Source organism: Cydia pomonella, chromosome 5 (assembly GCF_033807575.1).
Source record: "Cydia pomonella isolate Wapato2018A chromosome 5, ilCydPomo1, whole genome shotgun sequence".
NCBI classification, from domain to species: Eukaryota; Metazoa; Arthropoda; class Insecta; order Lepidoptera; family Tortricidae; genus Cydia; species Cydia pomonella.
The window spans coordinates 14921404-15498119 of NC_084707.1; the positions used below are offsets into that span (position 1 = coordinate 14921404).

The 576716-nt window shown below is 36.6% G+C and overlaps 23 protein-coding genes and 2 long non-coding RNA genes across 33 annotated transcripts; 12 read left to right on the top strand and 13 right to left on the bottom strand.

Annotated features, from left to right (window-relative positions):
• Positions 1 to 498: 498 nt before the first annotated feature.
• Positions 499 to 19802, bottom strand: LOC133517794 (bromodomain-containing protein 4). Its single transcript, XM_061851216.1, has 4 exons — positions 18841 to 19802; positions 17646 to 17846; positions 15461 to 15679; positions 499 to 5881 (listed from the first exon to the last, which is right to left on the bottom strand). Exons 1-4 carry the CDS (start codon positions 19474 to 19476, stop codon positions 5399 to 5401), a joined length of 1539 nt encoding a protein of 512 aa, XP_061707200.1. The 5' UTR covers positions 19477 to 19802; the 3' UTR covers positions 499 to 5398.
• A 486-nt stretch (positions 19803 to 20288) lies between these two features.
• Positions 20289 to 22010, top strand: LOC133517795 (probable 26S proteasome non-ATPase regulatory subunit 3). The gene has a single exon (XM_061851217.1). The coding sequence runs from the start codon at positions 20434 to 20436 to the stop codon at positions 21916 to 21918; it is 1485 nt and encodes a 494-aa protein (XP_061707201.1). The 5' UTR covers positions 20289 to 20433; the 3' UTR covers positions 21919 to 22010.
• A 539-nt stretch (positions 22011 to 22549) lies between these two features.
• On the top strand, positions 22550 to 37240 carry LOC133517796 (dynein axonemal assembly factor 6). The gene is made up of 3 exons (XM_061851218.1): positions 22550 to 24292; positions 25249 to 25454; positions 36884 to 37240. The coding sequence occupies exons 1-3, from the start codon at positions 24199 to 24201 to the stop codon at positions 37139 to 37141; spliced, it is 558 nt and encodes a 185-aa protein (XP_061707202.1). The 5' UTR covers positions 22550 to 24198; the 3' UTR covers positions 37142 to 37240.
• A 1935-nt stretch (positions 37241 to 39175) lies between these two features.
• Positions 39176 to 46288, bottom strand: LOC133518227 (uncharacterized). Its single transcript, XM_061851859.1, has 4 exons — positions 45784 to 46288; positions 40408 to 40929; positions 39343 to 40307; positions 39176 to 39301 (listed from the first exon to the last, which is right to left on the bottom strand). Exons 1-4 carry the CDS (start codon positions 46286 to 46288, stop codon positions 39176 to 39178), a joined length of 2118 nt encoding a protein of 705 aa, XP_061707843.1.
• An 8765-nt stretch (positions 46289 to 55053) lies between these two features.
• On the top strand, positions 55054 to 76178 carry LOC133517801 (serotriflin-like). Its single transcript, XM_061851232.1, has 6 exons — positions 55054 to 55411; positions 62708 to 62790; positions 64483 to 64616; positions 65304 to 65449; positions 72442 to 72636; positions 72887 to 76178. Exons 2-6 carry the CDS (start codon positions 62709 to 62711, stop codon positions 73116 to 73118), a joined length of 789 nt encoding a protein of 262 aa, XP_061707216.1. The 5' UTR covers positions 55054 to 55411; position 62708; the 3' UTR covers positions 73119 to 76178.
• A 26-nt stretch (positions 76179 to 76204) lies between these two features.
• On the top strand, positions 76205 to 103734 carry LOC133517799 (protein phosphatase PHLPP-like protein). 2 transcript variants are annotated; one of them, XM_061851228.1, is made up of 7 exons: positions 76205 to 77095; positions 77189 to 77382; positions 85172 to 85410; positions 97791 to 97902; positions 98935 to 99051; positions 99689 to 99842; positions 101108 to 103734. In XM_061851228.1, the coding sequence occupies exons 1-7, from the start codon at positions 76570 to 76572 to the stop codon at positions 103465 to 103467; spliced, it is 3702 nt and encodes a 1233-aa protein (XP_061707212.1). In that variant the 5' UTR covers positions 76205 to 76569; the 3' UTR covers positions 103468 to 103734. The 2 variants fall into 2 exon arrangements, with proteins under 2 accessions (XP_061707212.1, XP_061707213.1); XM_061851229.1 differs by lacking the exons at positions 76205 to 77095; positions 77189 to 77382 and adding an exon at positions 79405 to 80051.
• LOC133517802 (uncharacterized) lies at positions 77160 to 79060 on the bottom strand. Its single transcript, XR_009799406.1, has 3 exons — positions 78140 to 79060; positions 77506 to 77707; positions 77160 to 77373 (listed from the first exon to the last, which is right to left on the bottom strand). It is a non-coding gene; the product is annotated as an uncharacterized LOC133517802 (long non-coding RNA).
• Positions 103501 to 177839, bottom strand: LOC133517800 (LIM/homeobox protein Lhx3). 2 transcript variants are annotated; one of them, XM_061851230.1, is made up of 8 exons: positions 177409 to 177839; positions 126781 to 126955; positions 125352 to 125554; positions 124353 to 124539; positions 118444 to 118601; positions 116155 to 116343; positions 115312 to 115453; positions 103501 to 104236 (listed from the first exon to the last, which is right to left on the bottom strand). In XM_061851230.1, exons 1-8 carry the CDS (start codon positions 177539 to 177541, stop codon positions 104224 to 104226), a joined length of 1200 nt encoding a protein of 399 aa, XP_061707214.1. In that variant the 5' UTR covers positions 177542 to 177839; the 3' UTR covers positions 103501 to 104223. The 2 variants fall into 2 exon arrangements, with proteins under 2 accessions (XP_061707214.1, XP_061707215.1); XM_061851231.1 differs by lacking the exon at positions 177409 to 177839 and adding an exon at positions 132265 to 133276.
• A 621-nt stretch (positions 177840 to 178460) lies between these two features.
• On the top strand, positions 178461 to 181608 carry LOC133518228 (uncharacterized). Its single transcript, XM_061851860.1, has 2 exons — positions 178461 to 178785; positions 179407 to 181608. Exons 1-2 carry the CDS (start codon positions 178600 to 178602, stop codon positions 181606 to 181608), a joined length of 2388 nt encoding a protein of 795 aa, XP_061707844.1. The 5' UTR covers positions 178461 to 178599.
• A 9899-nt stretch (positions 181609 to 191507) lies between these two features.
• Positions 191508 to 202503, top strand: LOC133517803 (aromatic-L-amino-acid decarboxylase-like). The gene is made up of 5 exons (XM_061851233.1): positions 191508 to 191789; positions 196933 to 197053; positions 197531 to 197644; positions 200734 to 200853; positions 201043 to 202503. The coding sequence occupies exons 1-5, from the start codon at positions 191710 to 191712 to the stop codon at positions 202108 to 202110; spliced, it is 1503 nt and encodes a 500-aa protein (XP_061707217.1). The 5' UTR covers positions 191508 to 191709; the 3' UTR covers positions 202111 to 202503.
• A 785-nt stretch (positions 202504 to 203288) lies between these two features.
• LOC133517804 (uncharacterized) lies at positions 203289 to 205122 on the bottom strand. The gene is made up of 2 exons (XM_061851235.1): positions 204511 to 205122; positions 203289 to 203605 (listed from the first exon to the last, which is right to left on the bottom strand). The coding sequence occupies exons 1-2, from the start codon at positions 204680 to 204682 to the stop codon at positions 203475 to 203477; spliced, it is 303 nt and encodes a 100-aa protein (XP_061707219.1). The 5' UTR covers positions 204683 to 205122; the 3' UTR covers positions 203289 to 203474.
• An 847-nt stretch (positions 205123 to 205969) lies between these two features.
• LOC133517805 (cysteine desulfurase, mitochondrial) lies at positions 205970 to 217317 on the bottom strand. 2 transcript variants are annotated; one of them, XR_009799407.1, is made up of 9 exons: positions 217113 to 217317; positions 216964 to 217043; positions 216572 to 216826; positions 214135 to 214300; positions 213026 to 213310; positions 212562 to 212735; positions 210681 to 210813; positions 206142 to 209020; positions 205970 to 206088 (listed from the first exon to the last, which is right to left on the bottom strand). XR_009799407.1 is itself a non-coding variant. In XM_061851236.1 (8 exons), exons 1-8 carry the CDS (start codon positions 217228 to 217230, stop codon positions 208867 to 208869), a joined length of 1365 nt encoding a protein of 454 aa, XP_061707220.1. In that variant the 5' UTR covers positions 217231 to 217317; the 3' UTR covers positions 205970 to 208866. The 2 variants fall into 2 exon arrangements, 1 of the variants encoding a protein (XP_061707220.1); XM_061851236.1 differs by having other exon boundaries at positions 205970 to 209020.
• A 958-nt stretch (positions 217318 to 218275) lies between these two features.
• LOC133517806 (negative elongation factor E) lies at positions 218276 to 225930 on the bottom strand. Its single transcript, XM_061851237.1, has 4 exons — positions 225532 to 225930; positions 225077 to 225230; positions 224226 to 224405; positions 218276 to 218500 (listed from the first exon to the last, which is right to left on the bottom strand). Exons 1-4 carry the CDS (start codon positions 225797 to 225799, stop codon positions 218296 to 218298), a joined length of 807 nt encoding a protein of 268 aa, XP_061707221.1. The 5' UTR covers positions 225800 to 225930; the 3' UTR covers positions 218276 to 218295.
• Positions 225931 to 227614: 1684 nt separating this feature from the next.
• On the bottom strand, positions 227615 to 230656 carry LOC133517818 (ras-related protein Rab-30). Its single transcript, XM_061851250.1, has 3 exons — positions 230080 to 230656; positions 229736 to 229980; positions 227615 to 229286 (listed from the first exon to the last, which is right to left on the bottom strand). The coding sequence occupies exons 1-3, from the start codon at positions 230257 to 230259 to the stop codon at positions 229088 to 229090; spliced, it is 624 nt and encodes a 207-aa protein (XP_061707234.1). The 5' UTR covers positions 230260 to 230656; the 3' UTR covers positions 227615 to 229087.
• Positions 230657 to 231573: 917 nt separating this feature from the next.
• LOC133517821 (MPN domain-containing protein CG4751) lies at positions 231574 to 239576 on the top strand. The gene is made up of 7 exons (XM_061851256.1): positions 231574 to 232195; positions 232285 to 232401; positions 234113 to 234347; positions 234757 to 234850; positions 235279 to 235448; positions 236447 to 236695; positions 237236 to 239576. Exons 1-7 carry the CDS (start codon positions 232004 to 232006, stop codon positions 238855 to 238857), a joined length of 2679 nt encoding a protein of 892 aa, XP_061707240.1. The 5' UTR covers positions 231574 to 232003; the 3' UTR covers positions 238858 to 239576.
• A 136-nt stretch (positions 239577 to 239712) lies between these two features.
• On the top strand, positions 239713 to 270085 carry LOC133517820 (chitin synthase chs-2-like). Of its 2 annotated transcripts, none has more exons than XM_061851254.1 (23): positions 239713 to 240152; positions 240511 to 240605; positions 245185 to 245429; positions 245761 to 245927; positions 246854 to 247184; positions 248052 to 248254; positions 249247 to 249562; positions 250273 to 250493; positions 252259 to 252338; positions 252701 to 252852; positions 253347 to 253820; positions 255173 to 255373; positions 255706 to 255932; positions 256666 to 256833; positions 258711 to 259016; positions 259421 to 259650; positions 259922 to 260042; positions 261575 to 261727; positions 262390 to 262566; positions 263030 to 263197; positions 264369 to 264606; positions 265354 to 265496; positions 269901 to 270085. In XM_061851254.1, exons 2-23 carry the CDS (start codon positions 240514 to 240516, stop codon positions 270039 to 270041), a joined length of 4554 nt encoding a protein of 1517 aa, XP_061707238.1. In that variant the 5' UTR covers positions 239713 to 240152; positions 240511 to 240513; the 3' UTR covers positions 270042 to 270085. The 2 variants fall into 2 exon arrangements, with proteins under 2 accessions (XP_061707238.1, XP_061707239.1); XM_061851255.1 differs by having other exon boundaries at positions 245331 to 245429.
• Positions 270086 to 271590: 1505 nt separating this feature from the next.
• On the top strand, positions 271591 to 311137 carry LOC133517819 (chitin synthase chs-2). Of its 3 annotated transcripts, none has more exons than XM_061851251.1 (23): positions 271591 to 271748; positions 287136 to 287238; positions 298223 to 298467; positions 298662 to 298828; positions 299160 to 299487; positions 299570 to 299769; positions 301125 to 301443; positions 301535 to 301755; positions 302104 to 302371; positions 302497 to 302759; positions 303116 to 303326; positions 303776 to 303976; positions 304480 to 304706; positions 305017 to 305184; positions 305469 to 305774; positions 305857 to 306098; positions 306182 to 306338; positions 307003 to 307155; positions 307701 to 307877; positions 309290 to 309457; positions 309578 to 309821; positions 310223 to 310368; positions 310596 to 311137. In XM_061851251.1, the coding sequence occupies exons 2-23, from the start codon at positions 287147 to 287149 to the stop codon at positions 310788 to 310790; spliced, it is 4698 nt and encodes a 1565-aa protein (XP_061707235.1). In that variant the 5' UTR covers positions 271591 to 271748; positions 287136 to 287146; the 3' UTR covers positions 310791 to 311137. The 3 variants fall into 3 exon arrangements, with proteins under 3 accessions (XP_061707235.1, XP_061707236.1, XP_061707237.1); XM_061851252.1 differs by lacking the exon at positions 307701 to 307877 and adding an exon at positions 308063 to 308239; XM_061851253.1 differs by lacking the exons at positions 309290 to 309457; positions 309578 to 309821; positions 310223 to 310368; positions 310596 to 311137 and having other exon boundaries at positions 307701 to 308039.
• A 631-nt stretch (positions 311138 to 311768) lies between these two features.
• LOC133517822 (COP9 signalosome complex subunit 8) lies at positions 311769 to 316816 on the bottom strand. Its single transcript, XM_061851258.1, has 4 exons — positions 316664 to 316816; positions 316482 to 316552; positions 313337 to 313518; positions 311769 to 312113 (listed from the first exon to the last, which is right to left on the bottom strand). Exons 1-4 carry the CDS (start codon positions 316715 to 316717, stop codon positions 311863 to 311865), a joined length of 558 nt encoding a protein of 185 aa, XP_061707242.1. The 5' UTR covers positions 316718 to 316816; the 3' UTR covers positions 311769 to 311862.
• Positions 316817 to 367971: 51155 nt separating this feature from the next.
• LOC133517807 (uncharacterized) lies at positions 367972 to 376282 on the bottom strand. Its single transcript, XR_009799408.1, has 2 exons — positions 376154 to 376282; positions 367972 to 368461 (listed from the first exon to the last, which is right to left on the bottom strand). It is a non-coding gene; the product is annotated as an uncharacterized LOC133517807 (long non-coding RNA).
• Positions 376283 to 463528: 87246 nt separating this feature from the next.
• LOC133517808 (5'-AMP-activated protein kinase subunit gamma-3-like) lies at positions 463529 to 476208 on the bottom strand. The gene is given in 3 exon segments (XM_061851238.1): positions 463529 to 466032; positions 466035 to 466186; positions 475836 to 476208. Coding segments are annotated over 2 exon segments (1980 nt in total). The 5' UTR covers positions 466120 to 466186; positions 475836 to 476208; the 3' UTR covers positions 463529 to 464137.
• Positions 476209 to 497242: 21034 nt separating this feature from the next.
• Positions 497243 to 526588, top strand: LOC133517823 (probable nuclear hormone receptor HR38). 2 transcript variants are annotated; one of them, XM_061851259.1, is made up of 4 exons: positions 497243 to 497486; positions 522031 to 522107; positions 522446 to 523868; positions 524197 to 526588. In XM_061851259.1, exons 1-4 carry the CDS (start codon positions 497372 to 497374, stop codon positions 524451 to 524453), a joined length of 1872 nt encoding a protein of 623 aa, XP_061707243.1. In that variant the 5' UTR covers positions 497243 to 497371; the 3' UTR covers positions 524454 to 526588. The 2 variants fall into 2 exon arrangements, with proteins under 2 accessions (XP_061707243.1, XP_061707244.1); XM_061851260.1 differs by lacking the exon at positions 497243 to 497486 and adding an exon at positions 497493 to 497670.
• A 4579-nt stretch (positions 526589 to 531167) lies between these two features.
• Positions 531168 to 544743, top strand: LOC133517831 (vacuolar protein sorting-associated protein 52 homolog). Its single transcript, XM_061851276.1, has 7 exons — positions 531168 to 531974; positions 533087 to 533232; positions 533754 to 534321; positions 534876 to 535031; positions 535181 to 535299; positions 535900 to 536023; positions 543909 to 544743. The coding sequence occupies exons 1-7, from the start codon at positions 531723 to 531725 to the stop codon at positions 544536 to 544538; spliced, it is 1995 nt and encodes a 664-aa protein (XP_061707260.1). The 5' UTR covers positions 531168 to 531722; the 3' UTR covers positions 544539 to 544743.
• Positions 544744 to 545413: 670 nt separating this feature from the next.
• On the bottom strand, positions 545414 to 559298 carry LOC133518229 (uncharacterized). The gene is made up of 12 exons (XM_061851861.1): positions 559018 to 559298; positions 558425 to 558477; positions 555706 to 555844; positions 554412 to 554513; positions 553833 to 553998; positions 553399 to 553511; positions 551619 to 551688; positions 548415 to 551219; positions 547283 to 547816; positions 546526 to 546705; positions 546184 to 546435; positions 545414 to 545962 (listed from the first exon to the last, which is right to left on the bottom strand). The coding sequence occupies exons 1-12, from the start codon at positions 559090 to 559092 to the stop codon at positions 545760 to 545762; spliced, it is 4692 nt and encodes a 1563-aa protein (XP_061707845.1). The 5' UTR covers positions 559093 to 559298; the 3' UTR covers positions 545414 to 545759.
• Positions 559299 to 560231: 933 nt separating this feature from the next.
• On the top strand, positions 560232 to 563684 carry LOC133517840 (BTB/POZ domain-containing protein 6-B). Of its 2 annotated transcripts, none has more exons than XM_061851287.1 (2): positions 560232 to 560607; positions 561336 to 563684. In XM_061851287.1, the coding sequence occupies exons 1-2, from the start codon at positions 560521 to 560523 to the stop codon at positions 562671 to 562673; spliced, it is 1425 nt and encodes a 474-aa protein (XP_061707271.1). In that variant the 5' UTR covers positions 560232 to 560520; the 3' UTR covers positions 562674 to 563684. The 2 variants fall into 2 exon arrangements, with proteins under 2 accessions (XP_061707271.1, XP_061707272.1); XM_061851288.1 differs by having other exon boundaries at positions 560477 to 560862.
• A 4123-nt stretch (positions 563685 to 567807) lies between these two features.
• On the bottom strand, positions 567808 to 570316 carry LOC133517836 (peroxisomal N(1)-acetyl-spermine/spermidine oxidase-like). The gene is made up of 2 exons (XM_061851283.1): positions 569996 to 570316; positions 567808 to 569912 (listed from the first exon to the last, which is right to left on the bottom strand). The coding sequence occupies exons 1-2, from the start codon at positions 570295 to 570297 to the stop codon at positions 568610 to 568612; spliced, it is 1605 nt and encodes a 534-aa protein (XP_061707267.1). The 5' UTR covers positions 570298 to 570316; the 3' UTR covers positions 567808 to 568609.
• Positions 570317 to 576716: the final 6400 nt, after the last annotated feature.

The window sequence follows — 576716 nt, forward strand, 5'->3', positions numbered from 1 at the left end:
TTTTTGTAGGTACAGTCAGCATCAATAGTAACGGACGAAATAACGCGACAAAAGTATCTAATATTCGTGATAACTTTTCTAAATATAGATCAATCTTTGATATTCACGTTCAAAAGTATATCTTTTAGTCTTAATAATTGTTCTACATATAGAACCATCACTTTTCGTTCAGCTGTTACAGAATGGTAGATACTTTTGACACCTTGTTTGATCCGTTACTTTTGATGTGGACTGTACATCATTTGAGAATTATCTTTACAGCGCTCAATTCTTTACAAAATACTTAGGTCTCAAGGACAAGGACCCAAGTTCCAACTTAATGACCAGAGTCTGAAAAACTGAGTCGAGTCTTACAGCACAGGACTCGAAGGACTTGAATCTTAACCAACACTAGCTCACCCACGATTGTTTACCACAAGACACATGAAAGGCTTAATAATGACTCATACAAACAAAATCACCAATGGGTATAGAAACGTGGAAAATAAAAAAGGAAAATCCATATTTTGGTTGTTTAATTCTCAGGAAGCGAATGGTTCACAGCATTGGTGGGGAATTAGGACATACAATACTGGGCCGAAACATTGTTTTTCCTGAAAATATATTTTTTTATTAGTATTACAACAGCTTAGAATAATAAGTACCCAAATATAAAATGTGGGAAAACAACGTTTAGCTGTAGGTAATCGGTACAATAAATTTAGTAAAGCGAGTTCTTTTACATCCGTTATAATAATCTACACACCTTACTAAATCACATTTTCTAATTATGTCAAAAATTATTTTATCACATTTATAACCTTCTGTACAACGTAAAAAAATATTTTCATACTTCTACTAGTACAAAATAAAACTGCATAGCATAGCAACCAACAACTTTAAAATTGCAGTAGTGAAGCGCTTACATGAATTGAGTCTCTAGATTTACAGAAATGATTGCCATACGCTTAGACATTAGAAATATTAAACATCTGGCGAAAAGTTGGTGATTAGAGGAAGCGCGAAAACAAAAGCAGTCATCAACTTTGAGCATATATGTCGACTTCAAAATTTAGTAATTGGGCCATTGTATGTCAAGCGTCGCTACGTGTGCTATGCGATATCCCGTATTTTATGTAGCGAAAATAGACATGCACATTATGCACAAGCGCCATCACAGAATTTCGAAGACTTGAAACAATTCGCCACTGAATTTCCTTTATGTCCAGAGCCATCTCTAAAAAAAGTCGAATACTGCTCGCAGTCACTGAGTTCATTCGTATTGAGATGATATGCAGTTTGTAGGTATTGTAGTCACGCGAGACTGCGCTAGTATTAGGCATAGTACAAAATAGAATACCTACTATTATTAAGTTATGTTTCTTATGTTTACTCTAAATTCCAACTTTTTTTAAATATCATGATAAAATTAATATAAATAAGACAATAGTTACTTTATGTGGACATACAACCTTTATAAGGGATGCTATCAAAATAATATGTACCTAGATTTTATAGTAATTGTCCCATGCTTTACTTACAAGTACATACATACTCCTATGGCATCGATGGAAAAGCTCGTGGCAACAAATGAATATTCTGTTAACTTGCTATGATGACTTGTATTCTCATAATTTAGTGATTGTTAGCTATAAAAAAGCAAAAAACCGTATATGCTACCACTTTTAACGAGACGATTCATTAATATCCACTACAGGATACACTATGTGATATGTAGACTTATAAAATATGATACTGCATTGAATATTTCATAAAATTCATTGCCTTTTAAAGCAAATCTTTGAAAACTTGAAGAAAATTCATTTCTCGCCGTGAGCAGAACTTTGGAGTGTGAAGGATGTTATTCGAAGATTACTTGGATAAGCCACTAACGGCTCGGCCACAGCCAGTACCGGTCCTCCCCCCAACTGTGACACGCATCCGTAAAGTTCCAAAAACACTGGTTATTATAATTTACGCCGTCAAAGACAAGCCTTCTAATTTGAAATATTGATAAAAACGGGAACTTTAAAAATGCAAAATTGTGATTTGTGACAGTGATCGTACAGAAACACTCAAATATTATTCCTATAGGGACACTCATATTACAAGGTAATTTACAAATATACTCAATCTCTAAATATTAACTAAGTATATAAACTGAATTATTTACACAATACGTTCACGTCAAAGTTAGCGTGCACTCTCTTACATATTTGTAACTATTTACAATGACTATTAGGTATACACATTAATTTTAAAAGAGCATTGCAATGATGAGCTTGATCAAAATAATCCCTTGTTCAATAGACTCAAAATGGTTTAATCAAAGTGGTACAGAAAAGGGGTACTTCCTATTCGTTCTATGGAACTGTAAATTCCTTAAGCAATAAAGTTCAACTCGTACATACGTTCTATAGAACTATAATATGTACTCGTGTATGCGATGACGATTTTAACGAACAGTTTTAATTAAAAGTTTAACTCATACATTTTCACTCTCGTTTCAAACCGATCGTGGGTCACAACACGCTGTCAGTTTTTGTCTAGGATGACATTGAGTTATCAGTAAACGATTTACTGTTAAACTTTTCAGTTAAACCTGATCGTGCGTGGCGCACAATATTACAAACATTCATAGTGGTGGACTACGTCACTACCCTCTGAATATTTCATCGATGCGTGCTTAATTTTCATTTAATTACATCACAATACAACATTTCTTAGTAATAAACAACAGTTTGGAAACCAACTTTTGTACGAGTCTATTCGTTTATCAAGATAGACAAATTCATAATATCGAAAGCCGAATCAATCGCTATTATTAAAAATCAGTCTTGGGTCAAAGAAAACCATTCAGTACATGTTTCGTCCTCAAAATTTACTATTGAATATACCATTTAGGTCCGCTTTTTTTTTCTATTCTTTGATTTTTACATTTTGTATCAAAACACTCACGACAATATGAATGTTACAAGGCAATTGACAGAAAAATAAACTTCTCTATCAAAATGTCAGCCGTCGCGCATTGTATACCGTCAAATCACTAAAAAAAATTCATGATTTAATTTTTTTGTTTTTTTTTTATAATTTATTTAAAGGCTTTCCAAGATATAGTATTTAATTCTTATGGAAAATCATGTACAACGTATATTTACATGCGTTTTTAATTCACTGCAAATCTGGTCCTATATACATACATATTCGCAACAAGTCGTAGGAAGGTTCTCAGATACATAACGATGCCCTTAGACAAACTAATTCTATAAATACAACTTATTTCTTTAATGGACTGGATTATACTGAGACAAGCAGAAAATTAAAAACGAACGTTACTTTTTAAGTAACTGGAAAGTTAAGTTCTATTAAATTTTATTGCATACCCCAAAAAGGTTTTTTCGCTATTCTGCGTTTTTTACATTATAAAGAACTTCGCAAAAGAAGGTATAAACCATTATTTTTGGTAGTTGGGCACTTTAAAATGCGATATAGTTATGAAATAATTTCAAATAGCACGGTTATTACTCCTTATCTTCTTCAACATTCTACCGCATATTGTGCCCGGTTTAGAACCTTAGTTACTGCTGTGGAGTCCTTTACAATTTTTGATTTGGATTGATGTGTTACAGGTATTTTAATAATTGTATTGGTAACAAAATTAGTATGCGGTGTCTAGATTTTCCTAGTTTTGTACGATTTTATACCACAAATTGTATGAAAGGCAGCAGCAAATATTTAGATATCAACACAACACATTTTTATATCAATAATAATAATATCTTATTTAGAAACCTATATAGTTAAAGAAAAATATTTCGAAATGTTGGTTTGTTTTACAAATATACCTAAGATTTACAAATTTCGAAAGTTGCAAATAAATGCTGTTACTAAACACTTTCATGAATATTTTCAATAATTAATGGTTACTCCTATTGTTGTCATATAAAAATTGTAGTTTAAAATATGTATTCCTGAATGTACATTCTGTAATATGAAGCAATGTCCGAAACCATAATCTATACGAGATTATGGTCACACTCATATCGTCTCAAATAAAATAATTAAAATGGACTTGCGGAGTTATAAAAAGAGTAACCAAATCATAACAACTTCTTCATCTATGTGAATGCGCCGTTTATCGATTGGCACAAAGAATATGAAAAAAAAAATCGACATTAAAACTGCTTATAAAATGTAGACTTGTACTAATAGCGATGTACTAAAATGTCACGATGGTTAGATAATGATTTCAATGGAACATTTACATAATTCAAAATATGAAACGATATTTTCCAGTCTTTTTCAAATTTAGGTTTGAGTAGGTGCTGTTAGTGAATCAGGTAACGATCAGACAATCTTTAAATGAAATCACTGACAGATTGAGATCGTTGGGGATTTGACGGTTGTTTGTTTTCTACTTTAATGTAAATTATTAACTACTGATCAACATAAATGCTAGTTATGAGATTTTTTCACCGGGGTATGTGTATGTGAGACAGTCTTTTTTTCAACAGAATTCTTTCAATATGGCACACACAATACAATGCAAACAAATTTACTAATTTTACGTAAGCAGTATTTTTTTTATTCAATTTGATTGGATGTTTTCCAGTTAAAAAAGACGATTAGGAGATATTCATTTTGCTTTGTTTTGGTGAACATAGCAAAAAATAGACTGTACAACTAGATAGATGCTGCTGTCATTTTTGTATCCAAAATATCTAATATACGGAATTTCAAATATAAAAATGATGTCTATTCATAATTGCACTTTTAATTTGGACTGGTTATAATGTGCAAAACTGATTGTGAAAAACGATTGCAAAGTGTCTCTGCCTCCTAGCTGTCTAAAAAAAACATTATACTTACATTTTTGTCACTAACCTAAAACTTTTAGTTCACTGAGCAAAGAAAATATGTACATGCAATCAATTGAACGAAAATGGTCCCATAGATGAAGATGAAATGAAAAAAGACTATCAGTAATTAGGTGAACGCAAGATTATCAGCAAAATCTCAATTATCAATACCCATCTTCACCAATCGGCACAATCACACATTCTTATACAGGAATAGCACATCAGTTACAGATCAAAATGCCTATAAATACAGAAATATTATGCAGTCTGTAGTTTGATCTGATAAACTAAAGATTTTTTCCAAATCGATTCGGTCCGCTCTAAACGGATAAATCAAAAGTGCAATTACTCTTAAACATTATTCATATCTAATGACCGTTCTCAAATCCCGACACGTAACGACCGGACGGCCATCGACGCGGGAATCTTTGTACGCAAGAACCGCCCTTGCCCCGTACAACACACTTGGCCGCGCGAACTGCGCGAGAACGGCGGTGGATCGCGAACGTCCGCCACCCTGACACTTTGGTAAGTCACTGTCGCCGTTGGCGGCGGCGGGGCTACTTGTCGGCGGGCTCCGGCGGCGCGCCGAAGTCCAGCTGGTAGCCGCCCGCGCGCGTGATCTCCTCCATGCTGGGCTCCTTGCACTCGTGGCCCGCGTGGCCGGCCGCGCCGCAGTTCCAGCAGGACAGCTTGGGCGGCGCGTACAGCACGGGCACGAAGGCGCCGTAGGGCTGGGGCGCGGGGTAGGGCGGCGGCTCGCCGTTGGCGAAGGGCGGCGGCGGCGGGCGGTAGGCGGGCGGCGGCGGCGGGTAGCCGTACTGGCGCGGGTACAGGTAGGGCACGGGCGGCGGCGCGCGGCGCGGCGCCGGCGCCGGCGTGCCGGGCGGGCTGGACGCCGCGCTGGAGCCCGAGTCCGACGACGAGCGCGCCGGCAGGTACGCGCCCGCCCGTCTCCGCACGCCGTTCAGCTTCTCCAGCGACCGGTACTGTTGCTGCATTGCGCTTATTTCACGTAACCTGTCGTCCATTGTGTGTCGTATCTGAGAATGAGACAAGTTTGTGTAATGAGCTTCGATTGGTATTTAAAGCACGTAAGCACAAACGTTCAAGAACATAAGAAAAGGGCTGTCTGTATATCTGTTGGTCTGATGAATACGTCAAGGAAAAGGAAGTAGTTATTTGTTTCACAACGGAGAAAAGTTGTTGTTTAACCGCTCGTGCTAATATTCATACCCCAGCAAGCGACACATTCCAAAATTGAATTCTAACAGTTGAATCTTGAGCGTTGCGAGGTTTTCAAGGCACGAGGGTTAAACAAATTTTGCCATCAAATGTAACTCAAAATTTTGCACCACACCAACGCGAGGAAAATAGTAACTGTACAACAAATCAAATTTAATCCGAACGAATGTATGTAAATATCACTTAAGAGTCAATTCTACCATCCATCATAAGGAATCAACTTTAAATTTTCATCAAATTACTTTGCCACTCTTGTGGATAAAATGCAACTTTCTCATGTCTTTGAACAATCAAAAGAGCCTTCACGAGCTGGTGTGGTGAAAGTTTTTTCGCATTTTATATGCAAATTCAAGACATTTTTAACATGGTTTCTTTACATTTATAAATGTACCATTTTGTTCGATTTCTTGCCATTTTTAGGTACCTACTGTACCTAGTAACTGGAGACCCATCCCGGCTTCGCACGGGGAGTAAAGCGTAATAAAAAATTACCCCTACCAAAAACACAACACTTAAAGACAATAACATACATATGCATCTGCCTCCAGTCACCACCTAATTTCGAGTAACAACCATTCACTTCAAAAGTCCGATTTTTGTCTATACTGTTATTAGGAAACCATGCGTTTGACGCGGTGGGATGGGCGGCGGAAGGGATGGTGGGGCGTGGGCGGAGGAACTATGCCTTGCCTAAACCTTAGCGTCATTTTGACATGATTATTTCACTCGCAACCATCATTATACTTTATTCGTAAAAACAAAGATTGTGTCATTTTAAAGTGCACTATTTGGACATGAGAAAATATAGTTTTTTGGGGTGAAAAATAATTGTTACTGATATCATTCTAATGACTTTCATAAATCGAAAACCAAGCTGATTTTTTCGAGTATACATTTTTAATTTACGATAACTCCTAAGATATTCATTAAAATTACATGATAAACTCATTCATCATCACGTATGAACTGCTCAATTTGACTACCGTATTTAATTTGATGATATTAATAATACTTTTTGCGATATTGGCGAAAAACTAAATGTCTTGCTTTCCGCCTTTTTTTGTCTAGAACTTTTGAATGTTTTTGTGTGCTTATAAACGCTTCGAATACACTTTTCTATACATCATTGTAAACCCGTATTTTTAGGAGTAGTATCTCTATTCTATTTTTCACCAAGTTGGCTCAAGTAAGGCAAAAGTTACACGAGCACACGGCCTGCACGGCCTGCACGGAGGCTGCTCGCTCTGTGGGGTATTAGCAAACACCGTCATATTTCAACCAATTAACCCAAAACGTTAACAAATTATACATCTAAACCTTCTTCAAGAATCACTCTATTTGTAGGTGAAAACCGCATGAAAATCCGTTCAGAAGTTTTTGAGTTTATCGAGAACATACAGATAGACACGGCAAGGGACGTTGTTTTATAAGGTGCAGGACATAATCCCATTTCTATTGAATTTTTGGGACTTTTGCTCAAGAAGCTGCGACCAGTAGTTTTGACAGTCTTCTCGTGATCTTAACTTAAAAAACACTACCTGAAGAATTCTGAACAGCCCGAAACAGGTAAAATTAGAGGGTGTAAGGTCAGGGCTATGCGGGATGTAACAAAATAGGTAGTGGAGATCCGTTTAACGGCATATATTCGGTACCTATTGTGTTGCAATTAGGAAATAAAAGTAGAAGAAAAGAATATGTCCTTAAACGGATCCTCAGTATTTTTGTAACATTCTGATGACAGATGCAATAACACTTTTCAACAAAGCTCTTTAACGTTTGCATTTTTTTCACGTCACTGCTCGTAGATATAGCAATAGATGGTCGAAAGGCTATTGACTATATTTAATAATTAAAAAAATTGGCGGGATGTTATTATGTTGGTGGATTTTTATAATTTGTTGAGATGAAATGACAGACATAAAATTACAACTACGTAATAAAATTGGCTTTTTTGAATTTTGATATTAAGCAGTTAGAATATGAATTTGTATTCTCCCATAAAAGTATTTAACAAAAGTTTTTGGCGAAAATTTCATTTTTGGTACAAGTTTTACTGCTGAGTGTACTTTTCTTTCACATGCAACTAATACTCATCGAGACAATCTAACAACCCTAAACACATTAGGTTGCGTTGTTTTATCATAGAGTTCCTGTAGCTACCTCCTGTCTCCATCATCAGATCAGCTCGATGGTATCATAATATTGCATTGTCACCCAACTTAAATAATGTATGCATTTCAGCTTTATTAGAAACCAGAAAGTGGGTCAAATTTGACTTGCAAGATTTGATTACCGACGGACAACGGGATAGGTGAAAGTAAATAAAAGCTTGTAGGGTCAATACGGTATGAGCCCCTAGTTGCCTGATATAAAGATTTTCATTCATTTATTCAAAAATCATTTTGTAATAACTCTGTCAAAAGTGTAATAGATGGACCCGTATTTTCGAGGACCTCCCCAGATAGTTCGGCCCTTAAACTGACTCGTCCACCTGTTGCTCACTTTCTAGCCTCTTCAACAATATGACGCTACATAATGCCAATTTGTTTAGTGCATTCATTTCAACATTGTAAATATCTACCTAGTCACATCTTATTAAGACCAAGCGCTCTACCCTATTTAGTTTAGTAATCATACCAATTTACTAAACTAAGCCATACTAATTTCTGGTATAGGTTAGCCAGTTATTTCAGTTGTGTCCACTTGTACGACATGAATGTGGGTCTAATAGCTAGATAACTACAAGAATTGAGTTATAGGGATAAATAATGGGCTATTACAGCATAAAATGGTAAAGTGTGCAACTCTGCAGTGCTGTTCACGGAGCAAGTACCTACTTTACCTACTATGACACTAAAGCCTGACCAGTAATATATGATCACGCGCCATATTGCGGAATTTCATTGGAACTAAATGTTTCATACTAAACTAAACTGTCACCCTATACCTGAGAATAACAGCGCCCTCTTGACAATGATCATATATTTCTGGTCGGGCTTTACGTGTAGTAGTCGCGGTGTCTTTATAGTCTGTGGTCAGAAGTAAATGCAAAAAAGCGGCCAAGTGCGAGTCGGACTCGCCCATGAAGGGTTCCGTACCATTTATGACGTATTAAAAAAAACTACTTACTAGATCTCGTTCAAACCAATTTTCGGTGGAAGTTTGCATGGTAATGTATATCATATATTTTTTTTAGCTTTATCATTCTGTTATTTTAGAAGTTACGGGGGGGGGGGGGGACACATTTTACCACTTTGGAAGTGTCTCTCGGAAACTATTCAGTTTAGAAAAAAAATTATATGAGAAACCTCAATATCATTTTTGAAGACCCATCCATAGATACCCCACACGTATGGGTTTGATGAAAAAAAATTTTTTTCAGTTTCACTTGTAAGTATGGGGAACCCCCAAAATTTATTGTTTTTTTTTTCTATTTTTGTGTGAAAATCTTAATGCGTTTCATAGACTACTTACCAAGTTTGAACAGTATAGTTCTTATAGTTTCGGAAAAAATTGGCTGTGACATGATCGGACAGACAGACGGACATGACGAAACCATAAGGGTTCCGTTTTTTGCCATTTGGCTACGGAACCCTAAAAAGGGGTGATACAATCCTGATGGTCAAGAAGTCTTATTCAATATAAAATAGAATATATTAAAGTAATAAAACGAAACATACTTCGACCACTGTACTGGGGCAAGTAAGTGCAGAAATGTATTGAGCAGTGTGCACTTTTGTCTAAGGCTACGCCGCTTGGCACGATTGTTCCTTAGGTGAAACAAAGCTGATGTGGCCCGGTAGCCAGATCCAGACTACCCCCCAAAAAGCGGTGACGTGTGCGTAGCTGCATCCACGTGCGCGTTGTAATATACAGTTCCTTACAAGAGACGGCACAGCGCTTGCATGACGTGTGCGTGCGCGACTCAAACATTTTAGCGCAAGTGCACGTCTTCGTACACGCAGCCGGAGTGCTCTGGCCTTTAAGGGTTGATTAAAAAAAAAAAACTAAATTGTAAGTTAAACCAATTGTTTTTGATCAAAAAGCGGGTCCGCACAGAGCGAGCAGCCTCGCGAGGAAATTTCTTCGCGCGTCAAACGACGGGCCGCGTGCTCGTGTAACTTTTGCCTCAGCCGAGCCAATTTGCTCGGCGAGATGGCGTCCCTCAGCCAACTGTTCAAAATGTTGCTGCACATATTCACTGCCGTGGCTCGAGTATGTTTTATTTTGCTTTTCAAAGCAATGCAAAAGCAAATAATTTTTTGGCTAAAATTTCATTTTTGGTACAAGCTTTTATCGCTGACTGTACTTTTATTTCCACAGGCAACTAATACTCGTCGAGCAAATTCTAAAAACCCCAAACACAATTAGGTTGCGTTGTTTTATCACAGAGTTCCTATGTCCACCTCTTGTCTCCATCATCAGATCAGCTCGATGGTACCATACTATTGCATTGTCACCCGACTTACATATGTATGAAAATTTTCAGCTCAATTGGAAACCGGGAAGTGGATCAAATTTAACTTGCAAGATTTGATTACAAACAGACATTGGTCAGGTGAAAGTAAATAAAAGCTTGTAAAAAAAGAAAACGAACAAGTTGCAGAAGATTTTGGGTGCAACAAATCTATAAATATCAATCACGACGGAAATGGGTTCTTTTGAGGTTAGAAAATGGAGTCAAGATGAATTTTAAACGCATTAAAAAAAAGGAGTGATTCGACTTGCTATGTTCTCAATTACACATAAAAAAATTAAATGGCAAGACACAAATTTAATAAAGGCATCACTTTCAGGGAGAGGTTGTGTGACCGGTACCTTAGAGAGAGGGTGCTAATTCATGTGCCCTTGCATCCAAACCAACACGCCTACAGCCCTGGCAAATGTACAGAATCGGCACTTCATGCAGTTGTAAGTAAAATTTGTTGGAACATATGTAAACTACATGCATCATAGATTATACGTTTTTACTGGTTGTTTACTATAGCAACGCTTTTATACTTTGACTGTTGTCATCCACGAAAATTAAACACACTTATATTTAAATCAAGTGGTTTTTCTCTATTATGGTAGCAGAGCTTATGGTAACAGTCGCTTAATGTGAAGTGAGCGTCTGCGGAGTGCTGTGTGCGTTATTCTTTATGTTGTGAAAATTCTGCGCACGTCCAGTTCGGGGGCGGCTATTGTTCCAGCTATTGAGAAATTAAATGGCATGGGGAACTACGGATCATGGAAATTCATGGTAAAGATGATCCTGATCCAAGAAGATTTGTGGGAGTGCGTCGAGAGCAATGATGGTGTGAAACCTATTATATACTGTAAACCTGCCAAAACACCGATGGAAGTTGGTTTGAAACTTGAGAAAGCTGAGAAGACTGGAGACTACGAGTACAGAAACTTGATCGGTTGCCTTATGTATATCGCGGTCTGTACGCGTCCTGACATCGCGCATGCTGTAAGTATGTTAAGTCAGTTTAACGATTGCTACTCGGAAGCTCATTGGAAAGCCGCGAAGCGCGTGCTTCGGTATTTGAAGGGTACGATGGACTACAGCATCAAGTATGAGAAGAGTGGGTTGAACGTGACAGGGTCAGCGGACGCAGACTGGGCGGCTTGTGTAGTCGATCGTCGATCTTACACTGGTTATGTATTTAAGTTAGGCAATTCTTTAGTTTCTTGGGAGAGTCGTAAACAACGTACAATTGCCCTTAGCAGTACGGAAAGTGAATATATGCCATTATCTGATGCGTGCAAAGAGGCATTGTTTATTAGGGCATTCATGTCGGAATGTTTGAAGTTAGATGTCAAAGTAGTGGTTTACAATGACAATCAATTTGCAATTAAATTGTCTGAGAACCACATGTTTTATGCAAGGACTAAGCATATTGATGTTAGACATCATTTTATTCGCGAGATAGTTGAAAATGGTGTGCTGGTAATAAAGTATATGTGTACTGGCGACATGCTGGCCGATGCTTTAACAAAGCCTTTATGTATTGAAAGGTTCCAGCGTTTCGTTAGATATTTTTATATGCTTAGTGCTTAGTGCTTAGTAGATAATAGTAATTTGTATTTGATGTGTACTATGAACATATAGTTTAAGGGGTGCTGTTGGAACATATGTAAACTACATGCATCATAGATTATACGTTTTTACTGGTTGTTTACTATAGCAACGCTTTTATACTTTGACTGTTGTCATCCACGAAAATTAAACACACTTATATTTAAATCAAGTGGTTTTTCTCTATTAAAATTGAGGTGGCGATCAAAAACAGACCCATGTGCTTAGGAACCTTCATAGATATAGTAGGGGCTTTCGACAGGACCAGGTTCAGCAGCATTACAGCAGCACTGGTAAGTCATGGCGCGAATGCAGTTATGACAGAATGGATAAACAACATGTTGAGCCAACGAACCATCAAACTCGGGACGGGCGAAACACAGCAGGCATTAATGGCAAAAGGATGCCCCCAAGGAGGAGTCCTATCGCCACTACTATGGAACCTTGTGGTGAATGACCTGATCACCACACTAAACAATAATCACTATTACACAATCGGCTATGCTGACGACATAGTGATACTGACGAGCGGCAATCATGCAGGTACGGTATGCGATGTTACCCGCTCTGCACTAGCCATCGTGGAGCGCTGGTGTGTTAACAACGAACTGTGAGTCAATTCCAACAAAACTGAACAGGTTATGTTCACCAACAAACGCAACTTGGGAAACTTCCGCCTTCCCAAACTGTTCGACATTGAACTCCAGCTATCTGCGGAGGTAAAGTATTTAGGGGTAATACTTGACAGCAAACTGAATTGGAGCAATCACCTAAACGGCAAAATTGACAAAGCCACAGTCGTATTCTGGCAATGTCATAGAATGGTGGGTAGAACCTGGGGGCTAACCCCAAAGATAACTCTATGGCTTTACCAGGCAGTCATACGACCAATAATAAGCTAAGGTGCGATAGTTTGGTGGCCACGCACCAAACTATCCATAGTTGAAGCTAAACTACAACGACTCCTGAGGTTGGCCTGTATGGCGACCACGGGCTGCATGGGGATAACACCAACCGCGGCCCTGGAAGCCTTACTGGGCCTGCCGCCGCTGCACCTCTTTATACAACAGGAAGCGCTAGCTACGGCGGTACGTCTCAAAAAATCTAATCTCTGGAGACCACCTAGGGTACCACACACCGAGATCCTCTATGAGGTGATAGGTAAGGAACCGCTAATAGAAGCGGTGACTGACAGGATACCCAAACAATTCGTCTTCGACAAGAAATACAAGATACAGTTACACGAAGAACCTCGTGAAGGACTCAACTGAAAGAGTCGCTGAGAATCTTCACGGATGGATCAAAGACAAGGTCAGGCACTGGCGCTGGTGTATTCTCAGAGGACCTAAACATATATATCTCAACACCACTAGGTGCCCACAACACAGTCTTCCAGGCAGAATGTATGGGCATCATAATGGCAGCACACGCAATTGCCTCAAGGAAAGTATTGGACTACCCCATCCGCATACTCTCTGATAGTCGGTCAGTATTACAAGCTCTGCAATGTTATACTTTGACCTCAGGGCTAATCTACGAATGCCACAAAGCTCTGTCAGAGGTAAGCACCACCACCAGTGTAACTCTGCAATGGATCAAGGGACACAGCAACTCGCGAGGGAACGATGCGGCCGACATATTGGCGAGAGGAGGCTCGAAACTGAGGCTGGCAGGACCGGAGCCAATTATACCTCTGCCTTATGCCTGGCTCCGGAACATGCTGCGACACAACACCAAGGTAAAACCCCAACAGTACTGGTCTAACCTAGGTACATGCAGGCAGGCGAAGGAAGCCCTCCCGACAATCGACCCCGGTTTGTCGAGGAGGCTGAGACAGCTTTAGAGGCCACAGCTCCGGCTTTTGACTGGGGCCATAACCGGCCACGCCCCACTAAACAGACACCTACTAACCCTACGTGTTACAGATAGCCCCCTCTGCAGAGCGTGCATGGAGACAGAGGAGACAGCCGCCCACGTCATTCTTGAATGCCCAGGGTTGGCAGAGTACCGGGCACAATACCTCGGTTTGCCGGGGTCTCTCCCAGAAGTCGTCAGCAACATCAAGGGTCTGCTAGGCTTCATGGTAGAGTTGGATTGGCAAGAGTAGTGCCGACAACCCACCACCCAAATAGGCGCGAAATAGGACGTCGAGTTGCGGAAACCAAGCCCGCGAATACCTATAACCTATCACTTTCAGGGAGATGGTGCTTCCCACGCAGCGATATTTAGCGATGGAAGACTCGTACATCAATTTCCGTCTATTTATTAAATTTACAATCAAATTAAACATCAATCCTCTCTAATTCCTCTATTCGTATAGTTGGGATCTCAAGCATCCCATATCATGTATTTGATAAGCAAAAGGATATTCATTAACAACATAGGTCTTTATAAAATTTTCCAATTTGATGTACGGAACAAAATAACCACGCGCACCAAACAAACACGTCCCGACCGGTGCGCGGCAAACGACTGAGGCGCCTTTGAGCATGCCGAAAAACCGACACCAAGAGGCTCGGCCAAGGTCGCGCTCACCCGATGAAAACGTGCGCTCTGCCTCGGCCGAGGCACGTCTGCATTGGCCGTTTTGTGCGCGAGCAAATTGCCTCGCGCATATGCTCGCTCTGTATGGACCCGCCTAATGTTGAAAATTTCAGCGCCATTTCTTCAGTGGTTTAGGCTGGAGTTATGATGTCGGGAAGGAATAAGGTAGTTTCATTAAAAAACAAACAGAAACAATGTAGATAAAAAACGTCCGTAAAATCCATAATGGAGCTAATAAGGCTACAAAAAAGCTAAAGCTTCGCAGGTGCGGTCACTACCAACAACTTGAAATTTGTCTTTTGTTATGTTTCTTTTTCAACAGTGGAGTCTTCTCACGAAACGCTGATACACTCTGGTAAAAAGTGTCGCCGTCGCCGACTTACAAAATAAAGATGATTTTTTTTTTATACTACGTCGGTGGCAAACAAGCATACGACCCGCCTGATGGTAAGCAGTCTCCGTAGCCTATGTACGCCTGCAACTCCAGAGGAGTCACATGCGCGTTGCCGACTGTAACCCCCCCCCCCCCCCCCCTCGTTGAGTTCTGGCAACCTTACTCACCGACAGGGACACAACACTATGAGTAGGGTCTAGTGTTATTTGGCTGCTGTTTTCTGTAAAGTGGAGGTACTTCCCCAGTTGGGCTCTGCTCTAGATCTGGAATGACATCCACTGGCTGTGCCCTACCACACAAAGCGAGATGAAATTCATAATGCCCATACCTCTCTTTTGGACGTAGTTTAAGGACGTTTGATTATTTTATAACTACCTCATTAACGGAGAGATTGTCAAAGTTAGCCGTGAGATGCGGGAGCTGCTGTTCGGACGGCGGCGGCATGGCGGCCGCCAGCGCGGGCGGCGAGCGCTCGCGGCTCGGGCGGCGCCGCCGCGGCGAGCCGGCGCGCGAGTCCGCGCCCGACGACACCAGCGGCGACGTCGGCGGGCCCGCGCCCGTGCTCGCACCCGCGTTTACCGGGTAGTTTATAACCTGCAAATTAAAAATAGTTCATTATTGCAAACGCCAATTCTTGGATGTTTCAATTTTGTCCGACAAAGACGAATCCACGAATTGCTATTCCTGCCGCTGCATATATAGGTGTATAGTGTTTTTCTCCAAATACGCGAGGAAATAAGGTAAAATGAATTCTTATTTCAGCATCAAGCATCGCTCAATAATAATGACTCCTTTAAAACCGGAAAAGTGCGAGTCGGACTCGCCCACCAAGGTTTCCTTACTTTTTTAGGGTTCCGTGCCCAAAGGGTAAAACGGGACCCTATATTACTAAGACTCCGCTGCCCCTCCGTCCGTCCGTCACCAGGCTGTATCTCATGAACCGTGATGGTTAGACGGTTGAAATTTTCACAGATGATGTATTTCTGTTGCCGTTATAACAACAAATACTAAAAATCAGAATAAAATAAATATTTAAGGGGCCTCCCATAACAGATAATGGTACAGAACCCTTTGTGCGTGAGTCCGACTCGCACTTGGCTGATTTTTTAGTATTTGTTGTTATAGCGGCAACAGAAATATCATACATCATCTTTGAAAATTTCATCTGTCTATCACGGTTCATGAGATACATGCAGCCTGGTGACAGACAGACAGACAAACAGATAGACGGACGGACAGCGGAGTCTAAATAATAGAGTCCCGTTTTACCCTTTGGATACGGAACCCTAACAAAGTTAAGTATATAGTCTTTGATTTTATTAAGCAGGTATTCGCACGATCATGTGCGACGGTATTGTACGAATGAGACATGTAAGGTCGTTTATCTTCCTATCTCACTCTATCCCATAGCTTGCAATGATATAATATTCTGTCATTTCTGTCAGTAGAAAGAAGCAGCAAATTTTTAAAATGTCGACGCGAAGGGTACTCGTCCCATAAAAAATTAGAATTTCCCACCTTTTCTACTCACAAAGTTGTTTGAACGACTATAGCTACCCGTGGTCGTGTAGACGCGGCCCGCGGCTATAATAATTGGCTGTTTGCATTGATTTTTCTTAGTGGATATATGTTTTGTAAAAGTAAAAAAAAAAACAATAAGGTAATGAACTTCCTGTCCGCAAATAATTAAGAACTTCCCGTACTATTTTTGTTACAGTTATTGTTGTATTTCTGTTATATGTGTTTAAGGTGAACATTTCAGAGCATATTGGAGAAAATTGAATTTATCGAATTTATGGTCCTTAACCGGTGGTCCACTATTGGTCCTTGAAAGCGTCTGAAATGGTCTGCGAATTTACTAACAAACACCCTTTGCTGACTATTGAGATATAGGAATAACCTCCTAAATAATTGGTGGTCTCGGAAAAATAATAATTGTTGAGTGGTATTGAGAAACAATAAAAGGCTAAGAACGACAATAATTCACTCTCGAATCCTTAGCTACTTCGGTCACGTTCTCACGTTACGCGCAGGGAAGACGACGCTATGGAGAGGATAGTACTTCAACCGCAATGACCATGACTACTCTGACAAGAGTATACGACTGAGAAGAGAGAAGAACAGAACAACAAGTTTAAATATTCAGTTAAGTTCATATGTTCAAAGGTTCAGGATTCAATTTATGACACTAAACTGAACATGAATTATTGTCATTTTTAACAAGTTTTTATTTTGTTTGTGTTGAGTGTTTTGGCAAATGGTTCTCATTTAACAACTTCAAAGTTATATAAATAATTTTTCAAAACCTCAACATGTTTTTAGTTAATAAAGTTGGTATTTAACTAGCAATTTTTAAAGTTATAAATATGCTTTCATTTAGTTCTGGTGTTAAATAATTTTCTTATTAAAATAATGAAATTTTCCACATTAAGGAGTGACAGAGAACTTCTATGACATGTTTTTAAAAACAGGAGCAATGAACTGGCAACAATGAAAATTTTAATCTGAAAACAGCACAGGTATATTAGTTGCAAACAGGTAGATTATAAATAATACTAACCTCAATAGGCTGAGTTAGTGGTGAGACAATGATGTTGGCAGGCCATGGATGTTGTCCCATGTACTCTGCCATGTTGTACTGTGGTAATGGCAAGCCTGGCGGTGGGTGTGTGACCTCCCCTAGCATTGGAACTGCCCCACCAGCCCCGCTCAGGACTGGTGGTGAACTGAGTTCCGGAGGTATACCTTCTGAGCTTTGAGGCTGAAAAAGACATGGAATAGTATTTGCTAAGTGACAATGTTATAATATAATACAAACTACTGGGTACTCTTTCATTCTACATTATCATTCCACATATTAGAAGTCTACAGCAAAATTGCACCAACTTCTATAGTTCTAGAAATAGGAAATTAACCTTTTTTACCAATTTGATACTATGAAGCATCATTACATAGTAAAAATCTCAAAATAATTCTCCACACTGTACAATTACATATATATAATTGAGTTATATTTTTTCATTTATTGTGCATATTTTTTATTTCAAGATGTTCAATTTTCGATACTTATTACTTTAACCAATATTTCATGACAACAACCAGCATATGTATAAATTAGACTAGAAGCCACTTAAAATCAAGCCATCACAAGGAAACCTTATAAGAATCTTATTGTACCAGTAAGGGAACTATAATCAAAATAAGGTAAATAAGGCTGATAAGAAATTTCAGCATGCAATACTTTATGAAGTCAAATATATTCTATAATCCCAATATTTAAAACCTGCTTAACACATATCCAATAGGAAATAATGCACTAGGTGGGGCGCTTGACACTGAAGGTGTTAATAATGATCAAATTTAATGGAATTTCCCGCAATACACATTTTTTTCTGTCAGATGTATAATCTCATATATTTCTTATTAAGACACTACCCCACAAAAACAATACTTTTTGCATAATCCCATAAATAATCATCAGTGATCAGTACAGATGGTGCCACACCGTGGGATTCCGAACAAAAACTTAATATAGACATGAATGGACATAACTTGATAAGAGTGATTTTATTCAAAAAAGTAATTATTTAGAATGTTATTTTAAATAATATTTTTTATGAGTTATTGAACAAGATTTCTACTCGGGAACCACCGTCCATATTAATCACTGATAATCATATAAGCATGTTTACCTTAGTTATGTTTCATAACAGAAAATAAAGTTATGTTTAATAGTTTTATTATGGAACACTAACCTGTACCCCGGGTGATTTGACATACATGATGTTTGGTGGTGGCCCTAAGCTGGAGAGGGCTGGTGGGGGCACTGACATGTTCGGCGCGACAGTGGGTTGCGCGTGACAACTGCTCACTTGCGCCACATTCATATGTTCTGTCTGCTCTTGGAACTGACACCGCTGGTCTTCTACTTTCAATTTATCTAATATTTCACCAAAATGTGACTTTTGATCAAATGTGAATGCAGGATGGTGAAGTGCCATGGTATATAGTAATAAAATTTCTTCCAAGAGATCACCATATAAACCTTTCAACAAACCACTCTTCTCCAAACTGACCATGGCATTGTATAATGTAGTTGCACATGCGAAGTTGCACGATCGTAATAGTGACACGTACAAAGCCATTTTCCGTCGTGTTCGGGGATCTGTGTTTGCGCCACCAATGTCTGCAGCCAAGTCTGAAGGATTGTTTGCTCGAAGTTCGGCACCACGCAACTCTTGGAAGTCGCGCTTCCCGAGCTCCTCGAGATATGTGCCAATGAAACGTAGTTCAAATGGCAAGCACATATTTAACAATGTACACATTGCGTCTATGCGTTTATAACTTTCCAATTCTTTAAACCATGATACCACGTCCTCTTTGCAAACCATTTCCAGAACACATTGAAAATTTGTGTAAAGAATCAACCGGTCCCCTGCTGCCGAAGCGCTCCCGTTGTTTAGGATTTTTGTCACTCACGGTTTTTGTGATATTGTGATGGTTATAATCCACCAATTCAATTGTAACATTAGGAGTAATAAGCTTTTATCAGAATTCCCCGAGATTATATTGGTTAAGCAACCACGGGCAATGCTAGTAGAGTAGGTAGAGTAGTTTTGTCTTGTCTACTCTATACTCTATGAAAGATAAGTGTTGTATTCATTGTTTCTATTTTAAATAAGTGTGATATTAATGTTACTGTTTGAACTAACGTATATAATAGATGTATATATTTATAATATACAATTTGTATGAATGTTATAACAAGAATAAATTTATTTATTTCAATATTTTTATATTGTTCAATCAGTATGTTTATAAAACAGCGTACCGCACTAGCTGTCAGCTATTTCACTCGTGCTTGATTAACACAAACTTGCAAGAAAGAAATAGAACTATGTTTCACAGTTCCTACTTATATTGTATGTTTTAGCTATACTTGAACGCTTGCAAAATAACAATGATTAGTTAAAAGCAGTATATTGTTGTTAAAATATATTAAAAATTCAAATTCATTTTATGTAGTTTCAAGCGTACCGTTTAAATTTATATCATTTATTTAATATCATTATGTATTTATTTATTTACAACACATTAATACAATACTTACAATTTAATAACGTTTCCGTATTACGTATAACATATAAAAAAAATCTCTAAATTTTTTCAGTTAGTAGCACTTCTTAATATATTATGGTGTGTTGCTAGCGTTGTAATTGGTTACTCGGCAAAATTTTGACATTTGTGGTATGATTTTGGTTTCATTTAGTAGAAACTAAAATTGTCTCGTCAGACTTGTTTTAATATACATCATATAATCAGTCGTCTTAAAGTGCTAGAATATTAAAATGGCTCCTGCTGAAGATGTAGAAATGAAGAATGTGGAGAGTCCCGCAGCGGCAAGTGATGCAGAAACTGGAGAGTTGAAAAAGGACGCCGATGTTGTCACCGTCCAAGATTTACGTGAACATGCCAGACAAATAGATAAAGCAGTTACTTCCAAGGAACCAAGGTTTGCCATGCGAGTCCTTAGATCCCTTCCAAATACACGGAGGAAATTAAACGGTAACGTTCTACGTGCTATTATTAACCAACTCTATCCCTCAAATTCAGACAAAGAAGCTCTGTTTGTTTTCGTTGAAGCCCCACAGCCTGGTGCTGTTGAAATTGAAACTCCGCGATCAAGAAGCGCTCCGAAAACTCCAGTGCCGGAGGTGGATGTTTACATTCATTTGTTAGTTCTGCTGCGTTTGTTAGACACCAACAAACTTGAAGAAGCTACTGAGTGCTCGCAGCAGCTGATGACCAAAATCACAGCTCAGAACAGGAGGACACTGGATTTAATAGCTGCCAAGTGCTACTTTTATCACTCCAGGGTGTTTGAACTCACTAATAAGTTGGATTTGATCAGAGGACTGCTGCATGCGCGCCTGCGTACGTCAACTCTTCGTAGCGACTATGAAGGCCAAGCTGTTCTGATCAATTGTTTGCTACGTAATTATTTACATTATTCTCTGTATGACCAGGCTGACAAATTGGTCAGTAAATCAGTGTACCCAGAAAATGCGAGTAACAATGAGTGGGCCCGATTTTTGTTTTATCTGGGCAGAATTAAAGCAGCGCGCCTTGAATACAGTGATGCTCACAAGCACCTTGTTCAGGCACTAAGGAAGGCTCCGCAAACAGCAGCTGTTGGTTTTCGTCAAACTGTTCAGAAGCTGGCTATAGTGGTAGAACTGTTGCTGGGTGATATCCCTGAGAGAGCCATCTTCCGGCATGCAGCTCTTAGACGCTCCTTGGCCCCATACTTCCAACTTACGCAGGCTGTAAGGCTTGGTAACTTGCAAAGATTTGGAGAAGTACTGGAAAATTTTGGGCCCCAATTCCGCACTGATCATACATTCACTCTAATTCTTCGTCTCAGACAGAATGTCATCAAGACTGCCATCCGTTCAATTGGTTTGTCATATTCAAGAATTTCTCCTAAAGACATTGCAAGGAAATTGGGCTTGGATTCAGCAGAAGATGCTGAGTTCATTGTGGCGAAAGCTATCAGAGATGGAGTTATAGAGGCTACCCTGGATCCTGAAAAGGGATACATGAGCAATAAGGAGAGCTCGGATCTTTACTGCACTAGAGAGCCCCAGTTGGCATTCCACCAGCGTATATCATTCTGTCTGGACTTACATAACCAGAGTGTCAAGGCTATGAGGTATCCTCCAAAGTCCTATGGGAAGGAATTGGAGAGTGCCGAGGAGAGGCGTGAACGTGAGCAGCAGGACTTGGAGCTGGCCAAAGAAATGGCCGAAGAAGATGATGATGGCTTCCCTTGAACATAACATTTTAGTATAATAAACTCATACATTAATAATTTAGCAGTTTCTGATTATGTAACAAAACTAATTCAATAAAGGTCCTTATTAAATTGATTTGTTTTATTTACGTTTATAGGTACTCAGGTGTTGTTTTATATAATTATTGGTAGTATTTGTTATAATTTCGTAAAAACTACCTACACTAATTGTATCATGCTTAATCTATTATTAACCGACTTCAATTTCATAGAAGGAGAAGGTTCTGTATTCGGTTGTGGCTATTTTTTTTTTTCAATTGTATGATACAATTTGTAGATCCATCATTACATTTTCAGCACCTAATCTCAAACCTTGAGGAGGAGGAATAATACCTAAGCTATCATCCCCTTAAAGCTTTGCACCGTGGCACAATAGTACATTACGATACAAGTGCGAAAAATAGTAAATTCGAAACGAGTGGCGATAAATTAAAACACGACCGAAGGGAGTGTTTTAAATCGACACGAGTTGCGAATTACCTATTCGCACGTGTATCGTACAACGTTTTACAGTACATATGGCCCTTTAAATGTTCGACACAGTAACGTAATATGCTAATTTTCGCACTAGTGCAGTAAAGTAGCACCATATGTACTGTAAAATAAAAAATAAACAGAAGGTCCGTTCTTGAAAATACATACCTAAACTTACCCGACTCACTAGGGTTGCTTCTGTATTAATTTCGAATTTTAAAAAGGAGTAGGTAATATAAGTTTACAGACATACATACATCGATTCGTTTATACATACATCTTATCATGTTTACATTCCTAAGAGACTGCATTTTGACGTACATGACAGTAGGTACCTACGTAGCGGCGGGGACGGCAAGTGAGCAACGCGCGCACAGCCCGACTAAGCTCTGCCCGAGAGTGCCCGAGAACGCCTGTAAATGTAACGTCTGTGTGCGTAAATGTCACGTGTGTGCGTGCGGCGAAAATGGCACTTTGTACTGAGCGGACTGCTCCGGCGTGCGCCTGGGACCGTGCGAAGTGCGTGGTGGGGGTAAGTAAAGCGATCCCAGCGCATAAGGTGGTAAAAATTTGAACTAACTGCGGATAGCGTCTTTAACATTTCGTACAATTATATGGCTCGAAATGAAACTTTGATTTACGATTACTCCTGAAATATTCATTTAAATTGTATGGTGTAAGGGACCATTGTAATCTGTATGAAATGCTTAATATAACTAACGTATTTATTTTGATAATTGTTAATGATGTATCCATGTAAATAGCTTTGCAAATGCCACATATTACGTGATCTTTTTCTAGAAGTTAAGAATGGATATAGTAAGTTATCCTTAAAAGATAGACATTTCACATCGCGGAGTTTTTTGTAGACCTATGAATGAGAAACAACCCCACGATACATTGTGTTGTTATAGCTCAAACGGATTAGGTAGCGTTTTCGATTAAAGCTCCTAGCCAGCGTGATTTTTTCCGACAACATCGTTATATTTCAAACAATTTACACAAAACCTTAACAAGTTATATACTTAAGCCTTCCTCAAGAATCACTCTATTGATAGATGAAAGTCGTATGAAAATCCGTTCAGTAGTTTTTAGTTTTGGAGTAGTTTTATGAGATGTAGTGAATTGATGTTTTCCCCTAGAATTGCGGACACTAGGTTGCGTGACAGTCGTGCACGCTCCCATTACTCCCATAACTAACACACATGTTTGACAGCACAGACTGGAAGTGTTATTTTAAAGATCATAATTATTTTATTTTATCATTCATAGACATTTGCCATTTATGATAATATGCATACGTTTCTGGTTGAAGAAATATCACTTTTGACACTGTCAGATAATATCCTCATCCCCTTAACAAATCCAGATCAAATTCATAACCTGTTATTACAATAAGAATACGTCTCCAGAGTCCAGACCAAAGAGTAAAGTTCATGTAAACCCCGCATACAGGCCCCTTAACGTGGCCTAGGATCAAAGAATATATGTTACGCAGAATGTGAGGCAAGAGTCCAATATTTATAAACTTTACTCTTTGTGTAATATACTTACTTTACTCTTTGCAAGATTCTCCTGAGTTATAAGTTTGGTTATAAGGAAGTCGCTAGTTTTTTTTTCTAACACTGCAAATACAAGACAAAAAAAACAGTCTCTTTGGTAACCGTTTCCAAGCAACTTTAAATTTAGTCAATATTTACAATTTACCAATGATATCCATGTGACACGGTTCCGGGATTATTTTAAAGGTAGAGAGATATTAGAGAATCGCGAGAAACGTGCCAAAATGGAGTTCACACCGGGAAATATGGAGAAGTTAGTGGACTTGTTGCGAGTTCCAGAACCCGACGTAATACAGGGCGAGGACTTGGTTTCTTCTGGTAAATGACTTATTGTAGGAATTTGCTGCTGAAGTGAAATTTACATACTTAAGCCAATGATATTTTACAATTATAGGTTATACTCATCAGGAGCACAAAAAAATACTATCCTGTATGTTTTTGTTGATTTATTTTCGCTTATCATTCATTGTTAAACATAGCTTGTTTTCTTTCTCTTTCGGTGTGCGGGAGCTCGTTGGCACGTGCACGTTTCTCGCTTTGCCTAGGCGTGACTAATGGCAATTTGTACAAGGTACGTGCTTCACTTTTGGAACGCCTATATCCTACTTATCTAGAGTTATAGGTAATATCATTGACTTAAGCTTAATGGCTTCTAGTTGCGCTGTCTTCTGATTTCTACTTAGGTAGGTACATGATAAGATATTAGGTACTTACTTATTAGGTAAGGTTTATACTACAATCACCCCCTCAGTGGTCAATTATTAGTTTAAACTTTTACCATTTGTATACAAACTCCTAAAATGTATACCTACCTCATGCACATTGCGGATAAAACCATATATATATGTAGAAACCGCACAGCTAAACTGTGGAATGAACTGTCGCCTGCGGTATTTCCGGACCGATATGACCTTCAAACCTTCAAGAAAAAGAGTGTACCCCATCTTAAAGGCGGCAACGCACTTACAACCCCTCTGGTGTTGCAGGTGTCGATGGGCGGCGGTAATCGCTTACCATCAGGTGATCCGTCTGCTCGTTTGCCTTCTCTATCATAAAAAAACCCTTTGACTTTGTTTAGTACCTGTAAAATTGCGCGTTCCTTAAATAAAATAATCGTAGCGGTCAAGCATTTCCATTCTTTGTTTCAAATACAGGTAATATTACACTTGATCAAGATTTATTAAAATTTTCATTTTTGGAGGTTGTAGCTAACTATAAACTATAAGTAGGCTACCTAAATATATAAACCTGAGGAATGTTTTATTTGTAAATAGGTTGCGAAATTACTTCAACACGAGGAAAACTGCCTAATAACGAATATGTAAAAAGCACCCCTAAGACCATAGAGGAGTTTGAGGAACAAGAAGCTAAGGAAGCGGAAGAGCTGAGCCACGTGGGTGCAGGCCTGGACGGTCGCAAGGCGCCGGAGTACACTATGAATTATCGACAAGCTGTCAGCGCGGAGGACGTGTTTCTTCAGGTATGCAGTATGCTTATTTTTAAACGGAAATGTTAAATTCGCCGGATCTGGACTAACTTTTAAGACAGGAGGCGGAAGCAGTGAAGTAGGTGGGTCGGAACTCTGCGGACACGGTTAGAGCATATTCCAACACTATAAAGTAGGTATTAATTGGTAAACTGTCAGTGTGCGGATATCCCCTTGCCAGGTACAACTTAAATGAAACCTTGATAAACACCAACTCCTTAAGGTATCGGGTCGTAGGGTTAATAGGTAGGTACTAAAGTAAACGCGTATAGCTCCCGAGGATGCAGGTGACAGCTCTACGGGACCTACATTTGTCCATTAAGAGGCAACAGGAGTGGTAATTTCTCCATACAAACGTACTCGACTGTTTCCTCCGTGGTTTTAGAAAGCTAGAGCAATGATTTTTCAACGCAGATTATTAGAACCTGGAAACTGCCCAGAGCATGATGCAGCATGACTTTTATATAGGTACTGTGAAAATGGACCCACGATTTAAGTCTGTCACTAAACTAAGTACGCTAAAACTAAACTGATGCACATTCACTCACCGTATAAAAACATCAACTTCACACCAAATATCGTGGCCCACGAGCGCAAGTGCCTACACATGCCTAGCACAACTTGTAAATGGAAACAACTCGATATTGTTAAAGAACATAATGTACCTCGGGCTAATTATAGACCATAACTTTAACTGGGGTCCACATATCCTCCGAGTATGTAATAAACTTAGATCTATATTATTAAAGCTATGTAGGTACTTATACTAAAACATAAAGTCCTTTTTAGGGTTCCGTAGTCAACTAGGAACCCTTATAGTTTCGCCATGTCCGTCTGTCTGTCTGTCTGTCTCTGTCTGTCCGAGGCTTTGCTCCGTGGTCGTTAGTGCTAGAAAGCTGAAATTTGGCATGGATATATAAATCAATACAAAGTCGTACAATAAAATCTAAAAAATTTTTTTTTAGGGTACCTCCCCTAAACGTAAAGTGGGGGTGAACATTTTTTTTCGCTTCCACCCTAGACTGTATCGGGGTATCGTTGGAAAGGTCTTTCAAAACTAATAGGGGTTTTCAGGAAACATTTTTTGATAAAGTGAATATATTCGGAGATAATCGCTCCGAAAGAAAAAAAAAGATGTGTCCCCCCCTCCCTACTAACTTTTGAACCATAGGTCCAAAAATATGAAAAAAATCTTGGAAGTAGAGCTTAAGAAAGACATTAAATGAAAACTATAGCGGATATGATCAGGGGCCTTATTCGAGATGCACAACTGTCAAATTTCGCGTCCACATCAAATCAACACTTGATTCTATCGCATGTTGATTGTATCAAGTGTTGATTCTATCAACTGTGGATATTATCATTTGGAACAATCAAAACTCATTCATAGAAAAAATAATCAAACAAAAATCAACTTTGTTTATTACTACTATATAGTTTGAAATGGCTCTGAACTCGAAGTGGTTCGGTTTGATTTGATTGTCACCTGACTGTGGATTGCTAATGTCAAATTTTGACAAGTGTTGATTTTATTGCTAGACTTTTTTGTCCATGGGCTTGGGCACCATCTTGGATTTTTTGACGTACGACAGGGAATACCCTTCCTTTCCTACAATATATGGCATAGAGTAAAGCGTCTTTTTTTTTTAATCATAAGTTTACAGGAATCAGCGACATCTTGTATTCGATAGGATAAGTAATGCGCTATGAACAATGCGGCGGCGAGTAGTGAAACTGTACCTGACAACGTCAATCAATTAAAAAGTGACCACACAGTTGATGGTCGATAAAGGCGATTATTAATTGAATTTTAACGACAATAAAGAACTATTGACATGCGATCTTTCAGTTGAACCCACACCTACACGGCGAATAATGCTCGCTCCACATATTCTCCTATAAACGCTCAAAATTGTAAAAAAAATTGATGCAGTTTACTCCGCACCCAGTCTCAAGTTGCTTCTAAACCACGTTCACGAACCAAGTTGTAACCTAACACATCTGTAAATATAAGGCATATGATTTAGAGATAAAGTCCGTTTTTTTTTAAATTACGAGATGGTTCATGTTTTTTATTACTATAAAAATAATACTACATTTGTCAATTTTTTTTTCTGTATTGCGCTATTACATAATGCATAAAATTGATATAAAGATAGGTACCATAGTAGCTCGCTCACTTGGTCTATCAACAACTATTTTAATGCTCTTTGTACTCTCATACGCGACCCCATTGTATGTACAGTCGCCATCAGATATATCGGAACGCATGTATGAGATCTCAAATTATTAAGATAAGACCTACTGTACTGTCTATATTACTTACCAAGACCTAAGTACCTATTATTTATATGTACCTACACAAAGAGAATTCCTATGTTAAAAGGAGATTAAATACATATTTTGTTATTCAACTACAAATAAAATAAAATTTATCTTTTTCAGTTAACACATTTTTTACCGATTTCTTTAATAAAATAAACCATTAAAGTGTCATGTGACTATATTTCATTGTCTTCGGTGTAGATTATTTACTGATATTTCAATTTCCTGTATCAGTTTGGTACCAGGAAATATAAAAACTACACCTCTTCAAAAACTTTGCTGGTAGTTCGACATCTGTAAGTTTAAATATAAAACATGATAAAAACACTTAAGTCAAAAACGTATACATAAAATATTTGCCCTATATTCTGGTCGCTCGGTAGGGTGCTCAGAAGGCTGGGTGCATTTCCGTGCTGGTTAACAATGCTGATCCTCTGGTCACCAGAAGCCTATATAAGGCGCTCTCATAGAGCCACGCTAGTGCCCTAGAGTTTCAAATTCAACCCCAAGTGCGACAAATATGTAGTTAAGGGTTTAAATTCTGGATCAAGAACATGGAATACTGTTCGCTAGTAAGGCCATAGGTATTAGAAAAAAATAATAGTAGGAGACGGCCGTGGACATGGTAGGTGGTACAGGTGGGCCAGGCAAGCTCTGAAATTATGCACCTATTTTACTATAACTTTGTTCACCTGTGTATATTTACTGTTTCCATGATAATCATTTTTAATATGTAGCCCGTGTAATCGGGCTGTATCATTGGTCTCATATTTTTTAACACAAAATCATAATTTTAATTCAATAATTAATGGTGTTTTACATATTAATCATTAATTCATTAATGTACCTATTTTGCAAAATTTTCTTGCATATAATAATATTGTTTACTTCAATTGACGTGTTTATTATTTTCGTTACTATGTCAACGTTAATATTTAAAATTATAACGTGAAGGTTGAGTCCGCAGTACAGTTACAGTTTACGTACATAGTGGCATTAGCACAGTCGGATTAGGACCAAACTCGAAATGTCTGAACAGTCATGAAATTTGGTATGTATATACGTTAAAGGCCCCTTTTTCATGCCCTTTGACATTTGGGGACCTCGAGGAACCGCAGCCATCTTGGAAAATGTGGACCACCAGGAGAAATTCGCGTTTTACTCTAAATCTACGTTCTTTATTCAATAGTCGTGTAAGGCAACATTCAAGCTTATAAAATTCTACATAAAATAGTTTTAGACATCTTTGTGAAAAAAAATGATCTTGCTTTAATAAATACTTGCTAAACCCAGATTTAGCCCTTATACCCTTTCATGGGATATTCTCTTAATAGGAAACTTGGAAGAATAAAAATTCCACTTTTAACTATACATTTGTACATAATCTACCCCAATATCAATATTTTACTTGACTGCAACTTAACCAGAAAGTAGGGTTATGGGTATAAGTACTGAGGATTCAGGACAGCCTGTAGCTTAGGGTACTGGACGGATTTTTTAAATGACGTATTATTTAGCCCTAAACTTTTTTCTTCCGTTAATTTTAATAACTTTGTATTGCATAGCACTTGTATACTAACTGTGGATCTACTGATGTCTGTTTTACTGTACTCCGCTCAATAGTTTAGGCGCTAGAAGAAAAAATATGATTTAATATTCGGAGTCCTCTCAAGGCGGCTGTATTGAATTTTCTTTAATAGAACAAGTAAAAGTAGATTGTGAATGGCAAGAGGAATCTAACGATACGTCATTTAAAAAAATCCGTCCAGTATCCTAATACCTAGCTACTGGGTGTACTGAAACATCAGTACTTACACCCATAACACTTCTTTCTGGTTTAGTCGCAGTAGAGTAAAATGTTAATATTGGGGTAGACCACGTACAAATGTATAGTTAAAAATATAATTCATATTCCTCCGAGTTTCCTTTTAAGAGAATGTCCCCTGGAAGTGTATAAGCGTTAAACTTAGATTCAGCAAGTATTTTCTATAACAAGATGTATTGTTCCGCAAAGATATCGAGGACTTTTTTGTGTAGAATTTAATAAGTTTTAATGTTGACTGTTGCGTTGATGGTACACATTTCCCAAGATGGCTCGGATTCCTCAAGGTCCCCAAATGTTAAATGGTTTGGGCATGAAAAAGGGGCCTTTAATTTATATACATAATAAATTTCATGACTGTTACAGAGATTTCGAGGTTGGTCCTAATCCGATTATGCTACATTGTGCGCAGCAAATTCGGTTCTCCATACAAATGTAGTTTCGCTCTCATTTTAAATCGGCTAGCTAGATTGCTCTGAAACTTTGTACTTACAATAGGATATGGTATGTCTATGCCTATAATTAATTTAAAACATAAATGTGAAATGAGAGCCAATTAAGTTCAATATTAAGAATATGTGTCGTTGTTGACTCGCCGACAACGGAATTGAGATCTATATGGGTGCCATGTTCTGTGCTGTGTAGAAAATCCTGAAATTATAAAGGATTTGTCTTGGCTAGTTTTTACGTATAGGCTACGTATCACCGAAACGTCACAAACACCACGAAGGTTCGGCTTGTACGGGCCCTCGTTTTTCCTATATTTACGCTGCGGAGACCTGGACTATCCGAAAGACAGAGGAGAAGACGATAGACGCCCTAGAAATATGGTGCTGGAGGAAAATGCTGGGGATATCCTGGACCGAGTTTCGGACTAATGTCTCCATCCTTAAAGAACTCCGTATCAAGCAGCGCCTTCCGACTCTCGTAAAGACCCGCATACTCAGTTTTTTCGGTCACGTCTCGAGGAGGAACAACGACTCCATAGAGCGTCTAGTGGTGCAGGGTAGAGCAAACGGAAAAAGACCGCGCAAAAGGCCACCTATGCGATGGACTGACCAAATCAAATCTGCCATGAAGGGTCCCCTGAACGCATTTGCCAGAATGGCCCCCAACCGCGAAAAATGGCGAGAAATCGTACGGCAAGCAACATCTGCGCCTGATATCAGCAGTTGACCACGACGCTCTGCAAAGAGTACAACGACAAAGAAGAAGAAGACGTATCATATTTGTCTAAAATTTGGTTTGTTGGTACACACACAAGGGATAGTCTCTAGCTAGGTACGGGGTGCCACACTCGTCAGCGCGACGGCGATATTTTTTACCTTTTACCTAAAAATCTCAAATTTGTGTACGGGCTCAGCTCCTGTTTCGTCTTAAGCCTAAATTTAACAGATTCTGACTCACAGGGGGCTTTGAGCATGCTGTTGCGTTCGTTTTCAAATTTTGAAAAAAAAAAAACTAGCCTAACAACACAATAAATGCTTGTTTTTCCGCATTCTTCACTATATCTCCCAGTCTCACTACTATCTGACCTTCTAACCCAGAGGGGAAAATATACCTTATTGGGGATACTCCATCTTCCTCATGATAATATATTTTACTTTACTGAAAAGCAATCGGTACATGTTACAAGATGCACATTGTTAAGAGCCGGGGTTAGAACCCACGACCATTGGTTTTAACATGAAGCTTTGTATATAATTTGTATTTTTATAATAAATCTGTTTTCTTGTTGACATTTTGTGGTATTGTATTGCTTTATTAATATGTTAATTGTCAAGATATTTTTTCATCCAGGACAATTGTCACATGCGTCACATGTACGTTTTTATGATAGATCTACATCGACGCAACTGCATGTCATTGTCAAAGAGCATATAATCACTACGTTTTAAGAGACGGGACTTCCATACTAGCGAGTGGAATCAGTTTGTTTCGCAAATCATTACCAAAATGTACGACAAAGAACTGTCAAAGAACCATAGGACCAACATAAGCGATTTAAATAGTGTAGTACGCTACACGCTTACGATTCTTATCGATATCGATAAAATGGGGAGGGTTAAAACATAGGCTCCTGTCTACAAATTCTGTACTCGAAATCAGGTTAGCATCGAGTCCACATTTAAGTTGTATGTTATATAGTGGATAGTTCTTAATTGGACTACTATCTGGTCGGGCTTAATGTGGACCCGAATTATTTTAATACAGTTTTTAAGTCGTGTTTTTTTATTTTATTAAATGCTTGATTTTCATAATGATGTGCACATACATGTTTGAATAAATGTAACTTTTCTATGGGAAGATGTATCAGGTCTTCGTTCCCAACAAATTTGGCCCACTGCCTGCATCTGAAAACATACAGCCTTGGAAAACATGACTTTATCTACAGTTTATATTCCATGTGTTTGCTAATGAGATGATCAACTGATTATTTCGCGCTAATATGCATCTATAAATCATGTTTTTCGGCATCCAGTTATCAACAACCCTTTATCAATGCTTTAACTTTTTATGTATTTATATGTCTGTTAATCATGAGAACGGGTCTGGCCTTGTTGGCAGCGACCCTGCCTATGAAGCCAATGGTCCCAGGTTCAAATCCTGGAACGGGCATTTATTAGTGTGATGAGCATGAATATTTGTTCCTGAGACATGGGTATTTCCTATGTATTTATAAATACTTATAAATTAGGTCTATGTACATATATATATATATATATATATATATATATATATATATATATATATATATATATACATTATTACACAAACTGACTTAGTACTAAAGTATGAATGGCATGTGTTGTGGGTATATATATATATATACATATATTGTTGTCTAAGTACCCACAACACATGCCATTCATACTTTAGTACTAAGTCAGTTTATGTAATAATGTCCTATAATATTTCTTTATTTATCATAAAAACAGAGATTAATTTTCTTACATTTTAGGTTAATATATTAAATAATCACTAGATAAAAAAAATATGTTAACTAATGACCATTAATGCATAAGTAATAGATAATTTATGCATTATTAATCTTCGACGAATTAATTATGGTCATATTGCATGCTAGTTCTAAGGAAATTTCACATATTTAATTTAATTATTTACACTGATATACAAATAAAACTACAGTTATCGATAGTTATAGTACATCCCTTGTTCACATAGCTCTGCTGACCCAACATAAGGTCAGAAGTATCTAAAGCAATACTTACCAGTCTTCATCCAAGGGAAATTTCGCCATAAAATCCCTTTTTTCGTGATTTTCTCGAGTGGCTCGCTTGCCACATATTTCACACTTACTAAACCGTTTTCTCGCTGGCATTGTAACAAACTCGCTCTTTACTCTGATCACGGTTGACTATTTTCGATTTTTTCACTAAATAATAAAGAAATTACACGAAATACCCGAACAAAACATTGAAGCCTTCAAAACAAACAAAGCAATTAGGCTGACAGTAGACTTGATGTAAAATTGACAGAATAAATAGCACTGACGTTTTCTTTTTCTTCGTTGGCAATGATTTGCGAAACAAATTCCATACAAAACTTTTTTCTTCCTAGTTGCGTCAGCCTGATCGGAATTTGGCAGCTAACTCCATCTTGCGTCCAGTAGAAGAATCAAAATCGTACAGAAAAAACTACTCTCTGCCTTAGGATCCCCTTTTAAATGTCATAAATCCAAACATGGCAGCCATACCCATCGACAAAAAAGTCTACCGTTGATCTAATTTCATTTGACAGTTAACTAATACGTATTCGACACGCTTATATTTGACAACTAGAATCCTGACTAGAGCTGGGACTGCGTACCAAAAGTACGTCTCTGTTACTCGTACCAAAAGTACGTCTAAAATACCAGTTTTACGAGTATGACCCCCAATTTAGGCAGTTTACGTATTTGCCGTGCTTAGGCGTCTTACAAATAAGGATTATTTATACAAATATCGACTTATTATTTCGGTAAGGGTCGGAAATATGGTGACGTTTTGAGTGAAGGCTATGAATATATTGTCATATTTTTGTTATATATTATTACATTATTTTTAGATACAACAGACACCCAGACGACCATCTGTTAACAAAATTTTATTTTACCTAAAGTAACGGTAAGAATGGAGGTACGAGGTGATAAAAGTTTCATATTTGTTTTATTTCAGAAATCAAAGTCCGTACTTTTAAATACTCTTCAAGCTAAAAGTAGTCTATTACAAATAACCTGTTCCAAAAACTATTCCGGTACAATGCCCCGCCTCTAGTGTGGATATTGTTCACTGACAGGTGGTGATAATAGCAATTCGACAAGTCACAATATTTCTCACATCAAATGGAAATCAACACGAAACGTCACTTTTAGCATGTCGAATAAGGGCCCAGTTTAGCTGTTTTTGAGTTATCGCAAAAAGTTGATGATGAATATTTTGCAATACTTTGGAATACTTTGAAAAACAATAAAACCATTTTCAGCCGTGTACGTTTGTTTGTTTTTTTGTTTCCGGATATATAAGTAGCAACCCTCGTATAATACCTACTACCTACACAAAGTGTGACGCCCAAGATTTTTTAAATTCCCCGCCAAAATATTGTGTAATATTTCAGTAGCCAGACTCTATCAAAATGATATCTATAACCTCCAATTACGTATACTTAAGACTATTGTACCTATGAAAATTAAATATAAATATAAAAGTAATTATGAAACTCTATTCAATTACTGCTGAGTGTTAACTGTATTTAAAAAAAAATAGACTTATCCATTGCAACCCAATATTACAATAACATAAAATACTTACATAAATAAAACACGACCCTTACGGTTACGTAACCTAGATAGCATTCTAACGTTTGAGGTCGGAAAAACAAACAATGAATACGGTCGAAGAGTATGGAAATGCATTGTACCGTGTCGTGTATATTGAATAGATTTCCAAATGAATTAGTATGCTCATTAGAAGATCGAACATGTGGGCAAGTTAGATACATTATACACATGCTTAAAATGAGAGAATAATTTAATCCTTATCTTGTAACAACATTTATAATAAAGATGTAATAGTACTGTATAATTAATTCTACACACCTTATTAGTTAAGTTTGTAATAATGCATGTTTTTTAATGAAATAAACAGATTTTTTTTTTAAATAAATATATATGTTGGACTGTTTTGCTTTTTAGGGTTCCGTACCCAGAGGGTAAAACGGGACCCTATTGCTAAGACTCCACCACACTCCACTGTCCGTTTGTCCGTCTGTCACCAGGCTGTATTTCATGAACCGTGATAGCTAGACAGTTGAACTTTTCACAGATGATTGACGTTTTTGTTTATGATGTAAAGCATTCAAAAGGTTAAAAATAATGGCCAGGATACCAGAATACAGGATACGTACAGTCAGCGTCAAATACTTTGCAGTAGTCAAAGTGGCCAAATAGTTCGGTACACCATACTAAATATATGGTGTACCGAACTATTTGGCTACTTTGGTTGCTACAAAGTATTTGACGCTGACTGTACATACATTACATATTAGGTAGCCAGATTTGATTTAAAACTGTTTTTAATTTAGATAGGTACGGGTATGGATGGACCCAAATGACGGGGTATCTTATACCTTTAAACGAGCAATTCTTGTATATATATTTATATTTCCGGGATCTCGGAAACGGCTCTAACGATTTCGCTGAAATTTGGTATATGGGTGTTGGTGGGGGTATACAATCTATCTAGATTAGTCTTATGTTTGGGAAAACGCGTGTTTTCGAGTTTTCATGCGTTTTTCTTTCGACGCAGAATATGGTCGCTAATTTCGTGTTGCCGGTTACTGTCCGTTTGGTCCAGCGGGTTAAGACGCGGACTGCTAAACGAATGTTACGGGTTCGAATATCGCCCGGGGACTAACTTTTGGTTTTTTTTTATATGTTCAAGTTTATATATAATTTTTTAATTTTTATTCTTTTAGACAAGTTTCATTTAGTAAAAAAAATTAGTTAAGATTATCACCTATACACCACCATATTACAATAAATAGTTATAACCGAGCAAAGCTCGGTCGCCCAGGTACTGTATTCATTAACTGCTAAAGACACATTGCCGCCTCAGTCAGCTTCGTTTGATACGTAATTACGTACAGTACCCCTAGTGTAACTTTGATCGACATCATAACGTGACGAACGCGTTTGCGTTAAGTCTCATTTTGTATAGGATTTTGAGTTTCCAAAACGTCCCGCTTGGCGCGCTCTTTCGAAATCCAATACAAAATGAGACTAAACGCAAACGCGTACGTCACGTTTGGAAATCGAATTTAGTTACACTAGGGGTACTGAACTAAATACCCTGTATATCTTGTATATCATATCGGAAATTCGTTAGCCACAAGTTATCGTACACAGTATTGCCAGTAAAGCCGCCGCGGCGCGTAACTTCTCTCAATAGTCTCAATGCCCTGTATAGGTACTATACAATATACGATACAATAATCCACTCTGAAGGTACCTCTAATAAAAGTGATGATGACTGACAGGAATCATTATACTGTGAATTGATTATACACGTGGCAAAGTTCGCGCTAGCTAGTAACGCTAGTAAACAGCGTTGACGAGGCATGTTACTTTAGACAGATACAAATGAATGTCATAATAATAAAAAATAATATGGGAGCAATAAACTTTCTCGGACCACTTGTAGAATTTCCTATTCCTATGTCACACAAATTCTCACATATTTAAATGTGAGTATGTAAAAATCCACCTTAATGGGTAATTCCGTATCACTTAAATATTCGGGTGATTCCGAAAGTCACACAACGGTTATATTAGTTGGTCAATTTTCGAAACTTCCAAAAATATGAAGTACTTATCTTTTCCTAACAACCCGAATACACCTTACGATAAAACCTGTCTTTTGTTCTTTACTACCTTATTCAGGCAACTTAGCAAGCTTCGTTGCCTAAACACGATATTCGACTGAAAAGCTCTCTATTATATCACGATTGTATAAGATACTATTGTTTATATTACGTATAAATGATGTGCTAATCGCCTCCACACGTTTACTTGACTTCGTGATGCCTTGTACTCCAAAGCAGATAGCTGAGAATGCAACTACAACTCAAGCCTTATTGAGGTTCTTTCGTACAGACTTACTTAATTTGTGTTTGTGTATGTTGTGTGTAACTAGGATAAACACTGGCATACAAAATTTTATGAATAAGGGATAATTTATAAGAACTCCTCATACAGCGTAGGTAAATATTCTTCCAGATCGGTCCAAAATCGCCAGGCTCGGCTAGTTGTGAGAACCTCATAGTCCGGATCAAAATGCCTGGTGACAAAATGGAGAACATAGATTTGGCGGTAGACACCAGCAGCGTGACTGTCAACTCCTCGCAGTACTGCCTTAAGCTGCCGCTGCCACACGACGTCGACCCAGACAGGTCCAAAGCCTCCTGGGATTCCACTGAGGAAACTTTGGTTTTGACATTGATGCTGCAAAGGGAGTTTGATTTTGTTAATTTCTAAGTAATATTCGTTTTAAATATACTTAATCTGTATACTACAACTTTTCTAATACCATTAACAACTCATTGATTCACAATAAATATCTAATATCTACGCGTACCTATTATCTATCTACTCAGGGTTTATTTGAAATAGCGTGAAACATAATTCCAACATAACATTCCAAATTTTAATCGCTAACGGTAACAAAAATCGACTTGACGCAACGGATAAATGCGAAAACATAATATTATATAGGTTACCTACTCTATTCTTTTCAAAAAATCATCTTAGGCTTTCGATGATAGTAAAGAAATAAAATCAAGGCATCATATTTAGAAACTTAAAGATAGCAATTCAATATCATGGCATATTCATAATCGGATAGAGTCGGTAAACAAACGTTTACGAGCGTGTGCCTATTTAATTAGATTACGGCATTATGGTTTAAATATTACGCTATTTATACATACTTTTCATCACGGTCATGGTTGTATTCGTACCTTCTGTACACCTCATAAATATTTATTTATATAAATACCTTTATTTATTCTTGCTTTACTCGACCTAATGGATAAGAGCGGCTAAAACTTATTGTGGATGGCGCTATTCTAAAAATCCATAGGTATGTATTCCATACGGTGAGGAGAATAGACATAAGATTGAAACTATGTACAGTCAGCATCAAAAGTAGCGAATCAAATAACGTTTCATGAGTATCTACCATTCTGTAACAGCTTACCAAAAAGTGATGTCTTTAATATAGAATAACTAACACTGTAAAAGATATACTTTTGAGCGCAAATTTGAACAACTTATCTATATTTGGAAAAGTTATCCGGAATATCAGATACTTTTGGCGCGTTGTTTCTTCCGCTAGTTTTGATGCTGACTGTACCTATGCAAACAATATAACCATTGTCATTATAAGGCGAAAACCTTCCCCTTAGCTGTAATCCACAATCTTTTAATGATTGTATTTTTCAGAAATAGATAGATTTCCAATTCAGAACGAAACAAGGGCATAAAGTAACCCATATCATCCGAGGCAATTTATCGGTTCCAAGATATTCATGTGGCATTTATGCCCGAGTTATATACTCTGCTTTTCGAGATTCTACGATTGCAAGGAAAATATGTATACACAAATATCAAATATTGAAGAGAAGGCTTCCGCAAAATAGTAGATTTTATATGAAATTTCTACATGTTTTAATAAAAGGCAATAGCAATTAATAATTAAGAAATCCTACGGAAATTAGACTATAATTCCGAAGGCATCAATCAGACTCTAAGAAACACCTTAAGAGGCTGTCAACACCCAATGTCCTTGAAATTGATGTTACTTAAACTTTACAGTTTTTTAAGAAAGACTATTTGTTTTAGTCAAGTAAGAAAGATATATATTCATATTTATTATATTTCAAAGACCGTGGTTGTACTCGATACATGATTGAACGAAATCGGCTCGATAGAAAATAATTGCAAAGATTGGTCTTAAAATCACAATTAAGTAAGTAAGTAAATATTCTTTATTGCACCAACAATTATATATATATATATAATAGGCCTTTTCATCTGCGTGAGATGTTTTAAGCAGCATCCTGGTAACGACACTTGCGTTCGTGGCTGTATAGCCCTATGCGAGAGAGGATCCCACGTCCACACACGCGGCAGGTGTATGCTTGCCCAGGTGGGCGAGGGTTGGAGGCCTGCTCGTGGCGCCTCATACGTTTCTCTCTTAAAAAGGTAAACCAGGCATCGTCGTGTGTGGCCTGACCATCGTGAATAGCACGACGCCATACGGGTCGGTCTTCGGCCAGTTTTTGCCATTGGTTACATGTGATATTAAAAGTAACCATATCACGCTTGACGCAATCTTTGAAGCGCAGCATTGGCCGCCCGACCAGTCTTTTTGCGTCTGCAACCTCCCCTAGCAGGATTTGACGTGGCAAACGAGTCCGTTCCATTCGATACACATGCCCAAGCCACCTCAGTCGTCTCTTCTTTAGTATGGCTGTGATACTATGGAGCTGTGCCTCGCTTAGAACAGACTCATTTGTCACGCGATCCTTCCATGTGAAGCCAAGTATGCTCCGCAGACAGCGCATATGAAAGGAGTTCAGCCGGCGTTCTTGTTTTGTGTAAGTTGTCCAGGATTCCGCTCCATACAGAAGAGTGCTTAGGACACACGCTTGGTAAATAAGCATTTTCGTTTTTACCGTAAGATGTTTGTTGTCCCAAGCCCTTGCACGGAGTCTTCCGAACGTAGTGGCCGCTTTGCCGATGCGGGAGTCGATCTCCACGTCGAGCGAGAGATTGCTCGACACAAGCGAACCAAGGTAGCAAAACTTGCTGACCACCTCGAGAGGTGCGCCGTTAAGTATAATCGTTGGCTGTTCTGAACATCCTTGCGCTAGTATCACGGTTTTTCTGGCGTTAATGGACATGGAAAAGAGGTCACATGCTGTTGCAAATTTGTCCAAGATGGTCTGCAGCTGAGTCTGACTGTGAGCGACGAGAGCAGCGTCGTCAGCAAAGAGAAGGCTGTCTACAAATAAGTCCTCCCTATGACGTTTGGACTTGAGTCTCGTAAGATTATACATCTGACCATCGGATCTTGTGTACAGGTGAACGCCCTGTAGATCGTCTCCAAAAGCAACCTTCAAGAGTACAGAAAAGAAAATTCCAAAGAGAGTAGGTGCCAATACACAACCTTGTCGAACGCCTCGGCGTACGTCAAAGGGGGCAGATGTTTCTCCGTTGTGGAGGATTGTGGCTTCCATACCCTCGTGGAATGATCGTACTATCTTCAGGAGCTTAGGAGGACAACCAATACTGACAAGAACCGAGTATAGCCCCGCTCTGCTCACAGTGTCAAAAGCCTTGTTTAAGTCGACAAAAGCTACGACGAGAGGACTGTTTTGCTCCCTACACTTTTCCTGTAACTGTCTTAGTGAAAATATCATATCGACAGTTGACCGTTGAGACCGAAAGCCGCATTGCGCCTCTGGATATACGCGGTCAGCCAGCTTTTGTAGTTTTGCCAAGGTGGCCCTAGCAAAAGCTTTGCCGACGATGCTAAGGAGGGATATTCCACGGTAATTATTGCAATCACCGCGGTCGCCTTTGCCTTTGTAAAGAGTGACGATATTAGCATCGCGCATATCTTGAGGCACGCAACCCTCTTCCCAACATTTGGTCAGGTTGTTATGAAGGACGGGAAGGATGCACTTAAGCTTGACGACTTCGGTGTACACTTAATTCGTCTTTGCCCGGACTCTTACCGTTTTTAAGCTGCTTGATGGCCAGGTAGAGTTCCTCTACGGTAGGTGAAGAGTCCAATTCGTGCCAAGTATCCAGGTTCGGGAGTAGTCCCATAGTTTCTGGCTGAATGTCGACTGGACACGAATAGAGCCCGGTGTAGTGTTCCACCCATCTGGCCATTTGACGACTGCTGTTTGTTATAACAGAGCCGTCAGCTTCCTTTAGAGGGGCCGTCTTTTTTTGTATAGGTCCAAGAGCTCGCTTAATGCCTTCGTAAACACCGCCTATGTTTCCTGCGTCTGCGCATGCTTGGATCCCTTGACAGAGTTCTGTCCAGTATGCGTTTGCATAGAAGCGAGAGCTACACTGGAGTGAGGCTTTTGCCTTGCTGAGCTCTTCCCGTGTAGCATCGCAGGGATTAAGGCGGAAGCTTAGAAAAGCCTGCCGCTTCAAGTCGATAAGGGGCAGTAAGTGCTCCTCGTTTTCAATTAACCAGTCGTGAGACTTTGCCTTCTGGTATCCAAAAACTTTTCCTGCGGTGTCTGTGAGAAGAGACTTTATTTTTTCCCATTCGAGTTGCGCTGATACGGAACCGTCCCATGCCGAAACTTCATCACGGACTGTAGCTCCAAACGATTCCAATGCCTCCAAGTCCCGGGTCTTAAAAAGATTAAGAGGAATTCCTAGTAGCGATTTTCCCATACAAACGCTCTCGACTGATTCCTCCCTGGATTTTCAACCTAGAGCAGTGATTTTTTCAAATAAGATCAATATCATCAATATCTGTGCCGCTATGTTTTGCTTTTTTGGATTATTTTATTTTTAAGAAAGATACAGCGCCTCGAAAATCGCAAAAACGGCTCAATTGAATTGGCTGTAAAAAAAGGCACAGTATACAAATATGACAAAAAATATCCAAAAAATCAAAACATAGCGGCATAGATTATTTCTTCCTCTTGCAGTTTCCAAAATTTCATAAAGATTGATTGCGTTTTGGAGGAGGAAACAGTCGAGAGCGAAACCTCGATTTTTGAGTTTTTTGCGTGTGAATTTTAGTCCGAGCTGCAGTTGTCCTTATCGCACGAATTAGAGGCGGAGACAGTTTCTAAATATACGTACACAGAAGGAATAGTGATGGGCATAACATGTTAATGGTTAAAATGAGAAAAAATACACCAACAACCAACAGTCGATCGCCGTAATATAACCAAAATACCACGTAGTTCTAAGAAAAGGGTGTCATGTGTTTTCACACTCTTTAATGTAACAACTATTATGTACCATAGTTTCGTAATAAATATTTATATTCTATTCTATTCTAATATGTACCCGTAATGGCCTGTCACTTCAAACCGTTTTTTTGTATTTTTTTACATTGCAGGTCATGTAGTGCTTATGTTTAGTTATGTTTACTATTAAAGGCCTGTAAACAAAGCTAAGTAGGATAATAGGTCCAATCTGCTTATTTTGATTAAAACATCATAAATACCCATTAACAATTTGATTGTCTTGCATTGCTCACACTTGTGCGTCACAAGTAAACCACTAGATAGCAAATTTACATTACGGCTAGCCGATATCGAAATAAGGGCCATTTTGAAATGCGGCGGTTCAACGATTAAGGTATGTTGGGATAATACCGGATGTGGGTGAAGAACGTAGCAAATTCATTTCTCCCTAATTTGGCTTTATTTTTTAATGTTATCAACATTGTGTAAGACGCCATTTCATTGCCTCGACTGCCAGTGTCCCAGCGCCACTCAGGGATATCGGGCTTGTGCTATGCGCAATCACATAGAGCAAGGTAAATTTCGTGTATCCGATCTTCGCCCTGTAATTTATTTTGTGTATTGTGATGAAAATGTGTTTGTTTTTGTAATTGTGTTAATGTATAATTTTGTTTTAGATGTTTTTTTATAAAACAATCTAATCAAAAACAGACCAGACCAGACCAGACAGAGGATTGCTGTAGACCAATATCCGATTTTGACCCTTCCAGGTAAAGATCGGAAAGAAACAATACGATCTTTACACATTTAAAAAACAGCAGTTTATGTCAAATTTTAAATTTTCTTCAATTTACCTACTTAATTATCACATTTATTGTTTTCTTGATCACACTTTCGTACCGTTATTATTATCCAGTACCAACGCGACGGTAAATCAAAAGGAAAAGATTTAGGTAGTCTATTTTGTATGTATGTGTATGTACACCTACTTACTGACAATGTCATTTTTTTAATTTCCGCTGCCCAAAGGTTGCCTGGAGATTGCGTTTTAGCGATTAGACTGCATGTTGTTTTCCTGTGCTTATGTTTCTGTTTTCTTTTGTATTGTTTTTTTTATTGAGGTGTGTAATAAAGAGTATTTGTATTGTATAGGGATGATTCTACATGTTGAATTTTATAACAAAATCTAGTAAAATACCTATTTTGCTACCTAGCAAATAAGCAATTTTTCGCAATAAAATGAATATTGAAATACTACATATATGGAAATGATTAAAAATACAGGACCTAAAAGTTTCAAAAATTTTTTTTTTTTTCAACTTTCAAAAAGGAATTAAGTAATAGTAACATACGATCCGGGGGGCAACACTTACAAATGTAGTTAACATTAGTAAAGATGGCGGCGACTTCTATTAATGGGATCCGATAACATACTTTTGCGTAAAGCTGAAGCTGCCGATTATGCAAACTACATCACCAGATATCACTATAAGATTGACAAAATTTAAAGGCATGAATACAACATTAAGAAGGTTGCATATACGTCGTATGTCAAGAGCAAGACTTATCTTCATTCATAATGTTGATACCTAGCAACTGTTGTTTACTGTCAAAAAAAATTTTAACAGATATGATTGATATGAACTTATTATTCCTCTAACGATCGACGACGAAATTACCAGGAATTATCTATACCTGTCCTTACTTTACCTCCGGAATATCTTGAATTCACGTCCAGTTGGATATTAAGGTCAAAGAAGAAACGCCCAGTTGAGAACTAGGCAAGTCAGTTATGAGCACATGAAAAAGTTCTAGCTCAGACTGAGACACAAGTCACAGAAGACGAAGCTAATGCAGCTTTGTACACAAAGATGAACATAGGTAAAAAAAAGAACAATTCCAAACAAAATCAGAAGCTGAAGTACTTACAACACCTAGTCTATTACTATCTTGTATACCAAATTGAAAGCAATAAACATATTCTTGCATTACTATAAAGTATGTTTTTTTTATTCCATTCTTTTTAAAACTTTTCTACATAACATTAGGTATACTTGGGTGGCTTACAATTTAGTATTTTGTTTAATATCTTGTAAACAGAAAAACTATGAAAGTTACAAGAAATCAAACAAAAAACTAACATGTATACCGCCGAAGTAGACCTAATATTATGTAGTACGAAAGTACCTACACATACGGATGCATATGTAGATGTTAACGCACACATATATACTTAGTTTCGGATACAAAATAGAGATAGCACTTCGAAATTAGTTTCCTTAAAATGCTTCAAGAGGGCTCTCTTTTCCTATATATTTTATTCTATTACTTTACTCTTTGCATACGATCCTTACATTTTATCCAAAAAAAAGATTGTATATCAACTATATATATAATTGCAATATTTTACCGTCAAAATCGCAATTGTTAACACATTGTTTACTTATCAAATTGGCGTATGATATAAGTATCAAAGTTTGAGAGCCACAATTTTACCAAATTTTTGTATCAGGGTTAAGATCGGATACAAAAATACGAAAAATAGAACATTCTTTTTTTTATACTACGTCGGTGGCAAACAAGCATACGGCCTGCCTGATGGTAAGCAGTATCCGTAGCCTATGTACGCCTGCAACTCCAGAGGAGTTACATGCGCGTTGCCGACCCTAACCCCCTCCCACCCTCGTTGAGCTCTGGCAACCTTACTCACCGGCAGGAACACAACACTATGACATTCGATGACAACTTTTAAATTTGTATTGTTGGCTGCAATTTATATACGTAGGCGAAGGCTAAACACCGGACCTATTCTTTGTGATACCTTATTCTCTTTCCATTTAAACCAATCACCATCACCATTATTCACCATTCGATGTTATCCCTTGATGGCAAAACACTCGTTACCCTAAAAAAAGTATGTTTCATCTTTACACGTGTACAAAACTAAAACCTTTATATATTGAAGATTACCAAAATTCAGGCTGAATCTACGGTTATTATTTAACGATTTGGTCCGTACTTCAAGAATCTGACACGATCTAGAAAAAAAATCGCGAGTTCTCTCAATTGGTCCCAAAATTGTCCGGCATTATCCCAACCCAACATACCTTACCCAGATTGTCATTGCGATACGTTCTTCAATAAGACGGCACAAGTTTAGCCCCATCGTACTACTACTACTATTTAGATTGTAGGTTAACCATACCTACTTACAAAATTTCACAGCACACCATGATCACACCCAACTTATTGTCACGGATAGGTAAGACGACCGAAGCAAGGACATCATTCTTTTTTGTAGTCTTTATCTGAATTAATTAATAGATACAGTAGAAAATAATAAATAAATAATCAATATAAATAAATATTATAGGACATTATTACTCAAATTGAAAAGTACCACAGTAAGCTCAATAAGGCTTGTGTTGAGGGTACTTAGACAACGATATATATAATAAATATATAAATATTTATAAATACTTAAATACACAGAAAACACCCATGACTCGGGAACAAATATCCATGCTAATCACACGAATATATGCCCTTACCAGGATTTGAACCCGGGACCATCAGCTTCGTAGGCAGGGTCACTACCCACTAGGCCAAACTGGTCGTAAAAATAATAATTAAAAACAATATTATGTGATAACATCAAAAACAACTTATGTCGGGCAGCGCAGGATGAATTCCGGCCGGCGAGCGGCAATGTCAACGGAACGGCGCGCAATGAGCGGGCGCTCGCGTCTCGCATCTGTGTGCGCGCACTCACACTTAGATAGCTCCCGCTCCCGCCCACCGCAGCGCGACAGAAACATAGCTTCAAAAATTCGAGATTTGAAAAGTTGCTCAGCTAGGAATTGCTCTTAATCTTCTTTCGACCAGGAGGCTTAGAAGAGTGAATCCTCTTGGGGACTAATCGAACTTTGGTGCACACAAGACTATGGTCAGTGTCGCAATCGGCGCTGTGGAACGTCCGTGTATGGAGCGTTTCCCGCAGATCCCTCCTTCTAGTAAGAGCAAGGTCTAACTGATGCCAGTGTTTTGAGCGGGGGTGCATCCAAGAGACTTTTCGCATCAATTTTCCTTTGAAAAATGTATTGGTGACGCACAATTGAAATTTAGAGCAGAACTCCAACAATCGTTGTCCGTTGTCGTTTAGCTTACCGATACCATGCACACCTAGGCAATCGGGCCAGTCAGTATTATCCTGGCCGACCCTAGCGTTAAAGTCGCCCATAATATGAAGCCTATCGGTTGTACGCACCCCGCGAACTACTTCATCGAGCTGGTCATAAAATTGGTCTTTGGCCTCGGGTTTGGAGTTTAGCGTCGGTGCGTAAGCGGAGATCAAAGTCACATAGCCACTTTTCGTATTAAGACGCAAGACCATGATGCGCTCAGATACACCTACAGGCGTCTCCATTGCATCAATAATATGATTACGGACCGCAAAACCTACCCCATGCTCCCGTGTTTCCGTAGAACTCTTGCCCTTCCAGTAAAAAGTGTAGTTAGTTTCTCGCAAAGAGCCTTCATCCTCAATTCTGGTCTCCTGTAAAGCTGCAATATCTACGTTTAACCTGTTGAGTTCCGCGTCAATATTGTATGTTTTGCGCAGATCTTGTGCGCAGTCAAAGTTTTCGCAGGTTTTCGGAAAACCCGTCCTCATTGTTCGGACATTCCATGTCGCATAGCGCATGTAGGAAGAATTTTTGTCGCTTTTAAGAGTTTTGTTTCTTACATTCTGAGCAGGTGGTTGGTGTTACAGCGTCAATGCCCAGCTGTGAAGCTTGTGTCCCGTTCACCCAGACAGGACAAATTAACGCTGAGGCGGATCAGTACCTTATTGGTCGGGGATTGCCCGACTTGTAGCAGGCGGTAACTGATCAGTGGATCTACGATGGATCCTCCTACTGTCGGGAGTGGCCCCTGGCGCCCGCACATGCGACGCCTATTCGTGCGGACTTATAACCGGTAACTGCCACTCCCCGTGTTATTTCCCACCTGCATGGCAGGTGGGCGAAGTGCCCTCTCCGCGGATGCTGCTGCGCCTGGGACAGACGACTTTATGGCAACACGGGCTTGCCCAGAACCCGTACCACCCTCTCTTTCCTCCCCGACATGATCCACAGGAATGACGAGTCAGTACGTGTGGTGCCAGTTTGGACGCAGGTGCCTGGCTTGTGCCTAAATGGTGGCTCCAGATCCGGGTTTATAATTAGTTTTCCTTCTTTTTAATTAGTTTTTCTTTTTTTATACATTTTACATACATGTAAAACTACAAATGAATTTTAAAGGAAAATAGAACCAGGTAACAACGGGCGGTCTTATCGCTAAAAAGCGATCTCTAAACGGTTTTATGTCTTTATTGTTTTGACTTATGGGTCTGCAATTAAAATCACAATTTAAAAACATTTATATCTAAACCTCTGTTGAGTAAAATATTACACTAATAATCCACTTGTTTTATTTAAATATTTTTCTTATTATTCCCTTGCCCAGGCCCAGTAACATGCGACAGTGCTGTCTCATTTACTCCGATGCAAATAGACAGTGTGCGCGCTTTAGGTATTGACAGCCTCTTAATGTTAATGTTAGATCGATAGAAAAAAAATCACGAAAACATGTCTGATTTTATTTTCAATTGTATATCATTATCCTGCATTCCATTTAATTTAATTTGTTTTAAAACCACATGCAAGTATACAGTGCTGAAAGAAGACACTTACACATGAATTACATTTTAAACATTTAAAAATTATATAACATTATTAAAAATAAAGAAACCAATATCCTCAATTCAAGCTTCTTCTGATACAAACGTCATGTAAATAGAGAAAAATAGCGAATGTCATATACATAAAGATAAAAGTCAACAATAATAGTACCTACATTATGATACAAGTGTGCTAAGTTGGTCATTACACACGAGGCGATATTGTGCGCGCGAGCTGTAAGCGAGCGCGCAATTAGAAAGCCGATGTGGGTAATGACCAATGCACACGCGTTTCATACGACGTTTTTCAACACACTTGCGAGGAAAAAACAAAACTTATAAATCAGATTTTTTTCTCAACAGTAAAGGTACCTACAATTTTCAAAATGGTTACTTACAGTTTTAACATCGAATAATTGCACCAAAGCGTGCTGGGCTTGTAGGCACTTATTCGCCAGTTCATTGGAATAAGCTGCTAACACGTTTCCAAGAAAGATTGGGCGTTTTTGCTGATTTTCCATTGAATAAAAGTTTCATATGTCGCCAATTATTTTTCACCCGATTTTGATGGTAAAAAGCTATCGTTCTCGGCTCTTGCCTCTATATATGAGTATTACTAGCAGCGTCAATTTTATGTGTTCTTCATTTTCAATACTTGAAAATGATATTTTCGTCAATATATAAACTAAAAACATGCAAAACTATTCCAATTTTATGACAAATACGGAAAATGGTTATATTTTTTTTACGCACGATTCCAATGCGCGCGCAAGGCAAAGGCGCGGACGAAATTGACAAACAGCCAATTAAAAAAATGTAAAAAAGCTAATATTTTTGTATTTCTATTCGAAGGATGGAGATCAAATCGATAAACTTTTATGTTTATTCATTAATGTAATTTACGAGATAATTTAATCTATAAATTATGTTTGGTGTGATAAAACCTCTTTGAACTAACATTTGAAACCTAATAGTTGATTTTTAAAAAAAATGTATTACTCGACCAAATTAAGAAGGCTCCGTTTCCATGCACATTATTTGCAATCAGTTACCTTCTTAACTCAGGCGGATAATATAATGAAAAAGCCCAAGTGACTGAAAAAGCACGCGTGTTCAATACCTAGGATTATGAGCCAAAAATCGGTGGAATAAAAGCGTCGTTTTGAGTAAGTGTGTTGAAAATAATATAAAAAAATTAAATACAATTAAGCGTCATTATAATTCAATCAGTACCATTTTATGTAGAGCTATTGTTAAGCTACAGCGCCACAAGCCTCACAAACGTCCCTATACCGTCAGCGAACACGTCGGCGTCCGGGAGGCGCTGGAGCATGTCATTAAGAAGCGCACACGCCCGGCACGTCGGCGCGTTGTCGGTGCAGCGAGTGCGCGCCACGCTGCGCGCGAACAGCAGCGGCGGCCGGCGTCGCGGCACCATCGCCTGTCCCGAGCCGTCCCCAGCTACCGAGCCGGCACCGCCAGTCTTACCCGCTCCAACACCGCCGAACTACTAACTCTACCATTGAGTACTTTATAGTAGTGGATCAGCGTCTTTCTCCTGGACTCGAGCGTATCCAGCCCTAACATCCCTGATACGAATAGGGACGATACAGATATGGGTAGTATCCGTACTGATTCTTATACAAAAACCTAGCCAATTTGCGCTGTATCTTTTCCACCTGGCGTACGTGCGTGTTCGATTCGTGCGGATTCCAAATTATGGCTCCAAATTCTAGCCTACTCCGAACTAATGCATTGTACAGCATGATTGTGACTCTGACATTCGAAAATTGATATGCTACTCTCATTACAAATCCGAGCATTTTCTTGCAGGTCATAGTCACGTGTTGACTGGATTCTAGTTGTGTGTCTAGTGTCAGTTCCAGGTCTCGAATCTCAGTTACACGTTCCATCTGCTCGTCGGCTTAAGACCCTAAAGTATATGTCGCATTAATCGGCGTCCGGGCTCTGGCAAAAGAGATAACTTTACATTTGACACGGCATCTATAAGTATATCGTTTTGGAGTGCTACCTACCTACACAATCGGTGCTGTTGCTTACGCCCAATAATAGTTTGAGGTCATCAGCAAACATTAATCATTTAGCAGACCTACCAGCCCTCGGCAGAATAATTTTAGTATAAAATAGGGATTTGACCAGCAAAATTTTAATCAGAAGCATAGGTACTTTCTGAGTTATTGGGGTAAATCGTCAAAACCCGCGTGATCGTCAAATCTTCCCTCGCAAATTTCGCGTGACGAAATTAGATAGAACCAAAAAACGTGGCGTTATTTTTGGTTCTATCTAATTTCCTCGCTGTACGCGCCCTCTTAAAGTTATTTTACCATATTTATTCAAGACTAAAGAAATGAGTACTCGGACCCGTGCAAGCTAGGTCACATAAAGTGCGCCGGCCGCCAGCTGTTTGTATGGTAGGTGTTAATATTGGGTTTCATTGGAATTGATTATCGGCCCAATTTGAACTTTAAGATGTGTCAATAATCGGGGATAGTACGATATGGACGTTTTTGTTTGAAGTTCGTCACTTTTGACACTGATATATCTAATCTATATCGTATCTAGACCTAATATTTGACGTATTTTAAAGTCTGAAATGGGCCATATATTTGATATCTTACAAAACAAATTTGCTTAACCCTCGAAATGCTCAATATTCCACTTTCCGAACCACTTGCTACGCTCGTGGTTCAATTTTGGAACCTTTCGCTTGCTCGGGTATCAATTTTAGCACGAGCGGTTTAAACTTTTCCCCCTTGTAAAACAAATAAATAAAAACTACTTCTCGACATAGAGGTACATTTAGCTTTTAAAATAAAATAAAAAATTAAAATTAGTTTATTTCGAGTAACAATAGGACTCATAATCACATACTTACAGATACTTATTACTTTAAAATTACATAAAAACAAATTAAAAATATTAATATTAACATAAAATATTTTAATTTTAATTGTATTTGTTGATCTATATTCGAAATGTAGTTGATATGTCATAGTTTTCAATTGTTTAGTGGATTAAAATATAATTTCCACATAAAATATTACTTATACATACATATACATACATACATATAATCACGCCTATTTCCCGAAGGGGTGGCAGAGACCATGGCTTTCCACTTGCTACGATCCTGACATACCTCTTTCGCTTCCTTCACTTTCATGACATTCCTCATACACGCTCGTCGGTTTAGGGTGCTCTTGACCTGGCCTTTCTTCAGGATTTCCCCGATTTGATCAGAGAAAGTCCGCCGAGGTCTACCCCTCCCAGCTCCCTCTTCTACTTACCATGGCGGCCCCGTGCGCACATGTTCGCGGAGAAACACGCGGTGCGTGCCTCCGCGAACATGCCCGACGTGCTGCAGTATCGAGGCAACTGGGGTTTTTGTACCTATACCGCCCTGAATGCATTGTTAAACTTACCACCATTACCATTATTTACCATTGATGAAAATTATGACTTTGATAGTTGTCTTCGCATTCTTTGTTAATATCACTTTAAATATACGTGGAAGGTATTGATATCACTGTAACTCCACATCATTGATATTGATTCAATTTAAAGGTCTAACAATACAAAAATCTCTCTGAAATCCTTACACTCGAGCACCGGTATAGGTACAAAAACCAAAAACCCAATATTAATGTAATTGCGTTTTCGTTTCCGAATACCAATCGTACCGTCCTTACACACAATTAGAATGAGTCGGTTATTGAAAATAATCACTGCTTTGTTAGGTGTCAAGGCGTAAATTTCTTGATGAGGCATGATTAGAATCTAGCGCCGCGCTTAATTGAACGAATGGCGTGAGAAAATATACATACAGGGTACCTATTTCATATTGTTAGCTTATTACCTAGGTACACACTAATGTTATTTAAAGCTAGTTTATTGACACAGTAATCACGTTAGGTAGGTAGATACTTAAGATACTTAAGTTCTCATTTAATTTAGGTACCTACCCAGTTAATTTCAAGATCAAGACGCGGCGTCCATATTATGTAATATTAAGCGACAATATACATAAGTATATAGATAAATACATACTTATATACATAGAAAACACCCATGACTCATGAACAAATACACAACACACACATGTGTGTGTGCTCATCACATAAATAAATGCCCTTACCCGAACCCAGGACCATCGGCTTCATTGGCAGGGTGACTACCCACTAGGCCAGACCGGTCGTCTAAAATATTTTAAGTGTAGTCCTTAAATTTATTAAACTTTGTGATGTATGATTTATGCAATCAAAAAGTGAACCGCGTTTTAGATTTATTAATTTATTTCTTGCACTTGGTTGGTGAAAACAATACGATTGTATTGAGATATCGGTATCGGAACCAGAGGAGGGCCGACCGTGAACATCGGAACCAGAGGAGGGCCTACCGTGAATATCGAAAACCGAAATTTCGTTATCTACCTCTATACCAAGCGACAGATAGGCAGATAACGAAAGTTTGAGTTTTTCGGTAAACCCTCCGAGGTAGAGTCAGGATTTTTTGTTTTTGTACTAAAGAAAGATATTAATAGTCCCAATGGTAAAAAGCACTTTTTAGAGTACCTTACACCGTACACGTAAAATACTGAGGATTTTTTTTATATCCCCAAACCTCCATAAAGGTGTGGGGTATCCGTGGATAGGTCTTTCAATAGAAGAGGTGTTTTGACCCCTTCGGCCGCGTACGCAACCAGAGCTTCGTAACCAGATGCGATCGAAAACTATTTCTGCCTTGTACGAAACCGGTTGCGATCAAAAACTAATTTCGTCTTACCCGTAACCAGTTACGATCGAACACTTCTCGTTCTTATACGAAACCAATGTCTGGGCCATCTATCTAGCTATAGGTTTTTTTTTTTCAAATATTTTGTCATGATACTCATGATAATTTCTTATCCTGAATGTCAGTGCTCCATATCTCTTAAGCCAGTGTCTTTTAAGGAACAAGGTTACATTGTATTTGCCAACAAAGTATTTGAATATTATCAACTGGTATAATTTTTGTGTTATGATTTTTGACTTATAACGTGTACAGTACTTATACTGTATAACAAGGTGTATAAATATAATCTTAGCTGACTTTATCAACGGTCGAAAGGTTTCGTATAACAAAGAAAAGTGTTCGATCGTAACTGATAACTAGTAAGACGGAATTAGTTTTTGATCGCAACCGGTTTCGTACAAGGCAGAAATAGTTTTCGATCGCATCTGGTTACGAAGCTCTGGTTGCGTACGCGGCCGAAGGGGTTTTGACTAAGCTATTTTGATATAGTGTTTTTTTTTTCGAAATAACCACTCCAATAGACACAACGAAATTTGTACCACCCGTCTATTTTTTTCAACCATGAAATCGTTTTGCATAATATCATGTAAGTAAATCTTATAAGACTTTCACTGAAAACTACTTTGAACGTTATCGGTTGAGCCATTTTCGAATTTTCGTAAAAAATCATCTCTTTTAAGTTCTAAGTAGGTAGGTACCTAAAATGACGTTAATGCCGCGAATATACTGCCTTATGCTTGATTTGATTTTTTGCTTATCAAAGTCTACTAAAAGCCCTTTTTAAGTCCGCCTATGGTGATGGATGAGCAACTACGGAACCCGGACGGAATAGTCATAATCTTAGTGTCTGTTATTATCTTAAATTGATTAACCATTGTGTTGGGTTTTCCTTGATTTAATTGGTAATCATTTCATTAAACTAGGTACTTAATTAGTGTAATTTTATCGCTTGGCAATATTTTAAGGAAATAATTTATGAATGGTTCTTTATTCAGGCAATAGACCCATTACATAATTTAAAAATAAAAATGCAATAATTTTAAAAGATTAATAAGAAATACAGTAAAAATAAAACATATAACTTTAGTAGTTATATTATAGTAATAATTAGAACTTAAGTTTAATAGTGGACGGGAGACAAGACGAGCTATAACTATACTTTTGGATTTCTGTTAGAAAAGGTTATGATAAGTAGGGGAGACTGGGGTTAGTTGTAACGGGGTCATTTGAAACATAACTCCAAAAGGGATCATGACGGTTGTGGGGTCCCAAAAAGGCATTCTAGCTAGCAAAACGTCGTGTCGCCTGTTGCCTCCAAAATCACACCTAATTTTTTTACGGACAGTATTACTTTTTTGACACCAAATGTTAATAAAATTGGTGTTCTTATACTGTTTAATAGTTGATAACGATTGTTACCTTAATGCAGCATCATTATTTTTTATTGAGTTAACGTATTCTAATTGACTTTATGCTGGTTTTTGTGCACCCACAGTCTTCCGTATTTTAATGCGTAATTTAACATTTGTCATAATGTCGAGGATCGTTTGAAACATTCTTTTCGGGGGCAATAGAAACAATACAAATATACCTGAAATTGTCAAATAAACTCAAAACAACAGTGCTAAATGTATGTTATCAGTAAAAAATAGTCAGCCGGTTGTATCGCGGTCCACCGTTAGTTGATGACATGAATAAAAAAAATCAGTGATCGGATCCCGATTGATATTGTGTAAGATGATAGTTTCGTTGCTAATTTAAATAATAAAAAAACGGTAGCTGGTTGTATCGTGGTGGAAAGACCGTCAGCTGATCGCATGAATATGTAAAAAATACGTGCCTTACCACTTATGTCCGCAAAGTATGCGTAATTCGTAATCCGTTTAGTGAAACGCCTGATGGAATGCTACTTGCAAAGTTTCATAATTTTGTTATCACTGTCATAAAAAGGTAATGCTCTTATTTTTTACATGTTCAGGCGACCAGCTGACATTTTTTCCATTCACAATAGAATCTGACAAAGTGTCAAACGGGAGGTGATAACAATTTTTTACGTGTTTCGGTGGCTGCCATTCCTTAACCCACCAACGGAGCGGCAGCTGACGTCCACAAGAGTTCACCATACACAGCCGTTATCGTTCATCACTATACGAGGTATCGCCTGGGAGGCGATTGGTCATGGAATTCTGTACCTGGCTTGGCTGCTACGGACATTTGTACTGCCACGAACAAGCTGCGCCAGGGATGCGACTTATGCGACATGCTTATTGCTTACGAATACTCGCGTGAAAATTGCGTTTCTGCAAATATACCCGACGCACTGCAGTGTCGCGGTAGCCCCATTAACATCTTGAACCCATTATTATATTGAACTCTTAATTGTGTTCAACGTTCTCTGCGTATACTTCACCCATAGGCTTCACGTATATAAGCTTTGGCAGTATGCCTCAAAAAGGGAAATTTTTTCTTCTTTCGTACAACGTGCGAACCTGCGGACGAGCATATTACATTGTACCGCCAGATCTCAGGTGAGTTTTTTCAGTTAATTGTACATAGACACCGCACCACGTTGACAAAGAAGAAGCGGGCCCTCCGGTTTTACTGAGTAATAATTTTGTGCTTTCATTTTAAAAATTTAGTTGATAGATCATACAACTAATATGGGCGGTTAAATGTAATATCCTCGTCCGCAGGGTGCATATTTTGACTAAGGTGTAGAGTTTGTGAAGTTAGGGCTTGTAGAGTTAGATGCTGACTCTACATGAGATCAATTAAAATTATTTTTAAACTAGAAAAAAACGTTTTAACAGGTTCTACAAATACAACATAGGTTATTAGGTTCTACAAATTCGAAATAGATTCCGTAGGTAACTAGGTAATTTATGTGGTGCAGAAAAGGGCCGTTACATGAAGTATCATCTCATTTTATGAAAAATGTATTTCTTTAGGCTTTAACGTGGGCTTATAGGGAAGGAGTTATTGAATAATTAAGAAACCAAGTGCACACCCCTACAAGAGAATTCGTAAAGAACTATGCATGGTGCTGATGTGGTGATTGTATAGCATAGGTATTATAATGTGCCATGTCCAATCATTCGCAACATACCTAGTCTGATTTATTCCGACTCGGACGGCCGCGGAAGACGGACAATTGATTTAAATAACAGCCCGTGAAAACAAGCTTTGTTTATTTTATGAAACATTTGTTTATTTTGATACATATTTAATGACAAGTTAAAAAGTGCCTTCCTTTCTACAGGACAAGTAAGTGCATGAACATATTCTTATTTTCATCACTTTATTTGGAAATATATTTATGTGAGGTGGGGCCTGTAGTGTAGTATCAGGAGCAGAACATTTACAATATCGTGGCTCGTTAGAGCTTAAGTATGATTTGGTTCTTCAGAGGTTAAATTATTGCGGCTAATTTGAGTATGTACTAATTATTTATATTTTTTTCTTAGTAGAGTAGTGTATTGACACTAAATCAAGATAAATTAATTATGTGTTGAGCTGAAACGTCTGCATACGATACCACAATGCTTAAAAATAAAAGAAAAGTGGAAACACATTACCTACTGTCTCGCGCGAGAGAAAGAGTTTTCTTTTGTTCTTACTTGAATCAAATTGCTGGTTGAATCAAATTAACTAAAATGATTAAAACATGTGGTAACGCATTATTTTCTCTTTGTACAAACTTGTTGAAAATAGATAATTATGAAGTGGTTTAACAAAAAGGTCCTAATTAAGTTTATAATGAGAATAGAAATAAAAATTACATGTTATATTTAATGGAATGTATAATATAATGAAAAAACATGGCCGATATAACAAAACCGATATCAAAATCATAGTTTTTTAACCCTTCTAACGATTACCAAAACTATTCCGAAATTTTCACATGTAAAATTTACATTATGTATGTACGCCAGTAACTATTTTAATAGTATATCAAATTTTTTTTTAAGCTCGGTTTACTCGGTCGGTATGTATCAACCTCACAACTTGCGCGATTAATTTAATGACTGTATCATTTCATTAACGATATATGTGTATTAATATTTCCCTTTTAAATATTTAAGTATGCGAACTTGTGAATAGGTACGTAATAAGGGTTACAGGATATGTACATGTATTTACTAGCTATAAAAAGTATTTTCTGTTGTGTCTAAGCATTAGTAATATAATGAGTAGATGTAATTCAAAAATAAGTACCCATTTAGTTTATGAACTCTGACGCAAGAAAGTGTTGTGTGAAAGAAGATCTACTGCTTCGATGGCCTAACAATTCTCATAGCTGGGAATGATTGTTATCATTTTTAATTGCCGAAGCTTTGTTGACCATGTTCAGAAATAAAAATAACTCATAAATTTTATAGTAAATTCAGAGCATTCCACTAGAGTGCCGGTGACCTATCGTTACTTACTCATTTTAATAAACACATAGGTACTTCTAATTTGAAAATACTAATAAGCAGGCAGATTAAAAATTAATTTAGAAGCAAATAATTTAAACGTCTGAATTGTTATTATTGGACAAGTTTGAAGTTTTCTTTAAAGGATAAAGTAAATGGCGTCAGTATAGATAGATTACATATATGGAGACGGCCTCTTAGCTAAGTACAAAGCAGGAGGTTCCGGGTTCGAATCCTGGAAAGGACATCTATTTGTGTGCTTATCACAATTTTTTTTCCTGCGTCGTTTAGTACCCACAACACAAGTCGTATTGAGCTCGCTTGTGTAAGATTGTCCTATAAAATGTATATTTGTATTTACTCGGACTCGGTAGGTTATAACACCACCAAAACGTGGAAAAAAAAGTTTTAATAAATATTAGGAGACGCCCAAGGAACAGCTAAAAGCTATATAAAAAAAATAAAATTATTGCTCCTAATTTTGTTTTATTATTAAACTGTATTTTATTTACAATTCATTTCAGATAAATAATTCTTATTATTTCGCTATTGACCAAATCGGGTCAAAATGCTTTGCGACGAAGCTTTCATTTTTATCCAGCATAAAGTTCAGAGAATAGCGAAGTCTACACATTTTATTAACAGTCTCTCGTCTGACTCACCAGTTTATCGAACTGTCGTGCAATTCCGATGTCTGTCCACCTATTTAAGAATGCACTTGGGTATGGCGTTATATGATATTTGATATAGTATACAGATAAGATTTATTTATGTAGGTACAGCGTCTGTATGTTAGCGGCATATTAAGTATGTATGTAATCGTTAATTTATTGCTACATTATTGCATTAAACACATTAGTAATAAAAGCAAAATATGTAGGTGCTTTGTGCATTTTCTACCTGTAAGCTACGGCCCTAAGGCCAAATCCATAAGTAAATATTTTTAAACAAGTTTCATAGTAAATCTTTTCCAGCTGCGCATTTTCCAATTAAACTTGTTCCCATATATTATTTACCAGATTTAAATTATCTATCAGACGACCAATTTCGAATAAAAATGTTTAACAATTTTTAGTTTTTCGAACATTAAAAGATAAAAAAGATAGTTTATTATTCAAGTAGGCATATTAAAATGCGCTTATGAACGTCAAATAAAGCTACACCGGCTCTAACCCTACATCTCTGACCCCAGAAGATTTAAATCCCCCCTTAATTGGAGGAGGGTATCCCAATATGGACCGGCAAGAAACTCGGCGGTACACATCCTTTCAAAACATTACATCTTAAAATTAACATGCATTAAATAAGAAAAAAAAAAAGAATTATATTTAAAATAATGTTTAGACAATCAATATTTTGTTTTAATAAATGTTTAGCAACAATATCATTTGACTTGATTCTGACTATCTATTATGAAATGAATCAAGGAGCAAATGTTTAATGCATAGGTTTTGTTTTATAGTCACTAGTGCTAACAGTACCCCTAGTGTAAATTTAATCTACATCATAACGTGACGAACGCGTTTGCGTTAAGTCTCATTTTGTATAGGATTTTGAGTTTCTAAAACGTCCCGCTTGGCGCGCTCTTTCTAAATCCAATACAAAATGAGACTAAACGCAAACGCGTACGTCACGTTTCGAAATCGAAATTATTTACACTAGGGGTACAGTTTTATCTTAATAGGTCAAATGCTTAGGTAATGGTCAGTGATCGGAAGAGGCAGAGTATAAATGCCTAAACTTGGTAGAACAAAGTCATAAAGTGGAGACTGTCTTGTGATTTGCGATACATAACATTTTTTCCGGGACTTTAGTCCCGGAAACGTACTGAGTAAATAATATTGTTATAAATACGGTAAAAACAAACAAACAATGCATTCCTCGCTTTTATCCAATACAATCAATAGGCGTAAAATAATAATACCAATATTTTTGTACCGTTCTATATACATATACTGCTCAAAAGAAAATAGGGGCCACTAAGCGTTTTTAACGTTACGTGGAAAGCAGAAAGTGAAAACAGGGTGTTTGGTGCCTCGTTTGCCTAAAAACCTGGTTGTTTTATTTTACACCTATTGTATTAGACAAAAACGACGAATGCATTGTTTTTTTTACTGTATTTATTACAATATTAACTACTCAGTAAAAAATGATATCGCAAGGAAGTCTCCACTTTATGACTGATCTACCAAGTTTAGGTATTTAATATCTGGGAGGGAGACCGAGCTTTGCTCGGAAAACATAAAAACAACTCAAAAATACGGGGTTCCCCAAATATAATACTTAGATAGATCGATTTTTGGCCCTTGATATAGCAAATGTCAATGTCATCGAAATCGTTAGAGCCGTTTCCGAGATGCTTGAAATATATATATACTATATATACTAATTGCACGTTTAAAGGTATAAGAGATTATATATACAAGAATAGCTTGTTTAAAGGTAGGTATAAAATAAGATACTCTGCCTATTCATAATACTCATTTGCCATTTGCCACAAAAATCGACTGTTGTCAGAATAAACTGTACCCGATCTTTTGACGTTATACAGAGTTTTCGTTAAATAGAAAGTAATTAATATAAAAATAAACCAACTAGAGCAGAAACGTTATATCGAGTGTCGTTATATGAAGTTTACCTTATCCTTTTTTATACTACGTCGGTGGCAAACAAGCATACGGCCCGCCTGATGGTAAGCAGTCTCCGTAGCCTATGTAAGCCTGCAACTCCAGAGGAGTTACATGCGCGTTGCCGACCCTGAACCCGCCCCCCCTCGTTGAGCTCTGGCAACCTTACTCACCGGCAGGAACACAACACCCTACTCATAGTAGGGTCTAGTGTTATTTGGCTGCTGTTTTCTGTAAGGTGGAGGTACTTCCCCAGTTGGGCTCTGCTCTAGATCTGGAATGACATCCACTGGCTGTGCCCTACCACACAAAGCGAGATGACATTCACAATGCCCAACCTCTCTTTTGGACGCAGTTTAAGGACGTACCCTGTCTGTCCGGGTCCTGTATACATAGTACATTACATTATCATAATTTGTGCCAAGTTTACCTTAAACGAAATTCACGGAAATGCCTACATGGCGCCAGAGCGAAAAATAACAAGGAAAACATTATGTATTGGTCTAATCTAAAACTCATAATTCTCATAAAGCAGCAATTTCATTTAGGTGTGTGATGTCAAATTGATTGTTCACTATACACAAGTCATCATGCCGTACAATTCGACTTTAACGGAAGTAATTGCGGACCAGACACTATCTGTAACAATTACATCAACTTGTTTGTTGTTACTCATGGCAAAAAACGGAACCCTTATAGATTCGTCATGTCCGTCTGTCTGTCCGATTATGTCACAGCCACTTTTTTATATTGTTTCATTTCATTCCATTTACTATCAATACAGGGTGTTTATTTAGTCACCTGCAATAATTTACGGGCTGAAAATAAGGCATAACTAATGAGCAACTTTTACTATGGGACCAACCCCGAAATCGCAATTTCATAGTAAACTTCCATACAAATTCCCATAGTAAACGTTGTTCAGTATGACCTATATATTCACACCGTAAATTATTGCAGGTGGCTAAATAAATACCCTGCATAAGTTCAATAAATAGTACTTAATAATTTTATACCTATTTGGTGAAATATGTGAAGAAATTTTTTTAAAGTGATATTTTCGAAGAGAAATCTACTAAATATGGAACAATAAATTATACATAAGCTTAAAAATAATAATACAAACTATAAATAAAGTAAATAAAAAAACAATACTTAGTTATACCGGAATTTTAAAAGTAAAACTCTTTAATACCAACTTGGTTCGTATAAATTAGTGACAATAAAAAAATTCTATAGCTCTCTAGGGAGTTATAGCTTTTTTTTTTCACAATAGGGAATATGCAATCATGATACTTATGTATATTTTGTAACTAAAAGGCTAAAGAGAGATCACTGCAACATTAATATACTCGTATAAGTGTGTTGAAAAACGTCGTATGAAACGCGTGTGCATTGGTCATTACCTCATTACCCACATCGGCTTTCTTATTGCGCGCTCGCTTACAGCTCGCGCGCACAATATCGCCTCGTGTGTAATGACCAACTTAGCACACTTGTATCATAATGGACTATTAAAATAGTTGTCAAATAAAGTTTCATTTTTTTCCTCAACTCTGTAGAGGACGACCACTCAATATCAATAAGAAAAGAGTTTTGTGTACCTATTCAATTCGTACAAATTTCCCCCTTCGGCCGCGTACGCAACCAGAGCTTCGTAACCAGATGCGATCGAAAACTATTTCTGCCTTGTACGAAACCGGTTGCGATCAAAAACTAATTCCGTCTTACTAGTTATCAGTTACGATCGAACACTTTTCTTTGTTGTACGAAACCTTTCGACCGTTGATAAAGTCAGCTATGATTATATTTATACACCTTGTTATACAGTATAAGTACTGTACACGTTATATATCTAGTTAAAAATCAGAACACAAAAATTGTACCAGTTGATAATATTCAAATACTTTGTTGGCAAATACAATGTAACCTTGTTCCTTAAAAGACACTGGCTTGAGTTGAGTTTTGTTAAATCAATAGTTTCCAAGAAATGCACAGGATAAGAAATTATCATGAGTATCATGACAAAATATTTGAAAAAAAACCTATAGCTAGATGGCCCAGACATTGGTTTCGTATAAGAACGAGAAGTGTTCGATCGTAACTGGTTACGGGTAAGACGTAATTAGTTTTTGATCGCAACCGGTTTCGTACAAGGCAGAAATAGTTTTTGATCGCATCTGGTTACGAAGCTCTGGTTGCGTACGCGGCCGAAGGGATATTTCCAACAGGAAAATGTAAAACACGAACCCAAAAATAAATCAACCGAAAATTACAAATTATTGTTGGCAAATTCAATCAAGAGTAACTAGTAACTAGGTGAAATTTAATTATGAGAAGAAGTATTACTAAGTAGATTGTAGGTATAACTTATGTGATGTGTCGTTAAAATTTGTATCATTGCCTATTCGTCATAGATGTGCCACCGCGTCACGTCACAAAATGACTCATTGCTGCCCTACTACAAAGTTTGGTGATCCACTATTGCCTCTCGCCGCCCAGAGGCCTACAATAGTATTTTTTGTAGTCCTCGACTGTACTGGTTGAATTAAGATTTCGAATACCAAACTATAATTGCGTACTTTTCATGTATCGGCTCCCAACTCAACTATAACATTTCTTTCGATACGCTGTAGTCAACTATAAAAAAAAATTACCAATCACGTGCCGCCGCGCTTCCATAGAACGGGGGACGGGCGGGCGGGGGCTCATGCGTTTATGTATTTTTGTCTACTTAGATACTTACCAATTTTCATTACTTATTTAGGTTTTATAGTTAAAAAAATATTATTTTTGAAAACTTGTCCCTCACTTAGGCACTTTACTCAACTGAATTGTTTAATAGTATTTTATGCAATCGTGATATAATAGAGAACTTTTCAGTCGAGTAACGTGCTTAGGGAACGAAGCTTGCTGAGTTGCCTAAGTAAGGTGTGAAATTGAAAAGCTTGATTATATCACTATTGTATACAATAATTTTTCTACGAGTCATCTAGAATAATACTTTTTTACTATAAAACCTAAATAATTAATGAAAATTGGCAAGTATCTCAGTAGACAAAAATGTAATACAAGAGACTATAAATGCGCGAATATTATACTTGAGTTGGGAGCCCATACATAAAAAGTACGCAATTATAGTTTGGTTTACGAAATCTTAATACAACCATTACAGTCGACGAATAGAAAAAAAGGTCTTCTAATATTCTAATTTCAACTCTATTTCGACAAATCAAAATTGTATTTACCTTGGCAAGATTCGATATCTGGACGGCTAAAAGATGGTACGAGATGAAACCAGTGTAAATTTAACAATTTATTTTTATAGTTTTATAATCTTCATTTTATTTCATTAGATACACTTTTTTACGAATTTCCATTGGAATGCGCTAAAAAGGTTTCAAACAGGCGATTCAAATTTATTTTATAGCTAGCTACCGAAGGACCTCTTCACTTTTATACGCTTGTGTACATTTTATAAGAATAGTAATTATTTATTATACTTATTTTTGTTTCAGAATGGCCCTACTTTGGTGTTTTCTTCTAGTCCTCCTCAACACATTGGTCCTATTGCATAGTATACAGTCATGGGGCTACAGACGTAAGCTTTTTTTAACCATTTTGGGTTTACTACCCGTTCGCCTCAAGTTGGCCGTCGGTAGGGCTGCCATCTCTAATTTCGCCAAACCCATTTGGCGTACTTAAATCGTATTTTTTCCCCGGACGAGTCGAAAATAATATTTTTAAAAAACAAGACCTTTAATTTTACATGTAGTTGTAATGTGCTTCCTTACATGAAAAGTGTCCGGGTTTTCCCTTCTTTACACCCCCCCGGACGGCCTCAAAACTAGGACAAATCCGGGAAAACCCGGACGGATGGCAGCCCTAGCCGTCGGGGACCTTCACAAATGATAACGTCACAGGTACAATTACTAGTACTGTCGACAAGACTTTATCTTTTAATGCTTACTTTATTTAATATTTTTTGTGATTGTATTAAATTTAAGTACCTATATAAACAATAAAAGTAGTTGTAAGCCGAGTGGATAAGGCGTCAGAGGGGGTAGTGCGGGGAAGCGGGCCGGGAAGTACCTAACGGCCAACTTGAACTTGAACGGGTAAAATCTGCCACATATCGATAGAGCTTTACATAGACTGGAACAAAACAAAGTAAGGGAGTGTCATTGTAAACGTCACATTTCCATAAAAAAATACATTAATCATGACATTGTCACACTTTGACTTTGCAAATTCCATGCAGAGTTATACCTGAAAAATAATTGAAGAATGGTTTTTCTCCATATTTTTATTTCTTAATTGTTATACAAGGTGCCCACGACGAAACCCGAGAGATTTTAATTACAGTATATTTCTGAGGCCAAAAGAAGGAAATAATGTTATATTTCACAAATGTATGTAGGTATTTGTACATAAAATGTAAATGCTATTTGTAAAATTATAACTCAAGAAGAGAAGATATTTTTTGCAAAGTGTTACTTGTTTGTCACTTTTTGACATCGATCAATAAGGATATTTGTATGATATTTGGATCAGTAGGTACCCCTAGTGTAACTTTGATCGACATCATAACGTGACGAACGTGTTTGCGTTAAGTCTCATTTTGTATAGGGTTTTGAGTTTCCAAAACGTCCCGCTTGGCGCGCTCTTTCGAAATCCAATACAAAATGAGACTAAACGCAAACGCGTACGTCACGTTTGAAAATCGAATTTATTTACACTAGGGGTACTGGTCCCATAGTGACAACATCGCCCTTCAAAAAGGAGTTTTGCACGAAGTAACAATAAAAAGATGTTTTATTATGTAAGTTGCTTTAACATATATATAACAAGTTTATAGGATTTTCAATATGATCAAAAACATACTGTTAAAATCTCACGCAATGCTCACGGGCACCGTGTATTTTAAAACTACTTAATACACCTAAACCTTCCTCAAGAATCATTCTATTGTTAGGTGAAAACCGCATGAAAATTCGTTCTGTAGTTTTTGAGTAGACGGACGCGGCGGGGACTTTGTTTTATATGGTGAAGTGATAAAAAAATGTGAGTACCAAAAAACTACAAACATTTGACTTTGCCATTTTCTCATAGTCATCAACCGCCGCGTCAGGTATAAAATGAGCCGAGTTTACTTATTTCACGCTAATGAATACCATAAGCAATAAATGATGCTGGCCTTTTTCGGTAAACAATATCACCTATAAATAAACTACAAATTTAATCGCTGTATTTATACCGGCATTTCCATAATATGAACTGACCTTTTTTTCAGCTCGCTTCCCATCTCACAAGATACCTGATAATGCACTTAGCCCCCGAAGAGCGATAGTGCGGCGAAAAATAGTACTGTACCACAATTTCTTTCGTACTAAAGTTCGCCCCACGGCTTCCAATATGGTATTAATGGTAAGTGCTTTATATTTTTTATACATAATCATTCGGAACTAAATTTCAATACGACATTGTACTGCATAGGTAGGTACGTTATTAGCTGCTTGTCTGTAATTAAGGGTAAACATATTATATCGAATATGTCGTTTTGGTCTCGTATCTAAACATTCATTATTTTAATATTGATTGCACAATAAGTACATCATAGTACAAACGGCGGACTTAATGCTTTACCTTAAGGCATTCTCTAAGTCAACTAATGGGCTACACCAGAAAGATTAAATACGTGCAGGGTCTTTAAAAGTAAACATATCTTTACATAGAGAAAAGGCACAAAAAATACGACCCAAAATTATACCGAAAATGAACCTTATATGTTTATTGACCTTGAATTGAGCACCGTATCAAACAAACTTATTTATGGCTTTCCTCATCTTTATTATTAGTGCCCTGAATTGATTTTCCCGACAACCTTATTAAGGAGGGGGGACAGGTCGCATTCGCTGCCGTGATCAAGTTGTGATGTGCGTGCATCAATACATACGAGATAGCATTGAAATACAAGTTGGAACAATTTTCCTCTTAGCCCTAGCATAAAATCATGTTATGGAATTATTTCCTTCTCTCCGCCTTATCGCTTTTATAGAATTACGCACTTTGCACGTTTCATTTTTACTTAATTAGATTTGCTTCGTGTTTCAGTCATGGCATGCAGAAGCGGCACGACAAGCGCAGGAGTACGCGGAACGCTGCGTTTTTCTGAAGCACAACCCTATTGAAGAGAAGATCGTGACGCATCTGGGCGCTTGTGGTCAGAACCTTTTCGCCGCAGCGCAGAAGACACCCTGGTACACACCTTTTCACATATTTATACATAACGTTTACCTTCCGACCCACAAATAATGACGCTTTGATAAAATAAAACTACCTACTTTCTTATAGTTCTTACCTACTTAGTTATAAAGAACAATGCATCCGTCTCTGTAAGTACGCCTACAACAGGCTGTTACCTTACATTCACTGCCAGAGCAAGTTACGCGCTACGCGTGTAGCCGATAACGTGTGTTTTTCGCTTTGTTGCGAAAAGCACCTGTGAACTGAGAACCCCAGCGGGTCACTGGCAGTAAATGTGTTAAAGAGGAAACTAGTCCTCTGTTTATTCGTGTCATCTTGTCTACTGTTACATTCAAAATTTGGTTCAATCTTTTTCAATTTAGCTCTTCGTCATACATTTAGGTACTTTGACTATTTGACTATATACCCACAAATAACGACGCGTGTCCGTGTTGACAATTAATATACCTAATGAGCTACGTACTTCAAGGCTTTTATTCAAATAATCGTGTCAGCATTTTGAATAGTCCTTTGATAAAATATATGTTTATGCATCTTTTTTTCATGTTTCGTTTCGTTTCCTCGTCCCGCGAAGCAGTCCGCCTCAATGTCACGACTCACGATTTTGTGAGCACTATGTGGATAATAGTAATTTCGTGTATACTTAATTATAGATTTCACAGTTCCATTACAAACGCTATTTGAAGCCTCATCTATCTTTTTTAAAGTCTTAGGGGTCCGCTCGACAATGAATGGTGGAGTTTTGTTTGTTTTAAGAGACGTGAATATTTTAGTAACTGCATACTTTAAAAATATGAACTAATACGTTTATTCACATTTTTGTATATATACTACATTATTCAGTGTATTCACAGCATTGATTTCGAGGAAAAACATTCCTTCTGTTTCTTAAAGAAATAAAGACATATATTATGCCGATTTTTGCAATATGTTTTACATGTTATGTGCGTGCGAGTAATTCAAAATTAGCATCAAAATGATATCAAAACATAATATATATACATATATCTCACGTCAAACGTACCAAAAAGGTACAAAAGGAACCCTTATGATGCGACTCTGTCCGTTCGTTTGCCTGTCACATTGCTAAATATCTCTAAGGAGGCAAATTTTCATAGTGACTAGGTCAAGTGGGATTATATCAGTAGAAAGATATTTATTTACACAATGAAAAGCATTGTTTTATGAAGATAATAAATAAAATAAATTCGATTTCCCCTTCCCCTTATAAAAATAATAATAAATAATAAAATAAAATGTTTTATTGCAGGCATAATAAAAACCCATACATGTCTTAAAAACTAACTATAAACTAGCTTAACTTTAACAAAATCAAAATAATGATTATTAAACAATTCAATATTATTATTTCCGGTTCTCGCTCTGATGGACAGATAGCCAATGCCTAAAAACATGACTATTTGGGTTCTCACTTATCGTCCTCACAATGTCGTTTTTCGAGCTTCTAATAGCTTCCCAAAAGGAGGCTACCTTGGCTCTGAGGATCGCGAAGAAGTCAGGTACTCTGGCCGTCGCAAACATATCTGATGCACTACAGTATCTAGGCTTACGCATCAGGATACGATATGCATCATTATATTGTACCCTGATGCTACTGTACGCCCGCCTAGTGTACCTAGTCCATAACTAGCACGTATAAAAGCTTTGACAATATGCTTTAAACAGCGTGATTTTGACCTCGTCTGAGCAACGACCGAATTTACGCGCCAGCATATTGCAACGAACGGACAGAGCCCTTCTCTCTATTTCGATATCTGCGTCATCGTTTAACGTCTCCGTCACAATATGACCAAGATATTTGACCGATGTTGCAGTCCGAACTGGTTGTCCATTCAAAAACACTCGTGGGACCCTGTCCGGTCCCTTTTCACATCTAAAAACCAGCAGTTCAGATTTGTTCACGTTATATACCAATCCATGATTAGCTGCATATCGCTCACAAATCGCTAGTAGGTCACTGATACCATGGATCGAAGGGCTGAGAAGCACCATATCATCTGCATAGCTAAGGTTATTTAAGCAAACATTACCTATGTGACAGCCTATTCTGGTACTTCTCAGCTCCTCTATCAGGCCGTTGACATAGATGTTGAACAGGTCCGGAGAGGTTACCCCTCCTTGGCGCACGCCACATTCTAATCTATAATCATTAGAAAGTACGTCTCCCCATCTTACATTATTTGTTTGGTTCTCGTACCAAAATCTCAACAGACTCACGACATCCGATGCTACCCCAGACCCAAGCAGTTTCTTCCATAGTAGGTTATAATTAACCAGGTCGAAAGCCCTGCTTAGGTCTAGGAAGCACGCGTACACCGATGTGCCTCTTTGGGTGTAATAGTTAACACAGTGTTTCAGTGCAAATATGGCGGAATCTGTCGAGAGTTGGGGCCGAAATTTACCTTATCTCCGAAATTTACCAACAAGAAAATTATCAAAGTTGTACTTAACGTTAATATTATCATAAATATTACAGGAAAAACATAATCATACCTCTATCTCCCTAACTTTTTTTGTTATTAAAATACTTATCCAAATGTAATTTTCAATTGTACTCCCTTTGCGGGTGTTTATTATAGCTGAGATTTCTATGAGCTTACACTAAAAACCCTTTTTAATCAAAACAAAAATTGATGAAATTTAATCAAAACAAAAATTGTTGGTTCACATGATAAATAATTATGTCTGAAGAACCCACATACCTACAGGTCGCGCAAATTAGTTAGCCAATTTGTCGATAGATGGTTATATTTGACACATTATTCTTAGTAGTTCGTGTTTACTAAGATAATTGAAAGTTTGTACAGAACCCTCGGTGCGCGAGTTAAACAAACTCGCACTTGACCGGTTTTTTATGAGGAATAGCTGTCACATAAAATGTTTGTAGATATATTTTTGCAAGTGTAGCTTATTGTTTTAGAATGTAACAATTTAACTAATAAAAATACGGTAAATTCGTACAAATATGCAATAAATAAATAAATACTATAGGCAAATTCTTACACAAATTGATTAAGTCCCACGGTAAGTTCAAGCAGTCTTATATCGTGGGTACTCAGACAACGATATATTTAATATACAAATACTTAAATACTCCATGACTCAGGAACAAATATCTGTGCTCATCACACAAATAAATGCCCTTACCGGGATAGTCCGGGAGCTGGCCGCTCAAAACCCTACCTGATCGTATTACCGGCAATAAGGATTTTACAGATAAAGTAGACCATTAGGGTGCTAAAATAAATTGGTCTGCCGTTTTTTTAAGCAGCCTTTTTTCCTATAAAATATTTTACATCTTATCGAATAAAACTAATATGCTGAGATAGAGACTATTAAGTAGAACGTGATACAGCAAGTCTGCCACGTCAAATGTTGGCGGGTGTTGCAGGCAGACCACATTTAGCAGTCAGCTGGCAGCCATATTTTACCTTATCGACTTACCGAGTGAAACCATTTTTTTTACATTAGTACAAGTAAAACTGCATACATACATTTTGGTCTGCCAGTACGCAGCAGAATTCCTAAAACAGGTAAGTTACTGAAAATTTAAATTAAGATACTTTAGCAGGTGTACTTATACATACAAACAACTTTTACTATGTAAAAACTGTAATACGATGAGGTAGGGTTTGGAGCGGCCAGCCCCCTATTTAGGATTCTATCCCAGTACCATCGGCTTCATAGGCAGGGTCACTACCCACTAGGCCAGACCGGTCATCAATTACACAATCTACTTAGAAATATAAGCTTCCAATACTTGTTAAATAAGGCCAACCAAAAAAGAATTGAATGAACTATTATAGGGACCATCATTCGATGCGTGAAGTATGTATACAAATTTGGATACGCCTCCTGGCCTACACGCCTAGTACTTTTATAAGTTGATTACTTGATTAGGTATCAGTACCCCTAGTGTAAATATTTTCGACAGCGAAACGTGACGTACGCGTTTGCGTTAAGTGTCATTTTGTATGAGATTTTTGACTTTCCAAAACGTCCCGCTTGGCGCGCTGTTCAAAAACCCATACAAACTGAGACTAAACGCAAACGCGTACGTCACGTTTCAAAATCGAATTTAGTTACACTAGGGGTACTGAATGCAATTAAGATTATTTTAATTACTTATTTGTAAGACGAAACGATGAAGAGCAATAAGGCACATGGCACATCTAATCTGACAAACTACTGTTTCCTATTCTAAATCATTCGAATACGGAACCAAAACTATAACATCGATTATAACATTTTAGGTACAATTCATGTAATGCCAATGTTAAAATTTTAATGCAAAAACTATAAACATAACCTGTTATTAAATTACTAATTAAATATACATCACCTTCCGATTTTGCAAAGGTGATTTTTTTACAACGCATTATTATTACGCGTATGATCACTGTAATTTGAAATGTGCTTCCGTTGAGTGCGCACTTTTTGCTATACTACATGCCAATTATGTTAAGCCAGAAATGTGGCTCTTTTGTTTGGAAACATATCGATCGTCATTCACGAAGACGCGTGCCTGCACTCGTATTGTTATGTTATTAAAGGTTAGTATTGATAAATCTGCGCGTCATCGTGAATGACAGGAACTATACCTATTTATCTCAGAGGTCTCTGAGTATTTTACGCTACGAGTATTTAGGTTTTCTATTTTGCCCGAATATTGTCGCAAGTTGAAAAAACGACTGCTTAAAAATGCGTAGCTTAGATACCTATGTTTAGATGACTGTGTTTGTATATTATTTTTAAATCATGTCCATTGTTAGAGTGACATATGGTAATATTATTATGTAAGAAATTCTTAACACCTTGATTTTCATGTATAATCCTCAATGTTAAAATAAAACAAAAGCCTCGGAATATATGTGCTCCTCCCACTTTTACGTTCCCTTAAACTAGGCCATAATATTTATTTATTTACTGACATAGGTGGGTAGATATTCTCAGCATAGCATAAATCTATATTTATACTTTAAATCTACTTTAGTGACTGTACCACGCCACGTAAAATTTTACATTTTGAAAAAAAAAACGTTGAATTTTACTACAATACAAACATTATTTCCCTGGAGGGCAATTCTAATTTGCCAATTTGTTACGGTTTTGATACGACCTTGAAGATCGCTCACGCTGGTTGGTGCATGCGAAATAAAGTGAATGTCGTACGTGAGATACACGCCAATCACCAGAGACGATCGACAAGGGCAAAACCATACTCTCTACTTCACTACTACCCCCCTAGTTGATACTTAGTTCAAATAAAATAAATACCAAATAAAATTGATTTTTAAATTTTAGTTCTAGCCAAGTTTAGTTTAGTTCTACCTGTCTGGCCAAGTGGGTAGTGACCCTGCCTATGAAGCCGATGGTCCCGGGTTCGAATCCCAACACATATATTTGTTCCTGAGTCATGGGTGTTTTCTACAAGGTGCCCGTGAGCATTGCGAGAGATTTTAACGGTGCATTCCTGATGGCAACAGAAGCAAAAAATGTTATATGACTGTTTGAGAAATTCGACAAAAAAAATGTTTTTTTTTTCCCCTTTTTAGGGTTCCGTAGCCAAATAGCAAAAAACGGAACCCTTATAGATTCGTCATGTCCGTCTGTCTGTCCGATTCTGTCACAGCCACTTTTTTCCGAAACTATAAAAGCTATACTGTTCAAACTTGGTAAGTAGATGTATTCTATGAACCGCATTATGATGTTTACACAAAAATAGAAAAAAAACAATAAATTTTGGGGGTTCCCCATACTTAGAACTGAAACTCAAAAAATCTTTTTTCATCAAACCCATACGTGTGGGGTATCTATGGATAGGTCTTTAAAAATGATATTGAGGTTTTTAATATCATTTTTATCTAAACTGAATAGTTTGCGCGAGAGACACTTCCAAAGTGGTAAAAAGTGTGTCCCCCCCCCCCCCCCCCCCCCGTAACTTCTAAAATAACAGAATGAAAAATCTAAAAAAAATATATGATATACATTGCCATGCAAACTTCCACCGAAAATTGGTTCGAACGAGATCTAGTAAGTAGTTTTTTTTTAATACGTCATAAAAATTAAAAAAAAAATTTTTTTTCATCAAACCCATACGTGTGGGGTATCTAGGGATAGGTCTTCAAAAATGATATTTAGGTTTCTAATATCATTTTTTTCTAAACTGAATAGTTTGCGCGAGAGACACTTCCAAAGTGAAAAAATGTGTCCCCCCCCCCCTGTAACTTCTAAAATAACAGAATGAAAAATCTAAAAAAAATATATGATATACATTACCATGCAAACTTCCAACGAAAATTGGTTTGAACCAGATCTAGTAAGTAGTATTTTTTTTAATACGTCATAAATGGTACGGAACCCTTCATGGGCGAGTCCGACTCGCACTTGGCCGCTTTTTTGAACACTCCTGTACACAAAACTTAATTTTTATTGATAAACACATAACCTAAAATTAACTAAAAAGTTTTTTTTTTATTTGGCGGTAGCCTCTCGAATACATTTTTTTAAATTTTTCGATGTCAATCAATATGTATGTCCAGACTAGACCTCAAAGTGGCAATACCGCAGTCAAAAATGTGTTTTGTACCAACTTATGGCGAAAGAATGATTTCGAAAAACATTTAATTATCTCTGAAACTAGGCCTAATCCAGAAAATTTTACATGACATTTTAGTTTCTAAATATTACCAGGAATACTTAGTTAAAATTTCTCGCAATGCTCACGAGCACCTTGTATATATATAAGTATGTATTTATCTATGTAGGTATATATATCGTCGCCTATTACCCATAGTACAAGCTTTGGTTAGTTAGAGGACTTTGAGGGTAGGTCGAATTGTGTAAGATTGTCCTCAAATATTTATTTATTTATTTAAATCTTAAATTTGAACTTATTTATTTAATCTAAGAAAATAATTGTTATTTTAATATTTTCCTAAATCATCATTAAAAATATTTTTAGGTTTTTTGCAATCAAAGACTGGTTTCTGGAGTACCAGAACTTCACGTACGGTGCGCCTGTCAAAAACCTGCGTGCAGTAGGCCACTACACCCAGATGGTTTGGGCAACCACTCACAAACTCGGCTGCGGCGTCGCGCGCTGCATCGGAGGCCCGTGGGGACAGTTCTATAACTACGTGTGCCATTATTGTCCTGGGTAAATATGTTTTCCTTGCTCGTTTTTTTGGTTCCTCAAGAACTACAACATCGTAGTCTGATTTCTCTGCAACTCTGTACATCTGCATTGCATGGCCAGTTTATTAATGAATTCTAAGCAATTTTACAGCTCTCTACATGAATTTTCCATGACTAAATCAGTAATATCAGGATCAATGGAAGTTCTTATCATGGAAATACTTAGATATAATTTCCATGACACATGACATTGATTTGTTCGTTTTTTTCAGTGGCAACATCGACGGTATAGTACAATACCCGTACCACATAGGTCCCCCCTGCGGAGACTGCCCCGAACACTGCGTATCGGGCCTGTGCACGAACATGTGCATGGAGAAAGACCACTACTCCAACTGCGATGAACTGGCGGGCATGAACATCCCAGACTTGTGTACGCAGGGCGTGTGCAATGCTACCTGTGCTTGTCAAGGAAAGATACATAAAAACTACCCGTTTGTCTAGAAACACGTATACACATCACCTACAAAGAAGATCTTAGAAGTCCGAAGCAAGCTCGGTTCTCCATACAACCGTAGTTACGCTCTCATTTTGGAACTACTGGCTAGATTGCTCTGAAACTTTTTACTTGTAACAGGGTAAGGTATATATATCTATGCCTATAATTCGTTTATGTAGCTTCAGATACCTTAGTTAAGAAATACAGAGAATTTAAATTTATAATCCAAAACTTGTTTTTGCTCTGTTTCGTTTGTTTTATAAGCTGGAGCTATATAAAATAATTACAGGCATAGGTATACCTCATGTCATTGTATGTGCTAAGTTTCACTGCAATCCAACACGTAGTTTTAAAATGAGAACGAAACTCCAATTGTATGGGAAGGTGAAGCTTGCTGCGGACTCTTAATAAGAAATTTTCGTCAGTTGATAAGTTATGGAAACTGCAGAATTCATTTCTCTTTTAAGATCACTGCAGTATGTGGTATGAGGTCGCAGGACAAAAATACAAAGAAGCCTTAATAACGCGAAGCTGTTAAGTAGATAGGCAGTCATTTGATATTAAGAACGATTTGACTCGTCTATCTTATTGACAACTAAACTCTTTGTTATCCAAATTAATCATTGCCATGCTTGTAACGACCTCACAAATGTGAATTTATGCTGTTTTTATTTTACTCTCTTGTATATTGATTTAAAAAAAACATTATTCAACCTAATTGAATTGCGTAACGAAAGTAGCCATAAACATTTTACGTGTGTGACTGATTTTCATTATGCAGAATGGTATACATTAAATAGTTGAGGAACGAACGTCTTAAATGCGTTATAACATATTTCTTTAAAATGCTTCGTCATATCAACCTTACGTAATGTTTATTATAGGTAGTGTAAAATTATCTTAGATTGTATATAGAAACAATAAGTTTAAAGAAATAAAAATAATAAATCATACGTCACATATTTATATTTCATCATCTGGTTTGCCTGCCCGTATATAAATTTTGTATTTTAAACTAATAAGGCCCGTCCAACTAAGTCCAATTCCGTCCATCAGCGCATTTTTTTGACAACATACCATTGTTAAATTTATAGAAAAAACAGATGGTACTTAAAAAGCGGCCAAGTGCGAGTCGGACTCGCCCATGAAGGGTTCCGTACCATTTATGACGTATTAATAAAAAACTACTCACTAGATCTCGTTCAATCCAATCTTCGATGGAAGTTTGCATGGTAATATCCATCATATATTTTTTTAGGTTTATCATTCTGTTATTTTAGAAGTTACAGGGGACAAACATTTTACCACTTTGGAAGTGTCTCTGGGGCAAACTATTCAGATTAGAAAAAAATAATATCAGAAATCTCAATATCATTTTTGAAGACCTATCCATAGATACCCCACACGTATGGGTTTGATGAAAAAAATTTTTTTGAGTTTCAGTTCTAAGTATGAGGAACCCCCAAAATTTATCGTTTTTTTTTATTTTTATGTGAAAATCTTAATGCGGTTCATAGAATACATCTACTTGCCAAGTTTGAACAGTATTAGTTCTTATAGTTTCGTAAAAAAGTGGCTGTGACATAAACGGACAGACAGACAGACATGACGAATCTATAAGGGTTCCGTTTTCTGCCATTTGTCCCTAAAAATCTCGCGTACAGAATTTTTCTCAGATAGATTAGGCCGTAAGACTATCTAGACATTTTTTCACAAAGACGTTATGGGTACAGGACGTTTAAATAAATCGTTTAACTACGTGCGTACCAAAGAGAATTTGAAATAGAGGTGTATTGTGAAAGAAAACCTTTTAGCCACGTAAATTCACTGCCATCTTTCGACACACGATTAACTCCGCCACTTTTTCATATTTAACAAATGTAACACATATCAGTGAAAGAATAAGGACCAAAGTCAAATGGCGTTCTAAAAGTTTTAATCATATGTCGAAAGATGGCAGTAAATTTACTGTGGCCACACGGTTTTTTTTTGACAATCCACCTCTACAATAAAGGATCAGGGAATACCAGCACTACGTCGGGGTAAGGTTCACCACACGTTGGTTGGCAGGTGAGTCAGCACTGTCAGCAGGTGGGGTGCGCGCTGGGGCGGAACGTCTCGCAACGGCGTACGTGCATGTTCCTTACGTTATTAAGGTCGGTTCACACTTATGGTAAACATAAGCCACTACAACTTATTTCATTAAAATTGGAATATCTGTGGTTACTATATAAATTTAAAGTGTTATGAATATTGGGTACAGCATGACCCAATAGTCAATGGCAAAGGAAAAATAAGATTTAAAAAGTCTTACTTCATTAGCACAGCCTTTTAGTATTATAAAATGTAGGACTTAGTATTAACAGTACCTACAAAACGTCTGGCCCTAAATATTATACAAGGTGTTTAGTCACCTGCAATGTTGTACGGGCTGAATATATAGGTCATATTGAGCAACTTTTACTATGGGATCAATCCCGTGATCGCGATTTTTTTTTTTACTCTCCCATAGAAAATGTCAAGGTCAGACAGCCAAAATGTATGAAACACCCAATTCATTTCCGCGATTTCGGGGTTGGTCCCATAGTTCATTAATTACATGAGGGATTTTTTGAGGATCTTTCGACCCCCGCTAAATCTCTTAAATGTTTACACTATTTTTGTCCGAAAAAATTACGTGGCATTTGCCAAAATTCACCTCTCCCCAATGTGAGATTTAGTGAAATTCTGCTTGACGCCAAACCTCACGTAATTAATGGAATGTTATTTAATGTTTGGCTTAAGATTTACTAATAAAAATAAAATATTTATGACATTTTTTGTATTATAAAATGTCGACTGAGATCAACAATTATGTCGTAATATTTATATGAATGCGTTAATAATGTTTAACTACTGATTGTCATCTTTCAAAGAGATACGAAAGTGTGGCGTAAACAATTAAGTTAACGTAGCAATTAAATATAGCAACAAATTATTAGATAGTTTACCCATCGTAACTAGAGCAGTGGTGTAACAGAAGAGAACTGTTATATTTATTGAGAAAAATATACAAGGCACTTATATTATCTGTTTATCTTTTAACTTTAACGTAACGTTGCAAAATTTTCTTTACATGAGGTAAAATTTCCATAAGCCATCGATTCCTAGAAATTCTGCTGAATTCTCAAGTTCTCACGTAATTAAGGTTTACATATATGAAGTTTTGATTATGTAAATATAAACAAATGCGACATGAGCGCGTGAGCAGTGTACGTGCACAATCGTTCAAACGATTACCTTAGGATACAAAGCGATTCACATAAGCGTACCGTGTTCCCGACTGACCGAGCAACATGTTTCCCACCCCCACCTCTCCGACCCAATTGTAATGCAACGGCGGGCGCTCCGTCCGGCGCGGGCACTCGGGCATTGTGCTGCCGGCCTCCGCACCTGCGTCGAGCGCATGGACGCGCCATGGTCTGCGATCACGGCCCGCACGGCTCATCGCCTCCCGCGCGACGCAAGTCTCTCCGCCGGCTCGCCTCCACACGCGGCTTCAAACCTCGCCCCGCCAACGAGTACGGCTGGATACGCGTTTTCGAAGGTCTCGAGCCTTTCGCCGTTGACGCACCCAGCAAGCTTGTGAAAGTAACCCTCAACACCACCGTCGAGGACATTAACAAGGAGCTCGGTTTTGGGGAAGAGCTAACTATATGGTCTCAGATTGGAGGGGAAACTTCGAGGAGATTGGAGATAGACGAATTTCCTTTAAGGATTCAAGAGCAATTCTTGGCGACTTGTGGGTGGAAATCTGAAGCTAGAAGGTTACGACTGGCCGTTGATCCGGAGTTGCGGCATTCTCTTCGATGGTGCGCGGGACCGTCGGCGCGCTCCGGTGGAGTACGGCGATCTGGTACCATTCACGTGTTGAAAGGTCACGTTTTTCCACAGTGGAAACCAAGACCCGCACACATTATTGGCTCTCGGCTTCACATGCATGGTGAGACTTGTCATTATTTTTATGAGGATAAGTGTGTCAAAATTTATATTTAAACTATTATATGTGTAATTATACTAATTATATTTATTCCAGGGACAGCATGGGAGCTTATAGAGCTAAGTGGTGGAAGTATTGAACTGTGTCAGCCCAAGGCCCAGCGACTGGTGTTGTGCCTGAAGCCTCGTTGTCAACGCAACGGCGTCGCCGGCGACAGCACCATGAATCACCTGTTCCTCGGGTTTAGCACTGTCTGGGAGAGAAATCTGTGGTTCAGCTGGCTGAAAGAGGTATGTAAATAATCTTAATTCTTATAATCATCTAGGAATGTCCAACGCAGTTATTTTTAAACGTAAACATACATTACCGGCTATCAATGATGCGAGTATAAATAAGTAATGAAATTTTGATACCGTTTCCTTTATGTTGTTTTGACAAAATCAAAACTATTCCAAGCATTTCTACGAAATGTAATTAGAGCAAATCTTGCAGTTTAAGTGTTTAGTTCCATTGGCTCTAGTGTGCAGTGCAGACTCTCAGCAGATGATTGGCATTTGATTCCGGTACACTTATCAAACTAACGAACCGAAACGTTGTCATAACAGCGTCAAATTGCTAGAAATCACCCGATTATCATTCTTTTGATAATTTAATACCTACTTTAGTTTTATATGCTTGCGTCAGGGCTGTGCTGGTTCTGCCTAAATCCATAATTATCTATACGTTATTTAAAACGTATTTATTGGTTGCGTGAGTTCACTCAATCTAAAGCTGCATGCGCGAGAGAAGACCCGCATGAATATCCATAATTAAATTGTATTGTACTTAATTGGTATATTGGTAACTCGATTGATTTGAAATGTAATGAAATATAACCTATCAAGATAATTTGCCTAATTACTATACCTAAAGAGGTATGCGTACGGAAGGAAGTGAAAATGATTATTTATTACTGTACTAGAACGTAGCTGAAGTTCGCACAACCTTGGAATAATTCGTGCACTATGGATCATCTGTATGACTATTAACCTATTATGATGATTATACCTTAACAATGCGTCAATCAAGCAGTTTTTGTTTATCTGTATTGTTAATTGAGCAGCAAACATACTATCTATTCTTTAAAGAGACTTAGTAGGTCATATTGTGCTCTATGCTATAATTATTGACCACATTATTCAATCCAAACACAAGGCAAGGTTAAATTAAATTACACATTTTGAAATGACGCTTAGTATCGTTAATTTAGTTGGTCACGTTAAGTTAGTATCGGTAATCACAAATCTATGTGGACAGTTTTACACCACACACAAAATACTCGAAATATTTAAGTATAGAAAGGAGAAAAAATAAACTCGGATCTAGCATCACATGCAGTTTCTCAAAAAATAAATCGTTAAATAAAAGCTTAATAAATATTTTCTATGAAAACTATAGCGAACATGATCGGTCCAGCCTTTTTGAGTAATTGCAAAAAAACATTTCTTAGTAAAAAGACGTACCTTACTTTGTACAAAGTACTGCGAAGGTACTCCCTTAGTCCCTTACGCTTGTAATGTACATATTTAATACTTAACTTAATAATAACCCCCGTTTGGTCTGTTCTGACAGAATGGTAACTACGAAACCCTACACTAAGCATGGCCCGACATGCTCTTGGCCGATTTTTTTATTGACAGTTATTAGACGTCGAAAAACTAAATATTACAGTTATATTATATGTGATAACTAACCTTAAATGGATGCTGAAATTGATAAACATTAAAATAGGTACATTAAAAAACCTTGAATGATGCTCGAATGTGACGAAAGGTGGATAGAATAAATATTTTAAATATTTTTTATTTCTCATGCTTTGACAGAGGATCACTGTTGTTTTAAAAAGTGTGTAGAAAGTGATACGTTACTGCACTAGAGCATTTTACTTTCCAAGTACGTTTTTTTACGATAAGCAATTGAAATTTGGTTTTAAATAGATTTTTTATACAAATTCCATTCTGATATTTAACTCCTCATTCCATAAATAACGATACTTTCACCTAAATGGTTAATTGAGAAATGCTAAAAAAATATACTTAGTAATGTTTAAAAAATATATGTATTTAACATTCCTCGTATACGAAATGAATAGTAGAGTGTTTAACTCGTGTGAAAGGTCATCATTTCATCCGTTGGATGACAATCTACTATTATTACTTAACACTATTAAGTAATACTCGTAAAATAAGTTAATTATTACCATATAATAAAATTAGCGGATTTTATTTATGTAAAAAATATGTTAATTAGAAATAGCGCGTGTGTCACCCTAAGAAGTCACGGTTGAGATGTCCGGACCGCGAGCGCGGGGCGGCACAAGGCGGCGCTTGCGCACAAGTAAAAAGTCACTCGAAACAGTCGCATTCCGCATTTCTCTTGCACAGTCTTGCACTAACTGCTTCCTGAAATGTTGAGTGATTTTTTATATAGTGATAACAACAAGTGATTTCATTGCGCTTTTGTGATAGATAGTCAACAAATTCAAGACTACTTTAACAGCATTTTTCATCAATGTTGCGAATATCTACAGTATCAAAATTTACGCTTGTTCACATTAGTGTTTAACAATCGGCCGAGGACTAAAAGCCATTTCTGCCAGTGACATAGTCGTGATCGGAATAGCGATGTGGCAGACAGGAATTCGATGTCTTTGGGAATAACAATGCTCTCGAGTTCGTTCGCCCCATGATTACGTACCGAGACTATTACAACTGTCGCCTTTTGAAATGTCATCTGAATGAATTTAGTTTCACAAATTCAAACAAATGAGTGTATTTGAAAGTTTGTGATGGTGGAACAAAACACGATGAAGTCCGACGACGAAGAGCCTGACAGCCTCGACGTGTTCAGTCAAACAAACGGAGATGATGACTTTCTGGATAGCCTCGAACCTTCCACTTTCAAGGAGAAATATGATGCGGTACGTTGAGCCTGATTTTGGTCCTTTTTACAACTATAGGAGCACCAACACACCGGCTGTCATCATGAATTTCTAATATATTACTTGTTTATGCCATTTCCTCTATTGCTAAATAACAAAAAGAATAACAAGAAGAAGAAGAACAACAGAAGCGCCTATCTTTTGCCCGTAAATGACGGATTCTATATGCATACCAAAACTACAGATAGGCTTAGACAATAACTACACTAACTCTGTATATTTATTACAGATATTTAAATTATTTAGGTGGTTATCCTTTATATATGTAAATACCCTAGCCTCCGCCTTAGTACCGTAATATATGCCTACTTTACTCTCCCTCCACTGGGTAATTGTGCTTCATCTGTTTTTATATGTATATGAAACCTAAAACTATGTATATTACAACCTCGTGTACCTAAATGTCACAACATGATAGTAGTGATTGTCTCCATTGGCGTAGATATATGTATAATACACAATATAATAATTTAAAATTTAAATTAAATTTCGAATTTAGATCTAATTAGGCACATTTTACGGTAGGCACTATTTTATCTTACTAATTGGCAACCCCCACTGAGGGGACAAGTTGTAAGATAAAACGTACCTATCCTATGTTCTTCTCTAGGTGTGTGGCAAATTTAATTCAAATTATTTCAGTCGAATTAGATAATATCCAAACGTCTAAAGATACAAGCTTTCATATCAAATATTATTAGGATTGGTACATATCAAATCGTTCTCTTCCATTTACAAAGACTAAGAACACTGTAATTTAATGTTTTGATTGTGGAAAAGTGATACTTTTAAAATGGCAAAAGAATAAATCTTTAATATTAACTTATCATAGAAACTTGTTATTAGTACTCTAGTATTAAATTTGTTATTAACAAACCCAAGTTAATAAAAAATATGTATTTAAAGATAATAAATAGAGTAAAAAAGTGAAATATATGGCCGGGGAATGAGATTGGTATAATTTGCTTCAACATACCAAAGTTCGTTTTTTGGAGAAGAATTGGTGATGTCATAAACTCTCAAAAAACTATGTCGAATGGCATCAATTTGCCTCTAATCCCGCTAATTTTATATCCTAGGACTTATTGCTATACTTTACTTTTCCTGCTTTAATGAACAAAATCATTTAAAAATTAGCGCAGTTTGCTAAAATATGTGTTTTTTCATCTATTCATAATAGCAATCGAAATGTGATTCGCTTTGGGATATTTATCTTTAGATATGCAACATCTCCAATTGCAAGTAAGTCCAAAGGAGAAATCATGGCCATACGTCTATTACTTTAATTAGGTACTGATTATGCAAATTTGCCTATTTGTTTAACTCTGGTGAAAGGTACCATTTCATCCCTTGGTTAACAATCTACTATACTAATAGCTCCCGTTTAGCTTATTGTGACGGTAGGGTAACTAGGGAAACCTACACTGAGCATGGCGCGACATGCTCTTGGCCGGTTTTTAGGAAAGGTTTAGGTACTTCCCCAGTTGGGCTCTTCTAGATCTGGAATGACATCCGCTGTGCTGTGCCCTGCCGCACAAAGCGAGATGACATTCGCAGTGCCCATACCTCTCTTTTGGACGTAGTTTTAGGATATACCCGAGTCCAAAGAATTTAATAGTAAAAAATAAACAAAGAGGGCAGTTTGACTCTTCCGACATATAACGTCTTTTAAACGAGAGCTTATATGCTTACGAAGCGTATTGACATTTAATTAAAGGTAGCTGATTTAACCCACAAAACTTCGATCTCCAATTTATTGACTACGTATTTTTACCACATTCACTCCCACTTTTACCCCAGTTTTGTATGGGAAATGTTCTCTTGCGAGAACATTCCCTATAGTAAACGGAGAACATTCAAGTATACCTACAAGGTACAAAATAGGATCTGATTTGATTTTGGTACAAAATAGGAATGCAAAAGATTTTGCTTATATGCGATAGCAGCGCCTTTTAACTACCGTTATTTAAGTTACATTTAAATTAAGGTTCTTTTGTAACTTAAGGCTTTTTCCGGCAGTAAATACTGACTTGTTGTTATTTAATTCCATAGCGTTGTTAAGGACACTACAACTTATATGTCTTTGTATAAATTTGTACATAATACTGTAAATATGTTGTAAATATATGAATAGTACATTATTATTTCTAATTTGAGTTCTTAATGCAATTAATGCATTATTTAAACTAATATTAACATTGCTACTATGACAGGATTTGTCTATTTGGAAAATAATTATGAAACTTAATGGATATGACTAAATAACTGGAAGACACATTACATTAACATTTTACTTAAAGTACTACGGAAATGAAAACTTCTGAAGACATTGATTTCGGAATTGACCTATTATGAATAGTATTTATTGAAGACGATTGAACTTACTGAAAAGAAAAAAAATCCTACTTATGGCAAGGCAGGATGGCTTAGAGCTTTAGCCTGTCCAGATGGACAAAAAAATAAGTAACTTATACATACTGTGCCTTAATATGTTTTTCATCAAGGCGGTTTGTTTACAAAGGGTCTACCGGGAGAGGCGGAAACCGAAATTTAGTTATTTGCCTTGCTTCTTTATCGCCCGAATATGCAAGAGTGATAGAGAGGTTAGTTAGTTATTTCGACCGTTTCGCAGTAGTCCCACTACAAATTGTGATGAATTATGGTAGTGGCGCCCCCTACGCAGAGTTTCGCGTAATATTCTTTTTAATGGCGTAATATTATTTCTTTTACCTGTCTCGTGGTGTATTCTAATTTATTGCAAGTTTTTTAATCATTTTTGTTTACTATTCTGACATTTAATTCGACAGAGAAAAAGCTACGAAGGAACTGTCACTTTATTAGCAATAACCCAAAAGTCTACGACATTATGTTTATCGTTTAATATAATAAATAAATATTTGGAGACAATCTTAGACAGATTGACCTAGCCCCCAAAGCTTGTACTGTGGGTACTAGGCGACGATATACATACGTATATAGATAAGAGTAAATAAAGAAAACACCCATGACTCAGGAACAAATATCTGTGTTCAACACACAAATAAATGCCCTTACCGGGATTCGAATCCGGGACCATCGGCTTCATAGGCAGGGTGATTGACTACCCACTAGGCCAGACCGGTCGTCAAAACCACAATACAATGAATGTCTAACTAAGGAGGGATCAATTTAAATATTAGGTTAATAAAAGTAAGCAAGTGCAATGGACATGGGACACTTTTATAAACAGACCGAGTGTGTGTAAAAGTCTACAATTCGTTAGAGAAAAGGGGGCGACCGCTTTTCCATACAAATGTAGGTATATAGTTTACATTTTCCTCTCTGGGTATTAACATTATAGAAAATATATGTACACAAATGGATGTATATTAACTACCGCTATGTCCTTTCGTTTGATTTTTAGGGTTCTGTAGCCAAATGGCAAAAAACGGAACCCTTATAGATTCGTCATGTCCGATTATTAATAAAATTCTATAGCTAGTATATTACATGCATTTATTATATTATATACATTAAATTATGTAAAAATGCTTTCCATAATGTCAATATCCCGGGGGGAAATGGGGACTATGTTTGTATGGAGCAGAGGTCGAACACTATCCTCTTAATGAGAATCGGTACTTGTTTTAATAAATAAATATTATAGGACATTATTACATTTATTACACAAATTGACTAAGACCCACAGTAAGCTCAAGAAGGCTTGTGTTGTGGGTACGGTCGGTACCGGTAGCACATTTTATAAAGATTTTATTGATTTGATATTGATATCATACTACATGCATCAAACGCGCACAAATAAGCCCAAGCGAGATGCATTGAGGTCCTTGACACATCGCACATCATCATCGAATCAATTCGGGGAAACTTTAGCTTTTCTAGCACCCTCTAAATCTTATTGGTGTCTAAATGGTGTCTGATATTAGCACCGATATTCGCGTAAGTAATAGTAATAAATACTGTAGGTGGTATTATTTGGTTGGCTACCTCAAATAATTGAGCTAGTTTATTTCGATCAATTGAAACATACACCAGTCACATAAGTCAGATATTCGTAGCTGTATATAATTTTATTTAGATAGTTCTTTTTTTTTGGGAACTAAACACGCAGTCAGTATTTTCATGAAGCATTATCGACATTATCGTAAATAACTCTTTGTCTTTACTGTTAAGGGGCTCCCCGCGGTTTTCATCGATTTTTGACTAGTTTTGAGTCGTTACTCTTACATTTGCACTAAATATAGAATCATAAGACAAACGGCTATCGGTTCTTCAATCTTTTATCTCCATTCCGGTCTGCCGGATTTTGAAATAAATGAACACTTATTTTTTATAGTTTTTAGACACTACCTACCAAAAAAGGACTTTTTTGAGTTCGTCTTTGACGTCTCTAAAAACTGGTCAGAGATTTTAATTTTAAACTAATTAACTCAAAAGATATGGCCATTGTTCAATTTGGATGCCAACTATCTCGAAGACAGTGAACTTTGAAGTAAATATGGTATACTATATTGCTTACAGCCGTTGCTGTTAATATGATAAGCTACAAAAAACATTAGAAAACTAAGGGATTTAAATCGAGGGTCATTGGCGTTAGGGACCCCCTTCACATTCTCCTTTTTCTTTCTAAAAGAAAAAAAATATTGCGTTCAGCTCAGTTTATCACTGCAACAGCAGTTTCTTAGTTGACTATACGGAATACTTTGTACTCTACAATAACAATACATATATAACAATCACACACCAACTATTATGTGATAACAATAATATTGATCCTTAGTTGGTCTTCTCTCTTCTTTGTCGGTCCCACATTACTGAGGATTCGTGACCACTTGGTTTTGCAGCTCCTGTGATTTGTCTCCATCGGTCTCGATCTCCCGTAGCCTTCACCGCGTGGTTAGTTGGTCTTAAAATAAATTCAATTTAATTTAATTGATAGGCTTGATAAAATATAACGGTCTTCTTATATCTAGGTACTATATGTATAATTCTTATCTAAAAATTGCAACGCCTTTGCTTCTGATTCCTATACTATACTTAATTGTAAATAACTATGTGATGATACTGATGTTTATAATCATTATTACCTATTGTTCAAGGGTTCCCTCAGCACCCAGCCGCCGAACGTCCTCGATCTGAGCGGCGGAGGGCGCACGTCGCTCGGTGAGGCGCTGGCGCAGCATGCGACGAGCGCGTTCACGGTGCGCGTGCTGCAGCTGCGCGCCAACGCGCTCAGCACACTGCCGCCGCAGGCGTGGACGCTGCGCGCGCTTACGCACCTCGACATCAGTGATAACAGGATAAAAGAGCTGCCGGAGGAGATATGCCAGCTTACGCAGTGAGTGTTAATTATTATTCGGAATTTCCCTTAGGACATAGCCTTTAAACAAAACAGCGAAATTGGTGTTGTGATTTTTCCACGATAACCTTCAAAAATCTTTCTATCCTTTCTAAAATGCAGTACCGAGTACTTGTCGCGACAATCGAAAGTTCGTTATCTGCATCTCTATCATTTTTCATACTCGTTCCATAGAGAGGCACATAACGAAGAGCCGATTTTCGATTTGCGAGGTAGTCCATCTGGTATCTACTGAATAGTCCGCTACCTCAAAATAAAAGTTTTTAATATTTAAGGGGCTCAGATGCTCTTTGTAGGATCCCGGATCTCAATACAAGAGGACGGATGATTTATACTGTTATTTATAGAATCCATGGCGTCACGGTAATTTTAAATATATATATTTAGCTGTCACGGTGTCATGTATCAAAATATCAAATTGATAGACTTAGTCGATGAAATTGTATACCTTTTGTTAACTATTAGAAATAACAAGTACTGATTTTGATTAAATATCGACGATTTTATGTCAACTTAAATAAACTACATTTTTGTTATTATAAATTTGAAGTAGTGTAAATGAAAGTTAGACTAAATAAATTTTCTCCAGAAATTACTTAAAAACAAGTGTCAATTTCTCTGAAAATCGTCTTAATTTCAACGTAATTTTGATACTTAAACAATCTACAACAACATTGCTGAAACTGTTCGTATACATCATTTTGTATAATTTACCACCATCATTTTTTGCACACATGTAGTGCTAATAATAATTGCTATAAGAATAAATATATAATTAGAAACATAACGCCTAACTTTCCATATTCAATTTTAATTAAACGTTCTCATTAGCGGCGCGGCGGGAGAGAGAGTTATGATTATGGAAGGATTTATTCAGACGCGTAGACGTACCTATTTCTGGTTATAAAACGTTAATAACAATACTAGTAAAAGATTCTAACAAGAAAGGTAGGAATAGGAATGAAAGAGATGATTGTTTTATTTTTTATTTTTAGCGCGCAATAAATGTAGTAAATACATACACGTTAATATTTAAACGTATCATGATCGACTTAATTTCATAAAGAAAAATTCCTTAACTAGTAACATCTTTTAACGAATTCGACTGGGTTTCAATTCAATACTTTCAAAGTGTCGATCTGTTACTGACAAGTATGTCATCATCATCATCATCATGTAAACAAACTAATTTACCTTCTTTGATTCGTAATCTCGAACTTTTTAAGGTCAACAAAGACCTTTATCAACAGTAATATAACGTAAGGTGGGGTAAGGGCCTCCGCTAGCTGCCGCGGATTATCCGGAACGGACCCCCGTCTAATAAGAAATTGTATGAACCGCGCTAACTGGCGCGGGCGCGTGCGACGGATTTGGCCTGGGAGCAGAGAGCACGAACCACGTTCGACGTGTTACCTCCCTATCACGCTTACGTACGAATTTACAAGTGCACCAGAGAGGCAACACGTCGAACGTGGTTCGCGGTAGGCCTCTAGGACCCGCGAGCGTCCGCACGCGGCGGCCGTCCGCATCAGCTAGCGGAGGCCCTAAACACAAACATAGTTTATTTCGCTCGGGACAAGACGAACAGTATGAAGATTCCATACAAGTGTTTGTCTTGCCGTGGTGATAGTCTTACCCCACCTTACGTTACATAAATATTTTATCAATATCATTTTTAGTTAAAATATATGTTGATTATTAATATTTCAGTGAAAACCTTCGTAAGAATTTTCGGTTACCTATATGTTAAATGCTAACAAAATCTGTCATATTTGTTTACAACTTGATAGGTATGTAGTATGTAGGTACGTAACGTTATGTCAAGATACTAAACAAAACGCAGATTGATTGAGAGGCGTAACAGAGTGAGCACACATACTTATTTAAGTATGAACGAGCATGCCTAAAATTTTTATACAATTTTCAATCTTGTTCCCTAGACATACATTTCCAAATTCAAAACATATTATTAGAGGTTGCGATATATCATGGGCTACGTTCTGCAACGCTCGGTCGGTGGTGCGTGGCGAGGTGGCCAGAATCTCGAGAGACTTAGCCTTCGGCCACCGCTGCAAGAATCTTACATTTTAATATAATATTCTGATAATTTATTTTGATGAGATTCCCAAGCGTACGAATCCCGTTCATTAAAAAGTGAGAATGAGTATGTTATATACAACTTTTATTAAATGTTATGTTATTTTTTGACATAGTAACCTTTTAGCATAATACACTTTTTTCTAAACTTAATATTCTATTTCTAAAAAACGTTTCATTTTGAGTACTAGTTTAAAAAATCTTGTACTGCAGCGACTACCGCGTCGTCGTTTTAAAATGTCTTGCCTCTTAGGTATTCCTTCAATCTGGGAAATAGGTTGAAATCATTAGGGGCGAACACAATTTTCGAGAGTTTACTTCGCTGTTTTTCGCGGATATAATTGCACAATGTTGCTATTTGTTTGGCATATAAAGTAATAGTGGCTCCATGCTCGAGATACTCAATCATTACGACCCCTTTACCATCCCAAAAAACAGAGCCCTTGACCTTACCAGCAGATAGGCCCACCTTGAATTTCTTCGGAGTTGGAGATGATGGTATTTTCCATGTTATAGACTGCAGTTTCGTTTCAGGGTCGTAATGATGGAGCCATGTTTCGTCCATTGTTATAAATCGGGCCAAAAAAAGTTCCCGGTCTTGCTTTATTAGGTCCAAAGCTTCTTGACAAATCTCGACTCTAGTTTGTTTTTGCGTGACAGTAAGCATTCTGGGTACCCAATGCGCAAATACCTTTTTCATACCCAAGCGTTCATGTAAAATATTATGCACGCTACCCGTTCAAATGTTTACATTTTCAGCAATAAAACGAACGACGACACGACGATCCGCCAAAACTAAGTTTTCAACTTTTTCACATTTTCTTCAGTTGCTGCTGTAGTAGGGCGTCCGGAGCGGGGTTAATCCATGTTCGATGTCCTTCCACGTCTAAATTCGGCGCACCAACGTGCGACTGTCGAGTACGAAGGAGCATTAGACATTAAAGTGTCCCGTAAATCTAAATTGACTTGGTCCGTAGAATTTTTTTTCAAACAAAAGTAAGTATTTGATAACGGCGCGCAGTTCAATTTTCTCCATTATCGCTAACGTACTCAATATCATGGCAAAGAAATCGCCGTATTTTTTTTAAATAAGACCAGTTCGATTTTTTCATGGCAATCAGCTAGGTAGATTAGCTTTACCGGCCAGTATTTACTTTCCTAATATTTAAAGTTTGCATCTCATTCTCATTATATATTGAACGCCCCTCGTAAGTACATAGTGCAGGGGTCACCAATTAGTTTCTTCCATCGCAGTCCGTTTCTACTTCAGTTAAGCAAATAATAATAATAATATAAGTTGCAAATAATAATAGTATAAGTAAGCAAATAATATAAGTTGGCGGTCTGGATCCAGACCGCAATCTGTCATTTGGTGAAACCTGACATAGTGGTTGAAAATAATATACATTAGCATCATTAAACAAATTCTGTAATATAATAATAAAGTCCCACAAAACATCATGCCACTGTGTTTGGTAAAATAATAAAAATTAATAATAAGAAAATTAAACACTGCACGGCTAATACCTACTCTATGCGATAAATCAGGATTTTAAAATTATATATGAGACTGCTAGTTTAACAGTCCAGACGCGGTTTATTTATTTAGTATAAATTTTATTTTGACAATTGGAGAGACTTTACACCTCCAAATTTTATTAGTATTAGTACTCTGACATTGGGGACCTTTTACTTCTCCAGATTTAATGTGTTTTTAACCATAGAGACTATACATCTCTATTGTATTGTAGTAATTATTTATTTTAAGATTATTATAATGTAATGTTTACCCAGGTATTGGCTGTTGTATTTATAAATGTTGTTATGTATTTTTCATGTCACTATATGATGTTACTACCTATAAATGTTGTATTGACTTGTAAAAGAGCCCTTGAGGCCTACTTGCAGAATAAATTTTTGAATTTTGAATTTTGAATATTTTTTCTTTATTTGTTAGCCTGTTGTGTCCCACTGCTGGGTAAAGGCCTCCCTCTCTTCCACGCGTCTCGGTCTATGGCAATATTAAGCCAATCTTTCCGAATGACGCCACCTACTCCTTCGAGGTCTGCCGTGACGCCGCACTATGTTTGGTGTCCACTCGGCAGATATGTCCTGCCCAGACCCATTTAAGCTTAGCCGCTGTCAAGACTACGTCGGCTACTTTGGTTTTGGAGCGGAAGATGGAATTTTTGATTCTGTCAGTCAGTTTGAATCCAAGAATAATGCGCTCCTTCTGGCAAACCTTAAGGGAAAGCTTTTGAGCATTCGTCAAAGACCAAGTCTGAGCGCCGTAAGTGAGGATCGGAAGAATACACATATCCATTAATTTAACAATTCAATGACCATTAAACATATGACGCCGTGCAGCACCATTTACTTCAGCCGGCAAACTCGAGGGCACCACAATTTCTTAGACTAACTCTTCACATCAACCCAACTTGTTAGTCTTCGTTTTTTTATGTTTTACCAACAGACGCGAGACGTCTTTTGTTTTAATAGCAGAAGTCCTAAAGTGATATGAGTGTTTACTAAATTTGCGTCGCTTTTATAAAAGCCATATATATGTAAAAGTTAGAAATCGGTTTCGAAAGAAAGGACTTACGAGGCTTTTTAGTTTACCTATGTGTATTATAATCACAGTCGTACTTTCTCTGATAGTGGTATTGAGTAATTTTAAATTTACTTTCAATGTAACTTGTGTAATAGAAAGCATATAATCATAACATTGTTTATTGTGCCTACTGTCTTCATAGCTGCATTGATGCGTAATGGTAATATAATGCTTGTGAGTCTAAACATAGTGAACAGGCCTACAAAATGCCTTGTAAATAGTATTCAAAGAACCCTAAGCACTTAACCCTGAACTTTGGAAAATAATTTGGCGTAAAGAAAAAGAATATTAGTCATTCTCTTGAGCCAAGGAATTAGTTTCGCCATGTCTATCTGTCTGTCAGTCCGATTTAGAAAGCTGTCATTTGGCATGTATATAAAATTAATGACACCAACAAATTTAAAAAAAAAATCTAATTAATAATTGTTAATATTTAATCAAAACTTAATTCACAATAAATAAATAAAACTTTGGGGACAATATTCAATCAGTTTCAGCATCATATACAGAAAAGTATATCAAATTAATACGCCACAGGTACATGCGTTCAGCTGTTAGACGTTTCCGTTGTGTGCTAATTTTTTTAAGTGAGTGCTTGCGTACGGCACTGGGGCTATCTCCATCTGCTCGCCGAAGCGTACCACGTTCACTTTGCTTCAGCACAATCCCACCCTACGTTAGCTAACATGACCCGCAGTCAGCAATGTACCGAATAGGGACAGGACAGCACATATAAAGTAAATCCTTAAATTCCAAAAACAAACAGGAAAATAATAACCCGGACACATATCGAATAAAGGCATTGTATGGTCACCATATTTAACATTAGAAAGAACTTCGCTGAAGTAAGCTTGTGGTTCCAAATTGGGCACATTTGATTTGACGGTAAAATTTTGAAGTACATTTTAACTTTTAACCGTGCTACATTAGTTAATTCCATTATTATTAAAAATTAAAGAGCCTGATTAAAACTGCACGCATACTTCTGTGGAGTTCTTTCTAACGCTAATAAAACGAAATATCGTCGGAAGACAGAAAACCTTGAATATCAGCGTGTACTTGACTTATAATGCTAGTACACTATGGTAGATATTGATATACAAATTCTCGATGTGTTTATGTTTACATATCTGCTATATATATAGGTACTAGCTTAAGTTAAAAGGTACCACCTTAATCCTTGAAATTTGAATAGAAGGCGAGTTACCACAATTATTTGATGGTATCAAGGCTTTAATTAATGATTATTATTAACAAGAGAAGGATGAACCACCTTCATCCTATTACGGCTTCCGTGCATTATACGAATTAGCAAACGTACAAATAATCACAACGTTGAGAGCTTGATTTATAACCCAGGACTCCATAGGTCACACTGAAAGGTCTTAGATATTTAAAATTATGTAATTGTACCTGATGTAAGTATATATGTAGTTTTGTATGTCCGGCGTTGTTACGACTTCGAACCCTTAAAAAAGCGTGAAAGACTTTCTCTGTGATCTCAATAAATAAAAATTCGATAGGTTACTTCTTATACCCGACACGCACTTTTTTTTTACAAATAAACATCGAGAATTATATCTTTCAACTGCGACGTCCGAACCTAAAATAAAATTTTTGCGGTTTATGACTGAACCTGCTAAAATAATTTTAGAGCATCCATCGCTTAGGAAAAAATAGAAAAGTATCTTAAAATACAATTTGACTATTAATAACACCGTATAATTTATCTACTCGTCGACTGTAATTGTTGAATTAAAATTCATATACCAAACTATTATTGCGTACTTTTCAAGTATGGGCTTCCAACTCAACTATAAGATTCATTTCGATACGCTGTAGTCAACTATTAAAAAAAATTGCAATCGCGTGCCGCTGCGCTCCCATAGAAAAGACTAAAAGGGCACGGGCCGCGGGGTTGTGCGGATCGAGCGTTTATATCTTTTGTACTACTAATTTTCATTAATTATTTAGGGTTCATGTAAAAAGTATTATTTTAGATGATTCCTAGAAAAATGTATTGTATCTGCACAGAAAAACAATAGTTCTCCAGCCAAGTAAATACTCTTGTGTCAAGACATTTTGTGTTTCCTATATAAGGAAACAATAAAATTCTTGCGTCAAGATATAAAATATTTCCAAGTTTATTATTTAAGCTAAAAAATTAAATTCTCTATCCGAGCTATAAAAAGTTTTTTTTAAAAAAGCTCATTATTCTCACCAAGAGCGTTTACGTTTTGTTTTAAGTATTGTATTTTTTTAATTGAACCTAACTGTCTTAGTGCAATACTTAAAGAACTTGTACCAAGAAAGTTTGTTTCTTGGGGTTAGATACTCATAATTGAATTGAGAATTATATTTCTCCATAAAAAGAAGAAAAAGCATTGGTTCAAGAGTACGTTACTAAATGTGAAATATGATATTATTTATATCTAGAGCTGAAATCTCTTAGCGCCAAGTTTAGTATGTCTTGAATAAAGAATTAATTTTCTTAAACCAACATGATTTTCGTCATTTGTTGAAATCTTTTAGTAATCCTCTTCATCTTCTTCTTCTTCCTCGCGTTGTCCCGGCATTTTGCCACGGCTCATGGGAGCCTGGGGTCCGCTTGGAAACTAATCCCCAGAATTGGCGTAGGCACTAGTTTTTGCGAAAGCGACTGTCATCTGACCTTTCAACCCAGAGGGTTAAACTAGAGGCCTTATTGGGATTATTAGCCCGGTTACCTCACGATGTTTTCCTTCACCGAAAAGCGAAGGTGAATATCAAATGTTCGTACATAAGTTCCGAAAAACTCATTGGTACGAGCCGGGGTTTGAACCCGCGACCTCAGGATTGCAAGTCATACGCTCTTACCGCTAGGCCACCTCCTCTGGCTTTTGTCCTCTTCATCAAATTTATTGATACTACTTTATGTGAAAGTCTCAAACCAAAGTTTTGGTGCTTTTTCTTTCAAATAGCTTTGGCTCTTGACTGTATATTGATAACATCAAACCAAGAATTAATCGCTCTTGCGTAAAAACTTAAGTCTCAAAGCAACATTTTGGTGCTTCTTCTTTGAAATAGCTTTGGCTCTTGACTGTAGGTTGAAAACATCAAACCAAGAATTTATCGCTCTCGTCTAAAAACTTTAAAGTCTCAAAGGAAAATTTTGGTGCTTCTTCTTTGAAATAGCTTTGGCTCTTGACTGTAGGTTGAAAACATCAAACCAAGAATTAATGGCTCTTGTATAAAAACTTAAAAGTCTCAAACCAAAGTTTTGGTGCTTCTTTTTAAAATAGCTTTAGCTCTTGACTGTATATTGAAAACATCAAACCAAGAATTAATCGCTCTTGCCTAAAAACTTAAAAGTTTCAAAGGAAAATTTTGGTGCTTCTTCTTTGGAATTTGGTAATATTTTTAGTTTGAGGAAGAGTTACTCAAGATAAAACCGTTTTTTAAGAGCGTGCTATATCTCTTGCTAAGACGTTTTTTTCTTGCGGCGAATAATTAATATCTTAACTTAAATCACTACCATTCGCTTTAAAAATGTGTAATGATAAAACTAAATAATTTTTATTCTCCTTTAAAAAAATATGTTGTTTTTAACTCAAGACATATTTAGTGGACTAAGCAATTTATTATTTTATTTTAGCAACCGTGCGCAAGAGATTATACCAGATAAACAAAATTCTCGAGATATAATGCCAATAGTGGACTTATTAAGCATAAAACATTCAGTTGCATAGCTCTCATAGTTTTGATTGTATTAATATCTAAAAAACCCTGATTTCGTCACTGACTCACTCACTCACTGATGATCATTAAAACCCTTAGGGGACTTCCTGAAGTCCTAGGAAGCTTATATACTCGTATTTTGACTAAGGTGTAAAGCTTGTGAAGTTAGGGATTGTAGAGTTAGAAGCTTGGCTCTACAAGAGATCTGATAACCTTAAGACAGTGCGAGGCTTATTGTTTCGTCTTGACAATATTTTACATGAAAATGTTTTTGATGGGATACAATAGTGATATAATCAAGCTTTTCAATCTCGTACCTTACTTAGGCAACTCAGCAAGCTTCGTTGCCTAAACACGGTACTCGACTTAAAAGCTTGCGATTGAATAAAATACTATTTTATTTTCTACAAATTTTCAGTGTGCCCTCACATACCGGCCGCCATGCATCTATCGGAGACTGAAAATAATTTAACATAAGTAGAATATTGGTCTCTCCTTGATTACCTACGCCCCTTTGGAGGTCGAATCAATATTTTTTCAATTGCTTTTATTGTAATGAACAAATAGGTAGTTGTTATCAATTAGATTTAACTAGATATAATTTACAGCCAGAAGCTATTAATATTTTGTTTACTTATAACTAGTTTCCACCATTTTTTTTCTTGAGATCTATGTAGGTAGCTAACTTTTAAATTGGGCTACCTTGTATAAAAAAAAATACTGGCCCAAAAATACTCTGACAGTGATATTTTGTGTGCATGTTGTTGATCATTTTGTAACACGCGTCGAATGATGGTCGCTATAACAGCTTAGTTCCTTTATTTAATGTCCTTTGGTTGGGTCCATTACTTTTAAGCTCCGATGTTGTCTCCAACATACTAAACTGACAGTTCGATTGACCAATTTACTACGCAATCATCCTGCGTTTGTACCAGATTTGTACTAAAACGACAGATTGGACGGACAAAGCGAGGCAATTCAGATAACTGTTATTTTAGTATCTGGAATACAAAAACAAGGCTTAAAGCCAAACTTTTAAGTAACGTCTAACATTTCGTTTCCTGAGGAGACGTGGGTTTTGCATTAACTTTCAATTTTGTGATTGGTGACTGTGAATTATCGACATCCATTGACGATGATGGGCAGATTTGTCAAATCTAACCTAACATGACAAGATGAGTCTATGATTTAACAGCTTTGGAAAACTTTAAAACTTTAAAGTGGTTGTAAGAATAGCTATCTCTTACCTAAGAGTAAATCGATCTGAGCATTTACTATAAGCAGTTTTGAGCCTCCTAACTCATCGATACCAGAATATTTTGTTGGCTGTCTGCCTCGCAAGTAAAGGAAAAATGTTTAGAGTAGTTTAACGATATTTACAGAAAACTATCAATCAGTAGGTGGTATACACGGGAAGGTACAATAGCTATTTCGAAAGGGAAATGCAAAGCCACGTAACGAGCCAAAGATCCATAGCTAAGTGGTATTGTATAGATGTATTAAGAGATAACTTGAACAACAATATGTGGGTACCTATGTAATGGTGGAGGCATTGCGTCTTGTTGCTAAACGCGTGGTCAGTGGGGCGACTCGGCTGCCTCCGCGGGCAGTCTAGGCGCAACTCCGCTAAAGCCAGCACCCGAACTTTCCATTAATTTAAAAATATAATAAATATGAAATTAATAGATTTTATCAGTGATTTTCGATTTTACTATTCACTATATCGATTTACAAGTGGCGAAAGCAGACAACTGTTGATAGCATAAGTGATGGTTTGCATGTGGTGCAAGAGAAGGTTACTACGAGTACGTTCTGTGTTGTTTATAACCTTCTTTACATTATCTGTGTTACCGGTAAAAGAAGATTTGGTGAGTGAGATGTTAGAAAGTGTACAACAAATAGTTTAAAAAAAAGTTTACATATTAGTGTTTTTTGTATATTGTTAGTTCTTTTTGTTCTTATGTTAAACAAATAAAGGTATCTTGTTATTTCTTATTGACTCATATGTAATAAATACTTGTAACAGTAGTGAATACATTACTAAACTGTATATATTAGATTGTAACTTCGTTATATTTCATAATCTAGTAATTAATTTTATATCTATATTTTCTACGAAATTAAAAATAATAGCGTACCTAATTACAATGGCTTTCAAAAATAAATACAAACTTTTAATTTCTTCAGTCACGGCCGGTGCGCTTATGGGCCACGATTAACATACGAGTGTGATATGTTACAGTCGCCGCAAGACGTGAAACTAAACAAAACCTATTGTGTTAAGAACTTATGCAATACAAACAAAAGCCGACTAAACTAGCTGATAAAAACTTAAAACTACAGCCGCTCCGGTGATATAAATACAGCATGATTCTGCAGATATATATGTTTGTTCAAAATAATAAGGTTTATTATGGATGATATACCGCCAGTCTGATTCAGTTTTGACTACTGTTTGAGTAATAAGGTGATATAAACAAAAAAACAGTAACTTAATTACAGATACACACCAAATCACACACAGTCAATAGGTATATTTGTGTATAGGTTGATAGAAGAAATATTTTAATAGCTAATAACGATTTATCGCTTAAGTATAATTAGAATTTATAGATATTAAGACAATGTGATAGAGTCATCAATTCCATAATTTTGCAAATGCCGTGTTTCAACAGTAACAGGAGGGCTCCTTCGATAGCAATCTGTAGCGTTTCAAAGCGATTTCAATCTTATTTATAGATGGATATCGAGTTTTGCCTCACTGCCGGCTTTCAAGAGCGTGTATGCGCCTACACATCAATTATTTCAAAACTAAAGTTCAATGAACGCATTTCTTCATGCAAATCTAGACAAACTTGCAACGTAATCGCAGTAATTATTGCGGTCTTTTTCTTTTTATTTATAATATTCTTGTTATGAATTTGGAGAATCTGATTGTGATTGGAAAAGTTAGGAACACTGAAGGCAAAAGATGACATAAAAAATCAATATCGTTCAACAAATTCTACACAGTTGCAAGAGACGCGCTGGAAAGAACTACGATCCTCAGACATCAGGGACAAACCCATAAAAAGATTCTAGTTTTAGCTCTGATTTAATTCAGGATGATTGTTGTTGTACCTGTTCTATTTCCATGATATGCCATGGCCATTATAGGTGACTTAAGTATTTTGTGCACTTGAAGAAATATGCTAAATAATAGGGCAACCAAAGTTAATTTACGCATTTTTGACGTAGATTTGTTTTATATCGTAATTATTATTACTATATTTCCCCTCATGCCTTTTGAGCACCTTGATGGCATAAGTGCATTTACAAGCACTACATAACACATGCCTGTATAATACTTACCCACATAACCAGGAGGATTATGAGGATAATGACCATAATTATGATCACGATATATTCTAAAGTAAATGGTGCTGGCAATGAATATCAACAGACTTTTTACGTTACGATAAAAACACCTTCGCGCAACAGATTATTGATTAAAATTATTCAAGACGTCGTTTTATTACGGAATCCTGTTGATCAGTTTATGAGATTCATAATCAATTAACTCTATCTCAATCACTTTTATATGTATAATTAAATTGTTTGGTAACATTAACATGGAAAATAAATCGCCAAACATAAACTACTTTTTGCTGAATAATTCCGTTTCAGACGTTCCCCTTCTCCAAATGACACTTTTCATCTCCAAATGCTTGATTTGTAGATCAAAATCGCTATATTCAAGGAGTTCCAATAATTCTCCCAATGCCTCTCACTAATCTAGAAGTTATACCTACACTTAAAAAAATAAACTTTCATAATCGGTTCATGAATTAAGGGTTTTTGGAAAACAAAACAAACAACGAACATTGTTATTATTATTATAAACCAAGCTGAGAATCTTCCTCCTTCGAAATAATCATACTTATGTCTATTCCAGATTAGAAGATCTCCAAGTAAGCGACAACGAGCTGCAATCTGTAGACTGCGCTCTCCGGCTGCCGCGCCTGCGCAACCTCGTTGCGGCAAGGAATCTCATTACTCATTTCGGGGTAAGCTTTGAACCAATTATACATATAGAAGACATTTTTATACTTTGGTTGTGAAAACTGACATCTATTCTATCATACATAGAATTTACTGATTCAATTCTAAATTAACATGATAATCAGAAAGCAAACTTATTTAAATAGGTACTGTAAAGGTTTGGAAACCTTCACAGTCTCGTGTATAGATAACTGGCAACGATTATTTGAATTCGGAACTATCGCCCTGCTGAAGGAATAAAGATCTGCAGGCAATTTCATTCTGAAAGCGGCAAGCATTAACGATAGTCGATAGTTGTATTGTGTTGTTTGAAGAAAAACATTTTTTTTTTTATACTACGTCGGTGGCAAACAAGCATACGGCCTGCCTGATGGTAAGCAGTCTCCGTAGCCTATGTACACCTGCAACTCCAGAGGAGTTACATGCGCGTTGCCTACCCTAACCCCACCCCCCTCGTTGAGCTCTGGCAACCTTACACACCGGCAGGAACACAACACTATGAGTAGGGTCAAGTGTTATTTGGCTGCGATTTTCTGTAAGGTGGAGGTACTTCCCCAGTTGGGCTCTGCTCTAGATCTGGAATGACATCTGCTGTGCTGTGCCCTACTACACAAGGCGAGATGACATTCACATTGCCCATACCTCTCTTATATAAATATTATATAAATATTATCAGAAATCTACCTGGAGCGTTTACATTTCCCACCTAAGTTAGACCGTATCTCTTTCACAGTACATTTCGAGTACAAAACCTTGTGCCTACATGTTTACCCCAGACAGTTTGAGAGGTAGTTATGCAGAGGTTCCACATTAGACGGCAGCTTAGCTTGGAGCTATGCTAAGTCAGTTTACGTCTCGTGAATAGCCTCATCCTTTGGTGGTCTCTGATCTGACAAAAATAGGGTTATTGATCTATTAATAAAACTCTAGTGTATGTAATTATCTCTCAACACGGTGAAAAAAACGTACCGTTAACCTCTTTCACATTGCCTATCATGCCAAAAATTCCCTGACTTTGTTTTTTAATATTTTTCTAGAACAAAGAAAGCGAACATATGGGTCCCGATGACGATAAGGAGTCCCACTCACCGCTCACCAGCGTCGACCTCCGTAACAACAACCTTAAGGGCAGCATTATACTGGGGAACTATGAAGTAAGCCCATTTATTTAATTTAATGTTACATATTAGTATTAACAGCGAAACCCTAATCGCATCATAATCGCAATTTAGGAATCTTCAGTTAAATGTCGATATTTTTTTACTTTAGGGTTCCGTACCAAAATAGTATAAAAGGGTCTCTTATAGTGCGTCGCTGTCTTTCAGTCACATTGCTAAATATTTCCGGAACTACTTCTATTTTGTTTGCTGCTTTTTGGTAGAGCAGAGTTCCAAAGAAAATATATCTTCCGAATCCAATAAATAATTATTATTTCACCACACCAGCTCGGAAAGGCTCTCTTTTACTTTAAAAACTGAAGAAAGTTGCATTTAATCCACATGTAATATGTTGCACATTTTGAGTTGTTTGCTCGTGTTGGATGATGGAATTGACTTTTGAGTGATCATTTTGAATGATCAATATTTAATAACGTTCATTTAAATTTGTTTTGTAATGTTTTATAGTTAGTGTTTTCCACGTGTTGGTGTAGTAAACATTTTGTTTCACTCGAGAGCAAAGTTTGTTTAACCCTCGTGCCTCTAAATCTTTTAAGAATATTTCGCTTGCTCGTTTAATGTTGACTATTAGCACCAGGGGTAAAACAAATAAGTATTGTCTTTACCGTTTCAGCACCTGGTCAGCCTGGATGTATCCAACAACTCAATCGAAGTTCTGATGGTGTCAGCACTGCGTGGCCTCCGAGAGCTGTACGCCTCTAACAACACGCTGCGACACCTAGCTCTTCACGGCGGCTCCCTACGTACATTACGAGTACCGCACAACCGTGAGTACTATACTTATCACGGCCGCATTTTTCCGCCATGGAAGATGATGTCGTGGAGCATATTCGCAAGAAGACCCGCTACAGCCTAAGGATGTTCCAGCTGCAGTCGCGTCATTACGTACACTTCAGCTGGTTCATGGTGCTCCTTGTTGTGACCGCTGCTGGAAACCATCAAGAATGCGAGCTTTGTCTAAGGATGTGGTAATTCAGCTGTTCGGGGATAGCTGCTCAATTCTCCACCGGAACAGGTGTCGACGTCAAAATGTTTTAATTTTATTTATTATTGTATGTATATTTTGTCTGTAAGGTCTGTAAAATTGCAGGAAAATAAAGTGAAGTTCAATATAAATTTCAAATACAACTCCACTTTAAATGATATTTGATTTGTTTTGTAAGTCACTTGGTTACACCAGTGTTGTGCATGCGCCATTTGCTTCTGAAATACATAAGTACACTGCTATAAAAACTTTCTTGCTATGCAAACCTAAACTGGTAACGCTATCTATAGTCATAAATTAACCTACTTTTATTATTACTGGTAATCGGAATTGGGTTACAAACCAAAGTGAAAAACCAATTGTTATATAAATATTTGAATTGATGTTACCGAGGTTCGTTGAATAATATGAGCTCATATTAAATAACATCCACCTATTTTTCACATTTGAAATAAAATGTTAAATGTAGCGTCGTTATTTTTTTTTTTCAATAAGCGTCAAGTGCCGAGGAATTGTTTTGATTAATCCCTGCCGCTTCTTTCCACCATTGCCTTACGCGACAACATTTCCATCTTTACCATTTAGCTGGTTGGCATTGGCAGTCCTTAACTGTGCGTTTCTCCAGAAACATCCTGCCTCGCACAGCTAAACTGTGGAATGAACTGTCCCCTGCGGTATTTCCGGACCGATACAACCTTCGAACCTTCAAGAAAAAACCATATTCCCATCTTAAATGCTAGTAGCGCACTTACAACCCCTCTGGTGTTGCAGGTGTCTATGGGCACCGGTAATCGCTTAGCGTCATGCGATTTGTCTGCTCGTTCGCCTCTAATATAAAAAAGCCACCTTCGCAAATCAGTTCCCTCTGAAAAATCAGCGTTAATTCAAATGTAGGATAAGAACATCAACAAACCAAGCAACCAAGAACTTCTCCTTTGTAGAACTTCTTCTGTATTAAGTATGATGAACGAAGCAAGCAATTTTAGTCTTACCTATTTACTTACCTTTGTAAATGTAAGTTAATATTATTGTTTTATTTCTTTACAGAACTAGAAACATTGACGACAACTGTGCCACCCATAAACTTGGTAGAATTAGACGTGACAAATAACAAACTAAAATCACTACCCCAATGGCTGAGTGGCTGTTCCGATTTAACAACGCTACATGCAAACAATAACCAGTTAATGTCTTTGCCGGAGCACTTGTTTTGTAGTGAACTATCAAGCTTACGGAGTCTCCACTTAGCTCACAACAAAATCTCGCACATTCCATCAATGCCAAGACTACGAGCTCCATTGAAGGATTTGCTTCTGCACGACAACTGCATACAATCTCTACCGGAAAATTTCTTCTCCGTTTGTGACAGATTGTGCGTCCTAAATCTCTCTAACAATAGACTTAATCGCTTGCCGCCGGCTAGAGGTCCATCGTCTCACTGTCTTGAACGACTCTATCTGACTGCAAACTGTTTAACGGATGAAGTAGCAGAAGTTATTATTGCTTTTCGTGGACTGCGGATATTGCATCTTGCCTATAATTGTTTGACAGTTCTCCCCGAAAGTTGTATAAACTTTTGGCCGGAGATAGAAGAACTTGTACTCTCAGGAAATGGATTTACGAGACTTCCAGAAAATTTACCGCAACTTAATAATGTAAAGTGTGTCAGAGCACACTCTAACAGGCTACGCTCAGTACCTATGTTTGCTTGTAGTGCATCTGTAAAAATTCTTGATTTTGCACATAATGAATTAGACAGCATAGACCTGAGACTTCTTGCACCGAAACAACTTAAGTTCCTAGATATATCGTGCAATAAAAAGTTACAAGTAGACCCTTCACAGTTTAACGCATACAGATGTCAAAGACCTTTGAGTTTAGTCGACGTAACTGGACGACAATCAGGGGCTTGGTCTCATAAGAATAATTACCATGAAGAATTAAACGGCTCTACCCCTTGGACTACAGGGTTTTCAGAATGTCCTAACAAATCTCTACAACTTTGCTGTGCGCAAATAAGGTTGCCATCATTTTGCAATAAGGAGGGTTTCTTTGCAGTAATTGACGGAGAAACTGACATAGAAGTTCCGAAAATATTACAGTCAAGTTTGCCGGGGCTCCTTTTAGAAGAGAGATCAATAAAAGAAACTGTAAGTGAATACATGAAGTATGTGGTTCTTTCTGCACATAGAGAACTGAAGGAAAAGGGACAAAGAAAGGGGGCTTGCTTGATTATGTGCCACTTATCACCGGTAACCTCCACAGAAAATGGATTCGGACACACTCCTATAAGATACAGCATGAGACTAGCTAATGTCGGGGATACGAAAGCTGTTTTAAGCAGACGCAATGGACCTCTAAGTCTTGGTATTGAAAATAATAAACGTTTGGGGTATTCGAGTCGGTATCCTAATACAATACCAGACCCTGATATTATACAAACAATTATAAAGGAAGATGACGAGTTTTTAATATTAGGTAATGGAAACTTTTGGAGTGCTATCAATGTTGAAACTGCCGTATCTGAAGTAAGGGCAGAGCGTAATCCAGTTCTTGCTGCAAAGAGATTACAGGACTTGGTTCAAAGTTACGGTGTTGAAGAATGTATATCTGTACTTATAATACGATTTGATACCGGAAAATCAGATGTTGACATGCTAATGAGAGAATTAAGACAAACTATAAATACAAATAAAACAGTTTGTAGACCAGACTGTTGTTGTTCGCGCTTGGACCCATGTTGCCATTCGGCTACGCCACCTAAACCGAGCAGCGACCGTTCTTCTCCGAGTGGCCAAAGCGATCGTCCTCCAAGTGAAGCAGTGAGCCACCAACACTACGCTAGTGTGCGCTCGTCTCAGACAAGAGCTTCGGAGAGGCGAAGTTGCCGCGGTGGAGTCGCCCGAGCTATACGTGTTCGGGTTGAGGAAGACAAAGAAGAAGACCACCGAATCGATGAACCACCTAACCCGGAAGAAAATTTCAAGTGTTGGGAGTATATGCTAGAACAAAACACACAAATGCTCTTTGATAAAGAATTGGATAATCTTTCCAAAGGAATAAGGTCTAATGTAAGTAGCTTAAGGAACTTAAAAGGTTTGTCCGGCAGCAGTCCACAACTTCATCTAACAGGGAAACAATCAAAAGGAGTTCCATTTTTGTCGAAACATTTTGGCAGCGCTCGGTCTTTCGGTACTGCTTTAAAACCAGATCTTCGGTTTGGTTCTGGAAGAATACCAAATGGAGGTCCTAACGCTGCTTACTTCGGATCCTTGCAGAGACTTATGCCATACAATATGGAGTATGATTTTGCTGTGATACAGGAAAAAAACGTACAATCCCAAGACTCACTGGACCTTGAAGGTCGCATGCAACAGTACTGGGGCGTAGCCACTACCGAACTCTAAGTTGAGCAAATTTTGTAAATAAAACTTCCGGAGTTATGGTACGTAGGTATAATTCATGTATCATAGTAATTTATACCATTAATTTCTCGACTAGAATTTATTTTGCACAAAGTATTATATCACTATAGACTTATTGATAACTGTCCGCTAAATTAACACTTATTCACGCATATGTACAATATGTTATATAATTTGTCGAACATTGAATTATGTCGTAAGTAGGTAATTGATAATAAAATAATCTTAATAAATAAATACTTAAGTATATCGACGTCTTTTATTAGAAATTTATATTGTACATATTTTAACATTTGAATTCTAATAATTTATTTACAGAGTACCTTGCTACTAGTAAGGCGATTCAAAATGCTTATTTTGTGCTCACATTTGAAGATACATCCAGCACACCACAAAACACCACAACAGTAAAAATCGTGTGACACAAAGTGGTAACGGTAACTGTATCCGTTATTTACTTTAAAATCGTAAACCGATTTTATTGTTCCATTTTTATTTTATTTACAGTCCTGATTAGGTATATTTTTGTGTTTAATAAACGTTCATTTTGCGTAAAGGTATCCAATTCCAGTTTGATCCTTATGAACTTATTGGCATCTCGTCTCATCGTCACGGTTCAGTCGCGGGTCACAGCTCCCGCTTGACGACGAGCTCGAGCGGCTGCGCGAGCGCGAGCGGGGGGTAGGGCGCGGGGAGCGGCGGGGGCGCGGGCTGCGCGTGCGCCGGCGGCGGCCGTCGCTAGGGGAAGCCTCTGTAAATGTGATAGAATTGATTGGAATGGACTATATGAGTGAATATACATGATTCTAGTCTAATACCAATTCCTATTTGAAATTGACCGCCTTAAAATCAGATTAAATTGAATTTGAGTTGGATTAGTTTACAGTAACGGAGCTTAGTACTCATATGTAACTATTTAGGCATAACAAGCATGAGTTAGATAGCACATCGTGTCTCGCATAAATAATTTCGATATATATGATGCATTGATAACGATATTAATACCTATCTGTTATACAACACACAACGTCCACTAATTCTGACATGACATCTTCACACGTAAGATATACGGCGTGTTAATCTACAAAATCTTTGAATGTATTTGATTTCGGCGAATCCTTATCAACATTATCGGCTTATAAGCTGGCATTAGTGCGGAGGTGTCTTTACATTACGAGTATAAAGTAGCAGTCGATACTGGGGGTTACTCGGAATCTTGTTATCACAATTTAGTGTCTGTCTTTTACATTTTTCATGTCCTTCGGAAGATAGCCTATTTAAGTACTTAGTAAAGAAGATAATTGGTATCGATATATAAGAAGGTCAAGACGTTTAACAATTTGTAACTAAAACAATATAGGCAGTATCAGCAGTATGGTATGTTGCCTTGTAGTCCGTCTCATTTCCCTAACACATTTCATAACATAATCCCATCCGGAAGAAAGCATTAAACTTAGCATAGATGTGGTTTATATAATAAGTAAATAATTCAGACTATATTCGTCCCACTGCAGTGTACATGCCTGCTCTCATGTGCGGTGCGACAGGGCTTGGGCTATACTCGTAGTCCCCACACTGGCGCATACGCGTACAAGTACACCTTTAAATATCCTCGCGAATGTATACAGGTTTTCTCGCGATGTTTTATTTCACCGAAAAGTTAGTGGTAAATATACAAATAAAAGTTTCCGAGAACCTCAGTGGTTGAACGAGCGAGAAGTATGAAAAAAAGTAATAGAAGGGGAAGCAACTTGTCAAGGGGATGTTTCTCCCCTTCCCTACTTTTTCTTCCATTTTCCAGTTTTTCATGGATTTTAGAAAAACTTCCTATGGTCAAAATATTCACATCAAAATTTTCTAAAGTAAAAACATGCTGCTAGGACTGTCTGTCCGAGGCTTTGCTCCGTGGTCGTTAGTGCTAGAAAGCTGAAATTCGGCATGGATATATAAATCAATAAAGCCCACAAAGTCGTAAAATATTTTTTTTTTTTTTTGAGGGTACCTCCCCTACACGTAAAGTGGGGGTGATTTTTTTTTGCGTCTACCCTACAGTGTGGGGTATCGTTGGAAAGGTCTTTCAAAACTAAGAGGGGTCTTCAACAAACATTTTTTGATAAAGTGAATATATTCGGAGATAATCGCTCCGAAAGAGAAAAAATGTGTCCCCCCCCCTCTAACTTTTGAACCATAGGTCCAAAAAATATGAAAAAAATCGTAAAAGTAGAGCTTAAGAAAGACATTAAATGAAAACTATAGCGGACATGATCAGTTTAGCTGTTTTTGAGTTATCGCAAAAAGTTTATCCCATCGACCTACACAACCGCTCAAAATGTCACCACTAAAACGCACGCCGCCGCAAACTAAATCGTCGTCAGCTTCGACTTTTGAAATTCCTCATACAGGTAAAAAAACTGCAGAGATGGAATCTGTACAGGCCCCGGGTGCAGTTGATGAATTGAATAATCCGGCCACGAACGAGCATGATTCCGCCCGACCGGGTACGGAAGGCACCTCTGACGATACGACATTCCAGCGGCGTTTCAAAAGAAAGTTCTATGAAGACAGCAACTCTGGTAATATGGAAACAATAATGGGACAAATGAGGAGCATGTTCGACACCTTCTCACGTGATCAGGCGGCCCGCTTCAAAGACCTGCAGGACTCAGTCTCGAAAATTGAGAAACAAAATGACGGGATTTCAAAGACAGTAGACTTTTTGTCACAAAGATATGATGAAATACTTGAAACCGTTAAAGAGCTGAAAGAAGACAAAATAAAGGATAAAAAACATATCCAAGAGCTGGAGGAAAAAGTCGAGTTACTTGAAAGGAAATTAAAAGGACCTGCTATCGAAATCAGAAATCTACCAAAGCAGTTGACGGGAGACAATCAACATGAAACAAAAGAAAAATTATGTGAAATAGTTAAGCACATGGGACAAGCTATTAAAGTGGAAATAAAGGATGCAGATATAAAAGATATATTTACGATCAAATCCAAAGTGGAAGACAAGAAAACGATGTTTGCTGAATTCACATCGGTTATCAAAAAAGAACAGGTGGTAGACGCTGTTCTACAATTTAACAAAGGCAAGAAAAATTCAGATAAGTTAAATGGAAGCCACCTGAAGCTCAACGATGCCAAAACTCCAATCTACGTCTCGGAAGCCCTCACACGAAATGGACAAAAGTTACTGTACGCAGCAAGACAGTTCGTCAAGAACCATGGTTTAGTATACGCATGGTCATACCGCGGTGCAATTTACTTACGCAAGGCTGAAAATCAGAAACCCATAAAAATTAATAGTGAGGCCGATCTTAAAAATATCTCTATCCCGAAATGACTAGTCTTTAAGTTACTAATGTTATTATTTAATTTGCCAATATATAATTGTACTAGTTTTAAGTCACACAAACATTACTCACCTCTATCCCATATGTATGTAATCACACTATCTCTAAAATGTTACACTTATTTTTATCAATATACACACACATTAATCCATAGCCATTCCACATATACAAATACACAATATAAAGCCATCGTTCCCACCTTTATCAACAATTATGCATCTTCTTATAAAAGACACTTTGCCTTTTTTCTACAAAAGTGAATGAAATAAATGATATTTTACAAGATTTAGACCATATATCGGTATCAAAATCGCTTATCTCTGATATTGAGTCCTGTAAAGCGCAAATTCAACCATCGTCACTCAAAATCCTAACCCAAAACATACGTAGCATTAACAAAAATTTCTCAGATCTCATCGTCCTTCTTACGCGGCTTGACTTCGTATGTGACATAATTGTGCTCACCGAATGTTGGCTCTCGTGTGCGCCGATAATTCCGGTACTAGAGGGTTATAATTATTTTATAAGCAAGAATTTCAATAACCAAAATGACGGAATTGTTGTTTATGCCAAATCTTATCTCAGGATCGAATTCGAAGAGCCTACCTTTCAGGATTCCAACTGCCTAGTATTAAAAATAAACTCTAAATATACTTTAATAACAATATACAGATCTCCATCTTACTATGACATACAAAACTTTTTATCGTCTCTGAATAATGTTCTACTTAATTTGCGTAGTCACCAAAATCTTGCTATTATAGGTGACATCAATATTAATATATTAAACAACGAACTGGACTCACGTGCTGGCCAGTATCTAAATTTGCTTGCGTCTCACGGACTTTTACCTTGTCATAATTATAGTACACGCGACGAGAGCCAGGCTTGTCTGGACCATGTCATACTGCGATCAAAAATAACAGCTCAAACAGTTGTGATACAATCAACGCTCACTGATCATAAATCTGTACTTCTATGCCTCCATGACAAAGAAATAAAATCTTCCGAAAGTCATACGCGTACAAAACTTCAAAAAAAGTCTTTTGACGACGATTTAAAAAATACTAACTTTAATGAATTTCTCAGTATACAAGATCCAAATTTAGCACTAAACTTATTTACTAAACAAATACAAAATCTGATATTAAAACATACAATAACATATAATATACCCCGACGCAAATTTATCATCAAACCATGGATCACACCAGGGCTTCTTAAGTGCATACGAAACAGAGACAGATTACATACCAAACATAAAAACTCGCCCAATAATGAAATATTAAAACTAACGTACCGTAGATATAGAAATTTTTGTTGTAATATTCTAAGAAAGGTCAAACAAGAATATGAGAAAAAAGAAATTAATAAAGCAGGAAAAAGTAGCAAACTCTTATGGAACACCATAAAAAGTATTACAGGATCGACCAAAACTGAAAACCCTGTTAATGACCTATTATCCGCCTATGAAACACCTGAGGAAGCAGTTGATAAAACAAACGATTTCTTTGTAAATGTGGGGAGGTCCCTAGCTGAAAACATACTATCCAAATCAAATTGTATGACAACACCCACAAAATTAAAAAGACTTACAAATTCTATGGTCATGTTAGACACTGACGAGAAGGAAGTAGACAATCTGATAATGAAGTTAAGAACCAAATGTTCCGTAGGATGGGATCTGATTCCAAACTACATTATCAAAGAACATAAAAATATTTTTATTCCGATTCTGACTCACATTTTTAATAAATGTCTAGCACGAGGTATATTCCCAGAAACCCTAAAAAAATCTCTTGTCAAGCCAATTTACAAAAACGGAAAAAAAACATTGCCTAGTAACTATCGCCCAATTTCAATTCTACCATCAATGTCCAAAATTCTAGAACGTATACTCAACGTTAGACTAACCAAATTCTTAGAAAAATTCAATATTCTAGCTCCTAACCAATATGGTTTCCGCTCAGGTAAATCGACGGATGATGCGGTGCATGAAGTCACTAGTTTTATATCTGAAAACCTGGACAAAAGAAAAAAATGCATATCAATATTTATGGATTTGGCCAAAGCCTTTGATTCGGTTCACATACCCAAGCTAATAGATAAAATGGAAGCGGTAGGTATACGTGGAAAATCCCTGGATATATTCAGGGATTACTTGAGTAATCGAAGACAATGCGTGGCTATGGGGAAATCTATAAGTAAAGACCTCCCGATTAAGTTTGGCGTACCACAGGGAAGCATATTGGGGCCGACGCTTTTTCTTATTTATATAAACGACTTGTGTCAACTTGCTATCCCTAAAACCAAAATTATAACGTACGCGGATGATACGGTACTCCTGGTAGCAGAAAAATCCTGGAAAGAAGCTTTCTTTAGTGCACAGACTGGATTAGATATTGTAATTAACTGGCTAAAACAAAATATACTAACGCTAAATGTAGATAAAACCAAATATATTACACATTCTATCAGAGCTTCTGGCCAGCCTCCAAACGAATTACGTCTGATAGCGCATGAGTGCCCGATTCCTCTTGGTGTTATGTGCTCCTGTAAATCAATTGACAAAACCGATACCATGAGATATCTTGGAGTCACAATTGATTTGCAATTAAACTTCAGTGCGCATATAGAAGGACTAACTGGAAGAGTGCGTAAGCTAATATATATATTTAAGAATGTGAGACATGTCGCTGATATTTCCTTAGTAAAACGTATTTATTTTGCATTGTGTCAATCGCTAATATCGTACTGTATCTCAGCTTGGGGAGGTGCTCCCAAAACAACTCTCATACATCTGGAAAGAGCACAACGCTTCGTACTTAAAGTTATGCACTCTCTGCCTTTCTTAACTCCTACAGAATACTTATATAAAACTGCAAAAGTCCTATCAGTAAGACAATTATTTATTCTAAGCGCAGCCCTCAAATACCACTCAACACTTGACTACAATAGACAACATGTAAGAAATAATTGTCGTAGAGCGTTCTATGTTGGGAAAAGATCAAAAAAATTTAACACAGCCTTTAGCAGAAAATTCTTTGATTTTAATGGGCCGTATATTTATAATAAACTTAATAAAACACTAAATATTTACGACAAAACTAAAAGGGAATGCAAAAATATTGTTACAGACTGGCTTTTACATCAAAATTACGAAAACACTGAAGATATTATGAACATAATTACTTAACTATTTTTGAACATTTCTGCATATTCATTTTCTCTTTTTTGCATACACACACAAACACACACATACACACATACACACACACACACACACATACACATGTTTAGATTTATAAGTTAAATTTCTCAGTATTAATGATACTAAAGTTTTTCAATTTTTATCTAAAATTTATATAAATAAAACATCTCCTGCAACTAAATTTTTGGGGAGGAGCGCTGTTTACCCTAAAGTACAGGTTATACCTATTTAGGAAGCAGAGTTTCTAATTTAAGGAAATCTATGTAAATTGATGTTTATGAAATAAAATTCATTCATAGTAAAAAGACTTACTTTAATTAGGTACTGATTATGAAAATTTGCCTATTTGTTTAACTCGCGTGAAAGGTACCGTTTCATCCCTTGGTTAACAATTTACTATACTTTAAGCTCCAGTTTAGCTAATTGTGACGGAAGAGTAACTGCGGAAACCTACACTGAGCGTGGCCCGACATGCTCTTGGCCGGTTTCTTTATTTATATATGTATAAGGTCAGGTGGGGTAACTGGGTCTACGGGAAAAGTGAACCTATATGTTAGAAATGAAAAACTAAACGTTGTAAGGTGATGTTACTTAGTCGATAAGATAGTACTTATAGGCTGGCAACATTTTTTCTAAAAAATATGAGGGTAAATCACATATGTGAGAAAGGAGGGTATACCAAAAAAATAAGTTAGCTTCCCGTCCAACACCGAGTTGTCGAAAAGATATTCCTGCTTCTGTAAAACTAATAAATAAAAGTGTTTAGGAGAAGAGTAAAAGAAGAGTAGAGCAAGGTAAGTGCAAGGTTATTGGGACCGTGCGAAGTGCATGGTGGGGGTAAGTAAAGCGATCCCAGCGCATAAGGTGGTAAAAATTTGAACTAACTGCGGATAGTGTCTTTAACATTTCGTACAATTATATGGCTCGAAATGAAACTTTGATTTACGAGTACTCCTGAAATATTCATTTAAATTGTATGGTGTAAGGGACCATTGTAAGCTGTGTGAAATGCTTAATATAACTAATGTATTTATTTTAATAATTCTTAATAATGTATCCATGTAAATAGCTTTGCAAATGCCACATATTACGTGATCTTTTTCTAGAAGTTACGAATATGTATAGTAAGTTATCCTTAAAAGATAGACATTTATCATCGCGGACTTTTTTATAGACCTATGAATGAGAAAAAACCCCACCATACATTGTGTTGTTATAGCTCAAACGGATTAGGCAGCGTTTTCGATGAAAGCTCCTAGCCAGCGTGATTTTTTCCGACAACATCGTTATATTTCAAACAATTTACACAAAACCTTAACAAGTTATATACTTAAGCCTTCCTCAAGAATCACTCTATTGATAGATGAAAGTCGTATGAAAATCCGTTCAGTAGTTTTTAGTTTTGGAGTAGTTTTATAAGATGTAGTGAATTGACGTTTTCTCCTAGACTTGCGCTCTCCCAATACTTAATGTTCCGTTTCTTTGGCGTTATGTTATTGAAATACAGTTCATTTGTAGTTTTATTGATAGTGGAAAAATATAACCTAGAGAGTCTAGTAATACATTAATTTAAATATTGCGTAGCTTACTGTCCCAATGGGATTTATAATGCGAAAGAAATATTTACTGGCTTCTAGTTAAATTCTGTTCCAAGAAAAATGTTAAACACTACATCGGCGTGATACTTGAAGTAAATACTAATGGCTGCCCTATAGTGAAATATGTCAGAAAAACAGTGACAAAAAATATGCACGTCATAATTCGCACCTCGCATAATTTGAAAACGTATAATTCATGGCGACATAAAATTTAATGAAGAATATTTATATCTATTGTTAAATTGTTTGCCAGCTTTGTTGTAACTTCAACCGTTATTTAATAAAAATATAATACTGCAAAATGGGACACAAATATGGGAAATACCCACTAGAGAAGTCGCTTCCTTTTCTAAATGTTTCTTACCTACGCAGTACACACGCTACATGCAAGCCAAGTTCTATGCTTTCTTCCGGTTGGGACTATACCTACTTGAAACTTAAAGTCTGACTCTTGGCGAGCGCAGCGCAGACTCGTTGAGCTACAAGTCAGGGTATGGCGGGGAAGGTTGCAGAGATCACAGAAATGTGACAATATGTGTTACCTAGGCGAATGGTGATGTGGCTCTCCGAGCCATGAGTCGAGGAAGGTTGTAGAGTCGGTGTATCACGGCGGGCGACAACAACGGCTTTCTAAACATTGAACTGAATAAGGCTCTCCGAGCCACGAAATGAGGGAGGGGCAGGAAGTAGGTGTAGGCTCCCGGGATAAGTGACGACGGGTTGCCGAGGTCCGAGTCTTGAGATAATGACCCTACCTGGGTGGATTGTGGCGTGGCTCTACAAACCGGGAGCCGCCGATGGAGAGTGGAGAGATGATGTGGGCTCCCATTGTTGGCAAAGACGAGAGACAGACGTGACACAGTACAGTCAGCATCAAAAGTAGCGGATCAAACAAGGTTTCAAATGTTCTATATGTAGAACAATTAAGACGGTAATATACATACTTTTGAATGTAAATTTTTGAGATTTATCTATATTTGGAAAAGTTATCCGGAAAATCAGATACTTTTGGCGCGTTGTTTCATTCGCTACTATTGATGCTGACTGTACGAGGGGTGATCCAAAAGTTATGATAATCAGTATGAACAGACAAAAGACACATCACATGCTTAAAAACTTATTTTATTTTTCAATCTAGTCTCCTAGTAAGTTTACACTCATAGACCATCGTTTCTCTAGACCTTCCGTTCATTATAAAAATAAGTTTTTATTGACCCTTAAAAAATGCCTTCACGGTGATCATTACCTCGTTATCAACCAGCCGTGAAATTAGCCGGATTAAAGACACTGTAGGCTAGATCTGCTGAATATGGGGGCTGTTCTGGCAATTTGAACCCTACGCTACGCATGAGGTACGGCAGCCACTGCAACACCAGCCTTGTAGGGAGATCTTATATTCGGCCGTTAACATTCTAGGCACCCAACGAGCGGAGACATTTTTTATGTTAAATCCATCCGTTAAGATTTTTCGAATACTGCCACACGAGATCCTCGTGAGCTCTCCAAGATGCCTGATAGGTATCCTTCTATCTGTTAACACGAGATCTTGTTTTTTTGACGTTCTCTTAAGTAAGGACGATAGGTCGATAGATAGACGGCATTTGCGATGTTCGCCTTTAGTTTATGTTCTACCTAGATTAAACTCCTTGCATCAGCCTGCAACTGTAGAATACGGAAAAGTAGAGTCCACCAATGTTTCCGCTAATTCAATGTACATATCTTTAGTGCCTACAGTTACAACCACGTGCTATACCAAGTTTACCAAGTTTGTTGAACCGCACAACGACTCCGAGCTTTGCAATAACAAGTACCATGGTAGCTCAGGCTATTAAAGACATAAAAAGGGGTAAGTCACCAGGATATGATGGGTTGAGTATTGAACACTTGCAATATGCAGGTGGTCATCTAAATAGGGTTCTGGCTATGTTGTTTACTTTTTGTTTACACCATTCTTACTTGCCATGTAATCTTATGAAAACTATTGTGACTCCACTAATAAAAAACTCAACTGGTGACATTGCTGATAAGAGTGATAAGGCCTACTATAGACCCATTTCACTTGCTACAGTGGTTGCAAAAGTGTTAGATAGAATATTGGATAAGCATCTTAGCCAGCATATACAACTTTCTGATGCACATTTTGGATTTCAGGAAGGTCTGTCTGCAATTGTAACACTTAAGCACACCGTTGACTTAAATGTACAAGATTAAATTAAATGTATATGCATGCTTCTTAGACTTGACAAAAGCTTTTGATCTAGTATCCTATGACTTACTTTGGGACAAGCTAAGGGAGACAGGCGTAGCGCCAGGGGTTGTTGATATTTTTTCATATTGGTATAGTAATCAAAGGAATAGGGTTAAATGGGCAAATGCTTATTCAGATGAGTACACACTTAACTGTGGTGTTAGACAGGGCGGATTAACATCGCCAAGATTGTTTAACTTATATGTCAATAAGCTGATCGGGGAGTTGAGCAGCATGTGAATGTGAATTTCAATGTCGGATGCCGTATAGATAATGTAAGCAACATAAGTTATGCTGATGACATGGTGCTGCTCAGACCGTAGTTCTACTTACAAAAGTTGGTAAATGTATGTGGGGAATATGCTGAGATACATGGCTTGAAGTATAATGTTAGGAAAAGTGAGTTCATGATTTTTAAAGGTAAAAATAAATTTTCTTATTACATTCCACCACTTCTCTTAAGCAATATGCCTATCAAGCAGGTGTCACAGTTCAAATATTTGGGCCATATTGACTGATGATCTCAAAGATGACAAGGACTTGGAACGAGAACGTAGGTCTTTGTCTATGCGAGGAAATATGTTGGCTCATAGATTTACGCGTTGTTCTGTGCCTATAAAACTAACTCTTTTTACTGCTTATTGCCAAAGTTTCTATACAAGTGGTTTATAGGTACACTTTAGTCAGAGAGCGTATAACGCATTGAGAGTGCAATATAATAATGTATTTAGGGCCCTGGCCCCGTTTCGGCTCCCCCGCTTTTGTAGCGCTTCGGGAATGTTCGTTGACGCAGCGGTTGATGATCTTTATGCAATAATGCGGAAAAAGTCGGCGTCCATTGTACGGCGAATGTGGGCGAGCTGACGGGATCCTAAAGATGATAGCAGATAGGCTGGACTCTGCCGTCCTTGCCCGGTTCAATGATCTGCATGTACAACCTAATCGGAGAGGCGAGCCGGGAGGGAGGGGGCCAAAGAGGCCATTTATTTTATAAGTATAGGCTTAGGTCATAGTTTTAGTTTTTTTGTAACATAATATGGACCCTGTGTAACAGGTGTTGTCTGAAATAAATGTTTTTTTTTGTTTAGTGCACATTTTTTCAAACAGAAGTACTTAGTAAAGGCTCTCTCTTAAGTTTTCTCCATTTCCACGCATTTTTTTCAACAACTCACGAATAAATGGATTCATCTCACTAAGCGCCACTTGCACCATCCCACTAACCCGAGTTTAACCGGTTAAACCGTTAACCCAGTGTCAAACTGTGCCATGGTAAGACTAAGAACGAGGAAGCAACGAGTTATTGAGATGTGAGGCGTGCGACAATAAATTAGTGGGGGAATAGTGTTGAAACTCTTCGTGGCACGATTTGAGGCAGGCTAGTCAAAGATCAGAGGCATGATGAGACAGTAATTCTACCTGGGTGAATAGTGGTGAGGCTCTCCGAGCCACGAGTCGGGGGACGGCGGGAAGTCGGGGTAAGCTCCCGCGGCTGGAGACGACGAACTGCTGAGATCCGACGCGCCGCCCGCGCCTATTCCGGCGCCACTCATGGCTTGACCTGCAATTTGACATTTATATTAAAATTATTTAATCTGCAAACCATGTACTTCGATGCCCAATCGTTAATTCAATATGTAATTTTGAGTTTCTGGGTGTAATGGACTTGTAAATGCTGATTTTTTTAAATTAATAATAAATAGTTAATAGCGTTCATTAGGATTTGATTTGTAATATTTTATAATTAGTATTTTCCTCGCGTTAGCGTGGTGAAAAATGTATTGTTGCATATGGTAGAAAATTCTGTTTAAATCTCGTACCTTGACACAATTCGTCGAAATGCTCAATATTACACTTTTCGAACCATTCGCTATTCTGGAAACTTTCGCTTGCTTGGGTATCATTATTAGGATAGGTAGATTAGGTTTTGTGGCGGTTCCGTGGGAATCTGCTGAATCTTACACCAGAATAGGTAAAGCAGCAAAAAACTGTTGTGTCGTTAAAATGATTTTTAGTTCTTAAGGCTATAATTATTCTATGTATGTGTTAAGTCTGTAAAGTATTATATCTATGGACCTTTGTTACCTGACTATTAATGATTTTTTTGATTAGCACGAGGGGTAAAAAAAATAATTACTCCAACATTGTAAATACAAGTAGTGCATTAAAAATATTATCTCCTAATAATATTTCTTATTACGGTGGCATAATATGATACGAATTTATTTTTTACGAGTATATGAACAGACTATTTTCTCTCACCAATATTAGTGTAAACGAGGTGGTCTGGAGGGTAGTGGTAGTGAGGATGCGGGGGTGGTGAATGTGCGCGTAGGTACGGCGGTGTGGCGGCGTAGCGCACCCCGCCGGTAGCGCCCGCGCCACCGCCGCCCGCCGGCGAGCCCTCGTCGCCACCCAGCGCTACTGTACTGTAGCTATCGTTACTGAGATCTGCAAAAAAATATTAATATAAGCTATGTTATTAAGCTAAGGTTCTCTGTCTATAGTAGTTCTAGGCCAATCTTTCTAAAGACCGAAAATGTTAAGATCGTGCCGCCATCTCCTTGAAGATGCGTGCAAGAAAGAGAGGGAGGCCATTGCCCAGCAGTGGGACTCAATAGGCCAACAAGAAAAGCCGCTAATGTTGGGATCGGCTGATTCGATATTTATCAATCATTTAAATCTTTATTGAATAAGTTGACTTAGTATCTTGTCTTGTGTCGACACTTAGGTATTACTGAAAGAACCGCTAGAACAACAGTACTTATAATTAATAATTACATATAATCATTTTATTTATTTATTTATTGATAAAAATGTTTACATGACATTACAGTTGAACCAATGCGTCACGAAACTTAGACTAACAGCAATAATAATTATAAGCATTAACAATTATAAAACAATAATCATAAGTCAATCTACGATAATATACCTTCCCACATAGGGCACAGTGTAAGCCTAGATACTGAGCGAGCGAAAGCGAGCGAAGCGTCTCCGATTCAGCTTGGGTAAATATGCTTTCCTATGTACGCCGTTTGACCGGCTCACTGGCTGGTATTTGGCCTAGATTTCTTTGTCAAATTAGTCTTTTTCAAATTCGATGGGTAGGGTGACAGGTCTCCTCTCCACATAATTTATAGCCTAAGACGCCGACTTTCGTAAATTGTATTGAAATGACACAGGTCAGCGTATCTCTAGTAGATAATGGCAATCACGTCACATCTAGAGTCTGTGCGGAATGAGAAGAGTCGTGGAATGTATGGGACCCAATACCTTTCACGACTCTTCTCTTTCCGAACAGACTCTACACACATATCAGCGCTATTTATGATAAATAAGTAATTACCTACTAAAAACCTTTATGGTGCGACTCTGTCCACCAACCGTCAGTTTGTCTGTCTGTCATATCGCTAAATATTTTTTTCTATTAAACATTAATTGCGGAAAATTATTGGAATAACGAAAACTATAAAATTAATTTGATGTTATTTCTAACCTTTAAACCTCAAATAAGTATATTTAACCTGCACACTGTCACTGTCATTTTATGTATTAATATAAAAATGAAATATGTGCTCAATCGTATTCTAATCGCGGTTTAAAAATAGGTTCAGTCAGGTAAAATTACGTGACATAAAACAAAGTTGCCACCAAATGTATTTAACCATTCCATAAAATAAAAACCGGCCAAGAGCATGTCGGGCCACGCTCAGTGTAGGGTTCCGTAGTTACTCTTCCGTCACAATAAGCTAAACTGGAACTTAAACTATAGTAAATTGTTAACCAAGGAATGAAACGGTACCTTTCACCCGAGTTAAACAAATAGGCAAATTTGCATAATCAGTACCTAATTATAAGTCTTTTTACTATGAAGGGAAAACTTTTTGCGATAACTCAAAAACAGCTAAACTGATCATGTCCGCTATAGTTTTCATTTAATGTCTTTCTTAAGCTCTACTTCCACGATTTTTTTCATATTTTTTGGACCTATGGTTCAAAAGTTAGAGGGGGGACACATTTATTTTTTCTTTCGGAGCGATTATCTCCGAATATATTCACTTTATCAAAAAATGTTTCTTGAAAACCCCTATTAGTTTTGAAAGACCTTTTCAACGATACCCAACACTAGGGTTGAAGCAAAAACAAAATTTCACCCCCAATTTACGTATAGGGGAGGTACCCTAAAAAAAATTAAATTTTTAGATTTTATTGTACGACTTTGTCGGCTTTATTGATTTATATATTCATGCCAAATTTCAGCTTTCTAGCACTAACGACCACGGAGCAAAGCCTCGGACAGACAGACAGACAGACAGACAGACGGACATGGCGAAACTATAAGGGTTCCTAGTTGACTACGGAACCCTAAAAAATTATTTGATTGTTAATTAGATCTGTATTTACCATGGTGCCTAAGGAGTCCAGGTCTATCTTCAGCTCGTCTTAGTCCAGCAGCCGCTCGTGGCGCGTTGGCCCGCTGCCGCTTCCCGTCATCGACTAGAGTACTGCGACCAGTGCGTGTCATATGTGAGTATCATTAGTTTTTACCATGGTGACTAAAGGAGTCCAGGTCTATCTTCAACTCGTCTTTATCCAGCAGCCGCTCGTGGCGCGGCGACCCGCTGCCGCCTCCCTTCATCGACCTGAAGTACTGCGACCAGCGCGTGCGCCCCGCGTCCTTCTTTAGTCGCTTTTCTTTCGCTCGTCTGCAATTAATAAACCTATTTCGTTAATGATTAGCTCAGGCAAAAAGTGGTGGTGATAATTTATCGCAGTTAATTACACTGACTTAGATCAGACTGTAAAATTAGAGTCACTAATCGTCAACCAGATTTGTTATGTAATTTTGTATTGAAACGTCTTTTTAAAATTGTAAGACTTACAATTATTTACTACACTTATATAAAAATATATCCACCTTATATAAAACGTGTAGTTATATGAATGGGTTTTTCTACATAGTCACACAAAATATAACGCTAAATAGTGCTTTGCCATTTTTCACTTGTATGAATTTCATAACTTAAAAAATGGTTGAGTATAAAAAAGTAGGCATAGTATTTCAATTATAATCACAATTGTAGATACAATTCACTCACAAATCCGTAAAAAAATATTGAGATGAATATTACAATTAATAACGACTAACACACCCACATCAGTATCAACACGAAGTGGTCTGTAGACGGCATATTTTGCATGTTTTGTAACTCGGCGGGGAGCTCCGGGCATTCAACAAAGAGCCTGATTAATTAAAGTGCCTCGTAGTTCCCCTTGGCACCCCCATCCTATGAAATAAATGTTACCTACGGAAGGCTGGCCTTCCATAGTGCGGGACACGCGGCACTCGTAAATGGGGTTTAGTGCAAGCTACCGGCTGTTGAAAAATCGGTTTCACTCAGTATTTATATTTCAACTGTTAACATAGCTGTAGTAAGAAGTACTTAGTGCCGCAAAACTAAGTGGCGAGTCAAGTCATATTGTCATCTCTTTCACTCATGGTTGGTCTTAACAAGAGTAAAGGAGATAGCATTATGATCTCAGTCGCCAGTTAGTTTTGCGGCAAGTATAATACCTGCAGTAATGTATGTAAGCTGAAACTACTCTTAATTTCTGTATATGTAATAGGTACTACCGATGAGTTATAGGTAGGTCATGGTAGTAAATATCGACATTGCCAAAAATATGTAGACACTACGGTATGGATAATAAGATCGTGTATATACATATTTGTGGTACTTCGTCCGTGTCGATATTTAATACTTTTACCCATTAATAGTAACAGACAAAAATAAAAACATTTATGGTACAAGATTTTATCACTGAGTATATTTTTTTTAACCCTATCTTTCTTTAAAAACTCCAAACACAATTAGGTTGCGTTATTTCATCATAGAGTTCCACTGGGCCACCTCCTGTCTCCATCATCAGATCATCTCGATGGTACCATAATATTGCAATGTCACCCGACTTACATAATGCAAATTTTCAGATCAATCGGACATCAGGAAGTGGGTCAAATTTAACTTCCAACTTTCAAGTTTGACCCACACTAACTAACAAACTTACATACCAACAGGGCAAGTTAAATAAAAGCTTGTAAAAAAAGGTTAAGATTTTACAGATGAATGAAGCTACGGAATATTGATAGAGACCCCGATAAGTCTCAATTATGTTATTATGTATTTAGCATAATAGGTTTTTAGGACTCTGCGTGGGCAAGGTCACGATCCAGAGAACATTTTAAATAAAGGTAAAACACGAAGTACCTACTGTTAATGAAATGAATAGCAAGCTAATTATAGGATAGTTAAAATTATGTAAAATTTTGTTAGTATAATTGCGATCATTGTATTTTAATTGTGGACTCGGATTAACCACAGACCGGTAAATATGGATCCTGAAGATGCTCCCTGCTAACTTCATTGCAGACTTACAGGATGGAAAAAATTATGGGCCCTGGAGAACCTGAAGCTCATTTTACTTAAAGGAAACCTTCCTTTATTTTCAAAAACAAATAAAACTGTTTTTTTTTATTTGCTTATATCGCCCGGGAATCGAACCGACTAAAAATTATAAAAATAAACACTCGCTAGTTTTTCCGCTCGTCGATACAGTTTATGTTAATGTTAATTTTTTTCCAAGAAACATTAGATCTCACACTCGCCTGTCGTACAAAATATCCATAAAAACGAATACACACATACACAAGAATATCTTAGAGTCAAACAAATTTTTAAAAAAATATTTGAATACTATTTTGTTTATTTTTTTAAGAATATAAGAATGTTTCCTTTGAGTAACATGAGCTAGATCAAGGTTTTAAAGCAGTTTCCCTCCAGGACTCCAGGGCCCATTATTTTTTCCACACTGGCTATAACTTTGAAGTCGTAATGCTACCTTAATGTAGTAAGTATGTACAGTCAAATGTAAAAATATGGGTGTACACATCTTACTCAAAAATATGTCCCATAGCATCTTATTCCAGTGTAATAAGAGCGTAGTACCATATTTATGAGACGATTCATTCAATACATATTTTTGCACTTGACTGTACCTATTTCAAACCTTGTGAACTCGGCACATATGATATTACGGGTTCAATAGGATATATATATGGTGTTCGTGGGAATCACACAATGCAATTTTTATAGTTATCGAAGAACTTAATAAGTTGGTAAGAATATAATATATCCTACATACCTATATTTTTAAATCCGATTTCTATAAAAAAGTTCATATCCATTATAAGGATATTTAATACTGATATGTTAAAGCAAGTGCGATAGTTGTATGATAAACAAGTTATATAAAAATTATGTATCATTTCATATTTGGGGTCGATATTCTTGCCAAAATTATGATTTATAACGATAACTATCAAAAAGTTATATGGGGTAAAGTTAAATACAATTTTTTTTTTTTATTTATTTAGAAACCAAACAGTCGTATAAACATATCAACAATGCAATACAAACGATGTACCACAACAAAAGGAAAATACAACAAAAAGACCTGGAGGTTCATAAATTATAAATTATGTTAACTGAAATAAATATAGTTATATAGCTACTTAATGCAAATTTTTGAATCTGATAGAAAAAATAACTGATATCTGTACTTATATATTAAAACAACTTACTTTTAACTATATCTTTTAGACTAGCCAACGAATTTTGAAAACAATCTACTTCGAATAGATTTTTATTATAGTAACTAGGAACTCGTCTGAAAAAGGTATGCCTGGAATAGTTTTTGACCGAAAAACTAATATGAAACAGCGATCGAGGGCGTAAGGGGTGATGCGGACAACTGAAAGTAACTAATCTTAGTAGATTAGGACAATTAATAAAAAAATTTAGAATTTTAAACAAAAACATAACGTCTAAGTATATCCTACGGTTAAAAAGAGAAGGTACACCAAAATGTTTCGCCGCCAACGTTGAATTTTAATTAATTATAATAAATTCAAGTACCTAATCAATACAATTTCGGTTCTCTACTTCTTAACAAGTTAGTAATCAATTATCATACTTAAAGGTAAAAAATGATAAGTAGTATGACCGAGAGGTCATCTTCATATTAAGTGTGAATTTGGACAAATTGAACCATCAGTTTCATTTTTTTTTTTCAAAATTGTGGTAAGAAATATAGGTACATATTTAAATTTAAATAAAAATAATAAATAAATATTATAGGACATTATTACACAAATTGACTAAGTCCCACATTAAGCTCAATAAGGCTTGTGTTGAGGGTACTTCGACAATGATATATATAATATATAAATATTTATAAATACTTAAATACATAGAAAACACCCATGACTCAGGAACAAATATGCATGTTCATCACACGAACAAATGCCCTTACCAGGATTTGAACCCGGGACCATCAGCTTCGTAGGCAGGGTCACTACCCACTAGGCCAAACCGGTCGTCAAATATAATATATTTGATTTGATTTGACTTATTAAAATTTAAATATATACAATGAATTTTGATTTAACTAACACAATATTTTAAGCAGACACCACTAACCTAGGATCGTAGTCAGATTTCAGAAATTACGAAATCCACGTGAACTCACAAGTAGGTAAGTGTGTCTGAACTGAAATGGCCGACGGCTTTGATAACGAGCGAGGCTGAATGCAGGGCGCGACCGCCGCTGCGCCGGCTTCACGCCCCAACGACCCCGTGCCTTACAGAACATGTGATCCTAACAAAGATGCACCAACAATATCATAGAATAGACTGTTAGGTCATCAATTGTTAGGCAAGGACGGTTATAAAGGTACTTACTATAATGAATATGCTTATATTAAATTTTCAGAGTTTTATTATAAATATTGTACATTAGATATTAATACGGTACCTTTTCGAAACATTTATATATATTGCACTTTTTCTGACTTTTTTTTTTCTTTAAGAATGCAATAATTCCCCGCTTCCGGCAAGACTCGAACTTGCAACCTTTTGGAACACAGATCCAATCAAAAGGTCGCCAGTTCGAGTCTTGCCGGAAGTGATGAATTATTCAATTTTTCCTTTAATATTAAATTTTTTTGTATCGCTCGCAGACGTATGTGCTTGATAAAAATGAATGAAAAAAAATGTTTATTGTCCTCCAAAGGCAAGTACCCATAGCTCATTTAGTTTCTGATTTACCCTCATTTTTTATTAAGCTCACTATCTATGTACTTTATTCTCATTTAACCTTTTGAACGCTTTTCCACACGTGTCAAGAAATGCCATGGACGCCAAAAAGTTAACTGGTAAAGAGCGAATATGAAGCTTAACTGACAGTAGGAAAGTCGCTTTGACAACGTCCGCCATAGCCTTTTTAATGGTCATTGGCGTCGCGGGCACGACATACGATGACCGTTTTAGTGGTCTTTGGCGTTGAAAAGGTTAAAAAATAAATGAACTCTATCAGTGTGCAGTCGGTATTTATCACAGACATATTTACATATGTAGGTACCCAACTAGCAACTCACGGACCTATTTTTTATGTAATTTAAAATTTAAACTTTTTCTTAACCTTAATCCCGATAAGTAAGCTTGATACGTATGCTGTCTCTTTACGCTAAAGAGCCCGAATCGTACATCCATAGTTAGTCGTCTTTCCTATATCTTAATTTAATAAAATTCTATTCTGAAAGAACAAGATATTTTATTATTTTATACAAAAATATTTTTACCAGATTCACAAATTAAAAATAAACCAGTAGACTGTGCAATGAAATGAAGAAATAGAACAAGCAAAATATGCGCATTCATTTCATGACTGAAAAAAACCCTATATTTCTGTTTGCGGCGATAAAACTTTTACGTCTTGTTAAGTCACTGACCATTTCAAAATCATTTGTGTTAACTCGCTTGCCTGGTTTAACTGTGCAGATATGGAAAATTGATTACAGAACTCACGGACATGCAAACGTTACGGTATATTAATTTATTATGGTTGAGTTGCAATTTTTATCGCTCCGCGTCGCATATCAAATTTTTCGTCCAGCCTTAACTAAGGCAAGAGCAGCACAGCACGTGCAATATAAGGATAGCTGCAATTATTGAAGTATTATTTGTGATATCCTAGTCTTGTTCATGTATACCGGCGATGCATGTCGTGTCGTCTCCCAAACTTACAATGTGCCCTGTGGGCTTTCAGTCTTTTACACATAGGTACACAAACTAGGTACAATGTTAATCGTTCAACGAAATGCGTGACCACCTGCACTAACCCTATAAATCAATATTTTGCATTCTGACCTTGCTTTAAGTCATAAGCAGTCAAACACAGCAACACGACACGATACCAGCGACAACAATATTTCAAAAGCAGCTGTCATCTGCCTTATATATTTGGCTACTAAATGCTGTAAAAATATATGAGCCGCTTTACGTTGGCTGACGAACGGGTAACAGCGATAAGTTTTCAAATATGGGTGTGATTCTTACCTGTTTTGAAACCACACTTGAACGACGCGCATATCCAGTCCCGTGTCCTGCGCGAGCTGCTCTCTGACATGGCGTGCAGGTTTCGGACTACTGCTGTACGCGCTCTTTAGGGTCTCTAGTTGCTTCGCTGTGATCGTCGTTCGTGGCCGCTTGCTTGCCGCGTCACCATCTAATGATCCTTCTCCGCCTGCGAAACAAATAATAAATCAATACCAAATTTGTACGGTCGGTGCCCCAACTTAAGTAACCAAGTAGTCATACTAATGGTATAGAAAAGTGCATACTTATGTTAGGGTACCATTATAATCATTCCTTAAATGCTTCTGACTTCTGATCATCTAGATTGCCTAGTTATATTTATTTTTTTATATTTATTTTTTTGTACTTGTAGATAATATATTATTAGATTTATTATTATTATTTTGTATGTCACTAACCTTAATTAATTTTAAGATTTGTTGTAACTACTAACAATTATGGATCAATTATGGATTCGAATTAAATAAATAATTGAAATTGAATTTGAATTAAACACTATAACAAATATCGGAAAACGTCTATTTGGTAGGACCGTCTAGAAGCTTTTTCAGCGCTTTTAACTCTTGTGCTTGTACACATACTCCTTACAGAAAGTCGGTCTATACACATACACACAGAACACACAACACACAGACACAACAGAATAGAGCAGATGGACAGAAGAGCAGAAGTCGCGAACACAGAACGGACACGGACGGAAGGAGCATGGCTCTTCCTTTCTGGCAGTATCTAAGGGTTAAACGTATAAAAATAAGAGTGTTCTTGCCATATCTGTCATTTCATCTCAATCAAAAATTGTATGTGCTGGTCTTCAACATATTGACCTTAGTTAACAAAGCAACAAAAAATATTTGAGCAGAGTTGCCTGAAATGGCACAAATAAATGGCTGCTATATTCAGTTACTTGATATTAGACTTCATATTTAAGAGCAGAAGGATAAAATGGAAGTACTTACTAACCTTTGGCTCTAGCCGCTTCATAGTCCGGTTTACAGACTAGCTTCCCATCCTCCATCAGATAAAACTCGTCCCCCGTGTTCAGCGTCCGCGCGCACGCCGCGCACGCGAAGCAGCGCATGTGATACACGTGCGACTGCGCCCTTCTCACCACCTGCGTGGGGGGGATGCCCTGCCCGCAGCCCGCGCATTTTGTGCCGAACCGCCTGGGACAACAGCCGGAAAAACAATAACATTATCAACGTGAAAGATTTCATTTATGAGGTTAGATTAGCGCTGGTGGCCTAGCGGTAAGCGCGTGCGACTTGCAATCCGGAGGTCGCGGGTTCAAACCCCGGCTCGTACCAATGAGTTTTTCGGAACTTATGTACGAAATATCATTTGATCAAATAAATCTCGTTGAATGGTCAAATGGCAGTCGCTTTCGTAAAAACTAGTGCCTACGCCAATTCTCGGGATTAGTTGCCAAGCGGACCCCAGGCTCTCATGAGCCGTGGCAAAATGCCGGAACAACGCGAGGTAGATGATTAGTTTTTAGATAACCTAGAAGGATTTGCTTTCTAGTTACCATCAATAAAATATTTATTCATTATTTTCACTCCATTAGGGAGGTTTATAAATCATGAAAGGATAAATTATATGATATGTATGTCAATGTGTCAACTTACAAAATGTCGGTAGAACAGAAGGAGAGACGCTCTTCCTTTCTGACTAGTGTCCAGGCGGAACACATATACAAATAAGATAGTTCTTGCCCTATGACGGCCTTTCCAGTCAAAAAATTTATATATCGGTCTGCGCCACATTGACCTTATTTGAGTTATTTAACACAAAAGTGGAGGACCCGCGCGAAATCGCCTTTTCATACAAACGTAGTCCTCATTTTCCCTCTGGATATTAACAATATTGAAAATATTTTGACATAATTAGTTGTATATCAATCACAGCTATGACCCTACGTTTGTCTTTTTTTTTCGAATTTTAATTATTATCAGAGTTAGAAGCATTTAAACATTTGTATGAAATCCGTTTTTCGCTCCTAATTTTTACAATAAACAAAAAATCTAAAATAAGTCAAACGTAGGGGCATAGCTTTGGTTAATATACATCAAATTATGTAAAAATATTTTTCATAATGTCAATATCAGAGAGGAAAATGGGGACTACGTTTGTATGAAAAGGCGATTTCAGGCGGGTCCTCAAATTTCGTCATAAATAACTCAAATAAGGTCAATCTGGCGTAGACCGGTACATATAATTTTTGATTGGGAAGGCCGTTAACGTACAAGATCAAATCACACGTAGCGTAGGAGTAGGCATGCCACATGCGGCCTGATATCATCAGTGCGTCTTCGCATGATAGTGATCATCTCGTGGCAGCCACGGAAATTGGTAACAATAACACAAACGATTTCATTATTTTTAAACTTACTTGAAAAAGTCATCTGTACAATAAAGCTGGTTGTTCCTCGCGAAGCACTTGCCGGACAGCATGGCACGGCACTCGACGCAGCGCAGGCAGCCGGCATGCCACGTTCGGTCTGACACTTTCAGCACATATCTGTCCACTATCATCTCGTGGCAGCCGCCGCACTTCGGGATACTGGCTGCAGCAAAACAGATATTTCAGAGGTGACTCTCTCTGAGGTGCACTCAACGAAGTGCCTATCAACTAAATAAGTGTACAGTTTTTTATGAACGACATATTGAACGTTTTTATCAACATTGCAACAACTTGAAATCTCCAAAATATAATAGGTATTTAAGCTGAAACAAAAGATTAGCTCTCGATTGTTTCTATATATATCTTTCTACTTTTAATCTATCACATATTCACTTCACGGGCTATTGTCGTACATGATAAAATAATTCGTTCAAATAAGAACCAGACAATCGTGGCAATACCGATACGCCTGTTTATGCACTAAAAATGTTCTGCACTATTACAATGAAAACGATATCAATATTTTGAATACTGCCATTATTAATGATAGATGTTAGATAATATACGATATCCAACATTTAATAAGCATAGTAAATATATTATAAGTTAAAACTGAACCCCAATTATACTATTACCTATCTAAGTACATTCGATTCGTTTAAAAAATAGTACATTATTGCTATATTATTATTTTCAAGATGGGGAAGCAGGTAGTATTATTTCACTACTCCTTCGCATTGAAAAAAAAACACAATTTCATTTTTAACTATACCCCTGGATCAATTTCATCAAACGAGCATTTTTGTCTAAATTCCATGGAATTTTGAAATATTTATTTTATATAATTATATGTAATATGATAATTCGTACAAAAGTAAAATAAAGCGATAATACTTCCAAGGTCTACATATTCACAAAATATTGAAAGATTTCATTTTAAAAATTCGGTCTTGGCTCGGAAGTTTTTACTGTCCATAGGAATTGGATTTTGCTGGCACAGGAATTGATTTTCTAAGAATAATTCATATTTAAACCGTATGTTTTATGAATCAAATATTAAAAAAAAAAGTTATAAGATTATTAATGATAATGACCTTTACATTTAAGACCTACTGCTTTTTTTAAATCATCTTACAAAAATATGTATTGACAATAACAATATACATAATGGATATATACAGATGATTACTATAACTAGCTTATATCTAAAATAGGCCCTTGAGGCATTGTACCAAGGATGCTGGTGGCATTTCCTCGTTGTATCGCAATACTGATACGTTGTGCGAGGAAGCCGCCAGCTCTTCGGTCACCAGTTACGTCAACCAGACGTTTCGCGATTTCAAATAACTGATGGCTTAAAAATAAATAATGAAGTTATGTATCTTTTCGAATTAAGTAAGAATTCGTGTTAATTTTTCCTTTGATTATGATAAATGATTGATCATCTTAGTTGATTTTAATTTCATATAATAGATATCGTATGAACATTTGGACAGCCTTTATGTTTGAATATTTATGAATAACATATCTTGTTTTGGTTTTTTAATGAGCTTGGGTATTAGAATCGTAAGTTTAAACGTAAGAATTCGTTCGCATTTGTGGATTCACAGCGAACATATAAAAATATATATTTAGTATGTATGTATTAAATTTCGTATAATAAAGACATATAACATCCATTGTAATAGCGTTTATAATTAAATTAAGATTTCAAATTCCCCTGCCTATAAAACGTGGTATGGAAATTGAATTTCGTAATAAGTAAAATCTAAAATCGAATTTGTATTTTACAGAAGTTACTTTATCCACAATTTACAGATAGAAAAGGGCTATATCAAAAAAGTATTCGTTAATGAAAATATATTTAAAATATATTAATTATTATGGCCATGGAAATTAGATAAAATATGTTGTTCTGTCGTAAATTTCTAGAAACTTCAGTGACTTGTCAAAATTCTATCTATGTTTTCTGTTAGAAGACACAAGAACAAGAAACGGGAAGTGCGGTACAAATCAAGGCTTCACGGGTGATGTTGGATAACTTTGAAATTTGTCAAAAAAAATTACTCTCGGTCTCGAACAAAATTTTAAAACCGATCACATAATGTTGTTTACCGCAAGGAAGTGAATAGTTTATGTGCTAAAGCGATAGCAACTATCATCTAGTTTAAGATTATCATCTAGATTTCATAAAATTACGAATACTTACTAATGTATAGTTTTTCAATTTACCCAAAAGTGTAATTCACGGCACGGAAATGAATTATAGGCCTTTAGGTATTTTTAGTGTTTTATAAAAAGAAATTAGTCAGTGAACTTCCATGGGTCTGATCGAAAAACATGTACACAATAAGAAAAAAAATACCTGGTATGTACCTATATCTTTTGAAACTACCCTACGTTTTTCATCTCGGACACGAAAAAATTCGATTTCTTAAATATCCATTCTGAACTTAGTGGTACCCTGATGTGACTTCAAATCTCAAAAATAATCTATACTTTTTTTTTTTTTTTTAATGTCACCTGAGGCGTCTATGAGGCGCATCGCTAAACTCTTGTATAGCCGACGCGCGCTTGGCCCCTACGACCCACGAGCCCATCGTTTCGACCCCAAACGCCTCAAAAATGTAACCACTGCAAAGGGTGGCAATATTTACGGCGTTTAAAGTCCTGCGGACGCGGCATGCCCAGCATCAATGCTGGTGCCCGGAAGGTGGGACGGCGCGAGGGTGTCTATGCAAGTGGCATCCCAAAGCACCAGCGACATGCTGTTTAGCCTTTTGCCGTCGTCTCTTGCCAGACCAACGGGCTCGATTATGGCCAGAATTTTGACTCCGACAGGAGGCCCTTCGGGTGATGTCGTTGATACTGGCGTGTCGGGGTATACGTCCGGCGCTTCTGCCACAGGAAAGACCATGATGTCCGGGGCTGTATCATGATACCACATCGGCGGCGATGGGGAACGTTTGTTGTAGTCCCTATAAGCAGGCGAGTCGCCAGTCGAAATGTCGAGTTATCTTTTAGGGTTCCTATCGATGGTGAGGGAAGGGCTTGTAACTACAGACCCCACTCCCACTCAGCAGTGGCAAGAAGACGAGCTCGATCTGCCGTACTGGTTGACGTATGAACGAGATTATTCCGTACTAGATGGCAGAGCGGCTTATTAGTCTTTTTTTGCGTAGGGGTTTTTAGATAGGGTAGAATTAGACCAAGCTAAGTTGGCAGCGATTTTGATAGCTGTGCAAGTATAAAATAAACGTCATAATTTCGTAAAAGTTTGACGTTTAAAATATAACACTTACACAGTTTGGGCTATCAAAATCGCTGCCAACTGAGCTTGGTATAACGCTATACATAAATACTAAAAATTATCAACTATAATTATTGACTTAGTACTAGGCAGGCAAGCTCGCCTTAAATCAATTTGTTAAATATGTTTTAGGAGTTTTATTAAAAGTTTTTTAACCCATCTTGGCTTTACAAGTCATCTTCTAGTAAAAAATATTTAGGGAATCCAATAGCACACCCTTACCATTTATATATAGGTATGCTGCCAGCCTAGCCAAGGTGACAATCGCTATCGCTTCGACAACGAAACGCTTTGTCTCTCTATCACTCTGCCATATTAGTGCGACAGTGACAGTTGCGTTTCGACCGCTACGGAGCGTGAGCCATTTGCATGTTGGCTACGCGGCCTCGTCAGATATTATTTAAATTGATGCATTTGATTTTTGTGTAGATTTAAAAGCCAGTTGGACCGAATGCGGTATTTGACTACCTAACGCAACCGACAATTTAATTTTACAAGACGAAGGCAATATTGATTTTATAAGTTATAACCACCACTACCACTACTTAGACTAGATACCTATACCAACATGGAATTAATAGTAGACGAAGGAGATTTTTAGACTTTGAATGTACCTATTTAGCATCTGTAGGTCAAAATTCTTTTCGTTTTCGTTTAATTGAAATTGGATAGAAAGTGTTGTCTAGTTTCTGACCACTCTGTCACGCTTGTACCTATTTGTGTCTTCTGTCAAAGAAATTAAAAAACTCGAGTGCATGTCTTTTTTTTAAATCTCATTTATTTTATAACTTTCTAGCTGTAGATTATAAATGACATGAGAAATTAAAAAGTCGAGTGCATGTCTTTTTTTTAATCTCATTTATTTTATAACTTTCCAGCTGTAGATTATAAATGACATGAGAAATTTAAAAAATAAATTTTATCTTATACAAAAAATACACTTCGTCACATTTTTTGGGAGCAAAAAACAAGAGAATGAAAATATTTTGACCCAGGTATGTAATTTATCATATTGTATGAAAAGGCTTTAGATTAATCTGGTCGATTGCACCAATTGCGTTAACATTAATTTGGTCGATTGCACCAATTCTCTGTCACAGATTCGCTAATTTTACTTGTATGTAAATATAGCTGATCCAGTTTATCTACTCTTATTTGTAACACGGTCTCGGTGTGAAATTAGCAATGTACCTATAGCCGTTAGATTTGTAGCTGGCCCCCAACGGCTTATCCTTTGTCTATTGTTAACTAAAACGGCGCGTGCCACTACCTGCAAAAAAAGGGTCGTATAATTCTAACTGGCACCTGAGCGCGGGCTAGTCAAACACTCAAAAAACCAGTGTAGGTGCGCTCTCCGATAACGCGCCTTTGTTACGCATATCGAGGACACTTTTTAAACTGATTCGGTAGCGTTCGACTCGCCGGCACTCAGTAACAGTATAGGGACCACACAAGAAATCGCAAATTATTTTTGCCATTTGTTCATTTTGAATCTTATTTCAATTACCATAGGAGTTGTAATTAAATAACCGGTTAAAGTGACCGGGTCCTTTTTTATGTGATAGGCGTGATTATATGTATGTGTTTATATGTATAAATCTGTATGTATGTATAAGTATCTTCCACAATTCAATTTACGCCCAAGCCGTAAATATGTCAGTTTGTTCCCTTGTGACACAATCTACTATTTCCGACTACAATATACTTAGGTGTTGTCTGTGCTGGGCCTAAAGCGAACTTTACTACGTACCTAGTACCTACTCGTATCGGCAACTTGTACGCTAGACAACGATTAAATTGATAATACCGCTCAAAATCCCAATTGAATAAAACAAGCTTTAGACCACTCATAATGCATTTTAGGCATAGGGCGTAATAGGCATAAGACATTTTATTTACCTAATTATTTTACTTTTTAACCCAAAAACGAGGTTTATTAAACACTAGATATTTAGCGTTTACGAATATGTTAGCCGCTGTTAACAAATCACCTTTCCGCAGATGCTACTGGCAGGTAAGGGCCGCCACAAAAACCTAGCGTTACTTTCCATTTTGACACTATTTTTTAATTACCTACCTCTAACCTTACCTACACTAACTAAAAACTCTAAGACACCACACTATGAACTCAATGTAAACAAAACACGCGCGCCACTACGTACACAGGAACACTTCGGGCAGGTGCTCCAGCTGGATCGGCGGCACGCGCATGTCCTCTATCTCGGCCTCCTCCGCGGGGTACATCATGGTACCCAGCATGGCACACCCGTCCCGTCTCGATGCGACCGGTACACTGAGGGTTCACAACCCCAACCCTCTTATCGCTACCTCTACGCTATTGGCCGCTGCCTTTTCGGCGATAACAGCCACCACGCCCATCGACCAATCCAGGCACAGGCACACCCATCGATCGATTGCAGAAATTTTCGCACAGTTCCATACAAGATATTAAACGCCTGCATTGCTCTAGTGCTTCGCAGACAGGTGTCCGTGGCAATGCTCTTGTATTTTTTGTGGGTACCTTAAAGTTTTTAGCAGTAGTGCTTTCACCCAATATACCTAACCTATTGTGCGCTTCTTCAAACGAAATAATAATTAAAAAATAACTAGACTCAGACCAAGATAAGTTGGCAGCAATTTTGATAACCCAAACAAGACAGAAATTATTGGCACTAAGAAAGTATATTTATTTACTAATTCCAATAATTGCTTGTCGATATTAGTAAGAATATAAAAATATATAATAGTGCGTATATTTTGGGCATGTACTCATGTTTAAAATTTACGTTAACTTTTTATATAGAGGGAGATACCTTTTCTTTGGTAGAGTTCTCGTAGCGAGAGCCGAGTATCTGGTGCAGGCATTTTGTTTGTTTAATTACTCTTATTGATCCAATTGTGCTTATTTTGCAAAAGACCAGCTAAAGAACGGTTTAGGTACCTACACAAACTGGACCTAAACTATTACTATATTATTATTATTCAAATGGGTATTTATATTTTTATTCAAATGGGTTAAGCTTCCTCAGTAGCTAATTTGAGTTTTAGTTTTACCCATGAGGAATATCTGGTAATAAAGAATATAACAGTCTGAAAAAAGTGATTTTTCTATATTAGTACGTAACCACCTAATAATATTACAATTTACCTAGTAGTTTAATTCTAATAATAGCATTATATTTATAATCAACATCTAACATCGATCTTTAAGCTATTTTATCAATAGACCTTATATAAAATAAGATATTTTCGGATTATAACTACATAAAAAATATATCGCGAAACTCTACCTACGTATTAAGTAACATAAAAATAATTTGATTGTACAGTATCACATGATATTTGTCTCTTTTTGCTAATTCCCTGTTTTATAGCGCAAATAACCCGCATAACTTTAACCATATCTTTTTTCTAATAAGAGTAATAATGTATAGAGGTGATATTCCTTATTTTCTAAAACTAGAGTCTAGAAATGTGCATGAAATCTCAATCCTAATCAAATGTATGTGAATCACCGCCGCTGTAAGTTGACAAGTTTTATTAAAAACCTAATGAAAATAATACCTAGTCACGGGTTCTTGATTATTTAAGTAGGTAATTATATTCTTTTAAGGTCTGTATGGATTACACCTAAAGAATAATATGAATATTCTACAAAAAGACGTAGACGGCGTACATACATGGAAAGTAGGTACTACACAACCTACATTTTTCACCTAATTTTATGTATATGTCATACAATATTGACTAAAGTTTCCTTCACTAATAGTCATTTTTAACCAAGTCGTCTTTAAGTTAGAAATTAGTAAAACAATTTGTATAAAATCTCTAATTATGAATTATGATTTTATGAAATTACACACATGTTATATTTTTTACAGGACGTTTTCAACCAACTGAAAATCGAATCGTTCTTCTGCAGGTTTTTTTTTTTACTTTTTTCTGTTTAAATCTAAATAACTAACACAAAAAAACTATTTATTTATCTTATTTCTTTCGATTGTCTTTATCGCACTACTCGATTCTATCAGTATTTAAAACACCTGAAACCAGAAGAAAAATCGTGTTTATTATTTGTTAATAAAGAAAGTAAACAATTCAATATTTATTTTATACAAATGCGTGTGTATTTAAATATAGGTACATTTAAAAACTCAATATTCAAAATATGGTTTCCAAGTCGTGGCTAGAAAAGTGTACTATATATTACCTACTATAGTATATTTACGTAATCAAAAACGAATTATTTGTTTATTAACATAGCAAACAAATTGTATTAAGTACATGTCTGCGGTAGTTAAGAATACCTATCTACCAAAGTTTATTGTATCAAATGGAACAAAAATAGCAGATAAGGCAAAAACATATTGTTACAGAACTTTTTTTGTATCAGGTATGTTTTTTACAAAACTATATAAAACACACACAATGAGTTAAAATACACAAAACATAACAACTATAATAAATGTAATTATGTTTATTAATAGTATTATATTGTCATAATTGAACATTATATATGTAGGTACCTAACATGACGATTCTACATGGGCACCTAAGTTTAAGATTACGAACAACAACAGTTGAATAGTCACTCAAAAGTTAAGCTCGACTTGGTGGGGGCACTGCCGTGCCCCCAGATAGCAGTCTAACAGCGGCAGCGGCCGGCAACAACACAAACAGAAAAATAGTAGTTAGAAGTTGCCAACCAAAGTAAAAGTTAAAAGCAATTTTTCCAAAGCGATTTGAGTAGGTATTAGGTTCGCATTCTCATGTATCACTTTTATTGCACTTAGTATTACTTAGTTGCGTACTATCATTATTACATTTATTAATATGGCGAGAAAATAGTAACAAACATTTTGCTACTTGTTTAATCAAACAGTTTGGGATAAATAAAATATATACTCCATCACCTACTAAAAAATTTTGGCTATGCAAAATATAGCAAAAATTAATATAAATATAAATAAATTGACTAATTTAATACTATGTTCGAGACAGCAATCACGGTTTTGGGTTCAATTGTGTATAAACTTCACTTTTACTCTAAGAACGCGGACACTATCTCCTATCTATCTCTATCTTAACAAAAATACTTTCTCCAACATAACACCCGTCACTTACAAAACTTCAATGATTGTTATATAGACAAATAGTTATATAGATATGATAGACAGAAGAATTGAAAAACATTAAATATAAATCAAGTGTGTCGATAATGAGTTTTTGTAATTTGACATCGTCATACTCGTAATAGTCATGTAATCTGTATATAATATTTGCATATTATATGATATAAATTTTCAGTGTAAGCCATAAAAAGGTATAGCTTTCACTTTTGTAATCAGCACAAACACAATATATTACGTTAAAACTTTAAAAAAATATTTCATAAAAACAAACTAACAAGGTCCAGCGTCGAGCTCCATAAAAAAACACAGGCACTATAAATCTGTTAGGCTGGTCTAGGCCCGGGTCAACCGTGACCGGGGCTTAGTGTTGCAAGAACAATAAATTATACAAGTGAGCGCAAGGGCATCCGTGCGTTTGCGACTTTATGTGCCCATAAATCACGCTACTAGCGTTACTTCTTCCGCCCTACGACTGAACTTGTCCGACGACGTAGCGCTACAAACTTCTGATTGCTTGTGTACGACGCGAAACATTGCACGATAATTTATTTCGCTTGCTATCGCTTCTTATCCTTATTATCTTACAATAACTAGTTCGCTTTTTTGCAAGTTTTGTTTTTGATGACTTTTTTTACCAAAAATTGTATGGAATCGTGTTTTTTATTCAGCTCAGTTAATTTCACCAGTATTCAAATTAACTCCATTTTGGAGATAATCAATGTTTTTTTTTTTCTGAATGATAAGGCCCTTAAGAGTGTGTATAGTTGCCTTAAGGCCTGTTTGCATATTGATTAATGTTTAGTACGAGTTTGCTACTAAACGGAAGAATGGATACAATCCAGAGAGGAAAATGTGGAGAACGTTTGTATGGAAAATAACTAATTCCCTACTATCGCCGTATCGCCACAAGCCTCAATTGTATAGCTAATAATATTTTGTCTTATATTTCATTTTAGCTATGTATTTGTACGAAAGGGATATAAACAATAATTCGTTCAAAATTCTTTTCGGTTCTTGTGTTTTGTCTCCAAAAAAATGTGACGGAGTGAAGCTTTTTGTACGGGGTGAAATTTAGTTTTAAATTTTTCTTATGAGAATTATAACCTACAGCTAGAAATAAATGCAATACCGCTCAGCTTTGTTTTTTATTTGATAAAAAACAAAAAAAGAAGCGTGACAGAGTGATCACTCATCGAGGCATGTAAACGGCCCGATTCGAAGAATGATAAAGACACGTTTAAAATCTTATAAAGATTTTTAAAAGATCGCTAACTAAACGACATGTCAAAGTTGACGTTTATTTCGATTCCGCTGTGGTCCCAATAAAATCTATCTACGATATTTCTAACGTCAAAGTGACATTTGTTGCCCGAATCAAGCTGCTTTTGTCAGTTATACGACATACAAGCGATATCTAAATGAGAACTTATCTAAACCAGAACTTATCGATATCGTATTTCATTCTTCGAATCGAGCCAAAAGTTAACTGAATAATGGGGTAAAACTTATATAGTATGCGCACCTCCCATAAATAGTTTTATTATATAATAAACTAGTTATATTAACCTAGTTTTTCATTGTGTCAATAACATGCAAAAAAAACATGAAGAATGGAAAATATTTAGAAGTGGATACATTTTTCTATTTTTATATGGACTATCAGGTGGTATATTTCCCTCTTAAGCAGGTGGGCTACCGCTGTTTCTTCTTTTAGCGGAAACGCAGCTAACCTTTACGAGGATTCATTATACAATTTCTGCGTATCTTCATACTTCTCTGCTAATTTTATGTGTATAATAAATACCTGGGTCAAGGACCATTAGAGAGAAATATAAAATTTGCAAGTAAGTAAATAGTGGTGCTTTGTAGACTATGTATTAAAAACTTCGCATTCGACAGCAAGTTTCGAAATAAAATGTAATTTGAATTTTGGTAAACATTTTTTAATTTGATGAATCCATTTAGTAAATTATTACAGTTCTTAAAGCGATATTATTGGTTTGGCGAAATACTAACTAAAATTTTTTGTAATCAATTAAATTCAAAAAACCAAGTTCAGGTGTTATTGTATATTTATTATTTATTTAGAGTCAGACCAAGCTGAATCGGTAGCGACTGTGCAAGTGTTATTTTAAATGTCACAATTTCATTGAAGTTTGATGTTTAAAATAACACTTGCAAGGTCTGTTCTATCAAAGTCGCTGCCGAATTAGTTAGGTCTGACTCTAGATTTTTTGGGGATGAAAGAAATTGCTTATTTGGTTGATCAACAGTTAATTATATCTATACTCCTTGGAATGGGTACCTAATAGTAGCTAAGTATGCCAAATATCAAATTTTATGCAGCCACACGTCCTAAATATAAACTTTTAAAATATTCTTATTCTAACATGAGAATCGCAACGTAGTCACACAATATTTTCATAAATTGCAGGGAGTGGTCGCGTGCACGCTCCCTAGGGCATCGGCGCGTGCGCGCTAATTGAGGGTTTGCCGTTCTATCCATAAGACAGATTAACAGTACTCTATGTGTGTCTACTTAAAGTTTAAAATTGAATTACCTGCTGCCTTGGGTAGAATAGCAGGACGATACCGCCGCGCCGCACTGTCGAAGCTTCGTGTAAATGCAGTGATCGGATGCGACAGCAGTGCTTTTGGTCGGAAACAATTGGGAAGCACTACCAGTTAAGCAGAGTTTATACGGTGGAGCTTAATCTCGGGAGCGCAGACTCTATACTATGGTATACATGTATTCGTATAAAAGTATCATGTCAATTCGAAAATATACTGACATCAAAATAATATCTAGGTAAATAATGTCATTTAGTTATAGCGCATTTTAACATATCTGCGCGTCATGGTGGATAACTCGAACTATAGAACGTATCTTAGGGAAAATAAATGATTTGCGCAGCACAGCTTTATATTAAATTAAAATCATTTGCAGTTTATTTCCATTTCATCGTGAAGAGTATTTTTGACTTAGAAATTGAAAATTTAAGACCATAAGTAAATAACATTTAAATGATTGATAATCATTGCACTGGCTTGAACCAGTTATGACTGTATTTGTACGAGATACGGCGTCAGGTACGAATATACTTACTGTAATAAGATTAAGATCCACCTCGGCTCAGAAAGCACGCTTCCTATCCGGGTCTATGCGAAAACACCCACTGTTATCAACTGTAAAAACCCACTATCTCTCTAATTAAAGGCTTATCTTATAGTTCATCGCTTGAATCGGATATTTTTGGATATTACTCATCGTGAGTACAAAAATTATCTCTATTATGAATAAACAATTGCTCATTTGGCATGTGCTTGATATACATACAGTAGTCTGGGTTATGGATTCAAGCTTTTCCATTATGTTGACTAACCGTGTGTTTGATAACAACGATTATATCCTTTTCCCATTCCGATACATGTAGTGATAACGGAAATATGATAAGTATTATCAGATTGGTGGCGTTTCACATTTTATTTTGACCGTTGACGTCATTTTGGCAGGGCACCGATTGCGCAAGGTTTTTAAGAATTCTTATACTAATAAGAGCCTCGGTAGAGAGTACCATTTTGTACCTTTTGGCGTTGAAACCCTAGGTCCATGGGGTCCCAGCGCGCAAAAGTTTTTTGGAGAAATCGCGAAACGTCTGGTTGACGTAACTGGTGACCGAAGAGCTGGCGGCTTCCTCGCACAACGTATCAGTATTGCGATACAACGAGGAAATGCCGCCAGCATCCTTGGTACAATGCCTCAAGGGCCTATTTTAGATATAAGCTAGTTATAGTAATCATCTGTATATATCCATTATTTATATTGTTATTGTCAATAAAATAATTTATTTTTACTATTTACTATTAAAGTTTCATTATCTTTGCATTTTCTCATCATTTTTAGCATAACTTTTAAAGCTCAAAGTGCTGTCTTGTGTATTGGAGCTATCAAGTACCTGTGGAGTACTTTAACTGCATAACTCGATTTATTCGTTGGTCAATAGGGACCCAACGTATTTTTTTTTTCATTTGTTAGGGACCACCAAGTTGTCACAATTGTTTCCTAGTAAATTTTTTCGAACATACACTTTCCATACATTTATTATACATTTTCCGAAAATCCTGAATAGTAGGTAGTTGCTACTGGAAACACATTTCAAGTGTATGTATTTTAAAGAAAGGTTGAAAGCATTACCTGCTAAATGGTTGAATGGTACTTTGTGAAAGAAAAAATATTTCATCCTAAAATAATATATAGGTAATTGCGACTTAATACAAAATTAGGAGCACGTTGCAGGTCTCGACGTCTCGAGTCTATATTTGATGAACTCAACTCGCACTTAAAAAATACATTTTTTTTTAATAAATTTAAAGTTACAAGCAACAAGAAATTTTTGATTCACGGTTAATATTAAAGATTACAAGCCAAATATTTAAACGCAAGATTTGAAAAAATACAGTTAAATGAAGATTAATAATAAATAACCCGATGAGTAGACATAATCCATAGAGAAAAACTAAACAATAAAAACTGACTGCTGGCCGTCCACTACTATACGAGATCCACCAGTGTCAACAACTATTTTATTTACCTACTTCAATTTCAAAGAAGGAGGAGATTCTGTATTCGGTTTGGTGTTTTTTTAGTGTGGTCATCATACAATAAACTGACTTAAAAATAGACAAATTTTCTTACTATACAAGTATTATCCTTCAACAATGTTAAAATCTTCTGCTTCTTAAATTTTGTATGGTTAAAGTCTTTGAAAAAATTATCCAAATCGTTTACTCAGGTAATACAGAAAAGACGCCGGTTTTCGAAATTATTGTGACCCACTAATGAATAACTGTCAAGGTTCCACATCCAGTACTGACGATAATGTAGGCACCCTGACTAGAGAGTCAGCTCTCTCTAGATAGTCTAGATCAGGAGTCATCAAATGCGGACCGTGGTCCGTACCCGGACCGGCGACCTACTTTGTGCTGTACATTACATTTGTTGTTGTTGTTGTCCGTCCTAGGGCACCCCGGAGATGCATAGGGCCTCCTCAAGATCCCTCCACGCCGTTCTATTTTGAGCAACCGTAATATCTTTGCCTATTTAATAATCTCAATTAGTAATCGACCGCGATAGTCATTATATTTTAAAAATCGGACCCCTGAAGAAACTCATTGATGATCCCAGGTCTAGTCCACCACGTGATTTACGATAAATCTGCCTGTACGTAAGTGCAGATGAATAGGAGAACGAAATTTGTCCCACACTAATGTCTGCCCTGCATAATCGACAAACACAATATTGTCGACAAATACACAGTGACGCTTGCATGGGCGTGTATCAAGTTACTGGGAAACTACGCTTATCGCCGCAATCGCTACCAGAACTCATCGATTCAAACATCAACCGATTAATTAGTATCATACGATTTTCTCAAAATATCTCCTCTTAATTTATTAAACTAACAGTAGCCACAATTATAATACATATTTTGTACTGCTCAAGCGATAAAGCTTTTATTTAAAAACTGTGAAGTATTTAGACATCCTATTTTTCATGCAAATTATTTTATCTAACTTCAATGTACTATCATTGTAATCGACGTTGTTTGTCACACTTTAAACATAACAACATTCGCAATACATTGCTTCTTAGAATAAACTTTAAAGTGTACTAAAAATAAAAACAATAAGATTTTTTTAAAGTTGCTGTACAAATGTTGGTCTCCTAGAGAAGTACAATTTATTGCTCTTGGTACAGGGCCTACCACCCAGTAGATTAAATTCAAACCGAAATTGAGATAATGAATAATAAACTAACGTACTTATATATAATGTTTTGCCTATCGTATTTAAACAGGCGCTGTTGTTATAACTCCGAATTATCATTTCCTACGGAAGGTAGAACTGAACACACACCTTATCAAAAATCATAGATAACAATGAGCCGTGACCTGATAATACTAAATATCTATAGAAAAATACTTATAAAGTACGTATGATATATTCATATTATTAAAAATGCGATGTATTTCCATTGAACTGATTAGGGCTTTATCGTATATGGTTTACGGTTCGAGTAAGATACTGAAAACTAAGAATCTAGAATAGTAAGATGTTTGCGATACTAATATTTTTTCTTACAAGATACACTACAGCGAAAACACACTCTTTATTTAATAATAAATATGGGTATTGTACGTATAGTTAATAATTTCAACGAAATTAAAATACCTATGTACTTTTGAGTATTCCCTTTAATTTCATTAAATTATCGAAATACCTTTTGCGTATTAAATTTGGCTCCGCACACGCCTCTCAAATGTCCAGAGAGCACCGCTGCTCCGTGTACTGAAAAGTTATACTTATGTTAATGATTCACGATTAAAGACAAGGAATAACGGGAAATACATCAGTATTACGTTCGTATTGCTAATAAATATAATTCTCAAAGCGTTATTTCAAAATTAGTTTTACCTAACCTAACCAAACTTTTTCCTACCTACACTTTATTTTGGTCATTTCCGGTGTGTCTGTTATCTTTAACTGTGTTTAATTATTGCTCCTATGACTCGGTTGACGGGACAATACGTTTAAAAATCAATACTTTTAATGGACAAATCCGTAAAGTTAAATAGGGCATGCGCATAAAATATAACGGCAGAGTAACGTTAGCATAAATAATTGACGCCAAAGTGCCATTCGCGATCCCGCCCGCTGGAAAACGGCGCGATAACTCGATAAAGCTTGCGTTATCTGATTAGGCTGAACCGAAAAATTATATCATTCGGTAATTAGATTAAATTGCAATTTAGAGATGTGCCGCAGGCGGCACGCGCCTCGACAACTTCGTGGTACTCGCATTCGGTAGGGGCTATCTACCCTTTGTATCAAATGACATTGTCGAATTATAGCGACTTTTTTGTACCATTAAGTTTAAGGCTAATAGGTAGTGTGGGATTAAGCCCGTTTTATTTTCTAGTTGGAAATAGATGTAACAATTGAACTTTACCTACTTACAAAACAGAATTTATTTGTAAACTAGGTACATACCTATTGTATATTCATTAAGAGGGAAGAATAGCTTATTGAATCTAAAGAAGTAACGGTAATTTTGTGTATGAAATTCCATTACGGGAGAAAACGTTTTAAACTAACTAAAACATATCACAATTCTTGTTATTATTGTCTATTAAGAGGGAAGTATACTACGTGATTGTCCATTGTCCATACAAAAAGAGATAAACGTTTTTCCCCTTAAATTTTGCATTCTCCATGATTTTTTAGTATGTTATTGACCCAATGAAAAACTAGGTTTATAGGTTTTCCTTTTTTTGCAAAACAAAAAAGAAGTTTTTTTTTTCAAAAAAGCGAAACCTAGATAGAGAGATATGTCTACGCTACGCAGCGTTAACGATTGACATGTTGGCTAAGCACCAGATCAGTAGAATAACGTTACCAACGCGTAGATACTTCGATTAGAGTTACTAACAAGTGGGGCAATCGTGAATTTTATTAAGAGCATAACTAATGAACGCTGGACATTAAATAAAAACTCGTAAAATAGCATGTCGGTGATACTCGTAGCACAGAGCAGTAATATTAAATTATAATATTTGCATAATTTCCCTCTATAACTAAATAAAAAAGAAACCATAAAATCAAAACTAATAAAACAAACTTAACGGACTGTCGTCGCCCCTTCAGACTGCGAGTCACCCCACTTATTAAAATTAATAAGTGGGCCCTCGTCTATATTAATGATCGCGCTGTGTAAATAACGATATAATATATTTGGCAAACAAGGAAAACCAGACCGTGCCCACTACGTAGCCAGACAATTTCGATTGTGGTGTACCAGCAAACAAATACAAAAATATATATCTTTACGTACAATACGTTTTGTATGTTACTTTAATTTAATTTCACTTTTAACAGCATTTTCATTTTACTCGTACAGAGCCCGCTTCATCGTAAATAATCAGTAAATTAACACATTCTATTAGCCTAAAGATTAGAAATCGGAATCGATATCGATCTACTGAGATGTAGGTATTACTTACGCTGCCGCTCCCCTATTTACTACACGAGACCATTTACAAGTAGTTTTTTCTTCTAAATTAAAATTACTTAAGCATAAGTAAATCCATAAAAAAAAAACATTTCAATCTCCTTTCCGAATACGTTACAAATTTAGAACAAAACAACATTAGCACAAAATTTTGTGTTGAAGCACTTCGACTCTTTGATCTAGTTATATTTGCCCAACAGCAAGCCCTCCATGGGGTAACCATAGCTGGGGCAATTTGTTTGCTAAGCAAATACAAACAATAAACGTGCACCAATATATTTGTTTTTCAATTTATTATAACTCGCTCTCCAGACGAAATTGTTGCGGGTAATTTTTAACTCATGATTTTCGATGTTTCAATAAAACGGGCCAAGTGCGAGTCGAACCCCTACTCGAATCGAAGTCCTCCCACTTTACGACCCGTTTCAATATTTTTGGAGCAAATTGTCTGTGACAGACTGGCGGACAGACAGACTAGGGGTCACAAAACCGCTAGTATTTTTGAAAACCGGTTTTTCGGTTTTTGTACATTACAAAACCGGGTTTTCCGGTTTTTCGGTGATTTTTCGGTTTTACATATAAAAAGTGAAAAAAAACTCCATTTTATGAATTTAAACTTTAATATTCAGTCATTTAACAATGGATATTATAAAACTTTTTTATATCTTATAACTATTAGGAACGAAAATTAAAAACAAAATATCTAAAATAATAACCTCCATGCACTTCTGGAACGCAAAATTAACTACAAATAGTTATCATTATAACACAAAACACAAAACATCGTATATTCCTTTTATGAAAGTAAATACTTATTAAATACACTTAACATTTGAGATCAAAATTAATTTCTTTCATAGGTTAAGTTACTAAATTGGAGATCAGTGAAAAAAATAATGTAATTATAATCCCTCTTCTCGCCTTCTTTCAGCCAGGCAATTAAGAATAAATCATTATAATAACCCACATATAGAGATATTCGTTGCAGGGATAAGTTCACATTTGTTTGCACACATATAGTTTTCAATTTTTCATAGTTTGCATTTACCTTGTGGTTCGTACAATAAAAAGTTCGACTGCTAATATTAGACTATTGCTAATAACTTTACTAATTGGTAGGCTAAATCAACTATCAAGGCAAGCGATTATTTTTGGTTTTTCTTTACGAATTGATAATGGGATCTTAGGATAGAGAAAATGTCTAATGTATCCTCACTCAGCGATGTTCTTATCCAACGAAAGACCAGAGATGTTGTATTGAAAAACAAACTATACGTAGGGTAGGGCAATTAGCTAATTTTTATTAATTCAATTATATGTTCTATTCTATATTTACTGATAAACTAAAAAGTAGAAATTACAAATAGAAGAAGTTATAAGTAGTAATAAACTGATAATCAAAGTAATACAATACAACTATCAAGTATTTAAGTGTAAAACCGATAAACTCGAAAAACCGGTTTTTTCAAATTTGAAAGCCGGTTTTCTCAATGCACAAAAAACCCGGTTTTTCCGGTTTTTTCGGTTTCGGTGAAACCGGTTTTGTGACCCCTAAGACAGACAGACAGACAGACACATGAATGATTTTATAAGGCTTTCGTTTTTCAATTTGCGTTTTTTTGTGAAATTTTGATTATTTTGAATTCATTAATATTCAGAAGCGCTGGTGGCCTAGCGGTAAAAGCGTGCGACTTGCAATCCGGAGGACTCGGGGTCAAACCCCGGCTTGTACCAATAAGGTTTTTCGGAACTTATGTACGAAATAGCATTTGATATTTACCAGTCGCTTTTCGGTGAAGGAAAACATCGTGAGGAAACCGGACTAATCCCAACAAGGCCTAGTTTACCGTCTGGGTTGGAAGGTCAGATGGCAGTCGCTTTCGTAAAAACTAGTGCCTACGCCATATCTTGGGGTTAGTTGTCAAGCGGACCCCAGGCTCCCATGAGTCGTGGCAAAATTCCGGGACAACGAAAGGAAGAAGAGAACTATTCATTAATATTCAGAGTCAATAGTGGTAGGTAACACAAATTATTTTATGGACGTACGAGTAATGAAGTACATAGTTAATTAATATGAATTAAACGGTTTTTTTTTTAATAGGCGCGGTATTACTTAGGCAGATACATTCCGAGCAGAAAGAGCCCGAAAGTCTTTGATATTTTTAATTCGCCTTACTTTTATAACACTTCCATTTATTTGCACTGATTATGTAACAAAGGAAAGGCTTGTATGAACTTTAGCCACTGAGAATCAAGTTAACAATAGCAAATAAACATTGTTATTTTTAACGAACACATTTTTGTCGGTTAATGAGGTACATTAAGAAGAAAGCGACGTGCTTGAGTTACGTGGCATAAAGGTTTGTGCATATGGTTCACAAATTATAAATGAAACCATAGCAATACCTTGATTATTATTAACAACACACATTTCTGAATTTAGTTAACAATTTAACCACCTTTGCGTATGTTCATTACACTTGATATTTCTGAAAGGTTACACTAAAGACACCTTCTGTCAAATAAAAAAAATGTAATCGGTTCACATAACAGCCGATTTGCTAATAGATGATGCTGTACAAAAATACACTTCACATACTTCTGGTCAATAATCTTTCGTGTTTACAGTTGCATGAGATAATGAAAGTTTGTACTAAAGCCTCATTGCTCGTATTAAATGAATTCGCATTGACCATTTTTTTCCTGTTACCCTGTTTAAAATTTTTTTACCTGTTTAACAAATGTTAATTTGTTAGATAATTTCCTTTATGGATAAGAAAATCAGGTAGGTAGCAGAATAATGTTGGTGTTATTGTAATCAGTATTTCATGGGTTTCTTTATCATAGCCCTGGACGCAACTCCGTGTATTATTCCCAAAAGAAAAGATCTAATAAATGAATTCGAGACAACAGTCAGAACCCGCCCTTAGTCGAGACGCTGCCACTGGATCCAGTAGCTGAAATCGAATCGCGTACGCATGCCTCCCGCGCTATGCTGCGTTTAGTTATGCTGCCTTAAAAGCCTGTACATTGGATAATTATGACAACACAATTTTTATCATGATATTTGGATTATTTGTTTGTTATACTCATCATAATACCTACATGCTTACATAACTTAAGTTCGGGCACGTAATGATTATACCTTAATAAAAATTGTAAAAAATCTAATGATTTTAACACAAATACTCCAACTGCCCAACATACTAAATTAATTTTTTCACGTCAGCAGCTCGAACAAGGGTAATTTGCTGCTTAAAAACTGAGCAAAATCGCATTTTGCTCACCGAGTGAGACAAAATAACATTTAAGTGACCTTTAGATTCGAATGTCATTTCAACGTGCGGGGCCTAATACAAGTTCGAAATATTTGGATTTTATTGTCTTTATATATCCCTTTCACGTCATTAGCAAAAAGAAAGAGACAAAAAGTGCATACGTAATTCAACGGTATATTGACGGTTTATAATAGACCCCTGAAATAAGTCAGACCGCATCGTTCCAAAACACCCTACCAGTCTTCATTCGTAATAATTAATTAATAAAATAAAAGTTAAAATTTAATAAAAACACCATATTTTACGTATTTTATTATACAATCAAAACAATGAACTTATACAAATTTGCGCAATTGTTACGTAGTAAATAATTCGACTTAACTACTTTTAACGATCTCTACTATAGTTGACAAATAGTAGTATCCGCAATTCGGACCGGATCTTACAAAGTTTTTTTTTTTACAAAAAAAAGTTGTCGATTGAACTTTCAATTGATGTTCGTTAATTCATTATTTTCGTATTATTTTATTGAAATTTCTTTCGTTTGTTTTATTGCGGTAATTAAAGATAATTGTTAGAATACCTTCAGAAAACGTGAGTGAAATAGTAATCCGTCCGTCTGGATTTCATTTTTTCAGGTTGTATTTTTTGATGGCTGACTGACGTGAAAAATTTTGTGTACTACACGAGATCAAAGTTATTTACATCTCGTGCGCTTTTGAGTCCCTTACTACGCTCAAGATTCTAAATTAGATTCACTCGCTACGCTCGTGAATCTATTATAGAATCTTACGCTTGCACGGAACTCAAAACAAGCACTCAAAGAAATATCAAACTTTGCTCTCTTGTTGTACAAATAACTATTAACAAGCAGAAACGTCTGCGAACGATGCTATTAAGCTTAGAATAAATTTAAAAGTGGAATAAATATTAATATTATTTGCTGCACTGGAGTATCTATCCAGTGGCCGCGAGTTCAAATCTCACCCACGACAGTAATTTTTCCTCTTTTAAATGTATTCTAAGCTTAATAGCATCGTTCGCAGACGTTTCTGCTTGTTAAAAATTAATTTAGTATGGGTAGCACATCGTTACTGGTGAATTTCCAATATGACTAGGAACTCCGGTAGCCGTCTAAGAAAAATAACGTTCTTACGGTAGATGTCGCTAGGGTCCCCTAGACCCATATGGTGGAAAATTGGCTGCCTATGGATGATGTCTCGGTGGCTCAAATGGCAGAGCGCTGGAGTATCTATCCTAGCGAGTTCAAGTCTCACCCAAAACAGTAATTTTTCCACTTTTAAATTTACCCCACATACTGTATATTGATTAAAATTAGGAAATAAATAAGATTTATAATTTACCTATATAATTATAAAGTCTTTGTCTTATTATGCTGACTAAGAGTTACAGAATATAGACCAGACGCGTCCAATAAAATTAGTTATTATTAAGCACCATGCTCCTGACCTAGACGTACCATGTCCTCGACATGAAGTAGTGCCGTGATGATTAAAGTTATCATCATGCCCTTGTACCCCTTGCTGCGCAGGCGTCGCGTGCTGACACTTGCCTATTATTGTAAAGCCACTAAGGTTATTGTTGCAGATACGTGATAATCTGATGGTTTTTACATAGATAATATAATACCGATCACTATCAAAAATCAAGAAATTCCAATGATATTATTTTTTTTATTCTATCTTCGCCATGATTATTGCAAGTGATTATTTTTATGTTTAATCACAGATAACAGTTTATATCTTTTATGTAAAAATAAACGACTAGAGAGCCAAAATAACCATTTGTCGAGGCAATTGCTCTAAAGGGCACTACCACATGACAACGCAATTCGTATACCTATTGTTAAAGGATGTTAAAAATAAAATAGATCTACATAGTCGGAAATTGACAACAACAGTCACACACGACGCCTTAAACTCTCAATATTTTTTCGAAAACGCCTTACTTGAAAGTGGGGGATCTATATAGTATTGATATCTGTGGCTCTAATAATACAACCCTAGTTAAGTAGGCGTAATGATAACATCCAACCGATGATGGCATGTATGGTAAATTACTACGTAGCTTTAATTACGTGTTCAAATGTATAGTTCGTATCATCCACGATGACGCGCAGATTTGTCAAATCTAACCTTTAATAATATGACAATACTAGTCAAGGCACGCGTCGCCTTGAATGACACAATGTATAAAAAGTAAAATGTAGCGTATTTTATTTAATCTTTTTTATTCAATGTTAATTAGAAGTAGGTACCAAACTAGTCAGAACTAAAACAATGCCGCAATTACGTTTTAGCTCTGCTTTTCATTTTCAAGCAAAATTAAATAAAATAACTTAATACCCTTCCTATAAAAACTTTTATGTACACCGTAACTGGGAAACAATGTGTTCTGGTACAGCAAATTTACTTTCATAAACGGTAGTCACAAAATCATCCTGAAACTCGCAGGACACTTACTCCGACGTACAACAATTGATATCGATTTTTTAAACACTTTTTTGGTGTTTTTGTCCTGCTGTTCACATCTAAGTATTTTTTTTTTATGAAGGAGATATACTTATGGAAATAACCGTCATAAACTATATGCAATTATACATATAGAGTGGGCAACATACTAATGAACTATATGAGCAAATAAAGTCTTATGAGACTTGAATCAGGTTACACAAGTACCAGGACGTAATAAAAGGCGAGGATATGAGTAAATCAGGATGGGTCAGCTGGGGAGATGCGGCGCGTGCGCGAAGCCCCACGGCGGGGGCTTCGGATGACGTCAGCGGCATCTGCCCGACAGATGGCGATGGCGCGCCCTTACGCATACAAGATAATATCGCGTATCGCACGCACGCGAACCTTGACCAATCAAAACTATGAGTTCTAAACCTTTATGACTCCATAACACGGTGGCATAAATTAGTTGGTTTAGAACGATATTCGAATTATTTTAATGACATATTCGGACATAACGGTTGCTTTGATATTAGCGACTAACTGACTATTGATAAAAAAAAATAACAAATTAAACTATTGTAAATTGTGACATTCATTCGCATTAATATGGCTTACGAAATTTTGCCAGCTGCTTAAAATTATTTATAACATATACAAAGTTTCATTCGCCTCAACCAACTCTTAAAAGATTCTTACCAGTCTTGGATCCAACAGGTCTGAAATTACTCTTTTGTAGGCAACCACAGGTTTTTCAGTACTCAAAAAAAAACTCCTTTGATTTTTTCCTATACCATTGGAAACAAAAATAAATCACAGGTAGCCAAGTCTGGGCTGTACGGGGGATGATTTAGGGTTTCAATGTCAGATTCCTCAATAAACGCCCTGTGCATGTGAAGACCCGTTATTCTGGTGCAGCATGATTCCCAGAAGCCCGGCCTTGGGGTCTCTTGGCAAATTTTTGACAATGCTACTGAAGTATACCAGTCCAAATTAAGTGACCTAAAACCAATTTATTAATTGACGTTGATAGATATTCACTTCGAAATAAAAAACAGCAACCATTTTTTGCGAATATTACGAGGTATTTCCATTATTGATAACAGTTCCTCTGCGAAGACCCATACCGGAGATTTCTACTTACTTTCTGGATCATATTGATAGATCCATGTTTTGTCGCCAGTAATGATTGACGAAACACGTCTGGGTGTCCCGTTTTCGATACGTCTACGCATTTCTCGGCACCAATCCACTCGAGCCTATTTTTCAGTCTCGGAGAGCAAAGGTGGGATCCACAGCAACAAAGCTTCCTCATACCAAGATGTTGATTCAGGATGGTGTTGACTCTCCCCGAATCTAATGCTTAGTGGATCTTCTCACACCAACATCACTGTCTTGCGGTAACTGCTGCTGTTTACCGCGGTGGTCCGTCTCTTTGGAAATCTTCAAGTCTAGACTTGGCCCTTTTAAGTCGTTTAAACCGGCTAAAAATTATTTTCTGAGAAGGTACAAAGCCCTCTTACGATATTGTAAGCATTTCAAGCTTTGCTCATTATTTAAACGGGACCACATTTAAACGGAAAAGGTTGTAGTTATAACACAATCGGATTAAGACCAACCTCGAAATCTCTAGAACAGTCATGAACTTTGATATGTATATAAATTAAAGCCCTCATGCCCACACCATTTGACATTTGGGGACCTCGAGGAGAAATTCGCGTTTTACTCTAAATCTACGTTCTTCATGAAAATATAGTGTAAGGCAACATTAAAGCTTATTAAATTCTACACAAAAAGTACTGGATTTCTTTTCGGAAAAAATACATTTTGTTATAGAAAATACTTGCTGAATCTAAGTTTAACGCTTATATACTTCCAGGGGACATTCTCTTAATAGGATACTCGGAAAAATATGAATTCCACTTTTAACTATACATTTGTACGTGATCTACCCCAATATTCATATTTTACTCGACTGCTGATTAACCAGAAAGTAGGGTTATGGGTTTAAGTACTGATGATTCAGTACACCCTGTAGCTTAGGATACAGGACGGATTTTTAAAATGATGGATCGGTAGATTCCTCTTTCCCTTCACAATCAAAAATAAACCAACCGGCTTGAGAGGATTCCGAATATTAAATAATGTTTTTTCTTCTAGCGCCTAAACTATTTAGCGGATTTCAATAAAATAGAGATCAGTAGATACATAATTAGTACACAAATGCAACGCAAATCAAAGTTACTAAAATCAACGTTACAAACTCTCTTAAATGGGGTTCAAACAATAGTTTTGTTTACTTTGTTTATTTATTTGTAGCATACAATTAAAGTAAAAGTAAACAAGTTTGTGAAGGGTAAGAGAAATCTACCGATATGTCATTAAAAAAAATCCGTGCAGTATCCTAAGCTGTAGTAAGCTACAGGGTGTACTGAATCATCAATACTTTTAAACCCATAACCCTACTTTCTGATTAAGTCGCAGTCGATTAAAATGTTAATATTGAGGTAGATCACGTATAAGTATATAGTTAAAAGTGGAATTCATATTCCTCCGATTTTCCTATTAAGAGAATGTCCCCTGGAAGTGTATAAGCGTTAAACTTAGATTCAGCAAGTATTTTCGATAACAAGATGCATTTTTTCCGCAAAGATATTCAGGACTTTTTAGTGTAGAATTTAATAAGCTTTAATGTTGCCTTACACTATATTTTCATAAAGAATGAAGATTTAGAGTAAAACGCGAATTTCTTCTGGATGGTACACATTTTCCAAGATGTCAAATGGTGTGGGCATGAAAAAGGGGCCTTTAATTTATATACATACCAAATTTCATGACTGTTCTAGAGATTTCGAGGTTGGTCTTAATCCGATTGTGCTATTAAATGATTGTACCTATTTTATTTTGCCAAATTGCTTATGGTGTTCTATTTTTAAATATGTTCGCTTTTTAAAGACATACAATGGAACGCCATGTTGCTCCATTTTGTGACTATCTTATAACAATCATAACTTATCGAGTGACCTACGTAAGTAGGTATGTGGAGAGCACAGATGTATGTTAAACAATTCATATCTTAGTTAACTAGAGTAGATTCGTAAGACCTATCTACATAGGTATAGATCTGCAAGTAGGTAATCGGAATATTGTATCATGAGACTTGATTCGTGACACATTACTCATGCATGTGGTACATAATGACAACTAACTACATAGAGATGGTATCACTAAGATTTACTTTGTTGCTGTGCCAAACTTGACAAAACCGTGAGGTAAAAAACGTATAAATAAAAACTTTTGCAAAAGTACCTAAGTAGTCATAATTACTTAATAATGATTTTTGTTGCTAAAACTGGTTTATGCTCGATCACATTAATGTTTTTTTTCCTAAATAAGAATTTAACATTACACGGTTATATTGTAAAGTATTGCATAATAAATACTTGTGTCCTTGTTGGCATTTGTTACTTATTTTGTGAATGTGGCTGACATAGTAAACAGGTTCAATGCTTACATTGAATAACGACAATGTTTGTAACGTATTATTATAGTTAAAAAAACCGTGTTTGAGCCGATTAAAACTTCAAACACAATCTTAAAAATACTTAATTTCACATTAATTATGTTCGTGGTAAGTACATACCTAATCACTCGGTATAAGGTTATGCTATGCGTATTTTGCAACTTCAGTGAGAAAATAATAATATCCTTTGAATAAATTCATTCAAAATATGTAATACCTAGTCATATTTATGTAGTAGTATACAATAGTTCGTTTGGACCATAATTATGTGATTTGTATCAAGTGTTGTAGGTTACCAGCCTCATATATCTATATAACTATGCATCTATTTAAAGATACGTAATTCATCATTACTGAAGCTCATTATCTATTAACCATGTACCTACGGGTAAACACGCCTATTGTTTTCTATTAAAGTGGTAATTACAGTAAGTGACTTTACGCCATATGCTGGGTCGCCATTAATGGGTTAATGTTACGCAACACGACATCCATTTGTTACGCGGATCACTAGATAATTAACTAATACTTATAATATTATTTTTTATATTTTCCTTATAGTTTGTATTCTTCCGTACATTCTGTCAACATTGCGCACGACTCTATTGCCAAGCAAGATAAGAACTATGTTAATGATATACTGTTGTATTGTTGCACGACAAAAAATGAATAAGTTAATCGCGAATTGTACCTACCTACTCCATCATGTCACTAAGATAAATTTCGTGCAAAATTATTACTTATGATATTTGTATATCCTCACTAAATCAACACAAAATTACGTACCTGTACGATAAGCTATTCAAGGATGTTTCAGTAGAAACTAGAGATGGGCCAAAGACGAATATTCGGCCAAATTATTAGGTTCATCGGTATCATTCTAATAAAATATTTGAAGAGGCTTCATCTACATTAGCAGCTAAAGATGAATCGCTTCCTAGGCAATATCTAGAAACAAACAGGTCTAAAGGTAAGACATTCGCAAACAAATTATCAAAGCTCTAATACAACTCTTCAAACATCCGATGGATTTAGGATGTTTCATCATGTATTTAAGCCACAAAAGGAGAACGTAACTTGATGGAGGACAGTACTTGAGAAGTTCTCAAGGAGTTTTTACAAGGCAAACATTATCAAAAAAATAGGCTTATTATTCAGTACTTTCTTCGAATAATCCGGCCAAATACGAACATTAAACAAATTGCCGAATATGCCGAATAGCGAATAGTTACCGAATATTCAGCTTATCTCTAGTAGTAACCTACCCTAACCCAGTAAATTATACTTTGATAATTGTTACGCATTAATCCTAAGAGTTGACAGTGAGTAACTTTCAGTAAACTTGTAACAAAATTGTAATCGTTAACAATTCATATATGTCATTTTATGTATTATTTTTTTATGTAGCACGTACTGATAGTCCTAATATCTCGACAAGAATGTACACATAATTGGCAGCTCATTATTATGGTTCCGACCATGTTACTTCCCAACAATAGCTTCAAAACTTCTAGCATTTTCTGAACACATAAATAATAATAAGCTAGATTTGATTGACATATAGCCTAATAAACGCAAATAGAGCTTCCCTTCGCATCCCTAAACCCTGTGTTGCTATAGAGTATAAAATATGCTTCATGCAAAAAGATGCTGAATAAAGAAGTAATATTTTTCATATTTTCACCACAACTGATACCCAAACATTTTTGCCAACATATATTATATGAGCGTCTTCGCACCGGGTTTCTATTGAAAAAGTTGTGTTACATGACGACATAGACATTATTGCGTAATTTTGTAATGTAAGTACTACCTACATTTAACTAACCAACCTAAGAATCATTTTTTAACCCCAAAATAACTAGTTTCTGAAGTATATTAATTTAAATGTAATATTAATGTCTAGGTTAAGTCATTGTCTAGCTTCAGTCCACAGCCTATCGATCGGCCGGGCCACAGCCCGCGACATCCATTACTTAATTGACAAAAGCCATGGAGTCACTGCTGGGACTATTTTGCCTATATTTATAATGTTTATGTAGTAAAATTTATAATATTTATATACAGTTCAGACAATACCTTTACTTTTTTCATAAGACCTTTTTGAGAGAAAATCAAAGCACCTAAGTAACTAAGTAAATAAATAAAGTATTAACTCATTATATAATACCTGTAAAATCATAAATAATTTACACACATGTATACATTATACGTTTACAAGGAGTTCGCCTCTTATAAGGTACTTATTGTCACTTAACCTTTCATCCCGATGAAAGTTAGCACGAGTTGGGCGCGGAGGAAAAATGTTATGCGGCGTACACAAAAACAATGAACTTTCACACGAGCTGAGGTTGATTTAGCGCAGTTTATTGTGGAATCACGCCGAGGATTCGGTCTGCGGTGGACTGTAATTGAATTTGGTAAACAATACGTTTCTCGCGAACCTCTACTCGGGAGCATTCGTAACACGCACGCTCGCACACACCTGTTCGCCGATTTATTTATTAGCGTATATATTTTTCCTGGTTATTTTTAAAAGTGTACACATACTATGTTTACTGAATGTTGTTTTTTATTTATTTAATTGTTGATAAAAAAATCATTGCCCGTATAAAGATCAATTGATCGATAGGTACTCAGAATAGTTAGTACTCATACTTGGACAAGCACTAATCTAGTCTAAATCAGTTATTTTAATGCTTCACTAGCATGTACCTATAACAAACTCAATAATATTTTCCTACCACCCTTATCAAAACGTGGTCGTGTGCCTTTTTAGCCGCGAGAAAAAACAATAAAGCAATCTCTCACAAGTATCGTTTTCACCAACATGACGGCAGATCAGTGGAAACCCGGCGTGATAATTGAATCGCGAGGGTCCTCTCCTACCCTGAGGTACTACTTTAAAAGGGCCCTGGTATATTGTAGGGTCGAAGTACACTTACGACCTTTGTTCGTTGCTTGATACCCGCCGGCCATTAGTGACACATTTGATTCGTATGTGACCTCTATAACCCACTATTGTCTCTTGTGTAGGGGAGTGTTATCTTTAATCGCTGGAAAGAGCTTATAAATGCAGAGTGTCGGTTTGTATTTGCTGTAATGTGCTAAAATTGTTACTGATGATTCTGATATTTTCCATTTTTGCATAAAAGATATGATTCGAAAACTCTAAGTAAAAGTTGCAATGCCTCATCAACATAACTGTTTATATGAGTATAATGACACGTATATTTTAATTCAGACAGCCTAAGTAATTGCTCTAGCTAGCATGTACGAGAAGGTATGATGGTTCTATTATTTTTTATCTCGAGTAATACGAGTTATATGAAAATAGCCATAAATACCAAAACAAAAGTGCCATCTCTCAGCGGGTCGACGCAGTTCGTATTTGCTCTCCGCCGGGAGGGGGTCATTACTAAACTCCATTACACTTTTTGTGCCAAGTGTTTTGATGGTAAAACAAGGGTGAAAACGACCCTACAAAACGAATGACAGCTCTCGGTGCCTCCCGTTTTTTACCGCTGTGAGAAAGAATAACATTAGTTTTGGATAAGTACGAAACAATGTGTTGAGGTATTTATGTCTAGGTAAAAATGAGGTGTAACTATACTAACTATTCTCATCATGACAATACCATACTTAATGCAGAATATAATTAAAGAAGATTTAAATGACAAATAATAACTATCTTTAATAAACTTCAAACTTAAGGCGAGGTTTAGAGTTTAGACTAGCAACAACTTGCATGAAATTTTCATTACATTGCGGTATCTGATCAAATTTTTAAATGTAGTTTACCTTAGTAGTCGGCAATGTAACGTAAATTGCTTGCAAGTTCTTCTCTGAATTAAAACTCGTTTCCATGGATTAAAACCTACCAGGAACCAATATGCCTTCCGGTAACCAAACCTTTCAGAGTCCCCCTTTAAAGAAAATAAACTTATATGTACATATTGTAATATTGTAGGAGCTTGACGATTTATCACAGATACGTTTAATTTGAATATTGAAATCAGCCTTAATGATGGATTGTCGAACAAAAATACAACCAAATTAAAAACTAGCACTTAGTACTATCTTCTTTTTATTAAAATAACGCCACTAAATGACGCTTCGTAAATCTACTTTTTGCTAAGGGCTAAAAAGTAATTTTAAAAAAATCCTTTAAAACAACTCCCACTCATCTGCCCATAGCCCCGATTACCACCGGGATCCGAATCGCAAACACTCGAGCACATTTACCCGGCGAGAGTTAGCTAATGAAGTGAATTGAAGACCAAATGGGGGTTCAACGACCTGCCAACGATCTCCTTCGCGATTAACCGGAGAGAATAATTTAATGGGCTTTTGTGGAAACCCGCCACACGAGTGACTTGACCCGGTGCAATTACTTTCCGTTTCAAAATTTCACTTTGCCGCGTTCTCATCGATAAAAATGGTGCATTGTGCATTGTAATAGCTAAACGCTGTTTTTGCGATTCTTCGAACATTTCATAATATGTACATACAATAAGAAGGATATTTGTATATTGTAGGTGCCTAAAAATGTATTAATATTATAATGATTTATTTCTAAAGATCTAAACTCTAGCAGAGCGGACCAATCAATTTTGTTGACCTCGTCGTCTATAATGATTTTCCCTAGAGTTTTATTTTAGATGTTAGACGACGATTTATTTGAATTCCGTAACGTGTGAAATAAGGAAATTGTTAATTTAAGTTATTTATTACCTATATATGAACATAAAATACTTAACTAAAGTTTTGTAACAGCAACTTAACTAGTCCATAAATTAATTTGACAGCGACCCAGTTTTGAATAATGAATAAACACCATTCATAAATGAAATTTTTCACCCATTTGCTTAAGTGCATATAACATTTTCATGGCTTAATACGTTTGAATGTGCCATCGAGTCAATCGTCATCAATCTGTGATGTGAGGGGTGCGGGGTAATGCGTGCGACATATGGCGCGTACGGCGTACTTCGCTGGTGCTTGCGCTCGCGCTTTGTAGTAGTCCGTTCCGCCTCGGTGGCGAAGAATGGCCGAAGTGACCCGCACCGACCTTACACGTGATGGCACAAGGGCTGTCCCGTATATTACTTGATTGTGATCTTAGATGTCGTGCTTAGTGGTGTAATTAATGCTTTCAAGTATGTAACATTATAGTTAGTACATGGAACAAAACGTAACAAACTAATGGATATTATGGGTATATTTCGAATGCGTTAGTCGTGTATCGCCTCTCAATATAAACAAATATTCAAAACCGTAAAAAGTAAAAAATATATTTAATTATAACTCAACAAAGAACACTTAAGTATTAAATATTAAAAACTCGACTGGACAAAAATTAGGAACATATAAGTATAACATTCAAACATTACAACATCGAAAATAGTAACGTTAGTGCCGAATAAGATACGCCCTACCCATTCACGATATCTACGGCTAGCGATCATCCCGCTACACTAAAAGCTACAAGTGGTCTTCACTAAACTTTACAACTGTACAATTTACATAGTAGGGACTTTTGTGAATACCACTTGTATGAACATTGACAAATGTTACATTGAAAAATTCATTGATACTTATCGCTTTTTCCGCACTCAGGATTAAATCAGATTGAAAATTACCCGCATCTTGTTATTCATACCTCTTGATATTGTGATACAGCTTTTAAACGTTATTTAAATATGAAATCGATAACAAGGGAGTTGAGAAAGTTGAACCTAACAATTATGGAAATAATTAAATATACACAAACATCTCTGCTGCATACCAGATACAAAGCGTATGTATCTAACAATATAAAAAACCTTGAACAAGTGCAGTCGGTAATCTAAGAAACGTGATTAGCTTAGTTTTTATTAGCAGGTATATTTTAATACCCATTAACCCATTAGGTATAAATTGATAATTGCAAAACAACCTGCTTACGTAATACCTGAACGGTCTGACGAGAATATGTTTACGGAGTGATAAAAAAATTACGATGGCATGCCATGTTCCAGTATTTCCGAAGAATTATTCTTACAATGATACTTCATAAGCCGAAGTTATTGGCAAGTGGATTCACAGCAGGTCCGTTTACTCCGCTAGGGTGAAGGATTGCGCACGGGGTGGCGCGCTAAGTGCCGGGAGGCCACATGTCGCTCTCGTCGCGCTAATCTGCAGGATTTGCCATCCAATGTCCCTCCATCCTCCGTCCCGCTCCCCACCAACCACGCACGATACATCCATCTCACCCGCCTCATTGAATATTATTGCTCTATGGGGATTTTGAAAATATGGAGCCGTTTAGCTAAAGCCGTACATTGTATCCATACTGTGGAATTATTCAAACGCGGCTCGTTGCATGTATCAGTTAATGGTATTAGCTATTAGACCGTTTAATCACTCGATTTGCGACTTTATGGCACGGCTTAAGTTATGAGATTGTTTTGTTCTCGTGCATAGTAGAAACGATCAATACTGCATTGTTACTATTGCATCAGTTGGCGACTATCTAATTTAAGGAAATCTGTTAAAGAAAGTTAAAGTAGGCATTTATAAACTACTTAAACATGCGTGTAAGTATATAACAATTAATACAGCATTAATAAACATGATTCCATTTCAATCTTGTCTTCTATAAAGAAGGTACGAATAAATTTTATTGTAGAATGATTTTTGAACAGAGATGGACAGCAAGAGCGTTTTCACTTTGTTCGATCATGTCAATCAGCTCTGCTAGTAGACTCCGACTTCCCGACCGATATTTACTAATACGTCAGCATCCTTGTTACAATGCCTCAAGGGCCTATTTTAGATATAAGCTAGTTATAGTAATCATCTGTAGGTATATAAAGAAAAATAAATATTATTGGTATTTGAAAAGTATTAGAAAATGTAGGTACGAGTAAATTCTTAGTCGGTCATTTTGCGCGTCAAATGCGAATCGCGAGTTTTACAAAGATATATCGGCCAAGAGCATGTCGGGCCATGCTCAGTGTAGGATTCCGTAGTTACCCTTCCGCCACAATAAGCTAAACTGGAGCTAGTAGTATAGTAGATTGTTAACCAAGGGATGAAATGGTACCTTTCACCCGAGTAAAATAAATAGGCAAATTTGCATAATCAGTACCTAATTAAAGTAATAGACATATGGCCATGATTTTTTTCCTTTGGACGTGCTTTGGACTTACTTGCAATCGGACACTTTGCATGTCTAAAGATAAATATCCCATAGCGAAAAACATTAAGATTGCTATATAGATGAAAATACCCATATTATAGCGAACTGCAATAATTTTAAAATTATTTTTTTCATTAAAGCATGAAAAAGTAAAGTATAGCAATAAGTCCTAGACATAATGCATTATAAAATGGTACAATGCCTCAAGGGCTTATTTTAGATATTAGCTAGTTATAGTAATCATCGGTATATATCCATTATGTATATTGTTCTTGTAAATAAAAAAACATTATCAAATTAGCGAGATTGCCTCTTACTTTTTATTTTTTTACTCTTTCGTTCTAAAACTGCCAATAGTCAATGGCATTACTCATACAGTTAATTATAATTATTTATTTATTCGTATAACAATACAAAGATTGTGATACCAATGAATCTGTTATAGAAAAATTAAATATTACATAAAAATAGAATCAGCAAAATAAGCATTTTTTATTTTAAATTTTAACTTCGTTACATGAATAATGCCAAATAACTTTAACAACCCATTTAATGTTGTAATAACGTTTAACTATAGACGTACGTCTTTTTACTATGAAGGGGAGACTTATTGCGATAACTCAAAAATAGCTAAGCTGCTAATGTCTTGCTATTCGATGTCTTCAATAAGCTCTACTTCTATGATTTTTTTCATATTTTTTGGACGCAATTGTTTTTCTTTCGGAGAAATTATCTCCGAATATATTCACTTTATCATTTTTTTTTTGTAGAAGATCTCTATTAGTTTTGAAAGATCTTTCCAACAATACCCCACACTGTAGGGTTGAAGCAAAAAAAAAATTCACCCCCACTGTACGTGTAGAGGTGGTACCTTAAAAAAGTATTTTTTTAGATTTTATTATACGACTTTGTTGGCTTTATTGATTTATATATCCATGCCAAATTGCAGCTTACTAGCACTAATGACCACGGAGCAAAGCCTCGGACAGACAGACAGACAGACGGACATGGCGAAACTATAGTTGACTACTCCGTAGTCCTACGGAACCCTGGAAGGTACCATTTCCAATCATATTTCTATCAATAACTATATACCCAATTAGAACTCTGCCCTATAGATATAATACTTATACATTACTTGGCAAATGTCTACGTAATCCCTACTTGTTGATGTCAACATATTCAATACAAACTAAGATATTTAAAAAAATCTGTAAGTCATTTTCTTTACAACAATCACATAGCTGTCAGCGCTATGCGCCATACGGTAGCTCTACGCGCACATGGCGAGTTGGTTTGGATAACCTTGTGTTAAAATTTCACGCAAATTTTCCGTAATTTTTATTACAATGGTATAAGGTTGCGATTCGTTTATCAGAGGGAGCTCAACTGCAAATATAAAGCTTTTTGTACGGGCATTGTGGGGACTCGCGCTTGTCATTGCTTCCCTCGCAACCCTAAAATCGTTGTATTCCACAGTCCGACGAGCCGACAGGTTAACTTTTGTTATTCCACAATGGCCGTGCATTACAAGTCCGATTGTTAGCACAAATGTGAATTACAACGCATTTTATTTGCCGGTTATTGATTTGTTTAATAAACCGAATCCCTTTGTTTAACATACTATAATTATTAAAAGTCATAATGTAATGATTGTCAGATTGTCGTTAGTCATAATTCTGAAACCGTTAACTTCTCAAGAGTTTCGTAAGGTTGGCTATAGATAGGTTAGGTTTGTTTCATGGCAATCCAGTTACGCGTTTCCGAGAAAAAACAAATTATGTCTAACGAAAATGTGGACAAACAATACATTATGACTTAAAACTTGATGGGAAACAATAGAGATCCTAAATAAAGGACTCATTGATTATTCGTCCTGAAATTAACGTCACATCATTAATTCATTACAAACACTTTATTGTTATTGACTTTTAAAACTTATGTGAAAAAAAGAAGAAATAATAATCAGATACCAAATTATATACTTTTTTTTAGGTGAAATTCAATAAGTACAGAATGTGTTTTGTTACGTACAGAAAACATAAACAGAGTACATGAAACATAGGTCATTTTATTTTCGGATTATATACTCAATTGTATCTGACTTAATTTGGATAACGTCGGTAAAAATACGTTAGCATAGATATTTCCTCCGTATCTCTGTAATTTCTTTAAAATTCTCCCAGGAGTCCACAAAAACATTCTATTATAGTCAAACTTCGGTATACGTTCCGCATGCATTAAACAAATATTCCAGGTAAATGTAGAATTTCAAATAAAAATTCTTTCCACATTTCAGACCAGGTCTCGCCACAAAATTTCCAAGCCACAAAAGAAATAAAAAAATATTTCTTTATTCAAGCGGCAAGTCAATAGAGGTTTGAGGCATTGCCCTCTAGGTGGTTTCGGGCGGGCGGGGGAGGTGCCTAGGGACGCGTGGTACTCTTCTTGATTACAGAACACCCCCTGTCTACCTCCCCCCACCCCGCAGCCCGGCCCTCCACAATACACGTACACTTACACGTAATATTGTTGCATTTATAACAATGTAAATATGTGCGAATACCTAAATACAAAAGCTTTTTTGTTCCGTGTCATTCAGATATTTTCTTTTGATTTAGTTTTCTTTGTTATTTTATTGGGTTTGCTTAAGTTGTACAGCAAAAGAATTCTAAATAAACTCACTATGTATTAGAACAATTACATTGTAACTGCAGGTATGACTTTTGAACGCAAATTGTAGAGTTTTGTCTGCATTTGGAAAAGTTATCCAGGGTAGCAGATACTTTTGGCGCGTTATTTTAGCCGCTGCTATTGATGCTGACTGTACATGCTGTACTGTGTCATTAATTGACCTATTTCAATACAAGTATAGAGTAAGTTGATCAACTAAGTCATAAGTCAACCATAAGTCATTTAAATGTAGCACAACTTTATTAAGAGTGAGAAAAATTCCAGAGAAGGAAGAGCGGTACTTACCTCTAAATTAAAGCTTACATTACGTTGTCCAATAGCAAGGTAAAATAACAGAAAAAATACTTCTACAATTCTCTACGAAAAATATGCGATAAAAAATTAGCCAATGCAATAAATCAAAACATACACTTAAATATTATCTGTAATGACTGCATGAGATTGAATTTGAACATCTGTTAAACGCCGATTTTTTTAAAAGTAAAATTAAAAATTAGTATAAATTAATTATTATTTATTTTCAACATTCATTCATTATTTATTTATTTATGTGTGTACGAATACAATATCATGATCATGATAAAATATTTCTAGAGCCGAAAAAACACTTTTAAATATATATTTTTAAGATACGTGACAGTGACAAGTTCCGACTTCCGAGAGTAAGACCCTGGAGAGCAACATTGCATTTTGCATTCTTGAAGCGGTGGTCTAAGAACTTGAGCCTAGTATAATTTGATCTTTAGGCTCCTTTTGAATATTTGTGTTTGGAGATCAGACATGTACTGGTCTACCAATACCGTGTTGTTGATACCACTGCTTACCGAGGACTAGTATCAGCATAATAGTATGATTACGAACCCCCGAACTGAGCATCTTCGGAGGAATTATATTGGGTCAGCTGAGCAGAGTGCTTGGGAAGTGTTGTGAGTACAAATACCAGCCCAGAGCAGAGATCTTGAGCCCGGTGGTGCGCAGGTGCCGGCGGCGCTGAGATTGTCCCCATCAAACATTCACGAGCCCCGAACGCCCGTAAAAATACATATTCTAGCAGAAGACCCCGCTTTTAATACTACTCCGTAATGAGCAGCCGAGGTCGGCAGACTCCTTAATGTCCTCTTAACGTGCCGTTCAGGTGGATTGTTCATCTTTATTAAACGGTTTACGACATTAGCGAAGTACTGCTTGAAAATTTAATTTTATGCTTCTCGTGTATTGATTAATACAAGGGACAAATGGGTCATTCTTATTTAAAATTAGCAACAGAAGAGAACCGTGATTCGTCGGTCAGTTGTTTCTACATAAAATATATCAGACTGCTCTTTTTTCTTACATTTGAAGATTCGAAACCATCAATGGTCGAACCTACATTATGTATGTTACTCAGGGTGCGTAGCCAACGTGCGGAGCGTTAACGATTGGCACGTTGGCTAAGCACCCTGGTGTTAACTACACTAAAGTGGGCACGACGTAACAACGCGTCATTAAATGATAAAATGGTGAATTGCAAAAAAAATACATAGCAAAGCGCAGTTAAGGATCTGTAATTAGTCGTAAATTAATTAATTAATTTACGACTAATTACAGATCCTTAACTGCGCTTTGCTACAGATCCTAATTTTCACAACCCAATGGAATCAATTGATTCCATTGGGTTGTGAAAATTAGCCAAGTAAATTATATTTTATTGTATTATTCAAAATAAATAAATTATACTTAATTTATACACATGAGTTTATAGCATACGCCAACACACTTTCATGCGTGTAACTTAAATAGAAACGGCTTAATAGTCGTAACACAATGGAGTCAATTTACTTAAGACTAATTAACAGCTCCACAACTATGTATTTTTTTTTTTGCAATTCACCCATAGCATGAATGACAATCAGACACTCCGCTTTAAAGTTGTTTGTACGCGCGAAATACGTAATAGGCAATACGATCATTGAAACTCAAAAATTAACAAATAGTTAACTAAAATTACTCATAGTGCGGCCTAAATACCAGTTTCTATTCTAGCTATAGAGCTTCCACCCACAGTGAATTTAAACAACAATGAAAGTCAAAAAGCAGCTACCATAATAATTTACCACGCTACCCTAAGTCTCCCGTCGACAGACCCATACGGTGCGCCCGCGTTGTTTTCATATCTATTTATTAGGGAGAAAACATGCATGGTCAGTAATCATTAACCGGAGTACGTATTTTATTAATTGTATAAGCAGGCCAATTCGAACGTACACTGACATATAATGTCATGAATCATTTAGTTATCGTGCATTTTGCTCGTACTTGGCGAACTGAATAACATGATTCAAATATATCATTCTGATGTCAGTGTACGTTCGAATTGGCCTGTAGGTTAACTTTGTGCCACCAAGCCAAGACTACGAAATATTTCACAGAAAAAAACTTCAATCAATTGTTTTAAACCACTTCTATACCTATATTTGAATTTTTTATTCATGACAAAGATGTAAAAAAATATATTTTATTTTAAAATATTTTATATTTAAATTTCATGGAGAATCAGTTCAGTCATACTACACTAGGCTCATCACCCTGATCCTTGCGACATCGTATAGCTTTTGTTTGTTACAATGTTGGAATAGTAAATCTTTACACGTATGACATGACGTTTTATACGAGTGTGTATTTTCTCTGTTAGTACCCCATCCTCTTAAATATTATCTTATTCCATTGGATTTATGTAAAAAATATTTAAAGTGACTGAGAGGAAGAAGATGATGATGATATTAGCCACTACAGAAGAGAGAGAATGACAAAGAAACAAGACAATAGAAGTATTATGGTTAAGAGTGGCCAATAACTATAGCAGTACCCTATTCTGTCTCGTTACTAACTTACGTCGAATCAAGTTGTTAAACTTTTCCAATAAAATTTAATATTATCAAAACCTACAACAACAACTGAAAATTAGAGCAAATCCGGTAGAAATTTGAGCAAAAGTCAGGAATTTATTTCCCACCCGAATACCTATAACATCCCTAAGCCCGTGCGCAGTCGGCGCGCTCCTCTGATTGATTAAAACGTTAACAAAGGGCTAAAGCTGATCACTGCGAGCTTTATACAGAGAAGCCCTTTATATTCAAGCAATCAAAGAACTCCCTACAGCTCCACCGAAAATTATGGCTTTCCGACTAAAGTTCTTTGTCTGGAAAAATTAAACGAATCGAAACGTGACTTCAATTATGTCTTTGGAAAACAAATGGAGATGGAATAACGTGCTCTCGCATTTGTAGAGCTTCCACTCTTTGAAACTAATAAGAGACTCGAGTCTTGTTCCTATTTCTTTGCAAACAAAACAATGAATTAACTATTTTTATTCGTCCTATTATTTATCATAGGTTTTTAAGGGGATAGTGAATCACTAAGTTTAAACTGAAAGCGACACTAATGTCGAAATGCCGGTGTCTCTATTAACCTTTTGAATGCCAAGAACACCTAAAGTCGTCATTACCAGTCGTGTCCACCGCGCCATGGACAACTATAGGTGTTATGGCGTATGCTGTCAAAGTGACCTTCAAGAAGTAAGTTTTAAATTAGCTCGCATTCAAAGGGTTAAAAGTTTTTATATATTTTAAACACCTTACAAGACTATACTAAATATGAAAGAAACTCGAGGATAATCAAAGAGCGAGGCCTTTCAATGTGTAAAACCCATATAAGTATAACAATAGTACGGGTTTAAGAAACCATGGGACCTTTTTGAGCTAAAACTATCACTAATTTCAGTGTCTTTATACGCAAATATTTTTAAATGAAGTAACATAGTACAAATATGATACAAATTAAATAGTAATTGAAGAGCAAAAGTATTTAATTCCTAATACCGGTATAACATAAGACGTAATCGGTAGCATGATCAGGTGAGCTGAGGTGCGCCGAGGGGCGAAAACCGACAGATGTCGCCCCCCGCCGAGCGGATGATGACTCCAAACCCTCCGGCTATAAAAATTGTTGATGTTTCAGATATACCCGCGTGACCAGATACGAGCGAGGGTAATTACCACCGATATACGTAGCTAGAATTTTCTTACTAAGGTAGGTAGGTACTATGATTATTTTCTTTACACCTATTTATAAACTTCTATGAAGCCGGTAAGGGTAAATGCATTAGAAGTGCACGTGCAATTAGACTAAACACTTACTTAAAAAAAATCTAATTACCCACTGAACTATGTGTGCCAATATATTTAATTAATTCGTAATCTGATTCATTGGACGACCTGTCTGGCGTGTGGCCTAGTGACCCTGCCTATAAAGTCAATGGTCCCGGGTCCAAATCCTGGTAAGGGCATTTATTTTTGTGATAAACACGGATATTTGTTCCCGATTCTTGGGTGTTTTCTATGTATTTAACTATTTGTATATCGTTGTCTAAGTACCAACAACATGCCTTATTGAGCTTACTGTGAGCTGTGGGACTTAGTCAATTTGTGTAAGAATGTCCTATAATATTTATTTATTTATTCATTGCTGAAAAAATAACACATTTCGAAGGCTATAATGACATTAAAGTCCCACATATAAAAGTCTGTGTTATTTTAAAGTAAACCAGAATTATGCTTGAACCAATTAGAAATTCATAAAAATATATTGAGAAACTCCTCATTATTAAAAGTCGATTAAAAAGAAGTGTTAGTATATACCTACGAGCATTAAAGATATTTAAATCCGTTGCGTAATTAAAACACATGTTATACGAGCACTGATAACATGATAGCAATGATAACACGTTTAAATCGGTTCAGGTAACAACACACGTGTGAGTGCCGCCGCACCGGAAGGAAGCGATTGGCGTCGCACGCGCCGCCACGCGCCACTTCCGGTCCTAATGTGATAATATAATAGGAGACGTCTCCGGACTCTTCACGAATTAGTTGTTTTACTGTTGAGCCAACATTTTCTCACGCCATTGATATTGTGTGAATTTGATAATTATAATGAACCGAAGTATAGGCCATACCTAAGTTGTATTAAATAAGGATAGGCCCCTTCTCACATTTGAGAATCTAGGGTAAATATCTTCGTCGCACTGACGGGAGCGCATCCTAAAATTAGTGAGATAAGGATAACTGCAGCATATGCGAAAAATCCTGCGTAAAATTCTCAGAAATCGAGGTTACATTTTCGACAATTTCCTCCTCCAAAACTTAATCAATCGTAACGAAATTTTAGGAACGGAATGAGAAATAAATTATCTGTGTTTGACCGTTTTGATTTTTGCGGTTATTGTTGCCGATTTAGTATGCTAAGCGTCTGGGTAGAGTTCCGTAGTTATTATTCTGTCAAAATAGGCTAAACGGGGGCTATTAGCTATTAGTAATTACAAGCATAAGAGAGTACCTTCGCTGCGATTTGTTTGTCTCTTTACTAAGAAGAGAAGACTTTTTCAATTACTCAAAAACAGCTGGACCGATCATGTTCGCTATTTATTAAGCTTTTGTTTTTCGATTTTTTTCATATTTATGGACCCATGTTTCAAAAGTTAGACCCCGGAGACACATATTTATTTTCCTTCGGAGTGATTATTTCCGAACAAATTTACTTTATCAAAAAATGGTTGCAGGAGACCCGTATTTGTCGTTAAAAGACCTATCCAATGATACCCCACACCATTGAGTTAAAGATATATAAAAAAAAATGTAGGCATCCCAAAAAAATTCGTTGTAGTTTTTATTTTACCGTTCTGACGCCATGCATGATTTATGTAACCATTATCCCAAATTGCAGCTTTCTAGCACTTACGATCACCGAGCAAAACCGCGGACGGGCAGACAGACATTGCGAAACTAAGGGTTCCTAGTTGTACAGAATCCTTAAAGCAGCATTGGGTTTAATTAATGGAAGCGGAGTACCTAATTTCAAAAATCATAAATACTCGTACACTCGTACCTATCTACTAAACTAAAACGCGTCATTCTAAGCTAACGTTCTTTGCTAATTTTTCAGAATATTAGAGTTGATATTTAATTTATAGCAGATAGATTTTAGCTGTTTTCAAAACTACCCTGTTTCCGAACCGAAGTAAATGCAATACTCCCAATTTTTACCGATATTTTCGAGGAAATTACCTACGCAATAAAATAACATGGATTCGTTTATCAGGTTACCTGGTCAGGTTATTAATGATTAATTTTATGGCTCGTGTTTTTTATTTTTTTCTATTTAAAACTTAATTGGATGCTTATACATCTTCGATGGCTTCATATCCTCATCGCAGGTAAAAAAATGTGACCGTCCATAAGAAAAGGGTCCTTATGGCAGTTTCTAGTTACGAAGATATTGACGTTTTTGTAAAATGCTTCAAAATTATCGTGTTTTTTTTTTGTTGTATGCAAAATAGTAAAATATACAGATAGACGTGTATTGGTAGCTCGGTTTCACTAGTGTACGTTGAGTATTTCTATATTAAAATAGGGTTAAAAGTTTAGTAGAAAAGGGTCCTTATGGCCGATCATATACAAATATGATGAATCTCTTGATAAAAATTGTTTAATAAAATGTAGTTGTAACTGTATGTATGTATACACTTTATTGTACTTAGAAATAAACACAACAAAGGTGAATATATCCCTGTATGGGATCTCTTTCAGTTAACTTTTGAGGAATGACAAACACAAACAAAAGTGTACAACCACTGAAATTAATGAAATGCAAGTTTTGAATACACACTGTTTCTTATAAGCATGTTTAATTTATATACATAGGTAATACTTTATTTTACGGGTAGGTACATAATTTTTCGCTGACGTCTCACTTGGCTGCGGCGTGGCAAAACGTAGCCGTTCTTCCTTTGTCATTCAGTTCAGTTCAGTTCAAATCAAATATACTTTATTCATGTAGGCCTAGCAACAGGCACTTATGAATAATAAGACAGTATTACATATAATTGTCTTAAGCTAATTATCAGAGCAATTTATTGATGTTGTAAATATTATTCCATATATAATACTAATGAATATAATTCATAGATCAAATTTGATACTAAAAATTTCACTAAATATTGTCATACAAAAAAAACAATTGTATAAAAAATACTAGTCTAGAGTTTCCAGAATAAATTCTAAATGTCAAACTAATATAATAAAAAATAAAAACAACAAAGGAAGTACATGCATTGGAATATCCAATTCATCATCATTATTCAAATGTAATAAATAATTAATCATTTCGAATCACATTTAATCCCACGTTGTTTTATCATTCATGTAGTCTTGTGTGGTATAATAAGCTTTAGAAATAAGTTTACGCTTTACATGATTCTTAAATTTATTAATTGATAACTCAGTAATATGGTTTGGAAGCTTATTATGAAATCTCACACAATTACCCACGAATTATTTTTTATTTTATGGAGCCGAGTGAAGGGCACTGCGAGCTTATGTTTATTTCTAGTATTAAGAATGTCACAATTTTTCTTAAATTCGGCAATATTTTTATGCACATACAGAATATTCTCATAAATGTATTGACAGTGCACTGTCATTATGTCAATTTCCTTAAATTTATCTCTAAGTGAGTCTCTATGGTTCATTTTATATATTACTCGAATAGCCCTCTTCTGCAGAACAAAAATGGTATTTATCTCTGAAACACCACTCCACAGTAAAATACCATATGTCATAATGCTATGGATGCATTTACCGCCGCTATTACCGTCTCTCTCTTACACGCGACAATTCGCTCGCCGCACTCTTCACGTGTTGTTCTTATGTAATTCATGACTAGCCCCTTAGTGGTTACTGATTTGTGGTGCAAATGTGTTCACTTTAGTGTCCGACCGAAACATGTTTTTTTGCCGTAACCGAAACCGAAGGTTCGGCTTTGGCTCTAGTTTCGGCGGAAGCTTTTGTAGGCTTGTTAAAATGGTTTAAAGAATCTCATAAGACCGCTTATAAAATGTATAAACATATATTAAGACTGCGTCGACAGTCTAGTGGCGCGTTCATTAGGGGAATTGTGTATTCTTAATTACTGTAACCATAAATCAGTATATTAATTTTGTTGTCCTAGTTGCTCCCTAACTTTTTGTCTTTGTCGTTGTCATAGTTCAGTTTCACGCAGTACTGTACGAAGTACCATTTCGTAAGTTTCGGCTCATTAGGCTGAGCCTGAGGAGGTTTTTGCCGATATTTGGCCGGAACCGAAACTACGGCCGAAACATTTTTTTTTGGCCGAAAATGGCCGAAACCGAAACCGAACCTTCGGTCGGACACTAGTTCACTTCCGGGATAACTCAGTACTGTGTAAATCAATTAACAACGTTTATGAAAATTACTCTTTTGATAATTTGAATATAATTTAGATTAATCAAGATTTTGAGTAATCTTTTATGATAACACTTTTTGGTCATAAGGACCTTTTTTCCAAATGTATGGGAGTGATTTGTGATTTTTATGTAACTCAAATCGTTTCTAAATAGAAAAATAAAACTAGTTAAATAATAATATAGTATTTTATGCAACAGTTGTATAAGAAGGGTGCTCGTGGCGTATTCCTTTACAATGTTCGCCTACGCCTTCGGCTCCGGCTCACATTGTAACTCACGCCACTCGCCTTTTTTGACCTACTTATACAACGTTGCATACAATACTTTTCCTACGAGTCAACAAAAATAAAACTTAATTTAGGTAAACAAAGCAAAAGTATATAGCTAAGACGCGCGAGCATACCTTGTTACGCGGCCCGGCCCGGGCCGCGGCCGGCCGGTCAGCGACACCTTCTCGTAAGTCATGAGGCTCTGGTACTTGCTACTTGCAAAATTAAATTTTTGGACAGTTTTTTCTCGATTTTGGCCACGGTAGCCTACGGAGACTAACAAGCAACGCTAAGCGGTCTTCGTAGTCTATGGGTGTTGCTATATTACGGGTGTCACATGCGTGTTTCTGACTTATGAACTAGTTGTTTTTACTATGCAACCAAATGAATATTTTGTAAGTTGGCAGCAATGCACTTAGTTTAAAACTGTATTCGTTTTGATTTTGTTAGGTTGGTAGCCATTAATCACAGTAACGTTATAGCGATTAAAAGCACAAGTGCTGTTATAAGGAATAGACAATATAGACTTTTCTTGAAACCTTTTATGTATGTTCTTATATTCGTGTTAATGAATACATAAATGACAGATAACAGTAGAGGAGTAGGAAAACGCTTTCTCGTGGCGTATTCCTTTACAATGTTCGCCTACGCCTTCGGCTCCGGCTCACATTGTAACTCACGCCACTCGCCTTTTTTGACCCTTCTTATACAACTGTTGCATAAAATACTATTGTGATACTTCTATAGCCTGATTAAATATAATTTAGAAGTCACTGTACAAAAATTGTTATTGTTATAGAGGAAGATGAAAAATATAATCATTATGACATTTTAATTTAAAAAAATATATTTTGTAAACCTTGTGGTTTTATTTCTATCCTAAGACGTGAATTCCAATATATAAATAAATACTACGGTTCAAACTGCAACATATTAAAGAACAGTCCGAAAATTTATTTTTTCTTAATTTCGTTCTTATAAGCGACTTGCTCTAATCAAAGGCAGATTTTTCACAACCTGGAAGTCAAATTAAATAAAACATAACTTATTTTCAAAGAATAACACCTTGAGGTACATAATCAATCATCATCTATCATCTATGTAACTTACAATGGGAACATACTTAAAATTAGTTTCAAACTTCTTTTAACGATTTCTCAAAAGTGCAATTTTAACATGAGTCAGTTTGATGTTTTAAATAAAAAATATGAGACTTAGGATCATGATACTTTTTGTATCAGATAGCTCATTTAACGTAGATTTAGGATCTATACTTAACTCAATACCTGCCATAAGGATCCTTTAGGCATGGGCGGCCACAAATAAATACTACTAATGCGGTGGCACGGCTAAGTACCTACCTAGGTAAATCTCTCAAATATTAAATCATAAATTCAAAATTCCCACGCCAAAGTAATCCAACGCAATTGTTGACTGATACGCGCATTTCAAATTACACTACAATAACAATTATTACTTTTCATACAATGTAGTTTAGTGAAATAATAACCGTAGGCCGCCGGCTAAACGCGCCCTAACCGAGTAATCACAGGCTTTCAAATGATTTTGTATTAGTAGGGGTTCTTTCCAAGGGAAAGTATTGATAAACTCATGTAATCCACGTTAGTTGGTGGTTAATCTCTCTTCTATTATCAACCTAAAATCTGATGTGAATTACGAATTCACAGGAAAATAGGTATAAAAGTCTGGTTAATATTTTCATATTTAAGATTGTTGTTTCAAATGAGTAGATGCCTACGCAATTTGGTCTTGATGCTGTTGCTATGATTGTACTTTTTTACTAAAAATATTAAAACTCACAGCACTTTCAATATAAGTATATTAGATCTGCCTTCGTATTGAAAAATGCAGTAATCGGCAAAATTTCGATTTTGCCTTTCTATGAAAAATAGCGTCGTTGAATCTATCTATGTATATTTTTTTCATTTTTTTAATGGCTGTAACCCAGAAATTTTGTTACTAAAAACGCAGTATTTGTTCATAAAACGCTTAAGATACAAAAATGAAATGCTGCTAGTACATCATACTCAAGTAAAATGTACGATATTGCTGTTTATTGCGTGTTAAAACCACGTAAATGCATCTACTGCGCTAAACTAAGGTGAAACGCAGCAAGTGCAGTTGCTGCGTTTTACCTTCGTATAACCACAGGCTCGGCTTGTCGCTGGGGTCAAAACTGCAGGTAACACTAGTAAATCAGTCTGTGATTATCACTGATGTGAGAGGTCCTACCTAATTAAACAATGATATTATAGTTCTATATAAAAAGTAAGATAAAATAAGAGTGCATTAATATATATTATAGTTATATTAATGCACTTTTGTATGAATAAAATATACACTTCAGTAAAATATTTTTTATTTACATATTTTTTTCTCAGTAATTAGGAAATATCGCTATAATTTATTGTTTTGAAATAGCCAATTTATTAGTATAGCTATTTATTTTCCATTTTACATTATATAAATAAAATTACATAATATGATGCGTGTTTGGTGCATTTCATCCATAAATAATAATTATATTAAAATCATCTTACTAATATGAAATGCAGTTCCATATGTAACCAAGATATAAATGCAGTATTCGAAACATGTACCTTCTGCATTCATAATATGTATTTTTAGCATCGTCTATATTATATACCAATATATAAGGATATACTGCAGTACTCGACTTTTAAACCAAATTGTCGCACAGATTGTAATCAATAACTAAACAATACGACGGAAAGTATTATAATTTCATCTCTTTTAGTGTAAAATTGTACAAAAAATCTTTAATCACTTTTTTCTCGAAACTTTGTTTTTGCAATTACTGTATATTTCATTACGAGGACAGTTATCTGATAAGTAGTACTGTTTTTTTTTTTAGGGAAGTAATTTGCCCATTAGCCGATTGACCGAGTCACATGGCTTGTTTGTTTATAATCAATTAAGTACCTTAATAAAAAGACTCTAACTTGGTATCAAAAAAAAATATACCTAGCAGCCGTTATAAACCCTCAAGGTAAACTAGTTTCAGTAACAATGGAATTACGTGATAACTAGTGGTAGTTATATACAAAGACTGAATGAAAATAAACATAATAAACACAAAATGAAATAGATAAATAGTTCTTTTATGGACTTCAATGTATATTTTTTAAGCCACGCGACACTTGTTTGCACAATTTGCTAAGTGCAACGTTATCGGAATAATAGGAGCCGGTCATTACCTTGTCTGGCGTTAAAATCAAAAAGCGCTCATCGACGCTCCTACAACTGTGAAGAGCACTTAACTTGATTACTCGAAGCCCGATGGTGTGTCAGTGAAAGCCCATACTGTGCCCATATAAAGTTGAGGCACGGATACACCGCCACCGCCCCGCCGCGTGCGCTTCAAAAACCCTGACACGTGTCGACGGCCAGTAATTGTAGCGTACGATATGAAAATCGGTTTCAAAAAAGGGATTCTAAATGTAGTCCAGGCATATTGGTAATAAATAATATTTATATCCGAGTAAGAATTTTTTTTCTTAGTATGGGAATAATTATCCTATCAAAAACATTATATGTAAAAAAGAGATGCTGGTCTCGTACCGCAGTACGGGGGGGGGGGGGGGGGGGTTTGGCCACAAAACTCGATTTCCACCGACTTGCCTATTTTAAAACCGTATCCATATTAGATATCTTATATTATCTGAGGGCACGGTAGCGCCCCCGCAACGACGAGCCAAGCGAAGCGCAGGGGCACTACCTACCTTTTCTCGGAGCGCTTCGTCATTTTATGGAACCCTCGTAACTTGAGTTGGGATTATCCTAGATAAATAAATTTATCGGAATATGATATCAATAGTGGACCTATTAAACATAAAAAATTTCAATTGCATAGCTCTTATACTTTATATTTTATTGATATCTAAAAAACCCGATTTCGTCACTGACTTACTCACTCACCCCCCCACACCTCTTAAATTAAGGGAAGAAGTGAAATTCCACCAAAAATATTTTCATCTAAAATGTTGCCAAGTCGAAATTATAAGGCTAACACTGTCAAAAAGTTATCAGATCTCATGTAGAGCCAGGCTCTAACTCTACAAGCCCTAACTTCACAAACTCTAAAAATTCACTGTTCATTATTTTTCTTATAGTAACGAAACGGCCAAGCCACATATTTTGACTAAGTTGTAGAGTTAGAAGTTTGGCTCTACGTGAGATCTGATAACTTCGGTTTCGTCTTGGCAACATTTTACATGAAATTGTTTTTGTTGGAATATTTTTTACTTTAATAATTTTGACGCATGGTTTGATATGCTATTTTTAACGCTGACTGTAGCAAGCTTGATGATTGATATGATTGATAGATAATGAACTTAACTGTGGCGTTGGCTCCTCTTGATCTTGAGAACAGTATTTCAATAAGACTAACAAAAGGTTAACATTAACACTTAGTAGCACCAATTTAGCGACCTTATCTTTGCCTCACTTAAGTCACTTATGTTGAGCCATATGACATTATTTTTTTGCTGAAAAAAGTATTGTAGCTACTTAAAACATTGTTACTAGACCAATCAATGAAGGCGTTATACACAACATTAGAAGGCCATTCGGTAGTTATTTCACTGGCTACCGGATGTATTTTTAATATAATAATACTCTAGACTGCACAATTTATGAATTTAATCATAATGCTTCATTAAGGTTCCATATCCGAAAGATGACAGTTAGGATTAGAACCTTATTACGAAACTTCCGCTATCTGTCCCTATGTATATCTGTAGTTGTACGCGTATGTTTAATTTCCATTCGTGCTTAACTACCAATTTAATACCTTCGCTAAATCATACACACACTTCCTCAACATTAAAGAGAATTGATTGTAATAGATATGTAAAGATTAAAAAGAACGTGCCCCTTAGTTTGACATCAAAAACAGATGGCGCTGTAACGCGCCATATCATATGCTTTGCGGTCACTGAATTCTGAAACGTCAACTTTTGACAACCAGAGTTACCGCAAAATGTATGGAGCTGTACAGCGCCAACTCGTTCACCTGTCAAGTTTGAAGCACGAAATTGTCTTAGATTTTACGCATCTTACTCAATCAATGTATCTTTGCTAAACATGAATATCCATCGATGATAATTAGTTGTATCTTGTGAACCTTAGTGCTCCAGTATAAGATATTGCCTAATAAATTATTGGCACATCTACTACACGTCTTTGATTGGAGTATCTGTATAAGGAACAGGAAGAACTATGTTGGTAATGACCCTGGCGCAGTTAGTGAACAGCTTTTAGTTATCTTTCATTTTTGTTTGTTTAAGATGCAACGTACCGGTTTATACTGGAAAATAAAGGCACATATCTCCATATCTTAGTAATGTATAACAAGCGTTGAAACAACTATGTTAGCCACGACAACATTTACGCAAAAGAGATGTGTAGGTACTTTATTTAGGCCGCAGCCTTTCTATTTTGTCGCCTATTGTTACTTAGGTACTTCGTACTACTTAAAAACTTCGCCTTTTATAAACTCTAAAATAAACGTAAGTAGGTACAGTCGACGTCAAAGATATGGTCACACTTTTTGCCTTATTACAAAGGAGTAAGGTGAAAAAGTGTAAACATATCATTGACGCGGAATGTACCAATTATCTACTTTATGTCATAATCTCATGATACTCATATTTATGAAAATGAGAGTAGGTAAGTAATCTACTTTTCATTTCTCATGTTCTGAAAGTGGGTCGTTTTTGTTCTAAAAGGTGTGCAGAAAATGATACGTTTCTGCTTTAGAGCACTGTGCTTTCTAAGTATGTTTTTTTTCTTTTTTTATTACGATGTGCAATTTAAATTGTGGATATAAATGGATTTGTTGTATAATTTGCATTCTGATAATTAACTCCCCATTTCATAAATAACGATATTTTTACCTAAATTTTTACCTGAAACTACCTTCAAGGAATACTACTAAAGTACTTAGCCGTGTTTTTTAAATGCACATGTATTTTACTTTCCTCGTATTCGAAATAAAAACTAAAGTGTTGAACTCGGGTGCTATTGACTAACTACCTCGATAGAAATGGGTGTCTTTCGTCCCTTGGTTAACAATCTACTATTGCTAAACAGTTATCAGATGTGTCTAACTTGAAAAACAAATCCTATAAATTAAACCATTTCTTCTTACTTGGGCTTTTATCATAAAATAATAAAAGGAATATGTAGGTCACTGTTTTTAAGTAGGTATATAATTGTATTATAAATAAATTATAATTGAAGGGCAGCTTTTGTTAGCATCCCAAGAATGTGGAGTGACGACTCCAATGAGTGCACCGTAACCTTCTGATTTGAATACTCAATATCCCTGGCAAAGGTCTCACCTTCTAGCGCTTTGTTCCTTGCGAGCAGTGCCAACAGGACATCGGGCGGCGGTGGATCCAGCGGGTGCATAGTTTCTAAAGTGTCCATCTGCCCTTCACGAGACACGCACTCAACGTCACCGTATCCTTCCATGAATGCACTACGTCGGTAAACACAGCTTCACTCTACAAGTCATTCCGTTGCAGGAACAATGTTTTGGGTTCTACTGCATCAAAACGGAGCGGCATCGGCGGCGGGCGTCCCGGCGCGCTCCAAAGCCCCACGTGGCAGCGCCGCCCACGCTCGCTTAGCGCCGACGCAGACTACTCGTCACCGCCCTGCTACCTCCCATTGAGAAGTCATTTTTTATCCCCTGAATCTGATAAACCCCTAGGCTGGCGGGGTAGCGGGCAGCTCCCCCGCCCCGAACTAATTTGGCGGAGTCGTACGACACACCCCCGGTGCTTACATCCATCTACAATATTACTGCAGCACGTTATCCCGTTCGCGAGGGCACTTCGTTTCTACTCATCTGGCATCCTTGTGAAGAAAGGGAACTCCGAAATTATAGCGATCGTTATTCAATTTTGAAGTTTTTAAATGATGCTATGTCCTCAAATATCCATTTAAACCCAGTAAAACAGCTTTAGTTAAAAACTTCCTTGATACGTACTTTTCATAGTACTCGTCTAAGTGAGTACATTAAACAATACTTTTACAGCATATAATATGTACCTGGTCTACGACTACGACTGGTCAGGCCTAATAGGTAGTGACCCTGCCTATGAGTATCAAGCCGATGGTCCTGGGTTCGAATCCCGGTAAGGGCATGCATTTGTGTGATGAGCACAGATCTTTATTCCTGAGCCATGACTCATTCCATGTTTTCTATGTATTTTTAAATATATATCGTTGTCTGAGTACCCACAACACAAACCTTCTTGAGCGTACCGTGGGACTATAATAAATAAGTCCCTACTCGTACCACTCGTACTAAGGGATCCTTTGATAATTTTCCGCAGACATTACCTAGACCTTACCTTATTATTTAGACCTTATTTGTTATAAAGAGGTGAGTAAGTTTTAAGGTTAAATAGAACTAATGACAAATGTTTTGACTTATTGATTATTTATAAAATTACGTCATTATATTTCTATCTTGTACCTATTTTTGTGCATAGTGTGGTTTTTTGAGTATGTAAATTTATAAAATGACTAAATATGAAACCGACATGTTGCCATGTCATCATTTCCACCCGGACAATGTTTTCAATCGGTTTGAAGTTATCGAGGTGCCTACTTCATTTGTAGAGTTATCGACATCGATAGATCTGGACGTAGAGGTAGATCTCAATACGTCTGCCTACTTTAAAACGACCTGCAACGGTGTACTGATGGTAAGGCATTATAATCTCATCTTTTATAATACTCGTAGGAAGATACAGTGACCACCGGTCTGGCCTAGTGGGTAGTAAGCCTATGAAGCAGGTGGTTCCGGGTTCGAATCCCGGGAAGGGTATTTATTTGTGTGATGCGCACGGATATTTGTTCCTGAGTCATGGGTGTTTTCTATGTATTTATATCGTCGCCTAGTACCCATAGTACAAGCTTTGCTTAGTTCAGCAGAATTGACAGTGACAAATTGTGGTAATACCGCCAGAAACGTCAAATTTCTATGATTATATAACTTATATTGTGGAACTCCTACACTTTGTCAGGTCATACTCAGTGAAGGACATTAGTTATGGTCGAAAATGTCTTAGCAATTAATTAATTGTGTGTGTATGACTGATGAATTATACTAATAATTTTCTAAAATATTGTTTACTTCCGTATTTGGCTAACGTGGGGACTATAGCCCAAGCCCTCTCGCGCATGAGAGGAGGCCTGTGCCCAGCAGTGGGTCGTATATAGGCTGAATTATTATTATTATTATCTGCTTCAGCTATGAATTTTAACTTACAAACAAGTTCTAACATTGTTTATTATACGTAATGATAATGACGCTTATTTTGTAGAAGTTTGAGGATGCCCGCGACATGTCTCCGTCTCATAGAGCCTACAAGATACAGCAAAAGAATAATAGCGTCATCAGAATAATTTTTAATCCCGGTAACGAATGCATTACCAAAGCAAAGCACGATAAAGAGGGAAATCAACTCGTGTTTGACCTTCGCTTGATACGTGTAGATGGAACTCGATGTTGTAATAACGAATTTCACTCTGAAATAGGACGTTACTATATTTGCGGTCGCTATGAATATTGTGACATAGCGCACTATCCTCATGTAGTGGATTTTGGAGATGTTGTCATGAATACCGCAGTTACCAGGCATGTACGTATTAGAAACAACTCAAACGTGATAGCGGCTAAATTTTATTGCATAAAGGCTACAGGTTTCATCGTCACTCCAGCTAGTTTTACGATAGCCCCGAATGCTTGTAAACACATCACTATTTCTATAAGGCCCGTCTGTTTTCAATTTAAACACTGTTGTACTTTCAAGATAAAAAATCCCGACGATGAGTTCATTGAGTCGTCAATAGATGAAAACTCTTTGACATATAATATTAATGTTAAGTTGAATGTGATGCCTTATAAAAAACAAAAGATAGTAATTGTGGAATCATTACACAAACTAATTGAACCCGAAACCAAATACACTTACGTGGGTGAAGAGATAGAGAAGCACTTAAAACAAAAAGCTAAGGCTATGGAGTTGTGGCAGCTATGCAAAGCGTCAAAAAGAATAGTTTCCGCAAAAGAGAAGTTTTGTACTGGCACTGTTAGATGTTATTCAGAAGAATCGGTAAATATAAAACTACCACAAAACAACAAATACAATTTTTGCAAAAGACCCCCAAAGCATGTAAACACATATGACGTTTTCAATGTTTTTATTTTGCCATTTTCCATTGATTTTGGAAGAGTTGGCGTAGATACCTATGGTGAGCATAATATAACGATAGTAAATAATACAGACTACGATATCACCATAAATTTATGTAAGGATGATTACATTCTTTATACAGAAAACAAAGTTCGAAATTTAAAACTAAAACTCGTGCCATTTACAGAAGCAAGGGTAAAGGTTCTACGACGAGGGTTTGTGGAAGGCTTAGTGATACAAACATTTAATTACACGATAGATAACAAATATCATCGCAAACATCCATATAAACTTCAAGTGGGAACTCCAACAGTGTTGGTCCAAGACAAATTTTTAAAGTTCGGTATGGTCACCAATGAAAGTTTCATTATTTCTGTACCATTAAAAATATCCAATTATTTTAATGTCCCTGTAACAATTCACTGGGAAGGTATAACTTCCGATACTCCTTTTGAAATAATACCACATAAAAGTTTAATCCCAAGTCGCACTTCAAAGATGTCAGATGTCATTTATGCTTGCAAACTTACAAAATCAAAAGTACACGAAGTAGAGTTATTTTCAAATGATAAAAAAGTGATTCCGGTCGAATTAAGTGTAATTACAAGAAAACTTTCTATCAAGTTTTTACAACCAACTGTGCAGTTTAAAGATATTGCTCTAAATTTAGAAACAGTTGAAAGAGTTAAACTTGAGAATTCCTCTAGGGAAATTGCTGTGTTTTATGTAATTGAACCTCTAATCCCTGGACTCAAAATAGAACCAATGAGTGGAGCAATACGACCTAAGATGATAATTACATTTGAAATAATAGTTAAAATACCCTGTGTCTTGGAATTTGCATTTGATATTTATGTTAAAATTAACAATAAAGAAAATTTGGTTTTGCCTGTAAGTGGGAACGTCTTGGAACCCAAAATACTAATCTCTCCGAAAAATATTTACATGGCTCGGATACCATGTGATATGGTAACGTATGTACCAATCACTTTTCTAAACCTCAGTACGTTAAGAAGTGTTATAGAAGTTTTGGACACAGGTGACGATAACATGTTTAACGTATATATAGCTGTGGGATATGAAAAACAGAGAATATTTAAATTTTTCGTCGAAGGTAGTCAGTCCAAGACTGTGTTTATTAGAGTCCATGATGTTTTTCGACGGGAATATGAGATGTATATTCCCTTTAAAATAAATGGACTACTTGGCCCTCCAGACCATAGATCTTCAAGTACAGAACTTCGACATTACATTGGGGAACACGAAGAGTTAGTATTTAGTACGAAACTTATTCAAAATTTCATCGATCATCAAAAGTTTACCTATTAAAATGTACATTTTCATAATTTCAGGCAATACAAAAATAACTCTAAAGTGAAACTAAAGAGCTTGAACAAGGATATAAGTTTTTGTCGAATAATTGGGGTAATAACTGTACCCTGGATACAAATATCTGTTGATGAATTCGAAATGGATTATGAACCCAACGGAAATAATGCCATAGAGTTTACTATTACAAACATTTCTAAATATTATTTGTATGTAGCGATCTTAACGGCTAAACTGGCACCTAATTTCAGTTTGAACTTACAAAGAGCGGATAATTCTATGACAACCGACACTCACATAAAATTTGAATTAGACCAAGGAAGTGATGCACAATTGTCCGTTAAATTTCATCCCAAAGGACGTGGAAAACATGTAGCAACCGCGGTACTATATTTAGATAAACAAATGACGATACCGTATTCCAATCTTACCTTCACAGGAAGAAAGCAAACTCCGATCATGACACCAAGCACTTATAGGATAATATTTCCACCTTGTCAAGTAGGGACTAGTATTCGACGGACATTTACTGTCATGTTAGAAGAAGAGTCAACTTTAGATAGATTTTATTTTGTTTCAAAAGAAGAGAGTAGTGTAACGACAAATTTTATTTCTTGTGAAATAATTAACAATTCTGAAAAAAATTACACAGTTGTCACCGTCGAAGTTATCATTTTTAGTGAAAATCAATCTTTCAAGAATTTTATACTGAGTTTTTGCCATGAATGCGGGTCGGGTTGTGACATTGAACTTAGTTTTTGCTTTACATGTTGTCCTCTAACACTACACTCTAACTTTTTGGTCCCTCCAGAAGATCATCCTTATCCTTATTATCCTTTGGATACACAACAAGATCTTTATGAGTACATGAACATCTGCGTAGATTTTCTCGAGAAGTGGATGTTTCAACAAGGATTTCGTAGAGATCTGTATCCAGTAATACCAGATACATTTCATGCTATATCATCATCACTTACTGCCGCTGGCGGTGGCGCAAAAACAAAAGGAATTAATGTCTCATTCTTAAATTTTATCAGAAGGGCTGCTGGTCCATTAATGAAACATATACATAAGGTGTCGTAAGTATCTACCTATGTTACTAATTTTTCCAAGCTTCGTACTTCAAAACGAAAAGAGAACCCTTTAAAGGAGAACTCATTTGTCCGTCTGTTTATAAAAAAAGATCAAAGTCCTCTGTGAACGTCTTTATGAGCCAAATCTGTACCTGATATAAAATACAATACATATATGTGTCCTAAATTGTCATCTTTTATCACCAAAAAAAATGCATGTCATCTAGTTATACGGAACTCTCGCACACTCGGTGCTCGAGTTTGGCTAAGATTTGGCTGCTTTTAATTTGACTTAATAATAAAAGATACATCCAGTAACTTACCTACTTTGTGTTTCATCCAATCTGTATTTATTTTTTAGAGGATTTGGCGTCGATGAATCTTTCAGAAGCGTTAAAGAGATACATGACACGTACAAAGAAGTCATTAATTTGTTAAAATCTCGAGGTGTGGAATTATGGGGATTACAGGCAAAGTTTTTGCTAAGTTACGAACAGTTTAGCTTATACTGTGAATATGTTGCTCCAACGTGCAACGCCGATATTATATTGACTCAAGACCTACTAGCTGATACCAGTCTTTTTAAAAGATTAAGTAAACAAAGTTGGGTCGACTTCATTTTGCAGAGCTACAAAGCTTTCATTATGGATAGTTGTTTTTTTGAATGCGTGTGCGTAACTTCCCAACCTCGGAACGTGGTTGACATCATGATAGGTTGGTATAACGACCAAATCCGAGATCAACATATCAACTTACGTGGTAAAGATAAACCAGTTAAATTGGTTACTAATATAACCTCCGACCTATCAGACGGCATTGCTGTTATATCGGCAATTATGAATTATTGCTCGTTTTTGAAGGATTACTTTGCCATATTCTCCGAAGTTAAAGAAGATGAACAAGAAAGTGATATCATTAATAATGCCTGTTTGATTATTGAGACACTTAACCAACTTAAATTTAATTTTCCTATTACCAGTAAAGACTTTATAAGCCCAAATTTCTTACAGATGCTCTTTTTTTCTGTTCATTTATTTGTTGCTTTGCCAATGTTTATACCAAAGGGTTACGTTAAGTTTAATCCTCCGTTATTGAGGACTTCAACTAGACAAGTGGCAATAAGTACTACAACGCAAGAATCTTTGATTCTTAATTGTAGCATACTAAATAACAACAAAAATAACTTTGCTGTTGAAAAAGCAGCTGCTGGAGATAATAACAAGAAATTGTATGTATCCATAAAATACACAGCAAATTTCGTCGAGGAAGAGAATGCTATTCTCCTTGTACATGGTTACAATAAGACAAGAATATTTGATACTTATATTATATTTACGCTCCATGGGCTAATAGGTGCATTAATTCCTCACCGAAAATGTAGAGTTACTGGGCCTCTCTATCGGCCTAACAAAGTAGACGTTCTAGTGGCCTCGCCATTTTTTTCTGCTGGTACATATAAGTTGTATATTACTGACACGGAACCTACAATTCCGGTCAAGTTTGAAGAGAATACGATACCTAAATTTTACGTACAACGGCTGTATCTCATTGATAAAGAAATGTATTTGCCGGGGTTGCCAAAAGAAAGCGGTCAAGAGGTTCCAGAACATAAGCTATATATGCAAATAATTTGTTTGAGCACTCAAATAGGCAACAGCTGGATTTGGTTCAGAGGTGAACAAGGAGATTTCTTTATAAGAGTGACAACACAGCCTCGCTGGGACTCACCATTGGACACAATACAAACCAGCCACAGCTGGCCTGCGGACTCCTGTGGCTCCGGCCGCTGTGGTGAGTCGTGCGAATGTTACCGAACCACGACACTTATGATTCCACATCGTAATGAGCTGATGGTTAAGGCCTTACGATATGCTTTAGTTGAACATGCGTCGACTGTAATGATGAACATATTCGATAATCTTATTGGTATGTTACCCAAATAAGCATGGTGTAAATTTGCTTGTTCATATTTCGGTCTCTAGACTACTAAATAATCATGTACTTATTTCAGATTCTTCTACGGGAAAAATGATTTTGGAAATGTTACTAGCCGATGATGGAACTAACATGTCGGATGTGCGTCATATTCTTCAAAACGAAATTGGCTACAACGTATCGTCGCGCGCACTTAGTCCTCGGAAAGATCATGTGAGGCTAGCCCACCATACATCGGCGATACTTGCTTTGCCAGTCAACGTACCAGATGAATCTGAAAAGAATGAAAAGCATAATGTTATTCTCACATCAGATTGTGGAATGGACATACGCACTTACAGAATAATTTTTATTAATAACAGCCATAGTAGGGACGAGATGTAAGTTACATTTACGTTGCTTGTTAACGTGTTTGTAATATTTAATTTTCATTTTATTAAATTATTTCGGATTTAAATCAATTACATTTATTTAACATAACGAGACGTGGCACTATCTATCACCTTTTCTCGGACTATTTCGTCTCATTTCTAAGCCCTCATTGCTTCGTCCCAGATAACACCAGAGAACTCAAATTCACAGGATAATAAGAATAATACGATGCTGTGATACCTATGTAGATGAATAGTGTATTTACATAATGTAGTTAAGAAGCATGAAATATATTAAGTTTCATCCATAATCGAGTGAAGTTCTTACATTCAACTAACACACGACTGGCTAAGGGCACGTCCCGGCATTTTTTAAGCTGAATTATTAGTGAATAGTTTGATGGACAAAACTTAATTAAATATTTTGTTCTATATGAAATAAAATTGGGTAAACGTGTAGGTAGTTGAGTGCATTATATTTTCAAGGGGTTATGGAGCTAGAAGAGCCTAGAAGACCAAAAAGCTATTTATGAGTGGTCTTGCTCTTCTGGTCATCATATTTGCAAGAAACTATTGTCGAGTTTGGTATCAAATGAAAGTGCTCGGTTTACACATTTATATTGTTGTTTTTTTAAATTTACGTTTTTGAAGTATCATCAAGATAAAACTAAATAAAATAAACATAATATAGAGGCATTTGACATGTGACAAGGAAGGTTACGACTTACCATATATACTGTTTGTTTTAACTTTTAATCTTTCTTTTTTTATTCTACGTCGGTGGCAAACAAGCATACGGCCCGCCTGATGGTAAGCAGTCTCCGTAGCCTATGTACACCTGCAACTCTGTGGTGACTTAAATATATAAGTTAAGGACTCCACAGACTGCAATAAATCGCACGCGGTTTTCGATCCTTTGCCGACGTAAGTAATATGGCGAACCGGGAGCTCTCAGTTCGGGGCGAACTACTAGTACTTTAAATTTAAAATACGATTTGACCACTCACTGACACAAAATCTAGGATGCTTCGCGATATCCTAGAATAGCTGAAATTTGGCATGGACCCTAGGATTTACATATACAGCTGTAAATTCGGATTGAGTTTTGTTTCTATTTATATTATCCTAGCGAACTACACAGGCTTCTGTATGTTGTTACAAGTATTCCTTATTACAATAATGGTACAATACGTTTTGCTACACTATCCAGAGCTCTTGAGGAGGACACATGGAGGAAGCTGTGTTCACGACTAGAGACCTGCATTCGTTATGCTGCTACCAACATCGTAAACAATTGGAAGGTGGGCAATAAATTATTGGGCGACAACTATGAAGTTGAAACGTATGTTAGAAGAACCAACAAAGCGCTTTACACACCTTCCTGAATTTAGTAACTGACGACAGAGACGCCGCTATACCGTACGTGATAATGACACACGATGAAGATATCTCTCATTTCTACGTATTGCTGCGACCGTTTTCAGTTAAGTGCTAAATACAGAAAGGTGTGTTAAGCAAGCTAGACGAAAGTGCATGGACGACCGTGCGAAATTGCCTTTTCACACAAACGTAGTCCTCATTTTCTTCTCTATATATTAACATTATTGAAAATATTTTGACACAATTTGTTTTATATCAACCAAATTATATCTAAAATAAAATACCCAAAGCATTTTTTTTCGTATTATATGAGTTAAGGGCATCCTAATTCTAATAATAACCAACATTCGAAAAAGTCAAGAGAAGGGGCATAGTTGTATACATATGGTTATATACATCAAATTATGTAAAATGTATTTTCCATAATGTTAATAACCAGAGAGGAAAATGGGCACGTTAGTATTGATAAGCAATCACGGTCGTCCCTTTTCCTCTTAACTCCCAATTGTATTTAAGTTAAGGGTCACAATGTAGTGAAAAAACTTAGATATTTAAGGTTACAATCCAATACTAAAGTGCGTTCAAAGTTCGTTTGGTATATAAACAAACAAGCCGATAGGATAACCATAAACTACAGATGAACCATCATATAGGTTTTATTCCAAGCGCCCTTTGATCTATATCGTGCAGCCTGTGGGTGAGTTTCACACAGAAGGCCTATAATACACTGCGTGTACAATACAACAACGTCCTTAGAATGCTGTTGAGGCGACCTAAACACTGCAGCGCATCGGGCAGGTTCGCCGAGGCTAGAACCGACGACTTCTTTGCCATAAGGCGAAAAAGAATTGCCTCACTGCTTGGGAGAGTGCGCGGAAGCAGCAACAGCATGCTAAGGACGTTGGCCGATCGCCTCGACTGCCCGCTCACAAAATACTGGGTTGATGTGATTATTGGGAGGGACAAATAGGGTAAGACCCAATACCTACTAGGTTAAGTTTCCTGTAGATATATATTTATTCATAAGACTAACATAATTTTTTAAGAAGCTACTAACCAATTTCTATGGATTATGGTCCGAAATAAACAATTTTTATTATTATTATTTATTTATTTATATGCCTATGGCCATTCCTCATCATCATCCTCAGTTATTCCAACGTTTTGCCATGGCTCACTTCGGAAGCCAGGAGTCCGCTCGGCAAACTAACTCTAAGAATTGGCACAGGCATTATTTTAACAAAGGAAGTCGTTCCATGTGACCATCCAACTCAGAGGCAGAGAAACTACAGGCCTCAATCGGATGAGTCGATGTATTCCTTCATCGAAAAGAGACTGGTACGCCTCAAATGATATATCGAACATAAGTTTCTAATAAATGTGGTACGAGTCAGGGTTTCGAACCCGCTACCTTCCTTCGATTCGAAAGTGGCACGCCGTACCGCTAGGCTACCAACGGTTTCATTTGGCCAATCCTGCTGTCCATAAATCTAGAAATGGAATTCAGGAAGGAAGCGATGGTTTTCCATGAAGATGTGGCAGAGCGCATCGGAAGGCGAGACGCCGGTGCCGGCACCGCGGGCTGCCCTTGACCACTGAAGACACGCTTCAGCAGCCGCGAACGGCGGCGCACAAGATTTATTACGACAAATATGTATTGCACTTGCACATGGATTACTGTGTCAATGAACTTTTCATCGTTTTTACTTTGTTTATTTAAAATAAATAATTATTTCCTCTTAATAAACCGTAACATGATCGGTGGCGACATAGCAGTGTTCTGCTGCATCACCTGTTCCGGTGTAAGATTCGGCAGACTCCCACCGAAACCCCTACCCAAGTAGCCGCTGGCTACGAAGCTGGGTCCTGGGTTAGAATCCTGGTAAAGACATTTATTTGTATGATGATACTTACTGCCGTAACCGTAATAATAACCAGCATTATGGGTTGGTCGCGGTTCACTAATGAATTTATAAAAAAGTTTTCCCAAATTAGGGTTTCCTAAAAAAATATCTGGCAAATAAGTACTATTTTTTGCTATCGCTGTATAAGAAGGGTCAAAAAAGGCGAGGCGTGAGTTAAAGGAATACGTCACGAGCATTTTTGACCTACTTATACAAAGTTGCGTACAATACTTTTCATACGAATCAAGAAAAATAATACTTTAAACTAGTGGAATCATATAGGTATTACCAAAAGTATTACGCGCCCAGCCCGGCTGGTCAGCGACATCGACACCTTCTTGTAACTCATGAGATCCTGGTACTCGCTCTTTGGTAAATTAAATTTTCAAACAATTTTTTTTCTCGATTTTTGCCACAGTAGCCTATGGAGACTAACAAGCAACGCTTAGCGGTCCTCGTACTCTATGGGTGTTGCTATATTACGGGTGTCACATGCGTGTTTCTGACTTATGAAGCAAATGAATATTTCGTAGGTTGGCATTAATGCACTTAGTTTGATTTTCATAGATTGGTAGAAAATTAAAAAATCAGGAGAAATAATTCGTGTAGTTTTGAAAATTGGCATAGTTATACCTTGTGGTCTCCAGATAAACATACTAAAAGACCTCGAGAGTGGGGGTTGTGTCGTGGAAGTAGAGCTTAGTAAAGATTTCCAAGGAAAACTAAAGCGAACCTGATCGATCTAGCCGTTTTTGATTTTTTGCAAAAAACTCTATGTTGACGGGTCACTACGGAGCCCTATACTGAGCATGGCCCGACATACTCTTGGCCGGTTTTTTTATGTTTGTTCAGCAGGTGACTAAGCTGGGTTATTCTAAACAAAAAAATTGAGATATGATGAACAAATACGAAAAAACTATGTATTCTTAAATCGTCTATCTTTTGTCTCTCTGTTAACTTAAACATCCTGTAGCTTCTAAAGTATTGATCGTAGAGTAAAAATAAACATAACCAAATTTGTAGGGAATTTTATGGTACCTAAAACTTTTGTCCTAATACTGTAGTAATCATAATGCTATTCGTAAAGATACCCCCTTCAACCTTCAACCCCCCTCTACACCCTCAGCACAACCCCCACCCTCGAGGACTTTTAGTTTGTTTATCTGGAAAGCACAAGGTATAAGTATACCAATTTTCAAAACTACACGAATTAGTTCCCCTGATTGCCCATATTCGGGTTAATTTTCTTGGGCTAATAGCGATTTTAAAGCACAAGTGCTGTTATGAGGAATAGACAGTATAGGTTTTTTTTCAAACCTTTTATGTATATTCTTGTATTCGTGTTCATGAATATATAAATATTGATTGATGAATATATTAATAAGGACATAAAGTTTAAATTAGTAACTAAGTCAAATGGACGGAAACTAGAGCTGGACGATAACTAGCGCAACAACCCTATATTTCACTATTCGTTGGTTTTATACTTTGGAATACCTGTATCATACAAGTTACAATAAATTATTACTATTTATTTCTTCATAAAGCTGTAACTTGCATTTAAAAATTGTGAATAGGTACTTATACATATTATTTCCAGTTAGAATCACGAGCTCTTTCGACCCTAGTAAAGTGTATCCAAAATTTCATTAAATTGTTATTTGTCCGTTAGATTATGGTCATAGAAGACAAAAAAATTGAGGACAGTATCTTGGTAAAAATGGAAAAAGCTCGTGAATTTGAGTAGAAATTATATAAAAAATAAAATGTCTAACACCAAAAAAAGAAATAGAAATTTAAATAGAGATGCATATTTGCTAAATTTGCGAAATAAAAATTTGATCAAACATCTTTTTGGAATATAAGTTTTGCCATTAAAAAACGTATGCTAAATGAGTTTTTGCCTTAATATAGGTAATTTGACAAAGTAAAATGATGCCAAAATTGCCAAATGATTTAATGTGAACCAAACAAATTAATTGTGAAGTGTAAGTTTGCCAAAGGTTCATTTGGGAATTGAAACTACTTATTGCGATATGTTTTTTGGAAGTGAAATTTGGCGAAAAGTATTATAAAACCGTTGGTGGCTACGGCTACAGTGTTTGTCTTCTAATTCAAAGCCAGGGGTAATGTTTTTATACAAATAACTCAATAATTTTGTTATTTGTTACCAATAAACTCATCATAAACTGATAAACAAGAGACTGCGATACTAATTAATCCATTTCTTAGGTAAGATTTACATTCAGAACCTAATTCACAAAGCAGTTTGGAAATTAGTTATCATGTTTGAATCCGAAAAATATCTAGGAAAACTGAATTAACCCGAGTATTGTTAACCAATCACAATCAATGTAAATCAATCAAGACTATCCTTCTGATGCAAAATAGGAAGGTATACAATATAATATTAATTATACACCGTGATTTTTTTTTATTTGCGTTAATTTCAAGGGCGCATTCCTGAGCTTAAATTATGTAACTTTCTCAAAGAAACCGGTATTCTAAGTAACTCCATTTCGGAGATAATCATTAATTATTTTTTATCTTATAAGGACCTTACGAGCAAGCAAGTGCACTTGCCTTAGGGCCCGTTTAGATATTGATTAGTGTTTAGTACGAGATCATACATTTGCTGCTAAACGTAAGTACCTACTACCTCGGACGATCGATGTTCGAAATGACACTGATATGTCACAGTTTTCAATTGTTTGGTTGAGCTAAATTTAATTCCCGTATTATAACAACGCTATATGAAACATTTAATTACTTTTTATAAAAATAAAAATAACAAGTTTTTTTAAATTAACTATGCCATTTACTTTCCTTAAACGTACTTACATAATATGTAGGTATATTATACCCCGAAGTTAACGGAATTCAATAAAAACACGATGTATATGTATAATATGAATTACTACATCTTTCTCTTTGTACGGCTTGTAGCAATAGGAAGTTAACTATTAATATAATATCGTTTCTAATACCGTTCGTCAAACAAACATCAACCCTATCTGCAACCCCCTCCACCGACCTACCTCCTTTGGTAACTACTCTCTTCTTGTAGGTATTACCAAGATATCATAGCAGCATGTATTTAGTTGTAAGAACAGCAAGAAGGCAATCAAACGTTGAGACAAGTCGCGCGCACCTGTGAACTCGCAATTCTTATTGTAGAAAGCTTATTGCGCGTGCACGTATAAATCCAGCTCCCGGGCATCGAGACACCATTGTCACGCAGATCGCCATCTCGGCAAGTCTTAATTAACTTGGTTGATTAAATCTTGCCCATCGGATTAACCTAACGACTTGCTTTAACCGTTTTATGTTCGGCTTTCAAACTGAGTCCAATTAGATGCTAGTCTAATTTTATGATTTATTCCAATACTTATATTTTCATTTAATTCAACTTTAAAGCGGTAGTGCTTGTGATTAAACATGAATTCTACGGAGTTTCGGGAGTTCGGCAAGGCAGCGATCGATCTTATGGCGGATTACTACGATTCAATTCGAACAAGGTAGGTAACAACGTCGGTTCATATTTGTTATATTTATTTATAATGCACGACATGTAGGTTAATCTATGTATACTAATACAGGAGGTTTATTTAGTCACCTGCAATAATTTACGGGGTGAATACTTAGGTCATACTGAACAAATTTTACTATGAGATCAACACCGAAATTGCGCAAAAAAAGTACTCTCCCATAGAAAATGTCAAGATCAGACAGCTAAAATGGATGAAACAGCCGATTTTTTTGGCGATTTCGGGGTTTGTCCTATAGTAAAAGTTGCTCAGTATGACCTATATATTCACCCCGTAAATTATTGCAGGTGATTAAATAAACACCCTGTATAATATAAAAAATAAGCAACCAAGTTCCAGAGTAGAGTCGATCCAAACTAACTCTGCATGGCATGTACAATGACACAGTGAGACAAAGTAATTAATTATGACGTTTTTAATGACACTCTCTCACTTGGTTCTGTTAAAGTAGTTGCGAAGTTATCTTAGACGGGCCTCTAGATACGATCCGGACAAGATAAAAACGTTGAAACACCTCTTCTCCCTTTTGGAAGTCACTAAAATATTATACTGTACTATATGTGAGAAGTTTACTTCTAGATAAGTGTGTTTGGGCTTTATTGTGGTTTTCCACATAAAAACTGACAGCTTTTAGACTCGAGTGCATCCACCTTAAGCAACCAACATCAATTATATTTATTTTTAATAATAATTGAACATAAAAGTAGGTAGGTATACTTATCAAATGTAGGATCAATAATAAAAAAAAAACTAAATTGGTTATCGATTTAGATTATTTTCGATTCGTTCTTTGGATAAGTTGCTCTCAAATACAATATGTATCCCACCACGGGGCTTTAAATGCAGGGGTCGAATCTACTCACTAAATCGAGCTACTTTTAAGTACTATAGGACCAAGCCCGAACGGCGAAAATATTTTTAACAAAATCAAGATATTTGCAACATGAATGGTCCAGGACGTGGTACTCCTTAATGGCGGAAAAACTAGGCTCCGGAATTACACCTGGCTCCAAAATAAAAGGATCGGACCTTTCGAGGCGACACTGGTGCAAACTCAACAGGCTTCGTACCGGCCACGGACGTTGCGCTCAATATAAACACCGCTGTGGATGGGTGGACTCTCCTGCTTGCGCTTGCGGTGCTGAAACCCAGACTATCCAGCACATAATTGAAGACTGCCCCATATTGCGCTACATTGCCGGTCCTCCAGAAGACCTGATATCCCTGTGCGACGAAGCCATCAAATGGCTGACTGGTCTTTGTGTTGACATTTAAAAAAAAATAGTTATTATATGCTTCTATATTATGTTATGCCATACGATTAAATTAAAATAACCAAACCACATTTCCCGATAAATTTCCCTTCAATAAATTAAATTAAATTAAAATAAATCATTTTAATTCAGACTTTAAAATCCATATATTTTGTTAATTAATATTACTTAAACTAGGAAACTTATAAACTAAGTGTTAGTCTAATTGCAACATACCTATTTACCATAAAATTAAAAGCAGAGATTAAAACAGATACCTACTGGATTATTTTATACTGCCCGTTACAATGCTAACTCAATGCCTTAATATAGGGCAGTCTAGGCGTCCAGAGCCTACCATCCTCAGGATGCTGTTTTATTGCTCCCTCTCACTCGTCTCAGCCTTCGTTTCTCTCTTTAGGCTACCCTCTTGCGTCTACTAAACTGTTTCAAATGTCAATTATAGTGTTTTTGATACAGGAAGGGTACGCTGATAGATATTTTCTCAATACAATTTTGCGAGATTTGGCGTTTTTAGGTAATAAATTGTATGGAGATGACATCTATCAGCGTGCCCTTCCGGTTTGAAAAATACTATAAATAGCTCCTTAATTAATTGCAAAGTAAAAAACCCCAATTATAGACATTTATGTTCACCCTACCAGTTACGTGACTTAATTGAAATCTAAACAACGTAATGTTATGACTTATGAAACGATCATGCCGAATTAGGCCTACAATTCGACAAGCATGCTGTATATACAATACATTTAATTATATTTCTTACATCCTCATACATATAATTACATTCCAACGGACGCTTCTTAGTACCGAAAATAAGTAAAAGAGTAATCAAACCAAATCAACACATCAAACCACGCCATTACATAGAATCAATTTGTTATAAACAGAGATCGGACAAATTTGCGTCATTGCTCGCAATAATGTGGACATGACTCCAAAATTAATCAAATATGTAATCATTTAATTACTTTCTTACTTGACTTAAATTTTAATTCCTAGTCAATAAATACAAAAGTTTGTTAAAGTATAGCTAGATTTATTAAAGAAAATAATCAGTATTTTTTCCAAATTTTCTGCAGTCAGTCTATTTCTTTTTACATCAAAATATACTTAAGTGCTGAAAAACTCCGCTTGCACTCCACTGATGTTAATGGGGCAAACTTAAGTAGTTTTATAGGAATATTATTATTCCAGTATAATTCAGAGTTTATTTTCTGTTCTAAGTTGTGGGCGATAACCTCAAAATCGGGATAAACTAAACAAGACTGACTGCAGAAAATTTGGAAAAAATACTGATTATTTTCTTTAATAAATCTATACTTTTTAGCGATAAAACCGCCTGTTGTTACCTGGTTCTATTTTCCTTTAAAATTCATTTGTAGTTTTACATGTATGTAAAATGTATAATTGTTGGTGCAATAAAGAATATTTACTTACTTACTTACTTTAACAAACTTTTGTATTTATTGACTAGGAATTAAAATTTAAGTCAAGTAAGAAATTAATTAAATGATTACATATTTGATTAATTTTGGAGTCATGTCCACATTATTGCGAGCAATGACGCAAATTTGTCCGATCTCTGGTTATAAATGAACGTCTAGAGCCAAACAAAAAAAGTAAAAACAATATGGCAGTATAATACATTTCCACGATGTTCTTGTTATAGGTTAACGCTCACTTATAATGTTATTCAAAGAAAAACATTCATTTTACGTTTTTAAGTACTAAGTATCAAAATTGCAAAAATAACCTCGAAGCAGTATAAACTTTTTATTCCAATTCCTTCAATTGTAACATTCCCAAATGACGTAAGTACGCCAAAGTTAATAGGAATAATAGCGAACGAATAGAGTCGCTATATATTTTACATATAATAATTACATATTTATTTTATAAATAACACAAAAATAGGTTTTAAAGGAACTAAATTAAAACACAGATAATTAAAATATATAGACTTAAAATACATAAAAATTGAATTTAAACTAAATCTAAAGTAAAGGAAAATACATATATATTTATATTTTATTTACATGTACTTTTGTATAGTCATTAGTCATTTTGTATAGTATAGTCAAACTTAAAAACTAAATCTAAATATTAACAATACTCTATATGTACAGTCAGCGTCAAATACTTCGTAGCAGTCAATGTGGCCAAATATTTCGGTACACCATACTAAATATATGGTGTACCGAACTATTTGGCTACTTTGGTTGCTTTGGTTGGCAAAGTATTTGACGCTGACTGTACTAGGGTCGACAGGTACCCGGGTAAATGTGCCTAGCACGCTGCTGGCGTTTCCTCTTTGGACGGTCAACGAAATATGCTGGACTAAATATGCGCCGGACCTGGGGTCGCCGCTTTTTTCTCGGCGGCGTTAACCCAACTTCCTTATAAATCTTTTAGCATCCGCGCACCAAGGGCCACTGGTCTCTACGGCTACTGGTACAAAATCGAAGGTCGGCACCAGATTTGAGTATTTAGCCCGTTTCAATTTGGCGGCGTAACCCACTAGATGGCAAACCCTCCTATACGAAACAGAACCAGCGTGAAGAGTAGGGACAGCACCTGCTTAGAAGCGTGAATTGTTTTCGCTTTCGATTCCAGTCACGAGATGGTACTCGGTCTCTATTGTACCTACTGCTCGGACTCCAACAGTTCACCAGACCAATTAAATTACATTAATAAATGTATTTATCATCAGACTTACAACGAAAATTATAGCACATTCAAACACAGAAACCTATTTTCTAAATCTAACTTGTAGGTACTCGATTACAGACAAACAGACAGGTCAAACTATGTATATTAAAGCTTGTGGAAAAACAAAATTGCCAAACGCAATTAACATATCTCTTCAAGTGGCATACGTCGTTTTTGTTAAATCATATTTCAAATTTAAATCTAGCCGTACCACGACTGCCTTAGCAATAAGTTAGCAGTGTCAAACTGACATATTCTCTAACGTCTGCGTTACATGCTTTCTATACATCTCGCTCGCACTAATATGCAAGTACGACTAGTACCTACGAGTGAGATGCATAGAAAGTAAGTTACGGCACACGCTAGCGAATATGTCAGTGTTAAACTGCTGGTGGTAGCCGTTCTGTTGCCTCATTAAATAAATTTCAGCACCCGGACCCAGTCTCAGTGCTAATCATCCGAGACACGAAAGATTCCGACAATTTTATCTTATTATGCCTCTAATTGTCTACAAACCTGACATTAACCAGGTTAATTAGTACGCTGCGATAGTCAAATACCTACATCGACGGATACACAATTTTCCTCCTATTGTTTGAGTCATACAAAGCAGTTTTTGCTGTTGAGTCCAGCAAATTCAGCAGAAATGATTATGAAATGATTGCTATTACAGCACCGGTCATTGTGTCGGTATTCAATCCACTGGTATAATCAAAGATTAATTACATGTACTTCCCTACTTCCTGTAATACTTCAAATTGTAACATATAGTCATTCGTCTTTGATTAGGTCAGGGTGCCTAGCCAAGATACCAATCGTAGCAATCGTTTGCGCCGTGGCGAACATTAGGCTAATGTATCTCTGTTGCACTAATATAGAATGGAGTGATGTTCAATTCAATTCATTTATTTTGCCTGAACATAAACAGTTGCATAGTTACATTTAGATAGAAAGAGATTACCGTTTCGTTCACGACGGCGCAAACGATTAGCATCTGCAATAATTCAGATTTGGGTGTTTCTTGATTAAGGATCCGCGAGATTGGCTCCATTTGTATTGGATTGTATAAATGGAAGATGGTTAACATTATTCTTTAGATTTCATATTTAACCAATATTGTTTTGCAGGGATGTGCTGCCATCAGTTGAACCAGGATATTTATTGAAAATGCTGCCAGAAAACGCTCCCGAAGAGCCAGAAAACTGGAAAGATGTCCTAAAAGATTTCAATGAAGCAATAATGCCTGGCGTCTGTATTTTTTACTGTTACTTTAAAACTTGCTAAAATGTTATTTTAATATGTAACTATAACTATTTACTCGTACCTTCAATATAGCTGTTTCTATTGAATTTATTGTATAGAGGGTTACATCGATATACACTCCGCGTGTGAGCTCCGAGGATTTGGGTGCTGAAAAATCAGAATCAGTCTGTGCAACGGGCGCAGAAGCTTTGAGTCGAGAGGAGTTTCGTTTCATGTACTCTGAGCTAGTTATCGATTGGAAATTTTGTTTTCCCTGTTCGTATTGTTGCACGCACAAATCAACGAACGCCTGTTATAATTAATGAGCAAAATTTTATAAGAATGACTAGAAAGCTTAAACCAGGCCACCCATCTATACAAATATTTGGGACACCTTTTGTTGCAATAAATCATAAACAAATTAAGAACTAGCAATTTCCTTAAATAACCATGTAGCCAACTATAATTTAATTTGTATTGCAGATAACCCATTGGCACTCGCCTCAGTTCCACGCGTTCTACCCGACAGCAGTTTCTTACCCCGGCATCGTCGGGGGCCTGCTCAGCGATAGTCTCGCTGTCATTGGATTCAGTTGGGTTAGTTTATATAATTATTTTACCAAGATAGTCGGCGCAACCCAAGATCTCATATTTGACAGTTATGGTAAATCCTAGGGATTAGCTCCATAGCCTCCATATAAATATTTATTATTAAGGGTCAATTCATAACTGTCAAATATTGTGATCTTAGAAATTTTCCACTATAGTTAGTCCACAACAAGCTCGGCCGAATTTCACCTTCCCATACAAACAACTTCCTAATGAGGTACCTATATCTATGCCTGTAATTAATTTATATAGCTCTAGCTTATAAAACAAACGAAATAGAGCAAAACCAAGTTTTGTATGATAAACTAAAAATCGCTGTATTTTTGTTACTTGTTTGAACTCGTGTAGCTTGTGAAATGTTTTAATTACGGCTATCATTTTGATGTCATCTTTTACCTGATATTTTGTACTATGATTTAACAAAAAAAAAAACTTCAGGTCAACGACCTCGTTTTAGAAAAAAAAGATAAAATGTGAAAAAAAAGTACAATTTTGAAAACAATTCTTATCTTTGTTATTAATTCTCGAGTAATTGTGGATAATTCTCTGAGACATTTATGCTTTGAATTTATGCCCTAATTCATAAGCTATCGAATGATTATGATTTTTTAAACGTACGGTAGGTAAATGGACAGATATAGTACATAAACAAGTGCAGTAGTGTTTGGCATCATAAAACTTTGAAAGGGTGCATTTTTAAAATGGTTGTGAATAAACATAGGTATGGGGGGTGATTTGTCGATAAAATTCATCGTACTATACGTGGTTAACGGCTCCACTATACGTGGACAAACACATTGTATATCTCATCCTATTGTAGGTAAGTGCTAGGTATTGTATTGCGAACGAGCGAACCAGCGACAAAACTCCCGTTAGGTAGTTGGATTCCCTTTATCAGGTCGAGATCGCTCTACTGATCTGCGCTGGAGCGCAAACTCTTTAGGACTATTTCAGCGTCGCAAAACCGTCTCGTGTGATGCGGAAGGGTCCTGGATTTTCCCCAGGCTATCATTCTTCCACACTGTCCTATCACTCTACTGCTCTTAGAGGTATAGAGCCCAAGTCAGAAAAAAAACTTTTGTAAGTAAATACAAAGTTTCTGAACAATCTAGCTAGTCGTTATAAAATGAGAGCGTATCTACGCTTGTATGGAGAACCGAGCTAGCCGCGGACTCTTAACATCTACTACTTAGAATAAAGTAGTTATAGCCCGTCAGCTACTACGACACGCGACATACGAGTACTAATTGCTTGTCACAACGGCATATTAAAACGCTTAAAGTTGTTAAATGTATTGTATTCGCATATTGACTGCCGAAGTAGATGGCGGGGCTATATTGTACTATACTGTTGATAGCAAACTGGATTGTCAAACGATTCCACTGTTACTGTTTTAGATTTACTATACTGTTTTAGATTATCTTACGGTCTAAGCAGTTACGGTCGGACTTTCTCCTCGTACCTAGACAGAATTAAAGCAATTCAGATCAGATTTTTAAAATTCTTAGTAGACAAAAAAACAAAACGGTCATGTAAAAACAGTTACGATAGACTTTTTTCGATTTGTAATGTATTACCAGTACATGAAAAATGCTCACTACTCATAGCCTTAGAACAATATAGACGTGACGAGTTCAAAAAACCATTAAATCACAAACTACAAACAAGAAGCGTTACCAAGGAACTAACTCATCGTAAACTATTGATTCCAAAAACTTGTAACTATTTTGGGAAACGGACTAGGAAATACTTGGTGCCCATGATCTTAAATAATGTTACCGATCAAGTTAGATCCTGTCATGATGTGTCTAAAGTTGATTTTCTCAAAATGGCCCCCCCCTAAGCCAAATCTTGTATCCGCGCCTGTCTGTAGTTTAAGTTTTAACATACCAAGGTTTCAATATACATACGTATGCAAAAGTGGCTATAGTTATTAATATTTACAATACTAGTTGATGGAGGGTAGATTTAGTTTTTTTTTCTGCCAACAAACTGTACTGCAGTTTGGCAGATTAGTAGTTTAAGGCTTTTTGTAATCTTCTTTTGATTCAAATAAATTAAAAAAAAAAAAAAAAAGACGTGCTTATCAAAACAGAGCCGAGTTAGAAATCTTACATGCATACATTTGTCCATTCCTATTTTTACACAAATTAAGTATTTATGTTGTCTATAATAAAGAAATAATAATAAGGCGTAGGGATGTGACGACCCCATCGCCCGCTGGTTTTACCAGTGCAATCAGTCAACGCAGGGCAGCTTGTGGCGAGCTGTTGGGGAATAGCGACCTCACGTACCCGAGTGCTCCTGGGGAGTTCTGTTAGCCGCAAGGAGGGTGGGTGGGACAGGATTCTCTGCCTCTGGCTTGCCTTAGCCGGCCAGAGTGGAGTCGTTAGAGCTATAAGCTCCAGGGGTGGAAGTGAAAAATTGCATAAGACGCGAGTTGGCACAGTGGCTGCTCGCAGCCACTGGGTAGAAAGCGGCGTACACCTCTCGACACCCCTGAGCCGCTCACACCAGTGTTGCCCTTGAGCCATCCTAGATGTCGCTTTTTGTGGGGGCCCATCTTGGGGGGCGAGTCACCGTCTGCCGGAAATAAAATTGAATACCGTTTTATTAGGCAGGCGTCCGGTTTTTTTTATCCCATAGCCCAGTATTTAGTCCATCGCTTTCACCCAATAGCCCAGTTCATTTTAGATTCCATCAACTCTCAAATAGTCCTTACACCCTGGCGGGTGCTGCCTCTGCGTGCGTCCCATGACACGGGCAAGGGCAACATCCGCTAGGTGTACCCCTTACATTTCATTAAAGTGTCAAAAGGGCATCTACGTGTTGGCTTCGGCTCCGCGCACGCCTCCCAAAGGTCCGGAACACCATTGTTCCGTGATGGGAAAGACATTAATTAATAAAAATAATAATACTTGGTGTCACATTACTTTTAGAGTAAATTGTCTTATTACAAGGGACCTCTACGTGTTGGCTTCGGCCCCACGCACGCCTTCAAAATGCCCGGGACCCCATGGTTCCGAGAATTTGTAAGAGACATACAAATAATAATAATTTGTCCTATTTACTTGCAGATGTCAAGCCCCGCATGCACCGAACTGGAGGTGGTAACGATGAATTGGCTGGGAAAGCTCCTCGGCCTCCCTGAGGAATTCCTCAACTGCTCTGACGGCCCTGGTGGTGGTGTCATTCAGGTCTGTGTGGTTGCAACACTATTGTATTTTCAAAGAAATTTAAAATAATACAAAACACATAAATCATAAGGCATCATTATTAGTATACTACCTATGATGATTATCTGTTTAAGTATACCGACGCGGATGTCAAGTTAATTTGAATTTTAAAATTATTGATCATTTTACCAACTCTATAATATTTCGCAGGGTTCCGCTAGTGAGGCAACTTTAGTCGGATTACTCGTTGCTAAAAACAAAACCGTGCACAGACTCATGGCAAACGATCCCAGCCTCGAGGAAGGCGATATCAACGCTAAGCTCGTGGCCTACACGTCGGACCAATGCAACTCGTCGGTTGAAAAATCCGGACTACTCGGTTCCATGAAAATGCGATTACTTAAATCCGACGCAGATGGAAGACTACGTGGAGAGACACTTAAAAATGCATTTGAAGAGGACAGAGCCCAAGGGCTAATACCATGCTATGTCATTGCCAATCTTGGCACGACAGGCACCTGCGCCTTCGACCCCTTGTATGAACTTGGACCGGTGTGCAAGGAAGCAAATGTGTGGCTACATGTCGACGCCGCCTACGCAGGATCAGCTTTCATTTGCCCCGAATACAGAGTACTAATGAAAGGAGTTGAATACGCAGATTCATTTGATTTCAACCCACACAAGTGGATGCTTGTGAATTTCGATTGTTCCGCGATGTGGGTCAAAAATGGATACGATCTAATCAACACTTTCGACATCCAGCGTATTTATTTAGACGATGTTAAGACTAACATTAAAATACCTGATTATCGTCACTGGCAAATACCTCTCGGTAGACGATTCAGGTCTTTGAAGTTGTGGACTGTTTTGAGAATATATGGCGCAGAAGGTATTAGATCTCATCTCAGAAATCAGATCAGCCTCGCTCAACACTTCGCAAAGTTAGTTCGAGCTGACGACCGATTTTTGGTGGAACCCGAGCCATCAATGGGATTAGTGTGCTTCAGGCTTAAAGATGGTGACAGCGCAACACGCAAATTGTTAGAAAATTTAACAGAAAAGAAACAAATCTACATGGTGGCGGCAACTTACCGTGGCAGGTATATAATCCGTTTCGTAGTCTGTTCTCATTTAACAACGAGAGAAGATATTGACCTCAGTTGGAACATAATTAAAGAGGAAGTTGACATGATCGTCACGCCCACGTTACACACCAAAACTCAAATCCCAGCGTTAGAACATATCGACATTAAGAGTTTATGTGAAAAATCAAAGTAATCATAAAATATTTTAATACATATGCAGTCATGCTGAATCATTTTAAATTAATATTACCTTAAGATACCTACCTACTGCCTACAATGTTATGATTGAAATTGTATTTGAAAACTATGCTTATACTTTGATATTGGTTAAATTCGTAGTGCGTAGTATTTTATTTACGTTGTATTTATCTTTTCTTTCGAATAAGAGCACATAATAGGTTCGTGTTTAGTCGTCATATCTTAATGGGGTAAAGTGCCCTATTAATCAGCCACCTAAGAGTTGTTCTGACTTTAACAGATAATAATGTCGTCTGCGGTATCAAGTACCTAATTAATATGGTGTTTTAATAATGTAAAATTTAATTAGTAACCACATAATTCAATTAAATTCACCATAAACACTGCAGTTTGTTTTTTACGATTTATTTTCTAAAGTGAGGACGAAATGCTCTAAGGCGGCCGGTACACTTGTAAGTTTTACTTACGTAAGTAGGGACTGTTGCGTCTAGTGCCTAATTCGTGTAGTATGTATGTAGCTATACTATAGAGTGAGAGATGAATATCATTATCTCATTCTAACAAATAGCTTTGTCCTTACTTACGTAAGTAAAACTTACAAGTGTATCTCAAGCCTAATATCAGCCACTTTCACTTAAAACCTGCCACTACAGGGTAACGATTCAGATCGTTTATTTGAATTTAAATATTGTTTACAAATGTTTTATCATAAGTAATAATAATAATATACTGTAGGTAATAATACGTATTAAGATGGTTATTCTAGAAAAATACATAAAAAAAACAATGCAAAAAATATTACTTTTTTTGTTTATCAACACACATGCGAGGAAAAATCTTTTAGATTAATCAATTTTTAATTGTTAAAACAGTAAAAGGGTAATTAAAAAAATTAAAACTTACATTACCGCACGAGTTCGATAATTATATAACATTAGTGCAAAAGTTCGATAGTTATAATGAGAAAAGCAGGCGAGTTTAATATCTAGGATTATAAGCCTTTTTTTAAAGCGGTTCAATAAGAACCTCATTACGAGCAAGTGTGTTGAAAAAGTTAAAACAGTACTTAATACATATTTCATAAAATGTAAAAATAATAAAGTAATCGTGCATTACACATTGCATATTCATTTCGTGACCTCAGCTTAAAGGACGCATAAAAATAAAGCAAAGTACAGTTTTATGTAAATTTATTATATCAACTTGGTAAACGCAATGAATCACAATTAGGTAGTTAAACCAACCTATTCTTTTGTTTCCGCGTACAATACAACGTTAATTGAAAGTCTATATTCATTTCATCTTCAGCGTTTATGTTGCATCACTATACAACATCAGTCTTGGTTTGTTATTTTCCTATTAAATACAACTGCAGGTATAGGCGACACAAAGTCCGTATGAATATCCTTTTGGCATGCAGTGCTCCTGGCAGACGGCTTCTTCAGTAGGCTCGTCAAATTGGCAGGGTACACGGCCAGGAACCTTGGTTTCTGAAAGAATAAGTATTTATTTTTATCAGGGTTTGAGTTAGTCGTTTGCTACCGTAAAACGGGGTGGCTTTGAAATACAGGGGTGACTTCAAAACCTATTACTACTATTCTTAACCCACAATATTTTTGACAATAGGTATAAATCAATTCAACACAATCTAACTAGTTATACATAGGAACAGTCGAGTAAATAAAGAATCGAGCTTTTATTGTCAGCAATATAAAATTATATGATACCCCATTTTTACCTAGTCTCCCCATTTTACGGTACCTACCTGAAATAAGTTCATAGTTCGCATTTGGAAACATCGACGTAAATGTCATGATGGTAGGTACTTATTGTTAATATTTAATACTGTATTTTTTAAATATCGTATTTGTTATTATTAACGTTGATGTTAATGTATTAACTACCCACTTGCTAAAAAGTAGAAAACCCCGAAAAGAAAACTAAAGTATTTTTTTAATAGGATAATTGGTAAAAAAAAGTTAGAAATAGTTTTTCACATATATAGGTATAATTCGTTATTTACGTTGAAATTAATGGATAAGACTTAAAAAAGTTAAAATCGTTCTAATTATCTTATGACAGTGTGTCGTTAATAATAATTATTTACTCACTTCGGTTGGCATTGGCATAGTATCTACGTACCTACTTTATTAAGAGTATTTTAACATCTATTACCTATTTACCCGGACCATTAAAACGAATAGATTTATACCTAGTTCATCAAAATCGGCTGCGTAATTTTGACACTACGACGAAACAGAAGAAATAAGATAAGGATACACACGTCCAGAAGACACATGTATGTACTTAGTGAAACTACGTGCCTCCCTGAATCTGATTTTAATAAAAATGTAGGTTCGGATATAAAGGCAATTAAAAGTAAAATTTGACTTACCTGTTTCAGATGGCTTAATCGTAGTCTTTTCCGGCAAACTTCCTACAACGGACTGGTCTAACGGTATCACTTCATCTCGTCTCTCGGTAGTTCTTGGCTTCGCGACCGCGATATGCACTAAACAAATTGAAAGGAGCAGAAAAACAATCGTAGGAGTAAATTTCATTTCCATTTTGATGCTTGTATATCGGTGAGCTCACGAGCGGCGACTAAATATTAGCAACAGCAAGTCAATGTTACGAAATAGCGTGTAGACTTGTAGAGGAGGGATTTAATGAACGCAAGTAAAGGAAAGGTCGCTTATATAGGAACAACCGATTTATAAATGCTTAGTGCGGTAGATGCGTCACAACGTTACCAACTTAATGTGCAGTTAACGATGTCGCTACTGTCTATATGTTTCGTATAAACTCGTTCGTTTTTAGATAGTTCAACATTTGACCGCTGCTATTGTTCTGTCAATACGTCCGATTTAGGTTTCGTGGTAAAGTTAACACAATACAATGACTCAGTGTATCGTTTTGCCGGTTTCATTGTTATGGCGTGGACTCATGGTTTTCAACTGAAGCTGACTGAACCAATTATTCATTCATTTCAAGGCTTAATAATTTATGTAATTAAGTCAAGATAGCAATATAAATATCAAATTCAAAGTTTAATGATAATGCTCGATATTTTTCTATATATTAATCTATTTACTAGTGGCTCTGCGAGCTATAAACCTCTCGAACCAGCACGGTAGCACCATTTTGAGAAAAAATGCATAAACTGAATCGAAATATAAAATATAAGTATTGAAACTATTCACAACATCATTATTTATGATAATCGGATAAGAAAAGCAACCACGGTCAATAGGGATGTTTCCTGTATTTAAAATAAATAATTTACACCATGCACGAAATAAAGCAAACGCACCACAGTAGGTAACTTAACCGTGACGTCATTGTTCTGTATTTCATAGATTCCATAGTGACTAATCGTTTTGACAGTTCGAAAAAAGAAAATGATTTGACTAACCTGTGAATTACCTTATTATGGACTTATAGTAAACCCCGTCGGTATATAGTACATTACGATACAAGTGCGAAAAATAGGAAATTCGCAACGAGTGGCGATAAATTAAAACACGATCGAAGGGAGTGCTTTAAATCAACACTAGTTGCGAATTACCTATTCGCACATGTATCGTACAACGTTTTACAGTACATATCGCCCCTCAAATTTTCGACATAGTTACGTAATGAGCTAATTATCGCACTAGTGCGGTAAAGTAGCGCCTGTGTACTGTAAAAGTAATTTTCAAACATACCGATTTTAGGTTCCCGTAGCCTACTATTGCCTACTACGCTATTGGATATAGATTTTCAAATATATCATAGCGAACCCTCCTTTATGTTATGAGTAGTCGAACACAGTATAGTTACGTTGTGTGGATAAATATATAAAAGAATTAAAATTTTCGTAAAGCATCATTTTATTAACATTTACATCGTTATAATATAGACTTAAATCAATGATTGATACAACAATTTCTTAAGAGGTCTGGCATTTGATAATAGAATTCTACGATGCAATCTTAATTACATCGGTCACGTTTTAGTAGGCATTAAGTCGTAGAGGAGTGCTACTTTATTTACTGATGTATTTTACGTATGATCATGGATATCAACAGGAGGATAAAGGTGCCAACTTCTGCACTTCACAGGAACAGGGCTCGGAACAGCTTATAGCCCAATATTTTCAATTATTTTATGCTCCTCACGTAGGGCTGATTCATGTCATGTATTTAGGTGACAACATACCGGTATTTTATATTTGAAGCAAAAACGGGTTCCGAGCCTAGAACAGGAAAGCGGCTCCCATACAATCGAAGTTACACTCTCATTTTAAACACATTTCCTTAACATAGACCTATGTCTGGGTGTGTGCGAACGACACACAACTGTGACTGTCGCACAAATATGTAAGAGTGATAGAGAGATGACTACTCTACGCTACGGAGCTTGAACGATTGGCACGTTGGCTAAGCCCAGGAAGTAGTTTTCGTTGGTTAAAATTGTTATCCAAAAAATAGAGCGAAAACTTTGGTATGTAAAACTTGTACTCGCTCTAATTTATATGTATTACAAATATTACAATTTCTAGCAATGAAAACAAAAAGATATATAGACATAGATATATATGTTACTCGAATGTTCATATCAAATGTCATGTTATTCAGAATGTTGTTTTAAAATGGTAACCAAACTCGATTGTAGGCGGCGGCTAGGTTCGTGTGACTGACAATTCATAACCTTATTGTAAAGACATAAGGTCCACAATGGCCAAGGCAGAAAAGAGTGTTGCGGTTTGCGGTTAGTACATTATTGTAATAATACCTATACTGTGTATTGTAATACACAGTATATATAGTCCTCCACATCGATTTCGATGACGGCGACCTCAGCAATCAACCTCACCCTTTCACATTCATAGTCGTAAAGTTGACCGGCAGTGCTGTACATATACATGTAGGAGGGCTTAGGTCTTTCTTTGCGTAGTTGGCGTTTTACGTCTAATGTCGCGAGGCTGTTATCCTCAAACGACTTGGTGGATTCGAAGATGGTAGACCGCCAAGATAACCGTTTCGCAGCGAGCTCCTCCCAACGCGCAGGATCGATCGCACACACGTTTAGATGACGCTTTAGGACGTCCTTATATCGAATACACAGTAGGTATCTGCGGGAAAGCTGTTTAAATAACAACAACATATTTATATGCTGTGTTCAATACAAAAAATACAACAGCAATTGATGAATGCATATTATTATATTGTCTGATAAATAGCGAGATCTTTGTGCCACAGAAGTGAATATAGTGATCTTAATATTACATTGCGTATAACCAGTATAACGTTGTCAGTGAGCAATAACGCCATAGTATAGGATATAGTCAATAACACCCATCTAAAAACCTACCAAAAATATAAACAACCAAGGTGCCCAACATTTTCTAGATTTTTCTAAAAAGAAAACAGATTACCTTTAAGATAACATTAATAACTAATAAGAGATTTATATAATTTTAACAACTATAATCAGCTTTTTACCTTAACACATTAACTGCCGGGAACCCACCTGGTGGGCGCTCGTGAACTTTGTTCAGATGCCGGACAACCCGCTGGGCGGGTTGTTTTGTACGCAGCTATAGACCACCGGTTTCTGGGGTAGTGCGCCGTTTTTTGTCTGGCAGTGAATGTGTTAAGCTAACAAATAAACGCAAAATAAGCACGCTACGAATATCCACGACATTTTATGTTCGCACACACTTTTAGTATTCAAGATTTTATATAATGTGGACACCCCGATGACTATTTGTTCATAGCAGCCTATCCAGATCTTGCAGAGCCTTAAATCCCTGTACGCAGGTCGATTCAGGAATAGCAGTACAAATGAATGGGAATAAATTGATGATATTCAGGGACAGATAGCTGCTTTTAAAACTCGGTACTCAATTTAGCCTCCTGAGACCCAGAAGCAGTTTTGTTTTTAAATTTGGAACCTTTAGTAAATTAATCAAATTTCAGAATACATTGTGGAATAATTACAAAAAAATGTACCTGGGGTCCCAGGAGGTAAGACCAACTAAAAACGAATCGACGTGCACATAGATTACTTATGGCATTGACAAAGAAATACTACTATACAAGCAGAGGCGTATTTACCCCAGAGCCATCCAGGTCATGGCCCGGGACGCCATTCCACCAGGGGCGTGGTAATAATGAAATTTTTTGAATGTTTTTATTTAAATCGTTTTTTCGTGACTTCTGGGGCGGCGAAACTTATTGACCCGGGCCACCAAATTTTTAAATACGCTTCTCTATACAAGGACGCATAAAGTAGTACAAAATATTGTAGCTGAAATTTCAACAGTTTTCTGTGTTTGTGTTCAGTGACAATGTACGGCATCATATGTAGGTCCTTGGCAGCCCAGTTACCGCATAATAATATTTAAAACTTTCGCGATTTGAACACATTATTTTTTTTTTATCAGGTATATTTAAGTTAACTTATTTTACATTTTGTTGAGACATTAGTTAGCCGCGACCAAGACCGGTATAACCTGCGTAGAAACATTGGAAATAAAGTTAAAAAAATAGACCCGATAAAATAATGTTTTAATGACCGCTCGTATGGCGAACGCGGATCCGCGTACGAGGAAACTATTTAAAAAAATAAAATCTGCACACGAGAGGATACGAGATCGTACAGCGCCAACTACTTCAATATTTCCCTCTACGCGTCTAGCAGTATTTATTGTCAATGCCCATAGTAATAATGGAAATGCATAACTAACAGGACATGACCGGTACATTTAGTGCTGCGACCACTGTATGGATTTGATGTCCACGCCTTCCTGCACCATCTCCCATAGAGGGCTCATTTCTCGGAGGCGCTCGACGTGCCTGATCGTCTTCTCTGCTGTATAATCCACTTCGTCGATTGTTGTGAATCTTCCTAATCCGAATCTGTAAAAGTTACACATTTATGTCAATTTTTATTATCAGTCCGACGTAATAAGATGCGTCCAGAGGGCCTGCTGCGAAAAACGAAAATAGTTTTTCGTTATTTGCCTCTCTATAGTTTTGCATATTCGAGCGATAGCGAAGCAGATAAAGAAATTTGGATATTCGTTTTTCGCAGTAGGACCTTAGATCTCGTGAATGAGTCGCTCGCTCACTACACGGGCGTTGGACATCGTACAATAAAATTTATAAAATTCATAAAACTGTGAATACTCGTAAATGTTACGCGAAACGTCACGTCAAATAACCTAAAAAGCGTCCTTACAGCAAGCGACAAAGTGGGACGTTTTGCCGGCCGAGGTCACAAATATTCCGCTTATATAATGATTTGGAACATCTATGTATATGCACCTTTACACAAATATTATATCTTAAGAGGGAAGAATAGCTTTGCGATCCTAACGAAATAACGGTACCTACTTTTTCTTTTAAATTCCATTTCGGGAGAAAACGTTTTCCACTATCTAAATCTTAACAAATCACTTTGATTTCGATCGCTTCAGCATAATATATTCTAGGATAATATGTTTCGATTATTTTTAGAACAAAAAGGAAAACCTATAAACCTAGTATTTCATTGTGACAATAACATACTAAAAAAATCATGGAGAATGGAAAATATTTAGAAGTGGAAAAACATTTTCTCTTTTTGTATATGGACGAGTATGTGTTATGCTTCCTTTTTAAGTCACTAGGTAAACAACATGTAATCAATTGTTTTGAATACATTTTTGATAATCTGAATATTTTTGTCTTATCATGTGTAGGAGGCTAAGTTTATGACATAAGAGACTAAAATGTTGATAAAGATAATTTTTTGTCACAAACATTATTTATTATGGTTAACATTTTAGTAATGCAGTAAATAACTGATAACGTATTTTCCTAATTTGTGATTGTGATATTTCTTTGCCTAAGGGCATGGAGAAATAAGTAAGCATAGATTGCTCACTCCGTACACTAGTTTTCTTACCAAAACGTTTATTATTTTCGTAGTCAACGTCAAAAGCAGTCAAATTTAGGGAACGTTTTAACGGTAACAGACGGTTTGGTGCAACTCTTTGTATATACTTCAGGACTCTAGCCAACATTATCTTATTAATGTTTAAATATAAGGGGTTGTTAAATTAGACTCAATAGTTAAATTATAACATAAGACTGCATATAGAAGCGCTGGTGGCCTAGCGGTAAGAGCGTGCGACTTGCAATCCGGAGGTCGCGGGTTCAAACCCCGGCTCGTACCAATGAGTTTTTCGGAACTTATGTACGAAATATCATTTGATATTTACCAGCCGCTTTTCGGTGAAGGAAAACATCGTGAGGAAACCGGACTAATCCCAACAAGGCCTAGTTTACCCTCTGGGTTGGAAGGGCAGATGGCAGTCGCTTTCGTAAAAATTAGTGCCTACGCCAAATCTTGGGATTAGTTGTCAAGCGGACCCCAGGCTCCCAAGAGCCGTGGCAAAATGCCGGGACAACGCGAGGAAGAAGAGAAAGAGAGTTAAATTATAACATAAGGTATGTATGATATTAATTAGCACTATTGCAAAATAATACTTTTAGGCCTACTTAGCCAGGTACAATTGTATGGAGCAGTAATTACCTGATTGAACTGTGTGCCAAATCTTCATCTGTTCCAATAGCTCTCAATACATAGGAAGGTTCTAGAGAGGCTGAGGTGCATGCCGAGCCGCTTGACAGCGCCACATCTTTTAGAGCCATCAACAATGATTCGCCTGGAATTAAATGTAAACATATTAATTGTTAGGTTAACTCGGTAACTCTTCTAGATAGAAGAAAAATTAGTTTAGATTGAGTTTTCATAGGTAAGAACCTATGTAAGTTCCCCAAACGCACTAGACAAGATTGGGGTCTATAATTCATTGCATGTCCAAAAGTGGAGACAAGTGCAATGTTTATATACGAGGGGTGATCCAAAACGAGTGATAATTATACACTTTTAGTTGGTAACAACAGTAAAAAGAGATTATTGTTTAAAGCGGTTCTTGGCTAGTAATAAATTTACTAGCCAAGAACCGCTAGTCATGTAAACGAGATGGCGCTGTACAGCTCCATACATTTTGCGGTACCTGTAATTGTCAAAACTTGACGTTTGACAATTCAGTGACCGCTAGACCTATGGCGCAGTACAGCGCCATCTGTTTTGGATGTCAAACTAAGGGGCACGTTTTTAGGGTTCCGTACCCAAATGGTCAAACGGGACCCTATTACTGAGACTCCGCTGTCCGTCCATCCGTCCGTCCGTCTGTCACCAGCCTCCTCCTCCTCCTCCAGTATCTCATGAACCGTGATAGTTAGCCAGTTGAAATTTCTACAGATTATGTAAACAAATACTAAAAACAGAATAAAATAAATATTTCTTTCCAATCTCGAGGTTCTCATCCAATCACCGAAGTTAAGCCACCTTGGGCGGGGTACGGAACCCTTGCGAAGAGGCAACCAGGGCGCGAAGAGGCAACCAGGGCCGGCCTGTTTGAGGTGCGGGCTGGCCCGAGGAGGACGCTCCAAGTGGGCTTGGTGAGCCCGCTTGTGACGCGCTGGAGGTGGACCGTCGAGGAAGAGGAGTGTCGGTATTGCGGTGAGCCGTTCTCCCTATCCTCGACGGCCGAGGTGGGATCGCAGGGGAAGAGGCGTGATGGTATCACGATGCGCCACTCTCCCTATCCCCTGCGACCTTGGCGGGGCCGTTCCGCAGTAGCGGCGTTGGTGGGGCTGCAGAGGAAGAGGAGTGTCGGTATTACGGTGTGCCGTTCTCCCTGTCCTCTGCAGCCGAGTTGTGGTTTGCGGCAGAACCATGGACCTCATCTGCCGCCGGGCGCTGGGAGTTTTCTGGCGCCCGTGGCCTCCTTGTGGCGGGCTCGGGGGGGTCCGCTACACTGCAGGACGGAGGCCGAGGAGGAAGGCGCGTCGAACCATCTGGCGCGCCTCGCGTGAAGGGCCTTCGGGCATTTGCGAGGGAGCCGCTCGCGGGCGGCTGCCGCCGGTGGGGTCGCGGATGAGTGCGCAAGCGTTCCCGTAACCCCACCAATAAGGCGGCGAGGTGACATATGGGGGGTTTTTAGTGGGTATACCGTCGGCCTCATTAGCCTGGACGGGAGTCCCACATAACCACTCGGGTCGCCCTCCGCACCCGGGTGGTATGCGGAATGCATTTTCCCCCCTAGAAAAAAAAAAAAAAAAAAGGGTACGGAACCCTTACTGTGCGAGTCCGACGCGCACTTGGCCGGTTTTTTTCTTAACTTTACCTCTCTATAACAATCAATTCTCTTTGCTAAGTACTTCTGTTAGAAAAACATGTTTACTGAAGATATACACATTGAATTGGCAGGTACATTGGGGGACTCTGCTTCTCCGAATTCTACAGTCACAGGCTGGTACAAGGAGTTTAACCTGGGTAGATCATCAACTAAAGACGCACGCTGCAAAGACCACCCATCTATTATCCTTACTAAAGATAACGTACCTTCAACATAAGCAAATGACAAGTTGATACATCCATGATATGATTGTTCAGGGTCCCCATTTCTGATGACATGTGAGAGTTTTGAGTAAATCTTATCCAGGAATCTTTGCGAGAGTGTTTCCATCCAGGCATGGTCATATGGCATCTCACGCTCGGCCAGTTCACAAGCGGCGCCTAGAATTTTTTTTTTTTTTGGTAATGGACATACTCTATGGAATATTATCAATTAATTATATTGGGATATGGTTCAACCAGAACATTTTCTCCTAACTAGATATAACACAACGGTGGCAAAAAAAAAGAAATGCTCAGTAATGTAACAAATGTAACATAACAGCAACTCAACTTCTTGTGAATGATAGGATACAGCAACTGTTACAATGAGAGGTATACTGCTTCATTCCAACTTTAACTATAAGCTTTGATAAATTGCGAAGCTTTTATACACACAATCATATTTTTACCTAGTCCAACAACAAGAGGTGTAGGTACTGTGCCACTTCTCATTCCTCTTTCTTGCCCTCCTCCACTCTGTATGGGCTCTACTCGTACTCGCGGCCTCCGCCGAATATACAGGGCCCCAACACCTTTGGGTCCATAAATTTTGTGACCAGAAATTGACATTAAATCAATGTTCATCTTGTTAACATCCAGTGGGATCTTGCCCACAGCCTGGGCTGCATCTGTATGGAAAAATATCTTTTTGCTTTTGCAGAGTGCTCCGATTTCCGCTATAGGCTGCTTTACACCTGAAAACAAATACAATACAGTGTATGCTCCATATAATTTCACTTGATATAACGAGTCACTCCCTATAATGTCAACTTTTGTTGGCTATAGTTGGTTGATATGATCATGTTCAGTTGTGTTACTTCAACTTAACCTTCAACATTTATTCAGCAAATAGGCCACAAGGGCACTTTTACACATCAACATGGAATTTACATACTAGCAAAGACAAGCACATCAACAATTAAGTATAAAATACAATTCATTGAAAATATTAATGCAAACTACTTAAAGTATTATTGTTTAAAGAAAAAGGAAGTGAATTATTATTATTACTTAGAGATGTATAAAGTCTCTAAATGTTGAATTACAAAAAATAACTAAAATAATAATAATAATAAAAAAACAAGCAGATACAACAAAAAAATCTAAAATTATTTAGAGGTGTATAAATATCTCTAAATGTCAGAACTAAATGACTTTTATCAAATTATCCTTAGAGATGTATAGTGTCTCTAAGAGCCAAAATTCCGTATAATTAAAACATTAATTAGGATAAAAGAAAAATACGAGAACCGAATGACGTGTCTCACTATAATTATACTCAAAAGTAAAGTTAGCTTAAACAGTCCAGTCTCCACAAACAGCACCCGTTCACGAGTATGACGCGTATCTCAGCCATCGCTTCCCTCAACCTTCATTCGGGAAAGTGGCGACCCGATCAATAACGCCACAGTAAGCAAAGACTTTTTATCCCCTTTACATCATGCACTTCACACATGCAAATGGGATATGATTTGTATTATGTAATATTAGTACAGCAACGAAAAATATAAACAGCTACCTATTTCATTGTTGACAGTCATTATTGAAACAAGACTAGTTTCAGGTGTAAGTGCAGCTTCCAATTCTTTCAGATTAATAATGCCATTGGCTGCCACTGGCAAATATGTAATCTTGAAACCCTCTCCTTCTAGAGCTCTGCATGAGTCCAGCACACATTTATGTTCCTAGAAATCAAGATTAGATCATAATATAAGTCTGTATAAAAAATTTAAATTAAATATCCGTTTATTTCAGGCCGGGGCCCATTAAGAAAAATGTTAGTTACAATTCCTTAGATTATGTTAGCACCTACTCGTATACAAAAAGTAATTACAATGAAATTATTAATAATTAAAAATTAGAATAGATAATACATAACAATAATAATAATATTCCACAATAACCAAATAACTAATTCAAAATATAATACATAATTTTTACACACGGCCGAGCATTATTTGTATAGCGGGCTCATTATAGCTACAGATTAGGGATTGCAATCCGGTCCGGCGGATCCGGTAATCCGGCCCCGGGTCCTTTTCAGGAGCTACCGGATCCGATAAAAATCACCGGATCCGGACCGGATCCGTTTAAATAAAAAATAACGCCTAAATACAGCAAGCACTGTGCGTTTTAGATGAGGAAAAGGCGACGGATGAGAGGTATGAAGTTGAACAGAGCATAAAACGAATGAAAAAGTTTAAATTTAGTTAAATAAAAATATATTTATTATGACGATGACTGGGAACAGAAGTTGCCTTTCAAGTTGGTGGCAGGATATGATGATTACATAAATACTGTAATAGAAGGAAAAATTAAAGGATGGAGATGCCATGGAAGACATTTGTAATTTATGCTAAAGAAAAGGTTAATGTTGTGTCATAATGTTGTGATAGGAGATTAAAAGTAAACAAATGAGCAGGACTAAGTCGGCGGTACTCAACCGACTAGAGTTGGGCTAATCAAAATGTGTTATATGTGTAAATGAATATATGATAACATTGATAATCTTTAGTTTACTCCGATTTTATATATATATATATACACAGGGTGACTTTAGCCATTGGACAAAAGCTGAAATCCCATGTAGGGTTACTTCTCAGGAATGCTCTGACGTTAATATTTTTTTAATTAGAACAAAAGATAAAAAAATAAATTTTTCCAATAAAAGTTATTTGCAATAATCAACAACACTGTGTTAATATTTGGCAGTGTTTTTGACAATTTTTTCGAAATATTTGATTATGATGACATTTTTCAAAAGTCAGAAGCTTATTAGTATCATAAATAAAAAAGATAATCAAAAAGGTTGAAGAAGGTTCCATACTATTCTTTGAGGATATTACCTTAGGAGCTACTAAAACATACAGGCTGCTCCAAAGTAAAAATTGGTAATTTGTTAATTTCTTCGAAACCGAAAAGTTCTAAATACCCAAATGCATATGTACATTTCAGCTTTGTCCAATGGCTAGGGACACACTGTATATACATATAGTATATTTATTTATTTATATGATAAAATATTGATTATTTTCTATTCATACATGCTACTCTACGTCTAGCCAATTCATCTGTCGTGTTCGATTCCCTATAATTTTTTAAGTCATACAGTCTACTACTTTCTCAGGCAAAAAAATGAGGGCAAATTTTATATCATTTTGGTTAATAGCAAAATATCTTATTTTCTTCTTAGAATGGATGTCAATCAAAGAACAGTCACGAAAACTTGTCCTATCAAGGAGTTCCAATTCCCACCCCACATGCCAGTACGCTTTGGAAACTAATCAAATTTAAAATTTGAGCACTTGTGAATGGTTAAATATAATAAATGACCGATTTCATATTTTGTTTTTAAAGTGATATTGACAGTGTCATACTTTTTACTACTAAGTTCTATTTTATTGTTAAGAAGTTATTTATTAACTTCAAATTATAAATTTAGGAATACGTATTACGCAAAAAATTAGATAAATATGTCATTTAATTAACTTTAATATCCCTATACCAAACCGGATCCGGCTGGACCGGCTGGGGTTATGGCCAAAATTCGGCCAGATTGAAAATCAATCCGGTTTGCAATCCCTACTACAGATGCATATGTATAAATTGCAACCAATTGAAACATTTGTATTTTGTGTTTGCTTAAATTTAAGAATAAATTAGACAAGCACAATGCAAATTCTACTCAACACTGAAAACTTAAGATGATTCTGGACAAAGGCATTATCAGTTATTGCAAGTGCCTGTCTGCTTTTAAAAAAAAATTGGAAATCTTGTTTAAAAGCCATAACTTAATCACTTTTGGTGTTATTCATAAAAGCAATATAAGCCTGAACTAGCTATGAATTGGTAGTCTTTATATATCACTTTCACTCATGTATTTGCAAGAAAGGGATAAAACATAATTTGTCTAGTAAAAAATTATGAATAAGGAGGTTTAAAAAAAGGTTACTCACAATTTGAGTAGTAACAATATGCTTTTTCCTGGGCGCATAAAACCTTGCAACTCCTTTGACAGATATATTATTAGACTCTGTTGCCCCTGAGGTAAATATTATTTCCTTAGGATCAGCTCTAATAAGATTTGCTATCTGTTCTCTAGCTTTTTCCACAGCTGCTTCACTCTCCCAACCATATGCATGAGTCCTAGAATGTGGGTTGCCATGCTGTCCTACAAAGTAAGGCATCATCGCATCAAGTACGCGAGGGTCCTGAAATAACATACATAATAAGTATTTGACCCACATTATATAGTAAGCGGACAAAAAATGTTGTGAAAAACATGGTTGTGATGGTAACAAAAGTTGATACAGTAGTTAAAACAAACTTCTTGGTTATTAGCACTTACGACAGGTGTTGTTGCTTGAGCGTCGAAGTAAAGGGGCCGGCCAACCTCTTCATGTTTCAAGGAAAATTTATCGTTAATATCTGCAAACAAATTTCGTTTAGTCCACTGTGTATTGCATCATAGAAAAATAGGGAGAAAATGTTATGTACCTGTACTGAGAAACTTTAGATTTCCCTGTGTACACAGTAAAATTCCAGTGTCTTGTGGTGCAGATATTTTTGCAGTTTTTGAGAGTAATGTTATAACGCTTTTTGATAAGCGAAACATTTTTCTATTTTTTTATGTATTTTTTAGTTCGCCGCAAGTCGCAAGCGCGACAAAACTTCAAATGCGCTCTACGAAATGTCAATGTCATATTGACATTGTTGACAAGAATGACAAAATCCTCAAAGGTCGGCTTCACACGTTGCATGTGATGTTATCACTGTGACCCATTAACGTACTACGCGTTCGGGGGTTTATTTATTTATTTAGAGCGCTGAAATATCACCATAAACCTGAAATTGGTTATTTAATTGGAGATAGAAGCTAATTTCTTTACTGCCAGGCCAACTAATAACCCGACAAATCGACCGATTTGATCAACCCGTCTGGCTGGCCTTTAATTTCCGAGACAAATGTGCGCGCGCGAGATACGCGTGCACAGAACGACAGAACATACGCAATGCGCCGAATTAAAAGCACGTTTTAACATTCCTGACATTGTATTTTGTTATTATATATACAGTTTCTATTTGCGAGTTCCTGTAATTGGCTCTGTACTACTATCTAAAAAGTTTAATGTATTTTTTATAGCTGTTGGAATTCCTTGTATAAATAAATAAATAAAAATAAATAAATAAACAACATACCAAAAACAACCTACGTAATTAGGTCAGGTTTATTAGTTTGCCTACTATACTAAAATGTACGGACTAAAACTTTTAGTAGGAGCAGCAGAGAAAGCGCTATGATTGTTTGTCCTTGTCAGTTTCATTTTTTTTATTCCCCACCGTAAATTTTAGTATGGCTTATGGTGGGCAACAAATAATCCGACCAAATTACGTAGGTTACGTAGGTATGTTGTCAGCAAAGAGCATATAATCACTACGTTCTAGTTGTCAGGAATGTTAAAACGTGTTTTTAATTTGGCGCATTACGTATGTTCTGCACACACTGCACAGCACAGACTAATAAGAGATACTGTGCACATGGCCATTGGCGTTTCCATTCAAAAATGGATCGTAATTAAATATCTCCTGCTCATAGGGTATTGATTTCAGTCAGTGTATGTATGTATGTGAAATAGGTTTACCTAAAATAAATGTAACAATGAAATTATGAAATAGTTTATTAATCAAAGATATCGTCATAGACGAGGAGATTTCGTTTAGCGTCTTTAGGCGGCGGGGGATTTCGCGGCGACGCTGCTGGGGCCCACGAGCCCGAGGTCTGTGGGGGCCGTCGCGTGGTGGTCACTCGCCAGCCCTCCTCGTTGCCGTCGAGAGCCGTGAGGGCGAGCGCGGCTACATCCGCTGTGTCAAATGTCAGGAACACCCTGTAAAGAACATTTGTTTAATTTCCGATGTCAATGCATAACAATGTCAACTGCATTCAAATGTTCTTGTTGCTAGGCCTGTATGAAAGTATATTTTGAATTGACTTTATATATCTAATCTTTACATCATAATGTCGATATTTGAGTTCTAGAGTAACATAAGAGTACGAGTAATACTTATGGATCAAGCAAACAAAGCGCAAGCAAAGCATGTTGGTTTGATCTTGGGCAAAAATGCTTTTGTATGTCAGGCTTTTCTCATTTAACTCATGTACAGGTTGCATTTGTTAACCAATCCTCGTGAAATTTCACTTCAGTGTTTACAAAAACAAATACATTTATTTTCCAAATTGACATGACATGAATCATTAGTAATTATATTAAAATTAACTATAAAGTATGTACAACCGCTTCTTAGAGCAAACAATAGCCCTCACACTAGGTCGAGCCTGTGTCGTGAGGACTGTGGGGAATTTAACATAGGATTTACCAACAAGATGCGTAGGATACAGATCTGATAATTAGAGGCAAATTTTTAAATTATATTATCAAACATTATCAAAGATTATTAAACACGACGTACTTACATAACTTAAAGGTACCTGGGCGACCGAGCTTTGCTCGGTTATAACTATTTATTGTAATATGGTGGTGTATAGGTGATAATCTTAACTACATTTTTTTACTAAATTAAACTTGTCTAAAACAATAAAAAAAATATTTTTTAATATAAACTTGAACATATAAAAAAAAAACAAAAGTTAGTCACCGGGCGAGATTCGAACCCGTAACACTGCCGTGTTACCCGTGGCCGGTAACACGAAATTAGCGACCATATTCTGCGACGGAAGAAAAACGCATGAAAACTCGAAAACACGCGTTTTCTCAAACATAAGACTAATCTAGATAGATTGTATACCCCCAAAAACCCCCATATACCAAATTTCAGCGAAATCGTTAGAGCCGTGTCCGAGATCACAGAAATATATATATATATATATATATATATATATACAAGAATTGCTCGTTTAAAGGTATAAGATTTATCTGTACAAATATGCTTCGGGTTTGTGTGCGTGCGTGCGTGCGTGCGTGCGTGCGTGCGTGGGTGTGTGTGTGACTGTGTGTGAGTGTGTGAGAGAGAGAGCGAGAGAGACCCTGTGTATGCGGTGCGTTATTGCAAGGGTTTTAGGTTGTCTTCGATGGCCTTATAGGAAAGAGAGATTAACCATTTCTTAAGGGTATATATACAGCAGTTCTTACAGAGACAAGGTTTGTATGTTGAAGGTTTTTAGTATTTGGTTGTAAATGAATGGATGTAGAAACTGTGGGAAGCGTCGCGAGTAAGATGTTTTTGACAAAGTTTGTGGGACCCGAAAAACCCTTTTGCGTTGTAAAGCAGCGTATGTGGGAGAGTTAAGAGTGAGTTTATGCATCATTATGGCGACCCTGAAGACAAGTAATTGACGAATCGAAAGTAATTGGGTTTCGGCGAAAAATTGGTCTGTAGGATGTTGGTAGGGCTTCCTGTACATAACCTTGAGAACAGCTCTTTGTGCCCTTTCTAACCCGAGCATCGTGGTGGTACCAGCTCCGCCCCACACTGATATACAATACCCCAGTATAGACTGACATAAGGCAATGTAGACTTGATGCAGGACTCTGTTATCAGCGGAATTACGGAGTAGGCGCTTTTTTAGGGTTCCGTAGCCAAATGGCAAAAAACGGAACCCTTATAGATTCGTCATGTCCGTCTGTCTGTCCGATTCTGTCACAGCCACTTTTTTCCGAAACTATAAAAGCTATACTGTTCAAACTTGGTAAGTAGATGTATTCTATGAACCGCATTATGATGTTTACACAAAAATAGAAAAAAAAACAATAAATTTTGGGGGTTCCCCATACTTAGAACTGAAACTCAAAAAAAAAAAAAAAATAATAATAAAATTCTTTATTGCACACTACATAAAAAACAGATACAGAATCTTAAAAAAATGAAAAATCTTTTTTCATCAACAAACCCATACGTGTGGGGTATCTATGGATAGGTCTTTAAAAATGATATTGAGGTTTCTAATATTATTTTTTTCTAAACTGAATAGTTTGCGCGAGAGACACTTCCATAGTGGTAAAAAGTTGTGTCCCCCCCCCCCCCCCCCGTAACTTCTAAAATAACAGAATGAAAAATCTAAAAAAAATATATGATATACATTGCCATGCAAACTTCCACCGAAAATTGGTTCGAACGAGATCTAGTAAGTACTTTTTTTTTAATACGTCTTAAAATTAAAAAAAAAAATTCATCAAACTCATACGTGTGGGGTATCTATGGATAAGGTCTTCAAAAATGATATTTAGGTTTCTAATATCATTTTTACTGAACTGAATAGTTTGCGCGAGAGACACTTCCAAAGTGAAAAAATGTGTGTCCCTCCCCCGTAACTTCTAAAATAACAGAATGAAAAATCTAAAAAAAATATATGATATACATTCCCATGCAAACTTCCACCGAAAATTGGTTTGAACGAGATCTAGTGAGTAGTTTATTTTTAATACGAAAAATTTTTTTCATCAAACCCATACGTGTGGGGTTTGGGGTATCTATGGATAGGTCTTCAAAAATGATATTTAGGTTCCTAATATCATTTTTTTCTAAACTGAATAGTTTGCGCGAGAGACACTTCCAAAGTGGTAAAATGTGTGTCAAAGTGGTAAAATGTTGAACAAGATCTAGTAAGTAGATTTTTTTTTAATACGTCTCAAATGGTACGGAACCCTTCATGCGCGAGTCCGACTCGCACTTGGCCGCTTTCTTATTCGATGTGAAAGTGAGCCTATGTGTTACTTAAATGAGAAGTGCTGATCAACGTCAACACCAGCACACTTGATATGAAGCGCAGTGACCTGCCTTTGCTCAGAAGCTTTGGTTTTATGAAAACAAATATATTTGGTTTTGTTTAGGTTCAGTGAGAGAAGGTTGTTGTCTAACCAGCGTTTCACATCAGACATACCCACTTCACCTTTTTGCAGAGTATCGATCCAGGATTTTCCGTAGAAGATAGCCACTGTGTCATCCGCATAGCATATAAGGTCGCATTGAGCAGGCGTGATAGAGAAGATATCATTTATATAAAGGATAAATAGTGTTGGGCCTAGAACACTCCCTTTTGGTACACCGAAAACAGCTGGCGTTTCTTCGCTCAAGTACTCATCTACCCGCAATCTCTGATACCTGCCAGTAAGGTAACTCTGAAACCACTGAAGCGGAAGTCCCCTAATTCTATAATGCTCTAGCTTTCGCAGTAGTATGGGCACTGACACGGTGTCAAATGCTTTTGCTAGGTCAAGAAACACTCCCACACACTTCAGACCGCAGTCTAATGCAGAAGTGACTTTCCTGGTCAAGCTTCCGACTGCATCCTCCGTTGACTTGCCACGTCTGAAACCGTATTGGGAGTTGGCTAGCAGGGAGAAGCGATCCAAGTAGTCAACTAGGCAACTATTAACAATTTTCTCAAGAAATTTCGAAAATATTGGCAAAAGAGATATTGGACTATAGTTTTCATGTGCCTTTCTTTGGCCGCTCTTTTGGATAGGGATAACCACTGCTTTCTTTCACATGGAAGGAACTATTCCCGTTGTGAGGCTTAGGTTGAATGTATAATAAGTTAAAGGACAAATTATAGCAGCTTTAATAGTTTTAAGGAGTGAAGGTTTTAGGTTGTCAGGACCAGGGGTACTGTCATTTCGCAGCGCACTAATAAGTTTGGCCATTTCGCGTTCGTCAGTGGGCCGCAAAAAGAAAGTGTGTGGCGATGATGATGCTTTGCCGAGAGTCGATGGGAGAGTAAGCTCTGTCTTATTCATTTCTGAGAGTAGGTTACCGGCTAGACGTGTCCCCGTGTTGGCAAAGTAGTTATTGCAATGATTTATTGATTCTAAGCTAACGCGTTGGCTTTATTTTTGTTAGTTCCGTAGCTTTTGACTTACTATTTGGGAAATCGGCAATGTTTTTAATTACTTTCCAAAGTCCTTTTGTATTGCTTACGTTTTTTTCCAATTCACTGTTCTTTCAAACGAGGGCAATATGATGAAGATTTTCGTTCTCGGACTCCTCAATGCCAACAATCTCTAGCTCGTCATTCAGGCTATTTTGTTCGAGAGCCCTGTAGGACTGCTGTAGCTGCTCCAAAACGTCAGTGAACTCTGTTACATTATTTTGCTGCGAACAGAACTTATTCTCGTACTCCTTGGTTGACTCTTTGAGTGGCACAGTCGCACTGGACAATTGTGTTTTAAGCCCCTGCACGTCTTTCCTCAGAAGCGTAATTTCTAAGTTTTGTTGTTTTAGCTGCAATACCTCTGTTCGTAGCTGCCTGGTTTCGTTTGCTAACTCGGGTATACCAGGTTCATTGTCTGGAGGGGATACAATTGTTTTGGAAGATTTTTGCCTGCTTCCGCGGGTCATGTTTCGTTGTCCGATGCATTGTGTTGTGGGTGGCAGCTGAGAATGTAGTGACGCCGCGAATGGGCGTGTGAGTGTTGTCTCCTTTAGGCAGCGAGGAGGTACACGAGGGACAGAGCCATTGGCTTTTTAGAGTTCCGTAGCCAAATGGCAAAAAACGGAACCCTTATGGATTCGTCATGCCCGTCTGTCTGTCCGTTTATGTCACAGCCACTTTTTCCGAAACTATAAGAACTATACTGTTCAAACTTGGTAAGTAAAAAAAAAATAACAATAAATTTTGGGGGTTCCCCTACTTAGAACTGAAACTCGTACAAATTTTTTCGTTAAAGCCATACGTGTGGGGTATAAAATGGTACGGAACCCTTCATGGGCGAGTCCGACTCTCACTTGGCCGCTTTTCTGGTCTTGGCTGAAGTTATTAAAAACGCTAAGCTCAATACTGAGGCAAACTAGGTCGTACGTCCTTCACATTCGATGCATTTCAAAAACTTGGAGCCAAGCAGGAGCTCGCCACAAGCACTACACTTATTCGCTGACATTTTAGTATGTGTCTAAAATAAAAGTCTAAAAATAAAATAAAAAATAAAAAGCCAAATTTTTTTTGTAGTCCAGGATTCGAACTTTGTCACTAAATGTAAAATGTCACAAAACATAAAAATAAAAAATGCAAAAAGTTGAACTGCTCTCTGGGATTCGAATCAGCGCCAACGAATTCTCATTCCACTGCAGCAACCACTAGGCTACACTGCACATGAGTTAGACTACGAAAATATCAATATGGTCCCTTAGAGCAATTGTAACCGTGTAGACAACTGCGGGAGCGAAGGTCAGTTTGTTTACGCAATTAGGTTCACTTTATTTGCGGTAGGAGTTAATTTCAAGAAGTCAATTCCTTGGTTTTACACTAAAATAGCACTTAAAATATCACTGTTTTTACAATTTCACACGCGTCTTTATTCACGGATTATACTAATGTCAGTTTTTGGTCCTAAGATGCACTTTTATGACAGTTTTTGAATAAACATTATGGAGCTACTTGACAATACGTGCATTCTGTATCAACGCACCCTACCCTCTCTATTTTATTGATTCTATATACCCTTAACCCTTTAACCCTTTTTATTTAATTGATTTAGTCTTTGGATATTTTTTTCAAATATGCAATTTAAATGGGTATGCAAAGACAGACTCGCAAGGCCTAGTCAGTCACTCTTCAGTTCAAAGTCACTAGTTATAAAAGACCAGTCAGAAACATACTTGTCTTCATCAGCTTCTTGAGTATAAGTGAACGGCTCATAGCTGACAAGGCGGCGCCGAATAACTTCCTCTGTAATCCGAGTGCCGGCCACTTGCAGTGTGCAACTCCTTGCAGCAGGAGCAGCAGTTGCACTTCCTGGGGTTTCACTTCCAGGTGGATTGCGTGGGCCTTTTTCCTCCCTTGAAATAAAAATTATAAATTAACAATTGGCTCAAATGTCAGCAAAATACTGCAAGTATTTATTACTTTTGATTGAATCTAAATGTACCTACAATAAATAGTTTCCCATCAATGGACAGGACCACCTTTCATGTCATTATCTACTGTGAAATTAAATGCTTATTGACCAAGTGCATTGTTGGATATTAATGAAATTAAGGTTGATTTAGACAAAGACTATTTTGAGACGCCTATATTACGGCGCCAGTGTCTACTGACAGCACATCTTCAGACCGTTAGATAATGACTATTTTCAGCCACCTAAATCTCACCGCCAGTGACAAGCAAACCGACACTAGTCATTTACATGTACCAGTCAGTGGGGGCAGCGAGAGACGCGGGCAGAGGTCACTAGCGCCAAAAAATAGGCATGTGTTCTATTCCGTGCCAGCACTGGCATGCTACGAAAAAATGGCACTGAAAGTGTTTATACGGCCTAATACCTAGTATATACTAAAGTTTCTTTAAAAAAAAACTTATGGAATTAATGGAATTGAATAATGAACAACATGAAAATTTCATACATTGGATGATCCCTACAACTATCATCAACAGACCAACTAAATAAATTGAACTAGTTTTTTGAACCTACTTGAATATTTGAAGCATTAGTTTTGAAACAGTAACATACTTATCCCTTGCTGTGACAAATGAATCATATAAATATTTGACTTTGGGAGTAGGCTTCTCTTCCGGAGGCGGGGGTTCTTGAGATGCACTGAAAGGCTGATATGAAGCTACCCCACCAACAGCCCCAGTAGATCCACTCAGCTTGCGTTCTCTTCCTATAAATTAGAACATGATTATAAAGTACTTATATTATGTGACAATTTTACACAGTCAACTTTTTCAACAATAAGCTCAAAAAGACTTGATATAATACATTATTATAGACTTACCAAGACTAAGTTTCAAAAGTTTAGTCTTTAAAGTGTAAAAAAAATTGGACACAATGTTGATATGTTTACAGAATGTTATGCTACTATGTACATTGTTAACATTTAGAAAAAAAATGTTTTTTTTAATTGAGTACACAAGGTATGTTCGACGACAGTGTAAGTACAATGATTATTGAATATTTCTTACCTGCTCGTGGCCTCTTGAAGCTAGCATTCTGTGGTTGCGGTGGCGGGCTCTTGATAGCCTGTATAGCCCCGCTTTTTATCAACTTTCGTGCTATTTCTCTAGCGTCGCGAGCTTCAGTCGGACGTTTTGGAAGAACTGGCTTCTCTGGCTCCTGTTTGGGCGCCTTGAGAGCTTGAAGTGCTTTTTTCTTTTTCTTTAATTTCTGGTATTTCGCTTGTAGCATGAGTTCTTCCTCAGTAAGGTTAGAAGGGAAATGTAAATACACCATGTTGTACTCAAGAAACTAATACAATTTACAAAGATAAATTGCTTTATATTTTCACTTAAACGCAAAGAGAATTTAGAGAATATTAAATATCCATATCCATAAACGTCTAAATCATAAATTCACAGCAATCAGTCGCACTGACAGTGACAGATCAGAGTAACAAAGGTGTGTTCGGAAATCTCTTTATATGCAATTTGTGGCCATTCGAGGTTTAAAATAACACTTACACAGTCTGGGCTATCAAAATCGCTGCCAACTTAGCTTGGTCTAACAAAGCAAAACTAACAAGTAAAGGCCCTAACTAATGAGAAAGTTGCATTTTATCCACATGTGCTTGTGGGGCAAAGTTTTAAAACAATCTTGATAAAACTATCTAAATAGTGAAATACGCAATGTTGTCCCCTTGTCGCTCCGTGCAAGCGGCCGTTTTCGGGGACCCATATTGTGAGTTGGCAAGTCACCACCTGCCCATTTTGTCGTGTTTTTAAAAACATATGATTAGGGCAGGTGTCATAGTATTCTCCATAGTCCCGGTTACCAGTCCACTTGCAACTCAACCCAATAGCCCGGTTTATTTTGGTACCTTTTTGTTACAATAGTCCTACAATAACCGGGGCTTGTCCTTGGGTGCACTGCTATAGTGTGAACAGGGATAATCGTCGGTTGGTGTCACGTTACATTTAGAGTAAATTGTCTTATTACACGGGGCCTCTACGTGTTGGCTTTGGCCCCACGCACGCCTTCCAAATGTCCAGGACCCCATAATGGTCCCGAGAATTTGTAAAAGACAGACATAATAATAATAACCTAACGTAAGAATAGAAAATGAAATAAAGGAAATAATAATAATACATTTTGACTTGTTCCTTATGATAGCTGGTAGAATTAACTTATAAATAATGATTTTAAAAGATATTTTTTTTATTACATTCATTTGGATTTGATTATTTTGATATTTCATAGTTAGTATTTTCCTCGCGTTGGTGTGATGAAAAATTTGGGTTTCAATCGAAGGCAATGTTTGTTTAACCCTCGCAACGCTCAAGATTCCACTCTCGAAACACTCGCTACGCTTGTGGTTCAATTTTGGAATGTTTCGCTTGCGCGGGTATAAATGCTAGCACGATCGGTTAAACAACAACTTTGGCCCCTTGTAAATCAAATAAAAACCCTATTTTCTTGTAGGCAAAGTTTAGATAGGGCCATAAATTTCCTTTGCACCTCGCGCTCGGCAAGTTCCTTCTTCCTTATCAAGTGAAATTAAACTTTAACGAAACTTATAATTAGAGTACATTGGCCGTTTGGCATTGGCATTGCAGCACTCGGTTTGATCTGGTAGCTATTTCTCAGTGCCCTATTTAAAAATCCACCATACAGGTCAATTATTTTTGACCGAGCGAAGCGAAGGTCTCTATATTAGCTTGCCAAAAGTCTTTCGTGTTTGCCCGGATATAAATACACAAATTGACTAAGTCCCACAGTAAGCTCAATAGGACTTGTGTTGTGGGTACTTTGACAACGATATATATAAATATTATGTAAGTAGTAGTTGTAAAACTCTTAATTGTACAGAAATGAAAACAAAACAGGAAATAAAACACTCACCATTAGTACAAAGGCGAACTTGTCCCTTTAAGGGATCTCTTCCAGTTAACCTTTGAGCAATTGAGGGAGAATTGAGACGGTAGACATCCGTACGTAGGGTTCGATAATAATAGATTTTTTTGTCGATTCAGTTTTTGGGTCTTTTTCCAAATGGCGGATCGACAGTTTTTGGACTTTTATCAAAAAAGGTGTAAGTAATTGTAGAAAAAATGAGTTTTAGAGATAGCATTTTTTATTACTTACAATGTTAGTCAATAACACTATCATGTTGATAATAATGAAACAATGCTGCATAAAAAATTACAATTAATATGTTACCCCTTATATCAGAGTTAACTAGACGTTACAACACACAAACATTACAAACATTGAGGGCATATGTTTACAAACAGCACGTAACGATTACACAAAATATTGTAGGTATGTAGCACCATAACATAATAAATTATCATCTACAACTTTGAAAAGCTATGCCCTCACACTTTATTTATAAATAATAAATAAAGTATTTTAGGAAAGTCGATGACAAGAGTGGCCACTGGCATAAATTGTATAAACACAATGCATGTTCTGCATGCATGTTATCATCCTATTATAAGAAGTAAACTCTAAAGAGCGATATGATTTAAATTCAAGCCATCATAATCAAATTACAGTCAGCATAAAGTATACAATCTATCCTATATTATAACTTCTTTGCAGGGTGGCATACCACAATATCCTATTTCTGTTTTTGCATTGCAATTCACTGTGTAGTCGTATTTATTCATCATAATCTTACACCAAGTATACCAGCTGGCCTTGGCCCATGGGAGCACTTGCACCAACTGACATTATTAATTTTTTCCTATAAAACCTGCTTTATTTAACAAAACTGACTAAACAATTAATGAACATGAAATTAAAGCTTCTTTTATATATGAAGGACATAATACATCACTAACAAAAACAAAACCTACGAAATAAAAAAATATTTATTAGAGCTAAAATATTAGTGTAAGAGGTGTTTGTTTATAGACAAAGTCAAGACTATAGCTGACATATGAATATTTAGAGCACATCACTACATAGAGATAGACCAAGTTAAGTTGGCAGTGATTTTGATAGCCCAGACTAAGAAAGTGTTATAAATGGCATAATTTCATAGAAGTTTGATGTTTACAATAACACTTGCACAGTCAGAGCTATCAAAATCGCTGCCAACTTTGCTTGGTCTGTCTACATGTATAATTATTAGTTGCAAAGCTAGTTTTTTTTACAAAATGTACTAACATCAGTATTTTAAAATAAATTGCCATACCCAATCACATTAGGCAACCCTAATCATATTGTGACCGCGGCCGGCAAATGTCCCACTTTGTCGCTTGCCATAAGGACGAAATTTGCTTGTATGTCTTTACAAATAATCTGACCAGGCGTCCTTATGGCAAGCGACAAAGTGGGACGTTTTGTTGGCCCCAGTCACATAATATGTACATTTAAAAAAAACAAATCATCATAATTAAATATTATACAGGGTATTAACATACATATGACAATCATACAATCTGTAAATTCGTAAAGTAGAAGTAATTGAGGTGAATTGTTTTTGAAATTTTGTAGATCCTCTTAACATTTGAAAATAACTGGGGAGCATGGGTATGTCATTAGGTGCTAAGTAAATGCTTAAGCTTAAAAGCATGTTCAGCAACTGCAGCTGGAATCTTCAGGTGGCTCGGGGTTTGATATCTTAAAGCTATCATGATCTAAGGTCTGCAACTCAATCCTTGATCTGTTTGATTCCACCAGTTGTAAAGCGATGTCAGAAAACATTTCTTCAATGCCTTTTCCATTCTTACATGATGTCTTGTATGTAGTGTTTATGAGATTGTGACATTGTTCACTGAAAAAAGGACACAATTATTCTAACATTCTGTGATTTTATTCAGAAGTATTTACAGGAACAATCATTTATTTAAGCTCTATTTTTATATCCCAGGTACTAAAATGACAAATTGGTTAGACAAGTTGTGGTAATCATTTGTTGTTTTATGATGTGAGATATAAAAATAAGGTGAAGAAAAAATTTTAAGACATTTTAATTATGTGCTTTAAGTGTTATGATGCAGGGATCGGAAACCGGTATTTTTTGTATGCGAACGAAAACGGTATTTTTTCGTTCTTTGTTAATTATTTCATTTCTAATTGGGCAATCTAATAATACGAAGTCGTTATCTAAACACACAACCGAGTCCTATATTTGGAGTATAGAATAAACGGAAATATATGTTTATTTCAAAGTTTTTCCAAAAAACCGGTTCCAATCCCTGTTATGATGTTTGCTAAACATACCAGAATGTTTCTATGTCAGCATCAGTAACCTGTGGAGATGTTCCTTCAAGATCAGACTTGTTTCCACACAAAAATATTTTGGCATTTTCAGCATATGTCACAATATCCAGTAAGTGCTGACTCAGAACATGGAATGATGAAGAATTGTCCAAGGAAAACACTAAGATGGCAGCTTCCGCAAATTTATAGTAGCTGGAGGTAACAGATGCAATTCTCTCCATGCCTCCGGTATCCCATAACTGTAACTGTTATAGAATTTATTATATGTAGGTGTAGCAATATATGTGTGTATTCATAATATATTTGAGTTATAATTAATGTATTTTTGTATAATTAGGACTGACCTTGATTTCTTTGTCTCCAACCTGATACAATTTTTCAAAATGATCTAGTCCCAAAGTGGCTCTTCTGTCTGCGTTAGGAACAAAGGTGTCATTGATAAATCTACGGAATATAGAACTTTTCCCAACACCGTATTCACCACATAATATTACTTTCAGAACTGGGGTTTTAACAACAGCCATCGTTGATCTTGGGTAGGCAAGGTTACACAAAAACTAAATTGTATAATTAATTAAGACGATTAGACCGGATCATCTTCAATGATACATGAAATTTGTCGACACTGCGTATATTTTATTGGCCATCTATTTAGGTGAGCTGTTTGAGAATACAGCGGACAAATTAGATAAAAATGTTTTACAGCGGTGGATTTGCTAAAACATTTTTAATGTACAATAGTATAAAATCAATAAATAAATAAACAATCATTTCATTCTGAGACAATTCAAAGAATGAAATTAAATAGAAGAGTAGTTGAATGTCAAATGTCAACGCATTTTTTCTAATGAGTTCAATGTACTCATGAAAATGTGAGCATTCGATGCAAATGTATTTAAATCAAAATGTCTACAAGAACTATAAATACAAAATTAATAACCAACTTCCACTCTTCCACAAAATTGAATATAATAATTGCCGATATGATAAAAGTTTTCACAGACAGGCGTACCTAACAGGCGTACCAAAATCTGGAACGATCTGCCACCACCTCTTAGAAATAATGTGTCCCAAAATACTTTTAAAACTAAACTGAAATCAATATTACTCTATAAACAGAAGAATACTTAAGCACCTCTGAAACACTTAATGAACAGTACCTTTTTTTTTCATGTCTTGCCCTAGCTAATAGTCTTTTTTTTTCTTTTCATGCCTTACCCTTGCTAAGTCAACTTAGATTTAGTTGTTAATAAATTTTAAAATACTTATATATATTTTAATATTTACTTATAATTAGGGGTGAACTGAAAACCAGCGCTGTGACAGCCAGTTTGCAAATGCTTGCTAACACAGCAAATGCTGAGTCCATCCCTTTTGTCACACTATTGTTTGCATAATTTGGATAGACTTAAGAAATTATGTTAATTTTATTGTTGCTGCTCTTCTATTCAACGTGTCTACTTGTTTGTTTTTCTTTTAACGTCTTTGTATTCTTGTATGTTTGTGACAATAAATAATTATTATTCTTATTCTATTCTTAACAGTGACCTTGAAATTTTGCTTATTTTATATGATTTGTCAGAAGATCTATAGAGCCCTGAACAAGCACCGGATATAGTATTAAAAAAAAGTGTAAAGTTGTCTATGCATAAGCGTTTGGTTTCTACAAAACAGGAGGCCTACCGCAAAAACCGAAATTCGTAAATTGCTGGGATCTTTCTCTTTTACTCTCACTAAGACGTAATTAGAGTGACAGAGAAAAATGCCCGCAATTGACGAATTTCGATTTTCCCGGTAGCCGCCCTGTTCTTCGAACGAAAATATCCGGCCCGTCTTGCTTGACATCAGGGCGGCTACCGGGAAAATCGAAGTTCGTCAATTGCGGGCATTTTTCTGTCACTCTAATTACGTCTTAGTGAGAGTAAAAGAGAAAGATCCCGGCAATTTGCGAATTTCGGTTTTCGCGGTAGGCCCCCTGATTATTTGATTGATTTGATTAGATTGGTTTGGTTGGTTACATTACTAATTATGATACAATGGCAGAAAAGTGTTGTTAATGCTATTACTTGGTGAGGCGATGCCGGATTTCCTTCGATCATATTCTTGATACACTCAACACTGGTATACAAATTTCAAAACAGAAGAAAATACCAACACCACAGCCATTAGAAGCTTTACACCGGTTTTGTACTTTAAAGCGCTGCGATGTTTTTATCCAGCTAATAACTATATTTTATAAATTTATCAATTTAATATACTAAGAACGCCATGGATCTACAAACTTCGCATTTAGCTGCTGCTTTGATGTCTGGCACAAACTCTTATGCCAGTAATACCACAGTACCAGAGACTGCAGTCAAAGGTGCTCCTGATGATGTTAAGGCTGATAAACCTATCGAAAAAGACAGTTTAGAGGAAGAGAAAGAAGAAATCGGAAGTGGTGACGAGTATACAGATGAGGCAAGTATCTGGTTTCATTGAAGATACCTAACTTATAATGAAATATTTGTTACTAATAATCCCTTACTTACTTTTGTTTATTTTTTTAGGAATCTGAAACACAACCAGGTAGCAAGTCTACACCTGGTCGAGGTGTGACTCTGCAAATGTTATTGGAAGAAAAAATGTTGGAGCCAGGCAATGCTGCAATGACAATAGAATATTTGGTTAGTATGCACAGTCAGCTGCAGAGAGAGGTGACCCCCCCTGCATACAATCAGTCTATGCAGGGGTGGTCACCTCTCTCTGCATTTAACCTTATTTTATGGCTTGCACCATATAAAGTCATTCTAACTGAGTATGTTTTGTTACATTATGCATGTGTCAACACTCAACACAGCAAATCTTAAAATGTGGCTTTCTCAGTGAAAGCTTTTTGTTAATTTACTATAAAGCACATTATTAATATACTGTAAGATACGGACAGATACAAACAGATATTTTTTAGTATAGCTAAGCACCACACATGCCTATGTTGCCAAAATATATATTGCTCTCTGTCTAGCACCTGCATTTTGAGAGAGACAACATACCAAAATAAATAAATCATACTATCGCTAGGTATTTTAAGATGCCTTGCTATGAAATATTGTAAGATATCAAAATATATATTATATTACTTTGTGTGTGGCCTCTGTTAAATGTTACGTAAAATATGTATATCATAAGATGCCTTGCTATTAGATATCTTTTGGTATATTATAAGCAGGTTATGAAGATAGACTGCACTTCCTGAAGCGCAGAGAATGTGGAGACCTGATTGAGACATAAAAAATACTAACCCAACACTATGACCTCAAAGATTTTCATAAGATGCTAGAGCGCAAACACAACAACCATCTTAGAGGTCATCAGTATAAGTTGGTGTCTCGCAGGTCCTACAACAATCCTCATAGACACTTCTTTAGCAACAGAGTGATCAAAGCTTGGAACAAACTCCCAGAGGATATAGTATTGGCCCAAAGTGTCAATGAGTTTAAGAATAAATTAGATAAGCACAATTGATGACTGGATACAGGCATTATCAGTTATTTAAATAATATTAACACTGTCTGTGACGGGCTTAAGATTATAAAGTGTGAAGATTAGTCAGGTGGAATATAACCAAATCTGACAAGGTGCCTAACACTAATATTATTCAAATGTGCAAAGTGGTTGGGAAGGAGTAGTAGCCAACCTGGTTTGCTCATATTGGTATTCTAAAACACTTTTGTTTGAAGTAACTTAACTGTCCTTCAGCCAGCAAAGAAGCAAATTGCTGTTAATATTTTTTTACTATGTGCACAATTTCCAGTAAACATACTTTTATTTTAGTATTTATTGTTGCTGACTGAACATACTGCTGGAGAGACGGTTGAGGGTTTGTGAGTCAATTTTTTTTTTCATACTGTCAAAATGATCAGCCACTATGGAATCTCTTAGAAAAACAACAATGATGTCACAGTCAAGTTAGCTACCCTTTATAGTTCTTTCGAATTTATTAAATAAAAAATAGTGTCTGAAAATAACCACAGTCTAGGTTTTTCTAATGTTTTTCTGGTGCTTTATTTCATACATTGTGTGAATTATTTAGCTTAAATACAGGAAACATACTTATTCCATTTTCATTTGCCATGCCCTTGCAGGGTCTGTATTACCTACATGTGATATGAAATCAATAAAGATATTTTAAGTTAAGGTTTTAGCCCAACTTGCTTAGATTCTTTTAATATCCAATTGTCCTTTTGAATAAACTAATATCTTTTCGAATGTTTCCCTTGGTCTATAATATTAAACATCAGATACAGTGCATAAATGGAGTTATTTATTATTCAGGTAAATTATGTTTTTAATATTAAGAAGTATTTCTTTAACATTTTATTTAAATTTTGCTTACAGGGACAAAAATTTGTAGGTGATTTACAACCTGATGGAAAGATTAAATCTCATGAGACTGAAACTATATTTTGCTCTCCGTCAGCATGGGCAATACATTGCAAAAGAATCATAAACCCAGACAAAAGGTCTGGCTGTGGCTGGGCTTCTGTCAAGTATAGAGGCAAGAAATTGGATACAATTAAAGCCACTTATTTGAGGAAGAAACAACTTCAAAGAGAAAATATGCATACCGATGGTATGTCCCTAATTTTTTTAAATACTTTATTGCACAAATAGAGAAAAATGTACAAATAGCGAACTTAATGCCAAAAGGCATATTCTACCAGTCAACCATTGGATCAAACGGAGACATTTTTTATTAACTTTGCCCACAGTTTAGCTTGCACTGGATTATTCTTCATTTGTGGTCCCTTTCTCTAGATCTAGGGTTTGTCCATCTCTGGGGCTTAATATTTCTACATGCCCAATTGTAACAAAAATCTGTAGTTTATGGTAATTTTCTATTTAATTTTATTATATCTGAAGGTTAAATGGAGGCCACATTTATTTGGGTAGGATCCTTGGAATTATGACGGTTGTATATAATGTAATTTTTTTCGTTAGTAGTTCAAATAATGTGCAATAACTTGACCTTTTAATTGCAGAGGAAACAGAAATGGAAGTGGAAAATCCTCCAGAACCACCACCACAAAGGGTTGTGATGAAACACAACACAGTACCCAACAGGATGATGCAACAGTATGTCTACACCTAATATAGTTCGTGTCATCCACGATGACGCGCAGATTTGTCGAATCTAACCTTTAATTACATGACCATACGGACAACACGGCACGCGTCTTCGTGAAAGACACGATTTATAATAAAGTAAAGTAATGATAAAAAATCTTGATTCCTGACCTGTACCTTTTCATATTTACTATGTCATTGGCATTATTACATAAAATGTATAAAATTAATATGAAATTGTGATAACACTCAAGGAATTTCATTTCTGTGCCAAGGTATTCAAGTTCAAGCTGAAATAAAATTCTTGACCATTGACTGTTTAGGCTACTTTGACTAGATTCGTAAATTTATAAGATAGATAAACCAGACATTGTCAAGGTAATTAACCATATATTACCATCTTCCAAATAACTAAATAATTTGTTGTTTGTTTCCAGTGATGCAAATATGCTCATAGAAGCAGTCTCATTCTCTTCTGTAGGGAAAGTGCAGCCATTTTTGGTATCAGTAAGTTCTAATGCTTGTCTTATACTTGATATACATTGTCACCTGAAGAAACAAGAAGTTTATGGATACCTCGCTGGAACTTGGGACCTTAACAGTCACAGTAAGTAAAATATATCATATCAATGTTAAGTATTTATATTCTAAGAATCATATAGAACAGTTGCATTACACAAATTCAAAATATTGTTTTATATTGAGCTGGCTAGAGAATTCTAATCTAATCTCAGAAGCATGGATGTATAAATTAATTTACGTTATTGTAATAATAATAAGTTTTTTGTCAAAAATTTCATTTTTGATACAAGTTTTTATCGCTGACTGTACTTTTATTTCCACTGGCAACTAAAGGATGACTCACGCTAGACCGGGCCGTGCCCAGGCCGAGGCATCCGACACGTCATTAGCCGGGTACACACAGAGCGAGCATACGCGCGAGGAAGTTGCCTCGCGCGTATGCTCGCTCTGTATGGAGCCGGCTATTTTCTGTGACAGCTGATCGGTGATCACGTAGTGCTTTCCATAGAAAACGAAGCGCCAGAAGCTCCGGCCCGACCCCGGCCCGGTCTAGCGTGACTCATCCTTAATACTCGTCGAGAAAATTCTAACAACCCTAAACACAGTTAGGTTGCGTTGTGTTATCAACGTGTCTTGTCTTTATCAGATCAGCTCGATGGTACCATAATATTGGATTGTCAGCTAACTTACATATGTGTGCAAATTTTAAGTTTCATTGGAAACCGGGAATAGATCATGTCAATAGGCGGGTCCACACAACGCGAGCATACGCGCGAGGCAATTTCCTCACGCAAAAACCGGCTAGTGTAGACGTGCCTCGGCCGTGGCGGTGCGCGCGTTTTCCTCGCCTGAGGGCGAGCGGCACGTTGAAGTAAAAAAAGAACTGCGTTTTCTAAAAATGAATTGACGTACTCTATAAGTACTGATTTATCCCTCATAATGGTACCTATAAATAATATTGTAATCGCATGAGTAGAGCCGAAGCAGCTAACAACTTTCGTAGCAGCCCTCGTATTTTGAAAATAGGTACGATTATAATATTACCTATTACTTAAAGACACTTATACTGACTATTATTTACAGATGTGATGATAACTCATACATTCCCTTGTTTAATAAGTAAAAGCGACCCAAGACCGCGGGTACTGGTGGAACTAGAGATCCAGATGGAAATCGAGAAGCTTGGTCTCACTCTCCTTGGATGGTATCATTCACACCCGACGAATCCCGCCATGCCCAGTCTACGAGACTGCGACAATCAATTGGAATATCAAATAAAAATGAGAGGACCGTCGGAAATTTCGTACATACCGTGTATTGGAGTCATCTGTTGTAAGTTTTGAGAAGTTTATTTATACTGTATGGAAAGAGTAATTTCCATTAATTAGAGTAAGCAGGTATCATATATGTACCGAAAATATGTACAGGTACTCGTAATTGATAGTCTTTTTGTTACCTATACTTTGGTTGTAGTGTTTATACACCTTTATAAATCCTAAACTGCACCTAACTTAACCAGTATAACGAATTCGACGATGAAGTCGCAGGTTGAGGCAGATGGATTTATTTTTGGTTCATTAATACTTGGTTGCTAAGCAGTTACTCTATACAGCGCCATCTTTAACTTAGTTCTCAAATTTGTGACTACTCTGTTTTACACTACTTTACGCGTCGTAGAGTTCCTTTGTCTGTGGCAAAAGTAAGTAGCCTTGTTCGTATGTTATAGAAGATTTAAATGTTTATACCTACTGAAATCGTAGTGGTTACGTAAACCTACTTTGAGCATAGCTCGATGTGCTCTTGGTCAGGTTTTTCTTTAAATTGCGATTGTTCTCTTTGTGATTCGTCTAATCACTTGTCATTTTGTTTCAGCCCCTTATAACCCAGAAAGCCCTGTCTTGGAATCTTCCTTAACCTCCTTCTGGGTGATGCCACCGCCGGAACAGCGCCCTACAGAATACCCGCGGCCCTTACTTCTTCAGTACAATATGATCCACGACACGCACTTGACTCCACATGCCATGGAACAGATCAAAAACAGCATAAAGTATTACTTCACATATCCTGATGAGACATTCGTTAACTTCAAGGATAACTTCAAACCAGATATTACATATCTAGACAAATTAAAGAGTACCTTGATGCCTAAATTCCCGCGTGAGCAAAGTGATGGACTATTGTGGCACTTTATACGTGACGAACTAGGGTGCTCCTCCGAGCATGATGACAAAATTGACTTGGATGCTCTACTGGCAGTACCTCAGCCTATTCCCGTATCAAAACCAAGTCAAGCGACATCTATACCGAACTTTCCTTCAGTTAGCACATTGCAGCAAATGGTCAGCAGGCCTGCCGGAGTCCCCCCTATTAACGTGTCTTCAGGTCTTGGATCGGCCTCTCCCCATAAATTTGAAACGCCGCCGTTGAACATTCCCCTTATGCCAACTTCATCTAAATCGTCTAAGTCAAGTACTCCATCATTACCATCAAGTTATCCAACTGGCTTGGATATGTTAACAAGTATGGCATTAGGCTTGGGGACATCTAACATGCCAATGCCTTTGGGGGCAGGCAGTTTAGAAAGTCTTGCCGCTGCAAACAGTATGCTAACAGGGCTCACGCCAGGAATGTCGTCCAGTTTAGCGGCGAGTTTGACTGGTGGGAAACTTCCTGACCCGCCTTCTTATGCAGCTTCTCTACACAACTTAACTAGCAGCATTGGCAGCTACGATAAAACATCTACCAGCACTTCGACCAGTACTACTTCCGCGGCTCCTATACCCGCCAGTATCGCTTCAAATCTCATGATGAGTTCGGCAGACATAGCGAATGCCTTGTTCTCGGCTAGTAAATATTCCAGTGCTGGAATACTAGGTATACCCGATCCGATGTCCAAATCGACATTAGCTGCCAATAATATGTTTTTGTCGCCATCTTTGATGAAAATGCAGGAATCCCTCATGAAGCCACTCTCGAGTAGCAGCCCTATCAGTACTAGGGTAGGTTTAGACCAGAGTCCGCTCATGAAGTCTCCTCGTGATTTACTGAAAGGAAACAAAGACTACTTGCCACCAGATTTTGGTAGTATTGGGAAGGGAAAATCAGACACCCCATTAGATCCTATGAACTTGACTGAGACTACGACGTCTTCAAAAGCAGAAACATCGAAAGCAGACAACATCGACCAGCAGGCGACAGATTTTAGCTTGCCTTCTAGGGTAGGCGGAGAGTCATTTTTGAACCAAATGCTGGAACTGACAAAGAAAACTACAATGCCTGATTATTTAGATTACAGTCAGCCGCTGAAACTGTCAAAGTCGGAAGACTTATCAGCGCCGGCACCGAGCCACTCGTACTCGAGTACGGGAAGCATCGTGGACACAATATCGCAAGTTGCGATGGGCAATTACTCGGGTCACGAAGAGCCTATAGATTACGGCAAGGAGCAAGATTATAGCACAGCGCAAAGTACCGCTGGCGAAAATGGAAGTTAAGCATGTCATACATATGTGTTGCTACCTATTGCTCTCATAAGTATTATATTTCGAAATAAGTACTTTAATGTATTGTGTGATTGGTACTAAACGTGCTGGTTTCAAGGCACCGATGTAACCTAACGTATATACTATGTGAATCGTCGTTCGACGGTTTTTGTCGTCGCCCACGTCGCCAGGTGTTTATTGCCGCAGTATTTTGATGTAGAGGAAAGTGATCCAACACGAATTTCTGGGCAAATATAGCTAAGTGTGTTGCGACTTAGAGAAGATACGCATACTTTACGTCGGCGATAAATTTTAGCATCGAATATTTTATCGTTTTAACGAACAATGGTGAGAATATGTCTGTATGAATTTTAGTTAAATATTAGCCGGGTCCACACAGAGCGCTCTGGCTAGGAAAACACGCGCGCCGCCACCGCCGAGGCACGTCTATACTGGCCGTATTGTGCGAGAGGAAATTGCCTCGCGCGTATGCTCATTCAGTATGGACCCGGCTAATATTGAACGGTTTTGATACTCGAGGTACTAAAACGTTCGAATATATGAAATGGTGTGAATTTTACTAGTTTAATGAGCAAGTGTAACTACTTATCCCATCGAGTGATGAACGAATGCTTTTGGAATGTGGTATTTGCCAAATTACAATTTTAATGAATAATGTTGCTCGCAGTATTTATTTTACACTTAAATAAATAAATAAAATAATGTTTTCACTTATTTTTTATCCAATTCATTACTAGTTTATATCGTGGAAAGTAGATTGTTGTTGGTTTTATCAGTTCGGCGGAATGCAGAGATTAAGAGGGAAGTCCCTCGTAATTAATTGCATGTAAAATGAAAATCTTACCACAGAAAGAACATTTTTAAAGTCCTAGGCTATTACGACCAGTATATTTTCTTAACTATTTGCAACAAAGCACATTAATGGTGCACCTAATTAATAGATCTATAAACAGATAGCAAATATGATAATGATATGTTATTTCCTTAATTCATAGGAACTGAAATCACGGTCGCTTTAATGATGTTAGATAGCGGATAAGTACGTAATCAAGTCGATAATACAATGAAAGATAATTTCTGATAGGTATTTTATACCTCGGACGGTTTACAACCCTCCACTTAATATTACTGGCCGGTCTACTTTATGCATTAACTGACAAATATTAAAATCTATTTTTTTGTTTACAAAGTAAACGAGTGATTTTATTGTGATGTTTAATTATAATTTTATACACAATTCCTGTGGCAGTTATCCAAATTAAGTTTAAAAAGGGAATTCCAAAAAGGTGAGTCTGACTCCAGTTAATGATTATTTAGGTATCAAATGATAATCGATATGAAAATAAATAAATAAATTTGCGCTTTTCTTGTAAAAATCTGCAGAGACCAAGACTACGAGTACATATATACCTACTTTCCAACCAGTTCTCTGTTTTTAACTTCAGCTAAGGTATATACTTCTTCAGGACTAATCAGAACCTAATTCTGCAACAATTTAATTAATGTGGTCCTAGGTCAAGTGATGAGAACAGTGATCACGACAATGTTAAGCAGCTAAATTTATTCATACTCATACAAAGGCGGCGCCGTTACTGCGTAGAATAAATACTTGTTTGTATGTAATGAAAATGGCCGGTGTTTCAGGCGATGGCGATGTCCTCCGGCCTAAAAGGGCGGAGAGACAGCGATGAAGATTCTGACGAGTACACTCCGCTCTTCGATGACTCCGAGGAATTTGAGTATGTTTTTTTATCATTCTTAGTTGTAATCGAAATCTATTGAAAATATCTGAGTTTGCAAAACGCAGAGTTGCAAATATCCAATCTCCGCTCTTGTCGCAGTTTCCTAATATCTTATACCTTTAAACGAGCAATTCTTGTATATATATATATATATATTTCCGGGATCTCGGAAACGGCTCTAACAATTTTGCTGAAATTTGGTATATGGGGGTTTTTTGATTAGTCTTATGTTTGGGAAAACGCGTGTTTTCGAGTTTTCATGCGTTTTTCTTTAGACGCAGAATATGGTCGCTAATTTCGTATTATCGGCCACTGTCCGTCTGGTCCAGCGGGTTAAGACGCGGACTGCTAAACGAGTGTTACGGGTTCGAATCTCGCCTGGTGACTAACTTTTTTTTTATATGTTCAAGTTTATATATAATTTTTATTGTTTTAGACAAGTTTAATTTAGTTAAGATTATCACCTATACACCACCATATTAGAATAAATAGTTATAACCGAGCAAAGCTCGGTCGCCCAGGTATTATTATGTAAACACGGTATTTTCGTCTTATTGCTATTAACCTTTTGAACGCTAAGAACACCGAAACGTGTCGTTACTGGTCGCGCCCACAGCGCCAAGGACACCTATAGGTGTTATGGCGGACGTTGTCAAAGTAACCTTCACACTTTAGACTAAGGTTTATATTAGCTCCCTTGCGCCCGGGACCTTGGCGTTTGAGTGATGTTTGTGTTTATGCCATAAAGCGTTCACAGGGTTAATAATATCGCATATGCGTCAGCTTCGTTGCATGGGCAGTGATGAATGAATACGTAATATGTCCATGCAATAATTGTCGAAGTAGTTTCCAAAATATTGATACCTATCTTAATGAGAATTTTGGGTCGCTTAACTTCAAACTCAGATGAGATAAATCCAACAGTCAGATTTTGAGATTTTGGTATTAAGAATAGTCATTATGATACAAGTGGTTGGTCATTACACACGAGGCGATATTGTGCGCGCGAGCTGGAAGCGAGCGCGCAATAAGAAAGCCGATGTGTGTAATGGCCATAGCACACGCGTCTCATACGGCGTTTTTCAACACACTTGCGAGGAATAAACAAAACTTATAAATTATATCTATTTTGTCAAAACAGTAATAGTACCTACAATTTTTAAAATGGTGGCTTACAGTTTTGACATCGAATAATTGTACCAAAGCGTGCTGGGCTTGTAGGCACTTATTCGCCAGTTCATTGAAGTTCACCTACACATTTTCCAAGAAACACTGGGCGATTTTGCTGATTTTCCATTGAACAAAAGTTTCATATGGCGCCAATTATTTTTCACCTGAGTTTGATGGTAAAAGGCTATCGTTCTCGGCTCTTGCCTCTATTAGTATTACTTACTGGCAGCGTCCATTTTATGTGTTCTGACATTTTCGTATCGTATATTTCGTATTAAACTAAAAACATGAAAAACTATTCCAATTTTATGACAAATGGCTGGCGCGTTATTTTTTTTACGCACGATTCCAATGCCCGCGCAAAGCAAAAGCGCGAACGAAATTGACAAACAGCCAATGATTTTTTTTTAAAAAGCTAATATTTTCGTATTTCTATTCGTATAACATTTATTACTGCTTATGAACCCAGGAATGCGTGGTTTAATTTTTTCCCTTTCCTCATTGGCACCCTGTATACATGGTAATGACAAATGATCATATTTTCCATGTAAATAATTATATATTTTTTCTCACTATGATTGAAATATTAAATAACTCTCTCGGCAGATTAACATAAAAGAAAACATAAACAACAAACAAGCTTTCCATGTCCTTACCGTGGTCGAAATAGTCCACGGTATAACCTAGTAATGACTACCACGGTAATAATAATAACACAGTGACTCCATACAGGGCTAAACATCTCGGATCTCCGAGAGACCTCCCCGAGGTCCTACTCAACATCAAAGGTTTGATAGGATTCCTCGAGGAGCTGGGCTGGCAGGACTAGCCCACCCCCAACATATCACGCAAAATAGGCGCAAGTCGTCGAGTTGCGGAAAAATCGCCCGAATACAATACAATACAATACAATAATAACACACATCACATATCTCTGAACATAGCTAATGTTCCAGAACATTCTTCCAATTACGTCATAATAATTCGAATAAGTTATCGTATCAAATAGGATTGGTATTAAAATGATTTCCACTCCGAGAAATAAGACTCACGGTACTGACATTTTTTTTATTTAAATGGTTAGTATTTGCATAGGTACTAAACTTACTAATAAAGCTAATACCTCCTTACAAAAATAGAACTTGAAATTGAGTTCGTCTTTTATTATCTATTGAATTATCTAAATATGGGTCCACGGTCGGTAAAATGTCCCACTTTGTCGCTTGCTATAAGGACGCCTTTACAGGTTATTCGTATAAAGTCAAGGAAACCGCGTCCTTACGGTAAGCGAGAATGTGGGACATTATCCGGTTGCAGTCACATATGTTCTTTCCACTTTCATGAAACCTTCCTTCAAGTAAATCGTTTGAGAAACTAACTTTAGTCAGTTTTTTTTAATGTCTTCCTATTTCAAAGTGGGTTAAAGATGTAGCCTAATCCACACGCGTCATAAAAACGAATCGATTGACAACCATTTGGGTTGGTAGGTATTTACCTACCAACATTCATACTTACACACACCTAGGGTTGCCAACTATTTTTTGGTGAAATATAGTATTTTCCAGAATAAGGCATTAAAAATATAGTACATTTCAAAAAAATATAGTACTTTTAGATAAAATGCTTAACATAAGTGTAATATACGTTTAATCATACTTACTAGCACTCTGTTGAGATTAGTTATGGTAACGATTTTAGAGCAAAAATGTAAAATTGAGAGATTTACTCGTTGTACTCCTTTTGTTACGTAATATCTAAATAACAAGTATTGGTTTCTATTAGCACGTCTTCTCATCTTGCCTTTTAATAATGAGGTCGCAAGCGTGCGTCCCCAGTAATATGTGAAGAGTAGGGACAATTTTTAAAAATTCATCAAAAAACTATGGTAGTAAATTATACAAAATGATGTATTATAAGAACAGTTTTAGCAAATGTTGTAGATTGTTTAAGTATCAAAATTTCGTTGAAATTAAGTCGATTTTCAGAGAAATTGTCACTTGTTTTCAAGTTAGTTCTGGAGAAAATTGATTACGTCTAACTTTCATTCAAATAACTAAATTCAAATTTATAATGACAAATATGTAGTTTATTAAAGTTGAAGTACAGGATATGTGTAATACAAACTTACCATTTTTAGCAGTCCAAACTTTACGAAATTTACAAAGAAGATAAAATCAGTGCTTTACGCGCGTTTACCTCAATGTTCATCAGAAAAACAATCATTACTAATTAAATGAGTTAGTCATATAAGTAAAACTGCTCACTCGTCATCTCATACGCCCAGTAATAATAAAGAGTAAAAAAAATCTTTTTAATAACAATATTTATTTAAAGTTTAAATTCATATTTTTTATTGAGCTTTGTGCACTTTTTAGTAATGTCTAATTTTTAATAAAATGAGACAACGATTCAATAAATTCATCCTGAATATTATGACAATTTAATAGCTCACTTTTATTAAATTTATGTCAGGCCTGTTGCATTCCTCACGCCATTTTGTCTTATTACTTGAAATAATTTTATTTAATTAGAATTAAATTGATAATCGATCTTGAACAAATTAGAAGGATGTCGGAAATATAGTATTTTAGCGTACTATATATTTTTTCAACAGTATATAGTACAGAGAGCCAAAATATAGTACAATACTATATAATATAGTACGGTTGGCAACCCTACACACACCTGAAATCCTAGCTTTACTGTGAAAATGCACATTCGTAAATCAATTCGTTGTTTATCATTAGGTAATCCGTAATTCCCGGGTTATCTTAATCCTTAAAATCCGTTTAGAGAATATTGACTAAATAATGACCTATTATGATAAAAAAGTCATATTATCAAATAATAAATAATTTGTTTTGTGCTTATACATAACATGTCTTTTATAAATCGGAAAGTGAAATAGGTAAGAACTAGAACCACTTAAGTCTGATTTGTGAAAAGGTGTAATTTTATCAACGGCGAATTTATGATGATTGCAAGGGGGAAATTCAAGTGGCTGGAGGGTAACGGCAACAGTCTTTAGCCTGGCAATGAGAATCAGAAGTCAAACTGCAGTCTCATAATTAAGCATACGACACAGTTCTAGAGTTCCTGGCCTAATTCAAATGAAAATCGCTTAATCGGTGCAAAGTCGGTGCAGGGTTAATATATAGCGAAATCCCTAATATACCCAACTATAGGTAAACTTCGTGTCATCCACGATGACCACGATAACGCACAGATTTGTCAAATTTAACCTTTAATTACATGACAATACGACTCAACGCACGCGTCTTCGCGAATGACACCATCTATCATATTTTAAATACGAAATTCACCTCTTCATACTTGAACCGCTCAACGATTTATACGGACATTATAGTCATCATCAGTTTATAACGAAAAATATTTGAACCAACAGCCAGCGAACTGCACAAGAAACGAAAGGATGGGACCTGTTCCTCGAAATCCCCGTAAAGAAGGAGAGCGGCTCCATGGCCACTACAGAATGGATAAACTTCAGTGTCAAGGTCCTGAAAGTGTTGGCATATATCCTCGTGTTTACAGTGGTCCTCGGCGCGGCGGTTGTTGCGAAGGGCACGCTACTTTTCATCACATCGCAGTTAAAAAAAGATCGTCAGATAACACATTGTAACAAAGCGTTGGGTAAGTTTTTATCAGTAAACATTTATTTTTAATTTGAGCTAAACTCTATAACAAATGTACTGGGAAAGAGTGGAAATATTTATGAGAAGAGAAACAAGAAAATAAAAGTTTAACTGATATAAATTATTATGGCTCGAACGCTATGAGCCAAGGTAGGATTAATCAAAGGGACGCAGTTATGCGTTAATGGAGGAAGCGGAATCACTCTCGTATTCTATAGTATAGCTGCGTCTCTTCCATTGGCCTACGTTGGCTCAACATGTAAATAAATAATAATAAATATTGTGTACTCTTACCTAATTAATAAACTAATAATAGTATTTTTTTTCAGCTTTAGATCAACAGTTTATAACAGTTTTGCCCTTAGAAGAACGAGTATCATGGCTGTGGGCAATTTTTATCGTATTTGCCGTCCCGGAAATTGGAACTTTCCTAAGATCAGTTAGGATTTGCTTTTTCAAAACTACCCCCAAACCGACTAAAATACTGTTTTTTGTGGTAAGTTAACAAATTCATTTTAATAATATAATATTCTTTATTTCAACCATGGTATTCATACAATTGTTATAAAGTTACAGTATCTTATGGACCCTGATAAGGGCATAGCAAACATATATTACAATACTGTATTTTAAATATAAAATCTACAATTTGTTAGATATATATTAGTCATGCCAACCATTCATGTCCCCAAAAAAAAGCGCGAACATCAACATTTCTATTGATAATCAACAGTGATTGGATTTTACGGTGCAGCACGGCGGGATATCGAGTAGGAATACTTATTTTACCAGTTTAATGTTTTGGAAATTTATTTCATGTAGTAAAATCAGAAACATATTCAACAACATAAGTCCCGGAATCCCGGGGCGTATCCATATTAGCATAATGTCGGAAGTCATGTTGCACCGGGAAACCCGATCACTGATAACCAACCTAGATTTTGATTTCCTATTTACCTGCTGATTACATTTTATCTTGTATATGCGTCGATTTAAATGGTTTAGGCTCGGTTGCACCAAACCGCCTGTCATCGTTAAAAGCCCGGTAACGATTTTAGAGAAAAAAATTTTTTTTTATAGATTTAGTCGTTGAAATTTTACACCTTTTGTTACGTAATATCTAAATTACAAGTATTGGTTTATATTAGCACGTCTTCTCATCTTGCCTTTAAATAATGATGTCGCAAGCGTGCGTCCCCGGTAATATGTGACGAGACCGAATAGTTTTAAAAAAATCATCAAAAAGTAAGAGTGGTTTACCACCAAGGCGAATAACGCGCGCCTTTTAAGAGGCCGTTATCGATTCGCATTAGCATTTGTCAAATTTTGTTGTATGGGAAATTTCATAGTTTACTGCTGAGTGAGGTTGATCAGACCGCAAATTATGGTTGGTATAGATATTGATTTTTTGTTCTCCCTCAGGCCTTCTTCGTGGAAACGCTTCACACCTTGGGTGTTGCTCTCTTTCTTCTTGTAATTCTACCAGAGTTAGATGTAGTCAAGGGAGCTATGCTCATGAACGCCCTATGCTTCGTGCCAGGAGTTCTAAACGCCATTACCAGAGATCGTACCGACCCTCAGTACCCTATGAAGATAGTTCTGGACGTGTTGGCTGTGTCGGCACAAGTGACTTCCTTCGTCGTGTGGCCTCTTTTAGATGGAACTACGGTTTTGTGGTTGATTCCAGTAGCCGCTGTTTTCATATCTCTTGGATGGTGGGAAAATTATATTAATGCCGACTTAAAAACATCAAGTAAGTTAAAAATCAAGGATACCTAAAACCGTTTCTAATCTGTTCAAATATATTTGTACTGGTAAATACACAACGATATGTTGTTAGTTTACCTACGTGGTCACGTCAAAATGGGAAGTTGCCATTCTAAATTATTAATTTAAGAGATTATTATTATTCCTATTCTTCTACAGATATCGTGAATTGACTGGAGTATTTTTTAGCATTAGCCCCGATTCGAATTAGTCTCGATTAGTGTAGTTATTGTAGACAGTCTTAAGTAAGTAAAGTAAGGACGCTAAGCACGACGACGAAGCACTTCGCGCGAAGCATTTCGTACATTGACCCGCCTGTGCCTATCTCTGTGGCACGGGCATAATTGGGTCAAGATTATTTTCGTTGTCTTGTTTTTTGTCCCCAAAAAATGTGACGGTGTGCAGCTTATTGTATGGGTGATTTTTAGTTTTTAATTTTTGTCAAGTAAAATATAATCTACATCTAAAAAGACATGCAATAGCACTCGACATTTTTATTCATTTATTATAGCCACCAATACAGGCGAGACACAGTGATCAGAAACAAGACAACGAAAAGAGTTTTGACCCAATTACAATGCTGTAGGCCGTGCCGATGATGCCGGCGGTCAATGCCACAGTGGGAGCGAGACAGTAATATAATTATACGCTTGTGATAGATATAGGAAATGGTGGGTCAATTAACGAAACTCTTCGTGCTTAGCGTTCTTATTTTATCTATTGTATAATGTTAAAAATTCAAAAATGTGTGTCAATGTTACCGGAATTAAACAAAGACACAATTCATTTACTGTGAATCTTTACGAGGAAAATGTATCTAGGTCCTATTAATCAAATGGATTATGTTTTACAGCGCCATCAGTTCTTTATCTAAATAATTTGCGCGAGGGCATCAAGAGATCGCGTTACTACATGCATAGGATTCTTTCTTTGGTGAAGATCGTCGTATTCATGTTCTGTATCATGATATACTTGCATGTGAATGAGGATGATCCCGTGGCGTTCTTCTCGTCCGTAGGCGATGCGTTTGGAGAACGATATTATACAGCGCATGAAGTAAGTTATTAAAGACTTGGGGATCTAGCTAAGATGATAATTTTACGTCGACAAACGCCAAAATAAGTTTTTGACAAAAAACCTTTTTGGTACAAGCTTTTATTGCTGACTGTACTTTTCTTCTCACAGGCAAGTAATACTCATCGAGGTATAATTCTAAAAATCCCAAACACAATTAAGTTGCGTTGTTACTCACATAGTTCCTATGGCCACCTCCTGTCTCCATCATTAGATTAGCTCTATGGTACCATGATATTGCATTGTCACCCAACTTACATATGTATGCAAATTTTCAGCTCAATCGGAAATCGGGAAGTGTAATTTACTTACATTTCAGGTTAATATATTAAATAATTACTAGATAAAAAAAAGTTGAATAGATGATAGATAATTTTCCACTGAAAATCTTCGATGAATTAATTAGGTGTCATATTACATGCAAGTTCTCAGGAAATTTCACATATTTTTCTTTATTATTTACACTGATATACAAATAAACATACAGTTATCGATAGTTTTAGTACATCCCTAGTTCACAACTAAAAAGAATATAAAATATCAAATTTTAGATGTGTTTAAAGCCTGCTGCACCAAAATAAGGTCAAAAGTATCTAAAACAATACTTGCCGGTCTTCATCCAAGGGAAATTTCGCCATAAAATCCCTTTTTTCATGATTTTCTCGAGTGGCTCGCTAGCCACATATTTCACACTTAGTAAACCGTTTTCTCGGTGGCATTGTAACAAATTTGCACTGTACTCTGATCACGGTTCACTATTTTCGATTTTTTCACTAAGTAAAAAACAAATTGTACGAAATACCCGAACAAAGCATTGAAGCCTTCATGACAAACAAAAAGACAGAATAGCACTGACGTTTTCGTTTTCTTCGTTGGCAAAGATTTGCGAAACAAACTCCATACAAAACTTTTTTTGTTGTATGTATAGTGTATATCTACATAATTTATTTAGGAATACTATTGAAAATTTTCAGGTCCAAGTGATAATAAGAGACGCCATAATAGGCGCATTGGACTACGAAGTAACCGGCGGCAGTTTCGACCTCCCAGTACACTGGCCAGCCGCCCTATGGGTCGCTTTCATACAAGTAGCAAGTGCATACGTTTGTTTCGGCGCCGCTAAGTTCGCTTGCAAGATTCTCATACAAAACTTCAGTTTCACATTTGCTCTGAGTTTGGTCGGCCCGGTGACTATAAATCTGTTGATTGTGCTTTGTGGGCTTAGGAATGCTAATCCTTGTGCGTTCCATAATACGATACCGGATTATCTGTTCTTCGAAATACCTCCAGGTAGGCTTCTCTGCATTAATAAATTCTAATTTTTACAGTTGTAGGTGATAACCATTAATCAGTCCTGCAAATCTTTTGTTATTATCTGTTACCTACGTGATAGCGTACCTTGTTTATTCTTTATATTATATTTTCTATGTATGGTGTTTTCTATGCATTTAAGTATTTCTATATGTGACGTTCTCAATTAAAAGATACCACATTGTCGCTTACCGTAAGGACGAAATTTGTTCGTATCTTTATACGAATAATCTGTCAGCCCATCCTTATGGCAAGCGACAATGTGGTACCTTTTGCTTGAGAACGACACATTATATATCGTTGTCTGAGCACCCACAACACAAGCCTTATTGCCTTACCTTGGGACTTAGTCAATTTGTGTAAGATTGTCCCTATAGTAATAATAATATATTGCTAAATATTTTTATAATAGGTAATATATTAATGAGCACGAAAAGAATATTGTTAATCGTATGATACAAGGGCCAGTGAGCGAGGTGATTTATTTGGTTTTGAGTAAAAAAAGAATCAAAAAATTGGGTGTGGTTTATAATTGCCACATACCAACATCAACCATTTGAGATTGAATTTGCTTAAACGTTTTTCAATACCGTTCGTTGTATTCATGCCCTATTCAACCACGTATTTAGTAAACTTCAGGACTCGGGAACCACTTATAAAATATTTAAATCAATTTAACTTAATTACAGTATATTTCCTAAGAGATTACGTGGGCCGCGAAATGGCGTGGGTGTGGCTGCTATGGCTCATGTCACAGGCATGGATCACACAGCACGCGTGGCTACCGCGGTGCGAGAGGCTCGCCGCCACCGACAAATTGTTCGCTAAGCCTTGGTACAGCGGGCCACTTATAGATCAATGCCTGCTGCTCAATAGGACGAAAGATTCCGACGTTGATGCTGAATATGACGTACGTATAGAAGAGTTTTTAGGCAGTAGTACCTCGATTAGCTTCAAGCATGATTTTTTTTAAAGATGGCAATCGATTCTACTGCCCGTGAGATTCAAATGTTTCTAATAAACCTGACATCTGTTGTACCCCAAAACCTTCCAAATTGCAAAGTAAATGTGGCGCGCGCATCGCGAGTGAAACGCTCCATCCAAAAATCGCACTCGCTGTGACGTCATCTCTCACACGGTTGCGCCAAAATGTATGCAAATAAATCATGACAAATAAGTTATTCGTTATTTTATACTTAAATAAAAACCGGCCAAGAGCATGTCGGGCCACGCTCAGTGTAGGGTTCCGTAGTTACTCTTCCGTCACAATAAGCTAAAGCTTAAAGTATAGTAAATTGTTAACCTCGGGATGAAACGGTACCTTTCACCCGAGTTAAACAAATAGGCAAATTTGCATAATCAGTACCTAATTAAAGTAAGTCTTTTTACTATGAAGGGGAAACTTTTTGCGATAACTCAAAAACAGCTAAACTGATCGTGTCCGCTATAGTTTTCATTTAATGTATTTCTTAAGCTCTACTTCCACGATTTTTTTCATATTTTTTGGACCTATGGTTCAAAAGTTAGAGGGGGGGACACATTTTTTTTCTGTCAGAGCGATTATCTCCGAATATATTCACTTTATCAAAAAATGTTTGTTGAAGACCCCGATTAGTTTTGAAAGACCTTTCCATCGATACCCCACACTGTAGGGTTGAAGCAAAAAAAAAAAAATTCATCCCCAATTTACGTGTAGGGGAGGTACCTTAAAAAAAATTAAATTTTTAAATTTTATTGTACGACTTTGTCGGCTTTATTGATTTATATACCCATGCCAAATTTCAGCTTTCTAGCACTAACGACCACGGAGCAAAGCCTCGGACAGACAGACAGACAGACAGACAGACGGACATGGCGAAACTATAAGGGTTCCTAGTTGACTACGGAACCCTAAAAATGGGTTTAAGTATATAATTGTTATACTTTTTTTCTCGTTATAGTATAAGGTATCTATTAAAAGTGTAATATACGTTACAGTAATAAAAACGTAGTTATGTTTAAATTTTACGTTTTTAAAGTCGAATATCTTTAGAACAAAGAAGCCCATCTCGCTCGGCTTGCGACTGCACCGAGCAGTCATAAAGGCACAGACAAGACAATAACTGAGAAAGAGAACGCGTCACGCGACACATCTGTTAGGGAGGGATAATGTGATATGCCGACAAACATCGGCTGTGTTGCGTGTGACAATTATGTAGGTACGTAGCAGGTACTATATATTAAGTAAGTGATTTAAGTTTAGGTCATAAAATGGCCGGAGTACTGCTACGGCGATTCTCTAACCATGTATCATACAGCACCCAATCATGGCAACCGCGCTGCGAACGCCTGTCTGCTTTTGAATAGTACGAAATATTCTCAGGCGCGGATACAAGATTTGGCTTAGGGGGGGGGCCATTTTGAGAAAATCATATATTTTTGCACAGAAAATAAAATTTACTCAATTTAGTAATGTGAGAGCCAGGGTTTTAGGGGGGGGCCATTGCCCCTATGGCCCCCCCCTTGTATCCGCGCCTGAATATTCTCATACTGACATTGACTATGACCTACTTATAAACAACATATCCGAATTTTCTGTTCAATTACTATGATTTAGGTATATAAAAATAATGCGTCTTTCTGTTTGTAAATTGCCAGTTTAGGATATGCGAGCTAATGACGCTATGATGTTTCAGGAACTAAAAGGCGAAGATGAATCAGTGGCAAGCTCCGACCAAGTCGCCTATGATGCCCATCCATCAGATAATATAACCAGGTACAACCTATCTTCGATATTCGAGTTAGAGAATGTACGAGGGACTGAAAGTTGCATCAAACCATCAGTCACCGTTCACGCGTTCGCAAAATTTTATTGTACCGAAAGTTTCAAAGTTCTCATTAAGTTTACTAGTTCTCGGAAATGTCTGGAAACGTCACAAAAAAACAAAGGCAATTTACAGGGCTCGAACTTTTATTGCGGATGACGCCAAACCAAACCAAGTATGAGTTTGATCTCGTATAAAATTAAAATAACAGTTTCCGAAAATTTTTCATGAGGGAAATTTCACGATTTTGATATCATTTATCACATCACGTCAATGATTGTGAAGATGATTGCATTGTTTATGGTTTTTACAGAATATACATTTGCGCGACCATGTGGCATGAAACGAAAGATGAAATGATTGAGTTCTTGAAGTCCATCTGCCGCTTAGATGCGCACCAGTGTGGAAAACGTATAGAAAGGAAATATTTCAATATTATGTCACCAGATTATTACGAGCTTGAGGGTACGTATTTTTAATTGGAAAAATAACTTTCTCTCAAGGCCTGTGCACACCGCTTACATGCTGCGCAGATCGTCTAAATTAGGCTCTAACGAATTCTTGTTCAACTACGCTTGTCGGTCATTTTCCTGTGGTTCGATTCGATTTATTTTATGAAACTTTCTTCTATGCCTAGTGGTGAAACTACTTGTACTAGAGAAACTATATTGTTATAAATTTACTAACATTTAGTTTATATTAGGATTCCGTGTTTAAGTGAGACTAACAAGATATGGATTCTATGAGTCTGAAATAAATATTTTTTATTTTTGTTTTATATTATCTTTCACATAGCTTGGGTACGATGACAGCTGTCATCTCAATACATATTTAGCCGATTTTGCGTTGTAAGGTTATAATTATAAATTGTATGGAGATGACAGCTGCCATCGTACCCAAGCTATGTGAAAAGTATTATAGCTATTGTAAAGTCTATAACTTTTGCATATTCATTACAGCGCATATTTTCATGGACGATGCCTTTGAAGTATCAGATCACAGCAGTGAAGAATCCCAAGTGAACCGTTTCGTAAAATGCTTAGTAGATACCATGGACGAGGCAGCATCAGAGGTCCATGCAGCCAATATCAGGTTAAGAGCGCCCAAAAAGTACCCTACCCCTTACGGGGGAAGATTTGTGTGGATTCTACCCGGGAAAAACAAGTTGATTTGCCATCTAAAGGATAAAGCCAAAATAAGACACAGAAAACGGTGGTCTCAAGTGATGTACATGTACTATTTCCTTGGCCACCGCTTGATGGACCTACAAATTTCAGTGGAGCGTAAAGAAAAAATCGCTGAAAATACCTATCTTTTGGCTCTTGACGGTGATATTGATTTCCAACCTTCTGCTGTGACTTTGCTTATAGATTTGATGAAGAAGGATAAGAATTTGGGAGCGGCTTGCGGACGCATTCATCCGGTTGGATCAGGTTTGTGAATACTATATACTATTATACAGATCTATAAAAGATTCACATCAAACGGCTAGACTCTGTAGTTCGATTTTTTTTGCATTAGAAAGAAGGTAAGCTATCTTGACGTGTCTTTTTATTAAAAAAACTGTTTTGAAAAATAAGTCTCAATAAATATGTAACAATTATAAATCATAGACGATTAAATAATCGTTTATGTAAATACATTATTTTGCTTTCATAAGTAATATAAAATAATTTTTAAAAAGCGGTGTTCATACATTTTCAATAAAAAGACAGGTCAAGATTGTTTTCCTTTTTTCTGATGCTAAAAAACGAACTATAGCCGTTTGATGACAAGAAGGTATTGCTATTCAAATATGGAATGTAATTAATGTATACAAGGTATAAAATCTTTAGATTTGTGGAGCGCCTTAGACGCTAAAGCCAGACACTACTTTGTCATTATGTCCGATGTCTATTGCTATGGCGATATTACGTATGGCGTATTAACATAAACATTTCAAACAATATATAGCTAAATAAAAATGATTATAAATCCACATTCAGGGTCTCAAGCCACGAGATTGCGTCAGGTGTTAATTTAAACAGATCTTCCGGGGGGCCGGGGCCTAGAAAAGAGTGCAAAGGGCAGTACTGTATAATATGCTCGATGGTTTGAATCTCTTCACCACAGTTGCAGAGCGCAGACTCCCGCCAGCCCCATTTATGGCGAAAATAGTTACAGCGCCCGTGACCTGTCCTCAGTCTGTTTACGCGTCACCAGAGTTTTTGTGACAGGCCAAGCTCTGTAGTAATATTTTTTAACGCTTACCGAATCTGAACAACATTTTTTGTAAGGTAAATTTAGTTTAGTTAGTAGGTTTGTCTCATTTTGGCGCAATGAACTAGAATAACTAGAAGTCTGACTAGAGCGCAACAATGACCCTACGGGAATTGTGTCGCAAGCGACTCACTGTACTGCGTGCGTGTAGAGTAGACGACGTTAAATATTGTAGTGAAGACTTTGACATATAGAATTTTAGCCAAACAAAACTTTTATCGACCAATCACTTCAGCGGAAAGCGGTATATTGGGTAATATTTATTCCAAGCTGCGGGGGTGTATATTTTTGGAGCAGGGATAACTTTCAGTGATATTTGTCAGTCATAAGGGCTGTTTTTCGAAGAGAAAAATGTACTGAGAGATTCGTCTAGACTCTAGACATATTCCATCGCTGTTTTGGCGCCTAGTCTTGGCTCGTTATCCGGTAGGGTTAATTTTTCCTTCCAGTAAAGTTCTTAGCCTTTAGAAATAAGAGGTCTAATCCAAGGACATTACTAACAAGTATCTTTGTATAATTATTATAGGTTTCATGGCGTGGTACCAGATGTTCGAGTACGCCGTCGGCCATTGGCTGCAGAAGGCGACGGAACACATGATCGGATGCGTACTCTGTAGCCCCGGCTGCTTCTCCCTCTTCAGAGGGAAGGCTCTCATGGACGACAACGTTATGAAGAAATACACGCTCACATCGCACGAGGCGAGGCATTATGTGCAATATGATCAAGGTTCGCAATTTTTTATTTAGTTTTTTACTACCACGCAGAAAAATACAGACCTGGTTCATGGTGTCCATGGAAAACGGCACGCAAAAACACTTCCAATATTTTAAAGAAAAAAGTGATACAATGGCTTCAAGAAAATTGTTTTCACAACCATAATGAATATTTATGCAATATTGTTATTCTGTGTGATTACTTATGTTTTTAATACTTTTTTATTCTCATTTATGTAATTATTAGTCATTTTATTATGTTTAGTAAAGGTGATCTTTTTTGCATGCTTTGTAAAGCAGAATGTATTGAACATTGTTGCGAATGAATGAATGATTTAATTTCAGGCGAAGATAGATGGCTTTGCACCCTGCTCTTGCAACGCGGGTACCGCGTCGAGTATTCGGCCGCGTCCGATGCGTACACGCACTGTCCCGAGTCGTTCGGCGAATTTTACAACCAACGCCGACGTTGGGTGCCCTCTACTATGGCTAACATACTTGATCTGCTGGGCGATGCCAAGCAAACCGTCAAATCTAACGATAACATTTCGACACTCTATATCTCTTATCAGGTAAATTTATACTGACCATTCCATTCAAAATTAATGCTTTAGGTCCTTGTCCTTCTTCATTGTCGTAACTGCCTTATAACTGAGGAACGTGACGAGTATGGAAACTCTTCACCAGTGCTCTCCAACCCGCTATATCTTGGGTCCGGTGTATGCTAGCTTGTAACGTGTTTACCGGACAACGGAAAGTGTTGCGCGATGTAGTCCAGTTTTGTATATGGCTACCAACAGCGGCCTTAGGCTCTTAACTAATGGCGTTTTTGTCAGAGTCTTAAGCGATTTTTCTGGGAAGCATAGACGAAAGATAGTAAGATAGGTAATTTATGCGTCTTACGGATAAATTATTGCAAAATATTGTAGCCGCATATTTGACAGCTTAAATAAATAATAAAATAATTAAAAAAAACCGGACAAGTTCGAGTCGGACTCGCCCACCGAGGGTTCCGTACTTTTTAGTATTTGTACTAGCTATCACGGTTCATGAGATACAGCCTGGTGACAGACGGACGGACGGACAGCGGAGTCTTAATAATAGGGTCCCGTTTTACCCCTTGGGTACGGAACCCTAAAAATTACGGGGCCTTACAGTGTCATGTCAAATTTACGTGTCAAATTACGCGTCTTATCTTTCATCCTTGCTTAGATCAAACGTGATAGTCATAATTCGGTATTAAAATCGTTGAAAATCTGTTACAAAGTAGTGTAATTTACCCCCCTTTTTGTGTGTGTTTTTCAGATGTTGTTGATGGTGGGTACGATCCTGGGCCCCGGGACTATCTTCCTCATGATGATCGGTGCCATGAACGCCATCACCGGGATCAGCAATATGAACTCGCTCATATTGAACCTGATACCCGTCGTGTTGTTCATCGCCGTCTGCATGACTTGCAAGTCTGAAACACAGGTAATGTTATTTAATAAAACGTGATTCCTTGAAAATTGGGTTTATTTTCAAAGAATCAAAAGCATTAAACTTTTTAGTTGTTTGAGGCTTGATTTCCTCACTGTGACGCTGATTTATTGCCACGGGCCGCTGACGGCTCGCTGATCGGGCACTGACGTGAGCCCAGTGCAGGCGAGCAGGAAAAATGTCCAGTCGTAATTATGAACGTTGACACAGAAAGAGTAATTAGTGAGATGCGCCAGCATCCTGAACTGTGGGATTTATTCATAGCTTGTACAAAGATCGGTATGCAAGACAAAGCGTGGACGCCTAATTATCATTATCAAAAATTTCACCACGCAATTTTTTATACCACTATTCCGCATAGTGATCGGTTTCGCAGTGCGGGTCTTTTCTTTTGTCATACGTGGCTGACGGTACACTCGAACGAAGTCAGCGACCGATGTCAGCATAGGAGGAAATCAAGCCTTAGTTCCTAGCAACTGACAATGAAATTCCCCCAAAATTAAAATCTCATACGGTAGATATATTATGTAATTTTGTTACTATCTGGGTCAGTCGTGAGCTTTCAAAATTATTTAATTCTAATAATACTCGATTATTACCTTTAATGTCTTTGATCTCCAACTGGGCGTCACGAATAACTACTTGAGATGTCAAGATAAGTGCTTTTAAAACGAATGAAATTAACAGTGAAAGGCGAGGTCGAAAGCAACCTAAACCGACGATCATAAATGTAAATAATGTTATAAACAATATAGACAGTATACACGTCCCTTAAGGTGTTTACCTAGTTTAGACTGTTTAGGGGTCGAAAGTTTGACCACTCCATACTGTCATGTTGTACAAGCTCTTGTGTACTGTGTTCTTTATGTAACGTGCTCTTTTATGTACAATAAAATTATTATTTCCTTTATTTCTATTTGTTCTTAGGATGAGGTTTTTTTACAATATGAATATAAAAGTGAAATATAAAAACACATTAAATAAACAACACAATAAAGTTATTATTATTATTAAATAATCATATAAACGGTCATAGAGAAATAAGAAGTAATAGAGTGCTCACTCCATACATCAGTTTTGGTACCAAAATGATTATTGTATTCGCAGTCGACATCTAGCATCAAGTAGCGGAACTCTCGGTACTGCTCTCAGTACTGCTACTCGACAATAGATATCGCGGCAAACAAAAAGTCTAATGCTCAACGATTTGAAAGTAGAAAGTAGAGTTCCGGTTACTCTGGTTATAATATTACTTCTTATTTCTCTATGACACGGTGTAACACGAGGAACCCGAAAGATTTTAACCACGCACTTCTGAGGCCAAAAAAAAAAGGAAATAAAATTATAAGCGTTTACGTAAATTTGGCCAAAAAAGTTTTTTTTTTTAATGTATTCGTACACAAAAAGTTTAATGTTATGGTAAAACTGGCACTGAAAAAGAATTTATACAGTTTTTTTGTAAAAACTAGTTTTTGCAAAGGTTACTTGTCACTTTTTGACATCTATCCATTAAGATATTTAGGCTACGCCCCATAAGAGCATTATCGCCATCAAAAAGCCGTAAGGTGTTTTTTTTAATTGGTATTAACTCTTTAAAAATGCGAAATCCAGAAAAGTTTATATGACATTGTAGTCTCGAAATGTGATCAGGAATACACTAAATCTTTTGGTTTCCTCGTATTATACCGTGTATAGTCGTTTGTGGCGCAAACAACTCTAAAAATCTAAAGGCATCATGAATCCTGCCCTCCTTACGTAAGGTAACTAATTTTAACAAGAATGATTGTGAAAATAAGTTATTACATTTAACATTAGGAGGGCAGCCTTGAAAAGGAACAATTTTCCTGACTAAATTGTATTTATGATTACAGCTAAAGCTTGCATCGGCCATAACCTGTCTATACGCCATGTTAATGATGATGGTGATTGTCGGCATAGCTCTCCAAATAGTCGAGGACGGTTGGCTGGCTCCTTCCAGTATCTTCACTATAGTAACTTTCGGCATTTTCTTCATAACGGCCGCACTGCACCCTCAAGAGATCATATGTTTATTGTACCTGATTGTGTATTACATCACGATCCCTAGCATGTACATGTTGTTGATTATATACTCTTTGTGCAATTTGAACAACGTCTCATGGGGTACGCGTGAAGTGGCGCAGAAGAAAACTTTAAAGGTGAGTCCTTTGAAGTTTAATGTCTCTAATTCATTATAAGATGATTTATCTCAAATGAAAGTGAATTATTACACAAATACAAACCTTTTCAGTATTTATTTTATTTTACCTAATAATAAATTAAAACTGTGTCTGTAGTTTTCGACGTATGATTAAGGAGTTCAAAGTATCTCGCACAACCATATTCTATGCTTTATTGAAAACCGCTACTGGCATGAAATCCTTAAAATTCGTCCTAAGTGCAGCCACAGTTCTAAAATGTCACAAAATTTGAGAGCATTAAGAACGCGTCAGATATTTGTAACAGCTGTATTTAGGATAAACATTAATCTGTTGAATTAAATTGATATTCGATATTTTCATCGATTTTATTAATGCGTCTAAGACGACATTCGTTTTGAAAGGAAATGGAGCAAGAGAAAAAAGAAGCCGAAGAAGCACAAAAGAAAATGGACACTCAAAGTGTAAAAAGATTGTTCGGCAACTCAGAAGACGACAGCGGCTCCATGGAGTTGAGCGTCGCGGGCCTGTTCAAATGCATGTGCTGCACTAACCCTATGGACCACAAGGAAGACTTGCATTTGCTGAAAATCTCTCATGAGCTGGAGAAGATGGGGAAGAAATTGGACTCTCTGTGAGTAGATTTCTAGGTTAGAAAATATGGAATTGCCGATTGAGTGTGAGTTGGAGATATTACCAGATCGGGACGCAAGGACACAATTTAATTTTTATTTATTTCATTATATTCGTTTATGCGTTCTCTATTCAAAGGTAATCTGGATGGAATCGCTCTTTACTGATAATGATAAGACTGCCAATTATGTTGCCTCTTCTTTTAAGTTTATTATTTGTATCGTTTTATTGAGATGTGCATTAAAGAGTATTGTTATGTTATGTTTATGTAGCGGCGCCGCCACCGAAGTCCCCGAAGCCCCGAGGCGACGGTCCACCCTACACTTGCGGGAGACACATGCTTTATTGGATGAATTTGTAGAAGAGGACGACCTGTCTGCTGATACACCCAGGGTAATTTGTTATTGTATTGATTCCTAACACACCTCTCGATTCTGATTGACTGATGGACTTTGTCTTAATAACCATACGGTCTATATTAAAATAATCATTCTACTTATATATATTATGCTGTATTAGGTGTACAATCAAATATGTATAAAACTATATAGTAAGGTGATTGCTACAAGCGATTTAGCTATAGACCTTCATTTTCTAATATAATAGGGATGCATGCCATGATAGTAGTTATCTCAGTAGAGCGTGATGTGACAGCAACTAAATATAGGTACGTATATCAGTTATATATAAATTTTAAATAAATTTTTGATAAACAGATTTTTTTTTAAATGTTGCCAATTTTATTGAAAATACAGTGGTATAGGGCTGCCTACGAAAATCTGGTCACAAATAAGGGTTGCCAAGCTTTTAAATAAAATAAGAAGGGAAGACTTTTAGCAATAACTCAAAAACCGTTTCAAAAACGGCTTGACGGATAACGTTATCTTTTAAATTTTTATTGAATGTCTTAATGAGCTATTTTCATGATTTTTTTCATGTTTTTTGGACCGATGGTTCAAAAGTTATCGAGGGAAAGCACTTTTTTTCTTTCGAAGCGTTATCTCTGATTTAACTCACTTTATAAAATAAAAATCCTAAAAAAACTCCTATTCATTTTGAAAGCTCTATCCAACGACATATCCACCACACCATAGGGTTAAAATGAAGAAAAAAGCCCTCATATATTTTGTTTCTTTACAAGCCGAAAATATATACTTAATAAAAAATATATTAGGACGCGTGAAGTTAATTCTTTCGGAGATACATGAACATTTGGCTGTAAAAAAAGAATTCGGGAAAAAGCCGTTTTTGCCCAAAAACACTTTTCGCACGTTTTGTATACCAAAATCAAAATGGAAAAACTACTAAGTAACTAAATGTATATGTTTGTATTTGTTTTTGGTTTTACGGATAAGTAAAATAGCGATATACAATAGTGTGTACAACACACCATGTCTAAAAATAGCAGTCTCAGTACAACCATGGGGGCGAAACTCTTCCTTTCGGGCATTCTCGGCTCCGTTCGGCTCAGCATTGCTCCGAGCAATTATTAATGTTGGCACTAATTAACGTCCCTTTGCGTGTACGACAGTGTGCACAACATACCATGTCTAAAAATAGCAGTCTCAGTACAACCACGGGGGCGAAACTCTTCCTTTCGGGCATTCTCGGCTCCGTTCGGCTCAGCATTGCTCCGAGCAATTATTAATGTTGGCACTAATTTACGTCCCATGCGTGTACGACCACAGATAAGATAAGACTAAAATTTGACGACCCTAAATAGCCGAAAGGGATAATAGCATACATAAGAAAGGGACAGCATGGTTCGTCCCTGAATCGCTGTCAAACTTCGGTTTTGTCGGAAGTTTCTTTTCTGTTCGTTAGTACTATTTACTTATTCTGTGCTACAGCTACTACTGTAATTGTCTCCGCCAAGACAGGCGTATTACTCATTCGTTGCAATTTTTTTTTTACCATTTTCACAGGAAGAGAGAGATGACCTGATCAACCCGTATTGGGTGGAGGACCCTGACGTAAAGAAGGGAGAAGTGGATTTCTTAAGTACAGCCGAGAATCAGTTCTGGAAGGACCTCATCGACACCTACTTGAGGCCTATTGACGAAAATAAGGAAGAACAAGTTAGTAAATAGGCCAATTTTTTATTGTTGTCGTTTTTATGTCGTTTGATTTGGATATTTTTTTTGTATTGTTTAATTTATGTAATTTAAGTAACGAAATGGTATAACGACAAGTGAAACTCATAATGGCATACGTTTTGGCAATCTCCCGCACCCTGCATACGGGCCTTATCGAGCAATGAAAACAGTTCCCCGAATGCGGGCCATCAACCAATTAAACTGAGCCATACCGCCTACGGGGAGTCACCCGCATGCTGTATATAAATATTATAGGACATTATTATACAAATTGACTAAGTCCCACAGTAAGCTCAATAAGGCTTGCATTGAGGGTACTTAGACAACGATATATATAATATATAAATATTTATACATACTTAAATACATAGAAAACACCCATGACTCAGGAACAAATATCCATGCTCATCACACGAATAAATGCCCTTACCAGGATTTGAACCCAGGACCATCAGCTTCGTAGGCAGGGTCACTACCCACTAGGCCAAACCGGTCGTCATATGGACCGAAGACCGAACTATCGACTTATGAGTTCAATCTACAATACTCCCTTCGGTCGTGTTTTATTTTGTCGCCACTCGTTGCGAATTTCCTACTTCCGGACTTTATCGTAAATAACTATTTCTAAAATCATGATATTTCAGGCTCGTATTGCAAAGGATTTAAAAGACCTCCGCGATAAAATGGTGTTCGCCTTTGTGATGCTGAACGCTCTGTTCGTTGTGGTCATCTTCCTGCTGCAGCTCAACCAGGACCAGCTGCATTTCCAGTGGCCTTTCGGACAAAAAGTGGAAATTTCGTATGACGACGAATCCAATATAGTAAGTATAGTTTTTTATTGGAAACCGGACTAATCCCATTAAGGCCTCCCTCTGGGTCGGGAGGTCATATGAAAGTCGCTTAAAAAGTAGTGCCTAAACCAATTCTTAGGTTGTCAAGCAGACCCTTTGGCTTTTATGAGCTGTGGCAAAAAGCCAGGACAACGCTGAGTTTATTATTATTTGCTGCCTTGTAAATAAATGAATTTTAAAATGACGGAATACAAATAGATTGGATACAATTTCTACTTCTTTAATCTACCCTGAAACCTACGAAACTTTTGTCACTTCTCTTGTCTATCGCCTAGCCTAGCGGCAAGTCTGGGTTCCAAAGAAGAGGTAGTGAATTTGAACCCATGATATATAGGATGTACCAATGAGTTTCACACCGAAGGGTAAAGAAAAACATCGTCTGGAAATCGGACTATATATATTAATTTTATTACTTGTATAAATATTTTTTTAGGTACTAATCGAACGAGAGTATTTGATGTTAGAGCCGATCGGGTCGTTGTTCCTCGTGTTCTTCGGCTCTGTGATGTTGATCCAGTTCATCGCCATGCTTTTCCACAGGATGGGCACTTTGACGCATCTCTTGTCTACGGTCAAATTGAACTGGTACTGCACTAAGTCGGTAAGTTATCCTTTTATACTTTTACATACATAGTAGGTTGTGGTGTAAACACTCCAGGGTACTACAACCGCGATATCTTTGTACCAGTAGTTGATTCTGCGATATATATTATACTTTCAGTTTTTTTCGACATATACAGTGTGGAAAAATATAATGAGCTCTGGAGGGAAAGTGCCCTCAAAAGTTAAGTTGGCTCATTTTATTAATTTTTATTAAGAAACAATACTGCATTTTTTTTCAAATTTGCTTGTCTAGCCCAGAAATTGAAACGACAAAAAATCCAAAAAATAGACACGCTATTTTATTCCGCTAGTCGATATAGTTAATGTTTAAATGTCTTCAAGGAGCATGAGGTCTTACACTCGTCTATCGTATAAAATAGTACATTACGATACAAGTGCGAAAAATAGGAAATTCGAAACGAGTGGCGATAAATTAAAACACGACCGAATGGAGTGTTTTAAATCGACACGAGTTGCGAATTACTTATTCGCACATGTATCGTACAACGTTTTACAGTACATATGGCCCTTTAAATGTTCGACACAGTAACATAATATGCTACTTCTCGCACTAGTGCTATAAAGTAGCCCCATATGTACTGTAATATCCATTATATCGAATTCAGCACATAAGAATATATATTTCAATTCAATTCAATTCAAATATACTTTATTCATGTAGGTCTAGCAACAAGGACTTATGAATAGTAAGACAGTATTACATATATATACATGCACATAAAAAAAAAACTGAATGCCGCTTTATTTAACACCACTTACAATCTCTCTGCTTAGCCTTAAGGTTGACTGGTACAGAATGCCTCGTGACATTAAGTCCGCCTTTTGTACTGTAAGTTTTTTTTTCTTTTGTGCAATAAAGATTAAATACAATAAATAAATAAATATTTCTTTTCAAAATAAAATATAGTCTCCTTTAAGTAAAATGACCTAGCTTAAGGTTTTAAGACATTTTCCTTCCAGGGCTCATCAATTTTTTTCCAACCTGTATAGCTAGTCTCTTCTACAGGTTGCATTTCTAAATAGACCTTTGTAAAAAGAAAATTGCACGTTCACTATGTTTCCAGCTCACAGATCCACTAGTTTTAAAAATAAATACACTTCATTACAATGTAACCAACATATTAACTTACTATACATTTTAATCATAGCCCAACGACACAACCCAGCACGCTGTTTTAGAGACGCAAGCATTTGAAATTATCAAAGACTTGCTCAACAATAAGAAGATAACCGACGACCCAGGTGCAGACGACGGTATCGACGCTACACACGTCACCAGAAGGAAGACCGTAATGAATCTGGAGCGACGGCGGACGGTGAAGCCGAATGAAGTCAACCTGGAGGCCAATTTTGAGAAGAGGCTGTCTTCTGTTATACAGAATCCGAGTAAGATTTGCCTGTTTTAAATTTGTGATAGTTTGAAAGTAATTTAACTGTTTTGGGAGATAAACGAGCGTGAACTCGTATTTCGTATTAAATCAAAATAAGTCCAATGGTTTCTGAGCAATCATAACGGTGTAGCAAAATTTTCTTGTCACTCGTTGCCACGGTTACGTTTTCCTGGGTCACTTTATGTGTGCATGTTTAAGGTAGTTATAAGGACTCCATAATGGATAAGGATAAGGATCTACTGAGCATGTTATGATTAGTACGTACGTACGTACAGTCGCCATCAGATATATCGGAGCTGCCAAGATGCTCAGAAACATCTGAACACGCCTCTATTGTTAAGGTGCTAGAGTGTGGGTTCAGACATTTTTGAGAACGTCGGCAAATAGTTAATCCATCCTATAATAAGATACACGGATACATAAAATACAAGGAAATAATGCTTTAAGCTTCAATTTAAGCTATTTTAACAATCATAAAAACATGTATTAATGACGACTGATCGTAAGAAATACTATATAACCTTCGTAAGGCCCAGCATATAAAATTATCTTTTTTATTTGAACCTTGTTGTAAATTAAATTCGGATGAATTTTGTTAGTGTGAGAAAGCAAGAAAACAAAAGAAATGCAATTTAATTTGGTGTATGAAAGATCCAATTAGATCGAACGGAGTATACATTGTAATGCATATTGGAGTACTAGGCTAAAAACCCATAAAAGACTATGGTCTGTTGTTAATCAGAATCGGAGATCCTCGCTCGACTACCATCGCTGGGCGGCACCGAGGCGGCGCGGCGGCTCACGCTGCGCGCGCTGCAGGCGCGCCGCGACTCCGTGCTGCACGAGCGGCGCAAGTCGCAGGGCCAGCTCGGTCACACCATCCCGGTCAGTATGTTACAAGTACGTCTGTTGCTCACAACAGGAGGTCCACTCATGCTGCGCGCGCGGCAGGCGCGCCGCGACTCCGTGCTGCACGAGCGGCGCAAGTCGCAGGGCCAGCTCGGTCACACCATCCCGGTCAGTATGTTACAAGTACGTCTGTTGCTCACAACAGGAGGTCCACTCATGCTGCGCGCGCTGCAGGCGCGCCGCGACTCCGTGCTGCACGAGCGGCGCAAGTCGCAGGGCCAGCTCGGTCACACCATCCCGGTCAGTATGTTACAAGTACGTCTGTTGCTCACAACAGGAGGTCCACTCATGCTGCGCGCGCTGCAGGCGCGCCGCGACTCCGTGCTGCACGAGCGGCGCAAGTCGCAGGGCCAGCTCGGTCACACCATCCCGGTCAGTATGTTACAAGTACGTCTGTTGCTCACAACAGGAGGTCCACTCATGCTGCGCGCGCTGCAGGCGCGCCGCGACTCCGTGCTGCACGAGCGGCGCAAGTCGCAGGGCCAGCTCGGTCACACCATCCCGGTCAGTATGTTACAAGTACGTCTGTTGCTCACAACAGGAGGTCCACTCATGCTGCGCGCGCTGCAGGCGCGCCGCGACTCCGTGCTGCACGAGCGGCGCAAGTCGCAGGGCCAGCTCGGTCACACCATCCCGGTCAGTATGTTACAAGTACGTCTGTTGCTCACAACAGGAGGTCCACTCATGCTGCGCGCGCTGCAGGCGCGCCGCGACTCCGTGCTGCACGAGCGGCGCAAGTCGCAGGGCCAGCTCGGTCACACCATCCCGGTCAGTATGTTACAAGTACGTCTGTTGCTCACAACAGGAGGTCCACTCATGCTGCGCGCGCTGCAGGCGCGCCGCGACTCCGTGCTGCACGAGCGGCGCAAGTCGCAGGGCCAGCTCGGTCACACCATCCCGGTCAGTATGTTACAAGTACGTCTGTTGCTCACAACAGGAGGTCCACTCATGCTGCGCGCGCTGCAGGCGCGCCGCGACTCCGTGCTGCACGAGCGGCGCAAGTCGCAGGGCCAGCTCGGTCACACCATCCCGGTCAGTATGTTACAAGTACGTCTGTTGCTCACAACAGGAGGTCCACTCATGCTGCGCGCGCTGCAGGCGCGCCGCGACTCCGTGCTGCACGAGCGGCGCAAGTCGCAGGGCCAGCTCGGTCACACCATCCCGGTCAGTATGTTACAAGTACGTCTGTTGCTCACAACATATAGGTGCCATCTCCATTTAATTTTAAATCTCGCAAAATGGCCCGTGCGAAGTGCAAGTGCAAGTGGGGGTAAGTAAAGCGATCCCAGCGCATAAGGTGGTAAAAATTAGAACTAACTGCGGATAGCGTCTTTAGCATTTCGTACAAGTTATATGGCTCGAAATGAAACTTTAATTTACGATTACTCCTGAACTATTAATTTAAATTGTATGGTGTAAGGGACCATTGTAATCTGTATGAAATGCTTAATATAACTAACATATTTAATTTGATAATTATTAATACTGTATCCGTGTAAATAGCTTTGCTAATGCCACATACTATGTGATCTTTTTCTAAAAGTTAAGGAGGGGTATAGTAAGTTATCCTTAAAAGATAGACATTCAACATCGCGGACTTTTTTGTAGACCCATGAAAGAGAGACAACCCCACCATACATTGTGTTGTTATAGCTCAAACGGGGTGGCCTATTGATTTTCCGACAAAGAATAGGCCGATTTTCGATTCGCCGACAACGATTCGCTGACGGGTTCTTTAGTCGAGTAACGATTGGCAGAATATCATTACGCATAATAGTCGTTTGCACAAGTAGTCAGTTCGCAGAACATTGATACGCATATTTACGTTTCGTGAAATAATCAGTTAGTAACTCTCACAATTACCCGAGAAACTATCGGTCGAAACACAATAGGTCGAATAATCATTTGGCATTAATATTGATTAGCAAAACTTCCCTCTTATTAATAGCTAGACTAGGACATGATTAAACTACACAACAACTTTTCGTGCGAGTCGAATGAATATGGTTTTGATACATTTAATTATATACTTATTTTCATTAGCACAAATGACCATAAAATCTTAGGGCTCTCGGATCGGCTCTAACGATTTCGATGAAATTTGCTTTATGGGGGTTTTCGGAGGGCGAAAATTGATTTAGCTAGGTCGTATCTCTGGGAAAACACGCATTTTTAAGTTTTATTCATTTTCCGAGCAAGGCTCGGTCTCCCAGATTTTAAACACCTATATTGCATAGGTACGATGGCCCACACTGTTAACTGTCCATCGGTGGACCTTATTACAAAAAGCATAAGGTCAACCGGTGGACAGTTAAGAGTGTTGCTGTTTGTACAATACCTATGCTTTTGTTCATATTTAAGTAAAAAATTGATTCAAACCTAAACTATGCTTAACGCAAATACTTAAAAAAGGATAATATTTTATTTCATCCTTTTTGAAGTCGGGCTCTTTTATTTTTGAAAAAAAATATTTCGAAAATAACGATGTATAAGATGTGAAACGTTAATTGACTAAACATTCCTTAAACGAAAAGATTACTCTGCCAAATGAAAATCGTCCAATAATATTATAGTTCTGCTAATTTACACAGAAGCGAACTGAACTGTATGGGAACCAAGAGTCTGCGTAACGTTAGTCGACTAAAAGTTACATCTACAAATGAATCGCTCTGCGAATCGATATTCGGCGAATCGAATTGATAGTCGGAGAATCATTAGGTACCCCTTAAACGGATTAGGCAGCGTTTTCGATTAAAGCTCCTAGCCAGCGTGATTTTTTCCGACAACATCGTTATATTTCAACCAATTTACACAAAACCTTAACAAGTTATATACTTAAACCTTCCCCAAGAATCACTCTATTGATAGATCAAAGTCGTATGAACATCCTTTCAGTAGTTTTTAGTTTTGGAGTAGTTTTATAACATGTAGTGCATTGACGTTTTCCCCTAGACTTGCGGACGCTAGGTTGCGTGACAGTCGTGCACATAGCGAATTGAAATGACACATGTCAGCGTATCGAGTTTGAAAAATACTTATAAAACCATATAGCTTTCAAGGCAACTAGGAAGGCTATTCACGCGATTTCTCGTATAATAGCAGTATAAAGATATAGTAAACTTACCTTGTATTTTTACGGAAAAAGTATTCGTACACAGATGACAAAATGTCATCGAGCTCGACTACGTAACTCTAAACTTTGTACAGTCGAGTTCATAAATAATAGTACATTATTGCAGAGGCCGGGAAAGGGCAATTCGTGGATGAGTTTTGATTTTGACAAAGAAGACGAATCCACGAATTGCTGTTCCTGCCGAGGCATATTTAGTGCTTTTCTCCATATGTGCGAGAAAATAAATCATAAAAAATAATCATATTTTAAGCATGATCCAGCACTCAAATCGAACCTTCATATCAAAGACGTCAAAGTCAATTTCCCTCTTTAATTATTTTTTTTAAATTTACAGGCACAACTTATTCTGCCATTCAGTACCATTCAACTTTCGTTCATTCAATATAAGCTGTGTGTGCGTATGAGATCCTTAAAAAACATATAAGTTATACCGCGTGTGGCCTGTAACACGAGCAATAAATTTAACTGTAGGCTGTACTCCTCAAACTTACCAACATTTGTTCAGCGATTATTGCAAATTAAAAGTTGTTTAGACTTCCTATTTTTGATACAAATTAAATATTACCTTCAATGTACGCTGTCATCAGTGTAATTGACGTTGATTGTCACGCTTTAAACATAACGAAATTCCCAATACACTGTGTCTTAGAATAAACTTTGAAGTGTTCTAAAAATTATAATAAAAGATTTTTAAAAGGCCACACCCGGTATAGTCTTTGATTTTATTAAGCAATATTCGCACGATCTTACACGACACGACTCTTATCCTATAGCTTGAAATGATGCTGACCGGGTCGTGGAGACGTAGCCCGCGGCTATATTAATGGCTGTTTGCGTTTGTCTTGGTGGATACATGTTTATAAAGTAAAAAACAATACAGTAATAACTTCCCGTCCGCTAAAACATGTTAATAATGGTTTGGATTTTTTAAATTCAGTTTGACCATAATGAAGAACTTCCCGTACTATTTTTGCTACAATAAGGTGATCATTTCCGAGCATATTAAAAAAAAATGTTTTTTTTTTCACCTTATTAATGGATTAAGGTGAGGAAAAGAATACATATTTATGAACTCGACTTTACAAGCAGTTTGAGTATAAAGCTTTGATCTTCGTTTGTCCGTGTGGTTTTGGTATGTGACGCAATGTGTTAGTAACATTTCTATAAAACTTGACGTTGCGTACAGCAGCGTGAGTCCATGACCAAGATTAGGAGACGCAAGGCCTAAGTTCAGTCCTTATTTGCAGCTCCGCCAAGACCTGGGCCGGCCGTCGACTTCAGGCGCATACGTGAACCAGAGCTACGAGCCGGCCTTCGACAGCGACAACGACTCGCCGCTCCCGCCGCGACGCAGCACCGTCAGGTTCCGAGACCCTAACCCTATGTAACACTACTTATTAGTAATACAATACATCTGGAATGAATACCGTAAGCTCGATTGTTTTAATTATCTACCTTCGCACACATTCTGAGGATCCGAACGATTTTTTACGCATATCAGTTGCCATCCATGGCCCTTTCTCGCAACCCCGGAACACGCACGCAAACTATTCACCTAATAACTTCATCGGCATACGAATTCTGGGCCATATTTAGGGTTCCGTACCCAAAGGGTAAAACGGGACCTTACTTAGACTCCGCTGTCCATTCGTCTGTCACCAGGCTGTATCTCATGAACCTCGATGGTTAGACAGTTGAAATTTTCACAGATGATGCATTTCTGTTGGCGCTATAACAACAAATACTAAAAAGTACGGAACACTCGGTGGGCGACTCCGACTCTTGTCCGGTTTTTTTAGTTGTTGACGATTTTTCTTTTCATCAGAGTTTGATAAAATTTGGTGGGTACTCTTAGCTAGGGTTCTGTATTCTGTATAATATATGCGCCATTTCATTGTGTATCCAAAATCTTCTAATGAGTTACGAAAACGTGTGGAATTTCCGTAACAACCTAAACGGAAAATGATATACATTTTGGGCCCATATTAGTATTTTGTATTTATTCCGCCCAGAATGCGGACCTTTAACCAAACCAGCCAAATTTTATCCAGAAGTAACGAAAAAAAAAATCGGGCCACTTACCAAAAGTGGCAAAAGTCATTTCACGAATTTGACGGCGCTCGCTCTACGGCCCCGTATATTATATATTAGCTTTCAAATTAGGGAGCAAGGTTTGTTCTTAGACTTGATATCACTTCTACAATCAATAGCCCTTATTGTACTAAATATGTAGTTATTCCTATTTTGATATATTATAGTAGTTTTGATTTTTTTTGTTGTGTGTGTATAGCAGTTGGGATATGTGATTCATTTTTATTTTATACCACATCGGTGGCAAACAAGCATACGGCCCGCCTGATAGTAAGCACTCACCGTAGCCTATGAACGCCTGCAACTCCAGAGGTGTTACATGTGATGTTATTTATGGACTAAATATGGATAATTTTTCAAATTTAATAACGTTAATCATATACGTTTGTGTGTGCTCCTTAAGTAAACACTTACCTACAGCACGAATGTATAGGTATTATCCTTTGATAAAGAGTAGCTCTAAAAACGGAGAGAACGCAAGTTCTAATCGTGTTGCTGGCACTGAAAAGAGAATAGAATGTTGCTTACAGTTAGAAATTTAACTTGACCGTGAAACCAGTAGTCGGGAGGTCAAGTGTATTGTTTAATGTATCGCCTTTGTAGAAGGGCCTATGCATCAGAGCCGACTCTGTGACCTCATCGCGTTAAGAAGAATAAATTTTGTAAAAGAACTGTTACCAAAAATTCCCATATTAACTCCTCATGACACATAGAACCCCTGACCTTATGCAAAATTTGAACTAAGATCGAGATCTAATTCAGGTCTGGGAACATTCAGATTGGGACATAGAAGACAGCGTTTAAGGTCTGAGTCACAAGTCAAAAGAGTGTTGGAGGTCCGGCTCAAGCTCCGCGGGCGCCTTAGTGAGCGCGGCGCCTTCACTCCGAGCGCACGCCGCGACCATGCGTTGTGAACGCTCGCGAGTGCACTTTACGCCTTATTTGAATATTGTGAAGTGACATTTCGGATATTTTGGATTTTTACACTCCTCACATCCCATAAGGTAAGTTATACACTTTAGATATTCTAAAATTTATCCTCTGACCTTCTTAGCTTGACTCTATCTTCCGATCAGCTGCGAAAGTATGCAAAGTTATCTTATAACAAAATGTTAACTTGCAGTTGCATAATACTGAACGTGTAACTTACACGTTTCTGGACCAGTTAAGCTTTTGAAGAGAACTGCTAAGGCCTCTACTCTTGTTTATCTACCTTTGTTCTGGTTCATTTTCACTCGAGAAAGTTGCGAAGCGGTTTCTCTTTATAAGTATCTGTTAATCATGAATGGTTTCTAACATTGGACCCTTCAAATTTTTACGATTAAGTGTATAAGTAGATAATTAGTGGGATCGCATACATATTTGCAGTCATACGTAAACAAAAGTGAATGTAGGCGTTAGAAGTATGAATGGGAAACAAGGACAGATGTAATTAAAATTTCTATACGCTTTTAAAAACTTTGACTTGTAAGTAACACGATAGTAATTAGTTACTAAACAATTTTTAACACAAGTTTTTTTGGAGCGAAAAACTATTTGAGTACCTACGCCAATTTTGGGGTTATACATGCAATAGGTATTATGATAAATGTCGTATATTAGCCCATAGCGTTTTTGGGCAGATTAAATACGCGGGTTAGTCAGATGCGGCTCAGTGGATGTACTTACAATAGATCAGATGGCCATTTTTTCAACGCTTAACTAATGATTACAAATAGACAATGTTTCAACGGAAGCTTGCTGTACACATCTTGTACAAAACAAATAAGTTCTAAAGTCAGACTTACTGCTCAAGACTTTCTCTACCAGTCACTACAGAAAAGTTGTTACCATCGCAACATTATTTACTTATATGAGTTATGTTAAATTTATTAATACCTAATTTAATGTATGCACATTTCATATGATTTGTTGCTCGTGTCAAATTATGTGCATATTGAAAGGAACGCAGCCCTGCAAAAGGCCTCGCACGCTTCCGGTTCCGGCAGAGGGTCGTTCTCACTTTGAGCAAGAACAATTTTGTGATTTCCGCGACCATAATTAAATGCAATTAACGAAGTAGCCACCGACCTTACGCACTCGCTCGGCAAGTTGTTGGTTCACGTGAAATGAGTGTAATTTATAATGCATTTATATCTAATTGTGGTGTCGTTAATTTGGACATTAGCTGGCGAGCCTTGCGCAAGCCGTAGCACAATAGTTTGGGTCATTACTACTTAGTCAAGTCTCAGGCGCGATCGAGCCGCCAAGGCGCATATTCCCATGAATGTAATTAGATACACATTATAGATTTGACTGCACAATACTCCGGTAGTAACCGTCAAACGCTAATGCATAATCCTTGTACAAAACACAGTATTAAGACTATTATGCAGTGTTTACCGACAGGTGACCTTTTACACCTGATGATGCGAAAATTACAAAACTGGACGCTGCGCCTCTGACATTCTAAATGTCGCAATTGAAACATAGTCATCTCAATAATTTTAGTCATCAAAGTTACACGTCAAATGGTTTTCATAATTACTGAATGTTAGTCTGTTGCCAAGTAACATTGGGAAAAGAGAGCTGTTGTGTCAAAACAATGGTATATACGAGTAGGAACGCATTTTGGGCTAAATTGAGAATTATTCCAAACCGGCTGGTATCGTGGCTAAGGCTGTGATTATATTTAGAATTAGCTCTCATTTACACTAGCACCTACGCTATCTAAAGTGCGTATCTTGAGAACAAAGATAGCCACATTGAATGTTCAAGTAGCAACATACAGTACCAAAGAATATAATACTCACTAGGAGTACAGTACTTAATACATAAATTAATGCAATAATGTTATGTTTTACGGTCAACTATTCTTAGAGAAGTATTTTTTAGGTATTTAACCAAAATGATATTTGAGGTGTGCATAGCTTAAAGCGTCAAATTACGCTGCGAAATAGGTATAGTTTTTAGTTCAAAGGCATCAATGAAGCTGTAAAATAACCAACCATACCTTGACCAACCAGACCACAACCTTGACAAATCAGTTAAATCTAGTCATTGGTGAGTAAACAAAGTAGATGCACTTTCTCTTGTTTCGACCTTGTTAACTATTGATATTTACTGGTTAGTTACATTGGCAATGAGGGATTTTCCTTTCTGTTAGTAAAATCGTATGGTACCTATGTTATGACACATGAATGATGGCTAAACTTTAAAGTAACATGACGAGTATAAACACCGTTAGAATCTTTTGTCCTCTAGTGTACTATATGAAGAGGCATTTCTCGGTGGTATCAACTAGACAAGACTAGAAGATATTATAGAAGATAGATAAAAAGTCAACCTCGCTAGGTTTTACGAGTATTTTAGGACAATTAAATCCTCGAGTTTCGTTGGTATAGCTTTAGATATTAAAAAGCATGTGCAACATTGCTCTGGTAGCAAACATTACACAAGTTTTCAACTTACAAAATATTAATAGATTTAAATATTATGTAAAGATACTTCGATAATGGTTAAAAAACCAGCTGTGCATAATGAAACTAGGTGGAAAAACGAATCAAACCGAGACTTGATGTTAGCGAATGCTATCGATTAAGCCACATGAACCTTTATTGCAACGTAGTAGTAAAAGACGACTTCTATGATTTTTATAACGATATATATTCGCTTTGTTTAACGCAAACTCCGTTTAATAATTAATGTATTGATGTGTTTTTAATTGTCACGCCCGAAACCAGTATAAGAGTGTTAAAATCTCATTTACGAAAATAAAAGTGAATCATGAAAATGCGCGTGACTCTCATAATTAAGCAACATTAGATCTTACAAAAAATCTTGTGAAACTATGACAAGCTTATTCCCAAAACTCTTACTATTTGTAATAATGCGTGTAATATTATTGTGTACGAAGAATGTTATGAAAGTGATTAGTGAAGGAAGCGAATGAGGTAGGTATATCAGGATCGTAGCAAGTGGAAATCCGTTGTCTCTGTCTATCCCTCCGGAAAATAGGCGTGATTATATGTAGGTTACCGTAAATATAACATTGTGTATAAATTTAGTCTACCTAAATATTTTGTGTAGACGAAAGGTGCTTTGTAATAAAACTGGTAGAGCAAGGAGTTCGTAAAATGTAGTATGATAAGGCCGATACCGGTGATTGGGCTATTCATTTTCAACTTCTTCATTATGATTGCTTACGCGTATGAAATTTCGGCCTTGACTGTGGCCAGAGGAAAGCGGACCAATATTAGCATTACGCAGCTAGTGAGAGCGTTGGCGATTCCGGCAATTTCATAAAGGTAGTATAAATGACCTTTACAGTACATATGGGGCTACTTTATAGCACTAGTGCGAGAAGTAGCATATTACGTTACTGTGTCGAACATTTAAAGGGCCATATGTACTGTAAAACGTTGTACGATACATGTGCGAATAGGTAATTCGCAACTCGTGTCGATTTAAAACACTCCCTTCGGTCGTGTTTTAATTTATCGCCACTCGTTTCGAATTTCCTATTTTTTGCACTTGTATCGTAATGTACTATTTTGTTTACTTAAAAACAATAAGATGGCGTTTTTGTGATTACGAGTACAAAAAAAACCTTAAACGTTATAATAATCATGGTCGTTGCCATGCGTATGAAATCGAAAGTGTCGTGTGAAAACTGAAAGTCAGCGATAAAAACGGAGAGTTGTGTATTTGTTATTATTAATGATTTAGCTGATCGTAATGGTTAAGTTAAATACAATAGGGTTTGCTCTCTCGGTAGTTCATAACCGGATAAGAAATCGGATAAGTTGCATTTTAACCACATGTGTGGCAAAATAATTTATTGCAAATTATGACTTGTTTACTCATGTTGGTTGATGGAATTGGCTTTTAAATGATGATTATGAATGATAAATATTTAATAACGTTCATTTAGATTTTATTTTATTTGATGTTTTAAGTACAGTTAGTATTCCTTATTAGTATTCGTCACGCTGGTGTGATGAAAAACTTTGTGCTTCACTCGGTGGCAAGATTTGTTTAACCCTCTGCCTTGAAACCTTCGCAACGCTCAAGATTCCACTTTTCGCTTGTTCGGGTATCAATATTAGCACAAGAGGTTAAACAACAACTTTGCCCCCTTGTAAAACAAGTATCTATTGTGGTTTCTATCGGTATGCATAATTCAGAATGATCGCTGTGTAAAAGACATCAACGCGCTGTGCGCATACGCATCTAGGTCTACAGAACTTGCGCTTGTTACTAGAATATACCTTCTTTATATCTTATTTCATTCTACATGTTATGTCATAATATGTTTCACAAGCCTTTAGGTATATGTATGTAGGTCTATTTTCGAATGCACTAATGTGGTAACGAAATCGTATAATATAATAGTCATATATTAGTTATACATCAATTATTAGATTAAATTTTAATGTCATTATAATTGAATTATAAGTAGGTACCTAACAACAAATCTTGAAGGTCTCGAAACATTTACAAACGCTAATATTTGCAGTTACTTAAACTACTTACTTTTGCACTGCTTTCACGCTATAAGTTTGATTCCATAATACAAATCTATAATGATGTGCCTGTTGTTAATTTTCTGTATTCGTTGTATTGTTTTCTGTATTGAGGTGTGCAATAAAAAGTATTTGTATTGTATTCGACTGGTAATTTCTAAGGAAAAAAATTCATATCTCTTATTGTTTCAGGCGGGCAGTGCCTACTTGAATAAAATATTCTGTATGTAGGCAATACGCACCCAGAAATATGGGCTATTTTCGTTACCTACTGGAACTAAATAATAAGAGCTGACTAGTTGATAGGAGCGCTCAAGTCGCAACTCAAATAATAAGTTTAAATTTTACACACTCTCCAGAACTAAACAATAAAAGACGTTATATAATGATCAACTTTCGCTGTAAAGTTTGCGTAGCTCGGAGCTGTCAATAACCGAATGCAATACCTGATCGTAACGCAACGCTGTAATTAACATTATCGTGATAATCCCCACGCTGTGGTGCAATCAGCTCTTTATTTGAGAGTTAGGGCAGGATCAGGCTTCGTTTTGTAGCGATAGTGATACGCTTTCATCCTTAGGACATGATAGAGCACTGCTTAAATAGTCCTATATAGTGCGATACACATCTCAATTCTTTTCCAGAATTCTAGATCTCTTTCTGAATACATAGACCCATCGACCAGGCGCAGAGCCAAAGCTTCTTTGATCTTGAAGCGGCTACCAATTTTAACACATTGATTCACCGTCATCTACATATTAGAAATACATTCCGCTAATGGTCGCTATCTTTCCGTGGACAGTGAGCCACAATTATGAACTTAATGTAAATGTGCCCTTATTCCATTGCTAAGTACCTCGTAATAGTATAAAACAAAGAGTATAATAATATTAATAATATATGTATAGTAAGTCCAAAATATGAATGAGAATGAGTGAAATTTGGCTTAGAATTTATTTCAAGTAGAAGGATGGATGGAAAGAGGAGAAGGTTACCAAGACGATAGTTCTGGACGGTCAGAAGTACTCGCCAGTAGATAATTATTAGTAAATATATAAGTATTAAAATCATTCAGGTAACAAGACGATTCATTTTTGCTTCAAATAGCTAACGTTTTATTGTACCTACGCTATGACCTGTCGTTTGGCAATCTAATAATAACATGAAAGATCTCGTAAGTGGATCAACATAACAATACTACACAATACAAATCAGTTGTTTATTAAATAGGAAGGATAATTGCATACGTAATGCTATATCTAACTGTCCAAGCCAGCAGCCGGTGAGCGGACGCGCCGAGGCCGCGCCCGCCCGTACACGCTCCGGCGGGTTTCTGGCACGAACTTATGTTAGCCACATTACGACCAAGGCATTAATGATACGTTTCTTGAAAACTATATCACTTTCCTTTTTACCAACTGATATATTTTCCTTTTTGTTGGTAGGGTCCAGCCATAATGAAATTATCAAATAGGGTTTTTTCTGATTTTAGTGTACGATTAGTACGATAATAGTGCGACTTTGTATTTCGTTTATTTTGTTGTTGTGTAAAGTTCAATATGCCTTCTTGGAACTCGATATTTTCGGCCAGGCACTAGTACATGCTGCGGTCTATGTGTGTATGTGAAGCTACATAAAAACAGCTGCGTCTTGAACTTGAGCATAGGAGGCAGTATAGCGCAATTTTCATAAAATTTTGAAATGCGTTGATTTTCATAACTGCGCAAAAAAATTACTTACTCTATATACGGAAGTAACATAAATTGTACAGTCCTGCTTGCCCATACATTAAGGTGTTGTGCACAATAGGCACTTCACCCTATTTGGCACTGCGTCTGTCACGTCTGTGTCGATATTTTATACCTTGACTGTGACATGCCACATAGGCACAATAGGAGTTTTTTTCAAGTTTTTATATATTGGAAAACAAAACTGACATTAATTTGAGTTCAATGTGTGATTAATTTCAAAATTGGCTACTTGACAGTTTTTTGTAAATAGTGTCAATCGATCTTGATCTTCCTTAGGATCAAATGTCTATATAGGATTCATGGCATTTAAGCAACACCAAGGTAAGAAATGAGAGTTAGTCTGACACTCGCACTCGACGATTGAAACGCCTCTAACAAAATGATATTGTAATGTACACATTACATTAGTCTGTCCTAAATGTATGGAAGATCAAGAAAATTCCGACAAATATTATGGAAATATTGCGTTTATGTATATAGTTGTCATACAATTTATTTTTAAATCAAATTTAAGGAATCGAATGGTATCCTTTTTCATCAACCCATTTTTTATATTGGATGGCTCATTTTCTACCCATTTAGCTAAATTTTGTTATAATATTCAACATGTGTCAAGTACCCAATTGTAACTAGTGCTGTAAAATAATATCGACCTGCAAGAGGAACGATCTAAGCGGGATAAAGCCAACGTACAACATTCCATTCTCAGCAGACTCCAATCTACAACGTGAAACGTAACTATTGCATCAAAAACATTTCCGACAAGCCATTTAACAAAGCAATTATGGCGGGTAGAGGTAAGGAGAACAATCTCGTATAGAAGAACTGTTGCTAAAGTGTCCAGCTGGCAGCTGTAAATAATAGTTTGAAATCTCTCCGGTGGCGCTAGGGTAGCACAAGGACATGAACTTAAACGTTATTGAAGGAGACAAATGCGCTGCCAGTGATTTGATATTTTTAATCAAAATCAAAAATTTGTTCGGGATGCATCGTGGCGCTACCTATTTAAGGTTTTTTGATGGACACTCTTCATTTACATATTAGATTGTTCTCCTCACCTCTACCCTCCATAAAAGCAATCCCCGCATAAACCGTACATGTAGCTTAACGAATGTAAGGCAGTGTTGCGCAGTCGAAGCAGTGCCGGATTAACCATTAAGCAAAATAAGCACTTGCTTAGGGCACCACGTCTAGGGGGGCACCAAAATCGTGGAAAAAAAAACGGGTAGTTTGTACATGAAACTTTGTGCGTCGTGTATAGGGCACGTAAGTGCGTCTCCAACGCAGGCCTTTGCCCCTACGAGGGCCCATTCCATCAGGCTTGCAATATGCTGATTTTTTCATCATACTTTACCTATTGGTTCGTGGTTGATTTTTGATTTCCGGCATTCTGCAAATCTGTCAGCCTTTGGGCCAAAGGGCCTTACACACAACGTAGAGCTCAGTTTTAGAAATCTACTCGTCTTCAACCCTACGTGGAGCTTGTTCTTCAGCCTTCAGTGTCGAATTTAATAGTAGATCTACACTTTTGTCTTAATTTATAATTATGTCGTGTCCGAATTTCGCTCTCTTGCAACTCGGCCTTCGGCTTTGCACCGAAGTCTTAACAGATTTTCGAGGATCGGAATTTGTCACTCATGCTGCCCGAGCTCTTGCACACCAGATTGGTTTGCGACGTATTGCACACGGCCAAGCTCGTGCGAACTAATTGTCAAAGTTTTATTATAAAAAACTGATGACGGAATCAAAGGCTAAAGTGCAGGTTCGGGGCCCCTCGAAGGTCGAAAACCAAAAGCATACGGTTTTATTTGAACCAAAGGTTTCCTTTAGCAGAATTAATATTTGGTTTCCTAAGATGTAATTAAAAAGTGATGCCACCCAGATTTTTGATTCAGGTTTATTTTAGCTTCGGCGAAGTCGGTCAGTCGGAGGTCAATAACTGTTTAAGTTTAGATTCTAAGTTACGTTTGTTCTCATTGTCGACAAAATCTAAAATATAGATCATACCACATTTCATTCAAATAGGTGCAGCGGTTATTGATTCCCCACATAAACTTCCACCCTCCTTTACACATCCTTAGCGATGATTTTTTTAGATTAAAATTATGCTGTCCTTTCTTGGGACTAAACTAATCATCTCTATACCAAATTTCAACTAAATTGGTTCAGCGGTTGAAGCGTGAAGAGGAATATAAAAAAAAAATGAAAATTTTACATGTTTCTACTTCGGAATGGTGTCAATGTGATACCATACTCGTAAATGAGTTCGGCATTCCCGATTTATACGAAAACGATACCAAACATAGCCTACTAGCTTAACTGATGTAGATATCAAGGTACGAGTAAAGTTGAGAGCCCACCCCCTCCTCTAAAAATGTACACTACAAAACTTGGTGGCTCCACTTTTTAACTAAATCAACCCTTGGGTCCTAACTCCTAGGGGCCAATCCTGCCAAAGAAATTCTTCGGTTCGAAACGCCTATTTCATCGGCTGCAACTAACTCTAATCAAGTGCCCTTTTGAGCGAGGCCAAATGCCGAGCAGCAGGAGAGCCATGATAAAATTGGTTCGATTTCGTTAGGTCTTATTCATACTCGGCTTTTTACTTTACGTAAAAGTTAGCCTTAAGCCAAATGTGTCCAGATCCAAATCCAGGCTTTTAGTCTCTCGTGGCTGTGCATTATGCCTTGTTTACAATTCGCCATTGGTTTTTTTTTATAGCGCGCCGCCATAAGACTCCCCGGGCGTCTAACCTTATGAGGACCTCAGCCTTCGGCCTCATTCACACAATTTGTCAATTCCAAGTTCTGCTTTCTTGCAGCGTGGCCTTTGGCCTCATACGTAAAAGCGCCGATCGGACCGCGCTTTCAGCCTTATGAAGAGCTCAGCTTTCGACTTAGTTTTTTAAGACACTTGGCCAAAGATTCTTGCCAGAGTTCGGCCCTGCTGAAGCTCGACCTTTGGCCTCACATGAATGCGCTTCTCAGAAAAGCTCTCTTTTCAACCCTGTGTGGAGCTCGACCTTAGTCCTCGCTTACACTGGCTATTTTTTCAGTCACAAAACCCAGCTCTCTCCCAACTCCGCCTTGAGGTCTTGCTCGGAAGCGCCAAGTGGGCACTCCGGATCTTCAACCTTATGAGTATGGCCGTTGGATTCGTTTTTTTACTATTTCCACCATTGGTTCAATTCCAAGCACTGCTATCCTGCAGTTCGGCCTTCGGCCTCGCACGATTGCCCGCCACGGTAGAAACAACTGAGTGTCAACCGTGAACCACGTTCGACGTGTTGTCTCCCTGTCGCACATACGAATTTACAATTGCCTCTGGGCCTCAGTCCTTATGTAACTTTCGGGTTACTTTTGGTCATGTTACTTCTAGGGTTTATTTGTGAAGTGAACCAAAGCAGGTTTTAATCACATAGTTAGCCGGGAAGGCAAGTACACAATCATAGATATAGATAATTTCAGTCATTTAGTTCACGCATGCTTTGATAAAGGTGACATTAGGATGGCGACTGCACCAGCATTACTGTTGCAACGTTACTGCTGCAGCACTGTCAATTTCCTTGATAAAATTAGTAATGGATTGAAAATACAAATGAATTGAAAAAAAAAACAATGTTGTCAATGTAATCTGGATGAGCCTAGGCAGAGGGGGCACCAAGATCTAGAAATGCTTAGGGCATCAAAATTTCTTAATCCGGCACTGAGTCGAAGGCTGTATCGATGGGAGAGGAGCGGGGCGAAGGTGCGGGGGGAAGAAATAATCTTACTTACAGAGTTAAGGCGAATCAAACGCTAAGAACTTCCAGTATAAGTGCGGTTCTCTGGATAAGCGTAGATTTAATGTATTTTGAGTTCACAGCTACGTTGGTTTTTTCTTAGAGTTCTTTTCGCTTGCACTTGGTAAGCGATGTAAACGCGTGGCCAGCTGGCGGCCATCAGCAGTGAAAGTGAACACGGGACCTCGCGCCAGGCCGAACTCGCCGCTAAGCTAGGAGACTTAAGCGACTTTGTTACACTTACTTGATAAGTGAACGATTTATTGTCATAAATTTGTAAAGGTCGTTCAGTTATCTACTTTTTGTGTTTAATCATTGATGTTAGACTATTATTTAGTGTCTCTACCAGCAATTCCCTATGCGCAATATGACTGAAAGCTTCTGGCCACAGTTGTAGAGTCAGATCAAGACAATTCTACAATGATTTTGATAGCACACGCAGTGCAAGTGTTATTTATACGTCATAATTTCATAGTTTGACGTTTAAAATAACACTGGCATTGCGTGTGCCATCAAAATCGATGCAAACTTGTCTTGGTCTGACTTTATCAGGTCCCTACGATAGGTATCGACAAAATAATTGCTCCGATCTCTCCGAGTCTTATAAATGATATAACTAATATAGCCAACTTAGTTAACATTCGTTATTCCATTGACACATTATATGATAATTGATAACATTTTAGTAGGAAATTTTAAAGTTCTAATTTTTGGCAGGTCGTACGCTCTCATCGGTTTTAGTTCCCTCGTCAAATACTTATAGCAAATCAAAAAGAGAATTAATGTATTTTAATCTGGCTTAAACACGTACTGGATAAAATATGTATGTTTCAAACAAAGTAGTAGATAAGTATACCTTTAAGAATACAGTAAAGAAAATAGCTTTTGCTCTCTAAGACACACTCGGACTAGTACCACCAGTAAGTAATCCATTTAACTTATCATTTTCAAACCCTTTGCTCATAGGCATAAAGTCCATGTACGATCTGGGGGCCGATTTTTGAATTTCGGGCGCTCAATTTCGTACGGCTTCCTTTAATATATATCCACTACTAGGCATTTAAATTACACTAACAGAATTGAAAACGAGTGGTCAATACCACTAGATTCCCAATCTCTATTGCTCGTATTTCAAAAATATCAATTCGCCGTTTTCCACAGATTTTCGAGTGACGAAATCGAGCGCTCGAAGTTTAAAAATCGGCCCCCATATTATTAAGAGGAAAGGGGATGGCTTCTCCATACAAACGTTGTCCTCATTTTCCTCTCTGGATATTGACGTTATGGATTTTTGTACAGCATTTGGTGTACATTAACAATAGCTATGCCCCTACGTTTTCTATTTCTTGATTATTGTATAAATTAGGAGCGTTTCCATAATTTTTTTTAAATGCTCTAAACTCTTATAATAATTTAAAATTCGAAAAAAATCAAACGCAGGGGCATGGCCGTGGTCGATATACAATAAATTGTGTCAAAATATATTCAATAATGTTAATATCCAGAGAGGAAAATGAGGACAACGTTTGTATGAAAAGGCAATTTCGCGCGGGTCCTCCACTTTCGTCTTAAGTCGCTGTAGAGTCTAGGTACATTAACTAGGCGCTTATCTGCCTATATGTTTGCGAGGGCGAGCCCATTGTCCGGCACGACTGGGAGTCGCTGACCTTGCGGACCCTGAAGCGGCATCCTGACTTTAAAAATCTGATCTCGATTTGATACAAGTTTGACTTCCCGGGGCGTCTCCCCCGCACTTGCATATTATGGCCAACGAAGTCCACTGAGAGTGATGTCAAATCAAGTTCCAATCTTTAAATCGAATGTCGTTTCTGCTCTCCTACTGCTTAAGAAAGATATCGCTAATAACTATCTTCATCGTATTAGAGTAGGCGGAGTATATGGAAGGCGAGCGATGATTTGCAAGATTTGGTTTAGGTATTCTGGTAAAATCAACAATTAGGTAAGATCAGGAATGGTAAGGTAAGATAAGTTATAGGTAATTAATGAGCTTTGAGTTCCTTCAAAGAATCATTAAGTTCAAAGACAAATGGAAAACCTCACCCTAACACGTGTTGTGTATGAGTGATAAAAATATTTGCCGCAGTCGGGCAAGCTTTGGGTGCTTAGTGATTAAATCGGTAATCCACCAGATTTGCGAACTGAAATAAATGTTTAATATCACATTTCTTCTCTATATTCTTTGTTAAGCAATGGCGCCTACAAGCCGGGGCGTCGAGCAAGGACTAGCTTACATAGTACCTATATAAAGAATTGAGTAAATTCTCAGCAATGGTGAGTAGGGTGGTTGACCGGCAAGGTCAGGGATCGCGGTGCGCGGAATGCAACATCTCTGGACGTGATTCACGCGAGCGATACATCGGCCGATATAGCTTTAAGTTTGTTGGTTGCATTTTGCATGGTTTTTCATGACGGTATTTGTACAAAACAATGGTTAAGTGGAACTTCAATCCAGCATTCTTGTTAGAATCAGCATTGCAGCAGCATTGTTGTTGTTGTGTGTTGTGTTTATGTATTGTCCTCCTAGTGAGTATTATATTCTTTGGTATTGTCTATCAATATAAACAGGCAACACCTATTTTTCTTCTCTATGATACCGCTCCATAAAACCTATCCGGTTTGTCTTTGATCTCCTCTCTGTTCGATATATGGCTCTCCATGAAGTCACTCCCTACTTTATTATTTAAATATGTGACATTTTAATCAATGTACATCGTGCTTTGACGTATACGAAATGTAGTGTTATTTGTGGTAAATTAAAACTACTATTTTGTTGAGCAAGGATATGATTTTATTTCCGACGACATAAACCAAAATCCTTCGTGGCACTCTTACGCCGAGCCCTGCGCCTGCATCCTGCACATCAATTCTATCAAAGTGCGCTCACAACTTTTTTGTTGTTTTTTAAGAATGATAGAAAGCAGAGTTTTTGTTAGATTTTGTAGACTTATTAAGCCAAGAGATTATCATCAAAGCAAAGATTCCGGATAGAAGTATCTACCTATCCTTACGTAGGCAGCGCTCTGATTTAATGTTCTTTTAGGTGCCCTCGAAAGTATCGATATCATAGATGGCACTTTGCTATTAAGTGCACTTAAATGACTGAGGAGGAAAAAGAGCGCCTAGGGATATTAAAACGAATTTATTTCGCTTTACCTAAATTTTTGGGTGTAGCAACTTGCCTTTTAAGTTGTACTTACCCCATTTGGCCTTGGTGCAATTCTGCAATTGTTCTTATTAATTTTGTAATTAACTAGTAGCATGAAACTTTACGGGTGAACGCTGCTCGTGCGTTTTATAAATCCAGTGGAATGATAACAGTCAATCGCAGACGAAATTGTAGACAAGAAACTTGGAACTGACTCAATCATGAAATTACTAAAAAATTAGGAACAAACATGAAAACCGGACAAGAGCAATCATTGTAGGTACCTAATGTTCCGTAGCCGGTAGAACGAACAATACTTGGAAAATATTAACAGTCATTTAAAGTAAGCATATTATTATGTACCTACATTCGATCACTGTGTATCTATTGATCATGAGGGTTTTTAATAACTACGTATAAACAGATCGCCTAGAAATCCCGAACGTGTAGGTAAACATGAGCGAAATGTCCTGAGCTGAGGGTGAAGACGAAATGTGACAAAGTTAGAATTTGGGGTACGTAGTCAATGTACCCTAAAATAATACTGGAAATACCCAGGGTTGCTTTTTAATGCAAGTCCTTACGTGAGTTAGTTATCACGAGCACGCAAATGAAATGAATTCGTGTAGCGGTACGTTGGGCGTGGCACTGATTCTTTTCTATATGGAAAGTCGTCGTAGTCGTGATGACAGATTTTTCTTCCTTTTACAATAAAGTATAAAATCTTCTGCAAGTTTTATTTGAGTGCATCATTAGTCCATTATTCTTAACGTGACATAACTACTTGCTGATCATGGAAAAAATAGGAACGATATGTCAATGAAAAATACATATGGCATGTGGCTATAATAGTAATTAACCCGGTAAGTCGTCTTTTATGAGTATTGTGACCTCATAGCCCGGTAATAATTTTATTCTACTTTTAATTTGAAGTCATAGTTATTTACAGCTCTTGACCTGAGCGCAGTCGAAGATTTGCTCATTTTCCAAAAAATATGTATTTTATTACGAAATTGGTTAAGTTTGCGTAATACTCAAATATCAACATCTATTTGCGCAGCGTTCTCGTCTTTATAAAGTTGGCCTAGTTAATATAATAAATCTTGATACCCATTGAACTTTGTGCGCGTTGAAGTCTTTTAAATGAAGTTGCAACGATAGCTGTAGCTGTAGTTAACACTCGGGCGATTGTTAGTTAAGTACATAATATATAAGCTGCTAACATATTATCTACCGATATTTTAAGAGATGGCGGATGGAGAATGTACAGTACATTAAAACAATTAATTTTAAATAGAAATCCACAAACTTTTCATATCATTGTTTTGTTTTTTTACTGTACAAAAAAATATATCTAAAAATAATCATCGTGTGCATTTAACCTGATAAGATGTTGAACACTCAATTGATTGTTTTAATTTTCATTCATTATGGTTCGGAGGCACGTGAAGTGACCAGTTAAGTGTTAGGTCAAAGAGGTTCTAGAATCTATTCAATGAGGTCTCATTTAATGATCTAATTAAGAAGGTGTTTTTAAATAGCAATTTTATTTTTAATTTTTTCGATAAAAAAAACATTAACAGACATATAACATTTCAAACATAAATATACTCCAGGAGCCGATTACAGTCAAGTGCTAAAATACAGGTGCACAAAAGTTGCTCAAAAACATGTCCCATAGCTATGCGATGTATTTTTGGGTAAGTCGTGTGCACCCATATGTTCACACTTGACTGTACTATCAGATCAGCTGTAAAAATATTGGTAGGTAATTTGTTAGCACCTTATGTAGTTGCGGTGGATTTCGTTTGGAATTTATACATTTGTATTATATGTTTGAATGAAATCCGCTCAAAATGTGTATGCACTTTCGCAGCTGAGTGTACTTTTATAAATGAAAATAAGAAAACGTTTATAATATATTTTAATGTATATGTGGTGTATATTTATGTAAGAACACTGCATTATATGATTTTCTAAACTAAACAAAAAATGCCTATAGCGCTAACAATACATATTAATAACTCTACGGCCGATTCGGCCACGGCGACTGCTATCAACTCCGTTGCTGTCTCTGGTGTGCTCGCAAGTGACTGATACAATACATATACTCGTACCAAAAACACCAGTTAATCTTTATGAAAAATAAAGTCTTGCTTTGTGTGTTTACGATAGTATTTTGTTTCCAGAGTGGTGAAAGATGGCGACTTCAGGCGGCAAGCGCCGCGAGGAGGGCAGCGACAACTCCGACGACGAGCTCACGCCGCTCGCCAACGAAATTTATGGCGGCAGGTCAGTATATATCATCCAGAATACATACATAAATAACTCACATATAAATCAGTGTCGTTTCGTAGATTTAACGAGCCATTACACGATACAACTATAGAAAACCGCGTCCGTTTCTACTAAGACGAATATGTATATATGTTCGAAGGATCGGTTTATAATATATGTAATAGGTACGTCACGACCTTACGATCAAACTATTCATAGTTTTTCGATTCGCTATTATAGCAAACAACGAGTAAGAATTAATAATAACAGGTAGACATTTAACATATACAAATTCCTATATCGAACCACAAACTAATCTTGATAAAGTGAGTTTCTCAATTCAATTCTAATGTAATGCATAAAAGTGAATCACAATACAAGAAAAGGCGATAAAAATAACCAATAAATTGTTCACACATACCTATCAACCTATTTATATTAAACTCAGCAATTGTAATGACGACTATTTGTCATACCGTAAGAAACGGATGTACACATATACACATTACACTATATCTCCAGTGGGTGGTGAATAACAGTAAAGTTCACCGATTACGTGAACTCGCGTTATGTTGCGTATGACATCACCCGTTTTTTCGGCCCGGCGTCACCGCACCATAGGGTCATCGTATCGAGATTCCATGCTGTTTTTTGTCGTGGATCGTTCAAGAGCTTAAATACTTCCTTGGTTATTAGAACGATTAAACATAGACACACTGTTATGTCTGCGGCGTGTAAAGTTTAATTAGAAATACGTAGCTAAAGACAGATATAATTTGTTACTGATTGACTTAAGAAGGTAGGTGAATATAGAGATCAGAGGAATCAAATGAGGCCTATGGGTTACAATTTTATTGTACGCGTACCTATGACATGCCAATCCAAAAATATATAAGTTACTTAAACATATTACAATAAAAACACATAATTATGACATAATAACTGCTCATACCGTATGTCTCATGAAGTGAAAACCATGTGAATTAGTTCCACACGATTACAGAGTGAAAGTGTGGATATTTGGTAACAAAATGACAAAAAAACATTGCGCATATAACATTTCCAGGTATACCTAAATAATGGATTGAATTATAGGTATTCCGTTTATAACGGTAACAATATGATGATGTTTTTCTTTTTAAGTAATAATGAGTAACATGTCCGCAATGTTAAACAAGTCATTAAAAAAAATCTGTAAATGGATCGTTAATAGTTTAATTTATTGCATTGCAATGTGCTTAGTTTCTTTCGTAACGTGCTCGACGAGAATATTTCCCAGTGTAGTCATCATAGCTGGCGAGAGACCCCGATTAATATATTGTTAGTATTGTTACACAACTATTCATAAACAGAACAAATAAGATTGACCCAACAAAGTATGATAATGTATCTCCTTATTTCATACACATTCCTGTTAGCATACACTCGTTATTTCCTGCTAAGCAACACAAAGTACCAGGAAACTGTAATCGACAGTTTAGTTCCGGTTTTAAAAAGCCTATGAAGTTTTCTTTCTCGATTTATTATCTTCACAGCAGTATAATACCCGTAAGTGAAATTGGTACCTACAGTCCCGGAAATCTATTACAGAATGAGTATTTATTCAATATTATTTTGTTGCCTGTCAACTTATTGTTCCTGATGTAAAAGAATCGTACACCAGTTTTATCTATTTCTACCATAATCGGCCTATCCTATCTGTATAAAGTCTCACGCACTGATCATGCTTTGGGTAGATGTTGTCAAAATAACATATTCTAGTTAATGTATATAAATAAATTACCGAATAATATTAAAGCAAGTCATAGTTGGCTGTTTCTTTTTGTTCTCGGTTCACGTTCACCGATCGGTCACCCGGCCCGGAACCCGCTCAAATGCCAAGGTTGACAACTCCAGCGACACAACTTTCGATCTATTGGCTGCGCTACATTTTTGCGGCCGACTCGATTCTTTATTATACAAGCTTACAGCTAATCATTCATAAAGTTATATTCAATCTTATTTTGCAATACACTGACCTAAATACTAGTTTCGGCATTGCTATCATCATTTTTGTTATCATAATGTGAAACTAGTACCTACTTCCAATTGCTTTCGTTGAGCGCCATAGCTACTTATACGTGCAATAGGACCTTAACCGACAAGGGTCATACGTGAACAGAATACTTATCTGCTGATGTTCTACGCAGAAAATGTATTTTAGTAGGTTACTATTTGAAACAGATATTTAGCAGCAAGCTGCGCGCATTGAAAATGAGTAGCTTTAAAAACTTGTGCTTATTCAAATTTAACGAGTGTAATATGGAAATTAGGTTGAATTGAAGAGACAAGTTGGTCAAAAATAAATCACAATTTATCACAACATAAAAAAATCAAGGTGGATCAAGTGAAACTTTTTTCCATCTTGATTATAAATTATTATACAAGGTGCCCGTGACGTGAGCATTACGAGAGATTTTAACGGTGCATTCAGGAATGGCAACAGAAGCAAAAAATGTTATATGACTTTTTGTGATAGTCGTTTTTTTCCCTTTTTTTTAACACTCCTGTACATAAAACGTAATTTTTATTGATAAACACATAACCTAAAATTAACTAAAAAGTTTTTATTTTTATTTGGGGGTAGCCTCTCGAATACAATTTTTTAATTTTTCGATGTCTATCAATAGGTATGTCCAGACTAGACCTCAAAGTGGCAATACCGCAGTCAAAAATGTGTTTTGAATCGACTTATGGCGAAAGAATGATTTTGAAAAACATTTAATTATCTCTGAAACTAGGCCTAATCCAGAAAATTTTATATGACATTTTAGTTTCTAAATATTATCAGGAATGCTTAGTTAAAATGTCTCGCAATGTTCACGGGTACCTTGTATGTATTTTATTGGGTAGGTAATTAGAATACGCGCTTTTATCATTTTGATCCTAATGCTTCTGTCAAATGTTTCTACCATGTTGCGCGACTAGTCCTCTCATATTTAAATTCATTAGATCGAGTTTATAAATAGGTAAGAAAGCTACCCAGAAAAGGCACGATTGTTACAAAACCTACAGATATGGGAATCAGACGTGCATTACGTTTTATGGAGCTTTTACCCGCACGAAATTATGGTCGTTGACCTCTAAGGTTGGGCATTGGGCAAGAATCTGAAGATGTTGCGGCCTGCATACTAATAAACAAACATTGCGCTGAGTTCATGTTTATGGTTTTTACCGTACAGTTTGGTACTCAATATAATAGGTACGTTTTGCCATAGCACTTTATTTAAGTCCTGGGTGCTTAGTTTATACTTTATAGGTATGTAACTACATGAGTTTATGACATAAATATTATGCGTTATGAACGATTAAATATTATATTAAATTTTATGTAGTCTCATAGTTTAGTCGTAATTACTGTGGAGATTTGTCGACAAACATCGTGACAGTTAAGATTACGACTTTAGTAGCGTTGCACCAACGGAAACCGGGCTATGTCACTGTCCATTTTCTGGATAAAACATTAACGACGTTGAACATCCTAAACGGAGTTTATCAAGGAATTTGACAGTAAAGTTGTTGTTTCCTGCTGCTGCAACGCTGCAATCATAATCAGAATGTATCCTTTATATTATGCCTGTGTAATGTGTAACCATATCGGCTATAAAAAAAGTCACAGACTAAAAACATTTGCACAAGGACGCAAGTATTACAAAGTATAGATAACTGATAAAATGACGACAAATGATATAAGGTCCAGTAATGATGATTACTAACGATTCGCTCCAGGCTCAATCTGTATCGAAGTTGCTGCAGACATTACAACACTGTCAGCGAACCATCTACAGGTTCACCAACTTATCAATAGCACAGCTTAGGTCTTAGAGCTTTGAGATAAAGTCTACTATTGTTTAAATTGATACAGATAGCTTGGTCTACAGCAATGGATTGACGTGAGGCTGGCTTTCGTAAGTTTTCGTGAGCTTGTGCGACATTGAGCGATCTATTGTTCGGAAACGCGCGGCGCAGGCGTCGCGGGCTCACACGTCGTTCATACTTACGACAGTCTGGATCGAGCCGGAGGAAGGTCATGCCATTTTATTAATGCACGATTTGGAATTAGATGCTGACCTCGATCTCATGAGATATAAATATAACAATAAAAAGTATCTTCGATTCTCCACTTTTTGATTTAGAGGTCATAACTATTGAAGCTTTTCAGCTAACGAGTTCAATCCTGACAATGTAAAAGTTAAATAAAAGTAGGTACCTACGTTTGGTGTTCCAAAAGAAAGTAGTTTTTTTTTGTAGAGAGTAGTACATTTTTCAAAAGTCAAAATTATTTCATCAGTACAGCGGTGGCATCATGGTTCCATTTTTATCACTTGTCACTATGCCTGTCACTTTCGCGCTTACATATTTGTTAGAACGTGACAGACATGGTGACAAATGATAAAGAGTCGACCATCTTAGCCCTACAGGTGTCATATATGTACATCATCAATGTATGACTACGTTGTGCCGTAAGGCGCACAATTTTTCATTTAGGTATTCACAGTTACCATTAATAATCATATAACAAAAATTCACTTACACTACAATATGCTTTGTCTACTAAAATTTTAAATAATTTACTTTAAAATGACTTAATCATATGTCACCTGTATTTCTTAGCTCATTCGGAATTTTACTAAACATTTTTGACGAGAGAGACACTTCTAAAGTGGTAAAATGTGTCCCCCCCCCCCTATAACTTCTAAAATAGGAGAATGATAAAACTAAGAAAAATATATGATGCACATTACCATGCAAACTTCGATAACGAGATCTAGTAAGTAGTTTTTTTTAATACGTCATAAATGGTACGGAACCATTCATGGGCGAGTCCGACTCGCACTTGGCCGCTTTTTTATCTACTTGCAGCATATATGTGGCGATGCGCCCAATATTAAGCAAGCCCGAGTTAATCTAGCATTCTTAAGGACTTTAGGAAAAGTGCTTAACTGTCAACAACAATAGACAAGCCGGTGGTAATCGAGTTATATGGACGCGCCGCTGCTGCGCGCTGTATTCTAGTCCCCTGTATAAGTAGGTGTTAACTTAAGGCTCTCTTATCTTTAATTATACGGAAGAAAGAAATTAAAGAAGACTGACTTTCATTTGATTTGTAAGTACTTGTGCCGAGTGGCGTACGCGATCATACTAGCAATTAACTGGCTAACACTGAGTATAATTTCACGTACCGTAGCCACTGCTGCAGAACGAAGAACTTACTGCACAATGCTTCGTTATCATCGTATGGGGACAAAATAATCTTTTTATATAAAAAACCGACTTCACAAAACAATTTGAAATGCCATTAAAATTATTTACGACCAGAGTGCATATCTAAACAATTAGGTACAATTAGTCCAAGACGTAAAATACTTGTTGTGTAAGAGTCCTATTCTGGTCTTTACCAGTAGTTCCATCCCACGAAATAGCACTGATTATGCAAATGCTTGGTTTTTAGTAAAATAAAAAGTCGTTATAAGTATGCTTCTAATATTTGAGGAGTTCCCTTACTTCCCCATGAAGCCCATAAACAGAACTCGACTTTGGCAAAATTATTGCTTAAAAACCTAACTTCTCTTGAGTCGTGGATCCCATCATCAAAGCTGGACTTTGACAAAAATGGGACCAATTTATAAGTATATACTTTCAAATACATAAAAAACCAATTCTAAAGTGGTTTAGAAATTACGAAGTTCTGATCTGAGGTAACAAAATAAAATAAAATAAATGATTGATACCTTGACTATACAACCAAGACAACAATTGAGAAATTTTAAAGTCGGTTAATAATTCATTAATTAGTTTTCAAAGGGCACAATTTCTAAGCAATTTCTGGAAAGTGGTAACTAAGACAGCGTCAAAGGTGCGTTTCTTTAACGGGCTCCCCGCGGTTTTCATCGATTTTTGACTATTTTTTATTTTTTTACATTTGCACTATAGATAGAATTATAAGACAAACGGCTATCGGTTCTTCATTTTATCTCCATTCTGGTCTACCGGATTTCAAAAGAAATTAACACTTATTTTTTTATAAATGTTGTAAAATAACTTTTTTCGTTTCTAGATTGCTGTGAAGGATTTTACATGTACGTAATCTACACATTTGGGTTCGTCTTCGACGTCTCTACAAACTGGTCAGAGATTTTAATTTTAAACTAATTAACACAAAAGTTATGGCCAGTAAACCAGTTTTTTGGCCTAAAATGGTTCAACTTTGATGCCAAATATCTCGAACACAGTGAACTTTGAAGTAAATATGGTATACTATATTGCTTACAGCCGTTGCTGTTAATATATATCATAAGCTACAAAAAACATTAGAAACTCCCTTAAGTGTCAATAATTTCGCGCAGGATTTATATACATTATACACCCAAGGGACTATTTATCAGGTAAAATATCTAAGGCACTGGATTATTGCTAGTTACTCGTATACCCCAGAAGGAGGTATTAAAAATGTTTAAAATTGTTATGGTTCGTAATGAAATGAAGACCCGACTGTGAAGAAGACACAATTAATTAGGATGTTTAATGCCTGTACTAGGTATTAGAATTAAAAAACATGACTGCACATACCTACTAACAACTCTCTTAATGTATCGTGCCAATACAAACGGAAATAAATTGTTTTTGTCGTAAGACGATATTAATATTTTGTCCACTCATGAACGATGGCGAATCACCATTCGGTGTGGTGGTCGTACGCTGGTCAAGCAGTCGGTATTGCGATCGCACCGTTTGCTGTCCTCAATCACACATAACAATGAGTTATTGAACAATATTCGTACTGGCAGGACACGTACCGTCATAGGCTCCCGAGTGGCCCTTGTTAACTATTTTGCAAATTTCGTTTTCTCTTCAGTGATGTGTCTCTAAGTGTAATAAATATATCTAGTGATAGTTGTGTTTTCTCATAATGAGCGATCATGATCGGAAAAGTTACTACGAGAAGGACGACCAGGAAGAAATTTACGCGCCAAATAATAACAATTCGTTGTACAGCAATGGGACTTTACATTATTGTAGCATATACAGGTACCAGGTTACGGATATTACGTATTTTAATTTTACTAATTACACAGCATGTAAGAATTACAAAACAATACCTGTCTTAATGTCTGCACACGTTTGATGGAAGGCGTTACGTATCACTTAAATGTAATCAATCAATGCACAACTTTCTAATTTCATTCGCTAGGTGCACAACTCGGTGCTGGCACACGGTGGTGGTGACACCATGAAAGTACCCAATAATCACTGTATCGTAGCAAATCAAAACTATCAATGAATAACAACTAATTCATATTTTCAAATAATAAGTAGGTATGTATACAAACAAACAACAAACAACGTCTCACATTTTTATTGCTATTCTTCTTATTTGAATGTCCATCGAGTTTTTCTCGAGACCTTTCTAATGAGCTTAAACTCGTTTTGTTTGTGTTTTTCCACCGAGGAGTTTCTTACGCTATCAGATTAACTCTATATTAGCATATTATTATATTTTCATCGGAATTAGAGTACTTAGTACTTCAAATTTCAACTGAATCAGATACCCGGAAGTGGTTCAAGTTTTAGTTACAATATTTTTTAAGCACTATACAAATATGTATAGGTCTATACAGAGTGAAGCTATATAAAAGTGTGTAAAAATAATGAATGGGCACATTTTTGACATATTTCTACTGGGATAAAATATAAATTGTTGTTAAAAACGAACTACATACCTATATATTAATATTAAGTATGAATTAAAGGTACTGTCTACTTGACTTCTTTAAGATCAGTGAATAGTTTGATCCAGGTCAGTTTTCAGGGAGATGGTTTCAATGTTATATTTGTATAAGCGTAATCTCTATATGCAATACATGTATGTAATTGTGTTTTCAACACACTTGCTCAAATGACGTTTTTATTCCACCGATGTTTTACTCATAATCCTAGATATTAAACACGCGTGCTTTTTCAGTATATTATAACACTCGTGCTTTTTCATTATATTATTCGACTGAATTAAGAAGGTTACTGATTGCTAATAATATGCATGGGAACGGAGCCTTCTTAATTTGGTCGTGTAAAACATTTTTTTAAACCAATTATTAGGTTTCAAATGTTAGTTCAAAGAGGTTTTATCAGACCAAACATAATTTGTAGATTAAATTATCTATTAAATTACATTAACGACTTAACCATAACATTTTATCGATTTGATCTCCATCCGTCGAAAAGAAATACGAAAATATTAGCTTTTTTACATTTTTTAATTGGCTGTTTGGCGATTTCGTTCGTACCTTTGCCATGCGCGAGGCGTAAAAAAATAAAATAACGCGCCAGCTATTTTCGGCATTTGTCATAAAATTGGAATAGTTTTGCATGTTTTTAGTTTATTTAATGACGAAAATGTCATTTTTAAGCATTGAAAATAAAGAACACATAAAATTGACGCTGCCAGTAATACCTTTTACCATCAAAATCAGGTGAAAAATAATTGGCGGCATATGAAACTTTTATTCAATGGAAAATGAGCAAAAACGCCCAGTCTTTCTTGGAAAACGTGTTGGTAGCTTACTTCAATGAACTGGCGAATAAGTGCCTACAAGCCCAGCACGCTTTGGTGCAATTATTCGATTTTAAAACTGTAAGCCACCGTTTTGAAAATTGTACTTTTACTGTTTTCACAAATAAAATCTAATTTATAAGTTTTATTTTTTTCTCGCAAGTGTGTTGAAAAACGTCGTATGAAACGCGTGTGCATTGGTCATTACACACATCGGCTTTCTTATTGCGCGCTAGCTTGCAGCTCGCGCGTACAATATCACCTAGTATGTAATGACCAACTTAGCATACTTGTATCATAATGTACTATTACTAAATAATTTCCTAACGGAATGTAATTGCACTAACTGATCATTCTATAAAATAGGATATGTTGAAAATAATATTGTGTTGATTTATAATCGTTTGTACGGTCCGTTGTTCGTCAATGGTAGATCACAAGGCATGCACTGCGACCGTTGTAATGGCTAATTGGGTTACCGCCGACCAACTAGCTATTACCTTACGTAAAGCCCCCGTGTACTGTCACAACTAAGGTACCGAACCGCCCAGTGTCGAAACCACAACATTGTGCCGGTTTTCTAAGCAAGAATAAAGTCGCTGAGAAACACGCTTGTCCCGTTTACGGAAATTAAGATAACATAACTGCATAATGCTTACTCTCATTCAATTTTGTTTTTATATTCGTGTTTAGTAGCAGTTCTGGTAATAGACTGTATTTAACAGAAAACAACGGAACGCACATGATGAATTTCTGTCCCACTTGTCGTGATCATTACATACATTAGGAAATTATTTAAATAGGTATAAGAATATTAATAGCGTCTGTATGAACACGGTAATACCGGTAAATCCACACTAAATGATTTATACTTTGATTTGTACTTGTTATTAAAAAAATAATAAAAAATATTAGATATTTTCTTAAGATATTAATAGAGTAGTAATATATAAATAAATAAATAATAAATAAATATTATAGGACATTATTACACAAATTGACTAAGTCCCACAGTAAGCTCAATAATAAGGCTTGTGTTGAGGGTACTTAGACAACGATATATAATTATATTAATATAAATATTTATAAATACTTAAATACATAGAAAACACCCATGACTCAGTAACAAATATCCATGCTCATCACACGAATAAATTCCCTTACCAGGATTTGAACCCGGGACCGTCGGCTTCGTAGGCAGGGTCACTACCCACTTAGCCAGACCGGCCGTCGTATATTATAGCATTATATTATAATTTATAATACAAGGAACAGTAGCAAACTAATACTTCCACCACTTAGATTAAAAAAGTGTCAAAAACAGGGAATTTTCATAAAAATAAAGCACACAGTACAGTTTCACAGTTTGGCGAAAAATTAGAATAAGGTACTTAAAATATTGTATTTTTTTGTTAAATAATAATATTAATAATTTAATAAACTGCCCACAAATGTCACAGATTTACCTTATAATGTATTCAAAAACACGGTCAACACTTTTTTTCAAAACCATGCCTTCTATTCGATTACTGAATATTTATCATTACATAATATTTTAATTGAAGCAAATTGTAAATAGATTTTTAATATTATTAAGCGTATTTACTTCGTATAGTAAATTCATAGTGTAGAATATTGTGAAATACTGACTTACCATGTAATGATCATGTTACATTATGGTTAATAAATAAACTAAACTAAACTAAGTAAAATATCGTAGTTATTGATGAATGACTTCCATTCATTAAGTGGGTATGCAGATGTACTTTTGCAGCTAAAAGAAATGTATACTGAAAATAAAAACGTTTATTTTCATTCCTGACTTAATACTATAACCGAATAACATCAATAGTTTACCATTATCAATCAACTTTTTCTTATTATCAGTATGATTAGAAATGTGGATTTAAAGAGAAAAATGCGATCGCATTTCAAGTTAGCACGCGCCTAATCGCTTGAACAAGAGGTTAATTAACAAGAACAATTGAACATTGCGCGACAATGTAGAAGACGACTGTAGACTACACATAATCGGAAGGAAGTTGCGGTACCGATTCGAATTACACAGGTTTCTCTCTCATGACTCTCGTCACCGTAGCGCGTGTGAAAGTTGTTTTTCTTGCGTTTGCGTCGATGGCATTCGCCGACTGGCAGGTAATCCGAGTGTAGCCAATATTTCGTATCGTAGCTATTTATACTCGTAAAGTATAAGGTAAGGGTTACTTACCTACCCTTAAACAATACAGATGACCTTCTATCAGAGTATTATCGTTGTTCGATTTTAGTACCTACTGCAAAATAAACTTGCTATACCACTATACCACGCCAAACATTTTGAGGATACTAATTGTTTATATTTGTTTTGTATAATTGAATAAATAATTCAAAAACAACTTTCTCAAATTTCAGTCAAAGAACGGTGCACGAAACGAAAGGATGGGACGCGTTCCGAGAATTCCCGCCGAAGCAGGACAGTGGCTCCATGGAGAGCCAGAAATGTCTCGAGTTCACAGTGCGGCTACTCAAGATATTAGCTTACGCCGTCACGTTCGTGGTGGTGCTTGGCTCTGGGGTCATCGCCAAGGGGACGGTGCTGTTCATGACGTCACAGTTGAGGAAAGACAGGCGGCTTGCTTATTGTAATAGAAATTTAGGTAAGTTTCTGCGAAAAATTTCTTAGAGCTTGGTTAGACCGACAAGCGAGAGGATTCGATTCTCAGATTAGCTACTAGCATTATGCTACCTCTGCTTTGATCATATATTTGATCAGTAGTATATCAGAACCTAGCCTATCTTTGTTAATGTTGCTAGTAACTATATTAAAACATCACCCTACGTAATTTTCCAGGTAGAGACAAGCAATTTATAGTAAGCCTTCCGGACGAAGAGCGAGTAGCATGGATGTGGGCGCTCCTTGCGGCGTTCGCTATCCCAGAAATAGGAACAGTCATCCGCGCCGTGAGGATATGTTTCTTCAAGTCTTCGAAACGACCGACGAGTGCACAGTTCATTGTGGTAAGTTCGACAAGGCGGAATACGCGACCGTGATAGCTAAAAATAAAGTCAAGTCCTTCCTTCTTAGGTACCACAACATTGGCTGTGTCCATAAGGGCGACTACTGCAATATGATCAATGAGGTTAAAAACCCACAGATTATACTGGTTCCAATTGGAACCAAAAGTGACAGAAGTCTATAGTCAATGATTTGAGTTTCTTTGGATACAGCATATCTAATGAAATGTTTCATTTGGAACGATTACTCCGCCATCTTCGTTAAGTTTAGCGCGTTTATCGTTATTAATGTAGACAAGAAGACCTTTAAAACACTGTTTGCTTTCTTTTACAGGTGTTTATTGCAGAGTCACTCCACACAATAGGTCTGGGATTGTTATTCTTTAAGATACTTCCAGAGCTCGACGTTGTCAAAGGCGCTATGATAACCAATTGTCTCTGCATTATCCCAGCGATACTGGGCCTACTCTCAAGAAATTCGCGAGACTCGAAGCGGTTCATGAAAGTTATCGTCGACATGGTCGCTATTGTAGCACAAGTCACCGGGTTTATTGTGTGGCCTTTATTGGAAAATAAGCCCGTGTTATGGCTGATACCGATCGCGTCGTTGTGCATTTCGTTGGGATGGTGGGAGAACTACGTAACCAGACAGAGCCCCATTGGTAAGATACTCAAACTTGTGTACGTAACGCAAAAGAATTACTACACTTTCTACAAAAAGCTTATTTTAATATTTTCTTTCAGGTATAATCAAAAGTTTAGGCAGACTAAAAGAAGAATTAAACCATTCAAGATATTATACTTACCGGTTCATGTCCATATGGAAGATAATGCTGTTTCTGATGTGTATTCTGTTCAGCATATGGATGGAAGGCGACGATCCGGCGATGTTCTTCCAACTGTTCAACGATGGATTTGGACCACATAACATCGTAGTTGAAGAGGTAAAACAAGGGAAACTGTATATCGAGGCTCTATTTAGATGATTAACCAACATCGGCAAACCACATATACCTATAAATTCAACTTACCATCGACACCATCGTAGGTGTTCTACGCATAGGTATAAGAACTAAGGTTCTGCGGCTGTGTCTAACTAAATAGAGTTTTACATTGTTATACAAGGTGCCCGCGAGGAAACGGAAGAAATGTTATACAAATTTAAGTCAATTCCACCAAAAAAAAAATTGTTTCGTAGGTATTTTTGTTCGTAAAAACTAGTATATTCAAAGTGTTCCCTCTCACTTTGAAATCTGTCAATAAGGACTCATCGCCTTCACGCGTAAACTTGCTGGTACTTCGTGGGGAGCAAACGCAGACTGCCTGCGCACCTCAGCCCTGGCCCTTGTTTACTCTACTGCTGATTACTGCTCACCGGTGTGGCTGGAAAGTGTGTATACGGACCGAGTCGATGTGGAACTCAATAAGTCTATGAGATGCATTTCAGGCACCATTCTTCCCACACCAACTTACTGGCGTAACATTGCACCTCCCAGACTGAGAAGGGAAGAGGCACTAAGGGAAACCCAGAAACTTATAACTAGAGTGGACCTCCCCGGGCGCCAAGAGTTCCTTAACCCCAGTTATCACCATCGACTCAAATCACGTCACCCACCTTGTAAGCTGGCTAAGGCCCTAATAGAATCCGGACTCAGTCTTAAAGAAAAATGGACTTCTGACTGGCAGTCAAAGACAGCCCTATCTCTTAGTAGTCTAATCTCACCCGGCGTGAAAGTGAAGGGGTTCAGCCTCCCGCGACATGAATGGTGCAAGCTTAACAGATTGCGGACAGGGTTCGGCCGTACCGCACATTTTAAACATCTTTGTGGATGGATCGACTCGCCAGATGCGATTGTGGCGCTGAATCTCAAACTGTCCAACACGTGGTACAGGAGTGCCCCCTCAGAGCCTATCCTGGAAGCCCCGATGACCTGTTCTCACTTACTACTGACGTAGCTCAATGGCTGAAAACCAAACAACAAACAAACAAACTTGTGGCATACCTGATATATTTTCGATTTACTTGTGATTTTTGTTATGCCATTCGATTAAATTATAATAATCGCCTTCAAAAAGGCGCTATGCACTGAAACACGATAAACAAAAGATCTTTGTTTAATCGGTATTAACCAAAGAATATAAGTATTAACCCTGAAACAAGGCGATTTTTATGAAATGTTTGTCTCTAAATACGATCCGGAATATACTGTTAAAATCTTTCCGTTTCCTCTCAAGCATCTTGTATAGGTACTTAAATATGGGACGTACTCGTAACTTAATAATACTCGTTTCATTTCAGATACAAATTCAAACAGGTGGCACGATGATCCCTGATCTAGTAAATGCCACACTGACCGGAGACTCAGTAGAGGTTGCAGCAGTTTACAAGTCTGCCTTCTACGTTCTGCTTATACAAATGTTTGCTGCTTACTTCTGTTACATTTTCGGAAAGTTTGCATGTAAAATCCTCATTCAAGGCTTCAGTTATGCGTTCCCTATCAATCTAGTCATCCCGCTGGTAGTGAACTTCTTGATCGCTGCTTGTGGAATAAGAAATGGGGACAACTGTTTCTTCCACGGGACCATACCTGATTACCTGTTTTTTGAAAGCCCACCAGGTAACCTTACTATAAGCTTTTTTGGACTCAGTACTTATACGAGTAAGCTTTTTTGACCGCTAATAATAATAACTTATACAAATATTTACAGTTTACACCTTAAGCGATTTTATTTCCCGCCAAATGGCCTGGGTGTGGTTACTATGGCTTCTGTCGCAAACTTGGATAACGATACATATTTGGACTCCGAAAGCAGAGCGTTTGGCATCTACGGAGAAATTGTTTGTCTTACCAATGTATAATGGACTGCTTATTGATCAAAGCATGGCGCTGAACAGAAAGAGGGATGACCAAAAAGATGTAAAGACTGAGGTAAAGTAATAAATAAAATAAGTATTTAGTCAAAACACAATAGTTTCTCTTTGCCAACCAATTTTATAGTGTATAAAATACTAATCTCAGTGAAACTATAGTTATTTGTGTCCCAAGGGAGGAAAAGTAGGAAATTGCGGGATGGAATATCCTACGTTTCCTCCCGTGGTGCGCATACTATTTTTCTGCTCGACGGAGGCGGAAAGCGGCAACTTCGTTTAGCGCAGCGGGAGCAAAGTGGACGCTTTCCGCCCGGAGGGCAGAAAATAAACGTAAAACTTTTAAATAAACTATCTGATTACTCTTGGAAGGTAAAATAACTAACTTTTTTTTTTAAATGAAATCTAGGATCTTGCCGAAATCGAGAAAGAAAAGGGCGACGAATACTACGAAACCATCTCAGTACAGTCAGACAATACTGGTGCTTCACCAAAAACGATCAAGTCTTCAGATCAAATTACCCGAATATACGCGTGCGCTACTATGTGGCATGAAACGAAAGACGAAATGATGGAGTTCTTGAAGTCGATCCTCAGGTTGGATGAAGATCAGTGTGCAAGGCGAGTCGCTCAGAAGTACCTCCGGGTTGTGGATCCAGATTACTACGAATTTGAAAGTGAGTTAATTTGTATGTTGACATACCAGCTATGTACCAGCTTGGCAAAAATTTACTAGGTACTGTAACGTCCTAAAAAGCTCATAAAGCGATGCCATATTAAATAAACTATCTCTGATTTACAGCTCACATTTTCTTGGACGACGCTTTCGAAATTTCCGATCACAGTGATGACGATTCCCAAGTGAATCGATTCGTGAAACTTCTCGTCGATACAATTGACGAAGCTGCTTCCGAAGTACATCAAACCAACATTCGAATCCGAGCACCGAAGAAGTACCCGGCCCCGTATGGCGGACGGTTGACGTGGGTGCTGCCAGGAAAGACAAAAATGATTTGCCATCTTAAGGACAAGGCGAAGATTCGTCATAGGAAACGTTGGTCTCAGGTACTCAAAATTAATATTGCTAATAGGTTAGTCACGTGTCACGTGTATGAGATCCGTGCTTTTGGGCAGCATAACAGCATTAGACTCGTTTGTACTGTGGACATTTGTGGCTTGGGCCAGGTAATTTATTAAATAGAGACATTTAACCACAACATCCAGTCATTAAGCAACTATTTATATTCCACTTATTACCAAACTTTTTAATAACGCATTGTCATTAATATGCTCCTGTAACTTCCTAAATTCATGCCATTTTTTCTAGTCTCAAATATCCCCTCATCGATCACTTAAAAATTCTAACATTCACCTTGTTGTTGTTGATGATGTTGATACAAATATGATTAATAATTCTTTAGGTGATGTACATGTACTACCTTCTTGGTCACCGTCTAATGGAGTTGCCGATATCCGTGGACCGAAAGGACGTTATGGCTGAAAACACGTATCTTCTGACTTTGGACGGAGACATAGACTTCCAGCCTCATGCTGTCAGACTGCTTATCGATTTGATGAAGAAGAATAAGAATCTTGGAGCTGCTTGCGGACGTATTCACCCAGTTGGGACAGGTAACGAATTATGTCTGTTTGCTTGCTCTTTTATTACCACATCTATAGATAGTGTCATTGACGACGACGCGCGCCTTGACTTGTATTGTCATGTTATTAAAGGTTAGATTTGACAAATCTGCGCATCATCGTGGATGACACGAACTATACATTTTCAAACGCAAATTGCGGAGAACCGAAACAAAATCCAGTGTCCTGATTTTTTTTGTCTGTAACGGTAATGTATCGCTTGGTGGCAGCAAGACCGCCTTTTCTTTACCTTTGTATAATAGTTCTAGTTTGTTCCTCAAGTTGTGTTAGTTTTGGTGACCCATAATATATCTTCTACTTATTGTAGATTTTAGCCCAGAAATACTAGCGGCATGTAGGCTTTTTACAGTTTTAGATAAAAAAAAAACTATTTTTGGATGTTCGGTTTAAGTAACTAAACCCAAAGTTTTATATTTCAGGCCCCATGGTGTGGTATCAGATGTTCGAGTACGCCATCGGCCATTGGCTGCAGAAGGCGACGGAACACATGATCGGATGCGTACTCTGTAGCCCCGGCTGCTTCTCCCTCTTCAGAGGGAAGGCTCTCATGGACGACAACGTTATGAAGAAATACACTCTGCGATCAGATGAGGCTAGGCATTACGTACAATACGATCAAGGTATTTCAATTTACCAAATACACGTTATGTTTAATCTTAGTTCTTAACAAAACTGAACTAGTCTAATTGCCAAAAATTGCTTATGCATAGAGTCGCTTAGGGGTCAGCCCGCGTAGGCAACATGCCAATCGTTAACGCTCCGTAGCGAACGAAACGCAACTGTCACTGTCGCACTAATATGGAAGAGTGATAGAGAGTTTTGACTACGCTACGCTATGGAGCGTTAACGATTGGGACGTTGTCTACGCACGCAGGACATTTTGACCGGTTCCATTACCAGAATTCGCTTGCATTTAATTGCCTATCAAATACTAGATAAATAAAATATAGGGAATTTATAGATTTCGACGACAGACAGACGATAAAATAATGGTACGTCTAAGGCCTCCCCAAATTTTTTATCACTTCAAAATTATCACAAAATGGCAGCAAATTTCTATAGAGTATACCCATTGCCCAAGTCCAGGACTTAGAAAACAACTCCAACTTCTCTTCCATTACAGGAGAGGATCGTTGGTTATGCACCTTGCTGCTCCAGCGCGGATACCGTGTAGAATACTCAGCCGCATCGGACGCGTACACACATTGCCCCGAAGGTTTCAGCGAGTTCTACAACCAGCGTCGTCGCTGGGTGCCCTCCACTATCGCCAACATTATGGACCTGCTCGTCGACTATAAGCACACCATCAAGATCAATGACAACATTTCGACTCCTTATATCGCTTACCAGGTACGTAATGAATTTAAACATTAAATTTACTTTGTATTTCCGATTATTGAGAGAACTCCCTGATGCTTTAGAATGGAACTAGGAATTTTCTACGAGAGAAAAGGGAAAAACAATAAAACATTTGCTGTCCAGTCAGGGACTTTAATTGTTGAGTCATCTAGGGTTTATTTTACATTGGAGATGTCATAACGTTGGTATTGACAACCAAATTAGCTTGAACCGTAGATGGGTCAACAATTGAAGTTTGTTACCGTACCTAGAAAGTAAGTTATTAGGAGTTAAGACTAATATAACTTTCAATTAATTTCAGATGATGTTGATGGGCGGTACGATCCTGGGTCCCGGTACTATATTCCTTATGTTGGTGGGTGCCTTCGTGGCTGCTTTCCGAATCGACAATTGGACCTCCTTCGAGTACAACTTGTACCCGATATTGCTATTCATGTTTGTCTGCTTCACGATGAAATCCGAAATTCAGGTAAGATAAGCAAATACACTAGGACTTCACAAGTACGACATTAGATAACATGAGATCAATCAAACCATAACTACACTGCTAAAGAAGGTTGTTGAAGATGCCACAATGAAAGTTTCTAGAATATCATATAACAATACACTATAAAAATAATTGTAAAACGCTAGAAAAGCAGTCTCAAGAGCTCACTAGAGGACATTGGTATAGAAATCAATCAGTCCGATTTGTTGAGTGAAAACAAAACAGCAGTATTTGAAATATTTATATGTAATTTGTGCTTGTTTCAGTTACTGGTTGCTCAAATTCTATCAACAGCGTACGCTATGATAATGATGGCTGTAATCGTCGGTACCGCGCTCCAGTTAGGCGAGGACGGCATAGGATCACCTTCGGCCATTTTCTTGATAGCGCTGTCGAGTTCGTTCTTCATAGCGGCGTGCTTGCATCCCCAAGAGTTTTGGTGTATCGTGCCCGGAATTATCTATTTATTATCTATCCCGTCTATGTACTTGCTTTTGATTCTGTATTCGATTATAAACTTGAACGTTGTATCATGGGGTACTCGAGAAGTGCAGACTAAGAAAACAAAGAAAGTAAGTCCATGTTGGTTAACTTAGGTATCCAAGCAATTTAACTGCTATACCAAGGTGGCTAATGCGATTATGAACTTTTTAGGAAATCGAGCAGGAGAAGAAAGAAGCCGAAGAAGCTAAGAAGAAAGTCAAACAGAAATCCCTCTTAGGATTTTTACAAGGAGTAAACAGCAACGAAGAAGAGGGATCTATTGAATTTTCATTCGCTGGGCTTTTCAAGTGCTTGCTCTGCACGCATCCTAAAGGCAATGAAGAGAAAGTTCAGCTCTTGCATATTGCTTCGACGCTCGAGAAGTTAGAGAAAAAATTGGAAACTGTAGAAAGGTGGATTACATTCTTATTTAAAAAAATATACTGTATACTAGTTATTCAAAATTTGGTACTAAAGAATAACATTAAAATTTCAGGGCAGTTGATCCACATGGACTAAGTAGAGGACGTAAGCTATCGATCGGACACAGAGGTAGTACGAATGGCGATCACGGGTTAGATGCGTTGGCAGAGGACCCAGAGGACGAACACAACTCGGATTCCGATACCGACACCTTGTCTACCGTGCCGAGGGTATAACCTTTTTTTTTATATACCACGTCGGTGGCAAACAAGCATACGGCCCGCCTGATGGTAAGCAGTCACCGTAGCCTATGGACGCCTGCAACTCCAGAGGTGTTACATGCGCGTTGCCGACCCTTTAAAAACCTGTACACTCCTTTTTTGAAAAACCCCATAAGTTTCGAAGTCTTCCTCATTACAAGCTTTTATTTACTTTCACCTGACCGTTGTCTGTTTGTAATCAAATCTCGCAAGTTAAATTTGACCCACTTCGCGGTTTCCGATGAAGCTGAAAATTTGCATACATATGCAAGTCAATGCAATATTATGGTACCATCGAGATGATCTGATGATAAACTTGAACATGAACTCTGTGATAAAACAACGTAACTTAATTGTGTTTGGGGTTTTTAGAATTGTCTCGATGAGTATTAGTTACTTGTGGAAAGAAAAGTACAGTCAGCGATAAAAGCTTGTACCAAAAATGAAATTTTTGCCAAAAACTTATTTTATACTTCTGTTCTTTATCTCTGGTTATTTAAAAAAACCAGATTGCCAATTTGTAGACTTTGACCTGTCTAAACGAAAAAGGTTAGATATAGAACTGCTCTTGGTAAAAGGTAGGAAAATACCAAAGTATAAATTTGTATTCCTCTAATTTGTATTATTTGTTTAGGAACAAAGAGATGACCTCATCAATCCCTATTGGATAGAAGACCAAGAACTGAAAAAGGGTGAAGTTGACTTTTTGAGTCAGGGAGAGTTGCAGTTCTGGAAGGATCTCATTGACAAATATCTCTACCCCATTGATGCTAATAAGGAAGAACAGGTAAAATATGTCATACAGTTGACATTAGTTTAAAATACCCATATGAAATATAAAACGAAATCATATTGAAACAACCAATGTATTTCGTAATTTTCATGGGCATATGTATAATAATACATTGGACATATACCCGTAACATTTGAACCCGTATCTACGTTCATTTCAACATAAAATATTTAAGAGGCATCCCCCAAAAATTTTTTACAGAATGTCTCATACAAACGCGTATTGTGTTTTCTTTATTTTATGATAAAACACGAAATATACTTACAATAACAGTCATTGTCAAAATACGACGAACCACACGTTTATATGGGACAGCCGGATACTCGGGCAGATATAACTAAATGCCTTTTGAAGTCCTTTATAAAATCTTCAAAATATTGAGATTCAGCTACAATAAATTACAGTAATACCTACGAACCAGGCTCCAAAAACATTTTTGATTCGTACTTTTTTGTATAGAACATAAGACTAATCAGTTTCCTTACAGGTAAAAATGCTACGAACATTATGTTTTCATGTTAATCTTCCCCTAATTCTAGGACCGTATATCCAGAGACCTTAAAGAATTGAGAGACTCGTCTGTGTTTTCATTCTTTATGGTCAATGCCCTCTTTGTCCTCATTGTGTTCTTATTGCAACTGAATAAGGACAATCTTCATTTCAAATGGCCGCTCGGAGTAAAAACTAACATTACATATGATGAGGTTACGCAAGAGGTAAAGTGACTTCCCTATCCAGCGATCGGCCTTCAACGATGACTCGAGACTATGACGTATGGTGGTTTTGTACAAATTTTCCAACCTAGAAAGCCCCTGGTTATAACTTTAAGTCATTCCCTTGAATCACCCTTGAAGGCTGACGCAAAATTTGACTAAATAACTGTTTTTATGTACTTTTACAGGCTAGAATTGCTGCTGATTTGATAGAGCTTCGTAATAAGTCAGTTTTTGCATTCGTTATGTTTAACGCGTTATTCATATTGATAGTATTTCTGTTACAACTCAACAAAGATCAACTCCACGTGGATTGGCCTTTGGGAATTAAGACAAATATTACGTACATCGAGGAGACAGGCGAGGTATAGCCAGAATTATCGAAAATTGTGTCTCACGAGTCTAACGATTTTCTTCTAACCGGTCTGTCCTGGTTTGGCACACCAGCATGGAACCCCAACACACGGAGGACTAAACTTCTTTGGCGACACTCTAATGGGTTCACACGCATTCTAATTAATATCCGAATCCCAATTATTTCCCTAATCAACGCAAATCCCAGTAAAAGGATTAGGTTACAATTGATCAATATTTCTGATCCTTCTTTTAACGGTAGCGTTTCACAACGAAGTTAGTTACGTTACTGATGGTACCCTAGATCCGTTTATTTGATAATTCCGTAGAACTTATTCCTGGTTAAAATGTCACTATCCACAACTATCCCTGCAATTTTCACGTTATCCAACTTGGAGGATCGATTTTGTCTTTGGTTATTAGGGTGGAGGTATCTTCTTATTAAACACGGTGACCGGGTCACTACTATTCCTTGTACATACTTTACACCTCGGACGACGTGGTGATTTGTGTAACAGGATAATGTTCTCTATCTAAATAGGTACAATGGAAAGGCAACTTCTTTAATGCAGTTAACTCCTAAGTTATAAGTGTTATAATATAACGAACTTTTTCTACCTTAACTCGTGGAGCCAATTGATTATTTTAGGACAGTAAAATGTAGTCATCTTAACCCACGAAATAAAATCTATTTAGAGAATTACCTCTTTTCGGGGTTTTAAATTTATAATTATATTGCTTGACTTCTTTATTAAACTTGTCCTAAATATAGATTGGTTCTGACGAGGCAATATCATTTATGTTTAATTTTACACATGATAACATAAATGACGTCAAAAACTTATGAATGCATTTTTCTCATTGCACACGTATTAACAGATAACCATCGTTGTTTTTGATGTTGTTAGTGTATTTCAAGTTTCCTATTAATTTGCACATGTCAGTAACAAAAACTACAACTTTCTCAATTTCGAACACACCTAATAAATAATGATTCGTTTTAATTTTAATATATTTTAATAACACGCTTTCGTGTATTAACAATTTTAAAATGTTTCCAGGTTTTAATTTCAAAAGAATATTTGCAACTGGAACCGATCGGTCTGGTGTTCGTATTCTTCTTTGCGTTGATTTTGTTCATCCAGTTCACTGCCATGTTGTTCCATCGTTTTGGAACCCTTTCGCATATCTTGGCATCCACTGAACTGAATTGGTTCTGCACGAAAAAGGTACGTAATTTAACTCGATTAACAAATGAATACATCATCAACCAGTTAGTCAATGCACATATTTTGTGCTGGTCTCATCTATTCATCATGTGATGTTTGAAGAAATATTTTATATTCTAGGCGGAAGATTTATCTCAAGATGCATTACTGGATAAAAATGCAATAGCAATAGTAAAAGACTTACAAAAGCTAAATGGATTGGATGACGACTACGACAACGACTCGGGCTCTGGACCACACAACGTGGGTAGAAGAAAGACCATTCATAACTTGGAGAAGGCGAGACAGAAGAAGAGGAACATCGGCACACTTGATGTGGCGTTCAAGAAACGCTTCTTTAATATGAACGCTAATGATGGACCAGGTAACCTAAGTTCCTAATTCACATATATCCAGGTCTTGACGAGCAGTTTATTGCGAATCTATATCAAGTCGTAAACCATCTCGTAGGCCTCCAGCTGGCGCAGTATGTTGAATAAATACACAATGAATAAAGTCGGCAATATTTTCACAGAACGAGGTTGTACACAACGTACCAACTACCAAGACCAAGGCGTAATTCAATGCTATTACAATACGACAAAATATTTATCTTTACATTTATTATTTCCTCGCAATGGAAGTGATAATGAGAGGGTATAACTAGATCATGAATACCTCCACGTATATCTGTCCTTGTTTGCCAGCTGGGATTTATAAATTGCTTCGGTTATAATATGTTGTTCAATGTTCTCCTTGTGCAATCTGCCTACTGTTAAATTTCAGGGACGCCGGTACTTAACCGTAAGATGACCCTAAGAAGAGAGACGCTGAAGGCTCTAGAAACAAGGCGGAATTCCGTGATGGCGGAGCGAAGAAAATCACAAATGCAAACTCTCGGAGCTAACAACGAATACGGAGTAACTGGAATGGTAAAAATATAATTATTTAAAATATTTGAAATGAAAACAACTTTAATGTGGTATATAGTTAAACCTCCTGAGGCCCAGAGGCCGTTATAAAGGCTTTTTCCCAAAATTTTATTTTAACTTATATAAGGTTGCAAATTCAAAAATAAAACTTAAGCTTCAAGAACTTGGAGGAGAAAACGCAATACCATTTTATAAGATTATCGTTAATTAGGCTGCTATTTCTTCAGATGAACAACAACCTTGTGGTACCACGTCATCGCACATCGACCGCTAACATTTCGGTAAAAGACGTATTTGCCGAGCCCAACGGCGGGCAAGTGAACAGAGGCTACGAGACGACGCTCGGCGACGAGGACGAGAGCAACTCCATGAGGCTGCAGCCGAGGCAAAACCAGGTCTCCTTCCAGGGGAGATATCAATGACCGGGCTAGTGAGGTCCCTCACAAATCCTAACGAGTTGCCAAAACTATAGTGTCACCGGCTAGATTAAACAAATGTAGATACTCATTAATAGGATACTTTTACTTGTTAAGTTAAAATTAAAACTCATTTTTGTAAGCATTGTACTGCTAGTGATATTTGAAAAAGAATTTCTTATGGAACAGGAAAGTCGCTACATAGAATATTTATGTCGACACGTTAGCATGTAGAATAAAGTCTTAGGATAGTTTTAAATAATTATACACTGCCACTAAACTTTATACTTTTGTATGTACTTTTTAGGACATGTTTAAATGATTGTAAAATAAATCAAATGCAATTTGTTATATTATGGGCTTTTTATATCCTCATAGGAATATCCTTGACTTTAGATCTTGTGTTCCCAACATATTTATATATGAATAAATACTTCATAATATGAAACCTGTTTGGTAATACCAAACGCTATATTCCATCTTTATCAGCAAATATATGAATGTGACGAAAAAGAAGCGTTGGTTTTTCGGAACTTATGTATAAAATATTATATGTATTTGATATTTACCAGTTGCTTTTCGGTGAAGGAAAATATCGTGAGGAAACTGGACTAATCCCTATTGATGGGTCTGGTTACCCTCTAGGCTGGAAGGTCAGATGGCAGTCGCTTTCGTAAAAAGTAGTGCCTACGCCAATTTTTGGGATTAGTTGAAAAGCGGACCGCAGGCTCTATTGAACCGTCGCAGGCCAGGATAATGAAAAGAGAAGATGATGATATAAATGTGACATATACAATAAATGAATTACATGTTAACAACGTCAGAAATCTCACTGAAACTCTCACCTCTTTGCTGGTTCTTAGTTATGCAGTGCTAAGCTAAGCTATCAGAAGCATGTTCTTCAGCACTTAGCAAATTCTATAAGACCATAGCTCGAAAAAAAATATACCCACGGTTTTGCTAGAGGTCTATAGGGGAAAAAACTTTTGCATTTATGATATAATTTATTACGAAACTTATTTAAATATACCAATATTAAGTTTTCATCTCACTGAACTTAAGATATAAAAGCACTTACTTAATTTTCTAAGAACGATACAAACTCGGTGAGTTTGAAGAGTTGGTCTTCGCTGGAGGTGTGAAGCGGGGCCGGCTGGGCGGGAGGCGTGGGGTCGACTGTGACGCCGTCCTCGCGCAGCGTCCACTTGCGCTCGGCGCAGGCGCGCAGCACCGCGTCGCGGCTCAGCCCGGTCATGGACACCACGGTGTCGAGGGATATGGAGTTGTAGGAGCGCCCGATTAGGTTGAATGCTCGCTCGCGGACTCGCTCTGGAAGGGCAACAACCACCTTTATGTATTTACTCGTATAGTAGTAGTTACTTACTGGTATAACCAAAGACAAAAGAAGTGAAAGAAAGAAAGAAAATACATTTGTTTATGACAAAACAAACACGGATGAAAAAAACATGTTGACAATACAATGTATAACATGTAGCGCAAAATGCCATAAAAGGTGCAATGCAATTTTTATTTTATTACATAGGAGGCAAACGAGCAGATGGATCGCCTGATGGTAAGCGATTACCGACGCCCATGAACGGGTGTCCACCACCAGAGGAGTTGTAAGTGCGTTTATAGTTCATAGTTGAGTTGACAATCTAGTTTCTGCTTTTGCCACTAAGTTACAATATTTTGCAATACTTCACTTGTTTCCCTTGCTTCTGGGTTTATATTTAAATAAATATTTAGAAAGTTAAATTTACAAATACAAAGTGTTGATAGAGGACTTTAAACGCTATCAATAGGACCACCATGTATGGGTTTGGACCATAAGAACAGTTTTCAGTCAAATTTGGTTAGTATGCAACTTCTGGTTCGAGTGCCATCTTGATAGTCATGTATCGTGATTAATTCCTTTGTTTTTTGCTCATTAATATTGTTTAAAATGTAATATCGTCAGCTTATTATACAGTAAACTAATGTGGTAGTGTGCAGTTATTGGAGAATTATAGTCGCGTATAACCACCATTTTGGAGTCAACGGCCGGTAGTCCACATGCTACTTGTAAAGTCCAGCTATCGCTTTAAAAGAGCTAATAAAATCACCATACACTGTCTTGTACTACCCTTAAAATAATTGTTGCATTTAAGGTATTAACCTTGATACTGGCGAAATAGTCCCATTGGCCTGAAGCCATAATTTTAAAAGAATGAATAAATGCTTAGTATGCAGTAGGTTCTGAGGGCTTACCGCGAACCACGTTCGACATGTTGCCTCCCTGTCACACTTACGTACGAATTTACAAGTGCGACAGAGAGGTAACACGTCAAACGTGGTTCGCGGTAGGCCCTCTGGTCCTAATCATTCTTTTGTAATGGTAACTTATGGCAGCTGGCACTCACCTCACATAGATGCATTATTATTGGAACGTCATTAATAATAGTGAAGGGCCAACATAAGGTACCTGTGGTAAGCCACATATTTGTTTTACATTCCTATGTCAAACATCTAGGGTATAATTAAAAAATAAATATGTTAATGAGCAATAGTACCTTCCAGTGCTCTTATAATATTAGCTACAGGTTCAGTCCAATTGTAACTAGCTAGAGCTTGGTATGTTCCGGCAAGATCCTTCTTCCACAGTTTCTGTCCAACCGCCCAAATAGCAGTTATCTCAGGATTACTACTTGTGATGCTTTGTGGAATTCTTTTCCACAAAAATTTTGCATTACATCTGGAATTAAATGAACATGCATAATAAATATCATTATTTCATACTAATTAGTATTTCATTTATATTAAGTTTCACCAAGTTCAAGTCACCACACCTGGTTTGACTACTTAATGTAAGGTCTAGTAAGGCTAAAATATAACTTATACTGAATCCTTGTTGCTTTTCAATAGTCCTTCCAACTTGAGAGATAGCATTCAGGATCAATAAATCATATCACAGTGTGTAATTTTGTGTTTATTCGAAAGAGCTTGATATGGCAAACAATAGATAAAAAATCCAATAATAAATTTTTGGATTTCTGTATTTTTTTTTTCTCCAATATATTTCTCCAATGGTTTCTATTTTTGTTAGTATCTTATGTAACGTAACATTGAATTATCTATTTGTATAAAATAAATATAAAATGTGTAGTATTATAATAATCATTTAAGATTTTCTTATTTTCAGTTTTTATTGATTTTTAATTTAACCTTGTGTCGGTCGCATTTTATTATTTATTATAAATATGAAGGGCATAATAAACAACAATATTGTGTTTATTATGTCCTAAAAATTACACACGACAATAGAAGGGGGTAGAGAGATATAGCATTTCTAAGTATTTAAAAAAAATATATGGAAATAGGGTTGTCCTAAACTAACCACAATAATAAATCCTATTGAGATTATAGGTAAATGTGAAAGCTTGTATGTTTCGATGTTTGTTGCTCGATCACACAAGAAAGGCTGAACCGATTTAGATGAAATTTAGCTTAATGATGAATCATCATCAATTATCACAATACAATTCTTCAGATGATAAATTTTGACGACCGGTTGGCCTAGTGGGTAGTGACCCTGCCTACGAAGCTGATGGTCCCGGGTTCAAATCCTGGTAAGGGCATTTATTCGTGTGATGAGCATGGATATTTGTTCCTGAGTCATGGGTGTTTTCTATGTATTTAAGTATTTATAAATATTTATATATTATATATATCGTTGTCTAAGTACCCTCAACACAAGCCTTATTGAGCTTACTGTGGGACTTAGTCAATTTGTGTAATAATGTAAAAAAAAAAAAATAATAATAATAATAATAAGATCTTGTTATCTTCATTATCGTCAGTAGCCCGTTAAAATTCACTACAAGTATCATCAGAATATTTTTGACGTGACGCGTCGTCATGGATAAGTACGTTATATTTTGTGGGTTTTAAAAGTTGTAGAACTTTTTCTGAAATGGCAAAATGTTTTCGTTTCGACAAAAGAGGGTCAGAAGATTCTAAGGCTCGGTGAAACAAGTCAAGGACAGTGGTTTTACGGTCTAATTTGCGTGTATGGTGCTCTCGATCATAACGACAAAAATTGTTCCTTGATTCACCGGCTTGTTCTGAGAGCATTTCAATGGGTAAGGAAATATATTCTATGATTTTCGCTTCATGTATTAGTATTTTATGAACTGTGACAGTCATATTTTATCAGCCATATTTTTTGACGTATTTGGTAGCCAAATTGTTACAAAATATCTGAAATTTCATAGAATCTATTTCCAAACCGCATTACAATGCCACTAGAGTAAGTTGTCAAGAAGCAATTCTTTGAGTCATAAAATATTGGCAAAGGTCTTTCGATTTGATTCTGATAAAGCAGTTCGGGCAGTACACCTTCCCAATACCACGCAATGTCCTTCATCGAAGATATGACCCAACATAGCACAGCTTTTGCGTAGCACAATTTTTTAAGACTCAAACATAATAATGCCTATTAAAAATCAAAAGAATTGTAATATAATAAACTAAAATTAACGATGTTATTTATAAGCAAAATCAATGAATATGATTGAACATGATAATTAAATTGCCATAGAAAAATTAGCGACAATCCTAAACAATATTTTTAAAAATTCATATCTCGTCACCCCTTCATTTTTATGAGCTAGAATTTAATATTCAGCTATGTTATGTGTTAATTCAGTCCATTAAAACATAAAATGCGACCATTAAGGCACTTTGCCACAAAAAAATATTTTTCCTATTTGGTAAAAACTTTAATTGTGTCTTAATGTACTGTGTTTTTTATGCAGTGTTATGGCAACAAACTTCTTTTTTGAGATCATATTTTATTTATTTGCATATAATGTACCTGAAAAAAGATATTGCATATTTATGGTTTCTATGGGTTTTTCTCGCAAATCACAATAACTCTGAGAATAATTATAAAAAAAACCTTTGCTGTTTTTGTCAAACCTCTAAAATAGTAACAGCTATCAATTAAACATATAAACCACACATGACCGCAATCAAGCCAAAATTACACACTGCTTATGTATAATGTATATTGTCACCTTAGTAGGTCAGTTTGGGGCTAGGTGAATCTGTGTAAGATTGTCCTCAAACATTTATTTATTTATTTATAAAATATATACATTATAATTACAGCTCTCAGTTTGAGAGTCATGAGGTATCCAAATCTCCAGGTGCTATAACAAATTACTACTAAAGTTGGTACCTTACATTGAAGAGTAATGGTGCTATTCATAAATGCGCTACAAGCCTCAATTAGCTATTGTTTGACTTAATCTGTCAATTAAACTTATGTATTTGTAAAGAGATACAATATATATTAACTAATGAAGGTGTGTTTTATGAATAAGGGTGTTGAAATAGAGTACTAATAAGCAGTGAGCTTCAAATTTTCAGACTGTTTAGCACTTTACATACTGCTCACGAGGACTAGGAAATCTAAATTAGCTCCACTTGTCTACAAATCATTTTAATGTGCCACCGCTACTAACTAGCATAAAGGTTAGTAGCCGAAATAAATAAAAAATTAAATATGGGATGTTCCAATCATAGAATTAGTAGAATTATTGTAGGTTGTCTACTGCTATAAAGATATACTTACATACTAAGATGAACACAGTTTTCATTAAGAAAAAACAAAACATGAAAAACTTTTAGAATAAACATTCCAACTTTACTTACAGATCATTTTGATACAAATAAATGACTAACAGCTGAGCATAAGTAGAAGGTGAAGCCACTCCAGTGGGAGCCTGAAATGATAATAAAGCGTTAAACTTAACTAATCCTTATAATTAATAAAGAGTAGAGCTAGGTTATCTTTCACCAAAAATGTATTCGCTTAGACTTGAATTCAATCTTACTTCTAATTCCTGTTTTTCCAAATCCACACAAAGTTTATCAAAATTAGATATCATTCTTAAAACTATATTGTCAAGACTCAATTCAATTTTGTTATGCCTCTAAAATAAATCTAGTATAAGCTTTTCTAGTAGTGAACTGTCAACACTGTCAACTGTCAAGCTGAGGCACAACCGTGCACAGATAACCAAAAATTATAACATAAAAAGCTTAAACGTAAAACTCTTCAGAGTGTACAATCAAATTGCCAATATGATTATAAATTAAATTGGAGATTTGTTTATCAATCTTTTTTAGCCGGATACAGTTTTAAGCTATAGCAGACGGGCGTACCGGACCGTGACTTAGATCCGGTCTGCATATCACGTTTTAACTTTTACTTAGTGCTGCATCATCTTCTACACGATCGAACAAGCCTCGGACCGGAACAAGGTCGCAGTCCGGTAAGCCCGTGACACCAGTCTGTTATAGTTTTCTGCGTCCGCACCGCATAATTTGGCGACTGGTCTGGCCTAGTGGGTAGTGACCTTGCCTATGAAGCCGATGGTCCTGGGTTCGAATCCCGGTAAGGGCATTTATTTGTGTGATGAGCACAGGTATTTGTTTCCGTGTCGTCGGTGTTTCCTATGTATTTAAGAATTTGTATATTATATATATACTTGTCTGAGTACCTACAACACAAGCCTTTTTGAGATTACAGCGGGACTTAGTCAATTTGTGAAAGAATGTCCCTATAATATTTTTAAAAAATGTGCGAAAAATTGTCCGGTCCAGACGGGACATTTACACTCAATCGATTAAATTACCTGAACCAATCAGGTGGTGTGGTCACAAATATGAAATTATATTCAGTCAAACAAGATTGTCAGTAGAGAAGGCGCGTATTTCAAATTTTCTGTGAGACAATAACCTGCTTTTTCGCCGTTTTTTCTATTAACGGTTAAAGATTCAATTTTTAGATTTTGACCTATCAAATGGAGATGCAGACATAAGAATATCAATTTTCAGGGGCATTTCTTTATGCTGAGCGCTCAAATTTCAGCAAAAGTCTAAAATTGGTGATTAAATTGTGTACGTGTGTTCGCTAGATGAGATTAACGCCATTTTTTTTCCTGATCGGTCATTAAGTCATTCCGTCTGGACTGACCTTTAACCTATAATAATCCATACTAAATCAAATATTTTTTTAAATTTCAAATGTTGTAAACGATGTGCTGATATTTGGTGAAACGGAAAAATGTTATTTCTCGGACCCGAAATTGATCTGATATCGACCACTCACGGACCACCACACGGATCACTAAACGTCACATACGGTGATATGCATGATCTAAAGAGAACTAGGTATATCCGCACACAAAAAATGCATGTATCAAAACCTTGGAGGTATAAACAAAAATTTTAAATCCTCCAAGATCAAAACTATCAAAACAAATTTCTTTTCATCTCTCTTGTTCGGAAAGTGTGATTTTCATGAGCAGATAGCCGGGTGGAAAATAGCTTCTTCCACCCTAGGGTGGAAAGTTTTTTTTTTAAAGTTATGATGAGCAAGCTTATAGCCCCCTCCAGACTATGCGCGTGAATCGCGACGCGACTTCGCGGAGCGAACATACCGCGACGTTGAGGTAGACTCCACACTCGCACAACTTCACGGCGATTTCGCAGTTTGGTTCGCGGCAAGATGGCGCCGAAGCGTCAGCTGATCGGATTTAGCTTGCGGGAAGGCACTGATTCAAACTGGGAACTGTCAAATTGATTTTTTGTTGATCAAGTTCGCACCCAATATAACTAAGTAACTGCCATAGAAGGTTATGACAGTTTAACTGAGTTACAGATTAACCGACTCGTGAGCGAATCGCGGCGCGAAGCGATCGCGATCGCGAGTGTGGAGTCTTGCAAGTTCGCGCTTCGCGTCTCCTTTGACGCGGGCCAAATACCGACAAATAAAGGCGCGAAGGCGTGAACAATCTGAGAAATCGACGCGAGGGCCATCCACACTAGCGTTCGCGGCTTCGCGCCTCGCTTCGCGCACGAGTGTGGAGGGCCCTTATGCTATATATAAAATATACCCAGTGTGTACCTCCATTCATTTAAGGCGATACAGACACCTATTGCAATCTCTTTCTGTCTCTTGAAAAAAAGCTATTCAAATCTTGTATGTCTATGTTCAAATCATTCTACTATTCCCCTCATTCACAGTGGTACAGACACCTATTGCTATCTCTATATGTCTCTTAAAAAAAATAGGTATTAAAATGTCTGAAACCGTACCGAATTTATCGGGATTGTATCAAAAATCGTTTGCGATTTGTTGCATGTGTTTACTTTGTTGTCTATAGAGTAGAGCCCATTACACTGAAACTTTTTAATTGGAAACAAAATCATACAAAAGGCGGGATAAAACAACAAAATTGTTCAGTTCTGAATAAAATTGGATTTATCGTGCGATTCCAGCGACGAAGAAATTAATTCAACTCCCGAATCTATACAAGTAGAGGCGAAAACGGCGATCGATAGTTTGTTACCGGAATGTTCTAAGGAGAAATACATGAAGATATACGACCACTGTATAAACTGGAGAAGCGCTAAGAAATTAAAGTCGCTGTCGCAAAACCGTGTTTCTGTCATATTTCGCAGAAATATCGAAGACATTAAAACCATCTACACTTTGGAGCACGTATTCAATGCTTCAATCAACTATTCATAACAAGCATCAAGTTGATTTGAAGAATTTTACGAACTTGTTAGCATTTTTAAAAGACGATCGGAAAACTCTAAAGCAAGAAATCAAAGGTTTTCACTGCTGAAGAGGTTGAGACATTCTTAAACGACGCTCCCGATGAAATATGTATATTTAGCAACTAAGGTGTGTTTAGTTATAGAATATGAATAAAAAATCAAAATATAGGTGCCTATTTATATACATGTTCAAAACTTGTTATGGATTATAATTATTAATTACATGGTTTATTGTATATAAAATTACAACTAAAATTAAAATAAATCGTAAATAAAACTAAACTAGAATAAAATCAAACGTTATGGATTTATGTTGTTTCAGGTTGTCCTTATAATGTATTTGAAATCATGCCGAAGCATAGATTACCATCAAATCAACTGAAGATAATATACAAGAGACCCAAGGTTTCTCAGCCAATCTCTAATATAAATATGCCTGGGAAAACAGTATATATGTCATTATCAAATTGCTATAAATTGTACTATAAAGGAGAATGGGCAATTTGTCCCATGGATGTATACTGTTGAGACATATCTCGTTTGAAAGGGTTTACTCTTAACATTATTTTATTGTATGACACCAACTTTGAAGAACGTGCAGGGACTGAGCAATTTAAAAAAAAGGGTGGCGAATATAAACTGTTGTTTTACAAAGTACTTGTTATGTAGCCGGTTGTTAGGTGTTTTGTATGAAAGAATATGAGAAATTCTAGATTTCTGTTTACCACTACTTACGTTTAAGTACGTACAGGGCTGGAATTAGTTGATATAACATATGCTTGAATTAAAAATACTGCTATTAAACACTGAAACTTGCTTGTATACTCAAGCCATATATATCATTTAAACGACATTTTTATAAGGTATTTTAATATATATATACTTGCACTCAAATGCTTGCAGGGGCGGTAATAAAACGAGTTTTTTCGTTAATTAATTGTGGTAAATGCCGCTTTGTTTGTTCTACCTGGCACTAGATGGAGCCTTGGTAGCAGTTTGGGTAATTTTTACTATTGGTATATACAATTAAGTCATATCCTATTTGGAAGGTCTTCAATTAAGCATTAATTACTTATATGACACCAAAGACCGAAAGTGTCCAGGGAAGATGATATTAATAATTTTGATCATGCGCTGCGGCGTAAACTGGAACTAAAAAATGTCATTCATATAGAGTTACTTTTGTAACCATTTACATCACTTTGCATGCCTGAAATATAATGAAAAAGTAATTTATATATTTTTTTAAATTATTACCGCTCAATAAATGGCACTAAACTACTTAATTATGATTTTTCAAATCCTCTCTAGTACTGACATCTTGCGTGCAATAGGAGAACCGAATGAGCGGCAAATGCTGGATCCGTATAGTCGCTTATAAACGCTAAAAAATGTCACCGAAGAATAAGTTTGTTTCATTCGGAACTTTGACAATAAAACGAGTGGTTACCTTGAACTAGTAAGTTTCGTCTATTTATCTCTCTTGCTCTTACATATTCGAGTGATAATTTGATAAAGGTAGAAAAAGCATTACATTTTTTAAAGTTCGCGTTATGTCCCGCTAGAAACGTTATATAAACTTATTATTAAACATGAAATAAGATTCCTAAGCAATAAGTAGGTAAGTAAATGTATTTATGGAGTAGTTGGAGTACCATAATTAGCAGCAAGAAAATAAATCTAAGTTTATATGTTACGATAAAATAAATCGTAAAAAGGTACTATGTACATACTTGTTTTGTCTCTCTGCAGGAAAATTGTGTAAAAGTTAAACATTTGAGATTGCGTCGCGCTTCAAAGCAACGTTTCCTTCGTTTGCCATATGAAGCAGGATTAAATTGTGTAGTTTTAAGTTCTTATGTAAGTGAATTGTCAAATTCTTAGTGAGAATAAAGAATCTTAAACCTAAAATTAACGCAGTGAATACATTACAAGCATCAGCGACTCTTAACTGCTTGCCAAGCTAAGATAGTAGCTGTATTTCGTTCCATTATATATACATATGAAATAAAAACTTTTGAATACATTTAACATCTTTATTTCATATAAATTGAAAAATAACTGACGGCATACATTTTCTTCACGGTCGCACAAATATTAGCAGGATGAGTCGACAAGTTAATTTAAAGCAAGCATTGGTGAATAGGTGCATCCAGATCCAGATAAGAGACTGCATGGTTATTGCGCCAATCTCGGACCATTTGCGATTGGTTTGCTAAGGGCACCGCTAGCTGGTGCGGATGCACAGAGCACTTATACATACCTTATTAAATAAAAACTTTTGAATACATTTAACATCTTTATTTCATATAAATTGAAAAATAAGTGACGGCATAGATTTTCTTCACGGTCGCACAAATATTATCAGGACGAGTCGACAAGTTACTTTAAAGCAAGCATTGGTGAATAGATGCATCCAGATCCAGATAAGGGAATGCATGGTTATTGCGCCAATCTCGGACCATTTGCGATTAGTTCGCTAGCTGGAGCGGGTTAACGAAAAACAGTAACTGGCGACGCTAGCTGGCGCGGACGCGTGCGACGAATTTTACCTACAAAGGCACCCGCGCGCGTGCACCCGCTCCGTGCACTCGCGCCAGCTAGCAAACGCCCTTAACCTTTTGAACGCCAAGAATACCTTAAGGCGTCGTAACTAGCTATGCTCAAAGCGTCATAAATACATTATAGCTGATATAGCCGCTGTCAGAGTAACCTTCACACTTTCAAGTAAGGTTTAGGGCATAGGGCGTCCGCAACGTCGCGCGTGTGCATGGAGCGGGCGTGCGGCTTACAGTATGAGCAACGCTAACTGGCGCGGACGCGTGCGACTGATTTTACTTACAAAGGCACCTGCGCGTGTTTGCCCGCTCCGTGCGCTAGCGCCAGCTAGCAAACGCCCTTAACCTTTTGAACGTCAAGAACACCTAAAGGCGCCGTCACTAGACATGATTTAAGGGCCATGAACACATTAATGATTATAGCTGTTATAACCGCTGTCAAAGTCCCTAATGTAATACTCATGCACTTTCAAGCTCACTTGCGCCCGTGACCTTGGCATGTGAGTAACGTTTTTGTTATGGCGTTCAAAGGGTAAAATATCAATGTCGTAATGCGTCGCTAGCGCGTTATTTTCGAATCGCACCCGTGCTCCCGTGTTGGACTGCACACGCGGTGTACACTTCTTGTTATTGTAACCGTTTGTGCGCCTAGATAACACAAGTACAAATACACAACTCGCAAAATGCTCGCGTGCTCTTGTTTATATGTAAAGTACGTCTTCTAGGGCCGCGGATTGGACCCACGCGACCGGCGGGGCGGTGAGCGGCATACATTGGTCGCAATGCAAGCTGTAAAGCTAGTGCAGTGCTTGAGGGACGCGCGGCTTTCTCTCACCACATCTTTAGGTATTCTTGCCGTTCAAAAGGCTAAAAGCACCTAATGAGGTGGCTTTACATTAGCTAGATGCCGGCCGACACGCCGATCCGGTGTGCAGGCTAAGAAAATCGCTATGTAGGGCAATTCGAAAGTGCAACTGACATTAAACCAATTTTAGAATAATATTGGAATGATACCAGTTAGCTGTCATTCGTGCGTTCATTTCGCACTTATACGCATGTATTTGTGCGAGCGAGACGCCCGCAACTAACTGATATGATTCCAATATTACTCTAATATCGGTGTGCACGCCCCTTTTTATTCATAAGCAAGGTAAGATTGAACCACTATAGAAGGCAGCGAAGAGGCCGGCAATGGAACTGGTAGCGTTTGATGGAGACAGTTTTCTGTCAAATGCAAGTTCAAATTGGCCTGACTGTCTCACTCGCACACCGGAGTAGCGTTTCATATAAGCGTACTTTGTTATATTCTATCGACCCGCTCTATTCAGTAGGTTTCATTATCTCGATCCATCAGTTAAGTAACAATCTCTTCAATCTGGTGGATCGAGATGGTGGATCCTACTGGACAGATGGAACCTATGGATAGGAAAACGTTATGCTCAACAATTTGGTAGCAGAAGCGATGTGATTTTTTAAAATCGCGACTGTGTCATTGACATAATATATCTGAGGACGGGCCTTATGGGCAATAAGGATGGGGCCAGTACAGCGGTGTTACGCACACGAGTTTGAGCCAATCGTGCAGTCTAACGCCACAAGTATCACAACGTGATTGGTTGATGAGTTCGCATTACGCACGCGATTGATCGCATCTAGTTGCGTTAGACAGCACGATTGGCTCGAATTTGTGAATGACACAACTGAACTAGCACTATCGTTATTGCCCCTAAGGTCGGTCCTTAGATATATGGTAAGCGTCAGGATGGCGGTGGACCTCAGCGAATTTCAAAGAAATATTTATAAACATATTGTACCTTCTGTGTACCTCAGTGTACCTTTAATAGAAACCAGTGTACCTTTCCCCAAAACGAGATATTTTACAAAACGGTCCACCCGCCAACCTGACGTCAGGATGGCGGGTGGACCTATGAAATCTTGCATTATACCGCACTAAAAGTATGCAGTTATATTGTGCATGAGCTTAGCCTAGCTTGTTTTGGGGAGAGGTACACCGGTTTCTATTTCTATTTACAGAGGTACACTGAAGGTACAGTCACCATCATATATATCGGAGCGGCCAAGGTACCCACGAATATCTGAACATGCCTCTACTGTCAAGAGGTTAGAGTGCATGTTTAGAGATAATTGAGCACCTCGGCCACTCCGATATATCTGATGGCGACTGTACCATATAACTGCATACTTTTAGTGCGGTATAATGCAAGATTTCATAGGTCCAACCGCAATCCTGACGTCAGAATGGCGGGTGGACTTTTTCTTAAATATCTCGTTTTGGGTTAGGTACACAGAAGGTACAGTATGTTTATAAATACTTACTTACTGCTATGGCGCAGCGACCCGAAGTGGATCTTGGCCTCCGACACCAAAGACCGCCATGCTTCTCTGTCCAAAACCGTTTCCATCTAGTCGACGGCGCCGAGTTCGCTAAGGTCTTTTTACATTTCGTCTCTCCAGCGGGACCTACCTAGGACGTCTAGACGGTCTTCGGCCATTTGGAACTTCAGAGTACGCCCTCCAGGCTGCACGATCCTCACCCATCTGGACTACGTGCCCGAGTCATCTGAGTCTGGCAGCGCGAAAAATCCTAGGACTCACACGTGGAGAGGATGGAACCTGGAGACTCCACAGGAATCAGGAGATTGAAGATCTGGTGTCCGAGCCGAACGTCATTGGATGTTTATAAATATTTCTTTGAAATTCGCTGAGGTCCACCTGCCATCTAGACGCCAGATGTCAATGCCGAGTGCGACCGCCCTTAAAGCGGTGTATTATCTCTAGTCTCTCCAATATGTTCTCCTGGTGGGTCCACGGGGTTTATTTTAAGTGTTATCATAAACAGTGTTCACCAGCGGGTCTACGGGTACCTAATTATTTTTACCATGGGCCGACCATGAACACGATTCTATTTTGAAAACGTTGCCCGCGTAGCTACTTCAGTCTTAGACGGTATATACTCTACACCACGTTCACAAAAGATTGATATTTTAGGTAAAAACTCACATCTCGCTATATTTGTCCATAGTAAATACTAATTCAAAAACTACTGTAGGGCCTAAAATCTTCTGTGATAGTAATGTAGAAATAAATACTGTTGACAGGCGGTCAACGGTATTTAGTACAATAATTACACTGAAACAATTCGTATAGAATACAGAACCTATGAATAATATATATCTAGAGAATCTAACTTTAATGCAATAATATAATTGAATAAAAGAAAACATTAGTACGAGTAGTACGATCAACCTATATGTCTATTTTTAATAGTCTTAATGTTCGTGTATCGGTTCTGTATTCTATGGCCATTAATTATGCTTTATTTTTCAACTTTCTTTGACTACACACAAGTACACATTATATTTGCTTTTTTCTTGAACTTTATCTTGCCCATGTTCGATTCTTCTTATGTCGATGCATCCTCATTATTTCCGTATGGTTTCTGAAAATACAATAACAGTTTTTGTATTGTTTTCTAATACCTATGTTTGAAGTCGGTTTCCTATTTTTAAGAGTTTTTTTTTCATGTAAGTACCGTCAAGTCAAATTAGAGCAGATGGGATGCCTATCGACAATTATGTCAACAAACAGTTTACGTTCCATCAAGAATTGAGAGGTTGCCTCAATTCCTCATGGAACCCATGATGTAAGCTAGACCTTTACACAAATATTTCTTAAACCTCGTTAAGCAAGTAGCTTCTTTACAAACATAACAAAGAAGACAAATCGTCTAGCGTGAAATACGCATCGTTAAAGAGTTCTTTTCTGGTCCTGATCAGAAGTTCCACTTCTTCAAATAGCACTTTTTTGAATGGCAATGCCTGGTCTGTTGATGAAACTAAAAAACGCCTATAAGATTTGGGGAGTTCCCTTAATTCCTCGTGGTTTTGTCAAAAATAGGACCATCTTGGAACTATATACCCACTTTCAACTAATTTTCAACATTGGTTCAGAAATGACGAAGATCTTACTTAACATATATACAAAAAAAAAGTTTTTGAAGTCGGTTAAAAAGTAGTATATTTGCAATACTTCCGTCCTTTTACTAAGAAGGGATGACTACTACAATTTGCTTACTAAATAAGTACTTACTTACTATTAGTATCAGATTGGAGTCGCCTCGAGAGTCGATAAAATGGGCGTCGCTACCCTTTCCGGGTGGGGGGGATTTCACCGCATGAAAAAGAGACACATATAGTGAGTTCTTACTGTTCTACCAAACTACATGTATAAAGTAGTCGTACTTGTTGAGTCAAATTAGTCTAATTCTAAAGGTGCGGCGTAATGGCCTGAAGCCCGCTCTTAGCATACCTAGTTATACTATTTGATGGATATTGGTGTCAATTTATAATACGTTTAATTATTCATTGTCTTTACCTTTTGCCGACCGGTTTGGCCTAGTGGGTAGTGACCCTGCCTATGAAGCCGATGGTCCCGAGTTTGAATCGCGTAAGGGCTTTTCTTTGTGTGATGAATACAGATATTTGTTCCTAGGGCATGCGTGTTTTCTATGTATATACGTAAATATATATTTATCTAAATAAGTATGTTTAACGTCGCCTAGTACCCATAGTACAAGCTTGCAGCAATCTGTGTAAGATTGTCCCTACATATTTATTTATTTATTACCTAACGTAACCTATATTAGGTAATGAAAGCATTTTATTTTTGTAAGGGTAACAGTTTTGTTGGGATATAAAATGGTTAATGATAAAAACTAATACTTTTACCAGCATTTTAACTTTATATTCATGTATTCGAAACCTATACATTTATGACAATAACTTTTGCAAGACGTTAAGATTTTTTATTCACAATAACTTGTCCGTATTCGAACTGTCTGACTACCCGGCTAGCCGTGGCTGTGTACCCGGATTTTATACTCTGAAACTGGAACTAGTGACAGATAAGAGTCGATTGATGTTTTTTTTAAAGATACTTATACTTAAATAGAATTACTTACCTATGTTTAATTAAAAGAAAGACTACTTATACATAATAATCCTTACAGTTTTAACCTATTTAACCTACCTACCTACCTACTTTTAATAGTAGCAGTTCGGTTCACTTAGTAGAAATACCTGTTCTAAGAATAATGAAAAAGAAAGAAGAGTAATAAAAATAAAGAATCTGGAAGTCGTTGAGGTGTTCCGTTCTTCATCAGCAATTCTACTTCAACAAATGTCACTTTAGTGAGTAAAAATGCTTGTAATATTGATGAAAATCCTAAAATGACTATAAGTATGCCTATCCTATACAATATGAGAAGCTCCTTCGGTTTCTCGTAGAACCTATCATCAGAACTGGACCTTGACACAAATGTTCCTTAAAAGCCTTACATGCTATAAACGAAATAAAATAAAAAAAACGCCTAAGGTAAAATACTTGTCGTTGAAGAGTTCCATTTTGCTCAATATCAGCAGTTTCACTTCATCAAATGTCACTTGTTCAAATAAAAAAAACTTGATATGTTAACGAAAATCCTCAATTCCTCCCAATTGTGAATTCAAATCGATTTAAAATCCTCAATTCCTCATTGAATCCATCATCATAACTGGACCTTGACACAAATGTTTCCTAAGAACCTAGCTTGCTACAAACTTAACAAAGAATAAGAATCGCGCGCGTTGAAGAGTTCCGTTCTGGTCAATATCACTAACTTGTTTAAATAAAAATGCTTGATATGTTGACGAGAATCCAAACATTACTGTATGTATTGTATGCCTATAAGATTTGAGGAATTTCTTCGATTTCTCATGGAACCCATCCTCAGAACTAGACCTTATGACACAAATGTCTTCAAGAACTTTACTTACTACAAAATAAACAAATAAAACATATCGCGCGCGAATTGGCGAGTTCCATTTTGGCCAGCATCAGCAGTTGCATTTCGTCAAATGTCACTTTTTAATAAAAATGCTTGATATGTAAATAAAAATCCAGAAATTATAAGATGTCAGGAATTTCCTCGATTATTTATGAAACCCATCATCAGAACTGAACATTGATATACATACACCTTAAGAACGTTACTCGCTACAAGCTTAATAAAGAATACAAAACGCGTGCGTTGAAAAGTTCCGTTCTGGACAACATCAGCAGTTCCACTTGATCAAATATAACTTTTTTTAAATAAAACACCTAGAGATATTGATGAAAAAAAAACTATATGTATTTCTATAAGGTTTGAGGTGTCCATCATCAGACCTAGACACTAGACACTGGTGTCTAGCACAGATATTTCTTAAGAACCTTACTTTCCACAAACTTAAAAGTTCCGAGGAATTGTTCGGGTTAATTTCTGCCGCCTCTTTCCGTCACCGCTTTACGCTACATCATTTATATCTTCACCACTTAGATGGTTGGCAATCCTCAACTGTGCATTTCTCTAGAAACTTCCTGCCTCATACAGCTAAACTATGAAATGATCTGTCGCATGCGGTATTTCCGGCCCAATACGATCTTTAAAACTTTAAGGAAAGAGCGTATTCCTATCTTAAATGCCGGCACCGCACTTACAATCCCTATGGTGTAACAGATGTCCATGGCCAGCGGTAATTGCTTACCATCAGTTGATTCGTCTGCTAGTTTGCCTCTTATATCACAACAAACAAAAAAAGAAAAAATCTCACGCGTTGAAGAGTTCCGTTTTAGTCAACATCACTAGTTCCACTTCATCAAATGCCACTAATGTGAATAAAAAAAGCTAAAGATATTGATGAAAATCCAAAATGACTATATGCCTATAAGAATTGTGGAGAATGAGGAGTTCCCTCGCTTTCTCATGAAACACATCATCAGAACTGTACTTCGAAAAAAATGTTTCTTGAGAACCTTACTCGCTACAAACTTAACAACGAAGAAAAATTGCGCGCGTTGGAGTTCCGTTTTGGTCAACATGAGTAGTTCCACATCATCGAATGTCACTTTTGTGAATAAAACCTATAACATTTAAGAAATTCCCTCGATTCTTCATGGGACCCATCATCAGACCTTTACCTTGACACGAATGTTCCTAAAAACCTTAGTACCTAAAACTTACTTGCTACAAACTTAACTAATAAAACAAATCGCGCGCGAGGTGGCGAGTTCCATTCTGGTCAACATCAGCTGTTACACTTAGTCAAATGACAATTTTTTAATAAAAATGCTTGATATGTAAATAAAATCCCAGAAATTATAACATGTATGCCTATAAGATTTTAGGAATTCCCTCGATTCTTCATGAAACCCATCATCAGAACTGTACCTTGACAAAAATGTTTCTTAAGAACCTTACTTGCTACAACCTTAACGAAGAAAAATTGCACGCGTTGGAGTTCCGTTCTGGTCAACATCAGTAGTTCCACATCATCAAATGTCACTTTTGTGAATAAAAGTTAATAAGAAAATCCAATAAGTACTACATATATGCCTATAGCATTTAAGAAATTCCCTCGATTCTTCACGGGACCCATCATCAGACCTTTACCTTGACACAAATGTTCCTAAAAACCTTAATACTTAAAACTTACTTGCTACAAACTTAACAAATAAAACAAATCGCGCGCGAGTTGGCGAGTTCCATTCTGGTCAACATCAGCTGTTACTTTTAGTCAAATGACACTTTTTTAATAATAATGCTTGATATGTAAATAAAATCCCAGAAATTATTACATGTATGCCTAAAAGATTTAAGGAATTCCCTCGATTCTTCATGAAACCCATCATCAGAACTGGACATTGATGTATTAAGTACACCTTAAGAACCTTACTCACTACAAGCTTAATAAAGAATACAAAACGTGTGCGTTGAAAAGTTCCGTTCTGGAACACATCAGCAGTTCCACTCGATTAAATGTAGCTTTTTTTTAATAAAACGCCCAAAGATATTGATGTAAATCCAAAAAAAAAACTATATGTATTTCTATAAGGTTTGAGGTATCTATCAGACCGGCCGGACAAATCTATTACGGCGAGTGTTCCATCGAATTGCGCGGATTAATCCTTGCCGCCTCTTTTCGTCATCGCTCTACGCTACAACATTTTTATTTTCACCACTTAGATGGTTGGCAGTCCTCAACTGTGCATTTCTCTAGAAACTTCCTGCCTCATACAGCTAAACTATGAAATGATCTGTCGCCTGCGGTATTTCCGGACCAATACGACATTTAAAACTTTAAGAAAACAGCGTATTCCAATCTTAAAGGCCAGCACCGAACTTACAACCCCTATGGTTTAGCAGGTGTCCATGGGCGGCGGTAATCGCTTACCATCAGGTGTGACGTCTGCTCGTTTGCCTCTTATATCATAAAAAAAAACAAAGAAGAAAAATCTCGCGCGTTCAAGAGTTCCGTTTTGGTCAACATCAGTAGTTCCACTTCATTAAATGCCACTAGTGGGAATGAAAAAGCTTAAGGTATTGATGAAAATCCAAAATGACTATATGCCTATAAGATTTGAGGTGTTCCCTCGCTTCCTCATGGAACCCATCGTCAGACCTTTACCTTGACACAAAGGTTCCTAAAAACCTTGGTACTTGAAACTTACTCGCTACAAACTTAACAAAGAAGACAAATCACGCGCGTGGAAGAGTTCCGTTTCTGATCAACATCAGCAGTTCCACTTCACCAAATGTACTTACTTACCACCCATTTATTTGAAACAGTACCTAGGTACTCCATTTTGATGCCGCCAGCTTGAAACTTCAATGGCGTCAGTGTCCGATGAACAACTTAAAAATGCTGAAAGTAATAACAATTATAATAAGTTGGGGAGTAGGGACCTTACACACCCGAGTGCTCCTGGGGAGTTCTGTTACCGGACATACAATAATAATAACAATAAATAAATATTATAGGGACAATATTACACAAATTGACTGAGTCCCACGGCAAGCCAAGAAGGCTTGTTTTGTGGGTACTCATACAATGACATAATAATATATAATATACAAATACTTAAATACATAGAAAACATCCATGACTCAGGAACAAATATCTGTGCTCATCACACAAATAAATGCCCTTACCGGGATTCAACCCCAGGATCATCGACTTACTAGGCCAAACCGGTCGTGAAAAAAAGAGCAAAAAAAAGAAAAATATGTCAAAAGAAAATGCTATTTGGAAACGTTATTCGCCACTTAATATATATCTGGTTCACAGCATTTATTTGGTGCTGATATAATGCCTGCAACATTACCCGAGTACATTAAAATATGAATAAATTATCATAAATTCAAAAGATGGTCCCTATAACAGTTCATTTTTACATGGAAAAATGGCTTTCATGTAAAATGATTGTCAGACATATTTTTGGAAGTATAGTACAATCATTAACTTAGAAATATAGGTAACATTTCACGAATAAAAATACGGTAACACATATTTTTAATTATTTTTTTAACTTATCCTACGCAAAATAGAATTGGAGAAACTGACATAGGGACTATCATTCGACACGACACGTATAGTAAAGTATGAATCCGCTCTAAGTCCCCTAACATAGATAGTGGGAAGTAAAATAATTCTTGTTCTGAAAACAATAAAATGTAAAATGATTAGGTAGGACAATCCAAACTTCTAAGGTCGCGTAGACCAGAAGTAGATATGAATTTGTTCGACAATACGATAGGAAACTTTTCAGCATTTACATTGGCGCATTTTTTTCTGGAATACTATCTAAATTGCACTTTGTATATATGCTACATTTTTTATATAATTTGGAGCCTTTATTTTCCATGGAGTCGAACGCTATATAGCAGCTATACGAGTAAAAATAATACTTTTATCTTACCTACCCCATGAATAGTGAAGATCATCAAGGAGCATACTCTCTGAGATCAATGGAATGGAGTGCCTTTCGATTGGAGACAATTATAGCGTATTAGAAATATACTATTTTGTAATTACAATGTTGAATATTTTAAATTGCGTGTTTTGACAATTATTGTTGACAATATTACATTCAGAGTCATCTTGACATAACTTTAGAAATCCATAAACTAGTCTATACTTTTTAAAATGATGGAGTAAGACTGACGAGATTACCGCTATGTATAAATGTTTTACGTCAAGTAGAATTTTGCTTTAGAGCGACATCTGGCGTTGAGTAGAAAAGTTAAGGCGTAATTAACTACAATTAATTAACTCATTAAATGGTTTTATTTTGGTCCCTGCAACGATTTGACCCCAGTTATATTATACGAAAAATAGCTTATAAAAATACTTTTCACATGATATACATGGCATTTGTATACACTCTTATTTCGCTGTGTATCAAGTAATTTTTAGAATGACGATTTTTTAAAACTGTACATTGTGTCCCTTTAAATACTTTATCATTGGTGTTGATACAAAAAACATAAAGCATTTTTTATATTCTTTCGAATAAAATACGCTAAAACTATTTATATCCCGCGTATAAGGAAATATAACTGCTTATATGCGCAACTTCTTTTTTTATATAGCTCGGTCCCTGCAAGTGGTCCAAGGTTGGTGCCATACAATAAAATAATACTACGATTAAGAGCTTTAAAACGACATATGTCTCAACAGTATACATCCATGGGACACTCCCCATACAAAAGTGCCCATTGTCCTTTTAATTAAATTATAGAAATTTGTAATTTTTAGTAGTGGTTCTTTCTTTGGTTTAATTAATTTGATTTATGAAAAGAAATTGTGGTCTTTTACTTTCCTCATAGATAGTCGATATGAAAAGTAGAGTGTTTAACTCGGTTGAATTTTCCATTCGAACTATTGACGCTCTCACTTCGTTCGAGCGCCAAAATATCTCAGGTGAAATGGGTCACTTTCCCCCCTTGGTTAACAATCTAATATTGACGTTTTAGTTGTCAAATTCAAATTATCAGAAATGGTCGTTTTTGTGCGTTTCTCCCGCAAAAAATTGCAGCTACGCCGAAAGAACGGTCAGTCCTATGCATTGTAATATTTCGGATGCATATACGATAATGGATGTGTAGTGTGTCGCAATTTATCACAGTTATTGTGTATTGGTAGACGATTCGCTTTAAAATTTTGTGGTACTTCTGCCTGTTTAGGATCAAGTCAAGTGTTTTGTATGTGGCCATTGCCCTGTAGGGTAAGAGTTATTATGAATAATCCGTTTTTCATCCAAAAAACTAGCACAATATTAGTACATTTTATTTTTCGACATCGTTTTACTGTTTTCGAATATAAAAACGAATGAATGCCTCTATTTTATAATTTTTATTATGCCAAAGATCACATCATGTAAAGACCTGATCAATTTGACCTATATGATCCAAAAATAAATTGGGCTCAATCTCATCTAGCGTCCACACGTAGGTACACAATTTAATCACCAATTTTAGATTTATGGCTACATTTGAGCGCTTTTATTAAAAAAAAAAATGCCTCCAAACGCGAATACTTGCGTCACAAATTGGTATTCTTGCGCCCGCCTCCATTTTATTGATAATATCGGTCATAACCTTCCAATCGAATAAAGTGCAATCGGCTAGCCAATTTCATTTCTGCGGCCACAACACCTGATTTAAAAGTACTAAGTAACTAAGATAAATAGGCGAAGGAATGTGACGACCTCATCGCCCGCCGGTTTTACAAGTGTTACAAGTACTACAAGAAATTCATTTATTTAAACGCTGTTAAAGCCTGACAACAGTTTATTTGACTCTCGCCATTTTGCGGATTTTCAATGGTACTAATTTCTTTTAATGGCAACAAGTACTCTTTGACAACGAACGTTGGATGTCATCCAATATCGCCGATGTAAACAAACAGAAAATATCTACGAATATATTAAAATATAAACGGTTTTATTACAAAAATGCCAATAAAAATTTCCATAGATGCGAAAAAAATTGTAGTGAATGCAATCAAATACTAACAGCTTAAAAATACGAAGGATTACATAGCATTCCAATAAACAATGTTTTAAAGTTGGTTGTTGACATGACCGGTATTGACATTTTATAGTGCGGTTGTATTGAACTGGTTAGTAGTTTGGTTTAAACTTTAATATTTCCTTTAATATTTCATTGAAGGTTTATGTAGATCGACGATAAAAATATTTCTAAAAATAATGAGACGGTCTTGACTTTGCCACCTGTACAAAACAAAGCCCCACACAAAAAGAGAATTCAAATAGACGACTTCGATAAATGTGCCATGCCATAAGGCATAAAATTCATGAATTTTATGCCGTGCGAAAACAAGTACCGAGTATCAAAACTCTGCTCACTGCTTTGAAAAAAGACATTGGATTTACAGGCAGCAGAGAGTACTTACGAAAACTGATGCACAGTATGGAATTCAAATATAAAAAATGCAGAAACCAACGTTCAATTTTGATGGAGCGTTCCGATATTGTGGTTTGACATGAAAGTTATCTGGATCAAGTGACGAGACCTACATTCATACTTCTCTGAACCATGCCAAATGTTGGCAGAGCGAAAATGAACCTGGAGTATCGAAGCCATTTCAACAGGGAAACGATATATTATTGTTCATGCCGGTGGACCATCCGGATTTGTTCCTAATGCACTTCTGTCTGGTATATAATGATAAAGAAAAAAAAAGCAGATTACCATGATTAGATGAATAAAAATAATTTTAAGAAATGGGTTAAGCCGAAATTAATTCCTAATCTAAGTGAACCCACATGTTTAGTTATAGATAATGCCCGATACCATTCCTTTCGCATTAATAAACCGCCAACATAGGGCGACAGAAAGCATGTCATTGCAGAGTGGCTGCGTTCTAATAAAATTTCATTTCCACAAAAAACATCCAAAGCTAGATTGGTGGAGATTTTGAGACGTCACAAACCTGAACCAATTTATGAAATAGACACGATACTCCACATACGGACACAAAGTGATAAGATTACCGCCAAATCACTGTGATTTAAATTGAGATGATTTGGGGCATTGTAAAAGCTAAAGTGGCAACTAAAAATGTGTCTATCGATAATAAGGCTTTTCTAAAGCTTGTTGAAGATAGTTTACAGGTATAAAACTTCTTTTAATGTTGAGAATTTAGTTAAGTTATGTAAATTATTTTGAATTCAGTCTATATCATTAATGATTAAAAAATTTAATAAATTATTATCGTATAGGAAGTAACTCAAGAAAAATGGAGCAATTGCTGTGACCATGTTAAAAAAAATTGAAGACGATTATAGGAATAAAGGTCCTATAATCGAATTGGAGACTGAACGTTTTACTATCGAGGTTGGTGGTCCTGAAAGCGACACAACATCTGATGAAAATCAGAATTCGTCGGAGTCAGAATACGAAGAATATATAAATATTGAATATTTAGAATCAGATTTTGACGAATAGGTAAATTGAAAGAACCGAATTCTCTGTAAGCAATGTTTTGACATTATACGAATACTGATACCAACATGAAGCCAATGCCCACTACCCCGACTATACATGACGTACGTACATTATTGCCATACGTGCCCTGTCTGCAGCGACACTATCTCAGGGTTAAATAAACTGTTGTCAGGCTTTATCTCCCGTAAACAATATTCAAAAGTTAGGTAGTCAAGATGTGTGAAAGGGGTTAAGATAAAACAAGCTAGCCAATCATGTCGATTAAACATTAGGGCTTATGTCATTATCATCTAATTCTATTACCTATCTAGGCTATCTACCTGAGGGCTTATTTAGGGCCCTCCACATTTAGTACTTGAATAACGGTGAAAGTGGCGGATAGGCACAAACCGCGAACCAATGAGGAGGCGATGATAGTTTACGCTATTTTTAGAGATGTAAATAACCCCTTTTGAAAAACGAATAATCTGGCTAAAGCGCTGCTCACACTTTACATAATTCAGTCGCCCTAACTAGCATCCTAACTAAGATTCTAAAAATACATACAAAAGTATTTTGGGTCGTTAAAATCGAGTCTGCCACATTAGTGCTGCCTATTAGTGCTGCAGTAACAGTTGCGTTTTTCGGTCACTAAGGAGCGTTAACGATTGGCATGTTGGCTACGCGGGCTGGGTGCTTAGCCAACGTGCTAATCTTCAACGCTCTGTAGCGTAGCGTAGTCATCTCTCTCTATCACTCTTCCATATTAGTGCCACAGTGACAGTTGCGTTTCGTTTGCTACGGAGCGTTAACGATCGGCACGTTGGCTACGCACCCTAAGGCCAGCAAGCAAGAATCGAGACCAAAGAGCAAAGCTAGGGGGCGATAGTGAGAATATGAACAGCGAGTCGGTGACCTCCTAGTTGGTCGACACTTCCTTCCTTTTCCCTTGGACCCCGTTTGGTGTGTCCTACTAACTTTAACCTCAATTGTTAATAAAATCTGTTATATTTGTCATGATATTTTTTACATTATTTGCAGTTTCTATTGAACTCGATATAAGGTTATTCCACCGGCGATTTTCATCTGCAACATAATACAACACCAAAAACACTGCTACAATCTATTGACCGTTAATATGTAGTATTTAAAACTGTAGACGGCATCTCACATTCTCTTATTAAATTGATTTGCATTGTATCTACACTACATCTACAATATCATTTAGGGATTTTATTCATAATGCTTACCAAGCGTACCTTCTCGGTTAAACCAACGTAACTTAGGTATCCGAAGTCGCATAGTTTCAGATCTGCACGAAGGTAGGCAGTAAGTGCATAGTTCTTTCTCTTTGTTATCAAAAGCTAAATACTATCGTTTATTCTTCACACGCACATGCCTGTTTTTATTTTTATTTGCGAAATATCTCGCAACTCGCAACATCCCTCAATTTTTTTTTATGTTCAAATTAGTCCAATTATTAAAATATTCAGTATGTGCGGTTCTGCGCAGAAATATTAAGTATTTCCTGACGTGCAGATTCAAAATGAACAACATATTTCGACATTGAATATCTTATCGATAGGCACTCGGCATAAATAAATGCGATCATTTTATTTAGGCAATGCGACCTACATAGTTATAATTGAATTTCACGGCTATTGATGGAGGGCCTGGGCGGGCTCTTGTCGACTTGCCGTTGCGTCACAATAAACCGGAGCTGATGGACTGACGCGCTGAGTCACCCTTCGAATTATTATTGTCGCTCATAATGCTAATGTTCTCGTTATGCTTGTAGCGAATTTGCATCTTAATGCCTTTTATGACACTTACAAAATCGTATTAATATTTGTTTATGTCTCGTTCGTTATAATGTAAAATGTTTACAGCTGTTTAACCTGGTAGGTCAGAAGTTAATTAATCTGTGGGAATTTAATTAGAAAATTTAATGAACGATTACGGGTCTCGTATCAGACGTATTTTCGTGATTATTTAGTATGAGTTATCATAATAACACTAAAACACCAATTTTAGGATTGCTGCATCTTGCACTATGACCGCTCAACCCTCATCTAACTCATTTGCTCATCCGCTTTGGCAACATCTGAAAAGCTTATGATCTGGGTTTTCTTGACTACCCAATAACATGAAGCGAAGCCAATATTATTAGAATACATTTTCATAACGCACAAAGGCATTTTAAATTTTTATTAGGTATTTTTTTAAATTTTGTTACTTGTGTGTCATCTCGCCAGTAATCGGATGCGTACTAAACGCAAGGTGCCGGCACTTCATTGACTTGCGGAAACATTTTGTTAGAGATGTCGACTCTAGTACTATACCTCAATGGGTATCGCCACGAAAGCACAAAATAAAAAATAAACAGAAGGTCCGTTCTCGCTGTTCTTGAAAATACATACCTAAACTTGCCCGGCTCACTAGGGTTGCTTCTGTATTAATTTCGAATTTTAAAAAGGAGTAGGTAATATAAGTTTACAGACATACATACATCGATTCGTTTATACATACATCTTACCATGTTTACATTCCTTAGAGACTGCATTTTGATGTACATGATAGTAGGTACCTACGTAGCGGCGGGGACGTCAAGTGAGCAACGCGCGCACAGCCCGACTAAACTCTGCCCGAAAGTGCCCGAGAACGCCTGTAAATGTAACATAGATATAAGAAGTAAGGAGATTTATAACGAAGCATAATTTCAACGAGTCTCGCTGTCTCCAACTGTCCCCCACCTCATCATTAAAGGCGTGGCCAGACAACCAACTCACGCGCTGTGATTGGCCAAACCGCGCGGTGTAGGAGCCTAGAGCGGCGGCACTAGAGTGAGGACAATTCGATAGAGCTATCGATATTTTACATGTTCTGAACATGACCTTAGAGTTTTGACATCTTTGTTTTAAGTAATAATTGCCATAGATTTAATTTATATTCCTTTAAATTTTTGACCTTATTTACGAGCTAAAAATTTTAAGGTACGTGTAAGGTATATTAGTTAATCCATAAGTTCTCTCACAAAGGTTTTTACTGATAAAATGTAATACAAAGCTTTTAATTTTTAAAAAAACATGTACCATGATGCGAAAGCATGTTTATGCTTAACTAATCAAATTGGTTTAAATTTTAGTCATTATTTGATGTAATGTTTGTTTAAATTGTTTACTTTGGGATTGTCGTTAGACGCGAGCGCTTCATTAAAAAAATAGTTTCAGTTTATTATAGCATATTTCGTCACCAATGGAAAGCAATTCCAGCATGTTACATAGAGTTATGAAGAACTGCGAAAGCAAGTTATAGTAAATTATATTGTAAGTATAATGCACCATTAAATAAGCTTTTAAATCATATGTACGAATAATAAGGAAAGAGTAATCATACTGTAAAACGTTTGGAATAAAGAGCTTTAATAATAATAATAATCATCATAATTATCAGTAAAAATCTTTCTGATAGAAATTTGGATCGATTAAGTATACAATATACTATTATTTTAAACATATTTATATTCTATCGTTATATAAATGGGGCGAAGTGTAACTGGAAACATTTTTCTTGAAAATGATCCGAACAAATAACACTTTTCTCGCTCGTAAACTAGTTAGGGCCCTCTACCTGTAGCATCTATCCATTTTTCTTTAATACTGGGATTTTTCGGGAAACTGAAAAAAATTGCAATCATGAACATATTTGATTATACCTAGTGCAGTTATTCGAAACGTTGCCAAGAACCTGAATAAAATATACTTATAGGTAAAAACTATAATGTTATAAATAAATTGTACTTAATTAAATCAGTTTATTTTTTGGCTTACCTATTCGATTTTCAATCCAAATTAATAAGTATTAAATTAAACATTAGGTGCATATAAAATAATGGTAAAATTTTACTTGAAAAATAATTACTTTCATACACACTATATACAAACATTTTTATCGATAACGCTCAAAGATCAATTATATGCACGAGCACCACTCTACTTCGCGGCGTCAATGAAGCGAGCGGTTGGCGGTCGTACCAAGAAACAATAATGCCCCTGTGAATATCGTTAGCGGTTTAATGCATTGCGCCGTTGCTAAGGACACTACAAATAGTTTTCCATGCCAAAGCGTCAATGTAGGATGCATAGACAAATTGCCACGCGTTTGTATGACAACATGGTCTGACTCAGAAAAATCATATTTCACTGGATTTATTTGTTAAAATGTGTGGTTTTATTGACTAATACGTGAAAAAAAATGTACTCACATGTGGTATGTAATGTATAGTTTTTGGATGCACTCCTATTTCGACACAAAATAAGGCTATAATTCGGCATTTCAATAAAATTGACGCGCACATTGTTCAATGACAGCTAATTTGCTACTGTCTTACGGCGGGCCGGTATGGCCACGATGTGGCCATGTCGCGGCGACACGCGCCACGCCTCCGTCAGCCATCTAGTACTTTCTATGATCTGAGAAATGTAACGTCTCTGTGCGTGTGGCGAAAATGGCACTTTGTAGTTGTACCGAGCGGACTCTGCTCCGGCGCGCGCCGCCGCTATTTACTTTGTGACGAAAGTTGAGGTGAATGATTACACACACGGCTACACAGAGTACTAGAGTTACACCAAGCTAAGTTGACAGACTGCAATTGATATTTTAAATGTCAAACTCCTATAAAATTATGACGTTTAAATAACACATGCACAGTCTGGGCCATCAAAATCTCTGCCAACTTGGCTTGGTCTAACTCTAATCACATCATTTGAAACAAGAGTTAATTATGTTGACATGATAAGGGACAAAAACCTCTTACCCACTCGTTAGGGAAACATCTTGTAAACAGTCCGAAGAACTCCAGGAGAACAGGCCTACTACTGCCAACACCAAAGTCGCAAATATTTTTTTTTTCTTCAATTAAGGTGTAATTAGAGTGACAGAAAGATGTGAACAATTTGCGAACTTCGGTGTTCGCGGTAGGCCCTCAGAGCTCAGTTATGAACAAATGAAAATGCAACGAGAAGTCCGATTTCGATTTTGCCTCGCTTTTGTTCACCTCCGAGCTGCTGTCCTGTACCAGATCGACCCCCGGCCTTCATTTTGACGTTTGAAAAACTAACCATTGTCGTGTTCGAACTTTACCCTTCTTAAATCTTCCGCCTCGCAACGTGGTCTAGAGAGCTGGAATCGCTTCCTCTCGCCAGCTTTAACATACAATTATATAAAAAGTCATTTAAAAATGCACTTGATTACAATGGGTATTTTACAATTTAAAGGTATTATACTTTTTTGTACAAAAATACCTAAGTACTGCGCAATGACAATTTTCGTTGTATCTTAATTTTACAAATTGTCCCCTTTTACGCCTTTTAAAGACGTACGTGTCCTCACATTTTCCCGCCAAATAATAACTGCCCGGCTTGTTGTGGGCAGCCTCGGTCAGCTGCCCCGCTCGCCTTTATCAAAGCTTCTTCGAATAATAACACTTATGATGAAAGGGGACGACTTTACGTGACCGCTTCTCCATACAAACGAAGTTCCCATTTTCCTCTCTGGATAAAATATTATCCATAATGGGGACTACGTTTGTGCGGTCGTCCACTAGCCTGCAAAATATAGATGATAACATTGATAACCATTATACTATAACCTACCATATAGATGCCTTCAGCCGAGCTGTGAAATGTTATTTAAATGCAAGTGAAGAAAATAGGTCATCATCGCGATGTGGTTGACTATTGACCGTCTTGACATCTAGCAGCAAAAAAAGGAATAACTAAGGATTAATTAAGGATGCATTTATTTATTTTCACCACACCAACCGATAAAGGCCCTCTTGATTGTTTAAAAACTAATGAGTATCAATATTAGCACGAGCGGTTAAACAACAACTTTGCCCCTTGTAAAACAAATGACTAGGTATTATCTTTTCGTTATATTATCTATCGCTAACAGCTACAAAATATCTTTCTTTTCTGACTTGTTAGTATCTCGTCTTTGTGCAAAAACGCGCCTACCGCTACCGGTACAAAAATTACATACGTATTCCAATAGTCTAGTCTAGGGCTACTAGATGGCCCAATCTGCCTAAAATGGGTCGATTGCATAATTTACGCAAGGTGTTAGGCACGAAGAAGGAACGTTTCGTCACTTTCACTTCATGTCGAATTGTCCAATGGAACTTGTCACGCTTTGGCGGCAACCAATGGCCGCCCACCGCCCCGCCTCGCAGGATAGGCGTGCGCCGCGGCCCCGGCCCAGATAGTTGCAACAATACCTCACCCGACACAATGGCTTCTGTAATCGTCGTCGCACTTGTCCGCTAGAGTCGAGCAAACACTCGCGATACACAAGCCTCTATGTGTACCTACTCGCAAAACGTGCATGATATAGTACGTGGGATGTTATAATGTCCTTTGAGTTTTATGTATTTAATGTAAAACCACCCAACTACGAGTATCAGTCCAGTGGTTGTACACATTTTTATCACCTGTCGCGTTCTAACAAGTGCGAAAGTGACAGGCATAGCCATAGGCGATAAAAAATTCTGCCATGTTACCGCCGCAGTATTAGGCTGCGTTTCGACACTTTCGACCAGAGATATGCATAGAAACACTGCACGCTGAGCGAGGAAAACAAATGAAGTGATTTTATTGGTTCTTAATAAACACATCCCTCGCATCGCATCCTCACACATCCCTGTGGTCGAAAAGCAGTCTTACAACTATGGCCCAGTTTGTCTTTGTTTTTATTTAATTTCGGTAGTCTTAGCCTACGACATTCAAATAATAGTCACACTTCAACATATGTAGAAATTCCAGTTAATTTTGGACCATGGTAAGGAGCCCTTAAACTATAGTCGGCTAATTTTACGGTACGTATGCCGAAACAAGACGTTCACATGAATCGTACAATGAATTGAAACTGGTGGACTTCGGCAAACTGAATTATAATATACTACCTAATGATAACGCTGACTAAATGATGTAGGTATTTCAGTCAGTAATGGTACTTAGTAATCTCAGTACGCATACATTTTAAACAATTAACTCATTAACGTTATACTTCAGAGTGAGTTGTAAAGAATTCCATTGTTTCCCATTTATGTTCCAAATGATAAATAAATCGTTAAGCACCTACATGTATACGACAACGTTAAAAACTGAAGTATATATTTTTTGGTACGTTGGTTTGTAATGATGTTTGTGTCCTCGACTGTACCTAATACGTGTAACAATCTTCACCTCTATCTACAAATTAGAATAGAAAACTGTTCCGGTAATGTTATACCTAAAGGTTTAAGTTGTTACTTATATCACATTGCCATAATCATAATTAGACTCAATTCCCAGACGTTCACTTACGTAGGCTAAAAATTTATTTTAATTGAATAGTTACAAACGTCTTTTCTAACTCCTTATTAATGGTCGGAAATATAGAAAGAGTCCCGTATCCAATTAATATTCACTATTTTCTGGTATCACTCTAATCAAAATTTTAAAATCTCGGATTTATATGCGACTCTTGTAAGTATTTTATACCTGTATTATATGGAAATGCAATATATATTTAGAGTCGGACCAAGTTCACAATTTTTTATGTAAATATGACGTTTATAAAAAAACTCCCTCACTTTGTTCTGTTCAACGGCCCGATTCGAAGAATGAGATACGATAACCAAAAGTTCTGGTTTAAATAAGTTCTAATTTAGATATCGTTTGTATGTCCTAGGTATAATTAACAGGAGCAGCTCGATTCGGGCAACCAATGCCAATTTGACTTTAGAAATATCGTAGATAGATCTTATTTAGATCACAGCGGAATCAAAATAAATGTCGAATTTGACATGTCGTTTAGATATAGATCTTTTAAAGATCTATCCAAGATTTTAAACGTGTCTTAATCAGTCTTCGAATCTGGCCGCAAGCCTCAATTCGTCCGTGTACTGAAGATTTCTGCTGTAAGAGACATCAACGAATTCAGAATGGATGATATAAAATTATTTGAACAAAATATATGCCAGTAAATAAATAGTATTTTGGGCATAATTTATAAATGATAAATAAGGGCAATAAGGTCGTTTATACTTATTTTTGGCACTTTGTCCGTATCGATATTTTCAGACGTGACTGTACAGCCTACAGTTTAAATTTTTGCTCGTGTTACAGGCCACACCCGGTATGAACATTCTACTGGGTGAGTATTCATGTATATTGAAATCATGCGTATGTAGAAACACATCGGTAGAATGTTTATCTTAGAGCTTGAGCTATTAATTAGATAGACCGCCGAGTCAAAGGTTAAGTATAACTGTTGCTCTTGCTCCTACTCAACTAAATAAAATACAAAATGCTGTAAAGTAACAAAACATTTATTGATAATACATCACTAATTGTTTGACTAAACGTTGTAACTATAATTGTTTCTTTTAATTTTATTTTTATTGAAAAATTTAATGTGTTGCCTACGTAAATACATACACAAGATTATACAAAGCAACTAAATATAATGCTACTATGTACATTATGTATATATGCGATACGAAGCTGGAGGTCCCGGGTTTGATTCCGGGTAAGGGCATTTATTTGTGCGTTCATTATGAATATTTGTTTTGATTTGTTTTCCTTGTTCGCATATATTAAGTAAGTAAGTAAGTACCTTACTTACAACACAAGCCTTTTTGAGCTTACTGTTGGACTAGGTCGATTTGTTTTGTGTAAATTCGTTCCATAATAAGTATTATTTGTTTCTCCGTTTAAAAACTCACGTATTAAGTAGTAACCTATAAGACTGGCCAGTGTTTTAGAAAAATCAAATAATTATAGGTACATCCAGGTAGAGTAGGCACATAATTCCAGCCAATATCCATATCCCTTCCTTTATTAACACGATTGGCAAACGGGTAGCCAATGTTTAATTTTAGATAAGCAACAAATTATCGCGAGTTCAAAGGATTATTTCATCAGCATAAACATAAGGCATAACACACGAGCAAACACGATGCTGTGCAGGTAAGGTTTTACTCTAATAAGATTTTATCGTGCAACAGAGGACTGGCCGGTTCCCAGCGCGACCTGCGTGGGGTCACCGGGCATCGTAGACCATAGGCTAAGCGACCGTCGTGGAATAACAAAGTATAGAAAACATATTAAAAATCTTACTTACGTATAATGTCTATGAAACAGTAAATAATTAGGGGGGGGGGGGGGGTGTATTAGGGACTTTAAATTGTAGTGTACAAAAAACAGATATTGACAATTCAGGTACGCTATCTATGCGTTTTTTTTTAATTCCTCTACTTGAGGGGCGAAAATCCTCGAATTTACAACTATATCAATATTGATTGCATGGTACTATAAATCACAGATGGGTACGTGCATATGTAGCGGTATCTCATGGTACTAAGGCTTTATAGACTACGATATGGCTATACTCTCGCCGCGCCGACAGCGCTGTACAAAATCGCTAATTACTTACATTCAATCTTAGTCTCGCTTCACGCTGTATTATTGTAGCCACACGTGCCTCTGAGTTTACACCCGCCTTTCAATTATTTAGATAATTATTTAAAATTGTTAAACGATAAACATAACTATAAACTTTTAATGAATAATACTTACTACCATGTTAAGTACTTATAGGATTTCAATGAATAATAACGCAGTAATAGTCAGTTACCAGACTTGCAAGGTTTATTATGAACTAAAAAGAAATTCATCGTAATAAATGCATGGTATTTTTTAAAATAATTTTTAGGTAACCTTTTGAAATGTTTTGTATACAACATTTCGAATCGTTTAAATAAATATGCTCTTTTTATGATACTTTTGAAAGTTGTAGTTAAACGTCCTAAAAATAAAACAAGTAAATAAAGCTACTTAATAGGTATTATACATATGTTATTATTTCAACAATAGGTATGCGAGACATTAACAGCGAACATAGGCGACGATTCCGAGGACACCTTCAAACATAATGCGCACTAATTAATGCAATTAGCCCTCGGCAAATTGCAGGTAAGAATGAAATAATGAGCGTAAATTGAGCCAACTTTACACTTCTGATTTATTGTGCTGCACTTGCACGATTTCGTCGAAAGAGAAAACGGACCAGTTCAGACGGATATTACGGGCACAGGCAGTATATGAAATTGATAATGAATATTTATAAAAACTTAATCACAGTTCACCGTATTTCCCACCAGGTCAGGAGAAACCATTAATCAGAACATTTCCACTTAATCATGCAAATATCGTTGTTCTTTCTCTACAATTATTTTTCACTTAATGATTTTTTTGCGTACCGCCGAAAAACAATTTAGCGTTAAATTTACGAGTTTATTGAAAGTTACTGTCGCTCATGTATTATATAGCGCCATGCCACACGACTTTGTTGTGGTAAACTTACTATTTTAGTCTCAGAACACAAAATTAATGATATCTCGTGCGTTTATGTCTTTTGTCTACTTAGATACTTGCCAATTTTCATTACTTATTTAGGTTATATAGAAAAAAAAAATATATATTTTGATGACTCGTAGAAAAAGTATTGTATACAATAGTGATATAATTATGCTTTTCAATCTCTTACCTCACTTAGGCAACTCAACAAGCTTCGTTGCCTAAATACGGTACTCAACTGAAAAGCTCTTATTTCACGATTGTCTAAAATACTATAGAAATGTATTAGGTGCGTAACCTATATTCAGCAAGTTATTAACATCATTTTTTTTTTATATAGTTCGCGCTATGTAGAATACAAATCTGAATTAGAATATTCATAGTAGTAGGTAGGTAGCTGACTGAGGTAGATAAAATTACATCTATAAGTTACAAAATGAATGGTTACTGGTCAGGTGCTATACGAAATTCAAATGTGATAGCACATCGTCCGTGTTTGTAGCGGTGATTCAAGGCCTAACCTGCAACTGCGGTTTACCGAAAGTAGCTTAACTTACAATGTAACATACCTGTTTGAGTTTTCATTTAGTCTCCTATTAACATACTTACGAGTCTTTTATTAGTTATTGAGGTGTTCATTCAATTTTATATTCATGATATCGTGATAATAAACTTTAAGGACTTAATACAAAATTACCTATTTATATATCTAAACAAAACAGTAAAACTTTTCTATTAGCCTCTACTATGTCCTTTTCCGTAGGACTCTTCCTATCAAAGTGTGTGCTTCAGATCCACAATCAGCATACCTATTCTCATTCACTTGCAATTCAGTTGGACATACGATGACCTCTCTCACTCTACGCTAATCGGGATCCTCAGCCACTCTTATTAAACCCTTGGCGGCTGATTTGTGTCATATCTGCCTAGTCTGACGGCGTCCCGCTCTACACGTGATCTCCATTAGAGAACACATATACATCAATGATTTATTTATTCTGGACTAGCTTCCGCCCGTGACTTCGTCTGCGTGGAATATGATGATGATTGATAAAACCTATTCTATATCCTTCCTCTCTTGTTTAAGCGTGAAAAGGTAAGAAAAACAGACAGAGTTACTTTCGCATTTATAACATTTACAACATTAATATACCTTTAATAGTAGGGATATGGGACGTGTTATCCCTCTTTTTCCTTTTCTTAACGACATTAGCTTTTAACATACCTAGGACGCACAATCAAATTTGTTACCAAGTCATAGAACATGTTTCTATTAGAAACATATTTGGTTGAGTGGGAGGCAATCCATAATGGTTGCGAAGCGTCGACAGAAGCGCGTGTTTTACGACTACTAACAAAATGTCGCAACGGTGGGCCTGACGACGCACTACGGGTGTCACGTTATCGCCAAACGTTTAATTTAAAACGTTAAAATGGTGGTCAGATGATGGAGTGGCTACACTAATCGTGCCAAGGGTCCCGTCATAATAGATACAATAACAGTAAGTAAGCGTTAGCGGCGTGTTGCGGTTTCTGTTACCTAACATCACACATGAGTGTGTGAAAGGTATTACTATAAAACTAGAAATCACAATTCATTATTAAAACCGGTGATTACTCATGATGAACTAGAGTCTGATGAGTCCGCAACGTTGAATTCTCTTGAATTGAATGTGCCCGTAGGTTACCGTAATTGCTTGTAACCGAGCAGGTACGCTTAATTATGGTTCTCAAGTAGATAAAATGACCGTCAGCGGCAGCAAATTCAAGAAATGATCGGCAGGTATTTGGAGGCGATGGCTAACATCAGTTACAAAGTGCTATCAAGCAAGTAGAGCTACATATATTGTATAGGTACTGTAGTTTTTTCTTGTGTGGTCCAACTGCTAACTACTGACAGGTTTTGAGCGATGGGCGCCGTAGCTTCCTACACTGACGCAGCATTGTCACAAAACAATGGTCCCGAGATATCTTTAATCGCCACAATATGGATTCTAATTGGATCCGCAAACTCCGTCCGGTTTTGGTCGCTCGACCGTGAATGTATCTGTAAACAAATCTTTCAAGCCAAGGTTATGATAAGATAAAACGTGAAAGTCAATCATTAAACGCATTGTTAAGAAAACGTATTTCAATGTTGTTTTTCGGTAGAACGTTTACCGGTTTTTTCAATTAGGCAAGTAAAAAAATTAAACTGAATTGACCTCATGACATTGGTCATCGAAAAAAAATCCAAGAAACTAACTATACTTGATAATAATATCCATTTAATTAAGCGAAATGTGCTGCTGTAAATAACAAAAATGTGGATGTGTTGCCCGGAGCAGTTGCGCCATGATTTTCACCTCATTAACTTTATTTATGTGCATTCAGGTCAATCCATCGATAAATGTCCCAGGACGTATGAAAAAATTCACGGTGAGAATTTCGCATCGATTAAATCGACTACACCTTATAATTCGAAATTAAATGAAAGATAAAAGTCGAATATGCGTACGGTGATTCAATGTGTCGTTTAGCACAACAAAGATGTATGGAAAGTTTCTGTCGAAGGTTGTATAATGTAATGAGTTCTTTCAACGTTGACCGTCTGAATTGCCTTTACACTTTAATTTTACCAGTAAATTGGCATTGATTGCCTGCCCCCGTTGCTTTAACTTACCTTTGTACCATGCATTGAGACTAGAGTTATTCCAAACATTTACAGACTAATATTTCTGTTCTGAAATGAGTAAAGAAAAGTAGTTTAATAGAGCTTTCTAACTTTTGGGATTTTGATGCTGTGAAGTTTGTTATTTACAATCGCCGTAACATAAGTAATATCTATAAATACCTGTTGGTACAAAAACCATCAAGTCTCCCTCATGCTTGCTACTAATGTTACTTCTGACATTAATATTTGCATTGAGTGAAGATACAAAGGCTTAAACATCTCATCACCGGCTTGCAAAGGATTAAATAGACGGTTTGACCGGCGCATTCGATCAAAGGATGATCGATGTGTGCGCGCGCATGAACTGCGGCTCACGCGAAAGTTTATTTTCTGTCAGATTTACAGAGCGCCTGAGTGCTCGTAAATTTCCCACTATCTGTGAATAACGTAATACTTGTGTATAAAAGTCCATTAACGGTTATTGAGTATATTTTGCTACGTTGTTTTGAATGCGAAAGCACATTAAGATTGTCGATTACATTTTGCTCCTTTTGCAAGTAAGGTTTAAACATGAGTTCTCGTGACATGTTGAAAATATGCGATCACGGCTTTATTTTTATATAAACAAGGTCACAAGTATAGCTGTAATATATACACATAAGTATTACACTCAAAATCAATCCAAAAAGTAATGGTGTGACTAATGTTAGAAGTTCGTCGTTAGTCGGCGTAGTTCTGACTCTCTGTCAGATAATGTGGCAGTGCATATTGCAGAACCGACTGGCGACTTCGAACTTGAAAGCATAGCGTGGAACGGCTCCCGAAGTCCCAACAAGATAGACCGACGATCTTGGTTAAGACCGCGAGGAACCCACTATCCACGAATGAGGGCATATACTTATTCATGACTGAATTGGGTAGTATTCATTATTTTTAATAGATTTTTATTTATTAAATTGTGCATGTAAATAATAGAGTACAGACACCTGGAGTTATTTATTGGTATGTATTCGTAAACATGTTATGCAACTTTAGGATGCTTGTGTATGTCCATTAGCATAGGGTAGATAAAAGATGCGCTAACTAATACGCTGTGTTCATAATGTTGATATCGTTGTTTTTAAAGAAACCGAGCTATAAACTGAGTATTAAATTTGTTTAAAATTCATAGGTCCAGTCTCTAGTAAACAGCCTTAAATTATAATAATTTACGTCAGGATAGACCTAACATTGTATTAATAAATTGCAGGGGTCATCACAAGGCAGTGTCAAATCGTGGTTAGAAAACATAATGGCAGCTTATCACATGAACAATATTTTGTTATGGACGGTATGGACCACAGATTGTCTTGGACTTCACACCGAACGTGGCGTGAAATGGCCAGTTAGTGAGTAATATCATGTTATTTGGAGGCGACGAGGGCGAGGGCGGTCGTGACGCCGCGGCGATGGTGCAGCGCGGGCCTCGGTCACGAGTCGCTCTGCTGACCCCACAAACCTAATCCTGTCTCCCTTCACGAGACCAACGATCAAAACCAAGTTTATCATCTAACTGTTTCGAACACTCATTCGTGCCAGCCCTAACCGGTACATTTACAAACAGGTGTCACTAACCTAATGACTGTAATGTCTTAATATCATCTTATAATGTAATGTATAAATTAAACTGAGCTTGAAATGTGTGATACGAAACCCTTTGGTTTAACTATCCACCTTATTAAACGTTGTTTCTCTCGTAAACGGCTGCAATTTTATTAACATTTTATAGAAGCCGGCTCTGTCGGCATTGCGCGACTACACAATCAGTAATCAGCAGACACGTAAATTGTACAACTACAGTCCGCTCGTAAATAGCTGTACACTTCAAACTAAACCTGACAACATTGATCGGGTCGTCGTCGTTGCGTCACTCTACTAAAGAGCTACCTGGGGGCCTACCGCGAAAACCGAAATTCGCAAATTGCGGGGATCTTTCTCTTTTACTCTCACTAGGACCAAATTAGAGTGACAAAGAAAAATGCCCGCAATTGACGAACTTCGATTTTCGCGGTAGGCCCCCTGTATCTACCTAGTAACTAGGTCCTAGTTATACCTTCGTAAATTTATTATCATGGCATTCGATATGAAATTTAACCGAGAACAAATTGAGGTATTGTTAATCACGTTCATTAAAAGCTTCCTTCATTTTTTTATTTATAGGTTATAGCTAAAACCAGGAAGAAAATTCAAAAGCTGTTTTGGATGGATGGATCTGACAGATCAAATTCATCATGAAAGTTTTAGAACAAGGCATTAAATTTAGAATCAGAATCCCGGTGTGTGACAGGTGAAATAAACATAGATATCTTTATGATATAGATGGACCATGCTAAGTAGTTTTTGAAAATGAGTATGTGACAATTCCACAGAAAAAAAGTATTATGAATTATTCTACCATATTCTCCGACTAAAAAAAATAGTTGTGTTGTGTTTCTTTTTTTTTTTTTTAATAAATAATCGCCTCTTCCTTCCTCTAATCTCTAATCATTTTAATAATGCTCTACTTCCTTCCACGTCGTATTTCCTAGCATTTTTTTTAAATGATACCAAATATACCTACTTAATACGATTCAATACCATAAGTCCAATGAACTAGGAGTCATCTTGTGTGCACAGGTAAACTATGATTCATGCAATAGGGTAACCTGTTCATTTATATTGTACGCTTCACGTGTTTGGAGTACTTTGTGTACAATTATCGTTAATTCAGTACGCCAGTACTTGTTTTCTCAATGAGAGCAGACTTGCGGTGGCGGTACTACGTGCGCATCGCTTAATAGAGGCGGGCAAGCTTTCCTCGGCTCCGCTATAAATTATCACGAAGATCATGTTCCGATATTGTAGTCTTGTGCCAGGATCTAGACAACGTATGGGAACTTTACTTAGCCCACGATGCGACTCTAGTCCGTGTATATTTGTGTTTATGTACGAGGTTTCGTCGTGTTTTCGTGTCCGAGTACGATCTAAGGTGAGCACCTTTACGGGCTAGCGGTTAGATAGGTTAATCTATTGTTAGTAAATAGAGATGAAAGTTGTGGCGCTGCAAAACAAGTAAATAACAAGTTGGGTTATCTAACTAAGGTCCGTTTAGCCAACTAAATAAACAGGTCTTAATTAAGATGTTTAAAATTACTGATCAAATCTGGAAACAACTTCTGTTTGGCTCGAAATAATTTACCATAAATTTCAAAATTATTTCCAGACAAGAAATGAAATTGAAAAGTTAACAATTAACTAGGTAATTTATGACTTAACAAGTTTAAGTTTCATGTCACATATTACAAGTAGGTAATTGATGTTAACTTCCATCCCTGTTGGTAGTTCTAGGAAATACAATGGTTACTGGGTGGCATATCCAAGCCTGACCACTCTACTTTCCAAAATGGTCATTACAGAGGATCCTACGTAATGTTGAAATATTAAGAGAAGCGTAATAAATTAAGACTGCTGTATAATTTCTGTAAGAAAATTGCATGACGTCGCGGGGCGTGGTGGGGACATATGTAATTTGGTGATTTATATTATGAATCTCAGTAATTACTTCCATTACGTTTACTCTGTCAAAAATCGGTGCAGGAGTCGCGACCACGATTTAAAGTCAGTCGTGCATGTTAGGGCCGTCACGGGTAATCTTTTATTGGCGAATCTTAAAAGGCTTTTAAGGTAGCGTGTTATTTGGGAGATTTGCCTCTTATACCTATCGTGGTGCGCATGTTACGCAAGGATAGCCGGGAACTTGCCCGACCGGCTCCGGATCTGGGGCAGGGCAGGGGCATCTCTCCGTAAGATATACTCATAGCCACCAATAGATAATTAACATCCCGTCGCCGCTACCTATCTGTGGTTACGCGGCTGCTGACGATCTCTAAATCAATTCCTTCTAGTACACAATAAACTAAATATTGCCGATTGTCTTTTGTTACAGGCATTTGCAAGATGTTTGCTTAAGTATTAATGGTAATTGTTTAGCAGGCATAAATTGATTAAGTCGTTGCGTCCTTGTTCTATTTAAATACAACATATAAGTAACGAATCTTTAGAGAGGACCCTTTTACTTAATCGACTATTGTTTTCCTCATTTCGTAAACCACTGACCAGTAAAGAAGGGACGGCTCGCCTTGCCCAACGTAAGTTTCACTAAGTGCTGACATTTCATTAAAATATATTGAAATCGTGAAATGGGGCTTGCATCCTATTGATTGAAGCGGTGCGCCAGCGGGCTGCGCGTGCGTTCGTTGTAATACACCCCGATATTGATTTGTTTCGTGTTACGACACGATATTCGATTATTTTACTTAATGGCCGGGCAAGGCTACACTGTGCACACTTCCACGAATGCTGTGTGCGTATCAATTCATGGAATTGCAGTTCCGGGTAAAGTTTACAAACATAAAATAGTTGCTTTACGAAACCTACGTACAAATTTACAAATTTAAAAACATATCAACTTATATAAATATTCGATGTAAAAAAAATGAATGTGAAACAAGGATTTTTTGAAAAATAATTTTTAACCATCTACATAAGCCAAATTTTGCGAGTAAAAAAGGTATATAATAGGAATAGGTAATACTGAGTTGAATAACTATTACTATGGGATCTACCTCGAAATCGAATGTTACAGCTGTTATGGTTGGAGGATCTAGTACCCTGTCTTGTCCTTCAATGTCAGTAAAGAATGTTATTTGAATCATATTATTTAGTTATGTGCGTCTCGTCCCTGCCAATACATGTACGGACATGTGCGAGCGAAATGCACGATATTTGAATGATATCAGTTAGATAACAGTATACGTTCCAATTGGTCTGATAGGTTACAAAATGAAAAACTTTAAATCATGGGGTGTAAAAATCGGTGAATATAACAAAACAGAAAAAAAAATCCTGTTTAATAACCTTATAAAAAATATTAAGCTACTAAGTAACATGTGGTATATTTCTTCTAGCTGATAAATCTAATTTATTGGTAGCTCGTGCAATCATGCGCATGTTCCCAGTAAACACAGAGTTTATCTCCGTAAATAACAAGACAGCGGGGAGATTCATTAGGCGTCGATCCGTGTCTAGCTGCACTGTAATCGAAGCAATTGTTCTCGGAGAAATTCAATTACCTATTACTCGAGAAGTCGCGAGCGCGAAATATCGGCCAATGGGCAACCCGCGTCGTTAGGACTCGGAAATAATTGCCGGCGATTTATCTGCACTCCTGACTATAATTAAATGCTTAATAATTGAAGGAGCGTTGGCCCGTCTGATCAATAAATTGTAGCCGCAGTCGCGCTTAGTCATGGGCTGTTAGCAGGATTCCCCTGGTGGGAATGTTCCTAGTAACGTGTCCTGTATCTTTAATAGCTCAAGGAACAATTGGGTTATTTTGGTTTGTATCTCTTCTTGTCATAGTGCAAAGGTTTCTATACAAACCAAAAACGGGGTATTTAACGTGTATAATTGTTTAAATGAGTTCCGTAAAGATGGCGTTTGCAACAGTGTCGAAATATCGAGAACTAATTGATAAAACTATAGTTACCTACTTTATGCAAATAACCAATATCAATATTATACTGACTTCTAAGTAAAGAACTGGAGCATGTAGATTTTAAATAAAATATTTGGTCATTATAACTGCTGAAATTCCCGGTAATTTACCCGGGGAACATTACCGCGACACGACACTATATGGGATATTACGGCGATCGTGGTTTTTGCTAATTGTAAAATTGCCAATACATTCGCCAGTATGTAGAATTGAAGTTTTATATTCTGTATCCCTTATCCCTATAAAGTGTATTATAGTGGTTTTGTACGATAACTTCAACAATATCACTGTTGCAACATTACTGTTGCAGTGGTTACAGAGACAAAGTAACTGTCAATTTCATTGATAAAATGAGTGACGGATTGAAAGTTCAAATCGCTGCAGTAATGCGGCAACGACAGCAACGCTATTTGCAACGGTAATGCTGCGGTGGCGATGCGGAACTTGTCACTGTCAATTTCCGAACTGTCACCCGAATATCACTTTAACATTCCCGGTAATTTCCCCATGATATACTCCTGCAGCACATCACTAGCCGCACTGTGCGATATTGCGGCGATCGTGGTTCGTGCTCGTTGTAATTCCGCTGGAATGGTTTACCGCGAGGGTAGTCGGACTAGTCGGCTCTCACGCTTCCAGTGACTAGTGTAATCGTTTATACGCGACCTGCTGTTATTGCACTTATTAGTTTATTCCAGTACAAATTGGACTTCAACGCGAAATTAATTACGATTAGAAACTCTTATAAGTAGGAATATCATCAGTGTTGATTAAGATATATATTCAGAGTGCTGTGATTAGTATTCAATTATTGAAACTAATCACAGCTGTTTAACTATGTTTTTTTTTTGGAAATCACCCTTTGACCATGGTGCCCCGCCTCTCTCTCGTGTCATCTATCAGATTTTGGTGCAACTGCTCAAAATGCTTATTGGATAATCTGTCACTGTACGAGTATACCATTAAATAATAAAATAGATAATCCAAGTTTGTTTTTGATAAGTTATTGGATACTTTTTGGTAGACTAAGAGTTTTATGTTTGTATGATATAGTGTGGTACAGAAAACATTTTATAAATAGTAAAGGTAGTAACCCACTACAGTAAACAAAGAAATTAAGCTATGTACGTTATTTGCTTTGAATTAACAAAAATCGACAACCCTCAGTAGTGCAGTACGTAAGTTACGTTCATACAACCTTCATGTATGCACATGTGTTCACTCCCTGTCTCACAATCGTTCGTAGCGTGCGTTACAGTGTGCTTGCAGTCGGAAAGAAACGCACGCAAGCTACGCCGCTACCCCTTTAGTTTGATTTATATAGTACATTGTGCAACGAGGGGGGTAAGTGAAATTGGATTTGATACGAGAATGGTATGGACGTTGGATACGAGGGTGGTAATTCCCGACAGGCGCAGGCTGGAGGGAAATAAAGACCCGAGTTTGCAATATTCTTACCCCCAGAGTTAGATACAATGGTTTTCATCACACTTATTTGCGAAGAAATAACTAAATTTTAAGGGATATCATTCCTAAATACGGTGACATATGAAACGTTCGTCTGCCATTTTGTTATTTCTTGACAGGTTAGGTATCGAAGGCCCTATTCGGCTTTTAAATTAATCAAATTAAATAATTTTAAACATAAACAAAAATATTAAATTATAAACGTCAGTATTTTAAAAGTAAAACTCATTTATTCTACTTGGTTTGTATGAATAAGTGACATAATTAAACAAAGTTATAACTCCCTAGGGAGTTATAACTTTTTTTCACAATCCATAATTCCCTCGGGAACAAAATAGGCCTTTGTCCTTCTGCCTACTAAAACGGTGTGCAATTTTATTTCTGGCAGACGGTGACTCACCCCCACAAAATGGCCCCCACATAAAAAGCGACATCTAGGATGGCACAAGAACAACACCGGTGTGAGGGCTGAGAGTAGAAAGGTGTCACTGTACTTTAACTATTTTCTTATGATTATTATTGTATATCAGTTAGAGTTCATCAAGTTCAGTGGTACAGACAGATGTATGACGTACTACATATTTTAGAAATTTCACTGAAGTATATTTAACGAGAGCCCATTTTCTTTGTAATAATAGATTATTTATTTATTATTGCTTTTAATCTTCGTTTATTTGATTTAGTATGCACAACATTTTTTTTATAACAACGAAGAAATTACCATCTGCTTAAAATTGTAGCGCACGCATAGAGTACGCACTCTGCTGACGGCCATGTGCATGTCGTCGTGGGATATGATTGCATAGTCCATTGCGTTTTTTATACATTTATTTAAATATTATACGTCGGCGGCCGATCGTAAGATCACGCATATCGTGAAATTCCTAGACATATCGTGAAACGTGAAAATCTTTCTCTTTCCCTGCGCCGTCGGAGTCTATTTCAGCCCGCGTAGCCAACAAGCCAATCGTTAACGCTCGGTAGCGAACGAAACGCATCTGTCACTGCACAATAGATACAACGAGGAAGTACGAGTATTCAGTTAAAGTCAAACTTAACTTAAGTCGTTATCTCCGACACAAATTGTGTGTTTAATAAAAAGCCTCCAACTTATTTTCGAGATTATTATAAAAGCGAAATATTATAGGTATGTTTGAATGCTTAGATATGTGTTCTTTCTTATTTATTTAATAAGAAAATTTGGAGCACATGGGGCCGATTTCTGAATTTCGACCGCTCGATTTCGTGTATTTCGTTCAATACTATGTCCACTACTAGACATTAAAATTTTACTAATAGAATTAAAAACGAGTCGTCAATTCCACTCGATTTCTAATTTCTATTGCTCGTATTTAAAAAATAGCATTTCGATGTTTTCCACACATTTTCGAGTGATGAAATCGAGCGCTTAAAATCCAAAAATCGATCCCCAGATACTGTTTAAATTGGATTATGAAAATAATACTTATGACTTTGGAAGAAGAAAAACAGGGTTTGAAAAATCTGATACGAGTATGGAAGTACATAGTGGGACGCGGCAAGAAACGCGGGCTGGTGCTGTCATAATTAGGGCTGAAAGCGGAATTTACTACAATATTCTTGAATTTGTAGTCAGTAACAGAAAAAAACTAGCAAGCCGGAATATAATTAGTAGAAGTATACTGTATAAAACATCATTTACTTGATCTCTTTAAGTTATGTGCAACTGTGCATTAAACGGTAATAAGCAAAAGCGGCGAATGCAAATTGACGTTGAATACATCTGTCGATACTATACGAGTTGTTTCAATTGTATGAATTTGCTCTTCAATAAATTATACGTTTCCCTTATAAGGATTTAACACTGGAACGTTTGCTTAGGTTACCAGCGGCCCACACCGCGCCTGCTATAACCAATAAAGTCTCTCGCGTGGAATACAAAAGAGCTCGGAAGACTAGCTTCATTGTAAACAATCAGTAGTATGGTAAACGTGGTCCTAACTGTAAATTTATGTGTAACATACTGCGTTAAACTCCTCTAAATAAATTTCAATTGTCTGATGTCATTTGTTATTCCGAGTAATAAATCAAAGTTTATCGGAGATCGTCGTCGGGACGTAACGGGTCCTATACCTATCGCGAATAATTCAACATTATCGGCAGGGGTGTCAGGAACAAAGCCGTTTATATTAATATGCATGAACACTGTTAGCTAGCTGATAGTGCTAGAGTGGTCTCCATGCTTAACATCATTATAGAGATAATAAATAAAATGATGTTATCATACTTTATATTTACGTAGCCTGTGCATACTTATGTAAATACGATTATACTTGAAAGCCCATTGTTTATTTATGACTATCAATGTCATAATATTTTACGGTGTAACGATCGTACGTGTTACATTCACAAAACAGTTCAATCTTAAATTTTATTGCGAGAGAATATGATAAACAATTGATTGAGATTTTAAATGTCACTTGTTTTTTTAATGCGTGGTTGGGCAAATAAGTGTATTAAAAAATATTTTCTGTAAGCACTTGTCTAGTAAGGATTATGTATAAATATAAAATAATACTATTTGTTTAACAAGGGGGCAAAGTTGTTGTTTAACCCCTCGTGCTCATATTGATACCCGAGTGGTTCGAAAAGTGGAATCTTGAGCGTTGCGAGGGTTTCATGGCACGAGGGTTAAACAAACTTTGCTACCGAGAGAAACACATATTTTTTTACCACTCCAACGTGAGAAAAAAAAACGAACTAAAAATTTCAAAAAAATGAACGCTCGTAAAATCATTACTAAAAACTCAACTCTACCGTCCAATATGAGGAAACAACTCAAAATTTGCATCAATAGTTATTTGTGCAACAAGAGAGGAAAGTTGGTTTTTCTTGCGAGTGTTGATTTGAGTCACTCAAAAACACGAGCTGTAAAATAACTTTGCTCTCGTGTGACACATACAACTTTTCACCTCAGTAGTGAGAACATATTAATGATTAAATAAATTCAACATCAAGTAAAGTTAACTATAAAGTGCACTGGCTTCATTACTAAAAATTTTGTTTAAATATTTTTCATTTTAAAAATATATTTGAAACTATTTCTTAACAATTATAATATTTGGTTAATTTGTAAGTTTTCGAACGTGTTACTTGTTAGCGGTGTATAGGGGGTCTACTATAAAATTTGAAAGTCGAACTATTAATCGACCTATTCCCCTCTATTTCTGTTTTGTTAACGAATAGAAAGGGATAGCGAATGAAGTTCAAATATGTATTTTGAATTTGTAATAGACCCCGAAGTATAAAGTGGCAGTTCATGGCCTTCACTAAATTAAAAAGCTACTTTGTCTCACTCCCTGGAGTGACGAAAGTAGGCTTGTTCGAGCTGCTGAGGTGAAAATTAATTTGCCACCCTTGTGTTTACCACTTTACAAGCTGGCGTGGTAATAACATATTTAATTTGGTATTTACAATTATATAGGTACTAGGAAATAATTTTAATTAATAGTAGAATTTTATCCGCTTATTGTCAAAAATACTTAATCAATTAAACGTCAATGTTCAGCTTACAGTTTATACGTAAAGCACCATTATTTTAGTGCATAAAACTGCTAAATTATAAGTAGATGGTACATGAATTAGACGCAATGTGACGATTAATAGAGGACGGCACTATTTGTGACTCTTTGTAGCTCATACTTTTTGTACTGTATTTTCAATATACCTAAGCGTAAGTTAAGTATATTTATAAGCAACAAGTATAAAATAGTGCAGCGGCAAACTGCAACATATTCCACATAATGTAATTTAATCCACTAGAAGATAATACCAAAGCCTTAGCTTCGACGGTAACCCGGTATCCTCAGCTGACATCGGTGTCAGTATTGGTTATAAACCGTGAGATGCCGCTAAAGATTTGGGTGCCATTTTACCAACGATAATAATTACGATGTGCGAATATTGCGGTTCCTGAGATTATGCTTTGACAAATCACGACTTAGCAATTCCAATGCAGCAAATTTAATGTATGGGCGGCAGTTTGCATTCTAACCACGACCCCACGGGCCACCTCTTTCCTAATGCACGCTTATTTGAGCTTTTTAACCTTTCATCCGCTTTATGGGTTGAGCATTGAGGAACAATAAGCATAATGTAGTTATTGTTCCCGAATAAACACTGCTACTCGTGCGCATCATTAGTGCATGCTTAGCATGTTGCATTCTCGACTCAGATGTCAACCGATAAGGATTATTAAGCCGAGATGAGATGTTATCTGTGTCTGTGTAACGCTAACGCACGTTTATGAAAGTATAATACGTTTATATATTACAAGTAAAGCGCGTGAAGTGCAATATTTTATTTAAAAAATGGTTTAACGAGTATTAAGTTTGTGCTTGTTAAGTCTAACTGAATTGTTACTGTAATAAGCTAGCGAATAAGTAATAAATTTAATTAACTGATCGTCGAATCCAAATTGAGCATAAGAACAATTTATATGGCGATCGTGCAACAATACCCACCTATTTGCTAATGCACGATATTAGTTACGGCTTGTACTTACACGGCGGAGGGTTGAAAGGCTGCGCGTTGCCTTAAGTTTTGTAACTGAGTCGTTTTCTATTACATGCTCAATGGGGCAACGCCCCGGGTGTTTGTTTCTATTCGGGGAACAGAGGTTATGTAAGAGTTAACAGGGCTGTCATCGGTAAATCACTCAAAGAGGTCCCTAAGATTCAGATATTCCAACACTCAGTTCTCCTTATACCAAACATAGACAAAGAGTGTTTTATAGAAGTATTCGGTACCGTAAATATTATATACCTACTTAGTAAAAGAAATTCATTAAAAAATCCAGGTTAAATGAAAAAAAAAAAACTTGTTTAAGTATTCTTCATTCAATTATGTCGTGTTCTAGTCAACGTCGATAGGTAACGGAAGAATTTTAGAAGTGTCAGCAACCCCACCTGTTGAAAGACTAATTAAGGCTAATGGTAACCCTAAGTGCTGGTGGTTGTCGAGGGGGTAAGAGGGTGGGGAGAAGGGGCGGGGCGCCGCGGGCGGGTGAAAGGGCTGGGCGTAGCGGCGTGCACGGCGCCGCCTACTAGCATTTCACCACCGCGGACGTTCCTCGCCTGCCCTACTTCTCCGGGCTTCGATCTTGGTGTTCCATTGTTTGCCAACAATTGTGACCTATTTCCTGTTCAATAGGGTATACACGTCTATACGTAAAAAGAGAAATGAATCGGGAATGTAAGAGGGTTTTTAAAAGTAATAGCGTAGCGTAGTTCTGCCTATTATAGATTTACGGCTAGACTTAGATTGTAAGAGTAAGACTTAGATTGTTCTTATTGTCTTCGCTATCTGTCAAGGGTGACATGTATAAAACAGTATGGTCCCTCTCCAGCTCTTTGCTTACAATTTATATGTTTTTACGTAACAGAAGTTTAGGTGATCAAAGATTTCAAAATGTGAATTTATGTGTATAGTAAAAGTCTGGATTATGGTCTCTATTATGATGACAATGGTAAACAAGCGTCTGACGGTAAGTGGACACTGTAGCTTATTACGCCTGCGATTTCCAGCCCGGTCACAAGCGTATAGGCGACCCTTTCTAAGACTACGAATTCAAAGTATTTTTAGATGTCAAAATGTTTAGCGTCTCTGTATACCTATTTACGTACTGTTTGATTGCATATTAGATGTTTTTTTACATGCTTCTTATCTAGGCCACAAAAACTTGTGAGTGCTCACTTGCTCAGACACCTACGCAATAAATGCACTTCCTGATAGCTTATAAACAAGAATCTTGTATTTAATAATACGGTTTTTGTTAGTGTCAGTTTGCAACACATTCCAGGCTATAAAAATGTACTAATGAATCTTAGTGTCTAGACAATTTTCATAAAAGCAGTCTCCAAGGTTAGGCCCGAAACTAGTTATACAAAGTAGTACAATTAATAAGATGTTGTCATAGGTAAGTCCGTTCCAAGTTGACTGATCTCTATTTATAACTGTTTACTTCTACTATAAAAGTTTAGTTACGCATGGTACGTTATTTTTTACCCTGGAAAAGGAACCAATTTGGTGATGCTAAATTTGTTAGAAAAGACCGAATTTTCTTTTTTTTTTTTTTCGAACTTTCTGTTATATATAATTCAACGCACCGTAGAACAGCGATACAGTTTGGCAGTAAAGATTAAGATTAAATAACTCTAGTAACGTGACTCCACGAGCTTTTAAAGCGCACAGTTTATCTCCCTATTGTCAATGCGTTACAATTTATTGGCTTTTTGTTCGAAGAAGCTCCAACTAGAATACGAGACGCTCTCAGGTTACGCGCTACCGTTACTACTTAAGGACAGCAAAACAAGGACACCAAAAGGGATGATATGGTGTTCGGGTGAAACAATAGACTGTAATTTTCTAGGCATTTCAACTGCTCACAATTAATATAAGTCATTGTTTATGATTGGTATTTACCGTAAAAACTTTGCTTTATTGGTGTTTCGTAGTCTGTCGTAATAACCAGTTGCAGCAAAACAAATCGTGAACATTACAAGTCTAATATGTATTTACGCGAGCGCCATCAAAACTCGTAATATGCTAATTTGATAGGGAACTAGTGGGGTTGTTGAGCGCGCTTGCTGATTTGATAGTCGGCTGCTAAACTGCTCGCGAGGTAATTGCGCTGAAAGGCTTCAATTTGAGGCGCGATTGTGGCGCGTTTGTGTTCTAAATAAGACGTCGTTGCACGGAGAGGTAAAGAGGCCGCATTACTCTCATTGAGACCCGAGGCCTGCATTACCGGGCCGCCAGAGGCGATGCGCGCGCCACGGAGGGAGCGCCGTCTAATGTCGGTCTAACCACTCAACCACATGCTTCTCCAAATTGCAGCACTAGCAAATTTAGGTGTCTGCTTATCACGAAACGCTTGCATAAACTATCCAAGCCCACTATTTTATTATCTATACATGATTGATGTCCTTATAGAACTAGTATTTTGACAGGGGATTCTAGAGAAGTGGACGTGATTTATTCTCCAAAGGACTCGTGCCGCCTTGAACGTTTGAACAATTTGTCATTCCTATATCGGAATCTTAATATCTCAATCTGTGCTGCAATCATGCAATGTCTCGGTTATAATAGGTAAGGCTAAGTTCATTTCAATTTTCAATGACAGGTCTATTAACTTCCTCACGGGTGAGTTACTGACTAATAAAGCACGTCATAACAATTACTCCAGCAAGTACGTAATCTAATTTAGAATTCACCAGCATTGTCTATTAATCGCGAGGGGCGTACTCGGGCACGACGCTGTTCATCGCGTCATCTCGCTGCCGACACTTGTACGCAATGCTCGAGCTATGCTGAGCTGTGCCCATATTTTCGCGGCGATGTCATAGATCCCGAAAGGTCGGTGAACCAAAACCCCATTGTTTTGCGTTGCGTCAACAAAGCGTCTGCATCGCGAGATACAATGAATTGAATTTGTACCGTACTATTGTTACAGCAATTGCGTGACTGATATACCTAACAATTTATAAACTAACTGCAGATATAATTATTACGTACATAATTCTAATTGCGTGAAATGCTGATTTAGCTGATGTAGAAACAACTGTGAAACGTCAGCTTAGTATCTTCGAGCTTGTAGATAAATTAACTATGTTCTCTTTTCAACTCAGCTGACATTTAATACGAAGATCTGTACTTTATGTCCTTCTTAACTTACGACGATAATAGCTTCAGACTATTCTCCAAGTTTAAGTAACTGTATTTACAGTACATTATGGTGCTACTTTACCGCACTAGTGCGAAAATTAGAATATTACGTTACTGTGTCCAACATTTAAAGGGCCATATATACTGTAAAACGTTGTACGATACATGTGCGAATAGGTAATTCGCAACTCGTGTCGATTTAAAACACTCCCTTCGGTCGTGTTTTAATTTATCGCCACTCGTTTCGAATTTCCTATTTTTTGCACTTGTATCGTAATGTACTATTATAACGATCTTATTTTTTCATAAAATAATAAAACCACATAGGTACTCGCGCTGTAATTATGTGAACTTTGTAATACAAAAAATCTTCCTTTCTTGATATTTATTAAAGGTACATTATCAAAATACTAATATTACTTGATTAGCATAAAACAGGTAATTTTGTTTAATTTAAGTGTCATAGATCGGTAGGTAATACCATTTCGCATTTAAGCTTTGATTAATCACAGACTAAATTATTTGCATTCATGACCTAGATCACGTTTTTTCACGTATCATGTTTATGATAATCTAGCTTAAGCGATTTTTAAAGTATCCATATTCGCATAAACGGTATTTCCATTAGGAAATGACATATCGATAGATTTCGTTCTTGACATTTTCATGTCCAGTTGTGTTCCGGATATTCAGCACCAGCAGTGTACAGTTCAAGTATGACAAGTAGGAGCCTACTTGTTGAAAAAGTAACTTTTAGCCGGGCACGTTGACGCTTCTACATATTGATTCTTGGAATTGATGATCATGGGAAAATACCCCAAGGCTTCTTAAATGGTTGCAAAGTAGTGAGCGCGACGCACCGGTGGGCACGAATTGACAATAAGAGCAAAGTTCAGCGCGGTTCAGGCCCGGGACCCGAGAGGAATGTAGGGGCGCGGGCGGGAGCGAAGTGCCACGGTACAAATACCGATTACAATGTGCTTACTTATTGAATTTCGTCATCTGCTCAAACTTTGCCGATAGCGAAATTGCTAGGTGCCCTATTATGGTCGGCTGATGCTGATAAACTGTTCTATCTTCGGGGTTAACATACAGAGTACAAGTAAATGTAGTTACTACAGGCTACAGGCAGGCAGGGTACAGCTGCTTTCGATTATCTAGTATGTAATAATAAAATAAATTACGTTGTACCCCTTACATTTAATTTAAGAGTCAAAGGGCCTCTCCGTGTCGGCTTCGGCTACGCGCACGCCCCCCAGAGGTCCGGAACACCAGTGTTCCGTATGGGAAAGATATACAAATAAATAAAAAAATTAAATTACAATTATGAATTAAATTAAATTAAAATTATCTATTAAATTAGATTAAAATTATCATATTTAACATTAAACTTATTCATATTTAACATTTATTTTTACCAAAAAGAGGTGGGTACTTTTATATTTACATAAAACTAACATACATTTTTTTCACTCGGTAACCTGGGCAGTGGAATTTGCTTCATATTTTTACAAGATTGAAATATGAATTCGTATTAAATTTCAGTTATATAACTTAGAATATCCAAATAAGTTTTATCTGCTTCAATATCATAACTTCCCTATATGTTCAGAAGCGATAGCTGTGACTGAATCGTAATTTTTACTTTACGTTATCGATAGCCATTATTTTAATTACATTTAAATTTAGAACATCTCTGAGACAAAAAAAAATTATTTGACCTCTATTCTAATATAAGCCGAGATGATGTTTTATTCGAAATAAAGTGTCAGTTGCAAACATTTTGGACAAATCAAGCATGTTACTTGATATCGAACAACACGGCAGTCGGCCCCCAATTCTAGTCTCTGAATTAAAAAAATACCGATGCGTGGCAAGTGTGAAAAAAGTTTTCATTTGCTGGTGGTAAATGTGACGTTTACTTTATCTTTTAATTAGTTTGTTTTGTTGAAGCTTATGAAATGGAAGTAGATAAAACTGTGTATGTAACGAACTGTACATAATACGGCATTAAAATACACGTGTGATCCTTTTATGATAGGTACTCATTTCATTCATTTCATAAACCCACATTCATGTTTTAATGCCTTTCATTATGTAGCAGTCACAGAAACTAATTTTTTTTATTAAAAATGTAGTAGCTAGTGGGTACTAGACGAAATTGCTACACAAAATTGAGCTCATTATTTTTTAATAGGATCCATATAATACAAATAATAGCCGTGGATTAAATGATTAGTGCAATATACGCCTGTCATTGAACGATTGACAATATAATAAGCAGCTCAGGTGCCCGGTCACTGGGTCAAAAGTACAATGCAGCTTTATTTGCTGCCCTAAAATCAAAATCGTCTTCTAGGAGAGTGGTGCTTGGCGAAAGTTACGGAATGCTATAACAGACTTCACGCATGACCCGCGGGTCAGCTGCACACATTCTGACACATGTCAATTAAGGCTCACCGCCGCTGGGCGCGGATTGAGTGCTTGGACATGTTTGTGGAAAACCTTCGTCACCGGGATTGATTCATTACTCTATTCGCTTAGTCGACGCTCAGCTACGATTTACTATTCCTCTTTATTCCCATTTGAAACGCGGCGTTTAAATCAGAATCTACTGGTTTATTATAATTTTTCCTTATGTTTGCATTTAAAATGAAGATGTTTCCTTATTTAGAAGCAATTACAGACCAAATAGTTGGCTTATGAATAGGTATTTAAAGTTGAATATATTATAAAGCTACGTGGGTAAAACTTATGATGTCAAATGTCAATATATAAAGCTTACCCGTATGAGAGTTTGACTTCCATATTGATACACATACTCTTATAATTGGTTGAAAAACAATGACTTTCCTAAGCTGTCTTATTTGTAGGGATAAAGACAATTACATTGCATTTGAAATGCATTTGTTATTCGAGGGCTCATTATGGCGTGCATTGTGCCGCGGTTCGTTATTTCCCAAGTGCGTCTGTAGTTGGCAATTTACCGCCTCGTAGATCGATCAGCTCCTATTATTGGAAGAGGTCGGACGTGTTCAAACATCGATTTCGCGTCGTTAATCTGAGTCTCAGCCCCGGAGGTGAGAGCTTCGCAGCCTAACCTCACGTATCACATAAAACATCCCGACCTGCACCTAATCACAAAGATACTCTCTAAAATTATCGAGAACCCTAATCATTACTGCAATAACTAACAATTATACACGACTGCACATCACAGTATCCGCAATCAGTGTCTATTTAGGTGTAGAAGCGCAGTTACTGAATAACACTTTTGATATTTATGTTACTTTAATAATACGCTGAGGTAGGTCAATGGTTTGTTTACAGTGTAATATATACGTATTACAAAATGGAATGTTGTAAAAAAAACAGCAATTTTAGTCCGCCATTTGTACAATTTTATATCGTGCAATAAAGTTTAAATAAATAAATTTTAAACTTAAATAATCTCTATGTGCTGAAAATTTGTAACTATTTAGATTTAGATTTAGATGTTTATTCTCATAATATAAAATTACACTATAAATTATGCTAGACTAATCTACATGAATTTATACTATGATCGTCATTAATATTTACATAATATTATTAAATAAAATGGATACAATTCAAAACATGTCCTAAAAATAATAATCAATCGTATGTCAACAATGTTATCAATCATGTCAAAACAAAGTTCGGGAATTGAATAACTAAGTACGAGTACCTCGTAATGATCGTCATGTTCTAAAATAAAACAATAATAATATTTTCTCCTGTTTTCGAATGGATGTAATGGATCTTTTTTTATTTAAGTTTGTAGCATCTTAATTGGCAAGTTGCGTTAATCAGATTTGATGGGCTGGTTAACATTAATATGGCGAGTCCGGCAACATTGTTCAAGGAACGAACTTACCGATGAAAATTTGATTATTTCACGCATGGTAAAAGGCAGTTCCCAAACATTGAGGGCATCAAACCTTTAAAAAATCTGTTATTAATATAGTTATTTAAAGTAAGAGTAATTGGCACGGGTGAATGATGTCAAAACGAGATGTTGATGTGATGCTCAGAAAGCAGCGGCGCTGACAGCCCGGACCGTACACACCGTGAACACCTTGGCCGCTTCATACGTATAATGCACGTGACACAGCTGACATTAATATTACGAGTATGTAACGTTCGCAAAGTATACTTTAGTAGTGTTACAGCATTTTCAAAGTCTTACCATGGTAATTTAATTTTAAGTATGTATTACATGATACACGACTTTGGATGTGCCTACACGAGCAAATGCCTCCGCAGTCCGTACTGAGTAGGTACCTACTCTTGCTCGTGGTGCGATGTTTTACGGGCGGTGTCATTAGTGTTAATTGGACGCTTCAGGGCTTAATTTACTGGTCAAATTAATAGTCACGATTGTCAGTTTATTGATTATGATTAATAATTTATTTTAATTTGGATTGTTAATGACTCAAAGATTATTATGTTTTAGCTACATTAATGAACTATTAAATAAATAAATCAATTATAAGTGCCCAGATTTGTTCGATCAAACATAAATAAATATTATAGGGTCCCACAGTAAGTCAAGAAGGCTTGTGTTGTAGGTAGTCAGGCAGCGATATATATATAATATACAAATACTTAAATACATGGAAAACATCCATGACTCAGGAACAAAAATATCTGTGCTCATCACACAAATAAATGCCCTTACCGGGATTCGAACCCAGGACCATGGGATTCGAACCCAGGACCATCGGCTTCATAGGCAGGGTCAGTACAGTACTCACCAGGCCAGACCGGTCGTCAAAACATGCCTTAATAGTTTTTTGGACAATGCTTAGGTAAGTCTGGGGTAGTAGGCCATAGTATTTTTAGACAACGATAAAAAAATAAGTGTAATATTTTTATTATATACTTTATTCAATTGATTTTCGAAAATGAAACAGACTAAAAATATTTCTATTAACTTCAAAATGAAAAAAAGGTTAAAAAAAGTACAATTGGCCATCTCTTCCGAGGTGTCCGATGACCATACCATTCTAGGAGAGACGGCCATAACTTAACTCTTCATTTTAGTATATGTTCCCTTTTCTTCTTAAAACCCCGTTTAGGCCACCTAATACCAGCAAACAGCGCACTCAAAGCAATCATGGAGGAGAACAGGGATTTTTTCCCACACAAAACTCATATTTCTGAATTAACTCCTTTTTCCTTTTTTATTCGTTATCATGCATAGGAGAACATCGTCACTGCTATCCTTAACCTTTGGAATACCTAATCCGTGATTTATACATCTTCATCATTGTGTACCTTCACGGCCATATAGCCATAATACCCCAACTTGAACTGGCCATCTGTCCTTCTCGTCCGGGAGAGAAGACCACGCCTAAAATCAAAACAAGTAGAAAATCGAGCTTCATTCTTATTTAGGTTAGAACAAAACTACAACCGTATATTTTGCACCAAAAGCAAATAACACCAGAATAAGACACTAGCATCACTACCATATAAAATATGAACCCTCTAATAAATATTTTCACTAGTCAAAACAATCACCAAGGATTTTACGTCATGTTACAATTTTCCCCCAAAATTTACATGCATGACTTATAAACAAGAACTAGCGAAATCTAAAACATCAGAACCATGAAATATTGCGATGGACCATCTCGCCCCTATAGCCATCAACCCCGGAATTACCCTATAAGAAGTCACAGCGATACGATACCGATTTGTCAGTGCCAAAAGAGACGTGATACCGTCCCCCCACCCCCTAGGATAACATTTGAAACTATTTTGTATGCCCCTCCCCCTGTTAAGAAACTGTTGATAAGATCATGTTTGTCCATAAAAAGTGTAAGATTACGAAATAATAAAAGTGAAATGGTTTGTTTACATTATTTGCAATTTCTACTGAGCTCCACTTTAGTATTTAATACGCATACCTACATTTTATATATTCACTTTCCGTGTGATGTAGGTATTTTCTGTGTAGGAACACCAATTTATTCAAGTTATTTATTTGATCGATGCTATGCGCTTACACAACGTGTTATTGTCAGATTTACTAGGGTGACCCATGACCTGAACGAGTACAGTTGTATCATAGATATAATTTCGCAACAAACGTGATCGACTTTAGAATAAGACGCTAAAAGGACATGTTTAATGACAGTTCTGAGTAAGTGGGTACATCTGATAGTTCACTTATAATTATTCTCAGAAACCTGTTCTTGGATTTATAACTTCGTATCGCGCAATGTGTTTATGGCGGGATGAGTTAAATTTGAAGTGAAGGGACAAGTCTGATATTGCAAATATTTAATTATCATTTGTTTAATTTAAACACCTTCGTTTATGTTCAAAAGTTACGTCCCTACACAACCAAACGCAAACATTCCTTTTGCGGTCCTGTCTACATATAAACGGATTTTTTACAATATACGTCTGCCATGTATCACTCACAGTACCCGTGCATTCTACGAAGAAATATTTAGACCTCTGCCGAATCCCACGTCCCAAAGTGGCAATTTTTTATACTTACAGATTTTTGTCAAAGCTCAGTTCTGATAATGAAACCCATGAGATATCGAAGGAACTCCTCAAATCTTATAGGCATTATACAGGTCGATTCATAAGACATTCATTAGCAGGAGCAACCCTACACTCAGGAAAGATTATGAATCCTTCACCATCGCATATAAGAGAAACTACAGCTACTACCTTTTCCTGTTTTTCATCCTTTAAAATCATGGTCATTTTACGACGCCTAATTAATAAATGGTCATCAAAAGTAATTAGGCCAAAGAGCACTGGTATTTGACGAAAGTATTTTTTATGTAATAGGCAGCAAACGAGCAGACGAGCTGCCTGGTGGGAAGCAGTCATCGAAACCCATGGACATAAACAACATCGGAGGAGCCACTTATGCGTTGCCAACCTTTGAGAATGAAAATACCTGCTTCTTGAAGAACCCCATGTCATAGCACAAGGGAAACACCTCAGAAGGTAGCTGATTCCACAACTTGCACGTGCTGGGCAAATACGAGCGAGCGAAGTATTCTAATTATAGGATGCATGTCGTAAATAATTTAACACAGTTTGTTACAAACATAAAAAATTACATTACTCTTACTAATAGGTACGAAACAGTAGCTTATTATTTTCTGAATGCGTAGAGTTGTGCGTGCTCTCGTCTTTGACGATTTATTGTCTTCAGATTTATGTTCAGCAAGTTAAGTAGGTTTTAAGCAACATTTTTTCCGAGTTCTTATGATGGCTTCCACGAGGAATCAAGGGTACTTAACAAATCATATGAGCATACTTATAGGTAGCTTTTATTTTTATATAAATACCCAGCATTTTCAATTAAAATGTGCTATTTGGGGAAATGGAAGCTGGAAGCTCATGAAAACCAGAATGGAAGTCTTCAAATTTTGACGACCGGTTTGGCCTAGTGGGTAGTGACCCTGCCTACGAAGCTGATGGTCCCGGGTTCAAATCCTGGTAAGGGCATTTATTCGTGTGATGAGCATGGATATTTGTTCCTGAGTCATGGGTGTTTTATATGTATTTAAGTATTTATAAATATTTATATATTATATATATCGTTGTCTAGGTACCCTCAACACAAGCCTTATTGAGCTTACTGTGGGACTTAGTCAATTTGTGTAATAATGTTCTATTAATATTTATTTATTTATTTATTATTAATGTTCTTTTTTTTAACAAGCAGATACGTCTGCGAGCGCTACTCCAAATTTTATATTAAAGGAAAAAATGGAAAAGTTATAAAGGTGTGTGGAGGAATGGAAAGATTTGCGAGGTTCTGGCAGGCTCTCGTAGCTCAATTGGTTAAGAGCCGGACAAACCGCACGGATTGCGGAGGTTTCGGGTTCAAGTATTTTTTTAACGAGCAGATACGTCTGCGAGCGCTACACCAAATTTTATATTAAAGGAAAAATTTAAAAAGTTATAAAGGTGTGTGGAGGAATGGAAAGATTTGCGAGGTTCTGGTAGGCCCCCGTAGTAGGCTCCCGTAGCTCAATTGGTTAAAAGCCGGTCAAACCGCACGGATTGCGGAGGTTGCGGGTTCAAGTATTTTTTTTAACGAGCAGATACGTCTGCGAGCGCTACACCAAATTTTATATTAAAGGAAAAATTTAAAAAGTTATAAAGGTGTGTGGAGGAATGGAAAGATTTGCGAGGTTCTGGTAGGCCCCCGTAGTAGGCTCCCGTAGCTCAATTGGTTAAGAGCCGGTCAAACCGCACGGATTGCGGAGGTTGCGGGTTCAAGTCCTGCTGGAAGGGTAACTTTTTCCATTTTTCTTTAATATAAAATTTCCACGAGAAGAATTTATACATGTTGAAGCTAATAGCTTATTGTGATATGTACTATATTGTTTTGTGAAGTCGGTTTTTTCTATTACTTAAAGATTATTTGATTTCTGTTATTAAAAACAGAATACGCCTGATGTACCTTAATAAATTTATCTGCGAAGACCTAATGATAATAAATAAATGAATACATATTATAGGGCACTATCACCCAAATTGACTAAGTCCCACAATAAGCTCAATAAGGCTTGTGTGGATAATATACATACTTAATACCTATGTATGTACTTATGTACTCGTATCTATTCTAAACGCGAGAGCTTCAAGTTTAGCTAGAACTGCTTTTAATATTCCGAGTGACATTAATTTCTATCTAGCTCGCCCAATAAATAACAACAACACACTTAAGAAAATATACATCGGCGACTCCGTTAGCTCTCACCAATTAAGGCATTATAATTTTAATTGTGTCACGAATTGCAGTTAATGCATTAGTCTCATTAAGAATGTTACCTATTCTAGCAGTCAGCGTCCCGCGCTTCCGCCAGCGATCGGCACCGCCCCAGCACGTTCGCTTATAGCTCGTGATTACGGCCAATTATTTTCTGTTTATCTCTAATTACGCATGCGCTGCCAACGTCGCGGCTTATCGCGAATCTGCCCTTCGCCCTCAGATCCGATCGCTTTTGCTAATCAGCTCTCAATCCGCTTACATGAACCATCACTATTTAGTTAACATTCGCTAAAACAAATGGCTGAAACTCAAAATATTTCGTATTTCAACAATTATGTTATGACCTTTGATTGCTTGTTTAAGATGGAGTTTCCTACTCGAAAACGCCTAAGTGTGTTTGTCTGCCTATCTGTACTAAGTATTTTTCTGTCACCACAAGGTCAAGATAATCCTACTTTTAATTTATGTTATTAATTGTTTTTACAGAATTTTTTCAAATACTCGAGCGCTTAGCACAAAAAAGCACACCCTGGACAACCGCCCTAAGGAGGATTTAACATATTCTAGTTGAAGGCAAGTAAGTCAAACTCATATGTGGTTATATATCCAAGATTGTCAATATAGTCAAGGATGGTAAAGTAAGGTAGTGTCGCCGTACTTTGATGTTGTAATCGACCTCGTCGTGTTTCAGAATATATAATCGTCGATTTCAAAATATTCGTGTGAAGATATCATCTCTAATAATAACCTGTAAAAATGTATTGGAATTTCATACTTACTTAAAGTTACTACTATACGCTCCGTGTGTGACTATGCCTAAGGCCGACATTTGTTTAGAATGTTCCACGTTCAGTTCCGAGAAAGAATCTACAATAGCTAAACGCAACTTCCGTTCCCAAAATGCCAGATTGCCGTCTAGATTATTTTGTTTCTATTTATAAGTCAATGAGAAAATTTATATTCGAGAACACAAGAAATTTAGGTATCATTTCGAATTTTTTAGATTTAAGTTGGCATACGTTTTCATATGAAGCTAGTTCCATGCTCGAAGAAAAATTACATAAACGGACAGACAGACGGACATGACGAATCTATAAGGGTTCCGTTTTGTGCCATTTGGCTACGGAACCCTAATTAGGCTTTCCTATTTACATAGACCAAATAGGCTGTGACAGACGGACAGACAGACGCACGAGTGATCCTATAAGGGTTCCGTTTTTTCCTTTTGAGGTACGGAACCCTAAAAGTTTATTTATTATCATAAAAATCCAATTTCTATTGCATAGACTGGTACCGTATTAGTTTATACACATCCGCTTCCGTTTACGCGAAACAAATTTCAACGCGAAATTCACGTGACTATCGGCCCGTTTCGAAGAATGTGATACAATAACGATAAGTTCTGGTTTAGATAAGTTCTCATTTAGATATCGTTTGAATGTCGTATAATTGCCAGAAGCAGCTCGATTCGGGCAACCTATGACACTTTGACGTTAGAAGTATCGTAGATACTAGATCTTATTGGGATCACAGCGGAATGGCAATATACGTCAATTTTGACATGCCGTTTAGTTATCAATATTTTAAAGATCTTGAACGTGTCTTAATCACTCTTCGAATCGGGCCGTTAGTCACCTACCATATTTAATAAGAATTACTTAGCAAAAAACCATCAACACATTTTATTATAAATCAATTCATCCATTTTTTTAGGGTTCCGTAGCCAAATGGCATAAAACGGAACCCTTATAGTTTCGCCATGTCCGTCTGTCTGTCTGTCTGTCTGTCTGTCTGTCTGTCTGTCTGTCTGTCCGAGGCTTTGCTCCGTGGTCGTTAGTGCTAGAAAGCTGAAATTTGGCATGGATATATAAATCAATAAAGCCGACAAAGTCGTACAATAAAATCTAAAAATTTAATTTTTTTTAGGGTACCTCCCCTACACGTAAAGTGGGGGTGAAATTTTTTTTTCGCTTCAACCCTAGAGTGTGGGATATCGTTGGAAAGGTCTTTCAAAACTAATAGGGGTCTTCACCAAACATTTTTTGATAAAGTGAATATGTTCGGAGATAATCGCTCCGAAAGAGAAAAAAAATGTGTCCCCCCCCCTCTAACTTTTGAACCATAGGCCCAAAAAATATGAAAAAAATCGTGGAAGTAGAGCTTAAGAAAGACATTAAATGAAAACTATAGCAGACATAATCAGTTTAGCTGTTTTTGAGTTATCGCAAAAAGTTTTCCCTTCATAGTAAAAAGACTTACTTTAATTAGGTACTGATTATGCAAAATTTGCCTATTTGTTTAACTCGGGTGAAAGGTACCGTTTCATCCCTTGGTTAACAATTTACTATACTTTAAGCTCCAGTTTAGCTTATTGTGACGGAAGAGTAACTACGGAACCCTACACTGAGCGTGGCCCGACATGCTCTTGGCCGGTTATTAATGAATGGTGAAGAATTGCTCGTCTTATATATGTCATGTTGTACGGACAGGAACAGGACCGCTGTAAGCGACGGTCGTGCGTGTCGGCGCCCGCGCCGCTCTGACGGCTTTAATTCACGGGCAAGTCGTGCAAACAGGCTGACGTGTCAGTTTTTCGGTGCGCATTCATGCCGGTGAAATTAGGGTCCATTAACAACAAGGTCAGTGCGACCGCCGTGTCCTGTTGGCTACCAAAAAAGTCAAAAGGCACGCTTGTTTATTGAACTAAAATGCATCCGTTTTTAGGATTTATTCCAATATAATAAGGCGGTTACTTTTGTAGTTTCCTGTATGAATTTTCAACAAAAGGTCTGCAACTACAATTTATAATATTATAGGGTCACTTAAAGTATTAGGGACTTTTCTCTAGGATAGATAAGATTTGTTAAAATTAAAATACCTACACAAATTACTATACATGTATTATTACTTACGGCGTCGTCGTAGAGATATACATGTACTTTCCCTTCTCTTTAACGTCCTATTCTCTCCTTTTTCTCTCGCCCTAATCTCTCGGAGAGATTTACATTTTTAGCAGATGGCAGGGGGCACCGGCTCCGTTCCAGTGTAGATCTTTCTCTGTCTATCCTGTCTTTTACTGTGTACTCTGTTAAATTATGGAATTCCTGCCTGACCGTCTTCTCTTCGACAGTGTCAATCGGTCGCGTCGCTAAAGGCGAATTAAAAAAAAAGTTTTTTTCTACGGTTAGGTAGTTTTAGTGTATATGTATTATTTAGTATAGAATGTATTGTATATATATATATGACTGTTTACATACTTGTTTAATTGTTTAGTTTATATTATAATGTAGTTTATAGGTTACTTATCTTTTAGGAAATTCATTATTTTCTTTTTTTGCCGTTTAATACAGTTTTGATGTTTACCGTTCTCCGACTCTTTCTCTATTGCTCAAAGGTTAACTGGAAGAAATTACTGAAAGGGATGAGTTCATCAATATACAAATGATGTGTATTTTTCCTATTTTGTGTTTCTTTTTGTACAATAAAGTGTTTTACTACTACTACTACGCATAGTTACAAAACAAAAAGCACAACATTAATTGAGTTTTAATTAATGCTTTTCTAATAATGATAAAAATGGACTGCTCTGGATCACAATCAGCTGTTTTAATCTGCGGTAGCAAGGAACATCTTTACAATCACATCAGTCTAGATCAGATCAGTTAGTCATTGGCGGTGAGGCTTATCTGACGCATTTATCTGGCAGGCGTGTGAGAAAAAGCCAATCAACCACCAACAGCCGCCGTAATCCTTGAATGAGGTGACTAACTGTACAGTTATGAAACTCTATTTAGCCAGACGAGCGTACTGATCCGATCTGACGGGCTTAGCGCTGTAGCCAATGCTTTGAATCAACATTGCATCGATGATGATGGTTTATGGCTGGTTAATAACGAAATATTAGATGTGGTTTGTAATGTTTTGAATCTCGCTATCCATTACAGGTATGAAAGGCTTAGCAATAACAGGTAAGGGTAATGTAACCATTCGTTTTCGACTATCACTGACATCAAATCCTTACTACCCACTCTATTACTATTCATAAAATTTAATGTACATACTTATCTGCTATTTGTAAAATTAATAAAAGGCACATACCTAACTCCTCGGAATTTATGTGTTATGAGCGATAAGCATACTTATTCTTAGATGTTTATGGAATTATGAGCTTTAAACAGTTTCATACTAACATAAAAGAAGCAATTTACTTAACCTAAATAAATGTAACTTTAAAGTTTTCCAAAGTAAAAAAACATACGTACATTACGAGTAATTTTTACTACTTACTCTAAATATGTAATTATCGGGTGGCAAATGTACTGCACGCATACATTGTGATAATATCTGAGGTGAGCTGGTCGTTAGATGAGATTAGCGAGATCAATTACTCAGTTCTCACGGACGGCGGCGCGCAGCGCGGCGCGGGCGTTCCCGTCCCGATGCGACTGCGCGCTCATACCGACTCCAATGATCCACTACGCTTACGCGCTCTACAACTGGAACACGCGTGTTCTATGCTCGACTAACTAAGGTACACGTTTTTTAAGTTATTAAAATGCTAGATTTCCGTATGCAGCGATAAATGCTTAGGTATGAAAAAATTACAAATGTCATCTAAGTTATATTAGATGCGAATTAAATTTACAAAGAAATGCCTAATTAGTTCTATTACAATGTTAAATGTTTACGATCAATATTACTTGGTAAAGTATTGAATCGAACTCGAACCTTTATTTATCAAAGGCGAGTCGTATTATAATAAATTTCTCAGTAGAACGCATTAGTTATAAGTTATAAATGTACCTATAGTATAATAATAAATATCGTGTCAACTTTGACACCCTAAAAATAATTATCCTTGAAACTAATCAGGAAAATCGACTAGGTCCACTTATTCCACAATTTTTTTGACTAGTTTGAGACTTCTTAAAAAAATATTCAAAAATATGTAAAAATTATTCGTATAATGGTAATAGGGTAAGGTCAGTTTTTTTTCATACAGTAAACTGGCGATGATTGTATAAGTAGGTACAGGTATGATAATAGCTTATGAATAACGCAAAATTTTAATGTACTACATCGTACCATTTTCCACGTTTTGTGGTTTTATTTTTTATACAAGTTTATACCCATTACATTAAGAGCATATTGAATATTAAATAAAACTTATGTAACATCGATCAAGTATGCTAAATTGGTATCTACCTCATCAGGCTTTAGTTTTTGACTGACTTGGTTTCGGATCTCATACATTTTAATAGGCAAATACTGGGTTTGAAACAGCATTTAATATTTTTTTATTAATAGTAAGATAGCCAATAAATTAAAATAATTTCGTCTAATAGATTAAACTATTATTAATTATTTTGCGTAAGATAAATGAACAAGGAAGGTTTAACGAATATGTAGACATGGAGGTACGAATATTAATTTAAATTAATTTAATTAATCCATGGTCACATGGTTTTCTCATACTATAATATAAATTTACTAAATAACGCTTAAAGCTTTAAATAGGGGTGATAGGGATTAATTATATTTTTATGACAGCGTAGTTTCTTATTTCTGAACGTGTCTAATGGCGTTATCCATAAACGGGCTACAAGCCCCAATTAGCCATTAATAAAATAAATAAATAAATAAATATTATAGGACATTCTTACACAAATTGACTAAGTCCCACAGTAAGTTCAATAAGGCTTGTGTTGAGGGTGCTTAGACAACGATATATATAATATATAAATACATACATAGACAAGAACAAATATCCATGCTCATCACACGAATAAATGCCCTTATCAGGATTTGAACCCGGGACCATCAGCTTCGTAGGCAGGGTCACTACCCACTAGGCCTGACCGGTCGTCAAATTAATTGTTTGTCTAAATCCGTCATTTTCACTTTTGTATTGGCAAGAAAAGGATAAAACATAAATTAACTTATTGAGGCTTTTAAAGGTTTATGAATAAGGGGTTAAATGTTTTCTAGAAAATTAGTATAGGCTTTGAAGGTTAGATTATAGGCATCACTTTTTGTCCCGTTATCAGTCACTGACTGTAATAACTGAAATACACGCACACTAATTTGATGCACGAGCATTAGTTAGTGACTGCCCTGCTCCCACGATGCGCAGATAAGATTGCGAGTGACTGATGCATAGGACAATATGTAATAGATCAGCCACGGACAAAAATATGAAGCTAGTTGTCTCGAATAATAGCTCATTTATTGAGATAAGTGTCTCCTTAGACTTCATTTAGCTTCAGCGAAGATTACTAATAATTACGAAACACTTTCAAAGAACCAGCAGTTACTTTGGGAGGTTGCAAATGAATACGAGTATGTTGCATTTATTGCTCACTGAATATGTAGATGCAAAGTAAAATATTACGCAAGTAATTACTATTTAAACGCTAGAATCATATGCCTTGTCTTGCTTAACATAATCAAAAATAATAAAGAATATTAATTTTAAGACACTAGTCTATAATTACACCAAATAAAGTTTGTAATGACACTATATTAGGGTAAAGGCACCTATTACCGTGGTAGTTGAGGAACTTTTCAAAAGAGATCCAAAAATTAAGGGTATCAATGCTGTCTAACAGCCAGGAATATTTTTTTTTCATCAGAGCATTTAATGAACTTTCCGTTTCACACGTTTTAGGATTCATTTTGTGTTATTATATGTATTAAAATATTTTTTGAAGCCAAAATGACCAAATCTTCTATTACCGTGGCAAGGGACAGGCTGTGATTCTATTATCGCGAATTGAGCTTTCATTACCGAGGCACAATTGGCATGATTTTTCTGCACTCGTTAATAGAAATCAAACTCAAAATTCGAAACCTAATACCGAGGGTTAAAACAATAATAACGACGTGGGTTCTGTATATTATTTTTGTGTCATTAACTTTAATAATGACAAAAAATAAAACTATAGGAGTATGTTTAAAAATAAGAGATATATTCGAAGAGATTATAATTACACTTTGGCACAATTAAATACTATTAAATAGTTAACTTACCAAGTACCCACGAGTACCTGTATAACAAGTTATAAGTTGAATGTTTTACATGTAAAACAACAAAAATTACTATTAGTAAAGTTTTACTAAGGATAGACAAATAGGCCTGCCTGTTATTAAATAAAGTAATTTTTAAATGCTATAAAGATTGATAAGAATTTGTCTTACTGACACAATTAGCTGCACAAAAAAAACAAGTAAGTAACATTTACTCATAAGGCACAGCGTAAATTATAGTTGAAATTTTATAAGCTGGACGTTTACCACCTGAGTGAAAGTTTACCACAGTGAAATGGTAAACGTCCACCTTATAAAATTTCGACTATATATAAAAACATGAAATTTTTTAATTCTAATATTTTTGGTAAGGTAATTAAGTTAAATAAACTCTCACATATTATGTGTTATAATTTACCCGTTTATAATTAACAAATCACAGTACTTTTCTTATTGCTGATTCTTATAGCTAAAAAAAATCATGTCTGAGATTTTGGACTACTGTATAAATAAAATTATATAAAAAAAAAATCTAATCGGAAATGTCCGGCAGTTGGGTACGCTTCCTTGTCAGAGTAATAACTGAATCAGAAAACAGAAGAATTTAAATCTGATAATGATAACTGAAGTCTAAATTTTATCAACGAAATCTGTACTTGCGGTACCCTAAATGCGATATTTCAATACAATACCAAATAGTCACTCGGTAATAGATAACTCTTTAAGAGCCTATTACCGACCCATTCGATATTTCTCTGGGTCGGTAATAGATTTCTATACATTCTATTACCGAGGGTAATCTGATCATACCATCAGTAATAGGCTTAATTTGGAGTTTAATTAAACCTAATTCCGACCCATAAAAAGAATAAAACACAGATGGTTTTTCAAATCAAATCAAACACGTATATTACAAGCTTCTTGTAAAGACAAAATCACATAACTGGCAAGTAAATTTTAGGTTTTAACTCAAAATAAAAAAAAGTTGACAGATTAAGGGATAGAAACAAGGAAATCGGTGCTGAAGTTTTTGTTAAAAATTAAGGGTTAGTTAAATACTTTCCATACCACGGAAATAGCTCTTTAATAGCGTGAATAGATCAAGATTGGAATAAATAAAAGAAATTATAAAATTGATAATTTGTACCAAAACTAAAGAGTAAATAACAAAACTACCACTTTTTCTATTACCGTGGCATACCACGGAATTACTTACCACAGAAGTAATTGGCGCCTATCACCGCTGTATTTTATTTTCAATTTTAAACGTATTTCCGGGTCAAAAACTAAGTTAAAAGTAATTCAAAATCGTGTAGAAAACAATACACAACCTCTTAAAAGGCATTGCACTAGTTTATTTGCCATAACTATTACGTAAAACACTAAGTAAGATTGGAGTGCACTTACCTGTGGTGTCACGCGTCTGTATGGAACAACCGGTTCTTGCGCCGCCGTCGCACAAACTGACGAATCGCGAGTTTTTTGTTACACTCACACAAATGCACACTAATGGGCACGATAGACCAATGAATGAGCTTGTTTTGTGTATGCTTTATTTCGTAGGGAATAGATCTGTTTGCTTGCAAAATGCGTATTTGTAAACACCGCGGTGTTAGACGTCGATTTTGATACCCGCGTTAATAGCCGCCGTTACCCTATATGTACCAAGTTTTTTGGCATTTGCATTTTTTTTTTGCATTATGAGCCACATGATAAATGCGCCCGTCCATGTTGGTGAATTATTGGCTTAGTCCACTCGAGTGACCTAGACGCTCTCTCGCTAAACTCAATAATGAGGTTCAAATGTTAATAACTGTACTTGTCAGAGTCCACATAATACCCACGTACTTAAACTGTATACATGAATGCTGAAACATCATTAAGAACGCAGTGGGAAGCACTGCACTTACATCAGACATTCTTTTAAAATTTTACATGTAAATTTTTTCGTCATCGCGTAGTTAAATTAAAAATTATGTGTGTTATGTTTTTATTTCACTACTAACTTGTGTAAAGTTTAAGCGCGTTACATACAAACATTTTGAATAAACTTTATTTAACTTATTGAAAAATCCTGATAACGTTTGTAAAAATTTTGATATATTGCAAAGGTTAGGTACAAGTAGATAAATATATAGGTAAAGTGGTGATCATATTATTACTAAACTTAATTAGTGTTAAGTTAGTTAAGGAAATATTAATGTTGTACGCCAATAGACATAGCACAGAGATTTTTTGTATATTAAGACCCTTTTTTTATCACCTGTGTTATACAAATAAACGTTTATGTTTTCTATTCTTAATTACCCAATTGAATTGAATTAATACAAAGCAACAGATCAAAAGGGTACCATGGGAAAGGTGTCAGAGTTTCGTGACATACCTATAAATCAGTTATAGTAACAAATAACCGAGCGAAACTATCGGATAAGAATACTGTTAAAATACTGCATATATGGAGAATAAAGTATTTCAGCAATGAGGAATAAATTGAAGGGGAGAACTGTTGATACCTATGATCTTACAGAAACAGCAATACCTATTTCGTCGAGTTTAACATGATTAAAGATGCTATACGAAGTACATATATTCTACGAAAGTATCTGTTACTCGTGTGTCCTAAGCTAACTATGAGGAATTCAATTAAAGCAGAGTCATGAAGAACGTGAATAGACGCTAGACGAGACGTCTTCCTCGACCCCTTCACGCAACTGCAATGATGATGCAAATTCGGCCGAGAAATCTCGTATCGCACACTTTCATAACAATCCGGTGATTGATTACATAAATTTGAATACTATGCTGTTAAAGCCAAATTAAATTCATCCGCGGCATGGGATAAAACGTCGCAGCAGGCCTGATAAATTACGAGAGGCATGATTAAACGGCGATTGCGATGTGAAACTATCATATTAAGTCTGTCGTTATGCATATTTCGTAGTTTCAGCCATTCCTTAATTGATAAAAGATGGAAACTTAAACATCGCTTAATATCGCATTTTGTATAATATCAAAAATCTTGGTCAAGTGCAACGACATGACTAAAGACGAGTAGTAAGTCATTTTTAGGGTTCCGTACCCAAAGGGTCAAACGGGACCCTATTACTGAGACTTCACTGTCCATTCGTCCGTCCGTCCGTCCGTCTGTCACCAGGCTGTATCTCATGAACCGTGATAGCTAGACAGTTGAAATTTTCACAGATGTTGCCGCTATAACAACAAATACTAAAAACAGAATGAAATAAATATTTAGGGGGGGCTCCCATACAACAAACAATTTTTTTGCCGTTTTTGTAAATAATGGTACGGAACCCTTCGTGCGCGAGTCTGACTCGCACTTGCCCGGTTTTTAAATTATTGTGTTCATGGTGTTTTACAGTTTTACCTTCCGGATTCTCACCATATTCATCGTGTCAATTTGACTAACAAGGAAGGGTACCCAACTGTCCGACTCCGATTTGATTCATTTTGATATATGTTATAGAGTAGTCTAAAATAACGGACACGTATTTTTTTTTTAGCTGCCCAAACTCAACCTGTTAGGAGAAAATGGCCTTCAAAGTACTAAAAAGTTACTAAATCTTCTAACTCCTATAGAAAGTGATGCTCAAGCAACTTGCTAGTTAATGGCTGGTTTGAGTATATGTTTGAAAGCAGCAAAAAATAATGAGCACGTGTTTTGTTATATCGGCTAAAACTAATTTTTTCCTATAAAAATAGACATTCGAAGTTTTATAATATCTTATCGCTAAAGTTACACATAAAGACAGGTATTTTTTTAGGAAAACTTGAGTTTAAGCAGATATAACAAAACACGTGCTCATTATTTATTGCTGCTTTCAAACATATACTCAAACCAGCCATTAACTAGCAAGTTGCTTGAGCATCACTTTCTATAGGAGTTAGAAGATTTAGTAACTTTTTAGTACTTTGAAGGCCATTTTCTCCTAACAGGTTGAGTTTGGGTAGCTAAAAAAAATACGTGTCCGTTATTTTAGACTACTGTATAACATATATCAAAATGAATCAAATCGGAGTCGGACATTTGGGTACCCTTCCTTGTAAGATAATAAATGTAGAGCTAGAGGTAACTGATACATATTTCGAAAAAAGATTTGTTGACTGCCTTTTTAGGGTTCCGTAGCCAAATGGCAAAAAACGGAACCCTTATAGATTCGTCATGTCCGTCTTTCTGTCCGATTCTGTCACAGCCACTTTTTTCCGAAACTATAAAAGCTATACTGTTCAAACTTGGTAAGTAGATGTATTCTATGAACCGCATTATGATGTTCACACAAAAATAGAAAAAAAACAATAAATTTTGGGGGTTCCCCATACTTAGAACTGAAACTCAAAAAATCTTTTTTCATCAAACTCATACGTGTGGGGTATCTATGGATAGGTCTTTAAAAATGATATTGAGGTTTCTAATATCATTTTTTTCTAAACTGAAAAGTTTGCGCGAGAGACACTTCCAAAGTGGTAAAAAGTGTGTCCCCCCCCCCCGTAACTTCTAAAATAACAGAATGAAAAATCTAAAAAAAATATATGATATACATTGCCATGCAAACTTCCACCGAAAATTGGTTCGAACGAGATCTAGTAAGTAGTTTTTTTTAATACGTCATAAAAATTAAAAAAAAAAAAAAAAAATTTCATCAAACCCATACGTGTGGGGTATCTATGGATAGGTCTTCAAAAATGATATTTAGGTTTCTAATATCATTTTTTTCTAAACTGAATAGTTTGCGCGAGAGACACTTCCAAAGTGAAAAAATGTGTGTCCCCCCCCTGTAACTTCTAAAATAACAGAATGAAAAATCTAAAAAAAATATATGATATACATTGCCATGCAAACTTCCACCGAAAATTGGTTCGAACGAGATCTAGTAAGTAGTTTTTTTTTAATACGTCATAAAAATTAAAAAAAAAAATTTTTTTTCATCAAACCCATACGTGTGGGGTATCTATGGATAGGTCTTCAAAAATGATATTTAGGTTTCTAATATAATTTTTTTCTAAACTGAATAGTTTGCGCGAGAGACACTTCCAAAGTGAAAAAATGTGTGTCCCCCCCCCTGTAACTTCTAAAATAACAGAATGAAAAATCTAAAAAAAATATATGATATACATTACCATGCAAACTTCCACCGAAAATTGGTTTGAACGAGATCTAGTGAATAGTTTTTTTTTAATACGTCAATAAATTAAAAAAAAATTTTTTTCATCAAACCCATACGTGTGGGGTATCTATGGATAGGTCTTCAAAAATGATATTTAGGTTCCTAACATCATTTTTTTCTAAACTGAATAGTTTGCGCGAGAGACAGTTCCAAAGTGGTAAAATGTGTGTCCAAAGTGGTAAAATGTTGAACAAGATCTAGCAAGTAGATTTTTTTTAATACGTCTTAAATGGTACGGAACCCTTCATGCGCGAGTCCGACTCGCACTTGGCCGCTTTTTTGTTGTAAAAATTGTAGCTTTATTTGGCAAAAAAAAAAAATATTTTTATATTTCATACTGAAAGGCGATAATCTCACTAAATACAACACAATATGATGCTTTATTGGTTCAGCTCAAAACGAGCTTCCGTCGTACTTTTCTTGAAACACTATCTTCTATCTTGACACTACGTAATCTGTAGCTGCAGAAGCCAGCTGTAGGTGAACGTGTGGTATTTATGGAATAGGAAATTGCAACAAAACCTACACTAACTAGCAAACTTGGAATTGTATGAACAATTTGAATTTGAGCAGTAGGTACCGGACATCACGAATTAGCCGAAAGCAGTGAAGCGCGAGCCGTAGCCACAATAACCCCATATTTTCGCCTTATTATAGTAATTAAGTCTGTATAAAACCACCCGCAATTATTATAATGATTAAACACGTGCGCTGAAGTGAAGCGTATTGCTCGGTTTGCCGGACAATGGTTCCGTACAATTATCGCCATTGATTCTGCGGTCGGACGTAGCTTTATTCACAAATATGCATTTGAGTTATCCAAATTATATATGTAATAGTGTTAGTTGCATACGCTCACTCGTTTTAGACGGCGTCACGCACATACATTAATTGATCGAGCTTTAGCAAAGGCCTCCGTTCCAGCGTGGGCAATGCTTTTGTATGATACTCGTAATGATACTCGTAAAATTTTGTGAGTAGGTTTGGTAGGTAGTTGGAATTTTTCTGAAGTTTTTTTTTTTTAATTTTCATAATTGTGGGAATTAGCTTTAAAGACTTAGTGCCAATTGCCGTTGTGATAATAACTCATCGAAGTAAAATTTAAATGTTTTATTTTTACATCCGTTAAGCCTCTGAAGCTTATCGCGAGGTCTACAGGTCACAGAGCCACTAGTATTAAATTTGGTAGTTTATTGGTATTAGATTTTGGTGTCTGAATGCGGTACCTGGGGGAGGAAATAGCAGGTGGGCAGTGAGAAAGCACGGAAACTACATGGGTTCTCATGATTATGGGAACTTAAAATGTATTAATAGCATCAAAAGTTAATTGTAAGCGTATAAGCGTATTTGTTACATTATTGTTCACTTTGGACTAATTGACGTTTCAATCCCTTGCGCGTAGGTACTTACGTTATAAATCATCAAGGCTAGGAAAGGAATAGGCTTTTATAAGATAGCTTTTATCTACATATATTTACTCTATTTACAACCATTAACTTTAGTCTCTCCGATTTTGACGTGCGAGAATTTTGTTTTTCAGAAATCAGAAATCAGAAATTTTATTTGCTTAAAACATGGTCAGTACAAAGGTATTATAACAGATGTATTAAGTTTCACATGCTTTGTCAGTAAAGACATGCAAATATATAAACTTATTCTAAACTATTTTCACAAGTAATTGCTCGTAATAGTTTAATAAATAACAACCTAATGGTCTTTATGAGATTTATGTGCATGCTATGCGGTTTCAGTTTTATGACGACTTTACTAGGCTACAGATTGGCATGCTCATTAGTAATTGACAGAAACAGCACTCGGCACTAATAAGGTTCATGCGCAACAACCTAACACGGTTGTGTATCAACGTGCGCCTGATGAGATTTGAGGCAAATTATGTCATTGGCTTCCTCCTCATCACTGCTAAAGTCATCCGATTGAAATCAGTACTTACCGAGAAGTCACCTCTTTTCCCGCCTCGACAATAATGAATGTACGACAATCATTGTCGGACAAAAACAGACTGTATTTAAGAGGAAAATTTTGTATGAATGTTATTACAAATATGTATGCAGGGATGCTAAGCTAATAGTTTCGCTGACCAAGCCACGGCAGCAAAAATATACGTATGTAATAAACTATGCTGCTGTGACTTAAAATGATTATATGAAGTATTTATATCGAAGCTTAAGGTTTTTAGATTCACACGCAAAAGCTTATTTACGATTGTCAGTTTGATAATGGTTGACTGCAGTATTTAAACCTGAACTAACTGTCTAACACCAGCGTTAGCTGAAAATAAATTATATTTGAACTTAGTCGATAGTCTAAGGCGTGAACATAGCATTGTGAAATCGTTAGCTGGCGGCGCAAACGCTCCACGCCGTAAATAATTGGAAGCGCACTGTTTGTACTAATGCTCGATCTAAGCGCATAATTCCTCTTTTTGAATTGAGTCATAAATTTGTTATTGGAACGTAGCGGCGTTTCGCACAGTTCGTATCGAACGTGGATTGACTTCGGAATCCAAACTAATAAAATAAATATGAGAGGAAATCTGTCTGTTCGTTAGCTTTTAATAGGCCAACAAATGGTGCTATCTACATGAAGTATAACAGCAACATCTCAGCTGGCTTTCATTAAAACCTGTAAGTAAAATTATTTCATCTATACTGTAAATAATATATTATTAAGTATATGAATAAGTGGCTCCCGTGTGGAATACGGACATATATGACTCTTTTTACTTCATTACCTAGGGCCTAGTGCTCTTAATTATACTGACGCTTGTAGTATTTCCAATAGCGAGTATGTTAGTCAAGCAAGATTGCGGCAACCAGTAATTTGACGTGCTTGCATCGCACCGACACGGATGACGTAAATATGATGAACAGAAGCACACCAATACCAGGTTGTGCGCAATCAGAACAAGTTAAATCATATTATGTCTTTATATAATTTTGACCCGACCACTTGTTTGTTATAAACAAATCAGTAATTTTACGAACCGTCAAAACGATAAGCCACTATGGAATTTATATGAAACAGAATAAGTGATGTCACGGTCAAATTCCCTATTTCTTTATTTAGAAGTTGTGGCAAAAAATATCTGCTGTCTACATTTTTTAATATGTACTTAATCTTCTGGTGTTTTTTTCGTACATGATGTATTTTAAAGTATATACAGTTAACGTCACTATTGATTATGAAAAAATATTAATATTGTAATAATCATCATAGGTATGTATTTAGCTATTTCAGATTTTTATAAACAGTAAACACTAATTGAAATATTGGGATTATACGAGGTTTATGCCATTATTGTTTTTGCCTATTCACGATTCTGCACAATATGAATTCCACACAACTGAGTTTGATCACATGCGTAATGCTTCACAGTCATTATTTCTACGCAATCTTGTTTTTGCCTATTCGCGATTCTGCACAATATGAATTCCACACAACTTAGTTTGAACACATGCGTAATGCTTCACAGTCATTATTTCTAAGCAGTCTTGTTTTTTCCTATTCGCGATTCTGCTCAATATGAATTCCACACAACTGAGATTGATCACATGCGTAATACTTCACAGTCATTATTTCTACGCAATCTTGTTTTTGCCTATTCGCGATTCTGCACAATATGAATTCCACACAACTTAGTTTGATCACATGCGTAATGCTTCACAGTCATTATTTCTACGCAATCTTGTTTTTGCCTATTCGCGATTCTGCACAATATGAATTCCACACAACTTAGTTTGATCACATGCGTAATGCTTCACAGTCATTATTTCTACGCAATCTTGTTTTTGCCTATTCGCGATTCTGCACAATATGAATTCCACACAACTTAGTTTGATCACATGCGTAATGCTTCACAGTCATTATTTCTACGCAATCTTGTTTTTGCCTATTCGCGATTCTGCACAATATGAATTCCACACAACTTAGTTTTGAACACATGCGTAAAGCTTCACAGTCATTATTTCTACGCAGTCTTGTTTTTTCCTATTCGCGATTCTGATCAATATGAATTCCACACAACTGAGATTGATCAATGGGTAATGCTTCACAGTCATTATTTCTACGCAATCTTGTTTTTGCCTATTCGCGATTCTGCACAATATGAATTCCACACAACTTAGTTTTGAACACATGCGTAAAGCTTCACAGTCATTATTTCTACGCAGTCTTGTTTTTTCCTATTCGCGATTCTGATCAATATGAATTCCACACAACTGAGATTGATCAATGGGTAATGCTTCACAGTCATTATTTCTACGCAATCTTGTTTTTGCCTATTCGCGATTCTGCACAATATGAATTCCACACAACTGAGTTTGATCACATGCGTAATGCTTCAGTCATTATTTCTACGCAATCTTGTTTTTGCCTATTCGCGATTCTGCACAATATGAATTCCACATAACTTAGTTTGAACACATGCGTAATGCTTCACAGTCATTATTTCTACGCAATCTTGTTTTTGCCTATTCGCGATTCTGCACAATATGAATTCCACACAACTTAGTTTGATCACATGCGTAATGCTTTACAATCATTATTTCTACGCAATCTTGTTTTTTTCTATTCGCGATTCTGCTCAATATGAATTCCACACAACTGAATTTAATCGCACGCGTTATACTACACAATCATTATTTCTACACGGAACCAATAATGGCATAAATCTCGTATAATCCAAATATTGTTAATGCGATGGTGACGCGGGTTGCGTCAACCTTGACAAGCTAGACTAAACATGCTAGACATGTAGTGCACAGAAAAAATGGCGAAGAATCTTATATTCATTTATATAAAGCGAAATAAATAAAATTAACTTTTTACAATTTTAAATGAAGTGAGTTATATTTAAGTAGAAATGTAACGGTGCCAGAACTAATAGAAAAACTGACTTTAGCACTGAATGATAAATATGTAGCTATATATCCATCAGAGAAGGGAAGACCTTCTTGGTCCTTATGATTCATCTGCAATAAGGACGTTTCTATCTAAATTTCCAACAGAAATTCTGATAGAAAAGTCCTTATTGCACTTGAAGCATAAGGATCCTTCTGTGATGGAAAGCCATATATCCAGGAAGATGAAAAGGTATTACCGATCAATGATAACTTCGATTTCTCTGCGCAATTTTTGTAAACGCACTCAGTATATATGACTCGGCTAGAATGACATTTGTTGGATTCGTATTAAATTATTCAGACTCCCAAAGTCGTAACATTAATACTCTGGCAGCAAATAACTACATTCCACGCCTCGTCCATATACCTAGTAGTAGTAGTGAAGTAGGTACGTCAAAACTCTAATATTTAATTTTGTTGGCGCAACTCACAAGGGATTATCCGTATTTTCTTTACCCTAGCACAATCTCAACTTTTAAATGCAATAAAACGTAAACAGCACAGTAAAAAACAGTAGTAACTACATACCGATTCACTGCATTAAGACAATGTATTGAGTGATTTTGTCCTTATTCGCATAGTAAAAGGGTCACGTAGATTGGCAATTTGACCCGCGCGGGCACTTATTGGCTTGATCGGATTTATTCGCATTACGTGTAATAGCAATACGTCGGGACTCGTGACGCGATGCTTGTAGCCATTGTTCTCCGACAGCTCGCGCCGGCTGAAATATGCTTTCGTTGTTCCGACCGTCTACGCCTAATTGTATACTTAATCAGAATATTGTACAGTTAGGAGGGACGTATTGACTCACTACAAATAGGTAACTGCAGGCGACAAGGACCTTATTTTGATTTTTTAATCGGGAGCAACCATCTCGTTAGAGTTAAACTTAGACCAAGCTAAGTTGGCAGCGATTTTGATAGCCCAGATTATATGTGGTAATTTCATAGAAATTTGACTTTTCGAATAACACTTCCACAGTTTGCACTATCGAAATCGCTGCCAACTTAACTTGGTCTAGTATCTAGTTTTTTTGCGTTGGTTGCTATATAAAGTTATTCAGTGTGTACTTTTAATACGACCGCATAACCAAAGGGTAGTTAGTTTAGGCTTTAATGAACACACTTTCATAGTTTTTGTAAAAAAAACAGACGACTTTTACTTTTTATATAAAATAATACAGCAAGCGATGTACGAGTATCACTACTTTGTTTTAACTCAAAACGTCGCATTTATTGACGCGACGTCACAACTGTCTCAAGTGACTATGATACGAAACGTACGAAATACATTGCATGCTGCTCGAAAAAAATCGAAAATGAATTATGCTCTGGTAGTTAATCCTAAATTAAAATAAAACTTTAAGAATCGTTTTATAGCGCTAAAACCTACGTCTAGTTTAAGTTTGCGGTTAAGTATATCAAAAATACACACTGTATATCATCGTCTGACAGGGACAACATGATAGTATTGATAGTGTTTTATTATGTTGTTGTACCGTTATATGTATAACAGCCAGCGTGGGAGCACCATCAAATAAATGCAAATAAAGTTATTTGTTTTTGCAATGTTGTACTGTCAATTTAATTTTTTTTTAAGTATTAATTACACATAAAACATAAACATGTGTTATCATTTTCAGAAATATATTTAATTCGGTTATTGAATAGGTAGTACTAGAATTTTCTGGACTCGTCGGTCTAGCAATCATTATAAACTTTCAACCTCATTTTAAATAAGTTCTTAAATAATAATAATAATTCAGCATATATACGACCCACTGCTGGGCACAGGCCTCCTCTTACAATTTAAAACATTCGTTAGTGATCCTCAAAAATATATGGTCAGGTGGGGTGAGGGAAACATACTTTATTTTCTCGGGGTAAGAGAAACGAAAGGAAAGTCCTTCTGATCAAGTATTTTTAAGTTAATTTTATTTATGAATTAGCCTTATTTTGAGTATTATCGATATCATTTCATTTAGTTTTTCTATATCTGTAAGTATTTATTTTAACTCTGTTTATTTTTCCTACAAGTATCCACCTTCACCCATAGTTCCTCTTATCTCACCCGACCTTAGTTCAAATTCCAAGGTCCTAGTTATACTCAACGGTTTGGGCTGTTTTGTACTAGTGGTTCCGTGAGCTTTAGACCTCGCGATAAGCTTAGAAGATGTAAAAGTGAAAGATACTTATTAATTCATAGTCATTATCACAGTGAATTCACAATGGTCGCCATAGATCCTATTGGTGCTTAAGTTCTTTATGCCAATATCTACATTTTGAAAAAAATCAAAAAACTAGATCGACAGTTAAACTCATAGAATGCGGTCACAAAGTTTCACGGATGAGATTTATTTTTAATCTTATTAATTACGACCTGTAGATGAGAACATTCGGACATACGAAAGCATTTTGTCCAAGTTAAAACGGAGACATTTACTGACGCTTCGGTCAATAAAAATACTTAATATTGTCACAGAAAATAGAACATTATTATATCTAAATGGAAGTATCATGTAGTACTAAAAAGACTATAATTTTTAACGACCACAATAAAGTAAATTTGAGTAAATTTCAATAAAGATAGAGGTAATCGGCTTCATTTATAGACATTCAAAATCAAACATTTATTTGTAATAAATAATGAGTTTCTACTGGGATGCTCCACATAAATATTACATTGTATAACTAATCCCATAAAACTCTCGTAACGAATTCATGTTTATAACTTTAAAACGACCTAATGCAAAATTGATGTTTGCGATGCGGCGTCTAGACACGTCCGGCTACAACAAGTTCTACCGATTCGTTCTTGTAATATCGGTGTAATTTATTTAATGTTAGAAATAGACCTCGCTCAGCACCACAAAGAATATTGGCTTTCACAACGGAACCTGGCAAATTTATGTGCCGCGAGATTTAGCTTGCGCCCAGTGTGCGCCGCACCAATCACGAGGGCACCGAACATCGCCGGGCCTTATCAAACAAAACCCTTTGTTACCGCACCATTTATTGCAAAACGTTCGAAATATACATGTTTGATCACGCACCTGCCAACTCCTGACAACTCCCCGTTATATCATGAAATATAAATGTCTAATTATCTAGATCGGCAAACCGAACGTTAGGTAAAGGTGTTTATAGAATTACATAGGGATCGATTATATTAAACTAGTAATTTTACAGCCTACTACCACATTTGCCTAGTATCGCCTTTAGCTAGTGCTGTTACTAGGAATTATGAGTGGTCGCCCTAGCCTTCCACCTGCTCTTGAAAAACGTTCACGTAATTACGCTAATAGTTGTTCCACTTATGTATAAATATTTCTAGAAGAATTAGCATTACGCGTGGCTTGGGCTAGTTAATCGAGCTAAATTCTTATATTGTGAATGGTTTCCTGGCAATTAAAACTGAAGTACTCGTACAATTTACACAAATGAGTACCTTCAAAATATTAAGTCTTACTAACATTTTCAATTCATATACGGAGCTTAATTCAAATAAACTGAATTTATTAATATCCTGTTCTAATTGGATCATACTTCGATGCCTGTCTATTGTTGACAAACGGATGAATTTATTTTTAGACAGTAATTAATATCACATATGTTATTTATCAGTAAATTGCATCGGGAGCTGGGAGCAACAGGCTGTTCAAGATGCGCACGCGGCCGCAGCACCTAATTGATGACACGAACCGAGGCGTTACAGTTACCGCGTCAACTTTGTAATTGGCATTCGGTCGCCGTTGGTCTAGCCGCACAATGCGTCACCCCTTTATGCTGTGGAATAGACCTAGAAAAACTAATAATATTGAACGTTAGACCTACCTATAATTATTTTAATATTAATAGATATAATATGTGTATTTTGGAATAATGCATACTTAATGTACTCGTAAAAGGCACGTGTCAACATCATGTAAACCGATGAAAGTGAAAAAACAAACCAATCGTCATTTACTTTAAGTAAGTATTTCATTAAGGCAGATGGACACGTGTGCTTTCTTGAGAATTACAAGTAAGTGCAAGGATTTAGGCTCTAATGCGCTTTGTTAGGGCAAGTATATATCGTAACTCTTAAGCTTGTATATTTGCTAGATTGCAGTATGGTCCGAAGTGCGTTAGGAACTGTATATGAAGAAAGTATATACAAGTCAAACTTGCTTTTAGCTATTGTCTTGAATTGCATCTTCAATAATTATGATTCCTTATTCGTATAACAATATATTCTTAGGAATTATATAATAAGAAGCAATTTAAAAAAATTAAGTACCCTAAGTATTGGCAAAATATCGACAACAATTTTTATCATTATTTTCTGGATTTATAAAAAATATATGATATTGAGCCATAAATATTGAAAAGGTGGTAGTATTACTATAGTAGGAAGTCCAGTTATTTCCTTTCTTGGCCTAGCGGACAGGGAGGTCCTAGACGCGCGCACCGGCGCGGCGCAGCGCAGGCGCATCGCGTGCCGCCGCGTAACGGTCCCAGCAGCTGATCCGCGCTATTGTCCTTTAATTAAACTCAATAACGCAAACACAAGCTATTCTACTTATTTACAAAACCGGAAAATAATTAGACGATAACTCTAACGAGGTACCACCGTTGAAAATTTAATTGTTATGAATTATTAAGCTTGCCTTAATAAAAGTAAGGGCGGTATTTTCAGAGTTGCTCGGTAGTTGAAATTAGGTAACTAATTACATTCCCGACTTGTCTTGGCGTAATTTTACATCTGCCTTCAATGTATCGCTGTAAGATGCCTGGAGCAGACACCGTTTGAATGTTCTGGGAACTAATACATCGTGTTATTTCTCTAATTGTGTTTGAGTTGCGTAATTTTCACATTAAATAGTATTCGCGTTTGAATCTTAGCGCACGCGGGCGCGCCGCCGATGAACCTAATACTAGGGTTACACACACACGTAGGTAATACACACTAAAATAAAGTTTAATAAGTAATTACATGAAAATGACTTGAGTTTACGCTGTGAATAACTTAAATAAATTAATATCAATTCCAACACAAACTAATATTTAATATAATATATATAACCTAACATGACAGCTATTTTAAATTTTAGCGAATATAAAGATATTAATTTGCATTAACCGATAAGCTATACTAGATTGTACTGGATTAATGATAAATTTTATTCACTGCTTGTGCCACTCCATAAAATAAATAAAAAAATATTTATTGTCAAGAAACTTTAAGGTGCAACTGCTATCTCCTTGGGTGAAATGGTATCTAATGACAACCCTGATAGCTATAGACGTTGTCTAATTAAGCGCGGGCCTGGCTAATTTGACGCGTGAGCGGGCTGCGCCGCCGCTGCCCTGCGCCTAATGAATGGTATCGCACACGTTCATCGCGCCACGTCGGCGCTTCGTGCCCGTAGCGCCCGCGCAAGCGGGAATCTAATGACTGCTCTCCGAAAACATTAAAGCCGATCCGATTAATAGCATTACCTATTTAACGAAACGTTTCGATGCTTTAGGTTAATCAGCGCCGTCTGATAGTTCGATAGATTCAAATCAATTATTCATTAGTCACCCACGAAAATAGAGCTTTTATTAGCACGTTAAAATTGACAGAGTCATAAAATTGTATTACATAATACACGGCTGCATAATACACATGTCGAAATTCAAGTGGTTGAATCATCGGTGAGGATTTAAAGATGCAAGCATTAAAATCCACTTCAACATAACAGTAACTAGGCGTTAGGAAAGGAAAAGTAAGAGCCGAGATTAAGTCAGGAGTTCTCTTAGAAAACCGAAGCTAATGTTCATTCAGTGTTTGCATCAAGCTGTAATGTTGATTACAGTCATCGGTACGCCGATGTGAATGCAGCCACGCCGCCGTGCACTGATGTGTTTATGCACGCACAAAGCTAGTTGTAGATTGTTAAGACTAATGGAAAAGCTATTTTATTAAGCATACGTCTAATGTTAAAGTAAGTGGTGATCAGCGCAAGCCATATTGACTTTCAAGTTGTTGGCAGATTGTTTTATACGCTTGACTGCCTAATATGAAGTTAAATGTGTTCTTCAAAAGTTATATCACTTTTTTTAATATTTACGACGGAGGCAATCGTGATAGGCGGTTTGTATGCTGATTTTAAATGACCTTCTACTATGCTTTTTAAGCCATTTAAATGGCTCAATATGTTTTAAAGCGATATTCATACATTATACATCAAGAACCCATCCAATTTTTATATTAACATAGAAATGTTTCATCATGTGTGCGTATTATGGGTTTTGTGAATAAGTAAATTGATACTAAGATTTTTTACTAAAGCGAATGTTGAACTTTAAATTAAAGTGGCCTCTCAAAAGTAAGTTTAAGACCTATGACGTAACTAGAATTAAAACATATTATATGTACTCTACAATGAAAATTTAATGCACAAACAATTATGTTATTAACTTTAATTTGACGTCGTTAAATAAAACAAAATGTCGAGTTGGGTTTAATTAGGTAGCGTTTATTTTGAAATTGAATTGCACCACAAATAAGGGTAAGACTCCTAATTGCATGAAGAAGTAATTAGTTGAACGATAAAAACTGGCCATAGAACATCTTAAGTAACAGCTCCGCGGCTTCTGCTCATCAGGATATGATGACAATGCTCTATACAGCTGCACTGTAGTTTTTTCTCGACTCCTAGTAATAATGTCTATCGTCAGACGCTATTACTGAAGGAAAGCCCTACGATAACGGAATACATCCAAGGAAATTAATAGGTATGTATGCTTTTGAGTTCTCCAGCTTCTTCAAACGCTTACAAAAACCTATGAAATTCCTGTCAGGGTGACTAATAGGTATTTACTAACAAAGTTATAAATAATTACCGCTAATACTTTTAGCCTTCTTATCTATTTCACAAAATGGTATCTGATCTAATAAATACAGTAAGTACATATTACACTTAGTTAAGGTAAAGGTTAGGTTATAAGGTAATCTTTTTTCACAGTCCCAGTCCAAGCCGAAAAATTCACTTGATCTTAACTCTACTATAAATACTTATAATAAATGGTTCATTAACATCTTTAAATAAAAAAAAATTGTAAAAAGTAGAACTTATTAAAGTGTTAACAAGGTATGGAAGGAAAAACGCGGCAACTGTGCACGATTATCGCGATCGTCGGCGCGACTCGATCGGACTCATTGCCCGCGCTTATCCGACAATTTGTCACCAACTGACAACATTTTCGGCCACTTGGATAAGAAACAAAGAGTATTCTTAAAACAGACTGGTCACTTAAGATGTAAGTTAAGAAAAAAGGCAATATTTTTTAGTAACGGCTTACCCGTCACTTCCTGTAGATACGTTTTATTGTTGGTCTTGATACCTGTATTATCGAAGTCAAATTGAGCTCTTACAAAAAAAAATGAAACAGTAAGAACTGTGGCCTACTTTATACCGCATGCGGTCTCATTTGCTGAAACCTTTAAGCATTAATGCGTAAACCAAGCTCGTAATTCACAAGCGTCTAATCCTAATTACTCCCATCTAAACGAGGCATCGTTAGAAGCCCATCGTCTATTCTATACGTGTATTTGGTGGCGGTAGAATGGTTCATAATGAGTATTTACATAAGTGTCAGTCTGCGCAGGACCCTCGGCCGCAATCAGCCAGCTAATTACTGCGGCGCGGGCGCACGACTCGGCTAAAAGGCTTTAAGCTGTGTCATTTGTTTGCAGCCATAATGGACTGATAACGGATACAATTGCGACTTTTTGAGTTAAACTCTTGTCGAGTCGTGCTATTTCGATGGGTTTAATGAATGATGATCTTGCGCAGAAGAAATAAAAAGATTAAAATTAATTAGGTACTAAAGCTTTATAAGAGCTTTTTTTAATACCACGTCAGTAGCAAACAAGCATACAGCCCGCCTGATGGTAAGCAGAAAATGTAATGAACTGAAAGGTTGTTGTTGTTGTTGAACGCTCAATGGGTCAATATTTGGTAAATATAAGCTATGGTAAAAGATGTTCATTTAACTTGCATGAATTTATTAATTGAGTTGTGTTTAATAATGACATTTTTTTTTGTTAATTATGGTTCGTTTGACTCATCTCGTAGTCATCTACGAAGCACGCCGTAGCGTGGAACATTCTTACAAGGTGTAAACTGTCGTAGCACCTTGACGAGCAGTCATGTCGTGTGTGCTATGCACGTATACATAGGTTTTTACTTAGTTGTTAGAGACGATTAAAGTGTTGAACAAAATAACAATAAAGCAAGCAGTAATGTTAACGGTTACCTTCATTTTTATAAAATACATAATGTAGGAGCTTATCGCTAGGATGTATTCTTGCCGCATAAACAGTCACCAGGACATTTCTTATTAATTGTTGTAAATAGAAACATTTCACGTAGGCGCTTTAATATTAGACTATTACTTTTTCTTTTGTTCCTTACGTAAATCTTCGTAATTATTCGATTGGTAGCTACCATAACTCAACGTCATTTGCATTTATAATATATTTCTGTCTAAATAAATTACGAGGACCAGAAAAGCTAACACACAAAAGATTTATGTTGCCAGATATCTCGGACAATAAACAACGCAACGCCATTGCTGTTGACAATCAAGATACCTAGGCTCGAAGTAAACGAACTTAAACGCACTTAAGGGCGTGATATTGTGACATCCGTTTAATTCTGAGGCAAAATTATAATAATTTCACTTAATTACGGCATTCATTGCGGCGCGAGGCCGCGGACGGCGTATCTCGCACCAGAATTATCGCATGTGATAGTCCTCGTCTCGCTGCCGGCTCCGCAATATTTAAACTCCAACACAATGAATTAAGGTAAATTAAAAGCCTTTCCGTGTCTTTTTCCGCAAACAGACGCTTAATCTTCGTATTGCTTTGTCTTCCTATAGAGTATAAAGGCTTAAAAATTGACATTAACTGCGACCTGTGTGGTTTGTTCATAAAACTTACAATCCCTTTAATAGACGTTATTATCGTTTTTTTTTGCAGGTACGGGTTCCCATGTCCACTTTGTAACGGAACTTGATTTTTTAGGACCACTTAAAGTAAATAAATGCAATTTATACGATTACAAGTCGTTACATGTAGAGCTATGAACCAGCGTAAAGGGCTCTCAAGCACAATGTGCGAAGACCTCGTAACCGAATTATTCGATTGTTTTATTAGACAAGTGATCGTAAATACGACAAGTTTAGTGTGGGACAGTGCGCCCCGCGCACCAGCCATAATCGTCATAAGAAGTGATTTTTGTGTACGAACGCGGGTCGATTAATAAAGCCTCGTGTTTATGGCCGCCTCTCTCGCAATATCAATTTTGATCACCTGATTCAGATTATCATTAGCTACGTTATAGCCGATACGACCTTATTCATGAAAGTTCAATTTGCTATAGTAAGCAATAAAAACCGTTTTTTTATGAGAATATTATTTATCGCGTTACTTCCTACATATTTTACGTTATGTGGCTATTTAAACTGCAGCGTAAAAAATATGGTTGCATTAAAATATAAGCAGACACATGGTGCGCGCGCTTAATCATCGCGGTACCTACTATTTAATGAGAATGTTACATTATTTCCTACAGCTAACTCAGCTCAATTAACCTTAACAATACCGGTACATGGCATTTGCTGACACATATTACATACGTAGACACGCGTTTAGTTGACAGAGTAAGTGGTGTGTCAATCATGAAACTTTAGACTTTATTTGAAGTTTTAATGCGTCAAATAGAAAAAAAGTGAGTAGGTATATAACGTGTAATAAAAAACAACTAAAAATCGATGACCACCCAACCGATTTTAAATTAAGTATTAACATTACATTGTAGTAACAGTATTACTTTAGTTTTTTTGCACCTCCTAATTAGTTAAATTAAGTTTCATTTCTCCACTACCTAAAGGTTGTGTGGAAGAGATCGCTCTGTAGCGATAAGGCCGCCTGATGTTTACCTCTATCTTCATGTATTGTATGTGTTTCCATGTAAATTTTTTCAGAGGTTGTGCAATAAAGAGGATTTGTATTGTAACATTACATAACAGAATGTAGAATCTGTACTGTCTATTAGTAATAGTAGTATTAGTATTTTTCCTACTCGTCGACTGTAATGGTTGAATTAAGATTTCGTATACCAAACTATACTTGCGTATTTTTATGTAGCCAATACATATATACTATAATATTCATTTCGATACACTGTAGTCAACTATAAAAAAAATCAGCTAGCCACCCTAGATTCTATAGACAAACGCGCTAGGAAGCTTATTGGGGATGCGAGATTGGTAGAGGCTAGACTGCATAGCCTAGAACACCGTAGAAAGGTAGCCTGTTTATCGGTATTCTACAGGATACATTTCGGGGAGTGTGCGATGGGATTACATAATCTTATCCCCCCATCTCCGTTCTGCCACCGTGGGACTAGACGCGGACTTGCGTTTCACCCTTACGTCGTTACTTTAACACTGATTCGCACTAAACGCTACGCATCCAGCTTTATAATGCGAACGGCTAAGGAGTGGAATTCACTTCCTGCAAATCTATTCCCAGTCCACTATAACTTGGACCTTTTTAAATCGAGAGTGAATAGACATCTTTTAGGTTCCATCCTAGACTACATCGGCACTTTCCATCAGGTGAGATTGTGGTCAAATGCTTACCTTTTTCGAATAAAAAAAAAAATACCAATCACGTGCCGCCGCGCTCCCATAGAAAAGACTAAAGGGGCGCGGGGCAAGACCAAATAGTCGCGCGTTTATGTATTTTGTACTACATTTTATGAGATACTTACCAAAAGTATTATTTTAGATGACTCGTTGAAAAAGTATTGTTTCTCTTCTCAAAGGTTTCTCAATCTCGTACCTTACTTAAGCAACTCAGCAAGCTTCGTTGCCTAAACACGGTACACACTGAAAAGCTCTCTCTTATATCACGATTGTATAAAATACTATTGTTTTACTGTTTCCGTATAAATATAGATTCGTAAATCTCAAGTCGTCACTTCTTCGCATTAGCTGGGTGTAATCTAAGGCATTTTAGGGTTCCGTATCCAAAATGGTAAAAACGGAACCCTTTTAGTTTCGTCATGTCATCTGCCTGTATGTCACAGTAATTTTTTAACGAAATTTGGATCATAGATTATTTTGTAAGTCGATACTTAGTATAGTTTAAATTTATAAAAATACATTTAATATATTTTTATTAAAAAAATAAACAAGTATAATCAACATGTAGCACACCAATTCCAAAATAACATTAAGGTTACTAAAACGATTTTTAACTCAGTGAATACTTTTGGGAATAATCGTTCCGTAATCAAAAGTACTGCCCCCTCCCCCTCTGCCTTTTGAATCGGGCGTGCAAAAATGCCAAAAGTTAAAGCTTATTAAATACTTACCAAAAAAAATATTTTATTTATGATCGGTTAATCCATGAAAGATTTATTTAAGCTCATCTTATTATAACGACTTAAGTGCTTTTCGTATTGTATGAAAGTACGGAACCTTCCAGCGTAGTCCGATAAATTTAGTTTTAGTTACTGGACATAGTGGACATGATGAAAAATGGGTTTGAGTAAGGCATAACAAAAAATAAGGCGGACCAAAAATTATAAACTGGCCAAGAGCATGTCGGGCCATGTTCAGTGTAGGGTTCCGTAGCTACTCGCCTGTCACAAAAGGCTGCCTATAACATAGGTTCTTAAGCACTTTTACTGAGAAGATAAGACTTTTTGGAAAAACTCAAAAACAACTCAACCGATCATGTTAGTATAGGTCTTATTACATGTATGATTTTTTCATAATTTTTGGATCCATCGTACAAAAGTTAGAGGGAGACACATTGTTTTTCGGAGCGAATATTTAATAAAATATGTACTTAATCTGTTTTTACAAGCTTTTATTTAACTAGCAATGTAACTATGTATGTTTGTACGCGTCAAATCTGGCAAGGCAAATTTAACCCACTTCCTTGTTTCCGATGAAACTAAAAATTTGCATACATATGTAAGTGGGGTGAAACTGCAATATTATGGTACCATCTAGCTGATCTGATGATGGAGACTGAAGGTGGCTATAGGAACTCTGTGATAAAACAACGCAACCTAATTGTGTTTTAGTTGCCTGTGGAAAGAAAAGTACAGTCAGCTTGTACCAAGAATGAAATGTATGCCAAAAACTTATTCATTTAATTTTTTTATTTTACCATTTTGTTACTATCATTAAATTATGTCTCCATGCCAAACTGAAACTTTCTAGAACTAACGATCACGGAGCAAAGTCGCGGACGGAGAGACTGACGGACACGGTGAAACTGTAAAGGTTCCTTAGTTCACTACGGAACCCTAATAAATAGGGAGTACTTTCGTTTCTGTGTCAAGTAGGTTTGACGTACACTATTTTTTACAATCAACTACATTAACTAGCACTTAGGTACCTATTACAGAATTGAAGAAACAATCAATATCTTATTAGAATAATAACGAGCATCGCATGCAAATTCTCTTGCCAATTATAGACATCAATTTGGATTAGAATTATTGAGTCGATCTTATTTCGGAGCTTACCAAGATTGTATCTAGGTATTGGTTTTATTTATAAATTTATTTTTCATAGTGATAATCATCGGCGTAATTCGGAGTCAGTAAATGATGGTTCCCACGTTTTAGAAATAAGAATTGCAATCACTACCGATTGATTATACAGATTTATTTAAATATTTGCCTATTGCAAAAAAATCCTTTTCACATTACCTATTCGGACAAGGGTTTTTCTTTCCTGCTAGGAGGGATCAAAGTGGCACTTTTCTGATCTAGGATATTTTATATCCAGTATAAGATGTAAATACAATGAAATATGAAAATAGTATGCACATATTTAATCGATTACAATTTCTTTATAATACGTGCATTTCCTCATAGCTGATGTGAAAAACAGTAATTGTCACATGGCAGCACATAAATATGTCATTTTGCTCCCTTGTTACACAATCTACTATTCATGCACTCATTTATGTATTTGCCTCTCTATCGCTCTAATATGCAAGAATGATAGGAAGGCAAATAAAAAATCGATAAACGATTTCTGTGGTAGGCCCTCAGAATACATCTGTACGATTGTAAACATTCCTTGACTTGAGAGGGCTATAAAACACTTTCATTACAATTCACTTACTCGAGTGGCTAGTTTGGTAGCGAAAGTGTTAAGCGTAAGTAATCTTTGTTTTCTCTACGCACCACGCACGGTTAACGCCGATTAATACGAGTACTAACCAAATTGTAAGGAATATTTTTTAAGGGGGCACTCCGTACATGTAACTAATTGTCACAAAAAAAATTCAGAAACCACCTACGTGTTATACAATATTAAATGGGTCTTGAAAAATAACTTGAATATTTCTAAAAAACTTTTATGGATAAATTGAATACTTTTGGAAAAACCCGTTTCTAAAGGCCGAAATAATGTTTATCCCTCTTTAAGACGGCATATTTTCACGATACTCACGTCCCTTTGTACAAAGGAGTTTATTGGTGAAAACTCTTTGTTGGACTCCCGTTTCAAAATGACTGTGACATACAAACATACGGATGGATAAATGGACATGACGAATCTATAAGGTTTCCGTTTTTGCATTTTGGCTACGGGACCTTAATTACCGGTAAACAAGGACAAGTAGTATCCTAATGTACTTCATGTTAACGAGGTACATACATTTATGATTTGAACTCGACTAAAGCGATGGGCACCCGGATAAATACTGATAAATTATTTTAAAAGCTTCTCGACATTGTGAAGAAATCACATTGAATGGTATTGGAATGTTAATCACTATATTAACGAGACAGAATTCCTTACTCAGAACGTGTGAGTATATATCAAGTCAATTAATCTGAACGAATAATACCCATATATCTAAAGGTAAACTGAGTCAATTGCTCCGGCTCATTAGTTACAATTGAATAATGGAACATGGCACGATGTAAAATTACAAGGCCAGGTCGCTCGATGTCGCGACGAGCACGGATCCACACTCACCTCTGAATCCTTGACCCATCCAGAAGAGGCTACTCTAACAGAATGCATCTCTGTCCTGTCGCCGTACGTAGATAAATAGGTATTTAAAATACCACTCTCCGTGGGAACTGTGACGGGCGCCCGAACCGCGATAACCCTGCGCTCGCGCCGCGCCGCTCGCTCGCCGCCCGCCCCGCGCCGCTGCAGGAACCACGTCGCGGATCAAACAATGAACTTCAATATCGAAATCTATTTGGTTGCTTAATTTCGTAACTAACTTAACCTATCGGCCTTTTTTATCTACGCTTTTCTTTTTGGTAAACTAAACAGTCGGTTTAGAAATAGGCTCTAAATCGTGCACGTTAAGGGCGCAATAGAATAGCACCGTTCATCAATAAATACACTTTGAACTCTGTTAGTGGCTGGCAAGAGTTGAAAGTTCATCACTAAAATAAGCTCGCGCACAGACGTAAGGCTGCACGCTGCGAGATGTCATCTCGAACCCCCGCTGCGACTTGCGAACAATATTGTCTCCGCTTTTGATACATCGTGAATTTTAAAATCCATTCATATTCCCCTAGTGAATTACAATCATGATATAAAATGTATTCAAAGCTTTTACTACATCGCATAACACCAACACACGACTTAATAAAGCGTAAACTGTACGTTAAATCATTTAACAAGTGCTTGTTATTATCGTTTTTATAACAGTACATCTACATATAAAATCATAAATCAGTAAAAATACGTTTTCTTGATGATTCTTTTTTTTATCAGTGGTGCCTAATTACATATATTGTTTTATGCCGCACTTAATAAAAGGACTTAAAGGCGAATCGTGGAAGAATATCTTTAACTTTATTCTCACAGACTGTCAGCATTTTGCAACATATGTGCCTTATTCTTCGTCATAAAATTCATATAAAAGATTATCCACCAACCATAAACACTTAAATATTAGCTGTTATTTCAAGACAATAAAATCAAGAACAACTCAGTATGAGTTGTCCAACTTTCACTGGATGTAGTTCAACAAGTCGCGTCTTAAAAAGGGCTTTTTGAAATATTTCGCGAATGCTGTAATATGTGTAAACAAATACACAACTTTTGTTTTCTTTATTATATTCATATTTCAGATCTCATCATTCTGATATTGTATAATATTGTATAAGGTAAGGTAAGCGTTCAAATTCTGGTAAGGGCATTTATTTGTGTGATGGGCACATATGTATATTTGTTCCGGAGTCATGGATGTTTCCTATGTATTTAAGTATTTATAAATATGTATAATTATATTATATATATCATTGTCTAAGTACCCTCAACACAAGCCTTATAGAGCTTACTGTGGGACGTAGTCAATTTGTGTAATTATGTCCTATAATATTTTATTTATTTATTTAAGATATTAAGTACATAAACACACACACACACACACTACAAACAGTACACTTTACTTTAATTGATATTAAACTACAATAAATGTTTTAATTTTAAGAACAATAGCTTAAGTTATATGAATATTATGTACTCGTACCTACATATTAAGAAAGAGCGAGTTCATATACTTACAAGAACGATTCATCCAATTGTTGTCAAATTGTATAATGTTTAACCTAATAAACTTTTAATTATTTTTTTCATTTTCATTAAACGTCCTGGTGCTCGATATGTTAATTCCTAAAAATATGTATGAAAACGCTTTGCTGTGCACAAATATGGTTAAAATGGTTAAGACGAACTAATTCTTAAGAAGGATATCGTCCATATGATCGTCTATATGCAAGAGAAAACGTTTTTCCACTTCTAAATAGTATGTTATTGACACAATGAAAAACTAGATTTATAGGTTTTCTTTTTTTTAAGTTGCGAAACAAACAAAAAAATTAAAAAAAGTGATATTTATAATAGAATATATTATGCTCAAGCGATCGACATCAAAATCATAATGATTTGTCCAGATTGAGTTAGTAGAAAACGTTTTCTCTCGAAATAGAATTTCATAAAAAAATTACCATTATTTGGCTAGGGAGTCGCGCGTTTAGGTCTTTTGTACTATATTTTTGTCTACTGAGATGTTTACCCATTTTTATTAATTCATTAAGTTTTATTGTAAAGTATTACTTTACATGACTCGTACAAAAAGTATTGTATAGCAGGCATTTCAATCATGTACCTTACTTAGACAATTCAGCAAGCCTCGACTCGACTGAAAAACTCTCTATTATATCACGATTGTTTAAAATACTATTTTAGACATACGGCAATAAATAACCTTACAATAAAACGCACCATACACCCTATTACAACATAACTCTAGCACCAACCCGTTATCTTTATACAAATCTTATTATATTAAATAGTGGACCGATATTATGTTCATAAGTTGAGTGTATTAGGATACTAACGAAGCGATGGGAGATGCCACATAAAGATACGGCACCATTATAAAACGCAACCCGTAAACGTTTTAATGCGTTCTCCCAATTGTTATCATCAAATATTGTTGTGCATTATTTTTATGACTTCATAAATGGCCTCTTTTGAAAGTGGTAATCTGGTTATTATGATAAGTGCAATTAATCTTAGTCATAAAATATAGAAAGCAATAAAACAAAACTAGTCATAACACCCAACCGTCCAAATGTTTAGTTAACGATAACTGCACTATTATAATTGAAAGTTTTTAATAATCTGTACACCAACTGAAGTCACTCGTCAGATAACCACTCACGACGCAATCGCACGATTGGTCTCGATTTATAATAGATATCTATCGCAAAATGGAGAGGCGCTTCGTATTTTGCATAAGTGACGCTTGTAAGTTGTGGCACAATGCCCTATGGCCTACAATAAATTGAGTGCAGTACGTTGGTCGGACCTTGCCGCTGTTCGCTTTAGTTTGCTGCGCTGAGCCGCTCTCTATCAGAACGGGGCTTCATCATACATAACTTATTATAAAATTACTGAATGCAACCGTGCACGGTTTAGATCTATCTTCATATATCAAAATATATAATGCACACTGAATTAAATTTATGCATTAAACCAATTCAAACAACCAGTAGGTAAACTCTTGTAACGTTTAAGATCCGTAGATATCGGTATCTAATTGTAATTGATTATGTTCTTCGTATAATTTTCGTGACAGTCGACAAAAACAATCGTAATGGTTGCTGATTTTAAAAATTCACATAAATCTTTATTGTTGTCCAATTGAGTGAACTTCCTGTTTCGACCGGTTGCTCGAACTTGCGCTGCGGCACTTCCAAATAGGTATTCTGATATTCTTTTTCTTCGCGAATAAAAATAGAGCAAAACACGTCGCCGGGTTTTTATACCTGACGGCCTTGCAGTCGAGTGTCTTACTGATTGTGAAACAGTTTTACTAAAAGTAAAAACGAAAAGCGCTCGACTCGCACCAATCAAAAAGGTTCAGTTTTATTTAAAGATAGGAAACGTTTATAATAGATTAGTAACTGCTGGTTAAAATCAAATGATGCTACCAGTAGCATGTCAATTAATCAACAGCTCGACTATTTGACCTTAGAGGATTCACTTTTACTTTTTTCAATAACTCACCTATTGAATATGCATGAGGAAGCCGTCGTTAATAACATCATTCATCAGGCTGTGGAGTGTTAAAGATGTTTTTTAACCGAGTGCCCATCTCCCGTTGCCCGTGTCGCCCGTGCCAGCGCGGCGCTCTTGATTACCTGCCAGTTTCTAGTGTACATGTTCGCGTTAAATACGTGTGACAAGTTTATTTTATTGACAGTCTGCTAACATAAAATGAGGAATGACAGACGAGAGTTATATACATACGTATTTTTTCACATCACCTATTCGGAAAAGGACTAACGGCCCAATTCGAAGAATGATTACGACACATTTAAGATCTTGGAAAGATCTTTAAAAGATCGATAGCTAAACGGCATGTTAAAATTTACGTTTATTTCGATTCCGCTGTGATCCCAGTAAGATTTATCTACGATATTTCTAATGTCAAAGTGACATTGGTTGCCCGAATCGAGCTGCTTCTGTCAATTATACGGCATACAAACGATATCTAAATGAGAACTTATCTAAACCAAAACTTATCGTTATCGTATTTCATTCTTTGAATCGAACCGTTATTCTTAATAAATAAATAAATAAATAAATAAATATTATAGGACATTATTACACAAATTGACTAAGTCCCACAGTAAGCTCAATAAGGCTTGTGTTGAGGGTACTTAGACAACGATATATATAATGTATAAATATTTATAAATACTTAAATAGATAGAAAACACCCATGACTCAGGAACAAATATCCATGCTCATCACACAAATACATGCCCTTACCAGGATTTGAACCCGGGACCATCAGCTTCGTAGGCAGGGTCACTACCCACTAGGCCAAACCGGTCGTCAAACTTCCCTGCTAGGAAGAATCAAAGTGGCACTTTTCTGCATTAGGCTTAACAAAATTAAATATGAAAGTGTATGATCATAATTGATCACGATTTCTTTTTAATCGATTACGTACTTACTATTTTTGTAGATTAAATCATATTTGGAAACTTAATAATTTCCTCATAGGAGTCATAGGTGATGTGAAAAGCAGTATGTGTCACATGGTAGCAAAATTATTTCCACTTTGGGCGTTAACTCTTGAATCCCTCACAACGCTCAAGATTCAATGTACGTACGCCTTCGTTGTAAATATGTTTTATGCTGCCATGTGACACAATCTATTATGATTTGTAACTATAATATGTTCTGCTCATTTCATCGTCGATATCCACCTAACTACATCTAATTCATTACAATATTTGGAATCTCGATATCAATGTATTTAGTTAATAATTATAAGGTGATTATAAAAGAAACTGATGTTATTTTTTTGCACATTTTTTGTCCACATGTGTACATTGTACACATTGTATTCCATGAGTGATCATTGAGACGCCCAGTATAAACATGAATGAGCGTGAGAGAAAAACCGTAAAACTGCTCACAAACATTAGCATATTAGTGAGGTACCATTAGGAAAGGACACCACACATCAGGACGGTCAGGTCAGGTCAGAGCGGTCGCATCTTATATGTACCACTCGCAGTGAAACTATGGATAGGCTGTCTTATATTAATATTTAAATTACTAAGACTTTACATGTGAGCATTTTGACATCTATGATCAAATTCGACATGAAGGTTGATTCAACCTTGCGCTTTAAATATAAAAATGGTCAAAGAATAATATAATCTTAAAAGAAACCATTAGTATATGAAATTCAATAGATGAAGCGCAAGCCAGCTGTAACCGTCACCACTTGGTTTTTATGTACGATTAACAATGTGTAACCAGGTTGCTGTGGCCATGTCGATAAAGTCATATCGATAAACTCTCGACATTTCTTACAATTTTTATTTTACTTGAAAGGATTAACTATACCTAAAATAAACAGAAAACACTTTAATCCTAAATCATGGTTATCAATAGCCGAACGAAACGCAACTGTCACAGTCGCACTAATATGACAAAATGATAGAGAGAGATGACTACGCTCCGCTGCGGAGCGTTAACGATTGTAACGTTGGCTACGCGGCCAGGTGTGTAGCGTTTATCGATAATAACATGATAAAAATCGACCAGTCCACATCACTTAAAACCCACACATACACGGTTTTAGGCACACAACACATATAAAGCCACCAAAATGGCTACGGTTTGAGTATTCAAATTTGTATTGAGAACAGACAACGTTGGGGCGATGTCATAAATCAGTCACTAATCACTCAATTATAATCATGCATGGCTAACGTGCAACTCGTGACAATTAGAGGCCCAAACACGGTATACTCGGATACATCGTTTCGTTACAGAGTTCAGTCGATATTTTTTATGGTACCTATTCATGGTCAGCTTTACTTTAGCACAAGCTATGTATTATGACTATAAGTTGCTTAGCAATTTTGACAAATAATGAATTAATGTGCAACACATACTCAGCAAATTTTAAAGTCGCAATATTATATGTATATTTTAAAGTAGCTATCATAAATACTTATTATTACGAACCTCAAAAAACCTAAAGAAATACATAACTGGTTTAAAATATTGCTAAAGACAGAGATAAAACAATGGACAGTCTTATCGCTAAAAACCTATTTCTTTTGGGTATTGGAGACTACTTGACTATTGCAAATAACTACTAACTAATCTATGAATTGTAAATATTTAAGTAATTTTCTTAATTTATTATGGCTCCCGTCATTAAGAGGAAAGGGGACGTCCACTTCATACAAACTTAGTCCCCATTTTCCTCTCTGGATATTGACATTATGGAAAATATTTGTACATTATTTGGTGTATATTAAGAATAGATATGCCCCTACGTGTGACTTTTTTAGATTTTTTGATTATGGTAAAAATTAGGAGCGAAAAACAGTTTTAATATAGGGTCGTAGTCGATATACAACAATTTTTTTCAAAATATTTTCAATAATCATAATATGCAGAGAAGATTGGTATGTAGGTAGCAAAGTGTATACAAGTATGAATGATTTCAAATAAAACACGTTCATTTAAAAACATATATCATGGCATACCACCGATAAAAAAAAGTCCTCCGTACCCTTTGCTACACCTTATCCAGTGTAACGGTTGAAGACGGGAACTTCAAATTTGAAACACATATTTCAAGGGCTGTAAAGAACTTCCAGAATGTTGCGTAAGTATTTTTCTTGTGAAGACAGGTACGTCGTAAGTGATGAGCCAGTACATCGTGTTTTTTTTAAACTCCGTTAACTTTGAGGTTTGGCATGATTCATTTTCAAAAAAATATTTATTTATAAAATTTTCATAAAAATATTTAACTCAACGAAACAATTGAAAACTTTGACATATCAATATAATTTCGAACCCGTGTACCGTTTAGTAGCAAATTTATTAATATTAACTCACTCTAAACACTAATCAATATGTAAATAGGCCCGGTAAGGTAAGGTAATATGTAAGTGTACACGTTCGTAGGGGCATTATAAGAAAAAAAAATATTATCTCCAAAATGGAGGTAATTAGAATACCGGTGTCTTAGAGAAAGCTACCTAATTTAAGGTGAGGAATGCATCCTTGAAATTAATGGAATTTGAAAAAAAACACGGTGTATCTGCAATAACATCTTTCACAAATAAGCGCGCAAAAATGAGTCAGATATATTTGCATGTTCCTTTAGGCAATATATTACAGCATTTGACTGTAGATACATCTACTTATGAGCGTTTCTTTTTTTTTTGCCACTTTTTTGTTATTTTTCTAGTCAGAATCGCAAGCCCTTTTCATCCTTATATATGTATATAAGTTATAAAAAGAGTGACCCAACATGTCCATTTTTTATCGCCGTACAAAGTATATGGGTAACATAATAGGAAAAAACCCTGAATATTTTTTCATTCCAAAGATCGAAAGAGCTCGTGTTTGTGTAGGAAAAACTTATGAATAAATAAATAAATAATAAATAAATAAATATTACTAACTAAGTCCCACAGTAAGCTCAATAAGGCTTGTGTTAAAAAAAACATAATAACATAAGGGTTGTGTTGTGTTGTGTATTAATTTTGTATGAAAAAATACAAAATTAATGAAAGTGACTTTTTTTAAAGAAACGCTCTTAATTACAATTAATTATTCTTATTGAACGACAGACAGAAGTCAGCCCCACTAAACAGCATATATTATAAAAGTAAAACAGTTATAATATAAAATTAAAGGCGACAGAACACATGAATCGCCGAATTAAGATTTTCTTAGTAGAAGCCGAGACAATGGCGGCCGTTCTCACAGCGTCCTCTTGCCGCTAGAAAGTCGCTTATCAATTCAATTGTCAGCGCCACGCCCGCGCCGCACTCCGCCACCGAGCTAGGAAGCCCGCCCGCGCTATCAGACACGACTCTCAAGCCTTTAATAACACTTACTAAACGGATGAATATTGATATATTTTCCTTCTTGTAAGCTTCTAGAACCTATAAACCGTGTTTTTTTTTATTTCCGTTCATTTCAAGGGTGCATTCCTGAGCTTAAATTAAGTAACTTTCTCAAAGACACCGGTATTCTAATTAACTCCATTTCGGTGATCATTAATAATTTATTTTCATCTTATAAGGCCCCCACGAGCGTATACAGTGCCTTAGGGCCTGTTTACATATTAATTAGTGTTTAGTACGAGTGTGTACATTTACTTGAACATTACATTTGCTACTAAACGTAAATACTATCTCGGAGGATTGATGTTCGAAATGACGTTAATATGTCATAGATTTCAATTGTTTGGTTGAATTAAATGTAATGCCCGTGTTACAACAACGCTATATGCAACATTTAATTACTTTTTATATAAACTAAAAAAAAATGTAAAATTATATATTTTTTAATTAAATATGCCATTTAGTTAAACTTGTTCCTTAGACTTCTCGATAAAACGTACCCATAACCCCGAAGTTAACGGAATTCAATAAGAACACGGTGTATAAAAGCAAATATATATTCATGAATTATGAATGTGTTGTTTCCAGGTAAGTAGGATAGTTTTATATTCGGCAAGGAAAATGGAATCTACGAATTGATGATTGGTAGTCATCAATTCGTATATTCCAAGATCTAGAATAGTTTTTCTTTTTTCAAATTACCATTTACGTCACAGTTTGCAGACAAAGTTAATTCCTTTATGATTAATATAAATTATAAAAAGGTACATGGAAAATAAATATTAATCTTAAAAACGAAAGTCTAGAAACAAAAACAAAGAATTGATTATGGAATCGCTGATATCTACATGAATAACAGAAAATTTTATCAGATGAAATCAATGTTAGAATATTCAATATATCGACAGACATTATCATCTCCACTCCGATTCTAACCTCTGCGACGCCATCTTATTGTAACGATAATTTCAATTGCTTTCTATACAAATCAATGACTCTACAAATTGGATTTTTTATAACATAAGCAATAATGCTCTCGCATATTACTACGTCACACTGTGACGTTAAAAGTTGAAGGCGATTGTTAGGCCAATTACCTCAGTTAGATCATCATAGGCTGTCAATACCGAAAGCACGGCGCGTCATTTGTATCGGAGTAAATGAGATAGCAAAAGGGAATAATAATAAAATATATTAAAATAATAATATTTGTGTCATTACTCGTTAGCGATTTAGGTATAAATATTTTAAAATAGTGATTTTAATTGCAGACCCATAAGTCTAAAAAATAAAGACATAGAACCGTTTAATGGTGACTTTATGGCCAATTTTTGCAATTATTTTTTATCCAGCCGATTTCGTCCAATTATGTTTGAGTGTGTGTGTCTTTAAAATATGATGAATATGAACATATATTTTTTGCTTTACTAAAAAAAATAGTTTTTCTTAAAAAACTTCTTAAAGATACATCTATTTCAAAGAAATTGGCTATTTTAACAGCCTCTTAAGCGACAGCTCAAGCATTGTCGGACGAGTTCAACTAGCATTGAGAGTAAAACTTTCCTTCAGTTACAGATTTATTTTCCGTTAAATACTTGGAAATGATAGATTAGGCACCAACTAAGATCTTGTCTTATCTCAACTGTCCGATGGTTTGTATGACATGACGTGACAGATTATTTTAATGATAAGGATAATATGGGCCGTGAATTGGGATTTTCCCTGCAACTTTACGAGTACAATACGATTTGTTGTTGACTGTACTGAAATAAAAGACATTGTAAATTGTATAAAACAGTATATTTGTTTAGGACACCCAATAACTTCGGCAGCAGTCGCTAAAGTGAAATGATAATTTATATTGAATAATAAACTTGTTTTTGTATAGTTTAGTTTGGTATGGATGTGGTATTTATTACTTCCAAAAATAATCGTGCTAAATATACAAGGTGCCCGTGAGCATTGCGAGAGATTTTAACGGTGCATTCCTGATGGCAACAGAAGCAAAAAATGTTATATGACTTTATGTAAATTCAAAAAACCGGCCAAGAGCATGTCGGGCCACGCTCAGTGTAGGGTTCCGTAGTTACTCTTCCGTCACAATAAGCTAAACTGGAGCTTAAAGTATAGTAAATTGTTAACCAAGTACCGTGTACCTTTCACCTGAGTTAAACAAATAGGCAAATTTGCATAATCAGTACCTAATTAAAATAAGTCTTTTTACTATAAAGGGAAAACTTTTTGCGATAACTCAAAAACAACTAAACTGATCATGTCCGCTATAGTTTTCATTTAATGTCTTTCTTAAGCTCTACTTTCACGATTTTTTCATATTTTTTGGACCTATGGTTTAAAAGTTAGAGGGGGGGGGGACACATTTTTTTTTTCTTTCGGAGCGATTATCTCCGAATATATTCACTTTATCAAAAAATGTTTCTTGAAAACCCCTATTAGTTTTGAAAGACCTTTCCAACGATACTCCACACTCTAGGGTTGTAGCGAAAAAAAAATTTCACCCCCACTTTACGTGTAGGGGAGGTAACCTAAAAAAAATTAAATTTTTAGATTTTATTGTACGACTTTGTCGGCTTTATTGATTTATATATCCATGCCAAATTTCAGCTTTCTAGCACTAACGACCACGGAGCAAAGCCTCGGACAGACAGACAGACAGACAGACAGACAGACAGACAGACAGACAGACAGACAGACGGACATGGCGAAACTATAAGGGTTCCGTTTTATGCCATTTGGCTACGGAACCCTAAAAAGGAGTGTACAGGATTTTAAAGGGTCGGCAACGCGCATGTAATGCCTCTGGTGTTGCAGGCGTCCATAGGCTACGGTGACTGCTTACCATCAGGCGGGCCGTATGCTTGTTTTCCACCGTCGTGGTATTATTAAAATGTGAAATTTGACAAAAAAAAATGTTTTTTTTTTCCTTTTTTTTGAACACTCCTGTACATAAAACGTAATTTTTATTGATAAACACATAACCTAAAGTTAACCAAAAAGTTTTTTTTTTACTTGGGTACCCCCAAATCCTCTCAAATACATTTTTTTTTTTTAATTTTTCGATGTCAATCAATTGGTATGTCCAGACTAGACCTCAAAGTGGCAATACCGCAGTCAAAAATGTGTTTTATACCGACTTATGGCGAAATAATGATTTCTAAAAACATTTAATTATCTCTGAAAAAGAAAATTTTATATGACATTTTAGCTTCTAAATATTACCAGGAATGCTTAGTTAAAGTGTCACCTTGTATATGAATTGAATCTCGAAAAAGTTCATCATGAATCCAAAAGACTATACCTACTTGCATACTTCACTTACACGTGTATCGATATTTCCTGATAGGTACCCATCGATATCCAAGGTCTGTACAAATTGAGTGGAACATGTCTTTGTTTGACAAGGTTAGCAAAAGCGAGGCCGAGATGTACCTAAATTTATAGCTAAATAATGCAGCGATTGTATATAAATACTTGACTCATAATAAGAAGACTTTAGAGGCCACCATAAATTGCATTAAATAAGACTATTAAGAACTTTAACAATTAGTCAAATAAAATGTCCAATTACTTAGTTAAAACCAATACAACCATCCATATAAGTTTTCTTAGGCGTTTCTGTCTCCAAAGCTCGACTAAGCGTTGATGTCTTTTGTACCGCGCGCCGGCGACTGTTGCATATTAAATTAAGTCGCCTATCTTACTGCATAAAACCACCATTCTGTTTTTAATAAAAAGACAAGTGCAGGCTTATCCGTTGATAATAAAAATGGAAAGTCTTGACACAGTGTCGGCTAAGCACGAATCGACGCAAGTGCGAATTAATGAGCATATTTTGAATTAACCGCCCTCGGACAAGTCGCGCGACCAGTCGGGAGTCTTTGTCCTAGGCTCGCGCATAGTAAATAATTACAGTGATCAGTGGCAGGTGCCGCGCACGCGACGGGTTCGTCGCGCATAGAAATAGAAAGCCACATTGCAGTAATTATTTAGTACAGTTATCCCTAATGGGCCGTTTTCCGAAAGCTGTTGAGTAAATAAGTAGCGTCCTGCGGCGGAGCGCACCGGGCTGCCGCCGCCTACCCGCTGCCCGGCCGAGGCACGCGGCTCCCCTCATAACAGGAATTCTTGACGAGCGGTTCATTTAACCGGCCAAGTAGCGATATCCATGCGATCTTATTAAAGTTGTTGCACAAAAAAAAAACTAGAACTTAATGCAATTTATCATGAAGTTTGCAACGAGCCGTGGCCAAATGCCTGTTTTACATATTTATATTTAGCTATTTGTCAATCATAGTGGTGTCGGATTACAAGTCTGCTTACGTTGTTGCATATTGGATATGCATCTACTTATCTACACAACCATTTATCATTTGAGGTTTATTCCAAAAAACATACCTCTAAAAATTCAACTTAAAAAAATACGTAGGTATTGCTGACGTTTAAACACTAGTGCGTTGTTGCACTATGTGTATAGATTAAAACATGTAATCCATCAATTATTAACACTTTTCCTGGTATGAATATTTAACGCTTTCCTAAATGAACCAAACCACACACGAATCTAGTGATAGAGAACCTCACTTACGTTGACGGATAATTTAAGTGAGTCGACAAAGATACTTATTGTACGCCACAAAAGAGATGTATCTAGAGTCGAGCGAGTGGTCGGGTGTCGCGGCAAGCGGGAGCGCTCCCGGCGCCCGCGCAGCGCGGCGGGTCACAGGTTAAGCGATACTTTATTTTGAATAATTTATATGTCGGACCGCGATAGACGGCGTGCCCTCCAGCTTGTACTGCTTATGGTAATGCGGAATATCTCGCATTGCAAATGCGCTGAATGTGTCGCCACCAGAGGGAGCCCAGATAAGCCGCTCGGAATGCTCCTCGCTACCACGTTCCTACATATAGGTAAAATACCTTGAAAATGTACGAGACGAACGTTGAGTTTCTCCACCACGTTTCTCTGGGCGGGTCCGTTATTGCTCTACGGCTTATGCAACTTTTTTATATATTCGTACCCTCATTGCTCGCGCATACAGATCTGTAATGGATGTTGAGTTATTGTGTGTTCATTAAAAATGTCAAAAGAAATGTTAAATGGCAATCGAAACAAGAACAATCGGTCAAAAATACAAAGTTAATTAAAATGTAGAAGGTTCACTACCATCCACGGTAAGACAAGTCGTACGTGCTGTGCGCTAGTAAGTTAAAATTCACTTTTAAGAAATGGTCATTAATCAAAATTAATGGAGTTATTATCGCACTCCGACTTTCAAAAAATATTTATAGCGAACATAAATCAGTGTTAAGGGCCGTAACGAAGCAGTGCGGTGAGCTTTCTAGGACGAATCGGCACGCCTGCAGGAGCGCGCCCCTAGAGGTACGACTTTGGAAAAACGGTTCTTAAATAATTAACAACTTTTAGATATTTCTTTTATTATGTCTTGCCAAATTTTATTTCGAGGAACAACAAATCAAAATTTAATTCTAGTACACTTTTAGGTCATTTTCTATGGAAACTTCCATATAAAATGATAAACGTTTAGCCAATTTCCGCATGTAATTTACACTATCCTCCTGAATTCCAGACCTTGTAACCTTTTTATACTTAAACAAAACACTATGAAATGAAATGTTGAATAACAACAGTAGTATGTACACAATGACTTACCGAGCTATATATTTATATCGTAAACTGTAGTAAAGTATAACATTTAAAACTCTTATTTTCAACACACAACAATCACCATTTATTTTGTTACCTTTATTTCCGACGTTTCGACGTCGGTTGCAGTGATCGCGGATAACCGATGTCCTAGCAAAATGTCACAATAGAGATACATGTAACTACCCCATCAAAAGTCTGTGAACAAGTTGGGGTAGATATCACAATTCAAATCACCCACCATACACGAATAAACATATGTGAATTATTGACAATAATCCGACACGCAACACTCGCTACTTCCGCGCACACACATCTTTTATATAGATCCCTTGGCTTTTACTTCTGGATTACTGTTCCCCAAGTTGGCGATAAGTCGATGTGCCAAATAAATTCGCGAAAGACCTGGTATAAATTTGTTTTAATATGTAACTAGGAACTAGATCTACAATTTTACCATTTCACCAATCACGATTCAAAGTAAGAGATAAAATCATAAACACCACTAAGTTAGTGAACAGGATCTTTAAGCCCTAAATGAGCAAAGGAGATAAATCTTAGATCTCCAACTAAGCTTAAATAATTTCCTAACTCTTTCATTTCATCTAAAATCCAGTTGTTTAGTTGCGTATTTCGCAAAGTTGAGGAGCAAGTGAGAGCCGGGTGTTTCGTAATTATCGTATTATTATGGTGATTTATGGTATTTTAAGATAATGCTCCGATAACAGACTCAGCGCAGAAAGTAACTTTATACAAAATAGCGAACAATCTGACGTGATATTTTTAATAGATAATAATGTTGATGGACGACAGCGACCGCCAGGGCCGCGCGAGCGCACCGTGGGAATTATATTTCGGCTCCGAGATCACGACGTTTTGCAATCGCTTACTATATTTAGTGATATCAGCCTCTAACTGTTATTATGATTCGTAATAACTACCATTGTGTTCGATTCCATTTAATCGCGATAAACGTAATGATGACAGAAAACGTAAACACTCGATGAGGCGAGACCGGGCGTGAAAAGAAGACGAGTATTATAAAGTTATAAAGTATCTCAGAAATGGTAGTGCGAATCGATTAAGCGGATACGGTGCAACGCAAGGTTTGTTATTGTACGGGTTTCTTCAGATACGGAAACGAAATCTGGTCAACATGAAAAAGATTAAGAAATTGACGCGCCGCAGTGGCGAGGTAACTTTGATTATAATTGGCAGTATATTAACAAACAAAGTGGTGCGAGGGGCGGGCCGCTGACATATTTATGTGTCCCGAGCGGTGACCCGGGCCGAGGGCCGCGATGCCAATTTACCGAAAGCGCGCGCAGGTCGCGAGACACTTTCACGGTGCAGGTCCTGCCCGCTGGCCTGCATGCGTACCAGCATTTTCATATTATCGATCGCTTTCATAATTCAACTGACATTTTTGTTCCACTCAATTGCTTTGTGGAAATGACTTTTGAAGCAAGGACCCAAGCCCATCGATGGCTGGCGGTGATATTGATTTGCAATATTAAAGGTTCAATGCAAATTTGCCGCCGAGCGATGACTTACCAATTAAGTAGCATTTGAAAACGACTTAAGTACATACAGTATCTAATTCTATGTATATTTTACACAATGAAATAATGTTTACACTGAATTTTAATAGATATTGGGCAATGCCATACAAATTACAATTATGAGTAAAATAAAAAATACCACTCCAGTTCGATTATCTATATATGTATATGACTACTTGCATTTAAGTTAGAACATTCGGTACTCCTAGATTGGTATATATTTAATTCACACTGTGCTTGCATGAGCTTTTTGTGACTAGCTAGAGTGGAATTCTTATTTTTGGCAACCACATTTACATTTTTGTAATGATATCAATGTCGAATTGGCTTATACATATTTATTAGTGTTATTTATTACCCCATTTATTTTGAAACACAAAATGCCTTGAGTGATTTAAATGAATGTTTACATAAAGGGGCTATTGTATTTTCACTTAAGCGTAATCATCGGGCTCTATCTGGACCACGATTCTGCATTTTATTTCAAGTACAAAGATTTATTTTGCTTATTTATGACAAGGAAAGTAATTTGTGTATCAAACATGCATATACGTAGCATATAATAGAATACAAATAGTGTAGGTACCATATTTATACATTCCAAGAAATCATGTTTTCATGGGGATGGTAACTTACATGTCAATAATAGTAGGTCAATAACTTGTAAACGAATTTAGTAATGATTTAAAGCTAATAGTGAGTTATGAATAACCTCCGTCATGTTTGGCTCTTGCTAGATCAGAAGGCAAACTAAGAATGTAGCAGGTACCTAGAAATACTACTTAATAATAAATTATGTCAATGTATCGTGTGAATAGTTTTTACATCAATGCGATGAACTACAGTACAAAGGCGACCTTGCAGCGATCACTTTTAGTTTCTCTATTTGTACAACTGTACCTACACTGTGTTCGATACGTGCTAAAAAGTTTAATGAAGTTTAATATTTTTATATTGTAAATACTTAGAATACTTAAATCAAATGTATACAGTACAAGTATTTTATCTACTTTCCGATTTTGTTGTTTATTGCTTTGTATGCTAAACGAGTGAAGTAAATTGATGTAGTCGACAGCCGGTAGTTAAATATTACACAGGATGGTTATAGCTAAAATAATGACGTGTACAGGTAATTTAATTATATGATTATGACCATCTCAAAGAAGGACGACAATGCGTGCTTCGGAGAAAGTATTGTACATATATGAAAATAAATCATCACTCGGGGACAAGTTGACGATAAGCCTTGTTAAAATAATGTGTTGTGTGGACGGGCGGAGACAGCGACACGCGCGACATCGCGCGACAAGCGCAGACAGGGCTTGTAAGTCGCCAGCGCGGGCGCAGCGCCTGCTGCGCGCGTGCGCCTTTCCGCGCCGATTTTCGTCAATTGTGCGTGAATTATATTAGTGTTCTCAGTGAACAGCATTTTTACATTTCCTACTACCTATATAGAAAAGCTACACATATATAAAAAAGATAGTAACGTTTTCTATATGCTTACCTACCCAAAAAACGCCTCTAGAATCTTTTTAATTTAGGTTATTTACGAATGAAAACTGAAAGCAGATTTAAATCATAAATAAAGCATTTTAATATAGATAGATAGATAGAATACTCTTTATTGGCACACCTCAGTAAAAAGATACAATATAAATAAACAATTGATTAAATGTAGAAATATCTTTAAAAAGGTTTAAGAATCTTTAAACAGCGATAAGGAAAGTCGAATTTACGTTTAAAAGTCATAAAAGATGTTCTATGGAGGTTGTTCGTCTTGAATATTTACCAGTCTCTGCCTATATGTAATATCTAAAGCCAAAATAGTCGCCTTACATTTAGTATTTATTTGTGTTTAGTTATGGCTAAATATTTTTCACTTGTTGCACGTGACACTTGAGATCTTTTAAACTAAATTAAAATTAACATGTCGTAAGTCTATGTTCAGCGATTCCTATCAATTAATATTGAGCGACGGCTAAAGTATGTTAAGGTATACCTACTCATGGTATGAAATTCAATTCCCCAAACAAGTAAAGTAGGTCAATCTGATATAAAGGGGCTATTGAAAAACGAAACCGTAGCAATAATCAAATCACGCAAAAAGCTCTCGCGGCGACTTGCGTTGCGACAGCGTTCAGCCGCCATATTGTAGTCGCTGCAACGTACGTTTGCAAAGAAATGATCAATAAATTTGTGCCGTCAATAAAGATATCGATCAAAATTACAGGGTTCCGATGATTTAACAAATATGAGTGGCTCGCCTGCGTGGAGCGCGCGGGGTGGCCTCTTGGCTCTTCCGTGAAATTGTAATGTAATGGCCCTTAACAATAATTTTGCTTGTCCATGAAAGCTGAACCAATTTCTTTAATTACCACCTGAATTGAGCCGTTGGAATCACTTAATTAAACATAAGAATCTCTTTATTTGTACAGATTTTACGATGCTATTCGTAAGAAACGTTCGATAATGCGTAGTTTGTAAACACGATCAGGGTTAATGACTTCCATCGCTTTGTATTAAAGTAAAGGCTGTATTTATAACCTACTGGAGCCGGAACACGGCAGCGGACCGAGTGGACGTTGCCAATTTGTTCTCGACTCCTCATACATAAATCACTTTCAGGCTTATCATTTCGCTTGCATGATTTCAGTGCTCCTTGAAGCGTAAAAGAAGTGGGACGTCCATAAATAAGCAGTATACGATAATGTTTACTGCATGTAGAAAGCACTTACTATACAGTATATATATTAACTAAAACCATTTACTCAAACCCGTTAATGTTTAGGTCATACTGAGTAACTATGGGACCAACCACGAAATCACGAAATAAAATTTGGCTATTTCGTACATTTTGGCTGGTCAGGCGTTGAAGTTATCTATGAGAGAATCTATTTTTTTTCGCGGTTTTTGGGTTGACTCCGTAATAAAAGTTACTCAGTATGACCTAAATATTAACAGGTTTTAGTTAATAATCATACTGTATAGCTAGCTTTATTAAATTATATCTCATATTTTAGAACTTTATTATATTTTTATTTATCGGTAATCATTTATTATATATTATGTTTTTAAGCCAGCACCTATTAAAGGCATAGTGCATGGTTTCAATATCGATCGAATTTGCATTTATTCTTTCTGGAAGAAAATCAAAGTTATGTATTCATGTAAGAATAAGTAATAAATGTTGCAGGTATCTAAGGCATACACTAATAAGGATTGCATTTCAAGTACTTGGTCTCATAACGTCATCATCATCAGGCATTCTGCCCCGGCTAGACAATTCAGGGAGTCCGTGGCGTATATTTGTGATACAAACATTTCGCAACTACCGTCTGATCTTCCAACCCAGAGGGAAAATTCATTGGGATTATTCCGGTTTCCTGACGATGTTTCCCCTCGGTTTCCTGAGCATTGGTACGAGCCGAGGTTCGCACTCTTTTTATCACACTACTACCAACGCTTTTGGTCTCATAACCTATCTCTTGTTTTAAATATAGATCTTATCATTTCTATCCCAATGCTACGAAGTTTATTAACATCACTTTTTACTTAACATACAAACCGAAATAAATGCGAAGGAAAACATTACCAAAGCCTCCAGTGTCAAAGACTGGAATCGAACGAGCTTCATCCGTTTACGCGACAGATGCCTGAACCGCTCGAAATAACACAAATTAAATTATTTTCATAGAAAATAATTTAATATATTCTTAGAACTTAACCCAGGTTTAGCAGTGGCAACAACTAAGCTGTTTTTTCGTGGAATATAAGTCTCTCTAGTCCCCTATAATATTCCGACTTACTTTTGTAGACTTTGTAGGAATGGTTTATTTTAAGGGAGAGTTTTTTTACTATAGTTACCTCATATATAAAATGCCCAAATGGCCATGGATACATCATAAATGTGTAATGGCTAAAAATATCACGTTAGTAAAATAAAAAGTACCTAGTATCAATATTCCTAATTGACGAGCGCATCAGCGCATGGTGAACTAAGTGAACTTTCTATGGACAGTAATTGAATACCGAGGCGAGGTGTCGAGCACGTAACAATGAGCGGCAGTCATCCTAGTGTGCCTTACACCCAATAAAAAGTTGACACGAGTCTCATTAACGCCTTGCGCAAGCTCGAAAGCGGCCCTTGGGGCGCTCGTTGCAGAGACAAGCAACGCAAATTACTTTGGCACCGTTTGACGGCGGGAAATTTCATTACCACGAGCACATATCATTATTATCTCGCCGGCAATCTACATATTTTACTCGGTAATAAATGCGCGGGTAGTTTCACTTTCCGACACAGGTTTTCGAAAATGACCCGACTTTATAAATTCGACGCGGGCACAGGTCTCGTGAAGGGCGTGTTACAGTTTTAAGTGAATTTCTTTTTGACCTCTTGCTCCATCCAAGGTGCTGCTCGTAATTACTTGCACAATGACATGTAATTTCGAGAAAAGAACAAAATTTGACATTTACACAGGTAACACTGGTGGGTTAATTAAAAATAAAATCTGTATACTTCGGTTTGTATTAATGTCAATCACACCCTCCGCTCGAAGTAATTGCTATGTATGCGAGGTTAAGACATCTCGCCATTCAACATCTTAGCATTGGCTCAGTATGAAGACGACTTCGTGCATGTGCAGTAGGATATAGACGCGCAAGATTAACAAAAAAATGGTTTAAATCATTGTTAATAAGTACTTCAGCTACTTAAATTACAGCACTTATCCACTATATAAGAAAAATTCAAGTCACATTAGTATTGAAGTGAATATAAATAAATACATCCATCACTAAAGGTCAGAAACGTAATCGCAACCTTTGGTATTGCAATTTTTAGCAACCTGTTTTTCGGCCCATATCATATATTCAAGCTTACCTTTAAATACAATTTAAGGAAAATAATCCATGTCAGTGATTTAAAATAATGTAAGTGAAGTAACGAATGTTCAATACGGCTTTCGTTTTTCTTATTAGGTATTCAAACAAGTACTTAAATAAGTAATTAAATTTATGGCAGGTACAAGTATATCGGAGATATTTTCAGAATCGCATATGAACTCCTAGTCAAACGATTATAGATCGTGTCATTCACGAAGACGCGTACCTTGACTCGTATTGTCGTGTAATTAAAGGTAAGATTTGACAAATCTACGCGTCATCGTGGATGACACGAACTATATGCGTGTACCTAGTAACAGTAGATTATACTGTATTTCTTAAGGTAGTTAAAATTAAAGTAAACGATGATGATATAAATTAGTGGGTTATTGAAAACATTTATTAGCTAAATGCTAAACTGCCTGGATTTGTACCTTATCGTTCTGATTTTAGCCTATTTCATTTAACTGTGTAGTCATTTATCCACAGAATAAATAATAGAACTACCGCACAGAAAGGAAACGTTCTACAAAACCGAAGAATTCAGGGACGAATCATGTTGTCCTTTTCTAATGTATGGCACTATCCCTTTCTGCTATTTAGGGTTGTCAAAATTCAAGGCATTATCTTATCCATGGTAGTGCATGCAAAAGAACGTCAAATGTTGTCAACCATAATAATTGCTCGTAACAACGCTGAGCCGAACGGAGCCGAGAACGCCCGAACGCTGCAATGCTGCAGAACGATGCAAATCAGTGGGGGAATGATGTATCCTTAAATGGCTAAATAATCCGTCTCGTTTTAGGTTTCTTACTAGAGCCAGGTAATAGCAATTACATACTCGTATATTATAGAACTAAATAACTATTGATTAATCAAATCACTACGATATATTCCTATTAGCAAAATAACACGATTATAACAGCTTCAATTAGTAAGTAATATTTAGTAATATTATTTACGTAGTAAAACATCTGTAAGTTTTGTCACATCGAGTTATATAAATTTATTGACTTGAATATTCCTGCCCAATAAAATATAGTAGTTATTGTGGTTTGTTTACGTTTAGTTCAATACTTATTGTAAATCATTCTATATGTAGTTAATAAAACAACACCAAAGGTTTGAACCTTATTTTTTTTTTATTAAAATTACATAGGAAACAAAATATCAACAAATTATAAGTAGAAAAACAGTTGTACAGTAGTACTACCTACCTCACATAGGTACAACACCAAAAAAATTTGACCAAATTAATATTTCGTATTCCCTCCACGGGCTCTTCTTACAGGTTCCAGACGATTGGGCATGATATTTATTAAGTTTCTTATGCGATGTTGCGGGATATTCCTCCATAGGTACTTCCACTAACGCATGTTTCAGGTCTCTATAAGTGTAGCTGGGACGGGCGGGGTGTCAATTTCTTACATGCCTCCCAAGCTCGTCCCATACATGCTCGATCAGATTCAAGTCCGGGCTTCTCGAGGACAATTTTATACAATTGAAGCCAACTTCCTCAAAATATTCATTTACAATTTAAGCTATGTGGCGTTGTCATGCATGAACATGGAATTTTCACCCATATTAATTAAGTATGTGCCGACATGCTCATCAATAATTTTTTCCACATATCTTGCACTAGCTAAGGTACCATTTTCTATCAACACTAACTCCGTACGACTCTCCGAAGAGATTCCAGCTTCAACCACAACAGACTCACCGCTGAACCATACTTTTAAACAAGCTGAAATAAAACGTTCACCCAGCCGTCTGAAAACTCTTCGTCGCCCGCTATGTGCATAAATCTGGATTCGTGAGACTTAATTCTTGCTAATTCTTCGGTCAAATTAACTTCTTGGAGCCGCCGCCTTACAGTCCACTCGCTTTCGGGAACTGATTTGGCGCGTCTCAAAGCCATCTCCAAACCTGAGTCAGATGCGTGGTTGCACACCTTGCCATCCTCTCAACTAGCTACACTGCAAAATGATTTCCTAAGGATCGTAGTGGCCTTAAGGTTGGAATGCAAGGTACGCAACGCCCACGGCTGCATTTGCGGAGTTGTAGTTGAGGAAAACGGCCCCAATAGGCTCAGCTGCCAAAGATGCGCCGGTCGTTTCTCCAGGTACCGAAATCGTTCGTCGAGCCATGCTCTCGGTAAGTGTTCTGTGCCTCTTGGAACCACCAGGGCTGTCTCGATCAGGCGGCAAACGACCCGATGGGCTGACGCTGATTCCCTGGCAGAGAGGGTGGTGTCTTATATGGAATGCAATGCAACTTATTATTATTATTTTTTTATGGTAGAGGAGGCAAACGAGCAGACGGATCACCTGATGGTAAGCGATTACCGCCGCCTATGGACACCTGCAACACCAGAGGGGTTGTAAGTGCGTTGCCGGCCTTTAAGATTGGAGTACGCTCTTTTCTTGAAGGTTTGAAGGTCGTATCGGTCCGGAAATACCGCAGGCGACAGTTCATTCCACAGTTCCATGTGAGAAAATTTGCTGCATTCCATATAGGACACACTGCTGGCAGGCTCAGCGGCAGAGACTGCCGCCAAAAACAAGCGCCTAATACGACTTTGTGCCCGTCGCCATCGAGCCAGCCGGGCCTTGGGGGCGGGAGGCGCGTGAGTTCTTCCGTGAGCTAGGCAAGCGCTTGAGGGAAAAAGGCAATGACCCCCGTTCTGTGTCATGGCTTGTCCAACAGATCTCCATCGCCATACAGCGGGGTAACGCTGCTAGAGTGATGGGCAACTTTGAACCCGGTTTTGAGGCGAACTTCACGTACTTAAGTTTTTCTTAATGCATTTAAATGTACTTCCTTATACAAATAAATTATACAATTCAATAATTCGATTTTTTTCCACATTCCAGTTACCATGTCAATAAAACATGCAACCTTCAATGCATTTAATATGATATTAAATTATCTTAAATATAGAGTTAGAATAAATAAATAAATAATTATTATAGAACAATATTACACAAATTGACTAAGTCCCACAGTAAGCTCAATAAGGCTTGTGTTGAGGGTATTTAGACAACCATATATATAATATATAAATCATAGAAAACACCCATGACTCATGAACAAATATCCGTGCTCATCACACGAATAAATCTTTGACTTATCTCTCTGTACTTGGGTTATTGGGCTAGGTCACTCATGTTACCCTTTTTTTTTAGGTTTTAATTTTAGTTTTGTAGGTAGTTTTAATTTTAGGTTACATTTTATACTAAGTTTGTTATTATTTAAATATATATGTACATCTCTCTGTACTGATTTGCTTTTCGGCACCAATTGTAAGTTTCTGTTTGGCCCAATGGTTGACTGGTAGAGAATGCCTTAAGGCATTAAGTCTTCCATTTGTATTTTTTTGTATTGTGCAATAAAGGTTAAATAAATAAATGCCCTTACCAGGATTTTAACCCGGGACCATCGATTTCATAGGCATGGTCACTACCCACTAGGCCAAACCGGTCGCCATGCAAGTACCACAATTAATTTACAAAATACAAAGGTTTTCGTCATTGACCTGTATTAATTGGACGCTAGTGTACTTGCATTAATGTAATTCTGCCTTCAAAATGAAAGCAACCTCAGCAAACAGAATATACCTATAATCATTTATCCTTAGCCCTATATTTGGAAATGGAAGTCCACTTGATATAATTATGTTAGCTTAGCCTCTATTGGTTGGATTGTATTATCTCTTCTTCCTCTTGTTGTCCCGGCATTTTGCCACGGCTCATGGGAGCCTGGGGTTCGCTTGGCAACTAATCCCGAGAATTGACGTAGGCACTCGTTTTTACGAAAACGACTGCCATCTGACCTTTCAAGACCCAGAGGGTAAACTAGACCTTATTGGGATTAGTCCGGTTTCGTCACGATGTTTTCCTTCACCGAAAAGCGACTGGAGAATATTAAATGATATTTCGTACATAAACGTCGAAAAACTCATTGGTAAGACGGGGTTTGAACCCGCGACCTCCGTATTGCAAGTCGCACGCTCTTACCGCTAAGTCACCAGCGCTTCAAACAAACATAAACGGAACCCAAAAGAATAACAAAATTTGAAAAATTATTTTTAAGACTTAACGTGTGACCACATCGATAAACGAAAAGAACCTTAATTTTCTTAATAATACGACACCCCACATCTTTTAAATTCAGTCGATGTTACAGAAAATGTAAATTTAAAATGTATTATTAATTCCAGTATAGGTACAAGTTTTGCTTTCGAATTCGATCAGGCAATGGCGAGGCTCGTTAGCTGGCCACCGAGAGCCGACAGGGTAATGACAGGCACCGCCCCTTGTAATCAGCAGAGCGTGATTTTTGCCTACCACCACATCACACTTGGAAATCATTTTGTGAATTTAATTTTTTTCGAAGTTATCAAAGTCTTCACACGTTTCTCGCCGCCCGCTAAGCGTATCATTACGTGCACTGAAGGCGCCAATTACCCACTCGTGTGATGAAAAGAGGCTTTCACAAAGTACCTACTGTACGCAAACAACTTATGAAAATATTTAAGACCACTATCGACCCAATTCGAACAATGCTTCTAAGAAGTCACAACTATACGATACCGATCTATCAGTATCAAAAGTGACGTTTTTTGCTTAAATAAATGTCACTTTTGATACTGACAATCGGTATCGTAATCGTATCACTGTGACTTCTTAGAAGCATTGTTCGAATTGGGTCGATAGTGGTCTTAAATATTTTCATAAATTGTTTGCGTACAGTAGGTACTTTGTTATTGACTACGGGAACTGTTAAATTTCATTGCAGCTTTCACACCTCTGAATTATACATAGGTATCTTGTAGTCATTCAAATTGAAAACAAGATAACAGAAAAATTGGTGATATATTTCTCATTATTGTAAGGAATATAGAGCCTCTTTTAATGTGTAGTTAAATAGACTATCAACTACATATTAATGTTTAACAACTATTTAATAATAGTTGTTAAACTCCGAGTGTTCTGCTCTCGATCTCGACAAGATCGCGATAGGCGGCAGCTGTCGTCGCAACCTTGCCGGGCGAACAGCTCCGACTCCGAGACGTCAGTAGGTAATTATTCCACGTCGTCGAAAAATTAAGGCAATACGATGAACCCAAAGTTAATGCGATAAAACACCGCCACAAGGGAACCGCCCGAGCGGAATGCGACGTCAACTCCGAACTCGAAGTTGTCACGGAGGAGGGCAGAGCAATGACGGCCCGGGTAGTGAACAAGAAACCAGTATCTTAAATGGATTACCACCGCTACTTATTTTCTGCTCTCGCGATTGCGTGACGAACTTTAATTACCAGAAGGTGTCGATTCGAAAATTGGTATAAGTACGACAACAACTTTAAATGTTTTTACAAATCATAGTTATTAAAGAATCGTTGTACACATATATTGTTTTCTCCAAAATATGATTTGTTTTATTTTATAAATTGTGATAAAGTAATTTGGCTTTAAAGCCTGCAACTGTCGAAAACACATTTCGAAATATACTTTAAATAAACATATACCAACATTTAAGATTACCTGTTAATAGCTCTGATGCTAGAGTCGCATTCATTCCAATTAATTTATTAAAAATATGACCAGGATGTTCCAAATGAAATTCTCAAAATGTTTATATAACGTAATCTATCACTGTCATCCAAATAATAATCAGAGACATTTGCAAGTATAAGGCCGAAATAACTTAATATAAAAGTAAGAAAGGTTAAGGATAGGTCAAATTCAGAGAACGAGGAAGTGTACGTGTCTCGTTTTTAACGATTGCATTTAAATTCGAAATGTGAAACCATCCAATTTCATTAACTGCATTTTTTACCAAAGTTCCAGTTGCTGTGTTTATGTTATGGTTGCTTTTGTCGGTGATTCAAGATGCGAGTAAGTTTTTAACAATGCTTTACAATTATGATGATTAAAACAGTTGAACATTAACACCTCAAGTAAGCAATAAATTATGACCTCAAGAGCTATAAATTACTTGTATTTTATTTTTATTATGAGAAAATTATAACCTAAGTAGTGTTGGCATCGGGTTGCATCGCTAGCCATGGTGTTGGTGCGGCGCGCGCGCCGGCTGCGCCCGAGTCGACTGCGGACGGTATCAGCCGCTCTATCTCACGCCCTGTTACCACGTTTCTCACCTCCAGACGCCACCTCACCCGACTGAGCCCGCCTCAATACTTTATCGCCCGCAATCGCACCACTCATCTATTACTCGAACCTTACCCACTAAACCAAATGTCGATCGGATGACCTACTCAACCTTATCCTTCCTTTTGAGGAGTTACGAGTGACAGCCACGCCGAGGGCCCGTGACTTTGATGTCAGGTCTGACGTATGTTTTGACAGAACCTTAGCTCTAGACTTATGTCAAACTAGTAGTGTAAATTAATTATCAATTCATTAGGCTATGTAAACATACAGAAACCACTAGGTACTTCGTGTTAGAATGTTTTTATACGATGATGATATTATTGTTCCATTCATAGAACCTAGGAATTTATAGATACTATGAAAATTAGTAAGAACTTTTTAGGGTTCCGTAGTCAACTAGGAAACCTTATAGTTTTACCATATCTGTATGTCTGTGCATCCAAGGCTTTGCTCCTTGATCGTTAGTGCTAGAAAGCTACAATTTGGCACGAATATATAAATCAATCATTAATAATTGCAGGGTACCTCCCCTACATGTAAAGTGGGGATGAAATCATTTCTTATATCGTGTAGGGTGTCGTTTGATAGGTTTTTCAAAACTAATTCGGGACTTAAACAACCATTTTTTATAAAGTGAATATTTTCGGAAAAAACCCTCAAAAAAAACGTCGCCCTTCGCTATCTTTTGAACCATGGGTTCAACAAATACCAAAAAAATCGTGAAAATAGAACTTAATAAAAACTTTCAGTGAAACCTATTAGCGAACATGAACAGTTAAGCCATTTTCTAATTATCTAAAAAAAACCTTTAGTAAAAAGACGTACAAGTACTTACGTACGTACGAAGCACTGCGGAGATACCTACCCTTTTGTTTGTTATATATATAAAGCATAAGCTTATACGTACGTACATGATATGATACTTATTAATAGCCCCCATTCAAGGCTGCCTATTGTGATGTAAGAGTGACTATGGAACCCTACGATGGAACCCTACATAAATTAATTTTTAACAAGCAGAAACGTCTGCGAATGATGCTATTAAGCTTAGAATAAATTTAAAAGTGGAAAAGTTACTGTCTTGGATGAGATTTGAACTCACGGCCTCTGGATCGATACTCCAGCGCTCTGCCATCTAAGCCACCAAGACCTCATCCATAAGCAGCAAATTTTTCCACCATATGGGTCTAGGGGACCCTAGCGACATCTACCGTAAGAACGTTACACTTCTTAGACGGCTACCGGAGTTCCAAGTCATATTGGAAATTCACCAGTAACGATGTGCTACCCATACTAAATTAATTTTTAACAAGCAGAAACGTCTGCGAACGATGCTATTTATATGCCTATGGATGAGGTCTTGGTGGCTCAGATGGCAGAGCGCTGGAGTATCGATCCAGAGGCCGTGAGTTCGTCTGGCCCAAAACAGTAATTTTTCCACTTTTAAATTTATTGGAACCCTACATGTTCTCTTGGTCGGTTTTTTAGGGTTCCGTAGTCAACTTGGAATCCTTATAGTTTAGCCATGTCCGTCTGTCTGTCCGTCTGCTTTGCTCCGTGATCGTTATTGCTAGACAGCTGGCAATTTGTCATGAATACATTAATGATGCATGGCGACGAAACTTATACCCGATAAAAATGTTTCTTTTGTTTGACATTTTTTTTGCTTTATACCTGTGTGAAGTATCGTTGGATAGGTCTTTCAAAACGAATAAGGGGCCTAACAATCATATTTTGACAATAAAAAGATTTTCGGAAATAATCGCATCGAAAAAAATAATATCTATGTGGCCCCCCTTAAACTTTTGATCCACGGCTCATAAAATTAAAAATAAAAGCTTTAAAGAAAATTGATAGGTCCACGCGTTTTTTAATTATTGCAAAAAGTCTTCTCTTCTTGGAAAAAATAATATTTATAAATACAATTCTAATAAACAAATTTATACATTCCTATATTCACTCGTATATTCATTAATTTAATTAGGTTAGAATACAAATCAAAGAGCATATATAATAAAATAGCTATAAAACTTTCATGTATACAATATTTCCCTACTAATAAGTAACAAGACTGTAAGGTATGGAGGAGCGGGGCATCCTAATACAGGTTCATTCACCTAAAAGGAAGTCCCAACCACTTATGCCAATTTGTAAACCTTTACTTGATAAGGACATAAATAATTTTTCATTTTCATTTTTTTTTTTTAATTTTTTCAATATTACGCTCTCATCAATTTAAAGTGATATAATGCAGTAGGGCTAAGATGGTCGGCTCTTTATCATTTGTCACGATGCCTGTCACGTTCTAACAAGTATGTAGATGCGAAAGTGACAGGCATACTGACAAGTGATAAAAATGGAACCATGTTGCCACCGTAGGTGTTGCAGATAGTTTATATAAACATACACATTATTCTTAGAAATCAGTCTTTCAACTGAAAAAGATACTCCCCAACGAAAAAGCTTCAATATACTTGTCGATTGGACGCGGACTCTGGCTTTGTCAGCTGCGATAAGTATCCAGGTTTGGCATACCATTTAGACACGTTACTGAGTGCCTAGTAAACCTACTTACATAGACACGCAACTGTCTATCAAATGTATCTTCCTTATGAAGTAAGCGGTCATAAACAATAAGCCTCCTCACTGTTCCGGGTTTCACATTTACATCACTCAATTTGTACTTAACAGGTAAAAGTTGGTACATGAGCGTTAATAGCTCTACGTATGACTTAACATGCATGCTCATTATTCAATGGCGGCTATGGAATTGTTCAACAAAACAGTTGCATATGTCAATAATTTCTTGTAAACTTAGGGGGTACCTAATGATTCTCCGACATTTTTTTGCAGATTATTTTATCTATCTATCTATAACTTTTGGTCGACTAACGTTATATAGACTCTTAGTGCACACACCGTTCAGTTCGTTTCTGTGTAAATTAGTAGAACTATAATTGGAAGAATTTCATATGCTTATTGACTAGTCTTGCAATCGTTACTCTGCCAAAAAACCCGTCTGCGAATCGTTGTCGGCGAAACGAAAATCAGCGTATTTTTTCTCGGAAAATCAATATTGGGCACCAGATAATACTCGTACATATTCCTACCTTTACCTTTCCCTAAGTATATATCCCCGAAAAATTTCAATATAATTTTAAATTTCAATTTTGCTATAGTGGACGAGCGTCCACAGAACTCGACATCCAGCTATTTACCTAATTTTTATGCAGTTGAGCACTTTCTTTTTATTTTAGATTATATAAAAAAAGCCAAATTACCTGTTCCTCGCCGCGGCAATGCTTCAGCCGTTGCCGCCTGAATGTCACCTTAGATTCCTTATGAATTTAAAAATTAATCACAATAATAAATGATTGGTTTATTTTTTGCAGTAGTGAAGTGCTCGTGCGGCTGTCAAATTTATTAAAACCTACCAGCATTCCATATGTCTAATAATAAAGTGTCATTCAGTCTGAATCCTTTCACATTACGCTTCACTGCCCTCATGTGAACCTAATCTAAATTTCGTGGGACTGAATTAAGCTAGTAACTAGTTGAAAGAACAGACAAACAAGGTCTAAATATGTTTCGGAACTTAGTCACTGGGAATCTGGCATTTAATTTACAGTAGTATCGAGGCCGATCACTCAAGCAATAACATCTAGATTGACTAAGCCGTTTTATATTTCTAATCCTAATTCAAATCGCTTTTTGCCCGTCTATGTAAGAGCTAGGCGTTGCTCAACACCAATCTAGAATCTAGAATCATCATAGTCCGCTTTCGCTGGCTAATTGTCTATAATGTACCTAACGTGAACCATTTCGATAACGTAATGTCAACGCGTCTGGTCTGTGTCCACGTTTTGCGCAAGCATTTAAGGCAAATTATTATTTACAAGGCGTATTTTGGAGACTAGTGCATTAAACTGTCACAATATAGATAAACAGAAAGTTATACCATTAATTAGATACTCATTCTTAGTCAACTTCTTAAATAATCTGTAACGGACCAAAATAAGTTGCGCATAACATTTGATAAATAGATACGAGTATAATTACATATAGGTAGGTATCGTATACCTAATAATAATACCTATAACATCCGCAGGGTAGCTTGTGTTGTGGCGAGCTGTTGGGGAGTAACGACGGAGAGTACTCCCGAGAGTCGGTCAGGGTCTCCGTCTCCGGCGTGTCTTCGTCGCTCGGAGTGGACCCCAAGGGGACCCGCAGGGCTCTCAGCTCTGGCTTGCCTTCCCTGGCCGTCCAGAGAGGAATCGTTAGAGCTATATGCTCCAGGGGAGGAAGTGAAACATGCGTAAGACGCTAATTGGCACAGTGGCCACTGGGTAGAAAGCGGCATACACCTCTCGACACCCCTGAGCCGCTCACACCGGTGTTGCTCCTGGTAGTCTTCACGACAGCAGTTTCAGGGGTACATCTAGTGGGCGGAGAGTCACCGCCTGCTTCGATAACTAGTGAAAACATCGGGCACCTGTCCGGACGTATTTGCAATTACCCAGTCTGATTGTCCACCCAAACTTCAATCCATAGACCGTTATAAGTATTGTTCACTTTTCCTACAATAGTCCCAATCCCATTGCCAGCTGCGACCTGTTCATGGGTGTCTAATGTTGCGCCTGTGAACGGGTTCCAGCAGGCGTTCTACATGACAAAGCTCACCATGGGGCCTCTATGTGTTGGATATAAAGACCGGGATTTATAGGCCGGTGAAATCAAAGGAGATACCTATATAATGATATAGGTAAAACGTAGTTTTGGTACTTTAATAAGTTTTTAAATAGGTATTACAGCGGAGTTGTTTACTTTAAACTCTACATTACCTCATAGCCTATATAAGTATGTATTTTTGTTGTTGTTTGTTGCTAGTGACATGTTATCGCTACGAGGGGCAGACGAGGCATTGCTCGTAAATTATAAGCAACTTATTAAGATAAATTAGTTAACACATGCAATATATTATTAAGCAGCGTTATCGGTCATTATTAAATCGATTAAGACAAGTCCCCAACTTAATCAAATTTATCCGCCGTCAGACAGTATAGCCTTGTACTCGTAAGGTGCTACTTTAATTATATGCACTGGTTGGTAAATGTTTATAGTTTAATAGCATCATTCCATACCTAACTAATTGCCGGCAAAGCTTTGAAGTAGGTATTTACCATTCTGCCAGATAAACATCAAGGTTGCACTCGAAGTGAATCATAATAATTAATATGTTTGCTTTCATTTACTTAGCCATCTCTTTTACTGAACGCTGTGTAATGTACACTATGGAAAAATATTTATATTTTCACTTTGCATAGGAGCTAACTCAATAAAAATAATATAGTCAATAAAAGAAGGGAACAATAACAAAGCGAACTGACACATTCGCATATAAACTGGTAGTACTTATTTATATGTATACTAAATAATTGAGCGATAGAGGCTGAAAATAAACGATCATGAAAATTTGCGGTAATAAATCTGCAACTACCTATTTCGCTAAGCCCTTCCCGCTGTCCAAGTGGAGACATACTTCGCAACGACCTCTTCATGCTAGAACATACTTTGCTAACCTTTGAGGCCAATTCTAAACTAAAGAAATGATCTTAATTTGTTGTTGATATTTGTACATCTCTCATCGTATACATATCCGCGGCCGATCGTATAATCAGGCCTATCGTAAAGTTCCTGTGTAGTGTTTTGATGGTAGTTACATTAAACTGATAGATTATGATTATGTAGGATAGGTTCGTTAGGTTGCTTCGGATGCCCGAAGGGCAAATTGTCCAGAAAAAGGTCCGTCGACTCACGGAACGACACAATGATTTCCATGGTTTACGATAAGCCTAGGAAATTCATGATCTACTCGATTTTACGATCGACCGCCGACAAATATTTTAACATATAATAACAACATTATTCGTTTTTAATATCTTTATGTATATAATAATCTGTACTAATATTACGAGTATATTTAGTTATAATAACAGATTAAGTTGAAACATTTAAAGTATGAAAAGGCCTCTTTGTCCCCCGTTAAGTTGCTGAAATGTACATCGCTACCTTCTTCCCCCAACCCCCAGTTCATGCTAACACTTCGCTACATTCTACTCACTGTTCATGCTGAAAGCGCTATGAGCCACGAAGTTTGCTCACTCCCAACTCGGGAAGCCATTAATCATCGATCAATGCTAATAGATGAATTTTATAAGCGCTTGCGCGCGTACTGTAGCGCACTGACCACGACTACCGTAAGCACCTCGTCCTATTTGAGCAGGCTTAAGTAGACGAGTTGGATTCATGCGGTCTAAATACACCAGCCATCACAATGCATCAGCGCCGCCGAAGTGAAGGGCACTTGGAATTCTTGGATTATTTTAACTTGTCTTTTTCAATGTCAGCGTTTAAAATAATTGCATCACAATTTTAAAATGCGAGGCTTTTGCTTTTAAGACGCTTTAAAGCGTCGTGTAATAAGATTATTTCCTGGAAATCATGAGACACTTCTTTGTCGGGCTGTAGGTATTCGTAAATAACACATTGTGCGCAAACGAGAGTTGCTTAATTTTTCTACTGAATTGCTTATCCGCTTAATTTGTGGCATTAACTAACTACCTTGAAAAATAATAAGATCACTAAATCACTCATTTTTGGTTTATGCACAGATTTAGTGTTCACATTTAGGTAAGACTTTTTTTCATTTTACTTGAGAAACATCGGCACCGGTTTTGGATGGGCGATATATAAAATAATAAGATAATAAGTATACCTACCTAAGTCGTGACCAGTAACTAGATTCCAGTATCCTTAACTTTCGGGTACAGGAAGGACATATAATATGAGTGTATACGTAACTTTACGTTCACGTGATAAAGTCACGTCACTATGCCCAAAAATCTGATATTTTGCAACATAAGTTTCTATCATTATTAATGTAGATGACGAACACACCTATGTACTATACGGTAAATAATAATAATAATAAAAGCCTTTTATTTCTTGCAAACTGAGACTAAACATTTTATATAACTAAAATACTAAATCTTTATTATGATTATCACTTAACATTTTTTTGGGATTATAAAAATACTTAAACTGCAAGTACCCCTCCGCAGGTGACGGCCTCCTCCAAAGGCCCAGTTTGTCTGTCCTGGTAACTATACGGTACCGTACCTTATTAACGCTAGAGAAACAAAAAACAAGAGATGAAAACGCATGCGCGTGACCAGCCGGCGGCCTTCCATGGCAGACCACAATTATTTACATGCAATTACAGAAAATCACTCTCTCTCGCGGACTTATGTCCATTGTTTCATGTCGGAAACGATTTTGACAATTGATGGCCGGGTAACTGCGGTAAGCTACAAACGTTGTAGTCCAGCCAATGGAGATGTTGAGCCCCTACAAGAATTCCCCCGAATACTAACACCAATACGTGCTTTTAATAATAAATGAGAAATAATTCAAATTGATTTTTGAATATATTAACCATTTTAAATTCTAGACTGTATGCTTTCATATCATAATGCCAAATAATGGGGTTAAAAAATAAAGTTAAAACATTTTGTTTGTTGATTGGGGTACGACGTGGGTACGCTCTATTGTAAGCCGATTTAAACACAGCTTAATTCCGATGACGTCGAACGATTTCTGGAATGAGATTGCTACATCGCAGATGAATATTTCGAAACACTTTTGTAATGGTATTCAAATTATTCCGATCGAAAATGAGTATTGCGATTGCCTGTTCAATATTTTGCTATACTCGTAGTCTAAGTGTAGGCATCTAATAGTTGCAAGTTACTCAATGTTAATACGCATTTACGCATCTGTGAGAGAAACAATGAAACATTGTGCAACGAGGGGGAAAAGTGAAATTTTGGAAACGAGGGTGACACGAGGGACACACACAACATCAACAACAACACAAGTACCTTTTCAACTTGCAAAAAGTTAAATGATCCGCATGTTACTTATATACTTGGGTACATAATATATTTATTCCATATACGTACGTTTGTTTTGTTTATATGTAGGTAGGAATATATTGCTATTATTTTTATATGTGTAAGTGTATTAATAGAATATTGTTATATTGTTTAGAATAACTTCATTTGTGTTTCAGTTTTCCTCTCGTTGTCTACAATCCTGCACTAACTACACGTTTCTGTTTGACCCAATGGCTGACTGGTAGAGAATGCCTTAAAGCATTAGGTCCACTATTTGTACAATTTAATATCGTGCAATAAAATTTGAATAAATTAATAAAAAAATATGTAACTCTTTACGAAGTTATAGTTTTTTTTTCACAGTCCATAACTCCCACGGGAACAATATAGGCCTAATTTATCTTCAGTACACCTGCATGGAATAAGATCTTTTTCTTTTACCGTATGCATAATAAAACATAAAACTAAATAAGGCACACCGAAAAACGGAATAGACACAAATGTGTTATGTATTGTGTACAAAAATTGCATTTGTACTCTTTCCGTCGTCATTTTATTTAACATCATATTTCGAGACATAATAAATCATTTTATTTTATTTCAAGGCATCTAGGTCCTTGCTGCAAGATAGTTATATGGATTCTTTAATATGTTACTATTCTCTGAATACTTTGATAACTAATAATTTAAATCTAAATCTAATAAAACACTAAATGTTACGTACCTTATATGTTTTTCGACATAATTAATAAAGTACTTTATATTTTGTAAGATTATGATTATGTAGCATTATAATAAAACAAACAAAATAAATGCTTAGAAACTTTACAATTCCCCGCGAATTACCGGTCTGCTTTCCGGTAATTACCGGGCGAGGTCGTAGTAATTTATTTTATAGGGTTTCTGTCTATTTCTTAATAAGAAATGATATATCTTTTGTTTGCTTAACTCCTGCTTAAGCGTTACCCTGCATATACGCGAAACACTGAGGTCAATTTAAACATACATTTTGTAATCTCAAATGAAAATAAAACATTATTTAGTTATCATTTTGACATCAAAAAGTAAGTTCGAATCGGCCTTCCTAGCTCTATGAGTTGAAGATAATGCGAAGCGTCAGCGCGGCGCGCGGCGGCCGTGGAGGTGTCAGTCTTGGGTGGGAATTGCCCCGGGCAGAATGGCTCACTCGCTCGTAAAAAATAGCACCGAAAGCTTATTTGCGCAAACAATCGTCCATCATCACGTATGTTTGTTACTGGTATATTAATCGAGCGCTTACGGTAAAGAATTCAAAAGTAAGTACATAAGTGCAAAATACAAAGTATCCGAAGACAAAAGTTTTTTTAGACTTAGCTGTAGTAGCGATCATTATGGATAATTATAATTTATAATAATAAATATCATCCTTACTTACAAATTATTGCTCGAATCCACATAAGTATTTTCAAAAATGCTAGAAATAACAGTTTTTGGAAAAAGGTATGTATTGCCTAAAATGTGTATGCTTTTGTAATTGTGAGTAAGAGGGTTTGTAAAGTAAACTCGGCACTAATTTCAATTAAAAATATAATTTAAAATCTTTACCCATCTTATACACCAGGCGCTTTTTGAAAAAATGAGAGTTGTTACAACTTACCCTATGTCTGGGGCTAGTTGTAACAAGCTCGGGGCAGGTTGTAACTATGAAAATACTGGCAACATTTATAAGAAAGAGTACATTTTTATTGGTTCAGTCTTGTATTATTCATCGTGGTTCATTCTATAAATAATCAACATGATACATATCATTAAGAAAAAATATCACAATACTTGAAACTGAACGTGGCACTTTTGACATATCTCTTAGTTTAATAAGTCTCCATCTGAGTTGCAGTTTAGGGACACAAACGAATGTTTTTCTCCCTTGGCACATTTCATGCCGGCTTGCAATTTATGCATTGGATCAATTTCCCCTTGGATTTACTGTAAGGCCCTCCACAATGCAAGGTATGAGACATGGCACATGTCGAAATTTTTGGTTGCTTTTCGAATGCTAACCCCTTTTTCTAAATCACTTTTGTCGCCGACTCAAACACATTCTGGAGTTTTCATCCTCTCTCAGTTTTTCTCTTGTACTGTCTCATGCTAAAAAAAAACAATAACTTGGCACATTTTACTGGGCAATATTAGGGTAAATAAGAATAAAAGAATGCACGCAATGCAAATGCCGCAAATAATTTGTAATACTATGTAATCACTAGGCTACAAGTTGTAATAATATTAAATACACAAATGCATGTACACTCATTAGCGAGCAGAAAAAAATAAAATAACATGTTACAACTTGCCCCATATGCTCATTATGTCTATTTAATTAAATATCTCAAAAACTACAAACTTTAGAAGAATTAAAAAAAGCAAAAGAAAGCCAGTTACATTTACAGTGTAACAATGAAAAAGCGATGAACAAATAATTTAATTATAATAGTCAAAATCAAAATTTTCTTTACTGTTTTTTTACGATACTTGCTCGAAAAAGAGCACCTGTGTATATCCTCTTGTTTCTATGTCTAGCGGGATGTCTGGTGTTGGTAATCAAAATATTGGAAATTCCAGTCCGAAATTGATTGTTATAACTTACCCTTGTTACAACTAGCCCCACGCTCCCCTATATTGTTTAATTAAGTTATGAACTCCTGTAAACTATATTGTATCTAAATTGGAGTAAAGAGTAAACATAATAAGCTCCACAGTATGCGGGATAGTGTCGATTTAAGTACAAGATAAGCACAAAATAAGAATATTTTTAGTCAGTAGATATTAATTATATATGGTGTTTGCTTGTCGTTCTTATCTTCTAGATCACAATTTTACTCTGTTACGGGTACTCGCAATTAAAAGTAAATACTGCTGCATAATAAAATTAAGAAACTTTAATGAAATCGAAATTCAATGGGGAATTTCACTGTAACGGTTACAAGCAATGTTGAAAATAACATGACATGACATAAAGTAGGTGGCTACACTCAGCCTGAGTTGCGCCCGCCGCTGCGATGGCTTGCCACTGACTTGAGGTGAACACATTACCAGCTCATTAAAAACTTGCATTATAGTTATCGTATCATCATGTTAACTAATTTGATCTCACAATATATGAAACTAGTTTACGACGTTAAAATTACGTAGTCATATTAGTTTTGTCTAGTGTCCGACTGAAGTTTCGGTTTCGGTTTCGGCAGGTTTCGGCATAAAAATCGTGTTTTGGCCGAAGGTTTCGGCGAAAAAACTGCCGAACCTTTCGGTCACACCGAAACTTATGACTTGGTACTTTCGTATCTATTTTTTCAGTGTAAAAATTGTTCATTTTACTAAGCGGATACTCAATATATATATATAAATCAATTAGTTGGTCTAGAAACGTTTTATTTTTATAAACGTAATAAAACGGACTAACTAACCTAACGTAACCCAACGATATAGTAGAGATAATAGAATGTAAATAAATTGGTAAAATTTTCGAAATATACTTTCCAAGAATATGCAAATTACATTCATATAAATTATTCATAGCTTCTCGCCTAAGTTTCTTTGTCATTTCTTAAGTTCACCTTTACAATGCACCACTTACCACTACTTTTTGAAATCATTAGCTCCACTGTCTGACCAGCATAGTGCGGCACTTGTCAAATCAGGCCAAAACAAAGCAGGAATAGGTACATTTTATTTTACGTTGTTTTACTAGTCTTGTTTTATTTTGTACCACCTCTTCTTCTTCTTCTTCTCTTCTTCTTTTCATTCTGTTACCCCCTGCTGGGGTGTAGGGCTCGAACCATTTTCTTCCACTGACTCCGGTCCTGGGCAGCTTGGGTAACCTCCTCCCACCCCATCCCCAATACACCCAACTCTTGCTCCACGGAACGGCGCCAAGTAAATTTAGGGCGACCATGTTTCCGTTTTCCGGGCGTCTTCCAGGTCAGGGCCACCTTGGATAGGTGGGTGTCAGGCTTCCTGAGGATATGCCCTATCCAATGCCATTTGCGCGTTTGGATCTCCTTATGTACGGGTGCTTGTCCGGTTATTCTGTACCACCTATGCGAATTATAAGTATTTATTTTTTCGTCCAACAAAGGTTTCGGTTTCGGCCGAAACTAGAACCAAAACCGAACCTTCGGTTTCGGTGTCGGCAAAAAAAAACATGTTTCGGTCGGACACTAGTTTTGTCTCTTGTACTTGACGTCAACATTGAAAACCGACGTCGTCATTCGATGAATTGTGATGCGTCGAGGGTGAGATATAAATATAAATATTATAGGACATTATTACACAAATTGACTAAGTCCCACAGTAAGCTCAATAAGGCCTGTGTTGAGGGTACTTAGACAACGATATATATAATATATAAATACTTAAATACATAGAAAACACCCATGACTCAGGAACAAATATCCATGCTCATCACATGAATAAATGCCCTTACCAGGATTTGAACCCGGGACCATCAGCTTCGTAAGCAGGGTCACTACCCACTAGGCCAAACCGGTCGTCAAGACCGAACGACATATTGTTAGAGAGGCGTCCAGAGTTGAATTAAACACAATCAAAATATTTAATTGAGTAATACATTAACTGCGTAAGATTAACTACTGTACCTACACTGCGAAAGTTTAAATATTTTTTATTTTTTTTATTTTATTTTAACAACAAAATTACACAGCATTACAGTATATTCGCTTCAATTGTTCAATTGTTGTGTTTACTCTGAGAGTACGTCTGAATGTCTGTCAAGTTAGACCAGTTTGACAGCACTGGCTCCCCTCGAATGCGGCTGACCCTAATGCACTAATATACTAATGCACTGCGAAATTTAGGACAGAAGGTATATAAATGCATACACATTAGGTACAGAATACAATCTGGGACTAGGTAGGTTAATATTATTTTAAGTTATATATCCGTACACAAATAGAAGGGTATTGATCATTAAATTGTGCTATACATGAAAAATAGAATTACAAAACACAGGAGAACCTTAATAACTAACTGAGGACGGACGGTCATCCATTGCCTCACAATGGTTTTTGCATTGCTCACAAATTTGCCTCCAACTACTGGCAAATATGAGTGTAACTTACTCGTTACTCGTAAAGGTGACGTTCAGATGTCAACTGAAGCTGCATTACTGTTGCGGCGCCGTTGTGTCAACTGCCGTGTCTGTAAATTTTCATAATAAAATGATTGACATTCACCGCTTCAGTCACGATTATGACGTTCATTCCGTCTATCATTTTATCAAAGAAATTGAAAGATACAGCGGCGGCAACAACGATGCTGCAACAGTAATGCGGCTGCACTTGACATTCGGACATCACCTTAAATGTTCGCGCGCCTACAGAACTGTTTCGAAGTTTGGGAGTACTTTATTTCAATGTAACATCTATGTACATACATAGATACCGTGTCTAATGAAAATAAATGATTAAAAAATATTTTACTCGTCAGTAAACAGTATTTGGTATATTTTGGAGGAGTATATATCTCATCGATCCATACGGCTTTGTCCATTTTAAAAACGATTAGTAAATAGTAACTTAATTATGTAAATAAATTTCTCTTTGTTTAGAAATTCAATCAATACGACGTATTTAAATGACAATGTCAAATCCATTATTATGCTACTACAGCTAATTTTTTTACGTGATGAATGGCAATGGCATTTCACCCATTGTGCCGTAGAATTGGTAAAATCCATGTAAAATCACATTTTTTTAAACTCTTTTTTTAATTTTTGTAATAAGCCATATTAAATGTATATTCATATATTGCAGTGTTCAGGGAGCAACATACTTCCAAATCATATGAAAAAAATCAGGTTTTATAAAAATGAAATGTTGTCAATTTAAGAAACCTTTAAACGACACTGATACACGAATCTGTCCGTTCAAATGTTGTCAATTAAGAAAATTCTTACAAACAATGGTAGTTAAATAAGTCAAACATTTATCATAAGGTTAAGATTTAATACTGTTAAGATCATTTTAGGCTCCAAACAATATGAGATCATTTTAGGCTCCAAACAACAGAAGTAAAGCACGCATGCATTATTAATTTTGATCTAATACCATTACTTAGCCGAGCTGCTAAGAACGGTGCCGGCGCCGACACGAGATTTACTAAGATAGTCTTTCAAAATAACGAGCTGCATTTTGAAAGCTTACTGCTAAAACCTCTGATATCAGTTCAGTTCGCTTAGAAATATGAGCTTAACTGAGTGTGCAGTAAAGATAATTTTAGAAATATACATTGTGGTCTGATATAGTATTGGGAAAGAAATCGAGTTAATTTGTGTTTTGAAAGAGCGCCCGAAGCTACTACTTTCCAGGAAAGCTGTGTCATAGGTCGCGGAGACACGCAACATTCGCATGTAAGTCGCGCCGTTACAAGATAATTAATTCGTACTCGGGCGCAACTTCAATGGCCAATTAAGCTCGTCTTTGCGGCGATGATCTCTTACAAACGCGCATTACGGTATGTCCCATCCTATCGTGCTTAGTTAACAAGACATTAGATAGGTTACGTTAGGTTAGAGTATAAGGTTGAGTAGGTAGGTATTTATTTTATGAATTTATCAAGCTAATGTCTTCTTGTATACAGCGTGTATTTTTTAAACAACCGCATAATATAGTGTAGTTAAGTAAACGAATGAACACAGCTTCATAGGTTTAATAAAAAAATACAACGTAATTTTTTTCCTTATAAAAGAATTCAGGAAGCAAATTTATCACTACTTCGTTTTAACTCAAAACATTCCATTTACTGTTGACACGACGCCACAATTGTCACAATCACAAGTGTCCGTGATGTACGAAATACATTGACGCTCGAAAAAAAAATTTATTACGCTGTGGTAGTTAAAAACGAAATTTAAATAATCTCTCAAAATCGTTTTGTAGCACTAAAACCTAATCTAGTTTGAGTTTGCGGTTATATCTAAAATGCACACTGTATAACTATTACCAAAATTATCATTATTTATAATTTATAAGCATACTTTTAAGTTGGATCAACATACAAAATCATCAGTCATGGTAATTTAAATAATTAATCATGGAAACTAAGCATTGCAAATGTACTTACAGTACTTACATTTAATATATTTGTCTTTCGAAGGATCCTGGGACCTAACAAGAGGGATGATGGCACGTGGAAGATAAGGAAGAACCTAATATAATAGGCGAAACCAAATCCCACAGACTTCGCTGGTTCGGCCGCCTACTTAGAATGGAAGAGGATCGGGCTACCAAGAGCCACCTGCCACCCAGTTGGTCGACCCAGATACCGCTAGGAAGACAACGTTAAAGCTGACCTGCGGCAGCTCCAAGCCTATAATTGGCATGAAAGTGGCGTGCTCTTGTTTCGGAGGCAAAGCCCCCCTTTTGGGGTTGCTGAGCCACATTAGTTAGTTATACCTATAAGTATATTTTTCAACACATTTGCTCAAAACGGCGTTTTTATTCCACCGACTTTTGGCTCATAATCCTAGATATTAAAAACACGCATGCTTTTTTCAGTATATTAAAATATAAGACTCGTGCTTTTTCATTATATTATCTGACTGAGTTAAGAAGGTAACTGATTGCTAATACCTTCCGGAGCCTTCTTAATTTAGTCAAGTAATACATTTTTTTAACCAACTATTAGGTTTCATGTTAGTTCAAAGAGGTTTTATTACACCAAAAATAATTTATAGATTAAATTATCTCGTAAATTACATTAATGAATAAACATAACATTTTGTCGATTTAATCTCCATCCGTCGAATATACGAAAATATTAGCTATTTTACAATTTTTGTATTGGTTGTTTGCCGATTTCAATCGCGCCTTTGCCTTGCGCGCGTTTATATATTGACGAAAAAGTCATTTTCAAGCATTGAAAATGAAGAACACAAAAAATTGACGCTGCCAGTAATACTAATAGAGGCAAGAGCCAAGAACGATCGCCTTTTACCATCAAAATCGGGTAAAAAATATGAAAATGGGCATATGAAACTTTTATTCAATGGAAAATCAGCAAAAAACGCCCGGTCTTTTTTGGAAAACGTGTTGCTAGCTTACTTCAATGAATTGTCGAATAAGTGCCTACAAGCCCAGCACGCTTTGGTGCAATTATTCGATATTAAAACTGTAAGCCACCATTTTGAAAATTGTACCTTTACTGTTTTGACAAAAAAATCTAATTTATAAATTTTGTTTTTTCCTCGCAAGTGTTTTGAAAAACGTCTTACTCGTCTGAAACGCGTGTGCATTGGTCATTACCCACATCGGCTTTCTTATTGCGCGCTCGCTTACAGCTCGCGCGCACAATATCGCCTCGTGTGTGCCAACTCAGCACACTTGTATCATAATGTACTATTAAATCAATTTGAAGAGTGCTACGTTCTTGTCTCTTCAAGTATCACAAAACATTTATAATTTAGGTTTATTTTCAATTATAATAAGTTTGAAATATAAACGATATTTGAAACTACTACTACTTACCTAAATGTATATGCTCCAATTTTATTTTAAATAAATAAATAAATAAATAAATATTACATAGAATATTGAATATTATAGGACATTACTACACAAATTGACTAAGTCCCACAGTAAGCTCAATAAGGCTTGTGTTGTAGGTACCTAGACAACGATATATATAATAAAAATATATAATTATAAATACTTAAATACATAGAGAACACCCATGACTCAGAAACAAATATCCATGTTCATCACACAAATATATGCTCCTACCAGGATTTGAACCCGGGACCATCAGCTTCATAGGCAGGGTCACTACCCACTAGGCCAGACCGGTAGACAAATAAATAAATGGACATTATTATACAAATTGACTAAGTCCCACAGTAAGCTCAATAAGGCTTGTGTTGAGGGTACTTAGACAACGATATATATAATATATAAATACTTAAATACATAGAAAACAACACGAATAAATGCCCTTTTACCAGGATTTGAACCCGGGACCATCGGCTTCATAGGCAGGGTCACTACCCACTAGGCCAGACCGGTCGTTATTTTATTACTACATATAATAATTGGAACGAGAGCTAAAATCCATAAGAAAGGAAGGTTACAATACAGTCACTAATCGCCATATTACTTTACTTTAGAGGTGGCTATCAATCTTCATTACGCGTGTAACCGGCGCCTTGCGATTAATTTTACATAATAAAGTGCACGTGAAAGTTGCATACCGTTCCTCTGAGCCGATAAACAGGCAAATTGGTTTGCACTTTAAACACTTGAACTAAATATTATTGTGACCTAAAATTTTGTGCTGGAGCGAGGTAAATATACCGTAAAAAACTTCTGATTGCCCTAGTAATATAATACGACAAATTTGCATATTATGTCCAGGAAACTAACCATTCGAAAAGAAAACGATACTTAACTTCTTCCCTTTTGATAATTCACAACTAACTAATTTCAACTTAAGCTTCTGGTACTCTGTCACATACAGTTACAATACGAAAAACGTGATCTCGGGGGAGCGGGAGGGTGTTCAGGGTGTGCATAACAGCCGAACACCTGGGCGTGCGGGGCAACCGGCGGAACATTTCAGTTCCACGGTACACTATTTTTTTCGATTGAGTTTGCTTTTATAGGTAGCGTTTCCCTAAAGATAAACATATCCTTGGTGACATTCTATTTCGGATGTAATTATTGGGGGTTATTTATAAAATAAATTACCATTACTGTGTGAGCAGTAATATTAAGTTTAATTTAATGATAACTACATAATGATGCAACTGATAATTTAAATTCATCATAAACAACAATGTTAAAACTGTTACTTGTTAACGATTTCCTAGTCCATACAGCAAGAAAAAGGACAATAAAAATAAATTGTTAAAATCTGATAGCAATTATTTCGATACAAAAGTTCCCATTTAAGTCGTTACAGAATCATTAAACGTTAGTTTAAAGCTGTTGTGCTCGTGGATAGAACGGGCTCGCTGCGCCGCGCGATGCTATGTCGTCGGCGCGGCCCGTGCGCGGGCGCCTTTCACCGCGGGTCGCAGGTCAGGGCGCGCTCAGGTGCTCCGCCCTCAGCGATGTACCCCCCGCGGGTATACACCCCGCGCCACCCCTCTATACCCCGCGTGCTAACGGCCCGCCACCATTGCCCTATTCAGCTGTCGCCGCGTGAACAACGCCGCGTCGCCGAACACAACAACCTCACTTATGAATTATTCCAATGCTCTACACCGTTTAGAAATTACAAAACAATACGAAATGTAATAATAAATTTCTGTATGCTCTTTGTTAGCTTTCAGGTAGGTACTCACCATACTTTACGAGGTACATGTTCGCTTTACAGGAGCGCGCTGTGACACAACGTACGTAATGAATACATTATATTGTATGGATAAAGTATGGATACGATGCGCAGTAATCAGGTAGCGCAGCGAAAGTGGTACTTTATTTCAGCAATCAAACTTCAAAGTAATAACCAAGTGTGAATGTTTTGTGAGATTAACGTGATAATTTCCTGTTACCGAAGATAATTCGAGAATCAATTTGTGTCGAGTGCAGTTTTGAGGTGCGATGGCGTGCGAGATGCGTCGTTAGGGTAATGCGAGCGTAGCGGCGGAAGCTGCGCACCGCGAGCTTTCGGAGGTTCCCACGGTGCCCCTCCCCGCGCGCGCGGTTGCACAATGAGAGGTGAACGCGGATCTAAGCAATCGCTTAACCTCGCCCACTGCGCCGGCGCCGATCTGTACCGTACTGTTCTGCCGTGTAAGTCTGATATACATAAAATCACTATCTTACTATTATGTCTATGTTTGTGATAACCGGCACCTTATATTTATTCGCAAGATTATTATTCGACTTCAGAAATTCAACTAAGAAAACGTTTTATGTCTTACAAATTAGTTGGCCAAGTGCACAGCATTCTCTGCAAATGTTGCCTTATTTTAAGAAAATAAAACTATGTATAGGCACATACATAGAGCGTAGAACGAAATTTCAAAATCAGTTTTTTTTCTATCGAAAACGTCAAAGTATATGTATATTATCAATATTTTAATTATTTATAAATGTAATACTTAGTGTTTCTTTAAATGAATACACGTAGGCAAAGAAAATACAAAGTTTCCCAAACGGATCTTCCCCCACAGAGCACTTACCCAATTGGCGGCGCCGGGACTGCGCAGTTGACCGGCGAAATGAGTAAGTGGCACTGGAAAATGAATCATATTTTAATCAATTGTAACATGTTATGTGGTAGACGTGTTGTAAGGCAGTTCCTGAATTATTCGTGTTCTCGAACTCAATTCTATTTTCATTGCATCGCAAATAACTGGGTGCATAGCCAACGTGCCAATCGTTAATGCTCCGTAACGTAGCGTAGACATCTTTCTCTATCACTCTTCCATATGAATGCGACAGCAACAGTTGCGTTTCGTTGGCTACGGAGCGTAAACTATCCGCCCGTTGGCTAGGCACCCTATTGCTTAATTGAAAAGATAAAATAAGAGCGCTTTAAGTTAGCGCTAACCCTAGACTCATTTAAACTTACTATTCCTAGAGGGTTTCGTTGCATCGCACATCGGTTGAATTGTTTCCATCTCAGTAGAGTTTTGTAATCAGACTGACATGCGAGTTCTCGCGCCATGTAACTGAGCCTTTGGATGTTTATGTAGGTACTTACTTCATCAGGTAAATAAATAAATATCAGGGAACATCTTACATATATCAACCTAGCCCCAAACTAAGCAAAGCTTGTACTATGGATACTGAGCGACGATCAACACATACTTACATAATAAATACCACTTGTATACATGGAAAACAACCATGAATCAGAAAAAAACAAATAAATGTCCTTTCCGGATTCGAACCCAGTACCATCGGTTTCATAGGCAGGGTCAACGGTTTACTTTCCACTAATTTATTTTATTTATTTTGCAAGCGAATCAACGAGCATTGCTGTTTAATAAACTGCATGTCATCAATATTAATTATATTTACAAGGACTTACACGTCTAAGGCGAAAATGCCGTATTTTTCCAGTTAGTTGCAGTCATGACATAAACTAATACATTAAAGTACGTAAAGTTTGCCTTTGTCTTGGCTTCTGAACAATAATATTTATGCAGTGGATACTAAAATCATCATTTTCTACTTTCACACTGCTAACGTAGTAGATAGTGGTAGGCTTGTTGCTTGATGGTCTTAAACTTCCATTAGGTAGCAAATGTATTTATACAGTAAAACCTTTTAAGTTTTTTTAAATGATGAAGCAATTGTAATAAAATTCGCGTGTACAGATAGTATCGGAAATGATCTTAATTAAGTAACAGCTTTTAACCACGTATCGAGGCTAGAGAGGAATAAACCACGCTTTCTCTATGATCCATCATCTTTACCGAGCTTACCCATCACTGTGAATTAACTACTACTACTATTAGAGATGATACCTTTTATTACTATAAAATGATGTCACCAAAAGCTAATTTTGTGTTATAAATCGAAAACGTTAATTCTTTACTTTTTATTTTGAAGTCGAAAGATAAAGATCGAAAATGTACAATGATGACCAGAATTCACAAACAATATTTTCATTATTGCGGCAGTGACGGCCAACGCCTGCATGCCGTAAACTTAAAAGAGCTTATGTTTATTAACAACGTAGGTGGTTATAACTTTTCGCACAAACTTGGGAGAGTGATGGTTACTTTCGATACATCCGGCAGGTCGGGCGAGGTCACGACCGTGCTTTTTTGTCCAGCACCTATAGCTAGGTATACCGGTGCCCAGAAATGAAAAGAAGTAAGAACTTATGAGTTCATAGATAGTTAGTGGCTTTTTTCTTTGTACGACAGTGTAGTGGCGAGTGCATGCGACGCGTGATTATGTTCGACGCGCTTAATTATGCTGTCACATCGTCACTTGATGGGCAATAGTGAAAGCGAACGATACCTATTATACCTGCCATAATGACAGGGAAGTTTGTAGGTATATCGCAAGATTTATAATGTTGTCCATTTTTATATGACAATGCCATCTCATTTCAGGTTATGATTAACTGTCGGATGAAAGGGAGAAACTATTGTTTAATTATATTAATCACCTTTATGCCATCATTAGCATGCGCAATGTTTCATACATACTTATATTCACTAATTTATTAGAGTGAGTTTTCACCTTAACAGAGCTTAAGGAGCGGCGTGTCATATATATAACAGCACACATCCTCGCACCAATCTGGTACCTATGAAACGGCGCATCTGCAATCTTGGGTATGACTGTCTGTGGGGAAACATTAAGCAGAATTTATCAATCATTCTAATTAAATTAAAAAGAGGCTTATATCCTGGGCGAATATAGTATATTGTCAACGAAAAACAAGTTGTAATAAAAATAAGTAGGAGATATTCGAATCAGGTGCGAAAAACCAAAGCATTTGCGATTACTCAACCGACGACAAATCTTGCAAGGCCCATATTAATAATATATGATAACCAGTGTTTCAGATAATCACTTATAAGGGCTTCCCTATAAACATATCGTGTCCATTACGTTTCAAATTTCAAGGTAGGTTATAAAACATACCTATCATATCTCTTTATATATCTCGCAAACTAAAAACGTCAACCGACGGAGCACATATTTAAAACATGCAGTGCAATAAAGATCATTAATTATTAAGAGCAGTTCTGTTGGTTGATACCTACGAAGCAATTTAGCAGTGTGTATACGGTTCCGGGACCGGAATGGGCCGGTCATCCTTGAGCGCGCTGAATCCGACGCGCCCAGACCGCAATCTTTAATAATATAACATATACTATGCTGAACTATATCACCGAACGGTAGGTTAGTGCCGTATCGAATTCGCTGCGAAATCTGAAATTGCACGGTGAATGTTTATATTACTTTCCGTGATCGTAACAGTAGATTGTGTTTTTATGTAAAGTTAGCTTGGAACTTAATAGGTAGGTAGACTGGGTATTCGTATTTATTTCAGTAACCACCGTTGATATTTAAAAAAATTTTAGACACTATGAATTTCCCATTATTTCCATAATCCGGTGGGAATCAGTCGAAGTATTTATTTATTTATTTAGCAGGAGTTAAATATCTACTCTACATTAAAATACTTCTAAACAGTACACACTAGGTAAACTAGTGCGCAGTTATTTTTACAGCACTGCTTTTTACTTTTTTTAGGTGAACTCTCTGAAGAAACCTCAATAAAATGCTTTTATAGAAACTAAAGCAACCTTATTAAAATCAACTGAGTTTCTTGTATTTCTTAGCGTTGGAATGGCAGGTGTAACACGAGTAATACCTACTTAGTCATAAGTAACACCAAGAAAAGCAAACAGTCCTAGCAAGCTGCAATTCAATCTCTCAGAATATACGAGTAATATGAATACATGAATACCAACTACTTCAGAGGAAAAGGGACGACCGCTTTTCCATACAAACGTAGTCCTCATTTTCCTCTCTGAATATTAACATTATGAAAAATCTTATTACACTATTTGATGTATATTAACCATAGCTTTCGACTTATTCGATTTTTTTGATTATTATAATAGTTAGAAGCGAAAACAAATTCCATACAAATTTCAATGCTCGAATCCTAAATTTTATAGTTATATAAAATTCGAAATGATCAAACGAAGGGGCATAGGTTGTTGTCATGTCAAAATATTTTCAATAATGTTAATATCCAGAAACGAAATTGGGGACTACGTTTGTATGGAAAGGCGGCGGCGGTTGTCCGCTTTCGTCTTGAATGTGTACTACAAGTACTTAGTTGTTGTTGCCAATATCATCATTGTACAAATTAGAATTCGATAATATACATATAGTAATCGAATGTAAAATAAATTTCAATCATTTTACTTTTGTCTTTTACCCACTCACAATAGCTTTAGACAATATGGTACCTATCTGATTCACGTAATTACGTAAATTTCAATTTAGGTGCCTTAGACTCTAAATGCCTTAAGTCCGTTTCATTTTACATACTATTAAGCTACTAATTGCTAGGCATTTACAAGTTATAATTGTGTAAGTATTCATGCGTACATGAGCCACTCTTAAACAAGTAATAAATCTCTAAGGATTTGCAAAAGATAAAGCACGTCAAACATGTCTACACGTGACAGGCGACAAATATAGCGACGCATGCAAATGATCGGCCTAAAACTTATATAATAAAAGCATACATAAATCAAATGATCAATTTACACTTACTCGTCGCGTGGGCACACCGGCTACTTGATTTTCACATATATTATACAACGGGTATTGTTTGGGTTACAAAATAAAATTGAAAGGCTATTAAATGCACACACAATTTGTCACTGTAACACAGACTGTATTATTCAAGAAATCATGTCGATAATTATTTTTAAAAAATCAGGTACGTAAGAATAGGAACATAAAGGAAGAAAAATATTTGTTGGGGATCCATTTAGGGGCTCAGTATCGTGTGCTGTTTAGGAAAAAGTAGAACATTTTTTTTAAATGACGGGACAAAGAATTTTTTTATGAGACAAGAATAAAAATAAAAACTGCGTCAAAAAAAACTTTATATTCAGTATCGTGTTCTGTTTAGGAAAAAGTAGAACATTTTTTTAAAATGGGACAAAGAATTTTTTTTATGAGACAAGAATAAAAATAAAAACTGCGTCAAAAAAAAAAAACTTTTTTTTCTATTCTTTCCTAATCAGAATCAGAACACGATACTGAATATGCCCTTAAACGGACCCCACTATTTTTGTTACACCTTGTATCTAAGTGAGTGACCGTGATTAACTATAAACTAATTTGATATATTTACAATGCAATTGCACATTGTCTCTAAAAATGCCTATTTATATGATTAAGTAGGTATACGTATATATATTAAAAATACATCACCGGGAAAATAGCAAGTACCTTACCTACTTCCCACCAGTACCGTGACCTATGTCTAGCTAATGTCTATAACGATCAAAGACCCTGACCATCAATACGTAATACCACACTGCGAAAATGTAGTCAGTAAGAGGAAAACTGTACTGTAAATATTACGTAAGTAATAATCACACTTACCTACCCACTTGTACAATAGCTATAGCTAACACGTACAGTAAGGGTGAGCATCCATCAGAGCTGAGCGAGTAAAAAGTGCGCGAGGGGAAAGTCCGTTCATTTGGTTTGGTTTACAGTCAGTGAAAGCTATCACATTGAGTTCGCGGTCAATGAAATAATTTGCTTTATTGTGAAGGGTCTATTTTTAACAGGCTCACCTAGCCTTGCGCACAGTAACGCCAATAGCCCGTCGTTATGCACTGGTGGACGCTCAGCCTTAACAGTAGGTGCGATGTTAAAATATGCGCTTCGGCAATATTTCTGTTTAGAGCATATTCATGGCGACATCCTTTGACATGGTGATTGCTATTGCTAGCTTGAGAAAGATGAAGATCGCTGCATATTCTATTTCATATTAATGTGCAAAACATATGAAAGGTTTAATTTTTTTGCTTATTTAATAAAATTAAGTAAAAACGGGCCGCGATGGTCACTTTATTTTAAAAACCGGACCCCTGAAGAAACTAATTGGTGATCCCTGGTTAAGTTTATTAATTTATTAAATTTCTTAATAGTACATTACGATACAAGTGCGAAAAATAGGAAATTCGAAACGAGTGGCGATAAATTAAAACACGACCGAAGGGAGTGTTTTAAATCGACACGAGTTGCGAATTACCTATTCGCACATGTATCGTACAACGTTTTACAGTACATATGGCCCTTTAAATGTTCGACACAGTAACGTAATATGCTACTTCTCGCACTAGTGCTATAAAGTAGCCCCATATGTACTGTAAAATGTATAATTATACTAGTCCACACAACTCCCTTGAAACATATCGAATTGCGAAATTTGACAATTTAGCCATCATAATTACCTTTAGTCAATTATCACAAAAAATTCCATGAGGTAACCATATGCTAACCAAGTTATCTTTTATCATATTCACGAGTCAAATAGGACCCTTGTTGACTATTCCGACATTACCGCGACAAAGTAAGTATATTAAGTGTATCATTACTTCATTAGTAAATACTTGCCAGATAACGTACGGTGTCATGTTTAGAGAATGTCTAATTAATTTTATACATACTATATACATACCTTTTAGACACAGCTTGCTCATTCCTATGTCATGAATGTCATACCTCAAAATTGCAAAGCAAAGTGTTATAGATCGTGTCATTCACGACGACGCGTGCCTTGACTCGTATTGTCATGTTATTAAAGGTTAGATTTGACAAATCTGCACGTCATCATGGATGACACGAACTATACATGGATATAAATCTCATACATAATACATACTTACATCATTAACGTTATCGATAACGTATTTCCGTTACATAGCCCAGATTAAATGGTCAATTATGCGTCAACTGATAAACACATGGGTATTGTGGGTGCTGAATAGAAATTATTTGTTTGACGTTTGTATATATAATAAATTCATTGCAATGACAAGCTCTTTTATTTGAGTCCTAGTAATACTAATTAAATCATGTTGCCATTATTCCTAATTTTATCATTATTAACGTAAATGAAATGGTTGATGGTAAGTAATCCCTTGGAATAAAATGTACATATCTCTAGCACAGAATAAATACCGTACCGTACAGAAATAACACTTCCTACAACACCGAAGTTTGACAGCGATTCAGGGACGAATCATGCTGTCCATTTTTAAACGTAACGTAACGTAACGTATGGCAATATCCCTTTCGGCTATTTAGAGTTGTCAAAATTCAAGCCATTATCTTATTTGTGGTCGTGCACGCAAAGGCACGTCAAGTTATGCCAACCCTTAATAGCTCGGAGTAATACTGAGCCGAACGGAGCCGAGAGTGACCGAAAGGAGGAGTGTCGCCTCACTGCCTCTAGGTACAAAATATCATTTGATATTTACCATGATGGCAACTGCAGTTGCATTACTGCTGCGACATTAACTACTGTTGCATTTGTTTGATAAAATTAGTGAGGGATCGAACGTTCTAATCACGACAGAAATGCGGCAACGAACGTTAGTCGTTTTAAGGATTGTGGCAGCACCAGCGTCAACGCCGCAGTAGTAATGCCACAACGAACGATTCGCTAATCAGTGTGATACATACGTAACAGTAATATACGAGTAGATCGTGTGATTCACGACGACGCGTGCCTATTTTTATGTAAGAGGCAGCAAGCGAGCAGACGAGCCGCCTGATGGAAAGCAGTCATCGCCGCCCATGAACATAAACAATATCGGAGGAGCAACTTATGTGCTGCCAACTTTTGAGAACCCTAAATACCTGCTTCTTGAAGAACCTCATGTCAGCGCAAGGGAAACACCTCAGAAGGTAGCTCATTCCACAACTTGCACGTTCTGGGCAAAAACTTACTCTTGTCATGTTATTAAAGGTAAGATTTTATAAATCTGCGCGTCATCGTGGATGACACGAACGATAAATAATGCCATATTTTCAGCGCACTGTAACTACATGGGAATGTACCTACGTATCGAGCTAGGTTATATCATCATTTGCAAAATTTCACCTTGTTATCAAACAAAATGACATTGCGTAAATAGGTGTTCACTGTGTAAATACCCAAAAGTATGTGCTTCCTTTCTACGCTAACTTCAGACGTAGGTGTTAATAGCATGCTTATATTTTCCTTAAGGACCGCGCGAGCTATTTGTGTATGAAATATACAGGTAACATAGTAAACACCCCTATAAAGCACGTGGTGCCAATAATAAGACGTAAACCACAAATCCTGTAAAATAAATATTAATTATCAGTTTTTAAGCACTGGTATCATTTTACCATAAACAAAAGTCCATACTCAATACTGTCCATGACCGGAGAAAAAACCTAGTTTTCATTTGTTAATCATGTTGAAACCTATTGCAGTGTATTTCATAGATCACGCCGAAAACATAAAAGAATAGGACAACTTTTTACGCGCGAGGCGGTAGAAATTTTACGTCTCATAATTGGTGCCATTACCATACATACTTACTATTTTTTTCGCACTTGTTATAACGTGACAGGTATAGTGACAAGTGATAAAAATGCGACCGTGTTACAGCCGCAGTTCGCTAGTAGGTACATAGACAAAACTGCAAGGCCATATTACACATGAGAAGAATAAAAATACCTTCCTTCTTCGGTAGGGCTTACTACGGCTGTAAGACTTACACGTATTGCATGTGCGTTGTTGACCCTTTAAACTACTTACTTTACGATACCGTGTAATCTAGAACATAACATAATAGTCCTTATTCACTCGGGAAACCAAGTGCCTTCAGGTCTATAATTATACTCATTTTATTTCTAGGTTCCCGGGGCACTCTTAATTGCCACAACTAAACTTATTACACTATTTTCTAAGTACATAAGCAGCAAGCAGCACTTATTAGTATCTACCTATACAGTGGTTCTTATGTTACAATTGTATACATAATAATTCTAAGTGGTGGTCCCTGGAAACACCTGAAGTGGCCCGCGTTTATAAACAGAACCCTTAATTTGTTGACCATGTTGGTCAAAGGTGTTTAAAGGACGACTCACTTTAGACCGGGCGGTCTGACACTTCGTTTTCTGTGACGGGTGATCGGTGATCACGTGATATTTTCTGTGACGGGTGGTCGGTAATCACGTGATATTTTCTATAGAAAGCGAAGTGTCAGACGCCCCGGCCCGGTCTAACGTCATCATTAACTTCCAAAGAATTAGTGGTCGCTGGCATAATAAAATCGCCGAGTGTTTCCTTTTCAATGGAGGGTTATTGGGTATTATTGAAAGCGAAGTACGTGATCTACAGATGGAATCATAACATTCACAACAGCTACTAAAATGTTGACAGTTCAGTGCAAAACTCGCACTCGTCTATTGTAAATCATTTATCTTAAGTACGAACTTTTATGCATGTTTACGACTGTTATGGATGCAACTAATCACGAATGTTTTCTCTCCGTACGTATCGGTCACTGTCCGCTGCGAGCACCTACAGGCGGTTTAATGGCTGTGTCATGGGGTCACCGACTGCGTCCCAATCGGCATGACATAAGCCTTACTGCTTAGGATTACAAAATGCTTATACGTGTTTGCGTAACACAATAACTGAGTTAGGTTTCGCGGTAATTTCAATAAAATCTGCAACAACTTACAGGCCAATTCGAACGTACAGTCAGCGTCAAATACTTTGTAGCAACCAAAGTAGCCAAATAGTTCGGTACACCATATATTTAGAATGCTGTACCGAACTATTTGGCCACTTTGACTGCTACGAAGTATTTGACGCTGACTGTACACTAACATCAAAATTATATTTGAATAATGTTATTTAGTTATCGATGTTATCGTGCATGTCGCTCGTACTTTTCCGTACACGTATTGGCCCAGACGCACGATAACTAAATAACATGATTCAAATATCATTCTTATGTCAGTGTAGATTCGAATTGGCTTGTTAATCTAAAAGCGCTTTTTAGATAACTTTAACTTTACATTATTTTTAAACTGCATAACATATGATTAATAGTAGGCAAGTAATCCGGAATATTGATGAACTTTAGCGGAGATTAACATGTATTAATAGAAACAATTTGCAACGAACTTCTTTATTCCTTGAACGCTGGAATTTAGATACTTAATAGAAAACACCCGGTCTATGAAATGTATAATGAAAAAGTACATCCTAAATGGCTTAAAATCCGTGGTTGCACACCTCAAAATGAAACACCTAAATGCTACAAAAGCCAGAGCCCTTCCTAGAAATACAGATATTTAAGTTACTTAAAAGTAACTTAAGGAATTGAGGAAGAGGGTCATTCTACTTTTTACTGCAGGTTTTTTTCGTCCCCAGAAGCAAGTACCTATTTGATTTTTATATTTGTCAATATTTTTTATTTTTTTTAATTGTATATCAATATAAATCATACTTTAATGCCGCACTAACGATACCTTGGAACCAAGTTATAAATTGTTTTATCTATATTTAATTTATATATTTTTTTTAAAGTAACAAAGTTGTCTTTATAAGTAAAAGGGCACAGGGACGGTATCCTAATTGTACGTCTGCACACTCCAGGCTATAAACTCTAAAAATAAAAAGTAAAAAGTCTACGGTCAAATATTGAGGCCTATTCTGTGCTTATCATGTTTTAGTAGATAGCTAGTGTAAATTAAAACGCATTAGGAATATGGAAATTTGAAGATTCTGTGAAATTGCAGAAACCTGCATAAAAAGTAGAATGACCCAAAAGTTAATTTCATTATCCACCCACTGGTCATCTAACGAGAAAAGTGAAGAACGGCACCATGGGTCATAAAGCACGAAGACCATTTGTGACCATCACGTATATGCACGTACTTTTACTTTTGTTAAAAACATAATTTAGTGTGATATTTAAAAATAACGAGAACCATTTATAAACGCTGGAGACGTCTACTCAAACCTAGCCTAAGGCGTGTTTGTTACGGCTAAGATAATCACAGAATTTAAAAAGTAATCAATCCATTTTCTCTTTGGCAACATTACAAATTGTGACTTCAATGACTCGTAAAATTTTGTGGCTCTCACTCAACAAAATAGCGTGTAATCTAATGTTCTTAACTTTGCGTAAGCAGTCAGACTACACGCTTTAGTCAATAATCTTGATCTTCTCGTAAGTTCGCCTGCACCTAAATATTCACCTATTCTCAAAATTTGTAGGTATATATTTTTATAGATTTTTTCTAGAAGATGTCTCTCTTTAGGGATAAGACATTACCTATATTAAATAATATCACTAAAAGAAAAAAAAAGTTAAATAAATTAAATTAGTTATTATATGTAATACGAATTTCTGCGGTTTTAATTATTTAACAAAATTTACAATCAAAACAAATAATATTATGTGAGTAGTCAGATGTTCATGTAATTATATAAGTATAATAGGTAAGGTACATTAGTTTTTATCAGTGGTATTCAATTGTAGTATCACTAGTATCGGTCGCAGACGTATTGCAAGAAGATTGAGCCACTAGACTAGGCTGTTGTTCGTCTAAACATTGCGTTTAAAAATTACATAACACCAGGTTAAGTACCTTTAGTATAGACCGGGTCATTCGTTAGCGTGTTTTTTTGCAAATCTATCAGATTTGCTGACTAAAACAAGACATTTCTTTTCATTTGCAGACGACGCGACGTTGGTTCGTATATACATTTACGATTTATCCCAGCAGTGGACATACATTATACCTATACGTAAGTACAGACATAAAAATGATATTATTTTAAACCAGGCTGCTTGAATACTATCTGTAGGTCCACCACTCATCTCAGGCGGTTGGTATAGAAGATGCGGTGATTTTTTAGTAGAAACTTATTTATTCGACTTTTACTTACATAATGAAAATCAGTTTAATGTAGCCAAGCCTTCAGTCAATCAGTAGCTGACCAATATAACTTCTTACCAACCGCCTCATTTCGATGCTAGACCAATACCACTACGGTTTAAACTTATGGCTAAATGTGTAAAAAATAAAAATTTACTTCTGAGAAATGATAACTAAATTACGTAATTTGTGCACATGAGTATGCTCCTGTGTAGGCAGGTATGTCTAATAATAACAAAAACCGCAGGGCAACTTGTGGCGAGCTGTTGGGGAGTAACGACCCCACAGACCGAGTACCTACTCCTGAAAGCCGGTCAGGGTCTCCATCTCCAGCGTGTCTTCGTCGGTCGGAGTGGCCCCTAAGGGAACCCGCAGGACTCTCAACTCTGACTTGCCTTCATTGGCCGTCCAGCGAGGAGTTGTTAGAGCTATATGCTCCAGGGGTGGAAGTGAAACATGCGTAAGACGCGAGTTTGGCACAGTGGCTAGTGATTATCAGCCACTGGGTAAAAAGTAGAAACCGGCGTATACCTCTCGACACCCCTGAGCCACTCACACCGATGTTGCTCCTGGTCGTCTTCACGACGGTAGCTTCAGGGGTCCATCTAGTGGGCGGGATGTCGCCGCCTGCCTCGATAACTAGTGAAAAGGACGTCTTTGCCACCCAATCTCATAGTTCACTAAAACTTAAATCCATAAACCGGTAAACTCTTAACTTTTTCTACAATAGTCCCAATGCCTGCTGAGATCATGCACCATGAGACCATGACCATGCTTGCATGGGTGTTTATTGTAGTACCTGTCAACGGGTTCCAGCAGGCGTTATACATGACATAAAAGCTCTCCTCTACGTGTTGGACCTATATCTCCACGCAAGCCTATCAAAAGATCAGCCCGGTCTTACAATACAATACAATACAAATCCTCTTTATTGCACAACCTCAAAATAACATTTATAGAGAGACATACATAATACATGAAGACAGAGGTGACAACAGGCGGTCTTATCGCTAAAGAGCGATCTCTACCAGACAACCTTTATGTAGCAGACTCTTTTGATAGGCTTGTGAAATCCAAAATAATACATTATTTGTAATATTTTTTATGTGCAATATTTATAGGATTTTAATACATATATATTCAGCCAGCAACAGCAGAAAACATATCCTTTTTAATACCTACTGTAAATTATTGCGTTAGCCTTGAATATTTTGCAATATAAATAAGTGGCACCGCCTAATCCGGAATCGTAAACGCAGATGTCCACTATACGACCTCTGTTTGATCGATTCGCCCATTCTCTTCGGCGACAGAAATGATAATTAGGTGATACCATGATATTATTCATGCATACTAGTTTTATAGATCTTCTAACAAGTTCTTAAATTGTTATTATTACAAAGAAGAGATATTTAAATATTTTATATTCATAAAGAGTTTTTTATACATTTCCCGTATCCAATCAATTTTAAAACAAAACGTGCCAAGCCAATACACGTGACAGAGGAACTTTTAGTGTATAATCCCTTTAATATTCTTTGTATACGAACTTAAGAACTAACTACCTCGTGGGTAAAAGCACCTTGCATGAATAAACAGTTTATCCAAGGCCCTAGATCCATAATGATACGGAGGAGTGTGTCGACGTCGGCGTGTAGGCAGATTCGTCTCGCCCGCTGTGGACAAGCTTCCATATTTACCAGGTGCCTTACCTACCGGTCGACGACGCGTGGGCCGAGGACCGGGTCTCATTTGATTCTTCGTTATTAATTTGACGACTAGTTTAAAACGAAAGGAAAAACACGAACATTCCATCCTCCTTGAAGGTCGTGTAGCTCTCGTAGTGTGCTATCATAGTCAAACCTATTAAATTGGCGAAATAAATTTACTCGGTTGCGATTTGCGATACTGTATTTTAAAGGAAAATTCCACATAAAGAAGTGCAGTCAGTACAGATGAATTCAGTTCGGTTGAATAGGAGATAAACAATACAACCTTGAGGCAAAGTGGTTCGTTCCGGGTTCGTTCCTCCACCTCCGCGCGACCGGTCCCGCGCTCACGCTGAACCTCCACTCATCTGTTGCATTACATATTAACATATGAATATGTACTTACCCGTATCTGGTATCCATAACGTTCTCGCTACATTATTTTACTTAAGTAATCAAAATTTAACCAAATACGATTTTGACTAATTAGTTAAACTAACAGTGAATGTGTTACTAGTAATTTGTTTTTTAAGGTAGTGTTGCTGAATTATAACTATTATAATTTACAAGTCTCGTTAGCTATATAGACTTACAATAAATATAATATATGTACTAGGTACTAAGAATATCTTTCTATGGAGAGCTCTTCAACCACTTCACTTCCGTGGTTAAATTTGTGAATAAAACTCTAACGAACAAACACCCAAAAAAAACATTTACGCAAGAAAAGAATGCACGTAATACCTAAAAGAAAAAAATGTATTCTGGAAAAATATTATTTCTGTGGTCTACGTCATTGTTAACTTGTTTTTATTGTGTATTTATTTCAAAATGAATAAAATTATGAGTATTGCTAAATTATGTATCCACAGTTTAACGGTATTTACAGATTATTTTATTAGTTTTCCTGGTTACGACTTACGAAGCTGGAGATCCTGGGTTTGAAATCTGATAAAAAACATTTATTTGTGTGTTGAACATAGACATTTTTTATTCTATGTATTTTCTAAATATTTATTATACATGGGCAGCATGCACCTTTTTATCATCATCTAGTGCCTACCGATATCACAAGCCTACTTGATATGCCAACTAGCTTACTACTCCTAGATCGTTATGTATAATTGACCTACGATTATAGTAGAAATTATATTTAGAGTATTAGTCGTATTTATATTTTTACAACATATTGATATTTCACTTCACTTATTATATCTATTTTCACTCCTCACTTAAACTTCCATCAGCTACATTGAATGTAAATTATAACGAATAAAAAAGAAGTACCTATATATTCTCAAGACAACACAGTGTCCTTGCTTATTTAACAGGTTTTTGTTCCAAATGAAGACTGCGCCCGACTGCTATCTCAGACCGTTTTGTTTATATGGACGTGGACCTAACCTACCTAAAGGTAATTTATTCAGTTATGCACGGTTATGCGCCGTGTCCGATCCTTTAGCAGGAAATCTTAGCAGTCATGTTAATATCCTTGTCGCAATATTATTAGACAAGTTATGTTAACTGATTAATTTAGATGATTCAATTAAATTCAGAGTTGCTGTTTACTACCTACTTAATAATCGGATAACAGTCATATCCTATGAAAGAAGCGCTGGTGGCCTAGCGGTAAGAGCGTGCGACTTGCAATCCGGAGGTCGCGCGTTCAAACCCCGGCTCGTACCAATGAGTTTTTCGGAACTTGTGTACGAAATGTTATTTGATATTTACCAGTCGCTTTTCGGTGAAGGAAAACATCGTGAGGAAACCGGACTAATCCCAACAAGGCCTAGTTTTACCCTCTGGGTTGGAAGGTCAGATGGCAGTCGCTTTCGTAAAAACTAGTCCTACGCCAAATCTTGGGATTCGTTGTCAAAGCGGACCCCAGGCTCCCTTGAGCCGTGGCTATATGCCGGCACAACGCTAGGAAGAAAGAAAGTCATATCCTATGAACTTTTCTAGTATAATATAGGTGTAGAAAATTACTAAATAGTTAACTTAACACTTTTGAAAAATGACTTTTATTATATTAGTTATCAATATTAGAAAGTTATTAATTTTCCTGTGAATGAGAATTAAAAACACAATAACGAATAAAATTAAAAATCAAATTTGCTAAAATATTTTATTGGGTTCAGCATTGTTAATCATAAATTAAATAATGAATAAGGCAATCACGTGGTATTTTGATGCAACTATTAACGATTAAGAAGTTAAATTACATTATTATAATTTAATACAAGCATAAAGCGATCTATGAGATTAATACACTGATTCGGCGGTTCCACCTATCACATTTTCTTTGGAATAATATTTGTTCTTATCGTTCCATTTCAAAAGAGCATATTCATCAACATTAAATAAGATTAGTATTTAGACGAGGCTGTGCATATTTATTTTCACCACACCAGCTCCACTAGCCATTTAATAACGTTCATTTGGTTTCTATTTGGTTTGATTTAGTTTGATGTTTTACAGTTAGTATTATCCTCGCGTTGGTGTGGTAAAAAAATTGTGTTTCACTCGGTAGCAAAATTCGTTTAATCCTCGTGCCTTGAAACCCTCGCAACGTTCAAGATTCCACTATTAGGACCAAGCGCTACTCTCGTGGTTCAATTTTGGAATAATTCGCTTGCTCGGGTATCAATATTAGCACGAGCGGCTAAACAACAACTTTGCCCCCTTGTAAAACAAATAACTATTAAACCTTTTTATTTGTACTAAGTCTCTTCCACTTCTATGTCACTTTTGGTCGTTGTTTCTACGTCAGCGCTTTCTTTTTCTTCTGGGGTGATTGCGATGTCATTTACTTCGGGGACACTTTCATCGCCCTCAGATAATGCTTGTTGTCCTAAATTTGGTACCGGAATAGATATTATTTCATTCTCGGTCTCTTTTGCTGATTCGTCAACTTTATTTTCCTCCAGGGGTCTAAATATCTCTTGTAGTGACGAAACTTTCTTCTCAGTTGGAATAATTCTATTTAAATATACTAAAATATCTGACAACGAAACAATTCCTATTAGTCTATTATCCTTATTCACTAGCAATAATCGATGACTCTCTGTCCTAACTATGACTTCTAAGGCCTCGTATAACGAAATACTCGATCGACATTTCTGTAATTTTTCTTCCCAGTCTTTCTTTTTATTTCTTACTTCACCTATTGTCAATGACAAATCAGAATAAAGTTTTTCGCTAACTAAATTCAATACCTCACATTTAGCATAAACATCGATTAACTTGCCTTCGTCATCTAAAACAGGCAAGGCTGATATATCTTTGTCTAATAAGAGCTGAAATGCTGCTTTAATACTAGTATTATCTGTCACGGATACAATTTCATCAAATGTGCCAATTTTCAGTTCAGTCAAAGTTTTATGGAAAAACGTTAATTCTGGAAATTCATTTAGATAGACAAACAGGAATCTTAAAATTCTTTTGTGGGACAAAATATACAATACATCTCCATTAAATGGATCAATTAACAAAAGTCTGTGCACGCGATTCTTATTCAGCATATTTATAGCTTCATGTAAAGATTGATCAGGGCCAACACTACACAAAGGTTTCCTGGTTGGTCGCAATATGTTCTTCCAGTTATGAAGTGAATGCCTTTCAAGTTCATCTACTGGTAATTTTTCCTTTTCAAGGTGCAACAAAATCCTTATGAAGTCAGTAACTGTTATCATGCCAACAAGTTGTTTTTTATTAGCATCCCACAATGGAGCAGAGCGTATACCATGTGAGATAAGAGTAGGAAAGGTTTTTCTTACCAAAAATTGTGTATCAAATATTATTACTTTTGCAGATTTTGGTAGGATTTCGTAACATTTATGATATTTGAAAAAATTCAACAACAGCCTCGTCTTGTCTCTACCACCCAAAGATATTTGAACTATTGATAAATAGGGATCGTATTTAGGAAGACCTCGAACTTCCCTAAACAATTGTTTTGCTTGTAGAGGATCCAAAGAAGCATATGAATTTTTATGATAAGTGGGCGAAGTAGTACCAATGGAGGAACGGCGTGGTTGCTTAACAGATTTCTTTTTGGCGGGATCAATGGTCGCCTGGTTTGTCTCCGCTTGAGGTTTTCTCCATAAAATATCCATTACCCTTGTAATAGGGCTAGATTTTCTTGAGGAAGCTCCTGTTACAGTATGATAATATTTCTTGTGACAATCTTTTGATTCTTCAGCAATAGGCTCTTTCGGAGCTTCAGGCGCTTCTGTAGCTTTAGGGGTATTCCCTAATGCAGCTTTTACATTGTGCATCAAAGACTGATGCTTTTTAGAATCACTCTTTCTTCGAAGACGGAAAATATCAAATATTGAACTCCGTGGACTCGATGATGTTCCATGAAATGTTTCATACCCCTTAACATCAACTCCAGGTTCTCTCTCAGCACTAGATGCTCTCGATGTATCTACAGATTTTTCTTTGAAAATTGATCTAACGTGAGGTCTTTGTGATTCCACCCCCCGCGTGCCAAAATGAACAGTATGCACATTTTGTGCTGCTGAAGTAGACGGTATATCTTTGTCGTCTGTCGTTGATAATTTAGTAACTACAAATTTCTTCTTCTCCCCCACTACGGTCTGGTTAGCTTCTACATGATTCTTTTTTTCTTGTGTTTTGACTTTCCGAATTTGGGTGAAGCATCAGCCGTAGCCGACTCATTTTCCAATATTGGATCCATTTCGGCAATACTGTGTTTATTTATTTATACCTTTATAATGGACCATAATCCAACGGAATGGCTGTACCTGAAATGAAAAAAAAAAACACTTAGTAAAACAATGATTTAGCTGATTCGTTATTTTTATTTAAAAAAAAATCTAATACCTTGTAAATCTGTAAGAAAATTGTGCTCTTCAAACTACTGTAACTTTATAACTTTAAAAATATTGTTCAAATTAGAATAACAAATAGACGTAAGATATATAAATAACAGGAAGCTAAGTGTTATCTGATTTTTTAATATATCAACTAAACTACGCAGAGGTTTATTATGTGACAGATCTGAAAGATACAAGTCAGATTGTGAAAGTCAGTCGATAAGTACGAATAAAAAAATATTTGTTTTTATCCTATCGAAAAGTACCTCACATACGAGAGTGGACACAGTACCTACACTCTCAATTATCTCATATCGAATCTACTACACGACTTTGTATTTAACTATCTAGATTGTTACTCTATCTTATGCAATAAATTGAATAAATATAACCTTGTAAACTGCAACACTAAAACATGATTATATATTGTCGTCGCTAAGCAACTCAGTGACGCCGGCAGCGACCGAATGCGCCAAACTGGATATAGGTACTTTATATATAGGTGGTCAAATTAACTGCAGTTGCAAGTTACGTAATGGATGAAAATGAGGAAAATAAGGCTCTATATTCATAGTTTCGTTGTTACCACACTATACGTCTGCGAGGAAGGTGAAAGCGTCATAGATATGCTAACTATACGTGTAATCAATACTTTTGAGGGTCGTGGTAAGTGATAATTTAATAATAAATTACATTCAACCAAGCTTATAACTATGCGTACCTTAAGGTTGTGTTTCATCTTTGATCTAAACAGCAGCAGTTTTAGGCCTCAAATACTTATTTATCAACCACTTCATTTTTATTGTAAAATTGCACGCTGCATGCCGACAATCGGTCCGTGCCGGCGCCTTACTCGCGCATCGCCATATTGCCAAAAGTCAGGAGGGTCAATAGCGCCATCTGTTGGCGGGTGAGAGTGACGCTTTATAGGGAACACCCATCCCGAACCCAAAAGTAAGTCGCGCCACGCCACTTGGTGTTTAGCAACCCGATCGAAAGATGTCATAGCGTAGTGACACTTTCTGACTCACAGTTATGAAAAAGTGATGTTATGTAAGGAAAAATGATTTCTTCTTATCTGCTTTTATTTTAGTATCAAAGGCAAAACTACCAAATGAAAACCTAGTTTTTATACTCTTAGTTACTAACTTCTGCTTACATTATTTTGTAATTGTTAGTGTAGTAAAGTGATTGTAAACAAACGAACTTATTATCAATTTCTCACACGCGTCAGTGATGCTTTGTAAGGCATTAATGCAATTCAAAATTCAAACGCGCATATCACCAACATTAAAATATAAATAATAGTTATTTGTTTCGGTTACAAGGGGGCAAAGTTGTTGCTTAACCGCTCGTGCTAATATTGATATCCGAGCAAGCGAAAGAATCCAAAAATGCGCAAAAGTGGAATCTTGAGTATTGCGAATTGCGAAGGTTTCAAGGCACGAGAGGTCATAGTAGATTATTAACCAAAGGATGAAACGAGTGAAAGGCACCATTTCAGTCTCGGACTATTGGCGCTCTCACTGTGTTCGACGAGCGTCAAACTATCTCGCCAGAAATGAGTGCCTTTCACGCGAGTTAAACACTCGACTTTTCATTTGGATTACGAGGAAAGTAAAATACATGTCTATTTTAAAAAAACTGAATGAGTAAGTATAAACTGTTATAGTATTTCTTAAGGGTAGTTTCAATCAACAATTTAGGTAAAAGTATCGTTGTTTATGGAATGGGGAGTTAATTATATTAGAATGGAGATTGTACATTAATATCAAATTTTAATTCTGTATCGTAATATAAACGAAAACGTATTGGGAAATTAAAATGCTCTAGTGCAGAATCGCATTATTTTCTACACACTTTTTAGAACCACAATTACCCACTTTCAGAGCAGAGAATAAAATTAAATTTTTCCACCGAGTGACACAAAATTTTTCACCACCAACGCGAGGAAAAAAAAGTCAAATCCACATGAACGTAATTAAATATTTATCAATTTATCATTCAATAGTCAATACTGCCAGCCAACATAAGGAAACAACTCACAATTTGCATCAAATTACTTTGCCGCTCTTGTGAACAAAATGCAACTTTCCCATTAGTTTTTGAATAATCAAGAAAGCCTTTACGAGCTGCGGTGGCAGCATGGTTCCATTTTTATCACTAAGCCCGTCACTTTCGCGCTTACATACTTGTTAGAACGTGACAGGCATGGTGACAAATGATAAAGAGCCGACCATCTTAGCCCTACTGGCCAAATCTCGTGTGACCGATATCGTGGGCTCACTCAGCTAGTACCTCCTTCCCATGCGGTTAGGGTTAAGATGGTCGGCTCTTTATCATTTGTCACCATGCCTGTCACGTTCTAACAAGTATGTAAGCGCGAAAGTGACGGGCTTAGTGACAGGTGATAAAAATGGAACCATGCATTTAATTTAAATGCCCCCCAGGGTTTTAAAAAATATACAGTATGCAGATTTGATATAAACGCAAACTTAAACTAGACGTAGGTTTTAGTGCTATAAACCGATTCTGAACGATTATGTTAATTTAGTTTTAACTACCAAAGCATAATTAATTTTTGAATTTTGTCGAGTGGCAATGTATTAGCTGTATGATGTACATACAGCTTGCAGCTTGTGACAGTTGTGACGTCGCGTCATTAAATGCGACGTCTTGAGTTCAAACAAAGTAGTGATACATACGAAGCCATCAAGTGGCTGACTGCCCTGAATCTACATCTATAGCTGTCTGTATTCTGTTTAAAAAATATGCCATACGATTAAATAAGTGATACATTGCTTGATGAATTATTTTATATCGAAAAATAAAAGTACCCTTTGGTTATGCGGTCGTATCAAAAATACACGCTGTATTATTGAGTTTTTTAAGTTGGTTTAGTAGCTTCGGCATGTAAAAGGAAAAAAAATAATACCATTTAATTTAATACATGTTATATCGACAAACAAACAAATCTAAATACTCACATAGTGGATGAATCATTGTATTTTATAAACTAGTATCCAAAATTACCTAACTAAAGTCTATTATGCCGACTATAATATTTAACTTATTAATGACAACGATCTAAAGGTATATTTCATTGTTACTTGGAGAAAGGCAATTATTCCAATTTTAAACAATTTTCATCATACCTAGCCAAACCCAAGTGTCTACTTTCCTGGTGCTGGTCATGAGGTACGTCACAAGGATCGTTTACCTGTATACTGATATGCTATTTTGGGAGTACAAATTACGCCAGTAGTCTTTATTTAGATTCAACTCTCCGGAGCCGGCTGGAGCACACGCATGCGCTAAGTTTGATGTCGTCATCAATCTGTGACGTCACCGTTGCTACCACGAGGAAAGCCGTGACGTCACCATTAGGAGGGCGCGGGGAGTAACGAGTGATCGATACCGAGTCTCGGGATACCTAATAATACTTCTCGAGTTCAGCGGAGCTCGATTAATACCAGCATGGGCTGCATAAGCAGCCTTTCAACAAGGCACGGGTCGGTGCTCGCATCTCTAACACTGCATGCATACTGACTGGCATACGGGTCAATTAACTTAAATAGTTCACGTCACATGCCATTTCGACTTTTCAAATGATAGCTTCATTAAACCATTAACATGACGTCGGCCTTGGCCTTGAAAAAGAGAAGTAATTCGAAAATTGTTGTTTGAATTCCACCTTGCTGGCTATCGGGCGCGCGGGGGTGCATCAATTTGAGGTAGATTTACATATTTATATTATACATGCCTGCTGTCGTTTGCGAAAAACTGCCAAGAATCAGTAAGTTCCTATATAAATGTTGCCTCAATCGAACTACACATGATATGTGGCAAGCTAGCAGAGTTGCCTCTGCGATTTAGGGGACTTTGGGAGCTAGGAAGGTTTTGCGCTGTTGTCGGGCAGATCCTGGAAGTTCACCCTGCGCCTGCACAGCCCACAACATCCCAATTAAAAAGGCAATTAAGGGGTGTATCTCTCGATTTACTGTATTATACTTACTTTATTATTATATTTTTAGTTTTACCTTTAAAAGAGCAATTCTTGTATATATATTTATATATTTCGGGGATCTCGGAAGCGGCTCTAACGATTTCGATGAAATTTGCTATATGGGGATTTTCGAGGGCGAAAAATCGATCTAGCACATTTTTGAGTTTATATATGTTTGCTGAGCAAAGCGCGGTCTCCCAGATATTGTGTTTTAAATACGTATCGGTCATACGTATTTAAAGTCCTGGATATGATACGAACATAAAACTCTGACCACTATTAGTCACTGATAGTGGTTTTGTATTAAGCACACTACTACATATTACGAGGCACAAAAGTGTAAATATGGCCTCCATTTCAGGGACTGATTTTTGTTACGTTATGGTAGCAGTATAAAATTACGATACCGCGCGGCTCAGATCAAAGGTATCGCTACCGTTTTTGAAATAACGGTACCGTTATTATTCGGTAGCGAAATAAATTTATTCGAATACCCAAATGATTCGGATCAAACCGGTATGACGTCATACCGTTATATAAATGTATCGTTATTTTTCGGGTATGCAGGCCCTGCTCCATTTATGCATATTGCTCACTATGCTCACCAAGCGAAGCCCAAAAATTGCCATTCAGGGGAAAAATTTGGTGTATAAGCGAATTTTGGATAGTCGTAGATAAAGGTGCCTGAAACAAATCACTGAAAGTACTGATGGATGGATTTTTCGTAAATAACTCGTAAACGGTGGCCCACAATTTTCTACAAAAACTCAGTCCACTTTTCGCAAGGATCAATGTTTAAAAATATATTAATGCGGGAAGTTAATTATTATCAAACGCGAATTTCTTTTGAAATTTGGCATACTCGTAAGGTGCCTTGGGGTTAGATGGAAAGCTTTTTTGACGAGATGAGCAGTGTTGCATTGGAACTACCGTAAAACAAAATACAAAGGTTTGTGTTGGAAAATGAGACATTAGAAGGTTATAATAAACCTTCGTATTTCATCGGTCATACAGTTACAGTACCAATGAGTAAAAAGTAAAACGACCTAAAAATATTTTTTTAGTAGAAAAGGGGGATGTTTTAAGTATAGTAGTACTGGTCTCGTCCATGCAAAAAGAGAAAATGTTTTTCCACTTCTAAATATTTTTCAATCTCCATGATTTTTTAGTATATTATTGACACAATGAAAAGCTAGGTTTGTAGGTTTTACTTTTTTTTTTAATTTGCAAACAAAAAAAAACTTTGTTTTTTAAAACGAAACTTATAAAAACCTAGAATATATTATGCTGAAGCGATCGACATCGAAATCAAAGTGATTTGTTAAGATTTAGTTAGGGGAAACAGGAAAAGATCGATATATTTTCCATAATCGTGAATAAATATGAATGCTGTACGTTCTTGATTATCAGCAATAGATAGGTTTTCGAACGTTAAAAACTCAACATTGACTCCAGGGGGCCTACCGCGAAAATCGAAATTCGCCAATTGCGGGGAGCTTTCTCTTTTACTCTCACTAAGACAGAGAAAAATGCCCGCAATTGATGAACTTCGATTTTCGCGGTAGGCCCCCTGTAATGAACCTTTCTAAAGATACAGAAGAAAAAAATATTTAGCTAAATATGTATTTTACTTTCTTGTTTATTTTTGGTATCTTTTTTTATTATTATTATTAATATCTCTGTTGGACTGTTTTGCTTTTTTTGATAGTTTTGTTTCTTAAGGCGCTAGTGCACTTCAAATATTCACAAAAACGGCCTAATTTACTAGACCGCAAAGAGAAGCATGGTATTCAAAACTGACATAAATTAGCCTAAAAAGAAAAAAGTCTGACACAGATAATTTCATTACCATTAAGAATTAAAATTTTTGTTATATTTAGTTAAGTTTTGGAGGAGGAAACAGTCGAGTACAAAACATATTTTTTTGAGATTTTTATTCGCCTAACCTGGCGTTGCCCTTTTCGCATTAGTTTTAGGAGCCGCTTCCGTTAGCGAGACGGATATATTCACCTAAAATATTTAAATCTCAGCTCTCGTATGCTCTTAAGTCACAACTAATCCGGACAATCCGGTCTTCTCGCAGTATTAATTTTGACATTAACTAGCTACTTGTGTCGAGTACCTTCAAAATATACTGTAAATACCTACATATCAGCATCACGTTATCATGATAATGTAATATAATCAAATAAGATAAAACTTGATATGAACTACTGATAATAAATTCATTTATATTATAAATTTATTTTAAATTTCAATGTCGAATACAATTTAATATATTCCTGTCAGTACAAAAAAACATAACATATAAATAGGGTGGGGTTAATTGTTTACAAAATCAGTCAATTTATCTGCAAATATGCCTCAAGGATACTTAACTACTCGTACTTAAACCGTAAAATACAAAAGTCAACCTTGTTTCTTTACTAATACAAACTATGGCTCTGAACTTGTGGCAGTAACCAGTGAGTTTTAGTTGTCAGTGTCTCCTGGCGATACCTATAAAGAAAACCTATAAACTCACTAATTAATACCACAAGTTCAGAGGCATATTGAACCGTAATAATACCAAAACGAGGTCGATTTTTGTTTGTAATTAGCGAGTTTGTCACCTGAAGAATTACTACCAAACACAGCACCACAAATAACTCCTATCGTGAAACTAGCCACTTTGCATCCAGGGGTATCTTTGCCCAAAAACACATGTTCAAGCAAATTGGTTAATTGTAGATAAATGTATAACAGTTATAGTAACACTACCATTTTTAGTAGAAAATAGGGAATATTTGTGACAAAACTATATAACACACATGTACTTGACTGAAATTTGAGCGAGATATCCATTATAGGGTATATTTTTGCAGGCAAAAACTTATTGAAAACTGCCATTCAGTTTTCAATAAGTATAAAAAAAACTGAGAACACGTTGACAAATTTAATATTTCCGGGTTTCAGTTATAAAACATGAAGCATATATTATTTCTATTGAGGTTTAAACCAAAAAGGCCCAAAGACACAGTAGTCTTGACGGTAGGCAATGTAATCCAGTAATTTACAGACCTATGAATGCCAACCTGCCCACTGCCTACCACAAAAAATGGCTTAGGGTTGTCACTTTTGACTAAATTACCCAACTCCGCAAGTAAAAGAAGGTTATATTTGTACACCAATGTAAGTTTATAAATATATACTGTATTTCATTTGCCTCGTTAATCCTATGTTTAGATGTTTTATTCCTTTAACGTACGAAAAATACAGCTAAAATATTATATTTTTGGCCATTAAACTATTGTAACAGATTTTTTTCAAAAGTGACAACCTTGCTAGCATTTGTAAGATGCTTAGGCAAGTCTTGTATAGAAATGGGCAAAACGGGTAGACAACATTTCCCACTCAATTTATTCAAAAGTTTATCAACTTATCGCTAAGTTATAAACAGAGAATGGTAGGATTACCCAAATACTTTTTGTGATCCTTGGACATCATTATCAAACGAGTTGTATTTGAGCACTAAATTGACGTGGGCAAGGTTAATAAAAACTCTGATATCTGCCCGCCTTCTAAAACGTGTAAAAACGGGAAACATATTTAGATTTTTTTTCTTTAAATAAAGTGATGAGCCAAAAAGGTAATAAGATATCATATTTTTTCAAAGAAATTAATAGGTTCTTTTTTCGAAAAAAAGCGGGCAAATTTGGCTAGTTTCACGGTACTGCTACTTTTTAGGGTTCCGTAGCCAAAAGGCAAAAAACGGAACCCTTATAGATTCGTCATGTCCGTCTGTCTGTCCGATTATGTCACAGCCACTTTTTTCCGAAACTATAAGAGCTACACTGTTCAAACTTGGTAAGTAGATGGATTCTATGAACCGCATTAAGATGTTTACACAAAAATAGAAAAAAAACGATAAATTTTGGGGATTCCTCATACTTAGAACTGAAACTCAAAAAATATTTTTTCATCAAACCCATACGTGTGGGGTATCTATGGATAGGTCTTTAAAAATGATATTGAGGTTTCTAATATAATTTTTTTCTAAACTGAATAGTTTGCGCGAGAGACACTTCCAAAGTGGTAAAATGTGTCCCCCCCCCCCCCCGTAACTTCTAAAATGACAGAATGAAAAATCTAAAAAAAATATATGATATACATTGCCATGCAAACTTCCACCGAAAATTGGTTTGAACGAGATCTAGTAAGTAGTTTTTTTTTAATGTCATCAAATTTTAAATATAAAAAATTTTTCATCAAACCCATACGTGTGGGGTATCTATGGATAGGTCTTAAAAAATCATATTTAGGTTCCTAATATAATTTTTTTTTAAACTAAATAGTTGTGCGAGAGACACTTCCAAAGTGAAAAAATGTGTGTCCTCCCCCCCCTGTAACTTCTAAAATAACAGAATGAAAAATCAAAAAAAATATATGATATACATTGCAATGCAAACTTCCACCGAAAATTGGTTTGAACGAGATCTAGTAAGTAGTTTTTTTAATACGTCATAAATGGTACGGAACCCTTCATGGGCGAGTCCGACTCGCACTTGGCCGCTTTTTATTTATTGATCCGTATTAAACATTATTCTCGGAGCAATATGTTTATGGAATCACTTCGATGTTGTTTGTTTACCTATGGGTACAAGTGTAAATTTCTATATGTACCTACCTACCTATTCCTTAAATGTAAATAGATATTTAATGATCAATAAATAAACAACAAAACAATAATACCTACCTAGGTGCTTTATAAAAGCATTCCGTAGCAAAATGCATGTAAGTATATATATATCTATATAATATACCCACTTGAATAGGCACATCATAAACTATTTACCACTATCGTACCAATTAATGTTTAATATGTAACTAAATACATATATAACAAAAACACTAGCATCCAAGCTGTTGTTGTCGCAGCTGCTTTCCCGCCCCTACATTCAACTAGGTGGCGTTGGTCTGACACTTCATTGATTACATTATTGTTATCTTTGCGTATTGATATTTTTAAATTCGAATAATAATAAGTAAGTACCTTACCTATAAGAGTCTAATAGTCACACAACTTCTCAGGCTGAAGCTCAAGTAAAACATGATTATTTTTTAATTTAATAATTTACCAGCGCTGCACATAGGTAAACTATGCACCAAAATTATATTTAGTCACTAGATACCTATGGTATGAGTGGTATGACTAACTCACGAATTTTAGATGCAAATGTACATACATGCTACTTACCTACCTACTATTTTATGTTATGAAATACTATTTTAAGTAGATGCGTATTACAACATTCAAAACAGACGAGCAATGGAATATTCCTATTTTATTTCTTTAACAACAAACCTAGGTAATCTATTTGAGTAACACAGACCTATTAAGTACCTATCGTACTAGACAATTCTTGGTTATTTGCCAAACAATCAAGTCCTATGACTATCTAACTGAAAGGAATACGTATTGAAATAAACCCAGATATGTATTTTCGTCTTTGGACTCGACTCATTTTTAAACATAACCTCAAAATCACACAAACGAACGTAAAACTTATCTATTGGCAACGTTATACTTACAATAACAATCATCTCGTTGGATCTCTTTTCCACTATTTAAGTCCACTTCACGCACACACTGACAATTAATAGGTACATAATGACCACGACATAAAGATGTATAGTTAAAATCTCTTAAAGCGTTGAACTGTGTCGCTTTCGATGCTAACTGATAACACGGAGCGGATCGGACCGCGGCAGCGTTGTGTAACATGGGCGTTAGGGCAGTAATAGATGAAGCTACTGTTTTGCCAGCAAGCCCGTGCCTAATTAGTACAATTTACAAACGCACACAGAATGTTCTGACGAGCTGACGGCATCGAAACAAACGAGTTGCGTTCACGTTATCGAATTCTCTCCGATGGTTGCCCGCTGTTGCGCTGCGTTCGCGCCGCTACATACTCGTACGAGCGCACACACACACGTATGCGCCCCTATACCCGTATCACGATTAAATATAGATGAAATACCGGCTGACTGCGCTATACTGCGCTGCGCATAGCCATGCGTGGACTAACTAAAACGTCCCTGTTATCTTCTGTTTTACTAATCTCCTAACATTTTAAGCCGCTGACGAAATTAATGATAGCTACCTACACGCATCTTGTAGCTAACAGCGCTAGCAACTAAGAATTATTTAAGTATATTGAGTAATTCTTTTTAAGAACGATACATGTTTTTTTTTCATTCTTATTGTTAGTTTGTGTGGTCATGTAGTCATTATATAGAAAAAAAATGATGTTTATCACACTTGCGCAGTAAGCGTGCTATTTCACGCACGTGCAGCAGAAGCTAAAACCCATTTTACTCCCACAGGAGTATCTTATTAATTATGTCACTAAGCACCATTCCACTAACCCGAAGTTAAGCGGTTAAACCGTTAACCTAGTATCTTTCATTTCATTTCTTTATTTGCATTCAATACACTAAACAGTATAGTACATGAAACCCCTAGGGGTGTGGCAAAAGATAAATTAATATTTACGGAACAATCTATGGTTATGAATGAATGAATGAAAATCATTTATTTCGAGCTAAAAACTAATCAGATTATAGCAGTCAAAAAAGTCAGAGCGAAATAGAATACATATTATTAGACAGAATATAAAAACATGTTCGCTAGTACAGAAATTAGGATATAATAAAATTACATGTAATGTCAAATAAATATCAAATTAATATGGATAATAGAAGTATGGTTTTGAAATATGTCATCAATATTACCTACGTATAATAACAGCCTTTCAGTAGAAACGTTTTAAGGGACTTCTTAAAAACATGGTACTCTCGTATTTCCTTCAGTACGTTAGGTAGCCTATTGTACAAATTTACTGCTTGGGAGCGTACAGAGTGTTTAGCCACTTGCAATTTCGGAAAAAAATATCGCAAATATTTTTCTGACTTGTTTCTAAACGAACTTGTGTATCGTTTTCTGTTTCATGCAGATTTTGACATGCAGATGTCAAACAAAATAACTAAATAAATAAATACGTTATCCTGTATATGATGTCTAGTAAATATTAACTTTTTACTAACTTTAGTTCTTACTGCGTTATGTGGTATTTAGAAATTCCTAGCTAAAAATAATCTTAAATTGTAGTATGTATCATATTATTGTACAATAAGTTCCTAGATTTAATACTAAACTGTAGTTTGTTCTGTATATAGTGTTCATATTGTTTAATAGTTGTATGTAATCTGCAAAGAAATACAAATTGGTAATTAATAATAAATGTGTAGGTAGTTGGCAGTTGTGGATTGTCAGGTATATTTTTGGTAGTTGTGCCACCGCAAGAAAAAGCAAAAAATAGAAAGTGAAAAATAAAATTTTTTTTTTCATCTAAGATGAAGGACATGAATGTCTGTAAAAATATGGATTATTAACCCCATTCTATCCTCAATTCTAAATTTATTTTGTGTCACTCGCATGCTTAGTTAAGCTAATATAAAAGTTTAAAAATTACCTAGATTTTTTACCATATAACTCTGAAACAAAAGAAGATCGAAGGCTGCTATTAGGCATACAGTGTCCTTAGGTTTAACCACTACTCCACCTTAAAATATATCCAAATCCCTCGAGGGGGCCACTCTTGTTAGCTTATCCTGCTAGACCCTTTCGAATGTAATAAACACGCGTAAAATTGATTAAATTGAAAACTGAGTTCGGAAAATTTTTGTTAGTTAAAAAAAAGTTATTAAGATAGAGGTCTGATTATATTTTTCGTGTAAAATTTATAATGTATTAACAATACTATATCTTTTATCATATTCATCATTGGCCACAGCATCTTAACATATGATTGTTGCAGCGACAGTGCATTAGGAAGAGGAGGTCCGTGCGCCGTCGAAGATCGGAGGTGCGGCACACTTTTTCCTGTGGCTGTAAAGCCCAATCGCAGCACGGCACTTCCTGCCACAAAGATCGCAGGTGAAGCGCGAATCTGTTGATGGTTCCTGTGAAGTCCGAAGTATTTTCTGATTTAAATCATCTAGCCAGACTTCGTTACACCTCGCTTTGCCGTCATATAAAAGGTTACGCCATTCCGCTCTTTTGAGGGCCTCCGTTTCCCAGGTGTTCGGGTCTATGCCAAAGGATAACATATCCCGCTTGCAGGAATACTTAAAGCGAAGCGCCTGGCGTCCGACTGGTCTATTGGCGTATGCAATTTCACTCAACTTCACTGCCCGGGGAATTCTGTCTTGGTCCATACGTAGAACATGGCCAAGCCACCGCAAACTTCGCTGTTTTAGAGTGGCAGTGATACTGCAACTGTCGACAAAGTCGAGAACCCTTCCGTTTGTCATACGATCCAGGTGACTCCGAAAATCGTACGTAGACAGCGCATGTGGAAAGCATTTAAGCGACGCTCTTGTTTGGCGTAGGTTGTCCTCGTTTCAGATGCGTACAGGAGGATGCTTAGGACGCATGTTTTGTAAACAAGAATCTTGGTAGAGAGTTTCGGCTTGTTGTTCATCACAATCTCTCGATCGTTGCACAACTTGCTGGTGGTAGTCGATCCAAAATAACAAAAGTTCTCGACTACTTCAAGAGTATCATCACTAAGCATGATACTGGGTATATGATCCGTGCCTTGAGCGAGAACCACGGTCTTTTTACTGTTCACAGTCATTCCAAAAAGTTGACAGGTATTGTTAAATTTTGTTAGCAGTTCTTGGAGCCCATACTCTGTGTTAGCGACCAATGTAGCATCATCTGCATATAGGTGCTCTCTGGCCAGCAGGTGGCATCTGTTTTTCTTTGATTTTAACAAACAGATGAACCCCGACGTCACGTTCTTTAAAGGCCACCATGAGGAGAACAGAAAAGAAGATACCAAAAAGGGTGGGAGCAAGAACGCATCCCTGTCTTACACCTCGATTCACATTAAAGGGGTCAGATTCCTCCCCGTCAAATACCACAGTACCACGCATATTGTCATGGAAGGATTTAATGATATTTAAGAGAATGTTTGGGTAACCAACGTGTTCGAGTACCCTGTAGAGCCCTTGTAGAGAGAGAAATTTCACTATTTTTCTACGTTATACTTCGGAGAAAAGGGGGGGGGGGGTATTATTTTTCACATTTTCCTTCATAAGTCAAATTTTTTTCACTATGAAAATAAAAAATTGTTTTGTAATTTTCAATTTGAGCTCTTTCAAATGATACCCCACTTGACCTATTTAACTAGACTTTGAAATTTTGCCCTCTCTTCATATAGGCCATTTTCCATATTTTATAAAAAATATATAAATATATATATTTTTAATGTGTCCGGGTTAGCGTTGTTCATAACCAGGGCCCGTACATTTGATGCCATTGACGGAAAAATGACTTCACGCTACATAGAGCATGATTCCAGTTAGTATTTTCGTAATAATTAATCATTTGTCAACCTCTTTAGTTAACTGATATAGATACTTGTCAATCTGTACATAAACGTCTAACTGACTTTCATCTATTGTCACTCAAATAAATAATAGATTATTAGTTTATTAAATAATATATATCTTTTTTAGCAGTATATTTTACGTAACTAGTATTTATTTTTCTACGTGTCAATAGGTAAGTTATCTAAATTTGTAGTGTTGTAAATAAACTTCCTATGTATATGTGAAATTATGTCAGTCATTTTTGCGTCAACGTCATGAAATGTACGGACCCTGTTCATAACTATTCCAAATTTCAAACCGATAGCTGAAGTGATACTCGAGATATTTAACGATGTCTCAGACAGACAGACGGACGGACGGACAGGGTCGCACCATGAGGGTTCCTTTTGTACCTTTTTGGTACGGAACCCTAAAAAGGTGTCTTTAGTGTAATCTCATAGAAATATCGAATGTAATAAACACGCGTAAAATTGGTTAAACTGCAAACTGAATTCAGAAATGTTTTTTGTTAGTTAAAAAAAAGTTATTAAAATACAGGTCTGATTATATTTTTCTTGTAAAATTTATAGTAATGTTAATATGATGTAAAAATTTCATAATTTTTCGTCGGTAAACTTCGGAGAAAAGGGGCTTTTTAACTATGAAAAAAAGATAGAGGTTTTGATATGCACTATTTGAGCTCTTTCAATTGATATTGATACCACACTTGATATAGTCACCAGACTTTTTAATTTTTGCCCCCTATTCATATTAGGCACTATCCATAGTTAATAAAAAAAAATATTTTCATTGTGTCTGGGTTAGTTTCAAATCGATAGTTTAAGTGGTTCTCGAGATATTTAGCGATGTGAGGGTTGCTTTTGTACATTTTTGGTACGGAACCCTAAAAACTATAATAACCTTGCTACACAGTCGGATATAAAATTATTTCAGCGCACCTGAGAGGAGTTACTATAACAATTCTACATATTAATTTTATAAAGAATCTAGGTACTAAGTTAACCTTGGCGGATGATTGGCCCTCACATTCAAAATTTCACACTTCGTCAAATGGTATATTTTTAGCGTTTAGTTATTATTTAACTGTCATTGTTAAGACTAATTCTCATCTATCTACTAGTTTTATCTGTAATTTTGGCATTCATGTTAATTTTAATCATAGATAATGATGATAGAATTTGATAATGATGACGATATTATACTTATACATACCATATTTATAGGTAACTTATCAGAATTAACATTTGAAATAAAATTGGCTTATGAATCTTATGATGACCCTGCGCAAATCTAAAACACGGAGAAGTATGGTACATGGAAGTTACGGCGGGATAAAAAGCATCTTAGAAATAGGGTTAATATAAGAGAAAAAATATATAAGAAAAGTCTCGAAAAGAAGGTAAAGGGAAAGATGACACAGAGAGAATGGGAAGAAAAGACTGGATACAGACAATCGAAGGTGATGATCAACGGTATAAATCATAGGAGAACCGGGTATCTTTTAAAACTAGGGAAGAGCATTCTGAGAATACTGACGGGTATTATCACTGGTCATCTCTCTCACTCTCAACAGACATCTTAAGGTAATGGACATAAGTAGAGAGGCGTCCTTTCCACACTGTGGTAAGGAAAAGACTAGCTTACACTTTCTAGCTTACCAGGACATTGAACTGAATGAACGCAACAAGCGATCGACAGCCCTAGCCCGCCTGTTTCCGGCCGGGCGTCCCTACTCTACACTACATCTACAAGTGTCGACAAACTCCTCCACAGGACTCTCCTCCGCGTTATATTGTGCCCCTTTCATTTTTTAAATAGGTGGGAATTACTTGGAGCTCTTAGTAGGGTAGCTGATAAAAAGTATCCGGGTTTGTCTCGATAACGTTGAGGGTTCGCTATGAAATCAGAGTTAAACACTCTACTGAAAAGTATCCAATTAAAATCAAATTTATATGGCTTATCGTAAAATAATTTTAAAAATTATACTTGGAAAGTAAAATGGTCTAGTGCAGAAACATATCACTTTCTGCACACTTTTTGGAACAGTGACCCTCTTTCAGAGCATGATAAAATAAATTAATTTTTACATGGCTATGAGCATGACTGTGGCTCCGCATAGCAGTTATGTTATGAGCCACATGAATTACATAACATTGTTAACGTATGTTTAATACCTAGTTTAAATATTTGATAAAACGAAACTTTACGTTTTTGCTACGTAGTAACCAGGAGCGTTAGTCCTGGATCGCCTTAGTGATAATTTTACGTCGTCCAGATCCTTTGAACAAGGCTTGGGCGTCCCGCTTCTCAGATGCTTTTGACTCATCTCTAGCACCTTTCTCGTTATTCATGGTGGGTGCTTCATGGCCTCGCCATACCATCGGAGTGGATTATTGGTGAGGTTTTCAAGTAAGTATACTGAACTCACTCTCAATGTAAAGCTGTCTCTGACATGTTTTTTTTTTATATGGTCTCTTATTTAACCCGATACATACATTATGAAATAGATTTATAGTGCATTAACTATCAGCATTCAAAATCTCATCACAAAAACTACCACAGTAGGTATTTAATATTCAATATTTATTTTATACGTTTCTAATGCATTAAATTAATCTCTTAAGAACCTCAAAGCTATCCTGTGTCAGGCGTTATGAATTATTCTAGGCCTAATGAACTCATTAAATAAATTAATAACTATTCCAAAAGTACTGCCCCTCAACGCGAAACAACAATCAGTGACATTCGAAAATTCCAAGTTTAAACTTTAAACTCATCTTCCAATGGTGATAGGTGATTCATTAGATGTGAGCAGGACTAATCCTACACAATCAGTTTTTTTTTATATACTACGTCGGTGGGAAACAAGCATACGGCCCGCCTGATGGTAAGCAGTCTCCGTAGCCTATTTACTCCTGCTACTCCAGAGGAGTTACATGCGCGTTGCCGATCCTAACACTCCGCACCCTCGTTGAGCTCTGGCAACCTTACTCACCGGCAGGAACACAACACAATGAGTAGGGTCTAGAGGTCTTTGGCTGCGGTAATTAATCGTTCACCATCGTATGTAAGTAAAACAATCACGCCTTTGTCCTATTTGGTGAGGATTAATTTAATTCTCTACAAGAATGGTCACCCTATAACACTTAATGAAGATAACACAACAGCACTTTGATTATGGATATAAAAAATTGTGACACTTGAATGTCAATACGATTTTTGAAAAGTAACCGAACTGTGATGACATTCACTTTGACACTTGTAAAGGATAGGCAGCAAAGAGTATCGGTACCTATTTGACGGAAGTAGCTTATTCTAATTGTACTGATACTGGCATGAAACAGTTGCTTATAATTTACTAAATATTTGCTTAGCTAACGTGCCAATCGTTAACGCTCCGTATCGTAGCGTAGTCGTCTCTCTCTATCAATCTTCCATATTAGTGCGACAGTGACAGTTGCGTTTCGTTCGCTACAGACCGTAAAGGATTAGCACGTTGGCTACGCACCCTATTGTTGATCCTGCTGACGTCTCCTGAATCACCAGCCACGTCATTTATGTTCACGTTCTCAATTCAAATAGGCTCCCTGAACTAATCAGAAAGTTTGACTGTTTTTCTTTAAAGTTAACCGTAAAAATAACAAGTTTTGATGATGGTCCATCTAATCGACAGTACTGCAGTCACTCATCATATTTATAATTTTAATTTAAAACTTAATAAGAGGATTAATTAATTACTTATAAAAATATATTAACATTAATTTGTCAACCTCTTATATTTATTATAAACAATTAAAATCATATCAAGACAGATGTCAGATCCACGACGCAGGCTTCGTCAATATATACCTAAACAAGCAAAAAAACATCCACAACACGCTTCGTCATCGTAATGTACGAATCTTGAGAAAAAAAGATTGAATGTCATTATTATTAAATTTAAAATCGAAGCCGTTTCCTAAGAACAGGTGTGGCTATCTCTCATAGTTTCTGACTTCTCCATACTGACCGTTTTGGATTGATCACTCTGTATATTGGGTGTTTCCTGTAACACGAGCAAATAATTAAACCATGTATTGTACTCCTAAAACGATATAACTTTTGATTAACAACTTTTAAAAATTATGAAATCTTTAGATTTTATCTTTTTCATACATATTTAATATTATTTTTAATGTACGCTGACATCAGTGTGTTTGACGTTGCTTGTCACGCTTAAAACGTAACAAAATTCGCAATACATTGCGTCTTAGAATTAACTTCAATGTGTAATAAAAATTAAAAAATAAGTTATTTTTAAAAGTTTCTGAACAAATGTTGGTGAGTTTGAGGAGTACAGCCTAAAGTTTAATTTACTGCCCCTGTTACAGGAAACACCCGGTATATATAGCATTATATGTAGAAATAGAAATAGAAACAGTTTATTCATGGCAAAAATAGACCATTAAAAAAAGGGAACAAAAAGAAACTTATACATAACATATATATATATATATATATATATATATATATATATATATATATATATATATATATATATATATATATGTTGAATATGTCTTGAAAATGGAGCTTCCAGGATAGCTCTCCATAGCTTGTGAAGAAAACCATAACCTGCTATTAGCGTTAGGTATTCTAATGCAATTTACACGTCAGTATTCAACTTTGACACGTCTTTTGTCAGTGAGCCGGCGAAGCGATGGCATCGATTATAAGTAAAATTAGAATAACTGGACGCTTGCCCGCTGCGGGAGCAGCAAATAGTACTGGGGCATGCGACCAATCGTAACAGCCGCAAATATACGCGCCTGCGCGCCGCGGACACTGCGCGGTGACAACTACCCCCTGCTGCACCTGCTTTGCAATTGTGATCCCCATAAATGGATAAATTGTTTCGCTACCAGCTACCTATATGTACTTTAACGGGGCCGACTAGCGGTATATTTAGAAGTAGATACTTCAAAGCGAACTAATCATCCTCAGTGTATTGTTATACATATATGTACAATTTGAACTACACCAGCTCGAAAAGACTCTCTTTGTTCCTTGAAATCAGTACGCAAAACTAAATTTTATCCTCCAGATATCCAAAATAATTTAGTTAATGCAAATTTTGATTTACTTACTTAAGGTTTAAAACTATATTTTTAGGTTGAGTAGCTGCTTAAATGCACACAATTTTAAAGGTAAGTAAATACCCATTTAAAAGCATTATTTAAATGAATAAGAAAGTTTTGCAGCGAGGTACCGAAAGGCGGGTAATTTTCTTCATAGGAAATTTAGTTTTGTTGAACCCTGGGTCCAAAAAGTATGAAATAACATGAAAATAAAGCAGTTTTTGAGTTTTCGTAAAAAGTCTTTCCTTCTTAGTAAAAACACGTACAAAGTGCTGCGAAGATTCCCTTCTACTTGTTATCTTAATATCCCCATTCAAGGCTGCCGATAACGGGTAACTACTAACTACGGAATCCTATACTGAGCATGACCCGATATGCTCACCAGTTTTTATATTTACCTACATACCTATCTATAGAAAACTCCTCTATCTATAGAAAACTAGCCTTTAAATAAAATACATTGACAGGCATATTGATTGCGCAGTGAACTTTAACCTTTATCATAGCCCTAGCCAAGATACCAGGCGAGATTCCATTGTGTTACAGAACCAGTTACTTTTATCGATTTATCGAAACCATTTCATACAGTGGAGGAATAAGGGAGCTTACGTCATGTAAATTTGCAACGATGACAACCTTCGTACTTTAGTGTATAGGAATATCAATCGCTATTAAATATTCGAACCCCAGATCTGATTATTCCAAATAGGGTTCCAAATAACCCCACGCAACGAAGTTTTTCAAATAAAGTGCGCACACACATTGGTTAGCCCCAGGGTTCCATCAATAAACACTTTCCGTCACTTTCTGATTGGCTAAGATATAAAGTGACAACACAAGACTTATGGTGGCCTGTGGCCATAAATTCTATGAATGTTGTGCTACCGGGCATCCGTGATTCATTCACTTACTCGCGACTTCTTTCGCGTGGATTTTAGTGGTCGTAACGTAACTCTACCTTCTTATTTTACTGTTCTAACACTTATGCTAGTAATAGTTATATGAAAAATCTGAAAATAAATACCTACCTTATTATTTTTAATTAATTAATACTAGCATTAATTTTCTTACTTAATAGGGCTAGGATTAAAAGAACACAATTTCGCGATAAAATATTTCATCCCCTTTTGGCGCCTTCAAGGAGAGTTAAGAGGAAAAAAATAAAAAGTTGCAAATTACTAGCTAGTCTACAAATATTATACACTCATAAAAACTCACAACCCGCTTCCCCTAGGCGGCTAACCTAAATTTGCATGATGTTATTTATTTCTAGCATCAGTAGTTATTGCTCTGGGTTATTTACATATCAGTCAGTCAAGTTTTTATATCCAATATGTACCCACACTATCAACCGTCCAACATATTGATCGGAATACATATCCTATTTACATAACTACGATTAATAGCATCTAACACAAAGAGAACCTATGTTATTGGAACTTATAAAACGCATGACGTTTTGCTTATCGTCATTTAATTTTTATGATCAATCACACATAACTAAGCAGGTACCTGATTTAGGTAATTGTATTACTCTTGTACTATCGCGTTACTTATAATAATTAAACATACTAGGCCACTGCTATTAAATCCCTATTTTATTTATTTATGGGTAATTTTTCTTACGCTTTAATTAACGATTTACATTGATAGTTTATTGAAAAATTGTTTTTAGGGTTCTGTACCCCAAAAGGAAAATAGCGGTACCATAAGTGTAATAAACTCGTCCATCTGTCTGTACATGTTCGTCTGTCACAGTCTATATGCTCCAAAACTATTGGGCCAATAAAGTTGAAATTTGGTACCTAAATCCAAAGACGGACGAGTACAATAAATCAATGGATTTGTAATATGACGGCCATTTTTAGGAGGTAGAAATTAGAAAATAAAAATTAAAGTTTTGCAAACTCTGTCAAATGCAAATTATATTTTGCAAATTATGTATATCAATTGAAAGGGCTTATATGAGGATTTCAAATCATTTTAATACAGATATTTTTGAAAAAAAGTATTAAAGAAAATATACGAAAATTGACCACCCCCGTCTTATGTCCAAAACTACTACATAGGTAGACCTACTTTAAACTTATAAAAAATGCAGAAAATTGTTCATTAGTCATAGGTTACAGTAAAAGCTATAAGTCCGGTTTTAAAATACAATTAGAATCAACTTACCTACCGAAAAACCTTTAATCTTTCTTCCTACAAATGAGGACGTCACTGTTTTTTGTTTAACTCTGTTTTAATAACTAACAAATACAACTGCCAACAATCTGTCATCGTTCGTGACATTGACACATGTTTTATGATTTTCTGGAACGCAGTTAAAAATCGCAGTACCAATAGCTATCTAAACATAAATATAATTAATATTTTACTCACCACAAAGCGTTGTCACGAAGCAGCACTGACCTTAACCAACACTGGTTTATGCGCCAAATTATAGCCGATCACAATAATTCGCGTGGCGGGTGTTAGCCGCCCTATGTGTGTCCCGCGACGACGGGCAGTCAATGCGGAAGCTGGTCTGCCCGAATGGGGCCGGGATGCGTCGCGGGCGCGCCGCTGTCCGCGTCGCCTGCATGCGTCATCGATGCATTTGTATATGCGGCGGTTTGCAAAACTGTATCAAATACATATCGACAAAAGACAACGCAAGAAAGTCTTTAGAACCCGATGATGAATATAATTAAGAAGGAAAAAACTGCTTCGTTACTAAAAACTGACCGAAAAGACAAAATATGTATACAAGTATAGGACTATATGTGCATGAGCAAACTTACATGGGAAAATAGGGTAACAGCACCAGTGGCCAGCCAGGGACCAGTAGTCAGCCTTTTAAGTCGTTTATTGGTCATAAATATCTGGTATATTCGATTAAACAAATCGCGTGTAGTCAAATAGGAGCTCTGATTCCTTATACGTTAATACGTAACGCGGCAGGTGCGGTGAGGTATCGGAGAGAGGAAATATACTCGTTCATAAAGGTGATGTTTGTTGACGAGAGCTGGAGTGTCATGTCCGCCATATTTTTTACTGCACGTGGTGTTCTTTTAACGCGTGAGAAAAAATATGTTTTAATATAAAAATTTACTGTTTTTTGTTAATGATGGGTTTATTGGTTAGTTTATCTATTAAATTGCGTTATATTTAAATAGAAATATCAATATTTAACTTATAAATTGAGGAGGTTGACCACTGGATACCACTTTTTAACAAAAAATCCAGTGCCCAGCCTCCCGCGGCTGACTTTCGGGTTATTAGTTATTTTTTATATTTTCGATCCAATGCGACCGTTAGGACCGTTACATTTACATTTTCAAATTTAGTAAGGCATGTCTCAGTCAATTTAAAGTAAAACCCAGTAGTCAGCCGCATTTGAAATAACGTTTTAATGCGGCTGACCACTGGGTTTCACGGATCCAGTACTCAGCCATTATCTTCCTTGGTACGTCGCTGCCAAATATTATGAACTTTAACTCATTTAAATAAGGTTCAAAAGTGTATACATACTTTTGTTGAGAAATATTCCAATATCTAACGGACCCCTGCACGGGTTTCACCAGCATATAACCGATTTTAAAAATAATGAATTATATTCAATAAACAGATTCATTAATAAAAAATAAGAAGATAAATACAGTGTTTATTAGTTTGCAAGAATAATTTTAAATACCTATGGCCTACAAATTTCGTGGCATGAGAATTTTACTTATACGAGTATAGGTACCTAGACCTACCTATACTCTAGCTTCCTACCTAGGAATGATAAATATTATAATATCGTTAACTTTAATACAAATAATAGTATTTATTATTTCATTGTTATTAATAGTTTATAAGGGCTGAGTACTGGGTACACAAATGCTGCTTACTGGATTTTAGAGGCTGACTACTGGAGAAAAGTGCCATTTTTTGTTTAATCATAATTATAGATATTATAAAGAGGATTGTTATTTTTTGACATACTTTATATCAAAACTATAATAAACACTTGATCTAACCATGTCATGCGTTTATTTATCCGACTAATCCTGTAGAAACGTCGAGAGTACAAACTTTAAAAATGCGTTATAAGGCTGACTACTGGTGCCTTTACCCTAGTACAATTCTGAATGATTTTCTGTTTACGGTATTAATTTCACAAATCAATTTAAAATATATACACAATAGGCATCTTAAAAATTTAAAATCTACTTGTAAAAATCTTAACGTAAATTAAAAACTAACAAACACAAAAACTATTAACAAAATTCGCCTCGCATCCCTTCAGATACATAGGAGCCCAATTCGCTCGCCGCGTTGCCACATTGGACCGCGAAGGACCACCTTTGCATAAGGAACCCCCCGAAGCGAGGTTCATGACTACTCTCTCTCAAATGTCTACCACGAGTAATTGAATATGAATTTATGTTATTATTAATTTAGCCTAGAATATTCCACCAGGCAAAAGCCTCCCTCCTTCCCACGCATCCCGCTCTTGACCCGTCTCCCACCAATTCCTGTAAAAGGCTTCGAGGTCATCTCGTCATCGTCATCGAGGTCTGCCGTGACCCCGGGTTCTATTTGCTTGAACTCAATTGGTAAAATCAGTTTACATGTATTTGATAACAAACATAAAGCTACAGCTAGTGTAGCTTTATGTTACAAGCTACAACTAGTAGTAAGTACTACTTAATTGGAATATCTTGCAAAAAATCGTATGAGCCCAGTACAGTCCAGTGCCGGCTTAACATAATTTTACAAAGGATGACAGGCATGCCAAGGATCTTACAAAAAAAATGCTAAAAAGAATACGGGGCCTTGTTCAGTCTAATATTCCGTAGCTGGTCAACCATCATAGGCCAACTTAAATAAAACGCAAAAGGGAATAAATACTTTAACGGCATTTACGAGTACCTACGCGCTTTTACTAACAAGGGAGAACTTTTTACGACGGTTCAACGAACATGTTCAAAAGAGTTTTTATTGTAAGTCCTTTACCTTCAAATTTTGGATCTACAGTTCAACAGTTGGAGAATAATAAAGGTTTGGGACACCTTTTCACAGTGATTACTCTTTTTTTTATAAATTGTAAGTATCGAGACTAAACCTTAATTTTCATATGAAGATAAAAAGTAATTTAATTCGCATACTTACTATATTTGTACTTATTTTGGTAACTAAATGTATTCATTAAGTAGGTACTTAAAAACTGTGTGTTTGTAATAACTATGCAAAAACAAAGCTAAATTTAACCCACTAGTTCGTTTATGAGCAACAAAACCATAAACAGTTGGAAATAGAGATGTATTAATAGACCGCACTTGTAAGTAGACAGGTTACCTACTGCAACCCTAGTGCACGTAATAAATCGCCGAACGTTCGTTGAGATGGGGAAAACGAAAAAACAGATTGTAATTGTTTAGAAGTTGCAATACAATACAAATCCTCTTTATTGTACATTTGTACAACCTCTAAATAAAGGCCCTGGTAGAATAAGAGAACATCTTGATTTTTTCTCATGATATGCCACGTCATTAGCGAGTGCTATACTAAATTTCAGAATTCGCCTCTTCTAATTAAAAAAAAATTAATGATTATTTGAAATAAACGGAAATAATTTATTTCCATTTCGATGGAACGAATTCGTTCGTGTTTTACACGTGTGGTATACTTGTTAAATGTCATTATAAACAGGTTAACACTCCATACAAAAAACACAGGTGTCAATATACATATTTCGATGTTTTTTGGACCCACCTCTGATGGAAAGCTACAAATTTTGATTTCGCAAACGGTATTATGGTTTATTAATGATGGATTTAATTACATCAAAGGGACTTACTGTGGATTGGGGTTACTTTGATCAATTTCAAAATTAATATGTAATTATCTCCCCGAATATGGAATCTAAAAAATCTGTCGATTTCACTAATAATACATTTTATATTTTTTATGTATCTCTTGAAATAAAATAGAAAAGTGGTGATCAACTTTAAACTGAACTTGGGGTTACTTTGATACCCCCCTTTTTTTCGACGGAATTCGATAATTACCCCATTTAGTAAAACTTCAAAACATTAAAAAAAATCCGTTCACAGATTTAGGATTTATAAGGATTTTTGTGTATTTGGGGTTACTTTGACAAAGGAAAACAAGGATAGTTTAAGAAAAATTAACTTTATTTCAAAACAGTGTCATATTTTAGTTATTTATGTTCAGAAGCATAATTATTGAACAATAAAAAGTTATCAAACTTTATCAACAATATGTAATCGACAACACCACGATGTTCGGATACTTGGCGTATCGACAGCCTGGCTTCTTCTGTCACAGGTTTAAAACTTTTTCATAGTAGTAGTAGTTCCGATATGCTTGGGAAACTAATAGTTTTTTAAATGATCGAGGCATTATTCTAAAACAATAAAACAAAAATCTGTTAAGAAATCATTAATTAACTATATAATCATTAAACAAACTATATTTCGCGGGGTGACATTGATCAGTGATCAAAGTAAACCCTTAGAAGCGATTAATGACACCCCATGCTACAAAATCCGAAAAAATACAAATGGCCGCCATGATTATGATTTGCAACAAGCTCGATGTTATAGGCCGATACATGCCTGATTTAATGATTTACAATAAATGTATGTATTTACTATATAGAACATAGTACATTAGAAGTTATACAGGCTATTAAAAGTACACAAAACTAATACATATTTTAATTTTTTCTCATCGGTCGACGTGGTTAATCCCTCGAACATAAATCACAAACTGGCAGTGACGTTCGAGCTAGCCAACCGTAAAAAAAAATATCCAAAAGATGCGTTTAGAAAGCATAATATTTGAGTTTGAACCTGAGGTAAAGTTTTTATCAAAGTAAACCCATGAATCAAAGTAACCCCAATCCACGTACCAGTTTTTAAATAAGTTCATCATGATGCACCAATGTGAAAAAACTTGAATTAAACATATGTTATAGCAGATGAAAAGGGGTATTATTAATAAAAAAATGAGATGTCTGTTTTAAAAGTTATAAAATAAAGTCTGAAAAATATTGACACATGTATTTTTCTTTTTTTATATGCAGTGTTAACCTGTTTATAATGACATATTGCATGTCAAAACTAAGTGTACCACATGTGTAAAACACGAAAGAATTCGTTATATTGACACGGAAATAATCATAAAAAAAATAAACTAACATTTATCTTATTTTTACTATATATTCAAAAATAAAAAGAGATTAAGACGTGACACATCATCAGAAACAAATCAGGCTGAAAAGCTATTAAGGCACAAGATGTTCCCTTTTCAAGGCCCTGCCACGGCAGGAAACACACATACATAATACATAAAGACAGAGGAAAACAATAAGCGGCTTTATCAAACAGATCGCTGTTCCAGCGGTGGCAGCATGGTTCCAATTTTATCACTTGTCACTAAGCCTGTCACTTTCCCGCCTACATACTTGTTAGAATGTGACAGGCATGGTGACAAATGACAAAGAGCCGATCTTAGCTCCACAGATAACTTTTAGGTAGTGGAGATTGATTATATTAATTTTCACCCCACCAGCTCGAAAAGGTTTTCTTTTATATTCAAAAACAGATGAGAAAGCTGCATTTTATCTACAAGAGTGGCAAAGTAACTTGATGCAAATTTTGAGTTGATACCTCATGTTGACTGGTAGAATTCTTTTAACAATATATGTAATGAACAATACATTTTTATAAACAAAATAGGTATGTTCCTTTTTAATAAGTTACACTTATTGTTTTGGAGTTTTCTATACTACGTCGGTGGCAAATAAGCATACAGCTCGCCTAATGGTAATAAATCTCCGTAGCCTATGTCCGCCTGCAACTCCAGATGAGTTACATGCGCGTGTCCGACCCTAACAGTCCCCACCCTCGTTGAGCTCGCCGTATTTACCTAAAACCAATTTTGTGCACAATTTTTATATTTTATTAAACTGCAACAATACAATTATTAAAAATGTTAATTTTTAACTTTGAATAACGTTAGTTTGCATATTTATCTTTACAGGGTGCAATCGTTAAGTGCTTTCGATGTCAGTTTAATTTTTTTAAATCTGTTTTATTTACGTAATAATCGCATGTAAACACTTCACGATTACACCCTATATACTCGTATATAAACGCCTGTATCCTAACTAACTGACTGATTCATCAACGCAGAGCCGAAACTACAGCTAGAGAGTTGAAACTTGCACACACACTAGGTTGCATGTATAAAGAGTATAAGAGAAGCGATTTTGAATTCAATCGTTAAAGGAGTTAGAAAGGGATTTGAACGTATGTTTTGCTTTCAAGTTTTTTTTTTAACTATGAACTTGAAACTTCGTGATCAGTACCCCTAGTGTAAATTTGATCGACATCATAACGTGACGAACGCGTTTGCGTTAAGTCTCATTTTGTATAGGATTTTGAGTTTCCAAAACGTCCCGCTTGACGCGCTCTTTCTAAATCCAATACAAAATGAGACTAAACGCAAACGCGTACGTCACGTTTCGAAATCGAATTTATTTACACTAGGGGTACAGGTATTCTATTAAAACAGAAGAAAAGTAATTTCAGCGTTCCTGGAAATTCATCCCCTAAAGGGGTTAAAAATTTGATGAAAGTTTGTATGGCGATCAAGTTGTGTTGTTAGGTTGAAAGTTCTAATAATTTCAGCGTTTTTCAACGGGAACGCTTTGACTAGGGACTTGAAATGAGTAGGAAGAGAAAATATTAAAAAGTACGAAAAATAATTTAAGTGCTGTTGATTTTTTTTAAGGGATTGATAGTGTGTTTTAGAAAGTGTGATTGTGTGGTAGTTGTAATTAAAGGATAAACTATAAAATAATGTAATGTTATATAAACGTTTGTTGCAGACACAGTCCATAATATGCACAACAAATTAATAATGGGTACAATGTTTTTGTTCAAAATATTAACTACAATACCTACTTCTTTATTTATTTACAATACTCGTGTATTAAACAAAAGTGAAGCGCTGGTGGCCTAGCGGTAAAAGCGTGCTACTTGCAATCTGGAGGTCGCGGGTTCAAACCCCGGCTCGTACCAATGAGTTTTTCGGAATTTATGTACGAAATATCATTTGATATTTACCAGTCGCTTTTCGGTGAAGGAAAACATCGTGAGGAAATCGGACTAATCCCAACAAGGCTTAGTTTATCCTCTGGGTTGGAAGGTCAGATGGCAGTCGCTTTCGTAAAAACTAGTGCCTACGCCACATCTTGGGATTAGTTGTCAAGCTGACCCCAGGCTCCCATAAGCCGTGGCAAAATGCCGGGACAACGCGAGGAAGAAGAAGAAGAAGACTCGTGTATAAACAAAAAAATATATATATTTTTATCCGGTATATACATTTTTTGAATTTCCAACTCGTGAGCAAGCTACGTATAGCCACCGGTTTGGTATACAATGTATAATATTATACATAACAACGTTTGGACATTTGGCCGACGAGTTCATTTTCAGTAGTGGCTATGTAGGCGAAATCATTGTCGAGTTCAATGCGGCCGGTCGTCTGGTCAGTAGGATATGTGCTTCACCTAAATATTTGTACCTACAAGTTATTGAGCTAAATGTGCTGTTATTTCGTCTTTTGTACAGTTCAACTCTCATATTTTTTTGTTAAACGCAGTATTTGTATGTGTTGCCAGAGGCATGTTTTCTGTAAGCATTTAACAATTTCGTCTGCTGGTATTGAGTTAGGGATAACTGGAAGTGTTTGTTGAAAATCTGAGAGTATAAAAGCTTCGAATAGTCCACAATGTCGCAAAATATTAGAGTATTTTCTGGAACGTTCCACAATGATCTGGGATGCTCCCGAACATTCCAGAATGTTCTGGAATGTTGAGGAATGCTTTCTAATACTCTCGATATTTCTGGACGGTTCTAAAAATGTAGCTAAAAACAAAACAACTGCTTCTGGGTCTCAGGAGGCTAGAGGGTGAAACTTTCAGTCCTTATATCTTCATAAGCACACCCTTCAGGTAAAACAGGAACCTTCTTCATGGACGGGAGATCGAGGGTTACCGCACCATATAACTCCCTTGATCGTACCGGGACTCATTCCTGAGTTTTAGCGGCACGCACATTGTACACTTTCTTTTATAATATTGAATAATGATGATTCGCTTACTACATAAGTATTTAAACTTGTGTGGTTATTATAATGCTAAGTAGGTATGTTAAAATATGTTAGTAAAGTTTATATAGGACGTTTAAAATCAGACGCGCTTGTGGGTCACATCCGACCTCTTGATCCTGATCACCTAACATAAAGCACATCATGTTGGTTTATTTGGTGTGATTATGGTTTTAGGTTCATATTTTTAAAGGATTTCCTTTAGCAATACGTTATCATAAACTATATAAGGCCTGCGACGTGTAATTAATACGTTATATTATTTCCTACAAACTACTCCGCCCTAATATTAATGTACGACCCGAAACTATTTATGAACCTTTTTAAGGGACGCGATCATTCTACTACTTATACAGATGTTTAAATCCAATTAACGGCCGTATTCGAAGAATGAAATACGGAAAAGATAAGATAACGATAAGGTCTGGTTTACATAAGTTCTCAATTAGATATCGTTTGTATGTCGTATAATTGACAGAAGCAGCACGATTCGGGCCACCAATGTCACTTTGACGTTAGAAATATCGTAAATAGATCTTACTGAGATCACAGCAGAATCGAAATAAACGTCAATTTTGATATATCGTTTACTTATCGATCTTTTCAATCTCTTTCCAAGATCTTAAGCATCTCTTAATCATTCTTCGAATCGGGCCCAATGTTAATATTTTATTCACCTTAATCGGTTTCATACAGCTGTAATTAGCGATCGGTAAATTTCATTTGATTTTCATGTCAGCCTAACTAGTCTAAACTAAAGTTACGGTCCGATTGAACTCTAATATACGTTAAAAATTTGCTAAAGATACGATATGGATTGGATATGTCAGTGTTAAAAATGACGTTTCTTTAGACAAAGCGTCACTTTTGATACTGATATATTCTTAACTTCTCAACGCTTATTACTAAGTAATTAATTTATGTTCTCATAATAAGTGAATTGTTAAATATATCCAATCCATATCGTATCTTTATGTTTGACGTATCTTAAAATTCGAATCGGGCCGTTAGTTAAAGGAATCGACAAAACCTTACAGTTACAGCTAAAATGAATAATTAGTGTTTATTTATGCCTAACGTGAACACATTCGACAATGTCATCTTAGGTAACAAACTTACCTTTAATTTATTGTCATTTAAATTCCTGTAACGAAATTATAAATGAATAGAAATAAGGACGGAAATATCCGATACGACTTTCAAGCGACGATTGAGAAACTTATTGCGGACAAGCCATTATATTCAATAAGTAAATATTTTGACCTAAAAGTATGATTTAATTTTGTATTTATGAGATTGTTGTTGTTTCTCATTGAATTTATTTTCAATAATATTTTATCTTTGCTTTTGTGTAAATTCTGGCTTGACGATCCTTTTCAGGTGAAAATATCCATTTTATAATTATTGCAATGAAGCTATCTGGATTTATGAAACTGATTAAGGCAAATAAAATATTAACATTGGGCCCGATTCGAAGAATGATTAAGAGATGCTTAAGATCTTGGAAAGAGATTGAAAAGATCGATAACTAAACGATATATCAAAATTGACGATAATAGTTATTTTTGACGATCAGAACGAAGATTATTAATTAATTTGTGATGCAATCATATAAATAAATCATAATAAATCATAATATATAAATCATAATCATAGTAAATAAATCTGAATCTGAATTAGACTCAGATTTAGATAGATTCAGTCTATGGTTGGGGGCTCTAATGGCATTTTTCATGCTGTTCGTTCATGTATTTTCTAATGTACGAGTACCTATACAAATAAATGTCGGGAATTACAAATATTACAACCTTTAATTACATTTATTAAACAAAAATCTAAATAAAAGCAATTCTACTTTTAGACATAAAAAAATACTAGATTGTTCCAGTAGTATTATTTTTTCTTAAATTATAAAAATATATATAACGCAGTCGGGAAACCTCTAATTGCCTATTTATTAAGTACTACCTACACTAAAATGGCATTAATGTAGGTTATAACATGAATATGTGTAATGAAATCCTCGTGAAAATAGCAGAAGGCGTGCGGCTGGCCGTGGAAAGCGAGTGCGGGTGCGGGAGCGGGCGGCGGGCCTCTGAAAGCTCCGGTCCACACGCGGTGCCGTTAGCGCAGGCTCGGGCGGGCGGCGCGGCGGCGGGCGGCCCGTGGGAGGTACCGTTAGTGACGTCGCAGCCGTGACGTCCCAGCCGTGACGTCAGACGGCGCGATATAGCCGCCAGCCTCGGCGGCGGCGGCCTCAGTAACGCACCGCCCGTTCGCCAGCGCGTACCTCCGCGCGCCCTCTTGCGATTCGCATACTTCCGATAGACTGACCGAGTGAGTGAGTGCGCGTGCAGTGAGTGGGATGTGCCCGGCCGCATGAGGATCCTGCTGAGCGAGCTGGGATTGTCTGGCGCGTGCTTCGGCCTGACCCTGGAGCCGCGCGCCGCTCTGGACCCCGACCGCGACCGCCACGGCGACAAGCCTGCGCCAGGTCAGCGCCCACCACCACCGCGTCCCTCCACTTCTGTGTTTATTTTCGCTTTCGTTGTGTAGAACCTCTGGGTGTAGTAGACTCTGTGTGGAACTGTCGTGATGATGGCCATCGGCTAGAATGCGAAGTGCGCTGCTGACGCCCTCCAGCAAACACTGTGCCCTTAGACAATTCCAAAACACACGTACGTACCCCCTTTTATGTTTTTTATATTATTTTAATTTATAATTTAAGTTTTTATTAATTTGCCAATTTATAACCTTTATTTTTAATAAATTCAGGATTTTGTTTTCCTTTCAAATATATTTAATTCCTACAGTCATACATCAAAAAATCCGATAGTTTAGTTAAGTTGTTCCTTTACAATATGAAGAAATCTTCCACGAACCTTAATTAATATACCTACCAACAAAAATTGAGATAGTCGTAAGTTTCATAAGTATTTCCATGTATTAGTTAAGTTACAAAATGATCTTAATAAAAAACCAAGTAACCAAATCCATAGGTACAATATTTTCCTTTGATATAGTTACTTATGCCGTACATACCTACTACTTTTTGATTAGAAATGATTACATGCCTAAATCTAAGTTTCTACTTACTTATATTTGAAAACATGATGAGGTCAACCGGACTGATTGTAGTTGATCACGGTGCGTATTTGAAATGATGAAAAGTCGCTTTTATTATTAAGCCTGAGTGATCTAGTTTAATTTTACGATCTTGACTTTATTTTATTTTTGGTACCTATGAAGACTTTAAAAATAAATAAGTCCATGCTTAAATATAATAAAACTGAACTAAATAAATAAATAAAAAGTACATAGTGCGATTATATTAGTAGTATAATAGAATGAAATTACTTATATTTACCTAGTCAGGTCACTGCCGCCGTAATCCAAAAACACTTTAAACATTTTTTTGTGCAATTTGAATATACAAAAAATATAAAAAGTACAACAAAAACGATAGCTGAATTAATAAATTAAATAATTTAAATGGTTTGGATAAATACTAAATGGTTTAATACGGTATATGGGTATATATTTGAGAAACAATCAATAAAATTAAGTTCCTATTTGCCCAAATTTGTATATACAAGTACATAGGTACTTACCATAATTTAAAATATTTTCAATGATATAAGTACTTATAAACAAATTACACCTGCTGCTCCATATTTTCCATCAATCTGTTATACATTGTTAGTGTGTTTCGGTAATATAATTAATCATAACTTACCTAATAAGTATACCAAAAATACTCGTGACCGAAAGCTTGTATGTATAATCTGTGTTAATGGTGCGATCGCTAACTTTGCAAACTACTTATTTAGCATTTTCGCATAGATAACATTATAACCAGTTCAGGAATTTAAAATTATAATAACAGCGTTAAATTTACAATGCTGTTTTCTCAATATATTTAATCTGAATTTAGTATTACTAACTAGTAGTATTCTTTTGCAATCTTTACTATTAGAATTCTTGACCATTTTATTTATATACTTGTACGATTTTAATCCAACAAAAAAGCCAACAGTAGTATTTATAAAATACCATTGAAACAGGGTATTTAATATGTATATAAATTTGTGGTAGTTCATAGAGATTGTTTAATATTCGTAGTATTCAATAATTTATATTAGCTACCTATAAAATGTACAGCTACGAGTGCCTACATTAAAAAAAGAATGTTACACTTTTTTGTAATACATTTGCTTATAACAACAATATTTTAAAGCAAACAAGCCGTGATGAAATCTAAGAACATTTCGACAGCACCCAGCGGGACCGGTCGGAGATCCACCGCCTCTGGCATACATTATGCTATAGTGCCCGCTGACCGCGTGTCGCAAGAATCATAACATCACATACTCAATATGCATTCAACTTAGTTACGAAGCAGCTTATTGTTTAACACGTACTGTTCAGGTAATTACTTAGCTTCGACAGCGTGTGTGGTTACAATCTAGGTTTATGGCGTTTCTCTAGACAGGACCGCATTCTTATGGTCAAACCCCGTCATCAATGTTGCAATTATTCATGGAAAATAAAGGTTGACATAACTAGTTGGCGTAGGGAACCCTGAATTCACAGTAGGTACCCAACTTCACCCAAGTAAAATATTAAAATAATATTTTAACCGAGAGATAGATTTCCATTGAATTCACTGTTCACCGTAAATAAGTTGCGTAAAAATAATTTTTATAGTAAAATACAAATCTTAATATACCCTCCAGTCACTCGAAATCAACTACGCCGATTTTTTTTATTTATTATGAAAATTATAGGTACTAAAACTTTCACATTAAATTACTAAACGGTCATGATATATGTGACAAGTTATAGTGAAATTATGATATAATGCTAATTAATTCGCGCTGTTATGTACCATATAAAGGCGTATTTAGGGTACGTATTTTGCCCACCCTTATTCTCAATGAGTTGCAACATTGATAACGGGGTTTGCTGATGGTTGACGCGCGAAGGAAGACCGCCGGCTGTATAATAATGCCCGTACATTATAGTGGGACCCTGTCGGCCTCTCAGCCTTGCCCAATCGTTGTCGCAACCGGCTGCACCTGCCGAGATGCGAGTGCAAATTGCCGTCAATATTATGCGTGATCTCAATCTTCTGCTAAAACATACAAGTAGCCACTACTTTATTTTTTGATCGTTACGGTTTTAGCGGGGCCGGTATAGCAATATTCGATTGATCAATTATGCAGTTTTGTTGCTCGATTAAGTTATCTGCAGTAGATTAATGTATTATTTAATTGTACGTTTATAGCTAGGCGCCTTGAAATTAATTTGGTAAAGTCTAGTTTCGTGCTGGTCAAAAATGTAAATGAGACATTATTAAAACTACATATTCATCAAGTCAATTTCCTATAATTTGTGTTGATCTGCCCAAAAAAGTTTGATAAAAGTACTTATTAATGGTAGACAATGATAAGGCACGCTATCACCAGCTGGACTGACGTCACGCCCCGCAACCCCGGGCGCGTCACGACCGCGTCCCGCGCGGCCCGCGCCACAGCCTGCTCGCGTCACGCTGAGAGTTCCCATCTCGCAACCACCTCACGGGGACGCGTCATACGCCAAGGATCGCTAGATCCCAGTCATTATACTTTTGACGTCACCGTTTTCGCGGCAATTGTAATTACAACTTACAACTCGTGAAGTAAAACCACCTTAGCCTCTCGAGATTTTAAAATGTTACCTGTCGAAAAAACATAGATGCCAGTAAACATTGTTTCCATAACTTTTTGTCTCAAATTTTAGCAGGTTTGTAAATATTTTTATTTAATATCGATCGAACTTCAAAAATATCTCAAGCAGTCAGAATAAAACACTACCTACACTTACCTTATTTATTAAGCTTGTGTCTGATATAGTGCATACAGAAATAAGTTTTGTATTTATTATTAGCGAACAGTAAGGTTTTAATATTTATTATAAATATACTATCATACACCGTGTTTTTATTGAATTCCGTAAACTCCGGGGTATGAGAACACGTTTAAGAAAACTAAATGGCATAGTTAATTAATTAGTAGTTTAAGGCTTTTTGTAATCTTCTTATGATTCAAATAATTAAATAAAAAACCATAAGTAATTAAATGTCGCATATAGCGCTTTTGTAACACGGGCATTACATTTAATTCAACCAAACAATTGTAAACTGTGACATATTCATGTCATTTCCAACATCATTCATTAGAGATAGTACTTCGTTTTAGTAGTAAATGTATCAACTCGTACTAAACACTAATCAATATGTAAATAGGCCCTAAGGCAAGTGTATACGCTCATAAGGGCCTTATAACATAAAAATAAATTATTGATTATCTCTGAAATGAAGTTAATATTAATACCGGTATGTACGGTCTACTAAAACATATCAACGTTACTTATTAATAACTGTCTTGACCAACTCTATTTGATATTAATAAAAAAGTGTAATGCGGCAGCAATTTAGATAGCAATTATTACATTTTAAATAACACTTGCACAGTCTGTGATATAAAAATCGCCGCCAAGTTAGCTGGGTTCGGCTCTATCTGCGATTAACTTTTCATAAATATCCCATTGTAATTAAAATTCTATTTTGCACTGCAAGCTGTTTCTTAGCATTCCATCTGAAAAGCATCTGCGTATACCACAGTATAGTGGCATCTTTACAGTCAGCCTTGAAAGCGGCTAGTGCTAGTGCGTGCTACTTGTAAATCTTCTGAATGTTTAATTGGCACGCGCCTAAATTTTTCAAAGCTGTTTAATTGTATACTCGAAGAGATATTATAAGACTAAAGGTGCATTACCGTTTGGGAATTTTATAAAAATATAGATAAATAATCTAAGTAATCTATAAGTACATAGTTTAAAAAAACTAGTGAACATGATGAATATGATGGGACTGGCACCAGTAATGAGATGGTATAGACAAAGCCTGTTAAACAAGTATTTGATGGCAAATGCAAGTATTTGAAACGCTTAAGTTTATTTTGTCATTGATATTTGTTAGTTTGAAAATTAATGGCGCCATACATCCCATGACAGGAGCAAAAAAAATTGTGTTAATTTGTCAATAATATTAAAACAAATTTCAGTAACTTTCATTAAATACATAGAAAACAAGGAACGAATAGGACATTAAAAGTTGTTTAACGCATAAAGCGGTAAACATTTTACAGGTGTCGGTGACATATTAGAAACACTCCAAGTTTCCTCTTAAATGTCCCATGATTGGTGCCGTTAACATATGCAGCAGGCATACAATGTTGAGATAAATTAGAGCTTTCGATTTAAATTCACGGCATAGACTTTATTACTACGTTAAACGGAGGAAGTTCTCAATTAGGTTGAATGTTTTATCATCATTATTATGAATTTTCCTAAGTCATTCCAGAACCGATTTGAAAAAATATGTTTTGTTTTTAGTCCCATCTCCATTACGTACAATACAGTTCTGTTGGACCTGGAATCTATGAGAAATAGAGGGAACAAGTTAAATCTTATAGACTATAAGGCAGCGTTTTTTGTATTCTCGTTAATAAACCAAGCATTTTCAACATGATTTTCAAAGTGATTATTTATTAAGCTAAATATAAGATTAATAATTGAATACTATGGATTCTATGCCTATACTTAGAATATGCTTTTAATGCTATAAAATCATTGTGACCATGCAATAGCATTTCATAACAATTACAATTACTCCAAAGATGTAAAAAACTTGACGTTCATAAAGAGTTGCAATTCTAAAATTCATCAATATTTCATCAAAAATCACTGCTTAAATGCAAACGCTTAATTTGTAAAATTAAACTATAAAGACGCTATAAATAAACCTTTCAGGAGTTTCATCAAGAACGTTTGGCAATTCGCGTAGTTGAGGAATTCCGTTTTGGTGTTCAACTGTTCGTCAGCGGTTCATCAAATGGCACTTTTTTGATTGCTAATTTTGCAATTTCAATGCTTGATTTTTTGTTGAAAGTACAAGAAATGGTATGCCTACGTTGTCTTGATTCCTCATGGATCTTGTCATAAGAATCTCAGGTAACAAATATTAAAAATAAAAATAAACATACGTATTTACTTAACCAATCGTAGCAAAATTTTGGAAACGGCATGTGAAAGAAATTATCTGTGTCTGACCTCTGACTGTTTTGATTTTTGCGGGTCTTTTTACCGATTTTGTATGCTAGGCGTCTGTATAATAAGAACAAAAAAAGCAAAACAACACAGGTACTAAAAATATAAAACTCGTATAAAAAAAATATTCAACTAGGGCCAAAATCCAGAGAAAGTTGGTATGGAAAATTTACCACAGATTTTTCTTCTTAATATAAAGTTAGTGTATGTGCTATTTTTTTCCTAATCTTCCACTCTTTTTCTTCATTTAGGCCTTCATTTTACAGCCGTCTGCCGTAATAGAAGCGGCTCGATTACGTCACGGTCTAAAAATACTAAGGCGGCGTGAAACGACCGAGCGGGGTGGCAAGGAAGGCTAACACTCCGCAACTTGCCAAGTAAAGAATGTATCGAAAACAACCGATCACGAAAGCGCGGTTTGTGTATTGTAGGTAACAAGATTTAAGGAAAATCAAAGCACTGTCAAGATTTTTGTTATTTTCTGATAAGTGTTTTATCAGACACTACTCCTTCATCCAAATGCGATGTTGGAAATCCAAACGTGCACAAATGAGAAAAGCATCCATCAGCACAAATAAAGAATGTTTATGAAATCCAAGCTTCAAGAATACTTTTACGGGTCTGACTACTAGTTCTTCGGATATTATGATTTCGGTTACGTTTGAACAAAGCACTGGAGAAACTAGTTTATCTCTCGTAAAGAAATACATGACCGTTTTAGAATACACTCGTGCTAATAAAGAAAGCGGTCCCAGGTTCGAATACCGGTAGAGTTACTTATACAAATATTCGTGTAGTCAACCACGTTGTATCTGACTGCTTATTCGTCTTTGTAAAATATAATAAACAAATGGCGCTTAGATCCAAGCCTAACTTAGCTTACTTGGGAGTAAGTGGTTAAATTTTTTTTTCTCAAAATAAATTAAACAAATCACTATTATATACATATTTGAATAGGTACCTAGGTATCGACAATTCCATCCAAGCGACGTCTCCAAAACATAAGTAAGGTTAGAAATCTAGCGCGGGACGAGAAGTGTCCATTCAGTATTGTTTCGTGTGATCGAAGGGTGGCGGGGGCGCACCCGACACTGGCGGCCTCGGCCTCTGCATCGAGCGCCTGTGACGTCACGCGCTGTTACGTCACACATCGATCCGCCCGTGGCGTTCCATTTCAAGGACGCCCTTGCTTTGCCGACCCGCTACCTACATATGTAGCTAAATTCGTGAAACAGCCTAGACACCACGTAAATAAATAACTATATTTTGACTATCCGCGATGTTCGATTCGCGGTTAAGTGGTCTTAAGTACCTACCTACAGTTAGCTGCAGAAATATATTTGTTTGATTCTAATATAACAAGCTCAAAATTGTGACTAAAACGTAGTGATTATATGCTCTTTGATTGTGACACTGACAAGGAGTAACTGTCCGGTTCCGATTTGATTTATATTTATATATGTTAAAGAGTAGTCTAAAATAACGGACACGTATTTTTTTTTAGCTGCCCAAACTCAACATATTGGGAGAAATTGTCCTCCAAAGTACTAAAAAGTTACTAAATCTTCTAACACCTATAGAAAGTAATGCTCAAGCAACTTGCTAGTTAATGGCTTGTTTGAGTATATGTTTGAGAACAGGAAAAAATAATGTACACGTGTTTTGTTATATCTGCTTAAACTCAAGTTTTCCTAAAATAGGAGTTAGACGATTTAGTACTTTGGAGAACAATTTCTCCCAATAGGTTGAGTTTGGGCAGCTAAAAAAAATACGTGTCTGTTATTTTAGGCTACTCTATAACATATATAAATATAAATCAAATCGGAACCGGACAGTTGGGTACCTTTCCTTGTGAGTTAAAAATCAACAAAGAGTTATTAACATCATTTTTTTAATGTGCATATGTTAACGGCACCAATCATGGAACATTTAAGAGAAAATTGGGAGTGTTTTTGATATTTCACCGACACCTGTAAAATCTCTACCGCTTTACGCATCCTTTATGTTTTCTATGTATTTAATGAAAGCTACTGCAATTGGTTTCAATATTGTTAACCAATTAAAATTGTGGTTTTTTGCTCCAGTCATGGAATGTATGTAATGTAATTCATTTCCAAAATAACAAATATCAATGAAAAATTAAACTTAAGCATCTCTTTGGCTCTTGTTTATGGTAAAATGTTGCCAGCGATTAAAAACTGATGGTAAATACTTGGTTTACAGGATTTGTCTATACCATCCCATTACTGGTGCCCATTCCATTATAGGGGTGTTTACTATACTTTGATTTCCAGCAAAAGTACTTATTTCGTTAAAGTTGATATATATATTTTTTCATTCAATAGGAGTTCTCACCATTGATTTAATGTAAGTAGTTTATCGAAACTCATCAGAATGCTTGCTTTAGAATGTTTTTATTATGGAGGATAAAATGCATCTGTTAGCCTCATTGGGTGAGCGTATTCATTGTAGTCCGGAAAATCGGAATTTGTGAGGTCCCGAAGTCAATTATGGTTTATGATGAATGCACGATTTTTTATCGGTTAAAGTTCTCCGGGCGGTAAACAAGTCCAAGCAGTGTCAATTTTACGACAAGCGACCCGAGGGGCCTCCTGAAACTACCGCTCTATTACAGTAACCGCGGCGATCGTTACGCGCCTCTGACGTCACGGCAACCACTCCCCTATTCAAGTTCTCGAGTTCAACACTCGACTGCACGTTGGAAAATCCTAACTTTTTTCGTTGTTAATTTGAACGTGATGCTAGATAGATAGTTAATTGGTGGTTGGGAACTTGTATTTGATGATATCACCGCGTATAAATCTTATACTTTTTATTCCCTAATAATGTTACTTTTATTTACGTGCCTCCATTATACCTTCTCAACCATATTTTTGGGTGGATCAACTATTTCTTGTTATTCTATCCCGTCAGCCAGGGTAAAATAATAGCTTACTTTCTTGGAAGAAATGTTCTACCATGTTCGACTGACTTAGCTAATAGAGCCGTTGGACATTCATGTTTAAAGAGCCTGGCCCAGGACTCCCAGAGGAGAGCGAAACCATGGCAAAACCAACACGTGACAATCAAAAATGTTGATTCACCTTTTGAGGTATAGAAATAAATATAAATACCTAAACCATTCAAAATTTATGATTCATTATTCAAACTGCTGTCAGTTTACTGTTTCTAATTCTGGATAGAACTATAGTCAATGCAATCAGTCAATCGTCGACACACTTGACGCCTTGTCGACGCAACACTAAAATATCTAACAATATTAATAACTCACCATCGTACAAAAAGGATTTAAAACGATAAATTTATGGTCAAAATTATAATCAAAACTACTAATTTACAAAGGTACATTTATAATCAACAACTAATTAATTGAAACCACGAATTAACAACTAAAATATGTTTTGTAGCACCATGACACCTTTTATTACCTAATGTTTGACAGTAAAAAAATAAGCCAATTTAGATTTCAGTTTCGTTGTAAGGACTAAGGCTTTAGCGGAATTATACGACGTTTTTTTACCTATACAAGTACATCTTCCTTAATTGTACTTATTTACTACACACTAAGCATGCAGTTGAGCGGAGTGATGCATTTGCACCACGCATAATCTTTTCTAACCAGTTTCAGTGGTGTATCTTAGTTTTAATTTCTTTGTGTAATTTGTTGTGATATATATAAATTTAAAACAAAATATATATATATATATATATATATATATATATACAATATATGGTACTCAATCGTTAGCATCTATTATGATGAGAAAGAGTCACACTAATAGTGTTTGGGAAAGTCTGCCAATAATAGACAAAACAACTTTCTAAAGGACGTAAAACTCTGACGACAGACATACCACAAGCTATTGACTCGACATAGCCGTTGTGCTATAGTTTTTTTATAGGTAAGCCGGTATGGGTTTCCTTACCGCACGTGAAAACGAGGGAAAGTCTACGTAAATACGGCAGCGCTAAAGGGGGTGTGACGTTCGACGGTATGACGTCACGCCGCGCGCCCCCCACGCCGCCCGCCCACGTGTCGCCCCACAGCTGATAATCCTCCTTCAATCATTTTACACTAAACAAAATTGCCTTAACAATAGCCATTCATATATCCAGCGAAAAGATATACTTAAATGTAAAAAGATACCTTTAATAACTTAACGGCATACCGGCGGACTCGAGCCTATTATGTGTTTAAGCTAATCCTTTTTATCGAAGGCCGTCTTATATTTCTTAATCGGTTTTTGCTGACCTCTTATGACCTTTTGAAGATGATACATATATCTGTTTTTTTTTTTGTTTTATGTTGCGTGATAAGTTGAGTGCAATGGATAAATTAGGAGGAGCCACGGAATGCTGACTTAACTATGATTTCATATCTATTTAATATAAGTGTAAGGAGAGCACTTTTGTCAGCAAATGTGCCGTGCTTGATGGAGCCTCCAGGACTGAGCCGGTACGATGGCAAAAGACCTGACGGGCTGACTCTTGTACCATGGGAAAGGGGTAAGTGTCTTCTCTGGGATGCCACTTGTGTCAGCACTTTTGCCGCCTCGCACATTGGCCGGACTGTCCGGACGGCAGGAGCGGCGGCTGAATTTGCGGCACTCCGAAAGCGCGATAAGTACTCGGCGCTGCTGTCGAGATATATGTTTGTCCCGTTAGCGGTAGAGACGTCCGGGTGTTGGTGTGCCGAGGCCAAAATTTTCTTGGGCGAATTGAGGCGGCGGTTGAGGGAGAGGGGTCATGATCCTCGTTCCGGGTCATTCCTGATACAGAGGCTGTCTATCGCGATTCAGCGTGGCAACGCGGCGAGCGTGATGGGCACCTTTGCGTCTGGGAGGGCTCGGGACGGGTTGTTTGATTAATTTTTGTATTTGTGTCTTTCTTTTTGTTTACTTTTACTCCTGTTTAGTTTATAGTCAATTTTAATGTTTTTTTTTTTTTATTATTTATGTATCTACATAGTATAAATGTAAATTGTATGTATAGCTTTAATTAACTTATTTTATTGTAATATAATTGTCTTACATGCAAAAAAAAAAAAAATTAATATCAGTACCTAGTACTATTGAGAGCTGTACCCATATTCCTAATTTTGTAACTTAAGACAGGGATGCAGCAATACGTAGAAGTGAGATTGTGATATCTGTGGATTTATCCTCCTTTCTCTCTTTAGTCCTAGAGTCTGGTCCAGAAATGTCACATTTAACGGCGGATAGACCAAATCCATAACAGTTTCAATCACAAGAAATAAAAATCGGAATCGGGCGTCCAATAATATAAGAGCCCGATTGTTTCTCAGAACGTATAAGAGTTTAATATAAAATATTTATTAGCTTTCGATTCTCCGAGGTGGTCGCGCGTGATTCTAACAGAGAGCACATCTACGTATGCCATTGCTAGTAGGTGTTCACCTAGTGGCAAGAATTTATTAATCAAACACTAAAACCTCCTTCTATCGTTAAGTCACAACACTCATAACTTAACACTGAATGTTATATTCAAATACTTCTTATTGTTTTCAGACGGTAGTTTTTAACACCGCATTACCCTATTATACATTGCTTTACCGCAATTGTGCCGAAAGAGCTAAATAAGGTATTCGCAGTTAAAGGAATGCAACATTCATGACTAGCTCGAAATCTTTCCTGCTACAAATACGAGTAATCGTTATTGCTTTGAAATTGCGGAATTTACTGTAGTGAGATAGCTAATGCATGACGCATGTGTTCGTCACTACTGCTTGCAGACGTCATCTGCGTCATGCGGCAACGTTTTCGCAAACACACTACATGTATAGCAGATGTAAGTTAGGGCACTAATACAAGCATACTGAAGTATAGATTCTTTATGAGGTATGTGCAAGTGTTTTAATCAATACAGTAACTTTAATGTAATCGTAGCGCCATCTATGTTCCCTCGTGGGTATTACGACGAGGCAAGGTACCCCCATCACTGAGCGGAGGGAGCTGCCTTTCAATACTAACGTTGCCCCCAATGCTATCAAATGCTGTCGATGCTTAAAAGATGTCGTAGCACTCATAGCACCGGTATTCTACTAAAACTTACTACAACATAACAGTTACACAGTAAAAAAGATATTTCTATTATTTTATAAAACTTGTTCATATTTTTACTTGTAACTGCTTAAATTAATAGATATATTTCGCGCGTATTTCACTGTTATTAGTTAAAAAATAATAAGTAATTTAAACGCACTGCACACTTTGTTCTTGTGAAGTATGACTTGTGTGAAAAGGATTTATTTTCTTCGTAAGGCCGCTATTTTCAGACTATCATAGAAATTATCCTGTTTTACAGCAATATTTTTTTTTTAATTTTATGACGTATTAAAAAAAACTACTTACTAGATCTCGTTCAAACCAATTTTCGGTGGAAGTTTCCATGGTAATGTAACTAATGTATATCATATATTTAAAGACAACCTGTACGGCAAGACAATATAGAATCCACCGACAAAACTTGCGAGGTCTGTCTTACGTCTAAAGATGAATTGCCTAAACAAGTCGGTTTGGCAAAATTACTGAGATCGGAAGGAATACAGAATATTCAAAAAATTACATATAAAAATTCGTTCAAGGTATTGATAAGATTTAATGATAAAGAGAGCGCTGAACAACTTGTAAAATCAACTAAATTTAATGATTCCGGATATAGGTGCCAGCTAACGAGCGAGTTAAACTTCACGTATGGTGTAATTAGACAAATAGAATTAGACGTCACAGAGGAGGAAATAAAGAATACTTTTGAGTGCGAACACAAAATAGTGTCAGCAAGAAGACTAAAACGCCTAAACGAAAACGGTACTTGGGTGGACAGCGAAACTGTAAGATTGTGTTTTATGTCACCTACCTTGCCAACACGTGTATATGCATATGGATATGGGATAAAAGTGGAGTTAAATTACTTTCCTGTCACCCAATGTTCGGTTTGTTGGAAATTCGGTCATGTAACGAGATTGTGCTCAAACAAAAAGAAAGTATGCCCCAAATGTGGGGGTGATCATGTCAACTGTGAGACCAAAGTCTACGTATGCGTCAACTGTAAAGGAGGTCATATGGCACTTGATAAACAATGTCCGGCATATCTCAAAGAAAAATCAATTCGCACAATTATGACAGAGAAAAATTGCTCATATCGTATAGCATTACAGACCATACTAAACCAGGATGAGACTCATTCAAAGAAAACTCCCGAGAACAAAGCCGAATTCATAGCCGATCAAATTCAGGTACCAGGAACATCCCATTCTCCATCCACAAAATACAGTGACGCTCTTATAAATAACGGGAACAGAACCAATACAGACTCAGAAATGGAACACGATGGGGATGAACCGGAAAAGAATAAAACAAAGAACCGAAGACAACCTGATACTAAACAACAACAAAAAAAAAAGCCTACGAGGCCAACTTTATTAGAACCAAGTGGATGTGAACCAAAAGTCGAATTAGACAAAACAGCTACAAGGGGAAAAAGTAACACGAAAGAAAATAACACTCCACGTCAAGAAAATAGGAAAGAAAATATAGATTCGTTATCATGGGTTCTATTCCTCAGAAAGGTTAAAAATATTTATATGTCACAAACATCATTAGAGGAAAAGGTAAAGGAAGGTTTGAAACTGGTTATGGATGCCATTAAAATGTTTGTTTTACATTTTCTGTCAAATAATGAGTTTTTGAATTGTATAGTTTCTAGTCTTTTCAATGGATAAGGAGCTCATATTAAATATTGTACAATGGAATGCACAAAGTGTTCGACCGAAACGATTACAATTTGAAGCAATTTTAAATCAAGAAAAAGTTCATATTGCAATAATAAGTGAAACCTGGTTGGAGCCTGAATTGGAGCTGACCTTTAGCGGTTACAACGTATTTCGCTGTGACAGAGACGATGGTTATGGAGGCGTAGCTATTATAGTACATAAGTCCATTCAATCATATTCAAGTACCAGTACATTTATTACCAATAATTCACAGATTGAAATTTTGCATGTGAAGATTACAAATTGTAAGTATCTAGAAAATATACTGTCAATATATTGTCCTTCGTCGGTACACACTACGCAGAGCGATTGGGATGGTATTTTCTCAAAATTTCCGAAACTGTCATTGATAGCCGGAGACCTAAATGGTCACCACACTAGCTGGTCCTACAAAAACGACAACAGAGGTAGACAATTGGCCGATTCAGCGCTTGAACACGGCTACATTCCGTTGAACGATGGCAATCCTACGAGAATTAAATTAGTCAATGTTACATTACAAGAATCATCGCCGGACGTAACCTTTGTATCCACTGACATAGCTATTTATTTTACGTGGAAAGTTACAAACGAAAATTTAGGTAGCGATCATTTGATAATTAAATACTCTTTAAAGTTTAATAGGGCGCGAACATATACTTCTAGACGTAATTTTAAAAAAGCTGACTGGATGGCATACAGATTATACATTGAGGAACAATTAACAACACGGTTAACGGAAAACGAGGACATACAAGGTATGTACAATACATTCTTAGAACTTGTAAATGAGTCGGCCAACAAATATATACCCCAAATTAAAATAAGTAACGACCCCACTCAGCAATTTACGCCGAAACCCTATTGGTCCACCGAATTATCTAAAATTGTTGCACAGAGACGGTTAGCGTTAAAACTATTTCGTAGAAACCCTACACCACAAAACCTAAATATATTTGAAAAAGTTAACTTAGAAAGTAAAACACTAATTAGGCGGGCAAAAAATAAGTGTTGGCACAAGTTTTGTACCGATTTAGGCAGTCTACCACTGCGTCAGAAGTATGGCAAAAAATGCGTTGGGCAAAATGTTCCAGAAGTAATACTTTTACAGTGTCTGACGAGAAAAAAAACGAGTTACTTTGCAGTTTAACTCCAGATTTCGTGATGCGTCCCAAACCCACGTTTAAGTCAAATAATGAATTGTTAGAAAAAGAGTTTGATTTTCATGAACTAATTTGTTGTTTAAAAAAGAAAGATACTGCGCCCGGAGAAGATAATGTAACCTACTCTATGATATTTAACCTACCCATCTGCGCTAAAAGATATTTATTGATGTTATATAACCGTATGTTTATTAACGCTTATATTCCGGAGCAATGGTGCAATATACAAGTGATACCTATCCCCAAACAGGGACATCAAAATAACATGGAGGTCAAATTGCGTCCCATATCCTTAATATCTTGCATCTGTAAAATCTTCCATGCTATGCTAACGAAGAGATTAGAATGGTACACCGAAAAACATAAAATTCTAGCAGAATCTGTTACAGGCTTTAGAAGGGGACAGTCCTGTATCGATGCCTTAGTCCGTCTCATTACTTATATACAAATCGGATTCGCTGAGAAAATGCCAACCCTCGCCTGCTTTCTTGATATAGATAATGCCTACAATAATGTGTTAATAGAAAGAATCGTAACAACATTAGATGACTTATCTGTGGGATCAAAATATTGTAAATATTTATGGGAGTTTCTTAGTAATAGAAAAGTGAAAATAAGAGGCATGCATGATATAACTAGACGCTGTAGTAGGGGTCTAGCCCAAGGCGATCCAATGTCTCCAATATTGTTCAATCTCGTCACGCATAAAATAGCCCAATATACTGAAAATGTAATATTATCGCAGTACGCAGATGATTTAGTGATATATAACAAGTCGTATAACTTAAGTGAAAATATCATGTATTTGCAAGTAGCACTTAATAAAATTGGGGCTATCTTAGAAAACCTAGGTTTAGAGATTTCTCACGATAAAACAAAGAGTTGTCTATTTCACCGAGGGCACCGAACACCACACATAGATTTGACATATAAGAATGAAGCAATCAGTTCAGTAGTAAAAGTCAAATACTTAGGATTCTGGTTAGATAAATCGCTACTTTTCAATATCCACATAAATGAGACAAGGGCTAAAGTGTCTAAGCACCTAAACATACTTAAAGTTTTAGCGGGGCCGTCGTGGGGAGTACACCCCACGCATCTAAGGAGACTGTATACAGGACGTCCCACGGCGATGCCACATGGAGGGAAAGTACCTTAAATATCATAGATAGCATATTTTGCTGAAAGAAGACTTCATTTTATTTTTAAAACTTAGTTAAATTGCATTCATACTTTTTTAATTTTTTTTGAAAAAAAAATGTATGGAAAAAAAATATCGCGTCATTGGAGGAAAAGTACCTTACCTAATTTTTGTAAATGAACATCTTACTGAAAGAAGACATTATTTCGATTTAAAAAAACAAGTTGAATTGCATTTTAAATAATTTCATGGTTAAACCGGGAATCGAACCCTCTACACGAGAAAAAAAAATACCCTGTAGCTTTGTCATATCGATCGAAAGGCTTCAATGTGAGAATTACTTTTTTGCTAAATAACGAAATAAAAATGCCATGCATTTTAATATTTTTAATACAAAATTAAATCAATTTATCAAATGCTCAAAATGTTTTCCATCCTGTTCAATACAAAGTCTCACTCTTTTCATTATTTCACTCCCTGTCGATTTTTTAATTATGGTGTGGTGGATATTTAAAATAATACGTCTAAGTTCTGCTTGTAGCTCGTGGACATTTTCATACTGGTTCTTGTAAACTACATTTTTTACATAACCCCATAAAAAAAAATCTAACGGGGTTAGATCTGGGGATCTCGGCGGCCATCTAGTTTCTCCATTTGTTCCGATCCAGGAAGTAAAGTGTTCATTGAGATAATCCCTTGTTCTGTGACTGTTATGAGCCGGAGCCCCATCTTGCTGAAAAATAATGTTTTGTCGTTCTGCCAACGGAAGATTATTTATCTCAATTCTTAAAATCTCAAGTATTTCTAAATACCTATCCGTATTTAGATGCCCTTCGTAAAAATGTACTAAGAGGACCCGGTTGTTTACAATACCACACCAACAGTTGAAGGAAAAACGCACTTGATTGTTAGTCTCGCGGATACGTAAGGGATTCTCCCTGCACCAGATGCGGTTATTATGTCTGTTGTACATACCATTATTGCTGAAGTTTGTTTCGTCAGACCAGATAATATTATTAAGAAAATCTTGATTCTCTAGAATGAGCCTCTCGATTTCTCGGCAGAAAATCAATCGTCTACCAGGATCACCCGGTTGCAATTTTTGTACTAATCGCCCTTCAACGTAACTTTTAAATTTGTATTTTTTCAGTACACGGTGTATTTTGCTTTTCGAAAATCCGGTTTCTGCTTCACCTTCCCTCACTGAACATTTAGGATTTGCCTCAAAGTATATCAAAATGTCGAGCTCATCGTCAGTGTTTAACATTTGGTGCCGTGGTTGTGGTAATAGATGATCGAAACGTCCCAAATTTGTCAAATTATCCACCAACCGTTTCATAATAAATCGAGATGGTGTATTTCTATCAGGATATCTTTCACGGTGCCAATTTAAGGCTAATGTTATGTTTTTGTGGTTCAAAAAGTATGCTTCCATTAAATCAACATTATTTTGATACGCCATGGTTATTTAATACAATACCGTCGTAACAAAATCCTCGTAAAGCGAAATAACTAAATAAAATAGTCAATTCCCGCCAACAAACTTTTTAAACTTTTTTTTTTTACTTTCAACACCTGATCATAGTTTAAGATACTTGTTTTTCTGCCTAGTCAGTAATTTTAAAACATGTTTAAACAATAATTGACACTTATTTTAACAGATTTATTTAATTTAATGACACGAAACACGGAATTTAAACACATTAAGCAAGAATTAAAATACGCTCGTTGTCGTTTACGCATACGGCAGAACATTATGCACACAAACTCAATTGATTGCATACAAACAGGTACGTTCCTACTTATTACTTATCTCTTTATCATTTTATCATGCACTACAATTATAATAAGGAAATGATGCGTACTTCTCAAGTGGGTCCTGATTCATTAGTAATAGGTACTTTAAAATGAAAGATTAGTTGTATGCCCATACGGGAATGTCATTATTCTAATCAAAATTTCACATCAAATGAAAAAAATAATGGTCTTCCTTTTGTTTCCAACACTATGTTAATTGGCAAAAAAATAATTCTCACATTGAAGCCTTTCGATCGGTATGACAAAGCTACAAGGTATTTTTTTTTCTCGTGTAGCGGGTTCGATTCCCGGTTTAACCATGAAATTATTTAAAATGCAATTCAACTTGTTTTTTTAAATCGAAATAATGTCTTCTTTCAGTAAGATGTTCATTTACAAAAATTAAGGTACTTTTCCTCCAATGACGCGATATTTTTTTTCCATACATTTTTTTTTCAAAAAAAATTAAAAAAGTATGAATGCAATTTAACTAAGTTTTAAAAATAAAATGAAGTCTTCTTTCAGCAAAATATGCTATCTATGATATTTAAGGTACTTTCCCTCCATGTGGCATCGCCGTGGGACGCCCTGTATAGCACTAATTAGAAGTAGGCTTGATTATGCGTGCTTTATTTATGATTGTAGTGCTAAATCTCATGTAGAAAAATTAGATAGGCTACAAAATCAGGCATTAAGAATAATTGGAGGATTCATACGAACGACACCAATACATGTGATGGAGACTGAACTAGGTATGCAACCCTTGTACTTGCGCAGAAAATTTTTAGCTACCAAATATAGTTTAAAGTGCCTTTCCTTCTTAAATAACACAACTTTAGAGCTTTTAAAATCACTTAATTTGTCAATTCAAAATAGATATTGGAATAGAAAAAAAAAGCCCCTTTTAGCATTAATTTACAATGATATTAAATCTGAAACAGTATCTGCATCAAACCCTCTTAAAATGTTCACTTTAAATACATGGGTGTCAAATATAAATACAAAAGATATTATAGCTAGTAATTTAGACTTAGTTGATCGCTCCAAGCAAACGTACGATTTCCGGGACTTGAAAAACGTTGTTTTATGTGAATTAAATGAGAAATATAGTGGTTGGCACAAAATATATACAGACGGATCTAAAGACGTAAGTAGTACAGGGGCCGCATACCATGATCCTAAGAATAACGTCAATAGTACATATAAGATAGCATCAGAGATATGTATTATGTCAGCGGAACTATTTGCAATTTCAGAAGCCGTGTCTTATGCGTGTAACTTAAAACTGAAAAATGTCGTCATATTTACGGATAGCAAAAGCGCGTTGCAGCACATAGCTCGCTGCGCCTCTGGATACAGAGGCACAGCGTTAGCTTACACTGTGTTGCATAAATTAAATACGATACCCACTGACATGACATTGAAATTGCAGTGGGTCCCCTCACACATAGGGTTAAGAGGTAATGAGGAGGCCGATACCCTAGCAAAAGACGCATGTACAAAAGGCGCGGGTGTGTATATTTTTCCAGACTTCACTGAGAAACTACTTAAGTATAAAAGAAAAACTCATTATGTCTGGAAAGAACACTTTGATGAACGTTCCAAAGAAAAGGGAGTGTGGTACAAGACGATGCAATCGGAACCTCCTCATATTCCTTGGTTTACTAACAGTAATTTAAATAGACAGTTACTTAAGATTGGTTTAAGAGTGCGTTCCGGGCATATTCCGTCAAAAAAGTTTGCTTACTTGATGAGAAAAGAACCATCCCCAAATTGCGAAGTTTGCGGTTCCATGGAAGATGTGCAACATATTTTGACGGAATGTGCACGGAATGAAAACGATAGACAAGCGTTACTAATTGCCCTTAAGGTAAATAGATTGGATATAGGTGCTTTTCAGAGCATCTTAGCTGTACCGACATCAGAAGAGGCTAAAAAGATATTTTTATATGTACTAGACTATTTTAAAAGGTACAAGTCCCGTAACTAGACATGTAAGAATACTAGAATAAGGTACGATGGGGCTGGCATAATCATGTAACTGATTTAAGTCCCTAAATAATAAATAGAAAAAAAAAAAAAAAAAAAAAAAAAAACAGTTAAAAATAGACAGGAAATGAAAAAACACGTAAAAGTTAGGTAACAACAGGCGGTCTTATCGCTAAGAAGTGATCTCTTCCAGACAACCTTTGGGTAGCAGGAAACTATGAACTTACAACATACAATTAAGAGGGAAGATTATTTTGTTTTTTGTTTCCACTTACTAAATCTTAACAAATCACTTTGATTTTGATGTCGATCTCTTCAGCACTTCTTCAGCATTATATATTCTAGGTTTAGCTTTAAAAAAAATCTTTTTGTGTTGCAAGTTTAAAAAAAAAGGAATACCTACAAACCTAGTTTTTCATTGTGTCAATAACATACTAAAAAATCGTGGAGAATCGAAAATATTTAGAAGTGGAAACACGTTTTCTCTTTTTGTATTGACGAATACGTGGTATATTTCCCTCTTAAAAAATGTTCCAAGATACATTACCGGTCAAAAAGACTCCGCTAAAATACTGTGAACCAACTCAGAACTTTTATTTTAAACCTTGTCTATATCCATTGTCTATCATTATTACTGATCTTGATATACATATATTGCTCTGGCAAGCCAACTCCGTTAGTAGGTAAAAACAAAGTTGGCTTGCCAGATATAAGTGCATCAGACTGAAATAGAATCAAATAATTTAACATTATTCAGTAATCACACAAACATTCCAAAATATATACAATGAAATGAATTTTCGCTTCTTTTTTTAACTAATTTGAACGTAAATGAAACAAATCGAGTAGGCATTTTAACTATCATTCATATTTAATAAACGAACACTGTCGATTTGGTCTTAATATTTTGTTTTAAATAACTTTAAATTAAAGATTTTCATTTGACTTGCCAGTAGGACCTTCTTTTTATGAAACTAAAGATCCCATGCTCAATGTAAGGTTCCGTAGTTGACTATTCGTCACAATATACAGATTTAAAAGAGGAGGAAAAATTTGTCGCCTAACTAGGAACTCGAATAAATCTAAAGTAGATTAGACCCTTTTAGGAAATATCTACTCTACTTATTACCTTTTCTTAATTAAAAAATTCCAAAATCTGACCGTTGGATTTATCTAAGTTTGAATTTGAAGTTTAGCAACTCAGATGCTTTTTTGATTTTCGGATCGATTATTTCAGAAAATATTTTATTTATAAACTATAAGATTTTCTAATTTACTATGGAACCCTAAAAATTAAGGTTCAGTGTTTGTCTCAAGTAACGGCAAGTGCGTATTGGAACGAAACACGCATACCTACTAGAGCGTTCGGTAGCTTTACGTTGAGAATAAAATTCAAACAAAAGACGTTATATGATAGGTATCTATTAAGCAAAAGGGTACCTATTACGAGTACCTACTACTTATTAGCGACACTTACCCAACTTTTACAGTAAAGGTAATAATTTTGTACTTACGCTCCGCTCGGCTTAACCGATCATGCTTAACACATTCACCGCTGAGCTACGGTCGTAGCGCTGCGTCGTAGCCGATAACATAGTTTTCCCGGTATGTAGAGGAAATTCTTCGTAGGGGCAAAACGACAACGCATCGTGTCGTGCTCGGGTTTGCCTCTACGAAGCATTTCCGCTAAGTACCGGAAAATCGAGGTTATCAGTTACGACGTAGCGTTATGACAGTAGCTCAGCGGCGAATGTGTTAAAATAATTTCCCATAGAAGTATAATTTATTTCTCATTATTTCCGTAAACATACATTTAAACAAAAACACTCAACATAGGCTTGAACGTTTTTAGTAGATATTATTTTACCACGTCGTCGAAATCAATTCGTAGAATATGTTTAGCCGCCGTATGATGGGAACTTAAGACGAAAGGGGACGACCGCTTCGCCATACAAACGTAGTTATTAAAAGCATGAAACAAATTCCATACATTTTTTTTTAAACTTCTGTCTCTTCTAATATTTATAAAAGTTAAAAAAAATCTAGATATGGTGAATATACAAAAAATGTTCTACTTAAAAATATTTTCCATGATGTCAATGCCAGGGAGGAAAATGGAGACTACATTATCCTGTTGCTATCACTTACGGTCACTGAACTAAGCCGCGAGCCAACACAGATAGACAGACGGACGTAGCCAAATTGTAAGGGACAATTGTATACGTAACCCTTATAACCCAGTAACTTCGTCGCCTTTAGTGACGGGGTCCGTTTGCGTCAAATCCGGTAGTTCGCATTTTTTGCAGGCTTGTGATGTAGGCTTAATGAATAATCCAAGTTTGCGACCTCGAACGTAACTTTGTCAAAAATCAAAAAATCACGAATCGTTTGTTTTTACTAAGGTTCCGTAGCCAAATGGCAAAAAACGGAATTATAGATTCGTCATGTCCGTCTGTTTGTCCATTTATGTCACAGCCACTTTTTTACCAAACTATAAGAACTATACCGTTCAAACTTGGTAAGTAGATGTATTCTATGAACCGCCTTAAGATTTTCACATAAAAATAGAGAAAAAAAACAATAAATTTTGGGGGTTCCCCATACTTAGAACTGAAACTCAAAATTTTTTTTTTCGTCAAGCCCATACGAGTGGGGTATCTATGGATAGGTCTTCAAAAATTTCATTGAGGTTTCTAATATCATTTTTTTCTAAACTGAATAGTTTGCGCGAGAGACACTTCCAAAGTGGTAAAATGTGTCCCCCCCCCCCTGTAACTTCTAAAATAACAGAATGATAAACCTAAACAAAATATTTGATATACATTACCATACAAACTTCCACCGAAAATTGGTTTGAATGAGATCTATAATCTATTTTTTTATCCCGTAGACTAAAATGACATTTCATGTGTTGCTGGTTTTTTATGTCTTATAAATAGTGATGTGGTACTAACCGAAAATAAACTATTGGGAGTTACTTATATAGGCCTGTAACACCATTTTGAGGCATTTAGAAAGTATGTATCCAGGTCTAAACACAATATTTCTAATATTTAAAAGCGATTTTATTGTAAGATTAACAGTCACCTCAAAGCTCATAATGCAATTTTTAAATGTTTGAGTGGTTTAGTAGTGAGTAGATTTTATTTATTATTTACTTCCTATCATGTAGATTTCATTAATTGTTTATTTTTGATCTAAAGTTAATTTAATATTTATCGGTTATTCACAAACCGAAATCAAAGATCAGCATTATTTGTTTTAAGCTGGTCACATTATTTCTGCGTTTGACATTTGTGGTTGTTATTTTAGTCTACGGAATAAAAGAACAGACTATAATAAGTAGTTTTTTTTAATACATAAATATAAATGGTATGCAACCCTTCATGGGCGAGTCCGACTCGCACTTGGCCGCTTTTTTGGGCGATTATAGCCGTAAAGGACTAATTTTTGATAGTACCTTCACAGCGCGTTTTTAAAGTAGACTACAATTGCTACAATACGAGATTAGAATTGTCTCTGTAAATCTAATAGTTACTATTTTTGATAAAGTTGCCTTCGGCAGTCGACTTGGATTATTGATTGAGCCAACATCATAAACAAGTCTGCAAAAAATCAGAACTACCGGATTTGACGCAATCGCTAATATATAAAGTGACTGTATTATTTGATACTACGAGTATAAAACGATAAAGGAAATAACAGGATAAATTCGGCTTTTACCTAATAAGTAATACTTACTACAAAAATATTAATGTAAAGTTAACACCTAACTATTATAATAAATACGTATTTTATTTCAATAAAGGCCCACTCATAAAGGTAATGATGTTATTAAATCATTAATAGGTGCGTAATGATTATTATATGTACGGGTAGCTCAGAATGCAATGTATAATTAGTCAACTAAATAACAGCCATAACGGGGAAAGCTATATATCTAGTCAGTTACCTGAAAGTGAACAAAAAACCTACATTATGTCGGCCTGTGTGACCCATAGGTGTTTTATTACAAGTGAAAACCAGCTCTTAGAACAATAAGCACACGCACCACGAAACAAAAATATCTCCTACCTAAAAATTGCAAACTTAATAGCTACTAGCTATACTCAAACTCAGTCAAATGGCCAAACAGAACTTTGCGGCATATTTACATACATCGTACTTGCAAATTTTATGGCACTTTCATAATTTTTACAAGCTCTTTATGTTTGTATTTAGACCATAATTATGCCCCAACAATACCTAAACTTCATGAATTTCCGCAACAAAAGCTTGGGCGTTTTGTTTATAACTTAATAAGACTGGAATTAATGGTTCCTAACATAATAGAAACTGCAAATGCCACTGATTTCATAACCTCCCTAGGGATCCATCGCCTTTTCGCCCCAAAAATTATGAATTCTCCAAGTTTAAAAAAAAAAAGACCCTATGGACTGGCGTTAGAAGCTAGAGTCGTTTGCATATGATGGCCGTTATGGTCGTTTCTATTGTAATCGCGGGCTAGGTGTATACATAGGATTCAATTTTCGGGGCGTGGCGAATCAAGCACCGTGACACGATGTATTCAAAACGCTAATATTCGGCGGCTAAAACTGCAGTATAAATTAGAAGACCTTTCTTTTTCGCCGTCATTGTTGGTCGTAGAAGGGTAGCGAACGATACCGGTGGAGTCCGCGAGAGTAGATATCGATTAGGCAATTACGAGTGCTTGTGTTGAAGGAAGAATCAAAGTATGTTCGCCGAGGGTAAATATAAATGATGCATGGAGTGTATAGCGTGATAGTTCAAAGCTCGCCGTCCGCGTCCAGTCGGCTCCCGCTCACAGCTCGCTCGTTCTTTCTGTCCGACACACGTTCCCTTTCAATATCTTGTCACGGTTGAATAACTTAGATGATACCAACTAACAAATTATATTCAAATAATTTTAATTGTTAATCTAGAAGCAATTAGGAAAGTTCTTGAAGTTAATAATCGACTTAAGCGAAATGTTTGATTGTTACAGGGCCGAGCGCCATAGAGCCGCGCTCGCCAAACGCTTTCACGTCCAACTCTACCAGCATGCTACTGCTGCAGACACACGTAAGTATTTCTAGTTAACATTTTTTTTGAAGTTGAAGCATAGTTTTGAAGCTGTCTTGCCTATTACTGTAGTTCGTCATGTCAACGAAAGAAAGACATCCCAGAAGATTAACCCGAAGGATAAATCATTTCAATCACTTTCTAACTGTAATCGTACTTATATCTTTACTATTATTCTTTGACAAAAGCCAAACCAATTTATCATTTCTAAATATAAATAAGCAGTTCAAGTAGGCTTACATAATGATACAGAAACAACGCTCACCATTGGCTGAGCGGTACCCTACCGCCTACTACTTTAGCAACGCCTCCATTATCGATCACATTTTTTATTACAGAGCAACTACGGTTCGTCCTTCACTGATTTACTGTCACCCCAATATCAAGAGGATTCTTCGGAGATCTTAGAAGAAAACTTAGATCCATTCCCGGACGTCGAGTTTCACGCACCAATTCCGCCTGAAATCAAATCGCATCGTACTACTCCAGTGAGCGAGACTCCCTCGCCGACCCTCGGCCCAGCCCTGCCTAGTTTTGAAGAGACTTATTCAGTTCGCTACCCAAAACCAGAGATGGCCGAATTTGGTTTAAAAATGGAGGAAGATTGCTACAACGTCAGTGCGTATTCCCATCAGGGACATGCTTCTACGCACGTTTTATACCAATACCAACCTTCAATTCCTTATGTTCCTTCGCCATATTATGCGCCGCCACAACAATGTAGTCCTACGTTCGACACTGGCGGTGTAGCCCATAATCAAGACTCATATTCACTGCCCCCATTTTCGAGTTCCGTCGATTTACACGTGTCTACGGATCAGAATCGACAAAGAAGAGCTTCACTGCCAGTGCAGAGATCTGAATCAAATAGTTCCAATGACAGTCCGAAGCTTCACGGACCGAAAGTGCACTGCATGCAGGCGTCGGCACCGAGCTCGGCATCCAGCTCGCCCGGAGGCGTTCCGCCCGACGGCGGCTTACGAGCCGCGCCACCTTCGCCCAGTCAGCTCTGCGCCGTATGCGGGGACACCGCCGCCTGTCAACATTACGGCGTTAGGACTTGCGAAGGTTGTAAAGGCTTTTTCAAACGGACTGTTCAAAAAGGATCAAAATACGTTTGTTTAGCGGAAAAATCTTGCCCTGTAGATAAAAGAAGACGGAACAGATGTCAATTTTGTCGATTCCAAAAATGTCTCAATGTCGGTATGGTCAAGGAAGTTGTACGAACAGATTCCTTAAAAGGAAGACGAGGTAGATTACCTTCAAAGCCAAAATGCCCACAAGAATCGCCCCCAAGTCCGCCCATTTCACTGATTACCGCCCTTGTAAGAGCGCATGTAGATACTTCGCCAGACTTTTCTAATCTTGATTATTCCCAGTACAGAGAACCTAACCCTATGGAACCGCCGATGTCCGACTCGGAAGTAATCCAGCAATTCTATTCAATTCTAACGACATCGATCGATATGATAAAGGTTTTCGCCGAGAAGGTTCCAGGGTATGCAGAACTGTGCATTGAAGATCGTGATCAACTTTTCGCTTCAGCGCGGCTTGAATTGTTCGTATTGAGACTTGCATACCGCACGAGGCCTGAGGACACAAAGTTAACTTTTTGCAATGGTCTAGTCCTCGACAAGCGACAGTGCCAGCGATCGTTTGGAGATTGGCTGCATGCGGTGCTAGATTTCAGCAACACACTGCACTCAATGGACATCGACATTTCGACCTTTGCGTGCTTGTGCGCCCTTACTCTGATAACAGGTAATTATTTTAATTGAAATAGAGGCTTTTAACTTTATTCTACTCAGACCAAAATGAAAAAAAAAACAGCCTAAGCCACCGACGCTAAAAAGAGCGGGACCCTAGACACGAAAGAGTAGTTATAATCTTGTACCTTTATTTTACTAATTAGCTACTTTAGTAAACTAAACCTGTAAAATGAAATTACAAATACTTACGAATAATTCATTTTAATTTTAATTGGATGAACTTTTAGGCACTCTAATACCTTTAACGAAATCTAAATAACAACATTGTCAATTGCTATATACTCGTGATCGTTACTAAAGAACCTTATAATTTGTTACAGAGAGACACGGCTTAAAAGAGACGCGGCGAGTGGAAGAGCTGCAAATGAGGATTATCGGCTGTCTGCGCGCGCACATGCCGAACGGCGGCGGCGCGGGCGGCGGCGCGCCGCACTTCTCGCGCGTGCTGGGCGCGCTGCCCGAGCTGCGCTCGCTGTCCGTGCAGGGCCTGCAGCGCATCTTCTACCTGAAGCTCGAGGACCTCGTGCCCGCGCCGCCCCTTATAGAGAACATGTTCCGCGCCAGCCTGCCTTTCTAAACGGGCCTCCCCTGCCGCCCGCACAAATTCCCCGAGGACCACTCCAGCCTTCAAATGCATCATCTTCTACTACTAAAATCCATCATCTCTATTATTTTTATAAGTGTTTAGATTAGAATATAATATATTTTTCTAGGGTATAGTTGAACATTATAGAACTCGATCTCCCGGTATCGATTTCAATCCTTTTAAAAACCTTTTATATGACAATTAATTTGATCAAACAAGACAATCGTACCGCTTAAGTAGATAAGCTTAATTTATTGTAAACGTAGAAGGTAGTCGTATTTGGGTGTGATTTTGTTTAAACTTTGTCGTTATGTGTATTGACCTATAAATAGTAGTTTGCATTTGAGTTACCGCTCGTGATCGATGGCATCTTGTCGTACAAAATATTCCTATGTTATTTACTTGCGTATTATATAGATACGAATAATCTAGTCAAAAGACTTAGAAATGTTACAATATTTGGCTCGTGATCTTCGAGCTTTTATAGTAAATTTAATAAAAGTTACTTTACGAATAATAGCTAAAGGCATTTGAAATGTGTATTGTTTGTGTATTGTCCTGTTGTTATACGTGTTGTTGGAGAGCTGCGTGTCGACGCCGACGTCGGGAGAGCAGATTGTTGGAAGTTACCTTTTAGGTTTAAATTATTTAATAATACTTAGACGCTAGGCAGCTAAGGTAATTTTGTTACAATAAATAAGGCCAGAGAGAAAGTTCAGCATCAAATATAAATATGACTCCTTACTCCAACGTGTCTTAAAGAGTACCTTTTAAGGTAGAGTACTTAATTTGTTTTCATGTGTACAAGTGTACCTTGAATAAGCTTTAAAATTATACATACATATTATATATGTATGTTATAAATATTACTATCTATACCCTAAACACATATCACTTATTCTCGAACTGTACATTACTTTGGCGATAATGCAAATCCTTGCATAGATGCTGCTAATGACTTGTGAATCATAAGAAAATGCTAGGTTATCTCAAAAATTGTTCCCATTACATTAAATTAAACTTTTTATACGTAGTAATTAATGATTTGAGAGATACGATTTAACCAGTCGTACTCCTAAGTAGATATAAATCAAAAGTATATTGGTACCTATTCAACCAAATGAGATTTGGAAGAACTAGTGTGAACATCACTGGACCAATACGAATCAATTCATGGAATGGCATATTGTATACACGAAGAGTAAGTATGAATTTAATTATTTTTTTATTGACCACAAGTACTTAATGAAATTACCGTACTTGTGTTGAGAATGAAAGTTGCCTTGATAGTTTTTCGTAAACTCTAAATCTAGGACACCTATGATGACATATGTGATGGTACATCCGTAAACTTTCTACCTATAGGTAGTTGGATATTTTCTCTATTTATATGCTTGGACATTAGTTGATAGGAAGTAAGAGTCTAAGAATGCGCGTAAATTGATAATTTTGTACAATGTTGGTATATACATTGTTGGTATAATTGTAGAATATTCTAATGCTGGACTTTTTACTCCACAGGCAGGACTCTTTTATTCATATCTATTAGTTAACTCGATAGATATTTTAGTACTTACCTACAAGTGGTCGCATCGCATACTTGTCCCACTGTCAACCGCAGCCGCCTGTGTAACTAACGATAATTTCTTGGTTGTGCTTCACGAATATTCTTATTAGCTATACCACTGTGAATCCTTCGTATAAATTGTATTAAACTACCGCTTACCGAAGTCACCTACGCGCCTGTCGTTGCTACATGGAATGTACATGGATGATTGAAATTAATGTAAAATTGCACGTATTTGTCTTAATATTTTTCTAGAGCACATAGTCTAAATACAATAAAACACTCCGTCATGTTGATGTATCTAATAGTTTAAGTAATAAGCGTAAGCGTATGTGGCTAACGCAGGCGTATTCAAAGACTATCTAGGTAGGCATGTTTTTTATTTAACTTGACTTATAAAATTTCGAATAACACCGATATACGCCATATCGTAATTGCATTTCTTTTTTATCTTGAAATAGATATGCTTTTGTTATTATGTATGTTTGTACGTTACATTTTTATTTCCTTGTAAATATTTCGGAATACCTAATTATACTGATGCGGTTGCGTCTAATGAGTTTGGTCTTATCATTTCGTCCAGCCATAGGCCCCTCCCTACTCTCAATAAGATATTGAAGAACTTCAACATTTATTCAGCAAATAGACCACAAGGGCACTTTTACACGTCAACGTGGAATTTAAGTAAAAATCACTTCTTTGTATGGGAGCCCCCTTAAATATTTATTTTATTATATTTTTAATATTTGTTGTTATAGCGGCAACAGAAATAAATTTCAACTGGCTATCATGGTTCATGAGATACAGCCTGGTGACAGACGGACGGATGGGCGGACGAACGGGTACGGACAGCGGAGTCTCAGTGATAGGGTCCCATTTGACTCTTTAGGTACGGAACCCTAAAAAGCACATTAACAATTATAAAATACAATTAACTGAAAATATCAATGCTAAATATCTTATACCTTTAAACGAGCAATTCTTGTATATATATTATATACTTCCAATATTATTTGTTACAGTTAATTAAATCATAATACACTTAATAAATTCACAATAATATTCATAAAATAAAATATTCAAAGAAGTAGCAAGATGTTACTTAAATTATTAAAACCACAATTGTAAGATTTGTAGCTATAGACAAAACGCATAAAAGACACTTCGATCGTGTTGTCTAAAGCGAATTACAATGTGATCGAAAATACTTCAATACATAAGATTTAGAGTCAACGGCCTACCTAGTATCTATATAACAAAAAGCAATAAACAAATAGAAACCTACCCCCCACTCTGATTTTCACCCGGACCAAAAGTGCCAAAAATACTGGCGGCATTGCCTCGCTGAATGGCCAGTGATATCTGCTGGACCAGGAAAGAACCAGAGCGAGGGTCGCAGCCCCTTTCTTTCAGCCGACGCCCTATGCTCTTGATAAAGGCTTTGGCCTCGGCACACCAAGGCCCCGCCGTCTCAACGGCAACCGGGACAAAATCATACACTTGCTCGAGGTTGGCGTATTTGCTATGTTTTAACTTGGCCGCACTTTCAGCCGCTGCGCCTGCTTTGTTCACCGTGTGCGCGAGATGAGTAGGAGCAAAAGTACTCACACACGTGGCATCCCAAAGCAAGCTGCGGCCTCTCGCCCAAGGAACAAGCGTAAGACCATCCGGTCTCTTACCATCTAAACAACTCAGGCCCTGGGGCTGCATGATACACGGGACATTCGCCGAAACCAAAGCTCGCCTTATCAGATCGTTGATAGCACAGTGCCTGGGTATCCTACCCACGCACCGCAAACAGCTCAACCCATGGTGACCATCAGCCTCTACCATTACCCCACACTTACACTGATGAGGCTCGCACACCTTGCTCCCAATTCTCAGTGCCACAGCCATCCGTAACGTGTCATTATCGAGCAAGGTTCCCAAGTGCGGTGACGGCAAGGCATGCAGCCACGCCCCCGACTCCGGTTCTCTGACAGCCTTCAGTCTAGCCACGTCCTTCCCAAAAGCACCCTCCACCAAGCCTTGATGCAAATCATGGCACAAAATATCGTCCCACTGTCTTTGGGATGAGGGGTTCTCCGGTCGTTCAACCCCCGCAAAGCGAGACGACCACTCGGAAAGAGCTTCCTGAAAAAATGCAACGCAGACATTGCCACCATCAAAAGAAAAGAATACGATTTGGAGGTGTAAAGGCTCTCCAAGTGTTGCAGAAATTAAAAATTAAAAAGTGTATGAAATACATGTTTGACGTCAAGAGACTATTAAGCTAACAATCTTGATAGCAAGAGTCTTACAGCAAGTGTATGATAGTTATTTTATGATTAGGTATATTAAACATTATTATTTAAACACCTCAAGGACAACCAACCCTTTACGCCTACCATAGACCTAGTATTATATAGATGTGCCCAGCGCCGGCCCGAGCACTTGATCAGGGTAGAGCGAGATTGGGTTTTGGCGCCCGCGGTTAAACTTTTGTAACCAAATTTGATTGCAGTTTAATAAAAAAAAACAGGCTAAGAGCACGGCGGGCCATGCTCAGTACTAGGTTCCGTAGTTACCCGTCCGTTGCATCACAATATTAGGTTGCCCTGAACGAGGCCTGTTAGTGGATATCATAACAAGCAAAAGGGACTACCATCACAGAATTTGTACATCTTTTTACTTAGTGGTCTTTTATCAAAAACTATCCAGGTACGAAAGCCCAAAGTTTCCGGCCTCAGCTAGTTCCCGTTTAAGGCCGAAGGCCAGAGTCGGGAAAATAGAGCTTGAAATCAAACCAGAGGCCAAATGTACGCGAGGCTGAAGCTTTCCTGCGGGCTGCGTTCATGGGGGGCCAAAAGACAAGCTTCAGAAGCGCTGAGCTCGGACAAGAAAAAAAGGCTTAAAAAACAAGGCTGAAGACCCGGAGCTTCCGTTCGAGGCAAAAGCAAGGCTTGCGAGAGAAAAGGAAGTCGCATCAATGGCCAAGTTGCAGTGACTCTGAAGGCCGAGCACATAAGGCTGCAGACCCGAAGCGTCCGATTGCGGCGCGCTTCCATGCAAGGCCGAGAGCAAAGAGCACAGCTGGGAATATAGACAATATGATTTAAGCTCTCATGCTGCTCGGTCTTTGGCCTCGCTTGGAAACGGAACTTGTTGGTATACTTCAGGTCTTCAGCCTTCACCGTGTCATATATATTATACTATCCTTTGCTTCACGGGGCGCCGAACCCGACCTTCAGGACTTTAATTTTGCCATCAATTTATTTTTATAACACTAAGAATTAGATGGCTCTGCCGTAATTGAGCCTTCAGCCTCTGGATGCGCATTTCGATATTTTGGTACTACGAGGAATGCGTCCTTCGGTTTCCTAGAGCTTTGAACCTCGCTCATCATGCTTGCTCTCCTTTGGCTCATACAAAAACGCGTTTTGATGAGTCGCTCTGCGCCTTCGGCTTTCAGAGGAATTCAGCTTTTATTTTTTGCGTAGCCTAAGAAATGCTTTCAGGTCTTTGCCAAAGAAAAGGCAAAAGCACTCCCCGCCATTTTGCGCGTATTTGCGCGCCCGCGCCACTTAAAACTTTTTGCCTCTTGATTTTTTTTCCACATTTGCCATTTTGGCGCCCCCCTACCATTTGGCGTCTAAAGCGGCCGCTCTACTTCAACTTCAACATCAACATTTATTCAGCAAATAGGCCACAAGGGCTCTTTTACACATCAACATGGAATTTACTTACAAGCAAAAACAAGCACAACAATTTATTATAAAACACAATTCATTGAAAATATTAATGCAAACTACAGTATTATTGTTTAAAGTAAAGTAAGTAAAATATTATTATTACTTAGAGATGTATAAAGTCTCTAAATGTCGAATTACAAAAAAACTAAAATAATAATAATAAAAAACACAAACAGATACAAAAAAAAACTAAAATTAGTTAGAGATGTATAATATATCTCTAAATGTCAGAACTAAATTATTTTTATCAAATTATCTTTAGAGATGTTTAGAGTCTCTAAGAGTCAAAATTCCGTATAATTAAAACATTCATTAGGATAAAAGAAACATACGAGAACCGAATGAGGTGTCTCACTGTAATTAAAGTTAGCTTAAACAGACCAGAGGGCCTACCGCGAACCACGTTCGACGTGTTGCCTCTCTGTCGCACGTGTAAATTCGTACGTAAGTGTGACAGGGAGGCAACACGTCGAACGTGGTTCGCGGTAGGCCCTCAGTCTCCATAAACAGCACCCGTTCACGAGTATGATGCCCACTCGCTCTACCCTAGATCCGGCCCTGGATGTACCATACATGCGGATGTAGAACATACGCAATGCGACAAAATTAAAATCACGTTTTAACATTCCTGACAACATACCAAAAACAACCTACGTAATTTGGTCGGGTTCGTTGTTAGCCACCATAAAACGTCTATGTCACTTAAGACTTTTTCAAAATCAAATCAAAAAAAAAATCAAAAATATTTTATTGTATGGTTATGGGTTCTACAAAGGTCTTATTTTTAGAAGTAGGCATAAAGGACAAGTGACACTATGACAAGGACAAACAATAATAGCTCTTTTTCTGCTACTCCTACGGAAAGTTATCTCCCCCCTATTATTGTACCTATGGAAGGTAGAGTTAAGGAATAGAATCTCCAAAAAGTGTTCGACAAAAAACCATAAATATGTGGCATAAATACCTAGAATACTTGACAAAAAAATCTAATCATAGACACCACACTTTACCACACGTCAATAACGCCTAGGTTCTTAGCTACTCTAGCGCGACTCTGGAGAGATTTGGAACTATTATTTATAGCTGACAGCTGGACACTTGCAACAGTTCTGCCTATGGAGATTCTATTCCTTGTCTCTACCTCATAAGAACATGTTAAACTACTTTTAGGGGACCTGTATTGACCATATTTTTGTAAATATTGAATTTAAAATATCTTTTGGCACACGTCACGTAACCAAACTCGAAACGTCATTGAAGATTCTGATGACGTCACAACTCTCGGATTGACACTGTTGACAGTTAGGCGATAAACAACAAATGACAAATGTCAGTTGACAGTTCGTATCTCCTACGTGTCTATGTAGTTATGTGTCAAACCGTAAACTGTGACGTCACAAAATTTTCAAAGAGCGTTTTGGGCGCGAAAACATCTGTTAAAATATATTTTGTTAATTTAACATATTTAAAGCCGTTTTTAGTATAAAAGTTGAATTTTAGGGCAATTTTTAGTTAATATAGAACGTAATACAAGCGTTTCAAAAAATTGGAAACAACCCTATTGTACCTTTATGACACGTATTTTTTTTTTTTATTTGCCTTGCCGGGCTCTAGCTGATCTTGTTTTGATATACCTCCGTACCTTGAGAGCAATAAATTACTGAATTACTTGCTGTACAATCAAATGTACATTTCGGACCAAACATGTCAAGATGTCATTCCGAGTGACACTAATGACTGTGACAGTACGAGAGTACGACTACTATGAAAAATGACATATTACAGCTAACGTATGAACGTTTATACCGTTGTGTTATTTATTATATTACAAAATAATGTTGTATTCAATACAATTCAACTAAATTAAAACCCTCCAAATATCTACAACTTTACATTATTATGTCCTTTTGAATCAGAGTTCGTATTAGAAGAATAACACGCCCTACATTAATCAAGTCCACTATGTCTGAAACAAATCATATGAAAGATGTATTGGATAAGAACTTAGAAGATTTTGAGATTCAAGAAGTTCTCAACAATGGCACAGATCTTAGAGAATATGCTCTTCAAGTTGACAAAGGTATAAAGGAGGCAGAGAAAAACTCAGTGGCAGATTACTTGAAAGAAAGTGGAAACATCAGTTCGCTACACAACCAGATCGAGGAGTGTGATGGCATACTAGCTCGCATGGAGAGTATGCTGATGGTGTTCCAAGTATGTACCGTTAATGCTTTACTTTGTTAACACTAACACAAAAATGGTTATTTGTTTTACAAGGGGGCAAAGTTGTTTAAACTCTCATAATCTAATATTAATACCCGAGCAAGCGAAACATTTCTAAAAGCGGAATCTTGAGCGTTGTGAGGGTTTCAACATGTTTTACCATACCAACCCAAGGAAAATACTGACTGTAAAATATCAAACAAAATCAAATCAATTCAAAATGAATGTTATTAAATATTTATCATTCAAAATCATCATTTAAAAGCCAATTCTACTAGCCAACATAAGAAAATAACTCAACATTTCCATTTGATTACTTTGCCACACATGTGAATAAAATGCATCTTTCTCATCAGTTTTTGAACAATCAAGAGAGCTTTTACCAGCTAGTGTGCTGAAAATAAGTTTTCTATGAATGTTTCCTTAATTAACCAGATCAATCAACCAGAGCTTAAGTACAGCAGGTTACTTACCCACTACAAGCATAGCCGATAACATGCAAAATCCCATATTTAAAAAAAGCTACTACACTGGGACTGAATGTGTTAACTTGAAGTCTACTTACTAGTTCAGTAAATGAAAACAAAAAAAATCTAGTCAACTATATTACAGATGTGTTACACCTCTAATTAACTAGACAGCCTAGCTTTCGCAAAACATGAATTTGGATAGCCTGAGTATAGGTATGTATGGCAGCCTATGCCAATGCTCGGGATTAGTAGTCAAGCGGACCCCAGGCTCCCATGAGCTATGGCAAAATGCCGGGACAACGCTAGGAAGAAGAAGTCTGTTCTATCTAAAGCATTGACATAATATCTAAGGACGGGCCTTACATGCACTAAAACTGGTGCTAAATCAGTGGTGTCACTGACAAATTCAAGCCAATCATGCAGTGTAGCACAACTAGTTGTGACCAATTGTGCGTGATGCAAACTCATCAACCAATTGTGTTGTAGCATTAGACTGTACAATTCGCTGATTGGCCCCATTCTTATTGCCCTTCCTTAGATATATGTCAATGTATTAAAGGGTATGATTTTTTTTACTTACATTAATGCTAAAATATATTTAATGTTTTAATTTATCTTTTATTTTGGTTACAGAATGACTTGGGAAGTATTAGTAATGAAATCATCAGTTTACAAAAACGCTCTGTCAGCATGTCTGTTCAACTGTCTAACAGACAGGTTTTAAAAGGGCCATTATCATCATTCATCGAAGATATGGCTGTTTCTGAAACACTTATCTTGTAAGTATGAGACATGGCATCGAACTTTTCAATACCATACACTTCAGTATTTTTAATCATTAACAAATTTATTGAATAATAGTAATAAAAGTTTTTGGCAAAAATTTCGTTTTTGGTACAAGCTTTTATTGCTTTTACGCAGGCTTGCTAAACATAATTAGGTTGCGTTGACAGAGTTCCTATGGCCACCTCCTGCCTCCATCATTAGACCAGCTCGATAGTAACATATATTGCATTATCACTTGACTTACATGTGTATGCAAATTTTCAGCTCAATCGGAAATCGAGAAATAGGTCAAATGTAGCTTCCAAGCCTCCACACCCACACGAACACACTAACTAACCAACTAACATACATACTAACAGGGCAAGTTAAATAAAAGCTTGTAAAACTAGACTTTTAAGCACATGAAGCAGCTTTGGAGACAACTTGACTTAAAAGTTATTTTAGGGCCATTTTATTTTTTATGTACAACATATAATAAGCATAAGCCTTGTTATGACCTCATTACCCATTTCAGTGGCATCAACAATGTACCAGTTTTGGATAAGGAATTCATGATCCAGTTAGCAATTTTAAGCCAAAAACTCAATTTTGTTAAAGAAGAGGATTTTAAGGAAACCAAAGCCTGCCATGATGTAAAAGATGTCCTGGAAAAACTTAAAATAAAGGCAGTGGCCAAGATAAGAACATACATATTAGAGCAGATTTATAAATTTCGAAAACCAATGGCTAATTATCAGATACCGCAGAATGCTATGCTAAAGTATAAGTTTTTCTTTGAGTTTATATTAGCTAATGAAAGGAATGTTGCTCAAGAAATATGCAATGAGTACATAGACACCTTGAGTAAAGTATACTACTCATATTTTAAATCATATGCATCTAGACTGGACAAACTAAAGTATGAGGAAGCACCAACTAAAGATGATCTAATGGGAATTGAAGATGGGGTGAAAGGAAGTTTCTTTCAGAAGTCAAACTTGAAAAACAAAAGCACTATATTCACCATTGGTAACCGTGGGGATGTACTGGCACAGCAATTAGAAGCTCCAATTATAGTCCCTCATGTGCAACAGAAGACAAAGGTATAAAATACATGCTGAAATTACATCAGTCAATATTTATAGAGAATAAGTAAAAAACCCTACAGACCATTATTCTAGTTTTAGAATGACTGAGAAAATTGGTTTTATTCTTAATTTTTTGTCTATTTTATTGATCACCTTTGTGTTTTATCGTACTCATCGCATGTATAGAGTAAACAATATAGGTTAGTTTTGTAAATTGCATATTTTATTAGTCATTTCATACAAATATAGGATGAATACTGTAATGACTACTGTGAATTACAATAGGAGACAGCATATTACTAAAAAAGTTCTAAAAAAAAATCTTTTGACGATATATTAAAAAAAAAACCTCTATGAAAAAACCATTACATGACACTAATTTTTCTCATTGCTCGCACAAAGACTAATGCTAGACTTCCTAAAGTAGCACATACATTTTAAAAAAGTTCTACCATAAAACAAAGAGGTGATATAATACCGGTACCGGTACTGTATATAAATTAAAATTATCAAACTATTCCTGAGATATTTGGTATCTTCTGTTCTTTATTTTAACGTTACTGTTTTAGTATTCATACGAAGCATTATTCCGAAGTCTCCAATATGCCTTAGTGGACAACAGTTGCAGAGAGTACCTGTTCACAACAGAATTCTTCCATGTGAAGGGAAGCCACGCCCAGGAGCTCTTTGACAGGATACTAGGAAAAACCTTATCTTTACTTGTGGTGAGAAAAAAATATAGTAATTTGGTGTTGGTGCAAAGTTAATTGGTTTTGGATAATATGTCAAGTTGCCAATAAACAATATGAAACTTAGATACACTATTCAAGCATTAAAAAAAACTACTATGTTGTCATTGATTGTAATTTTACAGAAAAACGTTGAAAACTACGTCCTAGAATGTTATGACTGCCTGGCACTGTTTTTGTGCATCCAGCTCATCAATAGATACCGGTGGATGTGCCACAAGAGAGCTGTGGCGGCTCTGGACAGGTAATAGTAAACTCCTACCATGACATTTTTCAATACCTGAAGTGAAGACCCATTTGAATGCGAACTCGCTATACACTCGTATAGCGCTGTCTCGCTTACACACCAGAGCGTCGAGCGGACCTGCATAAGTGTCTTAATCTGATAACTAATAACCGCGTAACGTTATTCTGAAAACGTACTCTAATGTAGTGGAATAAGGCGGCTTTTTTTTGTCCAAACTAGAATATTTTCATTAAAACTGTACGGTCAAGGTATGAAATAACAACACGGACAGAGTGCTAAAAATATGCACACACGACCTTATTTCCCATACATTACCGTAATGTGTACCAGGGATCGGAAACCGGTATTTTTTGTATGGGAACGAAAACGGTATTTTTTCGTTCTTTGTTAATTACTTCATTTCTAATTAGGCAATCTAATAATACGAAGTCGTTATCTGAAAACACAACTGAGTCCTACATTTAGAGTATAAAATAAACCGAAATATATGGTTATTTCGATGTTTTTGCAAAAAACCGGTTCCGATCCCTGATGTGTACATTGGCATTTTGTACGTGTTAATAATTAATACCTTGAGTTTACATTGCCTTTTTTCAGTTACTGGGATTCTCTGCACAACATACTGTGGCCAAGATTAGACTTTGTTTTGAAACTAAACATCCAGAGCGTTCGAGAGTGTGATCCAGCAAAGCTGTCTAACAAAGAGCTGGGACCTCATTATGTAAGACTTTTTATTTCACTTTAATATTTATTAGTGCTCCTCATTTCAAGGGTACAGTCAGCGTCAATAGTAGCGGATAAAACAAAGCGCCTACAGTATATGACATCCTCTACAATTTTTAAAAATATAAGTATTTCTGTACAATTCACGTTTAGTGAACACCGATAGTTTATTTTTTTTCATTAAGGTGGTTCGACTAGGTTACCCAAAGCTTAAACCTCACTAGATGGCGCCACAATTGCAAATTTTGAGTTTTAATTTTTTTGTGGAGTAGTCTTTGGTATTTCTATACTGTAAATTATGTTTAGCGCACTCTTTAAATAAATATTGAACTATTAAAACAAACATTGAACACTTCATTGTACAAAAACTACCCCTTAATGTCGACAGAATGTTTCTTGACTCTATTTCTAACTATCACTCACACATTCAAACAGTCGTACTGGGATCCTTGTAGTAGACAATTTGGCACAGCGTGAGTAGGCTTCAATAGCGTTGCGGTATGTACGTGGAAATACATTCAAGAGGATGTGGGTTCGAGACTCATAAAAATTTTTTTGGTATCAGTATTATCAAGTACCTATTATTAATAAATTATTTTATGAGAAATATGAGCGTTTTTCCATAAAAATATTAAAAATCTGATTCTCACACATCATGATATTTTTGGGTTCTTCCAACTCAGAATCACTAGCATAATCAATCCTCGTGCTATAAAAACCCGAAAATTTGTATTGAAATTTTAGTTTTACACTGAAATTTCTTTCACACTAAAATGTGACGTAATGGTATGGATATTTTAGGATATCTTTTTTTAATGCTAGGGTGGAGAAGATTCTAAGTAGAATGAACCTAAGAAAGTCCAAATTTGTAAGTCAGATTTTCCGGTATTTTTAAAAAAAAAAAAACGCTGTTTTCCCTTACTGCCCAGCCTTTAAAAAAGTAGGTACTATTTTACAGTAGAATTAAAACTTTTTTTTACGATACATTTAATTAAATTACAGTGAGTTACAAAATTGCATGGCCTTCTATTTATAACCATTATAAAAAGAAATGAGATATTTACCATCTTTATTTATATTATTGATTTCCCGATATTTTGACACAACTAGAAGTTTCACACAATGCCTAGGGATAGAAAATTATTTATTTATTTTATTTATTGTCAATTTCATTCAACGGATCACATCATATCCAATTTATGTGTTTATGTATTGCATTGTTTTCTACCTAGTTGGTTATTAAATTCTGTTACTGCAATAATCTTTATCTACATAAAATATACCAACGAAAGTTTAATAAAGTATATATTATAAAATAATAAGTAAAATGAAGTACACAAAATCAGGAATCACATATGACAATATCATTCAAAATCGCCTCCTCTGGCTTTGACACAGGCCCTGAAACGACGAGGCCAGTCATCAATAGCGGCACGCACGATTGTCATGTCTAATTCCGTCACTGTCTTAACTATGGCCCGCTTGAGGGAGTTAAGATTTGTGTGGGGTTTAGCACAGGCTTTCTCCTCAATAACCTGCTATATGGCATAATCCAGGGGGTTAAGGTCCGGGCTGGAGGACGGCCAGTCTTCGTGGGCAATAAAGCCAATTTTGTTCCTTCGAAACCAGGCTTGAGTTGTTTTTGCCTTATGTGCAGGAGCTGAGTCTTGTTCAAAGATCCATGGCTGGTTTTGAAATAGGGTGTGGCTTAAGGGCTTCACTATTGGTTCGAGAACGGTTTCCAGTTTCCGGTTTTCACACCTTTTTCACAGAAATGAATCTGTGTTAGCCCTGAGTATGACACACCCAAAATCATGTTTGGCGGGTGCCCACATTTGTGCAACGCAATAGGGTTGTTTCCATCTACAAATCTTAGGGCATAATTGTATCCTAATAAATTCTTTTGGATTATAAGAACACGTTAAACTACTTTTAGGGGACCTGTAATGACCATATTTTTGTAAATATTGAATTTAAAATATATTTTGGCACACGTCACGTGACCAAACTTGAAACGTCATTGAAGATTCTGATGACGTCACAACTCTCGGATTGACACTGTTGACAGTTAGGCGATTAACAACAAATGACAAATATCAGTTGACAGTTCGTATCTTCTACGTGTGTATGTAGTTATGTGTCAAACCATAAACTGTGACGTCACACAATTTTCAAAGAGCGTTTTGGGCGCGAAAGCATCTGTCAAAATATATTTTGTTAATTTAACATATTTAAAGCCGTTTTTAGTATAAAAGCTGAATTTTAAGGCAACTTTTAGTTAATATAGAAAGTAATACAAGCGTTTCAAAAAATTGGAATACGATTCTCTTTTAGGCCCCAATTCATTATAGATACGACGAGATAAGCGTTATGTGTGGTATATAGGGAATGCTAACCGGTTAACCGGTTAACCGGTTACCCGGTAATTTGACCAATATTACAGTCGGTAAAATACCGGTAATTTCCAGCCGTAACCGGGAATTTACCGAACGTTGTATAGGCAAATAAAAATGTAACAACCTGTTGAATTAGCCCATCTATGTCTTCGTACTTACAAAAAAAAACAATTACTACGGTTTACGATTACGAAGAGACACTTAAAATACTTACTTTTCTGCATCTTATAATCTCGTCGGAGTAGAAACTAGGAAGCAATGTTTTGTGAGAAATGAGTGGTCGCTAATCCCTCGCCCTTTCCCTTCTCGCCACCCCTACCCGACCCGCCTTACTATGTTCAGTGACCTTTGTTTTAGTCTGTAGTGTCCGACAAGTGTGGAATGCGAAAGAACATTTTCTACCGCTGGTTACTTGTGTTCAAGATATCGTTCACGAATGTCTAAGCAACGTGCTAATTAATCGCCTAGATATTTAACAAACGCAATTATTTTATAAATAATTAACAGAATGATCTGATGATGACATGTTCCTGATTCCAACTCCTATCTTAAGAGCCCGGTAACGATTTTAGAGCAAAAATTTTAAATTGATATATTTAGTCGTTGGAATTGTATACCTTTTGTTACGTAATATCTAAATAACAAGTATTGGTTTCTATTAGCACGTTTTTTCATCTTGCCTTTTAATAATGAGGTCGCAAGCGTGCGTCCCCGGTAATAGGTGACAAGAAGGGATAGTTTTTAAAAATTCATATAAATTATGGTAGTAAATTATACAAAATGATGTATAAGAACAGTTTCAGCAAGTGTTGTAGATTGTTTAAGTATCAAAACTACGTTGAAATTAAGTTAATTTTCAGAGAAATTGTCACTTGTTTTGAAGTAATTTCTGGAGAAAATTGATTTCGTCTAACTTTCATTTACACTACTTCAAATTTATAGTAACAAAAATGTAGTTTATTAAACTTGAAGTACAGGATATGTGTAATACAAAATTACCATTTTTAGCAGTCCAAACTTAACAAAATTTACAAATAAGATCGACAAAATCACTGCTTTTCGCGCGTTTACCTAAACGTCCATCAGAAAAAAAATTATAACTAATTAAGTGAGTCTGTTTAAAAAAAAAATATTTATTATAATGAAAGATAACAAGACGTGCTAAAAGAAACCAGTACTTGTTATTTTTAATAGTTAACAAAAGGTGTACAATTTCATGCGCTTAATCTACCAATTTGACATTTTTGCGACTAAAATCGTTAACGGCCTCTTATTAAAGTGCAATTTTAAAGTAACTAGTGTTAAAATGATATGAAACTAATCTTGCTGTAAAAATTTTTTTCTTCTTATATTTACTTGATTTTAATGAATGTTGATTACGGTTTTAGTTACTTTAATAACAATATTATATTGATAGATGTGTAAATGCAAACTTGTATGACATTGACATTTAAATGACGACTGTCACTCTTTAGTTATAATTTTTGTTACCCTTTGATTACTGCGATTTTTAAAGAATTAAAAAAGTTTGATGTTTCTTATTTAATGTACAAGTTCATTTCGCTTTGAAATGATACATGTTTGATTTTTTATTTAATATGATTAGTAAATATATCTTGTTTAATGTTTATAGTTTATTTTCATTATTTTGTTTTGTCGATGTTTCTATAACGTCCGTCCGTCGTGTAACGTAAAGTTTACTGACGAAAATAAGGACACAATCAATAATAATGCAAAATCAATGTTTTTTATTTCATAAACGTATAACCGGTAATTTACCGGTTAACCGGTTAGTGGGACCTCGCGTCGGTAAATTACCGGTAATGAAAAACGCCCGGTTATTGCATTCCCTAGTGGTATATAATTATAGCTCACAAATCCACCACATTATGTCATTTTTTATTTTTTCGGTAGCATTTATTTTAACGGGAATAAAGAGGTTGCAAATCGAGTAACAGAACTTCAGAACAGATATCATTTGATATTTACCAGTCGCTTTTCGGTGAAGGAAAACATCGTGAGGAAACTGGACTAATCCCAACAAGGCTTAGTTTTACCCTCTGGGTTGGAAGGTCAGATGGCAGTGGCTTTCGTAAAAACTAGTGCCTACGCCAAATCTTGGGATTAGTTGTCAAAGCGGACCCCAGGCTCCATTGAGCCGTGGCAATATGCTGGGACAACGCTAGGAAGAAAGAAAGAAATCGAGTAACAGAACTTAGTAACCAACTAGGTATAATAGTTATGATGTAAATGTCCATATCATGTTGGAGTCATATATTAGCCAACTAATTATTCAAGATCAATACACTTAGCTCCCTTAGCTATTCGCCTAAGACCAATCTCGGGCAAAATTGAGTTTTATAAAAATGAACTAGTTTCTAGGTCATATTATTTTCTATGAATTGGTCATTTTTGTAGACTCCAATTACAGTTACACTTTTCCTGGTTTTTCGCGGACCAGAATATCGATGATTTTTGTAACTTGATTTAGACGTTGCTATCATTTTCAATCCAAAAACACATAAAATCACAATTCAGAACATGCGGCAGCGTTGTTTTCTATCAAGTACCTCAAGCACCAGGGCGGCTACCGGGAAAATCGAAATTCGTCAATTTCGGGCATTTTTCTCTGTCACTCTAATTACGTCTTAGTGAGAGTAAAAGAGAAAGATCCCCGCAATTTGCGAATTTAGGTTTTCGCGGTAGGCCCCCAGGTCCTGTCAAGTTTCAGCAGAGTTGCCAGGCGAGCGGAAGAGAATTATCGTACTTGAGTGTCAATATTATTGTACCGTTGAAAAAATATCGTACGCCAATCAAAAAGGCAGCCCCTAAAAATGTCTAGCAAAATAAGCTTAAATTTCCAATTAATAATAAAAAAAGACAATTTTCGTCTAAATTGCGCAAAAAATCTGTTTGTTTGTGTATTTTTGGGATAGACTCAAACGGTATACAGGAAATTGAGACATTTTAAACTTTAAACTTACACCAAGGAGCCGAACACCCAAAAGATACTAATTTTAGCCTATTTCTGAGAGAAAGTGTCATATTTTGCTTCAAATTACTAGACTTTTAAGGTGGCATCATCCAAGGGCTGAAATTATAGTACTTTAGTGTACGATAATGCTCTTTGGAACATTATGTCATACCGGGGCCCAAATTATCGTACATGTACGACAATTATCGTACGCCTGGTCACACTGAGTGTCAGTGTCGACAGAGTCAGCTAAAAACGCGTCAAACATCGCAACGTCGCGCCGATGGCCGTCCGAAGCATGGAGTGGCAACGCCGCAATGTATTTGTACACGACATTTGTCACACACACATGAGTAAAATTTATAAAAATATAACGTTCATTATTGCATGATTTCTGTATGAAACAAAGTTTTTCTATTAATTTAGCGCAAATGAATATTGGAAAGTAGATAGATGCGCAACTATTTATGTAATAATATTGTGTAATTAATTAATTAATAGCGATTGTTTTTTGTATGAAAATCGAACCACCTTAAGCTCTAATGAGTGTAGATACTTTTGACGCGTAGTCTCATCCGTTACTGTTGATTATTTGTTACATGTACAGACAACGCAATAAAAAGAATACAAAAGCATAAGACGGTTTTGCAAAAATACCTAAAGAATAGCTATTTTTAGTATAGATATTTTAAAATAAGAATCGGCTAAGTACGTGTAATTGAGGAAAACATCTAACAGGGTATAGGTATATCTATATAAGTTCCAAGAAACTCCTTGGTATTAACTACTTGGGCTGGGGTTTGAACTAGGGATTGCAATCCGGTCCGGCGGATCCGGTAATCCGAGGAGCTACCGGATCCGGTATAATAAAAAAACGCCTAAATACAGCACGCGCTGTGCGTTTCAGATGAGGAAAAGGCAACGGATACGAGGTATGAAGTTGAACAGAAGAAAAAACGAATGAAAAAGTTTAAATTTAGTAAGATAAAAATATATTTATTATGACGATGACTGGGAACAGAAGAGGATTTTTTCTTCTTTCATGTTGGTGGCACGATATGACGATTACATAAATACTGTAATAGAAGGAAAAATGAAAGGATGGAGATGCCATGGAAGGCATTTGTAATTTATGCTAAAGAGAAGGTTCATGTCGTGTCATAACGTTGTGATAGGAGATTAACCGACTACAGTTGGGCTCATCAATATGTGTGAATGAAGAATATATGATAATATTGATAATCTTTAGTTTTCTCCGATATATGTATATATATGATAAAATATAGATTCTTTTCTATTCAAATTTAACAGAGAATCTTTTGTTACACAATTTCATCCAATCTTATGCAATTTCCTTCATGTCCTGGTACATGCTACTCTACGTCTAGCCAATTCTTTATTTGATCTATGTAACATTCCCTTTCCGCGATGGTTTTCAATCCTACATTCTATTATTTTTCGCATGAGATCGTCGTGTCGTGTGTTGTTCCTTATAATTTGACCAATATACTTTTCCATAAATTAAAAAAGTACAATTTTTTTAAGTCATACAGTCTACTTTTTCGGACAAATAAATTAGAGCAAGATAATACTAGAGCACATTTAATATCATAATTGGTTTAAGTAAAATATCTTCGTTAAAAGTAATAAATAATAGTAAGCGTAGGAGTTGAAAATAGAGTTCCGGTTACTCTGGTTATAATATTAGCGGAAAATCGTTGAGCATTAGACTTTTTGTTTGCCGCGATATCTATTGTCGAGTAGCAGTACTGAGAGTTCCGCTACTCGATGCTAGATGTCGACTACGAAAATAATAAGCGTTTTGGTACCAAAACTGATGTATGGAGTGAGCAATCTATGTACTTATTTCTCTATGCTAGAATGGATGTCAACGTTAGAGTTTGTGAGGAAGAAAAGAGTCGTGGAATGTATGGGGCCCAATACATTCCACGACTCTTCTCTTTCCGAACAGACTCTACAAAGAATTCAATCAAAGAACAGTTACGAAAACTTGTCCTTTCAAGGAGCTCCAATTCCCACCCCACATCCCATCATCAGGCTTTGGAAACTAAGCAAATTTATAATTGTAAACGAAAATTTCAGCACTTTTGAATAGTTAAATATAATAAATTACCAATTTAAAAATTTTGTTTTTAAAGAGATATTGTCATTGTGACTTTTTACTACCAAGTTCTATTTTATGGTTAAGAAGTTATTTAACTTCAAATTATAGATTTAGGAATACGTATTACGCAAAAAACTAGAAAAATATGTCATTTAATTATTTTTTATATCCCTATACCAAACCGGATCCGGTCCGGCCGGATCCGGCCGGACTACGGCCAAAATCCGGCCGGATCCGGCCGGATTGAAAACCAATCCGGTTTGCAATCCCTAGTTTGAACCCACAACGTCCGGTTTTGAAATCGCGAACCTTACCGCTAGGAGTGCTCAAGTACAGACGTGAATCATTTACCTTGTTATAGCTAACAACCAAACGTTATTGGTTTCAGATCACTCGTAGATACGCGGAGTTTTCGGCGGCAATGCTGAGTTTAAGCGAACAGTTCCCCTCAGAGGATCTCAGTAATCTGCTTTTGAATCTACAAGACGAAGTCAACTGTTTCTTGCTCAAAATGGCAGCTGAATTCTCTCAACGTATTCAGCAATTAATTTTCTTGATAAACAACTATGACATGATATTGAGTATCTTAATGGAAAGAACACGTGATAATACCAAAGAAGCGGAGAACTTCAGAGATCAATTGCAGGCTAGAAGCGCCGAGTATGTGGAAGAGATATTGAGCCCACATTTTGGAGGAATGATGCAGTTCGTGAAAGAAGGGGAGGTTCTCCTCGATAATGATAAGAAGTCTGAACTTCTGGCTATGGAGAAAAAGAGTCTATCACTAGTAGCTTCATTCAGCGCCAGCTGGAAGCAAAGTCTCGAAGAAATACACAGAGAGGTGCTTGTGTCGTTCCCTAACCTAGTGACGGGATCCGGTTTACTGCAAATGGCTTTAACAAATTTTGTACAGTATTATAATAAATTTGTCAAACTACTGACACCTAATGCCAGAACGCAACTGGTCAATATTCACGTGATTATGGTAGAAATCAAAAAGTATAAAACTAATTTTTAATCGTACTTTTAGCGCATAATTACCGCATTTTGTTCTTCAGGATATTATTATTACTGTTATAATTTTATAAATCTTTTATTCCGATTATTGAAATTAAAAAAACAAAGAAGTAGGTAACAATTTTATTGTAAATGCCTATTTTCTTGTGATGATAGAATCATTAGTCATGGGTTTTAAGTAATAAATACAATATATTCACAACCGACACTGTTTTTAACCTTTTTGGTCATCTCACCTTACCTCCTTCCCCCAGAGGATGGACGTCCACAAATAAAGTAACGTATGTTCATCTTTTCTTGAAGTTTGCATATTTTGGAATGAAAATTTAAAGAATTTTTAATAGAGGCGACTGCAGTCCGGTCTCCAAATCCCAAAGACTCGGTCGCAGTACACTTGCGCATTTGTACGCTACGTACAAATAGCCATACATGTGACGTGCCCCTCCCCCGCTAAAATCGGCAGACTGTTTTGTATAGAAAATTACAGACAAGACGTCTCCAGTTGTTAAGTCCTCCAAGTTTCTAATTTAACAATTTGTTCTAACATGTTTGGCATGTTCGGCAATGATAACATTTATCAAAAGTCAAAATCTTTATCATAAATAAAATAAAAGCGTGTTACAAATAGAGTTTGTGAAGTTAGGGTTTGTAGGGTTAGAAGCTTGGCTCTATGTCCATGCTTTAAACGAGCAATTTTTGTATATATATTGGGGATCTCGGAAACGGCTCTAATGATTTGATGTATGGGGGTTTTCAGGGGCGAAAAATCGATCTAGGTCTTATCTCTGGGAAAACGAGCATTTTTATGTTTTCCGAGCAAAGCTCGGTCTCCCAGATATTGGCAATGTAAAGTATAGTGAAATAGAATAAAAGATATTTAGTTAGTTTTATATTATTTTATTACCATTTATTTAATTTTAGGTACTTCGAAAATGAAGTAAACGAAATTAAATCTTACTCGATCACAGATGTAGTGTAATTAAAGATACTATTTACATGACTCAAGCTCCTTAAGCTAAGCTTAGTTTCTTACATAATATACTTAGGTACTTAATTAGGTTGCAGTACTAAGGTGCTTTGGGCAACCTTCTTTAATAATTCATATTCGCTTAGCTTAACTTGACCTACATATAAGAGTCAAAGTTATAAGAAATTAGAATATTGTCTTTCACTTAAAATAATTTCCACTATAGTCCGCACACAGGCACACAAGTTGAATTGTTTAGTTGTGAATAAAGATTTTCGATACCACCTGCCTCCACGACTTCACTGGCCTTTCTCTAACAAAGTTCCTCATTAGTTCCTCAAATTCCGGTGAGATACTCTCTGGAGTCCAGCAAAGCAATGCTCTGATCACCCGGTATAGGTTGTGTCGACTCATGAATATTAAGCTTGTGAAAACCGCCTCCTCCATTTGTGGCGAAGCTGGAGATGAAAAGACAAACATATTATATCGATTGAGCGTTTTATTTAAAATGTGGGATGATGGGATACGACTCACGATACGAACGGGTGGCAATCTAATAAAGAGTATGCAAATAAATTTCAAAATTACTGGGTAGTGACTAGTGACTATTATTTTTGGGTTAGAAGAAGCGATTGGAAAGTATAATGCGGTGTGTTTATTGTTAACAAGTAATACTCACGATTACTGTCCAGAATATCAAACAACTGGTTCATTACAATCTCACAATGAACTTTCATTTCCATAGGGAACGGCTTCAGCAATGGTCCCAGCAAAGCCACACAGAACTGTTTGATTCTCTCAGGTACACTGGCTTGTTCGATAATCGGCAGCAGCATGTTTTTAATTATATGCTTTTGACACCATTGTGCGCCATTCCTCTTTGCAATGATTATGAGAGACATTCTTACCATTTTCTTTTCACCTGAAATGTCTGAAAAAAAAAGTTAACTTTAATACATATAATTTTTCTTTTATTATAATTTTGTTATTTGTGTATGCAAACTCATAAGTATAATAATACCTCTCAATTCCAGAATAGAGGTTCGAATCATCTCAAGAATGCCAGGTTCATTCCACTCTGAGACTTCATAGGAATACTTCCTATGGAGTATGTTTCTAATTTCTTGCACTCTATTGAATTTATCTTCACATTTGTAGAAGTGCAGTAGGTAGACAAGACATTGGACCAAGGGATTTTTAGCTGCAAGAAAGAATATTTTTTATTAAAGTCAATTAACGAATAGATAAACAAACCAATGGACAAACTAAATTAACACACTGTTTATTAAATTAAGCTTCTTGAAATCAAATTGAAGGTGAAAACTAATGCAACTTTTGTCTTCCATAATAGTTATTATATTTTTACAAGGGGGCAAAGTTGTTTAACCTCTTGAACCGATATTAATACCCCAGTACGAAAATATTGCAAAAAATGTAATCTAGAGCGTTGTAAGGGTTAAACAAACTCTGCTACTGAGTTAAACACAACATTTTCCACCACACCAACGCGAGTATAATACGGACTGTAAAACATTACAGATCAAATCCAAATGAACGCTATTGAATTTCATTCTAAATTATAACTTAAAAGTCAATTCTACTATCCAAAATGAGGGAACCACTCAAAATAAGCATCAAATTACTTTGCCACTATTGGATTGGAAATGGCAACTTTCTCATCAGTCTCTAAAGAATGAAGAGAACCTTAAACGAGCTGGTGTGTTGAATATTAATTTATCACGTTACTATGAGATATTATTAAGTACAAATAATCATACCAAGTCCCATATGCGCCAACGGTAAAATGTGCATCCACACCTCCATGCACTGTTTTATAAGCGGCACTGCTTTATACTGAAGACAATACATGGCGTCTATTATAAATAGCCTCAGGCGGTTTCTATCCTTATTATATCTACATAAAACAGCATAAAAATGTGACAAAGTGTCAATAACGTCAAATTCTGGTGTCCGATTCAACATGAATAGCGTGTATTCAATAAAGCTTAGTGTGCTTTCTACTACATTGAAATTGGCCCAGTTAAGTTTAAGTTGTGCCACAACATATATGAGTATTTGCTCAACTTTGGTCATAGGTGGTGCGTGTGGAACGTAAATTTTATTATATGACTCAATTTTTCTTGCAGGCTCCTTCAAGAAGTTTATAAGCCCAGATATAAAATGATCTGCCGGTTTGGTGATCAAGTCCTGGACCAATTTGTCCATTGCCTGTTTTGTATCTTGAGGAGGGAGCTTCTGTATGTGCGCCACGCCATCTTCTAATTGTTTAGAAATTGCACTGATTGAATTATCTAAAAATAAAACAAGGCAAGTTAGTAAGGCACATAGATTAAAAATATATACACTTATATTTAAAAGGCTTGGCAGATTCAGTGATGGACGTTTTGGATGCAACACCGCGCTATAGGTATCAAGCTGGAATAGTAATAGTGCCTCTCCCATAGGGTGTAGCGTAATACTGATTGTGAGCCAGAACCCTTTTGTTTTGCTGCGACGCACACAACATTTCCTATATGTATGGAACAGTATTATTTCAATGTATTTTTTTCTTTCTACTTCTATTTTGTATAACTGTGTATTTCTCTCGTATGATTTTGTATTATCTGTTTTTTTGTCATTTTATTCATTGTATTTCCTGTGTGTATTGTGGCAAACAAATAAACGGATTATCTATCTATCTATCTAATATGCATTTAATACGCCTTTAAGCCCACGATACCTTTGAAACTGCTCGAAAGATTAGTATTTAAGTGTAGGTAATATACTAATGAAGTATACGAAATAAGACATTAAATACATTATATAATTGAGGTCATTCACCCCGAATTGCAACCAAAACGCCGATCACTGGTCATATTCCAGCAAAAACGACTAGCATTTTTGACTTACCTGGAATTTTGGGAGCATGTTTCATGCTTTTCCTGCCATATTTATCTATGAAAGTGCATAGAATTCCAGGCTTTTTTTTATTTTCTGACTGTTTTGCCGAATTACCACTAACATCTGGCATTGGTTGATCACGTTTAGCCGGTTTGTCGACGTCAGTGTTGTTAAATAGGTCCAGATCATCATAACTAATAATACCTTTAGCAACTTCACTTTGTATTTTTGTTTCTATTTTCTGGTCAAGTAAATTTTCAGAAGTCATATCTTCATTTTCGTTCTCACATTGATGAGTTGATGAACTTCGTAAAATTCTTTTCGGAGCAATACCTGGTTTATCACATGCCGGGCGCTTAAGCCGTTTTCGGTTTTCGAGTTGCACTGCCTCAGTATTCGCGTTCTCATCCTCTAATATGATGCAATTATCATGTTGTACCAAGCTTTGAATTTGCGTATTATTATTAGTTTCACGTTTATTAAGAACTACATTTCTGTCGTATCTTTTAAGAGCTGGAGATTTCAAGTGATTTGTATTAAAATGCGTTACTTCCGAAATACAGTCTTGTTCACTTTCGCTTTTACTTTGCTTGCGAGTTCGAAGTCCTGGCAAGGATGCATTCTTTCCTGCAGCAACGCATTTTATATTTTCAATAGGTTTTGATGGAGTTATGGAAGTGTGTTTATTTTCATTACCTTGTTTGGTATAATCTGGGGTCATACGAGTTTTGATAGGACAATTTTTTTCACGTAATTTATTTAGAGATACAGGTGACATGTTTTCTACCACCACAAGGCTATCATGGACAATACTTTGTTCGTGCCTATGAATTTCGACGCCACTTTCAATAACTGGGGACGGCAACATTTCAATAGATTTCAGAGAATTATTTTTCGGAGTGGAAACGGAAGTAGATTTCTTCTTTGCACCTTTTTCTTTAGACTTCAATTCGGCCATAACTTTACAAGCTTTTTCATAAGCGGCCTTATTATTATCAGGGGACACGGAATCGTCCAGAATCCTCTGTTTATTCGCCGTCAAGCGCTTCGGCTGGATACGTAACTTTTGTCGGCTTTTTCTTTCCGGCAATCGTTCCTTCGTTATCTTGCTGCGAGGCGCCATGTTCTTTCGGAGTTTTTCTAATTTTGTCAACCTCTTCTTTGGCGTTCTTTTGATAGGTTTCTCTTCGGGAGGGGATCGTTGCTGCTCCATCAGAATCGCATGCAGGCTACTCCTATCGCTTTCATTCGAATCCGGGGCCAACTCGACAACAATTTCATGTTCGTATATCTCCCGGTCGGACAACGCCTCACCTGATAACGATCCCTCGTTTGACAGCGGGTCTTCAAATTGCAAGTTGTCTTTGGATTTGAAGCTAATGTTTTGCAGATCACTGATGTTTGAGGTGTTTTCATCGGCGTCCACCGGCCCTGGCGACAAGGATGGTGACCGGGGCGGGGTCGAGGGTGGTGGCGGCGGCGAGCGGGATGGCGACAGCGGCGGCGAGCGGGACGGCGACAGCGGCGGCGAGCGGGACGGCGACAGCGGCGGCGAGCGGGACGGCGACAGCGGCGGCGAGCGGGACGGCGACATCGGCCGCGAGCGGGACGGCGACAGTAGCGGCGAGCGGGACGGCGACAGCGGCCGCGAGCGGGACAGCGACAGTAGCGGCGAGCGGGACGGCGACAGCGGCGGCGAGCGGGACGGCGACAGCGGCGGCGAGCGAGACGGTGACAGCGGCAGCGAGCGGGACGGCGACAGCGGTGGCTCCGGGGCGACCACATCGCGGGGGCTCGGAGGCGACGAGTCGTCGAAGAGTTCTTTCATTTTAGATTTTCTACCCTTGAACCCGGCCATCCTTTTGATCACGTCGGATTTATCTATCATCTCTTTGTGTTCGACGATGGCCGCTTTAGGTTCCAGATTTTGGAACAGATTCATTCTGTCGTCTTCCAGCGAACACTTCTCTCGTAACATTTTTTGTGCTTCGGTGTTCGTAGTGTTCGCATTGAGGATCGATAGGAAGCATTTAATAAATGTATCGTTCATGCTCGTAACTTGCTGGGCTAGTTTATCTACTTTGTTTTTCAGGGCGGCATTGTCTTCCTTTAGTTTGACCGCGTCCGGGCACACTCCGGCCGTGTGTAGCACGGTTTGTGTGGCAATATTTGATGCCACCTCAGTGCGTGATTTGGCAGGAGTGGTGGGAAGGGGCGTTATTAAATTCTGATTGAACCGCATTTTATCGAATATCATCTGAATTTCTCCGTCGCTACTCTCGTCGTCGAAATCGTTGATGTTGTTTATATCCAAGGTCACTTTCTCCTGAGTGTTGGGATCGCTGGTAGAATTACGGTCAGTTATTCTTCGACTTCGCTTGAGTGGACTAATACCGGTCACGCAGGTTGTATGTTTGTCTGTGCTTGTTGACATATCGGTGTACTGAGTTACAAATATGGGACTAACTACTCTGTCAATCATAATAGGTGGGCATTTTGTTTTATTGTGCAAACTTTCTTTAATTGATAGTTCAGAATGTTCAGTTTCCATTTCTTTAGATTTGATATCATTAAAAATGATTGGACTCGTAGCAATACTAGTGACCTCCCGTGTTAAAATAGGGCTTGTGGCAATACTGATAACCATTTTATTTTTACTAGCTACGATTTCACCGCTTGAAGGGCTGTGGTGAATGAAATACTCTGGACTCAGTATAGAGCCGGCCAAGCTACACGCTAATGACGAGCCTCGGCCAGTATCTGAACTGACAACTCCGGTGCTACTTTCAGAATCATCTTCGGTATTTGTATTTTCTGAAATGTGTAAAAAAAAAATGAGTTTGAGTAATCAAAAGCATTATAATATACATATATGATATTAATAACTTAACAATACTCATTTAAAATAAGTTATTGGCAAAATTTACATTTTTGGTACAAGTTTTTATCGCAAATACTCATCAAGACAATTCTAACAACCCCAAACACAATTAGATAGCTTTGTTTTATCACAGAATTCCTATGGCTACCACCTGTTTTCATCGTCAGATCAACTATGTACGTAAAATTAAAATTCTTCAGCTTTATTGGTATCCTGGAAGAGGGTCAAACAGAGCTTGTAAGATATGATTACAAAAAGAAAGACAGACAATGGGACAGCTGCAACTAAATAAAAGCTTATAAAATAGTATAAATATCTAAATACAACTTTACCTTCATTAATATTGTTGCTTTGAAGTTTGAGTGCAGGTTTATCTTTGTTTCCAGCTGGTGAACCCAGAACCTGAAAATAAACATGTAAAATTGGAAGCTTAGTAGGATCCTGTTTACACCCTATTCAAACGGAACCCTAACAGGCTTTTAGAGGTTACTCAGATAGGTTTTGGGCGAGTAAAAAGTAATGTTCCAGACTGGACTCAAAAATCACATTTTTAATACAGTTGCTCAAAAAGTGCTACTTTACGTAGCTGTTTAGCGTGCGGAAAGTTGGATTTCGCGAACTAGTGCTTTTTACTTTTCCACTTGTTCCAATTCATGACTACTTATTGATGAGTGTTAAAAATACATGGAAATCATACCAAAAAAGAGGTGTTGCCTTACATCAAATGAGGTAGTTCTGTTTTTTATACATATTGGTAGTGATGAAATAGTAATGACTCCAAGTTTTCGACCTCGAAAGCGCTTCGGATCATTGTGTGTATAATATACAGTACAGCGAGGGAAATTGTTATAACTCGTATCTCTTGTATATCTTTGATGAATCAGGCTGGTCCTCTGAATCCACAGAACTCCTTTTGGGGCCAACGTGTGTGGTAGCATTTCTTCGTCAACCTAATCAGGCCGGTCGAAATTGTCATTTGATGGCGGATTATCAATGAATGATTTTTCTATGTGGGCACACATCTCGAGTCCTGTATATTCTCGCACTATTGACCATTGCTGTAGTTGCAAACAGCGGAGCATTTGAGTCCGGCTTTCCTGCAACCGCAGCTGCTGGTATAACCTTTTTTGTGTTACAGTTAGTTCAAAAGTTTACAAACTTTTGAGAAGCCGTATCTTATTATCTAATGGGCTTACTAAGAAAAAAATATAGTCAATTCATTGCAAATTTCTTCTTCTTAAAAGTGTGCATAGTCACTTTTGCCGTAACTCCAGATTTTGGTGGAAAAATAATACAACAACTGAAAAAAGTCCTAAAATTTAATCGATTTTCATGTACTTTTCAATGATCCTAAGGGCTTATGAGGTCGAAAACTTGTATTTGTTAATACCATTTCATCACTACCGACATATTAAAAAAACAGAACTACCTCATTTGATGTTAGGTAAAATGTACCAATTCCATGGGCTATAATGTTAGTTTTCTTTAAAAGTCGTAATCAACATAAAAACCTACTCTTAATGTAAAAAATGATAAATATAAGCATATTTCATATTTTATTACTTACCTCTTCATCATTATAACACGTTTATTTTTTAATATCGAAAAACCGTTCTTAACAAGTTGTCTGAATGGAACGGAATAGCTGCCGAAACGCTTGTCAAAGCAGAGGCGTTTTTTTTAAGTTTCCAAAGGCAACATTCCATATCGTTTTCATACAATTTAAATATACGATACACAAATAATCGTAAATAACGATACTTAGGTAATAATAGTATAATATTTTATATATTTACAATTGTTTCTGTCTTATGGAACATGCATAAAAAAAGTACTTGTTGTTTTTCTTATTTTTTCGCAACTGTATTAAAAACGTCGTTCGCTACACGTGCGGAAATGTCATTCTTTCCGCACTAGCATCGAAATGTACTAGTTTTTAAACTATAGTTTAAATGTGTCACTAGTATTTGTTACCTAATGGACTATATTGACAAAACTTATAAAATAGTATAAATAGGAAGTAGGCATAGCTAGTATACATACTGATCAATAGGATTCCATAGGAACCACCATTGTAAATTGTAGTAATGAAATAAATAAATAATTACTTACATTTTCAAGCTCTGCACCCAAAGGTGAAAGGCAATCTTCAAAGGTATCCTCATCAGAACTGTTCTCCCCATCATTTTCGTTTCCGCCATCTGTATTTCCATACTTATTCAAAATAATTTAATTTCCTTTGTAACTTTCTCTGTAAACAAATTAATATTTATTTAAAAGTTAAGATACACGTAATTAAATTATGTACTATGGAAGCCCATGTACAACAATTAACTTTCTCTGTAAACAAATTAATATTTATTTAAAAGTTAAGATACACGTAATTAAATTATGTACTATGGAAGCCCATGTACAACAATGTACAATACTCTACTTAGAGAAATACATGTGTATATTCCAATAATGTACATATATGTAAAGTATTTTGTTAAAGTAATAGAAAGCTAAGGAATAAAAAAATACACAAAAAGTTATTTTTAACTTACTCTTTCCGAGGACGACGTGTTTGACACGGCAGATATTTCTTTTCAGATAATTTATTTCTTTTTGAAGTGATAAACATTTTTTCTCTGAATCTTTGAAAGTTGACTTTTCTAGTTGATTTCCATTCTTAAAAGATTCAATTGTAGTTTCATTTTCCTTCACAAGTAGCTAAAAAATAATAGGTAATATAATAATAATTAAATAATTGGTGTTTCGTGCCTGCAGTAACCTTTTTCAAAATATTATATGAAAAATAAAATTTGCTTTTGTAAGCTTCATTCACTTTCTAGAGATTATTTACATACAGTTTTATATTTTAATATCATTCCTCATTATAGCCCTCAAGTCCCAGGGATCTAAATTTGGGAGCCAAAAACCATTATGAGGCTTTTCTCATTTGGAATTGAATTTTGACTGTCATTGTTCAGATATTGCATCTGTGGGACACAAGGGCCCTAACCCCTTCCATGACAAATATATATAAAAAACTATTTATTATCTTAGAATGTAATTTTACTAATAACAAACTAATTAATTTGAAGAGTTAGGAAATTTTAAGAAATTGTACTTTTGAAACTTACTTCCAATTGTTTTGAATGTGATTGAATTCCCTCATATTGGTTAAGCACAGTATTGTATTTTTCTCCTAATATTTTATGTGCTTCATTCACTCGTTTGATTTCCTGTAAAAAAAGAAACAATACCTAATTTTAATGATGTATCTTTAATATCATTATACATGTTTCTCTTTTTTTCAATAAATTAATTTGAAAATTGATATTGAATTGGAAACACAATTAAAAGGAAGGGCTAGTATAACAATATAACGATCAAAATCAAACAAGTTATTTTGATCGTTATATTATAACACTAGCCCTTCCTCACGATTTTGTCTGCATGAAACTTGGAGGATTTAACAACTGGAGACACCTTGTCTGTAATTAACATTACGTCGCTTTCATTACGTCGACCTGTATGTAACTAACTATGTAATGCAATCTAAGGTAACTAATTTAACCATCTTCCAAGGATCGTAGCGTCATGAAAATATTGAAAATTGGCAGCTGTATGTAGTTCTGATGACAATACAATAATATGGTACTGTCGCACTGATCTGATGATGGAGCCGGAAGATATGAACTAGAACTTCATGATGGAACATAGTATCATAGCTGTGTTTGGAATTTTGGATTTGTTAGAAAAGTCTTGTAATGAACTTTGACTACGACTAGGTTTCAAGGTCTGATAATATAGCCGGAAGATAGGCACTGGCATTCCTTGATGGAATATCGTATCATAGTCGTTTTTTGGTTTTTATAAAAGTGTGTTTTTCTAGTGTTTTTAAACTATTAATTATTTTCTGTACAAAAGAGTCGGCCGAAATATGACTATTGGCCAAGGTTTTCAACAGAGGGGTAAGCTCTTAAAGGCGACTCCAGTTGTTAAATCCTCTAAAACATGGAATGATGATGATGATGAATCCATGCTTGATAAATGAGCTCACATCAATTGTAAGCTTATGAGTTTTATAAAAAGTGATACATAAGAAGAACCAACAAAACAAAACCAGGGGGGAAGGGAACTCCAGGTTAGGGCGTGCTCGTTCGGCTCAGCATTGCTACAAGCAATTATTAGGGTTAGCAATACTTGATGTCCCTTTCCGTGCACAGTCACAGATGAGAAAATATAAATTTATTTTGACAACCCTAAATAGCCGAAAGGGAAAATGCCATAAATTCGGAAAGGGACAACATGATATGACCCAGAATCGCTGCCAAACTTCAGTTTTGTAGGGACTTTCGTTTCTATACAGTAGTACTATTACTTATTCTGTGGTAAAAGCAAGCAAGTTCTGATAATAATTGAATTTATTACCTCTTCCAATCCAGCACTGTGCTCTCTAAATGTCAGGTTTTCCATACACGCATTTTGATAGTCCTCCTTTGCTGCAAGGGCAAGGTCTTCCAGTTGTTTGCATTCTGCTACTTTTGCGTAATACTTTTTAAGGACATCACTGAAAAGGTACAATAGTAAGGTTAAATCTTCACGGATGGATCAAAGACAAGGTCAGGCGCTGGAGTATTCGACCTAGACATACATATCTCAACACCACTAGGTGTCCACAACACAGTCTTCCCGGCAGAATGTATGGGCATCATAATGCAAAAGAAAGTATTGGACTACCTCATCCACATACTCTCTGATAGTTGGTCAGTACTATGTCACAAAGCTCTGTCAGAGGTTTGCACCACCACCAGCATAGCTCTGCAGTGGATCAAGGGACACAGCAACTCGCGAGGTAACGAAGCAGCCAAAGCAACATATTGGCGAGAGGAGGCTCAGAACTGAAGGTGGCAGGACCGGAGCCAATTATACTGCTGCCTTATGCCTGGCTCCGGAACATGCTGAGACACAACACCAAGGTAAAACACCAGCAGTACTGGTCTAACCTAGGCACGTGCAGGCAGGCGAAGGAAGCCCTCCCGACAATCGACCCCAGTTTGCCAAGGAGGCTGAGACAGCTGAAGAGGCCAGAGCTCCAGCTTTTGACTGGGGCCATAACCGGCCACGCCCCACTAAACAAACACCTATTAAGCCTACGTGTTACAGATAGCCCCCACTGCAGGGTGTGCATGGAGGCAGAGGAGACAGCCGCCCACGTCATTCTTGAATGCCCAGAATACTGGGCACAATACCTTGGTTTGCCGGGGTCTTTCCCAGAAGTCATTAGCAACATCAAGGGTCTGCTAGGCTTCTTGGTAGTGTTGAGTTGGCTAGAGTAGTGCCGACAACCCACGACGCAAAACAGGCGCGATAATATGACGTCGAGTTGCGGAAACCAAGCCCGCAAATACCTATAACCTATATAAGGTTAAATCTAACAAAAAAAAATTATTATCTGAGGGGCCTAGTTGTTCCACACTCATGCTATGGAATGTCCAATTTAGGGTTCTAACTAAATTGGACTTTAAACCAACTTTTAGTTTGAGGATGGCAGATCTTTGAGAAAGTCTACCAGATTAGTAAACTTTAGCACTTTTTATTTTGAGGATGGCTGGTATGCCTCTTTCATTGATTTCCATGATATTCTGGATGTGATGGTTCTGTAAGTCAGTTCAGCCCTGCTGGTTTTATAATTGTGTTTGACCTTCTGAGAACTTCTCCAGTTATGCCTACACACATACTTCAGCCAATGATCAACTTTTTTGTTATTATTCCATCCCCATCAGATGGCAAACAATGACCTTATAAAAAGGCAGGAGATATTCGACAAGAAGTACAGGGTACATATAGGAGAGAGAGACAACTGGAAAGTGGAAGTCAAACACCCAACGACAATCTGCTTCACGGATGGCTCGAGAAGAAGCTCAACGAAACTAGCAGGAGCGGGCATTGTGATCCCTAAACTGGGAGAAAAAGTATCAATATCATTAGGTAGATATGCTAGCGTGTTCCAAGCTGAGGTATGTGCAATAGCGCGCTGTGCACGTATAATCAAAGAGAGTGTGAAGCAAGAGGGTGCTGTTGTAATATATACAGACAGCCAGGCAGCACTGAAGGCACTGAAGAAAGTATCAGTCATCTCCGCTCTCGTGAGAGAATGTAGAGAGGAGCTAAACTCGATAGGCAAGCAAAGAAGTGTCACGGTGGCATGGGTGCCGGGGCACCAGGGAGTAACAGGAAACGAGAAAGCGGACGAGCTGGCGAGGATAGGGGCGGAGACGGAATACATGGGTCCGGAACCGGCTCTACCTATGTCAGCGGATGTCACGAAGGGAGTTATAGAAAAGGTAAAAGAAATGGAAGCACAGAGAGAATGGGAAGAAGAGACTAGCTGCAGACAGTCCAAGATGATGGTCAAGGGCATTGATCACAAAAGAACCAGGTATCTTCTGAAACTAGGTAAGAGCAGTCTGAGAATACTGACAGGTATCATTACTGGTCACAACACTCTCAACTCTCAAGGTAATGAAAATAAACAGAGACGCCTCCTGTCCACACTGTGGCAAGGAGGAAACTAGCTTCCACCTACTAGCAGAATGTATTATTTACGCGGCACTGCGACTCACTAATAGAAAATGAACTAAAGGACGTCGAACTTAAAGATGTCCTTCTGTTCTGCAGGAAAACAAGAAGATTTGAGGAGATTGGTATGAGAATGCCGCCGGGACAGTAACCTGCAGCTCCAACTACAGGGAACTGGGCTGAATGAACGCAACACGCGATCGACAGCCCGCCTGCTTCCGGCCGGGCGTCCCTACACTACATCTACATCATCTACATCCCCATCAGAAGTCAATAAGCATGCCTCGGCCGAGGCAAGTCTACACTAGCCGGTTTGCGCACTAAGAAATCGCCTTGCAAATATGCTCGCTCTGTGTGGACCCGCCTATCAGTATCAAAGTTTGTTAGAAGAAATATCATACTACAAATTATGCTAAGTAGAGCTTATAATTGCCATAAAAATGTATGTTTGGGTATTTTAATTACCAGAAAACTGTGATTTTCAAAGTTACCCAGGAGAACATAACCATAGCAACAAGTGATAAGAAAAAGATGATTCACCCATAATAGTAAAATAAATAATACTAACCTTGTCCGAGTTATTTTAGTTTTTAGGACCCGTACTGTATGTAAAGCCTTTTCCTGAAAAAGAAGAACATTGGTATGTATCATTGTTGTGCTTACCAAAATTTGATTCTGTCCTAAATATTGGGTCTGTTATGTGGTAAATAGCTATTATATGTTTAAAATATTAATTTATTGAATTCATATCACGCACATATCAGATTTGGTTAGCTTTGTATCTGTATGAAATGTTCGAATGTTATTTTATTGTGTTTTACATTAAACCAGAAATTTGTAAATTTTCTGATTTTTTCAGAGAAAAAAAAGTCCTATACTGGTTTGAGTCAGGTTTTATCACGCATGGTAATTCAAACGAATATTCTGAAATGTTTAAATTCATATATAAGAATTAATAGTTATTACTAAACAAAGTAATACAACGTTTGCCGCCAACTAGAAATCCAGCATTAAACTAGCCAATAGACTTAAAGGTCATAGTTTAATACACTGTTATGATTTAGCCCATTTCTAAACATACCAAGAGTAAAATTTTAATTTAAAATGCATTATTATTTAATGGATTGCGTTGGACAATATTTTGATCATAACCTAACTTACCAGTTCATATTTACTTGGTTGATGGAGAAGTTCAATATCAAAATCCAGCACACACTCATCCATTGAAGAGGCCATGATATAAACAATTGTTTTTATTCACTATTCGACTATTTACAAGCCATCGTTTCCGTTTTTCACATTATTAGCACACGACAACCGGCAAACATCGCGGACCGCGGACATGGATCATAGACAAAGATAAGATCGTTTTTATTTTATTTAAGTAAGTTATTGATTGGACCACAGATAGTAGCAGACGGACGTACCGGACGCAAGTTTGGTCTCATAATCCCTATGACAGTTCATTTTCGTAACTGTCAATGTCAAATGTTTTTGGATTTTTTTTTGGTACTTTAACACATTTTTTTATTGAGAAAGAAATGTAACAATAGGGTTGTTTCCTTCTACAAATCCTAGGGCAGAATTGTATCCCAATAAATTCTTATGAATTATAAGAACATGTTAAACTACTTTTAGGGGACCTGTAATGACCATATTTTTGTAAATATTGAATTTAAAATATCTTTTGGCACACGTCACGTGACCAAACTCGAAACGTCATTGAAGATTCTGATGACGCCACAACTCTCGGATTGACAGTGTTGACAGTTAGGCGATAAACAACAAATGACAAATGTCCGTTGACAGCTCGTATCTTCTACGTGTGTATGTAGTTATCTGTCAAACCGTAAACTGTGACGTCACACAATTTTCAAAGAGCGTTTTGGGCGCGAAAGCATCCGTCAAAACATATTTTGTTAATTTAACATATTTAAAGCCGTTTTTAATATAAAAGTTGAATTTTAGGGCAACTTTTAGTTAATATAGAATGTAATACAAGCGTTTCAAAAAATTGGAAACAACCCTATTTAGTTATATAAATACGGTAAAATCCCATTACCGGTCTGGCCTAGTGGGTAGTGACCAAAGAATATAATACTCACTAGGAGGTAGTGACCCTGCCTATGAAGCCGATGGTCCCGGGTTCAAATCCTGGTAAGGTCATTTATTCGTGTGATGAGCATGGATATTTGTTCCTGAGTCATGGGTGTTTTCTATGTATTTAAGTATTTATAAATATTTATATATTATATATATCGTTGTCTAAGTACCCTCAACACAAGCCTTGTTGAGCTTACTATGGGACTCTATCGAACAGGCCACGGACCGTACCGGAAAGCAACCTGCCTCTCTTACACTCTTATATATTTGAGCGATAGAAATGCAGATAACGAAATTTCGATTTTGGATTTAGTTCCGTTAAGGACAAAACTATGAGTGAAAGCGAGTAAGAAATAAGTCAACCGGACCAAATCGCGGTCCGGTGCAACCGTCTGTTAGCACTATAAATGCGCCCTGTTGCATTGTACCACCCACCAATAATCGCAGGCATATCGCAGCCGATTTTTTGTAAAGTCTATGGAGCCCTTGTAGTTTTTTTTTTGTCGGCCCCACTACAGCCAGTACTGTCAATGTCAATGTCATCGCATCGAATTTGATTTGATGCCGCCTGCCGTTGCCTGCGGGAGGAGGACGAAGGAAGCCTCGGTAGTTGGTGCAAACAAAACAAGCAAGTGGAACTCGTGTATTGTGAGCAAGTTTTTTTTTTTACCAAGTCTACAGGCTTGTCGTGATATTGATTTTACCGATAATTGAAAATAGAAGGCCTTTCTAATTTGATATATTATTATTCAGTAAATATTGTGTTCTGTTATATTAACGTGTGTAAAATTAGAATAAGAGAAGTTTAGTTTACTTAGTGGTTTATCATCGTAGAAGTATTGAGATTGTCATTGTGTATCAAGTTCAAGGTTAACTAGGCCGAGTTCATCAACAGCACAAAGGGTCCGTATAACCTGTTTATTATTATTGATCTTGTAGATAATTATATTTTTGTTTCTGTGCACTACTTTACACTTGCAAGCAATTTCATTGGAACCACAATCTTCAAACTACTATTAACAAAAAAATTCTACTAATTCCAAATATTGAGTATTTCGTAAATTAGACATAACACTCTGTGAAAAATGTATTTTTCTATTTCTAAATGTAGATATCTGAATGTAGAGGAATGTTCTCATGTCTCATCTCTAAACAACCGGGTGCATCAGTTCTTCCCACTTCACTGGTTTCATTAAGTACCATTTTTTCCTTAGTTCATTATTAGCAGTGCTTTATAACTTCTCATGTAATTTTTGCTTCATGTTTTCTGCTGAACAACATCACAAATTGATAAATTTGTTGCTTTATGCCTGTCGTGGTTAATACTCTAGCCATCAGCTACCTACTTGCTCACAATGATATTTGATTTGTTGCAGATGGTGTATCAGAGTAATGCATTCAGACATAGTAGCCTATATGATCGAGTGGAGAAGTTGCTTCTCTCATATGAATGGAGTGACTGCAAATTCACCGTGGCGGGAAGGTACTTCAAAGCACATAAGTTGATTCTAGGCATCAGCAGTCCCGTCTTTGAAGCAATGTTCTATGGTCCCCTTTCCACTAATGAAGAAATAGCTATTACTGATATTGAACCAGATATTTTCCAACTTCTTCTGAATTATGTTTATACAGATAAAGTTGAAATACCTTCTATTGAACAAGCCTTTGAACTACTGTATGCGTCCAGGAAATATTTACTAGAACACTTGTCAGATCTATGCATTGCATACATACTAGCTAACATCAGTACTGACAATGTTATCAGAGTCCTGAATTATCCTGATTATATGCAAGACCAACAGCTGGTATCATTTGCGCTAAAGCTATTTTGTGAACACGCTAATTACCTATTGCAAGAGCATAAAAACATGATCTCATGTTCATGTATGAAAACCATTTTAGAAAGTGATCATATGAATATATCGGAAAAGACACTGATTTTACATGTTTTTCAATGGACTATACATTACTGCAAACAGAATAATTTACCTCAAGATCTGCAAACTAGACATAAGATTTTGATTGAAAATGGCTTCTTTAAGTTACTAAGATTTTCTGCTCTTACAGTTAGTGAATTTGAGGAAATTATTGAAAGTAAGGACAATATTCTACTACTAGAAGAATCCAAAGACATAGGTTCCATTATTAAGAAGAATAAATCTGACGATGAACAATTGTTGAATGTTAGCAGCCTACATTCAATTCCCCGGAGCCCAATAAAGCTGCAATGGGACCTCTGCCATCGCCGCCCGCTGCGGTCCGCTGCTCCCATTGTCATAGATTCTAATAACTATGTCATTAATAGCAGGGTAAAAGTTAACAAGTCTGTCTTCATCAACTCTCTATGTATACCTACTAGAATGGCCCCAGTACTAAACTTCCGCAATAACATAGGAAACTCATATTCGGAACAGTTCTTTGTTACTGTAGAATGTGAATCAGATAAAAGTATTACTAAATTAACTAACTTTATGAACACTGTTGACTATGACTCTTCAGTTGAAATTGAGTTGTCTGAGCCATACTTAGTTAAAAAAGATAAATGGTATAAAATAATTTTCCAGTGGTCGCAAACATTCGACGCAATTACGTATGTTGTCGAATACCGTGATCGGGTTTTTAGTGATCATAAAGTTAGTTTTGAGTTTGATGATATGTCTCCCAGTGCCAGAGTCAGTGGAAGTTTCCTTGGAGGGTTAAAGTATTGTTTGTAATTTATATTTATTAACACACATACTTGTATTGTGATTGTAAATCTCAGTATTAATTTTTAAACAGCTTAATTTCGATGTGTAAATAAATTAATGATAGTTACAGTAATCTCTATTTATAACTAGGATCTGGATCATGCCTACTCTACTACACTAATTTATTGACATATTCATTTTCCCTATTGTTATTGTAGAATGTGTTATCTGGCCACCTGTTTGCATGTTCGTGATAGACTTTCGTGATTAATTTTAGGCCGATTTTGATGTATGCTCTGTGTAATATTATCTTGGGGATGGTTTTAGATTTGTCTTGTATGTTAGTATATTACGGGAACAGAGGGCCTTCCGTGAAAACTGAAATTCGCAAATTGCGGAGATCTTTTTCTTTTACTAAAAGGAAGGTGTAATTAGAGTGACAGAGAAAGATGCCCGCAATTTGCGAACTTCGCTGTTATAACCTAATTTATTTTCCGGTCTTCTGATGATGTTTAAAAGTAGCTCAACAGAGGCCCTACCGAAACCGAAATTCGATATTTCTTTATCTGCTTCTCTATCCCTCGGATGTGCAAGAGCAATAGAGAAGCAGATAACGTTTTTCGAAATACACAGCTTAGGGTCTTCAGTTTTGGTCACGTAGTCAATATCCTCTAGGGAAATCTGGCGCTTTTCCGAGCTTTATTCAAATATGGCGCGCAGCGTTTAGCACGTTTGAAACTCACAACAACTCAGTGTAGCCAGACTGGCGCAAAGTATTATTTTTTTAACTTTCTAGTTGAAAAATAAATGTTTAAAGTCACTGTCGTCAGGGATAGTGCAAATCCACATAACAGGCACTGGCTGGGCACTGATAGATACTGTGAAAAATGGGCCACGTAGTATGGCCATATTCGCTATCGGATCGGTAGGCCCTCAGTTCATAAAACCGGAATTGTGTATCTCGTAAACGTGTTGTCCTATTAATCTGAGTAATAATTAGGTGGCTTAATTCATTAAATCTACTTACCAACCCAAAAATTGCGGATTCTTTTAAAGTCCCAGTCATACCAGCACATTCTGTACTTTCATGCAAAATTGCACATTTCAGTATAATCTCGGTAATCCGGCACTTCGATGGTCCAGTACACCCAGTAATCCGGCACCAGTCCGGCACTAATATAGGGATGCACTTACTATGTGCGTTTACATTATCACTCTTGAATATTCTTATAAATGCCTAAAATCTAGATAACAGTACGATTTTCTTTGAATTTAGGATATTATTATTAGTAGTATAGTGTAATTGCTGCGATATACTAAAAACACACAATACTTAATTAGCAGATTTGCTCTAACTTCCAATACTTAATCTGAATTTTCCAGTAATCCGGCTCTCTTTGTGTCAACATTAGTGCCAGATTAGTGAGATTGTACTGTATACACCGTGTTTTTTTTTACTTTAATTTCAAGAGAGCATTCCTGAGCTTAAATTAAGTAACTTTCTCAAAGACACCGGTATTCTAATTAACTCCATTTCGGAGATAATCCATAATTTAATTTTATGTTATATAGCCCTTACGAGCGTATACACTTGCCTTACGTGTTCAATACGAGTTTATACATTTACTACTAAACATAAGTACTATCTCGGACGATTGATGTTCGAAATGACATTGATATGTCACAGTTGTCGATTGTTTGGTTAAATTAACTGTAGTGCTCGTGTTACAACAACGCTATAAGTATGCAACATTTAATTACTTTTTATAAAAATAAAAAACAAAAATATTTTTTATTTTATTAACTGTGCCATATAGTTTCCTTAAACGTACTTACGCATACCCCGGAGTTAACGGATTTCAATAAAAACACGGTGTATAATAATGAAAATTTCAATATGACATCGTAATTCGTAGTACTTACATGTCATAAAATAAAAGGCACATTGAGCTTTATTTTGATGTACCTACTCTACCAACTATCCTATACATATTTTTGTTACAAATGAATAAACAGTTATTACCCACTGGTTTTGCCCTAATCAACAAATAGCGTAAATGTAGTAGGTACTTAGTGATGTCAATATATTATGTACTATATTCATGTTGTGCAGTGCAGTGCAGTGCATGCAGTGTACATTCAACATCAATAATGTACGTCAAAAGTAGGTACAGTCAGCGTCAAATACTTTGTGGCAACCAAAGTAGCCAAATAGTTCGGTACACCCTATATGTAGTATGGTGTACCGAACTATTTGGCCACTTTGACTGCTACAAAGTATTTGACGCTGACTGTACCTATCTATTACGTTTATCACCGTAAAACATTCTCTAATAATTATACAAAAAGATATACCTCTTTTTGATTATGCTCTTTATGATTTTTGTCTTTATAATTATGCAAAACAATTATAATGCAAACATTTATCTTTTTAAATGCGAACCGTATTAGAGATATAATAATAATAAATAATAATGAAAAGCTTTATTTAATTCTTTATTAGAGATATAGGTATCTCTAATTTAACAAGCACTTTCATTTACATTTGTAAAACTTTTTTATTTTTCGGTGGCCATGTTTAAAATTATTTAATTACTCGTCTACTACCAAATTTCAACTCTATGAGCATAGTAGTTTCGGAAAAAATTGGATGCGATCGACGGACAAGCAGACAGACACACGAGTGATCCTTAGTTTTTTTTTCTTTTTGAGGTATTGCAAGTATACGGGATACTTGGAGGTTGCAGATACAGTTACTTTTGGCACGTTGTTTTATCCATTATTATCGTTGCTGAGTGTACTACGGTAAACTTGAACAGTCGGCAAAACTATTTGCTTAAGCACCCCTGCATACCAATGTGTATGCAGGGCTGCCAAGCTAATAAAACTAATAACTTTGCTGACTGTACATACTCAGCTAGTACAGTCGAGTTCATAAATATGTATACAGTCCTTAACCTTAATCCATTGCAATAAGGTGAAAAAAAATTACCTATACATATTTATGAACTCGACTGTACATAATATGAAACTATCAAATGTTTTATTGAATGTTTGTGCAAGTACACTCTAAGTTTCTATAGACATTAAGGGCCGGTACAGACGGACTGCAACTCGACTGCAACTTGTATGGGAACTGCACGTCGACGTTGCAGTTGGAGTGCAGTCGGCATGCAGTTCCCATACAAGTTGCAGTCCGTCTGTACCGGCCTTTAAGAAAGCGATGTAACAAGAATATTTGTGCAAAAATTACGAAGTTAATTTCCGCCTTCAGACGAACTAGTATAAGACAGTGTAATTTCTTAAATGCATACATTTTACGTGACCCTGAGGCAAGTTTTACAACGCTCTGAGGCAGGAAAAATAATTTGTCAATATAAGCATTCTGACATCATCGTTGTGTATGTTTCAGTGTTGCCAGGCGTACGATAATTGCCGTACACGTACGATAATTTGGGCTCCGGTACGTTGTACGTTCCCAAGAGCATTATCGTACGCAAAAGTACGATAATTTCAGCCCTTAGACGATGCCACCAAAGTATCACGCTTTCCTTGCGAAATAGGCTACAATTAGCACATTTTGGGTGTTCAGCAACTTGTGGTTTACGTCAAAGATATCGAAATTTCCTGTAAACCATTTGGATCTATCATAACAATACATAAATATAAAACTGTTTTTTGCGCAATTTAGAGTATTTAGACGAAAATTGCGTTTTGTTTGATTATACTTTGGACATGTAAGCTTATTTTGCAAGAAATTTTGGGAGTAGTGCCTTTTTGATAGGCGTACGATATTTTTTTCATCGGTACGACACTCAAATACGATAATTCTCTTCCGCTCACCTGGCAATATGTTTATGGTATGTTTGCATGATAGTGTTGTGTACGTGTAGAGGCCACGCGTACCCATTCCGCACAGTGCGCAGTTAAATGAGTTACTAATGTTACTATGTTGTTGTTAGTAGCCAGCACGTGATGATTTTAATTCATTGAATTTCCTAACTGAATGTAAACAAAATAAAGTCTATATTTAAAAGGGGGGGGGGGGCACATTTTACCACTTTGGAAGTGTCTCTCGCGCAAACTATTCAGTTTAGAAAAAAAAAATTGAAACCTCAAAATCATTTATGAAGACCTATCCATAGCTACCCCACACGTATGGGTTTGATGAAAAAAAAATTAAGTAATTAAGGACACCCCATAATTTGTTTTTATTTTTATTTTTGTGTAAAAATCTTAATGCGGTTCACAGAATACATCTACTTACTTACCAAGTTTCAACAGTATAAGTAGTTCTTATAGTTTCGGAAAAAAGTGGCTGTGACATACGGACGGACAGACTGACAGACAAACATGACGAATCCATAAAGGTACCATTTTTTGCTATTTGGCTACGGAACCCTAAAAAACAGGTCAAGCGCGAGTTCGTTTTACTCGCGCACCGAGGGTTCCGTACAAACTTTGAATTATCTCGTGTAACTATAAAGGCGAAAGATATTTGAACAGAAGTACCTATACTAAGTATAATTGTGTACATTGCCATCTATCGGCAAATTGTCTAACTACTTTGCGTGATGTAATGCACTTATGTTGGTTTTTCGAGGATAATTCTCTATCATGTAAACCGATTTTAAAAATTCTTCTATTATTTGAAAAAGGGTGTATTTAATGTAATCTCATAGGAATTTCAAGTGTAATATAATAAACACACTTAAAGTTGGTTAAATTGCAAACTGAATTCGGAAAGGTTTTTTGTTACTAAAACAATTGCAAGATAGAGGCCTGATTTTTTTTCCTATAAAATGTATAGTAATGTTAATACGATATAAAATTTCATAATTTTTCGTCGGCAAACTTTGGAGATATGTGGGGGTGTAATAATAAAAAAAAATATTTTTGATTAAGTTAATATTTTCGGAAATAATCGCTCCGAAACAAAAAAAATGTGTCAAACTTTTGAACCATGGGTCTACAAATATGAAAAATATCGTGAAACAAAAGCTTAATAAATTCTTTAACGAAAACTATAGCGAGCACGAACGATCCAGGCGTTTTAGAGTTATTGCAAAAAATCCTCTTAGTAAAAAGATGTACAGAGTGCTGCGAAGGTACTCCCTTAGTCCCTTATGCTTGTAATATACATGATACTTAATAATAGCCCCCGTTTGGCCGGTTCTGACTGAATGGTAACTTCGAAACCCTACACTGAGCATGACCCGACATGCACGTGGCCCATTTTTATTTTGGTAAATAGAGTTCCCTATTCTATCCAATATAAGCGCAGTTTCACCGTATTTCCAAAAAATCTAAAATTTTTATTACATAATTTAATAAGTTTAAAATTACATAAGTTAATTTTTTTCGGGTAAAGTTGTGATTTCGTATTTATCCCGCCCAGAATGAGGATCTCTTCACACCAGCCAAATTTTATCGAAATGTGACGAAAAAAATTCAACAACAAAATAAAAATTGGCCTTGTCCCATATGGTTGGAATACTTGGGATCATCAGTAAGGTGATTGAATTTATTACAGTTTCAAAGGACCTAACCCCCTGAATCTAATATAGGGTATGTTTTATGTTATTACAGGTTTTTTTCTCACACTGCACGGCGGTAACCCACAACAACCGGGGTTTAATTTCTGTGACTATTAATGTACTAGTAAGTTTTTAAATAACGGATCGGAATAATAGTTTAGTAGTACCGGAACTTAAGGGATACCGGTGGTGACCGCTCCCATATCTATTAAAATAAAGTCGTATTTGTGTTGTAAATTAGCAATGTTTATTAACACAAATTTCTTCCCTGACAAGACTAAATCGTAACAAAACGCAATAAGTGAAGTGGCGATAGTATAGCGAAATCTCGACCGGCTTATACTTATTGCATTTTTATGCCGGTCCAACCATACACACATTTGACACCACACCACTCATAGACGGACACCAAGCCACCCGTATGCGTCATCGAGGCGGTCCTTCGAACTTTTTGGTAAGGAGTACGACACGTTCGGCTTCACGGATCCCACTTAATCTGGCTCCGTGTACAGTAGCGAAAAATCCAGGGACTGTTGCTTCGCCGGCAAACAGTAGCTTTGGCGCCACAGGTTCACACGGACCAGGCACAGGCGTGCCCAGCTCGCATTGGTGGCTCACAGTAGAACAACAGCTCATGTACGAGTAGGCCCCGCAGAAGTGAGGATCAGAAGCCCATCTTGATCGTAGCATCATTTGGGGGTAAGGTAAACATGGATTACCAGTAAAGCGTCGCAGTAATAACGTTATTCCTTCTGCCACATCGTTGTCTACCATAGATTCCATCGCGGCGGCCTCTTGTCCCGAAACCCAAGCGCACAAAACATGCTTACTACCAGGCAATTCGTCTACAGCACACACACCGCGAGTCCAATCACATCGGCATTGCAACTCCTCAGCAGACCAAGCTAGTTTTAAATTACCTTCGTGACACACCCAGAATGGCTCCGCATATTCAAGAAACACTTTATCAGAAAGCCCATAACCTAAATTGCAAATGGCATCCAATTTACATCCGGGAAGAGGCGGGGCAAACAGTTTATCAGCCTGGCATTTAAGGCAACCCAAAGATATTGTAACGATTACATAATCTGCTGATATTTCTTCGCCATCGCAGCACTTGACCAATGTTCTGCCAGGACCAGTAGCGCCTTCACCCCATCGGATCACATTTACAGCTTTATTGTAGCGTATGCTATTATCTGGTAAGCCTCGAAGTAGTGGAGCCATCACTCCTACGTATCCTAACGGAACTCTAACACTTCCTCCAGGTAGTTCAATGTAACTTCCGTATTGATCAGCACTGACAAGGGACAAATCATCACCACACCTATTTCGCAAGATATTACTCAAACCAAACATCACTCGGGCAGCATCATACCTCTGGTCTTCTGGAAAGTTGTGCAATTCTTGTTGTATACGCAAACCGATAAAATTAAGTAAAGTTCCATGACAACAGTCGCCACCTAGTCTGAAAAGATTTGCTGCTTGCTGTTCTATTTGCCGAAAAGTATGGTAAGCTGTAATTGTTACGGGCAAATCAACTGCACGTCCTTCGCTAGTGCAGAACAAACCACGTGAGGGGTCTAAGCGAGGTAATGGCATTTGTAGAAGCCTGTCTTGTGATGCGAGAGTATATACTGAATTAGGAAGACAAGCTCCATAGATCCACTCCGCACCCATTTCTATGACAGAGTCTCCAAGCCAACAGGAATGAATTCTTCCTCCAGGTCTATAACAATGATATGAATAACTTTACAACAAGTAAAAATAAATAATGTTACATTATACTACACAATTTTTGTATATAAGTACCTTTCTTTGGCCTCGAGAACTACAAAATTGCGTATTCCGCATTGGTTGAGCCTGTATGCCGCGGAAAGACCCGCCATGCCGGCGCCGACAATGACCACTCGCGGTTCCTGGCAGCAGGGTCCGATGCTGCACGCGTCCATCATGCATTTTTCCTGTCCCACTACAGCGACTGCATCGCTCGCCAGCCTTCGCTGTATAAATGTTGACAACTCTTTGGCGTCATCTTTATCATCCCCTGTTAGAAGCTTTTTCAATGTTACACGGGCTCTTGTGAACAGTGGTTTCATACGAGATGACTTCATCGTGAAGTTGTACTTTAAACGAAAAATTTGGAATTTTATTTACATTATCGATACACTATTTAACGCTTTCTAATTTTGTTCAAACTTCATTACAATTTTGACTTGACTGCCTTAGAAGACAGTTCCATTTCCATAGGCAACTGTCAAGCTTGCGAGAAAAATTGTAAAAGAATAGTATGGTACGTGTACTAAGAACTTTAAGATGAGCGATAAAATCTGGCCAGTCAAAATTGACAGCTATCTACGCTTTAAAACCTTCATAAATCCTGACCAGTAATATATGTATGATCATGCGCCATATTGCGGAATTTGAATGGAACTAAATTTTTCATACTAAACTGAACTGTCACCCTATACATGAGAATAACAGCGCCCTCTTGACAATGATCATATATTTCTGGTCGGGCTTTACAAGCATACATCTTTGACATCTCCTTACATACCAAGCATACAAAACTCCTTGTGAGTATTGTATTCTTTGATACAAAATCTCGTTTACATATATATGTTGGCAACGATTTTGATAGCCCAGCCTATGGAAGTGTTAAGTCATAAGTTCATAGAAGTTTGACGTTTAAAATAACACTTTCACTGTCAGGGCTGTCAAAACCGCTGTCAACTTATCGTGGTCTGACTCTACCTACGCAGCTACGTTTTAACAAAGACCTTAGCACTTTATCAGTCCAAAAGTGTAGAGAAACAAACCAATTAATATTCATTGCCTACATTTCTGCCTCGTGGCGTGAAGTTTAGAGTTACCTAAACATTGTTTCGGAGACGGCTTCGGTGAAGGCACAGTTGCAGTAAGTACCTAGTCCAGTAACCAATACAGACGATGATTGTCGCTTCCATTAAAAAACGATTCTGATTAGTTTTAGGTACCAAACCAATTATAAATATTATCTTATACAGGTACCTAAATGTATTACCTACTGTATAGACGAGAATTGAATACTTGTTTCCAAAAATACGTACTTATATTATTAATTTTATTTCCTAAGTATATTTGCAAAACGCGAATGAGGTCGATTTTTGTTTTAACAATTTGATATAGTTTTTATCTTATTTTGACACGACCTTGACCGCGAGCAGCAATTTCCAATCAGATTGGTCTTATAACATAAGGCATATCGATCGGGCTTTGTGGTACGCGTGACATACTTGAAGACATGACTCAAGGTTGTACATATTACATATCAAAATAAGATGAAAATCATATCATATTGTTAAAACAGAATCAGCCTGGAGGCTGGTTATGAGATCTAGAGATCTAGATGGATGACGCTTACTCTAGATCTGTGATAAAACGTAAGGCGAAACGATACGTACTTACCTTCTTCTTGTGAAATTTTATTCAGTTTCTGTACTGTTAAAGAATCGACAAATGTGGCAACGAGGAAGCCTAATATCCGTTCTATGTCAAGGAGATTTCCTACCTCTACATTACCTATGAATATCAATTGCATTATTCCCCTGAACAATTAAATGCTAACTGTAGTCATTCATAGCACTAATATGTCGAATAATTTAATAGCCGATAGATGTAAAAGAATCGACTCAACAATCGTAAGTAGGTCTAATTCCTATTTAGCATCATTACGGCAGGGGCGTGGCTGGGGGGGGGGGGGGCAGAGGGAGCTAGTAAAGTCTTATGTATACAACTTATTGTATTACATAAATAGCAAATAAATTCAACAAAACCCGAGTACCTCTTTGAAAAGCTCACCTGCCGCTCAAACACTTCTATGAAGTATGGCCTTAGATCGGTCAGCAACAAATTGGTAGCTTCACATCATTGCACCTCTGCTTTTCGAGGTAGTTTTAAATACACAGCCACTAAGTGCTGGAATAATATCCCGCCACCATTACAGATTTTTAATAGGTAGTCTTAGTCTTAATAGTTTTAAAACACGGCTAAAGCGACACCTTCTACATATTCAAAATGCACTACCTCTTGGCTGTAGAGCTATACCTTCTTATCTCTTATAATAGTCCAGCCAAACATAATTCATTAACTATATTCTTAATTAATACAAATGCACTTCACACTAAACTATACATATTACATATATCCTATCCTAACTTATATATAGAAAAAAACATTGCTTTATTAAAATACTCTAATATGATATTATACACAAACTAAGGCACATACAAAAAATACACAGTAGGTACACAAATAATTTTATAAATTGCACTCCGTTCCGTCACATATACAAATACACACCCATCTAACTTTTTCTTCTCTTCCTAATGTTTTTGTTTTGAAATGTGTTTTCTTATGTTTTGTTTTTATTACTAGGGTCCGACTGAAAACCAGCGTTGCAGTACATTTACTGCAACTTTATGCTGAGTTTAGCCTCTTTTTAACATCACGCTGTTTATATGTCAGTCAACGCATCTTAGTATTCAATTTAAGATTTTATGTTCAAATATACCAATGCGATATTTGTGATGTTAAATAAAACTTTTCTCTCTATGTCTAACTTCACTTCCTTTTTTATGCGAAGCAGTGTTCGAAGCATTTTTGATTGGCAAAACATATAAATATAAGGTAAAGGTATCAATAATTCATTTTGTAAATATCCCTCACATATCAGATGTGGTAAGCGCAGAGACGACATCGACATGTTGATGTCTAGGACTCGGTCAGGCTCTACAGGGCTGGATGGCAATTTTGGGCCAATACCTCGGTGTCTTTTGAATCTTTTGTATGATGCGACGCAGAAATGCGATCCTCTTTATTAAGAAAAAAATCGCAATGTTTCTAAACTCCTGTTGGTAACCTGTATCTTTTTTACTGCGACTTCACGACCTCCGTATAGAGGGTCGCAAAACAGAGAGTGTGTTCTGGTTGTCATAACAGTTTATATTGTAGGAATTTGATAAGGGTTTGTTATGAATATTATCTGTCAGTGTCAAAAGTGACGTTTCTGCTAGAAGAATCAGATAGATCAATCCGGGGTTGTCGTTGAGATTCAAGATGGCGAAGACGTCACGAGAATATTTTTTTGTGTTTTGCTCATTTATCTTGTTCAAAGTGTAGTATTGATAGCTTATTATGCAGTGAACTATCGTTGAAGTGTGCAGTTAATGAAAAACTAATCTTGAAACGCGTTTAACCATGTTTTAACCAACATCCGGCAATCCATCGTGGCTTTTAGTAAAGTCCAGCTATCTCTTTACTAAAAGCAACTACCGAACAACGTCATGCTCTACGAGCACACTTAAAACTTACAACGAAACTTGACATTGGCAAAATCATCATAGATTTGATGGAAGCCATATTTTAAAAGAAGAAGATAGATCAATCCAGATCAAATTCATAACCTCAAAAAAGTTTAGTTCGAAGAACAACAATAAAATAAATAATACATTATATGACATTATTACACAAATTGAATAAGTCCCATGTTCCACAGTAAGCTCAATAGAGCTTACAAAAAGATATATAAATATTATAAATACTTAATTATATAGAAAACACCCAAGACTCAGGAACAAATAACCGTAAATAAATGCCCTTACCAGGATTTGAACCCGGGACCATCGGCTTCATAGGCAGGGTCACTACCGACTAGACCAGACCGGTCGTCAACCGTAAAATAGATCAAATAACATCTTTACTCCCGGCCTACCGGTAACCACACCCACAGCGTGCAGCGGCCTACCTTCAATTCAAGCTTAATTAGGGCTTATACTTAGCCGATTTACCGCTGAAGGAACGAATTGGGAAATTTGATAATATGCAATTACATATAGGGTTTGGGAAGTAATCATCAAAAACACGTATGATATAACTCTAGTATATTCTGATAATTTTATAAATATTCACTTAATTAAATAAGTTATTACTTATATCAGTTATACCCTTAACAGTGCAGATAACATGCACTTCGATAAGTTTCAGCAATACGAGAATGCCTGTATTGCTTTGCTACTTACAGTAGGTATTTTTCGTACTCAAGTATTTTAATACAATAACATCTACTACCTTCATTTTATAATTATATAGGTAACAGCAAGACAAGTCATCCCGATAAATTAAGTACGCTTAATATTTGTTAAATATATAAAATAGGAGAAATTCATTCACACTAGATACACGGCTCAAATACAATCGTGGCAAGAAATCACAGGTTCCATATATGTACCTGTACCTATTAGAGCCGCCTAGAAATAGCGTCGCTGCGTAGTTGCGTCGAACAGGTCAACGTTGCGTCGAACAGCAGCCATAGATTTGACTAGACGCCGACGCTTGAGAGACGCTAGTGTGGGGTGGCCCTTACCTACCTACTTACATATTTATTCGTCTAAGGCAAGTTTCGAAAACTAAACTTTTCCCACATTTTTATTATTATCATTTGCATTATTGTCATAACAAGTTTAAATATATACAGCAGTGGCAGCATGGTTCCAATTTTATCGCTTGTCACTATGCCCGTCACTTTCGCACTTACGTACTTGTTAGAACGTGACAGGCATGGTGACAAATGATAAAGAGCCGACCATCTTAGCCCTACAGGTTGGTCCAAACCTTGACGTCTAAAATTTTTTTTAGATTGCTTACGTCGTGGGCTATCAGAATATACCCCATGTATGTTCCCGATTCATAACTCGAAAACTACGAAAAATCGGCTAACATACATCGGGGTATATTCTGATAGCCCACGACGTGAGCAATCAAAAAAAATGTTTTGGATGTCAAGGTTTGGACCATTCTGTATATTGATTATCTTAGTAAAACCGGAACAATCATAAATTTCCTATAATAAATACAGGGTAGGCACAAAACACATTACACACACAAATCACACAATATCAATTGGGTCACATACACAGTTACATATCATGTAGTATATAGGTACATTATTCATGTAATGTAATAATAGTATATTTGCTACTACACTGAAAGAAATGGTTGCATAACTGTAACAAAATTTTGGTTACTGTTTACACAAAAATTGGGACTTGCGAACTATGTGTTATATGTTACAAAACCGTGTTTGGCTATCAGTGTTCAGGTACTGGGTATACACTACAAAATAAGTTTGTAAATTTATGCAAAGTTTATTTTCTTATAACCGTAGTTTAGTTATTTAGTAAAGTTACAAAACCAGTACGGCTATCTATTTTTTTCAGTGTACCGAGTAAAATAACATTTAATTACAATTATCTAGAAGTTAATAGTACATTACGATACAAGTGCAAAAAAATAGAAAATTCGCAACGAGTGGGGATACATTAAAATACGACTGAAGGGAGTATTTTAAATCGACACGAGTTGCGAATTGCTTATTCGCACATGTATCGTACAACATTTTACAGTACATATGGCCCTTTAAATTTTCGACATAGTTACGTAATGTGCTAATTACGCACGTGTGTGGCACCATATATGTGTATTATGTGTTGCACTATGCTATGCAAAAAATTATGTGCTACATGTACAAGTTACATCTTTTTGCAGTTATTTATTTATAATAAACAACATTTCAGCTGCAAAGCGATAGTAGCTCACTTTTCTCTCAGTCACTTAGGGAAAGTTCACCCACATTAAGTGCATTTAGTTAGACTGCAGTCCTTGGATATTTACTTATATTTTCAAAAAGATTATTTAGCCCTATGGGCGACCTGCACCAGCAGGTCTTACATACATAATAGGTGTAGAAACAAGCACGTATGATGATATGATACCTAGGTCCATGGTGTGGCAAACATTATTTTATTTAAGGTGGTTCGACTAGGTTACCCAAAGCTTAAACCTCACTAGATGGCGCCACAATTGCAAATTTTGAGTTTTAATTTTTTTGTGGAGTAGTCTTGGTATTTCTATTCTGTAAATTATGTTTAGCGCACTCTTTAAATAAATATTGAACTATTACAACAAACATTGAACACTTCATTGTACAAAAACTACCCCTTAATGTCGACAGAATGTTTCTTGACTCTATTTCTAAGTATCACTCACACATTCAAACAGTCTTACTGGGATCCTTGTAGTAGACAATTTGGCACAGCGGGAGTAGGCTTCAATAGCGTTGCGGTATGTACGTGGAAATACATGCAAGAGGATGTGGGTTCGAGACTCATTAAAAATTTTTTTGTTATCAGTATTATCAAGTACCTATTATTAATAAATTATTTTATGAGAAATATGAGCGTTTTCCATAAAAATATTAAAAATCTGATTCTCACACATCATGATATTTTTGGGTTCTTCCAACTCAGAATCACTAGCATGATCAATCCTCGTGCTAAAAAACCCGAAACTTTGTATTGAAATTTTAGTTTTACATTGAAAATTTCTTTCACACTAAAATGTGACGTAATGGTATGGATATTTTAGGATATCTTTTTTTAATGCTAGGGTGGAGAAGATTCTAAGTAGAATGAACCTAATAAAGTCCAAATTTGTA

Excerpts from the sequence above, each read along its gene's own strand:
- LOC133517818 (XM_061851250.1), bottom strand. The coding sequence starts at position 230,259 with ATGGCTGTTGTTAAAACCCCAGTTCTGAAAGTAATATTATGTGGTGAA. Across the intron at positions 229,981-230,079 it reads TTGGAGACAAAGAAATCAAG|TTACAGTTATGGGATACCGG; the intron begins GTCAGTCCTAAT and ends ATTCTATAACAG. Across the intron at positions 229,287-229,735 it reads GCTGACATAGAAACATTCTG|TGAACAATGTCACAATCTCA; the intron begins GTATGTTTAGCA and ends TCCTTTTTTCAG.
- LOC133517805 (XM_061851236.1), bottom strand. The coding sequence starts at position 217,230 with ATGTTTCGCTTATCAAAAAGCGTTATAACATTACTCTCAAAAACTGCA. Across the intron at positions 214,301-216,571 it reads ATATTGTTACTACTCAAATT|GAACATAAATGTGTGCTGGA; the intron begins GTGAGTAACCTT and ends CTTGATTTCTAG. Across the intron at positions 210,814-212,561 it reads GTCATTTGCTTATGTTGAAG|GCGAATCATTGTTGATGGCT; the intron begins GTACGTTATCTT and ends ATTTAATTCCAG.
- LOC133517801 (XM_061851232.1), top strand. The coding sequence starts at position 62,709 with ATGGCCCTACTTTGGTGTTTTCTTCTAGTCCTCCTCAACACATTGGTC. Across the intron at positions 64,617-65,303 it reads CTTCCAATATGGTATTAATG|TCATGGCATGCAGAAGCGGC; the intron begins GTAAGTGCTTTA and ends TTCGTGTTTCAG. Across the intron at positions 65,450-72,441 it reads GCAGCGCAGAAGACACCCTG|GTTTTTTGCAATCAAAGACT; the intron begins GTACACACCTTT and ends AAATATTTTTAG.
- LOC133517795 (XM_061851217.1), top strand. The coding sequence starts at position 20,434 with ATGGCTCCTGCTGAAGATGTAGAAATGAAGAATGTGGAGAGTCCCGCA.
- LOC133517794 (XM_061851216.1), bottom strand. The coding sequence starts at position 19,476 with ATGGTTTGCAAAGAGGACGTGGTATCATGGTTTAAAGAATTGGAAAGT. Across the intron at positions 17,847-18,840 it reads TCAAATCACCCGGGGTACAG|CCTCAAAGCTCAGAAGGTAT; the intron begins GTTAGTGTTCCA and ends TGTCTTTTTCAG. Across the intron at positions 15,680-17,645 it reads CACTAACTCAGCCTATTGAG|GTTATAAACTACCCGGTAAA; the intron begins GTTAGTATTATT and ends TTTAATTTGCAG.
- LOC133518227 (XM_061851859.1), bottom strand. The coding sequence starts at position 46,288 with ATGAGGACGGGTTTTCCGAAAACCTGCGAAAACTTTGACTGCGCACAA. Across the intron at positions 40,308-40,407 it reads CATCAAGCAGCTTAAAAACG|AGGGTTGCGTGCCTCAAGAT; the intron begins GTAAGAGTCCGG and ends AATGTTGGGAAG. Across the intron at positions 39,302-39,342 it reads GGGACAACAAACATCTTACG|CACTCTTCTGTATGGAGCGG; the intron begins GTAAAAACGAAA and ends GTGTGTCCTAAG.
- LOC133517803 (XM_061851233.1), top strand. The coding sequence starts at position 191,710 with ATGAATTCTACGGAGTTTCGGGAGTTCGGCAAGGCAGCGATCGATCTT. Across the intron at positions 191,790-196,932 it reads TACGATTCAATTCGAACAAG|GGATGTGCTGCCATCAGTTG; the intron begins GTAGGTAACAAC and ends ATTGTTTTGCAG. Across the intron at positions 197,054-197,530 it reads ATGAAGCAATAATGCCTGGC|ATAACCCATTGGCACTCGCC; the intron begins GTCTGTATTTTT and ends TTTGTATTGCAG.
- LOC133517823 (XM_061851259.1), top strand. The coding sequence starts at position 497,372 with ATGAGGATCCTGCTGAGCGAGCTGGGATTGTCTGGCGCGTGCTTCGGC. Across the intron at positions 522,108-522,445 it reads TGCTACTGCTGCAGACACAC|AGCAACTACGGTTCGTCCTT; the intron begins GTAAGTATTTCT and ends TTTTTATTACAG. Across the intron at positions 523,869-524,196 it reads CGCCCTTACTCTGATAACAG|AGAGACACGGCTTAAAAGAG; the intron begins GTAATTATTTTA and ends AATTTGTTACAG.
- LOC133517822 (XM_061851258.1), bottom strand. The coding sequence starts at position 316,717 with ATGATATCTAATTTTGATAAACTTTGTGTGGATTTGGAAAAACAGGAA. Across the intron at positions 316,553-316,663 it reads TGGAAAAACAGGAATTAGAA|GCTCCCACTGGAGTGGCTTC; the intron begins GTAAGATTGAAT and ends TTATCATTTCAG. Across the intron at positions 312,114-313,336 it reads TATTATAAGAGCACTGGAAG|AGCGAGTCCGCGAGCGAGCA; the intron begins GTACTATTGCTC and ends TTGCCCTTCCAG.
- LOC133517836 (XM_061851283.1), bottom strand. The coding sequence starts at position 570,297 with ATGAAGTCATCTCGTATGAAACCACTGTTCACAAGAGCCCGTGTAACA. Across the intron at positions 569,913-569,995 it reads GTTCTCGAGGCCAAAGAAAG|ACCTGGAGGAAGAATTCATT; the intron begins GTACTTATATAC and ends TCATTGTTATAG.
- LOC133518229 (XM_061851861.1), bottom strand. The coding sequence starts at position 559,092 with ATGGCCTCTTCAATGGATGAGTGTGTGCTGGATTTTGATATTGAACTT. Across the intron at positions 555,845-558,424 it reads ACTAAAATAACTCGGACAAG|TGATGTCCTTAAAAAGTATT; the intron begins GTTAGTATTATT and ends GTACCTTTTCAG. Across the intron at positions 551,689-553,398 it reads TGGGTGCAGAGCTTGAAAAT|GTTCTGGGTTCACCAGCTGG; the intron begins GTAAGTAATTAT and ends GTTTATTTTCAG.
- LOC133517821 (XM_061851256.1), top strand. The coding sequence starts at position 232,004 with ATGGATCTACAAACTTCGCATTTAGCTGCTGCTTTGATGTCTGGCACA. Across the intron at positions 232,196-232,284 it reads GTGACGAGTATACAGATGAG|GAATCTGAAACACAACCAGG; the intron begins GCAAGTATCTGG and ends TTATTTTTTTAG. Across the intron at positions 234,851-235,278 it reads CCCAACAGGATGATGCAACA|TGATGCAAATATGCTCATAG; the intron begins GTATGTCTACAC and ends GTTTGTTTCCAG.
- LOC133517799 (XM_061851228.1), top strand. The coding sequence starts at position 76,570 with ATGGTCTGCGATCACGGCCCGCACGGCTCATCGCCTCCCGCGCGACGC. Across the intron at positions 77,096-77,188 it reads CTCTCGGCTTCACATGCATG|GGACAGCATGGGAGCTTATA; the intron begins GTGAGACTTGTC and ends TATTTATTCCAG. Across the intron at positions 99,843-101,107 it reads ATTACGAGTACCGCACAACC|AACTAGAAACATTGACGACA; the intron begins GTGAGTACTATA and ends ATTTCTTTACAG.
- LOC133517796 (XM_061851218.1), top strand. The coding sequence starts at position 24,199 with ATGGAGTTCACACCGGGAAATATGGAGAAGTTAGTGGACTTGTTGCGA. Across the intron at positions 24,293-25,248 it reads CGAGGACTTGGTTTCTTCTG|GTTGCGAAATTACTTCAACA; the intron begins GTAAATGACTTA and ends ATTTGTAAATAG. Across the intron at positions 25,455-36,883 it reads CGGAGGACGTGTTTCTTCAG|ATCGGTCCAAAATCGCCAGG; the intron begins GTATGCAGTATG and ends ATATTCTTCCAG.
- LOC133517820 (XM_061851254.1), top strand. The coding sequence starts at position 240,514 with ATGGCGATGTCCTCCGGCCTAAAAGGGCGGAGAGACAGCGATGAAGAT. Across the intron at positions 252,339-252,700 it reads CCATCAGATAATATAACCAG|AATATACATTTGCGCGACCA; the intron begins GTACAACCTATC and ends TGGTTTTTACAG. Across the intron at positions 260,043-261,574 it reads TGTCTGCTGATACACCCAGG|GAAGAGAGAGATGACCTGAT; the intron begins GTAATTTGTTAT and ends CCATTTTCACAG.
- LOC133517806 (XM_061851237.1), bottom strand. The coding sequence starts at position 225,799 with ATGGTGTATTTACATTTCCCTTCTAACCTTACTGAGGAAGAACTCATG. Across the intron at positions 225,231-225,531 it reads CTTCAAGAGGCCACGAGCAG|GAAGAGAACGCAAGCTGAGT; the intron begins GTAAGAAATATT and ends TCTAATTTATAG. Across the intron at positions 224,406-225,076 it reads TTTGTCACAGCAAGGGATAA|GGAGGAAAAAGGCCCACGCA; the intron begins GTATGTTACTGT and ends TTTTATTTCAAG.
- LOC133517804 (XM_061851235.1), bottom strand. The coding sequence starts at position 204,682 with ATGGAAATGAAATTTACTCCTACGATTGTTTTTCTGCTCCTTTCAATT. Across the intron at positions 203,606-204,510 it reads GATTAAGCCATCTGAAACAG|AAACCAAGGTTCCTGGCCGT; the intron begins GTAAGTCAAATT and ends TTATTCTTTCAG.
- LOC133517831 (XM_061851276.1), top strand. The coding sequence starts at position 531,723 with ATGTCTGAAACAAATCATATGAAAGATGTATTGGATAAGAACTTAGAA. Across the intron at positions 531,975-533,086 it reads GTATGCTGATGGTGTTCCAA|AATGACTTGGGAAGTATTAG; the intron begins GTATGTACCGTT and ends TTTTGGTTACAG. Across the intron at positions 535,032-535,180 it reads AAACCTTATCTTTACTTGTG|AAAAACGTTGAAAACTACGT; the intron begins GTGAGAAAAAAA and ends GTAATTTTACAG.
- LOC133517800 (XM_061851230.1), bottom strand. The coding sequence starts at position 177,541 with ATGGAAGGATACGGTGACGTTGAGTGCGTGTCTCGTGAAGGGCAGATG. Across the intron at positions 126,956-177,408 it reads AAGGAACAAAGCGCTAGAAG|CCAGTATCCCGAAGTGCGGC; the intron begins GTGAGACCTTTG and ends GTTTTGCTGCAG. Across the intron at positions 116,344-118,443 it reads GGACTCCTTTAGTCACCATG|ATCTCAGTAACGATAGCTAC; the intron begins GTAAAAACTAAT and ends ATTTTTTTGCAG.
- LOC133518228 (XM_061851860.1), top strand. The coding sequence starts at position 178,600 with ATGACTAAATATGAAACCGACATGTTGCCATGTCATCATTTCCACCCG. Across the intron at positions 178,786-179,406 it reads CCTGCAACGGTGTACTGATG|AAGTTTGAGGATGCCCGCGA; the intron begins GTAAGGCATTAT and ends CTTATTTTGTAG.
- LOC133517840 (XM_061851287.1), top strand. The coding sequence starts at position 560,521 with ATGCCGCCTGCCGTTGCCTGCGGGAGGAGGACGAAGGAAGCCTCGGTA. Across the intron at positions 560,608-561,335 it reads GCAAGTGGAACTCGTGTATT|ATGGTGTATCAGAGTAATGC; the intron begins GTGAGCAAGTTT and ends GATTTGTTGCAG.
- LOC133517819 (XM_061851251.1), top strand. The coding sequence starts at position 287,147 with ATGGCGACTTCAGGCGGCAAGCGCCGCGAGGAGGGCAGCGACAACTCC. Across the intron at positions 307,156-307,700 it reads ATGCTAATAAGGAAGAACAG|GACCGTATATCCAGAGACCT; the intron begins GTAAAATATGTC and ends CCCTAATTCTAG. Across the intron at positions 307,878-309,289 it reads ATGATGAGGTTACGCAAGAG|GTTTTAATTTCAAAAGAATA; the intron begins GTAAAGTGACTT and ends AAATGTTTCCAG.